The 576716-nt window shown below is 37.8% G+C and overlaps 12 protein-coding genes, 1 long non-coding RNA gene and 1 other non-coding gene across 22 annotated transcripts; 4 read left to right on the top strand and 10 right to left on the bottom strand.

Moving 5' to 3' along the window:
- The first annotated feature begins 20990 nt into the window (after nt 1–20990).
- hdac9b (histone deacetylase 9b) lies at nt 20991–54719 on the top strand. The gene is made up of 11 exons (XM_065261320.2): nt 20991–21608; nt 32661–32902; nt 33340–33490; nt 38235–38358; nt 38858–38979; nt 44439–44570; nt 46844–46959; nt 48375–48497; nt 49923–50118; nt 51264–51475; nt 53213–54719. The coding sequence occupies exons 1-11, from the start codon at nt 21503–21505 to the stop codon at nt 53519–53521; spliced, it is 1833 nt and encodes a 610-aa protein (XP_065117392.1). The 5' UTR covers nt 20991–21502; the 3' UTR covers nt 53522–54719.
- LOC135743548 (uncharacterized) lies at nt 34645–36246 on the bottom strand. The gene is made up of 3 exons (XR_010530537.2): nt 35824–36246; nt 35680–35724; nt 34645–35371 (listed from the first exon to the last, which is right to left on the bottom strand). It is a non-coding gene; the product is annotated as an uncharacterized lncRNA (long non-coding RNA).
- A 35332-nt stretch (nt 54720–90051) lies between the features above and the next one.
- Nucleotides 90052–92109, bottom strand: twist1b (twist family bHLH transcription factor 1b). Its single transcript, XM_065246017.2, has 2 exons — nt 91247–92109; nt 90052–90545 (listed from the first exon to the last, which is right to left on the bottom strand). The coding sequence occupies exon 1, from the start codon at nt 91783–91785 to the stop codon at nt 91276–91278; it is 510 nt and encodes a 169-aa protein (XP_065102089.1). The 5' UTR covers nt 91786–92109; the 3' UTR covers nt 90052–90545; nt 91247–91275.
- Nucleotides 92110–118279: 26170 nt separating this feature from the next.
- On the bottom strand, nt 118280–119344 carry LOC135728051 (uncharacterized). The gene is made up of 2 exons (XR_012334828.1): nt 119254–119344; nt 118280–119155 (listed from the first exon to the last, which is right to left on the bottom strand). It is a non-coding gene; the product is annotated as an uncharacterized protein (transcript).
- Nucleotides 119345–123464: 4120 nt separating this feature from the next.
- Nucleotides 123465–128985, bottom strand: macc1 (MET transcriptional regulator MACC1). Its single transcript, XM_065261318.2, has 5 exons — nt 128859–128985; nt 127399–127564; nt 125024–127062; nt 124755–124943; nt 123465–124464 (listed from the first exon to the last, which is right to left on the bottom strand). The coding sequence occupies exons 2-5, from the start codon at nt 127514–127516 to the stop codon at nt 124261–124263; spliced, it is 2550 nt and encodes an 849-aa protein (XP_065117390.1). The 5' UTR covers nt 127517–127564; nt 128859–128985; the 3' UTR covers nt 123465–124260.
- Nucleotides 128986–135409: 6424 nt separating this feature from the next.
- Nucleotides 135410–154137, top strand: abcb5 (ATP-binding cassette, sub-family B (MDR/TAP), member 5). Its single transcript, XM_065246015.2, has 29 exons — nt 135410–135462; nt 136053–136130; nt 136301–136424; nt 136900–136963; nt 137110–137260; nt 137530–137626; nt 137776–137967; nt 141189–141360; nt 141594–141718; nt 141892–142069; nt 142151–142264; nt 142363–142473; nt 144426–144551; nt 144671–144874; nt 145496–145666; nt 145805–145966; nt 146570–146809; nt 146921–147070; nt 147265–147369; nt 149439–149516; nt 149642–149725; nt 150319–150522; nt 150633–150733; nt 151231–151371; nt 151464–151620; nt 151692–151889; nt 151968–152174; nt 152255–152401; nt 152945–154137. Exons 2-29 carry the CDS (start codon nt 136079–136081, stop codon nt 153143–153145), a joined length of 4056 nt encoding a protein of 1351 aa, XP_065102087.2. The 5' UTR covers nt 135410–135462; nt 136053–136078; the 3' UTR covers nt 153146–154137.
- Nucleotides 154138–154590: 453 nt separating this feature from the next.
- sp8b (sp8 transcription factor b) lies at nt 154591–229523 on the bottom strand. Of its 6 annotated transcripts, none has more exons than XM_065261313.2 (3): nt 229462–229523; nt 197925–198049; nt 154592–157113 (listed from the first exon to the last, which is right to left on the bottom strand). In XM_065261313.2, exon 3 carries the CDS (start codon nt 157078–157080, stop codon nt 155767–155769), a length of 1314 nt encoding a protein of 437 aa, XP_065117385.1. In that variant the 5' UTR covers nt 157081–157113; nt 197925–198049; nt 229462–229523; the 3' UTR covers nt 154592–155766. The 6 variants fall into 6 exon arrangements, with proteins under 6 accessions (XP_065117384.1, XP_065117385.1, XP_065117386.1 ...); XM_065261314.2 differs by lacking the exon at nt 229462–229523 and adding an exon at nt 228791–228917; XM_065261312.2 differs by lacking the exons at nt 197925–198049; nt 229462–229523 and adding an exon at nt 157502–157728 and having other exon boundaries at nt 154591–157113.
- Nucleotides 229524–230487: 964 nt separating this feature from the next.
- LOC135743542 (dynein axonemal heavy chain 11) lies at nt 230488–308941 on the top strand. The gene is made up of 82 exons (XM_065261310.2): nt 230488–230700; nt 230824–230967; nt 231116–231312; nt 231478–231667; nt 231781–231880; nt 232612–232823; nt 232971–233204; nt 233598–233765; nt 234560–234676; nt 234962–235099; nt 235174–235298; nt 235373–235568; nt 235703–235807; nt 235890–236285; nt 236354–236686; nt 238273–238530; nt 238688–238857; nt 238987–239209; nt 239860–239976; nt 240129–240215; nt 240768–240926; nt 242253–242336; nt 242470–242628; nt 242731–242853; nt 242936–243058; nt 243825–244049; nt 245593–245684; nt 245808–245934; nt 246947–247093; nt 247301–247534; nt 258310–258441; nt 258649–258809; nt 260735–260891; nt 261099–261244; nt 262356–262472; nt 262573–262711; nt 262790–262882; nt 262969–263163; nt 263248–263325; nt 264830–264962; nt 265104–265231; nt 265715–265863; nt 265990–266140; nt 266792–266923; nt 268384–268557; nt 269278–269482; nt 270177–270342; nt 270430–270532; nt 272131–272370; nt 272453–272614; nt 273700–273893; nt 273967–274129; nt 275637–275760; nt 279086–279228; nt 279331–279492; nt 281816–282049; nt 282509–282655; nt 282753–282866; nt 285371–285514; nt 286194–286376; nt 286844–286945; nt 287224–287358; nt 289266–289439; nt 289673–289908; nt 290191–290313; nt 292846–293050; nt 293147–293311; nt 293450–293590; nt 295841–296011; nt 296451–296573; nt 297990–298183; nt 298437–298585; nt 298674–298801; nt 300322–300549; nt 300987–301178; nt 302603–302722; nt 305674–305916; nt 306119–306301; nt 306455–306570; nt 307246–307358; nt 307875–308015; nt 308198–308941. Exons 1-82 carry the CDS (start codon nt 230488–230490, stop codon nt 308443–308445), a joined length of 13395 nt encoding a protein of 4464 aa, XP_065117382.1. The 3' UTR covers nt 308446–308941.
- Nucleotides 308942–310406: 1465 nt separating this feature from the next.
- On the bottom strand, nt 310407–364639 carry rapgef5b (Rap guanine nucleotide exchange factor (GEF) 5b). Its single transcript, XM_065261308.2, has 26 exons — nt 364306–364639; nt 362732–362806; nt 361539–361645; nt 359966–360087; nt 359348–359516; nt 356354–356438; nt 352371–352422; nt 352153–352211; nt 347215–347340; nt 337453–337568; nt 336788–336888; nt 323371–323449; nt 322798–322942; nt 321298–321395; nt 318491–318521; nt 318186–318264; nt 317899–318048; nt 317579–317676; nt 316996–317112; nt 314391–314569; nt 313785–313875; nt 313608–313658; nt 313260–313347; nt 312880–312944; nt 312723–312777; nt 310407–312277 (listed from the first exon to the last, which is right to left on the bottom strand). Exons 1-26 carry the CDS (start codon nt 364459–364461, stop codon nt 312159–312161), a joined length of 2613 nt encoding a protein of 870 aa, XP_065117380.1. The 5' UTR covers nt 364462–364639; the 3' UTR covers nt 310407–312158.
- Nucleotides 364640–366594: 1955 nt separating this feature from the next.
- Nucleotides 366595–371401, bottom strand: LOC135728050 (ferroportin). The gene is made up of 6 exons (XM_065246148.2): nt 371248–371401; nt 370690–370805; nt 368997–369123; nt 368511–368765; nt 367774–368430; nt 366595–367610 (listed from the first exon to the last, which is right to left on the bottom strand). Exons 1-6 carry the CDS (start codon nt 371396–371398, stop codon nt 367351–367353), a joined length of 1566 nt encoding a protein of 521 aa, XP_065102220.2. The 5' UTR covers nt 371399–371401; the 3' UTR covers nt 366595–367350.
- A 3009-nt stretch (nt 371402–374410) lies between these two features.
- LOC135743539 (sodium-dependent neutral amino acid transporter B(0)AT1-like) lies at nt 374411–385503 on the bottom strand. The gene is made up of 12 exons (XM_065261307.2): nt 385252–385503; nt 381490–381630; nt 379570–379707; nt 378971–379152; nt 378754–378864; nt 378557–378669; nt 378094–378222; nt 377863–378013; nt 377526–377730; nt 375662–375821; nt 375376–375538; nt 374411–375275 (listed from the first exon to the last, which is right to left on the bottom strand). Exons 1-12 carry the CDS (start codon nt 385427–385429, stop codon nt 375096–375098), a joined length of 1851 nt encoding a protein of 616 aa, XP_065117379.1. The 5' UTR covers nt 385430–385503; the 3' UTR covers nt 374411–375095.
- Nucleotides 385504–386406: 903 nt separating this feature from the next.
- Nucleotides 386407–402787, bottom strand: slc6a19b (solute carrier family 6 member 19b). The gene is made up of 12 exons (XM_065261304.2): nt 402513–402787; nt 399547–399687; nt 399095–399232; nt 398559–398740; nt 395546–395656; nt 395353–395465; nt 391173–391301; nt 390064–390220; nt 388571–388775; nt 388324–388483; nt 387921–388083; nt 386407–387801 (listed from the first exon to the last, which is right to left on the bottom strand). Exons 1-12 carry the CDS (start codon nt 402709–402711, stop codon nt 387556–387558), a joined length of 1944 nt encoding a protein of 647 aa, XP_065117376.1. The 5' UTR covers nt 402712–402787; the 3' UTR covers nt 386407–387555.
- A 4705-nt stretch (nt 402788–407492) lies between these two features.
- Nucleotides 407493–576341, top strand: fhod3b (formin homology 2 domain containing 3b). Of its 4 annotated transcripts, XM_065245998.2 has the most exons (27): nt 407493–407917; nt 419198–419304; nt 434684–434748; nt 498750–498817; nt 501689–501794; nt 528256–528350; nt 529808–529919; nt 534814–534908; nt 535005–535148; nt 535647–535888; nt 538582–538632; nt 542474–542521; nt 543729–543833; nt 544340–544474; nt 547584–547634; nt 549054–549244; nt 552536–553021; nt 553514–554427; nt 560831–560989; nt 561986–562168; nt 563964–564083; nt 568522–568683; nt 569250–569440; nt 569523–569715; nt 572360–572540; nt 572685–572846; nt 573999–576341. In XM_065245998.2, the coding sequence occupies exons 1-27, from the start codon at nt 407753–407755 to the stop codon at nt 574079–574081; spliced, it is 4614 nt and encodes a 1537-aa protein (XP_065102070.2). In that variant the 5' UTR covers nt 407493–407752; the 3' UTR covers nt 574082–576341. The 4 variants fall into 4 exon arrangements, with proteins under 4 accessions (XP_065102070.2, XP_065102071.2, XP_065102072.2 ...); XM_065245999.2 differs by lacking the exon at nt 542474–542521; XM_065246000.2 differs by lacking the exons at nt 538582–538632; nt 542474–542521.
- LOC135743391 (taste receptor type 2 member 38-like) lies at nt 505042–506013 on the bottom strand. The gene has a single exon (XM_065261073.1). It carries the CDS (start codon nt 506011–506013, stop codon nt 505042–505044), a length of 972 nt encoding a protein of 323 aa, XP_065117145.1.
- Nucleotides 576342–576716: the final 375 nt, after the last annotated feature.

The following is a 576716-nucleotide window of genomic DNA, read 5'->3' as shown; positions in this document are numbered from 1 at the left end:
TTGTTTGTATAAAATGATGTGCTTTAATACGGTATGAGATATTCTTGATTTGTTTTGAGCCTTTTTGAAAGGGAGAAAATGAGAGATGAGCAGGGGTAAATATGGATGGGGTACACATGTGCACTCGAGAACCATTCAGCATGTCTTAACTGTGAGAGGTTACAGCACAGGGAGCTACTGGTCAAATGAGTGGGCTGACCTGATCTGACCTGAGTGATCTGTATCCCACTCGCTCCTCATAACAGGCTTCGGGGAGATCCTCAGACAATTAATAATGATGATCCACTACTCCCACACAACATCATGGGGATAACTGGAATGAGAGCAAATGAGAACAAGAAAAAGGGATTAAGAAAGAGAGGAAGGGAAAAGAGTTTGAAAAGACTGCTAGTTATTACTCACAACCACTTTTTACAACCACACTGTTAGTACTGTAAATATTGCCACTTTTAAACCGGATCCACAGGTATCCGGTTTAAAAATACTGTGTCATTTTCAAGTTTATAATATTTATCATTATTCAGATGCACTCATAAAAGCTTTCCATAAAAAAATTATAGTTTAACGTTCAACATAAATAAAACTGTTAACTAAGAGAATTTTTCAACAAATAAAATTTTCCCATTCAGCAAGCAAAAACCGATACTAGACCCAATATAGTCCGGCTACGAGTAACCCAATTTTACCCTAAATAACCTTAAATTTGGTTACATGCCGTTTTTGCCAAAATAACTTGGAGATATTCCATCATCTAAGCAAAGTCAACAGGGTGTTTGCTTTCACTTCTTTTACATGTATTAAACGTATACTGTACGCATCATCAATTTTTGGGCTATGTTTAGATGTCTATAAGACTTTCACTGCCTCGTTTTAGCCAAAATTGCTTGCTGGGCAGGGTCAGGGACATTTTCATTAACTTTCACATGATTCACATTTTGGTCAATTTAAAAATAGTGTGAGAGCTTGATTTGGTTCATTTTGTTTTTCAATCATTCGTTCTGAAAAGACCGAATGTATATTTAGCATTTAAGCAAACATGAGTCATTGTCCTCTGAGAAAATCATTCATTCAATAAATAATAACAGGAAGTTTTTATCCTCTGTTTTGTTTATTGTGGTTTCTCTCTCCCCAGGACCTTTCTCTAGGAAACTTGATTCATTCTGGTCGTGCAAACCACAATGGCGTAGGTGGTAATGTCCAAGACAATAGCGGTCAAGGAAATCTGCCATTTCCTTTGTTGTAATGTATAATTTCCTGTTTTCCCCCCATTCATACAATATGGAATGAAATGGGATTACTTTTAATTGTTTTTGAACAGAAGCCAGAATAGTGTTTCTGCAAATGCAGAAAGATCTGATTTCCTTATGGACCAAATGAAAGGCCATTATACAGCAAATACAAAACTCCTCGTGGTAGTTATTGTGCCTTTTTATGAATCGTCTGCTATTACATATGGCAAGGTTTTAAACCAGGGCTTTGATAGCTTTAAAATTCTGTTATTTTGACCTCCTCATTGCTTGTGCTTTTGAATCATTTATTTAATGAGATTTCAGATACGCTAACAGGTTTGTTGCCAAGCAAAAGAATGATTATTTAATATTTTTCTGGGCTGATGCTAAGCAAATGCTATTCTTAAAAATGGTAAAACTCCTAAATAGGTAACAGATTAAGCCTTGGTTGTCAAATATTTAAAAATAGTATACAGTAGGTCACCAGCAATGTTTGCATGTTAACCTATGTGTGCTTGTAAGGACATTGAGAGCGAGAGACGTTGATTGAAATTTAGAAATTATTGTGGAAAAAAATTGAAAAAATAGAAAGGGCATTTATGCACATTACATACAAAGCCTCTATGCATTTCTGTGCTAGTCAAATATTTCTAGTGTGAGGGCTGAGGTTGCAGGCCCCTGCTGAAAGCATTTAGGATGTAGGCCCCCCCAGGTTAAAGGTCAGAGAGAGAGAGACTGTGCTTCTCTGTTTGTGCTAAACACAATCTTGTTGATTATTCCAAAATAACTCAATGCGCTCTGGTAGTCATGATGCGATTGATCTGGGGGATGTCAGTGTCCCCTCACTCCCAGCCACACGCACAGCAACATGTCTATTTATAGAGCTTCATCAATACAGCACTAAAGGACAGACAGCAAAGCCTCTCCAGAAACAGGCAACACACAGGGAATACCAATAGAGGCAGAATGAGAAGAGATTTATGGCAGTGCAAATCTGTGAAAGAAAACTCACTAACAGTAATGAACTAAATTATTCTTCTAAATATTAAAGAAAAGTCATTTGCTGATAACGAAAATCTGAAGTGAAAAATTTGTAAAAAATCTGTATCCATTAGAGACTGTCCTACTCCTAAAGCGGCACCATAGGTTATTTTTGCAAGCAGCTTATGTACAGAATTACAAGTTATAGTTACATGTCAAGGTAATGTGCCCTCTAGCTGATGTAACAGAGGTTGCGTTAAGCCGAAGATATACTCGTGCTCTCCGCATGACGTCATTTTCGTCATCAGGAGGATCCGCCGCCTTCCGCGCACTGCCCAAAATTTGAGACTGCGCAGACAGTCTGCTTACGACAGCGCAAGCGCATGAAAATGTTGAGACAGGACATTACACTACAATTACACAAAGCCAATAGACAGTGTTTGCACACAGACCATCGTCTTTTCTTCTTTTATTTTCACTTCTTCCAAGAACAGAAAGCTGTGGAGCATTTTTGTCACTATAATGTTTGATTCCTGATCATTGTTTTCTTCTTGTATGTTCTAAACTTTTTTTGGAATTGTGTATGTGCTTTTTTTCTTCATCTATCCTAATTTTTTATGTACTGTAAATGTCGCAAATCAGTACTGCCCTGACGGCCTGGTAGAGTAATAATTTGAATAAGAAATCATTTGTATTGCGTACGTTTTGAAACCGGCCATCCGCGGACGTGGAAAAAAGGTATACCCGGCACTTTAGACTTAGAGACCAGTGCTTACTAATTGTTCTTGCAGAACAACACATAGATCAGTGTGCGCAGCGCTGCATTAAGTCAAATTCGCACTTGCCACCAACTGGACAGGACTGGGAATTACATTTACAACACTATAAATCCAGTTGAATTTACTTAAAAAAATTGAGGAAAGTTATTGCGCTAAAAATAGTAATATAAACTAAAACAAGTAATATAAACTAAAACATCAATTTAACTTAAAGGGCCCTATCTTGCACCCCGCGCAATTGACTTTGTCAGTGACGCATGTATCATTCGTATTTTGCACCGGCGCACAGCGGGTTTTTACCTCCACAGACGCACGTTGGCAAACTGGGGAATGAACTTGCGCTCCCTGGGCGGTTCAGCGCAAAAAAAGAGGTGTGTTGCGGCGCAAACCATCCCTGATGCTATTTTGCAGTTTCAAAAAACAATTGCGCCACTGACCAGAAAAAAAGTTTTAAGTCAGTGGCGCGTTGTTCATTATGCTATTTTAAGGGCGCATGCTTGACCATAATGTATAGCGTGCACAACGCGCATACACTTTGCATCTAATCTACACAGATGCAACAGTTATTTTTGCAAATCATAAATTGTTACACTTAAAAATATTAATACACGAGATAAGGGGAATCATAGTGGTGAGCACTGTGGTGATAGTTTTTATTTATTGTGTGGCTGCGTTAAAAAAATCTCATGCAAATAACGATTAAAATATTTTCATAAGTTTGTTGTGTGGCTGTATTACGTTTATTTTATGTAAATAATAATTAAACTGTTTTCATAAGAAACCTTAATGTATATGAACTTGATTTGTAAGAGTACTTTGGGTTGGACCTTGGTTGCATTTCTTGGGTCCGATTTCAAAGCCCCCAAACCCTTTCAGCGGTGAGGGTGGACGCAGCGATGTCCTCTGCTGGCGTCTGTGTAGAGGCAGATCCACCTCCTGTTACACGGCGTGCTCGATTTATGCTGGCAATCTTGGGATTCCCCCGTCTCCTGACAACATTGTAGCGCTTGGCGCAACGATGGGGATGCCAGCTGATGAGACTGTGGCTATTTCCTCTAACGCCTGTTTAACCTACGCTGATTTGGGCGGGTTTCTCCTATCCCCATACAAAATAACTTCTCTGTCTTTGACTGCTCTTACAAGAACGTGGATCTCCTCGGCTGTAAACCGCTCCTGGCGTACGCCTGGTAAATCCGTCATAATAATAGCAACCCGCCATGGAACTTGCGCCCTTGCGTTTAAAGGGAATGTTGGATAGCGTTCTGATTGGTTTATTTGACGTTACGCCCAAACCACACCTATGAATAATGAACCTACTTCAGACCAACCCCTTATTGATTTGCGTCTGGCGCAAGAGTTATTTCTCACGCCGGGAAAATAGCAACAGCGCCCAAGATCCGCCCACAAAGTCACTTGCGCGTTGCGCTTCGCACTTGCGTTTCAGATCGTTAAAATAGGGCCCAAAATTTCTAGTTATTCTAATATAATTTACTAAGTTTAATAAACTTAAATTTTAAGTTGATTTAAAGAGGACATATCACAAAAATCTGACTTTTGCCATGTTTAAGTGCTATAATTGGGTCCCCAGTGCTTCTGTCAACCTAGAAAATAACAACCAAGTAACTTAGCTGTGGAAAATTATTCTCTGCAAGCATGTGAAATAATTAAAATATCCCCTTGTGATGTCAGAAGGGGATCATCTTATAATAATACCGCCCCCTTAATCTGCATATCCAACCATGGCACTGCCATTTAGTGGAGAGATCAGCTCATTTGCATTTTAAAGGACACACGCACCCCAAAACAGCAAATTTTTGCTCACACATACAAAGTGGTATTTTTAACATGCTATAATAAATTATCTATATGATATTTTGAGCTAACACTTCACATATGTACTCTGGGTACACCAAAGATTTATTTGACATCTTAAAAAAGTCTTGTGAAATGTCCCCTTTAACTTTTTTTTTTTTTTGAAAAAAAAAACAGTGTAATATCATTTACAACAAAACAACATTATAAATATAATAGCTTAAACCTCTATGACATTTTATTAACAAAAGCAGTTAAAATTTTTATCAGTTCTTATTGTGTGAAAAAGCATCAAAATAATCAGGATAATGGGTATTCCTTACATGCATTGATAATGTTAAGTTAATTTTACTTGAATGTTTTAGTTTAAGTTCAATGAACATTTTTAAAATATGTCCAAAACCAAAAATATTTAGTGATGTTGACTGTACATCATTGTTTAAGTAAAGAAAATATCTGGGTTAACAGTGAAGTCACAATAAATTACACTCACTCAGTGTAATCTGTCAAAATGATGACGATTTACAGATTTGTCCATCACTGCTAAAATAAATCTGTCAAAGAGGACACATTTTCAGTTGACATGACCCCTGTGATGTAAATAACAGTGTTGTGTTTGTTTATAGGTAATATATGAACTTTTTACTGGTCCCTTACCAACCTTGTTATAATGCCAAATGACCTACCCTGTTGTATGAGTTGAAGGATGAGTAAAATATTTGGAAAAAGAGAATATGACTAAATTTGAATGACCTTAAACAGAGAAAGGGGCATTATGCAAGCATAGCCAGCTGGGGCTAACAACTAAAACTAACTATAGGCAAGGTTTAGGCAACAATTTTACCCCTATATGCTATAATAAAAAAAAATTGATTGCTATCACAATTATTAGACACTTACACTGACATATGAAGCAAAAACACATTATGTACATTATCTAAACCATGCTGCAAAGTGCAATTGCCCTTGCCCTTAAACGTCTAGCAGGAAATACCAGCGGATATTAGACTCAGTAACCCAATAAAACCACAATGCCTTTATCATCAGATGGAGCAGAAACATGCCTCCAGAACAAAGCCAGATGGAGTCGCTAATTGGGTTTTGACCTCCAGTCAACAGCCCTGATGCCTTGGGGCTTCTATGCGGCCAACAGAATGAAGGTGGTCTGCAGTGACAAATTTCACAGAGATTTGTGACAGTCAGTGATAGTGAGCAGAGAAGGGGAAACCTCAGCTAAAGTAGGAGGAGATACAGTGTGCTGATGTAAGTATGCATCTGTGAGGTGTTAGGCCCCTGATGAGCGGGGGCCCAAGGGATGGAAGAGATCTCTCAACTGTTTCCACACACCTATAGCACTGGGCTTTCCTGCCACCAGCAACCTATAAAATGCTTGCACCCCACTGTTAACGGCACAAACAATTATGATGAAACTCTAAAGGGAGCAAAATACATACAGTACAAACACATTTGTGTATGGAATATTGAACTGTTCTTTTGTAGTAAAGCAAATTGCTTTATATAAATTAACTCTATACTGAGAAAAAAACTATTTAGTGACATTTTCGAAAAACAAATTTAAATAAATTTGAATAGTAAACAACAAAAAAATATAGAAATTTGTGTAATCTTATCTAAGTACAATATATTGGCCTGACATGAGACATTTGAGGCATTACAAATGATTCCTCAAATTTTTTTTTGCCAATCCTAAATGTAAAGTTCCCGTTTTTCCTGATCCCATTTTTCTTCGAATCACAACACACTAAACAAACTACACAATCAGAACTCGTTACGCATTTCTAAAGGAGGGTCGTGTTGGGCGATATGCCCCATTTTAAGATCATCCTATAGTCATCCAGTAAGATCAGCGATACACGATAGTATCAGGGGGCGGGGCAGCAGTAGTTTACTCATTTATTTATTTATTTATTTACTCATTATGAAAAGTCACTTGATTGGTGGACAAAAAAGAACAAGAGCAACACCGTCATGACTGCAACCTTCTTAAAACTGATGTCATTAATTCGAGCGCGTCATCAGGCGCTCTAAAATTTCCTGCGTGCCAGGGAGCGAGACTCGCGGGTTTTAACCCTCTGCTTGCTTACAGTCTCTCTGGTGCAAGGAAATTTAATTTTTTCAAAATTATGGGAAAAATCATAATCCAGATTATTTAACATTATTACTTAATGACTGTAAAAACATGCACCTGCGCATACGCACATACATACAAACAATTCAATGCATTTGTTTAGTGCTGTTGCAGAAGGCTACACGTGTCAAGGAATGGTGCTTTCAGAGGTGCCTTTTAAAACACATCAGTCCAGCGGAATGCGATCATATTTTAAACACAATCATATTTTAAACACAAGGGATGTATTGCTACAACTCATTGAAATGCATTTCATACTACCTAGTAAACTGACTTCGGACAGAGCGCAGCTCTCTGCACGTCCGCGAGAGGGGCGCCAATATGCAGGTTATATTTTAAACAAAAGGGATAGTTTGCCTCAGCTCGCATGAAACGCATTAAACTGAACAAATACGTAAGGATTACCACTTTAGTTTATGTTTAGACTTTGGACAGATGCGAGAGCGCATGCACGTTAGACAGAGAGAAGCGCAGCTGCTTATGACGCGCTGGATTTAGATGCTAGAAGGAGTCCAAAACGCACGCATTAAGTACAAGTGTGTGCAAGAAGGAATCCTCTCTCTACAATCTCTCTGCGTAAAGTGAAGCCCACTAACCCTCATGCGAGGAAAGCATGCAATGTACATGTTAATGTTAAACTATGATGATAATAATAACCATTCGCCAACTATCGTCATGACTATCTCCATGAAAGCCTGCCATTGGCGATATGTCTGAAGATCGTCGATACACGATACTATCGTCTATCGGCAAAACCCTAAAGGAAGGATTTCATATAACAAGGAAGACATCAGCCTGTTTTTAGGACAGTGAAAACAGCGCTATACAGTCCTTTCAGAAAAACAAGTTTTTTTGTGATTGTTTTGCTCACTTTTCCGTGGCATTCTCAGGGATTGGTTACTCAACTGTTTTGTAGGGGTGTCCTCGACTAAGGATTTACATATTCGAATCAGAATTTTCGAATCTTTCCATAGTCGACCGATAGTCGAATCATCTATTTTTGTGTGCATGGGTTGGGAGGGGGCCAGACCAGGTACAAATTGGTAACTTTTATTTTCTTTCACAACCAGCACACATAAACAACTGTCTGATAAAGTGACCAAAACTGTCTTTCAAGTAATACACGAAGACAAAACTGACGATGCATTTATATATATATTTTTTTAAGGTAAAATGTAAGGCAACATTTGTTTAATTATTCCTCATAACATTTTAAATCAACGATCTACAAAACATCACACAAAAATACATTTTGATAATTAAACATAAAAAAAAATAAGAAAGGTGATCCTGCCTTGGAAACTCCGGATACAATTAAGTGTTTTTATTTAATTTGGAGATAGCGCGTCAAAGCAGTCATGACCAAAAAAACGACAAATGAGGAATGACAAATAATTTGTGATTGTGACTGTAAATGATAAAAACTAATCTTTATATACAATTCATTAAACTTTAATTTATAACAAGAAAAACACTGAAATTAATGATTTTATAGACACTACGCGTTATTATTTAGCAAAGAAATACCTGCTTGCTTTGACTTTGATTATCTCTGTATTCACTTTAGATACAGAAAGACCGGATGATATTATTTATTTCAGGAATCTCTTTGCTATCATTTGAAAGTGAACACCGACTGACCATAATATTAAATCACAAGAAAGACATTCGTGTCAGGCAGAAATAGGTTCGGTGCAGATACTAGTTTCAGTTTCATCACCGAAATAAAATAAACGGCTTACCTGTTTTGTAGTTTAACTTTAAGATAGACAATATAACCACTCTGTTTTAAATACATTTTAAAAACTTATACTTGTCAAAAAACATCCGTTTTTTAATGTTTAGTTTGATGAACTCCTAAATATGAGACGCATGCAGAGCACCTAACCCGTTCGGCTAAATTACATGCGCAAGCATGGCCAGCACGCAATAGCGCAACATTGATACAACGAAAAGCTATCCAAAATGTACATACTTAAATTAGATCAGAATTTACGTTTATAATAAATACATTTTTTTAAATAAAATAAGGTCAGAAGTAACAAAGTGCAGAACAAATATGCAAAATGCCTCAAGTGAACGGAAACACAAAACCCAAGCCAAATAGTTAAATCAGATAACCCAAAGTGATTTATAAATAAAATAAAATATAGAAATAATTAAAAGAACGAAAGTCATAGTTTAATTTGCCAGCTTTGTCTTTTAAATGTCGAAACAAAGAGGCAAGGCTTTATTAACATAGAGACCTCTTATGGACGTGAAGCCCGGTCACAGGGGTTGTTGGATTTATTAACGCATTTTAAAAATATTTATTGAAAGCTGCTACTTCACATATTATTTGCAGCATTATAATAATATGCAGTATATTAATATATTGTGAGAAAGCTGTTATATGTGAAATCAGATAATGTGTGCACCCATATACGGCCAAAATTGAATGATCCTCATTTCATAACACATCCGCGACGATTCGACTATGAGATTGGTAGTCGAATCAGGCTTCTCCTATCGATGCATCGAATCTTCGACTATTCGGGGTCACCCCTACTGTTTTGTCCTATTTTCTTACCATTGTCACTTCGGTTTAGGGTTAGATTTACATAAAATGACATCCCTACCCAAACCCAACTCTAACCCCAACAACAGGCGACAATTGTTTAAAGTTTAGATATAAAAGAATACATCAGAAAAATTGTATAAACCAATACTTAAAGTGACATACTAACGCAAACACCAAATTTAACCCTAAACCAAAACGACAATGGTTTGAAAATAGGTAAAAGCTGTTGAGTAACCAATCCGTGAGAATGCCACGGAAAAGTGAGCAAAAAAATCTGTGATTATTCCACGGAACTTTGTCAGGTCATGTTGATTTTGCGCATGAAAATCTGCAAATTATTATATTTGAAAAAATGCGTCCCCCACATAAATATGCGGAATTTGGCTGATTATGCATTAAATCATGCAATCGCATTATGGCGTTTTTCTGGAGGGACTGGCTATAGACCCCTTTATCACCCACGTCACTGTGACGTCACCGCTCTAGCTGGAGGCAAAAAATAAGTAGGAACTCAGAGCCGGCGCGCAAAAAGTTTGAGTTTTTGACTTTAAAATGTCATCTTGTTGTGTTTTTGGCTGCCAGATTAGAAGGAACAGCACTTTTGGTTCAAAAATAAAGTTTTACCGGATCCCGGCAGACATTTCTTCACAGAAATCAAGAAGACAATTGTGGTTGAATGTAATACGGCGTACAGACTAGACGGAGACGATCATAAATAATACTCGTGTTTGCAGTGCACAGTTCATATCAGGTAAAATAATCTATGCATATGTACTGTTGTGTTGGTTTTATCTAGTACAAATCAGCAAGTTTCTGTTTTATATGTGAAAAGTCGCCAACCGCGCTATTGTTTAGCTTAAATGTTAAACAAACAAACAGCGATAGATGTGTATGCCATCGTTTGAATAGTCTCTTAAAATAATCCACATTGCTAATCATAGTTAGCCCAGTGATAGGTTACATAAGACAGTAAGCCTAGACAAAATTACCCAAATCCACCTGAAAGTAAGTCATATGTTGTCTATGAAATATCTAAAACCTGGTTAAAATCGCAAGAGTTAATTTACAAAAATACCTGTCACGGTCCCGCAGAATCAGTGACTGTACATATTCGGACAGATCCGAAACTTCTTCTGCATCCATGTTTAATAAATCCCTCCTAAACGTGCTAGTTTAAGCTTGTCAACATAGCCTCTGCGGCTCTTTCTGCCTCCAGCTAAGCCCCGCCCACACAAATACGTCACAATGTTTACCAACTGTAAAAGGGTCTATAGAGATAAGTAAATTGTGTGAAAAATACTGTTTTTTTTTACACACGAAACACGAATACATGTTGTATTGCGCACTGTAAAAGTAGCTACTTTTGAGTTCTCTCCTAGTTTTTTTTTGATAATTTCAACAATCCTTTTCCAAAGTACAGCTAGGTCACATCCAAGCCATCAACGAAAACAAAACAATTTCAGTCAGATGTACTCCTAATCTATTTATTAGATGCAGAAAGAGCTGCAGCATAACAGAGTGAAGGATAAAGAGACAAACATATAAGATACAGGGGAAAAAAGACCAAGATCTTTGAAGCAAAGAAAAACAAGTGAGCACTCTGACACGTCCTCTCCCACACAGAGTGGTCATCATCCAGTATGGAACAAAAACACACTGCAGTCTGATCTAATTAACTAAAGAGCAATATTTGCTCACCCGGAGGACAGCTAATGCAGCCCTGCCTTTATATGGAACCAGACGAGAGCAAGGGAAGGCCTTTCATAAGAACCCAAGAAAGAGTGCAGAGCTTTTAGAGTAAACACATTTGGTGCTCTTAGAAAAATGTTTATAATGTGTTTGAGGGGGAACATATATAATGCAATTGAGACAATATATGCGTGTTAGTCTAATCGTATTCCTAGTTCATAGTGAAGTATATTTCTGATGCAAAAGGCTGCAATATGTATATTAAATCTGTACGCCTGTGCAGCCATATAATTGCAAACACAAAATATGAGTACAGGCTGTGCCCATTGTGGTCACTTTCTCTTTTGATGTGCTCTCGCGTTCTCCTTTACCCTCTTTTGTTGAGAGCTCTCCATTTTCCTCACATTTATATTCAGAAAACGCTCAGGAGCTTTTGTCTGATACGGCTCATGTCAGGGGGGTGACAGCAGAGAGAGCATTGTGTAGACCAGACATGTGTGTGCGTAACTCTCAGCTAACACTCTGACGCTACACTTAAATGCGTTAATAAGACTAGAACGAATAAAGGCCACGGCTGACGTGCATGGGCGAGCTATAACTGGACCCCTGCCTCTCCGCTTTTTCTGTACATCTATCAAGGATATTTGCTCTTTAGATACACACAGAAAAATACTCTGTCACTTTAAACTCCAGCGCAGGACGTCATGTAGTATCTCAGTAGGTGATCTGTGTGTATTTTTAGACACAGAAGATGACTCTTTAAGGTGGTTTATCAGTACACTCTAAAAAACAAACGGTGCTATATAGCACCAAAACAGTTGCTTTGGATCGTAACGATAGAAGAACCATTTTTAGTGCCATATAGCACCGGTGAAGAACCAGTGAAGCACCAGTGAAGCACCAGTGAAGCACCTGTGTAGAACCATATAGTGCTATGTAGAACCATATGTGGTGCTATATGGCCCCTATATGGTTCTACACTGGTGCTTCACTGGTGCTTCACTGGTGCTTCACTGGTGCTTCACCGGTGCTATATGGCACTAAAATGGTTCTTCTATCGTTACGATCCAAAGCAATTGTTTTGGTGCTATATAGCACCGTTTGTTTTTTTAGAGTGTAGTATCTCTTGACCGGTGTGGAATGCTTTGAAAACTGTAGTTCGTAATGCTTTATTTATGCAAGATAAATTACATATGACTCACAGTACATGTAACCAAGTAAAGCCTAGTTTAATTTAGTGCTGCTTTCGGAAATTGACCTTCCTTGGAATATGAGATTAAAACCAGTTCCTCTTGTACGTAAATACTGCTTTTTTATAATTGTGCCCTTTAAAACAACAGATATGACGCACCTATAGTATACTGTATATACAAACAAAGTACTTCACCCAAAAAATGCTAGATTAATCTCAACCCAGCATTGGGTCAAAAAGGACAAAACCCAACCTTTGGGTTGTTTAATCCATTCCGAACATAAAGAATTTCTGGGTTAATTTAACCCAATGGCTGGGTTTGCCCTTTTTGATCCAATGTAATAACCCAGCATGTTTTAAAGTATGTAAAGTATATATGAGTTCATATGCAAAACCCTCTAAGTGCGTCCGAGATGTTTGCTTGTAAATGAGCATTTTTACTCTTTTAACTTTATTTTTATGTTTAGGTTCAGTAATTTCATTGTAATGCCAGTGAAAAGATTATTATTCAGTAACTGAAATGCCTTATTTTCACAAATGTCACGTAGGGGTGGGCGATATGACCAAAATTAATTTCACGATAGGATTACATAATGATATGTATCCCGGTATAGGTTTTTTATCTTTTAATAAGGTTTTTATTAATTTTCATAATTCTCACAATAAAGTATAAATGCATAAAAAAGAACATAAAAACAAATAAAATTCAAGCTCACTGGAGATAAACAGTGATGAAAGAATGATAATAAATAATAATGTATATTATACATCTTATTAAAGTTAGAAAAGTGATTTAGTCAAGAGCGGTGAGAGATTTTCACAAAAACATGAGTGACAGACAGGAGCAAAATTAGGTAACTTCCCCTTTAAGACCAAAATCCGGATCCAATATACTGTTACACATGCGTTTTCTCTTTCAGCTGTTTACTTTCTCTTAAGCCCTAAATGGTCATGTTTATGAGGATACTTGTAAAGGACTGCCGTAACATGGGTGCATGAGGCGCAATGATATTACGCAGTGCCAGAAAATAGTTCCCTGCTATTGAAAGATACTAATCGAAGTACTAAGATACTAAATCTTTGATTATAACCCCGGAATGAGAGTATAGTTCCTAGCCGTATCTGCCTAGAAAATCACAGCTTTACATTTTCCGTCAGTCTTAGTACACGATGTAACTACACAAGAGTCAAGTTTAAAATAGGAAAAATATAAAAACTCTTTGGTTATTTTTGAGCCCGATGCTAATGGTCCAATCAGATTCAATGAATTATGCTAAGCTATGCTAAAAGTGGTAGCGACAGACCCGGAGATCAACTGAATGGATTCCAAAACGGTAAGAATCAAATGTTTAACTCTAGGAGAGCTGGAAAATGAACATATTTTCAAAAAAAAGTGGAGTGTCCCTATACAATCACACATTTCTAGCAGTTTATCATATTTACCGGTTTATCGGCCCACCCCAAACGTTAGTCATTTCATTGCTGTTTAACAAATTTTCCTGTCCTTCGCTGCAAAACCCTGTAAGTGCATGCTTTTTTGGCAAAAAACAAAACAATACACCTCTGCAAAATCATTAAAGATGCAACTAGAAACAAATGATAAAAGTCAACAAGAAGCTGAACAACACATAAGGATGCGCTGTGATCCATATAACGGTCACATACGAGTTGTATTCAGGTCCAAGTGCTCACAAGGGCCCCAAGTTTGAATGTAAAACATGGTCATTCATCCAATTCTTCTTCTGTGCTCTTAGAGGACTTTGCTGAAAAATCTAAGTGCCGTTCTGCCAACAAAGCACCATTTCTGAATAGCCTGAGGTGGGAATTAAGCGCATTTGAAGCAAAGGTATTTCATAAACATTTAATACATGCAGAGAGCATTTGGTTAATTTCATTATTTTATTTGGGGTGTTGTTTAGCGGTTTTTGCATCTGTGCTTCTCATATAATACTATATATTTTAGTTTTAGTATTTAATGAAAATGTGAAATACTACTTTACAAACCTACAGACTACTGTTCTTTTTTCAGTTAACTATGTACATATTTATAGTAATGTATTTTGTAATTTATTGTAATAAAAATATTCTACATATTTCATAAGATTATTTTTTATTTTATATTTATTGCCTTTATTAATATGTATTCTTTGTAATGCTGCTTTGAAACAAAGCAAAATTGCTATGGTTAAAAAAATCTATTGAATTTGAATATATGTATACATTTATGCTATACTACAGACTCATGCTTACAAAAGTGTACTTACATGTATAAGTAATTGTCATAATATCAGTTACTTTTTCTTGGCATGTTTGTTTGAAAGTTCCCTAGAGTTCATCCTTAAAACCATTAGCCGTTACACTTGAGGTGGTGCAGTAAACCCAGCTTAAGTTGCTCATTGTAGGCTAGTGTTATGAGACTCGTGGACAGATGGTGGGTGTTAGTGTTTGCCTGCTGTGCGTGTGATACCCCTTCATACACTGGACTACTATTCAGCATAGCAGCAGGTGTCAAAACCAGAACTAATACTTAGCATTAGCTTACCAAATAATGACCGATCATTAGACAGGATCTTGCTAACACATGTGTAAACTCACCACACATGCCTGTGCTTTCTGAGTGGAGTGTTATTTTTGGAAAACCATTATATTTGAGGGACTGTTCATCTCCTTGCACATCTTTACGAGAGCGGCACGTGCACCTGGCCACAACCTACATAAAAGGATTGCGCCCCTTACATTTTATTTAATGATTATAACATGATTATAAGACATTTCACCTATGTAAGTAGAACAACATATATTATATTTATTACACGATGGTGTGCAATCTTGCTTTCCTCTATAATTTTTTTTTTTACAGTAGCTCCATAGATACAGCAATCTTGTGTTATTTTGTGTCGAATCTTAATGCATTACCGTACTTTACAGCGGATGTATTGCAATAAAAAATGTGAATAGTTTACAGTGTTTTCTCCAACCCAGGCGTTCGCCTTACGTACCTCTGCTTACATTTCTGCATATCTAAGAAATTTTTCCAGGAACATATTGTTGCATCTTTCAATGGAATGTCCAGTATGTTTGTTTTTGTCCCTTCTGATGTTGGATTTCTAAAAGTTACGAAGCAGACGCATAGAGAAATAAAACCTGCTCATCTTTTTAGATAGATTTGTGCCATTTGGTACTTACTTATGGTCAGATGTGCACCAACGCGTGGCATGCCTGAGCGACTTCCAGTGTCCTTGCGGTTTAATTTTAATAAAACACAGCCGACTAAAACATACAGATGTATTTTGATCATTCATTACTGTGCCTTTCGTTAGTCACCACTATGCTTTCTATAAACAGCAAGTTCTTGTCATACCTCGGCCGAACACAATCAATCCTGACAGCAATGGCTTTAGATGTTTATCCGTCAAAGTCACACAAGCATTATGGTCATATGGACGCCAACGCATGGCATGTCTGAGCAAGTTATGGTGTCCTTTTTTGATCATTCATTACTGTCCCTTTCGTAAGTCAATACTATATTCTCTATAGATGGTTTCAGCAGTAACAACATAAACAAACAGCTTTGTGGAACAAACGTAACTTCTAGTAAACTCCGCAAAGAAGCAATAACAACTTTTAGAGTCCTTTTAGTAGTTTATTTCTAATAACAAGCAATATAAACAACAAGTAGATTACCTTAGTTTAAATCATTGCTAAAACGTATCAAAAACAGCACTGAGCTAAATGTTATTGTGTAAAATGTGTACTACCATATTTTCCGGACTATAACTTTTTTCATAGTTTGGTGGGTCCTGAAACTTATAGTCAGGTGAGATTTATACATCAAAATAATTTCATATGAACCAAGAGAAACCATTACCATTTAAAGCTGGTCCGCTCTATGCTGCTCCTGTATTTATGTAATTCAATGGATTCAGTGATGCATGACTTCGGCAACTTTTTGAACTTAATTTGGCTTATCGTGTAAATTTAGCCCATTCAGCCTCCCAGGTATGTTCTGTATGCTGTTGTGTATTGTGAAAATGTCTGTTCTTCCGCTTGGATTTTCTGAAATCATTTTCTTAATAAAAGCGACGTATAATCCACTCTGCACTTTATAGTCCACTGCGACTTATATACGTATATTTTTTCCTCTTCAAAACGCATTTTTGACTGATGCGACTTATACTCCGGAGAGTAGGGGTCGACCAATATCAGATTTTTAGCCGATGACCGATACAGGCTGCCGATTTTCGTGAGCCAATATTTAAAGCCGATACTGCTTTTGCTCACTCAATTTACATCATAAAAATGACACAATGATGATGCCAAATGTTACAAGTCTCGCGCATTATGTAATAGTATTACTTTTCTAAAGTAACGAGTAAAGTAACGCATTACTTTATAAATGTATATATTAATATTTGAGTTACTTTTTTAAAAAAGTAATGCAAGTTACTTTTCAGTTTAATTAATTAAATTTAAAATAAAATAATGTACTGAATTAAACTGAAGATATTAACGTAGAATTATACACTCTGTGCGTATGATCAGCTGTTAAACAGAGTTTTTGATGTTGTCATGGAAAGGTTGGCTGTTTTTAGTCATATGACCTGCAATCGCTTGCGGCTTCCAGCACTAATAATAATGCGGGAAAAATAACAATGACGGGAAAAAAAAAACGAACACGGCAGCCACGTATCGGCCGATACACATAAAACTCGCAAATATCGGGCCGATATATCGGTCTATCACTACTCCGGAGCACTATAAAATACAGTATATAATGTATACAATCTTAACTACAGATCGGCTGCCAAACCGCCCTCTAAATAGGAATGATCCATGATCGCCATCTCGCCTCATCTTTAGGAAACCAAAACATTTGTTATTTATGAGGTATTTGTTCCAGAGTTCAGTTTAGCCACTAGCCAGACCATTAAACAAACAGACAACGGAGGTTAGGTTCTACAGTACTCAGATGCGCAACCACGACAATGTTGTGCATGTGTCCGAGGAAACGTGTGTCTATATACAACAAGTTCTTGACATAACTCGGCCAAACATGATCAATCCTGACAGTAATCACTTCAGCCGTTTATCCGCTACATTCACAGAAGCATGAACTGAAGAATATTGGCAACAGAAGCGGCCGGTGACTTCTTTTTCGAGCGTGCACGATGCGAAGCTCAGCAAAACATGCATTTAGCCCATCATGTGTGTGGCTCGTCATGTCAAAATATGTGTTTGGCGCATCATGTGAACCTATACAGTGTTTCCCACAGGATTTTGAGGAGACTGTGGTGGTGATGACGTCACCCGCTTATTAGCATATATGTGACGTCATCATGTTGTGTTTGAGTTTGATCTAGTGTTGGCACCTGAAATATGTTTCACTTCTACTCTTTGATCTGTATCTGTATTTGATCTGTATTATGTATTAAATTATATTTTAAGCCAAATTAAGCTGTTTTAAATGGTGAAATAAAAATTTAAATGGGAATCATGAAAATTCTATTTGTGGGGGCCAGTGTTGATTCTGTGGTGGGCCACCACAAATAAATCAATGTATGGGAAACACTGCTATGTGCATGACGTGTCATGTCAAAATAAGTGCCTGATGCAGACGCTTTTAATGGGTTTATGATAAAAAAAGACGCTTGCTGATACTCGCCTAAAGGTGCTCTAAGTGAATCTGTGTGACGTCACTTGTTGACGTTCAAAGTGTTGTCAAACAAAACCAAGCGTAGCTAACTCCTCCCTCTCCCCTCTCACTCTCCCCCTTTCCCCTTCCGTGCTTCCTCAAGCACACTAAACCCACAAACCCCACCCCCAAAAATCATTCTTGTCGTTTATTGGCTGGAACACGTTTGTTATGTTTCGTGGTTGTAGGCTGCGCCACTTTGTTTTTGTTGCCGTTTGTGGAGCCTGGGCTGTTTACAGAGACCGCGTCTTTTAACAGTGTGTTCAGGGGACAGGCAGCTAGCAAAAAGTGAGGAGATGTTTACTGTATGTAACAAAAAAATGTTTTATGGTCTAAAATGCGTGAATTCGTTTCGAGCACCTTTAAATCTCATGTGTAATCAGAGTTTAGTGTTAAGTGAGTGTCTTGTGAGTATTTTGTAAAAGTAAGCGTCTCTTTTATCATAAACCCTTTCGACGCCTGTCCAGCAGGCACGTATTTTGACATGACGCATGATGCACATAGGTTTACATGACGCACCAAACACATATTTTGACATGACGAGCAACACACATGACACATAACTAGGGGTGCACGGTCCATGAAAAAAATCTGAACCGTTCGGTTCGCTTGTCTCGGTTCGGAGCGCGTGTGTGCCGCACGGTTCAACGGTTCATGGCATGCGCAATGTAGTCTCATGCCCTGTATGTGACCTCAGATAGCGTGTTTCCCTTTCGCGTGAAAGAAGAGGTGACTGGTTTGGAGTGTAAGTACTGCAGGTTATGTTGCGTGTAGAAATGGCAAGTGGGAGAGAAAAGGAAGTCTGCCCGCAGTTGGAGGATGCGCCAGCGTCGTATAAGTTTGGTGTGTGGAAACATATTTTTATTTCATGTTACCTATGATGACAGCGGAAATAAAACAATAGATTGAACTGCAATCTATGGATTGAATGTGCTCGAACAGCCACAGGAGATCGCCTTCTCTCCGACCATTTATCTAATCTGAGGTACTGAAAGTTTTACGTCTTTTCGTATTCAGCGCTATTTTTAGCCTTTCATTGATAAAGCGAAAGCGGCTGATTTCCGCGCATTTTCATTTTGCTAGCGTGTGAAAGTTCCGCGATCTTATTTCAGAAATTTCCCCTCAAAGTAATCAGGACAGAAGTGGTCAAAAGTGGACAAAAGAGACTTAAAGAGATTTAAATATTACAGGTGCAAAGGTTATGTTTCTCTCTCGTCCACATAAACTCTCTGCAGTATTAAAGCAGCCTCTCAGTGATAAACCTAAGAGCTACACTGAAGTTGGCATTTTAATAAATGCAAGTTATCTTTGTGTGCTAAAAATGCACATAAAGTTCATGTAGATGGCAATACACATTCTCTTTTTTTGCCAAATAAATGAAAAGCATTTTGAAATCATCAGTGTCTTCCCTCTTGCTCTATCAAAATCTCATCTGGCTTTCCTCAGAGATGGTCCCAATAATGTGCTTAAAGTCAAATTCAGTTTGTGCATGATTACATGATATAACTTTTTTTAATACTGTATCCTAAATTATGGATAATTAATACATTAATAAGATAATACATTTCTGGAGTGTTAAAAATGTAAAGAAAAAATAACAACAAGAACCGTACTGAACTGTGAACCGTGACCATAGAACCGTGATACGAACCGAACCGAGGGTTTTGTGAACCGTGCCACCCCTACACATAACACATAAATTGAATTTGCGCCTTCGGAAGAGAAGTCAGCAATGTACACTGTACAGCAAAAATTTTCATTATTCTCTGTTTTGTAACCTTGAACCTGCATTAAAACAGAGAAAAACAAGCACCTCCAGTCCCTCTACCATCTCATACCGAAAGATGCAGTGAGGTCCATAGAGATACGTAATTCCAGTGAGCCTGCGTAGCTTTTCTCATTTTGATTTGTAGTAGTCTACTATGAAAAATACTTTTTTGTCTTGTTTGCAAGTTGTCTGTCTAAAAATACTCAACCTGACACAAATTAAGAATTGGGGTTTCCATTTTATCATCAAATTTAGATTTTCTGAATTGTTGATGTTTGCAAAATGTTTATAAATGAAAAGAAAATAAATAGAAATATAACATCTCACTTCAGAGCAGCGTGGCACCAGCAGGGATCGTAGTGAGAGTTTTAAATAAAGTTTGACCCTCACACAGATGGCTCCCGTGCGCTCTGAGCTACTAATTCATCTTAAACACACTTGGCCAGCTGGGAAATCCCTCCAGAAGAAAAAAAAACGTAATATACTGTACAACCTGCCCCCTCCACAAATGACCGCACATGTGCAAACACAAGCCTACACGTACTGTAGTGCGTACAAATGTTTACAGTAGCAACGTAAGGATGGAAACGTGCAGTTTTTATGGTACATCTTATTGAGTAATGAGAAAACACCATGTTGTGAAATAATGTTCTTTCATGCATGCCTCCAAAATACACACATAATTCAATAAAACGTAATGCATACTTTATTTCAGTTTTGCATTCGAAACCTAAAATGTGAAATTTACTCTGTACACTCTCTGCATGATAAACACTGCAAACCCTGCAGCGCCGAGCGGCAACATGTCAAGCAAAACGCAGCCAGATCATATTTATATCTCCTGGAAAAACTGGTAGTGCGTCTTTTTTACAGAGAGACCAGAGGGAAGCAATTGTAAAGGGTGAAATGAGAAAGACAAATGAAACAGTGTGACAGTGTACTAAAATAAAAGAGAAGGAGAGAGACACAGAAACATGCCTCTTGGCTGTAAATGAGGGCCACAGCTGTGTTTGGTGTGGTATTTTTAAACGCATCTATGCTGCACCAATCCCCGCACCGCGCCTGACCTATTTATAGCCTGAGCCGGCCATTGTTCTATTTCTGTCACCTGTGGGCCACGCTCTTGTTGATTCACATGCAAATCAGCCTCCTCCTTTCTGCACCAAGAAACCTGACGGAAAGAGAGACGACAAGCAAGAAGTGAACTCGACTCGTACTCTACCACAGAGAAGACCTTAGCCACCTTGGATTGAAAAAAACCTGTTTGAAACGGGGAACGCTGGAAACTGTGAATCTGACATATTGGAGAGAAAATAACAAGCAGTTTTGTCAGGACAAGAGAAAGGCAGAGCTTAAAGAGAGAGTGAGAGACTCTCCCGCTGATTCTCTCAACCACTTAGGTGTCGACTGGAGGAGAAGAGAGGAACAGAGAAGAGGAGGAGTGAAGCTTTTAGTGTTAGTGAGGGAGCGCTCTGTCACTCTACGAGTGTCGCTTGAAGAGGAGGAGGCAGAGGCGAACGCTCCCGGTCTCTAGAGAGAGAGAGAGATAGAGCGAACGAGCGAGAGACATAGAGTGTAAAGGAGAGAACAAGCTGACAGCAATACAGGAAGAGCACGGCTGCTAGACGATGTGCTGCTAACTGAAGCACTCATGCTCCAGACCATTTACGAGGCTGACTCCTGTTTCTCCACAGACAGCATCGGCAAACACCGGCTGCCTCGGACCTCCAACGACATGCACAACGTCAACAATTCAGGTGAATTACTTTTTATTCACATGTTTGTTTGTTTTGTGCATTGTATGAATGATGACACCCTAAACTTGCAACAACAACAACAGGAGAGTTGTGTTAGTCGCCGCTCGGAGTCACAAGTGCATTTGGTGTTGTGTCTGAACGGCATGTTTGTGTTGTGGATGTGCAGTCCTTCTCACACCGGTGTGGGGAAAGTTCAGAGAAGGCCAGCGCTCTGTGGATTCCTATTAGCGGGGTTAACATTAAATCACTAAACTAACATAAGGGTGGTTTGAGGTACGTGTAATTATCCTGTCAGACGTCATCCCGGTGTGAAGCGTAGGTTATAAAGGACATAAAAACAGAACTACGACTCTGGCGTCTACAGGATGTTGTTTGACTTTAGCCTTTAATTCAGGGAGAGGAAACTTCCTGACAGAAATACGCTGTCAAGATGAAAGGTACATTACTTTTGACATTTGCCAAAGACAATGAAAAGGGCTATTTTCGACACTGTTTGTCAAGTGCTCGGGTCTGACATCATGTTGGAGGACGTGTTTGCTTTATTGTCTAAATTCTGACTGTGACTCATTTTGCTCCTTGCTGGTGACTGTAAGCTGCTGTCACAACCTCTGACCGGTTTTGCACATAGCGTTTTCTGGGAAACCCATGATTTGAAAGTTTCTTATGGAGTGAGGAGGGAAAAGGAAGTGCACGTATAATAATAAGACACAGGGTTATTTCGGTTCCTGAAAGACGGGTGGAGGAGATTGCTTCACCTCCAAAATTTCTCTGTTGCACTAAAGTGCCTTATCATTGCTGAACCGCACAAGATTGTCTGGTTAGATAACAGCTTTATTGCGACATAACTGAAACTTTCCTTATTTATCATCTATTCAAACATTGGCACACGAACGAACTACGTGCACTGCATAATGTGATCCTGTAATACTAAATATAGCTCCAGACCTCATTTGTACAAAGATGCGCATTACGTACAAACTAAGACATGTTAAAAATTGAGCTGTCTCTTTCAATAAGGCTCAGCAGTAAGGATCAACTTGTTAACAGGCCAAGTTCAACCATCCAGGGCAGTAGGGCACCCCATTCTGCACAACTTTGCAGGCAGTGACCCGTGAACACATGTAAAAGTCCTCCGCCCTAATAAACAGCGATTCGCTTAATGCCCATGTGTCTGGTGAAAGCCCCATACAGGCATGCGTGGCATTATACAGAACTATGCGGTTAAATAACAGTCATCTGATTGAGGCAGGCAGTAAGGCCTGTTGCTCGCTCTGTGGGTCAGCTATTCTTAGCATGTTATTTTCAGCTTATAGCATTAGCGCGCTAAGATTAGCTACCATGTAGCGTTCTGCTGTCGTACCATCCTCACACATTCTTAATATAACCACAGTGGAACAGTTATTAACAGAGTTTTGTCATTTACATCTGTGGTGTGGTACATCTGTTGTTGAAAAATTTTTCTTCTTTTGTATGCAAGTAGCTAGGCTATGTGAAGTATTTTATTTATCTGATGCTTTTCTCACAACATCACTGTGATCAAAAGGATGAAGGCAATTAGGGAAGGTTATGTATTTCTTAAGATCTGGAAGCGATGTCAGTTCTTTGGTTTAAAGCAAATCTTGGCAACCTGTTGCCATCTGAAGATGCTGTGCTATTGTGCAGAGACTTTGAGTTTAAAGCCATTGATGATGTTTTAAAGTTTTATAATATTTTGATAACCAAACCAGAAAATGCACAGGATAAATGCACAAAAATGACTGTGAACAGGTGCTCAAAATCAGCGTGCTAATGTATAATCCAGTTTAAAGGCAGTATTGGCCATGAAAAGGTTTATCATTTTTAAATTGGTTTCAGTTCATTGAAGCTATGAAAAGCAATAAAAAGAAACTACAACTTGGCTCAGGTGTAAAGAAATACGGAGCTCATTTTGACACCTTTGAAACAATTTTCTACAGTATATATACTGATTGCTTGAGTGTGCCATATTTGCTTTATATTTTAAATAAATGGTTGCTCATGCATTATCTTGGTGCTTTTATTTATAGTCTTTCACAGATTGGCCAAAGGCTTCATATTATCCATATGGCAGTGAAAAGCATGACATTTAAAATGTGTGAAAGAAGTACTATAGAAAATTGAACCTTTTGTTTGGCTGACAATGTGGATGTATTATTCAACACAATGAGTCGAGCATCTCTCTGGTGCTTAATGTCAAGGCTGTGATTATACATGTTATACTGTACGTGATTTGATACACTTCTAGACCAGTATAAAAGTTAAAATATAGATTTGTATTTTGTAATATAAAAATCTTTATACTATAGATTTACCAAAGTAATTTTAAGCAAAGTATTTATTCATTTTTTCTTAAATCTTCACATGCACCCTGAAAACTATTAGCATTTTTTGTGATACTGTCATTGTGTTATGATCTGGATTCCCCTGCCTTGTTTTTGCTGTAAGGAATAAGCTGCTACTTAAAAATACAGCAGCGTTTTCTGCTTTAGACACGCCTGCAGCCCAGAATAACATCAGCTGTAATGAGTACTCACTCGCTCACCGCAGCATATGCAGCCAAAAAAACATCACCCCCCTCCCCCAGCATAAAAACTGTGACTGACAATAGAGGTTAAAAAATAGATTTCAATTTCAATGTGCCGGAGGCTAATTTAAGTCCACCTGATTATTTTGCTGCTTGTTATCTGCATGCTGTATAAACGGCATGCAGGAGCCGCACTGGGAAAGGTTAATATATGCAGCATTTAAAATATACCACATAGCTTACGGAGTATTAACAATTGCATCCGAAATCGACGACTTCTATTCTGTATAGTGTGCAAAATTTGTATTCGTAATGAACAGTTTGTCCGAAATCTCAATATGCAAAAAACAGTACGTTAAAAAATACCTGAATGGTCTAGACTTTAGTGCTTCCTTTGAGATTTTAACGTACGCATCGGATGGACACTTTTTAATCTCACGAAGCCACGAGAGCTGAGGAGCTGCCAAATTCAAAAAGTTGATAAAAATACTGGACAACTGTAAACTGGTAAGATCTTAATAAGTGTATTGATACATGTACCAATTGCCTACGGGTTTAATTATTAGTCAAAAGTAAAAAAAAAAACATATGAGTCACATGACATGCATACTGTTCCCACACATACTATTATGTGACCTTGTCTGTAAAATACAAGCTGGGAAAAATCTGGGAAAGTCCAATGATCTAATTATAAGATTAGGTACATCAAAGTTTGATTTGAATCATTATTTTCAATCTTTGCCATGTCCTTGCTTAATCAATATTGAATATATATATAGATTATTTTTTCATAGAATGAAATATAATCACACAATCTTTACATTATGTAGGATGATTTTGAAAACAGAAATGACTTTTGCTGGATTCAACTTAAAATATATTTTTTATTCTTATAGTCACCTTTTTCTCTGAAAAATATATTGGTTTATATTTTATGTGACCCTGGATCACAAAACCAGTCATAATGGTAATTTTGTTGAAATTAAGATTTATACATGATCTAAAAACTGAACACATATTACTAATGATAAATATTTTTTTATGTATTTACGGTAGGAACTTTACAAAAAAATCTGCATGGAACATAATCTTTACTTTCAATATCCTAATGATTTATGACTGTTCTTCCAGGATTACATATCTAATGTTTCAACATGTAAAATTATTTGCAATATTTAACCTATATTAATGCTTCAAAGTAAAAAGGGTCGGCGTGATTTCACCAAGTTAGTTGTGATCCTGGATCAAAAAATTTTGTTGATCCTGGATCAACGTTTTAATCAAAGATACCCCAACCTACCCTTAACTCAAACCCCAACCATTCTTGAACCCTCAAATTAGTGTGAAATAATAGTTTGAGGAGAATTTCTTAAGAGCCCCTAACCCAATCCTAAACCTAAATCTAACATACACACTAATCCTAATCCGGCAATCTGATTGGTTAATGAAAATGTTGATCCAGGACCAACAATGGTGTTGATCCAGGATCACATCTTACTTGGTGAAATCACGTTCACCATGGGGCTCATCACCAAATGTTTTCACGGACTGTGAGTATTAATTTCTTAACACTTCAAGTGTTTACATTTTAACAAAAGGGGCGTTCACATTATAACGAAAACTATTACGTTAACTAAAACGATAACCATATTAGGGTCAACATCAGGAATAACGATAACTTTATGCTAATTTGCTCACTCATGTGGTAATTGCGCAAATCACTGCCTTAATGGCATTAACTAATATGGCATATTTGTTGTAATAAAAACGTTTGCGATTGTTTACATGTCACTGGATATGTAAATATGCTGTTCTTGATATTGATACTCAAAAGATTGAAATCAACCCAGCGGGTAACCAGATGTCCTCAACGCTGCGTTTTGCGTAACTCTAAAAGTGAATAGTTTGTGTGATCTAATATCTTACCTTTTGGAGTCGTCAATGTGGTTGGAAAAAAATAATTACGTGGTCAATTTCACAGCAATTGCATCAGCGCTGGATACCTGAGGTAATTTATGTTATGGACCTCAGCAACGAGCTTCTCAACAGGAGGCATGTTCGACTTCATGCGGCGCTGCTAGAACTGACAAGCGGATGACGTTAAAGTACCGCGAGAGCGAGACGATTATAAACTTCGTATGATTTCTCGAATCGCCCTCGCGGTACTTTGACGTCATAAGCCTGTCGGTGAGCCTAGTGTCGTCTGTCTTTTCAAATAGAGACAGAGCGCCGCGCGTCATAACCTGAAAACCACGCCCACCGGGGGGAAAACAATCCAAGCGTCTCCATTGACTTTGTATTGCGAGAGGCTGCCTCCTTGTCATTTCTGGCTTATAACAAAAAACAGAATAATGCCTAAAAACTGCTGTGTGACAATATCTACAGCTAACAAGCCAAAGAACCCAGAAATAAGTTTTTATAAGCTGTCGAGCCGTAAAACCCTGTCTTTAAGGAGAATAAAGTGGATCGCCGACTACGTTTCCCCCTATTGGACGCAGTTCTACTAATAGTATTACTATGAAAAGTTGCCTGTTTCCATTTTTGTGTCTTTAAACGCTCGTTTTTTGGGGTCGACAGCTTATAAAAACTTATTTACAGATTAAAATTAAAAACAGAATAATACATAAAAGCTGCTGTGTGACAAGGTGTACAGCTAAAAAGCCAAAAAACCCAGAAATACGTTTTTTTTAAGATGTCGACCTCATAAAACGAGCGTTTAAAGAGACAAAAGTGGAAACAGGCAACTTTTCATAGTACTTTTATTAGTAGAACTGCGTCCACTAGGGGGAAATGTAGTCGGCGATCCACTTTATTCTCCTTAAAAGCTGGGTTTTACGGCTCGACAGCTTATAAAAACTTATTTCTGGGTTCTTTGGCTTGTTAGCTGTACATATTGTCACACAGCAGCTTTTAGGCATTATTCTGTTTTTTGTTATAAGCCAGAAATGACAAGGAGGCAGCCTCTCGCAATACAAAGTCAATGGAGACGGTTGGATTGTTTTCCCCCCCGGTGGGCGTGGTTTTCAAATTTGCATATCGGCGCTCTGTCTCTATGCGCGAGCACATGAAGTTCAAATAGCTTTGAATTGGCTGTCATGGTTTATCGGTTATCAGTTAGACAAATCGCTCAGCAAGCGATACCAACGAAATCATTATTTGCATCTTTATCTTTATAGTTTTGATGCTATTTATGCTTTTAATGCTCCGCCATTTTCTTTATTATTAAAGATTTTTCAAACTATATTTTTTGTAGTTATCGTTATAATGTGAACAGCGCTTTGCATATGCAACACTGTGGTCAGTGTTGAATGAACACCACCAAACATTGATCTGTAGTTTTACATTCATTTTTACCACCCATGGTTTCAAATATTCAAAAAAAGTTTTATTGTTTTTAAGAGAATGTTGAAAAACGTAATGGAATCTATAATTTGATTTAGCTAACGTTATTTAGGTAAACTCACTTTTAAACTAAGGTAAATGATTGTATAAGCTTAGCTTCTTTAATCAAGTGAACTAGTAATGAAAACATGCTTTAAAGAAAGGGCAACAAATCATGACTAAAACTGTTCAAAAATAAAGACTGTCGTGTATGCACAGACAGTTCATTAAGAGTCTAATTTAGTACCTTTTTACTTAGCAGCGTGTGGGAGGTTTGCTTTGTGGCTGCATGCTGCACTATAAACTCGCCACTTTGATCATCTCTGTAATCACTGTTAATGAGAAACATCAGTCTGTCAGAGATGCATGGCTTTAGGAATTATGGGAAATGTAGTAGCGCAGATGAGTCACGTGTCCCCTGTGGCCAGGCCTGTGGATAAAGGGAACCATTTGGACACAGGGCAGAATGTCTTCCCATTTTGCCAAAAATATAACAGTACACTCTCGGTCATCTTGTGTTCACTGATTCACAACGCCACATGTACGCCACAATTCTAACCACATTACGTTCAGCCAAGAGTTAAACTCATCAATGAAACCACATATCAACTCTGAGATGGTACATGAACGTGAAACATCACTGCTGTTAAAGTGTGCTGTGGGGGTCCAATAGCTTGCATAAATTTTCAGGGTGATTTTATTTTTGCCCGAGTTAAAATAACCAGATGGCTCCACACGTTTGACAGTCTTTCACACATACCCTATATTAAGAGCGCGCTCAGAAACGCTGTTATATTTAGCCCGGTTACTGCTGGTTTGAGATTCTCTTTTTTCAGTTCAACTGTTTATAATGCATCAACAGCTCCTCTTGGCTTCATTACGTGCGATGTTTTCACGGAGGCTCGGGGCCAAAACGCGAGGTGCGAGCGTGTTTTGTCTCGTAACGTTGATTTAGTGACTGATGTCAGGTGATGCCAAAATGGACCACATCCCACTGCAGTCTCAACAAGTGCCTTGTTAACGTAATTAAAAGAGTGTCAGTGTCTGGAGGGATCTAAACTGTTGCTCCACTACCTCAACAATGGGTTTTAAAAGCATAATAGCACACCAAAGTCACATTGAACGCAGTCAATTGATTGACATTTGATGGCGTCAGTTTTTCCATTCGCAGTAATTTGTTTTGTGTCACAATGACATCATGATGTCTGGAATAGGGATAAGGTGTGGATGTAAGTCAGAAAGCAAGTGGCTTTAACCCGGTCAGTCAGTCTTAATCTTCGATGCGCCTAAGAGGGTTGACCTCGAGGTTTCTTCGTACACAGCTCGACTAGTTGGTCGTATCAGAGTGTATTTTTTTAATGATGGCAGCGGGGGGCGAGTGGGGGAATTATGGGATGGGGTGGACGAGTAGGGAAACATAAGATAAATGAGATATCACTGTGGCAAGCGTTCTGAGCCAGCAGGTGTTTTTGGGACTATTTTTAGCTCCATTAGGGCAGTAAGCCCAACGCCTGTGACTCATTGTTGAAGCTCATTGGCTGACTCCACAAGTGCTGTAAGAAGACAGGCTGCTCTTTGTAAAGTGCTCTTTCAAGTCTGCATTAATATTCCCCCGTCATTTCAGGATGCTTAGGGTCATCTCCTCGGCTCACTGCAGAAAGCCGCCGCTGTCACTTCCAACCCCACTCTCTTGCAAGACGTGGCATCATGACAAAAACCCCAAGTGAATTTTTGCTAAACATCCAGAAGTTGATTGCTTCAACCTGAGCTAGAGCCGACAGGCATAGCTGGTGTGTTTGAGCTCCAACGGAAAGACAAGAGTGTGTGCATCCGTGTTTGTGTGTGTTTGGTTCAGACTTATATAAGGGATGATATAATATCCATGGGTGCTCGCAGGGAAGAGACACCACACAGCGCAGCTCAATATCTGCAGGAAGAGGAGTCATTACGATGTCGCCAGCGTTGCCATGGCAGCCAGTTTGGGTGGTGGATATGGGTGTGGGGTTTGTCATAGCCTAAGATTGCACCACTTGCTTTTAGTCTGCTATTTTTAATCATCAGTTGCGTAGACAGACATTTTTGATGATAGTAAAGAACATTATGTTCAACCAAACAAGCGCTGAAATGCTTCACCATTAACGTGCCAATTGCCTCTTGTGTCAGTAAGTGCTGTGCTATGGCAACTCATTATGAGAATTTTGTCATCTTAAGAGACACTGGTTTAAGTATAGGATTGATGGTTTAAAGGCTTTGCCTCTGTGTGTGTATGTGTGTGTGTTTGTGCGAGCATGCAATTTTGGATCACTCATTGAACAGGTGGTGTTTTAGATTGTTATGCCAAAAACAAGCTATCTAAGGATTAAACTTACATAGCTAATGAATCTAGAGTTTTGCATGCTGTGTCTCTTGCTAAATCATATTCATCCATCCATCCTATGAGCAGAATAGCATTAGCACGGTGCGCTCGGGCTAAGAAACTTTTTTTCAGGAGATTGCATTACCTGGAACCATCAGAAAATCAATAATAATTCTTATTCATCGATTTTCTTCAGTTTATCAGCCATTACCGTTATGTACTAAAATAGATTATTATAAATTACTCAACTGAGCGATCATGTGAACAAGAAAAAACTTTCAGACATTGCTTACTTAAGGATTGCTAAACACAGTTTTTTTTTTACACTGGGGTTCCTGTTGTTACATCATCTCCAATTGTGTAACAACTGCTGTGTGAGTGCTTTCCTCACTGTGAAACATGAGATTTATTGGGCCATAAGTACTGTATATCCTGTCAGTCACTCTGTATGCAGTTATAGGGAAGTAACCACCAAACTGGTACAGTATGTAAGCTTGAAAGTTTCTCTTTTCAAGCCACGACCCTGCATCCATAAACATTCTGTTCTTTCATACCGAGTAATTCATCACCCATGCAAACAATGACACTTTGCAAACCCCCTCTTACTGTGATTGTTTTCGGCTAAGCAGCCGTGTAGATGTGTCACAGTCTGTTATGATGAGCATCTCCACACTAAGGGACTATCCTCCTGGCTTGCTATTGATTTTCACTATCTGGTTGTTGGTTATATATAGTTCTTGGGGCCTTGGGGATGCCCTCTGCTTTTTGTACTCAGTGTATTACTTGTAATGAGGCACAGCTTGAAGAATACAGCAGCAATTTTCCATCGTGATGAAGGTGTGATGGTGGCTCAGAAGAAGGGGGGACGGTGGGGGAATAAGAGACAGGAACACAAACATCTTGACTTTCTAGAAAATAGACCGCCGCACTGCGGTCACTGCGGACTGGAGGGGTCAGTGGAACCCATTGGACCAAACAATGGCTAGTGATAACCTTTGGAAATGCGCAGAGAGGATTCTCACGTAGATACAAAGCAATAAGTTCCAGTCTTGTTTCTGCTTTATCTCTACGTATAGAGAAGCACAGAGGCTCTTGTGGGGCAACATTTAGAAACTTTTGATGACTTTGAGGTGTAGTTTTATGGAGGTTAATATATATATAAAATAGTTTGAAGAGAACAAGGGCAAAATCAAATAAATCTCTGTTGCCATTCTAAAGAAATGTGTCTGTATGATGATATAAAGGCACAGATATCAGGCAAAGTGTGTAAGTTGCCATGTGTAAATTAATCCAGGACTACACCTTAGTTATACACATGAATAAAAAAAGACTTACACGGATAAAATCTCTAATTAGTTATAAACTAGTGAAACGTTTACAAAAAGATGAAAACGTTGGTTTTGATCAATGGATTCATTTAAAACACCAAGAAAAAGGCTAACCGACTTATAAACGATCGCGTCACAAACAATTAGTTAAAGGAAAACACCACAGTTTTTCAATATTTTACTATGTTCTTACCTCAACTTAGACGAATGAATACATATCTATGTTTTATCAGTGCGTACACTTAATCTTTGTACAACGCATCGTGAATGTGTTAGCATTTAGCCTAGCCCCATTCATTCCTTAGGATCCAAACAGGGATGAATTTAAAAGCCATCAAATGCTTTCATGTTTTCCCTATTTAAAGACTGTTACATGAGTAGTTACACGAGTAAGCATGGTGGCACAAAATAAAATGTGCCGATTTTTAAAGCGCCGAGGTCGAAGTGCTGCAAACTAAGTGGTCTTCCGCCATACATAGTTCTCATTTTTTATCTGCTTAAAAAATCACCACGTTTTATTTTGTGCCACCATACTTACTTGTGTAACTCATGTAGCAATCTTTAAATAGGGAAAACATGGAAGTGTTTGGTGGCTTTTAAATTCATCCCTGTTTGGATCCTAAGGAATGAATGGGGCTAGGCTAAATGCTAACAAATGCATAACGTGCTGTACAAAAACTAACGCTGCGTCCCAAACCGCCAACTTCCATACTATATAGTAGCTAGGCAAAGAGTAGTGCTTTTCGCCTACTATATAGTATGGAAGTATGCGGTTTGGGACGCAGCGTGCGTGCATGTGCGCATTGAAAAAGGCTAAAAAAGCCTTAAAAGGAAACAAATTTTACATGCTGTGTTGATTGTATCATAAAACAGTTTACTTAATTCAAATCACAAGAATTTCAGCTTTCCAAAGATATGTGACATGTTTAACTTTTTGTTAAATGTTTAAGTTTTTTGCCAAATAATGCAGTGTCCCTTCCACGGTTTCTTAAGTATACAGTATTGGTTTATGGATAAATAGAAATGAACCTCGTTCCTTCACATAAATGTAGGCTGTTCGTGTAAAAAAAAACGTTGCGTCTGAGGTAAATTCAAATAGTACTTTGCAGCGCACTCACGCACCAAACTGATTAACCCAAGAAGTTGGATGATGGAGGGGTGCATTCATTCAACTGTAAATGAAAATGACCCAAACACCAACCCAAATTTTTGGGTCACACAGAAGTGCCCAAAAAACTACCCAGCACTGATAAAATAACCCACCCAAATGACCCAAAAGGTTCAACCTAGCGTCTGGGTAGATAAAATAAACCAACATTTTGTAATGTAATTAGAGTGTAACCTTATAATTGGATTATGAGACTTTAGATTTCATAAATAATAAACCATCTAAATGTGGAGATGTTCATACTAAATGATTGTATTATCATTCCTTTCTGTCTCAGTGGATGTTAAGCCAGAGGTTCCCTTTGCTCTTGATCCGGGCTCCCCGCTGGACCTTCGTACGGATATCAGGATGCAGGGTTCTGCTTCAGACCCCAGCATGTGGGAAAGACAGCTTCAACAGGAACTGCTCCTCATTCAAAAACAACAACAAATTCAGAAACAGCTACTTATCAGTGAGTTCCAGAAACAACACGAAAACCTGGTCCGCCAGCACCAGGCCCAGATACAAGAACACCTAAAGGTAATAATAACACAGCCTTCATGACATAGTGATTAAAAACATGCACAACAAAACAACACGGCTGTGCAATATTATACATGATGAAACAGAAAGCAAGACAAACAGTTATCAAAACTGCACAGTCCAACTAAATATGAAACAGTTGCTCTGTTTCAAAACAAATGTTTTCATTGATATATCAGAATAACAATGACTTTGTTTATGTCCACTAGAATGAACATGTGATTATACCTAAAAATATATAACTCTTAATTTAGATTTTTTTACATTAAAATAAAACATTTTTAACATCATAAGTGAGTTCACTTTTTTTCTAACTTACACACTGTGACAATCACAAATCCTTTCTAGTTAGGTAGTTCAAGACACAGACAATAGAAATGACCGCTAGCATCATTAAAACAGCTGTGTTGTGTAATGAGACACCTGCCTCTCAGCTCCAGCAGGAGCTACAGGTCATGAAGCAGCAGCAGGAAAAGCTGGAGAAGGAGAGAAAACTGGAGCTACAGAGTCAGGAGAGAGAGCTGGAGAGACATCGTCGTGAACAACAAGTCCTGTTTCTGCGCAATAGAGAGAGAAACAGAGAGAGTAAGAGCTTGTCATCACTCTCACCCACACAACACTTAAACAACCTGCCTGCTTTAATGAAATTCAAATGTCAAATGACACACGTCTATACCGTTATTACAAAACAGCACGACAAAACTGTATGGTGTAGCGTTTTGTGCTTAAAGATCTGGGCTGATAACCGAAATGTTGTGGGTTCTCCTCTATGGGGTGACAAGGTTGCGCCATGCAATGGGGATTGGTCTTCTGATAGGTCTGCCAGACATTGCTTCGAATAAAAGCGAGCTACATGACTAATCAGCAGGCCCACGTGGAAAATAAACTTTGTAGAAATTGCCGCAAATTTCCACCGATTTTAAATGATTAGCATTTGTGTGTTGGCCTTCTATTGAATGTTTGCTTAAATTATTATTATTATTATTATTACTGTATAAAAGCATATTATGGCTTTTAACAAGATGTAATTAAAGTCTCAGTTGTGCCTAGAATGTGTCCCCCCAAATACCCCAATCATTTATTATAACATGTTCAAAATGACCCTATTTGGGTGGGAGCAAAAATGCGCTGTTTTAATGTCTTTAATGTCTGTGCCTTTAAATGCAAATGAGCTACAGCTCCTCTCTCCCTTACAAACAGACAATGAGCGCTTTCAGTTAAAATAGATCTGATTCATACCATCTGAGACAATAGAATCAAGTGGACAAAGTACAACTCGCGGAAAATGGTAATGCAGGACTGTAAGTGGGCGGGGCATTATCAATGTGACCTCACATTGATAAGAGAATCAAAACGGCATGTCTAAGGAGACATTTGGTTCAATGAGGATTAGGAGCAGGTGGATTTTTTCATCGTAGGGTAGTTGTGTTTACACACTGCCAACACACATTTAAAAGTGGATTTTGCTTAATACACTGTAAAAAATAATATGCCCCATCTACTCAATAAAATTGTGGCAACAGATTACAAGCAATATCATTAATTACATTCAACAAATCAAAATTGATTTAGATTTACTCTATAAACTCCTTAATATTAGCATATTCAAAAAGCCAAACTGCAATTTGCAATTAAAAATTTTATTAAAATTGAAACAAAAATATTGGGTATACTAGACAAAGATCTCGCACTATACAATAAAAAATATTATGCCATATCTACTCAATAAAAGTGTGGCAACAGATTACAAGCAATATCATTATTTAAATTCAACAAATAAAAATTGAGTTAGAATCATACCATAAACTCTTTAATAGTAACCCATTCAAAAAGGTTAACTGCAATTTGCAATTAGAAATTAATTTCAATTTAAACAAAATATTGGGTATACAGGACAAAGACCTAGCACTATACAATAAATACTATTCAATTATACTATTTTAATTTAACATCATCCATTAATAATATTATTAGTAATGAGTATTATATCTGATTTCAGAATGACAGACAAAGATGAATCAATTCTTATTTTATTGCAGTCAAAAGAACAGGAAAACATCTCATTTTTAATGGTGTATTTGTAACAGTGTACACTTCAAAAAGTATTTTACAGTCTTTAAAGAAAACTGTCCACATTTCCAGACGAAAGGTTCCATGTTTGTGTTCTGTTACTTTGATTCACACCCAGAAAATCAGACAGCAGTTTAGACTTACTGTACTGTAATCAGTTTATAAACTTTGAAGAATCCAGCTCCAAGAAAAGTTTCTGAAACACCTGAAAAGATGCCTGGGATACTGGAGATTCAATGCATAGATCCAATCCAATGAGGATAAAGCCTGCCCTGGGAACAACTTTAAGGCCTCGATAACAATTCCAGCATCCCTTGGGCTTCCACTCCTAGAAGATCCATTCTTTACAATTACAGCCATCACAAGCTGCCCAAGTCCCGCCTCTTCATCATTATCCTGCAACATTAAACAGCAATTATTTCTTAAAACCTTTATACATTTATACAGCTTGAATACTGAAATAATCAACACATTAAACTTGTATATTAAAATGCTTCGAAGAAAACTGATAATAAATTCTCATTAGAATTACAAATAATATCAAAACATGTTTGAAAAGATATATAACCTATATAATTAGGTCACACCATAGGATGCAGTCACATATTTATTTGTTAACCAAGTTACTCATGTGTATATACAAACACATACACTATATACACAATATAATATATACAATACATATTTTTAATAATATTACTCACCTTTTGTTGTGAATATAGTTCTCCCTCAGCAATGTTTCACGTTGCCTGCAGGAAATTGCAGTAAAATTTTGTTAATAATAATGTTAATTTTACATTATGTAGAAAGCTTAAACATTTTAAAAAGATAACGAATATCTTCCTCACCTTTTGTGGAATTAAATGAATAACGTTGCATTTCCCTTCAGTTTTGCTTCAAGTTTCGGAGGGCAGCAGACAAATCCAGTAAGACGTCTTTGTCAAACAATTCAGTCAGCCACGCGAACTTCGCAATTGAACACACAATTAATATACAGCGGATAATAGTTTTACATTAACATTTGAATCGAATACTTTGTGTATATAATTAACACAAAACTAAATAAACCGAAAAAGACCGCAGTAATGTCCAACTTATCTTTAAAACACGAAAGTCCTCAGAGCGAGCGAGTGGATGAAGAGAACCCACCCATTCAGATGAACAATATGATTGGTCAGTTTTTCTGTCACTTAAAATGAGTTACAGCTGGACAACCAATTGCAGGCCGTTTCTGAGTTCGAAGGTTCAGACTGTGCAGACGGCATTCTCCATTAAGCCTGGTTTGTTTAAGTTAACTAAGTATTACATTCGCAAGTCATACGCATATTACAACAATTTACGATTAACTAAGAAGATGCAGTCTTGATGACAAATGCATCCTAGATATGCGACCTCCTAAGGTCCTAAAGCTGAAGTTATGTCCAAACCCAGTTCGTATTAATCCTTTTGTAATTAATATTTACGAATTACAAACAAATTATACATAGAAACACTGTTTATATACTTATAAGACCAAATATTGCCCGTTAAATTTACCCGAAATGAATTTTATCCACAGTTTAAACACTACATTGACGTCACAGCCAGCTGTGATTTTCAGCCAGACTGGCCGAGGTGAGGCGCCGTTGTCCGGTATATATGAGCCCTAAGCACCGGCTGATTATCTGGAGCTCCCGTCGCCAAAAACTCGAAGGAAATGTTTAAATAGGCGATATCTTTATGAACCAACTGCATATTCTTGTTTAAAAAACATACATTCTCGACTGAAATGTTTTCAAAACTTTGATTTTTGGCACATTAACAGAAATATTTCCTAAATCCGTCTGCTCAGCTCTCACAACCTACATATTAACTTGAACTGGTTTTTCATTTAAAACAGCTCATTTGTATTACGTTGGATTTATTCAGTATTCGCTACATGCGCAGATACACAATAAGAATAGCTAAATCCTTCACAAAAACAATAAGTTGTTTTTATTCCAGTTCTTTTTAAAGAATTTTAACACAAAAAAATTACCAAACTACATGAAAATAATTTTATTAAATAAAGTTTACATATTCAATTTCATCAAATCTACAAGCCTGCAGAATGACTTTTTACAGTGTAGGCACCCTTTAATTAATAAATGAATTAATTTGAATATGCTTTTAGCTACACTGTAAAAACAAATTTTGCACATTTTTAAGTAAAATCAACTTGGATTTACAAATCTTTTTTTTCTAGTGATGAGTTGTTGTTACTTATAAAATAAAGTTGATTTAATTAAATTTTATAAGTTACAGCAACTCATTACTAATTATGATAAAAAAATGAAAGTTAAAATGACTTGTAAATCTAAGTTGATTAAACTTTTTTACAGTGTACTGTACCAATAAGAGTCATATAAAAATGTGACCATGTCTGTGAATATCCAGCTAAAGTAGTTTTTTTTTTTTACATACAATCCTCCTACATAATATACAGAACATTGTGTGAAAATATAACCTTGATATCTTTAATATAGACTGAGGAAGATCATGTCAAAAATGCGAAATCAATGAATGACATTAAACATTGATGCTCCTAATCTCATAATTACTATAGATTATGGGGCACATTTTTATGACATGAATAAAAGCACTTAAACAGTCAGGTTTATGCTGTGGTTACTGATAAGGTTAAATCTCAGGTCACATTTCAACCTAAAACCAAAAAAGAAATTCTGCACTCAGAGTCCCATTATCATAATGCGACCGAGCAGTTGGTTTTATATCTTTTATTATTCTCATTTCTGATTCTCATTTACACTACACAGTATTTCTACTTTAAAAAAAAAAAATGAATGGCATGGTTTAGTATATAAGATTCACACATAAATGGTTCAACTACTACATTTGCGAGATTAAACAAACCCTCCAAAGGTGCCTCACGTCTGCTGTCCAGAAGAGGGAGATGTTCCTTCATTTGTGTTAAAGATGCTTAAATCTCCAGCCAATAGTGTAAGAGATTTTTAAAGTGCAGCTATTAAGAAGTGTGTGGGTGAATGTGAAGGGAAGACGCCGTTGTCTGAGTTCAGGCTGATCCTGCTGCGTCTGGGAGTGTCAGTAAAACAGTCTTTTCTTTGGCCTTGAAAGGGAGCCAAACTCAACAAACATGCATATTTAACTGATAGCTCACTGAAAAATGAAAATGTAACCATAATTTCAATTTGTATATGTTTTGACTGAACCCCAAGATGTTTATGGTTTCTGTGTGTGTGTGTGTCTCCTGGTCCAACAGGTGCGGTGGCCAGCACCGAAGTCAAGCAGAAACTCCAAGAGTTTCTGTTGAGTAAATCCACCAAAGATGGGGTACCAACTGCAGCCTCCCTGAAAATCACACAGAGCTCCAAAATGTGGTACACGTAAGTTATATACCCTCATATACCTCAAATCATTTTCAGTCTCTGTTATAATGAGTCATAAGTAGCAATTTTGTAAGTACGTAACATCTAAATGAGTTAGGAGAAATGTGTAAACATAGCATTAAAAAATGTGACCCTGTCTGCGAAATCCATTTTCGATTAGGAGCAGTGCAGCATCTTAGTTTGATTTTACATTGATTTAAATCTTTAAAATGGCATTTCTCAGTCAATATTAAGGTTATATTTTCACAGAATGCTCTTTAACTGTATGGTAAATGACTTTTAGGCTTTGTGAAATGTATTTACTGAAGAGTATAAAGACAGATATATTGTAAAGAAATAAAAAAAAACATCCAAGGTAGTAAAATCAGCAGATTTTTGCTAATAATGTGTAATGTGATCCTAAGGTTGTAAGGCTGTAAGCACAGGAGAGCTGTCGGCTGTATTTATGACTGTGATGTAAGTTCAGGAGTTCAGTTTGCATCTCCTCTCTGTTCAGGGCCTCCCATCACACCTCTCTGGAGCAAAGTTCACCTCCTTTGGGAGGTGCGTCGTCCTCCTGCAAGGTTTCAATGCCCTACCCGCAGGAGAGTCGAGATGACTTCCCTCTGAGGAAGACAGGTAGGCCTCAAATATGCCTTTGGGAAGGCTGACCTCTTAATCTATAATCTATATTAAATTGCTTGTTTGAATAATAATAGAAAATGCACTGTGTATACATTTATGCATATGCATTTACAAAGCATATAAACTTTTATTTATGCTTTTGTGGTTGTGCCAATAAACCACAGCATTATTAAACATGAACTGTAAGGAGGGAAGTTGTTTTTCCTCAAAATTACAGCATCCCATGAGAGCTGACACATGAGCTCATATGTACATTATTTTGAGGACTGTTTAAGTACATTTCATTCGTTTCTTTACAGTAGGATTTCCTCTGCTTATAAACCACAGCTTTCATAAAACGTTGCTAAAAGGTGTATAATTTTCCGGCATTATAATAAGCTTTAATTATTTAGAAAATCCTTGATTTTTCACAGAAAGCACTACAGGTTTGTTGACTCAGTTCTGGGGGGAGTTTTGTGGGAAGTCAGTATTATTGTGAGTTATGACTCCCACTTGGTCAGCCAGTCGTGAGTTCTTGCAAAGGCGAACTGTTCATAACTGTGCCGTTAAGTCAGGGAAATGACATTACATTCCTTCCTCGCCGTGTCCCTTTGAATTATGACAGTAAACAATTATACCTGCCTAATTACTTTAGCATATGGCTTGGCATGCCGTATATTTACACAATTCAAGGGATCAGACGAGGGAGTTTTATCCCAAATTGTGCCGACTTTGTTTGCCAAATGTAAACTAATCTAAGGCAATTATGTAGGTTGTTCAGTTCAAATAAGCACTTTATAGACACATGAAAGAGACGTGTTTATTGTCTTAGCTTTCGAACAGTAACCTCCCAGTTTCAGCATCAATTTCTGTTTCGCTTCACTGAAACCAGCCAATATCCTGAGAACGGAGAGAAACAGAAGGTTGAGGAATCCAAACAGATCATCGAGAAAGCAATTTTTGAGAAAAACTCAAATCTACTGAGATGTTGCTTTGAGGAAAAAAAGGGGACGTCTTTTTTCATAAAGAAAAGTTGATCAAAAAATGAATATCCACTTATAATTTACTCGGTTGCAATCCCAAATGTCTATGACTTCCTGAAGTTTTTTAATACAATCCTGGCTGTATAAAGCCAATGAATGGTCGTCTGCATTTTGAAGCTCCAAAAAGCACATCCATCCATTATTATTATTATTAAATCCAAACGATTTCTTTATTGATGGATGGATGTGCTTTTTGGAGGTTTAACACGTTGAGCAATATTCAGTGGCATTACAAATCATTCATAGCATGGAAAAAGTGAAGTCATATACATCTGGGATGATCGAGGGTGAGTAAATTATGAGAGAATTTTAATTTTCTGGTGAACTAATACGTGAATTTCTGACTAAAATCAAGATAAAGACTCTAGTATTGATTTTTCCTGTAATGCAGCTCCTGGTCCATATTACACAATATTAACAATGTAATGAAATTCAAACAGTTTTATAGATCGAAAGATTATTCAAATAAACCATTTAGTAGAGGAATAAATCTTATTTCCTATGAATATGCCACAGAAAACCAAACAATTTAGGACATTTTAGGAACTATCCATCCTTTATGAGTATTATTTATTGCCTAAATCTTTTTGCCTAAAAGTCATTTCCTGCTTGTTGGATTCCAAGCTCTATATGTGGTCACACCGGTATAAGACCCCTTCCTCCGCTTCCTGTCCATCTCAATTAGAAACCCCTTAAAGTAAGCACGCAGCAGGAGCGACACAAAGGTGCCGGTTGTTTCGCATCCTGGATTTCATTTGAGATTTTTGATTGGCATATGTCAAGGGGTTAGGTTAGCACTGTGAAGAGAATTGACCATAGCAAAGCAGTTTTGCCACTCTCTAATGCTTTTTGAGAGGAAATCTCGGTGTGGCTTTTGTTTGATATGGTAGTTGTGATAAAAAAAAAATATATATTTATCTACCTAGCTTGTTTACAGTAACTGGCAATGTCATGTCCTAGACCAGAGCAGATCTGTATGGAGGTACGTGACACCGCTGTGGGCAGGAACAGCCCTGCTTATTGAAAACAGGAAAAACCTTTACTTTGACCCACATAGCAAACATGTGGAGCAGGTGCAGTTGAGATGAGAGGGATTTGAGTTTGTACGTCTTAAAGAGAAGATATTCTGGGCTGTAGGACCAGACGTGCTGTATCGTGTCACAGAGGTATTTCCCACTGGAGACACGTATGGGAAGGAAAAACAAGAAAAATGGACTGCGATGCAATGATGAAGTAATATGGATTGCAAAGGCAATGTTGTTGCATCACATGGTTCATGCCTTCTGGGTAAACAGGTGTTTGTATTTTGAGTAATGAGAGAAAAATAGGAAAGATAATTCAGGATGTGTGCGTTCGAAGATGGATTGCCTGATGATGACTGATTTAAACATTAAACAAGATTTGAAAAAATATATTAGATTTAAAGTTAAACATAACTTCAACGTGCATAAAAGTATTTTTTTTTGTTTTAACATTTTACTGTATTTATGAGGACTTTTGAGATTTTGAGTTCGACCTCATAGTCAAACATGTACACAGAAATTCAATGATGGGTCTGAGACCTTAAAAAAATTGGCCTTTAAAATTTAATTTAAACCACAATGGTAAACAGGTGAAGGTACAATTACTAGGAAATATTTACATAAAAAATATTTACTGCATTTTCTTTACAATCTAAAACATGTTGGGTTATTTTAATCAATGGTTGGGTCAAACCCAACCACTGGGTTAAAATTAACCCAGATAAAATTAAAATCAATGGTTTAGTTTGAACATATGACAAAACCATGGGTTGAAACAACCCAGCATGTTTAGTGTGTAGTTCATAATAATAATAATAATAATGTGTGACATTAAAGGAAAACACCACAGTTTTTCAATATTTTACTATGTTCTTACCTCAACTTAGACTATAGCTATCTTTTTTCAATGCACTAAAAGGCAGGACATACAGAATATTTACACAATGTAAATTTCATATTAATTTATCAATAAAACTTTTTACTTAGCTTGTATATTAAAGTCACAATCAAAATGACATTAAAACTTGAAATTAAAACTTCATTACTTTCATTATTTCATTATTCACTATCTGTGTCCTCAAGATTTTTTATCAAAAACGCTAATCTCCTCCCCTCTCGAAATGTTTTCTCTTTACTTCCGGCCCAGGAAAAGATTGCAGCGATTAGCATGTTGCCAACATGACCCAACTTTAAGCGATCAAATCAGATCTTGATGGACAAAGTCAAATCTCGTATATACGCCACAGTAGGGAATATCAAACAATTGCTACTTCTGTTTCATGCCGACTTTAATACATATTTTCTGTTAATCGTACCCAAATGTATTATATGTAAAAATTCAAAATAGAAGCATTTTCACTGAGGGTCTGGAACCTATAGTGTATTCACAACTGACGCCAGACTTTAAAAGCGCTCTAAGCGAATCACTTGACATCACTTTTTGTTGACATTCGAAGTGTTGTCAAACGGAGCGTAGCTAACTCCTCCCCCACCCTTCTGTGCTTTCTGAAAGAGTCATGAACGCCACTCAACCCCCACTCCCAAATCCTTCTTGTCGTTTATTGGCTGGAACACTTTGTTATGTTTTGTGGTGACTACTTTGTTTTTGTTGCAGTTTGTGGAGCCTGGGCTGTCTGCAGAGACCGCGTTTTTTTACAGTGTGTTCAGAGGACAGGCAGCTAGCAGATAGTGAGGAGATGTTTACTGATGTTTTATGGCCTAAAACCCGTGAATTCGCTTAGAGCGCCTTTAAATCCACATATTCTGAAAAGGAAAATTGGTATTTGGGTCAAGATAACACAATAAATAAAATTCAGCAGTGTGTACCCCCAAAAACTGTATCCCAATGTAACAATATGATTTTTTAAGTCCTCGCCCCACACATATTACTGTTTGTCTTGGCCACTGGTTCCAGCCCAGGGCACAGATGTGAAAAATGAAGCAGGTGTCTGTCGCTCATGACCACTCGTTTTGAGTGAGATTGCTCAAAGTGGTGTGTTCTCTCATCGCGTCACGATCGCAGTCTCCCACTGAGCCCACCGACAACCGAGCTTCCACCTCCACACCAATGGGGTGGTGTTCCCGTGGCGACAGGCTAAAGCGCTGAATAAAAATAGAAGGCAATCAGGACAGTGTGGGGTGCGAGGCGGATTGGAGGAGGCTCCCTGCAGTTTGCTCTCAGCCCACTTCGCTAGCTGGATTTACATCCCATTACCGCACTGCTGGATGAGAGCTGACGCTTCTGCCGATCTTCTGCAGAGGTCTGAAATAGCAGCCCTGCCCCTGCCCGTGGGCCATTCACTCCTCTGAGATTACCACTTACAGCTGTGTCTTCCCATGACTCTCTCTGTTCTCAAACGATTTCTTTTTGTATGACTGCAGCCCCAGTTTGGTCAACTGTCTTGTCAGTATGACAACAATAATCTTATCTAGATCAGATGGAAGAAAGCAATACTGAATAAACAGTTATTATGTGCAGAATAGCAAAATAAAAACATTTCCCTTATTTTTTTATAGAAATTTTCACATGGTCCTGTAGATGTTCATATTGACTTTTTGGTGTGATTTGCACAAATTTTGGTTGTTTTGGGTGATGTCCAAGTGAATAGACCACTGATCCAGACAATGGGCTGCACACCACTTAATGGTGTTACTATTGCACAATGGGAAACTGCTGGGTAAAACAACAGACATCTACTCATTATAATAAAACCAAATTTCTGTATTTTTGGCTGCTGGTTGTAATGTGGGTGTTCCCATAGGGAGGCACTGAATGTGGGTGGCTGGCTTAGTCACTCGCTTCCCATCAGAGGGTTATTTTGAAGCACTTGCCTGTACATTAGTCAAATAAACATGCTGCTCCATAATGCATAATTCAAGAACATTTAAATTATGACAAAATACTCCACAGGGTGTGAGTGTAGAAATAATGAGACAAAATCTCGTTCTATTGCAGTCATTGTCACATTTTTGTATATTTTGCATTAATATGTGTTTGGATTGGACAGGCTGTATCTACATTCGCTCACTAAAACATCTGCTACTTTAGCATGTTAACTGTTACTATACAATGCAATGGTCGGCCTACATCTGGATAAGTTTTTTTTGTTGTTTGTTTTGCACAACCTAATTTATTCCAGATGACTTTAAAAACAACCTGTAATCATGGTATAAGAATGCCACTACGCAACAGCGTGGATTCCCCTCTCTGTGATAAAAATCATTCATGCCTGTGTTGGATTATATGCACAGCTACAAATACTTGAGCTCAAAAATATGTTTGACTAAACCTGCCAAAAAGATACTCTCCAAAATATCAGAATGAAATTTCACCTTAGCCAGGATTGTGAAGCAACATAGAAACTTGCATTCTTGATTTCTTAGTGTGTTAAATGTTTTTTATCTTCAGTTTCAGAGCCCAATCTGAAGGTGCGCTCCAGGTTAAAGCAGAAGGTTGCTGAGAGAAGGAGCAGCCCACTCCTGAGGAGAAAAGAGGGGAGCATTATGACACCCTTTAAAAAGAGAGCACTGGAACTTCTGGGTAGGAGTGCCATCCCATTATGAATTGCATAGTTACACAACACACCTGGGGGGTAAACAGTAGGATTTCTTATTTCGCGCTGGTAGTTTCTCTCCAGTGATCACAGCAGCTGTCCATTGCCTCTGAAGCTCAGTGTGCTATATTGTTACATAATAGCTGCTTTGACAGGTGACATGTTAACATGGATCCAGTGTGCTTTTTGATGTTTTGCTGGTTGAATCATTTATTCACTTGCGGATGTTTAAAATGTATCAGTGGCAGGGGATTGCGAGTGTGGGAGGCCTGTTTTACATTTACAGTTCATTACATTTACATTAGTCATATCCAAAGCAACTAACAGTGCTTTCATACTGTACATTTTATTAGTATATGCATTCTTTGGGGAATGAACCCATGACCCTTTCCGCTGCTAACGCAATGCTCTACCAACTGAGCTTCGGGAACAGTGACAGCATGAACAACAGGAACAATGTGTTTCACAAAAGCATTTTTTGTGGATAGATAGACGGTGACAGATGGACAGACAGAAGGACTGACAGACAGACAAAGATAGACAGAGATACTGACAAAGAGACAGACAGACCAACAAATTGACAGATAGACAGACAGATGTATGGACAGATAGACAAAAAACTATACAGGTAAGCAGACAGACAAACAGACAGACAGACAGACAGACAGATAGATAGAGATAGGTAGACAGACAAATAGACAGATAGATAGATTGATGGACATTTAAACAAACAACTATACAGGTAGACAGACAGACAGATAGACAAAGAGACAGACAGACAGACAGATAGATAGACAAAGAGACAGATAGATAGATATACAGACAGAAGAACCGACAGACGGACAGACAGACAGACATACAGACAGACAGATAGATAGATAGATATACAGACAGAAGAACCAACAGACAAATGGACAGACAGACAGACAAAGAGACAGATAGATAGATATAAAGACAGAAGAACCGACAGACAAATGGACAGACAGATAGACAAAGAGACAGACCGACAGATAGATAGACAGACAAATAGACAGAGAGACACTGACAAAGAGACAGACAGACCAACAAATAGACCGGTAGAGAGACAGATAGACAAAGAGACATTTAGACAGACAAATATACAGACAGATAGATAGATAGATAGATAGACGGATGGACGGACGGACAGATAGACAGATAGATAGAGATACTGACAAAGAGACAGACAGACAAATAGACAGGTAGACAGACAGAAAGACAGACAGATGGACAGACAAAGAGACAGACAGACAGAGAGACAGATAGACAGACAGATAGACAGACAGGCAGACAGAAGGACAGACAAAAGACATATAGATGGACAAGTAGACAAACAACTATACAGGTCGACATACAGATAGATGGAACAATTAGACAGATAGGCAGACAGACAAATAGACAGGTAGACCAGTAGACAGACAGACAGGTACACAGATAGATAAACAGACAAATATACATATAGACAGGTAGACAGACAGACAAACAGATGGGGAGATAGACAGACAAACAAACAAACATAAAGATAGATAGACTGACAGACAGACAAATATACAGATAGATAGACAGACAAAGAGACAGACAGACAGACAGACAGACAGACAGACAGATAAATAAACAGACATACATATAGATAGACAGATAAATGTGCATATAGACAGCTAGACAGACAAACAAACAGACAGATAGACTGACAGAGAGACAAATATACAGATAGATAGACAGACAGACAAAGAGACAGACAGACAGACAGGTAGACAGATAAATAAACAGACATACATATAGATAGACAGATAAATATGCATATAGACAGGTAGACAGACAAACAAACAGATGGGTAGAGAGGCAGTCAAACAGACAGACCAATAGATAGATAGACAAATAGACAGAGAAAGGGACAGACAGACCAACAAATAGACAGATAGGCAGATAGACAGACAAAAATACATGTAGTCAAACAGACAGACAGGTAGATAGACAGACAGACAGGTGGATAGATAAACAGACATATAGATAGACAGACCGACAGACATACAATCTAAACATTTTGGGTTGTTACATCCCATGGTTGGGAAAATACAGCAAACCTAAATGCTCATTTAAATGAACCTAGAAAATGTCCATATTTTACTCAACCATGGATTGAAACAACCCAGCATACATACATACATACATACTCAACAGGTTATCTGAGTATGTGATTTATAATATTTACGGTTATGTTTCATTTATCTCATTTCGACAGAGTCCACAGCCAGCAGCAGTGCTCCAGGATCAGGTCCTAGTTCACCCAATGGGGCCTGCAGTGCCTTGGGGGCTGAAAATGGACCCTCTTCTCTACCAGTCACCACACGCACTGAGGTACTGATTCAATGTCAAACTTGCACTCGCATCTAACCGTTCAACCACAGGTACAAACGCCCATTAACAGTCAAGATTTCTTACAACGTTTTCATCAAAGCTCTTCTGAAACACTAGAACCTGTACGACTTAAAAAAGCTGATGGCCAACAGGCCGCACCCATAAATTTCATAGACCCAAGCACAGCCTGTCGTTGAGCAGCTATGAAAACAGAACGCCGACCCTACGGCCCGTGACCTGCTTGTCCGTCTCAGTCCAATGAAAACGGCTCCCAGCGCAGACAATAAAGAGTCGGTTCACTTCCTGTTCTCTACCGCTAACCTTTACTGGCATTATAGCTGTGTGGTTTTCTGCGCCCGCAGGTCTCGTAAAAGCTCGTTGGAAGAAAACGTAGATCAGATATTCTTTGCTTTTAAAGTCGGCAAGGATAAGTTCAGCACTCACCTATGGACTTGTTTCAAGCCGCCCGCACTGAGCGGGACTTTCTCACTATCAATCCTCAATACAGTGCATGCATGCATAATAAGAACCTCGTCTACCTTCAGAAAATTTAGCACGGAGGCCTTTTGCACTTTACTGATGTTCATTAGCTCCCTCCAACTGACTCACTTCCTGTTGGCTTCATGGCTCGGTTGCTTCGGGTCCCTGTGGACTTTGCTCACACTGAGGTGTGTTCTGGGCAATTGTGACATGTCTCTGTGAAGCCTCGGCTTAGCAGCTGTGTTATTCTTCAGCACCACTGTTTACACTCCCATGGACCTCCAATGCAATAGCTGACAAGGAATGCTTATTGCACCCTGATCCAGTGCCGAAGTGGTGGGTGGTTGAGCTTAATTGATCTGCCAGCCGCTGGTAGCCAAAGACACGCTAACAACACAAACACGCCCGATCGCTATTGTATTGACATAAGCCGCGAGGTCCCACGGATCGGACTGGCAGGTCGAGGAGCTCCCCGCAGTCGCGGCGCTAAATACGAAAGCGACCAGCATTTGTGAACCGTTACATTGGGTATCCTCTTTCAGGGGGAACTGGTCCCCCAGGTCAAATAAAGGCTGGATATCCACATACAGGTCAGTGAATCGGCAGGAGGGATTATGGGTAAACAGTACCGATCCTCTGCCGCATCCTGATTGGCTGCACCACAGGGTGGAGGAAGTGGAGTCATCTAATACGTTGTTTCTCTGATATTGTTACTTAATGTATCTTATATAATAGCGTCAATGTGATCCTTTCCTCGGCCTAGGTTTTATTTCCCCGAGTTAAACTCGTACAGCTTTACTGCGGCAGGAACGAAACCATCATTCGTCTTAGTACATTAAAGTTTATTGTTCTGTTGCTGTTGTTTTTTCCAATGGTCCGTAGTGGGATTTCAAAATGTCTCTGTCTCTTTCCCTCCCTCTGTTTTTCCGTCACAGCGTTGGCCATCGCAGTCGAGGTTATTGGGCCCTGAAAACTCTGTCTCTATGTTAAACCTCTACACATCGCCATCTCTACCCAATATCTCCCTGGGTCTTTCGGCCACCTCCTCTCCCATTAATGTAAGTCAAACAATCCTTTTTTGTCAACTCGGAGTTCTGTCCACACCAAATCTGGATTCTGTGATGAAGTTTCATGAATTCGTCTAAACCATTTGTCCAACCATTACAAGAAGTAAAATACAGTTTCACTGTAAAAAAAATCAGTAGAAATTGCAGCTGGGTTGCCGGTAATTTACCGTAGATTTACATGTTATTTACTGGAAAGAGTTTGTTCAAAGTTAAATGAACATTAAACATTTACAAGTCTTTGTCTTTACAGAGTCAAACTAAAAAAAACAGCATCAAGCAAAACATTCTGGGAAACAAAATCTGAAGCAAAAAACAGAAAAAGGTTGATGATGATTTCTGATTCCCAGAATGCTTTGCATGAGGCTGTTATTGTATAGTTTTATTCTGTAAAGATAAAGACTTGTTAATATTTAACATTTATTTAACTTTGAACAAACTCTTGCCAGTAAATAACATAAATGTAAATCTACGGTAAAATACCGGCAACCCAGCTGCAATAACATTGAAATTTCTACGGATTTTTTTTACATTGTTGGGTAAAAAATATCGTTTTAGTAAATTTTAATTTATGAAATAAACACAAAACCAAAAATATCTTTTTTATATGCATCACTTTCATGCACTATTTAAACATCTGAAACTATTAGACAAAGATTGATTGTGTATCTAGTCCAATCTGTAGAAATCTTCATGGACAAATTATTCGAAATCACTTTAATATTCACAATGTTGATTGATTTTATATTGCAAACAATCTTATTAAAATTATAATGCATGATAGAGAACGAACATATCTGCATTTTTGTTACCTATTTTTATATACTTGGTATCCACAGGCTGCAGGTTTTTTAATATGGCTCACTCCTACACTTCTGATTGAATTGAATGTGGATGTTTATGTTGATAAATGAAGGGAAATGTCATTTATGTCCTTGGTTCAACTGCATATTGTGCTGCCTGTTGAAAGAGCAGCCATCACGGTCTGACTGGATGATATGTGTAGCCTCAGGGTTCTGCCCTTTGACCTTGGGGGATTTTATAGGGCTTAGATAAATATTGTGCTTAAGTGTCTGGTGTCGGTTGCACCCCACCCTCCCCTCAGCCACCTCATTCATTACTGCTGTTTAAAGTCCAGCCAAGCCAGAATAATCAAGTTTAGCTCCCAACAATATTTAATCTTGAGTTAATATTGTAGTTAGGAAGATTAGCCCATGTGTTTACATCATAAACGCGTAGTGCAGAAAAAGACAAACCTTCTTATATATAGATATAGTTTCGATCTATTAGAGGGGTAGATGTCTTTTTTATATTTATGTTCTAGCTTTACAGATGACAGATTTATATGTTGTGATTTTTCCTTTTGCAATCTATTGTTAACCCAGCACAAATAATGTAAATCTCTTTATCACCTCTCAGGCTGCTTTAGGACTTAACGACCAGCATGTTGAGGGTGGTGGGGTATCAGCGGTCATGCAGGGTCTGTCCGCCCAAATTCTGGGACCAGTGCCCCTGTCTGTTGCTATGGAGACCAAAGTGAGCACCAGCCACCAGGCTCTTCTGCACCATCTCCTCCAGAAGGAGCATCTCCGCCACCAAAAGATCTTCTCTACAGGCAAGAGCAGGGTTAATCATATTCATACACAGAAATCAAACACACTATTGTGATGGCACAAGTGAAACTTGTTTTTGTGAGTTTCAAACAACATCAATATGTTAAGTTACAGGTTCAGTCCCAATGGAGCAACCTCAGGTTAAGTGCCTTGGTCAGGGACACAAGGATTGTTCCTTGCGGCTTTAAACCTGTAACCTTTTGGTTTTTGGCCCAGAGCTTTTCAAGGATCAGATTTTCCTTCATCTTTTGGGATAAAGGAGTTCATTGTACAATAAAAACATAGTGTAAGAAGTCAAAACTTCCTCTCTGGACCAGTTAGAGAAAGCAAGCTACAAAAATATTTGAAAACTAATATTACAAAATATATACATGTTATGATTAAAATTATAATATATACAATTATGATTTTTATTACAGACACCGCAAAATAAATAAATAAAATTAGTTTAATTTTGTGGGTCACAAACACGGTGGAATGTAGGTTGTTTCAATAGCTCAACGACATATTGTTGATTCGATTCTCAGGGAATTACATAATCATTTTCTGCTTTAATCACATTTCTGACTAATTTTCAGTCGCATCAGTCAAAAATGCGTTTTGAAGAGGAAAAACATACATCGCATTTATTTAGAAAATGATTTCACAAAATCCAAGAACAGACATTTAATTCGGAAAGGCCAGTTATTCAACTAAACAATAGCACAGAACAGCAGACAGAATTGGTATCCGTACATGTTAAAGTAACATAAACAATTATTTACACGATACACAATAGCATACAGAACATACCTGGGAGACTGAATAGGCTAAATTAACACGACAAGCCAAATCAAGTTCAAAAAGGTCCCAAAGTCACTCCGCATCACTGAATCCATTGAATTACATAAATACACGAGCAGCTTAGAGCTGACTTTTGCGGCTGTAGACGGTAATAGTTTCTCTTGGTTCATATGAAATTATTTTGATGTATAAGTTAGACCTGGCTGACCATAAGATCCAGGACCCGTTAATCTATTAAAAAAGTGTGACATATAGTCCGGAAAATACTGTAAATGTTTGTGGCACATAAGTAAAATCAGGACATACAAAGGCAAATGTTTGCTATGTTACATGTATATTTACCAGATCTATTCAACTCATTTAGGTCAAAGTCCGGTGCATCCTCCTTCTCCACTGGCCTTGAGGGACAGTTCTCCTGGTACGACCCGTCCCAAGCTCCCACGTCACCGGCCTCTAAACCGCACCCAATCTGCTCCACTGCCCCAGAGCACTCTCGCTCAGCTCGTGATTCAACAACAACACCAGAGCTTTCTGGAGAAACAAAAACAGTATCAGCAACAGGTCCAGATCAACAAGGTACAATCATTTAACCAAACAACAAAGCTATTCCATGTTTTGATTTTAGCGGCATCATGGGAAAACAGCCGCAGTATAAAGGATTAAATTGTCTTACTAAAACACCATTCAGTTTGTTCACAAGGGAACGCCGGTCAGACAGCCCATCTCCTTTATGTGAGGAAAAACCTATGGATGGTTCAAAAGTGGCACTCGAATTAGCATAGCTTAAGGCATCAGTTGAATGCTAACACCACAAAATTGCACAGGGACGAGTTCAAATGGGCACCAAAGTGGATGGAATACATACTTTTGTTCCCCTGTGGAAATATTTGTGTTTCTGTGCACCAGCAGCCGTGACCTGGCCATCCGTTTAAGTGCAATTATTCTGCCGCGCATGCTAGGTTAGCGACACGGGAGGCTCGGGTACTGAATGACTCCTTTGTTAGCGAGAGCTCGCAGATTGATCTGCCTTATTATTGCTGAGAGTGCTATGGGAAATTCAAGGTTACAAGAGCAATTTTCAGACACGAAGATCAAAAGTGCCCAGAGAGCAGTTGTTTTGCCTATTATTGTTATGGCCTCGGTAACCAACCGCTGCCTGGTCTGGGTAGAGTTGCGTGACTGTAGTTTGAAAGTTACTAATTGATTTGTTTGGCAAGATGTGAAGTTAAAAAAGTAGCAGAACGTGTGTAACACAAATGAAAGAATAATAGATTCAATGCCAAGTGCATAAAATAGCATTGCTGCCATTTTTTTTTGTAGGGTGAGATATTTAGTTTGTACCATACAGCACTGATGGTACCTGGTTGTGTCTCCTAATAATATTCAATAGGCTAATTGTTAACAAGTAAAAAATGCCCTTTTTAGTGATGCATAAGTGAATGCAATAAATTACTTCTGGGAAATGAGATCCTGAATGCTGTGAAATTAGGGATTTGCACACTGTACAGGCTTTAGTGTGAGCCAAGGTATAAAAATATTTTGTTAATGCCAGAACTATTTTTACTTGAGATTGGCTATACTCAATTTTCCATATTATATGTCAGGTCTATAAGGTTGTGGATTCGATCCCATGGGAACACACATAATGATAAAAATGTATACCTTGTAATGCACTGTGTGTTTCCAAGACAGGGTTTAAACCAATCCAGGACTAGGCCTTAGTTATATTAGGACATTTACAAACACACCTTACAAAATCATGATGTTTTAAATCTGTATGAATTTTTTTCTTCTGATAAACACAAAACAAGATATTTTGATAAATGATGGTAAGCACACAGCTGATTGTAACCATTGATTTCCATAGTAGGAAAAAATACAATGAAATTCAATGGTACCATCAACTGTGTTATTTATCAAAATATCTTCTTCATTATTTATCACAATACTTCCATAATATTTGTTTTTCCTACTATGGAAGTCAATGGTTACAATCAGCTGTGTGCTTACCATCATTTATCAAAATATCTTGTTTTGTGTTCATCAGAAAAAAGAAATTCATACAGGTTTAGAACAACATGAGAATGAAAAAAATATGACAGAATTTGATCCCTTTTGGGCAGCTTATGTATTATGGTCTAGGACTAGGATAAGTCCTGTCGCTTTTAATAAAAGCGTATGTAGAATGCATAAATGTTATTCTGAATGAATAAAACTGATTTGTGTTGCACTAGCTATAACTATTACTAAGTGCAATAATTCACCTGTCGCTGAATCATAACAAATAAGTCAAATCTTTATGTTTCTCCACAGATGCTTTCGAAATCAATCGAGCAGCTCCGTCAGCCTAACGTCCACCTGCAGGAGTCAGAGGAGGAAGAGGATTTGCATGACCAGGATATGCAGGAGGATAGCTCGCCCTCTGGTGGCGTCATTCGGAAGCACAGCACAGACCACAAGAGCTCCAGCTCACCGATGGACACTCACCCTGGAGTCATCCGGGTGAAAGAGGAGCCCAATACCAGTGATGACGAAACGCTGGCAACTCAGAGCCTGGCAGACAAACAGAGCTCTTATATTAACCAGGTTAACGGGAGGGTCGTGATCCGGGCCGTGATTTGAAACGAGAAACGCATATATGCACACGCAAAAACACACAAACACACACAACATGCTTGGAATGGTCACAACGCATGAACACAGGGTCATTGCTTTGGGAGCTTCATAACTGGTTTCATTTGTGAACTTGTGGGGTGAGTTCTGTCCGTTTAATGTTTTGTATATACTCGGAGAAGATGAGATTTTAACCGACTTGATCTTTTAATGCTAAGAAGAAGAGGTTTTTGATTGTTAAAGTTTGTTAATAATTTAAGATTTTCTCTTTCTACTTTACACCCACCTATTGAGAAACAGCAATTTTATTTTGCTTTATATAAATGTTACGAAGCTACGTAAGAGGTGAAAGCAACATCGTCATCGTCTGCCGAAAGACTCCCAGATGAACAAAGATCCTCACGAATACACTAGGAACAGTTGGAACGGGTTCTAGATTCACATTCTTTATTCCTCGTCTCCTGTGGTGCGAACTGAAGGCTGCCCAGGATCACGAGCAGTACTCCTTGCTGAATTTTGAGAGGGAGAGAGAGTCGTAGAGGAAATGCCTGGTGGAAGCCAGGAATCAGAATGATTCATGAGCGCAGGAATGCTGGGAGAGGACAGAGCTCCATGCTGAAGGCCCAGCAGTGAGCTTTGATTTACTGTGCAAGCAAATTACAAAGTGAGTGGGGAGACAGTGGTGGGAGCCCCCTTTTAAAACCAATCATTTCCTCTGTATTCCCACATGATGTGTTTACCACGACATGCAGGCTTGATGTTACTCTGGTAGAAAAAAAAGGTAATTGTTCTGTTCTCTTTCTCATTCGGTCCTTTCCTGAGGTGGTTTTGCTGTTTCTTGGATGTCTTTCTTCAACTCGTGTGATAGGTTGAAAAAATGCTGTATTGTATTTTAACATCTTTCCATCTTTCCTGTAATTGATTGCACTTCTGATGTATAATTGTTCGTTTTTGTGTATGTGATCCTCGAAAGGCATCAACAACAAACATTGATTTATGGAGGAAAATGTTAATCGTTGTGAGCCATCAGTGTCGACAAATAGCCTGTGAGTCAACCTATTTTGTTCCTGTCGTCTGTTCAACTGTATGGGATGTTAATGACAAGTGTCCAGTCACGATCGAATGTCACGTTCAGTTTGTAACCGTTCAGTTTGTTCCCTTCCTGTCTTGTCACCTTTTTTAAAATAAAGTTCTTTTCCATCCTGTATTTCGTTGGACAATCTTTTCACCGGACTACGTCACACTGTTTAAGTTAACTAGCGGATTTCCAAAACAAACATAAATCAAGAAACAAATCAGAATCAGTTGAAGTAAAATGCAGACAAACTTTCCCACACTGCTGATTCTGAGGGTGATACAGAGGTTTTAGACTGTGCCTTTGAAGGCTTTCTGAGCAGGCCTTTGAAGTGAACATACGAGAGGTTCCCTAAGTCTGCATTAAAGCTGTTAAGATAAAGTGAACCTCAAGACGGTGATATACAGTATAACCTGGGTTAAAGTGACCAGGCCAAGTTAAACCAATTATGCAGGGTAGGCTTAGCCTGAGCTCCAATAATTCCTAGTGCCAGCCAATGAACGGATCATAACAATGACTGCATAACAGTCCATTCTGTGAATCAGGGAAATAGCTGATTTATTTAAGAGCATTTCAATTTTCTGTCTTAACGTTTTATTCAACCTAAATCTTAAATCTAGAGGGCTGGACTAGCAGGGACGTTGCTGGAAATAAAGCTTTACTGGGGCACAAGCCCCCGCCCCCCATTACTTGTTATATCACTTTTTCTTGAATGCTTCTGCATGCAAGATATGTGCAACAAAATTGCACTACAAATTTCCCTTGCTTAACTACTATTCAACATATACTGGTAAAGGTAAACATATTTAAATATCCTCAACGGAGTTAACACAAACATTATTAAAATTATTATTAAAATCATAAATGACATACTGTGTGGAAATAATGAATGCATAGAAAACATTTTCTTGCACATTTTTATTTTACATTACACATTAATGATAGCTGTCCCTATTTAGCCGGGGTGTCCCGTATTTTTGGCCAAATTGATTGTGACCTCACGTGTCCCGTTTTTTGAGTAACCAGTGACTGACTGATACAGCAGGGCTGCGTTCAGCCCCGACAGAACGTTGCACAACGTTTATTAAACTGAAACGGTGATGCATTGAACACCCTGTTGTGATGACGCAAGAGTTGCAACTACGGTAGCTGAGAGGCCATGCTTTGTGTTCTTTTTTTAAATGTTTCTGAAGCCTGATGAAATCGTTATAAATGTGTGTTTAATACTGTAAAATACCCTCGATGTTACAGTCACTGACCTTGCCGTTCAGAATGAAAGACAACATTCCAACTTGAACCCATTGAGAGAGCTGTCTCTTTACTATCGCGTGGTTTTATACATCTTGCCGCTGATTGGGCTGACATTTCTGACACACCCACCAAACAAGAGAAAACGCTTCTAAAACCTGTTGGATTCCGTTGCACACCGTTTCCAGGAAACATGTCGTTCAACCCGGAAACCGTAGCAAAACGTTGCGCACCGGTGTGAGATTGAACGTGCCCCAGGCTTGTTTATGTTCAACTTCATATGGCGCCACAAGAACCGAGTGGCAAATGACATCAAAATCCCGCGATAGCGATTTGAGAAACCAAACAGAGGAGACTGCCATCGAAATGCTCTCGCGGTACTTTGATGTCATCCGCATGTCGGTTCCAGCACCTGCATGAATTCAAACAAGCAGTAACAGCAGCTGATCACGACTTGTCATCCAATCACAGACCCCCTCACGCACAATCGGCATACGTAAGGGGTTGTTTAATACGATTTCATACTTTTTTTGTTATATAGTGGTTTGTTTAACAATTTGTGCATGTATAACGGCATAAAGCTCAGTCTCAATTCTGAAGACACCGGCGATCCAGACCTGCCTGATAAAACACCTCAATCTGAGATGCCACAACAATGAATCATGACAATTTTCAACTTTGCTAGCACATTCTCGCTTTTTTGCCTGTAAGTGTGTTTTAATTATTTGTAAAGGTATTTGGTGTTGATTTAGCAAAACTACAGTTTACAGAATCTATGTAATTTTTAGTTTGTCACAGGTAAAATTAACAAGAAGTGGATAACGTTTACTAACCCTTTTAGTGCATGTGTTTTAGTAAAGGTAATGGTTCATTTAAAGGACTGTGTTAAAAGTTCCTTGCTTTAAATTAGCAAACTATTAATAAACCTTAACTCTTATGCCTTGGCAACATATAGATTTAATTACGAGATTCACTATATTTTGACAAACGGCTTAACAATACACTGTATATTTCCACAAATACCTGGCAGGTCAGCTTTTGTCCCGTTTTTCAGAGTGACAAAGTTCGCAACCCTACACAATAATAACGTCGGCCTGACGTCAAGCTGTATTAGGTCAGGTTGACATCAAAAAATGATGTCAGCCTGACGTCCAGATGTAGCATCGGCCTGATATCAAGGATTGAGGTTAAAAACCAACGTCTGTAAGGTCAGGCTGACATTAAAAACGTTACATGTCTATTTGCAGAAACATGCTCGGGCTTATAAATGATACATATAAAGAATTTGTATCACGTGAAGGTGTGTGACCAATAGATAAAGGTGGAGGACAAAATAATAATAACAGTACTGCTCAATCCTATTTTGTACAACAATAATAAAAGCAATCATAACGGGGCAAGCAAGTTAGAATCCATGATGTCTGAATTTAAAAACAAAACTTTAGCCCATGATATCATATATAGTTGGGTCATTCTTTATTTGTGGTGGTAAGTGGTGTCCCTCTACTTTACAACAGTTGAAATAAACTTTAAATACCAATAAATTATAAAATGTTTCCATGTTTGTATTCTGTAGGATAAACATAATTCGAGCATTATTAACTATTACAACTATATAACATTTTTTACACAAAGTTTTAAATTGTAAATATTTTATTTAACATGTACAATTGTATTAAATTATTTTAAAATATATTTCTTTCGTAAAATTTAAGAAAAAAGTAGTGTCCCCCAAATTCATGTCTGTGGTGTTGCAACAATGAATGTCGCCCCTTTAAGAAAAGTGAGAAATCTATTTGGACTACTTCCTGTTCATTGCATGTACTGGTTGATCTGAGAGGAGTGCATTCTTTCTTATTAATTTTCTTAAAGTTAGCTACATTTCTAGCCTGGCTAACACCAGGCCAGTCTCATAGAGAATAAGACGTGGTCTGGGAACCATACAGTATGCTTATTTTCTGGTATTTGAGGCGTGGTTTATGAATACCAGAGCAGTTTATTGGGCGCTACGAATGTCTATCAAATGCGTCAGCACGTAGCTCATAGCCAATTGTTTCAATTATACCACATGATGTATGTAGAGCGACATAAATTCAAACATAAACAACTTTTAGCGTGTATGTGTGCACACAGCTGAAAGCAAAGCAACTAAACCGGAAGCATATTGATATTGATACGCAACACAATTTAGTGGCACTGTGACAAACACAGTACAGGCATAAAGACAATATGATATTAATAAATGCCACTTACCATTTATAAGTTAATTGTACTTCGTCAACGACGATGCCTAGCAAGTTCGTCCTATAAAACTCTGTGGCTATTATCTCTTGCCATATCCAAACATCCTTCTTGGATATGAAATTGTTTAACGCCAAAAGTTGCTCTTTTTTTCTCTGTTTCGGTGTGTCGCATAGACATTTTCATCGTCTTGCTGCCCCCTCCCAGTTCTGTGATTGGTTCCCTATTTCAGGGGCAAAATTGGTCCATAGTTTCCATTCTGGACTTGCAGCGTGAATAAATTTGCGCGCAAGGCAGCATGGGAAAACCCAGGCTTTAAATTTTTGACAATTTCATGTGTCACACTTTATTAGTGTCTGTGGTGTTATGTTTATAACTTGCAGATTTGACATATTTTAATAAAAAATTTGATAAATACATACTTATTAATATTTCCTAAATGTCCCCTGATCTTGAAATCATCATGATGGCAGCCTCCATTTTAGAAACAACTGGATTTAGGCTAATTTGTCTGTGGTGTTACTGTCTGTGATGTTACTGTCATTTTACTTCAAATATTTGTAACACCACAGACATAAGTGGATGTTTTACCAGTGTTTGATAAAATTATTCAAAATTAAGCTTTCATTTTCATGGATATAGAATATTAAACTTATTTTAAATGCAAAACAATACATTTTATTAAAAGAAAACAAACAAGCATTTTTACAATTTCTGCCCCTCATTTGCAACCCCAATTGAAAAATGACCCAATTGCAGCAAGGATCTGCATTAAAATGTTGCATCCTGAAAGTTTAGTGTGACAGTATGCAAGATGCATTCAAACCGTACTCCTCTCATTTTCACCAATATTAATCAATGATTTCTATAACATCATTTTACACCAGGTGTAGGCAACGTCGGTCCTGGAGTGCCGATGTCCTGCAGAGTTTAGCTCCAGCTCTAATCAAGCACACCTGAGTCACCTGAAAACTACTTGTAGGTGAGATTTTATCAGGGTTGGTGCTAAAATCTGCAGGACATCGGCACGTTGCCTAACCCTGTTCTACACTTTAGCTTTCATCACTGGCTATTTTGAAAAGGGAAGAGCCCACTGTTGCCTCACAGCAAGAAGGTTCCCGGTTCGAGCCCCGGCTAGGGCAGGTGGTCCTTTCTGTGTGGAGTTTCTGCATGTTCTCCCTGTGTCAGCGTGGGTTTACTCCGGGTACTCCGGTTTCCTCCCACAGGCCAAAAACACGCAAGTTAGGCAAATTGGAGATACCAAATTGTCCCTCCCCCAACTTGTGTATAAATCAACTTGTCTGAATAAACTTGTGTATGTATTACCTGGCCATGAATATAGCCGTAGATGCTGGAATGGCGTTAAGAAATAAAGGAAGAAGAAGAAAAGGGAAGAGCCACTCAATAAGGCCGACCATCTTTTTCATCAACACATCAAACACGTTACGCATTTCAAGTAACTTCAGTAAGTTGTGATACAAGACTACAGAGACAGTGCTGGCAGCGAGCAAAGGAATCAGCATTTCTTTCAGAAAGAATTATAAGCCGCCCACCATGGTTCCAAATTTATATCAAATGAAAATGGAGCTGAAATGGCTCCTCTCTGGTTTCCAATCATTTATTTTGGAGACACGTCCATGCCCAGGTCTCCAGGGCCCGGTGTTGCAGTGTTTCTTGCAGACTGCTAAACCATACAGATATATATATATGGCGTGCTGTCCAATTCGAATTTTTCCAAGTTGGCCGACTGTGATTGACTGGCAATAAACCACGCTTTGCTTAACTGACAGATCATGGGCATTACATCAATGGAGAAATTCTGTCATTGGATTCATCATGAGACATATAATGTATCTCCAATGCAAAATATAAGAGTGGTAACTGCTTGATGGGTATGTTGTGGCTCACACTGGGTTATCATTACACATTATGTAAAGATATTTGGTGGTTTTGCAGCATTGCACATTGCACGGTCAAGACCCTATCCAGTAGACGTCAGCCCATTGAAAGCAGCCAGTAGAGTGAGAGACGACGATTTGTGTCTCAACTTTTGCCATTAGGGAGAACTGCTTGTAGTCCCCATCCATTATTTTGCTGTAACACTGACCCGCAGTCCGCAGAGACGTTACATGTACAGTAGACGTCATCCAGCCTATAAAATAGAGCATTGCTGTTCCCTGTCATGTTTAACGAGATGAAGGGAGATGTTCAAAGAACGCGATCTGTTATGTCTCAAAGTCTGAGTCGGGCTGATAGGTGAGAGTGAAGAAGAGCAGTAGCCCAGGGATAAAGTCCTTTGGGGATAAAGAGTCGACTACACTTCATTCCGCCCCAACACAGGGAGTAAAGGTGAAAAACAGGAGTCTGAAAAGGAAAAAGGATGGAAAGAGAGAAGGAAAGAAAGAAAGAAAGAAAGAAAGAAGGGTATTCTTGGGATTATAAGGCTTTGATTTCCATAGCCAGGCATTTTTTATGTGCCTGCCTTTCCCAGTCCGGCTGTGTGTGCTCCAGGGCTCATAAAGCAAATCTTTGGCTGTGGACTTTTGGAGTTAGTTGGGCAGGACGTGTTTGTAGGTGTTGCTTGAATGCACGGCCAGGCAGAACAGCACCCGGAGGGCCCTTAACACTGAGATTTTTGCTTTCTGCCGGTGGCGTGAGCTTTACACGACTTCCAGCTCGGTACTTTATGTGTCATTTGCAACCTGTGTGATCACGGAGCAGAAGGGCCGCCGACGGGGCAGTCTATTAAAAATAAAACACGTTCCATAGTGACCTCATAACTAATCATCGTACTACCATAACTATGTTTGAGGGAGAAGTCATGTTGCTGTACTCAAGCTTATGTGGTAATGGAATATGACACTCGTGCGTGAGTCTATCAGGTGCTTTGTAATACCACTGTCCCGCTGTTCCTCCGGACGATTGTGAAATGGTGGGGCATGATGTCACAATCATTTCATCTTTGGTATGTGATACATACATTGCAGAAACGTTCAGACCAAAACACAAACATGCATATGTAAATACTCAAGCAGCGCTGGCAGGTATATACACACAAAATGTTTCACCCTTAGAGTTTTAAGAAATATGATGAATGGGTTGTCAAGTCTGGTTGCGTCCGTGCGGTGATATCTGGCAACCTGTTTTCCTTGCAGTTTAGCATAGCAAGAAGAAAATGACACGTTCCAATATTGACACGTTCCAATATGACTTCTTCCTTTAAGAAAAGTGCATTATTTATCACATAGTTTATCACAAAACTAAAACACAAGCACACGAAGTGAGTTTGCACAAAAGACTTTAAACATGAACACACAGGTCCAAAACACTATTACTGTCATTACCAGCAGAATTCTCCCTCGTGGTGTGTAAATAACGTCATCACGCTGTTGGTATGAATAACCAGTGGGGCCGTTCGGTGTTATACAACACTCTTACGATTTCAAGTCACTGAGCGAGTCTGGGGGCCCATAAAATTCTGTAAAAGTTCACGTCTGTCTGCCTCAGGCTTAAGATTATATTAAATGTTGCAGGTTTGAAAGGCTAAAGTTGGCAGGGACGAAAGTTTTTGTGCGCAGATGAAATCGCTGGACATCAAATCAAGGGTGCAATATAAATCTGTTAGAGCCAAACTCCACATAAATATTTCCGGTACAAGCAGTTCACTTTTTCCTCATGCGATACAATTATATCACATACAGCCAAGCATGTAATGCTGTTTCTCTGTTCTACAAAGATATGCTCATGACCTTGATGTTAATAACTATAAATGAGGTAATTGCCTGAATCACTGAATATTTTACAACTTTAAAAAAAAAATGATTTGTTAAATTGTACCACAACTAACCACTTCTACTACTAAAATACATTAATAGAAACACATGACATATTTAATTTTTAAAATCCAAAACATACTTATCCAAACAGAAAGACCATATGTCTTAGGTCTTTACAATTGCTGGTATAATTTATCCACCTATGAGAAATTCAGCTTTGCAACTATAATTGTAAAAATATTTTATAAATTAAACTTTCAATCATAAAAATGTTTTAAAGTTTATATATTTAATTTAGCCTCTTGAAAAGCACCCCCATTCTGGCCTGAAACCATGAAAATACCTACTTTCACTAAAAGGGCTGTTTTTACTAAACCATTTATAGTATAAGCATAACTGTGGTATCATTAGATAGAAGACACTTTGAGCTTCGTTTTCCATGTTTCAAAATTATTTTAAGATTAAAAAAAAAAAAGTTAGAGAGGCTGAAGTACATTGTAATAAAAAATTTTTTGCATAACATCTTTTTAAACACTAAAAATCTTAATGATAAATATATGTGTGAAACCTATAAATGCAATGAGGCCAAAGCCACAAGTCTAAAGAAGTTATATTTCACGTTTGAAGTCAATAGACCCAAAAATGAGGTTCTTGCAAGAGTTTTTGTAAGACTAGTGCCTTTTCTAAGTGCCAGTCAGCCACAAAATAAAAGTCTTTTGTTTACATGCATACACGTTCGTTCTTTTTATTGTTTATCCTTATATAAGCGTATAAAATGCCGTATCCACACCAGGAAATAAAGCTTCACACAAAGATCGTTGAATTCGTGTTCTAATTGGCTACACGTTCTGTCTATCAATATTTTCCATGAAGTCATTGGAGGAACGCGCGAGTCAGATGACGTCACGATATTAGACAGCGCTGTTTGGATATTATGTATTATACTCCCGCCTACTTGTACAATCAAGTTCGAGCGCTGGTTTTGAACGCGAGTGTGCTCTCATATACAAGTGTTACGATGTAAATAGTCCTCAGATTGTATATTATAATCTATTACAAGACGTGCATCTGAAATCTGATGTAAACAATGGAAAATATATCCATATTTCACGGATTATACGCATTTGTGGACAAAACTGGTCATTGGATGTACTTTGTTGGAGAGTTTTTATGGGTTATTCACACATCTGAAACAGACTGGATTCGATTCGCGTTCCTTATACCAGCACAAAGGTAAGGAGTCAGTTTATATTATGCATGTTGTTATCTGGACTTCTGTAATAAAATACTATATTTATGATACTAGAGCAATTTTATCTCAAAACGGACACCATACACTGACGCTAAACCCTTAGACCTTTTAAACGATGTATAGTAGTGTTATTATTATTGTTGTTTGTACACAGTAGGCTATTTATATATTGTTAGCAGCATTAAAAAAAACTGACGTCCTTCCGTCCGCGAGCTAGTGCGCGTCGAGAGGTTAGGTATTTATCTTAAATTCTGCAATCTGTGATCGTTATGACTAACGTGGGGCCACTCACTTCTCCTGTAAACAGTTACCCCGCCTATTGATTTATTTGATTGGCTGTCGCTCGGTTGCGTTAACATGGCTGTGTTCAGCCCCATAATGTTGCACAACGTTTTTTAAACATAAACGGTGGTGTGTTAAACACCCTGTTCGGATAACACAAGAGTTGCAACTACGGTAGCTGAGAAAGCCATTCTTTTAAAAATGTTTCCTGAGCATGATGAAATCATTGTAAATACGTGGTTATACTGTAAAATACGTTTGATGTTACAGTCACTGCCCTCGCGTGCAGAATGAATGAGAACATTCCAACTTGGACCCATTGTGCGAGCTGTCTCTTTAGTACCGCATGGTTTATTTACATGTTGCTGCTGATTGGACTGCAGTTCTGACACACCCACTAAACAAGAAAAAACGTATCTCAAACCTGTCAAACATGTCGTTTAACCCGGAAACCGTAGCAAAATGTTGTGCATCGGTTTGAACTTGCCCCAGGAAAGCTTGTCTTCTATTATGTGATTGGCCAGTAGCACTTTTTTTATTTGGTTGGCCGTATCAATCATTTTTGACAAAAGTTGTTGGACTTCATGCTGCGTTGCAAGAACTGACAAATGGATGACGTCAAAATACAGCGAGAGCAATTCAAAATCAGACTCCTCCGTGTGATTTTTCGAATTGCTCTTGCAATACATTGACCAAAGTGGCTGCACTACGTGTCTTACATTAGTTTCATTTTGCGATTGACATCATGAGTTGTAATGTAAACAAAATGACAGCCTCCTATTGAAAATATTACATTTTTCAAACTATTGAAACATACCTTTTAAGAACATGGTACCTTTTAAGAACATACCAAGAAGAATACAAAAGGTCTTTCATTCATCTCTATAACTGAAAATTTGGGATTATGCTGTTACAAAATAATTAAATTTTTCTGTTAAAATCTTTTTTTTTCCACACAGTAGTTCAGCCTTTTCCTGAATGTATTTCAGTGGGCTCTTATTTTGCTCTGATAATTTTGTGTTGCTGTAGCAAAATTTAGGTTTAAGGTAAAGTACAGACAGGAATTATGAACTAGCATCTGTATAAAACAAGCATTTGTGCAATGGCTATTTTTACTTTAAACCTTTTACTGAGATACAACCGTGTATATGTGACAGCTTCCTCTGAGGGTCTCCATGTTTTGTTTTTACCATTCCATTCAAGTAAATTGAATCATATAGCCAAAGGAAGTAGATCTTAGATAAGTGCTTTTCAGAGACTAACCTGGTTAAATGTAAATGGAGTGACATTAGAATTTGGAGTCCTCCATTACAAGATTCCTGCCAAAGATTTGTATCCAATACTGTGCATGGGAAAAGCACAGAAAAGCTTTTCATCCACAGCACCGTTGCTTCCCAAAGATGAAGCATGATTCAAAAAGCAAGCATGTAAATCATGATCAATCTACTGTTGTGGATGTGGAAGTAAAGCCCATGTAGAAACAAAAGATATGAGCGAAGAGCCGTTCACATCTGTTATATGAATTAACAGTGCTGACTAAACACCGCTGGCCCCACCATCTGCCCAACGCCCTGGTTAAATGACCTGAAAACAGTCTCCCTGTGTTTTCTGCTGCATGATACAGGTACATCACACCAAACAACAATTTTAATATCTCTCAGAAAGCGTCTGTAAGCCCAAACCCCTTAAAAAATATATTCACTAAAAAAAAACACTGGACAGATTCAAATTAAGGAATGTGAATAAACAGAGATGTCGAAAACAAGTTTGCAATGTGATCTAATGGCAATTCGTACGTATTTTATGTTAAGGGGCTATTCCGCATTAATATGTACGACCATGCTCAAACATTTTTGCATGATTTTCTTTAGCCCCAGTGATACTGGGGTTAGGAGTGGGGTTTTATTATTGTTTTTATGATAATCGTACGATTTACTTATATACAAATTTATACGAATTAGTCAACACGTAAAATACGCACGAATTCCCATGAGATTTTTATTTTCTGTTTTTGAGGGAGATGATGCCATGCAGTCGTTTTGGATAAGGGATTGATTTCCAGGAAAGGCAAACTAATGTATTCTTTGACTGCACTGTATATTTAAAAAAATGCTGGGTTATTTTTAACCCAACACTTGGTCAAAAAGCAACAAACCTGCTATGTAGGGTTGTTTCAACCCAAAAATCTAGGTTGTTTTAACTTTAACTTCCTTTTTGACCCAACCCTGGGTTGGTAGGGCTGGTGATGGCATACCAACAGTAACACGATGGGAAATCACTCTTTTTAACGGGGATTAACCGATTTCAGTTACTGGATGCCACAGCGGTCAATGCACTACAGTTAACACTGACCTTATTTATGTTTGGAAACTCAGCTGGCACCGCCAGCTCATATGGCCGAGGGTACTCTGCCATGAAAAATTTCATCCAATGCCAAGAACTCTGGGAATTGGCGAGGGAACAGGTGCTTTCTTCCACAGCTGCCCTCTGTATGGTCAGAGCTCGAGTGTGGGTCACATTCGTATGAATGGAGAGACTGACATTCTTCTGATTGGAATTTTCGTCTTTTAGTCCTCTTAGGCATGCCGAAGGAAGTTTCACACGTTACATTGCCAGCACATGCCTGCGCCTCTGGACGTGTTCTGGTACTTTGGCAGAAAAGAAAGAGATACAATACTTAATTTTTATGCACAGACCGCAAAATATAAATTGTATGGCTTTAAAAATGACAGTAAAGGCTCTCGCCAAGGAAAATAAAGGAGGTGTTAAGATTAGTTGGAGTCCCTCAGTAGGATTTACTTATTTCATGTCAACAGAGTGGCAGATGTTTTCTCCATTTACTGTATATAATATCTGTGGAAAATGCAGAGAAATCACAGTGGCAGACTAAAAATAGATCTTCAATTTCCACCCCCACACGTACACTTAAAACCTCACCTGAGGAAAAAAGCCTGGAAATCGTGGACTTTTTTCCATATGTTTATGTCTGCTAGCTTCAGAAACCTGAATAGAACCGCAGCATTTCTTTTTTTTTCTGAGAATGTTGTCATCGTAACTTCAAAGGACCTCAGGCACGTTTGTTATCGTTTATATCTTGGACTGAATCATGTGCTTTTCCCTGGATACACAGCCTCAAATTGATAACAGATTGCTTGGGATCCTATCCTGCGCTGAGAGAGAGAAGGCACTTTGTATTTTTTAAGGGAGGTGGAAAAGACTTCTTGAGACACTGTAATTTTTGTATGAATGTGGAATGAAGCTCTGAAGTGGGACAGGGCATACAGTATAATGGGATTGAAACGTTGCACCATGCAACAGTTAACACAAGATGATTAAAGGAACAGTACACCAAAAAATGAAATTTCTGTCATCGTTTACTCACCCGCATGTCATTCCAAATCTGAATAATTTTTTTCTGTATACCACAAGATGAGATGTTAGGCATGATTTTCACTCTACCATTGCCTATACAATAATAGTGAATGGTGACCAGAAGCTGTCATTCTTCAAACGTGATGACAAGCTCCATAACGGTAATCCACACTGTACATTCCACGTCCTTTCAAATCATACGATAGCTTCCTGTAAAAAAAAGCTGGTGTGCACTTCCCATACAATAATGTAACTTTCAGCTTGCATTTTTGGAAAAACTAACTTGCCAGTCACAACAGTTTCTTATAAACGTAACTTTGTTGCACATTCGTCGTTTCAACCACATTGGTTCAACAACATTGACATTAATGATAAAGTAATAGGGGAGAGTGGTAGCGAAAGTACCATTTTTCAGAAAAACATAATTTTAAAAGATTAAAAAAGATAAAAGCTTTAGACAGATATTTTTTGCTGTGTTCAATAACTCAAAAGTGTGGTCCATTAATACTAGGTGCATGTTGTACAAATATACTTCAGTATAATTTTACTTTGAACATAAGTTACTTTCCACCCCGTCAGCTGGGACGAAAGTAACACACAGGTGGGTCCAAAGTAATACAACAGTACAACATAGATTTTTTTGTATTACTCTTGTTGTTATTAAATATATCTGAGCTGGGTTTCCATCAAAACATCTTTTCAAAATTCGCAAATAAAGAAAAACACACAAATATGAATTAGGTCAGTTTCCATCAAGTTGTTTGAACGAATAACAGTGGTATTTTGTAACCTAATAGATCTTTTTACTATTTGTACACAATGATGACGTAGCAACGTATGCGCGCGTATTTTGGCAACGGAAGTATGGCAAGAATCAGCAGTGAAGCAACATAGGAAAGTTATTTTAAAGAGCCACACAGATCCTAAATCAAAAATTACCTGTATTGCAGTGTATCATGTAGCTGTCCATCAATGTAAACAATAGCAAAGTAGTTAAACCAAAAAGTGCACGATTAATAAAATTATTGGCTTCTAAAGTCATCAAAACGAGTCATCATATAGTTTAAATCTCTTGCCTGTCTCTATCTACGTAGATACGAACACTTTGCGTAATAATCTCCACCTTGCCCGGGAGAAACGAAAACCCTGACCTGCCCACAGAGACTTCAGCTAGTTAGTGTGTAAACATCATATCAAGAAGACACTGTGTTTTCAGCTGTATAGGCAAGTTTGTGTTATTTTCACTACCAAAGGGTGATGGAGAATCAGAATTTGAAAATTACGTTTTTAAGGAGGGATTTACTAAACATTTGGTTTGAAGAATCAGTGGTTAAATTACTTTTTCACAGAGGGATTTACTAAACATTTAGCAATGAAAGATGGTTCAGTACCCACTTTATTTTGGAACAACATGCGTCTCCTAAATATCTATTTTACTGTAATGTCTTATCAGTAAGCTGCGCTAGCAACGCATGTTGCAGTTAAACTGGTTAGCTTAAGTTACACTTGCTTAAATGAGTGTAACAATGTTTATGTCTGTCGTCGTTTTTATAACTTATATTAATGATGTGTATTGATGTTGGTGTTTAAACTCTTAATATACTGTCAGAGAGTCACATTAGCAAGCTGCTAACGCATATGCACTTGTGTTTACATTTTGGCTATGGCCAGGTTAGCTACATACTTGCTTAAATGAGTGTTAAAATGTTAGCGTCTGTCGTCGCTTTTATTGCTTGGATTAATGATGCATGATGTGTATTGATGTCGGTGTTTAAACTCTTAATATACTGTCAGGGAGTCACGTAGCAAGCAGCTAACGCATGTTGCACTTAGGGTTTGCTATGGCCCGGTTAGCTTACATACTTGCTTAAATGAGTGTAAAAACATTTGTTTCTGTTGTCGTTTTTATTGCTTGGATTAATGATGAATGATGTGTTGATGTCGATAATGTCTTCTCAGTAAATCATGTTAGCACTAGGTCAATACATGTTGCACTATTGTTGATCTGTGCCACTTATCTGAGGTCTGTGCAGAGACTGTTTACCAATCAGAGAAGAGTAGGCTAGGCCAGAAACATATATACGTATATTAGTATATTATATTAGCGTTTTGATAAACTTTCTGAGTTGCTAATATGTTAGAACCACTGGGGAACAACACCACTTCCGTTACCAAAATGCGCGTAAAAGGGTCTAACTAACAGTAAATAAAACAAGGCACGCTTAGAAAATGCAGACTGCATTTAGTTACAATTTGGCAAGTTATAAAGTTACTCATAGTGCATCTTGTAATTGCCAAACTGAATGTACACATAAGACAAAATGTAGAATTGTGTATGCAGGCACTAGCAGCAAGGGCATTGCAACAATGTCGAGCCCCATATATGTGAAAGACAAGGTCAGCTGATACAGCTAGATGATATGTCACGTGTGTTTCACCACATCAGAATTTATTCAGCAAATGCGTTTCCATCTCCCATTATTCGCATTACCCTTTTACGCATAAACCACCTCAAGCAAGCGTAAAAACGTTTTTGCGAATTAAGGGATTTTTAGTGGAAATTTGCTGTTTCCATCACTTGTTTTTATGCAACACTTTAAACTATGCTAAAATCTGTGTGACGGAAACCTAGTTTATGACTTTGTTCATATGTAACTGCAAACATTTTGACCTTTATAAAATAATTAAATAACATTTCATTTAAAATTTCGTTAAATGTTTCAAAAGCAGCACGACAGTACAGACTTGAATTGCTGAGAAAAAATATTTTTTTCAACAGTATGCACAATATGAAAACAAAAATTCATCCTGCGTTACTTTTGCCTCGGTTCTACCCTAATGCGTTCAAAATTTAATTTATGTCAGATTATTGATGCAAACAAGTTCTCGCTTATGTCACACCAGGGTTTTGCCAATGTACTAGATCACGTACGCACACTCTTTAAAAGCAGCGCTTTAATTTAAAAGACAATGAAATGTTTGAATGATGTATACTGTATGCAATGCACTGAATGTTTCATGCATATTTTGCTCAAAAGCTTGAGTTTTTGTTGCAGTTTGCCAACATACAGTGGAATGATGCTGTTGGGAAACGCACTCTTGGTCCGTATTTTATTTCATTGTACACAAAAAATTTCAAAAATTGTCCCAAGCTGACACGGGGCAATTACTCTTTACTAAGGGTCTTATATGTACCATTTAGGTACATATACTGTATGTATATGTTTTGGTACCAGTATGTACCTTTAAGGTACTAAGATGCACTTTTTGTTACCAATTTGGAACCCGTTTTTCTTATTTAAAATGTTATGTTCACGTTCCCATTTACCCTAAATGCCATCCACCTTTGGGGACATAACAATGTATCTCTGAGGTATCTCAGGTACAAAGGTGTGCTACTTTAATAAGGGTACCACCCCAGTGACAGCTAGGGACCATTTTTTTTAACAAAACTTCACTTCTGCTACACTTACTGTATCTTTATTTGTGTGTCACTGAACAATAACAACATAAACTTAATAACAAAAACATTATTTTCAGGGTTGGGGTGAACTATTACTTTAAAAAATAAACTATTATATTAAAGTTATTTTCTAACAAACATTTTGTGACTGCCATTACTTTAAAAGATTGAGTTTTTTCCTTATTATGTTCCACAGCTCCAAGTGATGAAGCTTTCCAGGACTGTTTTGACAGACAGCCTTTGTTCTACCGAGGTATGGTAAAAGTGATCGCCTCCATTGCATGACTTGTCCAAAGACAAAGTACTGGTTTGAATAAAATGCTGGCATCCACCAAGTGCAATCATCTATCGCCTGTTTGATAGCTGTCAGCAAAAGATCTATATACAGTCTCTGCAAAGCTTTTGAATGCGTGTCTGTTACTTGAAGAGGCCTTAAGGAGGCATATCTCACATAAACAACACTGGCTTGTAAGATCTGGCTTGTAAAGTTTGGTTTTACAATATATGAGTGATTATATAAGATTATACTTGAAGAAGCTCACATATGTACTCTGAATAATCTATATATGAAAGATAAATGTGTGCAAATTGAGTGCGAGAGCTAATATGCTTCTGTGTCTTTTATAATTCATTTCCGCGCCAAGTGAAAACTAAGACCGAAAGCTTCACCGGGACTGCCAGTCCTTCTGGTGTGAGTTGGCCGACGTCAAACCCGGCAAATGTAATGCTGTTTGTAATGAGAAATACAAACAGGGACAGCAGTGAAGCATGACAAAAATGTGTTTCTATTGGATGGATTTACTCTCGAGAAAATACAAAGGAAAGTCTAGGCAGAACCATGTCCAGGAGAACTCAGCTGGGCCTGTCACAAGTCTAATGTTTTTATATATTAGCTCCACCAACAGTCCCTCGACACTGTTTCTCTCCTCTCTGTCTCTCTCTCTGTTGTAACGTCAGCGTGTGTTTGCTCAGGTGGATAGCGACACAGTTAGAAGTGAAGCATGCTCCACCGTGATCCCTGTGCAAAAGTTGTATCACACAGTGAAGGTAAAGCTCCCAGCCCCTGCACACAGTGGGTGGGAGAGAAGCAGGAAGCTGCAACACAAATACAGGCCAGAGAGACGGTGAAAGATGAGGGAGAACGGCAGTGAGGAGAGAGAAAGTGAGTGAGGACAGAGGAGGAAATAAGGAGGTGGATAGATGGAGAGTATGTATACATGCTAAAAAGATGAGAAAGCGTAAGAAACGTGAGTGAGAAGGGAGAGGCGGGCGACCACCCGTTTAGACAATGAGCAATGGGGGCCGGGTTATGGATTTGAAGGTTTATGGTGTGTGGAACTTGTCTTGAAACAGCGCAGCTCTGCGTTTATTTTAGCATGCCATGCCGCCTCAGAGCCTCTGTCAGGAATTCTCATTTCGTGAAGACTAATCACAGTCTAAACATGACATCTGAGTCAATAGGCAACCCCACTGTATTGTTTACGTTTGGTTTCAAACAATCTTGACATCAGTCTGAGATGGAATTTTGCCTCTGGGCCGTTTATTTTCAAGAATTAAAACGGCGTATCTGAAAATCAGGCTGTTTGCAGAAGCCATTGATAAAGTTAAAAAGGCCTTTGATATAGGTTAAGACTGGACTTCTGTAGATGTAATGCTTATGTCTTAATGTTAATTGAATATTGATTTATGTTGAGGCGTCATTTAATATCCATCCAGATCTCACAGGAATTTTGCAAGGTTGCTAAATCGTATAAATTTATACAATGTGAATTGAACAGAAATGTATACTTATTAGAACAAAGCGATAATGAAGCCTCACCCTTAAACCCAGTGGCACTGCACGACAGCAGATCACACTGAAATGTACGAATGATGAATTCATATGAATGAGCTACCTCCTAAAATAGTTATGAATTGCCTATATTGTTAATATCTAGTTTTTTTATTAACACTTAGAAGCTTTGTTTATAAAGTATATTAACAAAAATAATAGAAAGTATGCATATCCAAACTCTCAATCTCAGTCAGGGGCAGGATCAAATGATTAAAATAAAAAATAAAATAGTATGGGATACACACTGTTTTATTCACGGTATTAATTAAAAATAAACTAGCAACATTTCACGGTCAATACCAATTCATCGAAAATCAACTACTCTAGCAACGTTTCGATTCATTAAGTACTGATTCATTCAAATAAATTAGCCACGTTTAACATTAGTAATGATACATTAAAAATGAACTAGCAATGTTTCGGGATCAGTACTAATTAATTAAAAATCAACTAGCAATGTTTTGATAAGAACTGATTCATTAAAAATAAACTAGCAATGTTTCGATCAGTACTGATTCCTTAAAAATCAACAATAGCAAAGTTTTGCGATCGCGTTAGTACTAATACATTAAAAATGAACTAGCAATGTTTCGGGATCAGTACTAATTCATTTTTGTGATCAATATAGATTCATTAAAAATCGACTAGCAAAGTTTCAATCAGTACAGATTCATAAAAAATTTACTAGCAATGTTTTGATAAATTACTGATTCCTTAAAAATCAACAATAGCAAAGTTTTGCGATCAGTACTGATTTATTAAAATCAATTAGCCAAGTTTCGCATTAGTACTGATACATTAAAAATGAACTAGCAATGTTTCGGGATCAGTACTAATTAATTAAAAATCAACCACTGTAACAACGTTGCACAATCAGTACCGATTCATTAAAAATAAACTAGCAATGTTTCGTGATTGATATAGATTCATTAAAATCGACTAGCAATGTTTTGGGATCAGTACTAATTCATTAAAAATCAACTAGCAATGTTTCAATCAGTACAGATTCATAAAAAATTCACTAGCAATGTTTCGATCAGTACTGATTTCTTAAAACTCAACAATAGCAAAGTTTTGCGATCAGTACTGATTCATTAAAATCAATTAGCCAAGCTTCGCATTAATACTGATACATTAAAAATGAACTAGCAACATTTAGGATCAGTGCTTATTCATTAAAAATCAACTAAAAATGTTGCATGATCAGTACCGATTCGTTAAAAATAAACAAGCAATGTTTCAATCAATACTGATTTATTAAAAGTAAACTAGCAATGTTTCACGATCAAGACTGTTCATTAAAAATCAACTAGCACCGTTTCGCAATCAGTACAGATTCGTAAAAAAATTAACTAACAACTAACAATGTGTTGCGATCTTTACTGATTCATGAAATTTCAACAATAGCAATGCTTCACGATCAGTACCAATCATTAAAAAACAACTGCTAATGTTTCGATCAGTACTGAATCATTAAAAATCAACTAATAACGTATTGTGATTATTACTGATTATTAATTAAATATCAACAATAAAAATGTTTTGTGATCAGTACGGATTCATTAAAAATAAACAAGCAATGTTTCGATCAGTACTGATTAAAAATCAACTAGTTGATTCATTAATAATGAACAATAGCACTGTTTCGCAATAAGTACGGATTCATTAAAAAGTTAACTAACAATGTGTTGCGATCATTACTGATTCATTAAATTTCAATAATAGCAACGCTTCGCGATCAGTACCAATCATTAAAAATCAACTGCTAATGTTTCGATCAGTACTGGATCTGATTCATTAAAAATCAACTAGCAACTTTCGCAGTCAGTACTGAGTCATAAAAAATGAACCATAGCACTGTTTTGAGATCAGTACTGATTCGTAAAAAATCAGCTAGCAATGTTTCACAATCAGTACTTATTGAAACATTCCCAGCTGACTTTTAATTAAAAAAGTGAATAGAACAGTGTGCAGATCTGTCCTATAAAGCCATTTCTTAAAGGCGGAATGCACGATATCTGAAAAACGCTTTGGAAAAGAGTCGGGCCGACTACCAAAACACACTTGTAGCCACTCAGTAGTAAGGGCCGTGTCTACTAACCTACATCGTTGTCTGGGTTGCGTATGTGTGGGGCGGGTCTATCAAAAGAAGGTCCAGACTCTATTGGGGTAGGGTCGTGTTTGTTTAGGTGATTTCAAATATCAACACTGGCTTCCAAAGACCATGGACCCCGCCTTTAATCTCGTGTTTTATAATTCCCATGCAAAACTTTTTTTTTCAAATAAGCTCAATTTATTTTATGATGAACTATTTCAAACAGTAATCTCATAATTTATTCTCTACCTACTTACAACATTTTTGACAACAAGACTTTATAAAGACAAATAAAAAAGTTGCGGGTATCAAGCTGCAAAAAAACAAAGAGCTTTCTAATATAAATAACAGATTCTTTAAAAAAAGAAAAACTCAAAATGTATTTATTTGGTGTCCATTTCTCTATTTCCGTATAACCAAGACCAAGGACCACATTAACAAAAAGTTATACTAAAAAATACAATGTTCCATTTCACACATGCAACTGTTGAGGATGGCAATGGGGCATGATGAGTTTCCAGTCTTTGTATAGCAAACCCACTAACTAATCAACTTGAATTAATGAGCTCTGATGGAGATATGGAGGAGCGATGGGGAACATGACTGATTTTAAACAGCTCGCTCAGAAAATCTCACGAAACTCGCTGTGAAATATAACAGACGCAGATATGTGTTTAGATGTTCCTAAATGACACTTGCCCAAAGTTAGTGTTGATTTACAAGACGGCGGTATATTTTAACAGCAGTTCCCTCTGAGGTGTAATAGGTTGTCTGAAAAAGCAGAGGCAGGAAATGAAGGCTGCTATCAATGAGAACGCCTCACATCTGGATGCAATTATCTGCCCTCCGTCTTTTTGGCAAGTGATAAAAGATTTAGCCGCACGGCTCTGACATAATTTCAAGGCAAAAACAATGCTCAGAAAAATAGAAAATAAAACGATACAGTAATTTACAAAGCTTTGGCAGCCAGACAAAATAAAGATAAGTTTTTCTGTTGAATTTTAAAGAGTGTTAAAGAGGAGGTTATTATTGAACTGCTCTATCTATATGGTCAGGGGTACGCGGTCAGAACAACAACTGTACATCTGTATAAGTAAATAGGTTCTGTATACCGCAAAAACACAAGAAAGATTTTTTTTTAGGGGAACCAGATGACATCACTGTGAAAGAACCCTTTGAGAACCTTTAGTTTTAGGAGTGTGACTGCACTTAACAATATTATAACACAATCTAACGTGTGATAAAGTATGATAAAGTAAAACCCTCTCACCCTTTTTCAACATGATGCATTTGCATTGCTTTGGGGGCCGTGAAAGAAAAACAGATAGTGTTTTGGGGGTTGTGAACTGTTGATAGTTCATAAGTCATCTTGTGAGCACGACAGACACTGCTCGTTGAATACCAAGGGCAAAATTATGCAGTACATTTTACAGTACAATGAAAAGTACAAGAAAAGTTAGGGCTCTCTCAACGTCTACTCATACCGAATCTGTTAGTCACATCCAGAAACCTCGTCCAAATTTCTTGCGACATGCTAGAAAAATGGCAATATTAGATTCGTTTGTACTTTGTTCAGACAGAGGGGTGAGGTGAGCTGGAGCAGTATAAGGCAACTGACCTTGGTGATTATACCTCATATTATTGTTCCTGTCATCTGTTTTCATTGGCCCCAGGGATGTTTGCCATGGCAACGGCACACAGCAGGCCAATCGGTGGTGACCCCGCCGTCCTTTGCATTTCCTGGTGTGCTCGTGATGAAGGGAGGCTCTTCCAGGGGCAAGGATCTCCGTGATGAGACGGGGTCTCTATTTCAGCTTCGGGTCCCAAACCCCCTCCCCCTCGGCACTGTTCAATCACAACCCAGCTCCTGCCTGATTAGACCTACATTGTTTAAAATCTGTGACAGAGCTGCTTAATTGTATGATTACCCAAATTGTCCTATGGGACCCTGTTGCACCCGGGTGTCACTCAGAGCCGGAGAGGGGCCCTGTCAGGGCCCATGACATGGGCCCCCTGCTTGATGTGCTGTTTGATGATGCTGGCCAGAGAGCATGACCAGTCCCTGTTTTTCTGAGATGTTTTTTCTCTGAACAGTCATGTGCATGAATCCAAATTTAAATAATTCATATTGCTGGAGCAGGTGGCCTGTTGCTACCTTAAGGAAAAATCACTTTGCATGCAGCTTAGGCACTTGCTGGAACATGCTGTATTTGTATTTACTGCTCTGCCTGACTTTTTTTCTCTTTGTAAAAGCTAATTGTATCATTCTAAGGCAATAAAAACAATACAGTTCATTATGTAAGGTCTTTATACACCACTGATAATATAGTTATGTATATAATATTGTGTTTCTGTCAAGAGATCCTTCTAAAAGTTACACATTGCACGTTTAAAGGGACAGTAACTGGGATTTACCTCATCTAGTGGTGAAATTGTATTTTGCACTCAAACGAACAGTGCTCTCTAGCGCCTCGCTTTTCCAAATGCGTGTTGCAACTACGGTAGCCGTTATGTACTCACTGATCTCCTTGTCCTTTTCAGCTGGTTCATGTGTTCTGAATGAAAATGCGTTGTGGAAACGTGTTGGGAGGCTATTCCTTTTTGTCCCTCTCTGCTATTATAGTTTATCAATACGGCAGAACGACATAGAAGCCTCCTTGGACTTACCCGTTCAATGTAAGTAAAGAGAAGAAATTCTAAGCTTACAAAGAAAAGTCAGATCATTGGCAGAGGTCCTTTGACACCAATGAGGACATATTATGAATAAAGACATTGATTTTGATTAATAAAACACCTAAAATCCTACTTACAGTACCTTTAATACATGTAAATATACAGGTAGGATATTTAAAGTAACCTGCAATTCTATGTTTCAAACAGAGATGGCGATAGTAAGGCAAAAGTTATGGGTGGCTGCTTAAAGGGGCCAATTCACAAGACTTTTTAAGATGTAAAATAAATAATTGGTGTGTCCTCAGAGTACATACATGAAGATTGAGCTCAAAATACAATATAGATAATTATAGCATGTTAAAATTGCCACTTTGTAGGGGTAAACACATTATGTACCGTTTTTGGGTGTATCCTTTTAAATGCAAATGAGCTGATGAAATGCAAACACTGATCGCCATAACGGTGGTTTGTTGAAATTAAAACACAATTGTGCTGTCAATTATTTTCTCTCGCTCTCTCTCTCTCTCTCTCTGCACTAAATGGCAGTGCAGTGGTTGGATAGTGCAGATTAAGGGGTGGTATTAACCCCTTCTGACATCATTAGGGGAGCCCAATTTCAATGACCTATTTTTTCACATGCTTGCAGAGAATTGTTTACCAAAACTAAGTTAATGGGCTGTTATTGTTTTACATTTCTAGGTTGATAGAAACACTAGGGACCCAATTATAACACTTACACGTCAGATTTTCATGATATGTCCCCTTTAAAGTAATGTTAAAACATATTGTCATGACTTACTATAACATACCTTTTTACACTATAGACAGTGATATGTCAAAATATCATCTACACTTATTGCTTATATACATTTTTAGAATAATAAAAAATCAAAAAATAAATGAGAAGAAACTGTGGTGTGGAAGTTTCAGCATACTCAAAGTAATCCCTCTTTACTAAGTCTATATATAATTATACTATGTAAGTGTAGTCTCTATAAAATCATTTCTATCATTCTTTCAGTTTTTCTCCCATGAGATATACTAATCATACAAACAAAAGCTCTCATAGTCTCAGAGATGCTTGTTTAGGATCAGAGCAGTGTGAATAGCATGGGTGGAAAATCAAGAGGTGTAGGTCATAGGGGTGTTATGTAACTACTGGGTGGAAACCTTAAACTGTCATCTAGTGAACTATTGGACTGATCGATTTGTGTATGGACTGCATTCCCTTACTGATACTGTTGATGCATGAACCGGAAGCCATTACAATGACTCTGGGAACGATACCAAAAGGGGTCTGCAAGTTTTCGGAATCGCATTAAAAAAATACTTTAAAATTACAATGCATACTGTATGTGAAATTTGGTTGTAGATTGTAAAGGGAATAATATCAAGAAGAGTAACAATAGGAACCACGTATATGACCCAGATGTGACTGAGAAGGTTAATAGGAAAACTGTATACTTCACCAAGTCAAATAAATTGCATGAAAACCAAACCTGTTTCCTGTGGGGGGAGGAGGGGGGGGCAAAAAAGCGAGCATTATTTACAAAAGCACAAAAATATTTGATCACCCCGGGCAGGGGGTCTGAGTGTTGTAATGACCTAGTCGGCAGGCTGCAGTCTGTTTATGAACACAGTATTGAAATGCCATTGAGCCCCTTGGGTCAGCCTTTGAAATGAAACAGATAAGATAATTGGCCCTAATAGAATCCAGAGACCTGGTTAAGCAAGGCTTTCCCCAGGACCTTTCTCACTTTTTTGGTTTTCCTTTTATTATTTTTTCTATGCCTCCTGAGTTTGCGTTTGTGAGGCGTGTGGAAGACGCTCCCTAATTCAAACCAGGCCCGTTTCTGCCAGCCCCTGGAGTCTGCGGCTCGCAGGCCTTTTGAAGTTGCGAAAGTGTTCGCAGCACTGTTAGCCTTCTAATTCGGTTGCCATGGTTTCTTTAATTTGCGCACTTTACTGCCGACTTTAATGCGAAGGAAAGCAGCCATTATATGTGCCGCTGGCATTTGCGTGGTTTTGGCCCGGTGTCAAAGGTCACCTCGGAGCGCACGGAACTGGTTTAATCGGAGATTTTAACAGCCGCGATTAGAAAATCCCACAGAAGCAAACGTACTATACTATTCAAAAGTGTTTGATCTGGCGACTACTTTTAAGATGCAAATGATCATGGGAGGAAAGAAAAAAAAAACCTGGCTTTCTTTACTCAAGTGGAAGGTTATGCATGCAGTGTGGGTGGAAGTAAAAATTGGAGAACAATGTGTGCAACCAAACTTTCCATTTCTGTGGTCCTTATCGTTCTAACTATGTGTTTACATACTACAACATATTTGGCAATGGCTTGTGGCATTGGAATCCTGATTGGCATGATTGTATTTGGCTGTGCACCAAAATAAGTGTTTATATCTTAAAGCAGAATAATTACACCTAATGGCACCAGATGCGGCACCAACATGCAACATTTGCATATCTTTGTCCGTTATTGATGCTAGAATTCATGACAAATGGGATGAAATGGAAAAGGTTTAGGTGTAAAAAATGTATTTCTATTTAGGAGCCTTGGGGACAATGTTTCTGTCCCCCCAAATAACTCAAATATGGCTCTTCGATCAATCTGTATATGCATGGTGCAGCTCCACACTATATGAAATGGCAAGGCTGGAATGGCGTTTGGAGTTTTCCTTCAAGCCTGGTAGTTTGCAACCATCCACAGCCCATGAAGAGTTAATGTGGTGTGTCGCAGGGAAAAGGCAGTAATTATTGTCCCATGCCACTGCGCAGTTGGGAATGCACCACGCTGGAGTGCAGACCACACTTTACGTGAATGTCTACATTCTTTGGGTTGGCTAATCAACACGATCAATGGTGCCAGGCAGTTGAGCTTTAAAACAGCGTTACGTTTCGCCATGCCTCTTCTACATAGTTCCCCGCCGCACAGTTTCTTATCAGACATGTGGTATGTTGCAGTCAGAAAATAACAGTGCCAGCGGGCAGATTTAACATGTTGATTGCAGACAGAAAGTCTCTCCGTTGATCTTAAGGACTTGTTTTGTTCTCAATGTGTTATGCAATTTTTTTACGCGTTTGTCACATGTTGATGAGCTTTGGTTGCTCTGTAATCACGGTTTTCGGTTTAACCGTGCATGCATTTAAATAGGCAAGCCACATGTTACTAGAGATTATGAGGGCTCAGGTCTAAATGAGTATTTCCTGCCTGTAGAAATGTCACTCCACCAGATTTCAAGCTGTGAGAAGAAGTCAAAGGAGCAACCCAGGGGTTGACCAAACATAAGGCAGGCTGGCCAGATCCCAACAGTGTACGCGTAACACAATACCTGCGAGCATGCGGAGGGATGCTTTGAACTTGATTTAGTACCCGGGTCACAAACGACTAGGTTCAGCTCGCCGCAGGTTGGAGCCGGCACCCCGGAGACACCGAATTCGTGCAGAATGATAAGTCGGAGCTTGATGTCGTCCTCCATGTTACGACAAAAAGACACGAGATTACCTAACAAGGTGCCCTGCAGAGATTACTGAGAGTTTAGATACGACACACAGTGATTCGGTTAAGGCCTGCTGTATTAGCAGTCTATCTGAGTAATAAAAGTCAGACCACGTTGCATGATACGCCGTCAAAATTCCGATGTCATTGCAGGATTTCCAGAAAACTTACTTCAAAGGCACATTCGGAATAAGAAACAGAATGGCCAAGCACAAAACCTCCTGATCTACAGTATGAAAAATAGATGCGTCACCTTTTCCTCTGAACCAATTCGTGTAAAATATTTCCAGTTCCTGCCCTTGCATGTGGTGGTTGGGAGATATTTCATCCAGTCAAATAGTTCTCGTTCCACTTCATTCCAAGTATTCTTGAGCTTCAGGTGCTTTCTAATTAAACTTGTATATATTTGTGCATTTTGTTTTGATTATATAATCCATGACATAGATTCTTAAAGGATTAGTCCATTTTCTTTAAAAAATCCAGATAATTTACTCACCACCATGTCATCCAAAATGTTGATTTCTTTCTTTGTTCAGTTGAGAAGAAATTATGGTTTTTTGAGGAAAACATTCCAGGATTCTTCTCATTTTAATGGACCCCAACACTTAACACTTAACTCAACACTTAACAGTTTTTTTCAATGGAGTTTCAAAGGACTCTAAACGATCTCAAACAAGGCATAAGGGTCTTATCTAGTGAAACGGTTGTCATTTTTGACAAGAAAAAAAATGCACTTTTAAACCACAACTTCTCATCTTCCTCCGGTCCTGTGATGCGCCAGCGCGACCTCAAGTAATTGCGTAATGACGTGGAAAGGTCACGGTCTCTGTCTTACACCCGGCGCAATGCGGCGCAATGCAGCGCAATGCGCAACGCAAGTGTCTTTTGCTAGTTTCCACCCTGCGCAATTATAATTTTCACGTTTAGCGCCACTTTGTTAAATAGCAAATGCATTTGCGCCCCCTTTTGCGACTATGGGCGTTCTGGTCTGAAAACGAGGTGTGTTCAGGCGCATTGTTGGCGCGTTGCTATTTTGAGGCAACTAAAATAGACTACGCCATTGACCAACAAAAACCTGGCGCAATATGTTTTTTGTTATTTAAAGAGCGCATTAGTAATATGCGCCTATAAACGGGACGACGAGGCAGGTTTGCCTATTACATGAATGCGCAGCAGCATAAAAACGCCTTTTTCAAATATGAAAGATTAAAGGATTGAATGTAAAAGATTATTATTGAATCTCTTGGACATAAATGAGGACTAATTATGAGACGTTAGAAGGCGTAAAGAGCTGCTTCACCTGCAGCCTTGTAAGTAAATAAATGCTTTGCTTTAAACAAATGCATCTGTTTTTAAATGCTACCTCACAGATTTATTGTATATGATGACTCTGTACCTGTGGATATGGTGAGATGAGAAACATTTTTAAGTAATGCTTAAAAAAAACTCAAGACGCTGTCCAAGTGCTGAAACGTGCGTATTTGTTACAAATAAAGAATTTTTAGGGTAGCCTACAAACCTTTTCTTACATACTTGTAAATAATTTTTTGATGATATTGGATAGCCATACATTTAAAACAATTAAAAGCCTGCTTTTTTACTTCCATGACTAAAAGAAAACGGTGTTTAAAGGTTTTAATAAAAAAGTAACAATTTCAATACAAGTGAAAAACAACACAATTATTTAACATTATTTTTAAACTGGGGATCTTCTTCCTCCACTTAGTTTTTCAGTTTACAAAGTCCGTCATATAAATAAGGATTAGACATAGCGCCAGCGCAACTGGCTTTTAAAGGGGATGAGAGCTGAGACTCTCATAGGTTTATTGCATGTTAAGCCCAAAATACTCCCATTACTCATTAAAAAAATAGGACCAACCCTTTTCAACCGTGCGCTCGGCGCACAAACCATTTTTCCCGTCGTTAAATTAGCAAAAGTGGATTCAGACACGCCCATTTAGACGTTGCGCTGTGCGCTTTAGACAATGCGCTTAGATCGTTAAAATAGGGCCCCATGTGTTACATATATGAAACGCACAATTGCAGACCATTTTAAACAATAAACTAACACAAAGACATTAATTATTATCATACAACATACAACAACGTCGGAACGGTCCTCTTTCTCCACACTTGTAAACACTGGGGCGTAGTTTCCCATACATCATCCGTGACCTCTTGACGTGATGACGTATTGCGTGAGGTCGCGCTGGCGCATCACAGGACCGAAGATAGACGAGAAGTTGTGGTCTTAAATATTTTTTTATTTTTCTTGTCAAAAAATGACAATCGTTTCGCTAGATAAGACTCTTATGCCTCGTTTGGGATAGTTTAGAGTCCTTTGAAACTCAAATTAAAAGTCCATTAAAATTAGAAAAATCCTGGAATGTTTTCCTCAGAAAACATTATTTCTTCTCGACTAAACAAAGAAAGACATCAACATTTTAGATGACATGGTGGTGAGTAAATTATCTGGATTTTTTAAAGAAAATAGACTAATCCTTTAAGAGACAGATATGACTGTAATTTCTCCCAGTCTGTTCAAAAGTCAGCTGTCACTTTTTAAACCACCCCTAAATCTTTTAACTGTATATTGTCTGCTCAAACACAGTCTCATGGCAATTCTTAAGCTTTTTGCAAGGAGACACTGTAAAAAATTGCAGCATTTTTGTAAAATCAACACATATTTTCATGTTACTTTAACTTAAGAAATTAAGTGTGTGTGAGGTTTAAGTATAACTTGTGTCAACTTTTTTAAGCCAAAACTTAAAATGGTGGGTTAAACTGACTTGCAAACCAAAGTTGTTTTAACGTCGTGCTGCATTTTTTTTTTACATTTGACCAAATTTGTACTTTTTTTATTATTATAATTGCATCAACCCTGCAATGCATTTTTCTACGATTTTTCTACAAATTAGCCAACTCGTAACATAAAGTCCAAAAATCGAGCATCAAAGTTTAATTTCACCCATTGATTTCATTATGATTTAAATCTTTGACATGGCCTTAGTCAGTCTGTGTTGGTCAATATTAAAGATATAAAGGTTATATTTGTACAAAATCTTTTTTAGATTATGGTTTTTGTAGTAAACAATAAATCACAAAAAAAAAACGTTAGCTGGGTTTTCACAGTCACGTGAATTTCTGTGAATTCAGACCAGTCTGTTCCATGAAACAGATGTTAGAAAAACATAACAGATGAAAAGAATGCATGAGATTTTAAATGAAGGAAGTTTTAAGAATAACACTTCCACGTGTTCATTATGTAATTTAAAATTAAAGCGGTCATATGGGTATATACTGGAAAACAAGTGCTCTGTATGCTCATGTTGTTACAAGAGGTAAATGTGTGTTCAAAGAACAGTATCTTTTCCTTGCCAATTACAGTGGAAATATTCAATATTTTTCATGGCGAGACTAAGGTAATTTTTATGTCTGCAGAAACTGTCTTTCACAAAAGTAAACTTCAAAAAAATGGCTGAAGTATAAGAGGTGACAGCTAGCCTCAGTCTCTTCTAAGCACTTTGGTTTTCACAGTCCACATCTGAGTTCACAGACTGGCATCAGCTGGGCTAAAAAGTGACACATTTAACTGTGAGTTATAATAAGTCATGCTGCTGGGAAATGACAGAGATGAATCAAATGAATCATCTTGATCAGAACTGATGCTGATCACATTCTCTATAGAGCAATCTGTACTCTACAACTACTGTGAGTCAAACAGCTACTGAACGATTTTAAATCTGTATGCTTTTTTACACAAACTATGTTAAAACAAACTATAAAACTGTTGTTGCTTCAAATCCCTAAGACACTTTTAAATGAAACCGTATTAATAGACATTTAATGAGATGTTTGTTTTAACTGGGGACATTGAAAGTGGTAATAAAATACAACAAATTTCACCCAAAAGTGAGTGTTTTACATTTAATGACGTTTAATTAAATGTGACATTTTGCTAAAAATTTGTATAACCCTAGAGAAATACTTACGATGTTTAATATTTTCTAGTCTAGCTATAAACATATTAGCATCAGCACTACACAGTAGTGAGTATTTGCAGAATTTTAAAAGGTAACATATTTTTGTGAGTGTATTCATAGGCTTTATCAAATATCAATACTTGATAAAACTTTACAATAAGGTTCATGTTACATTTCTTCAGCATTTATTTATTAATACATACAGGACTAATCGAAGATTGCATCTGTTACAATGAACTAGCATAACAAACAAGGAAGCATTTTCAATAATTTACAAACAAAAAACATTAAATAGTAAAACTCATCATAATGTTAACAAATTATTGTGGGTTATTGTGAAGTATTATTTTATTGCTGTATAATATAAACCCAACATGGTTTATTTGCTCTCTAATGAGATTGAATGTTTTATATCCACATGGGCTCTAAATTGACAATACTGGAGATATAATAGTAATTATTTAACAATAGATAATTTTACCTAATATCCAAATAAAAGTGAAACAATTGACATGCTTAACATGTAAAGTTTAAATGATATCAACCCTCCCGTTTCAAACCTCAAGGCTTTGGCTTGTTAGCCCCAATGACATGCAGAGAAAGGAAAAGGGGAATCATTGTAATGTCTGAGAAACAACACATCACTTATCTTCCTCAAACAGTCCTGTGTTCGAGCGCACCGGTGGGCTGCAGGTTATGAAGATTAGTGTCTGTTCAGGAGCCGACCCCTTAGGAGCGAGAGTGGGGGGTGTCATTAGGCTAAATGCCCCCAGGTCAGAGAAAGTGGCATAGGGCATTTGACTGTTAAGACCATCAGTCACACATTGTCTATTTCTAAATGTATAAAAGATTCTTTAGTGCTCTTAATTTATTGAATACTGTGCCATATACAGAACTGGAGAACTTTAAAAAAAAGAGTCACACCTAGGGGTTCGGTTCAGTTTTTACTGTACTTACAATAACTGATTTCGGAAAGGTGTATTAATTTGACATATGGGGATATTAACATGGTGCCCGGTAACAGTTTGAAGGACGTTTGTATTTAACGGGGCTGTCATAAAATTGGCCATCGTGATGATTTTACTTTTACTGGATTGTTTGGTTCAATGCCGCAAGTAGTGTTGTCCATATAGCAGCTATGAAAGGCAGTATTTTCACAATGAATTCATTTGAAGTCCCATAACACTTTGGATCCAGATGAGGTGTCTCTGTGCCAAACAGAAGAACAAAGGCCGGAGCAAAGTGATACAATATGAGTTTTCATGAATTTACATGGTCTTCTTGGGGATGCATTTTGTTTACATCGTATTAATACAGAGATACACCAAGCTTATTGACTGATTCCTGGTGTATGTGAATTGAGAGCACACCAAAGTTATTAATTAGTAATAAAATAAATTTTATAAATATAATAATGGGATTATGTTAAAATATACAAGCTTTTTTCCAGCCATTGATGGTTTCACTAAACATTAGCGAGGTTTGAAAGCTTTGACAAAAACCGCTTTAACATCCACTCCATGTTTATCCATCCTGAAAAACACAAGTCTATTTATGGACAAGCAGATTGCGTAAATAAACAGTTCCTTGGTTTTGAAAACTCTGCCTTTATTATCCATGAAACACCACAATGGATTTGTGTACATCTCGTGCAGCGTTCTGATTGCCTGTTTATTTTCACAACGGCCCTCCTGAGCCAATGGATGCTGGGCCAACCACAGCAAGGTGCCAAGTCTCTCCAGCCATTTCCTGTGTGTGACATCATTGTGTATGCCCCAGCGGCAGCATGATGCGTGTCTTGTCTGCGCTCTGGGTGGCGTGTGCTAAGCATTCCATAAACACGGGGTTCAGAGCTCTCTTTGTTGAATGACTTTAAAATGGGGACGTTTGATGCTCTGTCATCTTCAGTGCAACACTTGCACCACTGGGGCCTAATGGAAAGCAAACTGTAACAAATGCATCAGGCTGCCACGCTACAGATCTTGTCTTCCCAGAAACCTAAAAGATCAAATTGATAGGATTTCCAAAGGCATGCTGGATGGGCCTTTTTCTCATTCATTAGGTTCACTTGATGACACTTAAATTTGATCTAGTCAATTAATTTTAAAAGATTGGATTTACCAGATTTTAAACTATTAGGGTAGGCATAATCTGCAGAAAGACACATAATGTAAATATCAGCATTTGCACTTTTAATTTCAATCTAACATGCATGTATAAACATATAACAATTGTTAACTACTTTCTCAAAATTATGGCTTGTTTGCGTAAACGATTTCAATTTTTCTGTTTGAATATTTAGTTCACAAATGTTGACTCCATTGTATTTTGAAACAAAAAGTGTTTTTAACTAAAGAATTTGTGAACTACTGCACATTTTAACATTTAGTAAATAGCTTTAATAAAATAACAATCTTTAATTTAAAACCCATTTTTTACTTTTAGTCTGTGAACATTTCGTGCACCTTACAACATGTGCTGTTATGAGGTGTACTGTAGATTAATATTTGGTATCCCATTCTGTAATTTAATTATTTCTTTGATTGTTTCCGTAAAAGATTGTGTACTATTTATACCATTAATATTATTCAGAATTTGTTTTCTAAGGAAATGCAATGTTTAATGGCTGGTTAGGTGTAGGCCCAAAGTATGTTTAGCCTTAACTCTTTACAAAGTCATACAGGTATCCTTACAGTGACCCTGCATATGAATTGCCCCCACCCATCCAGATTTAGCCTAATTTTTTTATCTCTCAATGTCATGGTTCACACAAATTTCCCAAAAGGGGCTCAAGCCCTTATTAAATACACCATACTGGATGACAGGTGTTTTTTCAAAAATGCTTTTATTTCTTAATAAGCAAAATAATTAGAAATGTTAAAAGTCATAAAACAGACTTGCATTGTTTTCAATTTATATAGCATAAAAGCCTAAAATGTTACAGGAAAATAAGCAATAGTTAATAACCGATATGGAGCGAGAATAACTATTTTTGTTAACATTAAACTTAACACAATTTTTCAAATTCAGCTGTCAAAACTAAAAAAGGCCTATTTAAAAAAAAAAGCTACTGCACAGCCACGGGCGTGGTTATTTTCACTAAAAAAGGGTTATGCATTAAAAATGAACTATTCCGACACATACTTACATGTCTCTAATGCTTTTCATGTGTTTTTTTTTTATATAAAACCATTAGAAGTTGCACCTGTTTCCAAGCTCAGAAAAACTACACGTCATTTTACTGAAATATTTTAATAAAATATTTGCCGTCATAATGTCAATAGCAAGATATTGTTGAATGAGCTGTATTTAAAAAAAAAAACGTATCTACCTTTGTACGAATTGTGTAACTGACCATGTGATATTTTACATAAAGTCTGCGCTCGCTTTGACTTCCACCCTCTTTACTCTTTCACAATAAGCTTCGGGTTTGTGTTTGAGACAATGTTACGTTTTAAGATGATTTTGCGCTTTTTAAGTGAATGCTTTTACTCGAACGAGAAACAATACAAATCCAAAAGGTCAATACGGGAAATTATGACACTGTTAATAATAAATATTATTAGTATAATACTTTTATCTAATAAATGTAATAGCTATTAATAAGTTACATATTTGAGTTGAATAGATTACTATTAATTAGGCTACTTAATAAAATAGTAATAGACTATTGGTTATTTTTACATTATTTTTTTATGTATTTATAATAAAATAATAACAATAATAATGTAATAATGCAGTGTTGGTGTTAGGTATTTAAATGGAAGTAGCTGATAAAACGGGGCAAACATGACAGCAAACTTTAATACAAATCTAAACATTTAATATGTGATTAGATTGTCACGATTGTCTTATCAAATTTTTTATTTTTAATGTAAACACGAATTGTTTTGTGATTTTTAGTATTTATAGCATTTATTTATTCTATGCCACAAATGACTGCGGTTTCGACTCAAATGACGACACAGGTTTCTACAGAATAAATAAACACAGAAAGTTAAACATATGGACTTTGCTCTTTGAATCATGTACAGTACCTGTTCACACAGCAAAACTGTTTTTTTTTTCTAAGGGAATCTCCCACGCGTGCTCTTATCCAATCTAGATCCCACGCCGTGATTCAGGCCTTTAAGATCAAAAATCAACGCAGAGCTCGAATCTCACTCCTGCTTCTTCAAGAAAAGCCAATGCTTTGTTTCTGAGATTTTCAGTATAGTCTATTTAAAGGCGGACCTGAACATCTGTTCAATTCACGTGACTCTAAAATGTTAACATCTGTTCAAAATAAGTTTCATTCGTGTGCCTCTTACATCCATCTGCCAAATGCCTTACAACTGGAAATGAACTCAAACTTTGTCCCACTTCTCTCTTGAAGTTCAGCTGGATCTATATGATGTTTGTGTAGAAATGAGCACTATTAACCCCGAATCATTCAAATTCATACGCAGTTAATCGTTCAAAACAACAAAACGTTATGTAGTGTGTTTGTATGTGCATTTCACAGTAACATTATTTAGGATAACACTTTAGTTGCTCTGCATGCAAACCAGCTTCATGTACTCCACCTTCCTATGTCCTGCTGAAGGCAGCTTAAATTTCATAGACATCTGGGAATTCCGCGCATGCCTCGAAAACCCAATTACACACCTTCAAACGTGCACGTGCTTTTATTCCAAATATTCCATGATTCTAAATTACTTTCCCAGACTTCATATAAAACTTAAAGCAATTGACAGTACACGACTTGCATGTAATTTTCAGAAGCATAGGCCTATCCTATAAAGGCCGACTGTACGCCGCAACCGAATAGCAAAGCAGTTAAAACAACAGTTTTATTTTTTTTTTTCTAAATTATTCGATAATTCGATCCAACCCACAGCTTACAATTATTGTACTTTTATAAATATCCCATTTCTTATTTATTTATTAACGAAATAATTTTTTAATAAACGTAGAAATAACATTACAATACACAAACCAATGAGTAACCGGCTGTTGCATTGTTCAAAGTGTATTTGGAGCAACCCTCTGTACATCATTAAAATTCCCTTGGGATGTGACCCCATGACGCACATGGGTGTATTTGTAGTATCTAGCTGGATAACACGGATAATATTTACTTCTTTACTATAAAGAAACATTTTTAAATCAAATGCACCCCTCCCTCCTGCATGTATTTTCTTCATATTTACAGTGCATATATTATGTCCATTATACCAGGTTATATGAACACTAGCCAAATACAGAAAGCCAGAACTACTGGAATTAATGTGCTGTAATCTTGTGCAATCGTTGAACACACAAACACACACTCTCTTACACACACAGAAAAAAAGTAAAGGAAAATTTGATTTTTTGCAAAAGTATTTTCAGCCATATTTTCTCTCCACTGAATTATTCCAGCATAAAATGACTGTATTTTTTTCTTTATATTCACTTTACATATTGTAGCGTGGCTCACAAAAGAGATATTATTAAGAGTAAAGTGATCATACTAAAGGTAATAATGTGGCTTTTTGATCAAATATCCTTAAGATCACTTCACTCAAGAAATAGACGACACTGTTTCTGCATGCCTACCTTTTACAATCAAGCTTTAAGTATAATTATATAAACTGTCAACGTTATTCGTTTCATCAAAACAAACCAAGGGTAATCCCATTCGAAAATATGAATGGCAATATTCTTCCTAAACATAAATCCAATGAAGCAGACAAATTTGGAAACTATAATGAAATATTTCTTAAAACTTATTGACCTTTATTAAACAAAGAACATATTTATTTACAAAGGTAACAAAAAATAAGAATGCATTTCAACACAGAATACATTTGCCTTCATTTCAATAATCGTGTCATCAATAAATAAATAGAATTGTACTAAAACTTTTTATTTTACACAGGATTCGAACTAGAGGCTTAATATTCCCATTTTCTCATCGACAGTCCTTGTAATGCAATTTTACTTTCTCCAAGAAAGCTATGCACAACTGAGTTCTTATAAAATAGAATATAAAAATCATGCATAGGCACACCTTAACAACATTCGTCGTCAATAATAACACTTGCGCAGAAGTCCATATGCAGCGCACGCGCAACAGTCCAGTGTCTGTGGCCCTCTCAATATGAAAGCCATGACCTCTGTTGCAACATTTGCCAGATGCTAAAGAAATGCAGATATCCATAACTGTGTTGGTCCACGAGTGTTTACCAGCCAGCGCGTGGCCTTCACCTGCAAATCACAATATAATTTAAGCGGGCAATGTTTATATACAAAATTATTATTCACACTAACCCAATTTGTCCTGAGGACAATAATGCATCTTTAATAATATCGATAGAAATGTGTGCTAGAAGTAGGCCTTGATGCTTGATGCTATTTTTTTTAAAATTTGAATTACTTTCAGTTGCTGCTGGGCTTTTGTAACTTCTGCAACGTCAGGTACCTTTAATTCGATTTTTAAAATAATTATTAATCGTTATTATTTTGCGTTGCATGTAAAAATACTGTAATATTTTTTATTAACTGTAACAAACTATAGTAAAAATTCTACATACTAAAGTTTTTTAACCTTAGAATAGTATCCCAAAGTACACTACAGTAGGCCTATTTACTACAGTTTATCAGTTCACTCTAGTTAATACTACAGAATATTTCAGTATATATTAACAAAAATATGTATAGATACATATACTATAACTATAGTGTACTAATTATAAATACTAAAGTATACCATACTGTTTCCTGTGGGTGTTAATACTAAAGAAGCGAATAGTATGGAGGAACAAAGCCCTTACTGATAGTAAACAAATTTTGAATTACATGATGCAGTTGTTGGTTTCACAGCTTGCAGTGTGTGTGCACATGGTGCAGTTTTAGGCAATTTTAATTATTTGCAATATAACTTTAAGTAGTTGAAAAATAAAGCGTACCATTTGCACTTCCAAAGTTTCCCCGCACACTAGTGAGATGCAGACATGGACCAGGCGCCCTCCATCCTCCACACCGAAAACGCGTAGCTCAAGCGCTCGTGAGCAACATAACTACAGCTTGCCATCTTGGAGTCCAGCTCATCACTCTGTAGTACCTGATAGAGGAAATCGATGTACCTGGAAGCGAGTTTAAGCGTCTGTATTTTGCTCAGTTTGTCGGAGGGTAATGTGGGGATGATTTTGCGCAAAGCCGCGAACGCTTCGTTGAGCGACTGCGTCCTCTGGCGCTCGCGCACGTTCGCCATCACGCGCTGAGTCTGTAGGTCTTCAAACGACTGTGGACTGCTGCTGCTGTTGCTGGACTTCTTCCCTCTTTTCCCAAGGGTCGAGCTGTCGGAGTCCTCCCCGTTTTTTCTGCTGGAGCGCCTTTTCCTCGCGCACCTCTTCGGCGGTCTGTCGGGCTCTACGTCGCTGTTGCTGAGACTGTCCGCTGGAGACACCGGGGAACTGGAGGAGTCGCGCGCGGGTTCTTCGGGCATCTCGCTCAAGTCTGCAAGCGCGTGCGAATATACGCGTTATTTCCTCATGAGGGTGAAATAGCTACAATTCCCAACGAAAGTGTGTCTGTGTATCCAGGATCCCGAGCAAACTTTGAGTTCGATTGAAAGGAAAAAGTTGGGGAGCTCTTATAGTCTGCTAAAGTGTTTGTAGGAAGAGAGATGATTGGCCAAGAAAGTTCAAGACGCGAGAGGGAGGGTAGGGGAGAAGTTTGAAAAAAGAGAAGGAAAAACACAACTCAAGATAGTTTTCTTGACAAGTCTAAAAGTTTCTTGGTGGACATAAAAACCGTGCATGTTCAACTGAACGCATTCGTTGTGGTTTAATTGCACAAAAATTATGTTACAAATGAACTTGATATTCCCCGTGTAATTTTGGTAATAAATGTACAATTGTTACTCTAAGAAAGGATGTGTTAATTTTTTACACTTTTTTGTGTTGTGTCATTTAACACATTATGTGTAATTTTGTATTAAACTTAAAACACAAGTTGTGATAAAAGTAACACAGGGACAACGCATATAGTAATTGTGTTGTTTTTAACACATAAAGGTAAAGAAGCTACATCTCTGATGGAATCAGCTTGGTGTTCTAGTTAATTTTGTGTGAATATTTTACGCTTCATGTGTGAATATTTACGTATTTTAATATTTTATTTTCGAATATTTTAACATGTCAATAAGTTATATACAGACTCTATACACTTTATTCTATAAAATGTCAAGTTTAAATTATGTCTATACATAATCTAAACCAAATCGTAGCAAAACATGTCAGGTTATAAGCAGTATTTAGGCTTTTTAAATACACAAATAAAATGTGTACTGAAGGACTGCACAAATCTTCCATATACTGTATTTGTTTATATAACGTAAACTGATAATCGTTGTCCACCAGAGGGCGTGATTTCTGTTTCATAGCCTTTCTCATATTTTTAAACTTGTAAGCAACTTGAACAACTAACTTATTTTGAGAACTTCTTGCATTTTAAAAGATAATATTGCTCTTTCTCATACATGCAGCAACAATTTAAACATTAAATAAGATTTCTATAATACAATAGTACTGTCAGAAAAAAAAGTCAAAAAATGTACCCCAGCTGTCACTGAGGCGGTACCCTTTCAAAAAGTACAGCTTTGGACCTGAAAAGTTCATATTTGTACCTCAGAGGTTTTACTCTAAATGTATACATATGCCTATATCTGTGCCTAATGATATATATTAGGACGTTTTAGGGTGACAGCTGGGCTACATATATTGACATTCAGGACAAAAAAAATGTACAAATGTCAGACATGCTTACTGAGTAGAAAAACATCAAATTATTTAACTCACACAGTTTTGAGAACAATTCATAAAAAAAATCAATAAAATCACAAGTTCACTCAATTTAAAAACCCAAATACGATAAACTATATCATGTCTTAGAGAAAAAACATCTTACATTTCTATCCCATGATGCTTTTTATGTTCCTAATCCAGGCATAACATTACAGACTGTAACAAACTGACGATCTGTCAGCAATGAACAGATAACCCTAATAACACTTGGGTCTCAGCCCTGCCATGTGGGAAGATAAATTATCTTTAGTAATGTCCAATATTCAACTCTTGCATAATTTAAAGTTGTTGCACAATTTGTGCAGCTAGGGCGGGGGATTGATAAGAATATTAGGGGATTTTGGTTCGGCTCAATCTGGTGTTTTGCAATCCCGTTTCATCTCTCGAAAAGACGAATTCTGGACTCAGATTATACATCACCACACACGTGGCATATACTGTAATTGATTTGCCTGCACAGGACTTCTGAGTGAGTGAGGATTTTGACTGGCTCTAAGTATGTGATGATGATTCACGCTCTGACTCAAGCGTCGAGAGATCCAAGAATCAGATATTCTACAGCTCCTCCTGCTGCACAGAGTACTGGAGCAGATCCAGCACGAGTCTGGAGCCAGAGCACATCAGTGAAACTCCAATGACTGCTTCATTATGTATCATCTGGACTGGGGAAGAAACTGACTCCTTTCTTGTGGCCTTTGCCCTGAGCAAATGCTGAAACAAGCCATCATCTCTCTAAGTGCCAATATCATTGACCATTCCCCTTATTATTGTATACGTGATTAAAGGAAAACACCACCGTTTTTTAATATTTTACTATGTTCTTACCTCAACTTAGACAAATGAATACATACCTATCTTTATTCAATGCATGCACTTCATCTTTGTACATCTTTGAATCTTTGAATGTGTTAGCATTTAGCTTAGCCCCATTCATTCCTTAGGATCCAAACAGGCATGAATTTAGAAGCCACAAAACACTTTCATGTTTTCCCTATTTAAAGACTGATTCAGCGGATAAAAAATGAGAACTATATTGTATGGTGGAAGAGAACTTAGTTTGCAGCACTTCGACCTTGGCGCGCAGTAATATTGACAAAAGTTTGAGCAAGGTTGTGGTCGAAGTGCTGCAAACTAAGTGCTCTTCCGCCATACAATATAGTTCTCATTTTTATCCGCTTAAAAAAAGCCACGTTTTATTTTGTGCCACCATACTTAGTCATGCAACTACTCATGTAACAGTCTTTAAATAGGGACAACATGGAAGTGTTTTGTGGCTTCTAAATTCATCCCTGTTTGGATCCTAAGGAATGAATGGGGCTAGGCTAAATGCTAACACATTCATGACACGCTGTACAAAGATTAAGTGCACGCATTGACTAAAGATAGGTATTTATTAATTCATCTTAGTTGAGGTAAGAACATAGTAAAATATTGAAAAAATGTGGTGTTTTCCTTTAATCATCCATTCTGTAAATAACAGACCTGTAAATACAGTTACTGAATTTGCTTTGTATTATTTTAATAAATTAAAGCTATAGTAATAAAGTATCTTAGATTATGAGGACAAAGAAATCTGTGCAGTTCTGTCGGCTGTTTAATGACTACGAAGAGTCTAAAGGGGGTACAAGTTTAAAAGGAGTGTGGGCTTGGTTGACGAATTATTCCCATTATAATAAAGCCTTTAGTTTGGTGAACTAGCGTCATGATGAGAGGCAGACTCCAGACATCATATCGGCTCCAGATAGGACATGTCTGGCTGGCGAAAAGGAGAGGATACGGGTAAAGATTAGAGAGGTGAGGATGAATATAGACAGCTCTTGCCTGTCTGGAGCTGAGGACTGGATTATGAATAAAGTGCTTTCAGAGAAGAAAGGAGGAAAAGGGGGGTATGCAGTGGTTTTATCATGCCTCTGGATGTGGCTGGATTAACATTTTAAAAGTGAAAGAAGTGATTTGGAACATTGCTGTTTGGTTTCTCTTGACGGACCAACTAAAATCAGTTGTCAAGAGAGCAGTTTAAAATATAGTAAATATTCAGAATGAAGCACGGCAAGACTGAAAAGAGTCTGAGGTGCTTTTACCTTGACAGGAACTGGAATAGTAGTATTTATTTGTTATTTTATTTATTTAATGATGAGGCAAAGCAGGGACTATGAATGTGCAAAAGCTAAATTTCGTCAATTGATTATTTTAATTATACACTGTCAGAAAAAAAGGTACAAAGTTGTTACTTTTTCTGTCACTGGGGTGGTACCACTGATCTATATAAATGACTGGATTGCGCATAGAACGATTGATGTAACTGCGTGACGTGAAGCCAGCGCAGAGTTCGAGCCGCCATCTTGGTATACCCAACCGGCAGAGAGCGTCATTGACTTCCATTCAAAATCATGATCAAAATTTACCCCCTTTACAGCGTATCAGTTACACAAGGTTAATTTTTAGGATATGTGTACCTTAATTATTTGTTAATTCTGGTGTTATTTGCAATGTTTATGTTTTAATCGGGCAGGATAATGGATTTATAAAAAACCGTTAAGGTGAGTGCGTCTGTTGCATTTGTTAATGACACGGGTATAAATAAAGTTTTTTTTCAGCGTTATTTCTCTAAATAAGTTTAGGTAACTTGTAAGTAACATAATTACAAAACTAGCAAATTATTGCATGCACATACGGTACAAAGCATGGTTATTTATTTAGATTTCAGAATGAGCACGTTTATTGTCATTAATACTAAATATGCTACGGTCTGTCTGCTGATCTGATACTGTAATAAAGATGAATGTATAATAACTGATTAAAACGCAAAATGTACAACTTTCAGTAAATAACTATTTACATGCTTTGAACGTTTGTGTTGTAATAATGTACAGGGTAACTTCACATATTAAAACGAAGACGAGTAAAGTGATGTTTTATCATTAAAATCTGATAACGTCCATTGATTTAATAGAACGTTTGGGTATACCAACATGGCGGCGCAGTGGCTTCACAAGTGTGACGTCATGCGCAATCCAGTCATTTATATAGATCAGTGGGTGGTACCCTAAAAGGTACCTTTTTGTACCTTTATGGGTATACAACACATTAAAATGTTGTACCTTATAGGGTACAATTTTATAACCTAAGGACCAATTGTGTACCTTAAGGAACAATTTTGTACCAGTTCAATTTTAGGGGTACAAAACAGTTAACTGTACTTTTGAAGGTACACAATAGATCCTTAAAGGAATAGTCTACTCATTTTCAATATTAAACTATGTTATTACCTTAACTAAGAAGAGTTGATCCATCCCTCTATCATCTTAGTGCGTGCACGTAAACGCTGGGGCGCGCTGTGACACTTCGATAGCATTTAGCTTAGCCCCATTCATTCAATGGTACCAAACAGATATAAAGTTAGAAGTGACCAAACACATCAACGTTTTTCCTATTTAAGACGAGTAGTTATACGAGCAAGTATGGTGGTACAAAATAAAACGTAGCGCTTTTCTGAGCGGATTTAAAAGAGGAACTATATTTTATGGCGGAATATCACTTTTGGGAGTACTTCGACTCGGTGCAGTAACACCCTCCCTCTCCCATTATGATAGGGAGAAGGGGAGCGGATTTTTCAGGCGAGTCGAAGTACTCCCAAAAGTGCTATTATGCCATAAAATATAATTACCCTTTTAAATCCACTCAGAAAAGCGCTACGTTTTATTTTGTAGCACCAAACTTGCTCGTATAACTACTCGTCTTAAATAGGAAAAACGTTGATGTGTTTGGTCACTTCTAACTTTATCTCTGAGTGGTACCATTGAATGAATGGGGCTAAGCTAAATGCTATCGAAGTGTCGCAGCGCGCTCCAGCGCTTATGTGCACGCACTAAGATGATAGAGGGATGTATCAACTCTTCTTAGTTAAGGTAATAACATAGTTTAATATTGAAAATGGATAGACTATTCCTTTAAGGAACAGTAATGTACCCCAAAAGGTACAACATTGTATCATGTTTATATACCTGTAAAGGTACAAAATGATTTTTCTGACAGTGTAGTTGTAGAGTTCTGTTTTAAGCCCGGGATACACTGCACGATTATTGACTGTCACAGACGAAAGATTGCCATCGTGAAACAATCGTCGCGATTTCTGTGATCGTGGCTCTTCATCGGTGGTCTATGTCGTACAATGAGAGAGGTTCAAAGATGGCCGTTTTCCCGGTCTTGCGTCCAAAAATAGCCTACGATAATTTTCTGACAGTGTCAGATATTCGCCATGATCACCGCAGAGTGTGTTTGCTGCTACGAACTGCGCGCAGGTATATGTTTATCATGAGTGCATGCTGGTGACGTTGCGCAAACGTGTGACACAGCCGCCGAAGCTTCTGTGTCATCATCGTACAGTCTACATGCCTGTCGTACCCGAGTTTAAACGATCCATGTCGCACAGTGTGATAAGGTAATAATCTAATAGGAGGGCAAAAATCCTGCAGTGTATTCTGGGCTTAAGATGTCAAATGCAATAAATTGGTGAAGTTATTAAATCAGAAAGGTTGGCAAGGCTACAGTATGCTATATAGCAAGGCTGTTGTTGAGCATGACCAGTGTTAGGTTAGTTACTTAAAAAGTGTAATAGATTATCCATTACTAGTTACTAAGTAAAAGTAATATTATTACTTTATTACTCCCAGCCAACAGTAATTAGGCACATTACTATTTCATTACACCCATTAAACGAGGTCGCTCGATGCGAGGTTCGTCACAACATGTATGTAGTCCATCATGTGTGTGGTTCCTTTTTTCAAAATATGTGTTCTGCGTGTCGAGTTATCCTATGTGCATCGCGTGTCTTGTCAAAATAAGTGCCTGCTGCAGATGCGTCTAAAGGGTTTATGATAAAAGAGACCAGATACTCGCATAATCTCATGCGTTATCAGAGTTTACTGTTAAGGGAGTGTCTTGTGTGTATTTTGTGAACGTGAGCGTCTCTTTTATCATTAATGGTTTTGACGTGTGTGCAGCAGGCACTTATTTTGACAAAACACATAATGCACAAGGTTTACATGACGCAACAAACACATATTTTGAAAATGCAAGCAACACACATGACACTCTGGACACTTATTTTGAATTAGCACCCCTCGGATGAGCAGTCACGAGCCGCCACTGTAACACCTATAAAATTATCAATTGCTTAATTTTTTAATAATTTCTTCACTCTATGAATCCATAAAAGTCATAGATAAATGAAGCCGGCTCAAACCATTTTAACAACCTCCAATTTAATAAAGCATATACTAAAATCTGCAACAGGACTTAAGCAGGTGGAACCAAATAAACATGATGGCAGAACGAAAAAGAGCTAGCTTTCTGCGTTGTGACAAAAAGTAACTTGTAACTAGCCATTTTATTTATTTTTTTATTTATTTGATGGAACTTGTATGCACAACTATCTGTTTGAATTAGTTATATCCCACACCACGTGTGTTTGTTGGTTTATATGTGTGCATTGACAATCGGGGTCACTATGAGTGATACAGCTGTGTGTTGGGATGAATACGGGACATTGGGGTAACAGGCAGAGGTTGGGGGTTGTGGGCTCAGGGAGCAGTACGAGCAGGGGAGGGGACCGGCGGCCCTGCGCCAAAATCAACACGGATGAAGGGGACGGATGCTCCTGCTGGCTCTGCAGCTAGCACTCGAGGGAAACTCAGCCACAACGTCCTCCCACCAGCATTACTTAACGTTAACTTTGCAGCTGGGGTAAGAGAGGGAGAGATAAGGAAAGAGGTCACACACTGGTTGTCTGAGGTATTAAAATTTGCATCACCTTTTTGATTGGAATGAGGTACCGCAGGCATGCGAATATTTTTGGTTTTTAAGGGCAGTGCATTACATCGATGATAAATTCTGCTGGGTTTTTTTATGAGCAGGAGATCTTCAAAAATGCGTGGGTGCAACAACAATATCTCTCCTTATGTCTACCCCATCACAATTTTTCCATCATGCTAACCGTTCGACTCACCTACAGGCGTAGTTTTCCCAGCGAGCCACTCCCGCCTGTCAGTACACAATCACTGGCCTACTAAACAATGTTTTTCTTGGAATAATGAGCAGACAGCCACAGTTGCTTTGTTATGCACTGGCAGAAATGTGCTGTGAAAACTCTCTGTAGTCCAAAGAATAATCTGAATTCTTGATATTGGGATGAATATCGTGTTACCTCTCATGGCTTCTGGAGGCATGTTTGTTTAACTTTAATGAAGTGACTTACGGTAACAGCACGACTATGAAGTTCGACCATCTCGGCCGGTGCAGTGAGCTGCATGAGTGAGGCAGGCGATGTCAGACAATTAGACAGAAATACAAAGGCTGACAGTAAGAATAACAAAGAGTTTGGGAAATCAAATAGCGTGAGAGTGAGACAGGCAGCTTGAGAGATACAGACGGCGAGCAAGAGTGACAGGCAATGTGAGAGAGAAAGTCTATGAGGCAAAGAGGTGCAGAGTGAGCAGTGAGAACTCCAGCACCCTTCAGCCCTTCCCCACAGGACACTGAAAGCTACACCTCTCCTGAGTCAACCCCAGGCCACAGTTCCTGGAAACACCGCTTTGAACTTATCACAAATCTATAGACGCCTGTTTCCATGCACAGGAGATATTTAGTGTTCCACTGAGATGGGACTGAACAAAACAGAGAACATTTTATTGAAGAATTTCTTCTGCTACTGTTTTGGTAAGGCTGTACACACTGTAAAAAATGTTGTAGAAATTACAGTATTACTGGGGATTAATGGCAACTAGCTGCCAGTAACTTACTGTAGATTCAAATTAGATAAATATTTCTACATTTCAATATATGATAACATATAAATTCATATGATATTATATACTCTAAAAATGCTGGGTACCTTTCAACCCAGCATCGGGTCAAAAAGGGACAAACCCAGGTTCATTGGTTTAAATGAACCAACAAAATATTTATAATTGCCCTAACAATGGGTTAAAACAACCCAGAATTTTGGGTTTAAAACAACCCACCACCAGTCCCTCCAGAAAAACGCATTAATTACATATTTCCGTGCACAAAATACGCGGGGCTTGGATGATTTCATAATCTCCGCATTTTCGTAGCAAAAAGTCACATATATTTTAGCAGCAAGTTGAAAATTTTTGCATTTACTTCCCAAAAGCGCAGCCGTGTCCTCTATTGCCATGGGAACGTTATGAAGTGACGTGATTATGTGACGTGAACATCATTGCAGCTTTTGCAAGTTTCCGCAGTTTTTGCAAGTTCCGCAATTTTCGCAAATTCCCGCAATTCCATCGGATAAATTGCATAAATATCCCGAAAATTCCATCGCATTTTTTAAGAAAACGTGCCGCAAAATCGAGGATTTTAGCCCGCAACAATCACAAAAAAAACTCATACTGAAAAAAGTATTAAAATCTAAAGAAAGAGTTAAATAATTTTTTTACATTTTATTGTATTTATATACACAAATATGTATTATCATCATTTCAACACGATCAACCATTTTGCAACAAATACATTTCTATCCAACTTTAGTATTAATAGTTACTAAAAACAAAACAAAAAAAACTTTAAAATAGTCCTATCACCACACTTATTTCCAGCACCGAAAGCAATCAAACAGTGAATAATTTATAAAGAATACGCTGACGGGTAAATATGATTCATGTATATACACCGTGACAAGCTAAATAAACCAGTGAGAGTGTTAAAAAATTTTTATTATGGAAGTTCCAACATGATCTCATGGCAATTTACGAGGTGGCTATTTCATATTAATTCGTACAACCACATTCATACATTTTTGTACCCTTAGGGACGGGGTTTCGTTATTGTTTTTTTCTGACAATCGTACGTTTTCGCTTGATTAACTTCACATGAATTCATACAAATGAGCCAACTCCTAAAATATGTTTGAATTTTCGTGAGATGAGGCTGTACAGTAAGTGTACAGGGCCAAAGTGCTCAGAGTAAACCACCCTTATGAGTATGTGCTCTCACACATGTGTACGTAAGAGCAGGTATTTGTATGTGCACCTGCAATTCACGCCTATAACAACCATCTGCTGGACATTAGAGAGGTGACGGCGGGTCGCTGTTTGTCTGCTGAGGAGACGACTGACAAGCAGAACAGCACATGAAGGGCTTGAGTTTAATGCTGAACTAGGACGAGGTTAAGAGTCACACAGGCAACAATAAATTAGTATAGCCACTTCCTGAAATCAAAATAACCCTCCATTTTAAGCAAAGATCAGATGAAGTGCCCCAAAGGGTTTGCTAACATGGGAATTTAACATGTACAGCCAATTAATGAGTCATTAATAAAGCTGGTAAGCCTCCTTTAACTCTGACCACATCCTTCACGGTATTTGACAGCGTCTGTATTCTCCATTATAGGCGGGGTTGGCAGACCTCAGCTGCTACACCATCAACGTGACCCGTCACAGGAGAATTCCCTTCATCTTCTCCATTTAAAACACTCCATCACTGCACGCACACACAGCTACCTGGTAGAGTTCAAGACAATCACCATACGATGTACTATACTGTATATAAAACGATGTATTTGGCAGAGTGTGAAACCCAAATGCAAGTGTTATTTTTGAACTTGGGTCAGTAGAACATTCTGAGCTCAAGATCAAGTCAGCAACACCTTTAAAATGAACCACACAACGACAGTGAACTTTCCAGTATGATGAGCCAGCAAATGATATAAGACTACTGCATGTCTCCAAAGGTCTCCTTAGAATACTCACTCATAATGAGATTACTGTGTTGTTTAATTCACAGAGAGACAACTATGAACTGCAAATGCAGGTTACCCCAAGTTCTCAGTGGCTCTGGGAGGGGAGCACAGAGATGATTTACACAGCTCATCCTTCAAATACAGCCAAGAGTGAGTCAGAAAATCATTGCTTGCTTGTATGAGTCAGTGGAACAAGGTCACTGCTCATCCAGAAGAGCAAATGTGCAACTAGCAAGGGAAAACACAGATTTAAAGGACGATTGTTACGAATGATTTAATAGCTTGTCCTCTGATAAATATCCATAAAACGTTTTCCATGAGAACAGGGTGTGTTTGTATTTATCCACAATAGGTGCCATAATGCTAGTGAAATGTAGGGAATAGAAGTTTTGTAAAAACAATGTTATAAACAAATATTTAATGTGTAAACCTTTCAGGATAAACCATGGGCTTTAAGACTTTCAAGTGATGCTTTAGAAGCAGCCACAGGTCAGTGTGAATTTAACTTTAACAGATAAAGGATGTGTACGAAATCAACCCCCACCACCTCATTGTAGTCTACATTACTAATATGGTCCACTTGATGGAGTGAATGAAAACGAGAGTGCACCGAGTGCGCTTGAAAAGCTGCTGGCGCCATCTTGTGGTGTAGGGCTAAAAACGTATTGCTCATTGTGCAACACAAGACACGGAGAAGCTAACTATGAAATAGCCTAAGTAACAAACTTGCAAAGAAATAGATTACAAGGGCTTACATTTCCATTTGCATGAATATCGTTTTCTTTGGAGCTGTTTTTTTTACTTTTATTAAAGAAAATGTAAGCAAAATAATGAGTTTAAATGCAACACAATGAAACTGCACAAGTAACATTACAAGTGCTAGGGGGTGGTATCAAATACAAACAATATTATAAAAAGACTTTGAAGAGAGTAAAATATGGATAGCTTTGTGGGTTTTTTTTAGGGCAATATTGAATCAATATAACACTTTACTTCATTTTTAAAAGCAATAAAACATGTTTTTTCCTGACATTTTACACTTGTGAATGTGAAATTTTTCCATAAAAATAAAAAAATTGTTAAAATAAGTGTGGGTCTGTTTATCAGTAATACCTTTATCGGTAATACTTTCCTTTGGAGCTGTTGTTTCCACTCTTAATATATATATATAGCCTACTTGTCTATGCCAAAGTTTGATTGCTTTAAATGAATTTAAAAGTATAAAGATCACATCTTTCACATCTTAACAGTTTTAAGCTATTTCATTTCATATTCTTTAACAATATGACATTTAGACATTTAGATTTTATGTTCCGTATAAATTGAAATTTATATGCCACTTTTGGGCCAGTATACTAAGCAGAAGATAAATACATAGGGTTAGATATTCCCTCAGTTCAGGAGGGTTCTGCCCAATATATATAGGTCTCTAGAAAACCAATAAAAACATTTTCAAAACCATCTATTTTTAGAGTTAAAATTCAAATCTTTTCAATTCACCAAGTTACTCGAAACCTTAGATATATGACATCATCTTTAAATGCACCTTAAATTATTTTAAAGCACAAATGTGGATAACCATTCATTCACACTGAGTTGTATTGCGGGCAGTGTTGGGTGTAACTAGTTACAAAGTAACTAGTTACTGTAATAATATTACTTTTTTCAGTAACTAGTAGTGTAAGGCATTACCCTTCTGAAAATTGTAATATTATTACAGTTTTCCCGAGCTAGTTACTTTAGTTACATTCGCCAGTAGCACCTTCATCACACAGGCACAAAACACAGAGAACAAAAGGGAAGGGGAGGAGGGCGTGAATGGAACAGTGATTGGTCTAAGTTTGGCACGAGGTATCATTTACCATCACCGATTGGTCGACACCCGGCAGCCAGCAGCACAGAGCGGCAGCGGCACACTCAAAGACAGATCGGGAAAATGGAAGCGTCAACAATGGCAAGCTCTTTTTCAGAGGAAGGTTCCCAGCAACAGAAAGCTACTTTCGACGGGTGGAGATTCAGTCATATTTTATTATGTTCAACAGAAGGAAAATAACTTGACGGTGAAGTGCACACTCTTTAATGTTTCTCCGAACGCTGTGCCCTGCGTCCGGTAGCGGGTAAGGAAGCCAGCATTTTCTTGGCCGTGGCTTGCCCAAATAAACATTCTTGTCCAGAAAAAAAATGTAACTAGTAATATAACTAGTAATATAACTAGTTACTTTCTCCAGGGAGTAATAAAGTAAAGTAAGGCATTACTATTTTTGAGAGTAATATGTAATACGTAATATATTACTTTTTTGAGTAACTAGCCCCAACACTGATTGCGGGGCATCATGGGATTGATTGAGTGCACTTAATAATGTCCATTATGGTTTTGGACACCATGCACATGCAGCATTATTATCTATAACATGCATCAATATAATTTTTTTTTACATTTTTTAAATGTTTGTTGTTTAAATTTTAGCTACAATCCTTGCTGTACAACAGTGTGTGAGAGAAGGTGCATCTAAGACATTGGACCCCTGTCTGTGCACATTACTACATTACTAATAAATACATTTTTGATAGTAAATTTTTTATATTTGTAGGAACTTTAATATTTAACAAAATATTTTAATGGAACATGATCATTACCTAATATCCTAATGATCTATAATTTTGACCCATACAATGTATCATATTGCTACAAATGAAGAGTTTGGTTACAAATGAGATAACTCTTCAAAAACTGGATTGGTCAAACAAAATTGGTCAAAAACATTTTTATTATAAACTACAACTGCAGTTTGATTAATATTAATTGGAATGCACAATCAAAAAACAAGATTTTTGAAAAACTGAAAAAACTAAGTTTTCTCGTTTTGAAATCAAACTCTTCAAATATATCCATGCTACTAATGGCTGGTTTTGATGTCCATGTTCACATATATCATTTATTTATTATCATATATTGGAAACTGTTGTGAACCTGCATTAATCAGTTCTGATGACTTTGTTTAGTCTAAACATAATGTGGAACTTGGATTTGATTATTAATAACTCTTAAAATCAATTACTACAGCAGTTGATGCAGGATTACAAAAGTAAAAATTGTTTTGACTGACTTGCGATCATGATGGTCTTAAGAGTTGCCGCCCAGTCTGTCTTTAAGCAGCCAGGTAAAGATGGAGTCCCTGTATGGGTCTGTATCTGCTGGCCGACAGAGAGCTGGACTGGCCCATGGTGTTCCCCTCACCAATGATCTCACTGTTATGCTCTGACTTTTGCTGAACATTTGAGAGTTCTGAGAAGGCAGTGGTAACAAAAACAAAAGAGTAAACTGAGATGACAAGGAGAGGATGAAAGACGATAAGGTTAGGAAGGAAAGTAAAGAAGGCCATTGCCTACCAAGAGATGACGATGTTAAAGTGACAGGAGAACTGTTGATGTTGGCTCCTCTATGCAGTACTGAAGGTCTGTTCGATTACTGGCACAAACATAAAGAGAGGAATAAATCTTATCAATCTTAATGTTTAATATTGTTCATAATAATTTGATTATATATTAAAGCTTTGGTTACAATGTTTCTTTTACATAAGTAAACCTTTACTAAAGAGCTGCAAGAAATCCTGACCCCTAAATAGCCCAGACAGAAAGAGCTGCAAGATCAAAATCATCACCTTAGGTTTGCAGGTTGCATCCAAACAAACCACACAACATCTAAAACAATGGTCATACAAGACAAAACAAAGTCCACTCAATAAAATCAACAATGATTTTGAACACCACTACAGAGGACTTCCTATAAATAGTGCATTAGGGGGCAATTTCAGACACATTGGCTTCCTTCGACCATGCAAATTCTGTATGCCAAAGTATTCTTGACTCAAATATGAGCCAACACCTAAAGCTTGTTCGAAATTGAATTATGTAACAGAATAATAAACCCAAACACACCAGTAAATCCAACATAAAATGGCTGACAAAAGAAAGCCATCAGAATTTTGCAATAGCCCAGTCACAGTCTAGACCTCAATAGACCCCTTCTCAGTAAGACAATAAATTTGTCTTTGTAAATGTTTGTTTTGTTTAAGCCAATGCAGTTATTCATTCTAGATCATGGTGGATTAACCGATACATCTTTTGATTTTGAAAATGTATTAGTAAATTTTTAAATTAATATGAACTAAGATTAATAAATGCTGTTGTATATTTCTGTTGTCATCAGAAATGCATTCTGTAGAGCGGTTTGTCCATTTAGGGCAACTGTAGACACATGGTGGCGTAAAATGGCAACTTCCATGTAAGGGGACCCGCAGTGTATGTAGATAAAAACGGCTCATTCTAAGGTAATAAAAACATAACATTTCATTATGTAGGGTCTTTACACACCAATGCAAATATAGTTATGTATATTATATTGCAGTTCTGTCAAAAGATCCTCCTAAAATTTACACACTGCACCTTTAAATTCAATTTGAGTACATGCTGTCCACATCCTGTATGCTATGTGTTGTTCATTAATAGGTGCACATATTATTGATCAATGCTAAGCTGAGTACCTGCAATAGTTCTCAATAATGTATATTGAAACACAGCCAGAAAACGGCCCATTCTGAAAAACTAATGCTTATGACATCACAGGCATCTCACTGCCCCTCCACTTTAAAATAATTGGCTACATTTTTTGAGTGGCAGCAAAGTCAGCCAATCAGTAATGAGATTGCAAGTTAAGCCAGTAGGGGGAGCCAAATAGGTGTAAAACCACTTGTTTAAAATCCCCCACCCTAATAGAGCTATCTGAGAGAGGTATTTAGGAAGCTTCTAAGGCATTACAAACCCAAACAAAACATTTTTTGTCTACATGTCACTACGGCTGTCACTTTTTATTCGATATTTGAATATGCATTCGAACATGACGTGAAATATCCGTATTCGAACTTTAAATAAACCATCCGGTTTTTTAAATGCCATGTGTAGCGCTTTTTTTACAGTAACACCTCGTAATAGGAAGGAGGCTGAGAGTGAGACCGACGAAGGCAACTGTGCGCAAGAGAGGGAATCAAATGGGACCAAAATGAACCTCATGTGCATGTCAAGATAGAATTATAGTTTGTATATAAAATGACATATTGTTTATAGTGTTAAATATTATAGCAGAATAAAAAGCTTGTATTAATACGTTCGCATTATGAAATTAGCATGTATGAAGATAATTTCATAATTTTTACAACGCAATGTAAACTTTATATTAAACAACAACAGCATTTGTCTTGTAAACGGATGTGAAATGATCATGTGCTGACTGTTGCGCGTCACATTGACGACAAGTGAGATCTGCTTAAAGCGGTAAGTTTAATTTCATCTCAAGTATCAAAGAGTTTGTGCTCGCTATCATTGAAAACGGGCAAGCAAACAGCACGCGCAGGGTTAATGTACTTCTGAATGACGGCTCACAAACTGAATAGGTATGTATGAAACTGGATAGGTATGTATGTGTGCTTGTTGTCAATGACAGTTCTGGTCACAAACACGCTCAAGCGCGGAATATGTGTGCTTGTCAATGACGGGCATTAAATCCGCGGAGTTTTTTTGCCGAAATCTGCGGGCGCGAATTCCGTTTGCGTCTGCCTATAACGTATACTCCTGCTGCTATTTAAGTTGTCACGTTATTGTTTGTAACTGTTCTGAATCTTTTTATATATATATATTAGTTTGTTATTCATAAGTTGATAACCTGCTGTTTCAAACATTAAGTAAAAAAGTAATCCAGACAACTGTTTATGACTGTCACTGTTAATAATTTTGTGATTGAATCTCCATTACGGTGTTTTTTTTTTGATGCGCGTGGGGGGGGGGGGCGCCTAGATATTCGAATATATTCGGATACATTGCATGATATTCGAAATCCGTTCGAATTTGATTTTTCTCAAAAGTGACAGCCCTACATGTCACATCACAGAACAAGGATAAATACCCCGTTCAATCATTCTATGTCACCTTTAAAGCAGTATATTTTACTCCCAATGTTGGGTCTTTAGAGATTGCAATTTATTTATTTTGGTGTCTATTTCGGCATGTTATGTATACGTAGGCTATGTGTAAAGTGGTACTACAGTGATCCCTGACTTTGGTAGGGCTCATCAATTAGTGAGATTTCCTAGGTTATTTAAGTCAGTCTGGGCAATACACCTATAAACGGAGGGTTGTGGGTTATGCTTGGCTTTTGCTGCATAAAGCATTTTTCTTTGTTGAGGTACCGACAAAGTTTGCACTAATTTGAGTGCCCTTGCTATGTAAATGTTTTTGTAGTTGATCATTTTCTTCTCTGTTTTTGCACTTTTTTGTATACGCCACTCATGCCACGCTGCGTCGTACCTTTGTAATAAACAACTTTTGGGAATGAAGATTGTGTGAACTGAGCCTTCCTTGGCCTCACTCATCTGTCGTGTAATGAATATTATGGGCTTGATATATTCAAATTTTAATAAACACAATAACTGATATAATGTACACATGCATGTAGAAATATTAATAATGTAGACAGCAGAAATGGTATTAAATGTTAAAGTAAATGTAGAAATGTTATGTTTTCACATACGCACGCACGCACGCACGCACGCACACACACACACACACACACACACACACACACACAGGTTTTAACGTTACATGATATTTATCTGAGAAAAGTTTTGAGAACATCTTTTCGACATTTGACTGTAACGTTAGCCTACCATATCAGCCAGCCTCTGGTGATGTTTTGGCGGACGAGGCCATTCTCGGTGAGTCGCACTTTGGGTCCTTTGCTGTCGTCGTTCCGCCGATGGGTCTGTGTAAACTCCACCATGGCTTACAGAAAATCGCTCCTACATAATTTATAATTTGCCATATACATACTGCAACCTGATTTCGCAAAGCCATGGGGTTTCCGTAAACCATTTTGTTAACTACTACCATTTGCCATTATGAGCTAATAGTCAACTAACCTAAACCTCCCGCTGTCTGCTCGCGCCGCCCAAACTTGGCAAACTGGAGGTGCGTTCCATTTGACAGGGTCCCTACGGAGTGTTCACTGCTCCCTACTCCCTGAGCACAGTATATCAGTTGAAGTGGACTTCACGCACAATAACCGCTCATTTGGAACGGCCTGCAAACGTCATCAAAGAAAGTCAACGACGGGGTCGCGCAGATTGATATAACATAAATATTCAGAATATATATATATATATAACATCGAATCAAATGTAAATCAAACCCTTAATAAATAACAAATATATTTTACTTGTTTAATCTGGATGGCATGTGACGATTACACAACACTATAATATTTAAAAACTGAGAACTGGAAAATGGACAGATTGATTTTATTTACCAATAAACGAAAACAACGAAATGAAGGTCCAATAACAGGTAATAATAATATCAACAATGCAAAATTATATTCATAAAACTTTAAAACGGATAAAAAAATAAATGCCTTTAGATGTAAACATCTAAACACCTATTATGGAAATATTAAAGTAGGGTACTTAAAGACAATTAGGTCAAAGGGTTCGGCCGGCTTCACATTTGAAATTTCACCGTCCCACATAATGGATTTTAGAATGTAAAGCGTCACATAGAACGCCCGCGCTCTCAGTTTCCACTTTGATGGGTTATTTTATTGTAAGGAGAGGAACAGTCAGGTGGCTCAACTGCCAATCCCGCTCAAAGTGTGGTTTTACCCCTCCGCTAACGATCAACTGATTCCGATAATCCACTTCGTGTTTTCCAGACCGCTCCGCACAGCATCTCTTTCACAATCTGGAGAAGTGTAGACGACAGTTGCCGAAGTCCGTTGCATTAACAAGTAAGTTAAGTTAGATTCATTACATTACCCGCTGAATTACTAGTGGTTGTCTGTTAATGTAATGATTTGCTCTCAGTCTTCTAAAAGTGCTAACCACTTAGCAAGCAAATAACAATAAATAACAATAATAATCCACACTTAAAATTACAATGCTTGTCTAATCAAATTAATGTAGGCTACCCGATCTTATAAATATTTAATTAACACCAAATTTGCTGTTGATGGCATACATTTTGGACAGACAAACAAACAAACCCTTCACAAAACACTCCAGCAAGCCAGCAGGTAGAATAATATTTAGCAGTATGACAAATTGTCACACTTTAATTTTGGCTAGTAAGTATATTTATCTTAATAACATTTCAATCACTTGTCAATGCTAACATTATTCATCTATATATAACAACTTTAAACACATTTTATTAAAACCATATTAATAGTACCACCCCCCCTCCAGTGTAGTGCCATTTTTTGTTTGGTTTGGTTCAATGTCTCTCAAAATTTCTGTGCACTCTGGAAGGTATTTTTGTATGGAAGATATTTTTGGTCTTTTTTAATTTAATGAATTAAATTAAATTATAAAAGAAAAAAATTAAAAGCAAAATGTGTCCCAAATTTGAAAATGAAATGCAAAATAAAAATTTAAACATTAAATTAAATTAGTTCATTTTCAATGTGATGAAGCATCATTCCGGCCAAATTGAAAAATAAAATAAAATTGATGATTTGACATTTCATTTATCATACAATCTTGAAGCAAGACTGCCAATATTAAAAAAATGCAAACATGAAAAGGAATCTGTAAATACATTTTTTTAAAGGCTTTTTATTCATGACCAAGCAATAATAGGGACAAAATAAAAATGTAAAGTTCAGTTTTAATTTTATGTTTCTTTTATTTGTTGGTTTTGATTTTCTTTTCATTTTCGTTTTCATTTTCAACTTGTATACAAATTCAATGTTAATCAGTGGGTGGGGTTTACTTGCTCAGAAAAAGGGGATTGGCTGAAGCAATGTTGACAACTCAGCTGCTGTGTTGGCAACATAGCTACTTAATTGCTACATCTACAACATTTAGACCCATTTAGACAAACCTAGCAACTGTTTGGATTAATCTTAGTTTCACATCTGTACAGATAGGCTACTGTGTCGCTTGTAGGCCTATGACCCACGATACCGGGTCTTGCTGTCACGGTGAAATGTGCGTCTGGTGTCTCTGTGCATGGAGCTGGGCAGTGAGCAACATTTAGACTGTACAAGCTGACCCGTGGATGAGATTTGCATACATTGATTACATTTCGAAGGAGGAACAAACACTAAAAAGTGGCTGGTCTGCTGTTATGTATGTGCGTATTTTCACACTTTTGATCCGGTGAGGCGTCAGTCATTCTCATCAAATGCATACACATAACACGCAGTTTGATTATTGTGCAATACATACGTAGGGTGGCCATTCGTGCCGAACATGTTTTCCGGTGCGTTCTCCGGAGGTCGACAGCATACGTCATCAAGGTTTAATATTTTGGATTCAATTTCAGAAAAGCAACCGCTACATACAACCTGGAAGTTGCGCCTCACGTGAAAGAGAAAGAACTCTGTGAATATTTTAAAGATCACTCTGCATCTGATCTCTATCAAAAGTAAATTAAAAGAAAATTATCTCAGCTTTTTGCTCAAAATTGGGTGTTTTTGAAGAAACCTACCCATATTTGAGAGGTGATAAAAAGAGAACTAATGAAGGTAGGATGAAACATTTTTTTTATTGCAGAGGGTCTGTTCTTTTATTTGATATATTGTTTGTTTATATATTTAAAGAAGAACATTTTCTGGAAAGCATTAAACTTTTGTGAAAATCATGAAAAATGCTGGCGCTGGCTGGCAACTTTTTTTTAAAACGCTGGCGGGGAAAGAGTTAAGAAATAAATCTTAATTTTGTAATGTATTTTAATTGAAGTTGTAAACGTAGTTTCGGGAGGAGCTTAAACATTCAGTCCCGTCAATCATCATTACGTAGGCATACGTACTATATAAGCTGCAAACTGCGTGTTATTCCCTTGACAAATTTCTTTTCGGCAACCCTCCTCCTCCCCTTCTCCTCCATATTAATGATATATCTCCCTCTACTCAGCTCCGGGGGGGTTTTCTTTTAAACTCCGAGCTCGAGCCACGTCTCGGGCTCGAGTTCCCTCCTCGGACAGGAAGCCATTGTCGTTTTACCATTTGTTCATTTAAGATTGAATGGACAGGCGAACTTGTGAACTGAAATGTGAAAACCTTGATAACGTATGGGTTCGAGCAACGCGACTTCCGGAGAACGCACTTGAAAACATGTTCGGGACATGTCTGGCGGAACTGGCACGGATGGCCACCCTATACATACACCTAATTTCAGGAAGGACCATATCATATGCTCGCAAAATTGGAATTTGGCGTATATATAGCACGATAATCACACTGCGTGAGTCGACTTGACACAGGTTTGAAACAGTCTTGTTGACACAGTCTTGACAAAGTCGTTTTGTCTTGTTGACACAGGTTTGACAAAGTTGTGTTGACACCGACTTGACAAAGTCCTGTTGACACCGACTTGACAAAGTCCTGTTGATGTCTTGACAGCGACTTAGTCGTGTTGACACAGGCTTGACAAAGTCGTGTTGACACAGGCTTGACAAAGTCGTGTTGACACAGGCTTGACAAAGTCGTGTTGACACAGGCTTGACAAAGTCGTGTTGACACAGGCTTGACAAAGTCGTGTTGAAACAGGCTTGACAAAGTCGTGTTGACACAGGCTTGACAAAGTCTTGTTGACACAGGCTTGACAAAGTCGTGTTGACGCAGGCTTGACAAAGTCGTGTTGACGCAGGCTTGACAAAGTCGTGTTGACACAGGCTTGACAAAGTCGTGTTGACACAGGCTTGACAAAGTCGTGTTGAAACAGGTTTGACAAAGTCGTGTTGACACAGACTTGTAAATATGTGTTGACACAGGCTTGACAACGTCGTGTTGAAACAGGTTTGACAAAGTCGTGTTGACACAGGCTTGACAAAGTCGTGTTGAAACAGGTTTGACAAAGTCGTGTTGACACAGGCTTGACAAAGTCGTGTTGAAACAGGTTTGACAAAGTCGTGTTGACACAGACTTGAAAATATGTGTTGACACAGACTTGACAAAGTCGTGTTGACACAGCCTTGACAAAGTCGTGTTGAAACAGGCTTGACAAAGTCGTGTTGACACCGGCTTGACAAAGTCGTGTTGACACAGGCTTGACAAAGTCGTGTTGACACAGGCTTGACAAAGTCGTGTTGACACAGGCTTGACAAAGTCTTGTTGACACCTACTTGACAAAGTCTTGTTGACACCGGCTTGACAAAGTCGTGTTGAAACAGGTTTGACAAAGTCGTGTTGAAACAGACTTGAAAATATGTGTTGACACAGGCTTGACAACGTCGTGTTGAAACAGGTTTGACAACGTCGTGTTAACCCTTTAGGCGCCAGAGGTTTTTTCCTAAAACGTTTAATTTTGACATGTTACTTTCAAAAGGCTATATCTTAAACGTGATAAGAGATAGAGACTTTATGTAAATTAGAGAAATATTAAGGATGACACACTTTATGGAGGGGAATTAAATGTCCCATTAAATTTGCATATTATGACGTCATATGTGGCAGCCATCTTGAATTTTCATGAAAAGTCACATGTTTGAATGATAAAATGCAGCACTTCTTTCCCCCATAAATGTCCCTAACCTTCTGTATGCTATATTGCACAATACTGAGTGCTCAGGTAAATTGTAAGTAGTAAACAAACTGATCTGCGCGTCGATAGACTAACGTTATGCATAATGGCTCCTCCTCTGCCCCGTGTAACACCGCCTCTGCTCCTGCTACGAGCCGCATGGCCAGATCTGCCTCGCATGCGCCCCGAGTGGAGAGAATTTGCACAGCTGGGACTATTGCCTTTACTGTCGCCGTGATTGTGATGAGGTGCACGGGACGGAGCACTGGAAGTCGGCCGCTCGCCCGACAGACTCCCAGGGCCCGCTCGGGAAGACGCAGCTCGCTCTACATTGCTTGCACGGTAAAAAGACTGGACGCGCATATTACCTCCAGCCTCATTCCCCACACCTGTAACACGCTTGCTAACCCGATGAAATCTCCGACCCCGTGTAACATTCCCACCACTGACATTGGGCAAAGGATTCATCATGTGCTTGGTGTATAGCTACACTTTCACTTTGCCAGCTGCACGATTGCAAAGCAGGGGCGCATTTGAATCGTGGTCACTAAATGAATCACCAGCATCTTCTGAAGGCAGATAATCCCCTTCAGAATCATTGTCAGCGAATATAAGACCCAACACTTCATTGCAGGTAAGCTTTTTTGATGATATTATATGATCATGTATTGAAAAAACTCGCTGAGGTTATCGCTCTGATAAAATGACTCACTTGCACACTAGCTATGCTGTTGCGCACTTCAATGCGCTCTTGCTCTAAGAGTTTGTATAAAAGCATGATGTTTTTCTGAGTCCGGTATAAAGTATGACATGTCTGCCATCTAGTGGAGGGGGCGGATGAACGAAATTTGACACCCTATGTGACAAAATCGGCAGTTACATTCAGTGACGCATCTTGTCGACAAAAGTCGACTGTGGCGCCTAGAGGGTTAAAACAGGTTTGACAAAGTCGTGTTGACACAGGCTTGACAAAGTCGTGTTGACACAGGCTTGACAAAGTCGTGTTGACACAGGCTTGACAAAGTCGTGTTGACACCGGCTTGACAAAGTCGTGTTGACACCAGCTTGACAAAGTCGCGTTGACACAGGCTTGACAAAGTCGTGTTGACACAGGCTTGACAAAGTCGTGTTGACACCGACTTGACAAAGTCCTGTTGTTGTGTTGACACTGACTTGACAAAGTCATGTTGACACCAACTTGACAAAGTCGTGTTGACACCGACTTGACAAAGTCATATTGACACCGACTTGATAAAGTCGTGTTGTCGTGTTGACACTAACTTGAAAAAGTCGTGTTGTCATGTTGACACCGACTTGACAAAGTCATGTTGACACAGACTTGATAAAGTCGTGTTGACAGAGAATTGACAAAGCCGTGTTGACACAGACTTGACAAAGTCGTGTTGACACAGACTTGAAAATATGTATTGACACCGACTTGACAAAGTCGTGTTGACACCGACTTGACAAAGTCGTGTTGACACCGACTTGACAAAGTCATGTTGACGTGTTGACACCGACTTGACAAAGTCCTGTTGTTGTGTTGACACCGACTTGACAAAGTCGTGTTGATGTGTTGACACCGACTTGACAAAGTCCTGTTGTTGTGTTGACACCGACTTGACAAAGTCGTGTTGTCGTGTTGACACTAACTTGAAAAAGTCGTGTTGTCGTGTTGACACCAACTTGACAAAGCCGTGTTGACACAGACTTGACAATATGTGTTGACACAGACTTGATAAAGTCATGTTGACAGAGACTTGACAAAGCCGTGTTGACACCGACTTGACAATATGTGTTGACACAGACTTGATAAAGTCGTGTTGACACAGGCTTGACAAAGTCGTGTTGACACAGGCTTGACAAAGTCGTGTTGACACAGGCTTGACAAAGTCGTGTTGACACAGACTTGAAAATATGTGTTGACACAGACTTGACAAAGTCGTGTTGACACAGGCTAGACAAAGTCGTGTTGACACAGACTTGATAAAGTCATGTTGACAGAGACTTGACAAAGCCGTGTTGACACAGACTTGACAAAGTCGTGTTGACACAGACTTGACAATATGTGTTGACACAGACTTGACAAAGTCATGTTGACACAGACTTGATAAAGCCGTGTTGACACAGACTTGACAATATGTGTTGACACAGACTTGACAAAGTCGTGTTGACACAGACTTGACAATATGTGTTGACACAGACTTGACAAAGCCGTGTTGACACAGACTTGACAAAGCCGTGTTGACACAGACTTGACAATATGTGTTGACACAGACTTGACAAAGTCGTGTTGACACAGGCTTGACAAAGTCGTGTTGACACAGGCTTAACAAAGTCTTGTTGACACCGACTTGACAAAGTCATATTGACACCGACTTGAGTGTTGTCGTGTTGACAAAGATTTGACAAAGTCATGTTGACACAGGTTTGACAAAGTTGTGTTGACACCAACTTGACAAAGTCATATTGACACCGACTTGAGTGTTGTCGTGTTGACACCGACTTGAGTGTTGTCGTGTTGACACCGACTTGACAAAGTCATGTTGACACCAACTTGACAAAGTCGTGTTGTCGTGTTGACACTAACTTGAAAAAGTCGTGTTGTCGTGTTAACACCGACTTGACAAAGTCATGTTGACACAGACTTTATAAAGTCGTGTTGACAGAGACTTGACAAAGCCGTGTTGACACAGACTTGACAATATGTGTTGACACAGACTTTACAAAGTCGTGTTGACACAGGCTTGACAAAGTCGTTTGACACAAACTTGACAAAGTCATGTTGTCGTGTTGACACAAATTTGACAAAGTCGTTTGACACAAACTTGACAAAGTCATGTTGTCGTGTTGACACAAATTTGACAAAGTCGTTTGACACAAACTTGACAAAGTCATGTTGTCGTGTTAACACCGACTTGACAAAGTCATGTTGACACAGATTTGATAAAGTCGTGTTGACAGAGACTTGACAAAGCCGTGTTGACACAGACTTGACAATATGTGTTGACACAGACTTTACAAAGTCGTGTTGACACAGGCTTGACAAAGTCGTTTGACACAAACTTGACAAAGTCATGTTGTCGTGTTGACACAAATTTGACAAAGTCGTTTGACACAAACTTAACAAAGTCATGTTGTCGTGTTGACACCAACTTGACAAAGTCGTGCTGTCGTGTTGACACCGAATTCGTGTTTACACCGACTTGACAAAGTCATGTTGTCGTGTTGACACAGACTCAACAAAGTCATGTTTACACAGACTTGATAAAGTCGTGTTGACACAGGCTTGACAAAGTCGTGTTGACACAGACTCAACAAAAATTGATTATGGCGCATGGACATAATGAAAGCCAGAGCTCAGTTAAATTCCGGGATTTTCCATGGTTTGGTCGACTTTGTTGCTTTCCTTGTTTACAAGAGCACCCAGAGAGGGAAAACGTGCTTGTGCTGCACTATTAAAGCAAAAAGAAATGCACTGGCCTGTGATTAGGCAACTTTACTGTGTGTGTCAGAGGTTGCGTTTTGACATAATATAGAATATTTTTAGCATGAAACAGGACAAATTTCAAGTCATTTTGACAGATTGCATTTTTCAACTTGTCTAAATGTAATTTCTAGTCATGGTATTTAACTCTCTCGCGATACTTTGATGTTTTACACTGATAGGTCTGCGCAGCGTTGCTGAAGTTAAACACTGCAGAGTAATAAAAGAGTGCGAGATCATTCGCCAGAACAAAAGTAAAACTGCAACAAGACGTTGTCTGTCTGAGGTAAAGGCACAAAATCTAATGACAATAGAGTCTGCATTTATCTGCCCTTTTACGCGTTTATTACGCAAGATGGTTTCAGATACACTGTGTCATGAGTTTAGTTCAATTCAGATTTTTAGACATTTGTTGCAATTTTTATCACAATAGTATTTTGTGATTTTGATTTCTTCATTTGCCTGTTCAGCACAAAGGTCGCATTTTATCGCCTCCACTGTCACTGCGAGAAAAAAGGATTCATTCATATGCTGCATGTGATGTTAAACATGTAAACTTAGTTTGCAGCACTTTGACCTTGGCGCGCAGTGACATCATCACTCCTGACTACTCCCCCTCACGCTCAAACTTCCCTCGATATTACTGGGCCCGAGGTCGAAGTGCTGCAAACTAAGTGCCCTTCCGCTATACAGTATAGTTCTCATTTTTTTATTTTGTGCAACCATACTTACTTGTGTAACTACTCATGTAACAGTCTTTAAATAGGGAAAACATGAAAGTGTTTGGTGGCTTCTAAATTCATCCATGTTTGGATCCTAAGGAATGAATGGGGCTAGGCTAAATGCTAAAACATTCACGACACGCTGCACAAAGATTAAGTGCACACATTGAAAAAAGATAGGGATGTATTAATTCATCTAAGTTGAGGTAAGAACATACTAAAATATTTAAAAACTGTAGTGTTTTCCTTTAAAACATGAAATGATGGATAATAAATGACTATGACAGAATTTTTACAATGCTGTTTGTCAAAAAATGACGGACATTGAAAAAGTACAACGCAACCTCTGCTCTGTGTGTGTGTGTGTGTGTGTGTTTAAATGATTATCTTGATTAGTTCATTACTGATAATAGACCCACATTACTGAAATTCACAGCTTTATAGTAAATGTATTTCATGCTTTAACAGTTGAATTAAACAGTAACATTTTCAGCATTTTCACCTGATAATTTTTTAGCACCAGCCGCCACTGTACTATAAATATCTTGGATAGAGTTCATCATGAAACTGTGGCTAAAAACAAAACAAACAGAGTATAATACAATATAATGCTTTAATATTTTTTTGCTTCTTGTCCATGTGTTGCTCTTATTTCAAATACAACCATCAAATGTAAACGTATTACATTTGTGCTGTTGCAGCGGTGCTGACACATTTCACCAGAAGATGTCGCTGTTGTATTGAAAATCTGATTCCGAAATATTTTAGTTATGTGTCTGTTTTCAGCGTTCAACCTTAACCTACATAAACACAAACTACAGATACATTGGCTGATTATCTGCTTATTGATGTGCTTTTTACATACAGTATCACCAAAAAAAATAAAATAAAAACCTTTTAAAGCTTCAACGAAACCTACGATACTGCTGATGAAATATGTAAATGTATGTGTTAATGTGTGCCTCACAAAACCAGGAAAAAGGTAGACTGACTTTACCACATGTATATCACTAAACAAAACTGAACTTCTACCACAAACACAAATGACTCATCATTCCAGGATTTATTTTTACACAACACCTCCCTGAAACATTGGAATTGATCTGAATTGCCATGACTTAACAAAAACTAGATTTGTTTCTACAAACCAAATCCAATTAAAGCTATTACCATAAAAGTTCAAAGTTCCTACACTAAGCCAACTATAGACTACCACACGGTGACTTCAACTTTTCATTCATCTCCACTGAATGATGCAAAGACAGATCCCTTTCCAGAAACAGTCTTTTCTGTTCACAGCCTGCATGTAAGCCAGGTGGAGAGGGTACAACCCAAGATGCCCGCTAGACAGAGGCAGGCCAGATGCAGAGAGTGCAGATTATTTATGCGTTTCACCATCGTACGCACAAACTGGACATTGAGAATTCCCCCAATAAGTCCACAGATGCAGCAGGCGGGAAACAGGATCATCTGTGGAGTGGGATTAAATAGGTGTTATAAGTGCTGATATCTCTATAAAGGTGTGTATGGATTAGATAAGAAATATTTATAATGTCACTTATACTTACACAGTAAGTCAAGTTCTCTTTTTGGCACACAGTATCCCACAAACTCCACATATGAGAAACTGTTAAAGAAAGATCTGTGCTAAATCAAATCAAAAATTGAATTGTCGTGTGTATATGTACATGTAATGTGTACATGCCATATGCTAAACTAATTAAAAACGTTTCAGATTTTCTTTACATGACCAAGTTTTTTAATCAATGTACATGATATAAAATTAAACATAAATACACATGCTCAGAAAATAAGCAAAGAAGATAATGGCTCATATAAGTTGTAGTGGATTCTTACATGAACATGGATTGTTATAAGATAGGTATCACTTTACAATAAGGTTGTATTTGTTAATGCATTAGCTAACATGAACTAACAATTAACAATACTTCTACAGCATTTAATAAGCTTAGTTCATGTTAATTTTAGCATTTACTAAAACATTGCTAAAATAAAAAATGTTGTAATTGTAAACATTAGTTGATCCACAATGAACTAACATGAACAATTGTATTGGCATTAACAAAGTGTTATTAATAATTCCTTAAAAATGTTAATTCATAATAGCTAATGCTTTTACTAATGTAAACAAATACAACCTTATTGTAAAGTGTTACTGATTTATTTTCTACGTTATGCATAATTAATCATATATATATATATATATATATATATATATATATTATATACTATAACATTCATGGCTATTTAAAAATAAATGGTCATATAAACCTCCTGCAGGACTCGAAAAACATGAAATAAAAGATACTTACACACACACCACTCCATATTGGTGTGGAGTAAGATGTTTTGCTCCTCTGAACCCAAAAGGCTCTCCTGATGCCTAGCACACCCAGAGTGATGCTGGATACTCCGAGTCCCATATGCGCTCGCTTGGTGCACATGCTCTTCAGGTCATCATTCCTCAGACTGGGAGAAAAAAATTAAATGCAAAGATTCCCTCTCTCACCTCTCCAAGCAGCCAGTCACTCAATGTTTTGTTGAATGTTTTTCCTTTAATTTGGGTTTCCTTTATTTGTGCATTTTGGGAAATATAACATTTTACTCATTTTTCGACTAATCTGTGATGCTCTTGTTGTTTACTTTGTATAAATGCACATTGATCTCAGAGGTCTTATAAGCAGTTGGAGAGTTTGTGATGTGGCCATGCAGGTCACATGACTACATGACCCTTAACACACAAACCACAAACACAAAAAAGAGGCGGGATAGCTTTGCTTTTACAACAAATTGTTTCTGTCTGACAAACAGTGAAGGGCAAACTTGTCACTTTGGAGATATGATAACAACCCCGTTTTAAATCTTCACAAAATAATAGATGATTATATATTTTAGAGCCAATACAATAATTCAAGAAAATAAATCTGACTCTGAACTGTGTAGAGGGGTCTATTTTTAGCTCTCAACTGCTGTATTACATAAACAAACTCCAGATACATACAGTAGCCGATTATCCGCACTGTTGTGCTCCGATCTGTGTGATATGCGACTGGGTCCTGCAACAAAAGCCATCACATCCCATTTAACTCAGTTTAATGTGCTTCAGTGCTCAGGAAAAAAGAGGCTCTGATAAGACTGAGAACGGCCACTTGTGCCGCTAAACCTCCAGGCATTCATTCACTGAGTCTCTCACTGAGATCAGCAGCATAGGAGAAGATCTATCAGCCTGAAAAACCTTCAGTAGAAATGTGTTAAATCCTTTCACTGTAGTTCTATAACCGGTCAAGCAAAAAAAGTAGAAATAGAAAATAAGTACATTCTTAAAGATAAAGGTGCTATTCTTGGCTGGTGCCATAAAGAACCTTGAACCTTTCTGCTTTACAAAATTGTCTTACTAGTGGAAAAATGTTCTTAAGTCCAGCGGTTTTCTAACTGGGGTCACCCCAGAAGGTTCTAAGGGGTCCCCAGAAAAAAAGACATAGCAAAAATGATAAAAAGTCTGTGCAATGTGAAGTCTGTTGTTTTCCCTGTTTGTGCCGCTAAAGTATGAAGCCAGCATGTTTTCCACTCATTACCCTATTCTTTCCCATTAATGTGTGGTTTCACAGGCATTGTGGTGTCCTGCAGTTTGCTCTTTATACTTGGAAATCCAAAAACACACAAACTGCCGAGTCAACTTTTATATTTAAACATTTTCTATAAAGTTTAAGCCTTTGTTTTATTGCATTATATCAGCAAACATGCTCAGTTAGCACAAAAAGTGTTCATTCCCAAGTGAATAAAAAGACATTTACATTTATTATTTTAACTAAATGTACCCTTTATTTTACCAGGTGATGTCCCATTGAGATATTCAAATATCTTTTGGAAGGGAGCCCTAAAGGTTATCATACCGCCAGAATCTTATACCACCCTATGCCTACATATGATACTGCAAAGCATTCAGTCACCCTTTGAAAGGGCACTCATGGTGTACAATTTGGGGAACAATAAGTGACATCAACTGTTGAATGGTCTGCTGTTTCACCGTTTAAGCAATTAATGGGTCAAAGTAAAAAAATTTGGATAGATGCTTATGTGTTGCTGCTTTAAGTACCAGCAGCATTTAAACACTAATTATGCATCAATGTACATTGTGTACAGTTTGGCTTCCCTTCTAGTACTGATAGATATAATACAAATTTGGCTTAAGAAGCAACAGTATATCAAAAGAATACTCTATTATTTCAAATGACTTTGCAGAATTAGCTTTATTACTCAGTGGATGCCACAACTGATCTGCTTTCAGCAGGAAGAACAAACAAACTATTCTTTGAGAATGCTTTAGCTGCTTTGTGAGGTATGCCATTTCATAACCTACCAGACAATATGACGTATCACTGTATAGTTTAAAAACAAAAGAAAATGAGTAAAGCTTCTCAGCAAGAAATTCAAAGAGCAGCAATATTTTGGCACGGCACATTTAGTTTCTGGTATGTTGTTTGGCTGGGGGCTGATTTTCATTGCTCACTTTAAAAAAAGACTCATTATCCCAGCTTTAACAAGCCAGCGTCCCACATATTTTTTGTAGATATTATGCTAAGGCAAATACTTTATGAAGGTTTTTGACCTATACGTTTCTAATCTTATCAATGCAGAAGATGTTTTGTCCTTTAAACGGATTTTAAATTTGTGTATGGAGAAACAGAGGTGATGCTCAAACTTGAGGTGAACACTGGTATACCCATTTATTAGATACCTTTGTCATCATTCACACAATATTGATAATATCATGTAAAAAATTAGGCATTTCTTTATTATGTTGAACACAAAAGAAGATAGTTTGATAAATGATGGTAAGCACACAGTTGATGGTACCCATTGAACTCCATAGTATTAGTTTACTCTATGGAAGACAATGGGTGCCATAAAAACTGCGTGCTTATCATCATTTATCAAAATATCTTCTTTTGTGTTAAAAATAAACTCATCCAGGTTAAAAGAACCTGTGGGTGAATAAATGATGGCAGAATTTGTATTTTTGGTTGAATTATCCCTTTAACAAATACAAAAAAATGTAACAACTCTGTGTTAATGTTATAATTGTGATCTGGTAGTTCATATACTTACAATATGTTACTGTCAGTCATATCACAAAGGTGCAGTGTATGAGAAAAGCAGCACACCCATCAGTTGTATCATTTGGAATGCATTTAGATTCAAACATCACGTCAATGCCAAGTCCAAGCAAGTTTATCAGTGTATTAACACTGTAGCCCTAGTATGTATTTACTGACAGTATAGGGTAGTGCACAAGGACAACTACACTGTACTGTATACGTAAACCGAAATGCGATTTGAGACCACAAAAACATCCCAAAAAGAAAAACACAGCAGCATTAGTTTAACCAATGATATGCGTTATAAGGGATAAAAACCCTTTTAAAAAAACATTCAGGAAACCTGTTTGAAAGCAACAACGATAATACCATAGTATTACACTATAGTGCTAAGGGCAAAGCATTTATCTTTTAAAGCTCAACTCTACAGATGCTTGTAGCACATTTATAGCTTTGCTACTCCGTGTTTGAATTTCATCATAAAAATAATTCAGTACAGCTTAGCCGAGCTGCGGGTGACACTGAACAATGAAACTCTTAATAGGGCTTAGGTAAACACACAGGTTAAATAAGTACACAATGTCAACAAAGCTCTCCATGCAGTGGCCTGTACTTTCAACACAAAAGTTGACAGAAACTGGCATAATGTCAAGCAGTGTTACCTTCAGTTTTACACAATATATATTTATTGATATTTTCGCTCTTTATTATAGAGCTCCTTCATGACATCAGTGGTGCTATTTTAAGTTTTACAAACAAGAGGTTTTTTTTAAAGAAAGTTGTGTGAAAAATACAGCAATACAAAATATATTTTTAAAGACAGTTCGAAGATTAAACATGGACTTTTAAACACTGTAGTTGCATACTTAAAATAACAATTAGACGCACACAGAATATAAAAATAAATACAAATTTTCAGTGTTATGCAATATACTTCAGAATAACAAGATATTAGATGATAACCTACTTTAATGGTACAACCTCTGATACTAAAACTATCAACAGGCTGATACAACGAATCCACAAGGGCCAAAATACACAAACTGTAACACTTGCATCAAATAATCCACACGTGACTTAAAACAGATACAGACATTTACAAGTTTCGTTACACAGTTTAACTAAAATACAAGACATAGAAACCAAGTGACCTTTGCCTAGTTTACAAATATGAAATAGTGTTGCTGACTTCCAATTTTTTACAAGCATTTAAGGACTTTGTTAACATTAAGACAAACTTTTTCACACTACTCCATTCCTGCGCTCCTATAAAACACAACACGTATAAAATACAGACAGGTACAGTAACAAAATTCAGTACTTGTTTTTAAAGAGCAAATGCCATCAATGGTGGATATTTTGTCACATAAAAAAAAATATTAAGGCAGTTATAATGATGATGAACTCAGCAGGTTCACCTCAATATGTTAGTGTGTGTGGTCCATGAGTGCACCTCTAATTTCGGTGAAAGGCCGATGCCCTTAGGATCTCCATACAGTTGACAGTCATGAGAGCTCCAGTGATCTGTCTCCATTGCTTGGTCACTGGGCTCTTCATCTTATCGAGGGCGAGGTGAAGGTCCTGGATCATATCCCTGTAGCCGTCCCCGTACTGCTTACTCCAGGCATACAGGAAGTCATATGCAGGCTTCCACATGGACTATAAGAGATTAATCATAAACGCTTATATCTAAAGTGACTTACAAGCTTTACATTTTATCAGTATGTGTGTTGGAGTCCATGACCTTGTGTGCATATAACACAATTATCTACCAGTTGATCAATTTGGAATAGTACTGTTTAGATATTAAGATGATGTGACAACTGATCGAAGAATAATAAACTGAACACACTCTTGAAACAACATGGGGGTATGTAAATAATGACGTAATTTTAATGTTTTAGTCAACTATTTTACTTTTTTTTTTTAAAGTGCAGAATTAATTTTACCTGGGTGCTAACATCTCCATTTTTCCCTCTGTGCGGAGCCTCATACGCAGCAACTTGGGCATTCGAGAGCTTTCCGAGTCGCTCTGCGAGTTCCCTCCATCGGACTCCAAGCTCCACTGCTGTCGACAAGATCACTATATCTTGAATGAGATGGGCCACTAGGCCTTGAGCATCCATCTTAAACAATCCCTGTGAGAAACACACAAAAAAATGAACACAGTTCTTTGCTCTTTGTAAACAAAACGAATGTCAAAGCCAAGCTTACGTACAGTAATGAGCTCATGCTGAAACTTTTTCTTAATCTTTTCGGCGTGACAATCTTCCTTCAGCTTCTCCAGCACACACGCTACCTTCTCTGCCTCCGTTTCAGCATGTCTCCTGGAGATGGCATCAATTGAGACTTCCGAGTAACCCAGAGCTTCGGCAAAGCTTCTCCAACATTTGACATGCTCTGTGACCAGCGTTTGAATGGCGGAGTACATATATGTCAGTTTTTTAAAAGGAAATGTCATATTGTCCAAAAGAACATATGTGGTGAGCTTGATTCCGGTGAAGTCAATGACTTGATCCTTGGATATGACCTTTAGGTTCTTGCAGTGCACGAGGCCGATCCTTCCTCGAAGAAAGCCAATGTACCACTCCTTAACCTTCATCTGACCTATAGATTTGACGGTTTCCTTAGAGAGCAAAGCAACAGTATCACCTTTGAAGTATTCCAGAAGATATTCGACTCTTGGTTGTCTGAGAATTGATTTGAGCGCGACCCCATACCACTGCAAATTCACAGTTCGGTCTTGGAATTTCTGAGGAAGGATTTCCGGGATAGATTCTTCGGGAATGGGCATGGAAAGAGTCTTTTCCCTCTGCCATTCCGACCGCCTATGAGCATGTTTGTCTGACCTCAGAGGGGCAGCATCGGGGGAGGTAACGTAAAAGTCTCCCAAAGCAAAACTCTCTGGGTCCTTTACCTCAATGCTAAGTTTGAAAGGACTCATGTCACCTCCTCCCACCTTGACCAGCTCTAATGGTAGATGCAGCTCTCTTCCAGCTTTAAGATGCTCCTGCTTGACCACTTTATTCTGATCCACTGATTTCACTTCGAAGTTTAAATCGAAAACTCTGGAGGTTATGTGAAGATCTTTAAGACCAAGTGGGTTCAGTTGATGCTTTCCCCAAAGCTCCAAGACGACAGGGGGAAGGTTCTTGTTACCCCGATGCATGTCAGAGAACGGAAGCCTAGGAGGAAGATTATTGTGGCAGGAGATGACCAACATCACTTTGAGAGATGGGTGTATGTGCTTGGGACCGTAGACGGCCACGGTGACGTAGCGATCCAAGTAATCCCATATTGACTTAGCAGGTGGCTCCAGAACAGTAGCCTCGGCAGCAGAAATGACATACATGTGAGGTTTCAAATCTAGGAGCTTCATTTGTAACATATCGTTGTATATGTAACAGTCTTTTAACTTCTGATAAGGTCCTTCTTTTCTTTGAGAAATGAGACCTAGAAATGAGGTCATAACGTGACTTGTAGGGTCATTTTTAACTTTGGCAGCCATTCTCATCTCTAGGGAAATGCCACCAGAAACATTAAGGTTGCTGAGGGTGACTTCTAAAAGAGGGCTTAGGGTTGTTGTGTAGTTGTTGTTAATTCCTGTTGGGGGATCGTGGAGAACTTTAAGGCCAATTTCTTGCACCTCACCTGGGGCGATGTGTCCCTGGGGAATGTGAGCAGTGATGTCAGTTTCTGGCAACTTAACAGAGCCTCCATGGTGGTCAATCCTGCAGACGGTTTGAATGTCGGTGGCTTGAGTCTGGGCCCATCCAGGACTTTGCTTCATTAGACTGAGATCCAAGCACGATCGGGTCAGTTGTCTATGACTAAGCCAAGCCATTTTGTAAGCTTCCCTGTCATTTTTCAGCCACTCAAAATCAGGCTTGAGGAATGATCCTTGAGAGTTGAGTCTCTTCCTTACGGTTTCCTTTTTCTCAAGGTTGTCAAGAATGTCTGAGGCACTTCTCCACCTTCCAGATCGATTTAAATCGCTTTGTCTGGGCGCTATAAGATTTGTTTCATCTGAGGATGTGCTGACAGTGTCATCGTTGTTATCATCGCACACTCTTAAGGGATCATCTTTCAGCATGGAAACTCCAGAATCGTAAGTGCTCGTGTGGACAATATCATTTAAGAACGGATTGGATCGGGCCAGCTGATTCCAGAAGGGGTTGGTAGTTTGTTTCGGCTTTTCACCTTCTTTCGGTAAGGCATGCCACTCAGAGATTTTATCAATCTGATGAGCAAAGCTCCCTAAGAAAAGATTTGAAATGCCACAGAACATCACATTTTTTGTTTACAATAGGACAATAAGTCAGTTTGTGTAATAATTTACACTATTATATAGAATAAAATACATGTATTAGTGAAACATATAAACAAATGCATTCAACAGTTACTTATACAAATGAAATATATTATTTGCATACATGAATCTACAAAAAACAAGATTTGCATTAAAAAAACATGGCTTTGTAAACTTCAATGTTGCTCATTGACCAATGCTCCAAGTTTCTTATTTCTAAGTCAGATAAAAGCATCTGCTTTAAATAGATGTAAATGAAAAGTAAAAACTTGTAGCATAATTACCATGAAGGCTGTTGTTGTTGATGGTCACATTCTCATCTAGGTCTATCAGCGTCCCTTCTGATCTACTCCGAAGCAGAGTCCCCGCACGGCTGTGTGCTTTTACCCTTGCGGCTGCCATCTTTTATATTCAAGACCTAATGACAACAGTCTGCATCCAATGTCAAAGCTATTGAAACAAAATGAACATTTTAACACACTTATACACTTCTAAGCATACCTTGCGCTCCTCACAAGCTGGTTTATTGGTTCAACAAACACATTTGGGGACAGGGCTTTCTTATGTACTCCTAGACTTCGGAATGCTCTTCCCTCCGATATCAAAGATGCTCAGACTTAAAGTATTTTTAATCTTGTACCTAAAGACTTATTTTTTTAGGTTAGCTTTTTCTTGTTGGCTTCACTACATTGTTGTTTTTGTAGCTGAATTGGTAGAGCGTTGTGTTAGCAGGGGCTTTAATTCCCCTGAAACCCACATACAAAAACAATGAATGCACTGTAAGTCATTTTAGAAAAAAGTATCTGCCAAATTAGAAAATGATGTTCACTTTCTCAAACATGAAATCAAACTTTTAATAATAAATGTCAATTTTATTTATATTTAACATGAATTTGTTAAAGTTGTTTTTCTGCACTTAAAAAATCTCCAGTTGCACATGATTGAATTAACATGATTTTTCTTTAAAAAAAAGTTGGATCTACGTAATTTAATTATGTACACCAGTTCAACATGATTGAATCAATTTTTCTTAAAATTAAAACCGATGTCCAGAAGTTTTTTTTTTAACTCTGAATTGCACTTTTGTAAACTCTCTGTCTGTCTTGTCTCTATGAATGACACATTAAATGTGTGTTTTGAAAAAAAAAAACCACACATGCATAAAACAGGTCCGTCTCGTCTGAATATTAGTGTCATACAAAGCTTTCTATTAGCGGTGACGGACTGAGTGCTACTCTATTCAAATCAACACGCTTTGACACGCACGCGTCAGCCACGTCACAATGCACCTGTTTAGGTGTGTACGGCTTCACGCTCGCTGCCCAAACCGATTGGCGTATGACATCAAAGTACCGCGAGAGCAAATTAAAATAATGCATTTGATTTGCTCTCGCGGAACTTTGACGTCATAAGCTGAACCATTTAGCTGACGAAGTAAAACACACCTGTTTGTCTTTTGCACCATGCAAACGTCATCTTCAATTCAAAAACACAGAAGTTTGATTTAAATTACTAAGTCGTTATTTCCTTGGATTTCTCTCACAAAACGCAAAATTAAATGTAATTACTTTCCAAGGATAACACAACGCCAAAACATGCTGACCCATATCATCAAGTCCCCCTCTCACAATTTGTTAAATTATTCTTCAACTTGAAAACACGTCCGACGGTTTATTAAACTAAAGTGATGTTTTTGGTTTAAAACACTTAAAAGAAGTATTTTAAAAACATAAAACACACTCACCTTGAACATGGTAGTCTCCCACTCGGTCCTCAAAGCAAACTTTTTAGTCTTCGGGGAGTGTCAGCAAGTGTACAACACTTCTGTGTGCCTTGAATAGTAGAAATTGTGCATGGTGGGATATGTAGTTCTAATCAGACAAACAGCGGAACTGAAGTTTGCAGTTGGACTCCATCACCCACAAACCACATCTTTACGTACGCACAGAGCCTTGCAACACCTGAAACTCCGGGGCAAAAGGTGGTTTCGGTATGGAAATTTGTGAAAACATGTTTGTTTATAGCCCTCTATTTTGTCACGTTAGTGAAATGACCTTTTCGCGGGAATCACATTTTAATTACTGTTAATTAATTGTTGTTATATTGCAAAATACAGTATATTTTTAACGGTGTAATTTAATGTGTACACATTTGTCAACGTGATGTATTTTCCAATAATGACTGACTGATGCTTGTTTTTGTGCTGAAAGCATATTTTTTATTGGAGCAGGTGATTTATTGCGTTATATTTAAAGCCCCAACGGTCTTTTGTTTAGGAAAACAAATACTGCTGGGCAGATTTTGAGTGCCCCAATGTCACGTTTTTAAATATAGCAATATCTACATGCATCGATTCATATTTTGCTTATGTTAAATTGTTGTTGAAGTGAGGTAACTTTTTTTTTTTTTTTTTTGTGAGGTAACTATACAACGATTAATTTGCAGACAGTTACTGCCCTCTGGTGGCTAATTCAAGATGTTTCAGAGATTTTTGTTAGTATTTTTATTTTAAAAACGTTTAATGATCACGTGATATAAAGTCAACCCTTGTAAGCATTGATCTTAACACCTTTCTTTCCCCCTCACTTTGTGATAATATGCAGTGTATTACAAACTTTAAAGTGATAGCTCACTTTAAAATGAAAATTCTGTCATCATTTACTCATCCTCATGTTGTTACAAACCTGTATGAATTTCTTTTTTCTGACACAAAAGAAGATATTTTGAGAAATGTTGGTAAACACACAGCAGATAGTGACCATTAACTTCCATAGTAGGAATAAAAAAATATGTTGGAATTTAATGGGTACCATCAACTGTGTGCTTACCATCTTTTATCAAAATATTTTCTTCATCATTTATCACAATACTTCCAATTTTTTTTCATACTATGGATGTCAATGGTCACTATTTGCTGTGTTCATCAGAAAAAAGAAATTCATACAGGTTTAGAACAACATGAGGATGAGTAAATGATGACAGAATTTTCATTTTAAAGTGAACTATCCCTTAAATAATTTGTGTTGATTGTACCAAGTGTGCTCAAATAATTTTTATAGGTGATTTTTAATATATGTTAAGTTATAGTTTTAATGGATTATTCTTTGTTTTTATTTTTTGTTAAATAAGATCAGTGGAAAGAATAAAAAAATATTTACAGATTTACAAACTCTGGAGTGAGTGGATGTCACATTAAAGTTCAATTTCATTTCATTCAACAATATATGACAAAAACTACAAATTCATGAAGCGGAGGCTTTAAATACTAAGATCTATACTGATAACAGTGACATAATCATTGTAAGAAAAAAACTTGGTGTAACAGAGTTCAAACCACCATCACCCAGAGCGAAACAGTTGATCAGATGTACAGGAATGTCCTAAGAAAGAATGTCTTTTAAATGTCTTGTACAGTTTGCTCTAAACAGTAGATCAAACTAGATAAAATGATGTAATCATGACTAGGTTAAAAGTGTTACTGTATTGTTTCCTTGAGAGTTTCATCTCTAAGCGTAAACTTAAAGCCATAACCGTTTTTCTTAAAGGAATAGTTTACCCAAAAATGAAAATTCTGTCATCTTTACTCACTCTCATGTTGTTACAAACCTGTATAAATTTCTTTGTTCTGATGAACACAAAGGAAGATATTCTAAGGAATGTTTGTAACCAAACCGTTTGTGAGCCCTATTGACTTCCATAGTAGGAAAAAGGAATACTATGAAAGTGAATGGGGCTCATGAAGAGTTTGATTATGAATATTAATCAAAATATCTTCCTTCGTGTTCATCAGAACAAAGACATTTAGTTTAGGTTTGCAACAACATGAGAGTGAGTAAATGATGACAGAATTTTTATTTTTGGGTAAACTATCCCTTTAACCAGGGAGCCACGGACCATAGGGGACTTCAATAGATTTCCTAGAGGGCTTTAAGGCGATTTCAAATGATTCAAAATAAGACCAAATCCAGCATTAAAGTAAGATAAAACAACCAAAAATCTATTTATTTCTTATTGTTATCTTTGTAATGAATCTGTCTAGTCATGCCAAGCTCTAGAACAAAAACAGGACTCTGAAATGTTTATAACACTCTTTTCTGTGGATAATAATATTATATGCAGGCAAACTGAAGTAAACCCCACTCCTCAGTTGGCATCGATGCACCGATACCACTTTTTACATACCGATTTCGATACTAGAATCCAATACTACTGTTTTTTTTAAATTGTGCATTTACACACACACACACACACACACACACACACACACACACACACACACACACACACATTCTGGTTTCCATGTTTTTTGCACTGCCATGTTTTTTGCACTGTAAAAACTGTTACTTAGATCTAACTCAATAAAATTAAGGCAACATTTTCCAACTAATTTTTGTAAGTTTATTGAACTAAATGATATTTTTAAGTAAGGACAACTTAAATATATGGATTAATATGGATTTCAATGAATGTAAAAATATTAAGTAGCATCTTAAGAAAAAGCAAATAAATTAAGTACAACCAATGTCAAAAATATCAGCATATTATACACAGACTTAATTAAAATAGGTACATTTTAAATGAAAAAAATACTAGTTAATGTCTTCTGATGTATTAATTAATTTTATTATTATATTATTTATGGTTTGTTGTTGTTCTTTTATTCTGTGAGATGAGGGCACGAAACGTTAATTCAATCAACACACAAACTCAGTTTCGTTTGGGCAGCTTTAAAGCGCAACATACTTACAAGCACCAGTCTTCTGAACAATGGTAACTACAGAACTCAAAAGGAGAAAAAGAAACTCTTCCATATCTCGAAGATAAATGAACATTAAACACTAACAAGTCTTTTTGTTAGTTAAAAACACATAAAATAGAGTTTAAATTCAAATTATACTTTCCAAATGCAATCCCGTGCAAAGCATGCTGGGAACTACGAGTCCACTGCCTAGTTAGTCATGTTTAATAATAAAATCATGTAGTTTCAACACAAAATTATAAAGTTAATTTCCTTCTTACAAAAATAAGTGGATTATACATGATAAAATGAAGTTGAATTTACTTAATGATGTGTTCATTTAGAATTACTCAAATTATTCAAATTATTCTGTAATTTTAACTCATATTTTGATTTTTAAAAAATTGTAACACAGTTTACTCATTTTATTTAGTTAAAGGTGCAGTGTGTAATTTTTAGAAGGATCTCTTGACAGAAATGCAAAATAATATACAAAACTATATTATCAGTGGTGTAAAAAGACCTTTCATAATGAACCGTTATGTTTTTATTACCTTAGAAGAAGACGTTTTTATCTACATATATCGAGGATCCCCTTACATGGAAGTCGCCATTTTGTGCTGCCATGTTTCTACAGAAACCCTTAATGGACAAACTTTTTTTACTAAGTTGTCTCCGATGACATGTTTGTCTGGTTGTGGCTACCGTAGCTTCTCTATGTGATTAAAAAACGAGGGGTAAGCAGTGGACTGAGCCATTGGTTGCAATTCACCAGCACCTCACCACTAGATGCCGCTAAAATTTACACACTGCACCTTTAAATCTACTAAGGCACAGAAACACTTTTTACAGTGTGGGGACATTCCATAGATGTAATGTTTTTTATACTGTACAAACCTTTTCTGTTACCAAACCCTAACCCCAACCATCACATAAAACATTCTTGAACCTTAGATTTCCAAGAAACATCATTCTGTTTGATTTATAAGCTTGTTTCCTCATGGGGACCTCAAAATGTCCCCACAAGGTCACAAATGTACTGGTATTCCTATCTTTGTTGGTCCCCACAACGTGATAATTACCAGGCACACACCCACACATATAAAAGAGAAAATCAGGAGAACGTAAGTGTTTAAAATTATTTACAAGTTACAAGATCTTGTCACTGATCTTAAATAATTATTAATACTTTGTCCTTTTAATAGCTTAACAGTAACAACCTCAGGTAACAGTATCAGATTTGGATCGGTCCCATGAGTCCAATAAACAATCCAGCAATAAACTTCCGGATCGGGTCCAATTCTGATCACAGGTATCGGATCAGTGCATCCCCTCAGTCTAAACACGCAAATCCTGACTCCTAATTTTGTGTTATTATCACATGTTATTAATCTTATTGCAAAACACTGTTGTAATTGTGAAAAACTATGCAAGTCTCGGAGTGAACTTTTACCTGTAGGTTTCCTACTTCAAATTTAGTACTAATGAAATCTTAAAATAACCAAACCAGTATATGCTGATTTACTAAAAGCTATCAACAAAGAAGACAAGTATGCAAGTTATTTCCCGGATCATGTGTGTAAGTGCACCAGTTGAACTGAGTTCATTCATGAACAAGTTGAACTGAGTTCATTCATGCACCCTTTGTTACATAAATATAAAGACTGGTTTGAAGGTGGTGTCAGATATGCACTGAATCCTGATAAAGCTTGGTATGCTGTACATATGGTTCTTAATATGTGGTAGATTGCATCACATCTAAAACAGCTCTGACAGGAAATGCTTGGAGATTGTAATTAATGCAGTAATTGTTATGCTATGAGAACTTTATTAAAGGAACACACCCACATTTTGGGAATTTAGATTAGTCCATACATACCTTTCTCATCTCCGTGCGTGCTGTAACTCTTCTGTCTGACGCAGCCCCCGCTAGCTTAGCTTAGCACAAAAACTGGAGGGAATGGCTCCACCTAGCAAACTGCGCCCAATAAAATAACATGAACATTTTCTTATTTATGTGTTGTGGTTTGAATAGTCACACCGTGTACAAGTTCCCAGTATGTATACTGTTAAAAGATGGCTGTGTCTCATATGACCTTGTTATTTGTACACGGTGTGACTATACAAATCACAACACATAAAAAGGAAAATGTTTGCGTTATTTTGTCACTTTTTGGGCACAGTTTGCTAGTTGGAGCCATTCACTTCCAGTCTTTGTGCTAAGCTAAGCTAGCCGGGGCTGCGTCAGACAGAGTTACAGCACGCACGGAGATGAGAAAGGTATGTATATGGACTTATCCAACTCTGGGGGATACGGTGAATAAGCTAAATTCCCAAAATGTGGGCGTGTTCCTTTAAGGCAAAAACAGTTATTCGAATTTATATTGATAAAATAACTAAATTAAATTACTTTAATGCTTATGTTACGCCAAAGAGGATGCTTACAGAATTGGGGATAAAATCTTGCATAACCAGGTAAGAGACAGACTAACAAAGAAGATCAGAGTTGCTAAAAGAAACTATTCTGAAAATCTGAAAAACCAGTTTTCAGTCAACGACCCAGTGTCCGTCTGGACAGGCCTGAAGAACATCACCAATTGCAAGTCACCATCCCCCCCGATCTGTTGATCTAAATGCATTTTACTGCAGATTTAGGAAGTCCAGACTCACACCCCACACTCTCTCTGACCTGCACTTCACACATCCACCAACACCTCCTGCATCCCCCCTCCTTTGTCCTCATGTCATCCAACCTGTGCGGAGGAGATCTACACTAACCACTGCACTGCAAAAGACCCCACTGTCAAGATCCTGAAATTTGCAGACGACACAACAGTCATCTGCCTCATTCAAAACGGTGACGAGTCTGCTTACAGACTGGAGGTTGAACAGCCAGTTCAATCTGTCACGGGCTGTTCTACACAGCCTTCTTTGAGTCGGTTCTGTATACTTCTACTACTTTTTTAGTCTGTCTAGCAACCAAATACCAACTGTCTTTATACCCTTATACTATTTCAATTAATTTATTTAAGTTAACGAGGCTAAAATTGCTACTTTTTAAGACGTTGTGGATGATCTTATTACAGGTGCGCCCGACTTCATGAAGCGCTGCGCAGATGATCGGCACGTAACATCAAACTACCGCGAGAACATTGCGTTCGAATCGCTCTCGCGGTACTTCGATGTCATACGCTGATCGCTCTGCGCAGTTCCACATGAAGTCAACCACACCTAATGATTTTTAGTCTAGGCTTTCAAAGCCAATGTAACGTTGTCTCGAGATGCATTCATTTTAATCTCGTCCTTGTAATAACACCGATAACCTCCGTTAAATCGTCTAAAATCAGAAAAGCCTATGTTTGCAACACTCTTTGATATCTAAAATATATCACCTGTAAATATGCATATATCATACTATTTCTGCTATCAGGTCAAAAGTCTTTATGTTCATGTCATTGTTGGGCCACATTTTTTTGTAATTCATTAACTCTTGACACAGTGAGGGAGGCGTGTCCAGGTGACACAATACGCTATAAAGCAGCATCCTCTCAACTGTAGCCACCAACACATTATCTGTCTGCTCGCAGGTTTGTCATCATCAGCACATGGTGTAAGTAAATGTATATCGATCTATTATTGATATATACCCTTTTTAGATATATTGACGTTTTTTTTTATATATTTTATCTGTGGGCTTCTGTGGTAAATTAACATTTTATGCTAAAAGAAAGCTTATTTGATTTAAACTGCAGATGTGAAGACTGTGACAGCTAGCTCATAAATTGAAAACGACCCTTTTATATTTATCGGAGTTTCATAGACAAGTATTCACGTGGCCAGAGTTTAATTTTGTTAAACTTCCGGTGATTTTGTGACTGGTTATGTAACAAACAGGAGTGATTTATGAAATTTAATTTAGGCTTGAGTAACAGTGTAATTTCCTGTAAACATTTGCATTTATGCAACAACGCTCACGTGCGTACACGTGAGATAATGACAGGATGATGACTGAGTACTCCCTTTATTGTGCTTCTTTTTTTTTAAAATACAGCAGTATCATAGGTCTATTCGTTTCCTTCATCCCACAAATAACCTTTTAATTTCATGTCATAGTTTCATTTTCATCTCTACCTCTTTTGGAATTATAAAATTGTTTTTATAACATAACCAGCTAAACTCACACAACTATTCTTTGTTTAGCAACCGATAAACATTGTGCTGTCACAATGATAGAGAAGTCAAGTGATCAATCGGCAGATCCTCCACCTTACCCACATGGTATGCTTTTATGTTGATATTTTTCTTAAAGTCAGAGTTGTTTACTTGTTTAGTAGCCTACAAGGTTGGCCCCTAATTTAGAATTAATTATTCAGATACTGTGGTGTCAAGACACCTTAGACGAACACCAAACCTGCTTCCTCTGTGTAAACATAAACCAATTTTTTCAGAAGCGATACCTGAGGGACATGTCAACCAAGCTTACACCTCGACTGAAAATCCTCAGGAAGACAAACCAGAGGAGCCACCAAAGGAGGAGTCCTCTGTGAAACCAGAGAAAAAAGGCCTGTTCGGGTAAATCTAACTTTAAAATGCCTTAAGGCCAGAGCCTTTTGAAACACAAGCCTATTAATGAGATACTTATGCATATATAATCTCTATTTATAATTTACATTTAGATTGAGGTCTCTTGAGAATAGATACTTGGAAATTATTACATAGTTTTGTATATATAGTATAATAATACAAATAAATAAATCCTAACACAGATTAATAAAACATAATGTTGCTGCAGCTTTGGTATTATTTGAATCATAATTGATTCAAAGTAATATGGAGTCGTTGAACTCCTAAATATTATATGCATTGATAAGATTTGATTATTTTTGCAAGGGCATGCAAAATGTTTTATTTATTTTATTTATAGTTGACATATAAAGCATTATATGTAAATTAGCAAATAGGCCACCTTGACAGGCACCTTAATGTTGTGATTTTGAACATATTTGTGCATTACATAACAATTGTGCTTCTCATTCTGTTCAAATAGCAAAAAGGAGAAAAAGCCTAAAGAAAAAAAAGAGTCGGCGAAGGCAGTTGGATTTTTTCAGCTGGTAAGAGCACGCAGGTGTCCAGACAATTAACTGAAATTTGCTTTTGTATGCATTGATGTAATGGTAGTGATGATAATGAGAAGCCCTGAGGCAGTCATGTGTCACTGTGTTCTGAAGCTTGACTTGCATGTTTTTATGGGCTGCAGTTTCGGTATGCCACCTGTCTAGAGGTGTTGCTTATGCTGATTGGCCTGGTGTGTTCTGCTGGTCATGGCGTCGCTTTACCTCTCATGTGTGTGGTGTTTGGACAAATGACTGACAGCTTTGTGGTCAGTGGGCAACAGTTTAATACGACAGGTACGTTTAAAGTGCAATACCTACAATTATTCAAGGTAAAGAGAACATTAACAAGGATCAATGTCGTACCGTGTTTGCAGTTGTCAAGTGAGCCCTTGAGTCATGTTTATATCCAACTAAAGAAAGTTCCACCTACAGTTAAAGTACCCTTAGTGTAACGGTTCAGCAATATTTCATAAATATTTACTTTTGCATTTTTTCCCTTTATGTGGTATTGGATGGTCTGGTATTTCTGGTTTTAGGAATTGTTTCTCCCTGAATGTTTGCAGGCAACTTCACAGGAAACTTCACCTTTAACTTCACATCAAACTATACGGGATGTTTGGCTGGTTCTCCTGAAATTGGCATTGAAGACAAAATGACAAAGTGAGTAGCGTTTGGTGTCCTTCAAAATGAATGATTTAGTGACATTTCTCAAATGTTTTTCAATCAATCACCCAAATATTTTTCCACAATTGCAAAATATGTAGTTGATACGTGACTTACTGTAAGTTGGTGGCTTTGTTGTTTTACAGACATGCTTATTACTTTGTAATAATCGGGGCTTCGGTGTTAGTCCTGAGCTTTTTCCAAGTAATGTTGTTCCTGTTGACTGCCACAAAGCAAACGAAGAGGATTCGCGAGAAGTACTTCCACGCAATCCTCCACCAGCAGATGTCATGGTTTGACACTCATCAGATCGGAGAGCTGAATACACGACTTACAGAGTGAGTGAAACAAAATGCAATGTTCCTCAAACGCATTTTATTACACATCTGTTCAATGTCACTGAGTACCCTTTCAGCAAGCAATATCTATCATTTTATCACCTAGGTCAGTGGTTCTCAAACTTTTTCAGCGTGTTGCCCACCTTGTGTACGGTGCATTCCTTCGCGCCCCCCCCCCCCCAAAAAAAATTGTGACAAAAAACTGTTCTAAAACTCAACATTTTAATAAAAAAAAACATTAAAATATACAAAAAAGTAGTGCTTTTTGTTAGTAGCCTTATTTTTTTAGGTTTAATTACACAGAATTCATGATAAATTAATGTATTTCATAAAATGTCATAAAACTGGGGCCCACCTGGCACCATCTCGCGGCCCCCCTGGGGGCCCCGGCCCCCAGTTTGAAAACCACTGACCTAGGTTAACTATAGATTGGATAAGTGTAACCCACTTCTAGCCAACAAGAATTTGGTTACATGTCGTTTTTGCCAAAATGCATTGCGAGATGTAAGATATTCCATCATGAAAGTTATTAATCAAACAGTGATTGCAAGGGGTTTGGTTTTTTATGTTTTCATTAATTGTATTTCTTTTTACAAGTTTGCATTAACATGTAATCAATAGGGTAATATAATCTTTAACTGAGATAGATGTACTAGCTGAGAGTGAGGCGGTGGGGTGAAGAAGAGATGCTGCAAAAATATATAGCTATATAGACCGTTTCATCAGGCGCACGTGCAGTGACGCGATACGCGTCTGGTCCGAACTTTACTTCCGGTTTCTGTTTGTTTAATGGTCTGACTAGTTGCTGAAACTGAACTCTTAAACAAATACCTCGTCGAAAATAACAAATGTTTTGGGATCCTATGTAATCTATGTGTTGTTTATTTTGCTTGTTATATAAATAAACTACTTTAACTCTTTCACCGCCATTGACGAGATATCTCGTCAATTAAGAGAAAACGCTTCCCCGCCAATGACGAGATTTTCCGTCTTTCCGCAATACCGCTATTATCCACCAGGTTGCGCACTTCCGCAACTTATACAACCCGGAAGTAGCGCCTCTCGTGAAAGAGAAAGAACTCCGTGTATGTTTTAAAGATCGCTCTGCATCTGATCTCTATCAAAAGTCCTTCGCAAATATGGAATTATCTCAGCTTTTTGCTCAAAATTGGGTGTTTTTGAAGAAACCTACCCATGTTTGAGAGGTGATTACAAGAGAACTAATGAAGGTAGGATGAAACGGATTTTTTTGTTTGAAAGCAGAGGGTCTGTTCTTTCACCTGATATATTGTTTGTTTATATATTTAAAGAAGAACATTTTCTGGAAGGCATTAAACTTTTGTGAAAATCATGAAAAATGCTGGTGCTGGCTGGCAACTTTTTTTAAAAAATGTTGGCGGGGAAAGAGTTAAAAGGACTTTGTTGTTATTTATTCTTTGCACAGAAGTTACGTGATGACCACGAAAGCCGCGTGATTATGTTGTTACTGCTGAAACCGTCTATACACTGTAGAGACCTCTTTGCGCTAATTTGTTGGGTTACATGACCATGCTCCTCCCAAACTTATTTAACTCTTTTCTCGCCAACGGCGAGTTAATTAACTCTTTCACCACCAGTGTTTAAAAAAAATGCCAGTCAGCGTCTGCATTTTTCCTAATTTTCAGAAAAGTTGAATGCTTTCCAGAAAATGTTCTTAAAATATATAAACATACAATATATCAAATGAAAGAACAGACCCTCTTTCAAACAACAAAAGGTTCATCCTACCTTCATCAGTTCTCTTATCACCTCTCAAATATGAAGGGTTTCTTCAAAAAAACACAATTTTGATCATTGCATTTTTGTGAAGGACTTTTGATAGCGATCAGATTTAGAGGGATCCTCAAAACTTATACAGACATATAGCTGTTTGCCCTAGGGCATACTTCTGGGTTTTAGAGGTTGCGGAAGAGCGCCATCTGGTGGATAATAGCGGTATTGTGGAAAGCCAGAAATACTCGTCATTGGCAGGGAAGCGTTTTCTCTTATTTGACGAGTTAACTCGTCAATGGCAGGGAAACAGTTGAAAAAACAACAAAGCTGGCGATGGTGGCCTAAGACTTTTGCACAGTACTGTATAAACCTACCCAGTCTCCTGAAAATGCGTATAAATAGCACGAAGTGTAAAACTCGTGCAATAAATACGCCAAATTCCACTTTGGCGTGCATATGATACGCAAGTCCTTCCCATTCACTTAAACGGTGCATCTTTTTTTGTCGTTTTATTTATTGGTTTCTCAATTTTTTTACCATTTTCGCTTGGGTTTAGGGTTAGAACAACTTTTTGTTATATAAAAATGACATCCTAACCCAAACCCCAACTCTAACCCCAACTCCAAGCGACCATGGCTTAAATATGGACAAAAACATGGAGAAACCTGTATATTGAATAACCTCATTAAGCAAATCTAAAATCTAACCCTAAACCCAAGCGAAAATAGTTTAAAAAACAGAAAAAAATTGAGAAACCAAAAAATAAAACGACAAAAAAGATGCACCGTTTAAGTGAATGGGAAGGACTTGCGTATCATATGCACGCCAAAGTGGAATTTGGCGTATGTATTGCACGAGTTTTACACTTTGTACTATTTATATGCATCCTCATACAATATATCAAATGAAAGAACAGACCCACTGCTTTCAAACAAAAAAGTTTCATCCTACCTTCATTTGATCTCTTTTTAACACCTCTAAAATATGGGTAGGTTTCTTCAAAAAATACAAAATTTTGAGCAAAAAGCTGAAATAATTGCGTATTGTAAAAGATTTTTGATAGAAATAAGAAATCTGAATCCAAGTGATGATCAAAACATATGCTGTGTCTGAACTGTTTGGGGGGAGGGGTTAATTTGTTAATTGCAGGGAAAGGGTTAAAGAAGATTTTTTTTTTTGGAAGGCATTAAACTTTTGTGAAAATCATAAAAATGCTGGCACTGGCTTGCAACCTTTTTTAAAAACGTTGGGGGGGCATTAAATAAACTTCTTTATTTTTGGGCTATTTATTACATTTTCACTGACAGTCCTTCTTTAAGCCTTGATGTCTGGGTTGTGTTTGGATGGCTATTAGATGTCTTTGAAACGCAAAATTTCTTGCTGGACTGTCAGTTCTGTGTTATGTCAGGTGATTGATGGATGGATACATGTCCAAAAATGTACAATTCCCTTTCTTTGTCTTTAAACAGTGATATAAACACAATCAACGATGGCCTTGGAGACAAAATCTGTGTGTTTGTCCAGTTCTTCTGCACATTTATTGCCGGTTTCATCATTGGTTTTATCTATGGCTGGAAGCTGACACTGGTCATTCTTGCCGTCAGTCCCCTGCTCGCAGGATCGGCGGCTGTTTGGTCTAAAGTATGTGTGAAGTTAATAATACACCAGTTTAATTTGAATGAACTGAATAACCTTAATGCATTCCTGTAAAAATCTTATTAAGATGTGTTGCTTAGTTGCTGGGCATTTGTTCTTCACAGCACATTATATGCAGTACAAATGCATTGGCAACCAACAAGATTGAGATTTTTAAGGGATGCAAAACATTATGTGGTTTAACCTTTCATCACTGTTGGTTTTTTTGTCGCTCACAGATTCTTGCCACTCTGACCAGTAAAGAGTTGACGGCGTATGCGAAAGCAGGAGCCATAGCCGAAGAGATTCTGGTTGCCATCAGGACTGTCGTCGCATTTAACGGCCAAAAGAAAGCAGTGGAGAGGTGAGCACATTCTGTACATTTCACTCATCTCAAAAAATTCACTACTACGTTGAACTCTTGAACTGTGTTACTCAAAACAGGTTGATAAGATCAGGAGGACTTCTATATGCTAAGAATGCAACCAAACTGTATTGAGCTTGTGTCCGTGTGAGTGACATATTTTTATATTCTAGGTATGAGAAAAACTTGGTGGATGCAAAGAACTTTGGGATAAAGAAAGCGGTAACGACTAATGTGTCTCTGGGGCTGACGCAGTTTGTTATATTTGGCACTTACGCGCTGGCATTTTGGTATGGGACAAAACTCTCAGTGGACGAACCAGAGAATTACACCATCGGACGGGTCATTACTGTGAGTTTGTAAAAATTCTTAACATTGTTTCTGTTTTTGATTGTAGTGAATGATAGCTTGATCCTACTTCTTTATCACCAGGTTTTCTTCTGTGTGATGATTGGCTCCTTTTCTTTAGGGCAGGGAGCTCCAAACCTGGAGAGCATCGCTAAGGCACGAGGTGCCGCCTATGCGGTCTACAAAACCATTGACATGGTACAAACTTTCAGTCTGGGTTCTTTGCAGTTCATTCTTTGTAATGTTTCAACTCTTCGTTTTAACAAAATTATTTCTTTGTTACACAATGGTTCCAGCCCCGTCCCATTGACAGCAGTTCCAAAGAAGGTCACAAACCGGACAATATAAGAGGAGATATTGAATTCAAAAACATCCACTTCAGCTATCCCTCCAGAACAGATGTGAAGGTAAAGTAATTGCATATTTTCAACAAATCCTGGTTAAAAGTCACGAGTTCATGTCAACACCAAAGTCATGGGTAACAAAATCTGATAAAGTGTATCTTGATCACTTTGGATAAAAGGTGTTAAAGTCTTACTGTGGTCAAGAATTTTATCAGTTAAAACTTATCTTTGAGCATCATAATAGCATAAATAAAAGTTTTACCTGTAACACTATTTGAAGAGTTTGGTTCCAAAACGCAATAAATCTATTTTCTGGTAAAAAGTTGTTTTCTATACCAAGAAAGTTACAAGATGAAAATCACTATTTTCATCTTTAGGTTATAATAATATATTTATATATTATAAACAAACATTAATGGCATTAAAGCAACACCAAAGAGTTTTTTTTACCTTAAAATAACTTTTCCAAAAAAGTTTCAGTGGTTCATCCACTCAAAACAGGGTGAATGGCACTTTCACATTCGCTTTGCAGCCCTCTATCGGCCAAAACCGCACTAAAGAAGTTTCCAACCGTCGGGTAGTGGTCCTGTAGTTCGAGTGAAAACTACAAAAACTTGCTTTACGGCAGACCTACAATCCAATCAGAGCCAGCTATGCTGCAGTATTTACGACAGTGGTAATGAGCAATTACGCTTCTAACCTGTAGGGGGAGCAAAGAGCAATAACTCTTTAGTGTTGCTTTAATCAAAACATTTACTTTGTTATATTAAGAACACTGTCATTGCTGGTGTCATCCTTGGGACGTCGTCGCTGACCTTTTTTTGACAGCGATCAGCTGTAAAATGTTTTGGTCCTGCTCAATTTTCGCTGACTTTGAGTAAAATAATGGAAAGTTTTCATAAGATCCCCTGGGGTCAATGTGTTAGCATGACAGAAGCTTGATGCTGTCGTGTAAAAACAAGCCACAGCCAGCATTTTTCCTTTTTACGAGTGGTTTACGTTTCTTCCCCGCCACAGAAAACCACCACAGGTTTATCAATGCCATCAAAGTACTATTTAGTTTTTGTTTGTTTGTTGATCACGAAGTACAAAGTAGATGAGGAAAACTAGGACTCTGTGTGTATTTAACATGCCACCATTGTTGTTTACAGTGTATGGAATGGTGCGCTGTGATTGGTTAAGCGTATTTATTGCATTCTGCAGAAATGGAGGACTGCTGTTTATCGTGTTTTGGGAAAGAATGGAGAAAAGATGACAGAATAACATGCTGGTCTGGATATTGGATTTTGTGTAAAATTAAGAATTTACTTTTTAATACTGACCTGATACAATACTGATTTTGGCGGTAACATTTTTTTTTTTTAAATATGGCGATTATCGCCTTTTGGAATCAAACTCTTAATTTCTTCATGCTTTAAAACAGCTTAAATGCAACTCTACACCCTTGCCTCATTTAGTACAGGCAGATCTGTAAATATGCAAATTAGTCCACGCCTCTTCTCAACAGTACAGCTCGAAATAATAGCTCCTGCCTCCACTAGTTCCCACCACCTCGGACCATAGATATATATGTACATAGATGCAACATACAGTATAGAAGTTTCAGACACATAACTTCTAAGTTTGGTTGCACACAATGCCTGATCCATGCGTTCAGCTGTGTTGACGTGATTGGTTACATGTTTGTGACGTTGGAAACAACGGATTTTATGGAGAAAACACTCAGCAATGATGCAAATGGATTGTCTAAAAGCTTGATAAAACACAACATAGACATATAAACAACAATAAAAACCTGCTTTTCCCCACAGTGGGAGTTTAAATACATATTTTTATCAACCTGCTTAATTTACCATTTATAAGAACTGATTTGACATATCCTTGACGCTACAGGAACACAGTGCAAAAGGCCATAGGACCCACATGCTGAAAAAATTATACCTAATAATGCTCTGTAAGTCACTTTAAATGAAAGCTTCTGTCAAATGTATAAATGTAAATGTGTCCTGCTTCAGATTCTGCAGGGAATGAGTTTGAAGGTCCCTCATGGAAAGACCATTGCCTTGGTGGGATCCAGTGGCTGTGGGAAAAGCACAACCATTCAGCTCCTGCAGCGCTTCTATGACCCTGATTTAGGAGAGGTAATTCTGAGCGATCATATCATTTTACCTCTCAAAATTCAGTCAGGCTTACTTCATTTCATGTTAAGTAAGAAAGACATCTAGATTTGTCCTCATGCGTTTATGACACATGGTCGCAGGTGACTCTGGATGGTCATGATATCCGTTCTCTGAATGTTTGCTGGCTGCGTGAGAACATGGGCATCGTGAGTCAGGAGCCGATCCTTTTTGGAACCACCATCGCAGAGAACATACGCTACGGCCGTGAAGACGCCACGGATGCGGATATTGAACGGGCCATCAAAGAAGCCAATGCCTATGATTTCATTTCCAAACTACCAGATGTAAGAGCTATTTTATTTTCTATAAACTGTATTAAATTTAACCTCCTTAGACCCAAGCTTTGGTTTGTCTTTTTTTAGATTTCTTCCAGATTATTTTTCTTTGAACATGAAGCAGTGTAATTGTTCACGTTTGTGTACAACAGGTTCCAGTTACACAGAAATAAGTATTATGGTGCAAACAACAAAATATGTCACGTATGTGGACACACCAGGGGCCTCATTTATAAAATGCTGTGTAAAAACCATCCTACATTTGATCTTACGATCATTTAACAAAAATGCATACGTGTGATTCATAAACCGAACGTACGCGCAGAAAACGCGCGTACCTCTTTCAAATCTATAAATCGCAAATGAATTTGAACTTGTGAGCGCAGCCGCGCAGTTTCAGATCTCCACTTTACGATCAAATCTGTGCGTACGCACGCTTTATAAATGAGGCCCCTGGTCTTAGGAGGATAAAGAAAGGACTTAACTTTGTTAAAAAGTCAAAAAGAAACATATCTGCTGTTTATGTTTCATACTGCAGACCCATAGATTTGTAAAAACACAGTACTTGTATACCTGCAATACACAGTACAAGTCTTCATGTATGTTTTGTTTGTTTTTCGTCGGAGACAGAAGCTGAACACTATGGTTGGGGAGAGGGGGGCTCAGCTCAGTGGAGGGCAGAAGCAGAGGATCGCTATTGCTCGAGCTCTTGTGAAAAACCCCAAAATCCTCCTGTTGGATGAAGCCACTTCGGCCCTGGACACCCAGAGCGAGTCCATCGTACAGGCGGCTTTGGACAAGGTAATGCACAACAACTATGTGAATTTCACTTTGTGTGTTTTTTTTTTTTTGTCAATTGGGTATTAATATTTTTTTTACAGTATCAATCCATCAAAAGTTGTGAACAAAAGCAGATAATAAGCCTGTGTCATTTCTTAGGCGAGAGCAGGGCGCACCACTATTGTGATTGCACATCGCCTGTCGACTATTCGCTCAGCGGATATCATCGCAGGCTTTAGCGACGGCCGAGTTGTGGAACAGGGCACCCACAGAGAACTCATGGCTATGAAAGGAGTGTACTATTCTCTCGTTACACAACAGGTATACTAGTATACTAACTTGTGGGCCATTTCACCCAATTGGTGCCATTTGCAGTTATTTTTGTATCTTTTTAAAAAAACTAAATCTAATAACAAACATATTTTGTTTTTTAAAATGAGTATTCAATTTTCAATCTGAGGTCATGTAGATTTTCAGAGGGGGAGTGTATTGGGTAACAGTACTGATTAAAATCCTGGAACATGACTAAAATGTGCCTTTTATATAAAATATTATGACTTTTTCAATGGTCATTTTTTTAAAGCAATAATAGAATATGTACCCACACAGAAATCTTACAAATAAAGACATCTGAAGAATTTTATGCTTTATATTTAAAGGAAAAGTATAGAGATAGAGAGCAGGGATGGATACATTTTATTTTTTTTCTGTTTTCTGTGTTGTTTTATTACAATTTTGGTGTTAGATTAACATGCAGGACACTTTGCTTAATAAAAAAAATATATTTTAAAGTTTTTTATACATATAATGTTCTGGAAACAGAAATGGCACCGATTTGGTGGAATGTCCCTTATTTAAATCGATACAGAAGTGTGACATTTTTCTTATGTATGTGGTTGTTGCCTAAATGATTGTATTTCCCAGACTGCTGGAAGGCCTGATGAAGATGATGAAGGCCCTGATGCTAATGAAGATGATATCCCAATCATGACATCTGAAGGAGAGACTGAGGAGGAATCTACTGACACGGAGACTCCTGAGGAAGCAGTGGAGATTAAAATGGAGAACGGGACCCTCAGAAGAAGCTCCAGACGCAGCAGTGGCCATAAGAAGTCGTCCTCGAGAAAGAGGTCCTCAAGAAAGAAGAATAAGAAGGATAAAAAGGTAGCAGTTTTGCACGGTTAAAATACTACAGTGCTGGGGGGAGGAGATTGTTTTGGCCATTTATAAATAACGCTGTTGGATCCAATGTGTTCATTGAAAAATGTCTTTTAGAAAAAGGAAAAAGCTGAAGAAATCCCTTTCAAAAGGGTTTTGGCTCTGAACAAACCGGAATGGCCTTACCTGCTGGTGGGCGTACTGGCCAGCTTTGTGGGTGGAGGTGTTTATCCTTGCGTGGCCATCCTGTTTGCCAAAATTATTGGTGTGAGTGTCCTTTTGTCTTTGTTGGCACATCTCTGAACCAAAATATCTATTGCATATACATTTTGCTTCCTCGTATTGTTTTAAAAGGAATTCATGTGATAAGATTAAGGAAAGAAATATGCTGTTTTCTAAGAACCCTGCCAGTGCATATCATGTGTAATGATTTATCATGTGTGAACTTCCTTTTTTTTTAGGTGTTTGCAGAAGTTGATCCCGACGTGAAGCGACAAAAGACTATGATGTTCTCCCTTTTATTTCTGCTAGTTGGAGGAGTAGCATTTGTCACAAATTTCCTCCAGGTGAGACGTCAATTCAGGTTTATTTACAATTTACATTGTTGCAAAGCAGCTTAACAAAAAACACATTGTCTAACAGACATAAAGTAGGAAAAGCTGCAGTCTCCCAGTGAGCAAGCCAAAGGTGACATTGGAATGGAACTAAAATTCCAATGACGTATAAGCAGAGAAAAAAGAGAAACCGACTGAACCGGGAAGTCCAGTTTTTCTTTGACACATGTACATAACATTGGTGACTACTGACTGTAGAAGATGAGATTTAAGATATTACAGATAACAGACAATGATAGTACAAAATAGTAAAATTATGCAGTTGGGTAATATCATTTGTGCGCTTTAGCAAAAGTATGTATCTAAGACTTTTTAGATACTAATTTTGCTAAACATGCAACGTTCCTTGATAGGACTGTTAAATATAATTGTTTTTACAATGCATTGTGATGCTGAAGTGAACGATTACTGCATACATACTTGAAAAAAGTAATTGATTATTACAAAAAGCAGCACGTACACATGTCTCTCTCTATGTGTTAAGTGTGCACGCGCAGGAGACTGTGGGTGTGTCTCAATCAGCTCCATAGCTCCCAAGGTCGTGAATCAGTATAGTGTGTAAACAGGTTCGAGCACTGGGAAGGACCCCTGGGTAGTTGATTTAACTAGATTGTGGTCCCTTCCTGTCTAGCAATGTGTGGTGACGTGATTTCTGGTAAGGGAACATATGGACCATCGAAGCTCACTGGTTTTTGCATTGCATTGTGGGAATTCTTTGGGAACGAAAGTTCCAGTGTACTGGAAAGATTTTGGGTGATCTCGCGAAATTAGACTTAGAAAAATCTAAATAAAGAGGCTAAAACGAAAAGCAAATCGAATATCGAAAAGAATAAGGAGAACCATTGGGAAAATGAAAACAGAAGTGTTAAACGGAAATGCCCTTTTAAATGCCTAATTTAAACCTGTATTTGTAGTTCAATTTATAAATCCAGTTATTTATTTCTCTTTTAAAATCGCTTTTTAAAATACATTTTGAAATTCCATTATTTTAAAATGATGAACTTACTGAGTGTTTTATGTTGTTTTTATAAATTGTTATATTCATTTGAACTATTGATTAATGGATTCATATTTCATTTCTACATTATTTTTATAATCTCACTTTTTATTGCCTAATAAAATGTTACATAATGATTTTTTTGTAACTTTGTCTATTTATTTATAGATTAATTAATGATTTTTTAAACAAATGTATTAATTGCTATTTTTATTGTCCAGGTAAATAAATATTTTAAATATTGAAGTTCTTTATTACATTTGGCATATAAAATCTCCATATAAAATGATAATAATCTCCATATAAATAACCGACCCCCTGATCAGTGCCCTGACTACTGAACAAATGTCACTTTAGTCGTTTAATTGGCATTTAACCAATTTGACCGTCTTTCACTGCAAAACCCTCTACGTACGTGCAAAACTCTCCACTCTTTAAAAAGCCACTCTTCTCTGTCCATCTAAATCAGGGATGGGCAACTTCGGTCCTGGAGGGTCTTACTAGGCATACTAAAAACATTTAGGCAGGTGTGCTGAGGCAAGTTGGAGCTAAACTCTGCAGGACACCGGCCCTCCAGGACTGAAGTTGCCCATCTCTGGTCTAAATGAAGGTAAAAGGATTAAAAACTATGACAACATCCTGATATATTCGATAAACCTCCTTTAACCGGGGAAAAAATTCTTTGCACCATGACTTGCGTGAGCCATTGTTTATTTAATTCACTCATTTGTGATGTTTAATGGCACTACCAACAATGTTGTGTTTTTGAATGGCCCGAGGCTGGGATTAGGCGGATTTGAGTCGAAAGTATTTGATGAACGTATAATACGTGCCGAGAGCATTCAGTTAATGTCTTATTTAATTTTTGGTGCCGGAGGTGATAATTAGAAGCCTTTGCATCTGAGCTCTTCATTCCCCCCTCGAGCCATATGTATTGGACCAGAAAAATATACAGAAATTATAAACATCCAGATTTTGTTCTTCTCCAATTTAGAGGATTCACATATGTTGCTCTCTCTTACAGGGCTACATGTTTGGTAAATCTGGGGAGCTTCTAACCATGAGGTTGAGAAGACAGGCTTTCAATGCCATGTTGCGACAGGTATGGCACACATCCCATGTCTCCCGTTCCATCGCCATATACATCCACCGGAGCAGAAAGCTAATCTGGCACATACAAGCGGCTATTGAAACGCATGCTTCATTCTCGCCTGTTTCTCTTAACAGGATATCGCCTGGTTTGATGACAGCAACAATGCAGTGGGAGTCCTGACCACTAAATTAGCCACAGATGCGTCTCTGGTTAAAGGGGTGAGTGGAACACAGTGATTTGCCATCAGAACCAGTAATTAAGCTTTCACTGTGGATACAGCCTGTGTTTTTGGCTCCAGTTCATTGCATCCATCTCTCGACACTGTTACAGGCCTGGGTGAATCTACTATACTGTCAGATACATGCAGCTTTCTTAAAATTCAGATATCAAATCTTAAATTTGCATTTTCTTTTTACTTACTAGATGTTAAGTACTTAAATGTAAAATGAAGAAATAATATCAACCTAACAGTGTTTCTATAGTGGTAGAGCATTGTGTTGGCAGCACAAAGCTGTGGGTTTGATCCCGGGGAGCACACATAGTGATATTAAGTATACCTTGTAATTCAATTTGGATAAAAATGTCTGCCGAATGCTTAAATGTAAAGTATAAGCTGTATACACTCTTTAAAAGAAAGCTGCTTAAAAAGTTCTTCATAGCAATGCCACAGAAGAGACATTTTTGGTTCCTCAAGAACCATTCAGTCAAAGGTTCTTCATGGAACCATGCAATCATTCCATGCAAAATCTTTAATGTATTAAAATGGATCATCACAATAACCTTTTTTCTTCTCTGTCTTTTTTGTCTTCAGGCAGCAGGATCAAGATTAGGATTTGCTACAAACACTATTTGCGCTCTTCTCATTGCTATCATTGTTGCATTTATACATAGCTGGCAGCTCACATTTCTCATCCTCGCCTGTGTGCCCTTCCTCACGGGGGCAAATGCCATACAGATGAAGGCCATGTCAGGACATGCAAACAAAGATCAGAGTGCACTGGAGATGTCAGGAAAGGTACACTGGTTATTGTATTTTTTATATAACCGTATTGTTTCAGAGCAATTTGGTTCCATTTATCCTGTAAATTGCGAGATTAAATAATTTTTTTAAACTTCCACCCTCAGATATCTACAGAAACCGTGGAGAACTTCAGGACGGTCGTCGCATTAACCCGTGAAGATGTCTTCTATCGCAAATTCATGGACAGCCTCAGTAAACCATATCGGTAAGCCGGTCTGTCAATGAATTGAAGTTTAAGTCACTTCCGTATTGGCTTCACCAGAGAGATCAGAAGATTCCCCCTTGGTCTTTCCTGTAAGAGCACTCGGCTCGTTGTTCCGCCCACTTCAATGATTGACAGCCTACATGCTACATCACTTTATTTGTTTATTTATACGACAGTAAATTGAAAATTTATAAATAAATATATATATATATATATATATATATATATATATATATATATATATATATATATATATATATATATATATATATATATATATATATTAATAAATAATATTTTCCCAGAGAACGATAACATAAATGCTTTCATTATTGATAAGGAGGGCGATTATAACTAAGAAACTTGCAGGATGTAATAATGATACCAAGGCCTGTTATATTTCCTAATGTCATGACCCCTTAATACATGTTCTTAGCTTCAGTCAAATCTGATTGGATGTACTGACACATAACACATGACAATATGTGATGTTTTAGGTCAAGTTTGTGTAAAGCACCCATCTATGGAATCACCTATGGTCTTTCACAAGCGATTCCCTATATGGTTAATGCTTCTATATTCCGCTTTGGAGCCTGGCTCATCGCTCACTGCTACACACAATACGAGAATGTCTTTCTGTAAGTACAGTTTATATGAACTCTCTACTGTTTTATTCCCTCATTCTCGCGCTCTGTAAACACCAGGGTGATTCATTGGCTATTCTACACAGGGTATTTTCTGTGATCGTCTTTGCCGCTATGAACATCGGTCAGTCGTCATCATTCGCTCCTGACTTTGCCAAAGCCAAAGCGGCAGCTGCACGGATCATAAAGCTGATAGAAAAGACACCAGCCATTGACATCTACGACGAGTCAGGAGATAAACTAGTAAGTTGATTCCTCTACCACTAAAACATTTGTATTTTTACAAATCATTATTAATATGCGTATTTTTCCAGTCTGACTTTTCAGGAAATATAGAATTCAGCGACGTGCAATTCAGCTACCCGACACGTCAGAACGTGAAGGTCCTGCAGGGTCTCAACGTGTCCGTGTCTCAGGGACAGACTCTGGCTTTGGTGGGTGGCAGCGGTTGCGGGAAAAGCACCACCGTTCAGCTTCTGGAGCGTTTTTATGACCCTGCCGCGGGTCAAGTGGTGAGTTCTTCTAAAAAAGTCTAAAAGTGCCCTCAGCTCAAGAGATCTCGTATCTCATACGGTGTCTTATGTTCACAGTTAGCAGATGGGACGGACACCAAAAAGTTGAACCTGGCCTGGCTGCGTTCACAGCTGGGTCTGGTGTCTCAGGAGCCCATCCTGTTCGACTGCAGCATTGCCGAGAATATTCAGTATGGAGACAACAACCGTGTCGTCAGCCAGGTGGAGATCGAGGAAGCTGCAAAGAAAGCCAACATACATGACTTTATCCTTGGGCTTCCAGAGGTATGCATGATGTTATGCATTAATATGCATGTCTTTGTGTTTGAATGGGCTTATGATATTTTTTTTGTCATTCTTTTAAGAAATACAACACTCGAGTGGGAGATAAAGGAGCTCAGTTGTCTGGAGGACAGAAGCAGAGAATCGCCATTGCTCGAGCGCTGGTTCGCAAACCTAAAGTTTTGTTGCTGGATGAAGCGACCTCAGCCCTTGACACAGAGAGCGAGAAGGTTTGTAATGAGATTTTTTTTTCATTCCATGTGAAATGAATTAAGGGTTGTACATCTACAATATTTAATGTCTAATATGCTATTATTTTGACTTTTATGCATAAATGCATGCATAAATAATTAATGTTAATAATTTAATAATAATTAAGTGTACTGATATTTTTAACAGCCATGTATACATTAACAGCTTTCTGTAAAAAGTTAAGTATTTGTCTCACTTTGATGCAACAAGAGGACAATATTTATTTTAACCAGCAGGTGGCCCTTATGTGTGAACTCTTAAGTGCAAGTGAACCTAAAGGATGCGTTTACAATTAGTGTTGCTTCATGAATTTACTCTCCATGGATTAACTCCATGTGTTGTATCTTTGAGACAGGGTCAGGGTTTGAAACAAAAGACTATAAAAAGGTGTCAAGTCAAGCAATTGCTTTTACCAATTTATAAAGCATAATACTGTAAATATGTTCATAATAGGAATGTAACTCTAAACTTTTTAATGTTAAACAAAACTGCATGACACTTTTCTCTTTCCTGTTATACAGATTGTTCAGAAGGCTCTCGATGATGCTCGTCTTGGCCGTACTTGTATCGTCATTGCCCACCGCTTGTCCACTATTCAGAATGCTGACATCATCGTGGTCATTCAGAATGGCCGGGTTGCTGAACAGGGTACGCATGCCCAACTCATGGCTAAACAAGAGGCCTATTATGCTCTGGTAAATGCCCAAGTATCCGCACACTAACTTTTACCGAACGCTAGAGTAAACCAAAGTATTTGTTAATTTAATATGAATGGTCAGTGACTAATATATAAATATTACCCTTAAAATGTCAATCTTTAAAATCTAGCAGCCATAAGCTTGTAATAAGCTCTTTAATCATGTGTGGTTTATTTAAACGGATTTATTTAAATTTTCTTCAAGAAAGAATGTATTTTTATTTAGACTATCGAAGCTCATTTTTGGTTACTTTGTTACATGTACTATACTTCTACTATATACTGTACTATAACTATCAATAGATATATGTTTATTTACAGATATTGTTTATAATGTGTATTATAAGTAAGTATTCTAAGTAGTGTTATTGTACATAAATGTAAAACTCTTTCCAACCTCGTCTCTGCTTTAACATATAATAACAATTAAAGATTGCTTTTATATGCTGAATGTACGAATACCAATGGGTGTACCCTTACAATGTGAACATCAGTTTTTTGAGCATTTCACAAGTATTGTGAATGTATTTTATGACCTCACCGCATGGGGGCGCAGTGCACTCATAGTTTAAAGGTCCGGTGTGACTTCGCAATGTTTTTACATACACTGTTGTAACTTTCTCTCAAATGACAACTAGCTATATTGTTGTTATCATTATTATTGTATTATGTAAAAAAATATCAAGGTAGTTTAAGCTTTTTCGATTTAAAAAAAAATCCAGCATTCATAAAGGTGGTCTTTAATAAAATTTAGATCACCGCTTAATGTTTGTTGCATTTACGAACTTTGTGTTTGGCCAAAGTTGTACTTTTCTTAAATGTAACTATTTCTTTATTGATAGCCTAGATGTTTTGTGTTTATGTTCATATTGTACATTTTTCTTTTATACAATTTATCTTCAAATGTAAAAATGTTACAAATATACTGTACAGTTGTTACACAGAAGAAATACTGTGAATTAGGCTACATATTCACAACTTTTTAGTTACTTAAAATAAATAACAATTTGTACTGTTTCAGAGTTCTCTTGAGATGTTTTTTTACGTGAATTTATAGTGAGTAAAATGCAATTTATTAGCAATATGTGAAAATATAAAAACGTATTTTGTAAAGTAACAGAGTCGTCTAAATTTATGGTGACCGTTTTGAATGTCACGCAAAGCTTAAAATAATTAAATTGATTTTACGTGTCTCTTTTATTTATTTTGACGTAGATGTTTCCCAAGTATATATTTTACTAAATGGATAAGTAGGATTTAACACATTAAACTATATTTTTAAATATTGTAGTACATTGGGGCTTCCAATGTTGCTTCATTTTGTGAATTTACCGAATTTACTGCCGTTACATATTTAATCATTTCACATTTACAGGCTACATAAAATATTTTAAAACATTTATTTTTCTTAATAATATCGTAACAGGTCCTTCACTTATAACTTAATCACATTTTGTTTTACAGAAGCTGGACATTGCAATAATTTCAAGTCTTTCACCGTGTCTGAATCCATGTTGACTTTATTGAGTGGCTTAAATTAGAGAGCCAATTTCTCAAATAAACGATGTGAAATAAACGCTCACCTTACACGTGCATGCTTACATAAATTAGAAAACGTGACTAAACACGGAATTCTGAATTTAAAATCTTACAAATCATTTCAAAGTGCGTCTATGACAGACCTCCAAAAAATCAAGTCCAACTCTTGGATAAATATGACGTTATTCTTCACAAAAAGCACTCCCGTACAGTTTTGGATATTTACTAGAGTCAATATATGCAACTAAAGATACTATTTAAAATTTGTGTCTGAACAAATACATTACCCAGTTTTTAACATCAGTATGGAATAACCTTCTATTCTAATCTATTTTATTTATAATATGTACATTCTTTTGCAGCAACAGGAAATAAGTACATTTCATACAAACTTAGGATTTGTAGTCTGTAGTTTTGACAAAGACCAATGTGTGCGATATACAGACAATTTTTTTCGAACATTAAAGAAATGAATTTGTAAATGACAAAACGAAATGTGTTCAACACTACGGCAATTCATCTTTACCAAGTTAGATTTACTAGAGTTCATGAATAAAGTGCCACAGTTTGGTTTTGAGAAAAAAAAATGTTAGCAATGTCAGGCCACTTCACTGATGGGAACATTTTTTTTGTTTCAGAACAACAGTAAGTAAAATAAGACTATTCGACAATACCCATCAGTACCGCACATATCAGATTATGTCCTTTATAATGCTCCAAAACAGACTTACTTCATTGTAAATTACATTTTAATCTTAGATTTAACAATCTTACAACATCCGAGTGAAATGGCCACTTGGTTATTCTCAAGAAGTACCAGATAACATTTTATAATGACTTCCATTAATATCCTTAACAAACATTATAAAAGCTTTACAGATAGGCCTACATTTAAATAGTCAGAAAAGTCATGACATGTTGTTTCATATTCAAAACTAAATGTGCATAAAATACCAATTTGTTTAACATTTCATAATGTTTGTTAATGACTTAATTTTGAGTTATTATAAAGTGTTACCGAACGAATAACCTTTTTGCGCACCGACAAACATAGTCCATTCAAGTCTTTCTCATTGGAAATCTCGTGTAGGTGGATTATGAACGGTATTAATCGAGGGAGTTTGCACGGCCGTTCATGCCCGCTGTTGGGACAGACTCTGGGGGTTGCAACAGGTCAGGTGAGTGGCACGAGGGGCTACCGGGCACACTGTGCTCGCTGTCGGTATCGCTCCCTCGTTTCCCTCCACTCGCCCCGGACCCCGACCCCGAGGACCCTCCAGCACTATGCGTTTTGACATGTTTACTGAGGTGATCGCTCCGCATGAACCTCTTATTGCACACGGGACAAGCGAAGCGCTTTTCGCCTGTGTGCGTGCGTAAATGTCGCTGAAGCTCGTCGGAGCGCGTGAACCTTTTCCCACAGAACAACCAATTACACACAAACGGCCTTTCTCCAGTGTGCCATCTTAAATGAGCCTTGAGATGTGACGTTTTACCGTACACTTTTCCACAACCGGGAATGTGACAGCTGTGAAGACCCTTTCTGCGGAGGCTCGCGCCAGCTGGACCGAGCCTTTCCGCCTCTTGACAGTTCGGACAGTCACACGTCGCTCTACCTGAATAGCGCCGCGCAGAAGAACGCGGAGACCCCGCCAACGAGGCCGTCGGACCTCCCGTTAGCATCGAACCACCCGCTCCACCCAGAGGAGAGGGACTGGAGTCCGGGTATGAGGAGAGCACTGGTTTGAATCCGTCCATGAGATGCTGACCGGTGGTCAGTAGGTGAGGAGACGCACTGGTACTAAAGGCAGAGTGACTTAAACTCGAGTAGTCTGAGTTGTATCCCCCCAGAGGAGAGTGTAAAGAAGTCTGAAGCCCACCGGAGTGAAGGGACGTCTGGAGCGCGGCACCATTCGGGTTTTGCACGTCTATCCAACCGGCTCCCACGTCCCACCACGCGGACGCGCCCGTTGTGCCCACGTCTCCAGTGGCTATGCCAGGGTGCGAGGACTTGAACCACGACTCGTATGGATGCGCCACGCTCATTCTCGGGTAAATACTTTGCAAACTGTCCACGGACGTGTGCACCTTGGAAATAAACATGGGTTGGTGGCTGGGCTCTTGGGAATTGTTGGAAACGGACGCCTGGAAAACCGAGTAGTCGTTTCCGAAGTGGGAGTTGGATGAAGTACCAGAAGTTAAGGAAAACGCACTGGATCCCGTGGAAGTGTTCGTGCCAAACGAGTCGCTTAAACCTGCACCATTCCGCGTGAAGGAGGATAAACTGGATCCTAAACTACAGCTGCTGGCTGTCGCTCGTTTCCACGGGTGGAATCCTTTTCCAAACGAAGACGAGTTATCCGAAATAGAGGAAGGAGAAGGACTCGGGCTCCCGATTTTGTTACACGTCGCAGCCAACATGGCTAAAGGAGTCGATCCCAATCTCGGCTCCTCCTGGGCAAAAGAAGTTAAAGGTAAGGCAGTGTCTTTTTTGGAATCAAGAGCTCCCAAATACATAGTACAAGACGATTTAAGATGATTCTTTTTAAGATTTCACAACTTTAAACAAAATTAAACATACCTGAAGGATGGTAAAGAAATCTTTACGGAAATACAACCAAAGCAAAATCAAAACGCAGCATATATATATATATATATATATATATATATATGTGCAGTTATACATACAATGTCGAAGCTGAGAAATGAAAACTCCTGTCCGTTTCTCTCGCTTAAAACATAATAAAGTGACTCTCTCCCTGGCTGACCCAAGAAATTTTAATCCCCACGGCAGGACAATAAAGGAAACTAATTAAACCAGCACGAAACTCCTTAGACTCACCCCTAGAAGTGAAGTTGCCATCACAAAAGTGCCCTCCTCAGAGGATCTTTTTATATTTATGAATCAGAGCACTGTTTTTTTAGAGGTGTGCAATACAATGATGTGGTCCGCCCATTCCAGCACAATTGTAGCTCCTCTCACAGCTTTGAAGTGCCGCTGTGACACGGGCGACCAATCAGGAAGAGCCGTACCTTCACGCGGCCACATTCTAGCGTGAGGTCATCGATAGAGCACTTCAGACAAGATCTCCACCCCTTCCAACAACCCCCTCATAATAAAACTCAAGTTAAATGAGAAGGACTGGAAGTTTTGAGGAAAAGTTTTCTATTCTTTTGTAACGAGGTTAATGAGGTTACAAGACCTTCTGATCCGCTACTTTTTGCATTTATTATTAATTTTATTAATTATTATTATTACTGCTACTGTGATAATAATAATAATGATACACTAGTACGTAACTATGTACAAAATTTGTCAATAGTTTTTCGCTATTAATTTAACTATTTTGGCATGCGTGTATTAAAAAAAAAAAAATAACAGGTTGCATTTAAACTTTAATTTCAACTAACCTTTGAAATAAATAATTGCTTAAAATTACATTAAAATTAAAATGACAAATTACGCAGCATTTTTGTCAAATTAACATATATTTATATAACCTAAAAAATTAAACAATTTCAACTTGATTTATAACTTTTGTGCATTTTTTTAAGCCAAAACTTAAAATAGGTTGAACTGACTTGCAAAACCAAGTTGTTTTAACTTCATGCTGCATTATTTTTAACATTTATTGCTCTAAAATGTACGCATTGGCTTAAAGTTAAAGAGGCAACTCTAATATTATAAGAAGCCATCCCTCTGTTATTCCGTGTAGCGTCTACACACAGGGTTGCTTTTTTATTACCCTTACGCCAATGAATTCTTGCACTTCACTCTTGTTAACTCATGTTAATTAGTGCAAAAATCATTTTATATAATGCACGTACACGTCTTTACAAGGTGGAATATGGCTTTTTCTGTTCTGTTAACTCTCAACTGAAATTCATGGCTATTGATATCAAGACGATGAATGCAGAAATGCTCTCAGGATAATGATGTAGCCCTGGCTACTCTATTTACATGCGACGTGGACTGGAGGCATAAATTTCATTTGAATTTCAAATTTAATAAAGCAGGAGGTTTTTAATCATGAGAAGTTTTATTTGTTTGATATTAACATTCTTATTGACCGGCTCCGTTGACCAACTTGGTCATTATAGGACAGCAAAAAGTTAATTAAAACGACCGAAGATTATTCATCAAATCATCTGCCTCCGCCGTGTCGCTTCCTTTATTGCTGGAAGTGATAGATGGGTGATCAGATTCATTTCTCTGTTTCTTCGATTTGCACATCACTTCTGTTGTTTCTCTTTGCAGTGCTTAACCCCTCTAATTCAAATAACAAGAACCACTTCAACTTAAAACTAAATATATTAAAAACGCAGAATAAATAATTACGACAAATCTGCATAACCAACTATTTTCAGCTTATTTAAAAAATATATTTAAGGTTTGTAATGTTAATTACCGATTAAACAAGAAAAAAACACGTATAACAGTATGATTTATGCACGTTTGCTTCAAATAACTGAAAAGAGAAAATAAAGACTAGCCTGACACTTTCAAATAATTGTATTACTTCGTTTACACTAATAGAAGTTAATATATACAAAAGATAATTTTGTAATTTCCAAGATTTTAAACGACAGCATGCCACGCAACAAAACATGCGTAAAATAAAAAAATAACACAAATGGCTTCAACATAAGCATGTGTAAGTAACCGAAAAATAAGTGTTAACGCGAAACTTTACAGCAGGTTCCAGAACAGAACGTGCAATCGCAATGCATGCCAAAATACAAATGTCACATAAACTGCAAGCATTGTTTGTTTGCAACAGATGCATGATGCACATACCGTGTGTCTGTCCTCGCTTTATTGATTGACCCCGCGCACATCTCTCCTCGTGCAGCAGAAGGCAGTGGCGCTCGCGCGCACTGAACGCGCAGACCCTGGAAGATAAATGTTACTTTGGGAATTGAGTTTAATTACGAATAACGGAGGAGCCGCTCGGCCACCGGTGGTGTAATCAAAACATGTGTTCATGTCCTGTGACAAGACAGCGCGCGAGAGATGCTCGAGACTCCTGGCGCAGAGAGGATGATCTGCAGCAACAGGGTGTGAGTGAGCGCGAGCGAGCAATGCGGGATGTGATTATTTAAAAATGGCACTGTAAACAATTTATTGATTTAAAAAAATAATAGTTTGAAGGTTTAAAAGCCCATTAAAAAGCCAGAGGGACTTTTAATTCGTATCAGAGGCTTACATTAAACCTTACATTTTATATAGCTACTCAATCACTAAAAAAAGACAAGCTTCGTGCACATGCAAATATCCCGTTACTCTCATTCCCAAGATGCAATACAGGCCACTGAGGTTCCCTTTTGGCCTGTATTCTCTGTGACCCATTGAACAGATGTCCCCATCTCTGCCTTTCTTCTCCCATGCTTGGGCTACATTATCGTCATGAAATCAAGCTAAAGAAACCTGTCCCTAATCATCGCGTTATTCTGGCCCAGTGCTCACGAACAAAATGGGTTTAATATTGCGTGCTCTCCAATAATTTTGCGCAAAGAAAAAAGGGGAAGTCAGCGGCTGTGTCCCGGAGATGGTGGGAGCACTTTTCTCTCTAATCTTATGATTATCCAGGAAAACTGATAATCCAGCCGTTTACCTATCCGAGTCCTGTTAAACATCAGAAGACTAATTGCCGCAATTGGAAACCAGTAATAAAGATTTAGGACTGCGTTAAATGTAGGCTATAAACAAATGTATGGACGAACGAACGAATAAATAATTTAATAGGATCTCAAAGTGTTATAATTTTCTCTTGGATATCAACATATTTATTATATTAACATTACTTTCTTTACAGTCTAAATATGCATTAATTGTTTATTTTATTACAAATTATTTAATATTAATTAGTAATTATTAATTTACACTCTTAAAATAAAGGTTCCTAAAATGTCTCGAGCTGTAATGGCTCTATACGGAACCTTTCTGTTTGCATAAAAGTTCCTTATAGTGAAAACAATATAAAAATGTGAGAAAAAAATTGTACATTTATAAAACTTTTCTTTGGGCATAAATTAAAAAAAATATTTTGTCATGGGATCGTTGCTAACAAACTTTATTTTTAAGAGCAGTCAGCTGCACTGTACACAGAAATGCTTGTTACTCTCAGTCATCCATTAAAAACACGTTTGATCCTGGTACATCACACATTATTTCAAGCCAATATGCTACAGTTGTTACCACATCTCAGCCTAAGTGTAGAGCCATTGTAAATTTCATATAAATGTGAGGCCATGGCCGGACTCTTTTTTTTACAGCAGGAGGTGGGACAGAGAGACCAGATGTCCCTGTGTGTGTGAGGTTGCCAAGTGAGGCTAGAGCAGTGGAGCCCGAGACACAAGAGCCCAAATGGTGTGACAAAGCAGGAGCAGGAAGCCTGGCTCTGCCTGGGTGAACCTCAGAGAGCGCCAGTCCACATCCCGGCCCCAACCCTCGGCCCGTGTCCCACTGTCCCATTGAACTACCAGAGCAGGGCCATGGACCATGTGCTGACCTTTTGCTAGATCACACAACCGTAGACATGATCACAGAAGTGTAAAAGCACACATATGTGGGCATAAACACACATATATGTGACCCTACATTTATTTATGAGACTGGGAGAATCAAAGTTTAATTTCATCTTTAAGTATTAAACAAACATCAAGGTTATATTTCAAAGAATGTTCTTTAAATTATGATTTTATTAAAAAAAAGACTTCTGGGTTTTCACAGGAAGGGTCAGAAAACTCACACACACTTGCCAAAATGCATTTGCTGTATTTTAATGTAAGACCTGTAGAATTTTAAAACTGAATCAATTGCAAAAGTGTCATTATGAGCTTTTGTGTTTCAATAAATACACCATTTTGCCGAAAATCTAGCCTCCTTTTGAGTAATAACAAATTTTACAACAATCACATAAGGTGACATTTGTCATGTGACAGCATACAGCGCTTCCTCTGTCAAATAACTCATTCATCTTGATTTAATCAGTGTTGTGTGTGGACACTGGATGTGGGTGGGGGCTTCCAGCGGCTAATCACCAAAACTAAACACCTGGAAACGTGGCATCATGGGCTATGTGGTCATTATCATTATCATAAGGCCTCTAATTAACCAACAAATCACATGCTAATGTAACACGGCATTAAAGAACCAATGTACTTAACTGAATGACAGATGGAAATTTTTGTTAGGTTTAAAATATGACAACAGGTCAGATCTCGCTGTGATCCGAGGGACTTGTGTGATCAAAAACTTTAATTGTAAGGGTAAAGGGCATGAAGAAGATTGAGAAATACAATAATCCTTTTGATTGCAATGTGATTTGGACTGGAGGTTTCCTCGACTGACTGCAGTTTCAGTAGCAGGAAACATAATTGAGAAATACAGATCTCTTAAAATTATAACTGTATAATAACTGTGTTACCACTACTAGACATTCCCAGGATTCAAGTTGGATGCATTTATAAAGCAGCTTTACATGAAAGACGAAGTAAAGAAACCACAGAGAATGAAAAGATGATAAAATATACAAGAAATAGAATAATAGAATATTAAATTAATAGAATAATAGAATATTAAAAAAAAATTAAGAGCAAGAGTTTTACATTACATAAGGAATTTGTAATACCATGGAAAAAAGCACAGAAACTTTAGCAACAGAATTAAGTGCTCCCCAGCACCACCCACCTACAAAATTAAAATGATGATGTCTTTAAGATTCCAGCCAGAGGATTACAAGAAAAGCTATATTAACAGAATTTACAAGCTAAACTAATCTCAGCAGTCAACAGGGTGACAGCGGCAAGGACCCAAAAGAGAAAAACCGAATTAGACAGATGTATTAAATTGTATATTTAACATGTACACTTTAAACTGTTATGTATATGTTTGTAATGTATATAACACCACCGAATACAGTATCTAACATGTGTGTTTCCTTAGCCACGCATGAAAATGCAGTCATCAAGTATGATCCATTATGGGGCGCGATGCTTTTGCCCGCAAAGGTTTGTCGAGGGATGTTTGCTGGCCAGTGAGGTCATCAAAAGTGGGTAAGCAGTCTTTGTAAGTCTCCCAGCACAGGTGTGGCAGCAGCCCTCGCTGAAGGAGTGCAGTGAAGCACGAACAATCATCTAAATGTCTGTGAGATGAAATGGCTAGTTAACAATCTTTTGACTGCCCCAACCTCCGAGCTTTTGTCGGGTATCGATCGACCAGCTGCCACTGGGTTATTGTCAGCCTGGATGGGAGCCCCTTTGGCTGGGAGGGATGGGTAGCAGTGTGTGTGTGTGTGTATGGGGGGCGTTGTTTCATTCTGAAAGGCTTTCTCATCCTTTAGTTTCTAGTTAAATGAGGTAACGTTCCTTATTTTAAAGATGAAAGCATTTGGACGGGAAGGAAAAAGGAGCAAATGATATTCATTATAATATGAATAATGTAGCTTGTGGTTTGCAAACAGTTCATTGAGTTGCTAATATGTAAGTGTGCATGTTATATTAGTAAAATATTTAATGTATTTTGTAAACCAGATTATAAAGAAATCAAACACAATTCACTCAATACATTCAAACCCGGACTGATATCTGTTAAGTATTTAAACTGAATGCAATTAATTACATATCCAATCGAATGAAATTACATACCAACAAACCATTCCTGACTTTTCTCACTCTTCCCAACGTTACTTCAGCGGGTTATTGCAGTTTGTCAGTGTGAGGCACAGACCAGGAGCCGGTTACACTAAGTAAAGTGCTGATAGTCAGCTCTGACTCCTACAGTTTCAGTAATTATCCACAACTGCCCATTCTGTCCATCTACAGCCATAATGGAGACCAGAGCGTGTGCCTGTCACCTCTACAGAAAGGGAGGGAAGGGACAGGGCGGAGAGAAGAGTATTTGCCTACCTCATTATGTCATTGCGATGACACAATAGCAAGTTCCTTTTTCTTTTGTCACTGTGACAAAACATTTAAGTTAGCAAACACATTTTGAGAGGCCCTGCATCATTATCCTTGCTTACCTTTGTAGAGCATTACATCAACTTAATGACTTGTAAATTACTTAATGACTTTATGCATTTGGTAGACGCTTTCATCCCAGGCGATATACAGTGCATTTAATTTATACAGTATATTATCATTTTCTTATCAGTATTTTATCTATGTGTGTGTGTGTGCGCTCTGGTGATCGAACCCATGACCTTTTCGATGCTACTAACACAAAGAAAGATAACTGTTAGCAAGCAGGAAACAGAAGCACCATTGACTTCCATAGTAGGAAAGAATACTATGGAGGTCAATGGTGCTCAAAAATGCTTTGGTTACAAAAATTGCTCAAACTATCCGTTTAGTCTAGTTATATGGAATCCCTGAACAAATTTCAATTTTAAGTATACATTATATTTTGAAAGATGTCATACTACATGCCCTCCAAACGATGGTTTACTTTATATAACCCTGGTTTTGGGGGGGGGGGGGTTGAGGTGTATTGATTATTTTTTTATTCAGACATTCCTTTGTCCTTCCATTCCCTGACACTTGTTTTTAATCAGTCAGCTGATGTCTCTTGGCTTATAATTTGTGCTCAGTTGACATGAAGAGAATTTAGATGTCACAGAGTGAAAGTCGCTTTAACTGTGCTGAGGTCAGCAGGCACCTGCAGAGACTGAGATATGGGGCGGCATGTCTTCGCGACACATATGCCTGTACTGTCATTACTGACAGCGTTACAAAATAAAATGTGACACAAAACACCACAACGAAACGAATGACACAAATATAAGAAATATAATTACTTATCGAAAATGTAATCAAATGCGATAGATCATGCATGAAACTCTCAAAAGTCAGTTTGTGGTTATTTTTTTAAAAAGTTTAAATAAAGTTTTTTGCCAACAGTAGTAAATTTTCGAATTTATTTGACTGTTTATGGTATTTTAAGTGTGGCATTTTATATTACTTTTCATTAAAATGTACAATAAAATTACTTAAATTACTAAAAAAAGAGAGGTATGATCTCCTTAATGTATATGTTTTTGAGCATCACAGCCCATGTATTTTGTCATCATGTTTCTGTCCATTGATTCATCACTTCTTTTGAATCTTACATTGTTTGCCAATAATAATAAACTGTAAAAAAGTCTTTGCTGTTGTACATTTTTGTTGTTTTACCAACTCAGATTTACAAGTCACTTTGACTGACTATTTATCTTGACAAGAGATGAGTTGCTACAACTTTAAAAATTAAGTTGACTTATTTCAAACTATATTTGAAGAGTTTCGTTGTAAAACAAGATAACTCAATTTTTTTTATTGTTCAGAAATCTCATTTTTTGGTTGTGCATTCCAATTAATATTAATACAACTGCAGCTGGTTTGTTTTGATTTAAACCTTCATAACTTAAAAATACAACTAAGTAGCACCATAAAACAAAATAATAACATGATAACATAATAATAAACATGTTTTGACAAAAATGTTAAAAACGGATTTATCTCGTTTTGCAACAAAACTCTTCATTTATAAATTATAACAACTCATCTCTGGTCCAGATAAATAATAGTGGTAACACTTTACAATAAGGTTCATTAGTTAACATTAGTTAATGTATTAACTAACATGAACAAACCGTGGACAATACATTTGTTACAGTATTTTTTAATCTTTGTTAAATGTTAGTTAATGGAAATAAAACTGTTCATTGTTTGTTCATGTTAGTTCACAGTGCATTAACTAATGTTAACAAGATTTTAATAAAGTATTCGTAATGGCTGAAATGAACATGAACAAAGATTAATAAATGCTGTATAAGTTCAATTCATTATTAGTTCATGTTAACTAATGTAGTTAACTAATGTTAACTAAAGAACTTTTTGTAAAGTGTTACCATTAAAGTAAGTTATAATGACTTGTAAATCGTTTAAACAAAACAAATTACGGCAGCAAGAACATTTTTATTATTAATTATGTAGTAGTATGAGAAACTATAATGACTACTAACTCTAACTAAAACTAACTAAACTCGCACTTATCAAATGATGTTGCTTGTTTGATTGTATGATCTTTGACATCACATGTAGTTACATACAAGCTAATGAGCATGTAATCAGATTATCCTTAGTGTCGTATTGAATTTCCATTAGCTCCAATTTGCACATCGCTCGACACGTCTGGGCACCTTGCATGCAGCGTGGATTGTGCGTCTCATGTAAAAATCACGTCGGGGATGGTTGGGGGGAAATGAGAGAATTGAGGAAAAGAGGGTTGAGGGAGGGGCTTGATAAAGGAAGTCGGGACATTCTTCTCGCCATGCAATTTAATCACTGTATACCCAGGCAAGTATTGACAGTTGTCCTGTGGAAGCTATTAAAGTTGCTGTCCAAGGTTAAATGAAATTGCAGTTTATCAGGGAAGCATTGAGAAAATAAGGGAATCTGCTGGAGCGGTCTGATTAATGTGGAGCATGATCAACACAAGGGGGTTCATTAAACCATACATCACCAGGGTAATTTAACATGTCATCACGCCTGCTGTCTCCCCCTTGCAACACGTGTATATGGGTGTGTGTGGGGGGGGGTGAGATTGTGTATGTTTTTTGACATGGTACATCAAAGGTTCGTTATCGGTTTGGGTGCCGTGGATTTTATATCATGGGGGGTGAGATTGTGTATATTTTTTGACAGGGTACATCAAAGGTTCAGTATCGGTTCGGGAGCCGTGGATTTTATATCTTTTCTTTTTTGAGATTGTGTATATTTTTTAACATGGTACATCAAAGGTTCAGTATCGGTTCAGGAGCCGTGGATTTTATATCTTTTTTTTTGAGATTGTGTATGTTTTTTGACATGGTACATCAAAGATTCACTATCGGTTCGGGTTCAGTATCGGTTCGCGAGCCGTGTATTTAATATCTTTTTTTTATTTTTAGATTGTGTATATTTTTTGACATGGTACATCAAAGGTTCAGTATCAGTTCGGGTGCCGTGAATTTAATAGCGTGTTTTTTTTTGAGATGGTGTATATTTTTTGACATGGTACATCAAAGGTCCAGTATCGGTTCGGGTGCCGTGAATTTTATATCGTTTTTTTTTTGAGATTGTGTATATTTTTGACATGGTACATCAAAGGTCCAGTATCGGTTCGGGTGCTGTGAATTTTTTATCGTTTTTTTTTTTAGATTGTGTATGTTTTTTGACAGGGTACATCAAAGGTTCAGTATCAGTTCGGGTGCCGTGAATTTTATATCATTTTTTTATTTTTAGATTGTGTATATTTTTTGACATGGTACATCAAAGGTTCAGTATCAGTTCGGGTGCCGTGAATTTAATAGCGTGTTTTTTTTTGAGATGGTGTATATTTTTTGACATGGTACATCAAAGGTCCAGTATCGGTTCGGGTGCCGTGAATTTTATATCGTTTTTTTTTTTGAGATTGTGTATATTTTTGACATGGTACATCAAAGGTCCAGTATCGGTTCGGGTGCTGTGAATTTTTTATCGTTTTTTTTTTTTAGATTGTGTATGTTTTTTGACAGGGTACATCAAAGGTTCAGTATCAGTTCGGGTGCCGTGAATTTTATATCGTTTTTTTTTTGAGATTGTGTATATTTTTGACATGGTACATCAAAGGTCCAGTATCGGTTCGGGTGCTGTGAATTTTTTATCGTTTTTTTTTTTTAGATTGTGTATATTTTTTGACATGGTACATCAAAGGTCCAGTATCTGTTCGGGTGCCGAGAATTTTTTATCGTTTTTTTTTTAGATTGTGTATGTTTTTTGACAGGGTACATCAAAGGTTCAGTATCAGTTCGGGTGCCGTGAATTTTATATCGTTTTTTTTTTTGAGATTGTGTATATTTTTGACATGGTACATCAAAGGTCCAGTATCGGTTCGGGTGCTGTGAATTTTTTATCGTTTTTTTTTTTTAGATTGTGTATATTTTTTGACATGGTACATCAAAGGTCCAGTATCGGTTCGGGTGCCGTGAATTTTATATCGTTTTTTTTTTTGAGATTGTGTATATTTTTGACATGGTACATCAAAGGTCCAGTATCGGTTCGGGTGCTGTGAATTTTTTATCGTTTTTTTTTTTTAGATTGTGTATGTTTTTTGACAGGGTACATCAAAGGTTCAGTATCAGTTCGGGTGCCGTGAATTTTATATCGTTTTTTTTTTGAGATTGTGTATATTTTTGACATGGTACATCAAAGGTCCAGTATCGGTTCGGGTGCTGTGAATTTTTTATCGTTTTTTTTTTTAGATTGTGTATATTTTTTGACATGGTACATCAAAGGTCCAGTATCTGTTCGGGTGCCGAGAATTTTTTATCGTTTTTTTTTTAGATTGTGTATGTTTTTTGACAGGGTACATCAAAGGTTCAGTATCAGTTCGGGTGCCGTGAATTTTATATCGTTTTTTTTTTTGAGATTGTGTATATTTTTGACATGGTACATCAAAGGTCCAGTATCGGTTCGGGTGCTGTGAATTTTTTATCGTTTTTTTTTTTTAGATTGTGTATATTTTTTGACATGGTACATCAAAGGTCCAGTATCTGTTCGGGTGCCGAGAATTTTTTATTGTTTTTTTTTTTAGATTGTGTATGTTTTTTGACAGGGTACATCAAAGGTTCAGTATCAGTTCGGGTGCCGTGAATTTTATAGCCTGTTTCTTTTTGAGATGGTGTATATTTTTTGACATGGTACATCAAAGGTCCAGTATCGGTTCGGGTGCCGTGAATTTTATATCGTTTTTTTTAGATTGTGTATGTTTTTTGACATGGTACATCAAAGATTCACTATCGGTTCGGGTTCAGTATCGGTTCGGGAGCCGTGTATTTTATATCTTTTTTATTTTTTTTAGATTGTGTATATTTTTTGACATGGTACATCAAAGGTTCAGTATCAGTTCGGGTGCCGTGAATTTAATAGCGTGTTTCTTTTTGAGATGGTGTATATTTTTTGACATGGTACATCAAAGGTCCAGTATCGGTTCGGGTGCCGTGAATTTTATATCGTTTTTTTTTTTAGATTGTGTATATTTTTTTAACATGGAACTTCAAAGGTCCAGTATCGGTTCGGGTGCCGTGAATTTTATATCGTTTTTTTTTAGATTGTGTATGTTTTTTGACATGGTACATCAAAGATTCACTATCGGTTCGGGTTCAGTATCGGTTCGGGAGCCGTGTATTTTATATCTTTTTTATTTTTTTTAGATTGTGTATATTTTTTGACATGGTACATCAAAGGTTCAGTATCAGTTCGGGTGCCGTGAATTTAATAGCGTGTTTCTTTTTGAGATGGTGTATATTTTTTGACATGGTACATCAAAGGTCCAGTATCGGTTCGGGTGCCGTGAATTTTATATCGTTTTTTTTTTAGATTGTGTATATTTTTTGACATGGTACATCAAAGGTCCAGTATCGGTTCGGGTGCTGTGAATTTTATATCGGTTTTTTTAGATTGTGTATTTTTTTTGACATGGTACATCAAAGGTCCAGTATCGGTTCGGGTGCTGTGAATTTTTTATCGTTTTTTTTTTTTAGATTGTGTATATTTTTTGACATGGTACATCAAAGGTCCAGTATCTGTTCGAGTGCCGAGAATTTTTTATCGTTTTTTTTTTTTTAGATTGTGTATGTTTTTTGACAGGGTACATCAAAGGTTCAGTATCAGTTCGGGTGCCGTGAATTTTATAGCCTGTTTCTTTTTGAGATGGTGTATATTTTTTGACATGGTACATCAAAGGTCCAGTATCGGTTCGGGTGCCGTGAATTTTATATCGTTTTTTTTAGATTGTGTATGTTTTTTGACATGGTACATCAAAGATTCACTATCGGTTCGGGTTCAGTATCGGTTCGGGAGCCGTGTATTTTATATCTTTTTTATTTTTTTTAGATTGTGTATATTTTTTGACATGGTACATCAAAGGTTCAGTATCAGTTCGGGTGCCGTGAATTTAATAGCGTGTTTCTTTTTGAGATGGTGTATATTTTTTGACATGGTACATCAAAGGTCCAGTATCGGTTCGGGTGCCGTGAATTTTATATCGTTTTTTTTTTTAGATTGTGTATATTTTTTTAACATGGAACTTCAAAGGTCCAGTATCGGTTCGGGTGCCGTGAATTTTATATCGTTTTTTTTTTAGATTGTGTATGTTTTTTGACATGGTACATCAAAGATTCACTATCGGTTCGGGTTCAGTATCGGTTCGGGAGCCGTGTATTTTATATCTTTTTTATTTTTTTTAGATTGTGTATATTTTTTGACATGGTACATCAAAGGTTCAGTATCAGTTCGGGTGCCGTGAATTTAATAGCGTGTTTCTTTTTGAGATGGTGTATATTTTTTGACATGGTACATCAAAGGTCCAGTATCGGTTCGGGTGCCGTGAATTTTATATCGTTTTTTTTTTTAGATTGTGTATATTTTTTTAACATGGAACTTCAAAGGTTCAGTATCAGTTCGGGTGCCGAGAATTTTATATCTTTTTTTTTTTAGATTGTGTATATTTTTTGACATGGTACATCAAAGGTCCAGTATCGGTTCGGGTGCTGTGAATTTTATATCGGTTTTTTTAGATTGTGTATTTTTTTTTGACATGGTACATCAAAGGTCCAGTATCTGTTCGGGTGCCGAGAATTTTATATCGTTTTTTTTTTTTTAGATTGTGTATGTTTTTTGACATGGTACATCAAAGGTCCAGTATCAGTTCGGGTGCCGTGAATTTAATAGCGTGTTTCTTTTTGAGATGGTGTATATTTTTTGACATGGTACATCAAAGGTCCAGTATCGGTTCGGGTGCCGTGAATTTTATATCGTTTTTTTTTTTTAGATTGTGTATATTTTTTTAACATGGAACTTCAAAGGTTCAGTATCAGTTCGGGTGCCGAGAATTTTATATCTTTTTTTTTTTAGATTGTGTATATTTTTTGACATGGTACATCAAAGGTCCAGTATCGGTTCGGGTGCCGAGAATTTTATATCGTTTTTTTTTTAGATTGTGTATATTTTTTGACATGGTACATCAAAAGTCCAGTATCGGTTCGGGTGCTGTGAATTTTACATCGGTTTTTTTAGATTGTGTATATTTTTTGACATGGTACATCAAAGGTCCAGTATCTGTTCGGGTGCCGAGAATTTTATATCGTTTTTTTTTTTTAGATTGTGTATGTTTTTTGACAGGGTACATCAAAGGTTCAGTATCAGTTCGGGTGCCGTGAATTTTATAGCGTGTTTCTTTTTGAGATGGTGTATATTTTTTGACATGGTACATCAAAGGTCCAGTATCGGTTCGGGTGCCGTGAATTTTATATCGTTTTTTTTTTAGATTGTGTATGTTTTTTGACATGGTACATCAAAGATTCACTATCGGTTCGGGTTCAGTATCGGTTCGGGAGCCGTGTATTTTATATCTTTTTTATTTTTTTTAGATTGTGTATATTTTTTGACATGGTACATCAAAGGTCCAGTATCGGTTCGGGTGCCGTGAATTTTATATCGTTTTTTTTTTAGATTGTGTATATTTTTTGACATGGTACATCAAAGGTCCAGTATCTGTTCGGGTGCCGAGAATTTTATATCGTTTTTTTTTTTTTAGATTGTGTATGTTTTTTGACATGGTACATCAAAGGTCCAGTATCAGTTCGGGTGCCGTGAATTTAATAGCGTGTTTCTTTTTGAGATGGTGTATATTTTTTGACATGGTACATCAAAGGTCCAGTATCGGTTCGGGTGCTGTGAATTTTATGTCTTTTTTTTTTTAGATTGTGTATATTTTTTGACATGGTACATCAAAGGTCCAGTATCTGTTCGGGTGCCGAGAATTTTATATCGTTTTTTTTTTTTAGATTGTGTATGTTTTTTGACATGGTACATCAAAGGTCCAGTATCAGTTCGGGTGCCGTGAATTTAATAGCGTGTTTCTTTTTGAGATGGTGTATATTTTTTGACATGGTACATCAAAGGTCCAGTATCGGTTCGGGTGCCGTGAATTTTATATCGTTTTTTTTTTTTAGATTGTGTATATTTTTTTAACATGGAACTTCAAAGGTTCAGTATCAGTTCGGGTGCCGAGAATTTTATATCTTTTTTTTTTTAGATTGTGTATATTTTTTGACATGGTACATCAAAGGTCCAGTATCGGTTCGGGTGCCGTGAATTTTATATCGTTTTTTTTTTTTAGATTGTGTATATTTTTTTAACATGGAACTTCAAAGGTTCAGTATCAGTTCGGGTGCCGAGAATTTTATATCTTTTTTTTTTTAGATTGTGTATATTTTTTGACATGGTACATCAAAGGTCCAGTATCGGTTCGGGTGCCGAGAATTTTATATCGTTTTTTTTTAGATTGTGTATATTTTTTGACATGGTACATCAAAGGTCCAGTATCGGTTCGGGTGCTGTGAATTTTACATCGGTTTTTTTAGATTGTGTATTTTTTTTGACATGGTACATCAAAGGTCCAGTATCTGTTCGGGTGCCGAGAATTTTATATCGTTTTTTTTTTTTTAGATTGTGTATGTTTTTTGACAGGGTACATCAAAGGTTCAGTATCAGTTCGGGTGCCGTGAATTTTATAGCGTGTTTCTTTTTGAGATGGTGTATATTTTTTGACATGGTACATCAAAGGTCCAGTATCGGTTCGGGTGCCGTGAATTTTATATCGTTTTTTTTTAGATTGTGTATGTTTTTTGACATGGTACATCAAAGATTCACTATCGGTTCGGGTTCAGTATCGGTTCGGGAGCCGTGTATTTTATATCTTTTTTATTTTTTTTAGATTGTGTATATTTTTTGACATGGTACATCAAAGGTTCAGTATCAGTTCGGGTGCCGTGAATTTAATAGCGTGTTTCTTTTTGAGATGGTGTATATTTTTTGACATGGTACATCAAAGGTCCAGTATCGGTTCGGGTGCCGTGAATTTTATATCGTTTTTTTTTTAGATTGTGTATGTTTTTTGACATGGTACATCAAAGATTCACTATCGGTTCCGGTTCAGTATCGGTTCGGGAGCCGTGTATTTTATATCTTTTTTATTTTTTTTAGATTGTGTATATTTTTTGACATGGTACATCAAAGGTTCAGTATCAGTTCGGGTGCCGTGAATTTAATAGCGTGTTTCTTTTTAAGATGGTGTATATTTTTTGACATGGTACATCAAAGGTCCAGTATCGGTTCGGGTGCCGTGAATTTTATATCGGTTTTTTTTTTAGATTGTGTATGTTTTTTGACATGGTACATCAAAGGTCCAGTATCAGTTCGGGTGCCGTGAATTTAATAGCGTGTTTCTTTTTGAGATGGTGTATATTTTTTGACATGGTACATCAAAGGTCCAGTATCGGTTCGGGTGCCGTGAATTTTATATCGTTTTTTTTTTTTAGATTGTGTATATTTTTTTTAACATGGAACTTCAAAGGTTCAGTATCAGTTCGGGTGCCGAGAATTTTATATCTTTTTTTTTTTAGATTGTGTATATTTTTTGACATGGTACATCAAAGGTCCAGTATCGGTTCGGGTGCCGAGAATTTTATATCGTTTTTTTTTTAGATTGTGTATATTTTTTGACATGGTACATCAAAGGTTCAGTATCAGTTCGGGTGCCGTGAATTTTATAGCGTGTTTCTTTTTGAGATGGTGTATATTTTTTGACATGGTACATCAAAGGTCCAGTATCGGTTCGGGTGCCGTGAATTTTATATCGTTTTTTTTTAGATTGTGTATGTTTTTTGACATGGTACATCAAAGATTCACTATCGGTTCGGGTTCAGTATCGGTTCGGGAGCCGTGTATTTTATATCTTTTTTATTTTTTTTAGATTGTGTATATTTTTTGACATGGTACATCAAAGGTTCAGTATCAGTTCGGGTGCCGTGAATTTAATAGCGTGTTTCTTTTTGAGATGGTGTATATTTTTTGACATGGTACATCAAAGGTCCAGTATCGGTTCGGGTGCCGTGAATTTTATATCGTTTTTTTTTTAGATTGTGTATATTTTTTTAACATGGAACTTCAAAGGTCCAGTATCGGTTCGGGTGGCGTGAATTTTATATCGTTTTTTTTTAGATTGTGTATGTTTTTTGACATGGTACATCAAAGATTCACTATCGGTTCGGGAGCCGTGTATTTTATATCTTTTTTATTTTTTTTAGATTGTGTATATTTTTTGACATGGTACATCAAAGGTTCAGTATCAGTTCGGGTGCCGTGAATTTAATAGCGTGTTTCTTTTTGAGATGGTGTATATTTTTTGACATGGTACATCAAAGGTCCAGTATCGGTTCGGGTGCCGTGAATTTTATATCGTTTTTTTTTTTAGATTGTGTATATTTTTTTAACATGGAACTTCAAAGGTTCAGTATCAGTTCGGGTGCCGAGAATTTTATATCTTTTTTTTTTTAGATTGTGTATATTTTTTGACATGGTACATCAAAGGTCCAGTATCGGTTCGGGTGCCGAGAATTTTATATCGTTTTTTTTTTTAGATTGTGTATGTTTTTTAACATGGTACATCAAAGGTCCAGTATAGGTTCCGGGTGCCGTGAATTTTATATCTTTTTTTTAGATTGTGTATATTTTTTGACATGGTCCAGTATCGGTTCCGGGTGCCGCAAATTTTATATCGTGTTTTTTTGTTTTAAATTGTGTATGTTTTTTTGACATTGTACATCAAAGGTTCGGTATCGGTTCGGGTGCCGTAGATTTTATACCGTGAAGAATAACATTCATTTGTGTTCCCTGCCAAAACCATTCAGTAGAACAGGTATATTTGTAGCAATGCTCGAACTGATTTTGCCAAGTGGTTGATGTCCTCAGGGCAACATATTGTGTTGACCCAAGGACAACATTTTTCTAAATAAGACCTAAACTCACCACAAACCCCAACCATAACCAAACCCTAAAATCAGAGGGACATGATAAGTGAAAAACAATGGTCTAGAAACAGCTAACCCTGGTTGTAAGCTTAAACTTAAAACAAACTGTAAACTTATTTCTGAAATCTGATTGGTTGATTGAAATGTTGTCCCAGGGTCAACATAATGTTGCCCTGAGGACATCAACCACTTGGCAAAATCAGAAGAGCCTTGTAGCAATAGCCAACAATACATTGTATGGGTCAAAATTATATATTTTTATGCCATAAATCATTACAATATTAAGTAAGGAACATGTTCCATAAATATATTGTGTATATTTCCTAGCATAAATATTACAAAAAATGTATTTATCATTAGTAATAAGGACTTAATTCAGAAAATGTAAAAATTTAAGTTTTCTCAATATTTACATCTTTTGCGATTCCAGATTTTCAAAAAGTTGTATCTGAGTGATATTTTCCTGTCATAACAAACCATGCATAGATGAAAAGCTTTTTTATTTGACTTTTCAGAGTGAAATATAACAGTAAATGTAAAGACCCCTACACATGGTATTTGTAACTTTCACATGATTTAATATAATATTTTTATTTTATTTATACTTTTATTTCCTCTATGTGTGAAATAATAAAAGATTTTGAATTTGACTAAATCAAAGTGAAATTTTTGTTGCAAAAAAATATACAAGTATAATTTGGACAAATAGCTAAATCGTTTTTAATCCACACAAATAAGCCACCACGTAAAATACGAATTCCTGTGAGGTCAGGCTGGATAGTTCACCCCCAAAATGTAATTATTTATTGTCATTATAAATTACACCCTGTTTCTTTTGGACACAACAAAAGTGAAGGATGCTGAGGTTATCGGCCCATTCTTACATGAAAGAAAGTCACACAGGTTTGGATCGACATGACGTTGAGTAAGAATTTTAGAAAGGAAAAAGTATCATTTTCATAAAAAACAGGGAGAAACACGCTGCACTACATCACTTCAGCCCCAAAATACCCGACTTTCTATTAACATCCTCATCATTTCACAGTTTCCCCCAGCGTCCGTCCCTCTCTAATCAGGAAGGCCTCATGATCACTTGCAGTTTTGCAGTGGGCCTAGCAAACAAGCATAAATAAGGCTATGCTAATAGAGCTCGGCAAGGCATGTCATTTATTATCAAGGATTTGTTTACAGGAGGATAATTGATGGTGCCTGCGGGACAGTGGAGAGTCGGACATGAATCACGGGCCAGACGAGGCTCTTGATAAGGAGCTGAGAGTCGCTCGTAATTAAGCAGGGCACTAGAGACCAATTGTTTGTGGAATGATTTGGCCGGGGCTAATTGACACTAATTGTTTAATCTGATTTTCTTGCCTTCCACTGCGAATCTAAGTCAGGCCCTGTAGAGCAGTCATCCATAGCACTGTATTAATGAGGTCTGGGAGAATATTAGTGAGTCTATGGATGTATGTGTGTGTGTGATGAGGATTCATGCATATGGAGGGGAATTAGTTCCTGGAACGTCTAACGTTGCATTTATGAAGGTGAATGAGAGGAAGAATAATGGAAAAACTGTGTTGCGAAATATTTAACATTCACAAGCCGTACTATATTCGCATCTGAAGGAATGAATCAGCATTTCTTATACATGTATTCAACCTTTTGTCGTACATTCTTTTACATCAGTTGTTTTTGGGTGGGTAAACTCCATCGCACCAAACATGTGGCATCCCTTATGAAAATTAAGGGTAATTATTTTTTTTGGGCTAAACTACAGGAAAACACCACCATTTTTCAATATTTTACTATGTTTTTATAAACTTGATGAATTAATACACATCTATCTTTCTTCAATGTGTGCACTTTTAATCTTTGTACAGCGCTTCTTGAATGTGTTAGCATTTAGCCTAGCCCCATTCATTCCTATGGCTCCAAACAAACGTTTTATTTTGTGCTACAATACTTACCCGTGTAACTACTACTGTAACAGTCTTTAAATAGGGAAAACATGGAAGTGTTTGGTGGCTTCTAAATTCATCTCTGTTTGGATCCTAAGGAATGAATGGGGATAGGCTAAATGCTAACACATTCACATTAAAAGTACAAGCATTGAAAAAAGATAGGTTTGTATTCATTTGCTAAGTTGAGGTAAGAACATAGTAAAATATTGAAAAACTGTAGTGTTTTCCTTTAAGCTTTCAGCCAGGTTCTCATACGGTGCTAACAGCAGGCCTGTTAAGGAGTCAGTTTGATATACAAGTGCTCTTCAAACCCCTATGAGAGCAGATCAACCCCACTCTGTTCCAGCTGACTGACACATAATGGCTTATAATAGCCATATTACTTAAAATTACTGGGTCAACAGTAGCAAATGTGTTTCATGGCTCATTAGCCAAAAATGTTAGACAAACAGTGGCTCTATATTTAACATTAGCGAAAATGCAAAAGAAATGTTTTCACGCTGTGAACGTGGAGTCTTACAGAGCATAATGCCGGGGCTTTTGGCAAAGTAATGAGTTCCTGGAGAATTTGCAGGGTTAAGAGCTTTTTCTTTGATGTCAATGATTCTTACCCAAGTTATTATAAATGTTGTGACTGTGAATTAATTTAAAAGAATCTAAATCGCTGGGGTCTTCCCGTTTCATTTCATAAATCACGCAAGGGCCTTTTGTATCCTGACAGAGGTGGAAATCGATAGAAATGTAACCACAGCAAGATGAACAAAATTATGAAGAAATATTTCAGTAAGTTTTCCTCCAGTTGAGATGTGAAATCAAAACACATATAGGGACAGTTTCCCGGCCAGGGTTTAGATTAATCCACCAGGAATGTGGCTTAGTTATATTAGGACATTTAAACAAACATACCTTACAAAAACATTACTGGTGTGCATCTTGTGACAAAACAGTGATGTATTTTAAGATATGGCAGTGCAGGTCAGTTTAAGTTCAGGCAATTAAAAAAAAATCACAATTCTTTTATTATATTTAAGTTATTACATCCAGTGGCAGTTTCACAGAGAGGGTTTAAATAGTCCCTGACTAAAATGCATGTTTGAGCTGCCTTTATTTAAAAACACCATGTAATGGCATATCTTAACATATAGCAGTGCCATTGTTTTGTCTCAAAATGCACACCAGTATTGTTTTGTAAGGTTTTGTAAGGCTCCTTTAAAGGACAAGTTCGGAATTTTACACTTAAAGCCCTGTTTTCAGATTGTTTATGATGAAATAGAACGGTTTTGACTGAAATTTGGAAATATGATGCTGGCCTGAGAATTTTCGGTTGCTGTTGTATCACCCCGCACCTCTACAATGGGTGTATAGGTGCATTAAACTTTTGTTTACAAAGACGTGAAACTCACAGAGTGGTCAGGGGTGTTCACTGATATGCTCACACAAAAATCGCTGCAAAATACGCATTCCAACAGGTTTTATCTTAGTTTTTGTCCAACTCCATTGACTTGTATTAGATGTGCTGTGAGGTACGGTATTACTCCGCCGCTGGAAATGTTGTTTGTATTCTTGCAATTGTCAAAGGCGGATTATCGCCACCAACTGGGCTGGAGTGTTTATTATTCAAGCTCTTAGCGGAAGATACGGGTGTGAGGCGTTTGGAAAAATAGGTCCACAAGTTTACAACGAATGCTAAAACACCTGTTTGAAATCATCTTTTGCAGCGATTTTTGTGTGAGCATATCAGTGAACACCCCTGACCACTCGATGAGTTTCAGGTCTTTGTAAACGAAAGTTTAATGCATTTTAGGAAGGATTGTTCCAGTGCACCTATAAAGCCATTGTAGAGGTGTGGGGTGATACAACAGAAACCGAAAATTCTCCGGCCAGCATCATATGTCCAAATTTCAGTCAAAACCGTTCTATTTCATCATAAACAATCTGAATACAGGGCTTTAAGTGTAAAATACCGAACTTGTCCTTTAAGGAAACCGCCGCTTAAAGGAGTAGTTCACCCTTCACCCAAAAATGAAATCATTTACAGTATTTTCAAGACTATAAGTCACACCTTTTTTCATAATTTGGCAGATCCTGGAAATTCAGTTCAGGAGCGACTTATACGTCAAAATTATTTCAAAGATATCTGTATTCAAGTATGAAGCAAGAGCACCACTAACTTTCGTAGGAGGAAAAAATACTATAGTAAGTCAATGGTGCTCAATAACGGTTTGGTTACAAACATCTCTCAAAATATTTTCCTTTGTGTTATACAGGTTTGGATCAACATGAGGGTGAGTAAATGGGGACAGACTTTTCTTTTTTTTTTGTGTACTATACCTTTAATTGTCCCAGTGTGTTTTTAATCTTCATCTCTAGGTAAGTAACATAAGTAACAAGTATAAAACTTTTTAAATTTGACTTGTAGATTGTAAGTTGGATGAGTTTTTGCGTGAACATGTCACATATTTCTGTTTACATTTCATTGTCAAGTATTTGTTTCTCAACTGTTTTGTCCTATTTTCTTTCCATTGTTGCTTCGGTTTAGGGTTAGATTTACATAAAATGACATATTTACCCAAACCCAACTCTAACCCTAATGCCAGGTGACAATGGTTTAAAAATCATAAAATATTAAAAAAAATTAATGAAAAAAGGTATAAACCAATACAAAAGTATTAACGCAGCATTAGTGTTACATCCTAACGCAAACACCAAATCGAAACCTAAACCGAAGCGTCAATGGTGTGAAAATAGGACAAAACAATTGAGTAACAAATACGTAAACAGAAATACGTTACATGCTCACACAAAAAGGCGGAAAAACGTCAGTGTCACGGAAAAGACTATAGGTACATAATTTCTTGACTGATCAAATGTGACCCAGAACCAGCTAAAGTAATCTTTTGTGAATTACTGTTTTCTACATAAAATCATCCTACATAATGTAAAGAACCTTCTGTGAAAATATAACCTTGACATCTTTACTATAAAAAAATTTTATCATAGTGAAATTAATGGTTGAAATCCAACTTTGATGTTCCAAATAGGCTGGATTTCACAGACAGTGTCTCAAACTGTCTGCCTTAACCATGTGCAGACAATAAAGATGATCTCGTCACACCTAAAACATTTTACTGACTGTTGTGTAGTCCTAATAATCCAGAAAAATAAGTCTGCAGTTGGCAGACAAACTAGAACCGAATGCGTCTCGTTTTATCTGATTACGTTTGGCACATTTAAGAAATGACTTTAAGATGGGACGATCCGAACCAATGAACATGAGATCCAGCCATATCACATTTAACACTCATCAGCCTTGTAGCTTTTTTAATTAACACAAACCATGATGAGAAATTAATGATGATTAGAATGAGAGAAGTGATGTGTTACTCAGATCACTCATGGGTAGAAGGGGTAAATTTCCCTGAACTTTTGCCAGAACGGCAGCTTGGTAACAGTTGGCACACTGAGGGAACGAAGGGTATTTCATTATTTTTGTCTTGTCAGTAGTTTTACTGGTAAGATAGAAGATTTTGAATCATTTACTTAATTGTATAGCTTTTTTGTTGCTCAAACCCAGCCAGGTCTTGATTTAATATTTGAAATGATCTTTTAGTTCTCACCGTTCACCTCACATACACAGGGCTTGAACAGTATTTGCATTTCAATTAACATTTATCTTGTCAGTATCTTTTCAATGAGCTATTTGTGATTTATCAGGGATGGCTACCTTTACTTTGTGCTAATAATTGGATGCTATTGAAAGGATGAGTTTCATTGATTTTGTCGATGACTGTGGACATTACTGGCGCAAACTCTAGATTGTCAGCAGGGTCTGTGTTGAGCCGCGATCAATGGCGGTGAATCTCCCCCCTTGCTTTTTATTTACTCCGTCCTGCATTGATTGAAACATGCAATAGTTCTGGGAGATATTGTCATACCACTGGAAACTTTAACCTTCTTTCTCCAAAGGCTCAGTTTAGATTTTTAACATCTATAAGAATTATGAAAAACTATATGCGTTTTTTTAAATCATGTATGATCAAATTAAATGGATAGCTTACCAAAATATTTTTCCAAACCTGTATAAATTACTTTGTTTTGCTAAACCTAACAAGTCTCACAAAATTATGTACCTATAGTCACGGAAATTGTTTTGTTCTTTTTCGTGATACTGTCACGAATTTTTTTTGTGATTGTATCATGAATTTCTGTTTATGTGTTATTGTCACGTATTGGTTACTTAACTGCTTTTTCCTATTTTCAAACCATTTTCGCCTAGATTTAGGGTTAGATTTGGTGTTTGCATTAGAATGTCACTTTAAGCATTGGTTTATAAGATTTTTTCTGATTTTTTAAATATTTTCTACATTTTAAACCATTGTCGTCTGGCATTAGGGTTAGGGTTGGGTAAAGATGTCATTTTGTAAAAATCTAACCCTAAACCGAAGCGAAGATTGTAAGAAAATAGGATAAACAGTTGAGTAACAAATACGTTACAATGACACATAAACAGAAATTTGTGATACGATCACGAAAAAACGTGAAAATTCGCGACAGTATCATGAAAAAGAATAAAAAAATTACGTTACTATAGGTACATCATTTTGTGAGAAGGGCTGGCTAAACATAAAGAAAGATAGTTTAAAGAATGTGGATCTGGGGCACCATTGACTTTCATAGAAGAAAACATAATACTATAAGTGAATGGTGCCCCTGATCTGTTTGGTTAATAACATTCTTTAAAATATCTCCCTTTGTGTTCATCATAACAAAGTAATTTTTATAGGTTGAGGGTGTGTAAATGATGAAAAAATTTTCATTTTTGGGTGAACTATCCCTTTAAGTGTGCCCTAAAACTTGTGCAAACTTTGACATGTATTATCACTGAAAGAGAATAACTTAAATGTTAAAAAATTTTCTTGAATATTTGAACAGGTCAGACTTAAAGGAAAAGTTCACCCAAAAATAAAAATTCTGTCATTTTCTAACCTGCAGGAATTATTTTTTTCTGACGAAAACAAACAAAGATATTTTCAGAAATGATGGAACCCATTGACTTCCATACTAGGAAAACAAATATTATCAAAGTATTTTGATAAATAATGAAAAAGATATTTTGATAAATGATGGTAAGCACACAGTTGATGGTACCCATTGAATTCCATTCCATCGATTTGTTTTTCCTACTATGGAAGTCAATGGTTACAATCAGCTGTGTGCTAACCATCATTTATTAAAATATCTTTTTTTGTATTCATCAGAAAAAAGAAATTCATACGGATTTACAACAACATCAGGATGAGACAATAATGACAGAATTTTCATTTTTAGGTGAACTATCCCTTTAAGTTCACTTTTTAAAAATTTTATGGTGCTTTCTGTTCCACAAAAGGTTCGTTGTAATAAAAAACCAGGTTCTTTAGATTATAAATATATATGAAAGTAATGTTAAATCTAAGAACTGCTGACTGAACCATAAATGGACTTTTTAAGCACCTTTATTTTTAAGAGTGGTTCTTGTGTTGAAAAAGTGGGACCTCTGTATCAAATATCAGCAGTTTCAAATGAAATCAAATTCCAAGGAGTTAAATTTTAAGCATTGCTATGTAAACAAATCTCTCAAAGAATGCTAAAACATTTCGGGTCTCATATTTAAACGTCTTCCATTTTGTGGTAAACAGAGACAATAGCTTTAGTCCAGCGAATTAATCTCATTCAGACGAACAGAAAACAACAAAAAAAGGAGCGAAAACTAGTTGTGCATTCACCGGAGCCAAGCAATTTATTAGGATGTGCTTTGAGGAAAAACAAAATCTTATTTCTTCTTGCCCAAAAAGCGGTCTAAAATTGACAAATGAATAATCCCCAGAATCCAACTTGTGGTTCATGCCTTACCCTATTACCTCACCCATAAACACCAGCTCACCCCGCGCGATCGGCCGGGTGACGTTTGCATATCCCATTTTCCGAGGAGCTTAGAGAAAGGTCACTTGTTGTAACCCATCTGGGACTCACTGGATTGAATGTAATCAGTATGCACTTGTTATTCGGGCTGCCTCTGCTTTCTTCTTTATCTGCTTGTTGGCTCGAAGTTAATTTCCCTTGTGACCTTTGTGTAATAAAACAGTATTATCTCATGCACTTGGGAAGAAGCAAATTAGCTTTCTCAGTAGTGTTTTGTCACTAAGGTGATCACTTATAAAGTTATTTACTTAATTAGATTAGGAGCGCCCGTCTGAAGTGAGAAGGCGTATCTAGCCCATCCGCATTATCTCACCGTGTCTCCGGCACAATGTCCGAGCATCTTCCAGATCTCTTGTTTAAAAGCGCTCCTGTACGTTCCTGAGGTGGATTATAGTCGATGTTCAAATGCTTTTTAGCGAGCATGTCTAATTTTGATGGTTTGCACTTACTGGGAATCATTTCTCGGAAGCGAGTTGGATGACAACCATTTTAACGCCTGGCCGCTGAATGCATGTTTGGAATCACCTAAACCGAACGGAATGACAAAAGCTCCATACTAAAAGCATTATAAGCGCCAATTCTCCCGTCTAAAGCTCTTAATGTGGCTATTTTGCACAGCGCCGCACGAACATGTGCTATTTGATAGCCTTGAGTTTCTTTCAACCATTCAGTTTGGATAATCCTTTCCCTTACGCTTAGACTGCGGCCCTGATTTGTCGGTTAAACTGGATCTGCCACACTTTGTCCTAAACAACCTGATGGCAATCTGTCAGTGCGGAAAAGTTTTGTTTTTCTTTTGGAAATTGCACATATACGACGAGTCTCTGCTAGCGCTGCGTGTCTCTGCTTGTTTAAAATGTGTTTGGTTACAGAGCGGGGAGTTTATGTGCATCTTCAAGAAATAAGCCTAAGAGGTGCTTCGACTTTTCAATATGCGTAGGCTGTCGTATTTATACGCTGAAAAGTTCAGGGAAAACATTCTCACACACCCACATACAGAAACCGGAAGAGTTTTCGTGAATGGAGAACAAGCGATGCGAGGGTCCCACAGGTATATGTGTGTGCATATGCGACCGTGTGTGTGAACCTCGGTGAAGGTGAATGCAATGCTTTGCTGACCCGTGGAATCTACCTCATTATCTGGGCCATTGTGCTATTCTCCTTCCTTGGCCCCTTTCACACCCCGTCACCCAGCCACCTCCACTGCCACCGGCCTGGCCGGCTCATTCATGTCCCTTCAGCCCATTGTGAGGCCCCTGGAACCCAGGGCCCTGTAGCGAGCAGGGGGAAAGGGCGGCCCCTGCTTTGTGTTTCCCTTGCCGCTCTTCACACGCACGGCGGGGAACTTCCTTTCTCATGTCACCGAAACCGGCACGGCCTAATCCGCCTGGCCACACCACCCGCCGAGCATGCTGGGAAGGGACATTTATAAAGCGGTCCCTAATGGTTCGTTAATAAATCGCTTCCATTTTACGCTCGACTCTTCACACCATTGCAGAGGAGGAAAAACACCTAGCCGGAGGATCCGGGGATCTATCATCATGCTTCGGAATTCCTGATCTACGAGTTTTTTGACCCGCAGTCGCTTGAAATACATTGTAACAAGCTTTGAATGTACAGAATGGGTGAGTTTAGCTCGAGGGTTAATGGTTAGAGCACTGACCCGTTGACCGTTAGCAGCCCCTCTCAGGTCTCTAGAGAATCTATTAGCCATCATTCTCTCTCTTTAAAGAGTGACTCTGGTTAAAGCACTCCAGCTAAGAGGTTAGGCAGGAGCTCCATATTGACTTCGATGGTAACCAAGATGCATACGCTCTGTGATCTGAATGGCCCCCGTGTGGGGCATAGAGGGGGCTGCTCTTGTGAATGGGACCATGGGTGATTGGCTCAGTGGGAGCGGTCAGGGATGTTAGGGGTGTCGGGAGTCCACAGGGCTAATCTTGTTAAGTGTGACACACAGCCAGGGGAGTGAAGGGGTGGTCCCGGTAAGAATAACATGCGCGCACACACACACGCACACACATTAACAAGCGTGTTATGCACAAAGATGAAGAAGTAGGCGGTGGGGAATATCTGAATGACTTTTATTGTGTATAGATAATAAGCTTATATAAGTGGACATTCATTTGACTGCGAAATTCTTAAGTCGGTCAACAATATTGATTATATTGATATGCAATAAAGTACATTAACATTGGCTGTCACGTGCACAAATGTGGGTTTGTAATTCTCACCTCATCCATTCGTCTAGCATTCACAAACTGCATGTGTGAACCCCTTCAACTTTTTCGTGCCAATGAAATTAAAGTCAAACTTCATGTGTGCATAAGCATGGCGTAAGTGGATTAAAGTAGCAATTAGCTCTCTTTTTAGACTTCAGAGTCAGAGTAATAATTTCAGAGGCCATGGGGTCATGTTGTTCGTCACGAGAAACTAAGATTGGGTCAATTAGAGTGTAGGAGGATGTGTTCTGTTCATCTGACAGCTTCATGTGGTGCTACAAAACTTACCGATTAGCCAACGTTCAGACGAGAGAAAGAAACAAAACTAAAAATCTGCCCACAACATTACAGAGAGCCAACATATAATGGACCCTTTACATTTTGGGGTGGGGGGTAAAAACAAATGCGATTATTATTCCATCGATTCCCCGTAGTATGGACGGAGTGCTTCATAATGTGCGACGTGAGATTCAAAGTCATTTGGATGATGTGTTGCAGTTTTTAATGCACGGAGGAGCATTTACAGGCACCATTATAGGCTCTCCTCACCTCGCGCAATCGGCGTCGCACCCTTTGTCAGTCAATCAATGCTCCCTGTTATCCAGAGAGGTATAAATTGGGTGGTTATAACAAACAAAAAGCTATCAGTGGCTATGAATAGAGAGAGACTACCGAGCGGGGTCAAGCGTCAAAAGCTGACTAACCGTGAGTGAGCTGCTTCCATCAATAACAGGTTTAAACGGGAAAGGAACAGGACGTTCGGAGATAATGGTGAATCAAATCTTTAAGTTAAGACTGGAAATATTTTTTTTTTTAGTTTATATAGTGTATATAAACAAAATAGCATCAAAGAGAAGCACAATACTTTTTTTTGTTGTGGTATATTGGCAGGTTTAATGGTTTGTGTACCGCAAGCATTATCAGTATCTCAACGGGTTGTCGAGAGAGGTTAAGGCCATGTTGGTTTACATGGCCGGTCCGGGTAGCAAACATAATTGACAGCAGGTTTTTAGGTATATACAACACCTTGTCTTGACAGACCGCAGAATAGCATATAATTACCACTCTTCCCCTCCGTAGTCGGGATCTGCATCGGTGTTGTGGGGATTTCCAGTTTCCTAACATAACAACTCAAATGAGAGGAGAGTGAAGGGACATTTAGTTTAGTTTAGTAATATTAGACACGGAAGTCAAGGTGAGAAATGGCAGAATGTGCTTATTCGCTGACATTTTCCAGGCACGAGGCCAAACGTTTCTATTTTTCTGTAAGCTCACGGTCTGCAAACATTATAAAAGATTTAAAATGTTTGTTTATATTCATGCATTCAAGTATTTTATCCATTGTATGTGTATTGTTTGTCAATGTAAATGTAAAAAATGAAACACTATGGATACCATGGTGCACACATTTGATTTATATTGACTTCTGTTATTAGTATACTGAGTTAATAATTTTTTCTTTTACTGTAAATCTACATTTAAACTTTATGCTTACACAAACCTTTACGCATTTTAACATTTTGGAAAGGGATGTCTCAAAACATCTACTGAGTCTATGAGTTTCTTCAAGAGGCTCTCCCCAGGTCTCACTTGCATTTCATCAAAAATAACAGCAAGACCGAGAGAGAAAAATACAGGGTTTATCTGGCTGACTTTCCTCGCCCTTGATTTCCTCTTCAGAAACTGATGCCCGTTTGAATCGAAGCAGAGTAACTGACAGTAATGGTTAGCACAATAACTACTAACTGATTTCATCAGTCAGAGATTTCTTTGGCACTATACACATGCAATTGTTTGAAGTTGGGGGGATTAGCTGTCAGATGCATCAGATGAGGAAGGAAATGATGAGAGGACTGCAGATATGGCAATGGAAGGGCAAAGAGCGCTGCAAGAAAGTGTAAAGTACATTTGTCATATCAGATGGCACCGTGTCATTGTTTTTGAACCACCTCAAATATATTTATTATATATTTACAGTGTCTATGGCTATATTCGTTGCAAAAACCGGTTAATCTATACACAAGTTGATTTACACAAGTTTTTGGAAGGACGATTTGGCATCTCCAGTTCAACTAACCTTCATGTCTTTGGACCGTGGGAGGAAACCAGACTACCCGGAGTAAACCCATGGTGACACAGGGAGAACATGGATACTCCCAACAGAAAGACAAGGCTCAAACCCAGGACCTTCTTGCTGTGAGGCAACAGTGCTACCCACGAACCACCAATTAAAAACAACAAGATTAATAAAGGCAAATCATTTTTTTGATTCCGAAATCACTAATTTGCATACTTAGGAATCACACCTTTCACAGAAAATTTGCATTTAACATTTAACTCTTTATACAATGTTGCTCTACACATCTTTTAGCATAAACTCTCTCTCTTTCTTTCTCTCTCTCTCTCTTTCTCTCTCTCTCGTTTAAAGCATTGCCAACAGCCAATCACAGTAGCCGCAACACATTCTCCTGTGTTTTCCGGTCTTGTATAAATGTAATTGGCTGGCTCTGCACTAGAGTATTTGCATAAGGCAATCTGATTGGCTGACGCACGCGTTGGCACTTGAAAGTTGAGAAAAGTTCAACTTCTGCCGCAAGCAACGGCAGTGACGTGACACAGACGGAACCACAATTCAGTTCGGCAATGCATGATGTCACCCCTTAAAAGTAAATCAGAAGCGTTAACGCAGGCGCCCCATGTGAATGCACTGTTAAGCTAAGGTTCATAGCCTCACTATTATGGTAAAATAGAGACATTTTAAAAATTGCTGTAAAATTAATATGATATGTGTATATAAATAAATAATAAATGAAAGAGTCTGCATTTACAATAATTTAATGATTAATTCTAACATTTTTGTGTGTTTGAATATGAAGAGTTTGGTTCCAAACTGCGATAATCGCCATTAAAAAAAAAATTACCGTCGATATCAGTATTGTATCAGGTCAGTATTAAAAAGTAAATTCTTCATTTAATGCAAAATCCAATATCTGTGTTATTCTGTCAGCTTATATTTCTATTTTATATTTTATCTGTGTTTTTCTTCAAAAAACATGCATTCCAAAGCATATTATCATAATTTTTTCTTTTTTTCATTTCATAAATACAAGTTTTACTCAAGTAAAAGTACACAATTTTAATTTAATTAGGTCTTTAATAATTTTTTATATGCAATATAAAGAATACACAGTATGATTTTATGCTTTAGAATGTAGTGAAGTAAAATTTTTCCCAAGATAAACACCCTAATAAAGCACAGATGCTTGGAAAATGTAACTAATGTAACTAAGTATTGTTCACCTCTGATATAAAGTCCAACTAAATTCAATTTAAGCTGATAATAGTCAGTTTTACTGCCGTTTTCGCAGCAGCGCTATGAAAACCAGCCATTTTGGTGAATGTTTGCCACTCAACAGGGCGAGTTCCGGCGTGGTCACGTGGAAAAGTGACATCAACACATACCCTTTATTAAAGAATTGAGATGTCCTACAAGATGGCGGAGCTCGATGGGTTTCTGGGTCTTAGGATGTAGGACGTAGCTAACAAGGAAGCATATTGAGGAGCTCTCTCTCTCTCTCTCTCTCTGCTAAGCAAAACAGCTGTGCTGGCCTTACAATGCATTAAGTCTCTCGTTCCTTTTAGATAGTTAAATTGTGCATGAAATGTAGCTGGCGCAGGGAGCTCAGAAGCTGGACTGATTAGGCAACATCTGTTACATTGGGGAGAAATCTGTGTCTGTCCTAATTAGTTGTCAGACGGGGATACGGTGTGCCGGATGGTAAAGGGGGCTGCCACAGGTTTCTCTCCCCCATCCCGTCACCTGCCCGACTGACTGGGTCTCATCCCTCCCCCCGCAACCACCACTCATCAGACGTAATTATGGAGAACGCTGACACAAAAGAGCAAAATAGAGGGGAACGAGCTATGTCCATCTGTACACAGACACACACATTGGCATGTACACATACACACCCCTGAAAAATGGAAATAAAGGGACAGTGGCCCATCATACACCCTGCATCCATTTCTTGACACAAGTTGACTTTCAGCAACAAAAAGAAAATGAATATGCAAAATAAATAAAAAATTGCCATCTGTGTGAAACAAAAAGGGAAGTTTTTAAGAATTGTTCTGGATCCTCTTTAATAATGCAGATACAGTAAATAGAAAAATATGCAAAAAAGTCATGTGATGTGTACACAAATATATGATAACTTTATAGGTTGTTAAAAAAAATATTTTTTTTAAATATTTATTCTTCAAATTTATTTTTGAGTGAAAGTTTGGCTCCAGAAGACTTATAAATGAACCACTTTTATTATAAAGTCATGTAAACCACTTTTATTGACTTTTTTTATCCCTTTAAGCGCCTAATAGTACACGTGTTATTTAATCAACATCATGTAGAAACAAAAAAAAAAGACCCCATAAGCAGGCTGGTAGCTCCTGTCATAATTCATTAACTAAAACATACCAACATACCTCCTTTTATTGATGACTCTTGATTTTGACTGTAAATCCATATGTTTTAATCAAGGACTCTTCGCAGGCAGATTTCTCTACCATGGGTCAAGCGGACCGCTATAACCTCAACAAGCCCAACACACTGATAATCTTTGACTAGTGGTTATTATATTGAAAAAAAGAGTTGAACTGTTGTTCTGTAATTGTAGTGCTACCCACGCCTGCTTTTAAACTCATCGTGACACGAGGCAATACCTCCTACTTGGCTCACGTAAGGCTCAGATCTCTGAATGTTGAAACATAATTACAGCAAAGCTATTAGGGCCATCTTAGGCATTTATGCTCTGTGCAGCTACAGTGTAGAATGTCAACAGAAACGCATTTCAAGCCTCAAAGTCCATGACACACGCATTCATGAGAATATGTACATAAGTGTAAATACTTAATTTATGTGGCAATATTGTTTAGATTCTCATCCTAAACAGGTTTTAAAACATTCATTTTTTAGGTGGTTTAATGTTCTTTCTAAGCATAAAATACTAGTTTACCTGCGGCTTTATATATTCAGTCAAATAGATTTAGTCTTTATAAGTTGCCTCACAAAATGCTTGTTGTTATAAACTATTGACAAAAAATTAAAACAAACACCACCATAACACTTATCACATGCCGTAAACACTCGTTACATTAACAAACATCAAAACACTAATCTTGTAAACACAAACCATACAAACACTCATGGTGCATGAACAAACACCATGCAAACACTCATCATGTGAACAAACAACACGAAAACACTCATCGGCAAGATAAACACCACATAATTATTAATTGCATGAACAAACAACATGCAAACACTCATCAAGTGAACAAACAATACTTAAACAGTCATCAGGTGAACAATCATCATATAATCAATCATTGAGTGTACAAACACCACATAATTACTCATTGCATGAACAAACAACATGCAAACACTCATCCCATGAACAAACACTACGCAAACACGTATTGCATAAACAAACAACACCTAAACACTGATCACGTGTACAAACAGCACCCAAACACTAATCGTGTGACGAACACCACACAAACACTTATCGTGTGGACAAACAACACACAAACACTAATCGTGTGAAAAACACAATATAATCACTCATTGGGTGAACAAACACCACTTAATTGCTCATCGAGTGAACAAACAATACGTAAACACTCATTGGGTGAACAAACACCACAATATCACTTTTAGGGTGAACAAACAACATGCAAACACTCATTACGTGAACAAACACTACGCAAACACTTATGATGTGAACAAACACTACCCAAACACTTATGACGTGAACAAACACTATGCAAACACTTATCGCATGAACAAACAACACCCAAACACTAATTTTGTGAATTTACACCACACAAACACTTATCTCATGAAAAAACAATACCCAAACACTCATCATGTGTACAAACAACACCCAAACACTAATTTTCTGAACAAACGACATGCAAAACTTATTGCGTGAACAAACACCATGCAAACACTTATCGCATAAACAAACAACATGTAAACACTCATTACATGAACAAACACCACACAAACACTAATCATGTGAACAAACACTCATCGCGTGAACAAACAACATGAAACATTGAACTTGTGAACTAACACCACCCAAACACTCATAGCATGAACAAACACCACATAAACTCTCATCGCGTGAACAACACCATGCAAACACTCAGTGCATGAACAAACACCACACAAACACTCATGATGAAAATCAAGATCATGAAATACTTCAAAACACTGCAAACAGACATTGATACATAAAAACACTTGAAGAGTGAAGGCCAACAGTCTTGTATGTTATGTCTTGAACCCCTATGGTCGGGTGTATGTCTTTAAATAATCAGCTTAACTTGCATCCATTAAGTTTAAATAAAAAGTATGAAGAGGAGTACAATTGTATATGCTTAGAAATACAAAGTAGTTTACAATTAGTAGTTTAGGAACAGTCATTCTTAAGAAATTACATGATTACTGTAAAAGACACTATAGTCTCTATAGTACTGCAAACTTGTCAGACACCAACAAAGACATCTGCAAAGTTTTACTACAAAAAACCGAGTCAGACCAAAAGTGTGTAACACATTTGAAGGTTTGGGAGATAATTTACAGGCGCAAATATGGAAAATGCATGCGAATGTGTTCCAGCATTAACAATTATGTGGGGTAATTCTGCAGTGAAAGAAAACAGAAAAGCGGCAGTTAGAAAACAGGACGGAAGACACAGGGAGAAAAAAATGTGAGTGGCAGGGAATGACAGCCAGCGACAAGTAGAATGTCACGGCAATTGCGGGCCCATCAGCGTTTGCCGCATGATGGGTGATTGCCTCATGCGTTTCCCGCGAGTCCATCGCAGAGGACGCGGCGCTTTCTCGACTGTCCCTAGCCCGAACCTCCACCAACCGCCTCAGTCGCTGACATTTAAAATGTTGCTTCCTAACCACTTACGCTAATTGTTGTAATTTTCCTGATGAAGCCCCGTTCTGATACCTTGATGCAGCCAAGATAGTTTTACATTTTCTCGACGCGTTCCGCTCGGCCATTTGGTCCGTGTAGTGTCAGCTTGGAGTGCTACTGAAAGCGGGCAAAATTGCAAGCAAATTGCATCAGATTGCCAACATTGTGAAAAGGTAAATTGCTTGCAAATCTATTTAAACCACTGGCCTATTTTCATCAGCCACAGTACTTGGTATTCATGATTGCTTAATTGGTGACCTTTTCTATTGTGTAGTGCTTTATGGTGTAATGGAAAGCGATCTTTACCAAACCAATTATGCCTTTTTTCTCGCCCCACACCCATACATTATAGCTGTGATTGCGATGGCTAGTCCTTTGTAAATGAACTTTCAGATTCCAATTATTTCTTTATATAACTGATGGAGGATAAAGACTCATTTGTTTGCTATGATGTTGCATTTGAAAGCTCTTTGAGGCTGAGACTGTCAAAGCAAATGGAGGCGCAAAAGCCACAAAGTCATGCCCTGCTTTTGACTGACCCCTCATTTAGTGCTGCTTTTCTGCGCCGGGGACCAATTAGGGACTCAGACGGTGAAATATTTTGTCAGATCCTTGAAAACAAGTATATTAACTCTGGATTCAAATGAATGTTTTATCTATAGCGAAAACGCTTTCGAATACTGACGTGTTGACATGTTTTTTGTCTTCATACAGTATTTAGGTACGAGGCCATTGATTAGTGTAAATGAAGACCCCTAATTATTAAAGTTTTACAAATGGCAAAAGTATATTTTTTATAAAATATATGAAATAAATAATCTTTACTTGGTAAAAACAAGCCCTCTTAATATGATTAACAGTATATGCATGAATTTATGAATATATTTATTATGCATTAATTTATTATGCGCCGGCAAGACAGCACAAGTCAGCCCAGTTAAACCTAGGACTTTAAAATCTGATCCTATCCAACACAAATTATAAGATTTGTCAAATAAATATTCCTTGCAATGCAAAATTATAGCAATAATGTCAATTCTGTTATAGATTAGTGACCCAGTCTGTGAAACATACATAAAATCTTGATATATTTAATATTGACATCAATAAAAACAAACTTTGATGCTCCTGATCTCATAAGTCACAGATATTTAGAGGCACTTGTACCCAACTTAAAGGCCATTGTAAAGGTTTAACTTTGTATAATCCTATTTTAGTGTCCTTTCATAAAGTGATTTTTATTAATGTTGCGCACGTGTCTCCGAAACATAAAAAAATGTTAAAGGAAAAAGATGAGCACGTCTTCAACAGCTATGCTGCTATGGCATGAACAATGTGTGTGTGATTGATTGAGAGTCTGTGCGTGTGTGTTTTTCTGTAGTCTGAAGCCCAGAGCAACAGATTTCTTCACTCAGATTAGCTAATTTTGATTTGTTTTCAGACAGGGTGTGTATGTGTGCGAGTCTGGGCCTCAGGGCCTAGACTGTAAATTTCGCCTGCTGCGGGTTAGAAGCTGATTGATCTCTCAGTGTAAAATCGATAAGAAGACACTGTCATTTTTGTAACAAATGAGCCGCTCTGAGGAGATAGATTAAGACTCCACAGATCTCTCTCATCAATCCAGCCCTGACCGGGTCCAGCCAGCCGAACCTGCGACCGGCCTCAATCTCTCCTCCTCTCCCGTATTAGCCCGGACCCGGGCGGCGTGTACAGAGGCCTCTTTATTAAACCGCGTATATTTCATCGGTATCAGCCGACAAGGTAAAATCAAACATTTTCCCCCTTTCCCCTCTGTGTCTGATCTCACTTGATTGATCTCTTTTATCATTTGCTCAAATACATCACACGGAGAGGGTTGATTAAATCAAAAACTGAGGGCCATTGTCTTTCCAGCATGTCCTTTAGCAGATGTAATGTAACGAGGGCTCTCATTTGTCACCAGTTGTTACTAGGAATAAAGTCAGCGGTGTTTTTCCGCGAGTCTGGGATTAGGAGAAGATTAATACACTGGCTCTGTCGCCTTGTGTATCGCCGTGCTGCGCTCCCCTGCGCGCTCCTGTTTAACCTTCGTAGGCTCATCTATTATATCGTAAACGGGACGCGTGTTAAGCGCGCTTGTCGTGCTCGCCGGGGATTGATGGGGGAGAAAACCGTTGCATAATCGCAACTTTTTTCCGGATCATTTTTCACAAGCCGGTTCCTCTGATGTGGACTCATCATGGGATTGTGTTTGCGTAACAGTGTGTGCTCGGAAAAGCATCGCTCATTTATCAAATATTAATACACGCATGTTACTGGCATTGCGCGATATACAATGACATGCAGCATGCACATGTACTGTACGTGCAAACCTCTTAGTCACTTCCCTTTCATTTTCTTTTTAAAAATTTGTAATTATTTTATGGGCAAGTTAGTTATTGATTTGAAAATATTAACTTAGGCATTTGGCAGTGAAGTATAGTCAAACTATAGCCCACATTTTCTCAGGAATATTTGTATAGGCCTATACTGTATATCAAAATATACAGAAGAATTTTAATTAACTAATTAATTTGTACTGACAGCAGGAATTGTATATATCCTTTAGCTCAGTTAAGCATTGTGCTTTCAATGCAAAGGTCATAGGTTTGATCCCAGGGGACACATGTTGATAAATAAACACATATATACTGCTAAAGGAAATGTATAGTCTAAATGCACTGTAAGGTACTTTGGATGAATGCATCTGCCAAATGTATGAATACAGACCTATACATTTCTTGACTCATATTTTTCAAGGGGCAGATTTTCCTCAGGGCTGTTTGTTTTTTAATCTTAGCACATAGAGAGCAGATCAGATCCTCTAGGTGGCAGCCCAATAGATAGGGTCTATGTACACAAGTGACTCTTGTTATGCATCGAATCTTAAGAATCCTAAAAATACACAGGGATGTCCTATAGCACCTTGACAACACACAATCTCTAATAGATTAATTGTTCTTGCCAATTTCAAATACTGATACACATAAACAATGCTGCGTTTTATTTAGAAACAAATACTTTTTGTATTCAGGAAAGCGCATTTAAATTATTAAATAGAATTTCTATATTTCTAATGATGTATATTTAGTAGTTATATGCATATGCAGCTATTTTTGATGAGCATTAATTTCTTCAAATAGCATAAAATCGACTCTTTCCAACGAGAAATTCCTAAACAAGCAGGTACCTGGGATTTGGCATTTGAGACGTCATATATGGATTTATTTTATATTTGACATTCTTTGTGTGATTATATTAAGACACATACTAATGCTATGAGTATGTAAATTTTTTACAGTGATGCTAAAAGTCTTAGGCCACCATGCCAGAATTAGATTTGTTGTTTTTGCAATGTTATAGGGATCATAAAATTGTTTCTCAGTCTCTTTAATATAATACAACCAGAAAACACAAGGAAATGTGTATAAAGTATTAAAAACTGTATAAAATTATGTGTCAAGTTTTTAGGGTAAACTCCCCTAACACTTGGGCAATAGCAGGAAACTGCAGGATCTCTTAAAGGGGCCATGGCATGAAAATCTGACTTTTTCCATGTGCTATGATTGGGTCACCAGTGCTTCTACCAACCTAGAAAATGTGAAAAAGATCAACCCAGAAACTTAGTTTTGGTAAACCATTCTCTACAAGCACATGAGAAAATAGGTCGTTGAAATTTGGCTCTCCTTATGATGTCATAAGGAGCTCTTATTATAATAACGCCCCTTAATCTGCACTATCCAATCACAGCACTGCCATTTAGTGCAGAGAAAAGGAGAGGGAGAAAATAATTCACAGCACAATTGAGTTCAATTGCAACAAACCGCTCATTTGAATTTAAAAGGACACACCTACAAAGTGGCAATTTTAACATGCTATAATAAATTATCTGTGGGGTATTTTGAGCTAAAACTTCACATATGTGCTCTGGGGACAACAAACATTAATTTGACATCTTAAAAAAGTCTTGTGCCATGGCCCCTTTAAACCTAAATAAAATTAAATCCTAATTTCTAATTTTAAAAAAAAATTGTCTTTTTACTTCATTCTGCTCAAAAACGCTCAAGATATGTTTAGTGCCAAGAGAGGTCACACAAAATAAAAAATTTTGTACACTTTTCCTGTATTTTCTGTTAAAATAGATTGAAAAATAAGTATGAATGAGCATTAAAACTTCTAAAAAAACAAGGTGGTGGTGGCCTAAAACTTTTACACAGTACTGTATCTCAATAATACTGTAAATTCTCTATATTTTATAAGTTCGCTTTTTCCTGTCATTTCTTTCTTCCTTAGTTTGGGTCTCTAATAATATCCAAAATTGCGAAAGATTGATATACAATTAAATTAAATTCTATATGAAAGACATCCTCTTTAAAAATATTTATAAGACAACTTGTATGCTAGTATTGTATACTTTTGACATTGAGTCCTCGGGGATTGTAGATCAAATACAAATGTAATTCGCTTTTGCACCCTCTCTCATAATCTCGTAACAAAACGGTGCTTGTGTTTCGTAGATTATTTATGACCGTCACAAGTTCAGTTCATCACAAGGACAAGCCGCATATAGTTTATGGAGAGAGAGAGACTGGTTTAGGGATAAATGCAGCGTGTAATACTTGTTTAATTCCCATTGGGTGCGCTTCTTATCAAATTAAAACAGGGGGGTTCTGTCAGGGCTGACGCCGGTCCCTTTGGACGAGCAGCATGTGTAAAATCGGCCAACAAGAGATTTAGGGTGGTGATAGTTGTGGTTAGGGAACGCCACACAGCATTGCACGCCCCTGTCACTTCTCTCCCCCCGGGGTCAGCTGTCCCAGAGCGCCGAGTATAAGGACTGGCACAAGGAGACAGGGGCCCACTACATCACCTCCAGCTGGGAGACTTATTGCTCCCACCCCTCCTCACCTGGCCCAGCCATTCATAACAGTATCAGCCTATTAAATATTCATGAGGTTGAGAAAAGGAGGGGGATTGGCTGGTGGGGAGAGGAGGGGTGGGGTAAAGGGATTTTGATTCTGCAGGTGGCTTTTAGGTTTGTAATTGGTCCTCACTTGCCTCAGCAGCGTAAAATTGTTTTCTTTATGCGTTCACACACAAGTGAGATCGGAAAAACGCTTCCCACAGGAGCTGGAGAGCGAAAGAGAGGGAGACTTTTCCAAAGCTTAAGAGAAAGAGAGAAGTAGATTGTTTGGAGAGAGCAAGGATAAAGAGAGAAGCTAATAATTAACTTGCTTTGCACAAACAAAAAATAGCAAAAAATTGGAGGTACAGTGAGACGAAGTGACGCACAAAAAATCAAGTGAAGGGAAAAATACTCAATCCGGAGGTGGAGGGACCCCTCACCCTTGTGGCCCTTGTGAACATCCATAGTCACTGGGGGAGAGGTTGAGGAGGGTGGGGGAGAAATCAAGAGAGAAAGAGCGAGAAAGAGAGAAAAGTTTCCACCTGACTGGAGTTCCCATGGTTTGCCATGCAGGAGGGTAAGCAGGTTTCTGCAATAAACTCGGCCCATTGTCCCTCTAGAAAGGCCAGTCAGGTCCCTCCATTTGGATTCAAGAGTGTCTCTTTCTCTGCTCCTCGCGCTGAACTAATCACCATCATACTTTGTTTAATTGCAGCCAAAGGGAGAGATGCGTTCAAGAAGTCATTCTGATCCCACACACCCCCTTCTAGTCCATTTCCTACCCCCATCCACCCTCTGTCGCTCTCTCGCTCTCTCTCCTTTCCTCTTTTATTGAGTTGCACAGTTATGCAAAGACAACAAACAGTGCTTCGGATTGAATGTGGTTTTGGTTGAGTAGGTGGAGTAGGTAAGCACCAAAGGCGATGGCTTACAGCGTGTATGCGAGTATTGAGAAATGCTTCCGCTTGTCGCGGGGGTGTGTCGGCGCCCTGAGGGAATGCAACAGGTCTTGGTGTTTGTGTGTGCGTGTGCACCAGCGCTGATACATGGCACAGAAAGGATTGCTAATAATGTGAGCCGGAGTGGCAAGTGGCCGATAAGCCTATTGGGTAGGAAGCTGACCATAATCAGGTGCATGTCAAAGCCCCTATAATGGACTCAAATTCACTGCTCCTCATTTTAAAATGGACATTCAGAAGGAGAAGGTGCAGGGCTTTGTGTGTGATGACTCTGGGGTCAGTCGCTTTGTGGTGGGTGCATGAAGAGGATGGGTGGGGGGTGTTAGGATTTATAGGACAGGACCTATCTTAACACACACACACACTTACATACCTTCTGGCCGTTTGAATGAAGGCACCAAGCAATCCTATTTTTTGGTCTGGCTTTTTATCTTCATTAGATACATACTTAAACCTGCCTTTCTTCTCTTGTTGTTCTCTCGATGGAAGTAAGCACATCTGGAACAAAAAAAAGCAAAAGATCTGAGCATCTGCATGGGTAGCTGGATTTATGAGACCGAATATTATAAATTACAGACATCAGAGCAGGCATTAGGATCACAAATGTGCTGTCTGGGATGAAGAGCGATAACAGTTTGCAATAATTCACAATTACGCGTAAGGTGTGTTAAGCTTGTGTGACATCGCTCGTGACTTAACATCACCCAACACAGCAGGACATTACCACACAAACTCTGGGTCAGTGCTGCCCTCCTCATCATCCCAGCGTGAAGGAGACCTTTGCAGGGCGATGTGCTCAAATCCTATCTTACTAAAAGATGGGAGGCCACTTATTTAACCCTCACTGTGCCAGCAGCACCACCAGCACAGGGAATTTAACTGCTTGATGCACTTTTGGGGTCCCATCCGAGCCAATTTATGAAGCCATGTAGGTTCATAAGACTTGGCTGGGAAATCCCCAGGCAAATGAAGGTTTATAGCAGTTTGTGTTAGGGGAAATCTGAAATGAAAAACTTTTTTGTATTTGGCACTCGTTCACTGGGATGCAGAATGTAACCGTTTTATATCCCGCTTGAGGCAGCATGCATCAAGTCCACTTGCAACGTTGCATGCGTTTACATGCACAGCATAACCGGATAACTATATATAATCTGCTGATTATAGAAAACTGTTTTCATGCGTTAACATGCAAATCAATAAACCGGCTATGCAGAAAACTGCGTTTACATGGGATTTGAAAATTTGGCAGGTCAGTGACGTCATCGCCTATAGTACATAATAGTCGTTCAAAAAGCAGACGAGAAATTGGTCTTTTGTCCATTTCACCAAATACGACCAATAGATGCATTTACTAAATTAGCGCCTCTACCGCCAGCAGGTGAAACTTCATATATTAGGGTATAAAATTATACTTTGGGGGGTCATTTGTGCTATGATGACATACTGGGATAAGATTTTTTATTTAAACCAACATGATTAATTGTATTTTATTACACATTACACTATTCAGGCATTTAGGGCAACTAACATATCCATTTATTTATTACACACTGCCAGAAAAAAAGATTTTAAAATTGTACCTTTTCTGTCACTGGGGTGGTACCCTCAAAGGTTCAGTTTTGTACCTTTTATGGGTATATAACACATTGAAATGTTGTACCTTTTGGGGTACAAAATTATACCTAAAGGACCTATTGTGTACCTTTTAAGGACCAATTTTGTAGAAAATAAATGTTAGTGGTACAAAACATTTAACTGTACCTTCAAAGGTACAAAATAGGTCCTTAAGGTATAATATTGTACCCCAAAAGGTACAACATTTCAATGTATCGTATACCCATAAAAGGTACAAAACTGAACCTTTGAGGGTACCACCCCAGTGACAGAAAAGGTACAGTTTTAAACCTTTTTTTCTGAGAGTGTATGATATAAACACAGCATACAAAACCAGTCAAAACCTTTTAAAAATATACTTAAAATATTCCAAGACAGTATACCGAGGTCAAACAATCGATTTATTTGAAGAAAAGATGCAAAAGATGACAATCAGCTGTAAATATCAGATCCAGTGTAGACTGATTCAAAAACTGCCGCTAGAAGCAGCGATGATACGTCATCTATGATTGTAAAAAGGCATTGGCTCTCGTGTGTCTCGTGACCGATCGCATCATTACGTTAGCTAAGAATGTAAAGCGCTATTGGCTCTTGTGACCGACTACGTCATGCTGGTTTATGTTTGAATGAGATCTGACTGTGAGTTCTTCATATAAAGTAATCGTATGGCTTCAGTTAGCAAGGTTTGCAACGCGAATGGTTTGTAATACTTTTATACTGTTTTATGCAATAAATACCTGTGACTGTGCTTTTACTTACGTGTTGTGTTTTGTATGGTTGAGAAGTGGTTGGGTTTAGGGTAAGGGTGGGGTTAGATGCTCCAAAATATCTTTAAAACATAATGTTTGTGAAATGTTTATGAAACCGTTTCTACATTTACAAATTCATAAAATTAAATGTGTCTAATCTGATGTATAATGCAAAAACCTTAAAACGTAACAACAGGTTGTATAAGCTACTGCCGCTAGAGGACACTAATCCCTTAATACGTCACTTTACGTCGTAATAAGGTGCTTGCACAAACGACCTATGAGGTCGTTATTTTTTGGAGGACAGTCTCATTACTTTGCACTTCTGCATGTGACGTGTTTCTTTCACACCCGGAGGCATGCGCACATGAACAACACTGCGAGAAAGCTGATTAAGGTGTTTACACGCAACGCAAAATCGGGGGAATTAGCAAAAATCGACCTGTGTGTCTCGTCATAATTTTAAACATCCTTTTACTCACTAAAAAATGCTGTCACCCAGCATTGGGTCAAAAAGGGACAAACCCGTTGGTATAAATTAACACAGAATTTTTTTATATTTGACCTTACGATTTAAATAACCCAGCATTTTGGGTTGAAAACCCAAACATAGGTTAAATTACAACCCAACAGGTTGTGTTCGTCCCTTTTTGACCCAATTCTGGGTTAAAAACAACCCAGCATATTTTAGAGTGTACTGTTTAAAATGTTTTATTTAAACAGGACAGCATAGATTATGGACAGGAAGGGTGGAAAAAAAGGAACATGACTGCCACGGGATCTCGAACTGGCATTCAAACCTATTTTGCACAGTTGCCCCATATGTCTGTGTTTTAATGATCTTTTAACTTAAACTTATTTTTATATTTTAGCACTAACGTTAATGTAAATTTATGTACATACATTACCACTTTATCTTAACTTATTTTTCCCACTTTTTGTCCATGACAAAGTGACCGATTTGAACCATTGCGCACACCTGTATGTTACGTCACTGTACCTCAACGGCTCTATAAAAATGTGCTTTTTACAAGATTCTAGATGAGATATGAAACATTTCCTCTCATTGTGGAGAGGTTTTCAAAAACAAGGGATTAATGGCACACAATTGCCATTCATGATGCTCTCTCTCTTAAGAGATGGGGGATTTTGTATTGTGTGAGCAATTGGGCCGGTCCTCCCTCGCTCTCTTGACTTCTGCGGGGGCTGACTGGAAGTGGGAATCGGCCAATGAGGGCTCTCCATCGGCCTGTGAAACGCTGCATTCTGCTGCCATCGCTCTCTCTCCTCGGCTAAAAGACTGTTTAAATGGTTGTGGTTTATTATTGCCCACTGAGGGCTAAAGTGATCCTCTGTGGGGCCTGTGAGGAGAGGAGGGGCCAGAGGGACCTGGCTTTCTCTGTGGACGCTTTTGCCGGACAGCTGTTCGGGCATTGCTTGACTTTTCATATGGATATGTATGGTAATGGAAGGCAATGGAGTGGGGATGAAGAGGAGGCAGCGTTAGAGCCCTTACTCTCTTCAGCACGCCTCTAAAAGCACCACAAAAGGAGCAGTAAAAGGGGGCCGCGCCCGTGAAGCTCCCACTTTTTGTGGGCCTGAATTAGTTCTGCGAAAGCAATGAAAGTGATCTTTAGCCGCGAGACAGGGGAAGTCTGCCCACGGGACCCGGCGAGCTCATTAGCACAAAAACGTCTAGCGCGGACAGATAATTGACTGAGGCAGATTCAACTATCACTCCTCCGGAGCCTGTCACAACAGTTCTGTGTGCGCGACACACACACAGTACACCCCGTGCCCACCCCTCCACCTTCAATGACATGATACAAACACATCCCATCACATTGCATTAACAGTTACCAGTTCTTTCCTCAATTCACCTGCTGGTTTTCCTCTCGCCTTCACGCTCATGTGCAGGCGTTTTACCCTGTGGTGGTTTTTGCACGTAAGCCTCTCGCTGACAGATGATAATTGTTTTCATGTAGTTTGGAGCTACGGCATCTGACTGGATTTGTTTTGGATTTCTTTGCTTTAAAAAGAACATGACGGGATACGCACATGCATGGTTTCAGGCGTTATGAAGTCTGTGCTCGCTCGTTCCGTCTGTGAAATGAATGCGATGATCCATTTGATCGTGTGGCTGCACGTCTACAAGCACCGTTCTTTTCCCTGGTCTCAAAATTTATTAAAAAAACAAAAAAGTGACAAAATGTCTCGTGTAATGATATTCGAAAAATGTAGAAAGGTTGTTTTTTTGTTCCGGTAAGCACAAATGACTGTGGCACACATGTTCAAACCCTGCAGAGGCCTCTGCCTGAGCTCAACATAATGGCAGCCTAACTGCTTCCAGGTTAAATTGCCTGGAAAATGCTGTTTTAATTTTCATGTTAATTGAAATGGACTAATTGTTAATATATTCACAAGGCAAAAGTACCAGTCGAAATGGGATTTTGATTTCTGTCGAAATCATATTGGCGCTGGATGGCAAATAACAATCGGTAAATTACAAAAAATTGTCAATGTTATTAGTTTTCTCTTTTACGCTGATTAAAATATTAACACTGCCAGGCTGCCGAGGTCATACACAACCTGTATACATGTTCGCTCACACATTTCCAAATTTCTGACTAGAATTTTTTTTTTATATTAAACACATCTGACTGATGGATTCGTGATCCACTCTATTTCAGATAAAGGCTTGATAACAGAAAAAACGCCTTTTAATACATTTAATCTAATTCAATTGCCAAAAGTCTCTAAAAGGAATTACGAGATACGGACGGTGGGGGGTGATCCGCATCCAACAATCACCGCGCATTTGCAAGAGAGTGAAAAAGAGAAAAAGAATTTTGTCAAGCAGCTAAACAGGCCTATTCTCCATGGCAGCCCCCTTCCTTCACGGGCAACTATAGAAATTAGCCCTTGCCTACTCTGCGCTCTCACACTTGGCTACACACGCTTGCATGGACACAAGGAGAAGTAGAAAAAAACTCTTTTCTTTCTGTCAGCATTCCTCTTCAACAATGGTTAGATTAGGCAACGTGAGGGCCCCCCTCGGGGGGGCCGTATTGAGCGGCCAATGGCCCCGGCAGGAACAGCTGGTGGGGGTTAATGGCGACTGAACTCCGCAGTCGGGACCCTTTCTCTATTGTGTGGGCCACTCATGGGAAGGGAAGGGGGCTGCTGACAGATTTTGGGTTGCGAGGGACCCTCGGTACAGTGTGCAGGGGTCAACCGAGCGGCGTATGTGTGTGCTGCCATCGATGACATCGAAAGGAAAGTGTGGAACAAAACGCTTTTCCCAGGGACATTAGTGTCAGTTTAGATTCTGCATGAAGAGGTGATTCAAAGAAACAGGATGTGTTTTAGTGAAACTCCTGTATATGTGTACATTAGCAAGAAGGGAGGAGGGAATGGCATTTTTTTTTTTTTTTTTTTGAAAGGTAACTGATCAGGAAGTGAATTCTTCCCATTTCACACCTAATCAAGTGAATACAGCGTAATAGATGAGTCGATTCACTACTAATTTGATTAATAAAACATTTTTAAAGTCAAGTGCAGATTATCTGCTTCACCCGCTGCAATCTTTCCTACTGTAATTTGAGGTTTCTGTTTTCCAGCTGAAGCATGGAGTCCTGCGTGTTTGCTGGCACATTAGATCGACACATCAGGTGCTCCTGCAACATGATTACGTGCTGAGTCTCCAATCATTCAGAGAGCAAGTGGCTTTTGTCCATATCTGTATGTAAATATATGTTACTGCTTGCATACTAAAGATGGAAAAAAGCCTAAACCAAACGTGTAGTTATCACTGTTTCATATCATTCCTGACTGGATGAGGATTTTGTATGAAAGTTTGTATGTGTGCATGTTTAGATATACAGTAGTTTGTCTCAACTGGAAAACGTACCCATAAGACTAACTATTATTTAATATTATTGTCTAAGAATTGCAGACTTTGGATTTTCTTTTAAAATACTTACTTTGTATTTCTTAAAGAAGTAGTCCACCACAAAACTGGGGTCCATTGAAGCTTTTTCTAGTAGGAATAAAAATGACTACGGTCAAGTAAATGGGGACCATTTTGGGGTGAACTACTCCTTTTATGCTATTCCAGCATCTAGGAGTACATTCATGGTGAGAAAAAAATAGAAACAAGATGTCTTTGAATACACTGTTAGATTTTTATTTCAAAATATGTACCCCATCTGGGGAAGTACCCTTTAAAAATGTCCTAAAATTTACAAATAGGTACTGATATGTATATGTACATTTGGTACCAGTATGTACCTGTGAGGTACTAATGAACTCTTTAGGTTCAAAGCTGTAATTTTTGAAAGGGTACCGTCCCAGTGAGAGGGCCGTACATATATTGACTATTTTTTTCGGACAGTATATACACAAGTTATCTATACGCAAATTGGGGAATTACATTTTGGCCTCTCCAGTTCATCAATCTATCTATCTATCTATACTCTAAAAATGGCTTGGTTATTTTTGACCCATAATGGGTAAATATTGGAAAGGAAAAAGGGGTGGTTTAAAAAATACCACGTGCTGGGTTAAAAATTACCCAATGCTGGGTTGTTGTTATGCAACCATGGGGTATAATAACTCAGCATTGGGTCCATTTTTAACCCAGCACGTGTTCTGTCCAATATTTACCCATTATGGGTCAAAAATAATCCAGCCATTTTTAGAGGGTACAGGTGGCGTTCCAGTGGCGGCTCGTGACTGCTCTTCCGAGGGGAGCTAATTCAAAATATGTGTTCGGAGTGTCATGTGTGTTGCTCGTGTTTTTAAAATATGTGTTTGTTGCATCATGTGAACCATGTGCATAACATGTTTTGTCAAAATAAGTGCCTGCTGCAGACGCGTCAAAACCGTTTATGATAAAAGACGCACACGTTTAAAAAATACACGCAAGACACTTCCTTAACAGTAAACTCTGATTATGCATGAGATTATGAGAGTATCTGACAAACGCGAGAGTCTCTTTTATCATAAACCCTTTAGATGCGTCTGCAGCAGGCACTTATTTTGACAAAACACGTGATGCACATAGGTTCACTCAACGCGGCAAACACACATTTTGAAATTACGAACCACACACATGACGGGCTACATACATGTGACGAACTTCACATCGTGCGCCCTCGAAAAAAGAAGTCACTGGCCACCACTGGTACATTCCCATTTTTATGGTATTTATGGTATTTTTATACTGATTAAGGTTGAATGCTTGTCACATTGAGACCGTAAAAGCCAATTAACACTGATCCAACAAATACTCACATTTACTGCAAGTTGTATGTTGTTTAGAATAAACAAGTTAGTTTGCATTTGTTTGTATTTGTTAGATCACTGTGAATTATCCTTAGTTTCAAGCTCCGCATCTCTATTGCTCTTGAGATCCTGCAATGACAGTATTCAATTCCTTGTCAATTACAACAGCTGGCGGGATAAAACCCAAACTCCACCACATATCCCAGAAATCCCTCTCTCGTGTCAAACCGCCGCGGCTCACGCGTCGCTCATTAGCAGCCTGATTATGATAGCACACCGATGTAACATTTAATAGAGGCTGACACCAGATTTGCCCCTGCTACAAATCCCCCTCTGCCATGCAAATTGAGTCGTTTTGGGGTGTGTGTGCGTGTATACGTGTGTGTTTGATATGGTGCGGCAGGCTCGAAAATGAAAGATTAGCGTGGCGATGAGACGCAGGGGATGTCTGGCTTCTGCCTTCATTATTGCGATCACAAAGATGCCTTCAGAGGGTTCAGTATTGACACTGTACTCAGGGCTAACAGAGATGCTTTCTATTAACATAAAGCTTTTCTCACTGTATCCCCAGAGAATACACTAGAGATGAGCGGAGCTTTGAATAAATAACTCCTTTCTTATAACAATCGTAATAAGGCAACACTTCAAGAGAGAACAATGGACAGTAAGATTGTTTAACTAGTTTAGAAACAGTTTACAGTTAATACTAAGCAGAATTCGATCAGCAAGTGACCAAATAAAAACAAATATTTGAATGCAGTTCTAGCTTTTTGTCTCATAAATTAATGGATAGGTTTCAGGATCAAACAATATGGGTTGGCAGTAAACACATGTAACATTCAGCACGCCACGGTCAGTCAAGTGTTTTGGTGATTTTTCAAGATTAAGACATAAGGCATTTTCTCCTGTAAAAGCACAGTCTGTGTTATATCCAGATATGTTTGAACAAGTCATGAAAGCTAGAATCAAGCCTAAAGATAAACATGAACAGTTGGGTAAACCACAAGAAGATTGTTTTGTCTATCAGCCATTAAATCAGTCAGATTCTGCACAATAGCATCACCTGCTTCTGTGACTATCATTGTGAAGGATTAAGTATATTCATGTGACACAGATACATATTCAAGTTTGCTTATGTTTAAGATTAACATCTATTTTAAATACACACATATTTACAAAAACCGCAGTATCACATTTAAGAAAATAAAAAATAAAAATGGTGCCTTGTTTTAACCCCACTGTAAAAAGTGGAAGTTTGTTAAACTTAAACAATTACTTCAATTAGCACCTAAAAAGTTACATTTTTTCCAGGTTATTGTTCTTTCTTTAGGTGAAAATTTTACGATAAAAAGCTTGAATTTTTAAAGTTTTTACCTTAAAGATTTTACTTGAAGTTTAAAAAAAATGTAAGTTGAAATAAAATAGAGATGCACTGATATTTCGGCCAATAATTGGTATCGATCGATAAAAGCTATTTTTTACACTATCGGTTGATAGTTTACAAACAATGAAAATTTTACGATAAAAAGCTTGAATTTTTAAAGTTTTTACCTTAAAGATTTTACTTGAAGTTTAAAAAAAAAATGTAAGTTGAAATAAAGTAGAGATGCACTGATATTTCGGCCAATAATTGGTATCGATTGATAAAAGCTATTTTTTACACTCTCAGCTATCGGTTGATAGTTTAAAAACAGCCGCTAGTCATGGCTGATAGATTCTGTCAATCAAAAGAGAACAGGAAAATGCAATGCATTTGGGCTCTGGTATAGAAATTTTAAAGAAACATCACTAGTTTAATGTTCAATATTAATGGTCATTATATGAATGAATAACATTGGGAAAATTTCATCTTTAGAATTTAGTTAATTGCAAGTTAATATAACCACCAAACTATCAGTATCGGCTTCTGTACTGGCAGATATCTGTTTAAATAATCGGCTATCGGTAGATATATTTTTATATTTAATAAATATATATTTTTAAGTAGATCCAACTTTCACTTTTTACAGTGTAGTTGGGTGAAATACGAATTATCCTGTTTGGTTGTTTTAACCCAAAATGTTGACATTTTCTAGGTTAATTTAACGCAGTGCGCTCTCTCTAAGAAAGATACCAAAGCCGTCACTAAAGCCGTACCCTTTTAAAAATTACAGCCGTGTACCTGAAGAGTGCATATTAGTATCTTAAAGGTACATATGTTACCAAATGTATACATATCTGTACCTAAATGGAGTACCTTCCCAGTGACAGCTTTTGTACAATTTTTTGTGTGGTAGGGGTTGTCCATATTTTACCCAATCATGGATTGAAACCCAACATTTTCAGAGAAAAGTAGTACAGAAACTGGAGAATAATAAAGAAAAAAAATAGGTAGTACTTTAATTGTCATGGTCTAAGTCAAGTACAAATAGATACGCGTTTTTAAATTTCAAGGAATTTTCTTTATTTTTTATATTTTATTTATGTTTTGAGTGCATAATTCTGGATTTACAGGGGCCCGTTCTTCGTACGTCGCTAACTCAGTTAGCTGGATTTGATTGTTGATGATTTGGCATGATCTTGGATTATTTGGTTCTTCGAAGCTCATTCTAAACTTGGTGTCATAGCAACAGGTCCCTAAGCTCAAACCTGCTCGGGAGCAGGCTTATTTCATGTAAACAAGATTAGTTTGTACCTTTTTAAGCGGATGTGATACGGAAAGTCTGACGCAGTCGCGTATTCTTCATTATACGAGCGCAATCTGCGTAAGATGCATGATTAATATAAAGAGCTTTTCAAATTCAACACGTAATAAAAAAGAATATATTAATTAAATCTTTAAGCGATGTTATTTAAAAAATATATAATATAACAAATATATTTTTTCTGTACTTGTGCGACTTGTTTTTGTGTAACAGGTATTTGATTATTATTCTTAAACGAATGACATGCTGATCACATTCATTTTAAATTTGTTTGAATTTTCCTTAATAAAAACAGCAATTAATCATACCCAGCACTAATAGATGTTATGTACAATAAAGACTATTACTCAGTGTGAAATAATTTTCATTTGAATAAACTAATCTCCTATTTTAGTTTTGTCTTTAGATTGTCAAGTAGCTTTCAATGTCATGCATAAAAAGGGTTTTCGTTTAGTAATTTCTATCTGTTCTATTTTTAAAACGTTGTCTACAAATATGTTACCCTGTCCCTGTTCTGTGACAAAAATGACCAAAATAACCAAATAAGTTTTTTGCACATATTTTCACATATCTTTATCTTCTTTACTACACTTTTCTGTGCAGACTCAGCAGATGCAGGACTTTCGGTTAACGTGGAATACTGCTAATATAGTCAGAAATCAGTTAAGAATAATGCAATTGAAGTAAACTTATTTAACCACTTGCATATAGTTTCTCTAAAGGACTACCATCTGAGAGGATTTCTTTACTGTCATGTGCATTGCTATCAGAAACGGTTGTATTTTATAATCTTTTGATGTAGAATAACATTACCATTCCCTTATACTGCACATCATACTTTATTTACCACATTATTGGAAACTGCTAAAAGTGTTGGTGTATTATCTACAACTGCACAAAAGAGAGGAAAACACTATCTTATAATATACTACAATTAAAATTTTATTTATCAGGAATTAAATTGTTGCATTGGCTGTCGGTTTAAGAAAGAGCAACTGCTCCAGAGATTATCTGTACAATCAGCCAGTTTAGAGACATCACTCCTGCCAGCACATCACATGAAGATGGAGGGCCACCACCTGTGTTTTTTTATTCTGCTTTTTAAGTTGCTGTTACAAACAGACAAAATAGCATTTAACTGTTTTTAAAAGAGACTTAAAGTACTTTAGGAGCATCAAATTTTAATTACAATCATTAATTTCAATCTTTGACAAGCATAGCAAAGATATCAAGATTATATTTTTACAGAAAATTTTGAATTATTTATGGTGATTTATGTACTAAAGTAGCTTTAACTGGGTTTTTAAATTCAGTCACATAAAACGTTCACAACCTTCCATCAATAGCTCTCAGACTGCAGGGGTTAAAAATGGGCGTGTTCTTGGCCATTGTAACAACTGGCCAATCACAGCGTGGCTGATCAGTGTTTCTACTATCGATATGTATTGACTTTTCTTGCAGTGCACGAACGCGCAGTGATCTCAGATAATTCAATCCTGCCATAATAATCATCAACAGCAGTGGTGTTCAAAGAACCAAATAAGCGAGATTATAATTAGCCAGATCTAAACTTCTCGGATGTCTCATTTGATCTCGGATGTATTAAGCGACGTACGAAGAACGGGCCCCAGGTGGCTTCTTCTCGTTGAAACCTGAACTCAATGCAGGGCTCAACATAAAGGACTGCCCAGTGGCCCAGGGCAAGCGTGAGAGACGTTAAACAAAAAGTATTGTCACTAGCCTGATCGTCACTAAAAAATATTTTCATCAATGTATATTATTTAACATCTTGGAAGTAGACAAAGAAACGATGCAATATTTTGCACAGTTTGCTGTCAGTTTACAAGGTAAAGAAGAAAAGTTGGGAGCCTTTTTTCGTTGGAACGTGTCTGTTGTATATGTATACAATTAATTATTTTTTAATTATTCTTTTAAAATACGTGACACTGAATTTTTTCTATTGGGGCCAGTAAACATTTTGGCAGGGCAAGTGAAAACCTGAACCACTGGGCCAGTATAAAAAATTATTTGAGTTGAGCCCTGCAATGTGTAGATTTTCTTGAATCTTAAACTAACAGCAGCCCCCCAACTCTTCCTATAACACCTGTTTTCATCACTACCCCCCCATTCTGTAATAATACCAAAGGACTGTAGTACCTTCAGCCAAAGCTGTGACGTGTGTCGTCCTCACCCCTCCCTCCCACCACCAATCAGTAAACATTTCATTTCCTCGTCCTGTCAGTAGCGTCTTTGCCCCGTGCTTGTTGGCAGGGCCCCTAATCTGAAACACAAACTCACTTTTGTAGATTAGCCACTTCATCTTCCTCTTCTCATTGAGGACACAGTTGCCCCCCCTTGCAAGTTATATGCCGTCTATTTGAGGAGCTCAGCTGAGCCACTCCACTCCAGCCGCCCCGCGCTGTTTGACATCCTCCCACTTCGTTTGCTCATGTCATTGTCTTTTAAAATGGCTCTTAAGAAAACATCTCATTGGAAGTGGCATAAGATTCCCCGGTGACGATTGGTTGCCTTCCTGCCAATGTTTCGCCTTGCCTAACTGCATCAATCGCCTTCATCCCTCTGTGCTGATATGATGGAGAGAAATTACATTTGCATACTGTATCAGCGCATAGCTCTGCAAAACTAAATTACAATCCCTTACAACTGCAATTACTCTGGGAAAACAGCCAGCGTGGAGATCTCTCAGAAGAGCCGTTTCTTTTATGAGAGACTATATACGGGAATACGCGGCTACCTGTTTTTACACGTCCCCTCCTTCCTCAAACACCTGTGCTCAGTGGTTGTCTCATTGTTTTTCTCATCCCTCGCTCATAAAGATTGAGAGACCAAAGAAACGACAGCGGGACGCTCACTGACTCACTCCTCCTTTCTGGCGCCAGCTTGCTGACTGTATGTTTCCTGTCACCACTTAAAAAAGCAGGTCATGTGATGCGGACGACTTGAGTTTCCAGATGCTAATCATACCTGTCAACATAAATTCAACAGGTTTCGCTCGGGGCAACCACAAATATGTGAACTGCACTTAAGCTAGACACGAGTTTCTCACATTAAAGCGACATCTCTAGGATTGTACAGTTTGAATATACCGTTTTTTGTTTTGTTGTGAACAATGTCTGGCTCATGACAGGTGACTGTTATTTAAATGAACAACGGACATTGAAAACATCTAAAAAAAATGTAGGTATAATGTCAAAGAGAAAAACAACTAAATTTTCATTCTCCTCATTAAAGAGGGTCTCGACCCTAAATCTACAATATATAAGTGTTAAATTTTTTCTTTACAAACAATATCTGACGTTCTTTAAGATCTATAAAACACGATCCTTACAGAGAAATATAAATGTTACTGTTTTCCTAAAGTGCCACCAGGAATATTGTAGCATTATGGATTAGTTGTCATGTCCGGCATCCCCTTATGGATGGGAGAAGAATGTGAAAGTAGCTAGCGACCTGGACGTAAAAGATCAGGATTTATAGCCTGGAATCTCTTGAACAATTTTATCAAAAGCCCATTCCAGCATGGCATTTTTCTTTGGCCCATAAATCAGTGTTGTGAAGCCCCTTTGGTGGACAGTAAGAGGAGATAGATGAGCCAGGGGAGAGGTCAGCGCTGATTTTTCACCTCAACATCCTGTCATGGGCCCTTGGCAGCTGCTGTGCTTTTATGAATTGGTCTTTTACTGACTCGCTGTGTTTTTAATTCGTTTTACTCCGTTTGAGCAAAAGGAAAAGAAAAAACAGGGGTATTAGGACCTTGCTTATCAAAGCCAGGCTGCAGATAATGTATTGATCGTTGAAGGACTTGTGCGCTGTGGCTGGCCTCTTGTGCGGTAGAAAAATTGAGCAAACTTTTGACAAATGAGAGAGCAACAGTGCAATTTGTCCTATTGCTGAATTGATAAGTACCACAAAGTCTCATTTTCGGTCCGATATGTAGATGGTTTTGGAAGTTTTTACGCTGCGATTTTATGTGAAATGGAAAATGCCTTTAAATAAATGTTATGGCTGCAGTATGCTAATGAAGGTACTGTATGCAAAAGACTTGAATGTGACAGCTCGCCCCCTCTCTTAAAGCCTAACTGATTTATTTCTTCATCCGTCACGGCAGGCCTGATTGTGGTCAGGCATACACACTCTTCCTCTGATTGAATGGCCTTCATTTAACATGCGCTTATGTTAAGCAGAGGACTGTCGCTGACCTTGGCTCTTTGAATGATGTCGGTGAGTGGAGCATCCACAAAAGTGACAGTAAAGCGGACCCCTTCTGGAACACTAAACCATTGTGAGTGAGCTGAAGCGTAAAAGGCAGGATACTCTTTGGAAACATCAAACGGCCCATAATAATGCTTCCACTGTTAGGTACACGAGGTGATTTTCTAAAAATAATCAAAGGACGAGTGTGTATGCACTGTAAACAAATGTCAACCTGCATGATTTTGTCTCTGGTCTCTTCAGCTGACCGCATTGAGGTGGTCGGTTAACATTGCTGGCATTCCTGTGAGCTTGGCCCGAGGGGAGTTGACTGATCGGTGGGAACGGTTGATGGCAACTGCCATGGTGTGATTTACTGCAGGTCTGCGTTTGATGCTGGGGTCAGAGGTCTGCGTGCACTGGCGGCCTGTGTGATCATCGGCAGAAGATTACGAACAAAGTCTGAGAGACACAGACGCAGCACCTGTACCTGTCTGCTTAGTGTCTGACCACTTCTGTCCCTACCTTTCATGTGATTTTTCATGATCAGTTGTTTTTATGTTAAGTTCACACTAAAATATAAAATCAGTTTTTTTCACCCTCACCATTTATTTATAAAGATTTCCACAAATGTGTCATTCACCTGTTTTGTCTTATTTTAAAAATTAAAGCGATAGTTCGGCCAAAAATGATATTAAACCCATGATTTACTCACCCCCAAGCTGTCCGAGTTGCATATGTCCATCGTTTTTCAGGCAAACACATTTTCGGATATTTTAGAAAATGTTTTAGATCTTTCAGTTGATTAAATGTTATGTTATGGGGTCCACGACCTTCAAGTCCAAAAAAAGTACGTCCATCCTTCACAAATTAAATCCAAACGGCTCCAGGATGATAAACAAAGGTCTTCTGAGGGTAATGAGATGAGAGCTTACGCAGCCTACGGAGGTTTCTCTGCTGCTGCTCTGTGCCCCCGCCCTCCAAATTTTTCATACGTCACTAAGAAAAGTGCGTACACTACGCTAATACGCTCTCCTGAATGCGGACGCGACCAAGATGCCGGCGCTACCGGAAGGTATTTATTTTCGTTAATAAAGTTTTAAATATGGATATTTCTACAACAACACCGCACAGATTACCCTCAGAAGACCTTTGTATATCATCCTGGAGCCGTTTGGATTTAATTTGTGAAGGATGGACGCACTTTTTTTGGACTTGAAGGTCGTGGACCCCGTAACATTACATTTAATCAACTGAAAGATCTAAAACATTTTATAAAATATCCGAAAATTTGTTTGTCTGAAAAACGATGGACATATGCAACTCGGACAGCTTGGGGGTGAGTAAATCATGGGTTTAATATCATGTTTGGCCGAACTTTCCCTTTAAAGGGGACATTTCACAAGACTTTTTTAAAGATATTTAAAATAAATCTTTGGTGTCCCCAGAGTACATATGTGAAGTTTAAGCTCAAAATACTTCACAGCATGTTAAAATTGCCATATTGTAAGTTTGAGCAAAAACGTTTGCGTCCTTTTAAATGCAAATGATCTGATGAAATTGAAACTCAGTTGTGCCGTCAATAATTTTTTCTCTCTCTCTTTCTCTCTGTACTAAATGGCAGTGTCGTGGTTGGATAGTGCAGATTAAGGGGCAGTATGATTATAAAAGAATCCCCTTCTGACATCACAAGGGGATCCGGATTTCAATGACCTAATTTTTCCACATGCTTGCAGAGAATGGTTTACCAAGCCTAGTTACTTTTTCATATTTTTTAGGTTGATAGAATCACTGGAGACTCAATTATAGCACTTAAACATGGAAAAAGTAAAATTTTCATGTTATGTCCCCCAGTGGGGGCTCGTGACTGCTCATCCAAAGGGCACAAATTCAAAATAAGTGTTCGATCATCGATAAATTTCAAAATGTGTTTGTTGCATAATGTGAACCATGTGCATCACGTGTTTTGTCAAAATAAGTGCCTGCTGCACACGTGTCAAAACAGTTTATGATAAAAGACAAGCTCGCGTTCACAAAATACACGCAAGACACTCACTTAACAGTAAACTCTGATTATGCATGAGATTATGCGAGTATCTGGCGAACATTGAATGTCAATAACATTATTTTATTATAAATCTTTGTATGAATGTTTTTGTGCTTGACAGAAAGACACACTTTTGAAGGAATATATAATGATAATGTTTTAATATCATATTTGGGTTGCTTGTCTTCAGACATTTTTTTACCTTCTGGGGCTATCAAATAAAACGTTTGGTTGGCGTCAACAATCTGTCTCTTTCAGATGTAGTGCAACACATCTCCATACGCCACAGACACATGCCGAAACATGCTCCTCCACTTCTTTAGCTATTTCTCTTTCCTGCAATTTTTCATAGCAGCTACCTACCACTTACAGCCCAGTACATTTCCTCTCGGTGAAGCACAATGAGTCAAAATAAGGTCTTCAAAAGCAAGTCTTTAAAACTGGCACGCCCACCAAAACATGTTAAACATGTTAGAGCGATTTAAAACCGCAGACAGACTTATCGGAAGATGATATTGAAATCGAGTGTGGTCTCTTAAAGTTTGCAATCTCTGTGAAACTTGCAAAAGCACGGACAGGCACAATTTAACTCATGGCTTTCCACAAAAGAAAGAGTAGCATGAAACATGCAACGGACGTCTGCGTGTCATCAACTCTCTCTGACCACTACACTGAATCACAAGGTTTTCTTTTCTGCTTCGAATGCCCTAATGATTTCTTTCTCCCATCAAATCAATCAATAGCAAACAAGTCCGACCAGACAGCCAGATAACTGTTCGGATTTGATGAGTCAATCAAAAGGGGCAAAGAATAGCACTCCAGTCTCTCGCGCACCTTCAGACCACCTTCGCACGTGCGAGGCCGGTCTGGCCACAGCACAAACTGAATTTTCATAAGGCGAGTAAAAGGCTGTGATTGCGGTAAATGTCTTCGTCCCAGCCGAAGCTCAAGGCTTCATCTGCCATCATCAGACAGGACGGACGTAAATACGGAGTGCAATCAACAAACAATCTTCATCTGGGGAAACAGGAGAATAATCACCATGCTGAACTTTACCAAAAACGAGGATATCATGGAACAAATGTTTGCATGATTTGCAAGAGATGCAAACTGATTTGCATCGAAACAATACACATTTGTGCACTATGTGAATATGTAAATGTTTCATTTTTGCAAATTTGAAGTTAATTTTATTGACAAACTTTGTTACAATAAATTACACAGTGTAACATTTAAAAAAAGGTTAATAAAATGTTTGACCATTGTCACTACTGTACCTGTTGCTCTTCTTTCGTGATTTTTTCAGCATGAACATCTACAAAATCCTCTCTAATAGCAACAGTGGTATATGGGGGGTGCAGAGATGGTCTAATTGCAAGAAGAAAAAAAACTAGGTGGCTGATTGTGATTTCAGTGTACCCACAAAGTGTTAAATTACAGGCATTCTCAACCCAAAGCAATGGACCTTTTGATGCTGGTTGCTTGGCAACAACTAATTTAAGCTGCTTTTGTGTGATACGGTACTTTTTTATTTGGCTGGAAAAAGGAAAATTGTTTTTCACATCCGCATCCCTGGGGAGAACCCATGGGGGATTTTGAAAGCCGGAGGGGTTAAAACAAAACATTAGCCATGCTTTGGATGTAAGAAGTGTAAAAAAATAAATTTTGAGGTAAGAATTAAAAACAACATACAGACCCATCCACGTAAAAATAAAGTATACTTGGAGTCGAGATAACAAATACTACTTAAATACTAGCAAGTACATTTGTAGTACATTGCTATTTTGTGCTAAATTAAAGTGTAAAGGTTATTTACTACAAATGCACTAAAAATGCTGGGTTGTTTCAACCCATAATGGGTCAAATATGGACAAACCCAACTGTTGTTACCCAAACATGGCTTGAAACAACGCAGCATAGGTTTATTTATAATCCAACAGTTGGGTTGAATTAATTGTAGCATGGCTACTTTACATACTGTATTTATACAGGGATATATGCTTTTGGTCTTTTTCACTTACTGTCAGAAGATGATCTCTGAATTTGTGAAACGTTTTGATGAGGGTTTTTTTTAGTTGATTTAAGTTAATATATCCAACCATATAATATTTTAATCACTGTCTTGTTACCTAAAACATAACACCATTTTGAAACATGTTAGCAACTCCTAGTAGCTGATAGCTGGGATTGAAAACATTTTTACACAATAGGGTTAGTTGTCACACAGTGTTACAATTAAGCCTCAGGTAAACAATGATAATGAAATGAAAACAATGTAAATAGTATTCATTAAAATAAGAACTGTTAATACAATATCAAGGGAAATAATGACTTTTTTGTCTTAATTGCGCAAATCTATTTATATGCATTGATAATACAAGGATGGTTATGAAGGATCATGGATGTATAAATGTGTGGATATCTATCTATAGGCATAGTCAGATATATAAACAACAACCACCTTTAGTATATAGACAGAATTTTATTAAATTATTTGTGTTTAAACTACATTTTCTAGCAAGTGTTACAACAAACCCTCTGTTTGTTACAGTTAACCCCACCAATGGGGTAAGTTGTAACGTTTGCACTCCTGTCACTTTTGGTGTAAATGTATAACAGTAGATCGCACAAACAAACTTTAAGTGTTCATTTGTAGCAGAGATGTGTGTGTTGATTGTGTAAAAAAATATTCATTAAACTTCAATATTTTTTGAATAATAGAGCCAAACCCAAAAAGAATATACTAAATGGTAATATTAAAATTGATTTTCAGTTTATTGAAATAAATTATTCCTTTTTGTATATATATATATATATATATATATATATATATATATATATATATATATATATATATATATATATATATATATATATATATATATATATATATATATATATATATATATATATATATATTTTTTTTTTTTTTTTTTTTTTTTTTTTGTGCACATTTTTCATGTGTGGAAACTTAATTAAAACTTAAAAACTTAACTTAACTAAATTTGCAAAATTATTAAAAACAACAGCAGAATTTATTTAATTGGATTTTCCTAGAGATAATTTCCCACAGGCTGCTTAACTCTTAGTACTTTTGACTTGCTAATATAGTTTGGAAAGATACTGAGATAATGGCTGTGATGAAAGGCTTCATTCATGTCAAAGTGAGTGCCAAACACACTCACTGAGATGATCAAGGCAGCCAAACGTCACGTTTTTGGTGCGATGGTCAACAACAGAGCGAAATTGTATTTCGAAACACAAGCTAACTCGTGCAAGTGTTGAGTTAACAGCACCTCTAAACATGAGAACGTTGATGAAATGACAGCAGTAAAATTCTTGTAATAAAAAGCGAATGAAGCGTTCCAGTGTTCCTCTTTGCGGAGCTGTGAAGACTGTCATTAAGAACCAGTGCTCTATTGAAATCTAAATTCACTGGAATCATTAGAGGCTTGGACCTCCTTCTTCCTCTCTTGTCATTCATTGGGCAGGAAACCAGATGACTGCTGGGAAATAAACAGCACATCAGTGACTCGGCATTAATGTAAGACAGATAAGAGACTTTCAAGCGTCTTAGAACTATATAATTAGCCATTGCTTTCTTAGCATTTGAATGGGCACTTAAACTTTGAAAGCTCTTATTGTCTTCAGTTACTGCCCTATACTCTTAGCATCAGTTAAGCCTTCCATTCAAGAGGAAATCAAAGGTCCCAACATTAAAATTAAGGACAAGAAGCCTCGCTTTTGTAAATCAAAGACATTTGGCTCTTTTTTGTTTTGTTTTTGCATCCGTTTATTGTTATTTTAATGGATTACTTTCAAAGGTGTCAAAGATAACGGAGATGCTGTCTCACTGACTAGTGGGTGTGCTAGATGTGTAGCCAAACCTCATGAACAGCTTTGAATTTTCTTGCTGAGCAAATTAAACATTGCGGGAGGAAAAATTTCGAAATAAACTCAAAAAATAAATTTTAATTTTCTTTAATTTAAATTTACCTGTTTGGCAACTCAACAATTTGTCAGTATGTGTTTTCTGGTTACACATTAACTAGATCAGCTATTATTAAAAGCTGTAATGGTCTTAAAGGAAGACAAAACCTTAACCAACACGATCACAATCATTCTTTTAAGAATACATAAAATATGCACCAATGAGCCAAAAATACTTTTGGTCTCACAGTCATGGACAATGATTATAAATCCCTGACCATAATAGCACTGCACAGCCAATACTCATGGTCAGGTGGTCAAGGCTGATGGGCAGCAAAGAGAGCCTCCTCACTGCTGATCTTAAAGCAAGAGGTGTTGGCAGTACCATCTGTGTGCCCTGCTCCTAATCTAGCAGCTTAACAGAACCCGGCACTAATGATAGAGGACAACTTGTCATTGTGTCCCAAATATGACTCTTTTTCCTATTTATCACAACCTTGTATCCTGGCAAGGCCAGACACGGCTGAGAGCTGCAGTTCTCGGCCGTGGTTTGGCAGTGAAGGACTGGATTATTAGGGCCTAATGATGGGGTCAGCTGCAGGACAAAACCTGTTTAGGAAAGCTGGTGCCCATGTCTCAGACCTGCTGCTGATGGCAGAACTAATCATGTGTGAAAAGGCAGCACGGTGTGGTGGCACCGTTGTAAACCCGCAGGACGGCGGGAGGGACTTGATCCTTCAACCATCGGAGAAGAGCATTAGCCACCATGCGAAAGCTGGTGTCATACGGTGAATGAGACTAATCTTGTTACTAAAAGCATCTGAGTTTAAATGGATCAGTGCATGTTAAAAATATAGTCGTTCACTTCCAGTAAACTAACCAAAAATATTGATGCCTCATACATAAAATTTTGTATTTTGTCAATTCAAATACTCTCTACATTTACATTTACCCACTGGCTACTAAAAAAAACCTCAATGTCCAGCTGAAACCTTCAGTTTCAATAGAAAATCTTCACAGGACAGAAACTGCTCTTAACAAGCAATAAAATAATTTCCCAATAAAGCATAGTGGAATGCACCACCATATGCAAACATTTCAGCAAGATATCAAAATAAAAATGGATACATGCCCAATATTTCATTCTCCATTTGATTTGCAGCGTCGCTTAATGACATGACACTCGACAATCCGATTTCATCAGCATTTAAATTCCCACTGAGCATGAGATTACAGCACATTGACAAACATGCAGGGAGGATGCCGAGAGTGACCGGGGGGCTTTAAATTAAATTACATGCACATTTCAAACTCTCAATGGGAGGCCAACAGGAATTAGACCATGTGATGGATGACACAGCCTCACAAAATCTGACAGAGGACAATTATTTTCTCTGTTACTGGTCTATATTCTCATGTCCTGTGGTTGTTATCCTATTTTTAGTTGCTTAAACATTTTCCTATTGTTTTTGTTATCATTGTGATTTGTTAAGGTACTGGAATCTTTTTCCCCGCAGCTTTGCAAACACCTTTAAAATGCATAATATGTCATACAGACAGACTTCAATTGAGTTTGATGGCTGATGCTGACATGCATTACAAACAATTGATTCAAGTTCCAATTACCCTGAACAGAGAAGAGCTTTTGACCCATTTAAAAACAGACTATCAAAGCAACCTTTCATATGCTCTTTGGGTAATCACTGTATAATGGCTTGAGAACTTACCTAAATGGCTCAAATTGTCTCTCTCACTTGCTCTCTCTCACACACATATATGCACTGCTATTATTATCATTGGTCTATGTATTAAACTAGACAGATAAGGATCTTCATTGTGTAGTACCGGTCATATAAAATAATTAATTTTTCTATCTTTGAGTATGTTGTTTATAGAGAAAGTTGTATGCAAAGCAACCTACTGTGCATTAAAGATTATCGGTAGTGATGGACCGATAAATTGTAGTTGCAGAAATATCGAACTATATTTGAATTATTTTTCCCTGCATTGGCCGATTACTCTTTTCAATCTGCCACTAAATTTGCTTAAAGGGACACTCCACTTTTTTTGAAAATATTATTTTCCAGCTCCCCTAGAGTTAAACATTTGATTTTTACCGTTTTGGAAACCATTCAGCCGATCTCTGGGTCTGTCGCTACCAGTTTTAGCATAGCTTAGACACAATACAATGAATCTGATTAGACCATTAGCATCACGCTCAAAAATAACCAAAGAGTTTCGATATTTTTCTTAATTAAAACTTGACTCTTCTATAGTTACATCGTGTACTAGGACCGACGGAAAATTAAAAGTTGCGATATTCTAGGCAGATATGGCTAAGAACTATACATGAATATCAGCTGACGTCACTCACTTGTCTTACGCCATTTTGAGGACCTGAAGTGGTCGCAAAAGAACTAGAAGCTATGCCTTCAATATGCTGTGAGCATCAAAATTGCTATTTTAACAACACTAAGAAGGCTCAACACAACATGATATTTTGCTCGAAGTATCGCCTGTGTCTCTACACGTGAACTTAAGTATTGAGAACATTGTTTGTGAACACAGAGTTAACTAAAAAGAAGGTTTTGAACAACTGACTTTGGATGATTTGCGCTCGCCGCCTTCTTCCCAGTCAAGATGTATCGATCTCCAATTGCGACGTAAGGAGGGAGGAGAGTAAAGATTGATAGGTCCTAAAGCATAGTTCCATAAAAATGCACGGATAATTCGTTTGTTTTGTCGCAAGTGAAAAACAATATTGACCTTCTAGTTGAAAAAGGAGCCTCATAAGAGATTTATTCATTCGCATTTGGAAATCGATTATTTACGTCTGGCTGAGATGACGAGCGGACACCATAACAGCCAAAGTCAGTTGTACAAAACCTTCATTTTTAGTAAACTCCGTGTACACAAACAATGTTCTCAATGCTCGCGTTCATGTGTAGAGATCCAGGTAATACTTCAAGCAGAGTTTCATGTTGTGTCGCGCCTTCTTATGTTGTAAAATAGTGTTAGTTCGGTAGCAGCGGACAGCGGCTGGAAGAACGCATCAGGGATCGAGTAGGCATCACACCCTAACCAAGATATATTATTTTAAAGTAGCGTTTAATTTCATGACAGTCGAGATGCGACATGTTGTCTTTCGTAGCCCTTTACTGTATCCGTAAGAATCATAGAGATAAGAAATCGTAAATCGTAGCAAGGTAGCCAATGCTTGTCAATAGCCTACTGGTACTCGGTAGGTCCTCAAGATGGCGGCATGACGTAAAAGGTCACATGACTGAAATCCATCTATACTCTTATTCTGGCGTAATAATCAATGACTTTGCTGCTGTAACATGGCTGCAAGAGGCGCAATGATATTACGGCTCTCCTGATTTTGCCAAGGGGTTGATGTCCTCAGGGCAACATTACAGTATGTTGACCCTGGGACAACATTTCAATCAACCAATCAGATTTCAGAAATAAGTTTACAGTTTGTTTTAAGTTTAAGCTTACAACCAGGATTAGCTGTTTCTAGACCATTGTTTTTCACTTATCATGTCCCTCTGATTTTAGGGTTTGGTTATGGTTAGGGTTGGGGGTGGGTTTAGGTTCTAGAAAAATGTTATCCTTGGGTCAACACAATATGTTGCCCTGAGGACATCTCTCACTTGGCCAAATTAGTTTGAGCATGATATTACGCAGCAGCCAAAAATAGTCCCCGTAGTATCTTTCAATAGCAGGGGACTATTTTTGGGCACTGCGTTATATTATTGCACATCAGTGTCCCTATGAATTTCTTGTTTGTAATGAAAAGACAAATGCCAAGTCAAAGTCTGACAGACAGTAAAATGACCAATCACTATTCACTTTTTACATGACATTTTGTTGTGTCACACACAATAACACACTGGTGTGAAGCGAAGTCTTATTAAAAACAGTACCGTGAGATGTCAGATTCACATTAATATTGTCTTGTAAATATGTTTTAAGTACTTTAAAAGGTTATATTTATACTATTATGAATAACAAAAGTTTATTTAGTTTCACAAATTTTCTGTTCATCTCACATTTGCCGTAATTACATTTGTGTTATATCGGCCTCATATCGGCCTTAGTCAACCACTAATTGTTGGTCATTATGTGTGTTTTCTATTCACTAAATAACAGCATCCCACAGGTGCACTACAGGTGCAACATGAAACATTCAGATTGTTAATATTGAATATTATTCTGAATTAAAAGGATCAATACAGGAATACATATTCACATTAATGCACTTGGCAGACACTTTTATCCAAAGCAAACAGTGCACTCAGTCTGCACTTTTTATCATTATGTGTTCCATGGGAATCAAATCCACCGACCTTTGCACTGCTAATTCAATGCCAACTGACCTACAGGAACACCATATAGACGGTTACAGAAAAAACACCACGAACAAACTTTTGTGGACTAAACACAACTTTCGGTAGACTTCCACATAAAACAACAACAATAATCTTTTTAGAGTAGTTTATTTTTGATAAAAAGCTAAATAAATGACAAGTAAATTACTGTACCTTCATTCAAACATCATATTTAAAGCATATCAACTACACTGAGCTAACGTTACTGTGTAAAATTATCGTAAACATTGTTAGCTAATTCTTGCCTGGATGCCAAACCTCTCTGCACAGTTGTGATCCATGCTCGCCGTCCCCCTGCATCTTTAGCAAATCAAAACACTTTATTTTCAACAAGGTATTTTTTTCAGAGATCATTTTTGGCACCAGACCAATAGCCGTGTGTCCGATAAAACCGTCTATTTATGCATCTGGTATAAGAACTGACATTAGATTTTATGGCCAGCAATACAGTAAGTTCAAAAGGTATAATTTCTTTGGCCCTTAGCTAATTAGCATTAGAACTGCATCACAATGAAAGGAAAAACTTTTGTTGTCAGCACTTAATGCTTTTCCCCATTGATCTTCAAGCACTTCTTAGAAAAAAACGTAGACAATTTTCTCTGTCATGATATTTTGAAATTGCATATAAAGAGACTAAACGTTTTCAAATCCCACACTAAAATAATGCACAGATGTGCACAGATAAAAACAATACAAAACAATAACGCTAAAATATTCTAATTCAGGTTGCCGCCCCTGTGTGACAATATTTGCAAGTTAACTCAAACATCTCCTTTGACAAAAATCCAGAAAGACATTCTACTTAACATTACATATTTTGACATTTAAAATACCCAATATACAGATGCTTCATCCAAAGGGACTTACAGTGCACCCAAGCTATACATTTTATCAATATGCATGTTCCGTTGGATCTAACCCATGACCTTTTGAGCTGCTAATGCAATACTCTACACATTTAGCTACATGAACACACAAAATATATCCTTAATGTATTAATCTGTCACTTGATATGGTTCACGAGAGGGGGTCCAGTCAGCCTCTGGTCACACAGTAGCTGCCCAGGATTGGGGCAATTTGGCCATTTTTTGCTTCCTGCTAGTTTGAGCCTGCCAGTGGGCTAGTTTTGTTCCCGAGGCCAATTAGCGAGCCCTACCTTGGCCTGCAGCTAAAAGGCTACTAATGGGAGGATGTAGGGCACAGAGGGAATTCACCTGAGAGGTGTGGAGAGATCCCCACTGAGCTTTAATCTGAGTGCAAATGGGAGGTGGGGACGGTGGTTTGGGGGGCTTGGAGGACCTTAGAAGTTTTTGCACAGGGCTTCATTGTAACCGCCGGTCGTTTGATCCTAAAATAATGAACTTAATAATCTCACAGCGGTAGAAACGGGTGCTGCTCTACTATACTGCCAGGTGTAAGAGAAAGAGGGAAGAAAACAGATAATGTTTACATGTGCGTAAGGCCTAGGTGCAAAGAGCACAAAAAAGACAAAAACCATTGTCTGAAACATTTTTTTTGTCTTCCTGTATTTTCTGTATTTTGGGAATATTAGCACATTCTCCAAAATGTTTCAATAAAATCTATAATATTGCACTGTAAAGGCGAAGCATAGTCCAGTTTTACGCATACATTTTTACAGTTTGCATAATGTGCGCGTGAATTTGTTCTTCATCGGAATAGTAGATTTTGTAATCGTGCATACTTTGTACACACAGGTCACGCATGGGCGTAGTCGCGTACGGGAGAATTTTGTATGTAGTCCAGTAGATGCATTGCATTTTGTCGCAACGCGCGTCCATCAAACGTCTGCGTACCTGTCAAATAAACTATGTTTTGCAAGGCTGTGCATTCGACCGTGCACGTACGTTCACGTAAACATAAAAACAACTAACTATACTCCCAGTTTTAGTCACCAACTCAACAGCAGGGTGGTGCACAAATGATAGTCTGTGTCTTCTGTCCTGCAAACAGAAGCTAATCGAGGTAATGATGGGGGCCTTTAGGCTAACTCCTGCCCCATCATTTACTTCAACTCAAATCTTAACCACAGGCCTATTTTTATCATTACTTTTTATGAAACTAGACAAACTGCAATTATATTTAATAGAGAAAGTTACAAACTCATTTTAGATTCATAGAGGAAATTAAAGTAAATAATTAGTTTTGGTATCAGCAGTAAACGGCAAGATAATCCCACAATTATTCGTAAGCCGATTGTCCAGTTTCTATAGGTTAGTTTAAGCATTACAAATATAGAAATTCACACATTTGTGTTTTCACATACTCATACTCATTCAGATTGTAATTGTTACAAACAATGTAAGGCGGCACAATTACATACATATCCATGATGAATATGCATAACAAAGACCAGCTGTGTGTATTTCATTGGAATACAGAGATGCGACAAAGCAAAATGCAAATGAGTCTCAATTCAGCAGATCCAAAAGGGAGAGGGGACCCATAAAGAGACGGTGACCTCAGGCAGTTTGGTCACCAAGGCCAACCAGGAGAAAAAGTCCAAGGTTGCTGGGGTCATTAGCCTAGAAAGGCTGTTTCCCATAATTGGCATAAATGCCTTCAATCAGGTGCAAGGAGGAGAGAGCTGACCTCTGTCCCTTTTGATAGGCACTGGATGGGGGGCTGGAGCGTAATGCACCCATTACATGCTAGTGAAGTCCAGGTGAATTGGTGTTGCCATTTAATGCACATCCCCTGGCATAGAGGAAAACATACAAAAAAAACACAGTGCGTTAAATGGGGGGGAGGCAAGCTCTCATATCACTGTTACTAAATTAAATGTGAATCAGAATGCTTGTATCATGCCATGACTGCACAGTAAAAAATATATTTTTATGTTAGTTAACTTAACGAATTAAGTTAGACAAGTTATGTCAACTTATCACAAGTCAAAACTTAAAAAAGTAGGTTAAATTGACTTAGTTGTTTAAACTTCATGCATTTTTTTACAGGGTGTGTTAAAACATGTTATTAATCTTTTCCTAATAGTGTAAAACTATGCAATGTAAAAATGGCAACTGCAAAATATTTTGCACTAGGGCTTCAAAATATTAATGGAAATTAATGAACGGTATGTGATACGATAATGCTTAAAGTTTGAAAATTCAACTGGAACTTATTAAAGGGGACATTTCCAGCCCACACATGAAAATACGTACCTATAGTCATGTAATAATTTTGTGATACTGTCACAAATTTTGTACTATTTTCTTACCATTGTCTCTTCGGTTTAGGGCTAGATAAACATAGAAAGACATCCTTACCCTTACCCAAACCCAACTCTAACCCTAACGCCAGGCGACAATTTTTTTTTCAATTTAGAAAATATAAAAAAAATCTGAAAAATAGTATAAACCAATACTTAAAGTGACATCCTAACGCAAGCACCAAATCTAACCCTAAACCGAAGCGAAAATGCCGTGTGTCACGTGACAATGACACATAAACAGAAATTCGTAATACGATCACAAAAAAATGTGGAAATTCATGACAGTATCACGATAAAGAATCAAAAAATTATGTAACTATAGGTATATAATTTTGTGAGACTGGGTAGCACATTTCACAAGACTTTTTAAGATAAATAGATAAATAAAGATAAATAAATCTTTGGTGCCCCTTGAGTACATATGTAAAAGTTTAACTCAAAATATCATATAAATAATTTATTATAGTATGTTAAAATTGCCACTTAGATGCGAGCAAAAATGTGGCATTTTGGGGTGTGTCCTTTTAAATGCAAATGAGCTGATAAAATGCAAACACTGATCCTCATGATGGTGGTTCAATTCTTGTGCTGTCAATTTTTTTGTATCTCTCTCTCTCTCTGCACTAAATGGCAGTGCCATGGTTGGTTAGTGCAGATTAAGGGCCAGTATTATTATAATAATACGCCCCTCTGACATCACAAGGGGAGCCAAATTTCAATTACCTATTTTTTCATATGCCTGCAGAGAATAGTTTACCAAAACTAAGTTACTTGGTTGATCTTTTTCACATTTTCTAGGTTGATAGAAGCACTAGGGACCCAATTATAGCACTTAATCATGGAAAAGACAGATTTTCATGAAATGTCCCCTTTAAAGCAACACTAAAGAGTTTTTTTTTACCTCAAAATAACGTTTCCACAAAAGTTTTAGTCGTTCATCCTCTAGAAACAGGGTGAACGGCACTTTCACATTCGCTTTGCAGCCCTCTATCGGCCAAAACCGCACTAAAGAAGTTTCCAACCGTCGGGCAGCGGTCCTGTAGTTCGAGTGAAAACTACAAAAACTTGCCTTACGGCAGACCTAACTTTGCTGCGGTAGGCTAAATTATTTACAACAGTAGTAATGGATAATTCCGCTTCCAACCTGTAGGGGGACCAAAGAGCAAAAAGTCTTTAGTGTTGCTTTAAAATATGTTTAAAAACTAAAAAAATATATAACAAACATACATTTCACATTATTTCTGAATGTTGATCATCTTCCACACATCAGAGCACAAACAAGCAATCATTTGTGTGCCTGTGTCTTTCCTATAACATTGACTATACACAACCTTTTAAATTATTACAATTATTCAGTTATTGCAAACTATTGCGATTTGCACTATGCACATCTGCTATATTCCGATGAATTCGATACATTGTGCAGTCCTACTTTGTACAATAATACTGCAGTCTTTGTTTTAATGTATCTTTGAAAAAACATCTCAATGATCTGACAAAAATGATAAAAATGTCAAGGATCTATTTAAGCTATGAAAGAAGTTTGGAGATTAGTTTATGTTAAGCTGAGATTTATGTTTTCATGTAGAGACACAACTCCCTAAGAATGTAGTCAACCGTGCCAAACTGTTTCATTCACAGCGCCGCTGATAAATCTAACATCACTCTGAGGTTACAGCTCCAAACACAATGTCATCTTCACTCCACAATCCTCAAACACAATATTAATATGCTGCAGGCAAGGCTGGCTTTACGCCCACAAAAGATGCACACTTGAGTCTTTAGTTTCCTTTGTAAAGTGAACACCATGGTTGCAAGTGCACACTGAAGAAGAAAGCAAACAGTCAAACAGCATTACTATTCAAAGGGGCTCATAAACGTGGACACTACATCTTGTTTTGTTATTTTTGACTATTCATTTTCAAAATAATATTTGATGTTGCCAGAATTCAAGTGATTTTTGATTTCATGTTTTTGTATAATAAGAAATGTGATCTGTTTTGCTTTTTTGACACATTTCAACTGTGGTTGATTTCAATAACATCAGCGCCTTTGCAGATGTTTTTTTTTTTTTTAACATTTATTGACCCATCTTTTTTGGGCAGTAAAGTCAGTGTGCAGAATGTGTTGGGACCATGGGTTATGCATATTAAAACTTTTAAACTGGCCTCAGAAGCACCTTGTGATCTCTCTGTACTAAGTGCTGGGCAGCAAGGTCATAAATCACAAGCTGTGAGGGGAATATCTCATTGGCTGCCTGCATTGGACCGCCTGTGCTAGGATTAAGAATCAAAAGCTAATGTCACACAGACCCCTGAGAAATCTAAGACAAAACAGATAAATGCGGGAGACCCCGCACCCCACACTCTATCACACTCATTTTAAGTGGGACGGGATGTTTCGTAAGGCATGGCAGGGTGCCAACTGCATATACATAAATTACAAAATTGTTATTGTGCTCCCTCATTATATAGAATATAGAGAAAGTGAGAGACACAAACACATACATATACTGCATATATATGTGCATACACTGCATAAAACGTGTAACGTTATACTGCATAAAAGAAATGATAACAAACTATTTAATTATTCAGATGTTCAAAAACAATCATGTAAATGGTTGGAGAGAATTTAGGGTTGGACATTACAAGTGTGATGAGGCACTTGGTAAATAAGCTATGACGTCCTCTTTTAATCTTCTTTTAGGTCAATAGGGTAGCAGCAGTCTTTTGGGGGGTTTATTAAAAAGGATAAAGCGTCTCACTAGACACATACGGCTAATGCTTTCCTTTGGGAATGCTCAAAGTTCATGTGCTCTGATATCCAAATTCCAGCTACCCTCTGCGTACACACAAACATTAACATACCATGCCGTGGACTTACATATTAATTTATTCATATAAATTAATTTTACAAAAGTTATTTTTTCTTGAAATAAATAAATAATTGCCAAATAGCCTGTATATCTATAAATAGTATACATACAATTTATACAAATGTTTACCATCACGAGCAGCGGCCGACCTGCGCAATAAAAGAAAGGAATATGTCGAAACTCGCCGTTTAAATAAATAAAAATGGCATTTATTACCTTCCAAGTGGAGCACTTAAATCTGTCATATCTCAAGTGAGGAACACTTAAAACAACTAAAGCGAGATAAGCAGCGGCTGTTGAACGCTTACTTCCTCTCGACCCCCGGGAGGAGGAGGTATCCATCAACAGATGCCCTCGGGTGGAGGATAACAAATTTGTTCTTTTATATAGCTTGCATAACACCGCAGGGGCGCAATCGTAAGGCGGCATGTGGCCGGATGTCGCATTCTGCCCAGTTCAAACCACATTCCCATGGTTCCCTATAGTGAGATGTTCACCGCAAACACCCAGTCTGAAATGAAGTTTACTGTTCAGAGCAAAGGGGAAATTAATGTCCATATTGGCAAGGAAAGAAGATATATTTTTGCTTACTGTTTCCCCCCAAAATTCCAGAAAATTATTTCAAATACTTTCTATAAAGTTACAGTCAAATGAAATAAAACAAAGTTAAGGTGTTACTGTATCATCATGATTGAAGTATACTGTTAAGACCAGAAAACCGGATCGTAAAGTTAAGGACCGCTTTCACGTGCTAGTGATGCTTTGTTTTGACGGTGCGGTGCAAGTTACATTATTGACTTAAGCTTTATGTACCTATATACTTGGATATTTCAGAAAGTACACCATTTGAGTAGCAGTTCCCAAAAGGTGGGCAGAAAGCACCCTACCTTACTTGTGGAGCTTTGGATCAGTGGGACAGAGAGCACAACGTCGTGTTTGCCAGAAGCAGTCGGCCCTTATTAGTGTGCTTCCAGGCCCCTAGAGGGCATTATAGGCGCACTCACGTGAACACGCAGCACCTTAAATTGTGAAATATGAACTTTGCATAATTGTGAAAGCGTGGTAGTCATAATAACTACTAATAATGTAAAAATTATAGTGATCTTTAAAAATATAACAAAATGTGTGTGCACAATTTTTTTTAGGAACTTTATACATCACATGAAATCAGTGTACTTTCGTATTTATTATAATAAACTGGAGTAAATTGTTTAAATACTATGATGTTTACCACAGTACATGTTAAAGTATACTACAGAACTACAGTTTATCAATTCACTATAGTTAATAGCACTGACAATAACAGTGATTAGATACATAAAAAATTGTGATTACTACACAGCATATTCTAACATTTACAGTCTGTTTTCATGTGGTAAAACTGTGTGTGAGGGTTATTAAAACTAAACTCTTTGTTAATGTGTAATGTGTGTCATATGATTTATAATTATCTCCTGTATCTTTATTACGAAGTGCTTTGCTTTAAGTCGTTGGTGTTGACAATAAACTTATCTAAACAAACTACTTAGCCTTCCACTTCTTGACGAACTGCGCAGATCGGTTGTCAAATGACATTAAATTCCCGCGAAAGCGAGTTGTAAAAACAACTTTAGAATCTCTCTCGCGGTAATTTGAGGTCACACGTCGCTCAATCTGCGCAGCGAGACGTGAAGTCAAACACCTAATGACTAGTAGTGTTGCAGTAGCTTGGGGGTATTTGCATGATGTGGGATGGAAACCAAGGCAACGGGACGCTGTTCCTCCCCTTTCTGCACTTTCTCGAAATTAAATCTCTGCAGCCCGTGCATGAAACTAACCAGGCCAAATGTAAACATGACGTTGTTCGCGTTGAACATGCTTTAAGAAGACTTCATCAAAGTTTTGGACTGTTTGTCTTAACAAGGACAACAAACATGTCAGAAAAGGAAGAGCAGTTTTCTGAGGATCTCAGGGTGCAGTATTTTGGAGAAATACTGTGCCGGATGCTTAACCTCCAAACTAATACGTGGGGAAAATGTGTCAACCTTGAACAAAATCAAAAACTTTTTACAAAGTTTTTCGAAACAAGTACAAAGCTTTTATTTTTCAGCTTGACTGCGTCCAGTGAGCTTACAGTTTCTACAGAGGTAAGCCAATATAGGCTATTTGTGTATTTGTTTACATTTGTGTCTGAGATTAATATGTAATGCATGCAAGATCAGAGATGGTTGCTTTTATATAAGTACTTATGACTTCAACTTGCACATTAGGTTTGTCATCTTTCTGAACGCAAGAATGTTTACATTCTCAAGAAGGAAAATGTACCCATCTACCCAGAAAACTTTAAGGGTTCTTTACTCTTTGGGGTTGTGTCACCCACTTTTCTGGCACAGCTGTCAGACACGATGGAGAAGGTAATGAAGTCTTGTTATTAGACCTTTAAGAAATGTATTCAGATGCACATTTGATATGCTAAAATAAATACAAAACCAGAACAGTAAAATATCAGCAAGTAATTTCAGGTGATCAATTCTGGTAAATTTGACATTTTTTTGTATCAAGGTCTATTTGCCGGTTCTGTCTAACAAGAAGAATCACCAGATATGGCCAATAACAATATCACAGGATGTGATGAAACACATAGAGAAATTCCAAAGCAAGATGTCTGTTGTAAGAGGACAGTTGTATGGGAAAACCATTCTGCCATTCCCTGCCATCAGTGACTGGTTAGACCGATGTGAAGAGGAAACTATCACACTGTATGACAGGCTTGATTTAAATGTTAACAGATTATCAATTTAGTAATAAGTAGCTGTATTTGGTTTGGTTATTGTCTTGTAATGTGACTTATTATGCATCATATAAGAATAAGAAGCATAACAGTATGTTTATAACAATACTCTCTTTTTTCTTTTGCATACAAGACAAGATGGTCACAACAGAGCTGGAATATATGCAATAGAGTCAATGGTCATCAGCTGGACAAACATGATTCATAAAGTCTTAAAAGAAGATTCTGGTGATTTGATTGTAAAGGGACTGAACCCTGGACCACAAGCTGAACTTGACTTCTGGAGTTCCAGGAAAACGAATATACAAAGTATTCATGAACAGGTTTGTCCAGAAATTTTATAAGCTGCTGAAATAATTTTGCATTTGAACAAATAATGGTATGCAAATGGTTCATTTTTGCAGTTTATAATGCACTAAATCACTGTAAATATTAGCTTCAGAATCCAGATGTTCAGAAGATGATGAGAATTCTGGAAATTATAGAAAGCAGTTATTTCTCACCATTCAAAACTTTAACGGAGGACGTTTTAAAAGGTATGTTATTTTACTAATTTTCTTTAATCACTAGCTTGTAACATTGTAATGTCATTTAGTAATTGAAGAGCTCGGATGCGAAAGCCACTGAACGCCACCTCTGTCAAAAACAAGATTATGATATTGACCGAAGGCTCTCGGCACAAAGAAAGATATTTTGAGGAATTTTTGGAACAAAACCGTTCATGAGCCTCATTCGCTGCCATAGTATATTTTCTCCTACACTGAAAGTGAATAGGGCTCATGATCGGTTTGGTTACAAACATTCCTCAAAATATCTTCCTTTGTGTTCCTCAGTACAAATACATTTATATAGGTTTGTAACAACATGAGAGTGAGTAAATGATGACAGAATTTTAATTTTTGGGTGAACTATCCCTTTAATCCTGTCCAGTGGCCAGGACAGTGCAAAGTAACTAGATATTTTTGCATGTGTTTAACAAAAGACAGTCAAATTTGTTAAATACCAATGAAATGACTATTTTGAAGTGACATTTGTGAAAATAAGGCATTTTTAGGTACTGACTAATAACCTTTTCATTGGCATTAAAGTGAAAAAACTGAACCTAAATATAAGTGCCTGATAAAAATAAGATCATGTAGTGGGTTTTGCATCTGAGCTGAGCTCTTCATTTCATGTCATTCTACACAAAGTGGATGTATTGGAAACGAAAATATTTGTCCCGTGTAGCACAAATGTGTCCATAGCCATTATGTTATTTTCCCTCAAGCTTTGCAGGAGGCCAAAGCTATAGACCTTCACCTTCAACCTCTGAGATCACTGCTAACTCAAATAGAAGAAAAAGACTTCTCATCTCTCCATGCACTCATCCCAACAGTCTTTCATGTGATATTTCTCATATGGTCCCACTGCTTATTTTATCATTCGCCGGCTCGTGTTGTTGTACTGCTGCAGGAGCTACACAACCTGCTCATTCAGCAGGTACCACACATTACATTTACATTTATGAATTTTGCAGACCAATTTATCCAAAGTGACTTGAAGTACATTTAAGTTTTATTTTTTGTCAGAATAGTCATTCAAAATATTATTCCTGTAACACAAATATTACATCTTTTCTCCAACTAGGCCACTTTATATCTTCATGCAGAAGAACTGATGAGAACAGAGACTGAAGATGGCTTGGAGAAGTTGCAGATTGTGGTGGAAGTTTTTCAGCACTGCAGGGAAACATTTAGGAAATACAGAGCGAAAGTGGCGGCTTTGTCCGATCCCTGCAGTACACAGAAGTGCTGGGATTTTCCTCTGGCTCTCGTTTTTACCAGATTTGATGTCTTCTTATCACGGGTTTCACAGCTGAAGGTAAGCAGTTGTGTGTACGCTCATAATTTCATGTTGAGTGATAATATTCACTTTAATTTCTTGTATTTTTGCAGATATTTATTTGATACTTTATTTTATTTCTACTGTTTATTTCAACTTTTAACTGTATTACCTGTAAGAGGCAGTTTGTTCTGTATTTGCAGTACATTATGCACATACACACAGGCAAAACTGTTTTAATCAAACTTGCGAAAAATTGTACACTCTCTCAAGGCACAAAACTGTACCTGTTAAGTTGCAGTTAGTACATTTATAACTTGTTTTTAATTGTACCCTAAGGACCTGTTGTGTACCTTTAATGGTACAGTTAAATGCACAATTGTACCTCCAGAGTACCCGTTTATTCTGAGAGTTTATGCTTTATGTTTCCAGGTTTTTTTCTCCACAGAGCTGGAGTTTCAGAGGTTGGAGAAGTTGATGTTTGGAGGACTCAGAGGAAGAGTTTACACTGAGCAAGTCTCACTGCTTCACTCAGAGTTTCTCCAGCTCTGCAAAGTAATACGGGACTGTGAATACAATCCCCTAGATTTAACTTCTCAGGTATGATTTGATTTGAGATCTGTTCAGGTTCTTCCTGAACATAAAGTTTGTTTTGACCTACAAGTGTACCATATACAGTACAATGAAGAGCCTGCATTTTCATGTTCGGTTTTTATGAGCTTTAGTGTGTCAACTTTTTATATTTTTCTACATAATTGAATGTAAGTAACAAAAAAATTTAATAGGCCTAGTGGCAGATAGATCATGAGTTAACTATGTTCATTTTATTACAAATATTAAAGGGGACCTTAAACAAAACTTTTTTTAAATGTAAAATAAAACTTTAGTGTCCCCAGAGTATGTATGTGAAGTTTTAGTTCAAAATAACATATAGATAATATATTATAACATTTTAAAATTGCCACTTTGTGCCATTTTTTGGGTGTGTCCTCGTAAATGCAAATGAGCGGATGAAATGCAAACACTTATTGCCATGATGGTGGTCAGTTGAACTTAAAATTATTAATTTTTTCTGCACTAAATGGCAGTGCTGTGGTTGGATAGTGCAGATTAAGGGGCATTATTATCCCCTTTTGACATCACAAGGGGAGCCACATTTCAATGACCTATTTTTTAACATGCGTGCAGAAAATGGTTTACCAAAATTAAGTTACTGGGTTGTACTTTTTCACATTTTTTAGGTTGATAAAAGCACTGGGGACCCAATTATAGCACTTGAACATGGAAAAAGTCCAATTTTCATGATATGTCCCCTTTAAAACAAACTTATTTATTAGATATTAATGATATTGAATAGCTGATCCTTTGACTCAATTGTAGCATTTTGTTTTAAGGAATTTGACAAAGACTACATGAATTTCCAAGAAAAGGTGGCAGAATTTGATCAACGACTATCCCGAATTCTACATCTGGCCTTTCAAGATTGCTCCGGATTAGAATCTGTTTTCAAAGTAAGATTTTTTTTTAAATGAGCATGTTTTAGTTAATAGTTTCCCGGACAGGACTTCAGCTTGAGCTGTCTTAACTGAAAACAGCATCTTAAAATATATCAGGGCCATTGTTTTGTCTCAAGATGCACACCAGTAATGTGTTTTTCTAAGGTATGTTTAAAAAACTGCTTAAATGTCCCAATATAACTGAGTCCTTGTCCTGGCTTAATCTAAACCCTGTCCTGGAAACCGCCGATAAATGGTTAAAATGTATTAAAGCATATTTCAAACTGCATCTTTTTAAAGTTGGTAGCTGTGCTCAAACCTCTCTTGGACAGAGACATCATAAAGGAAAATTTTACTCCTAATTTCACCAAAGCTATTCAGCTTCTGGAGGAGGAGCTGGACAGATGCAAACACCTGTTGGATTCTCACCTTGAACAGGTAATGTAGCTATTCTTCAGAAATAAGAGTTATTGTGCATAACTGACATTGTGTCATTTTTCATTCATTTTCAGAAAAAGAAAGACAAAATGCACCTGAGCAAGAACATGCCTGAAATGACAGGAACGCTGAAGTGGATAAAAATGCTTAGGGAGAGAGTTCAAACCCCCTGGAAGAATTTCAGTTTGGTTTTTGATATGTAAGTGTTTTAAAATGTGTTTGTTTGTTTGTATTAATGCTACAAATTAATCTGAGGAAGCTGGTCTTTCACAGGTCTATGGAAGAAGCAGAGATGGAGGTGGTCTGTCATATGTATGATGAGATGTCCACACGCTTAGATGAGTATGAGAAGCATGTCTATTTTAGCTGGTGTAGAGATATTGATCAAGTCTGTCAGATGAACCTGGATCGACCCTTGATCGTAAGAGATCCCAGTACTGACCTACTGTCAGTAAATGTCAACCAAGAGGTAAATTTAAATGTGCATCACAGCATACTAAATGTTATTATTTTCAGTTGTTAGGCACGCTAAATATTTAACTGCTAGTTTGGGGGGAATTGTTCAGTGTAGTCATTTGCATATTATTGACTTTTTTACCTTAGCTGATTGCTGTGTTGAAGGATGTGAAACAACTGAAAATTCTTAATCAGTCAGACATCCCGTCTGCTGCTATAAAGGTGTATGAGAATAGGGAGATCTTTTTTAAGGTTAGTGAAAAATTATTTCCTACTATTCTTACTTTTTTTCAGTTAGCTTTTTACATTGCAAGTTTTACCTGATCTCCTGCAGAACCTTGTGAGCCTACATTTACTGGTTCAGTGGTATAACAAGATAAAACACACAACCCTTGAGGTGGAGGCTCCTCTCATTAAGAAAGAGTTGGAAACTATTGACCATCAGCTCCATCGAGCAGAAACTGAGCTTACATGGCAAGACCAGAGCTGCTGGGACTACATATGTATCCTGAAGGACACCATCTATCAGCTGGAGAGAAGACTTCAGAAAACCAAAGACAATATTGGGATCGTGGAAGATCTGATAAATGGATGGAGCAAACAGTCAATGTTCAGAAGGAAGGACAACAGGAAAGACACATTACTGCAACTTGAAGATAGAGCAGCACGAGTTGCAAAGTGTTACAGTAACATCAGGAATGATGGAGAAACAATCCATAAGTTATTAGAGGTGTGTCCTATTTTGATTATTTTTTATTAAACTCTTGTTTTGTTTTAACACTCTTTTTTCTTTTCCAGGAGAACATGGTCCTCTTTAAAGTGGAGGGTTCCTCAGGCATGTGGAAAGCTTACTTGGAGTATGTGGATGATATGGTGGTGGAGGGATTTTTTCGTGCTATCTCTACTTCTCTGGAGTTTCTCGTTGATAATATGGAGACATCAGTAGGGCAGGCTCCACTGTTTGAGGCTCAAATGCTGCTGATGGGATCTGAGATTACATTTAGACCCTCTCTTGACCGAGATGTTGGAGATGGACTTTATGAATTGGTGGAAGAGTTACTGGGAGATGTGTTTAAGATGTCCACTCAGGTGAAGAGGTTGGCAGCTCATCTGGGAATGGAAGACTATCAGGTATGCACAGTTTGATAAATTAGTTTATAAATTGTTTTGCATTATGGAAAAGAATACACAAGCAATAGGGTGGATGAAATTTAGAAGCCTAAAAAACTGGAAAAATAAAACTACAGTGGGGTCCAAAGGTTTGTGACAAACAACAGAATTTAAACTTAAGAGAAAGTTTAAGTTTACTTATAGCTTAAAAGTATAACAACAAAAATGTTATAAATGGTTATTTGTGGAACCTAAAGGGACACGTTTTTTGAAAATATGCTCATTTTCCAGCTCCCCTAGAGTTAAACATTTGATTTTTACCGTTTTGGAATCCATTCAGCTGATCTCTGGGTCTGGCGCTACCACTTTAAGCATAGCTTAGCACAATCCATTTAATCTGATTAGACCATTAGCATTGCGCTAAAGAATAATCAAAGAGTTTCAATATTTTTCCTATTTAAAACTTGACTCTTCTGTTGTTACATCTTGTACTAAGACAGATGGAAAATTAAAAGTTGTGATTTTCTAGGCTGATATGGCTAGGAACTATACTCTCATTCTGGCGTAATAATCAAGGACTTTGCTGCTGTAACATGGCTGCAGGAGGCGTAATGATATTACGCAGCAGCCGAAAATAGTCCCCTTAGTAACTTTCAATGGCAGGGGACTATTTTTGGGCAGTACGTAATATCACTACACCTGCTGCAGCCATGTTACAGCAGTAAAGTCCTTGATTATTACGCCAGAATGAGAGTTTAGTTCCTAGCCATATCTACCTAGAAAATCGCAACTTTTAATTTTTTGTCGGTCTTAGTATACGGTTTAACTACAGAAGAGTCAAGTTTTAAATAGGAAAAATATCGAAACTATTCGTTATTTTTTTAGGGAGATGCTAAAGGTCTAATCAGATTCAATGGATTGTGCTAAGCTATGCTAAAAGCGGTACCGCCAGACCCGGAGATCAGCTGAATGGATTCCAAAAAGGTAGAAAAATTTTATGTTTAACTCTAAGAGAGCTGGAAAATTAGCCTATTTTTTTAAAAAGTGGAGTGTCCCTTTAAAGTTCAATAGTTGTTTTATGGCATTGCTGTGAAACTTTATAGCTCCTTTATATTAAATTATTCTTTTGGACACTAATCAAAATTTGGGACATTCTGTAAGTTTACCTTACATACGCTAGATTTTTCAGGTTACTTATGCTGAGATAACATGGACCTGGTTTTCTACAGACTTGTATTACACATTAGTATTGTGTTGTTAAAAATACATTTCAATTTGTTTCCCTGCAGTATTGAAGATCTATAATTCATTGCATTTTATAATTTACATTTATCTATAATTTATTTTGCTATTTTGACATTACTCCCTCCATATTTTCATTAAATAAATGCAAATTGACATGCTTTTATTAGGAATTTTGCAGAAAATATTGTTTGGTAGTTGAGAAAATGAAACAAAAATTATAATTTTACTTATACACATACTTATAAATTGTAAATCTAAAATAATCTTGAAGTGGTTTCTTATTTTTTTCTCACGGCTGTATAAAAAAGTTTACATTAGTGAGTACTTGTGCTTCTATAAGAATTCTTTTACTGTTTTTTCAGCCTGATGTCGAGGACATGTTGGACCTCTTGGATCTCAGAAAGGAAGTGATGGAGAAAGTTGATAATGTCATGAAGAAAGCCTTAAAATACCAGAAAGCATTTAACGGCTACGCTCCCCTGTGGCTTGATGACAGGGTTGAGTTTCTCAGGCAGTTCCTCATGTATGGTCATGCACTAACAGCTCAGGAGGTAGAAATATATGGTGAAGAAGATGCATTTCCAGAAAATCCTCCCACCACAGTGCAATTTAAAGAGCAGGTGAAACTTCACAGCTTTTAAAGCTTCTCCATAAATAAGTACAATGCTACTAATTTGTCATACAGAAGATAATGTAGATATCAGTCAATAAATTGGTTTTTAATACTAGGGGCAAGTGTTTGTCTTGTTATTAGAGAATTGTTTCCATTGAAAACAGATGAATCATTATGAAGAAGTGCATGCTGAGGTCAGTTGTTTGGAGGACTGGCAGGTGTTCGAGGGCTGGTTTAAAGTGGATATCCGTTCATTCAAAATCAGTCTTTTAAACATAGTGAATAAATGGAGCTGGATGTTTAAGGAGCACTTGATATCTTACGTTACCGAAAGGTGAGAGCCCCTTCTATAATGGCATACTGTTGGAATCATTTTAATACCCTCATTTTCCACTCCAAATGCTTTTTTTTGTGTCAATAAAAGTCACTTATGACTGTTGGTTTGTACTTTGATGTATTTCAGTATTGGTGAACTACAGGACTTTATTCTCCAAGCCGAATCAAGGCTTAAAGTGCCAGCGCATATTGGAGACTACCAGGCTCTTGTGCAGGTCATGGGATACCTGCTAGCTATTAGAAACAGGCAGCTTGGGACAGACCAGCTTTTTACACCCATCCGAGATGTTGTCGCTCTCTTGAAGCAGTATGGAGAAACCCTACCTGATAGTGTTCATGTACAGCTTGAGGTGAGGGATAATGATTTGATGGGGTAGGTGCGTAATCTTCATGAGTTATTTTATTTCGCACATTGTGTAAAAACTGTTCTTTTTGCTTTGATAAAGTTTCTTCAGCCACTTGAAATTAATTTGCTGCGTGCTGTAATCACTCAAACTTCATCTCTTTGTCAAAAGGTCCCAGATTGTGATTTCACCAAAATTATTCATTGACCAATTTGTTATGTTTATGGTATACAAGAGTTCATGTAAGATTAAAAGTGCATGTGCATTTTTAACACATGACGTAAATGCAATAATAGTGAAGCTTGATCAGCCTATCAGAAGATGGGATCAGTTCTAATATGTACCATTAAAAACAGATATGTATACATTTGGTACCTAATAAGCTCTATTTGGTACCAATATGTACCTCTGAGGTGCTTATATAAACTCTTTCAGTGCTTTTTTGAGAAGGTATAGCCCCAGTTATAGCTTGGGTACATATATTGAACATTTTCATAAACCTAAAATAAATCTGCCAAAAAAATCCTATTAAAAATAGCTTTACATGACTAGATTTTTTAATTAAAATATGCTAAGACAAGCAAGGAGACTCTATTTGCAAATGCTGTATGGGGTGCATGTAAAACTTTATTATAACATTTATATACTTGTATCAGGAGTTGCCAGAGAAGTGGAAGAGCTTGAAGAAGTTGGCGTGGACAGTGAAACATGAGGTCGCTCCCCTTCACGCTGCAGAAGTGGTCATCATCCGCAGGAAGTGTGTGGACTTTGAGGTGAGCTTTTCTCATTTGCTGGTGGTAAATTATTTGTTTATAAATTTTGAAAGTTCAAGGCTTCAGCCTTACTTTCTTTGCATCTACAGGTTAATTATCTGCTTTATGTACAAAACTTTAATGTTTTTGCCGATTCATGTTTCTTCTCTTAGAAAAAGCTAAAACGTTTTCGAGAGAGGTTCAAAACAGAAGCACCCCTCCAATTCACCACAGAGAAACCATACACTCGCCTGGATAAAGTAAATGGGACTTTCTATTAACTCACCAACCATTATACCACAGTATTCATTTGCATTTACATACATTCACATTTTGTGACAGCTGGAATAGTATGCTGCAATATCTTAAAGGGCACAACCCTGCAATGAAAAAAAGCTACCCACTCATTATTTTTAATCCCCCTTAAACCAAAGCAGTCTCAATAGACATACTGTTTTGATTCCACTGTTAATGTGATCTCACACAAACAAATCCCCGCCCACAGCCAATGACTGACTGGTTAATTTTACCCAAAAGATTTTTTAAATGTGTTTGTTACCACATTGTAGTGCTGATATGGCTAAATATACTATTGTCTCATACTGTAGTCACAGGAATAAGATTTATTTTTAACCTAAAGAGCTCACTGTCTATTGGTAAGGAAGTGATGGCAGTAGCTCATTTGCATTTAACAAATGATATGTGTGTTTTTTAGCTGAAACTATACATACACATTCTAGGCACACCTGAGACTTATATTACATCTTATAAAATTATGTGCCCTTTAAAAAGTATGTTTGTGTATTTGTTAGTGTCATAGGGAGATGATTGTTTTAGAAGAAGAGATGGCAGATCTCCAGAAGTCCTGCAAGCTGTTTGACGTGACCTGCCCTGATTCAAAACATCTCAAGCGCTGTCAGAGAGACATTACTGTTTTAAAACAGCTCTGGGATCTACTGCTATGTTCTCAGGTGGGTCCTTCAGAACGATTTTGTCCAATTTGTTTTACAGATCTGATCATATTGAAAGGTGCCATAGAATAAAAAACTTTATTTACCTAGGCATATATGAATAATAATGCAGCGTTCACACCAGCCGCAGTAGAGGCGTCAAGTGCGAGTCATTTCAATGTTAAGTCAATTTGAAGACACGTTGACGCGCGTCTGGAGCTCTCACGGCGCGAATTAGGCATTTAGCGCAGCGAACTAGACTCGAGAATGGTGCGAATTGAGCTTTGCCGCATTAAAAAATTTTAACTTTGCCAGAAAAACGCGCCCCGTTAACCAATCAGGAGCTTGCTCTGGTAGTGACGTGATTACAGGAAGCGAGCGGAGTCGCAGAAGCCCCTCCCATGACGCGAATGTCCACGTGAATGTCTCTATGACTAGAAATTCAAGTGCGGCTTTCATGCGCGAATGAAGCGAGTAAACCCAAAATTTTCAAGCGGCAAACTAGACGCGCGAATTTGACGCCTCAAATGTGGCTGGTGTGAACCCACAGTAAGAGCTCTGTAACGCATGTGAGCCTCAAACGCATTTGTAGTCTCCCCGACTCCCCTTTCCAAAGCGTTTTTCAAACATTGTGCACTCCGCCTTTAAAAGTACACATTAAATTAATTTCAAAGTTGTTAAAATGCTTCAAACAAAGTTGTTGTGACTGCTGAGTTAGCGCCACATGCTAATTATTGCTATATGCTAGCGTTTAGGCTAAAGCTCTACTGCTGACTTTACAGTTACGTTTTGCAGATCCATACTGAAAAAAAAAACACAAACTTACCACTCAGAAACATCCATTAACAATTAACAATTAAGAATTAGTTGTTCCTCAAAATCTGTATTTTACAGATACAGGCTCAAACAAATAAGGTCTGTTTACTAATGTGAGCTCCTTACATGAGCCTCAGAGAGCAATCAGAGCAGAGCTCAACATTATTATTCATGACCCTTCCAAATAGGGCAAAAGTAGACCATTTTATTTACATGACAAATCCTAGGGTTGAAAACGGACATGTAAAACGTTTCTGGATCATTTTTGCACTTAATAAAGTCACATATCTTCTATGTAAATATCAAACGAACAATTAAACAGATAATTTCAATGCATTCTTTGGCACCCATAAGCCACATAGACTCTGTAAAGAGCTCTTCATAAGCAGGGAAACCTGTCATTCAACAGGCCAAGTATGTCCTGAAAAAGAACACTAGCAAAAGCAGGAAAATGTAAAAAAATCAATATGCATATGAACTTAAAATGCTTGTTTCTTGCCGTTTATCTAACATGATGCTATGCCATTGCAGAGTAATATTGCAGTCTGGACTGGAACTAAGTGGAGAGAAATCATTGTGGAAAACATGGAGACAGAACTGAGAAGGTTTACAAAAGTATGTAAGACATTTAACATGTAACACATTTCTGTTGTTTTCTATGTATAATATGTATTAATATGTCTATATTTTTAAATGGATTTGGTAGATATCTGTTGTACATCTAAAACTGATTTTTATGTCTATGCAGGAAATGCAGGTTCTTGATAAAGAGACCCGTAATTGGGACGTGTTTGTGGGTTTGGATCATGTGCTCAGGGATCTTTTAGCTTCTCTCAGGGCTGTGACAGAACTTCAGCACCCGTCTATGAGAGACAGGCACTGGGCTCAGCTGATAAAGACTACTGGGGTAAATGGTTACCTTGGGTACATTTTAAGAGAAACATCAGAAACTGTGTTTAGGAAAAGCAACCGCTGAGCAATACATTTTTCCTCTGGGCTGTTTACTTAGATTGACTTTACCCTAACTGAAGAAACATCTCTTGAGGAATTACTGGCACTGCAGCTTCACAGATTTGAGGATGTGGTGCACAGTACAGTGGGCAGAGCGGTCAAAGAGATGTCCACTGAGAAGGTTTTTTTAAATCCCCCTTTTCAATTTTTTATACCTTGAAATAAGGAATAACTGTAACTACACTGTATTTACTTTGGTAAAGGTTTTGGCAGAAATTACCCAGATATGGGTCCGGATGGAGGTTTCTTATGAAGATCATTACCGCACCTCAACACCACTCCTGAAATGCAGTGATGAACTTATTGAGCATTTGGAGGAAAGTCAGGTACGAACATCTCCAAAACGTCACATGCAATTAGCCAGATAGTTTATCCTGGAGTAAAACCTAAATGCTATACTGATAACATGTTTAACTAGCTTATCAGTAATGTTAACAAGCTGTTGCTTGGCAAAACAAGCTTGGTGTGGCCAGAGCGTTTATCTCTTTCTCCAAGACCGTCCCACTGTGTGGAGGAAAGCAATTTCTCAATGTCAGACGCCTGTATTCAAACATCTGATTTATAGAGACCACACATCGCCGGCTTTGTTATCACGCTGCATGTGTAAGAGGCCAAAGCAATACACATCACTGTTGACAATGACTCTGCTGTCTGTTCAAAAGCGGTCCCCTTATACCCACATGGCTAAAAACAGTACAGAGAACAGACGGACACAACAGCATAGTAACTGGAATAGAAAGTAACCAAATCCAAAACGGTTTACTTTTTAAGTTACCAGTGCTGTAATATAGAAAGATGGATGAAAGTCCTATTTATATGGACAGATGCAACAAACCAAACAATTTAGTATAAAATATATAAAACATTACTCAAACCAAAATAATTTTTTTCTCACACTTATTCAGATGTTTACTTTTTGCTATCCATTCTTTTAAATTGAACTTGACTGTGAGCCTGACCTCATCACCCAAAATCTTGGCTAGTAGTGTATATATCAAAATGACATTTATTTATTGCACAAGATTAAAATGAGTTAAGCTATCAAAAAATCCCAGAATGCTGCTAACTCTGTGTCTCTCGTTTTTCTTTCAGGTGCAGCTTCAGGTTTTGCTGAACACTAAACAAGCAAAGTTTTTCCATGAGCAGGTGTCTGCTCTGCAGGCCCAGTTGACTCTGGCTGACTCAGTGCTGTTGCTGTGGCTGGAGGTACAGAGGAACTGGGTTCATCTTGAGAGCATCTTCATGGGCTCTCAAGACATTTGCCAGCAGCTGCCAGAGGAGACGCATCAGTTCAGTGCTATTGACTCAGACTTTAAGGTATGATTTATAGTATCTGTTTTCTATGATTGGTTTCATATAAATTAGGTTATTATATAAATAAAACTGGACCATGATGCTAAGCGAAAACTTTGCAATCTAAATATAAATAAATATTCAGTGTCTAATTATTGACTCATGGTCCTGATTACCTTTCTGGGTTTATTTTGCGATAAGAACGGTCTTTCCCTTACTTATTAATATCACAAATTAAGAGCAAAAACAGCAGAACAGGGGCTCCGTGGGTAGCACTGTTGCCTAACGGCAAGAAAATCCTAGATTTGATCCCTTATTGGCTCAGGAGGTCTTTCTGTGTGGAGTTTGCATGTTCTCCGTGTCAGTGTGGGTTTAGTCCGGTTACTCCGGTTTCCTCCCACTGTCCGACAACATTCAGGTTGTGAATTGAAGTTAAATTGCCCTCACCCTATGTGTGTATAGATGAACTTGATTAACCGATTCTCAATATGAATATAACCATAAATACTATAATGGTTAATAACTAAATAAATAAAAAAAACCATTCTAACCGTTAAAATAACCGTTTCCACTGCAAATTTGGGCAGCAGAATGGTTCTGTGCAGGTTAAAGGTGCAATGTGTACATTTTAGGAGGATCTATTGACATAAGTTCAATATAATATACATAACAATGTTTTCATAGTGGTGTAAAAAGACCTTAAATTATGAACTGTTATGTTTTTATTGTCTTAGAATGAGCCATTTTTATCTACATAGACCACTTGTCCCCTAACATGGAAGTCGCCATTTTGCTCTGAACAGACAAATTGCTCTCTACAACGTGTTTCGTTACTGTATTGTTTCAGATGATGACATGTTTGTCCTGTGGCGGTTACTGTAGCTTTTCTATGTGCTTTAGAAAGGAGCGATGAGTAGTTGATTGAGCCATTGGTTGCAAGCTTACCGCTATGCTGCTAAAAATCTATACATTGTACCTTTAAAGGTTCTTTATAGAACCATACTGTACAACCAGACAAAACATTTTCCAACCTAACTTTTTAAAGTGCATAGTAGACATTACAAACATTTTGATAAAGCAGAAGCCAATGCCTGAATAATAAGTTACATGAAATAAATTCTGATGTTGGAAAAAAGCATAATTTCTATTTTGAGAGTCATAGGGATTAAGTCATGAACAAGATGCAGAATAGGACATTCAAAAATCACACATACAAAAATCACACATACAAAAATCACACATAAATTTTTACTCTCAGGAGAAAATCCTCCAAAATATTTATCATTAAACATATTCTACTAGATTGTATTACCTGCGGGAAACCTTTTTTTTCTGTTTTACTTTCAAAAAAGTTTTTAATCCAAACACAGTTGTGCGATTTTTGGATTACATGAATTTTAAACATCTTTTCTAGTCTTACTTTATATAATTATACCATGAATATAGCCGTCTAAGAAAGATTAAGCAGATATAAGAAATAAAAATTATTCTGTTCCTTCTGTCAAAAACTATAAAAAGTAGCCTAATAATTGTATGTTCTTTTGCATGTTGCTGTGCATGTGTGAAGGACCTCATGTTCAAAAGTACCAAAACAAAAAATGTAATTGCTGCCACCAGCAAGCCCAGTCTTCTTCCGATGCTTGAAGATCTGCAAAAGAGGTTTGTAAAATCTTGAACATCTTACATTTTAATTTGAAAGTGTAGACTGATTTTGAAAGGTTCGCTTGCACACCTCAAGACAAATGCACAGAGACTTTTTTGGGTTTCTTGTTTTGATTCTAGATTGGCTATATGTGAGAAGGCATTAGCCAAATACCTGGAGACCAAGAGAGTGGCTTTCCCTCGATTCTATTTCCTGTCCTCAGCAGACTTACTGGACATCCTTTCCAAAGGCAGACAGCCCAGACAGGTATTGCTTTAATACTTACAGTAGGATTTAACCTTAAAGGGACACTCACATTTTTCAGCTCCTCTAGAGTTAAACATTTGATTTTTTTACCGTTTTGGAATCCATACAGCCGATCTCTGGGTCTGGCGGTACCACTTTTAGTATAGCTTAGCACAATCCATTGAATCTGATTAGATCATTAGCATTGCGCTAAAAAAGAACCAAATAATTTCGATATTTTCCTATTTAAAACTTGACCCTTCTTTTGTGTACTAAGACAGACGGAAAATTAAAAGTTTGATTTTTCTAGGCAGATATGGCTAGGAACTATACTCTCATTCTGGCGTAATAATCAAGGACTTTGCTGCTGTAACATGGCTGCAGCAGGCGCAATAATATTACGCAGCGCCAGAAAATAGTCCCCAGCCATTGAAAGTAACACAGGGGACTATTTTCAGGCAGCGCTTAAACTGTTAAGTTTGATTTAGTTTGAAAGTTTAGTTTTTACATTACAGGTCATTTCAGTATTAAGATAATCCATAAACAGGTCAACTGTAAACTTTGCAGACTTTCCTGGTATTATTTTTTTGAAATACATTTTACTTTGTACCATACTTAGCCATCTCTCTTCTCAATAGTGTACAGTAACCTTTATCTCCACCGTTTAGCTTTTTCATCATGATAGTTATAATTTCAAAGCTAGTATGTCTCCATGAATATCATTACAATAAAAAAAAGTTCTAGGATTGAATCTGACCTGGTCACCTTCACCTTTGAGCTGATCCTCCTACATATATGCTGCTTTTCTCTTGAAGCATTCAACCAGAAGAGTGTCATAGCGCTTCATCTTCTCATTGTATGTCGGTTATAATAAGAATTGCAAATATAGCCACAATCATATCATTATCATTATTATCTATGAATAGGCATGTACTTAACCATACATGATTGATTCGTTTATACACAGAGATGCTGTATATCATATACGGTATTGTTCTGCAAAAATGTTGTGTTATGGTTCAATGCTTTTTAGGTGATCTGTCACCTGGGTAAGCTGTTTGACAGTATGAGCGATCTGGAGTTTTCTGACAAGGATGAAAAAAACACAACAGCAGTTGGGATGTTCAGCAGAGAGAGAGAATATGTTTCTTTCTATGTGCAGTGTGACTGCATTGGACCGGTAAATAAAAAAACATCTAATACAATCTACTTTTCAATCTTCTTTTCTATTATTTTTTATTATTATAACATTAATTTAAAGATGCCATGTGTAATTTTTGTGCCATTAGCAGCACTAAATTGCAGAATTGCAAAAACAAACACAAGTTCGGTTGGGTTTTGATCAATGTGAGATGACTTTCTTATAAAGTGAACTTTCTCCTGTCAGGTTGAGCTCTGGCTGACTCGTCTGGAGGATGTGATGAGGGAGGAAATAAGAAGGCACATAGCTGAAGCCGTTGTTGTCTATGAGGAGCGCTCGAGGGAACACTGGATACTTGAGCTGCCCGCTCAAGTGGTCCTTACTGCCTCTCAGATCTGGTGGTCTGCTGATATGAATCTGGCTTTTCAGCGACTGGCCGAGGGTTTTGAGACGGCGCTCAGAGACTACAACAAGAAACAGGTCACGACACATTCTCCTAAAATACAGACACAAGGAATAAAACTCTTTATCTGCTATTCTTTTCAGGTGCACAGCTATTTTTTCTTTAAACACATGAAAGGTGCCGCCAATCCAAATGCTTTCTGCTGTTAAAGGAACAGTATGTAAGAAATTTATATCAATTAATCATAAAATGGCCCTGATATATCACTAGACATTAAGAAATCATTTTCATTTTAAATACTTATATCACTGACAACAGTGGTCTGGCCAGGATATTGTCATTTAAAAAGTGGAGTTGCAGCCCTCAACGGATGTTTATGTTGTCATTTTGTATATTGGCCACCAGTTGTGTGATTGCAGTACCTGTTTTAGCCACATGTTTTGTGAATGCAATACCAGTTTTGGCCACAATCTTACATACTGTTCCTTTAAAACTTTCGTTTTTAGTGGAGAGAAGCCACTTGTTCTGTTATATAATAGCATGACACTTGAGATTTTGAGTTTTTATGTTAAAGGGGACATTTCACAAGACATTTTTAAGATGTCAAATCTTTGGTGTCCCTAGAGTACGTATGTGAAGTTTTAGCTCAAAGTACCATCTAGATAATTTATTATATCATGTTAAAATTGCCACTTTGTAGGTGTGAGCAAAAATGTGCCATTTTTGGGTGTGTCATTTTAAATGCAAATGAGCTGATCTCTGCACTAACTGGCATGGCCATGGTTGGATAGTGCAGATTAAGGGGCGGTATTATCCCCTTCTGACATCACAAGGGGAGCCAAATTTCAATTACCTATTTTTTTTCACATGCTTGCAGAGAATGTTTTCTCAAAACAGTTACTGGGTTTTTCTTTATCACATTTTTTAGGTTATAGAAGCACTGGGGACCCAATTATAGCATTTAAACATGGAAAATTTCAGATTTTCATGAAATGTCCACTTTAAAGGGATAGTTCACCTTAAAATGAAAATTCTGCCATCATTTACTCATCCTCATGTTGTTCTAAACCTGTATGAATTAATTTTTTCTGATGAACACAGAAAAAGATATTTTGAGAAGAAATGTGGTAAACACACAGCAGAGTGTAGTGACCATTGATTTCCATAGTAGGAAAAAATATTTTGGAAGTATTGTGATAAATAATGAAGAAAATATTTTGATAAATGATGATAAGCTGACACAGTTGACGGCACCCTTTAAATTCCATCATATATTTTATTCCTACTATGGAAGTCAATGGTCACTATCTGCTGTGTGTTAACCATCATTTCTCAAAATATCTTCTTTTGTTTTCATAAGATAAAAGAAATTCATACAGGTTTAGAACAACATGAGGATGAGTAAATGATGACATGTAAGGTGAACTATCCCTTTAATAACACAGACCCAGTCCCATTCAAACTGATATACCCTGTCTTTCTACAGATTTGATTTTAAAATTAAAAATCTAAAATTATTTTTCTTTAATATAATTATAACAAAAATGCATAATATCACTGACAGCAATTTTGCATATCGTAATTTTAATATATTTTAATAAGTATAAATGTATATATTCGATCAGAAACATTTGCATGCAAGGTTGTCACATGTTCAAAGAAATATAATTTCTGTGCACTTATTTCTTTTTTGTTATATGAAGATTACTATACAGTATGTAAGGGATAATGTAGAGGCAGCCGGTAGTTATCGGGAAATAAGCCCCGACAGTGTGATCAGGACCCGACGCGAAGCGGATGGTCTTGTATCACACTGAAGAGGCTTATTTCCTGATAACTACCGGCTGCCTCTTCATTGTCCCGCTTATTACACGGCTACTTGTCACATAAGAAAAAAAACGGACATGAATATGAATTTGAAACATTTTATTGGCATATTTGTTTTAAATTAACATTTTTATCCTTCCGCGAAACTTTGCACAGATGCATAAAATGATCGTAATACCTTATTAAGATCCTCTGCTTCATACTTGTCTGTCTCCATTTTTTTCTCTTTTAGCCAGTCTTTGAGAAGTTTTAATGGCCATTGTGTATTTTTTTGTGTGTTGGCTTCGTAGCTGTCATGCTCTATTTTGTCAAGTTCAGTCTCAGTAAGCTGTCTGTGTCTTGTCGTGGTTGTCGAGTGTTTGTCACAAGATGGCGCCAAACAGACAGTAATCTTTTTTGATCTTTATTGGCGCGGAGCGATTTTACTCGTACAAGTAGTACCGGCTATGCGTTATTACTTTGGAGCGGTTATTATTTGAAAAGAACGAACCTGCAAATGTCTCAACTGACCAATCAGAACCAGCATTCCAGAGAGCCGTGTAATAATATGCTATAAAATTATCTTTATGCTTAAAGGAGCATTTCATCCGTAGAAACATTCATCTTTATTGAAAGTGTGTTATATTTGTAGGTGAAATTTAACATACATTTAGAAGTTGGTTCCTATTTGACCGAGAAAAGGGGTGTTTGTAGTCTCAAAGATATTGGACTTCATGCTTTCAATGATGCAAAATTATGATTTTTACATCATTGAAAGAAGGAAGTGCAACACTGAAATCTGTATTTTTTCCTGTCTCAGCGGCAACTAAGGAAATGATGCATGACCATTCAACAACATGACTGGGGTTCTAACTATACAAAGCTTAAAGCAAATGGGTGAAGTGTCCCTTTAATTGTTTTTCTATTGTTTTAGGCACAGACATTGAAAGTTTAATTATGAATTATATTAAATTCATTATCCACATTCTATTATTTATCATTCATTATTAACCATTTTTAAACCTATGATAATCTAAATACTACAGTATACATAAATTTAATCAATAGCAGTTTTATTGGTTATGACTTACTCTAACAAGAACGTCTCGGTTACGGATGTAACCCTCGTTCCCTGAAGGAGGGAACGGAGACGTCACGTCGTGACCGACGAATTGGGAACTCGCTTAGAGAGACCAATCTGCTTCGTATACTACTAAAACGCCAATGAACTTGGCATTGAGATATTTGCATAATGCTGGCGCCGCCCCGCCAGGTGCCTTTATAAGCAGCAGGTGCAAATAGGGAAATTAGCTTCTTTTCGCTGAGAAAGCCGGGAAAATGAGACCGGCCGATAAACAGCAGGTGGCAGCACCTGTGGCGACGGGACGTGACGTCTCCGTTCCCTCCTTCAGGGAACGAGGGTTACATCCGTAACCGAGACGTTCCCTTTCAGTCGGTCACTACGACGTCACGTCGTGACCGACGAATTGGGAATCCCTACCAAAACGCCACTAGGGGCTGACCTCTTCCAGTGTCTGCGTAAAGCCCTCCGGTTCCACTTAAGGATAAGGAGAATTAGGTTTTAAGGCAGAAGGCCGGGCACTAGATGTTCCTTTAACCCCACAGAAGTGCCAGCGACTGGGAAGCGCCCTACCTGAGCGGGATAGGAACGCTGCGGAAGCCACCACCCGTCTTAAGGGTTAATGGTGGGCGAAAGTCAACCGTAGTTGAGGTAAAATGACAGCCGTGGCTGTGTAAGCAAAGCAGTGCTCTGCTAAGGGAAACGTGGGCTAGTAGGATTAACCCCACGGAAAAATACTCACAAAGGAACCCGGTGGGACACAATGTGGAGCCCGAGCCAACACGTAGGTTCGCGAGGATGCAGCTAGTGAAGGCTGACAGCCAATGCTCCGCAACAAAGGCTGCCAAGGCAGCGGAGGAAGAACAATTCAAACCATTACGCATTTTTGTTCTGAAGGCCTTCCATACTGACACAGTTATGAAGCATCAGTTGGAGGCTGCAAGCCGACCTGCGAGTCTGCTCTCCGTGCCCTCCCTGGTGAGGAAAGAACACGAGAGGATACAGGCTCGATACGAACACTGTAAAATCTAATGAACGTATTAGGTGTCGCCCAACCAGCAGCTCTGCAGATGTCTGTTAGCGAGGAACCACGAGCTAAAGCCCAAGATGAGGCAACGCTCCGTGTGGAGTGCGCTCTCAAATTAAAGGGGCAAGGAATACCCTGAAGATTATAAGCCAGGGCGATAGTATCAACTATCCAAAGAGACATCCTCTGCTAGTGACAGCTTTCCCTTTCTGCTGGCCACCATAACAAACAAAGAGCTGGTCTGAGGTCCTGAGGCTTTGCGTGCGAACCACGTAGAGTCGCAGTGCGCGTACGGGGCACAACAAAGCCATGGTTGGGTCTGCGTCCTCCGGGGGCAGCGCTTGCAAGCTCACCACCTATCTCTGAAGGGAGTGGTGGGAACTTTGGGCACGTAGCCTGGTCTGGGTCTCAGTGAGACAGCAGGACCAAACTAAAAGCACAAAACGTCAACAGAGAATGCATGTAAATCCCCTACTCTCTTCATGGAGGCCAATGCTATCAGGGTCAGAGTTTTCATTGATAAAAACATCAGACTCGTAGACTGCAAAGGCTCAAAAGGGAGACCTGAAGGCTTCAGCACCATGGACAGGTCTCAGAAGGAAAGAGGGAGGGCGCGAGGGGTTTAGCCTGCGAGCGCCTCTTAAAATGTAATAATTAAATCATGCTGGCCAACTGATCTGCCGTTGATAAGTGAGTGATGAGCAGAAATAGCGGCGATATCAACTTAAATGGAGGAGGGACAGCCTACCATCTAACCTATGTTAAAGATATAAAAGCACAATGTTAATGGGCATTCTCTGGGGTCCTCGCGTTGCGAAGAGCACCGGGTGACGAAAAAGGTTTCTTTAAGCGCGTAAGCCCGTCTTGTGGACGGTGCTCGAACCGCGTCGATGGTGTTTGATACCGCTTGCGATAAATCACCTAAACCTTGCGCGCGCTCAACGACCATACATGGAAATCCCACAGGTCGGGGCGCGGGTGCCATAATGTGCCCCTTCCTAAAGAAAGTAAGTCTTTCCTCAGGGGAAATCGTCAGGGAGGGGCTGTCGCGAGGAGCATTAACTCTGAAAACCAATCCAGTACGGGGCGACTAATAAAAGGCTCTCCTCGTCCTGCCTGACTTTGCACAGTGTCTGCGCAATAAAGCTCACTGGAAGGAATGCGTATTTACGCACCCCCCGCGGCCAGCTGTGTGCCAACGCATCCACGCCGAGGCTGCCCTCGGTTAGTGAATAAAATAGGCGACAGTGGGTATCGTCCGGCGACGCAAACAGATCTTATCTACGCACAACCGAACTTCTTCCAAATTAGCTGGACCGTCTGGAGGTGGAGTCGCCATTCGCCGGGGGCGCAGCTCGGGAAGCGCGTCTGCCGCTGTATTGAGCGAACCCGGGATGTAAATGGCACGAAGGGACCTCAGATGCTTCTGACTCCAAAGGAGGAGATGACGAGCGAGATGCGACAGGTGACGAGAGCGCAAAACCGCCTTAACGGTAAATAACGCAACAGTCGCAATGTTATTGGTGTCGGCTAATACATCCTTCCCTCGCATCTCCATAGCGGAGCGTACAAGTCCCAGATATACAGCGCACCGCTCGCGGCAGTTGGGGTGGTATGCACACCCCTGAGACTGCAAGCCCGTCATACGTGGCTGATCATCCCGTGCTGAGGGCATTGCAATATACAGAATGCCAGGAGACCCCTCAGGGGCATATCTTCTATCGGAAATGCCGGGTCTACCACGGGGAAAAATTTAAATGACACGCAGGTGCAATGTTTACACGGTGTATGTCGGTGTGCCACGCTCTCCTCGAGACTCGATCGTAAGCCAATGCTGAAGCGGTCTCATATGAAGCAGCTCGGGCGGCGTCACAACCGCAGCATGCTGTCATATGTCCAGGAGCTTCTGAAATTGTTTCAGAGGGACCGCGTACTTCCCTCGAATTAAACCGAGGCAAGTCAGAACTGACTGGTTGCGCGCTCTTGTTAAACACGTCAATTAGTCGACCGAGTCTTATTTCCATACTGAGAAAAAGGATCCTCTGCACGGGGCAAAGTTGCTCTTTCCCAGTCGACCTGAAGACTTAAACGAGCGAGATGCCAAAGCATTAACTCTCTGTGTTCGCGCACGTCTGCCAAGAACGGGCTATTATAAGTCGACGTAGAAAAAAGCAGAATGCGAACAACGCTCTCTCTCTGACATTTTAATGCCGTGACTAGCACATGGAGACACGGAGAGAGAGAGACAGCTCGAATGGTGTACTTCGTATTAATATGCCCACCCCACGACGCAGAGCGAAAAACGGTCTAAAGCGAGGGGAGATGGACACATAAAGTACACGTCTACAGGTCTAAGGCTGCAAACCGATCTGAATATTGAAATACGAGCCTCGGCGTTATCATCCAAAAAGAACACCTTCGTAGAGCCGGTGCGTAAATCAAATCGATCGTAACCCGCCGCGTATTTTGGGTACTATGAGATAAGGCTGGAAAAACCCTATCATCATCATCTCGGTAAGAGGGACCGGCTCGAACATCCTTCGCCAACAGGATATCGACTTTTGCACGCAGTACATGTGCATCGGACGCTTTCACTACAGTGAAACGAAAGCCCGAAATTTTGGGGTGTGCCGGATTCGTAACCGAGGCGGATCGTGCGTAAAACCCAACGAAACGGGCTGGGAACTGAAGCCAAGCACCCAGGCACCGTACGAGGAGAAATAACGACACTACCGAAGTACCCGCGGTGGGGCAGCGAAGCGAGACAGGTGGGACTGCCGGTGCGTCTGCTGTGACAGCATAAACATCTACAGTATGTGTGTGTGACACTGACCTGAGCCCGCTGAGGGTACCGGTCGTCTGGTCTCCTCTACGGAGAGCGCAGACTCCGATGAGGGTGCTGGTGGTCCGGTCTCCTCAGCGGAGAGCTCGGACTCCTCAGGTCACCCGCTGGCGATAGAGGAGAGGTAGGGTGAGCTGGTGTGTGCCCGCTCACGGCTCTCTCGATCCTCTGGAGACCTGGAGAGGGAAGAGGAATGCACTCTATGTGTGGTTAGTGGGTACCGGCTAAACAGCCGGTGGAACATATGCAAACCAAGGATTTTCCACCCGACCCTCTATCGGGGGAAGGAGCTCCATCTCCTGAAGAGTGATCCTCTGCCAATCCGGGTCGCCCTTCACTGGCCACTTAAACTCCCGATTTTCACGGGAAGCGGCTAAGCGGGCGGGGCGAGCTGCTGACGACCGGTTCCCCTGCGCTGCCGAGATGGGGTCCGAGGAGGGGAACGGAGGTGGTCGCCGCAGGACGCCGACGGCGAGAGGCAGACTGAGGAGCCGGCGTGGTGGACCAAGGGCAGCTCTGTTCCGCCGGGGCATGACCTAAGAGATCGCCTCAGTCTGTGCAGCGGAGCTGTACGACTCCCCTGGCTCGCCGAAGAGGCCGGTCTGTGAGACAGGAGCATTCAAGTTGTTCTCGTCTGCGTCCGTCATGTCAGCCAGACACAGCCAAAGGTGGCGATCTTGAACCACTGAGGTGGACATCGCACGACTGAAGGTCGCGGCCTCCCTGGTAAATCCTTTGTGAGCCTGCAGCAACGTTATTACGTGCAGGGCTGAAGCCGCCTCTCCGGCATGCCTGATGGGCAGCGTCCGTAACCGGACGACTGTCTACAAACACGGGAGGGAAGGGTTGGGTGGTCCCTCCAGGAACGCATCCCGCTCCACTGAAGGGGTCCCCGCCCTCAGCGGCTCCGTTGGTGAGGGAGGTGAGGGGTGAAAGCTGAACGGCCGGACGGCCGCAAATCACGTCAGCTCTTCGTGCCGTCGGGGAAGAAAGGCACAGGAGGAGAGGACCGAGAGGCCCGAGCAGCTCCGAAGTACCAATCATGTGGGCGGGACGGTTCGGGCGGAGAGGGGTTAACCTTTCCAACTCTACCGTCTCCGCCGCTCGCGGGCACGGCCGCCATCTCCGGAACGACTCTGCCTCGGAGGAAAAATGGACACCCCTCTGATGCTGCAGAAGTGACGGGACCAGAAGGAGGTCCAATGGATTCGGCAGACATCGTAGAACACGACTCTGCAGTCTCCACCGGAGCCTCAACCGGCTGAGGATGAGAAGGCCGGTAGGTGGAGGACGCATCCTCCGTCCTACTCAGCGTAGTGACGCGAAGGGCGCCCTGCGAGCGCTTGACAGCCGCACCATGGCGGCGTCAGCACTGCAAAGGCGCGGACAGCGTTCCCGTAGAAACGACAGTCGTCTCCGCAATCCAAGAGGGTTATGCTCTCACAGAGAGAACAGAAACTCTCCACGAACGCAGCCCCGGAGTGCTCGATGCCTGAGCACGAAGACAGCGCTCGTGACCGTCACTGGAACCCTTATACTTCTCGCATCCAAGATCGCACGGGCGAAAAGCTATCCTGAAAAGGACGCTGATCCCCGCATATACGAGAGAGTGGCTGCCTTTAACAAGGCACAAAGCTCTCTCGTATCACTCTTTTAGGGAAATTCACTCAGATGCTTAGTTGATGAGCGCACAGGAAGGCAACGCACACACTAAACTCAAAACAATAAACAGATGTAGAGCCGTGGAATAAGCGAAGCGTCCGCTGTGATACTGCTAGTTCAACCAACTTCAGCAATCAAATCCCAACAGAGTAAAGTAGCTTCTCAGTAGCAGATAAAGCCGGCTTTCGAAGCGAAAAAGCTAATTTCCCTATTTGCACCTGCTGCTTATAAAGGCACCTGGCGGGGCGGCGCCAGCATTATGCAAATATCTCAATGCCAAGTTCATTGGCGTTTTAGTAGTATACGAAGCAGATTGGTCTCTCTAAGCGAGTTCCCAATTCGTCGGTCACGACGTGACGTCGTAGTGACCGACTGAAAGGGAACTACACCTGCTTTCTTCCCTATAAACCCATTCGGTTTACGGGAAGTACGAGACATCCTGCATTAAAGCACAGGTACGATGACAAAGCCTTTAAAAACACAGCCCTGCTTCTTTACTGTAAGTATGATACAGTAAATAGTAGAGCCCGACCGATACGCATTTTTTTGGGCCGATGCCGATACAGATATTAGGGAGTAAAAAAACACCGATAACGATATATCGGCCGATATTCTTTGTGTATATTATAGTACAGTACACACATACTACAGTATATTATACTACAGCAGGCTACTGTACATATAATACACTATATACATTAACAGAATATACTATATATAAATACTTTTTTTGCAATGATCACTCACAAATGTGGTGATCAAACACTTAAAATGACGTGACAAAGATATGTAATATAGGCAGGTTTTACAAGTTAACAATAAACTTTATTATCCAAAATGATTCTGACATAAGTGCACAAAACAGTAAACTTGACTAATTATAAATAACTTTTAAACACAAACAAAACAAAATACATATAACTTAAATGATTGTCAGTTTTGACGAGAATAATGTTATATTGGGCTTATTTTGAAAATGGAAACTTATAAAGTCATTTTTTATTAGCTTTACAATAAGTTATGTGCTTCACAAATTAATTAGAAACTTACCGTTAAGACGACAATGCTTGACTTGCTGACAACATAATGATGTAGGCTTATGTTTAATGTACTGCACAACGTTTTTATAACACGAACCCACAGTGTTCTTCCGGGACTTTAAACTTTTATAAAACTAAAGCGTCTTATCTCCGCCGCTTTAATTTAGCGAGGGTGTAAAGTTGCGCGAGCTTATTTAATCAATTGCTTTGAAATGAGCATGTTCAGTAACAGCACAAGCAGCTGTACTCCCACAGACTGCGCGGCAGTTAAAGCGCGTCCTTTCTCCGCCTCGCGTCATTTCTTCCACTTGCGTTTTAAATAACTCGCAAGTGGACAAAAGAGACGGATTAAAAACACCAAATGTAAACCGGAATGTGTCTTTCTCGCCCACTTATAATCCAATCGACCAAAGCGCGTCTTAATACCAAGTGTAAAATGTTGTGAAGAAACCGCGTGACTGCCACCACCTGAACTGAGGGACTGACAGAAGTGAAGGGGGGTTGGCTGGTGTCACTACAGTGAGTGACCTGGGTCACCATTAGCAACCAGTAGGGCGCACTCTGCTGGACAAAAAAGTACTTACATCTTTCAAAAGCATTTAATGTCTTCTGTAACGAACGTTCATATCATCTTCATATCTGCGGCTTATACGCCGATACAGATATATCTGCGACAGGCTCATATCAGCCGATAAAATCGGCAAAACGATAAATCGGTCGGGCTCTAGTAAATAGTGCTGATCTGTGTGGACTGCCACGATCCTGTCCGTATCCTCCCCACGGCATCGGGCCCTGTCATCAAACGTCGGGAAGGTTATCACGTCCTTGGCCGGCGTTTGAATAATCTGCCTCTTTCCCTTCAAGCCCCTGATTGGAGTCGCTGTTAGACAGCATGAGGTGATAAATGCAGTACAACCTAAGCCGCTTTTACCCCAAATACAGGGAGGAAGATTACATCTCATTTGCCTGTCTGTGACAGGGATCCACAGTATCGCATCTTAACCACCTCCCCCCTGACTCACAAGTGTGTTGACCCACCATTCTCATTTAAAGTCACACACAGAAACACACACGCCAGCTGCCTGCTCTCATTCACGGTCGACCCCTCATACACACACAGAGAGACACTCGCAGTACCCACAACATTGATAAATGAGCTCTGGGCTTATTTGGCCTCAGAACTTAAAATATATGACCTTGCACGGTTAGAGGGGGGTTACTGTGATGAACACATGACCCTGAGCCCCTGTCACTATAGTCATTACCATCCACTTCTCTCTGGCACGTAAATTGATATAATTACTGTAAGCAGGGGCCACAAAGCTCACTGTATGCTATCAGAGGCCATCATTGTGCCCTCATAAACTCTAAAATATCTGCTTTACTTCTTCCAGATTGCCCAGCTAAACTCCTTGATAAACATGTTATTGGGAGAGCTGAACCCCGCTGACAGGCAGAAGATCATGACCCTGTGCACCATTGACGTTCATGCAAGAGATGTGGTCTCTGAACTTATCGCTCAGAAGGTTGGGTCATGTTTACCGTCTTACATACATAATGATAACGTTGACTGTCCCACGTTCTGTTTCCTTGTTTTAAATCATTTAATGGTGTTTATTTTAATGGGATTTAAATTGACAAGTAGCAATCGATTAATTAATTGAGTTGGGGCATTTCGACATTGGGTTTGCTTTGGAGGAGTTTTAATAAACATTTAAGCTATATTTACCCAGGTGAGCAGCGCTCAGGCGTTTGCTTGGGTTTCTCAGCTCCGACACAGCTGGGATGAAGAGCAGAGGCATTGCTTCATCGACATCTGTGACGCCCAGTTTCGCTACTCCTATGAATACCTCGGCAACACACCTCGACTGGTCATTACACCCCTTACAGACAGGTAACAGACAGCGTATGTTGTCTTAGCCTCCAATAGTTAAATAAAAAAAGGATATAATACTATTGAGAAGCCATTGATAAACATTATATAGTTTACTGTATATAGTTTTTGACACGTCAGTGTATGTTCAATTATTTAAATATGACAATATGTCACACTTCTGAGATAATGATATTTACCAACTGTGACCCTGGACCACAAACCAGTTATAAGGGTCAATTTTGGAAATTGAGATTTATACATCTCAATAAACAAGCTTATTAGGAAATGATAATATTTGGCCGAGATACAACTATTTTAAAATCTGGAATCTCAGGGTACACTGTTTTTATTGTATGCGGTGACTGTAACTGCCACATTACAGTACCATAACTGTACATGTTTTTACAGTATGATGCCTTTACCGCAGTTCCATTTTACAGTATAATACCCTTACTGTAACCTAGTTTAAAAAAATATATTACCTTGAAGGGGAATCAAACCCGGCACTCTGAAGAGCGAAATCTTGGTGTAACTAGTGTTTTGAAGTCTTGAGGTCAAATTCAAATCTGACGGTCAAGCATTTATCCATAATCCCTTTCTTGTTTCTACCTACAATTCTCAATAAATTATTTACACTGCTGAAAAACAATTCACATTTTGAAATTCGCTTCACTGCTACAAGCATAACAAATAAAATGTATTTCATTTCATAGATATATTTTATTTTTCCATTTTATATGCTTTTATAACAGTGTTTTATTCAACTACAGTAGCACTACTGCTGTTGTTTTACAGCAGTCTACCACAAATTCAAAACATACAGTAAATCACTGTAAATGAAATGTTAATTACCATAATGCAATGCATATTACAGTAATGAACTGGAAAAGAAAATGATGGTATTTTACTGGGCATTTTGTGGTAAGTAACTGTAGAAATTACAATTAAGTCTAACAGTGTACAAAAAATCTGAATATTGAAAAAAAATCACCTTTAAAGTTGTCCAAATGAAGTTTTTACCAACAGATATTACTAATAATAAATACATTTTTGATATATTTACGGTAGGAAATTTACAAAATATTTTACTTAATATTCTAATGATTTTTGTCATACAAAAATCTATAATTTTGACCTATACCATGTATTTTTGGCTGTTGCTACAAATACTGTATACCCGTGCTACTGATGAGTCCAGGATTACGAATGCTCGCGGCACGTAGTATACGTTCATCAAAAACTTTCGTTCAAATCCTTAGGCCATTCAGAATTATCAGTTTGTTGGCAGAATCTGTTAAAGGCCAGCAAAGTCCTCTATGTGCACAGAATATAAAGTGGATGAAAGACTGCACGCATATGAGTTGTTTTTCAATTGTTGAGTTGCAAGAGTTTTTAACCCCGTTGATGGAGGTTTTGACCGAATTTCTGAGACTTTAACTTTTATCCAGAGAGGACAGTGTAGAGTGACTAGAGAGATAGGTTGTATTGGGACACGACTGTGGATCACATTCAAACTTGGGTCCCTTGTTGTGAGTACTTGGAAAAGTGGCAGCGACATGTATCACAGCTCCCCCTAATATGTGGTTCAGTTTCTTCATTTTTGCATTTTAAATTGTGACTTTCATGATTTGCAATGTTTTTAGTTGCATCTTTAGTAATTTTGAGGTTTTTGCCAAAAGAAACCATATATGCACTTAAAGGTTTTTGCAGCAAAAGACAGTCAAATTTGTTTAACACCAGTGACACACATTTGTGAAAATAAGGCATTTCAGTTAGTGACTAATAACCTTTTTATTGCCATTAAAGTGAAATTAGAGCCTGATAAAAATAAGGCTTGTATGAGCTCTTTGTGCAAATATTGTGTTTCTGATGACCATTATTAGAAGGCTTTACGAGTTTTGTTAGATGTTTGAATTCACTTTTAATAACTGTCTTAAATTCAGGTGCTACATAACACTCACACAGTCACTGCACTTGACTATGAGTGGTGCTCCAGCGGGACCAGCTGGTACAGGAAAGACTGAGACCACTAAAGACCTGGGCAGAGCTCTGGGGGTTATGGTCTATGTCTTCAACTGCTCTGAGCAGATGGACTACAAGGTAGAGTCACAAGCACTGAGTCTTTAATTATTGTATTCTCACTTCAGCTGAGCTCATAATGAATATAATTACTTTGACAAATACCATTTGACCTCCCTATTGAATGAAATCAATGACTGATCTCTTTAAAACTTTATTACATTTGGCTGGCGTTTTGGAAATTGGTTCCTCTAAGCATTTAACACAGAAGGCTTTTCTGCTTTTCAGTCTATAGGGAACATCTTTAAAGGTCTGGCACAAACTGGAGCTTGGGGCTGCTTTGATGAATTTAACCGGATCGCTGTGGAAGTTCTCTCAGTGGTAGCACTGCAGGTGAAGACCATACAAGATGCCATTCGTAACAGGAGGAAGAGGTAAGCAGCAGTTTAGTTGTAGATCAATTCTCTGTTTAAAACTCACATAACACACACTGTTTCTGCTTATCTCATGTTAATATTGAGTACCTATAGAGTATTTACATCCCATATATTTCCAAAAAGTCTTTAGTTTTATCAGATTTATAAATGGCAGATCAGCTTTATCGATTTTTTTTTCAGAATAAATCTGAGCTACTCGAGGCATACCGCAGGCAGAGCGAGTCACTAGCAAGCAACATATACAAAACATTATCCCACTATCTTTGAATAACTTATGATTCACTATATGTGCATGTTGTTTACATGATATGCACTTATGTGCCGATTGCCAATAAAACACTGCCTTCGACTCATGACCCGGTTGAGATCGCCCCATTTCAACGAAATCCAGTGTTTAAAGGAACAGTATGTAAGAAATTTATATCAATTAATCATTAAATGGTCCTGAAATGTCACTAGACATTAATAAATCATTTTCATTTCAAATATTTATATCACTCACAACAGCGGTCCGGCCAGGATATTGTCATTTAAAAAGTGGAGTTGCAGCCCTCAACTGATGTTTATGTTGTCGTTTGGTATATTGGCCACCAGCTGTGTGATTGCAGTACCAGTTTTAGCCACACGTTTTGTGATTGCAGTACCAGTTTTGGCCACAATCCTACATACTGTTCCTTTAAACAAACACACACATGCAACTCTACTGCTACCCCGGATAAACAAACTATATCCATTATTTCCAAAAGCCTGGATTTTTTGGGAAGCTGAACAAGCTTAAATTTCCCTTACAAACAACAACACACTTCATTAGTGACGTTAATTTCATGTCAGATCTTGCTTGGTGTGTGCGTGCGCTTTTCCGGTTAAGGTGCCCATATAAGGACTTCCACTGTTCTTCCAGCACTGAAATTGCCCATAAAAGAAATAAAACAAGATTGAAACATATAAAACTTTTGGAGAAGTGCATTTGGCAGATTAAAAACAGTGCTTTTTTGACATTTTGCTTATGTCTATAATGAGGAATCCAACTTTTAAACTATATTAATAAGTCAGAATGCATGAAATAGCTTTAGACCCCTCCTTTAATAAAATGATTTCTCTCCTGCAGGTTTCTTTTTCTCGAGGAAGAGATTAGCTTGAAACCTTCTGTTGGGATCTTCATCACAATGAACCCTGGATATTCTGGAAGAACTGAGCTACCAGAAAACCTCAAAGCTTTATTCAGGTATACCTTGATCCAAATAAAGCAGTATTTTGGTTATATTTCATACATGATGTTTTGTCTTTGAACACAGTATTTAGTGAACTTCATGCTGTTTTATCAGGCCGTGTGCCATGGTGGTTCCTGATATGGAGCTGATATGCGAGATCATGTTAATGTCTGAAGGATTTCAGAAGGCTCAAGTTTTAGGAACAAAGTTCATCACTCTCTACAGGCTCTGTAAGGAGCTGCTCTCTAAACAGGTACAGCGACAAGATACCATATAAAAAAAACACTTTCTTTTTTTCCTGCTTATAATCAACATATATTATTTGCTGTAGGATCACTATGACTGGGGTTTACGGGCTGTCAAACCTGTCCTGATGGTTGCTGGAGCTCTAAAAAGAATGGATCGGACTAGACCAGAAGATCAGGTGATGAAAATTGTCAGTTGATTTCAAAGCTAGACGTGTTATTTATTTGTATTCTCATTTGACTTTCTGTTACTTTTATTATGTAGGTGTTAATGCAAGCATTAAGGGATTTCAACATGCCGAAGATCGTGTCTGAGGACGTTCCTGTATTCCTCGGTCTGATTCGTGATCTGTTCCCTGGTGTGGAGGTGGAAAGGTGGACAGATGCTGAGTTTGAGCAACAAGTCAGACAGACGAGTCTACAGTTGAAGCTCCAACCCGAAGACTCGTTCATTCTCAAAGTGAGAAATTCTCTGATTGACAATCTTGAGTTTAAATCTTTGTTCATTTTTGATTGATTGTTTTTGGTCTTTTAAAAATGATAGGTGGTCCAGCTTGAGGAGCTTTTATCTGTTCATCACTCAGTGTTTGTGGTTGGTAATGCTGGGACAGGGAAAACCCAGGTCAGTACACACACCATTACCTGTTTGCAGCAAGGAATCCACTGTTAAAGGATTACTATACTTTCATAAGAAAATTTTCTGATAATTTACTCACCCCCATGCCATCCAAGATGTTTCTGTCTTTCTTTCTTGAGTTGAAAAGAAATACAATTTTTAGGTAAACAGTCCAGGATATTTCTCCATATAGTGCACTTCAATTGAACCCAATGGTTTGAAGGTCCAAATTGCAGTTTCGGTGCAGCTGAGGCATAATCGTCTTATCTAGTGAAATGATTATAATTTTCGCAAGAAAAGTACTTTTCTTGTCTTGCGCTAGGCCCTGGAATGCACGTCCGTGACCCTAACGTATTTACGCTGAAAGGTGGCGAATAAGAAATGCATACTTTCAGACCACTTTAAATGCCTTCTAAAAAATGTTCTTCTTTATATATATATAAACATACAATATGTCAAATAAAAAGGACAGACCCTCTGCTTAAAAAAAGAGGTAATAAAAGCTTATTACCTCTGAACAATGGGTAGGTTTCTTCAAAAACAACAAATTTTGAGCAAACCGAGAAAATTGAATTTTTTTAAGGACTTTCGAACGAGATCAGATGCAGAGCGGTCCTCAAAACTTACACCACATACAGCTGTTTGCCCTAAGGCGATACTTCCGGGTTTTATAAGTTGCGGAAGACAGTCACAGTTGTGGATGATAGCGGTATTGTGGAAAGCCGGAAATACTCGTCATTGGGAAGCTTTCTTTTAATTGACGAGTTTACTTGTCGAAGGCAGGGAAAAGTCAATTATTGTCATTCCGCATACAAAAACTTCTGAACGGTCCTCCTTCTTCACACTTGTAAACACTAGGGTTGTGACAGTAAATCGGGCAAATGTGGGTTTTCTCAATGAATGAATTTGAATGAATTACGGTGAAATGCTGCCGCATCCAAATGCCAGAGGGCGCTCTCGTGCAGAAACTCCATTTGTGCCACAGAAGAAGTATCATTACAAAACGCTATTCCAGGAAATGTCTAGGCATATTTATATTAGTATTAAAGAATAGTTTGAATGAGTGTGTTTGACGAGTGTTGCTTTTTTAAATAAACATCATAAACGAGTCAAACTCGTAGTGATTTTAGATTGATAAGGACTTCCTACTGATCACACAGTCGTAGTACACGCACAAGCTGTGCATGAAACACAGAATCGAAGTCTTGCGATTCAGAATCGATTTCAGACAGGTCTTTTTAATGGGAACGCGATGCATCGATGCACATCCCTAACACAAGCGGTAGTTTTGCTTTCATCATGTGTGACCTTTCGACGTGATTACGTAGTCTGTAAGGTCCAAAAATGTTAAATTATCAAGTTCTACCGATAAAAAAAAGAAACTGAAGAAAAAAGACATCTTGGATGACATGGGGGCGGGTAAATTATCAGGAAATTTTCTTATGAAAGTAGAGTAATCTTCCAAGTCTAATTAGTTTATAATGTTATATATATGTCTGTTCTTAAAAAGATCCTGAGGACTCTCCACAAAACCTACTGCAGCATGGGAAGGAAGCCTTTCTGGAATGATCTCAACCCTAAAGCAATAAGCACTGATGAGCTATTTGGGTTCATCCACCCAGCCACCAGAGAATGGAAAGATGGTATAGCATCCACCATTTGTGGACTTACTAAACTTTCATTGACCTGATCCTGTCCAATTCATAGCACATAACTTACTTTTTAGACTTGAGATCCATTATCCCCGCTAAGACTTTCAGATTGTAAATCTTTTCATCTGGCAGGTTTATTGTCACATTTCATGCGGGATCAAGCCAGTAACTCTCACCCTGGGCCGAAGTGGATTGTTCTGGATGGAGACATTGACCCCATGTGGATTGAGTCTCTCAACACTGTCATGGATGACAACAAGGTATCGATATACAGTTTGTCTGTGTTTTTATTGACATTTGCATTGTTGGCACGTTTAGTCGCATCACTGGTCCATTTCATCAGATTGTTCTAAGCTTAATGCAGAGTGAGACACAGGTTAGTGTAGCAAACTGGGATACATCTATGTTAAAATGCTGCTTTTCGCGATGACAACCAGCTGGTGTACATTATCCTGCTTATTACACGGGTATTTACCTCATAAGTAAAGTAAGGAACATAATATATTGATTTAAATATATTTTAATATATTTTAAATTTGCTTAATTTCCAATAATGACCAGCTGAGTGTACATTATTGTGCTTATTATATGCTGACATACCAAATACGAAAATAAATGTATATAAAATAAAAAACAAACCATGTAGTGAAGCAGCAAAATACAGTAAACACTGTTGTGGCAAGCAATAATGTATGAATAATCATCATGATGTTTCACTGATATTGTTGTGCATGTATGTGCAGGTTCTTACTCTGGCCAATAATGAACGCATCCCTCTCACACCTTCCATGAGGCTGCTGTTTGAGATCAGCCACCTGAAACACGCCACGCCTGCCACCGTGTCCCGCGCTGGCATCCTGCACATCAATCCTCACGACCTGAGCTGGCATCTGTGAGGAATTCACATAGATATAAGAGTTTATATTATACACATTGTAATAGTGGTGTGTGTAGTGTACAGTAGTGTTCACATTTACAGGCTTTGTCATTTAATCCTGCTTTTTTAATCCATGGCTAGATGTGTTGCGAGCTGGATTGATCGAAGAGAAACACAAACGGAGAGAGCGCATCTGACCATTCTCTTTGACAAATACGTCCCACGCTGCATTGAAAAAATGAGAAGCTCCTTTAAGACAATCACTCCTGTTACTGAGAACAGCATGGTTCAGGTAGACCGCACACACACACTGATGCGCTCAGTCAAATACAGTATACAGCGCTTTACAAATTTATCAGACCACTTGTCTATTTGTCTCAAAGATCACTGAGCATTGTGCTTTGAGAGTTTTTAACGTTTCACCATTTTAAACAGGAGTGAGGAATACCAACTGAATTTGCGTTTTACACCCAAATTTAAGCCGGCACATTCAACTTCTCTCAGAAGTCAGAAATTAATCGGGTGTAACATACAAATATTTAAAACATGTTGTGATGTTTAATGTATTAAAACATATTTTCTATTAAGGACTGCAAGTAAATAATTGAATGTGCATCTAAATAAAAAAAAGTAATAATGTGCCTTTTTTATAAAACAAAAATATATATTTTATATTTTAGCATTAGAAATACTACTCTAAAGAGTTTAATAAACAGCTGTCTAACAGTATTGGTGATTGACAAAATAATTTTTTTATGTTTCTGTTAATCCAGCAATATGTATAAATTATACATATTGCTGGATTAACAGAAACATAAAAAAATTATTTTGTCAATCACCAATACTGTTAGACAGCTGTGGATCAGACCTTACATTGAGTCTTATAAATAAGTTTCACATACAGTCCCGTTTTCAAATGTTAACTAATGTCTCTCTCTCTCAGACTCTATGTTCATTGCTGGATTATCTCTTAACCAATGAGAACATTCCAGCGGACTCTCCACGAGACGTCTATGAGATGTACTTTGTGTTTGCTTGTGTGTGGGCTTTTGGTGGAGCCACTTATCAGGATCAGGTACTTGAAGTTGTTTTTTATAATCCCCCTGGACATTTATAGCAAAATGTGATTTATTCTTTATTTGTTTCAATAGAAACAAATCGTATGTCTTTAATTAATTCCCTATAGACATTTAGCAGTATAGATAGTATTGACCAGTGGCGGCCGGTGACTTCTTTTTCAAAGGCGCACGATGCGAAGCTCGTCACAACATGTATTTAGCCCATCATGTGTGACTCGTCATGTCAAAATATATGTTTGGTGCGTCATTTAAACTTATGTGCATTACTTGTCATGTCAAAATTAGGGCTGCCTATTGATTAGTCATGACTATTCATTTGCAGAATAAAAGTTTTTGTTATTATACACAGTACATCAACAACTATTATGTATATATTAGGGCTGTGCATAGATTAATCTCATACAAAATAAAAGTAATTTTTTGCATAATATATTAGTTTGTGCTGTATGTAAATATTATGTATATTTAAACACACACACACACATACATAAATATACATTTAAGAAATGTATTATTTATATATCCTTTTTTTATTTATATATAATATAGAATATATAAAAATATAAATAAATATACATACACACACATGTAAATGTTTCTTAAATACATAGATGAATGTGTGTGTATTTATACATACATAATAATTACACACAGGACACAGCACAAACTCATATGTTATGCAAAAAATTACTTTTATTTTGTATGAGATTAATCTAGATTAATCTATGCCTGGCACTAGTATATATAAAAACAAACACATTTATGTATATTTCTAAGGGAAAAAATATTGATATAATAAATAATTATATTTATATATGATATAAATTATATGTAAATATACAAATGTTTATACACCTGCAAATATTTCTTAAATATATACATGCATGTGTGTGCATTTATATATACATAATTATTATACACATTACACACACATTTAATATTTAAACAAAAACTTTTATTCTGCAAACGATTAGTGGCGACTAATCGTTAGGCAGGTCTAGTAATAATACGTGTCTGCTGCTAATGCTTCGAAGGAGTTTATGATAAAAAAGATGATTGCGTTTGCCAGGTACTCGCTTAATCTCATGTGTAATCAGTGTTTAGTGTAAAATTAGTGACGTGCGAGTATTTTGTGAATGTAAGTGCCTCTTTTATCATACACTCTTTCGACGCATGTGCAGCAGGCATATATTTTGACATGACGCATGATGCACATGGTTCACACGACACAACGAACACATATTTTGACATGACAAGCAACACAAATGACACTCCGAACACATATTTTGAATTCGCACCCCTCGGAAGAGAAGTCACCGGCTGCCACAATTGGTATTTACGTATTTAAATGTTAAAATAATGTATATTAATTATTAATAATGTAAACTGTTACACACTTTTAGCTTTTGTTAGTTGTGGTGTCTCTTAAAGGTTGCCTATCTTTCTGGTCTCACAGCTTCATGATTATCGGACCGAGTTCAGTCATTGGTGGACCAAAGAGATGAAGACTGTGAAGTTTCCTGCGCAGGGTTCTGTGTTTGACTACTACTTAGATCCTCATTCCAGACGCTTCCTGCCATGGACTGACAGGATTCCCACATTTGAAATGGAACCTGATACACCTGTACAGGTGAACCTAGGATGAAATTTGACCCTGCCAGTTATTTTTTTGTAAATCATCATACATAATGTAATTAATATAACCTTGATATCTTTAATATTGACTGAGTAAGGTCATGTTGAATATTGAAATTAAAGTGAAATCAAACTTTGATGCTCTTAATCCTGGATTTCACAGACAGGGTTATTCAAGTTTGATGTAAATCTACTTACAAAATCTTCATTTTACCTGCCGAATAACATGCTGTGAACATATCCAACACAGTATATTTCTTTGCATGAGTTCTCTTCCTGAGAAAATTCACCCTCGCTCCCACAGAAAGCCATTTTAATTTCAGCGTAATGGCATGCTAATTTAGTGTAGTTAGTGCATTAGAGTGGGTCAGTGAACAGATACAGAGAAAACAACATGAGCTAAACCTGCAGTCAGATGAGTTGTGGATCTGATTACCATTCAAAGCAATCAGACGTGTGTCTGTGTGCATCCATTGTCTCTATTTTTATCCTTCAAAGGTAAAGACAGTGTTGACAATAGAGTTCCCATAGTGATGAACCAGGTCTACAGGTTTATTGTGTCTCAATGTGAAACAACTACTGTGGGACTGTGTTTAAAAGTTCATAAAAGTTCACTTGTAGCGTGCTTTCAGAGCATTGCACAACTTTTTATTGATTTACCCAAGTATGTTTTGAATGCAAGAGTTTATCATGGTGTGATTTATTCCGGCTACAGGCTGTGTTAGTTCCTACGGTGGAGACGGTCAGACTGCAGTATTTTTTGGGCATGTTGCTGGAGACGTCTCAACCTCTCATGCTGGTTGGTGGAGCAGGCACAGGAAAGTCTGCAGTGGTCAGGAACTTTCTGGAGAGGTTGCCAGAGAGCTGTATGACTGCAAATGTGCCCCTTAACTTCTACACAACTGCATCCGTGCTGAAAAGTGAGTGTGATAATACAGGTCATATTTCACTATAGAGAGCTGATCTTCAAATGTGTAGAGCAGCACCTCCTTGTGGTCCCTTTGCTGAATTTCACAGCATCTGTGTGATATGGACAACTTGAAATCTCTCACTCAGACCAACTGTTGGACACTACTTGACACAATCTGATAGGCTCATACATACAAACAAACAAGTTGTAATAAACAAATAAACAAATTATAATTGACAAAAGCACCAATATATAGTATATTGCAAATTGTCAGTTCACTATGCTGACTTTGTTGAGTTGTGCTTAACTGCATGCAACTTAGTTAGTTAGTGAACATTAGACTTCCTGTTAATTTGCTAAAATAAGCAGCGTAGTTCATTTATTATATATAGGGTATAAAAGGAGCAGAATTTTATAGTCTGGTAAAATTATAGAATTGATAAAAGTGTGACTTTTTAGCTGCATTGTTAAAAATAAGTTTAATTTGGGCTGTGTTTTAAACAGCAGGTATTTGTTTTAAGGTATTTTTTGTGTCTGTCAAATTTTGGATGTTAGGTGCATAACAACAAATGTTATCTGTATGTGAATTTATTGTGTAACAGCTTTATTAGTTTCATATGGTTTCTTTAAAAATGGCCCTGGAATTTCGCAGTCGCTGGTCAATTAATTCAGCATAATAATCTTCATAATGCTGTTATTGTCAGATGTGATGGAGAAACCTCTTGAGAAGAAGACTGGTAGAAGTTACGCTCCTCCTGGAAACAAGAAACTCATCTACTTCGTTGATGACTTAAACATGGCTGCTGTGGACGGTTATGAAACCTGTCAGCCACATGCTCTCATTCGCCAACATCTGGATTACAAGCACTGGTTAAACATTTTATTTTCATTTAATACTTAGAAGGATACAGTATTAGTTGTCAGATTGGATTGTAAGACCATTTTCTTTGTTTCTAGGTATGACAGCCAGAAGTTGACTATGAAAGAAATACACAATACCCATTATATCGCTTGTATGAATCCAACATCAGGCAGTTTCACAGTTAACCCCAGACTTCAGGTATTTATTTACATATCTTTTGTAGGTGCTTCTTTACTGTGCATTTACCAGGATTGTGGGACATACAAAACTGAATTGAGAATTAGTTCAAACATTCAAACATTTTTAATTTGAATGTTAATCGAGGTAGCAATTATGATCTTAAAATGTTAATGTCATCTTTCAGTATCAATCATTCATTACCAGGTTAGTATACACAAAAAAATATGGTATTTTCCATAAATGCTAGATCATTTTGATAAAAATGATTAATAATTATAATGATTTTTGAAATGCCAGACATATACATTTGTGTTATTTTATGTGACACTGCCTGTGAAATCAAGGCTAAAGTCTCATAAACTAATAATGAGATTTGGAGCGAGTTGGATTTTACTCTTTTGATTTTACTATAATTTCAATCTTTGACATGATTATGAATTTTAACTCTTTCCCCGCCATTGACAAGTTATCTCGTCAATTAAGAGAAAACATTTGCATGAAAAAAACGTGTTCCTGCTGAGTTTTTATGTTAATCTGTTATACCGCGATTATCCAGTAGAATAGCGCACTTATCCAATTTAAATTATTTAAAAAAAATTGTTTATTAATTTTACACTCCGTACATGTTTTGATAATCATTCTGAATCTGATCTCTAACAAAATTCCTTCACAAAAGTGCAATTATTTTAGCCTTTTGCTAATTTTTTTTTTTTTTTTTAAGAAAAATACCCATATTTAAGAGTTTATAAGCAGAGAAAAAAATATAGATGGGATGATATAGATTTTTTTTCTGTTTTTTTGTTTGTTTGAAAGCAGAAGTCTGGTTTTTCATTTGATATATTTGTATGTTTATATATTTTGAGAAGAAAATTTTCCTGGAAGGAATTTTGTGAAAATCACAAAAAAACGCTGGCGGTCAACTAAAAAAAAAAAGGCTGGTGGGGAATGAGTTAAAGATATCAAAATAATATTTTCACAGAATATTCTTTATATTATCTAGAAGGATTTTATGTAGAAAACAGTAAATCACAAAAATGACTTTAACTGGGTTCTCACAGACTGGTTCACATATTTTATTATATGTATATTAACTGTTTATGGACCATGAAAGAACAATATACTTTTCACAATGCTCTAAATTTGAAAAAAAAAAAAATCAGATATGTTGTAGTGTTGCTCAAATTCCAAATAAGTTGAAAGAGTTTTTGTATCCCAACCCTAGCATTCACGTAATACACTCATCCAAAAAACACCCAGGGGTTGTTTCCCGGACAGGGATTAGCTTAAACCAGGACTAGGCCTTAGTTTAATTAGGAAACATAACTAGTTTTAACAAACATGCCTTACTAAAAACATTACTTGTGTGCATTATGAGGCAAAACAAAGGGCAAGGATGTATTTTAAGATATGTCAGTGCAAGTTGTTTTCAGTTTGGACAGCTCTTAAATTTATTTTAGTCTATTACTAGTTTAATTCCTGTCTGGGAAACCGGCCCAATATGCATAATTTAATAAAAAAATTTAAATATATTTTATAAAAAATTCTGTTAAATGATGTGACAGTTGTACTCTGTTTAAACAACACCACTGACAGATCTTGACCTTAATCTTTATCAGAGACATTTCACAGTGTTAGCAGTCAGCGCACCCAGCCGTGAGACCCTCAGCTCCATCTTTGGTTCTATCCTGAGCCTCCATCTGCAGAGGTTTCCGTTCAGTCCAGCTGTGGTGAGGTGTGGGCCAGCGATGGTTCAGGCAGCTGTTGCCTTCCATGACACCGTGCTCCAGCACTTTCTCCCCACCTCCAACAAGTTCCACCACATATTCAATCTGTGTGATCTCTCCCGGCTCTTCCAGGTAAACATTTTCTATTAATAGTTATGGTTAATCTATTTTATCTGCTTATTAATAGTGTTGTTTGTGTGCTATGTGCATTTAGGGTCTCCTGTTCTCCAGACCTGATTGTGTCAGACAGGGAGAAGATCTGGTTCGCCTTTGGATCCATGAATCCAGCAGGGTGTATTCGGACCGCTTTTCTGAACAATCCGACTTGCAGCTGTTTCGTATGTTGCAGAGAGACGTTGTGCGACAGATATCTGAGGTGCATCAACTTTTATTATGATGCATGAACAGTTTTTATGTGTTAGTTTTTTACTTATAGCATATTCACAAAAGAGAAATTATTGATACTGATAATTATTTATTTTAGTATTTACTAAAATAACTAAAACAAAAGGCATTATTATATAGGGGAGAGTGGGGCACAATGCTTTGGCTGTATCATTCAGAAAATATTTAAGTTAGATTAATATTTTTTTTACACAATAAACACACACACATCTCTGCTATAAATATGTATAAATATGTAAAGTAGCCGTGTTATGATTAACGCCACATAAGTTTGTGCTCCACTCACCATACTGTACAGTATAAAATGTGATAAAGTATTAATTTTGAGACTTTTTTAAAAGAAAGAAATAGAAAAAGAATAGAAATAGGACCTCTTAAAGGAAAGTAGAATTAAGTATTTGCAATTAAATATTCAATATCAGCTTCTGAATGCCATCTATTTGGTAGCAATTATTTTACAGTACATGCACTTACCTTGTGCTCTGCATATTTACCATATACATACAATTTGTAAGTACAGTAGTGTTTGTTAGTTGTTATCATATATATACACTATAAGTACCTGTCATTACCCACAGTTGCCTGTAAGTACTAAATACTTATATTGTACATTCATTTGTAAGTACAGTAGTGTTTCTTCATAGTTACACTATAAATACACTATAAGTATGTATATGGCATTACCCAGTACTCACCTAGAGTTACATAATAAATACAAAGTATGTACTACTGGTAAGTACAGTAATGGTACCCTTTAATTACCATGTAGATAATCAAAAGTAAGTACCACACATTTGTCTGTAAGTACAACATATTTACCATATATGTACAAGGTAAGTACACATACTGTAAAATAAAGTGCTACCCAATGTTCTTCATATCCCGATATGGTCTTAACTTTTCTACATTGCAACTAATAAAACAACCCAGCCTGTTTGCTGAAGCAATTAAAAACACATCAATACACCACACTTTCATGAACTTATCTTTGATCAATATGAATCAGTTTCAATCACTGAATCAATGAATCGGTTCATGTGGCTGTGTCTCATAAAGGAATTGCAGGAGGAGGCAATGTTAAAGGAGCCTTTCATATACATGCACAGCAGCGTGAGGTCCGAAGAATCGTCCTACAGACCCGTTGCTGGATGGGAGCAGCTCAGCGTTCTCCTAAATGAGGCTCTGGACAGCTACAATGAGCTCCACTCTGCTATGAACCTGGTTCTGTTCCAGGAAGCCATGCAGCACGTGTGAGTGCTTCATCTGCAGTATGTGCTTTTATCAATGCACATGTACTTGTTTTTCAATGACTGGTTTCTGCAGGTGTCGGATCAGTCGCATCCTGGCATGTCCGGCAGGTCACGCCCTACTCGTAGGTGTGGGAGGCAGTGGCAAACAAAGCTTGACACGCCTTGCCGCCCATCTCTCCAACATGGATGTGTTCCAGCCCACCCTCAGCAAGGGATACAGCATACAGGACCTAAAGGTAACCCGGACGAAGAATCAAACAGATAATTCATAAACCACATCGAGTAGAAACCGCAACAAACGCTACAATAATATTTTGCCAAACCACATCGGCTGCCCAAACCCTCAAAACCGTCGCTAGTAAGTAAAGATGAATCTTAAATGGTGGTGATTCATTACCAGAGATCAAGCTTTCTTTTAGACAACACTTTTCCTGATCAATACCCCGTCCGGCTTCATCGATCTCATTTAGTCCTGCCCGGATGCAATGGGGAGTAATTGCCAGATCCTATTAAAGAACCAAGGCAAATATTTCAATGCCCTATTGATGAGGCGGCTGCTATCATTTCATTCATCAGTGTGTGGTAAATCTGAGGCCAGTTGTCCGAGCTGCATTGATCTCTATACACTTACCGCTGACTGTTTGATGCCCTTTACACATAATCACGAAATGACACTTCATTTTGCTCTTATCTTGGGTTTCTTTGTGTATATAACGTTAACGTTTCTGTGTAAATGACAAATAAGTCATGCACATGCATATAAAACAATGTCTGCATTTGAATGACACAACAAACAACAAGCGCTACTTTTGAACTGCACAAAACTTGCGTAATGATTTTCTTGCATATCGTTATCATGTTCTAAAACACTCGTACACACCAAAGGATGTGTAACATTGTGAATCAGAAAATAGGGGCTCTTTAAAATTAAGAGCAGCTTTCTTTCACTCCCCTTTAGTAAAGCTGAACTTTAAAGGTGACATAGAATGATTGAACAGAGTATTTATTCTTATTTTGTGATGTGACCTGTAGACAAAAATTTTTTGTTTGGGTCTGTAATGCCTTAGAAGCTTCCTAAAAACCTCTCTCAGATAGCTCTATTAGGGTGGGGGATTTTAAACAAGTGGTTTTGCACCTATTTGGCTCCCCCTACTGGCTTAACTTGCAATCTCATTATTGATTGGCTGACTTTGCTGCCACTCAAAAAATGTAGCCAATTATTTTAAAGTGGAGGGGCAGTGAGATGCCTGTGATGTCATAAGCATCAGTTTTTCAGATTGGGCCGTTTTCTGGCTGACATTTCTAAAAGAGGAATTTCTATGAGACTGAGATGTTTAGCATGTTTAGCACTTTTTGTATGTTTGTGAATGTGGGTAGACCACCATTATTCAACAAAGACAAGGTAAAAATAGTTTTTCATTCTCTGTCCCCTTTAAGCAACAAGTAAGCAATCATATGCAATGATTGTTTTCAAACGCATTTCCAGAATACACCAAATTTAAGTTAATTTATTCTATAATTTATATGATCTATATCATATTCTTTATATTAGTGCTTAATAGATCAATCTATTAATTTAATACAATTTAAGTTCATATCTATACATCCGAACTCAGATCTCTCACATGAGCACCACAGCTTAATGTGTCTTGAGCTTTGTCACACGTCACATACTTTTTGTTGGTTTAATGTGCTGTCCTGTTTTTGTAGTATAAATGACAATCTCTCATATGACATTCCTAGGTGGATCTGGCCCGACTGTACGTGAAGACGGGCGTAAAAAACGTTCCCACAGTCCTGCTCCTCACAGACGCTCAGATCCCAGAGGAGCGTTTCCTTGTCATCATCAGCACCCTGATCTCTTCAGGTCAGATCCTCCCGCACACGCACACATTCATACACGCGGCGGGGGTGCTCATTGTATGTCGCTCTGATGAATGGGAAACATATGTAAATGGAGCAGAGCCGGTGAAGTAGATTAAGGGTGTCATTGGATCAGGACCCCCCGAACACAGATGGTGGCTCTCATCTGTCACTGATGTCAGACACTGAGGTCGAAGACCTGCTTAATGTTTCAACCAGAATAAAGCATCAGATCATCTGAGTTAACACATTTAACATGATTTAACCTACCAAGTCTCATGTAGATGCGTATAAATAGCACGCCACAAAGTGGGAAAATCGTGCAATACATACGCCAAATTCCACTTTGGTGTGCATATGATACGCCAGTGCTTCCCATTCACTTAAACGGCGCATCTTTTATTGTCGTTTTATTTATTGGTTTCCCATTTTTTTTCTGTTTTAGATTTGAGATAGGAGGAGGTTAATATACAGGTTTCTCCGTGTTTTTGTCTATATTTAAGCAATGGTCGCTTGGAGTTGGGGTTAGAATTGAGGTTTGGGTCAGGATGTCATTTTTATATAACAAAAAGTTGTTATAACACTAAACCCAAGCGAAAATGGTAAAAAAAATGCAAAAATATTAAGAAACCAATAAATAAACGACAAAAAGATGCGCTGTTTAAGTGATCGAGAAGGATTGGGTTATCATATGCACGGCAAAGTGGAATTTGGCGTATGTATTGCACGATTTTCACACTTCGTGCTATTTATACGCAACTTTATGAGACTGGGTTGGATTTAACTCATGAATTTTTTATTGTTAATGCTCTGAAAAGAAAATTGATATATGCATTCAATGAAAGGTTTGTTAGATTTGCATTTCTTGGTCAATTGGAATTAAAATCATTTAAATAAAAAAGAAACCTGACAGATTTGCCAGATTTTAAATAAATAAGTTATTTAAACTTGAAATTTGGCTTTCTTGAAGTTTGGTTAAAGGTAATAGGTGTCATACTTGCAAGAAAGAACTGTTTCCATTAAGGTTTCCTAAACACTCCCTGGCCTTTTTTGATTTAGACAAACAGGTAGCCCCGCCCAGGTAGCCAATATTGCTTTGTCGTATGGCTAAACCGTACAGATTGCAGTTTACATTTCTGCATTTGGCAGACACTTTATCCAAAGACTTGTAGTGCAGTCAGTCCATACATTTTAGTTTTTTTTTTTAAATCAGCATATGCGATCTTTGGAATCGAACCCATAACTTTTGTGTTGTGAATGCAATGCTCTTCCAACAGTGGTCTTCGACATGGTGCCCACGGGCACAGAGTCTGTGAGTTGCCCACCAAAGCATATTCTATTACAGTTTTTTTCGATTGCTAAACGCCAGTGGGCACAACTGGAGTCACATGTGCAAAACTCTAACTACAGTCTGCACAGCAGCAGTTCATGTGGACCAAACTCTAGTTCGTTTTTCATTGCTTGAACACAGTTTTCAAAACTTTACACACTTATTCCATGACTTTAATCACAACCTGCACAACACTGTGGATTTACAGCACTTTGTTCAAATGCTAACACACTGCTGTCAAAACTGTGAATCACACATTCAAAACACAATTGATTTCAGCATTGTGCCTTTCAAACACTGCTGATTGCAATTTCATATAAATATAAATTCCAATTTCATATATATATTTCATTTATATATAATATTACCTTTCATGTACTTTAAGTTTCTACCTTTTTTCTCATTACTGTAATTCCGTAAATTACTACAGACAACTGAAGCAAACTGCTAATTTTCATTTACCCTAAAAAATTATGATGTTCTAAAAAAAATATTGTGATAAATCAATAAATAAATCATTCTTTAAAGAAAACATTACTTGGTGTGACATCACTGAAATTGTTAAAACTGTAAAGATATAAAGTTAGTATTTTGTGTATTGGTGTTTGATGTTAGTGTTTTTCCTCTCAGTGTGTTCTGAGTGACAGTGTGTGTTATCTCAGTGAGGGTTGTGTTTAGTGTTTGGCTGCACTGAGCTGTTTTGAGCCATATGTTAAGAGTTGTGCTCAGGTGACTTTTGGTAGTGCAGACTGTAGTTAGAGTTTTGCACATGTAGCTCCAGTTGTGCCCACTGTCGTTTAGCAATCGAAAAAAACTGTAATAACCTCAATTTTAATATTAATTTATTACAGCTTCTTTTATGTATGTTAACATTTTAAGTAACGATGAAACATATCAGGTAAAATAAAATAAAATCAACAAGTAAGACAAAAAAGTTTTGAGACCATATCAAAAAGTAGCCCTCAGATTGTTTTATGCATTGTGGTAGCCCTTGCTCACAAAAAGATTGGAGACCCCTGATCTACCATTTACAGTTTTTTTTCGATTGCTAAACGCCAGTGGGCACAACTGGAGTCACATGTGCAAAACTCTAACTACAGTCTGCACAGCAGCAGTTCATGTGGACCAAACTCTAGATCGTTTTTCATTGCTTGAACACAGTTTTCAAAACTTTACACACTTATCCCATGACTTTAACCACAACCTGCACAACACTGTGGATTTACAGCACTTTGTTCAAATGCTAACACACTGCTGTCAAAACTGTGAACCACACATTCAAAACAGAAAAGATTTCAGCCTTGTGCCTTTCAAACACTGCTGATTGCAATTTCATATAAATATAAATTTCAATTTCATATATGTATTTCATTTATATATAATATTACCTTTCATGTACTTTAAGTTTCTACCTTTTTTTCTCATTACTGTAATTCCGTAAATTACTACAGACAACTGAAGCAAACTGCTAATTTTCATTTACCTTAAAAAATTATGGTGTTCTAAAAAAATAATGTGATAAATCAATAAATAAATCATTCTTTAAAGAAAACATTACTTGGTGTGACATCACTGAAATTGTTAAAACTGTAAAGATATAAAGTTTGTATTTTGTGTATTGGTGTTTGATGTTAGTGTTTTTCCTCTCAGTGTGTTCTGAGTGACAGTGTGTGTTATCTCAGTGAGGGTTGTGTTTAGTGTTTGGCTGCACGGAGGTGTTTTGAGCCATGTGTGTAGAGTTGTGCTCATGTGACTTTTGGTATTGCAGACTGTAGTTAGAGTTTTGCACATGTAGCTCCAGTTGTGCTCACTGTCGTTTAGCAATCGAAAAAAACTGTAAGATCCAGAACACTTGTTGTAAAGTTTACCAGTGGATTTGACACACATTACCCATCTACATATGGTGGTATTTAAATGTTACCTGTTTAATATTAAACTTGATCTGATGATCTGCACCTGCTAAACCAAAATGAACATATGTGTGACTTTCTGACTCCAGGTGAGATCCCTGATCTTTTCAGTGAAGGGGAACTGGATAATGTACGGAAAGCCGTGAGGAGTGAAGTGCGGGAAATGGGTCTGCTGGACAGCAGTGAGAACTGCTGGAGGTTTTTTATGAACCGAGTACGACAGCAACTCAAGGTCAGTTATTGTGTTTCTTTTTATACTGTAAAGTTCACTCTGTGGCATCTTGGACCACAAATAAGTGTTGTATGTTTGTACGTATACTGTATGTGTGTGCAGGTTGTGCTTTGCATGTCTCCGGTGGGTAATACTCTGCGTGTACGTGCCCGGCGGTTTCCAGCTCTGGTGAGTTGCACCACTCTGGACTGGTTTCAGGAGTGGCCCCTGGAGGCTCTGCAGTCTGTCAGCCTGAGGTTTTTACAGAACATCCCAAGGATACAGGTAAACCTGTCCTTTTTGTGTTTCATTGTTACTTCTGTTACAGTTTTATCCGACAGTTGGCTTATGTAAAACAGGTTTCTCAAGAGTTGCACAACAAAGCTGAAAGGTCTAAAGACACTGTAATTTTTTCAGCGCGTCTTCTCTCATCACATTTACATGTGCATCAGATTCCTCATCATTAGCTCGGCTGTGAAGTGAAGACAAATGGTCGATCACACGCACAGTGAGCTCGATGACAGACGCAGTTTCTCTCTCTCCGTCTGCATTGTTGTTTTCCTGCACCAGTGGAACGATCACTAAGCAGGATCATTTATGCTAATAAAGCAACTGTGATTAATACACACAGACTGACCCACAGAGAAGCCACAGCTGTTTCAGCCAGACTCTCAGTGTTTGTGTGTTGCTTGAATGGCCTGTGTTTGTGAGTGAGTGTGTGTTGACCAGCTGTGAGTTTGCTTTCTCTTTGTGTACAGTATTTCGCTCATTGTTTGACCATTACAGTACCGTACTGATTTAAGAGCTGTCAGTTAATAAAAATATTTACTCTATAAAATATTTATTTTTTGTAGTTACTGGATGCTCTGTGCATTATTAGTATTAAAAGTGACTTTAATTTGAAGGGACCCTCCACTTTTTTATAAAAATATGATTATTTTCCAGCTCCCCTAGAGTTAAATATTAGATTTTTACCGTTTTGGAATCCATTCAGCTGATCTCAGGGTCTGGCTGTACCACTTTTAGCATAGCTTAGCATAATCCATTGAATCTGATTAGACCATTAGCATTGAGCTAAAAAATGACCAAAGAGTTTTGATATTTTTCCTATTTAAAACTTGACTCTCTTTTGTAGTTGCATTGTGTACTAAGACTGACAGAAAATTAAAAGTTGCGATTTTCTAGGCCGATATGGCTAGGAACTACACTGCAAAAAATGACTTTCTTACTCAGTATTTTTGTCATGTTTTCAGTAGAAATATCAAAAAATTCTTAAATTAAGATGCTTTTTCTTGATGAGCAAAATGACCTAAGAAAATAAGTCTAGTTTTAAGACAAAAAAATATCAAATTTAAGTGAATTAAAACAAGCAAAATTATCTGCCAATGGGGTGAGAAAAAAAATCTAAAAATAAGATTTATTTTTTCTTAAACACTTAATTAAAGCAAAATTTTCTCACCCCATTGGCAGATAATTTTGCTTGTTTTAGCACAAATTCACTTAAATTGTATAGTTTTTGTCTACAAACTAGAATCATTTTCTTAGGTAATTCTGCTCATCAAGAAATACATCAATAATACAATCAAAAAATACAATAATTGAAGTATTTTTAGATATTTCTACTGAAAACAAGACAAAAATATAATTTTTTGCAGTGTATACTCTCATTCTGGTGTAATAATCAAGGACTTAGCAGCCATAACATGGCTGCAGCAGGCGCAATGATATTACGCAGGGCCCGAAAATAGTCCAGCGCACTTTTACAGTGCTCCAAAATGTTTAAGTTTAAACAACTTGAATTAATAAGTCATTTAAACTTAGTAACTATAAATTACTATAAAGTTATTTTAATAAGTTAAATAATTAAATAATATTTGAATCATTATTTTATCTTTCATATGTTTTCTCTTTTATGTTTAGATATATGATCAAATCCTACCTTTTTGTAAAAACATGTTTTCTCTTAATATATTTATTATTGTAAAAAGCAGAACAACAAAATAAAGAGTTTAATGACACCAGTAACTCTCATCATTGAGTTAACTGATGGATTATTTATCAGGCATCTAAACTCAATACGCTCTTCATCGAATAGTATTATGTCAGATCTTCATTTATAACAGTCTCTTTCTTCTTGTTTTGCCAGCCGGTTACATGTTCATGTTTTATTGCTTTTCTGTGAATGATGATCCGCGTTCTTGCATCTTTTAAAGTGCGTTTGCCTTTGCATGAATTGATCTTTAACGGTCTGATAAATGGCTCAGTCATCGGACAGGGCAGCCATCATAAATAACCAATAAACAAAACACAACAGAGAATCTCAGAAAGTTGGAAGCCACGTGATCTAACATAAACACTCCGCCTACTTTATACGCTCTGTGTCACCGGCCACAGGCCATTATTTTCCAAGCCCTCTACCAGCTTAATCTTCCCTGCACCTAAATTTCAGATTGAGTAAGTCCAGAAGCAGGCAAAAGCCATACAAACTTGGAGATGAATTCTGGATTTATGAAGGTGATATTTCAGGGCCCCCTGACAGCCGAGAATGTTAAAGAGCCTTTAATCCGTACGGGTTCCTTCTCTTACGCTCTCATGCTCGTCTTTACAGCCGGCCGTTCAGAAATCCATCAGTCTTTTCATGGCCCACGCTCACACCAGCGCCAAGCAGGTTAGCGAGTGTTACTGCCGCAATGAACGGAGGCACATCTACAGCACGCCCAGAAGCTTCTTGGAGCAGCTGAGGCTTTACGAGAGTCTCCTGAAGGAGAGAGAGAGGGAACTACAACTGAGACATGGCAGGCTTCGCTCCGGCCTTCAGAAACTCAAGATGACTGCATCTCAGGTGTGTAAACCTTATTGGAGAGTTCAGTAGTGGCCCGTTCGGCCTCCTCAAGGATATGGTTACCATTAGTTAACATGCATTAAATGAAAGTGAGAAGTCAGCGAAGGCTGAGGGACTCGTAAACCTTGAGTCTTGATGTGTTGAATGATGATTGCTTGCCTTTGTGATATACAGTAGGGTTTAGCATTCAGATTCTGCTGAGGTTTTATCTGTTAATGCCTTGTAAATTAAAAACAACACAAGTTGCTTTTACAGCTTTCAGCAAGTTGCAAAAGTCATTTGTGAGGATTTAGTGTGTGTGTGTGAAGTTAGGGTGAAATGTAATTTTACCATATAATAAGTATATTGTTGCTTCCATTGTTATACATGTTATTGACTCCCAAGGAACGCATACCAATAAAATGCTGAATGAAAAGTTGTTTCTGTTAAACTGTAAGAAGCTAAATATCTGCTCCGCAGGTGGAGGATCTCACAGTCAAGCTGAACTCCCAAGAGGTGGAGCTGACATTGAAGAACCAGGCTGCTGAAGCTCTCATGACCAGGATCGGCCTGCAGACCGAACGAGTGAGCCAAAAGAGAAAAGATGCTGACCTAGAGGAGCAAAAGGTAGAGCAAGCAAAGGCCTACAGCCCTAGAAGCCGACAGAGGGTCTGAGATGTAGCTTTACCGTTGCTTTAATGACTGATTGCTTGTTGATCTTTAGGTAGCTGCTATGCAGGCCGAGGTCTCACGTAGACTAAGAGACTGTGAAAGTGATCTGGCTAAAGCTGAACCTGCTTTAGAAGCTGCCACAGCTGCCCTACAAACACTAAACAAGGTATTTTCACTGCATTCAAGTAAGAAATAATTGACGACGGGCTGTTGAATTATAAGAAAATAATGCACACCCACACCCATTATTTTCGAATAATTCACAGGACCGGAGTCAATTATTCAGCTTATACCACAGTTACCACAAACAATGCTCTGATTTGTAGGACATTTGACATGTTAGGTGTGCGGTTTACAGAAAAATTATCAACACCCACGGAACATTTCTCAGCCAATCAGAATGAAGCATTCAACAGCTCAGTGGTATAAATTAAAATAAACAACTCTCCTGCTGTTTTGTGATTGAAATCCTAGTTTGACATCCCAAACTAAATTTTGACTTGCTACTGATTTCTAAATTTGTTACCAGTGGTGCTTGAAAACATCATTACTGTTTGGACAAACCCTTTATCCTAAGTCAGTGGTTCGCAAACTTTCCAGTATGTGGCCTCCTTGTGTAGGGTGCATGTCTCTGTTGCCTCCTCGAAAAAAATGAATGACTTAAAATTTGAATTAAACAAAACATACTAAACTATACAATGTAGTGCTGTTTATTGGTAGTATTATTTTTCTTAAGTTTAATTACATAAAATGTATGATGAATTAATGTATTAATAAAAAATGTCACAAAACTGGGGGCCCCCATGTTACGGTTTTTAAGGACAGAACCCAGGCGCAGACAGGAATGAACACAAAACTTTATTTCTCACAACAAAACATGGAAAACAGAGGCCCACAAGGGTGCAACACAACTGAAAACAAAACAAATATCATGAAACACCCCTGCTGAAAAAAACAGCATCAAACCAGCATGGGAATTATGCTGGTCTATGCTGGTTTGATGCTGGTTTAGCTGGTGGTCACCAGCATACCAGCACCAAAACACAACATATGCTGGTCTTGCTGGTATGACCAGCATGGGATGCTGGTGCTTATGCTGGGTTGGTGCTGGTACTAATGCTGGTTTAGCTGGTGCTGATGCTGGTTTAGCTGGTGTTCACTAGCAAACCAGCACCAAAATATGCTGGTCTTGCTATGCTGTTTTTTTCAGCAGGGACAGACCAGACTAGACTAGACTATACACTATGGGGAGGTTTCCCGGACGGGGCTTATCCTATTCCCAGACTAAAATGCATGTGGGAGCTGTCTTAATTTAAAAACATCTTGCACTGACATATATTTTAACATACCAGTGCCATTGTTTTGTCACACGATGCACACCAGTAATGCTTTTTGTAAGGTTTGTTTGTAAAAACTACCTGAATATCCCAATATAACTTAATGCCTAGTCCTGAATTAATCTAAACCCTGTCTGAGAAACTGCCCCTATAGAGACGGTTTCCTGGACAAGGATTAGACTAGTCCTAAAATAAATATAAGAGGTGTCCAAACTGAAAACAACTTGCACTGACATAACTTAAAATACATCAGTGTCCTTTGTTTTGCCTCAAAAAACTAGTTATATTTCCTAATTTAACTAAGGCTTAGTCCTGGCTTTAGCAAATCCCTGTCCAGTAAACTGGACTAGACAGGAATAAACTTGACTTAGGATGTGGCTTGACAAAGTAACAAAATCACAAGCTCACAAACAAACCAACCCAGGACAACAAACACAAGGGCATAAAATAGGGGAGAAAATAATGAGGGCAACAGGTGAGGGGCATAAACCAATGACAAGATAATTAACAAGGCGACAAAGAGGCAGGGTCAAGAGACGAGACAGAAGAGCACATGGCACACCAAAACAAACATTGGCCCTGTGCTTCCATACATAACATAGGTCTGCAATTATCCTGACACCAAAACTAGAAAAAGCAAAGACAAGAGAAGCAAGATCATGACACCCCTGGCACAAGCCCCCCAGTTTGAGAACCACTGCCCTATGTATTAACTTTACACTGTAAAAATAAGTCAGTAAGTCAATAAATTCATACTGTAAGTCATGACAACATATGTTTTTCATTACTTAAACTCATTAAAATAAGTAATTTCAAATGTTATGTTTAAATGCTATAATTGGGTCCTCAGTGCTTCTATCAAACTAGAAAATGTGAAAAAGAAAAAAAATATAGGATAAATAATATGAGAAAAAAATAGGTAATTGAAATTTGCCTTCCCTTGTGATGTCAGAAGATAATACCGCCCCTTAATCTGCACTATCCAACCACAACACTGCCATTTAAAAAACAGCTCATTTGCATTTTAAAGGACACACCCAAAAACAGCACATTTTTGCTGACATCCAACAAAGTGGCAATTTTAACATGCTATAATAAATTATCTATATGGTATTTTGAGCTAAAACTTTACATACTTACTCCTTAAAAAAGTCTAAATATTTGTTTTATTTACGTATCTATTTTTGGGCTATGGTTCGACTTCTATTCAATTTCACTGACAGCCACCTACAACCTTCAACCAACCCAACTTGCTCAAACATTTATGTCTACTGAAAAAAGCTAGCAGGAGGTTTCAAACTCCTAAAGATGTTTTCTCTTCTGTTTCTTTTAGATTAATCTGACAGAGCTGAAGACGTTTCCCAATCCCCCGCAGGCTGTGATTAACGTCACAGCAGCCGTGATGGTGCTGTTGGCTCCACGCGGGCGAATTCCAAAAGACCGAGGGTGGAAGGCCGCCAGAGTCTTCATGGGCAAGGTGAAGCTGTTGCTATGACGACAACACACCCATGGCCCGGCAGTGTCTGATTCATGCTGGTGTAATCCACAATCAGGCCTTGACCTGCAGACCCTGCTAAGCTGCCCCGTGTCATGAATAGACTACATTATGAAAGCACTTCAGCGGAAGAGAATATTAAATACATGTCAGATGAGATAGAAATGGAAATATTGGGGAAAGGTTGATTTATGAGGTCATCATGAAGGGGAGGAGTTGGGGCTTTCGAAAGTGTGTTGTATAGTGGTTAGTGATGTAGCTGATGGATAAAGATCGGGATGCAAATGCAAAGGTCGTAGGTTAAGTCTAAAGTAAGGCGAACCAGGGACTAAAACGTTATCGAGGTCATAATTGTGCTTTTTTACTGTTGTGCCCTTGAATTTAACAGTTTGTCCTATAATGTTTGTGGAATTTGAAAGCACAAATAGGTATGAACTTGATATGTTATGCATACTTAAGATGTACTGGAGAATGTTTATAGTATGATAATTCTTCATCTCTGAATGAATATTATATATGGTGTATGTAGCTCTACTGGACTGGCAATGCCAAGGTTTCATTCCCAAGTAATATGCATACTGTTCAAATATCACTGTTGCAAAGTGTCTGCGTAAATGTCAATGTATAAATTGTACTGACGTAAAAATATTTTTTCCTATAGGTGGATGACTTTCTGCAGTCATTGCTTTCCTATGATAAAGAGCACATCCCTGAATCATGTCTGACCGTTGTCAAGCACGAATACTTGAGAAAACCAGAGTTCAATCCTGACCATGTTCGCACCAAGTCCTACGCAGCCGCAGGTCTCTGTGCTTGGATCATCAACATAGTGCGCTACTATGAGGTGAGGCCATGTGACATACAAAATTTAAGTGCGTAAAAAAAATTATATAATTGTCTAAAAGCATTTAATTACTGGTTTTGCTCAACAGAATTGCAAAAATATTATTACTGGACAGATTACATTTACAGTTTTTGGAGAAATCGACCTGATGAAGTATTACAATATATTGAAAAATTTACTTGTTGATATGTTTTATCAATGTTTAAAATGTTAACATACATAAAAGAAGCCAAGCTAATATAAAAATATGTAATAAATAAATATAAAATTGAGGCAATTAATAGAATGTGCTTTGGCGGGCAACTCACAGAATCTGTGCGGGCAACCTGGTGCCCGTGGGCACCATGTTGGAGACCACTGCACCATAGTATTAGTCTATGAACTGCATTCTTCTAGGTAATGAGTTAGCAAAGTTGCAAGTGTCTCACCGATTATCTAGTTGTAATCAATAATGTGGGTTTTTTCAGGTCTATTGTGAAGTTGCACCGAAGCGTCTGGCTCTCGCTCAAGCCAATGATGAACTAGAAACTGCTACCACAAAACTGCTTAGTGTGAGAAAGAAACTGGAAGTGAGTAATTTGCTGATTTTTTATGTCAAATAAGTGAAAATAGAAAAAAGCAGCGTACATGAAAAGCACTGAATCATTCTAATCCTGTCCTTTCTGTAAACATTCTCTATTTAATGATTCATATTTCTTTAAAAATAATAATTCCATAAAATAACTAATACCAATGGTTTTAAGGTACTAGATCATCCATGGATCTTAACTGAATACTGTACATAATACAGATAATTACAGTAAGTAACATCAGTGGTATACATGACTTGCTGTGTCACTGCTTATAGGATCTGGACAGGCACCTGCAAAGCCTAACAGCTCAGTTTGAGAGGGCGGCGACCGAGAAACTGCACTGCCAGGAGGAAGTGACACGCACCAGCCAGACCATTGAGCTGGCCAATCGGCTGGTGGGAGGCCTGCAGGTACTGGGCGGCTGTGAGAGGAGAGCTTTTAGGGGTCCGCACCAACAGACCTAATCTCACCATGAGCTTGGCTTCATTCAGTGAGGAGGTGGTTATGGCTTAAATGTTTGGCCAGACGCTGAAATTGAGCGCTCGGAAGGAAGGGGCACATTACAGCAAATGCACCATTGATCAGGGCAAGGGGCTAGATGGCTGTATGCCAGTCTGGAAGAGTGAAGAAAAAAGGGCACACTTTCATCTGTTATCCATTTTTACTTTAAAAATGATAATTCGTTATGACAGGTTTTGTGTTTTTGCGTCCTGAAAGCTAGCGTTAAAAAAATCCTTCATGTGGTATTAATAATACATATATCTATAAAAGATTATCCAAAATCATTACAATTGTGAATGCAAAAAATAAGAGATTTTTTACTGCTTTTATTTAAAACGTTCGACTTTCTTTTTCAAAGAAATGAATAGTGTTACCATAGGACAGCTTGCCTTTTAAACATATCAAGACAAATGATTTGTCTTTATGCCATTGACCTGGAAGCAATAGTGTTTAGAATAATAAATCAGCCTGTCTGTATGTAATCATTAACTTACCTCAAAGCCTTAACAGCTGTTGGAAATTAAAAGCGTTTCACCCAGGACTGAATGATATTCCAAGTAATCCATAATGCATTAGGATAAAATTATAGTGATTTTTAACTGTCCGAGAATTTGTTATGCGACATGTTCTGGAAGCTCGGCCCCCGCAAAGGCAATGTCAGAGAAGATGTATCGTCGCAAGAGCTTCTCTGTGATATTATTGAAGTCTTAAATGAGTGCTAAATTGATGCTGAGTGAAAATGTAAGTAAACTTTCAAAGTCAGTTTAGGTGAATTGTGACTGTATACCGTCTGTCTGAGTTTATTATCAACTGGGAAGAAAACAGAAAGGTCAGATTGAGTTTTTTTCTGAGTCTAAAGGTTTGATTTTCTTTTAATGACTTTGTCTTGTTATTACTCATGAAAGCTGTCATTTATTGTTGTTATATTTTACCTCTACATCAAATGAAAGTTAAAGAAAATGATAATGCTAAATGATTAGCATATATGGTATTTTAAGTTTTTTTGTGTTCCTGTAGCTCAGTTGGTAGAGCATTGTGTTAGCAGTACAAAAGGTTGCGGGTTCGATTACCAGGGAACAAATTTAATTCGATAAAATAAGTCGAAGTGTTTGCCAAGTGCATACAGTATATGTAAAAATATAGTTTTCTCAGATATTAAGATTTTAAAAATTCAATTTGCTCATTCTATAGTGGAGAATTTATAGACTTAATTCATACAATTGGTAAAATAGGTGACCCTGTCTGTGAAATTTAGGAAAAAATCTCATAATCCAATGAGATTAGGAGCGTCAAAGTTTTAATTTTAATCAATTATTTTAGTCTTTGACACCATCAAGTCAATGTTACAGTAAAGATATTACGTTATATTTTTACAGTATTTTCTTTGCATGTAGAATTATTTTTTTTAAACTGTCAATCACAAAAATGGGTCACATACGATACAATAAAATGCTTTCTTTAAAGCAGCTTTGCAATGCATTTTAAAATATGCTGGGCTATTTTTAAACCCAGCATTGGGTCAAAAAGGGACAAGTGCAGCCATCAGGTTAAATGTTTATTTTTGACCAAACCATGGGATAAAACAACCCATTATAGGTGAAATTACAACCCAAAAGCTGGGCTTGTCCCTTTTTGAGCCAACGATGGTTTAAAAATATCCCAGCATTTTTTGGAGTGTATGGAAATAAAATTGTGCTTTTCTAACCTTTAATTTTCTTTCTCTTCATTTTAAAATGATTTATTTTTTGTATTTTTTCTTCTGACCTGGATATGTTTTTTTTAGATTCACCTGAAATCTGTCTCTCTTTAACTGTAGTCTGAGAATGTACGCTGGTCAGAAGGAGAGCTGGATCTGGAGTCTCAGCTAAAGACGTCGTATGGTGACGTTCTCCTGGCCGCTGCCTTCGTCTCGTATGCCGGCTGCTTCACACAACCGTATCGACACCAGCTTCTTCATGGCAAGCTGATTCCTTTTCTCCAAGAGCTCACGGTAAGATTCCTACTCAGATTTTTCTTTTTTATTTGATTGTTGTTCTACATTTTATTTATTTATTGCAACTCCAATAAATCTCCTGTCAAGGTTACAAGTTACAATAGGGGCATTTCCTCTTGAGCGATCTACTGTAAAATCCTGCTACCGTTTGACCGTGTCTGCACTCCAGCAGAGCGTTGAACTGAATAGCATCACTGTCTGTCTTCCTCTCCTCACACCTCCCCATCCAGACCCCCATCCCGCTGTCACACAGTCTGGACCCTGTGTTTACGCTGACCGACCGGGCCGCTGTGGCAGCCTGGCACAACCAGGGCCTGCCAGCTGATCCACTGTCCGTTGAAAATGCAGTCATCCTGATGTCCAGCCAGCGCTGGCCGCTGATCATCGATCCTCAACTGCAGGCCAGCAAGTGGATCCGAAACCTGTATGGGCCTAATATGAGGGTCCTGCAGTATGGCCAGAAAGGGTAAAGTGATTCATGTATATACCAGTTTAAATGTATAGAAAAGTGTGCATGTATAAGTGTGCATATTTTAGATGCTGAAACTTGTCACCAATTACTTTATGTAATGCATCTAATTGAATTTTTCCTTCACTAGCACATTTCTGTTATGCCAAATGAACATATATGTTTGCATATGTTTAAGTAATGCAGTTTTATGTAAGGTCATGACATCTGCATGCATGATAATAATACAGCTGAAAAAAGGATGCTTATTTTCCAGGATTTTTTACTATCATCTTACAGATATTTGGCTGTGATCGAGCAGGCTTTGGCCTGTGGTGAAGTGGTCCTGATTGAAAACATGAAGGAAACTGTGGACCCTCTCCTGGAACCCCTTATAGGGCGACAAACCCTAAGGAACGGGAGGCAAGTATTACTGTGTATTCATATTAGTGTGAAGTACAGTAAAAATACGTTTTATTTGTTTCTGCATTGCATAAAACTTAACAGGAGACAGGAGCAAGATCCCATCATGCCCTTTTAATGCTTAAATCACCCAAGGATATAATTTTACTGAGTTTTAAGGAAGCCTTTTTGTTTTGTGACTCTGTATGAAATCTCGAATGGAAGATGAATTAGTGTTGTGTGATTTGAATAGAGCTGAAGGCAGAGGTATTGATTCTGCACTCACACAAGCTGATAAATGTGGGTTTGTTTGCTCTTTTTCTTTATGTGCGTTGAATACAGATCAGTTTCAAGCAGCCAGACTGTTGCATTTCAGTTCTAAAGGGAACCAAAACACATAACATATAACATTACATCACATTGCATAATATAAAACATAACTTAACTTATACCGTATAACATAACATTACATAACTGAACATAACATATAACATAACTTAAAACTTTCCTTATACCGTATAACTTAACATCACATTTAACATTTAACATAACATAGCATTTACATTTAACATAACTTAAAATTTAACATAAAACTTAACGTATAATATTACATAACATAATACAACATAATATAACTTATAACTAAACTATCACTCACTCACCTAAAGGATTATTAGGAACACCTGTTCAATTTCTCATTAATGTAATTATCTTATCAACCAATCACTGAATCGTGTAAAAAGGGAAAAACATCCAGTATGCGGCAGTCCTGTGGGCGAAAATGCCTTGTTGATGCTAGAGGTCAGAGGAGAATGGGCCGACCGATTCAAGCCGATAAAAGAGCAACTTTGATTGAAATAATCACTTGTTACAACCGAGGTATGCAGCAAAGCATTTGTGAAGCCACAACACACACAACCTTGATGCGGGTGGGCTACAACAGCAGAAGACCCCACCGGGTACCACTCATCTCCATTACAAATAGGAAAAAGAGGGTACAGTTTGCACAAGCTCACCAAAATTGGACAGTTGAAGACTGGAGGACTGGTCTGTTGAGTCTCGATTTCTGTTGAGACATTCAGATGGTAGAGTCAGAATTTGGCGTAAACAGAATAAGAACATGGATCCATCAAGCTTTGTTACCACTGTGCAGGCTGGTGGTTGTGGTGTAATGGTGTGGGGGATGTTTTTTTGGCACACTTTTGGTCCCTCAGTGCCAATTGGGCATCGTTTAAATGCCACGGCCTACCTGAGCATTGTTTCTGACCATGTCCATCTCTTTATGACCACCATGTACCCATCCTCTGATGGCTACTTCCAGCTGGATAATGCACCATGTCGAATCTTTTCAATGAAAATGAGTTCACTTTACTAAAATGGCCCCCACAGTCACCAGATCTCAACCCAATAGAGCATCTTTGGGATGTGGTGGTACGGGAGCTTCGTGCCCTTGATGTGCATCCTACAAATCTCCATCAACTTCAAGATGCTATCATATCAATATGGGCCAACATTTCTAAAGAATGCTTTCAGCACCTTGTTGAATCAATGCCACGTAGAATTAAGGAAGTTCTGAAGGCGAAACGGGGTCAAACACAGTATTAGTATGGTGTTCCTAATAATCCTTTAGGTGAGTGTATAACATATAATACAACATAAATTATAACTTATAACATATAACACCTAACATATCATAACATGATATAACTTATGCGCAGGCCACATACTGTATAATCAGTGTATTTTCTTAAGGTTGCACCTGAAAATGTAAATAGATGCAACATCTCTCACATATGTTTTTGTGTCAGTTTTTCAGTATGTTAAGGTTTTATTTCCTAGCATAATTTATTAAGTCTTTTGTCCTTGCAGCATTGTACCTCAAGGACACCTGCACTCTTTTGACCCATAACCACGACCCGATGTTTAATTTGATTACAAGTTTATTCCAGCATCTGACCCGCACTCCGGTCTGTGCATGTGATTAATCCGGCCCGGCCGCGGCAGCCATGATGGATCTGGTGCGGCTCCCCGGCTGAAGTTCATTAATAATTGGAATGTTGCAGAGTGTGAAGTAATGAATACTAATTATTCCTTTCATGTCTGATGGAGGGGCATGAGCCAATCCATCAGCCGGGACTTTAATTTGGTGAAGTAATGGTTCTATCAATAGTACATTAATTCCATCTTTTAAAGATATAGAGCCGAAGCGGACCCGGGTTTTGGCGGAACCTTTGGCGTGAGAGTTGTTACTGCTGGCGACAGGCGATGGGTAATTAGAGAAAAATTAAAAGCCGCCATGTTTGACCAGCCTGATTTAATTGAAATGCAGATTGGGATAAATATTGGCTGTTGGGAATATCATCTTCCAGTTTTGCTTGTGGTGGCTATTGGGAGCATTTGTCATCTTTTTCTATTCGCTTTATTTAGGCAGAACTGGTGTCTGGTGCCGGTTGAGCTCTAATGTAGATGCCGATCTTCTCTCTTACCAAGAAAATCAGGGCCCTATTCAGTCTAGGTGTGCACAAATGCATAAACTGTGTGGTTTTCCCACAGGTTCATCAGACTAGGCGATAAGGAGTGTGAGTTTAACAGTGGTTTTCGACTCCTCCTGCACACTAAGCAAGCCAACCCGCACTTTCCCCCGGAGCTCCAGGCGCAGACCACACTTATAAACTTCACAGTGACGCCCGCTGGCCTGGAGGAGCAGCTTTTGGGTCAGGTGGTCACTCATGAAAGGCCTGAGCTGGAGATGATGAAGGTCAGTTACAAACCCTACATTTTTTAGGGTTTTAGATATCAAAGAATTCGAATCTGTTAAGTTGTAACATTGCCTGCCGCCCTTTGAATCCACCAGCTGGAGTTGGGTACTCAACAGAACATGTATCAGATTGAGCTGAAGAGATTGGAGGACGAGTTGCTGTGCAGACTGTCTGCAGCAGAGGGCAACTTTCTGCGAGACACAGCTTTAGTGGAACAGCTTGAATACACCAAGAGCACAGCTAAACAGATCCACAACAAAGTAGGATACACACTGACCATCCAACTCTTATCAGTGTTGCTTGCTGATGTCTTTTTCCACATTGTTTTACAAAACGAAATAATCAAAGATCAGTGCTCAACTTCAGATGTAATTCACTAACAGTGTAAATTTCCATAGGCAATATCAGCGCGAGAGAATGAGATGAAGATCAATGAGGCACGGGAGCTCTACCGACCCGCGGCAGAAAGAGCCACGCTGCTGTACTTCACTATCAAAGAACTCCACACCATCAACCCAATGTACCAGTACTCGCTCACGGTAACACAGTCATCTTTGTTGGTGTCATTTAAAGAGGACACTTTAAAGTTTTTCATTGAAGTCTGGAGAAAATATTACATAAAAAATTGTTATAGCAGTTTAAATTAATTTTATTAAATTGAAATAAAGCAATTAAATTTGTTTTTATATTCAAATTATAAAAAATGAAAATGTTACACGCCAGAAATCCTAAAGCAATTAAACGCATCAGTCTAAACTTTTGATTTCAAATTTTAAGTTAAAATTTTAAGTTAATGAGTGTGTGCTTCTGGGGGAGTAGGGAGGGGACAATCACCCTGGGTCACGGTTTGGATTGCATAGTGCAAGTGCGCCCATAGTGGTTTTACAAACAAAGGCCACTAGGTGTCATTGGTTTGCTGCATAGTTTTGTCACAAATTAATAAATTACTGTCACCACATTATAACTACTGCTAAAAGATTTTGAAATAGGAAAACTACATTCTTATACATTTCAAATGATATATAGTACTGTAATATATAGGAAACAGTTGTATTGTACAGCACATGTAATCCTTTAAATTGACATATATTTATGCATTTTGCACAACATTAAACAAAAGTAACATTCGGTGCATTTAAAGTACACATTTTTTATCAGTATTTGTGTTCCCTGGGAATCAAACATACCATACTGATGAAAAATATGTACCTTGAATGCACTGTACTGTAAGTTGCTTTGGACATAGTCGATATCAAGACATATTAAGTTAGTGTGCCAGTACTCATTTACAGTAAAAAAAAAAAAAAACTGAAAACATACATACAGCCATGGAAAATGGTCTTGGAGAGACCACTCCAAGTTCTTTTTTTATTTACTGGGTCAATAATACTATAAAGTGCCTTTGAGCTGGCAAAATGTCCCCTAAAAAAATCAGAGATTTTCATATCTTTTGTATTACGGAGACCCTAGGCTGTTACAAATGCATATTGGTCAAGCAGCTCCAGCATTTTTATATATGAACTGCAAGCAGACACCATACAAACAAACCTATAAAATATGTCCATCCTGTCATGCAAATTCAATGTACATTTTTAATGACAGGGTGGACATAGCTAAATTTAGCATTTAAAGCAACACTAAAGAGTTTTTTGCTCTTTGCTCCCCCTACAGGTTAGAAGCGTAATTGTCCATTACCCACTGTCATAAATACTGCAGCATAGCTGGCTCTGATTGGATTGTAGGTCTGCCGTAAAGCAAGTTTTTGTAGTTTTCACTCGAACTACAGGACCGCGACCCGATGGTTGAAAACTTCTTTAGTGCGGTTTTGGCCGATAGAGGGCTGCAAAGTTTCAAGTGGATGAACGACTGAAACTGTTTTGGAAACGTTATTTTAAAGTAAAACATCTCTTTGGTGTTGCTTTAATGAACATATGATGTAGCTGCAAGCTAAGTGGTTCACTATTGAAGCTGAGACACGTGCAAAATGCTTAATATTATTATGAAAATTGAATATAAATTATAAAAATGACTTGTTTAATAAAATAACTTGTTGAGGACAATAAGAAAAAAATTATGTCATTTATTCACTTTTTACACTCACCAAAGATTGCTGAGCAGTTTCTGGGACATACCAAAATCGCATACATCCAATAAAAGAAAACTGTATAAAATGGGAAAAACATATTTCAAGAGACTTATCATTGAACTTGTATGTTTGTAAATCTTTTGCCATTTATAATAAAATAATTTTATTATTTTGGATTATAATGACTGAGTGATTCTGATGAGGACAGCAAAAGGCACTTTATAGTGATATTGACTCTACTATTAATAGGTATGTGTTTAAGTAAAATTATAATTTTGGTTTTATTCTGTTACCTAATTAGCAAAATGTTTTGCCAAATTCCAAAAAAAAATATTTTATTTGCAGAAAAATTGGAATGGGACGAAATGGTCAAATTAACAAGAAAAGATGCAGTGTTTTTAAATCTTTAATACTGCACAGAAAACAAGGGAATTTTTAAACAACACAATAAAATGTTTTTAAATGTATTTTGCCATAGTTCAAGCATAAATAAGGAAGCTTAAATAATGTGTTTAATGGTCGGTGTAGGGTCGGCACGACTACATTTTGCCTAGAGCGGCTACACTTATAGATGGCGCACAAAAAAGTCACGTGCCTGAAACCCATGAATACATTAAGGTTTCAGCTATTCAGATTTTAATGAACAAACTAAGTGTCCATAATATGTTGTTTTTAATAATCTGAATTGTATTTTACATTGAAGGCCTTTAACAAAGTGTTCCTCAAAGCCATTGAGAGAGCTCCAGCAGATGAAGACGTGTCAGTGCGTGTTTTATCTCTCACTGAGGCCATCACCCATTCAGCCCTGCAGCACACCAGCCAGGGGCTCTTCCAGAGGGACCGACTCACCTTTCTTATCCACACCGCCCTCCAGGTGAGTGAGCCGGGACACAGACGGAACAGAAACGCCTCCCATCCACCCACCGCCACCTCCTTCATTCCTCCTCATGCACTTTGTCAATCTCATCAATCACTTCACTTTTCTGCCCTTACATTAAGTTCCATTAGGGCCTGTCAGTACAGCCGGGTCCGTTCCTATTGATTAAGTCTCACAGCCCGGGCACCCCTCTCCTCAGCTGGTCAGCTCTGACAGGAGGGTGGGCCGGTGTGGCAGAATGCAATACCTGTCAGGACAGCACCTGTTTTCGTTGCTGCTGTCTGTCTGCACCACGCGTCCTTCACGTGTCCACATCAAACAGAGTAAAGCTGTTCTGAGAAGCGCTTGTCTTTCTTTGATGGATGGACGCATCTGCATTCAAAGGACCTGAGGTCTAATGTCCTCATTATTTTTGTTCTTCTGGTGATTCATTTAGATTCTCCTGATGAGAGGATCTATTGAGCCTCAGGACCTTGAACTTCTTTTGCGGTTTCCTGTGGAAGTGTGTCAGAGCAGTCCAGTCAGCTTTCTGTCTCTACAGGCATGGGGAGCCATTATGGTAAGAACAAACTGTGTCTGGAAATCGCACTTTGTAGTGCTTTCCTTTAAATGATCATTTGTAAAATTAAGCTTCACATTTAAACCAAATGGAAATTCATACAACTTCAAGTTTATTGAACGCAAAGGTTGAAAATAAATGAGTACTGGAGCTTAAATTCCAATACAAAAAGGCACAAAAGTATCAAAAAGTTTTGATACATACAATTTATGTATTATTTTCTAAATCAATACAGCATTGCTATGTGCAAACAATTTTAATTGGATTTTAGTTTTAGGTCCTGTACACAGTGCATATTAATTTGGTTGTCACTTCACCTGTTAATGCTTAATCCTGTTCTGTACACACACACTTCAGTAATTTAGGGACTGACAACCGCATTTTACAACCAAATTAACTCCCGCAAAACGCATGTAGGGACATCTGCTTTTACAGAAACTCTGCTTAGTGTGTACATAACCAAACTGAACAACTACTAGTTAATAAAGTGTTTAAACGTGTATCATGGAGATGACAGGTCTCTCTTCTGAAAATAAGGGGAAAAAGTCTTCTGTATGCGCGAATGCATATAATCATTTCTCAGTTATCTTATTAGAATACAACCAGAAAATACAAGAAATGTGAATATAGACGGTTTCAGCAGTAACAGCATAAACAAGCGGCTGTCATGGTCCGCACGTAACTTCCGGTAAACTCCGCTAAGTATAAATAACAACAAAGTTTTTTAAACGTAGTTTATTTATAAAATAGATTACCTAGGAAACCAAAACATTTGTTATTTTCGTCGAGGCATTTGTTCAAAAGATCAGTTTAGCAACTAGTCAGACCATTAAAAAAACAAAACCCGAAGTGAAGTTCGGATACAGACGTGTATCTCGTCAGCGCACGTGTGTCCGATGAAACAGCCTATAGTATTAAAACTGTATAAAAGTATAAGCTGAAGTGTCAAGTATTTAGGGTAAACTGCCCTTCCACTTGAGCAGCTGCAGGATCTCTTAAACCTAAATGAAATTAAATCCTAATTTCTAATCGAAAGACTTCAGGACTTCAGTCTCCTCTAAAAAGCTCAAGATGTGTTTAGTGCCAAGAGAGGTCACACTAAATACTGACTGATACCTGAAGAAGACGTTTAGTTTCCAATTTTTTGTGTGTGTGATATATTTCCTGTATTTTCTGTTTGTATCTTAATAAAATAGATTGAAAAATAAATATGGATGGACATTAAAGCTTCTAAAACAACAAGTATAGTGGTGGTGGCTTTTGCACAGTACTGTAGTTCCCTTTCAATCGGTCACTACGACATCACGTCATGACTGACGTACTAGAACGTGATTTCCCTGTCCCCCTCCATCAGGAAACGAGGGTTACATACATAACCGAGACTGTTTTTACACCTAAAATCTCATGTGACTACAGAGCTTATCCATGCTGGATGCATTCAGGGGTCTGGACAGGGATGTGGAAGGTTCTGCCAAACGCTGGAGGAAACTTGTTGAGTCAGAATGTCCAGAAAGAGAACGTCTCCCTCAGGACTGGAACAACAAAACCCCCATCCAAAAACTCATCATTCTCAGAGCTATTCGGCCTGACAGGATGACCTATGCTCTCAGGTAATGATCATCCATTAGCACAAGTAACCAATAGATTTCATTTATTTAACAATGTTTGGCGAATAATATCAGTTTCTAGTCTAATATCAGTTTCCCTGTACAGGAAGCTGGTGTTGCATAATGCTGTAGCTGAAATGATACAGCGTTACGCAACACCAGGATCATTGGTGGATTCAATTCTCAGATTAATAGACAATAAGCAATGCTTTAAATAAGTAATTGCCAAAGTTTACCGTTTTGTGCACCACAACAGAAATTTTATTGAGGAGAGTTTGGGGCCCAAGTATGTGGATGCTGGTCGAATGGAGTTTGAAAAGTGTTATGAGGAGTGTGGACCTTCAACACCAGCGTTCTTCATTCTGTCTCCTGGAGTCAACCCCCTTAAAGATGTAGAAAGACTTGGTACACACAGAAACCTTTTACAAATACTAAAAGATTTCGCTTGTACAGTAGCATAATCAATATTAACCATACAATATCCATTTATTAGGGCTGAAGCTGGGCTTTACCACAGACATGGGGAACCTTCATAATATCTCCTTAGGTCAAGGGCAAGAGATTGTGGCAGAGAGAGCGCTCAAGACTGCAGCTGAGAGAGGACATTGGGTCATACTGCAGGTAAAGTCTTTTCCTTTAACCCTTAACTGGCACCATTTTTTGAGCGGGACACCTGACTTTACTTCAATATTTTAACATTTTAACAGTGTTTTATAAAATAAATAATGTAGGGAGAGTAATTGATTCAATGAAAAGAGTGCGCCTCAAAACATTTGTATCCTAAGAAATGTCACTGTCCCGCCAGTGAGTCGCTTACATTTACTTAAGTGTTTTGCATGTGAATTCTTATCCAATCATGACAAACTATATATCGTTTGAAAGTTCTAAGAGTGTAGATTTCATTTATCATCACCATTTTGGTAAAGAAATGACGTAGTGAGAGCCATTTTCTAAAATGCCACGGGTCCACAGGTGGGCCCACTCTGTTATTAAATATTTGTAACTCAAATACCCTATTCTAAACCTAAAAAATCTTGGCAAACTAAATATCATTGGAAAGGTCTATGGGTGTAATTTTTATATTTCATCATCATTTTGGGAAAATATGACGTAGTTAGAGTCAGTTTCTAAAATGTCACATGGTCACAGGTGGACCCAATTTGTTTTTACATATGTAAAGCTCTAATACCCTGTTCTAAACCTAAACAATCTTGAAAACTATATGTCGTTGGAAAGCTCAAAGAGTGTAGTTTTCATATTTTATCACAATTTTGGGAGATTTATGACGTAGTGAGAGTCAGTTTCTAAAAGGTCACGGGCCAACAGGTAGGCCAACTTTGTTTTTACGTATTTATAACACTGAACCCCTACTCTAAACCTAAAAACTATATATCACTGGAAAGCTCTCAGAATGTAGTTTTTATATTTCAAGGTCATCTGATATAATGTAGTGACAGTCTTTTGTTACATGACCCCCACCAATAGGAATGCATATTAATTTTATATATTCATAACACTATATCCTGGTATAAATCTACAAAAATGTTGACATACCATGTATCATTGGATAGCTCTAAGAATGTAGATTTTTATATTTTAAAACTTTTTTGCATTAATAATAATGCAGTGACAGTAATTTATTAATTTGTGACAAGAGTATGTAGCAGACCGTTGACACCTAGTGGCCGTTGTTGGTGAAACCACTAAACGTGTGACATAAACCTAATTTTTTGTGATTATAAATTTGGATCACAACAACTTGAGACTTATGGCTTCATGTTTACATTATTACTTTTGTAAAACATTTTATAATTTTATTTATAAAATTATTTTGTTATTGCATTATTTTTGTTTATTAAAATAAATTTAAACTGCTATAACAATTTTTTTCTTTAATTTCACCTCCAGACACCTTCTTGACCAAAAAATGCCAGAGTTATATTGATTTGAAATTCACATCGCAGTTTCATCCCACTCAACATGAATTTGTGCCAGTTGAGGGATTAAACTGACCTGCAATGTGCAAGAAAAAAATATTTGTTTCTTAATTAAAATATCAGAGTCTGTTTCATAAGATTGAATAAGGTTTATGATTGCGTATGGAGAATAAGCAGTATTGATTAATCACATATCTCCTTCAGAACGTTCACCTGCTGTCAGGTTGGTTGGGTCGTCTAGAGGAGCTGCTGGACAGCACAGGCCGTCACTCTCATTCAGACTACAGAGTGTTTATGAGTGGAGAACCAGCAGCCAGTCCTCATGAACACATCATTCCCTGTAGCATACTGGAGAAGTCACTCAAACTCACAGCTGAACCGCCCACCGGCATGAGATCCGGTCTTCATGCAGCTCTCGATAACTTCACACAGGTCTTTACACCATAACACTCATAATGTTTAAACTACGGTGAAGAAACTACTGGACTGTTTACTGTGACCTCAGTTGATACTGCTAACCCTTACCTTAAATTTGACAATAAAAGTGTTTCTATGAAAATCCAAATCCCCTGTCCAAAGTATGGTCCATTTTATGTCATCAGAGTTTGCACATACTGTATGCACACCGCCGGATTTACTAAAATACATTTATTTACGTTAACAACTACAACCTGATACCAAAGAAAATTAGCTACAGCTACTAACCCTCATGGTATTCCTAAAAGTAAATAAACTAGCTGTTGCCATTCATTATTTTCTATGGTGTTTTCCATGTCTTTACTCAGATCTCATTAGACATTTCTCTGCTGAACTTAATACAGTCGTGTCAATACACAATCACATAATGATGATTTGTTTTTATTCTTCAGGATACTCTGGAGCTGTGTTCTCATGAACGGGAGTTTAAAGGCCTGCTTTTCTCTCTCTGTTATTTTCATGCCTGTGTGAGTGAGAGGAGGAGGTTTGGGCCTCAGGGCTGGAACCACAGATACCCGTTTAATAGTGGAGATCTCACCATATCCAGCAGTGTGCTGTACAACTACCTGGAGGCAAATGCTAAAGTAAGAGATTTAAAAATATTAAAATGATAGTGATGTAATAACTCCAGAATTAAATTAGTGATTGTACACCAGGGGTCTCCAACCTTTTTGTGGGCAAGGGCTACCACAATAGATAAAACAGGGCTGGAGGGCTATTTTTTATGTTTTACTTTATTTTATTTTATTTAACTGGTTGAAATGTTTTATCATTGTTTAAAATGTTAACATACTTAAAAGAAGCCAAGCTAATATAAAAACGATGTGCTTTGGCGGGCACATCACAGACTTTACACACACCACCTTTAAATATTAGCAAAATAATTTTTTACAGTGAAATGCAATTGCAATTTTGCAGCTTGCAAATTAATATAATCTCTTTAACGAAAAAACAATTAGCATTTTCTTGCTTTAAATTATCTGGAATTCCCATTACTGTGATCATCCCATTTACAATAGTTTTACCAAACCAAAAAATATTTTTTTTGCCTGTGATAAAAGTGCATGTTTTACACCCATACAGAAACACATCATACCTTTTCACACTCAAATTTCAAGTCTTTAACAGCTTGTAAAAGAAAGAAATCGTCTTTGTTACCGACTATGGGCTCATTTAAACATCAGCGCTGTATAATTTCATCACACAAAGAGAACAGTCACAGTCTCACTGTATCCATACAATCTCATTGTGTAGTTTTCTCTGCCTGCATTACTCCGGTCACAACCAATTATGTCGGCTCTAGATTTTGCCCCTCCCCTTCCAAAAATGAATGTCCTTCATTATGTTAACTAAACAGTAACCTGTATGTGCGTACGCTGAGGACTCATTAGGCGGCAAATGAAGCGTCATGCTAAATGTAATTACACGCGTTGTGCGTGACACCTTACAACACTTTATAAGTGATCACTGCAATTACAGCTGATGAAGGACGCAATTTGCAAAACAATACAGGTACAAATGATGCTAAACCTCTATAGCGTCTGTCATCGGTTATAAGACACACTCGCTTTTTCTTCTCTGCTTTATGATCACTCATCATACTCGGGTCAAACGTTAGCCAAACACAGTATCAGTTCAGAAGAGCTTCATCTTATAGATGCTCGAGTTATAGATTTAATGAATAGTTTTTTGTTTTTTTTGTGATTGTCTGAATAGGACAAATCCTCACATTCTAACATTATGTGGACTTCACTTTTATATAAAATCATCCTACATAATGTAAAGAACATTTTGTGCAAATATAACCTTGAAATCTTTAATATTGACCGAGTCAGGTCTTGTTAAGAATTGAAGTCAGTAACTGAAAATTAGACTAAATGAGACTTTATCCTGGATTTCACAGACAGGTTTACAGATATGTGTGTGGGTTTTGGGTTATTAAACACAGGACTGAGGGATCAGTTTGGGATGGGAGTCTGATGTTTTGGTGTGTGTGTATGTGGGTCAGGTACCATGGGAGGATCTGTGTTATCTGTTCGGAGAGATCATATATGGAGGACACATCACAGATGAGTGGGACAGAAGACTCTGCAGTACTTACCTTCAAAAGTTCATTAATCCCAAGATGGTAAATATATTCAGAGCATTACAAAACAAATCATTATTTATTTATTTCTTAAACTAAAGTCAGATTGTGTCAAACTGAGTCAAATTCAAAGCTATACTGTAGAAAGCAATAACTAATAACTTTAAACATTACTTCATTTTCAATACAAAATTTCTCAGAAAAGGGGAAACTGATGAGCACTGCAAAAATATTCACAATTAATCACATTGTTGATATAATAATGATATAAAATTATTGGTCCCACTTTATATAAGGTGTCTTAAACCACTGTGTACTTACATAAGAAAACATAATACATTGTAGGGATGGGACGGTATGAAAATTTAATATCATGATTATAGTGACCAAAGTTATCACGGTTATCAATATTATCATGGTTTTGTTAAAATGAGATGGAAATGTAAAAAAAAAACTGATACACACACTGAAAACATTTTTCTTTTTTAGTTTTATTTTTGAAAATCACAATTTAATATTTCATGTCCCTTGGTAAAAAAAATCTGTCTAATAAGTTTAACGTGAATGAATACAATACATTATCCCTGAAATGCCTTCTTGTGCAAAAAACTATGTTGCATGTGCGGGCCTGCGTCAAACTGATCCTGGCTGGACAGGATTTACGGCGAGTTTTTAAAATCACGGTAATCAAACACGGTTGTAATGATAATTAAATTTTAAACAATAATACTAACTGTCAGGACATTTTACTGTGGTTAGCCGTGAAACCGGTAATCGTCCCATCCCTAATACATTGTATACTGTATGTGCCTGTTGTTCTGGGAGAGTTTAGGGTTAGGGTTGAGTTCAGGGTTAGGGATAAAAGAGAAATTACATGCAGATACTTTTATTTAAAGGTGTATGTAGTGATGTATGTATGAGTGTTTTTTACTTTTACTTTATTACTAATTAATATAATACTATTTGCTACCCTACTGTACATTTCAAGAATACAAGTTGTTTTTTACATTTAAAGGAACACACCCACATTTTGGGAATTTATCTTATTCACAGTATCCCCCAGAGTTAGATAAGTCCCAATCATACCTTTCTCATCTCTGTGCGTGCTGTAACTCTGTCTGACGCAGCCCCCGCTAGCTTAGCTTAGCTTAGCACAAAGACTGGAAGTGAATGGCTCCAGCTAGCAAACTGCTCCCAATAAGTGACAAAATAACGCAAAATTTTTCCTATTTGTGTTGTGATTTGAATAGTCACACCGTGTACAAATAACAAGGTGATATGAGACACAGCCATCTTTAAACAGTATACATACTGAGAACTATATTATCAGAAGGTGAAGCACTGCTACTTGGGTGGAGTGATTTGCACAACTCTGACCGAACTCTTTGCTCCTCACCAGGGGCTTCTCAGGTGCTGCGAGCAAATCACTCCGCCCAAGTAGCAGTGCTTTGCATTCAAGCTATTTTGTCACTTATTGGGAGCAGTTTGCTAGCTGGAGCCATTCACTTCCAGTCTTTGTGCTAAGCTTAGCTAACAGGGGCTGTGTCAGACAGAGTTACAGCACGCACGGAGATGAGAAAGGTATTTACAGTATGGACTTATCTAACTCTGGGGGATACGGTGAATAAGCTAAATTCCCAAAATGTGGGCGTGTTCCTTTAATGCTTAAATGAAATGCTTAAAAATGTAGAACTTTTTATTAAATACTAGATTTTAATGTAATTACGTATTAAATTAAATTAAATTAAATTAAATTAAATTAAATTAAATTAAATTAAATTAAATTAAATTAAATTAAATTAAATTAAATTAAATTAAATTAAATTAAATTAAATTAAATTAAATTAAATTATGAAATGTAGTGGAGTTATGCTTTAGGAATAAAGTGGATAAAGTACAGATACTAGAAAAAAATTTACTTTACACCTCTGCTTTTAATGCAAGTATTATTTAACAAGCACATATGTGCACAATGGTTATTGCATCCATTTTTTCTTACAGTAGGATATACAGTAGTAGTAGTTTTAAAGGCAGCTATGATAAAGTGGGATCACATTGTTAAGTTATGGAGCTAGTGTAGAGATGTAGATACTGTATAGTATAGACAATGTGGATAATAGTAAAGTTTTGTAAGTGAATTTACCGTAATGTTTTTAAGGGGATAGTTCACCAAAAAATGAAAATTCTGTCATTGTTTACTCACACCAATCTGTTTGTGGAAAAGTATACTATGGAAGTGAATGGGGTCCCCAAGCGGGTTGGTTACAAATATTTCTCAAAATATCTTCCTTTGTGTTCATCACAACAAAGAAATGTATATGGGTTTGTAACGACATGAGAGTGAGTAAATGATGACAGAATTTTCATTTTTGGGTGAACTATCCCTTTAACAGTGATGGTCATTGTATTTGTTCATAGCTGTATGAGTCCATCTAGTGGTGAGGATATGCATTATATCACATCAATTCAATTTCTCTTTTTCACTTGTAACAAATATTATATTAGCAAAGAAAAAACAGCTAAGAAAAATAGATCAGAACACAAACCTAACATTAACCCTTATTAAATAACACTGGAGTGTTATGTATATTATTTGTTCACCTCTTTCATGTTAAAGTTTAATGCTCCCTTAAACGTCTATTTACTAAGTGACTTTGTTCAGCATGATTAAGGTTTTCAAGCAGTCCTCAGGCTTGCTGCCCAAAGGTTTCCTCAACGAGTCTCATTAGGACCCAGGATGAGCAGCCATCAGTCTTTACACAGAGCTGCATTTGTCAAAGCCCAACACAAGCCCTGCTATCGATTACACACACACACGCGCAGGCACGCACACACATAGTCCAGCCTAAACTATCTAATTTGTCATTAAGCTCACATTTTTAAAACACTTAAACATACACATTTTATTGCACAAAAATCATTTTAGCCCCTCTAGACAAGGCAAGACTATTAGAAATGCTCACTGTGTGACCTCTACCCTCTCATCTGTCTAGTTTGAAGAGGAGCTATTTCTGTGTCCTGGCTTTCCGGTTCCTCCTGATTTGGACCACATTGGATATCACACCTATGTGGATGAGAGGCTGCCCGTGGAGAGTCCTGGTCTTTATAGCATGCACCCTAATGCTGAGATCGAGTTAATGGCAGCCACATCGGATGTCCTCTTTAAAACCCTGCTGGAACTTCAACCCAGAGATTCATCAGCAGGAGAGGGAACATCGCAGTGCATTGACGAGAAGGTGCTTACAGTGCATTATTAACATAACATCACAATTAAATATCATCCTAGATAATGTAAAGAAGAACATTCTGTGGAAAATAACCTTGATATCTTTAATATTGACTGAGTAAGGTCATGTCATAGATCGAAGTCAAATTTTGATGCTCATAATCTCATTAGGATCACTCAGGATCTATTAATGCTCACTTCTTAATGATCAGGTGAAGAGCGTTCTGGATGAACTGCTGGAGAAGTTGCCTGAGGAATATAATATGGCAGAGCTCATGACTAAGACAGCGGAGAGGAGTCCGTATATCCTGGTGTGCCTGCAGGAGTGTCAGCGAATGAATCTGCTACTGGCAGAGATAAACAGATCATTAAAAGAACTGGACCTGGGATTAAAGGTACAGTGGGTGTCCAAACTGGACAGAATAATGTACTTGGTTATCGCCAAGTTTAGGTATCACGTCTGCTACAATATATTATCTATAGAGGCATAAGTGAAGCTGTAAGAGATGACATCATCGGTTTTCTTTGTCATGATGTTTATGCTACAGGGAGAATTGAGTCTCTCTTCAGACATGGAGATGCTCCAGACAGCATTGTTTTATGACAGCGTTCCCGAAAGCTGGAGCAGACTGGCGTATCCTTCAACCAAAACACTCGCCCTGTGGTACAGTAACCTGAATAAGGCCTTTCTGTTAAAGGGACACTCCACTTTTTTTGAAAATATGCTCATTTTCCAGCTCCCATAGAGTTAAGCATTTGATTTTTATTGTTTTGGAATCCATTCAGCTGATCTCCGGGTCTGGCGGTACCACTTTTAGCATAGCTTAGCATAATCCATTGAATCTGATTAGACCATTTGCATCACGCTCAAAAATAACCAAAGAGTTTTGATATTTTTCCTATTTAAAACTTGACTCTTCTGTTGTTACATCGTGTACTAAGAATGACAAAAATTAAAAGTTGCAATTTCCTAGGCAGATATGTCTAGGAACTATACTCTCATTCTGCCGTAATAATCAATGACTTTGCTGCTGTAACGTGGCTGCAGCAGGCGCAATGATATTACGCACTGCCTGAAAATAGTCCCCTGCTATTGAAAGTAACCAAGGGGACTATTTTCAGGCGCTGCGTAAAATCTTATGCTAAATGTTGTACCGCCAGACCTGGAGATCAGCTGAATGGATTCCAAAACGGTAATTAATCAAATGTTTAACTCTACGGGTGCTGGAAAACGAGGCCAATTTCAAAAAAAGTCAAGTGTCCCTTTAAATACAAAAAAAATTGCTAACTGAATGACGCCATTCTTGAGTGATGTACATGGCGTAATCTCATCCCGCAGGTTTAGTGATGTTCTGGCCCAGTGTCGAGAGCTGGACTCCTGGACTCAAGACTTTGTGTTTCCAGCAGTAGTTTGGATCTCTGGACTCTTTAGCCCTCAATCCTTTCTTACAGGTGAGACAAACATACACAAATGCCTCCTGCTTTGCGTAACACTACAATAAAGTGTCAATTCTCAATAAAATCTTTAGTTGATTCATTTAAAGGTGCAATGTGGGACTTTTAGTAGCACCTAGTGGTGAGATTGTGGATTGCAACCAATGGCTCAGTGCACAGCTAACGCCTCTTTTTTCTAAACGCATAGAGAAGCTACGGTATCCGCCACAGGACAAACACGTCATCATGTGAGACAATGTAGTAACAAACAGTTTATTCGTTAATTGCTACTATAGAAACATGTCGGCGACTTCTATGTAAGGGTGTATGTAGATAAAAACGTAAGTTCATTGTAAGGTCATAAAAACAATACAGTTCATTATGTAAGATCTTTATACAGTACACCACTGATAATATAGTTATGTATAAAAGATTGCATGTCTGTCAAGAGATCCTACTAAAAGTTACACCATGCACCTTTAACCACAATGAAAATGCCCTGTATAATTACCCACCAAACGTTTTGTCCTGCAGCGATTGTGCAGAGCATAGCCCGCAAGAACAAGTGGCCTTTAGATAGGATGACTCTGTCTGTGGACGTCACCAAGAAAAGCAAAGAGGATTATGGTCATCCTCCACGGGAGGGAGCGTACATCCATGGACTCTATATAGAGGGTGAGAATTCCCATGCGTTTGTTTACTCTATGTACTGTCTTTGTTAGGTAGACACATCTTGGTCTTGGTCATGTTAAATGGATTTGTTTCACAAACTTTGTTTAAAACAAGACAAAATAAAGAAAGAAAATAAAGTTACATGCTAACAGACTTCGAGATCTTAATCTCTGTATGTCCTGCAGGAGCCGGATGGGACAGCGCGTCAGGTGTGTTATCAGAGGCGCTTCTCATGGACTTGACTCCAGCCATGCCAGTGTTGTACATCCGTGCTGTACCAGCTGACCACCAAGAGCTGAAAAACACCTACGAGTGTCCGGTGTACCGCACCAAACTCCGCGGCTCCACCTACATCTGGAGCTTCCGGCTCAAAACGCGCCATCCACCTGCAAAGTGGGTCCTTGCCGGAGTGGCTCTGCTTTTGTCTGCGTAAACAACAGTCCCATCATGAAACGGATGCCAGTATTTAAAGTATTTTGTTGATTAGGATGCCAAAAAAATGCGTGTTTTTAAAACAGTGATGCCAAGTTAGATGCATCTGTGTATTATGTATGCTTTTTAATATTGTGTGATGCTTAAAGTGAAATAGAAATGTTCTTATATGTAATAATTGTGTTCATTACTGGATGTTAAGTATAAAGCCAGAGATTAGCATTCGATTAGCACTGAATGATCTTTTCAACTGCCACCACACAACAGAGACTCCCAGTAGATTATCAAACAGACCGATACTGGTTTTAAATCAGATTTGTTTGACATTGACCTTCCTCGTCCGCTGTATACAGATAGATCAGTGAGATTCATCTCACGTTGTCAGCGTGTTATCTCTATTGAATGATGTGTTTGATCTCGTCCATTTCATTCCCAATCTCTCTGCACTGAACTGTACAAATGTGTTTTCGTTTTATAAGGCATTAAATGGTGTTTAAAGCACACAACATCTGCTGCTGTTTGAGATGTTCGTACACTCTTAGTTGTTTGCTGTGACGCAGGCCTTCAGGAGACAAGAAAATGATATATCTGTCCTGAAGCGGGAAATGAGAGGTTAGCAGAAGCTGTGGAGTCGTGCCTTCCCCCCTCAGCGAGTCCAGCCGCAGGCTCACAGCAGGTTTTAATGGCCCAGAACAGGACGACTCTGTAATTGTTTAGACAGTTTATCCTCCGCTCTCAGTGATGCACAGTATGCCAACTGAGCTTCACAGCTTTGGCATCAGTCACACTCTTAATGACACATACTGAGGTCTGTGGGTTAATAAGTCACAGGGTAAACAGAATAGGAGTTTGGAGGTTTTTAGGCCACATCTTTTACATTTATGCATTTTGCAGATGGTTTTATACAAAGTGATTTACAGTGCATTCACGTGTGTTCCCTAGGATTCGAACCCGCAAGCTTTACAATGCAACCCATTGAGCTAAAGGAACATTAGCAAAATATTGATGACTCATCTTGCACACAGACCAATATAAAAGCACTTTTTAGGGGAATGTCCCTCCGCCTTAACACCACCTTCCTCAAAATAGCAATTAACTCATTCCCTGCCAGCTTTTTTTTTTTTTTTTTTGAAAAGTTTCCCGCCAGCATTTTTTGTGATTTTCACAAAAATTTCACATATATTTTTTCTTCTAAAAATATATAAACATACAAATATACCAAATTTAAGAACAAGCCCTCTGCTTTCAAACAAACAATAAACAGACAAATAAAACCGGGAAATACCGTTTCATCCTATCTATATTTTTTCTCTGCTTATAAACGCTTAAAAATGTGTATTTTTCTGTAAAATACAACTTTTTTTGCAAAAAGCTGAAATAATTTGCATTTTTATGAAGACATTTTGTTAGAGATCAGAATGATTATCAAAACATACACAGAGTTTAAAATTAGTGAATAACGTTTGGGCTTCAGTTTTTTCAAACATTGGGTATTATAATCGCGGTATTGCACATTAACATAAAAATTCTTTAGAAACACGTTTTTTTTATGCAAATGTATTTTCTTAATGAACGAGATAACTCGCCAATGGCGGAGAAAAAAAGTAAACAACAACAACAACTGACAAGATGCCCGCTGTCCTGCCCGGTTCTGTTTCAATACTTAATAGCAAGTTACCTGGTTAAAATTAAAAGTTTGAGTTAATTCAACTCTTAAAATATTAGTTGACAAACTTTTTTTGTTGAATGAACTCAAAATGTTTAAGTTGACCCACCAAATCTTTTTTTTTAAGTTATCTCATGTGGTTTTTTACGATATTTAACAATCATGTCTCTCATTGTTCATATTCTGATGATGTCAGTAATTTTCGAATTCAATAATTTAAGCCAAACCATGTAAGGATAAAGATAAAATATAAAACTGTACACGTGGGCATCCAAGGAAAGAAAGGAAGGAAGGAAGAGGATTTATTTTTCTTTAATGTAAGACTCGTATTCAAGAAAACTAGTGCAAACAGCAGCTACAGTCAGTCACTGCTAAATTATGTTTTTTTGGAGGTGACACGTACACCTCGCTATTGCTTTGTGGCCTGTTTTTCTTATTTATTTTTAAAAAGTACTTTTTTGTATTTACAGAGTTTGCATGTGAAGCTCACATGCATTAATAATCAGACTGATCAATCAATGGCGTTGCCAAATCATTCAGACCATCTGATCACATTTACAGTCATACATTACATCTTTATATTTTAAACTTGTGTCCTGCTCCTGTCTGAACAAATATATTGTTAAATAAATATACTCACAACTCAAGGAACAACTTATAAACAAAATAAACACAGTCTAATGTAAGTCTTTACAGAACTACTGTACACAGTTATATGAGCCAAGCAGTAAAGCCTCTTTAATACAGTAAGTCTATGTCTCTTGTGTTTGTCTATTTGTCTGTTACCCTGATGTTATTTCTATTATGAGCTGCAAACTAAATTATGAAGGAATTACTGAACCTGATCTACAGCGTGTCTAGTACATACACTGTACAAAAAGATTTCTTGGTTCAACTTAATAAAGTAAGTTACCTGGTTAAAACTTTAGCTGATTTGACTTAAAAAATAGGTTGACTCCAAAATTTATATATGTGTGTGTGTGTGTGAGTGTGTGACAACTGATATTTTTGAGTTGAAATTGACTCAGCTTTTTTAGGCAACCAGGTAACTTAATTTTTAAGTTGAACCAACAAATATTTTTTTAGTAATCATAAGTTTATTACAAGGCTTAGGAAAGCACTGCAATTTTTAGAATATGCATTATTTTCAGATTTAAATAAATATGTCCTAGTTAGATTATATTTAATAATATTATATATAATAATATATTTAAGCTATACTTTAGAGCAGGGGGGCCCAAACGTTTTCCTACCAAGGGCCAAAAATCAAACCTGACTGAGAGTCGTGGGTTTAAAGTAAATGTTGCTGTGTTATATTAAAATTAAAGTTGCCCTGATTCTCCTAATTTATAATTTTCTAATATTTAAAAAATAAATAAGCAAACTTTACTCTGAAAATAAAACTGCATAGTTATGCATAAACAAAGGAAACTGTTGTAAAAAAAAAATTACATTTCCTTTTGTTTGTGTGCCACTGCCTTTTTCCTTATCTCACGTGGCATAATGGGCAAAATGAAAGTTCATTGGAAGCCAATTATGGCCTGCAGGCCCTAGTTTGGGCGTCTCTGTTTTAAAGTATTGTTTGTGGTAGCAATGCTTCACCTACAACATAGTGTGCTGTTTAGGGTTATTATTCTGATATAAGTCTATTCTGATACAATTGCATTTGCTCAAACATCCTCTGATGTTTTTAAAATGTTTCGCAGAGGCTGACTGGCTCAAACAACCTAACATCTGTTCTGAACAACTACATCAAACGAGAAAGCAAATAAAAAAACATATTACATCCCCAAAAACTCACGAGTCCTTATTGTAGCATTGAATACTGGATCATTGTATAGTTGTTCTGTAGGTCTTCCTGATTTAAACATCAGTTCAGCATGATTCACAGTTGAGCATTCGGTTTTCTTTGTTCCATTCACACGACCGAACTTGAGGTTGATTTCTTTGGCTGTCTGTGGTGTATGAGAGTGTGTCTCCCTCTAGTGGAAACACACTGAATAACAACCACAGTCTTGGGTTACAGGACTTATTTTGTCCTGTGTCTTTTAGGTCCTGGGCTCCAGTCTGTGTGAGAGCTCAAAGAGGGTCTGTTGATTGTCAATGACGTGCAGGTAGTTGATGTATGTTCTCACCTCTACGCTGTCCTTCTGGGACAACATGTTTCCTGATGGACACAAAAGGCAAAAATGACTCTAAAAACTGTGTACATTTACCATAAGTCATAAGTAGAACAGGTATGTTCAAAGCAATAGCCAACAATATATTGTATGGGTCAAAATTATTGATTTATTTATGCCAAAAAGCATTAGGATATCAAGCAAAGATCATGTACCATGAAGAGATTTTGTAAATTTCATACCAGAAATATATAAAAACATTATTTTTGTGAGTGGGTGCAGTTGCTAAGGACTTTTAAATTTTTTTGCATCCACAGATTTCCGAATATTGACCTATCCTAACAAATCATACATATTGAGCTTATTTATTTCAACTAAATCTTTATAAAAAAAAAATAAAACTTGACCCTTAGTGGTTTTGTGGTCCAGGGTCATATATAACTTCGAGGAATCTAATAAACTAGGACAGAACTACTGTACTTTTACACTTACCCATGTGATCTGTCCGGCATTGCCTAATAATTCGCACGGTGTCCGCTATCATGTGCTGCACATAAAACACACCTTACATTAGGTTGTACGACACACTTGTGGCATGCCATTTAATGTCTAACTAAATCGACTCTCATAAGGCTTATGGTTTACTTACTAGCTTATCAAAGTTGACCAGGTTGTCTAGAAAGGTTCTGTTGCCCTCATGAATAAACGTAATATCTGTTCAAAGAGAAGATGATTAGACATGCACATCATACAAAAATAAACAACGCAAATACTATTTTAACTATACTCACAATGTGTCCTAATCAGACACAATGCAAAAAAAGCGATATACTATATAAAGTGTCCTCCATAGGTTTTGGGACAGTAAATCCAAAAAAATCTCTGCAACCAATCACAACAAGCCATTTAATTGACTGAAATGTGTCACATCATTCCTATTGTGAAGTTCATTAACAATCTGACGGATATATTTTATCACGTTTAACCCTTGATTTACAGCCAACAATAATACATAAACCGTTACAATACCTTTCAGAAGCAGGGGTATGAAAGGGATCTTGGGAGACTTCATTTTCTTAAAGGCATCTCTATAGGCTTTGTGGTTCAACGAAGGGTCCTGTGGGGTCACAGAAGAGCGTTCACATGTACTTGTAATGTATATTTGTAATGCAATTTGTATTATTTCAACCAATAACACCATCTGGATTATTCTCAGTCTCTTCCTCAATGACAGCACCTGCTGTTTCCTCCCCAGAGGCTCTGATATGATTATGACTTCATATGTTACTTTCTAATGAGCCACAAACAGCCCAAAATGCTCCAGCAGGAGGAAACAGGAAGTGAGCCAACGGGAGAGAAGTTAAGATCAACACTTACCGTCAGGCTTTCCAGCTCGGAGAACAACTTCCTGAACTTACCAGGGACTTTCTGAAATAAGGACAGTCAAAGAGATGGAAGATTACACTTAAATCTGATTTAGTTGTGTATGCCATACACTTTGCTTTGATGCTTTGGAACTCATGAGATATATCAAATATACTGCCTTCTTTTTACCTCCCACGTCTGAGTAAGTCGACTGACGGCCGGACTGTTTAATCCCATAGTGATAGCAAACAGTGAGTTCAGGTTCCTCTGTGCTTTACAGCTAAAAGTGAGGAAATAAAAGCAACACGAGCCAATGATTGAAAATTGAAAATAAGTGATACAAGCATACATTATTGTGCTTCTCTCATTTTATTGACCAATTTTGTTTTTAGCTCAGTGATATGTGGTTACTACTGTGTTTTTACTGCTGTTTTATCCAAATAAAAAACAACATTGCAAACTTTTGACCAAAGTAGGAACAACAGTAATACTGCCTACCTTACCAAGTGCTTTTGATAACAGAAAATAAAGTAAATAAAGAAGTAATGCTACCTGGTTGAAAGCAGTCTGTGTGTGGGAGTTTAAATATGTCATTTACGCAGACACAGATTTGTATATCATGAGTATTACAACATACCCTTCTGTGTCCTCATAAACCAAAAACATATACTAAATACTGCTTGCCATTTTATTAAAAAAATATGTTCAGATAAACCACCTAAATAACGTGTGTGTGTGTGTGTGTGTGTGTGTGTGTGTGTGTGTGTGTGTGTGTGTGTGTGTGTGTGTACTGACTGTGCTGCAATCTTGATGTATTTCTTGAAGAGCTGCACACGTTTGCATAGGGTGGGACACAGCAGCACTTCAGTCATCACCCACTGCTGTGTCTCATTACAGCGCTGTAACAGCTGCTCCAGCGCCACTGTGTGGCCGCCACTGGCATCACGGCTCAGAGTAAAATACACCAGCTCTTGCTGTAGGGTTAAGAGAAAAAAATCACTTGGTTTGTCAAGCCTTGTTAAACATGCTTTTAATATAATCAAAATAGCGCATTTACAGAACACAGTAGTAAAACATGCTGGGCTATTTATATTTATGCATTTGGCAGATGGTTTATTTCATGTGACTTGCATCAAGCTATGTAGGCAAAAAGATCTGAAATGTTGCTAATAAGCTTTGTTGGGATTTCTTTTTTAATTGCAGGCTGAACCCTACAAAAGATCTGTGAACATCCACAGACCTGTCAGTTTAAAAGAAAACACCACAGTTTTTCAATATTTTACTATGTTCTTACCACAACTTAGACGAAGTAATACATACCATCTTTTTTCTTTTTTTTTAACCACTTTATTTGTACATTTCCAAATAACACATATACAGTTGTATTCATTATATTACAAGTTAACCACAGAACATACCATCTTTTTTCACTGTGTACACATAATCTTTGTACAGCGCGTTGTGAATGTGTTAGCATTTAGCCTAGCCCCATTCATTCCTTAGGATCCAAACAGGGATAAATTTAGAAGCCACCAAACACTTACATGTTTCCCTTTTTAACTCTTTTTGCGCCATTGACGAGTTAACTCGTCAATTAAGAGAAAACGCTTCCGTGCCAATGAAGAGTATTTCCAGCTTTCCGCATTACCGCTATTATCCACCAGGTGGCGCTCTTCCGCAACGTATAAAACCCGTAAGTATCACCCTAGGGCAAACACACATTTTCTGAAAGGCATTAAACTTTTGTGAAAATCATGAAAAATGCTGCCGCTGGCTGGCAACTTAAAAAAAAAATGCTGGCGGGGAAAGAGTTAAAGGGAAACCAGGCAAGTCTGCGTATTATTTCTCTACGAGCTCGCCCTAGTGTCTGGAAGTAAATGCTTTCACACACACTGTCGTAAAAACGAACTGTTGTCCCTCCCCCCTCGCAACCCAGTTTATCAGCTTATTTCCAATCCAGTTATGTCTATCTAAGTTAGGTCAGTAATATTTCCTTTCCAACTGATTTTTAATTTTTATTGTGTTGTCATGCATAATAGTAGTTTTTCCGTGAACGACCGATATGAACGAGGCAAACTACTGCTTTCGTGTTTTGTTTGTAATTGGGAGAGTGGGCATGAGAATAATATAATTATAAATAAATATATATATAGACAAGCAAAGGGAAAATGTTATTCGTCCAGATGAACTTATAGACCTTACTAATATAATCTTAGACAAATATTATCCTTCTACATCTATCTATCTATCTATCTATCTATCTATCTATCTATCTATCTATCTATCTATCTATCTATCTATCTATCTATCTATCTATCTATCTATCTATCTATCTATCTATCTATCTATCTATCTATCTATATATATATATATATATTCAGTTAAAAACATAAGACATGCAATCGTAGTTTCATTCTTAACTGTTGCTTTTTTGTAATAATAATAATAATCCTCTATGACGTATGCGGTCGACAAATATGACTTCCGGAAGACGCACCCGAAATCCTGGCCAGGACGCGTCCGGGAAGAATGGCACGTATGGTCACCCTAATATATATTAGGTCTGAAGCTCTTTTTCTTTTCCTTGGAATCTTCCGTCAAGGGTTTTCGATGCTTCTTCCCGGGGTCTGCAATTTGCAACAATCGCTAGCTGTGTGTCGCTCGCCTGCCTCTGTGTTGTTTGCCGTAAAGTGATCCTGCTTCTTGCGAAATCTGAGACTTTGCGAGACTGAAGGACACCGGGTCGGATACAGCGAACTTGCAAGTGGGGTATTCTTCCTACAGACGGTAGGGGCGGGCGAGAGAGTCTTCATTCGTCCGGTAACGAGTCATTTAACCATATACGACTTACGAAGATGAGTTATTAACATATAAATGCTGCCTTGTGTCCCTGGTGGTTTTTAAATGATTTTCTAGATTGTATGGCGGAAGAGCACTTAGTTTGAGCACATTGATGATTTTACTGCGCCTTAGGTTGAAGTGCTGCAAACTAAGTGCTCTTCCGCCATACAATATAGTTCCTATTTTATATCTGCCACGTTTATTTTGTGCCACCAAACTTACTTGTGTAACTATTCATGTAACAGTCTTTAAATAGGGAAAACATGGAAGTGTTGTTGTTGTTGTTGGTGGCTTCTAAATTCATCTCTGTTTGGATCCTAAGGAATGAATGGGGCTAGGCTAAATGCTAACACATTTACAATGTGCTGTACAAAGATTAAGGGCACGCATTGAAAAAAGATAGGTATGTATTAATTCATCAAAGTTGAGGTAACAACATAGTAAAATATTGAAAAACTGTGGTGTTTTCCTTTAAACTATAGCTTTCCAATAATTTTTTGATGGTTAACTTTCTAAGACTGGCACTGTCAAAAATGCCTGTGTGCGAAAACAACTTTACCTCGTGGACGTTACTGAAGAGGCTCCAGTCACAGTTGGTGAGAGACACGGCTACATCCCACGTGTTCATACTGAGCATCTTTACTGAGCGCTGCTGTCCGTTATCAGTGCAAGGACTCTGACCAAACACAACACAGACTATTAGAGCAAATGCACTACACTCTAAAAAAACAAACGGTGCTATATAGCACCAAAACTGTTGCTTTGGATCGTAACCATAGAAGAACCATTTTAGTGCCATATAGCACCGGTGAAGCACCTGTGTAGAACCATATAGGGGCCATATAGCACCACTATAGCACCACATATGGTTCTACAAAGCACTATATGGTTCTACACAGGTGCTGCACCGGTGCTATATGACACTAAAAATGGTTCTTCTATGATTACGAGCAAAGAACCACTTTTGGTGCTATATAGCACCGTTTGTTTTTTAGTGTGTATGCTATTATTCTCCTTTAAACGGGTCATGTCATTGAAAACAGCTTTCTTATCTCTAGAGCTCGATGAACTACACTGACATACTATAATGAGCACAATGCAAAGTTTCATCTCTAGCTAGCTCGATTTTACACGATGCTCACCATGATCTCGGTCAGGTCTCTTCTGTAGACGTGCAGCCTGTCAGCAGTAGTGAGTGAAGAGGAAAACACACACTGTTCTGACTGAAGCAAAACCTTATCTGGAGAGAAACAAAGCAGTCAGATAACGTCAAAGAGAGAAGTGAAATAATTAATCTGGCCACAAGAGGTCACTAACATCATTTCTAAAAACAATGGCATTGTACAATATGTTTTGTTTAATTCAAATTCTAAGTTTGAGGTTGTCTTATGTCATGTTTAGAAGCACTGGGTTATACAGTAGTGTGTGTCAGTCAATCTCAAAAGAGACAGATTGTTCAGACCTCCAGCATACGTGATGGCGACCAGCACCATGTCGTCCTCTGCGCAGTCGAGTCTTTCTGCCACGGTTCCCAGCAGCTCCTGCGCAGACGCATCACTGTGTGTCCTCACGCTCACGTAGGAGTCTACAGTCACGTACACACGACACAGCACTGAGGAGACACACGCGGCCACAAACTCGTATTAAGATTCTCACAGATTCTTGTTCATAAACAACCAGCAAGTGTTGTGCAATAGCTCTGCAGGCGGTCACACAGATGTGAGCTGAGGGAATATATGATGAGTTTACCTTCATTTCTCTCTCTCTGAGGTGCTCGTACAGGGTGCCAGTTATCCCTCAGGCTCAGCTGATGGAAGAGAGCCTTATTCTGAAACAGAGTAAACATCACTGAGGATTACGGTGTCAATGGGAAACACACAGGCTCCAAGAACATATCAAATCTTACCACTTCCTGAACTATTCCTTTAAAATATTGACCTCTGTTATGATTGGCTAAGCAGCATAATTCACACAGTCCATTATACATTCTCAGAATCACTACAATAATCTGACTTTATTGCAATTTTGTGCAGGTACAGATGGGTAACGCTTACCTTCCTCTGCGGCGAGTAATCATCTACAGTACTGATGAGCCGAGAAAGAAAGAAAGACATGGGTGAGAAAAAAAATGAACCAATGGCATCACTTTAAATACAAATGTGCCATTAAATCTGAACTGGCTGTAAGGAGCAGTCATAAAGAGCCCTTTCTCATTCAGATCAGGCCTCAACCATCAGCTCGAACATTAAAGTGTAACACGGCATGATTTACAGATCGCCTCATCTAATAAAACAGCCTCATCCACGCACATCTCATTTTGATCAAAACAGCCGATTGGAGAGCATTATAATCTCCATATTTCCCATCCGATGCCACTCTAATTAATCAGCGCCCGTTCATGAGGCCCCGGCGGGCGTGTGATGTATGGCTGTGAGGTCATCGTCTGGACCGCTGGTTACTAAATAGATGTTGAATCAGAGCTCATGTACAAATTTCTTCAGGCTGTGGTAAAATAAATGATTAAGTGTGCATTCCTGTAGCTCATCTGGCAGAGTACTCTGTTGGCTACACAAAGGTCATGGGTTCGTTTGATCTCAGGGAACACACATACTGATACAATGTATAGCTGCACATAAAGATGCACATAAATTATGCAATGAGTTATGAAAGGGATAATGTATAGGCAGCAGGTTGTTATCATGGAAATAAGCCCAGACAGTGTTATCATGACCCGAAGGAGCTTGTATCACACTAAAGGGGCTTATTTAGCATGCCTGTACATTATCCCGCTTAATGCATGGCTATTTACATCATAAGTAAGGTAAGGAACATTAAATATCGATTTGAAATATTTTTTACGAGTTACACAGGCAGGTGTGCATTATTTTCAAATTATGGAGTCAATTATCCCTTTAATATCTTTTTATAGACCTGCCCCACACATATACAACCCAGGCAACGATGACGTTTAGTAGACACGCACCTTACTGCTGATTGGCTACCAGTGTGTTTTGGTATTCGGCCCGACTCCCTTTTCCAGAGTGTTTTTCAAAACTCATGCACCCCGCCTTTAACAGGTTACATGTGCGGTTTACAGAAAAATAATCAACACCCATGGGTCTTTTCTCAGCCAATCAGAATAAAGCATTCAACACGTCCGTGGTATAACTGGGAATAACAAACCTGCAAATGTCGCGACTGGCCAATCAGAATCAAGCATTTCAATGAGCTGTATAATAACACCATTTAAGATTGTGTGATACTGGCTGTCTAATGTCAAATCCTACACACCTTGTGAATGTCTTTGAATGTATTTGATTAGTTACAAGCAATACATTCTAAAACAATGTGTTATTTCTGTAGTTATAGACTACTGTCTTGTAGTGGCGGCTCGTGACTGCTCTTCCGAGGGGCGCAAATTCAAAATAAGTGTTCGAATGTGTGTTTCAAAATATGTGTTTGCTGCATCATGTGAACCATGTGCATCACGTGTTTTGTCAAAATAAGTGTTTGCTGCATACACGTAAAAACCATTTATGATAAAAAAGACAAAATACACGCAAGACACTCCCTTAACAGTAAAGTCTGATTACGCATGAGATTATGCGAGTATCTGGCAAACCCGAGCGTCTCTTTCATCATAAACCCTTTAGACGCATCTGCAGCAGGCAATTATTTTGACAAGACACGTGATGCACATAGGATCACTCGAAGCGCAGAACACATATTTTGAAATTACGAACAACACACGACTGTCTACATACATGTTGTGATGAACTCCGCCTCGAGCACCCTTGAAAAAATAAGTCACCAGCCGCCACTGCTGTCTTTTGATAAATGAGTAAATACCGGGTGTGCCTCATAAGCCTTGAAAAGTGAAGCCTCTGGCTCTTTGATCGCCCCCTGGTGGCTGGCTGCAGTACAAGTCATAAACCCCGCCCTCTCCATTCAAACGAATGGGACTCTGCTCTAAATAAATATTTACACTTCCAATAAAAGTTTTTCAAAGATGGTTTTGGTCATTTCAAGTAGATATTATCACGCTGATATATGTTCAAGTGTTTATTATTGTGGAAAGTTTCTTTTTAGCTCCTAATTTGATGCAATATAAACGGGGCGTGACGTTATGATTGTCGTGGTTGAATTGGACGCGCGAGTGTTTGGGCAGAAGTTTGATACCACGGCTCCGCCTCTGGCCCCACGGACGATTCCTTCTGCGCATGCCTTGGCTCCAAACCGACGTTTTTACGTAACATGGCGGCGACCGTAGTCAAACATTTTTGGCTTCAATTCATTACAATGGTGGGAGGCGACGTTGCGTCGTCCATCTTTTTTACAGTCTATGGTAGATACTCTGCAGTTAGCAGATCAGCTTCTCCAGGTAATCTCCTTGAGTTTAGCCAGGTCATTTAAACCACAGTCTTTTAAATCTTGTTAAAGTACAACTCAGTTATCACCCACAGCAAAACGTCTGTTCTCACTTTCTCAACACACTGTGAGATGAATCCATAACAGGGAAACTTCTTTGAAACATCACTGGTTTATTATTTCTCCATTGCTCTGCTCTCTTCTTGTGTCGCCACGGTAACAGACAGACAGTACAAGTCAAAGAGCTCTTGTCATTGGCCAATCTCAATACGGTCACATGAATAATAAACTTCTCTTTAACAGCTTAACTTATTTAAAATGCAGATTGGTTTCTAGAAGGAAATTTCATTTTGTACTTTTTGGGAGAACAGAAGGAACATTATTGGGCTAAATATGATTAATGCATCCAAAAATAGCTATCAGGAATTTTAGCAACAAAGAGCTTTCCAGCAGTCAGAGTCCAGTGTTTGGGTGTATTAGTGAGGCAACTTACTGTCTGCGCTGCATCCGTAAAAGTTTCTGAAGTTCTTTAATGTCTTTCTCCAGGGAGGGAAACTCATACAGATCATCCAAAACATATCTGTAGAGGGTCTGCAAATGGTAGACAATAAATAAGACATAAGTAAAAAGATAATACACCACATATATATAATATAGATATTATATATTAAAATCAGGTTCATTGCAACAAATCTTACATTTTCAACTCTTTTTAAGTATATGTAAAACATTATTATTCTGTTGTTTCAAGGTCACCTAATATGGCAATTTTTCCTGATGTAATATTAGTCTCGGGTGTCCCCAGAATGTGCCTGTGAAGATTGAATACCCTACATATAATTTATTATTAAAAAGGCCTGTTTTTGCGTGTGCAAGAAAAAGTGCTGTCACTTTAAATGCAAATGAGCTGCTGCTTCCCTCCACGTTACTGTTATTTACACCGAAAACACACCGTTTTTAATAAGACAATTACCTTACTTCATTGTTAAAAATTTGTAAATAAGAAAAGAAATAATAAAAAAAGAAATGAAAACATAACTGTGTCTTTGAACGGTTATAGGCGGGGGCTTGGACAAAGTGACACCAGTTTGATTAGAAAAAGCCAACAGCTTGTCCCATGAGACTGTTGAGGTTTTACAAGGGTTTAAAAAAAAAAGAGGTGGGCAGATTTTTTGCATTACAGGGTGGTTGTGGACACACACGGACGAAACACAATTATGTTCAAACAACATATAATAGTGAATTTTTCATATTAGGTGACCTGTAAAGGCGGGGTGCGTGATTAAAAAAGTAAAGTAAAGTGCATGTCTACTAACAGACATCGTTGCCTGGTTTGTGTATGTGTGAGGCGGGTCTATCAAAAGAAGGTCCAGATTCTATTGGGGTAGTGGCGTGTTTATTTAGGTGATTTCAAATGTCAACATTGGCTTTCAGAGATCATGCACCCCACCTTTAAGAATGAATTTAAGGTCTGAAAATATCGCAAATGTTTTGTTATTTTGACTAGTTTGTCCAGCTTTTATTTTCTGCAAAAAAGATTTATTTAGAATTTGGGAGAAATATTGTCGAAACAAAACTATTATTTTACCTAAACATGTACCTACGGTATAAATAGTCAATTCCGGAAAACTGAAAATAATCATGGAATGGTTTATTATTTACCTTTTTTTCAAAGCTGTATTAAACATGATATTGACTACACCATCTGAACAAATGGACCAGATTTCATTACTTACAAAAAGACTGTGTGGACACTCAGTAAAAGATTTAAAAACAAAATTGTGTGTGCAATTTGAACAAAGTATCCAGTTTCAAATGTTTGACTAAAGCACATTACCACATACAGCATACCATAACAAAAATGTCTGAGGGCATTTCAGTATCCTCTAAAGCCAGCGATACTTATTGTGACATAAAGAAATCAAACTCTGGGGGCTGTGTCAGTTTGTACTTCCAAAAATAATTCCCGTCCTGCCTCTCTGTGCATTGGTACCTTAAGGAATAGTTTGGCGTCTTCGTCGTCCTGACGTAGATCTGTGCACAACGAGCTCCACTGGGACAGCAGGTGCAGTACTTTTCGTTTCCTAAGCAGAGTCTCTCTGGCATCCTCTTTCAATCGTCCTTTCTTCGAACAATAGGTGGACCAGAAGCAGTTAAGGCATCTAATCTATACCAGAGTGCTGTGTTACCCAGACACATGAGGAAACGCTTGAGGTGGGCTTTCTGTATTAAATTAAAAAGGGTTCAATAACAGAGTTTTAATTGCATGCCTTTAGCTACAAAACAGCACAGGATTTGTCAAGTGGTTTAACACCTGATTGTGCAATGTGGTTAAGTTAATGTTAAAGGATGTATATTCATAGCATTTGTTTGATTGATTGCTCATGGTACCAAATACCATTCAAACATTTGGATACACTTGGTTATCGCCATCTTAAACTTATCAATCCACAAGCTTAAATGCTTAAAATCAGAAGTACACTTTACCTTAAAATCTAGGTGGGCTACACCAAAAACAACATTAGCAATACAGTAAGAGTATGAATGTCTGTCATTAGAAGGATATTGACCAAGCAATGCTTGGCACAGGTCACTGGTGGACATGAACACAGGGTAGGTCAGCAAGAAGTCATCCAAGAGAATATCTGAAAATAAAAACATGAGCATCAAATATTTAACTAGATTAAACTATATTTACATCCATTAAAGTAAAACATTCAAGTTGTAGAGTACTGTGCCAATCTAGACTAAGAAACATAAACACGCAGTCTTCTTTTAACTAAAAAGGAATAGTCCATTGAAAAATACAGGTATCAAAGACATGAGGTGTATTAAATGATGAATCATTTTCAGGTGAACTGCTTCTTTAAGCTTGAGCCTTTTACAATGCAAATGACTATTGCTCCATTAAGCCTATAAATGAAAAGACTCAAGTGAGTACAGGGTCATGAAATATTCATCACAGCTGAACCAAACATAAACAGGCCGTTTACATCTTGTTTGTGTTCATCGTATCCTTCTCTTAGCTCTGACCCCCTTTCTCTCTCTCTCTCTGTTTACTGTTAGACTACTTTAATGAGTTGTATCTGCCTGGAAGCGTTGTGTGCCAGTGTTGTTCATACATCATCTCATACTGAGGGATACAGTCACGGTGACATTGAGCAAAACTTCTAATGTTTTTGGTAACCCCACTGAGCAGCAATAGGGGAAATCCACACATTTAAATGTATCGTTTTCAGCAGTACCAACTTAAACACGCAGCTTTCATGGTCATTGCGTAACTTCCGGTAACCTCTGCGAAGAATAAGTAACAACAAAATCCTTTTAAGGTAGTTTATTTATTTAACAAGCTAAATAAACTGGTAACAAACTAAGCTAACTATCTGGCTGCATTTTCAATTGTTCCCTTCTGCTTAACTGTGGCCCCTAAATTTAGTTTTTCATCTTCCACTTTTATAAAGTTTCAACAATTTCCAGTATGGGACAAAATTGTCATGGATGCCAGTGGAACCATTTGATATTTTTTGTTCTTTTATAATCACTGCACTTGAATTTCAATCTGGGTTTCTGATTTTTGTTACTTTAAAGTTATAAACATTATAAAAATTCCTAATAAATCGTTATATAAATCTGGGTGCATAATTATAAAGTCATATTTTTTTTAAATTTCGAGTAAGTTGGGGGACACATTAGTATGATCACAAGATTGCTAAATTTTTTTAAAGATGGCCCTCACATCAAAAACAGCTCTGCTCATTCTATAGTTACAGTAAAAAATGTTTTTCTTAAAAAAAATCCAGATAATTTACTTACCACAATATCATCCAAAATGTTGATGTCTTTCTCTGTTCAGTCAAGAAGAAATTATGTTTTTTGAGGAAAACATTCCAGTATTTTTCTCATTTTAATGGAATGGACCCCAACACTTAACAGTTTTAATGCAGTTTCAAATTTCAGTTTCAAAGGACTCTAAACGATCTCAAACGGGGCATTAGGTTCTTATCTAGCGAAACGATTGTCATTTTAGGCAAGAAAAATAAAAAATATGCACTTTTAAACCACAACTTCTCATCTTCCTCCAGATGTGTGACGCGCCAGTGTGACCTTACGTAATACTTCATCACGTCAAGAGGTCACAGATGATGTATGCCAATAATGCCCCAGTGTTTACAAGTGTGGAGAAAGAGGACCGTTCTGACGTTGTTGTATGTGGAATGATACTAATTAATGTCTTTGTGTTTATGTTTATTGTTTAAAATGGTCCGAAAATGTGTGTTTCATAATTATATGTAACATGTGACCTTTCCACGTCATTATGCAATTATGTACGGTCACGCTGGCTCATCACACAGCCGGAGAAAGATGAGAAGTTGTGGTTTAAAAGTGCACATTTTTTGGTTTTCTTGCAAAAAATGACAATCGTTTCGCTAGATAAGACCCTTATGCCTTGTTTGGGATAATTTAAAGTCCTTTAAAACCGCAATTTTAAACTGCATTTAAACTGTTAAGTTTTGGGGTCCTTTAAAGTCCATTAAAATGAGAAAAATCCTGGAATGTTTTCCTCAAAAACATGATTTCTTCTCGACTGAACAAAGAAAGACATCAACATGTTGGATGACAGGGTGGTGAGTAAATTATCTGGATTTTTTTTAAGAAAATAGACTAATCCTTTAAATTCTTATAAACTCGGTTTCTTTTAATCGCAATCTGTTTCATTTAAAGACTGATATCAATGAACACAGATGGAGCGGACGAACTAGAGGAGAAAGAGAGAACGAGTGCCATTAAACAGCCCTTAATATCCCCGACCTCTCTGCTCATCCCACGAGTCAAGCCCATAATGACTGATGTGCATTCAAGCCTCATTCAGCTGTAATTTGCTCAGCAGGAACCTAAATTTCAGCATATGCTCCTGCAGACATAAATCAATACTCTCATCTGATGTACAGAATCTCATAATGTGTTTAGGGTTGTGAATAATTTAGACAGTTTAATCAGGTATGAAGACATTTTGAACGCCTGTTTACAACATAGAGGACTAAACTAATGTGCAACTATTAAAGAGACATGGGCCTGTACTACATTATATTTGTGAAAATTAATTTGTCCACTGTTACAAGCTACTAAATGCATTTGCCACTTTATGAATCCTAAACAATATAATACATTTATTCTCTTGGTGTGAGGATCAATAAACATTGCAACTAGTAATTGATTTTCTTAAATAATCATTGTCAAACAGTAGTAAGCCTTTAACAGATACAAAAATTAAATACACTGAAGACCTTCCAACAAATGCAAGGGTTGGCTTATGATATAAAACGACTGCTTAAGTATATCTAAGTGGATATACTGAAGTGATGTAATGTTAAAGGTCCCTTTCTTCCTGATGTCCAATTTTTTAAACTTTAGTTAGTTTGTAATGTTGCTATAATAGCATAAATAATACCTGCCAAGTGATAAATCTCAAAGTTCGCTGCCAGGCGATATATTTTCTTTCAAAGCCTACAGCGAATGGCTGGTTTGGACTACAGCCCTCTACTTTCCGATTTAATGACGTCAATAAAAAAGTTTTTGACTAAACTCCGCCCACAGGAATACGTCAGTCGCCAGCTTTGGCTCAAACGGCTCTGCTAAGCTAAGCTGCTGTCGAATCACAACACACTAAACAAACTACACAATCAGAACTCGTTACGTATTTCTGAAGCAGGGACTTCATAGAACAAGGAAGACATCAGCCCGTTTTTAGGACAGTAAAAACAGCGCTATACAGATAAGTAAATTATGTGAAAAATACAGTTTTTTTTACATGTGAAACATGAACACACGTTATATTGCGCACTGTTAACACAACCAAATCTTCTAAAACACAGAAAGAACGGGACCTTTAAGTAATACAATTACTTTCATAAACGCATGTCTTGTGGTTTCCTGAAACTGTAATTAAAAAACAGCGGCTGCACTATTCCTCACAGTCCAATTTAAAGGGACTTCGACATTTATTTCAATTAGCATCAGACTTATTACGCAACCCAAAGCAAACCAGGCAGAAGGAGGGAGAGAACGAGAGAATGATGAATGAACGAGTGTTTTCTAATGCGGTATGTGGTGACAAAGGTATTCCCGTTTAAGCCGTAAATCCTATTAGTGACAATATTTCTGCTGGCTGCAGTGTGAGCGGGCTGCACAGTTGTAAATTTTTCCTAATTTCACACTTACTTCCTTCAGCTTTGTGCTTTCTGCACTACTGAACTGCTCGCATCATTATGGAAATGTGCCGAACGCAGCTGTACAACCGTAACCAATGGTGTTCACTCGCACAAACAGCGCAGCTTACGCTACATACAATGCCATACATGACACCCCAAAAGTGATACATTAGGAAAAAGCTTCATTGCTATTAAACACATACGATTCAGACTTATAATTTGTTCACACGGCAAACAAATCTAGAGCAAAACTAGATCAATCCCATCATAAATAATGTTTATTAATATTAGGGCTGTCACAATTATGAAATTTGGCTGATGGTTAATTGCCTAATAAATTGTGACGATTATGACGATTAATTACTGTGATTATTTAAATTAAATATGAACCTGGCAGTAAATATTAATTTAATGAATATATTCTTTAAAAAAACTGAAAATTCTTCATAAGAAATAAACACAATAAAATGCAATCAGACTATAGCAGAACAGGCCTTAAATAGTAGCCAATCCTACTAAGGTCATATTAGTACTGGACCACATGTCTGAAGTGGCCACAAAAAAAATCAATACCTTACAGTTTCTTAAGAATAGCATCCTACACTTCCATAAATTTGGATTTGCTGTTTTGGAAATTTATGTTTTACCTTTTAGTACATACTACTTATCAAGTTTTGCAGCATTTCTTTAAATGCATTTTTTTCCACTGTATTGAATGGCTATGTCTTAGCAGTGTATAGCGCTACTGTCGGTTAAGGAGCGCCATCTGATACTGTCTCATTTATACAGGCGCTGCAGCTCCCCCTTGTGTTTTTAAAGAGATGTGCATTCATTGCGGTGATCTGAAATCATTCAGAGACAATTATTTAATCATTGTGACAAATCTAATTAATATGTTTATTAGAAGAGGGTGTGCCAATATTTTTGTCTATACAGTGTATGTTAGAATATATCATCATGCCGTAGTTTAGGTCTGTGTTAAACTATTTAATCTTGCAATGCAAAGCTATGCAAATGCTCACAGGAATAATTTGCACCAACAATTTCACAAACCTCATTAATATCTGCAGTCTGCATTTGCAGATAAACCTGACCTGCTTTAAGCTTTTTTAATTCTCCAACACAAGCTCATGTTTTTGCTACCATTAAAAAAAGATGCAATTTTTATTATATAAAGAAAAATGAAGGATTTCACTGCAGCGCATGGAGATACCTTATTTGCAAAAATCACAGAAGTGCAAGGCTGGTAAAGGATTAGACATAGTTGACTTCCCCAGGAAACGCTTTCAATTCATGCAATTGAGTGACATACAGGAATACAGCAAACTTCTGAACTAACCGTGACTAATGTGGAATGTGTGTGGACTACAACCGACACAGAGGTAAAAGATACAACCTAAGAAGATTTCACCAGCAATGCAATGATCTCTAAATGCTTAAAATATACAAAATCTGACTCTCATTAAATAAGAGTCATTGCTTTCTTACAGCATTTTTGTTGGAAACTGATCGTCCAAGCTTCCTACGCCCCAGTAAAGATCAGACAGAGAGTGTCAGCCTGAATTACAAACATGATGTGAAAAGCTGAGAGTTAATGATCACCTCAATGACAGAGGCGGACCCTGGAGGTCAAATGAGCTGCTGTCCGATGCTGTGACGGACAGATGAGGGATACCGCAGGTCGTGGCTTGCGGTAGCAGCTCTGGTCAGCTGTTTATGATATTGACAGATGCATGTAGAGAAGCGGAGCATGCAGAAACCAGAAAATAAGACTGTTAACCTTAACGAGAGAGTATGAGAAGACTTCCACTAATTTCCAGTCTCTTAAATTGAAGCACACATACGCAGTCACTTCCATGTCGTCCTGTTTTGTTTTTGATGTCTAGAGGTAGTATCTTTCTCAGATGATCTCTGTTTTGCATAAACCGTACTCATAAAGCATTGATAATGAGCTCAGACAGCTTCAGGGACTGTGTGGGAGTGTTCAGAAATTCCAGTGTGAGCTAAAGTTATTATCTTCAATGAAGCCATTCCCACAATTCTCTCTGGCACCCATGTGGACGGGGTCTGATTACTGCTTATTGACCAGAGCTTGCCAATTACCCTCAGCAGGCCTTGAACACAGATCCAGCCCGAACGCTGATCATGTGATTGACTTCATTTAAGGCAGAAATAGGGGGCGTTTGATCGGTGGAGCAAAACCAATTTACATCAGAGAGTCATGGGCTCGTGCTATATCATATTTATTCAATACCGGCTCAGGTTCGGATTGTTAAAGAACAACGTAATGACTAATCGATTCATCTGCCAACCAGCTTTAAAAGTGGCCAACCTGATTTAGATGTCTTTTTTATTATAATAGATGGTATATGGAGTGGATTCATAAATAATGATTTCCCTCCCAAACAGCACATAAACTTCATGCAACCCCTTGTGCAGTCCTGCTAAAATACACACATGCATTTAAATACACAGTTAATATAACTGGTAATAAAACTGTTTTGGGCTCAGAAAGAAAAGACACCAAACCCTACAAATTGAACATTTGAATGAAAAAATTAATGAAAATTGCAATGTGACATCGTCACAAAAAACTTAGACTTTCATGAATAAGGTCTTCCTATAATAAGCCTATTTCACATAGAAAGGAATCACACTTTGGCTAAAATGAACAACACTTTAAATTTAAATCTACGGTGCAATTTCAGTGAATCGGGTAGAGGTTTTCAGGCTATGTGCACAAATTATTGCATTAAAATTATGAACTGCATGTACTTTAAGGATACATTTCAATGCGACACTAATGGAATTATTTACTATTGACTTCTGAATAAAATGCAGAGCATTGCAAATAGTACAATACATGTTCATCAATGGAGAAAATGTCTCATAATTAGACACAGAGGTAACATTATATTCATTGAACACAGGCTGGAATTTCCAAATACAAAAAAAAATGATCTTGTGTTGAGTTGGATCAATGAACATTATTGGCAAAATAATCTAATATGAAATTGATCTGATTTGTCCCTCAAACCATCCGTCTCAAATCTATTGACAGAATTCTCCTATACACACATACACACTAATTTTCTCTTTGGGGACATTTTTATAGACATAATGGTTTTTTAAAAACTGTTATATACCGTATATTTTTTAATCTTATTAATCTTAATTTTCAGATTTTCAAATCATTCAATCCGATTGATAAGCTCGTGTATACGCCTGATTAAGGTCCCCATGGGTACAACACGATTCCCTTTAGTTGGTATGCATTTAGGTTGAAGTCCCCACTGGGACACAAAACATGTATACACGCACGCACGCACGCACACACACACAAACATAAACTTCTGTGTGCTTTTGTAGGATTTTTTAATATTCTGGTTGATTATAAAATCTGGTTGCAGGAGAATCTTGACAGATTTCCTTCTCTAAAATCTTATATGCTCACACTACAAGCTATTATAGTCTCCCTGTAGTCAAAAATTTTATCATTTTCTAATCTTTGAGCTTCATAATAACATATATAAAAGTTTTACCTGTCACAGTAATTTCTTCACGCTTTAAAGAGCCCCTATTACATTGCTAACACAACGCTATTTTGTGTATTTGGTGTAATACAATGTGTTTGCATGGTTTATGGTTACAAAAAACATTTTTTTTTACATACCGTACATTATTGTTGCTCCTCTATGCCCTGCCTTCCTGAAAAACATTGATTTTGTACAAAGCTCATTGTTCTGAAAAGTGCTTCTTCTGATTGGCCAGCTAACCAGAACATTGTGATTGGCTTGAATACCTCTGAAATGTGACGCTTTTTACCATGTTTTGAAAGTCAGCTTTTAATGCAATACTGACAGGAGTTAATATCGTCTTTACTACCTAATCAATGCGAGACAAATCTGATCCAGAAAATGCAGATGACCAAGCTGATCGATCAACTTTACCAGAGCGGCTTGAGCAGAACGTAACAGATTGATCAGGTAAGAATACTAAAACCATGTCTGCATTTGTGTTTGTAAAAACAAGCGCTGCTATGCACTGCACAAAACTTGTGTTTGAATCATGGTTTAGTCAGTAGTAAGTTCTTTAAATATGAAAACATAGACTACTAAAAGACTGTAAGTCAGAAGCGGGTGGAGTTACGATAATGACCGTCGCATCCACGTCAACAGGCCAAAACTGTTACCTACAATCTCTGTGTTTGTTGTAGTCCAAGAAAAGAGATTTGGAAGTTGGAAACGATAACTCGTGCCACGTTTATTTTGGGATGTGTTCCTTTGCATATAGTTAACATGTACTAATACAGTTGTTTTTAAACCTGTCCTGGAGGACCACTAGTACTGTACAATTTGCATGTCTCCTACATTAGACACACCTGGTTTAAATCTTCAGCTCATTAGTAGAGACTGCAAGACCTGAACTGGGTGTGTAAGGTAACTGAATGAGGTGTGTCACAAAAGGGAAACATGCTAAATGTGCAGTACTAGTGGTCCTCCAGGACAGGTTTGAAAACCCCTATACTAATACACACTTACTCACTAAACTTTAGTGAGTAAGTGTGTATTAGTATAGGGGTTTTCAAACCTGTCCTGGAGGACCACTAGTGACTAAAGGATTGTAAAATATGTGCTCTTTAAAACAAACTGAATGTAACTCTACACCCTTGCCTCATTTAGTATACACGGATCTATGAATATTCAAGCTGATCAGAAGGTGTAACATTTGATCTATAATGCCCTGTACACATTACAAGCGCTGTGTGACACATGTCTCTTTTAATAAAGTTGTTAGGAGGCATTTCTAAATCTGTGTGTCATAGTCAAATAAGTACCCCGCTGCTCCTGTCTTATTGGTAGCCACTCTCGAAATTCTCTCATGGTGGTCCCGGCTTAAGTTGCTCTGGATAAAAGTGTCTGCCGTATGCATTAATGCAAAGTGAATTGAATGCAGAAAAACAATAAACTCTGTTCTGTTTTTCATTTTCACAGTTTTACTCTTAAGGGAATATTTCTACTTGATGTTGGAACATGGCTGCAGGGATTTGCTCCAATTCAGACACAATATCATCCATAAGGTCAGACACAGATGTTAGGCGATTGGATCTGGCTCGCGGTCAGCATTTCAATCTGTCCCAAATGTGTTCAAATGGGGTTCATTTCTGGCTGTGTGCAGGTCAGTGAAGTTCTTCCACACCAGACCAAATCATTTTCACTTTGAGCACAGGGCTATTGTGCACCAAGGGGCTGTTTTTCTGCAGCTTATCTAAATGTTTGCCTAAGGATTTTGCATGGCTATATGCTTGACTTAAAGCATGTGATAGTAAGATGTGCTATTACTCATAATGGATATGTAGCGAGTGATTAAAAATAATTACAATTAACCAAAGCGCTGACCCACAAATATACAAAATCAGTACTGAGCTTTTACTATTTTTTTACACATTGTTTTTGCATTTATAAGTATGTAGCATTGATATTGAGAGCTTTAGCCCTGCAGACAGCGATACAGCTGGCTGGATACTCTTCATTTGTGAAAACAATAAAATAACCTTTGCCTTTCCTAAATGAATCAATACTTACACTGCACGCTTCCCTTTGGCTTCATACCTTAAACAACAAACATTTAAATCCCTTTGTGTGTTGAAGCCTCCTGTCCTGCAGGATGTAAACATGAAAATTCACTTGGGATCAGCAGATGGATCCTTCAGAAGATGTATTAAATCAATACTCTCTCTCTCTCTCAAACTCCCTGTACATGTGAGGGGTGGGCAAGCATGACAACCCCACATAATACCAGCAAGCCTTATAACCCCCGAGACTGCTCCTTTGGGAATCACTGTCTGTCTGATTCTTTCTTTGTCTTTCCCCCTCTCTTTCAGTTTACAAGAACACACAATACATAAGAAAACTGTACATACAGACCTTTCCACAGACAACAAAATAACTATGTGTGGGCCAGCCAAAGCAAAGATTTTCCACTTCAAAAATCGCATCAAAAACATACTGCTATACAATTTATTATCCGTCATAACATTTGAACCATAATAGCTTTATTGTGTTGACAAAGCCCTCCCAGTAGGATACAGCTTACCAGGCACTTAGGAGTGAAGCCACTTCACCTGACAGTTCATAGATCACGACAGCCTTTCTTCACCAATTTATCACTGTTTACACAAACGACAACAACAAATCTGGGAAATTCTCACTAGGAAAGGCTTCTTAGGAAAGAGGACAATGAAAGGGGGGAAATGACCAGCACAAATCTGTTAACTCAATGATTCACTCAGAAATAAAACCTACAAAGTGCAAGCTTGCACAAAATGTAAGTGAATAGGGACTTTGAATGTCAAGCAATATAGTCAATAATGGATTAAACTGCAGGCTGTGTCTCTAAAAAATATAGCACATGGATTTAAAATAAGTGGAAAATAACACACCAGCCACAAAGACCACTTGTATTATTATGGGATTTTCGGTGCTTTTTGTCTTTTGATTTTTACCTCAACGAGGAGCGGATTTTTGTAAATCAAAAATATTTTCTCTCGCTCCAAGAGCACTCCACTACTGCTCCATCACAAGCTCGTGGTATTTTTAATGTAATGCTTTTGTTTAAAAATTGATTTAATTTGGTCTTAAAAATCTATTTCTTTTTTCAAATGTGGCTTATTAAATATTTATTGAGTTCTATCCGTAAACACATGGATCTGATAAATCATTAATGATGGAAGTAATATCCAAATTCTCTAAAATGTAAATGTTTAAAAGGGAATGTGAAATTGAATGGGTCTGAAGCGTTGAATGTATGTCACAGCAACAATAACTGTTAACTTTGACTGTGTCCGAAAGCTCGAAAATGCAAGGCAGGAAGGCATCAAGGCATGTCCGAATCCAATGTTTGGACTTCCTGACTCCTGAGGTACCTTCTTCGTCTTTTCCCACAATTCTATGCGCGTGTGTGCACGGGGAATGTGATTGGTTGAGAAAAGCAGCCAAGAAAGTGTCTGGATCCCAACTTCAGTTTAAATAAAGTTTTAATAATAAAACTTAATAAATAAATAAAACTTTTTACACATTTTTATTGCATTTCTAGTGAGAAATTAGTATTGAAGTTTTCAAATATGGGATTAGCTGTCAAAAAGGTGCTCTTTGTTTATATTTCAAACATTACACTTTCTATGAAGGTTGTCAAATGCGTTTCCTAGTGCTGCCAAAGTCATTGTCTCATGAGGCAGCGAGGCAACAAGTCAGCTGCCTTTGGTTTCAGACGCAACCTTTAACTCTTTCCCCGCCATTGACGAGATATCTCGTCAATTAAGAGAAAACGCTTCCCCGCCAATGACGAGATTTTCCGTCTTTCCGCAATACCGCTATTATCCACCAGGTGGCGCCCTTCCGCAACTTTTTAAAACCGGAAGAATTGCCCTATGGCAAGCTGCTGCATGTTCGTGTCTGTTTTAAAGATCGCTCTGAATGGGATCTCTATGAAAAGTCCGTCACAAAAATGGAATTACCTCTGCTTTTTGCTCAAAATATGATGTTTTTGCAAAAACCTACCCATATTCAAAAGCTGATTGCAAAAGAACCACTAAAGGTAGGATGAAACGTTTTTTTTTCTTTGAAAGCAGAGGGTCTGTTCTTTCATTTGGTATATTGTATGTTTATATATTTAAAGAAGAACATTTTCTGGAAGGCATTAAACTTTGGTGAAAATCATGAAAAACACTGGGGGTGGCTGACAACTTTTTTTAAAAACGCTGGCGGTGAAAGAGTTAATAATTACACGGCACTCTAAAATGCTTCATTCTGATTGGCCAGTTGCGACATTCCAAGATATGTTATTCCGAGATAACAACCTGCTGAAACTAATAACACACGGTAAACCAGAGGCTGCAAATCATTTTGATTAAACCAAATCGCGTGTCAGTAACAAATGAACATCTAGTCTTCAAAACCCAAATGTAAACGTGTTTTTCTCGCAGAAGTTCTGCATTTGTTAAAAATGAGCTTATAAAATATTTTAAATCAATATTTAATGTTCCATACCTTACTTATTAGGTAAATAGCTGTGTAATAAGCAGAATAATGTACAGGCAGTGGGTTGTTATCGCAAAATAAGCCATTCATTTTGAGAAATAAGACCCTTCACACTCCCTGGGTTTATTTCCGTTGCCTCTACATTATCCCTTACATAAATGTTTATTTACAAGCAAATTTCAGTGTGAAGGTCAGGTGCAGATTTCCTAGTTTTGTCTATTATTTTACACAGTATAACATGAAGCGAACACAGAGTGATGGAGCGGGAAGTTAGGAGCGGTTAATAAAGAACCCGGAGCAGAGCTGGAGCGGAGTGAATATATAAAGTTTGGACATTTTTGTCGCTCAATCCGCTCTCATACTCTAGTGTGACTGTAGCTGTCCAGAAGTGAAGTTGAGTGAAATAGAGGGCTAGAATTGCACTGAAAGCAGATGGATGAAGCACAGCAGTGCTGCAAGATTTATTCAGACAGATTGTGTGCTCCACACGGGGAGCTGAGCTGAACTATAGCGATTAGCTATCAATGACTTTAATGAGGTTAGATCTCACTTCACTAGACTGCCTCATCTATACATGGAAAGGGGGAATAACAACAGCAGCGTCAGGCTTTTCAGAGAGGAAAGAACACTTACTCATTCCTCTAATCTAGTCTGAGAGATGCTTTATATCTAACATACAAGCTATTATCAGTACCAGACCAGAGTGCATTCATTTGCAATATTCACTTATAAAATGCTGCTCTGTGTGGACTGCATTTCATAACTGTGTATACTCTGGATACTTAACAAGCTTCATATATCTCCAGTTCTGCTCCATCTCTGATCCAGGACCAACAGCTTTAGGGCTACAGAGATATTCAGTTCCCTATGGAGAATCTAGATCAATACACTAACAACAAAGCTGGAAAATCAGGCATAAAGTGGGTCCGGCAGATTAAAACAACTACTATATAACCTCTCTTCATTTATGACAGAGCTTGGGAATGCTATTACTATAGATCCTATAGTCTCACAATTTATATGATGCCAAAGATCATCTATTAACATAATAACCTAAAATTGTTGTTTTTAAATGGAGTACAGTATGTCACACCGTATGACATGACAGTTTCCCACAAGTATTTTCCATGTTAAAAACTACACATGCGCAATAGTGCTATAATTTTACTTCCCTGCTAATAAATATGACCCAGATATAAGATCGCTGAAGTACATACAATCCCTAAATTATTCATTAAAATCAATGTGCTGTTTCTTCAGGGTTACAGATTTCACAGCACCTCTAGGATTATCTTCAATGATGTGTGAGGTGAAACCCCGACGACCTGCCTTTCACTTTCGCTTAACCGTTGCCAGCTCACACCGAGCATGCTGTCTATGATGGCAGGACATTAAAGCGAGCGGTTGAAAATAACTCAGTGCCAGCAGGACAGAACACAGACAGGTACAGACTGAAAGTAGATCAACGCGGATCATTAACCTCAATAGCACGAAAATAAAACTTGGAGATGTACCGCTGTTTGAAGCACATGCCAGAATGTTGAAGGATGCATGTCAACAAAACCTTAAGCACACAATTACTTCATCTCAAACATTTGAGGATTTATGAGGATTAAACAGGGAGTTTAAGATGATCATACTGTAACTGTAACAGTCAGGTACCGGCATTCAAGAACATAACTTCAGACCACTTATCTGACATGAACACTATTGTGTTAAAAGGGTCACGGCTCACCTGTTTCTCTGCTTTGGGGGTTCCTCTGCTCCTCGTCCATCCTCATCTGATCCAGCAGGTGTTCCAGCACCTTCTCAGGGGTGGCAGGCACAGCGGCAAACCTGTGGGAAACAGAAGAATCACTGAAGTCCTCCTCATCAATAGACGACAAGGAGCGACTGCTGCACCAGCCTTCCTCGCCCTCTTCCTCCTCATCCTCTCCCTCCTCGTCGATGTAACGAAAATACGGAACGTCAAAAGTCGGCACGGTGGCTCGCTCGCCGCTGCTAGTGTCTGAGGATTCATCCTCTTCCTCGTCTTCCTCCTGTTCCACCAGAGCGGCCGACATCAACCTGCCCTCCAGGCGAGGGTCCGGGGCCAATGCACGCCTGCTGCCCATGTCGGCATCTGCGCTGCCTTACCACATTGAGAGCTTTGAGGGGTCTGGTCTCTCCTCTCTGCTTTAAGATCCCTCAGTAGCCAAATGGCCACATGAAGGAACGCACGGCAATGCAGCACATCTTCAGATAAGTGTGCGTGTGAAAGAAAACGACTTCAGGGAGATGTAATGAATGAAATGAAAGTGACGGTCAGGAGGAACAGACAGAGTGCCTGTGAGAGAGTAAGAGAGAGGAAGGCGTGTGCCTGCTCTGAAGCGCTGCATGCATGTGAGAACGATAGCTTACCTCCTGTTTGAGAAGGAGCGGGAGGGGGGAGCTCGCGGTGACGTCGTCCTCTGAGATAGCAGCATCTCGCGGGTCCTCTCTCTCTCGCACACCCGAACTGCTGCGTCACCGGTGGGCTGCAAAGGGGAGGGAGGGGTTTAAATTATCACCAAGGAGATTCCCTGCTCTCCTGTCATCATGTCTCTCTGTCCTGATTTCCATCACAATGCAGTTTTAAATTAAAGAGCCCACATCAAACGCCGCTTCTCAAAGGATTCATTTTATCGTGACCCGACACAATGTCATGTTCAAAGCTGAATGCATTGATATTTTAATGATTTGCTCATTTGAAAGGTGAATTAATGTATCCAATTTATTTAGGTAATAGATTTTATATATTTAGCGACGGACCAAAATTAAACCGTTCTGTGCGCTATGCACAAAGGTTTGATGAAGTAATTTATTTCACATAATAATTTAAATATTTCATACATTTCTAAATGTTTTTGAATATGGAAAATACATCACCCCTTTTTCTTTGTGACTTTATAAAATAAAAAAATATTCCTTGTTTAGATGTATTTGAAATCATAAACTTTAATTTTTAACATATGGTTGGGTCAAAAACGTACAAACCTAAAAAATGTCCAAAACCTAGAACATGTCCAAATTTGATCCAACAATAGATTGAAACAGCTCAGCGTTTTGGTCCAAAACCACACAGAAGAGGTTCATTTATAACCCAACAATTGTTTTGTCCCTTTTTGACACAACCATAGGTTAACAAAAAAATAACCCAACATTTGTTTTTTGAATTGCATACAATGTGTTTTCTACACATACTAAGGTGTTAATAATCCTTTATATGTATTTTATTGCTATTATGTGGCTTGTCGCTTTGTCCTTTGTGTGTTATCAATCTCGCACAGCTCTCTGATCACGCTGAAACACACACACACACGCTGAGAACAATGCCAACAATCTATCCCATAAGGTCAACCGACAGCATACTGCAGAAATATTTGCCACATGAATGTACTTTATACCATTCAGTGTTTCACTAAACATCTCAAGCTTAGCTGTACACACCCATGTGCTCAAATACTGACTTTCCCAGCATGAATCAACAACGAAAGATGAACCCATGTAAATGTTTGAGGAGCATATCGACAGCTCCGGACTGTGAACTGAAGGGTTTGTTTGCACTGCGTTTCTTTAGCTGCTCGTATGCGACATGCGTGCTGAACTGGTGGTGTGACTCGGTTGTGTGTAAATATGGGTGTGTCTCTCAAGCTTTTTACTGTAATGCCTTTGCCAACAGTGTACGGACCTCACAGTCACTCTTTTGACAACATCCTTATTGCAGTGACGATAAAAGAAGAATAAATCAGTAATTAGCAGTGTAATAAATGAACAGATCGTATGCATGCGTGTGTTTTAATGAGCTGATTTTCATGCAGTCTGTCTCCAGACCACAGCAAACAGCACATCAGTCAATGCAGCGTCTGTGTGTGTATGGCTATAATTAGGCAGACAGACAGGCTGAAAGTGCCAGCACTTTTCTGCTCTAATTGCCTATTGCACTGAAGCATTGAGAGACATTCGGTGATCTCACACACACGCGTGCACACACACAAACATATAGATCATAAGGTCAGTAAAGAGCCCATCACAGAGACAAGTAGCACAAACTGCATTAAAAAGCTTCAATCACAGACTCATCTCCCCAGGCATATTTTAGCTTGGCCTTGCACTTGCAAAAAGCCCATTTACTGGTAGTGTACTGTAGACTTCTCCTGCTGGTATAATCCAGACTCCAGGGGGGACAAAACTGTAGTGTCAGGGGAACATTACAAAGCCTCAAAATGTGGCATTTAGCGGCATTAAATTCAGCAAAATGGCAGTAAAATGTCTGTTAGACTGCCACCTCTTTCAGTTATAATGCCATTTGTGCAGGCTGTGGGGAGACCTAAATGTGCACAGTCTTTTTTCGACCCACAGACTCTGAGCACAGGCATAGGTGTCATCTATCCATTTAGTTTAGGGGTTTCGTGCTACTAAACCATTCTTTTAAAAGGGGGCACCAGGGGCTCACTTAATGCCGTAAGATAAAATATTACTAAAGGAAGAAAAAATTAAAAAGCAGCTAATACCTTGTTCTCATCATATGCAAGGAATATTTCTATTGAAGTACAATTTTTATTTTAATAAATGATTAAATTAAATCAATAAATGCTGTCCTTCTGTTCAAAGATACAATCCCTAACATATAAACAGTAACACAACTGGTAGCTAAAGGAGCTGTGCAGTAATAATATAATAGTAGCTCGTGAAGAGGTTATAGTCGTATTATGCTGTGAATAAAGTACAACTTCAAGTCACTTAGCATTTAAACTATCCTTTTAAAGAGGTGGTAAACCGTCTGTTCTTCAAAGTTTGATTGAGTTTATGGAGTGCACTAGGGCTGTGACGGATCACAAAACTCACGGTTCAGATCACATTACTGTTTTTGAGGCACGGATCGGATCGTTTTTCGGATCAGCAAAAAAAAAAAGGGTGGGAAATATCTAATAACAAATAAAGAAATTACAAACATTTATACAAAAGAACAAAGTTGCACATTAAGTAAGGTCTAAAATTAGCATTAGGTATATAAATTGAATTAAATGAATAATAATACTCTCTTTATTTTACAAATTAATTATTATTATTATTATTTTAGAGCCACAGAAGTGATTTTCTCTTTGTCTTGGGTTGTTTGATTAACATTAATGACACAGACTTAAAGGAACACTATGTAGTTTTTTTACCTTTAAATAATGTCTCTAAAATTATTTTTAGTGACAGAACAACTTTTAACTGGACAAATTGTTCTGTTGCTGCAACCTTAGCAACCTCCTAGCTGCTACAAGCACACTCTGAAAGTGGCGGTGGAGGGTAGAGCACACAGCCCCACCCCTCCCCCTGCCCACAAAAGAGTGTCTGATACCAGGCACTGTTGCGCTTTTCAACCACATGGGGGAGCTGTAAGTCATTTTTACATGGAAACTACATAGTGTTGCTTTAAGGAGGTTAATTAAGGTTACTGTCTCTTTAAGAACAAATAACTTATTTGCGGTTACATTGTTTTAAATCACTTGAATGTTAACATTTGCAAGCCTTAGAAACACGTGCAAATGATAAACTTTCCCTGTTTAAATTACCATATTAATCCGCGAATCGCATGCGAGCCGAACCGTGGGTTGTGATCCGTACGGATCACGGATCAACTGCGATCTGTCACAGCACTAGAGTGCACTATAACATGTTAATGCTTCGTTTAAAAGAAAAAAAATTGTTTTGCCATTGTTCTCCAATTGGCAATTGATTTCCTGGTTTTATGAAGCTCCTCCCTTTAGAAATATGCAATATGCTCAGATTGGTTAGCTGGCCCAGTCTGTTGCGATTCGCTAATCACCTACCGCGCTTTGCCTGGAAATGTCGCGCCCATTGCCATTATGTGAAGTTGCATGTGCTTTGGTGTATTTTAAACCAGTGGTTCTCAAACTTTTTTTTGCTTTGCGGTCCTCCTTGTGTACGGTGCCCCCTTCGTGGCCCCCAAAGAAAATTTATGACATAAGACATTCTAAAACATAAAATTTAAATTAAACAAAACTTATTCAATTATACAATGTAGTGCTGTTGGTAAGCAGCCTTATATTTCTGAGGTTTAATTACATCGAATTTATGATAAATGAATGTATTTTATAAAAAGTCATAAAACTGGGCACCCCCAGGCACAACCTCACGCCCCCCCCCCCCAGTTTGAAAAACACTGTTGTAAACAGCGGCATTAATACTGCCTATCAATCTGAGCCCAAATATTAGTAGCTAATATTAGTAAAGACACAAAAACAGATCTTTCAGGACGTTTCAGAATGATATGTTTTTTGTTTGTAGTTGTTGTTTCATACTTTTAGATACGCTGTGATTTGTATTTGATTACATACTGCGGATCTAAAATGATCGCTATACTGACTGTATAGCATCATTAGTTTTGTCTTTATACTGTAGAACGAGTGTAGCCAAATATCTTTTGGCAGAACTGTGAGCCCATTACGAAAATTAACTACAGTGGCCAAACAAAACAAAGCACTACAACACACTTTGTGTCCCTTTTACTTATTTGAACACAAAATCGAAACACAAAATGAAATGACACATAATGTGTTAAATAGGATAACACAAAACAATGTGTTAAAAATAAACGTGTATCAAAGAATAATTTACACTGATCACATCAGTAAACCAACATTTGAAGTTCGCTGGTGGTATTAAGTAAGTATGAATTACTGTAGCATTTAGCTAACTGGCTAGTGGAACCACATAACGTCATCCTTTGTTTACAGCCTTGCTACAAATAAAAAATCAGCCTAACATGGCCTCACTCCCTCTGTTACGTTTTCCCAGGGCATGGTTTGGGCAAATTTTGGGGTTTGTGATGTCACTAAGCCAGGAAAAAGCTCACTGTAGTCCAACCAGCCGTTCGTTTGTAGTTTATGATAAGTGAGTTCTGTTAAAGAAAATATCTCCTTTTGCATTGAGCTTTGCACGTTGTAACTTTGCAGATAAAATGTAGTTAAAAAAGTGAAATCATAATCAAGGACCTCTTTAAACAATGTAATGAAGCAACTCTACTGGTCTGAGAAGTTTTAGACGTTACATATGTGGTTTTGCCTTATCTACAAGATGTTGGATACCCCTGCTGAAAAAACCAGCATACCAGCAAGAGCAGCATATGTTATGTTTTTGTGAACACCAGCTAAACCAGCACAAAACCAGCATCAGCACCAGCATTAGTACCAAACCAGCATTAGCACCAGCATCCTAAGCTGGTCACACCAGCATCCCATGCTGGTCATACCAGCAAGACCAGCATATGTTGTGTTTTGGTGCTGGTAACCACCAGCTAAACCAGCATAGACCAGCATAATTTCCATGCTGGTCTATGCTGTTTTTTTCAGTACGTGCGCCCTTGCGTTGCAATTCTGACTATAATTTGTGATTTTTGCTTTGCTGATAATACTTTAGCGGTCCTAAGTATTAGTTCAAGGGTGTAACATGATTTTAATGAAATTTTAAATGCAAAAGCCAAAGTTCTCAAAGACTATTGGTGTCGCTTGTACAGTGGACTCAGTAGCTGCACTCACTAAATGAAGGTCTTTCTATACAATGAATTATTGATTGTGTGGCTATAGCTAGTTGGCCTGTTGCCCTCCTAGAGAGTCGGAAAAGTTGCTTCTTGAACACATGGGAAATGCCACAAGACTGTGGTATTCAAGACAGAAAGCATCTATTCATCCGTTAATCAATACGCCCGTCTGTCTGTATGTCTTCTGGGGTCATACAGTAGTTTCCAAAATGTGCGACATAAAGGCTTTGCTTGTGAGATCTATCTCTGATTTTGATCTTTTTTCCTCCCTGATTATTTTTACATTTTGTTTTATCTTGGACTAAACGTGCAAGTCTAACATTTACAAATGATGAAAATAAATCATGAATCAATTAAGGCAGATGATTCTCTGGGGGAGGGTCTCTTTACAGTCTTGTGAGGTGGTTGACAACGAGCTCAAAGAAGTTATTTCTAACACATCTGAGCAAAAGCAAAAGTTATACAGTTGATGTCAAATGTATTTGTTGGAAATACTGTATATGTTGTTTAATTGTGGTTGTAGCAAATACGTTTATAAATATCTGTCTTATTAAAGCATTTATGACTTTGGTCTTGCATGACTGAAATAATTGCCTAGAGGCACTGCAAATATGGACAAATAGTGTGACTTCCCTAAAGGGCCTTTGGTAATATGCAAATATTTTAGTCATTACCGGGCAGAGGCATCTGGAATAATGTTGTGCTTATGTAAGTGACAAAAGACAATGTGAGAATTTAAATAATAATTTTTATGGTCTACTCTGTTGACATTTCTCGCACAAAGGGCCCTATCTTGCACCCAGCGCAATTGACTTTGTCAGTGACGCATGTATCATTCGTATTTTGCACCGGCGCACAGCGGGTTTTTCCCTCCACAGACGCACGTCGGCAAACTAGGGAATGAATTTGCGCTCCCTGGGCGGTTAAGCGCAAAAAAAGAGGCGTGTTCCAGCGCAAACCATCCCTGATGCTATTTTGCCGTTTCAAAAAACAATTGCGCCACTGACCAGAAAAAAAAAGTTTAAAGTCAGTGGCGCGTTGCGCGTTGTTCATTATGCTATTTTAAGGGCGCATGCTTGACCATAATGTATAGCGTGCACAACGCGCATACACTTTGCATCTAATCTACACAGATGCAACAGTTGCAAATCATAAATTGTTACACTAAAAAATATTAATACACGAGATAAGGGGAATCATAGTGGTGAGCATTGTGGTGATAGTTTTTATTTATTGTGTGGCTGCGTTAAAAAATTCTCATGCAAATAACGATTAAAATATTTTCATAAGTTTGTTGTGTGGCTGTATTACGTTTATTTTATGTAAATAATAATTAAACTGTTTTCATAAGAAACCTTAATGTATATGAACTTGATTTGTAAGAGTACTTTGGGGTTGGACCTTGCTTGCGTTTCTTGGGTCCGATTTCAAAGCCCCCAAACCATTTCAGCGGTGACGGGGGGAAGCAGCGATGTCCTCTGCTGGCGTCTGTGTAGAGGCAGATCCACCTCCCGTTACACGGCGTGGCCGATTTATGCTGGCAAGCTTGGGATTCCCCCGTCTCCTGACATCATTGTAGCGCTTGGCGCAACGATGGGGATGCCAGCTGATGAAACAATTGTGGCTATTTCCTCTCACGCCTGTTTAACCTACGCTGATTTGGGCGGGTTTCTCCTATCCCCATACAAATCAACTTCTCTGTTTTTGACTGCTCTTACAAGAACGTCGATCTCCTCGGCTGTGAACCGCTCCTGCCGTGCGCCTGGTAAATACGTCATAATAATAGCAACCCGCCATGGAACTTGCGCCCTTGCGTTTAAAGGGAATGTTGGATAGCATTCTGATTGGTTTATTTGACGTTACGCCCAAACCACACCTATGAATAATGAACCTACTTCAGACCAACCCCTTATTGATTTGCGCCCGGCACAAGAGTTATTTCTCACGCCGGGAAAATAGCAACAGCGCACAAGATCCGCCCACAAACTCACTTGCGCGTTGCGCTTCGCACTTGCGTTTCAGATCGTTAAAAAAGGGCCCAAAGACTTCCATAACTCATACTAGAGTGAACAAAACTTTTTTTTGTAATCATAATGCAAATATGTGCTAACCAAACCCAATAGATTAAGAATAACCATGACTTATTTTCCAAGATCAGGCTTTAGTTTAGTCCTCCACAGCAATGAGGCTCCACTTCCAAAAATTACACAGAGATGGGAAAGGGTGAGTGAAAGCAGAGAGCCAGCAAAATATGTGGTACTGTATGCAGTAGTGAGAGTGTTTGTAAATCAAAGAGCACTATCTACAGTGTTGTAAATTCTCTGTGTCTCACGTCAACATGCAGCAACAGGCAGGCAACTGACGCTCATCCGGTGAGACTTCCCAAATTTGGCCATTGCTGTATCCCTTCTAGCCACAGCCCATTTAAATAGAGAGCTGTTGATTTCCGGCAACGCAACAACGTTGAAATTGGTTTAACCTTATGCACGAGTGACTTTCTGTAGCGACTACCAATGAGAGTGAAGCAGTCGAGTTCATGTCATCTGTCATTTATGTAGAAGACGGTTATAAAATCCGTCAGATGGTGTGAGTGGAAGAGGGATCACGCAGAATTTTGTATTGACGTCAATTTGCAGTGTCTTATTGATATATATTTAGAAATTGGTTCCAAAACGCGTTAAACTTTTTTGTATTAGTTACCACCAATATCAGTATTGGATCTGGTCAGTATTAAAAAGTAAATTCTTAATTTTACGCAAAATCCGATATCCGCCATGTTATTCCGTCATCAGAATGCAATAAATTCACTCAACAAATCACAGCGCACTATTCCATGCATTGTTAACAACAATGGCGGCGCATTGAATACACACGGAATCCTAGATTTCCTCATCTAATTTGTACTTTGTGATCAACAAACAAACAAAAACAAATAGTAATTTGATGGCTTGATTAACCTGTGGTGTTTTTTTGTAGCGGGGAAGAAACTTGGGCGGAGAAAAAAAGGCCGGCTGTTGCTTGATCTCACATGACAGCATCAAGCTTCTGTCATGCTAACACACTGAACACTTATGAAAAACTTTCTATTATTTTACACAAAGTCAATGAAAATCGAGCAGGACCAAAAGATTTTACAGCTGATCACGGTCAAAAAAGGATGTCCCAAGGATGACAGCAGCAATGACAGCATTCTTAATATAACAAAGTTTTTGATTAATGCCATTAATGTTTATTTTTTTATTCAGTGTACATATATAATTTTTTTATATTATTATAACCTAAAGAATCTATGTGAAACAGTGTTGTAACAGCAAATAGTGGTTTTCATCTTGTCACTTTCTTGGTATAGAAAACACGTTTTTACCGAAATTAGTCTAAATGGATTTATTGCGTTTTGGAACCAAACTCTTCATATATATACACAGTATAGTATAGTCAATTTTTTACGTTTACCAAGGGTCCACGTACAGCGCACGTGACAAAATTTTTATCATCAGAAGAGTAAGCACACCAGCCGATTTTTGAAACCCCGCATACATTGTATGCGTATGTCAGGATGCGTATGCATCAAACACCTGTGCACACTTACTAGTCAAATAAACAATACTAGTTTGCAAAGCTGTGCATTTGACCGTGTTTGTACGTTTACGTACACAAATCATACCAGCGTACTGGTGTGCATCTTGAGACAAAACAATGGCACTGATATATGTTAAGATGTATAAAAACATGAATGCAATGTCCACCGCAGCAGCAGGCTTCCTTCCTACAGTATAAACTCTTGTATCAGTGGAGTTAAAACAGCTATTGTATTCACATGCAATAGCATATGCCCTGGTGGGACCTTCCAAATAAAACATAGAAACTAACTGTCACATAACGTATAAAACTATATGTCTAACATGCAATAGCACTGAAATAAAAAAATGTTATGAACCGTTTTAAATATACTTGTCATATATGTCTTAAAAGTGGTGTCATTGAAAATCAGGCTGAACACAATCCATCTTGACAGAACCCTTGCCAAGCCTCCAATCCTGTGACATTTCTAATTCGGATCAAGCGTATAAGGACAATTCAACTTTTGTTTAAGAAAGGTCAGAAAAAAACATTTTACTCAAAATTGAATGCTATGACCTGCAGAGAGAGTGATTGGTTGCCGCCAACGTTATTGTATTCGCGTCAACTCTTCCTGTCATTGTGAGTGGCTGGCTGCTAAAAGCGGGACTATTGTGACATCCACCAATCAGAGATCTTTTTGGTTTCTTCTTTAAACAATTTGAGATTTTGAGAAATGGGGTAGAAGTTATTACAATAAAGTGCAAATGTATCTCAACTAGTAAATCATAATGCTAGCCAGGATTCCCAGAACACTCATAATGATAAAACTGTTAATTGCTAATAAATACTACAGAATCAGCAGGTGTCTCTCTTCCTCACACACAACAGATTTCCCAAAATCTAAATCCTGTCCAAGAAACAAAATAAACAAGCATTTATACTGTTTGCCTTATCGTTCTAATGTTTTTGCTTAATAATGATAATCTTGGACTCTCACATACAGTACACACATAAAAGTTAGTACATCTCACCTCGGCAGGACGTTCAGTAGCTCTCAGTGGGCTATGCAGAAGGCGGCATCCATCCTTTGCCAGTCTCTGGACCATCTCCAATCGGCTGATATCCTCTCTTTCTCGTACAACGGCCCCGGGTCCCTGCTGCAGTGTAGGAGTTACAGAAAAGACAAACTTCAGGCCACAGTCCCAAGCCATGGGGCCGCAGCACACCAGAAAGGCTCTCTCTGTGAATCGCTGCTCTGTGAAGTTTGACAGCACATCTGACAGTACCGTCCCCTACGGCTGTGTCTCACTAAGGTGAGACTAAAAAATACCCAAACTGCTAAAATGTTCACAGCGGTCCTCAGGGTGCAGAAAGCCGTAGACACACATAGGCACTCAGGAGGAAAGCTTTAAAAAAGTGAAGGCTGTGAGCCAGTGTTGCCTGAGGGGAGAATGAACCTGCCCCTCTCTCTTACGCACATAGGCAGGGTGGGGGTGACCAGGAAACATCTGGCAGCCCTTCCAATCCTGAATAGGAAGTATCACAATCTCCAGAAAATAGGAGAAAGGCCAGCCTGGGGTCGAGGCGGGCAGGTTACTAATGGTTAAGTGATGATGTAATTCGAGCAAATACAAAATCCACTCAATATAGACATGATTTTAAGGCAAGTGCGATCATGCAAATTTCATAAACAGCTTCTCCTAGAAGTATACACTTAAAAATTATTTTCTTTAAAGAGCACCTATCATCCCATTCATGTTTTTACATTTCCTTTGGTGTGTAAGTGTGTATTAGTACGTGTTAAGGATATGCAAAAGGTACAGAGCGTCACATTTCCGGCTGACGTCAAAGGGGCCAATCACAACGTACAGATTAGCTGGCCAATCAGGGACACAGCACTTTTGAAATCAATGAGTTTTGTATAAAATCAGTGCAATTCAGGAAGACTAGAGCTATAAAAATGTACGGTATGTGGAAAATAATGTATTTTTACAACACACTGTATTTGAAACAATCACAAATTGTGAAAAGCGCTATATAAATAAAATTGAATTGAATTGAATTGAATTGAATACCAAATACACAAAATAACATTGTTTTAGCAATAAAATAGGTGCCCTTTAAATTAGCTGCTTTTAATTTAATAAATAAAATTTAATTTATAAGATTTAGGGCCCTATTTTAACGATCTGAAACGCAAGTGTCAAGAGCAAAGAGCAAGTGACTTTGTGGGCGGATCTTGGGCGCTGTTGTTATTTTCCCGGAGGTAGAAATAACTCTTGCGCCAGGCGCAAATCTATAAGGGGTTTGTCTGAAGTAGGTTCATTATTCATAGGTGTGGTTTGGGCGTAACGTCAAATAAACCAATCAGAACGTCATCCAACATTCCCTTTAAGCGCAAGTGCGCAAGTTTCATGGCGGGTTGCTATTATTATGACGGATTTACCAGGCGCACGCCAGGAGCGGTTCACAGCCGATGAGACCAACGTTCTTGTAAGAGCAGTCAAAGACAGAAAAGTTGTTTTGTATGGGGGTAGGAGAAACCCGCCCAAATCAGCGTAGGTTAAACAGGCGTGAGAGGAAATAGCCACAATTGTCTCATCAGCTGGCATCCTCAGGACGTTGCGCCACAAGCGCTAATGATGTCAGGAGACGGGGGAATCCCAAGCTTGCCAGCATAAATCGGGCACGCCGTGTAAGGGGAGGTGGATCTGCCTCTACACAGACGCCAGCAGAGGACATCGCTGCGTCCACCCTCACCGCTGAAAGGGTTTGGGGGCTTTGAAATCAGCACCCAAGAAATGCAAGCAGTCCAACCTCAAAGTACACTTACAAATCAAGTTCATATACATTAAGGTTTCTTATGAAAACATTTTAATTATTATTTACATAAAATAAACGTAATACAGCCACACAACAAACTTATGAAAATATTTTAATCGTTATTTGCTTGAGAATTTTTTTAATGCAGCCACACAAAATAAATAAAAACTATCACCACAATGCTCACCACTATGATTCCCCTTATCTCATGTGTTAATTTTTTTATTGTAACAATTTATGATTTGCAAACTGTTGCATCTGTGTAGATCAGATAAGCAAAGTGTGCGCGCGTTGTGCACGCTTTACTTTATGGTCAAGCATGCGCCCTTAAAATAATATAATGAACAACGCCCAACGCGCCACTGACTTTAGACTAGTTTTTTTCTGGTGATTGGCACAATTGTTTTTTGAAACTGCAAAATAGCAACAGGGACGGTTTGCGCCGGAACACGCCTCCTTTTTTGTGTTGAACCGCCCAGGGAGCGCAAGTTCATTCCCTAGTTTGCCGACGTGCGTCTGTGGAGGGAAAAACCCCGCTGTGCGCCGGAGCAAAATACGAATGATACATGCGACACTGACAAAGTCAATTGCGCTGGGTGCAAGATAATGTCTTGCGATCCACCAGCCAATCAGCTTACACATCAACGTGGCTGAAAATAATAGGCTTTCAGGTTTTTAATAGCCAATGTCATTATTTGCTTCTTCCACCTTTACATTTAAGCAGTCTTATAAGTGTGCATTAGAAATATGGCGGCGCATCACCCGCCAACACCACCAGCTCCACCTCTCCACATTTTTAGAGAGTTTATGGGATATTGTGCCTTACATTGCAGCAGCATCACTTGCATCCTCACTGCATGTGTCTATTAGGATTACCAAGTCTTCATACTTAATATCATGACCATTAACTTGCTAAACTTGATCCTGAGAGTTGTCATCTCTGCAATAACATTTTCTCAAAACGCTTAAAAAAAAAATTCAATCAGCTCATTTCAAGACACAAATGTCCCGCCAGCGTAACCACTGATGCAGTTCCTTACATTAACTACGGATCAGTGGCGGCTCGTAACTGCTCATTCGAGGGGCACAGATTCAAAATAAGTGTTCGGAGTGTCATGTGTGTTGCTCATGTTTCAAAATATGTGTTTGTTGCGTCATGTGAATCATGTGCATCAAGTGTTTTGTCAAAATAAGTGCTTGCTGCACACGCGTCAAAACCGTTTATGATAAAAGAGACGCTCACGTTCACAAAATACATGCAAGACAGTCCCTTAAAATTAAACTCTGATTACACATGAGATTATGCGAGTGTCTGGCAAACGCGAGCGTCTCTTTTATCATAAACCCTTTAGATGCATCTGCAGAAGGCACTTATTTTGACAAGACACGTGATGCACATAGGTTCACTCGATGCGCCGAACACATATTTTGAAAAAGGAACCACACACATGACGGGCTACATACATGTTGTGACGAACTTCGCATCGAGCGCCCTCGAAAAAAGAAGTCACCGGCCGCCACTGCTACGGATATGTCTACAAACGTTTGAGGTCCAGACTTAACTCTAAACACTACGAAGATCTATTATTTTATAATTTATAACCTAACAGTCGTCTGTCAGTAAAATCTTTACTTCTGTTTGTGCTATCGTTCTTCATGAATAGAAGTTTGAACTTTTGGTTAATTTGTACATTGTACATCTACATTATGTTAAAGATGTAAAGACATCACTAAGCACCTGAAAGCACCTTAACAGCTTTATATAAACACTTGATCGGTGACGTCCTCACTTCAAAATACAGAATAAAACAGATGCACTTAAAATACTGAAATCTTCAATCAGTCTTCAATCGAAATTCATACAGAGGGTAATCAAGGACAGATATTGTATCCCGTTTAGTCTTCCTGCTCCATTTAAACACAATGGCAAACACCAAATTTCCAAGGGAGAAACCTGTGATCTCATTCTCTGAAGTAAGGGAAGGAGAGAGGAATTTCCATATCAGCTTTGCTGGCTATATAAGGAATCAAATCTCATGCTGGACAAATTCAACACCAGTAGAGTCCCTGACATACTTCAGTGTTTCAGTGTAAGGATGAATATAGAAAACAATGGACAGTTAGATAAGAGTTACATTAACCATCTACACCAGATAACAAGACATTTCTATAAAGAGGCCTAATGATAAGCTGAGATAGCGTTTACCTATAGCAAAACAAATTGCAAAGGGAGCTATAAAATACAACTGGGCTAATGAGACGTTTTCTCTGATTAGAGATGCAATAAAACTAGAAATCATCTGATATTCAAGATAAAGTTAGAAAAGCTTTATCTTGCAATTTAATTTACATACTATAGTTTAGCACTTCTGCTAGATAGTCAGATAAGGTTGATAAGGGTTAATAATGGATTTTTTAAGTCATAAATTAAAGAAACAATGTTAAACAAATAAAAAAACAAGTAGAAAACTTTACAAGGTAAAAACTAAAAAAAAGAGGATGTGCTGACCATTATCTTAGTTTATCTTTTCAATCATCATATTAATAATTTTGTGTAATGCAGGTCCAATGCTGTTGTTACTTATATTAAATGTACAGTATTGCAATGTCCTGATCAATTTTTAAATTTCATTTCATTGTTTACTACATTTAATTTTTGTTCAAATTTGTTCGATAAACAATTTTGGTACAATGCTGGGACATCATTAGGTTGGGCTTTTAAATAAAGCAAACCAATTGCGAGCCATGTATAGGATACCATATGTCCAGCATTGCTTTTGAAACATCATTTGTCCTTGTAAACCGCAGATATTCTCTGTGCTGATCACAGGCCTGTCAGACACGCTGCGATGAACTATCAGTTATTACACAGAGCTAAAAAAAAAAACAAGACCTTTACAATCCGGCACAAGACCTGAGCCTGACACACATTATATAGAGTCAATCTATTTTCAATCACAAGTCCTCTTACTTTCTGCCAGTTCAAGGGCTTTCTTCTGATGACGGAGCTCAATCTGAGAACACACGAGATAGACGATGCTGGGCCGTTCGGACGGCTGTCGAACTCAGCAAAACATATATGCACACAAACACATAGACACAGGTCGATGTAAAGCCCACTACCCTGGAATCTGCGTTTTTCTTACCGTGAGCTCAGCACAACTTGGAGAGGGTGGAGGGGTTTCTGGTATGTTCTCCTCAACGACTGTGAAATCAGAAATACAACAGATGAGTGAGGAATCTGGGGCAGAACGTTATTTTTTAATACTTGCTACTCAAACACAATTTCAACATTAGAAACTAATGATGAACTCCCGCAGTGCAATAAAAAATTCAAACCCTGATAACACAGAATAACTCTTACTTGATTTATTCTGTGCCTTGCGAGCCAAAGCCTCGAGCAACTCCTGCTGTACCTGTTAAAAGAGAAAAGAATGTGAAATAGCTCTTTTCTTAACTATTCAGACATTGGCTGCACAAGCCTTAGTGAAATCATGTAATATAAAAAAATATTGTTTAAAACCTGCTGTTATAGAAAAATATCTATAATTGTTTAAAAGCACTGTAAAAGATTTGTTACGTTCAATTAAAAAAGGTAAGTTACTATTAATGTGGTCTAAAGCACTATTCGGATGGGATTCGTTTTCCAAACGACGTTTGAGTTTCAACATGTCCCCCACAACGTCTGTGATTTTATTTACGGATTCGGACAGGATTAAAATTCTTAGGCTATTCCAGAGATGTGAGTGTCTGTTTCATGCGTTTGGTTGCAGAAGATCACGTGCTCTGGATAAGCGTGTTTGTAATGTTTGATATTTTGCTTTAAATGTACAATTATTACAAAACATGTAATTTATTAATTTAACTTTAACAAAATCAAAATAACTTATACAAACGTGTTTTATATAACTGGCTGCTTATAATAAACCCAAAGAAATTAAGAAATAATGATTAATAACAATTTATTATCTTTATTAATTAACATTACCATTCCGGAGTTGAATAAAATAAGGTTGAGTTTACCTTATACTGATATTACAGTGGCCAATCTTAACAGTGTTTGATATTCAGCTCGTCTTCATTTATTTATTTTATTTCGCCAAATGTAAAAAAAACATCCATATCTGAATGAATGGGACTCAGGAAGTATAATATACGCACGTTAGTAAGACCTTAAGGCAGATCACTTTGGCCAAAACACGACAAGAACCGGGTTTTCAAAAGATATTGCGGGCAAACACAGACATTTGCATCCGGGCGAGATTAAATTTCTCGGAGGACCTCTGAGACGAAAAACAGTTAATTGTCCTGTAATTTTTACTGAGGTTGTTAGAGAAAAACACAGACATGGCCGATTCGCACTATTTTCTCAGAGGTCCCCCTGTAAAACTTATCCCATCCGAATAGGGCTTAAGTTGTTCTTACGTTTTTGCATACATTTAAAATAAATTTTAGCATGAAAGTTTTTGTTGATTCATGATTTGTAAGTTAAATTGTCCGTACGTACATTTTACGAACAAATCTGTGCGTACGCATGCTTAGTGAATGAGACCCAATATTTTGAGTTAATTCAACTTAAAAATATTAGTTAACTTAAAAAAGGTTGTGCAAAAAACTTACTTTTTAAATTGAACAAACTTTTCTTTTTTTACAGTAGCTATGTCCCAATTCGAGGGCTGCGACCTCCGAAGGCTGCATTATTGCGTCACAGCAGTGCGACTGAAGACTAGTAAGGTCATCTCAATTTGAAGGATGCCTAAAATGCAGCCTTAAAAAAAGCATCGGAGCTGTGAAGATAGAACGAATGGATCCTTCACAGCCTCAGCTATCCCGAGATTCATTGCGTGCTTCTGTAGCTTGATATAACGCTTGAATATTTAAAATAAATATTTAAAACCTTTGTTAAATAAAAAAAAATGCTCTTATCACGGTTTTAGTATTATAAAATATGTTTTGTATTAATAGCTGTAAAAACTGAAAAGTTGGATCAGCTTAAATATTACTGCAATTGGGAACCCTTAAAAAAATTAAGTTTATCATCTTCACTAAAATGAAACTAAAGTGAAATTTTAAAAAACATTTAACTTTTTATAGTGTATTATTGGGTGCGTTTTAATTTCTGATATTTTTAAGGTTGGTTAATTTGATTTCTGTTTCTAGTCTAATCTACATCAACGTGTCATATTTTCTAAAAGAAAATATTTTTTCCTGGTTTCATATGTATTTTAATAAGTCAGAAACATTTCTGCTGTGTCCCTCTGTGGGCGCGTACAGCAGATGACGCAACTATGCAGCCTCCGTAGGCTAGACTGTCTCATTTCGGTTCTCTTCATGGACTTCGTAGGCTGCGACCTCAAAAGAACGAGTCTTCGCCCTTGAAGGACGCAACCTTGGAAGGATCCAGCCTTAAAACACATCTGGGACGGCATGAGGGTAAGTCAATTATAAGAGAATTTTCATATTTGGGTGAACTGTTCCTCCTGTGTTTTACTCTGAATGTTAAAGGACAAGTTCGGTATTTTAGACTTAAAGCCCTGTTTTCAGATTGTTTATGGTGAAATAGAACGGTTTTGACTGAAATTTCGACATTTGCGGCTGCCCTGAGAATTTTCCTGTGTTTGGTTTTCATCTCACACCTCTACAATGGGTTTAATGGTGCACTGGAACAATCCTTCCTAAAATGCATTAAACTTGTTAGGGGTGTTCACTGATATGCTCACACAAAAATCGCTGCAAAAGATGCCTTCCAACAGCTGTTTAAGCATTCGTTGTTAACTTGTGGACCTATTTTTCCAAACGCCTCACACCTGTACATTCTTCCGCTTAGAGCTTGAATAATAGACACTCCAGCCTAGGTGGTGGCGCTAATCCGCCATTGCCAACTGCAAGAATAGAAACAAAGTTCCCGGTGCGGAGTAATACCGTACCTCACAGGACATCTAATACAAGTCAATGGAGTAGATAAAAACTATGATAAAACCTGTTGGAATGCGTCTTTTGCAGAGATTTTTGTGTGAGCATACCAGTGAACACCCCTGACCACTAGGTGAGTTTCACGTCTTTGTAAACGAAAGTTTAATGCATTTTAGGAAGGATTGTTCCAGTGCACCATTAAACCCATTGTAAAGGTGGGAGGTGAAACACAATCACGCGAAAATTCTCAGGGCAGCCGCAAATGTCGAAATTTCAGTCAAAACCGTTCTATTTCACCATAAACAATCTGAAAACAGGGCTTTAAGTCTAAAATACCGAACTTGTCCTTTAAAAAGGAAAAGTAAAGAATCTGTAACCAGTTCTCTCGATCGATTCCTACTTTGATGTTTTTCTGCAGGGGTAACAGAATTATGCATGCTTACTTGTTTACATTCCCTTCTTTCGATTTCCTTTAATACCTTTGAGTACATATAACACCTTGACTTAAAACTTTTAAGCTATTTGGGATCTGCCTGCACTCTTCAAATCCGTGAGGTGCCAACTAAACTGCTGCTGCACAATGTAATCTCAGAGCACATGGCACATTACGAATACAAATGTATCCGATCATGTATCTGGAAGGAAATATCAGTCAGTTCTGAGAGGAAGTCCATCTGCTCTTTGACCATGAAAGGCACGATTATTTTAAACTAGGTGTGTGGCAGAAAGTAATGGAGATATTTAACTCGGCTTAGTGGCCCATAAACATGACATGTCCTGTGAGGCCGACCAATGTGGCAGCTCCTGCCCGGAGTCTACAGACTTGCGGCAATGACAAATGGAGCTGGACTGGGAAACGTGCCACTGTGTCCCTGTAAGGCCAAACTACAAAATAATATAAAAATGAATCACCCTTATGTCGTGTAGAAGACAAGAGGAGTCATTTTGAAGTTGCAATAAATCCTATATTTACTGAATAAGTTTAGCTGTAGCACAGACTTCTTGGGGCTCACACATGCTATGAACAACTACAAGCTCAAGTTAAAGTATTTTAGCGAATCACTGAATTGAGCATCTCATCTGTTCAGCTGAACACAGCAATTCAAAAGCTCATGTGAAATTTAGAGCGTGAATCATCATGGTATCCAATGCAAATGCCGACCCACACAGAATCCCAGGAAATGGCTTTATATTTCTGTCCCCAATGTGTCTCCAGGTGCACAGGCTCACCTTGAGGAGAGTTTCTGCAACATTACCTTAATGACTGAAAGCTAAGCACACGCAGCATGGCAGTAATGTACTGACTCGGTTATGATGGACAAACAGCAGGTCTAACAGTATTTTTGATATTATGCTCATACAGAGAGAGAGTCTTATGAATTAACCAAATGAAAAGGATGGAAATGAAAAAGAGTGCAGCTATAATTTTCTTACCGTTGAAGTGAGATGCTCCAGTGCTCTCTTTTGAAAAACTGGATTAAAAACCTCTGGTGTCTTCGGGGTATCATCTTCTTTATAGCTACAGCATATACCAACATAAAAAACAAGTTAGTCTCAATCAATATGAATGTGATTTATATTGTATATTAATTTGCTAAACATTTAGTACCATGGTATAAATCAAATATCACTGTAATACTCCCTTACAAACTGATATCTTAGTTTTTGTAAGGGTACATTTTTGGTAATTGTGCTCCTGTATTGCTCAATTGTGGAACATTCAGGTCAGGAAAGTTCATAGGTTCAAAAACATACTGATAAAAAATGTTTACCTTGTATGCACTGTATAAAAGTGTCTGCCAAATGTAAATGTATATGTAATTGTATTACCCTAGAACAACATCAAAAATGTCCACAATGACTTTGCACTCAATGCAAACATATAAACGGGGCAGTACATTCAGTAGAGTTTTCAGTGTCCCAGAAGCTAAACTGGGACAAATGGTGATGCAGACAGAGGGACCTTAAAACAGATCAGATCTCTATAAAAATGAACTTCCTGACCAGACAAAGCCTAAAGGACACTACGTAACTCTGATCGCCCAGCAGACAGGAAATGATGCAGAGCATATCATTTGACTTCCATTGACGTCCATTAACTGCATGCTAACGTTTCCCAAAGAGGTCTCTGTGGTCATCAAACTGTGGTACGTGTAGCACCCGAGGTGATAGGTGACATGAAGAACAAATTACAATGCTAGAAAAATTATATTTTAAATCATTTACTCGACTGTCCTATTAATAAACATAAAATGTCACCAATTATTATTTTTTTAAAGATGCCATACAATGTAAAACTGTATCACCTAGGGATAGATGAATAATAAGAGTTCTGTACATATTTTGAGCCTCAAACACGATTGTTTTCTCTTCTTATGTAAACCACTAGAAAACAGGCCAATCTCAACATTACACCAACTGTGACGTTACAGTCGAGATGTACGCCCGAACATTAAATTACACATTAAATTAAGTATAATGTTGTTACAATGCTAAAACAAAGATGTGACTGCTGAGTTAGCGCTATATGCTAGTTAATGCTATATGCTAGTATTTAGGCTAAAGTTATACAATTGACGTTACAGTTATGTTTTGCAGGTCCATTCTGGAAAAAAAATAAACTTCCAGTCCATTTACAATCTCTGAATAACTGATTATTCCTCAAAATCTGTATATTCTTATGATGCAGGCTCAAGCATAAATTCTGTATGCACAAACACAGAGCTCCTGAAATGAGCCACTCTGATAAACAGCCAATCACAGCAGAGCTCAACATTATTATTCATGACCCATTCAAATAAGTTAATAGACCATTTGATTCTGAGAAGGACAAATCCTAGGGTTGTATATAGACATGTAAAACCGTCTCTGGATCATTTTTGCACTTAGTAATGACATATATGTAGATATCAGAAAACAATGTAACATATTGTATCAGTGCATTCTTTGGCACCTTTAAAGTGGAAAAAAAATGCAGAAGCAGTGAGAACAGACAGAAAGTCTGCAAATTATATTGAAACATAGTGTATGTAAGAGATGATAAGATACTGTATGATTTCTCCAGACCGTGGCAGGTCAAATGGAGAGCTCTTTGAAGTGGTGTGATGCTCAGAACAGGTTGGGTATCTCTGAATATCTGAGAGTTAGGGACAGACAGAGCCTGAGGCAAAATCACTCAACTCACAGAAATGTTACTGTCACATAGACATCTGCTGGTAAAGTCTGGATCTACAGCTCAGAATACTTCATTGGTATCCTTGTAAAGAATGTTAAAAATATTTCCTCACCAGATTTAATCTTTATGTCTTGATTATAGGTCAACAATTTTGTACAACAGGTTTGTAAATTATGTCAAACAGAAAGTATATATATATATATATAATATATATATACAGTATACATCATTTTTTACATTTCTTTTTTGAACTACTGATCTAAATCTGCCTTTGTTTTGTCATCATGGCTTGTTCACGCTGACCCAACAAAAACAATTCTTGGACACAACAAAGTTCCTTTGTTGGGGCAGAGTGAAATAGACATTAAACTGTATAGATACTGCACCACTTGTATTAAAATAAATGGGAAGAATTAGAAAAGCCAATATAGTGTCTTTAATAACGGAAGTTCCAACTACAAGAGCAAACTCATTATTGTTAGTCATATTGACTTGCATTGCTTATTTTTAAGAAATTTTTTGCTGTTTAAAGACATCATCACTGCAGATGCTGAAATGAAAGTTTATGCTACAGTACGTTCCAGACAACCCAGATTTAGGACATTAAATCGCTAAAAATCTACACAGTGGACATTTAAATGTTTTGATGTTACTAAATCATTTGTAGCATTAATGTTAATGTTACTAAATATTTTTAATAAACTTAATTTAGGCTTTTTGGTTTAGGGGCGAGAAATATCCTAAATCCAAGTTGTCTGGAACGCAGCATAAATCGGACTCAAGTGAATGTGACATGCATTAAAAATGTATTGGGTGTAAACTAGCAGTAACATTTGTTGGATTTAAAATGTTTTTTTGGTGGAAAAAACATTTAATTCTGTCCCAACAAATATCAACAACCAGTGGAATTTAGTGTTTGTTAGCGTTTTCTTTGACAGTGTAAAGCAGCTTCTTAAGCAAAGACTACAGAATATAATGTGTTAGTGTAATGTACAGTAATTAGGTTGATTCAGTTGTAATAAACAATCTGGATATAAAGCCAGAAAAAATATCCAAGATGTAATTGGTCACAGCTTACATAGTCATTAAAAGCCTCTTATATAATGCATGCACATAATAAATGTTTTAGCTCAGTTTATGTAATCATTAAAGGCTGCTGACAGACACAATCTGTTAATTAAAAGCTATAGTTTCACAATCCTGAGACAAGGTTATTAAATGACCTTTGACCTTCGGCTTCCATGTGTACTCACCGTCTGCGGGCCCCACCGCGGAGCTGCGTGTGAGGGACCAGCTGTAGGAGCAGATGCACTGCACTCTGCCAATTGGCCTGATTCCTGAAATCACAGCTCTGGGCCTCACATTCCTCAAAAGTGAATTGGTACAAGGACCTGGAGTCCTCAAACACATCTTGCTGCTCCACTGGACACAACAGGGTACAATATTACAGACATACAAATGTCATACAAATTAAGTCTAGACTTAAAGTGGATTATGGTGTAACACTTGTCTGTGTGGATTTTTTTATTTTGAGTGTTCATGGTAATAGAATGTAATAACTATAGCAAAAAAGGTATGATATGTAAACATGGAGCTTGTTAAATTTAGGAAAGAGAAGTGTCCCTAACCAACTGAAGATTTATCCTTACATGTACAGTATCTCCTCCAGTGATTTAGTGCTGACATAAATCATTTCACTACTCTGTTCTGGTCAAGCACGCCACAGGGAGCTACACTGTGTTACAGATGCATATAATGCATTATAATATAATCAATAAATCATCCGAACCGTACACCATCTGTATGTGCCATCTGTACACTGCAGGAGCACTCGTATCATTCACCGTAACAGTATTGTCTTTTCTGTTTACCTGAGAGCAGAACGCCCATGTCCAGGAGAATGTTCCACATTTTGGAAGCTATTACCCTGTTCTGTATGAATTCACAGTGATCCATCAACCATTCCACCAGCTCCAGACCAATATATGTTCTCCTGACAACATGAAAAATGAGAACAGGAATAAAACACTTTTTCAATTCGGCATACATTAGTCATGCATTGTGCAGTTTGTTTAAAGTTGATACAAAGTGATACTTTTTGTAATGTCACTGTAAATTGACACAGACAGAGATTAATTCCCCAAATATTTAGATTAGTGGTGATCAATAATGGCTATTAAATGATAGATAGTCAAACTATTGGCTCCACCCTTCTCATTAATTTTTAAGTGTATCTTGGTGGCTTTCAATCAGCTTCTCAGTATATCTCTGAAATATCGAAATTATATAAAAATATACTTCCTATTGAATGATGTTTGTAGGGGTGCACGGGGCAAAAACGAACGCAGGGTTTTTTCCGGTATTTTTTCACGCTGCAAAAAGACAATCTTTTTGGAAATGTATAATGTTTTTTCCAGAGAGTTATTGATGAACGAGTGTTTTGGTAGCATGTAAGTACATTTTTTCATCATATGTTTTTTCGTTTTCTAAGTTGGGTGTGTAAGATACCAAATCCAATGCTATGTCATATTAATCAGTGTCTTGTTGACTAAAACATCGTTTTGAAATATGTCTGCAACTCTTAGCAACTTTTTGGGTGGGCTTGAAAATATTTTGACCCAGCGGGGTTAATTGTAACGGTGTGTTACAACTAACCCCTCAGCACTTAAGATATGAAACCACTAATGTTAGCATAATTCTTGCTACACATGAATGATTGCTGGCTGCTAACAAAATAAATGTGCCCGTATTATCAAAAATCGTGTGTCAAATTAATTTTTGTTTATATTTTTTATATTGATTGAATAAGGTCACGTCACAGATTGAAATAATAATGAAATGAATGGCTAAAATCAGACTTTGATGCTCATTATCTCAGAATTTGATTTTGAAACTGTAGTATGGTTCTTACAGACTGGGTCACATATAAAAAAAAATTGTCAAAATTGTGGTGCTTTTTCTCACATATTTAGACATTTGTAACCATTTATAATTGAACTATTGTTAGAAAAGGGCTGGATGAATGAATACAGTGTGGATACCTGTCTATTATAGACAGATATATAAACATTATCCACTTCAAGTATATAGACAAAATAGTATTGAAATATTTGCCTGCAAACTTAACTTTTAGCAAGTGTTACAACTAACCCCCTGCCTGTTACAATTAACCAAGTTGTAACGTTTGCACTTCTGTCATGTCTGGTGTAAGAATGGCAAGTACTAGAAACAAACTTCAAATGTTCATTTGTAGCAGAGATGTGTGTGTTGCTTGTGTAAAAAGATAATTAATCAAACTCAAACATTTTTTGAATGATTAAGCCAAAACCAAAAAGCATTAGGTTGTGCCCCGCTCTCCCCTACTATTTATACCACCTTTCTGAATGTAATTCACTAAAACAGAATCCCAGACATATTAAAACTGCACATTATTGGGATACTTGCCTGATGATCCTTGCCAATTTAATATGAGTTTTCCAGTTGTCCTTGCCATTAGATAGGAAAGCATTCCTTAGTGCTCGGCCAGCACACGGCACATTCTTCACACAAGTCTTCATGAACATAACAAGTCATGATAAACATAAATCAGGATAAATTATTTAGAGGCAAATTTAAAACATTTATACATTAAACAAAATCTGATAAGGTTGCAAAGCAGGGCTGCACAATATATCGAAATTAGCGAAATATCAAAGATTATTACAGTGCACTAAAATGCTTGATTCTGATTGGCCAGTCACGACATTTCAAGGTATGTTATTTCGAGTTAACAATTGCCTGAAACTAATAACACATGGTAACACGGATGCTGCAAATCATATATATTTTAAAATTACACAAAATTTAATATAAATATGTATTTTAATAACATATGTGAAATTATATCTACAAATAATGTACAAATAATGACATTTGAACGTCTTATATTATCTTAAAAATTCTCGCGTAAGGTCTGCATTTGTTAAAAATGAGCAAATAAAATATTTTAAATCAGTATATAAATGTTCCTTACCTTTCTTATGAGGTAAATAGCCATGTAATAAGCAGGATAATGTACAGACAGCTGGTTGTTATAGCAGAAATAACTGAATAACTGAATAGTTTTAATACTTGCAAAGGTTATGTAAAAGTTTTAGAAAACAATCTGGCAATTGTGTACAAAATCTTGTGTGTGCCCTGGCGTGTGGAAGATGATCAGTGATCAGAAAAAATGTGAAATGTGCACGTTTGTTACTATTATTATTAGTTTTTGAACATATTTTATTAAATTAAAGTTCAAATTGATTTTATTATATTGCATATTGTTTAAAACATCATTTAGCAAGTTACTGCATATCACAAATTTCTTTAATATTGTACAGCCCTATTGCAAAGCATTTTTTAAAGCTTATTTCTCAACCTTTAGCCAGAAAGTATATTCCTAAAAGTTATATTTTCTAAAACATATACACATGCCTCGTTTCAGTCTGACAACAGGTTAGGCAACAGTAGCTTAATGCAGTTATATATCCCTCATAAAACAATTTTTATTTCTGACAATAGCTGTCATGTTATATCCATCTACAGAATTGCATTTTGAAATCATGAAACAATTAGATTTTTAAGTCACTGTTAAAGTAGTCAAGGAGGGTAAATACCTGATATACCTTCTGTTTAGTCTGTCCTGCATTTGAACAGTGGATGGATTCAGGTGACGGCTTCTGAGATAAAATCTAGAAGGAAGAGAGAAAGGTTAAACATCTAAAAACAATAAAGCCTTGTATACTCCAACAATACACTTTGTCTACTGTCTCTTATCGTACAACAACAGCTATGAAGATTATATAGATTATACAGAGGTTCATTCACTTCACCATCATGTCTAGCTCCAAATCAAAACTAAAGGTCAGACTGGTCGAAACTTTCTCTAAACAGTGACAAGTTCTGTTCTAGACGTACAGTGCAGATTTCAGACAGATTGCATGATGTGATTGTGGACTAGATAACTGAAACAAAAAACAATACACTACAGTAAATCCTGCTAGCCTGCCCTACACAAATGAAAGGGTGATGTATTAAAATACACTATAAAACAGAGGCATCAGACAAAATTGTGTGCTAAACAAGTGAGACAAGATTTCAAAAGCTGTTGGACTCCAAAGTAACCAGAGCAAAACAAAGCAAAGTGGTCTGTAGTGAAAGGCCGAAAGGTGATGGTCATTACTCATTGTTTGCATTAGTTAATGACTCAGGAGGACTGTAGTGGAAACACTGAAGTCATTTTTGTTGTAAATGTAAACTGTGGAACAACCTAACTTATTGTCTCGGGTATGCTGTGAAACAATGCACCTTATTACGTTACCCTTATGACATAACACAGATATCAGCAATATTTCTCTATACTTCATATGCATACTTGGGCAGGTGACGTTATATTTTAAGCACTGCGCGCCCTATACGATATGATATCCTGTATTTCTATTAAAACTACTTGTAGTAATAGGATTTTCTACTTTTGTATTAGTTCTTTTTAATTTCACATCACTTGTCACATTTAGGTGACCATTTTTTTCTGACAGTGTACAGTGGTTAAAAATGTTTAAAAACAAAAAAGGTGACCACCAAAAATATTCAATTTCCTCTTTTACATTTGTGTGTTTTGTTACCTTGTAGCTTGATGTAAAAATAACAAATATTGATAATTCATGTAGCGTTCCTGTAGTTCAACTGGTAGAGTAAAGGTAATGGGTTCGATCCACAGGGAACAAACAGACTGATAAAAATGTATAGATTGAATGGACAGGAAGTCTAAAGTATTTTATGAAAGACATACAAGTGAATGATAACAAACACAACAAGCATACGAACAAACACTGATTCATTTATTTTAGGAATTAACAGCATGATTTTAGTGGATTTAGCCTCCTACTGTTTCTAAGTTTATCTATTAACATCTCTCTATATAAATGCAATATTTAATATATTCAATACACTAAAAGTCACTGTATTTGTGTTGCGAAATACAAAACCTCATTCAATGTTTCAAATCCCACCCAACAGGTTTCCCTTCAACCACTCTCACATTACAGCCTGACCAATGAAATGAATCAAGCTTACTTCAGCGTCGTCTAAGCATTTCTCAAACATATAACGTTACTATAGCTTATAAAACTCACAATAAACTGTTTTAAGCACGAGGTAGCCATATTAAAACGTCACAAGGTGGACTTACACTTTCCAGGCTGTTCTTGAAGTGAGAGTCATTGTTGGGTGAGGGTGAAGAAGGTTCATGTGTAGTGCTCTGAACTTTCAGAGTTTTACTTCTGCCCCGGTTTATGAGACCACCCTTGACCACAGAGCGACCCTCATTCAATATCATCCCCTCCATTTCGTGGAGATCCAGACAGAAAGCGGCACAGATTGGAGGACATACACCGAGATCCCCTCAGATCACTGACGGATGTTGTTGACTTATCCACAGGTGAGCAAATAAAGTCGATATAGTGTGGTCCGAGCAACCAGCAGTGCATTAGTAAATGTGCATTGTGTGGACAATAGGCACGTGAGTAAACAGAGGTGCGGGGCTTTGCAGCCAGGTAATGTGTCACGTGACTTGAGTGGGCTGTTACAGTACCTATGAGATCACCGATAGTAAGTTTAAGCTTGTTCGACTTAAATGCGGTGCCACTAGAACTGACAGGCGGATGACGTCAAGTACCGCGAGAGCGAGTCGAAATTCGACTTCATATGATTTCTCGTTTTGAACTCGCGGTACTTTGATGTCATCCGCTTGTCGGTTCTTTCGGCGCTGCATGAAGTCGAACAAGCCTTTTGTTACTGCTAGCCTCAAGGTCACTGTTATTATCCAAGCAGTTTTAGAGAAACCAAATCTAACAAAGTTTTGCTTGTGACAAGAAAGAGCTGCCAGTTGGGGAAGAAAAATAATCTTGTTTTACTTTTGAATGAGATTTTGTCTTACATCACTGGCCAATAGCTTTATCTTTATCGTTTTAAAACAAATACATTACTACATTTTGCAATAATAATAAGCAATAATTCTGTTTTTTACGCAAATATATATTTTATGGGCGTTTAAATAATTGTATTGACAAACAAGAAAAAATACGTTTTTACGTTTTCCTGATACAGTGTCCTCATTTTCACATTGCAACTTTTGTAATAGGCAACATCAAGAACTAATACAAATTTGTAAAATGTGCCCAATCCTCCGCAATAACTTTTTCGTTTGCAGTGAGAAGTCTTTGTTACTGTATGTGGCTACTTTATCCTACTTGTGATCAACATCATGCGGTGCTGCACATACGCATACGGGTATGACATCACACATGCACAACTTTCGAATCGCTCTCGCGGTAGTTCGATGTCATAAGCCGAATGCTCTGGACAGTGCTGCATGAAGGCGAACAAGCCTTATGATTTACAGACAGGGACATCTGGTGGACACAAATCATACTGCAGTTCAACAGCCATTCTTTATTCATTGGCTATGGATGTTAACACAATAAATGCTTTTGTACAGTGTTCTGTAAGTACTCAAAACATATAACTTTAACACATCGGCTTAAAAACAATAATCTGTGAAATGAATGTATTCCATAGTATTAAATTATTAACACGGTTTAAACAGATGCAATGAAGATTACTGTACGTATGTGTTAACCATTACTAATGTAAAGTTACCTTTCACAAATAAGTTCAAGCTAGAGTTCAATACATAACAGTTAAGTGCTGAGGTAAGATTCTGTCTTCATCCGTTCTGAAAAATACTCAAAGTAATCAATTAAAAGACAACAGAGACACATTAAAGTCCACAGTCTTGTCATACAGTTTTCACTTGAGCTGCAAGATTATTCATTTAGTCAAAACCCACAAACAGCCTAATGAAACCAGTTGTATGCTTTAACAGCTGAAAGAGGATTTCTGTTTATTGGACGAGATTTATTGATGTGTGCTTTATTCCAAAACGAAAGGTAGACTATCTGTCTGTCTTTTTCAAAATTTATAACTACCGACAATTGACATTTAAATCAATTTTGGTGGTTACCAAATAGCTCATATAAACATATTTATTAAATTGTTTTGGTTAGTTTAATAGGTCACCTAATTGTTAATCTCATTAAGGTATCCATACTTATGGAATAGGAATTTAAGTTGTTAGAAGAATTGTGTGTCATATACGTAACATATGTAAAAAAGCCTTCTGTATTTTACATGTAAATGTACAGTACTGTGCAATAGTCTTAGGCCACCATGCCAGAATTAGATTTGTTGTTTTTGCAATGTTATAGTGATGATTCTCAGCCTCTTTAATACATCCAGAAAATACAGAAAATGTGTATATAGTATTAAAAACTGTATAAAAATGTAAACTGATGTGTCAAGTGCCAACTTAGTGCCAACTTTAGAGGTCACACTAAACATAGACGATGCCATTTAGTCCTGAAAATGTATTTTTTTATTTTTTTAAACATATTTCCTGTATTTTCTGTTTGTATCTTAATAAAATTGATTGAAAAATAAATATGGATGGACATTAAAACTTCAAAAACAACAAGTTTGGTGGTGGTGGCCTAAGACTTTTGCACAGTACTGTATGTTGTATAAATGTAGGCTACGTATATATGTGACATTGTTTTATACCTATAAAATCCATACATGTACATGCATGGTTAAGTTTTACATTTTTGTATGTCTCTGATTGGTTATAATTAGAGATTGTAATAACTATAATTGGTTATTAGAAATACACCCATCACCCTGTAATTGGTTTTGGCAGATAAAAGCATTATCCCTCACTATTGGACATTGTCTAATTATTTAAAAACAGATGATGATCAGGGCAGCTTATATTCCGGCAAACAAAAGAGGGGAAAAATGCATTAGAACCCATGCTCCATGATTATTACTATCAGCACAATTCTGTAATGGTGCATCCCTAGTTAAGCCAAATTTGCAAAAATGGCTTAACAAAGAGATGTTTGTTCTGGTAATAATCCATTAAAACGTGTTGTCTCGTGTTCTTGTAATAATACTGTGCACTTTAAAACAATGATTAACGTCCAAGAAAAGGTTGGCTCTCTTACAGGTATAAGTGCCAACTTTACAGTTATTGAAGTGTTTCCCTTGACTGTCAGCAGGAGGCGCTGTTTCCCAGTTATATTCACCTGAGTACTGCACTGCGGCTCAACGAACGCGCGTGGCTCAGTGCAGGAATGAAGAGACATTCAACAGAGAAGTCTGCATATATCTGTGTTGCTTATGTATGTGTGCGTTGTTTCCTCTTGGCTTTCCTGGCATACAGGAAGTACATGGTGTGTCCCGTGAAAATGAACAGAACAGAGACGATGACAAGAATGCCAAAGTGTTGTGGCTGAGGGGCAGATATGACCATGAGGAAATGCAAGAGATCCATCAGGTAGTTCATTGAGCTCTGGACTCCATTAACAACCCCACGCTCTGATTCACTTATTGTTTCCTGTAAGAGTTGAGTCACCGTTAGGTCGAAAGACCAAAGACCTGTAAAACATTGGACGGGTGTCTGTGTTAGTATCTGTCACACTTTAGGGCGGGATGGTGAGAAAACCCAACATAGTCAACAATAGCTATTTTAAGTTCTTTATTTTATAATTACAATATTTTATTTAAATATTTTATCTACTGAGCGTACTAGGCTACTCACCAACACGTGCCGTAATGACTCCAAGAAACAACAAGATGATGGAAACATAAGACTCAGGTTCGGTCCCTGATGGTGCATTCTCAAACAGCACAGTGCTATTGGTCCAGTGAATGGACGATCGGTCCGACAGCAGAGGCTGGTTGTTGCCTCCACGCAGCGGGTATCCGTGCCTCTGGTGACCTCCGGCCATTCCTCCCAGATCGGACGCATTTCCCACGTTTAAAAAACTGAGGTCCACGGGGCTGCCGGGGGCAAACACAGAGCACACACAAAGCATAAGGCAACCTAGATGCAGACCGCTGGAAATGAGCCCAGTGTTGATTAGGCCACATGCTTTCCGCAGCTTGGTGAAAAGGAGAGTACCCAGAAGCCCCGCCACGGCTGACACTCCCATTAGGATGCTGAGAAGCGATCCGCTAATTCCCTGGGTGTAAGCGTAGCCGGTGGTGATGCAGTCAAAGCCCAGCACGGTCGTGTACAGGAAGGCCAGACCCAGACCGGCTAGGAAAACTGGCTGTCTGTAATATGCCCTCCATCCCTCTCGGCAGGTACTGAGGAGGCCACAAAGGTGGTGGAAACATTTCGGTATTCGGGATAGATGCAGGCTGCCACTGTTCCCCTCATAGACTGCTGAAGTTGGACACATTGAGCTCCTGCCTGAATAAAGGAGGATTTATTATATTTGAATAAAAAGCAACTTACTAAACTTAAACATTGTGCGCTTAATGAAACTCTACCTTGCATGCATTTTCTTTCTCTTTTCTTCTCTACACAGACTTGATGTTCCAATACCGGCGGTTTGACTGACAGCTCCGGCACGATGCGGTAGACTCTGGAGAGGAAGATGAACTCTACAATGAGGGACACCAGATTCCATCCCAAGATGAAGCCACAGCCAACCACATTAGAGGCCAGAGTCATTACCTGACCCACTGCCAGTGGTGCCAGGATGTTGGTCACCTGATCAATCCGCCTCATAGTCGCATTCATTCCTGCATAATCCATTTAAATATCACATGCTCAAACTATTGCATTCATCCCTGCATTGTCCTCTTTTATTATTTTCAAACAACGAGTCTATGAAAAGAAGATGCACATACTGTACATTATTAGACCATTAACCTTTATTTTCAGTATGCAGATTAGCTGTACATTTGGTTGTTGGAATCAGTGGACTCTTACTATTTCTCTTTTAACATTATTTAAAGAAATAGTAGTGGTACCTGCGAGGTGGCCGCGGTTATAGCCTGTGATTACCACAATCCAGTCCCTTTGGATGGTAATGGTGAGAGCTGTGCTGGCGAGGTTTGCAACATCTGCCAGGATGATCACCACCGTATAACAAACCACCTTGTGTAAGTTGTGTGATGCAACAGATTACTATGTGTTCTATGTTATCACAGCAAGAATATTTTTAGCAGGGACAAGCTAACTGCAGAGACACCAGGCAATTTTAAGCATTCATAAAGGGATAGTTGGTGTTCATGTTGTTCTGAACTGTGTGAGTTTTATTATTCTATTGAACATAAGACAATATTTTGATAAATGATGGTATGCACACAGTTTACCGTACCCATTGGTTTCTACGAAAGTCAATTGGTACCATTAACCGTGTACTTACAAAAAAAAAAAGGACAGCAATTTTACCTGCTGTGTTGATTTTATCCAACATGATCTCACGGAAAGTCGTGTTATAGTCACGCAATATGTGATTAATTTATTGGTGTCCATGGCACGAAATTCAGCTTTTTTCGTGCCTTAAGCATGAATGTCTTTCTCGTGACACTCACACATTTTTATAAATAGTTTTTCTTTTTTTTTTTCAAATATTTTTGGGGTTTTGGTACTTTTATACCGAGCCCCTAATGTGACATTGGAGTAAAAAAATCTAAAGTTTAGTTTCATGTGCTCACGTGAAACTTTCATGTGCTCACGTGAAACTTTCATGTGTTCACGCAAAACCTTCATGTGCAGATTTTAGTTTCGTGCGCGCGATAGTTTCAGGTGAGCACGTGATAGCTTCACATGCCCGCGCAATAGCTTCACGTGAGCACGCGAAACTAAACTTTACTTAAAAAAAAATTCTGCACATGAAGGTTTCGCGTGAGCACATGAAAGCTTTGCGTGAGCACATGAAAGTTTCGCGTGAGCACATGAAAGTTTCGCGTGAGCACATGAAAGCTTTGCGTGAGCACATGAAAGTTTCGCGTGAGCACATTAAAGTTTCGCGTGAGCACATGAAAGTTTCGCGTGAGCACATGAAAGTTTCGCGTGAGCACATGAAAGTTTCGCTTGAGCACATGAAAGTTTCGCGTGAGCACATGAAAGTTTCGCGTGAGCACATGAAACTAAACTTTATTTAATTTTTGCTCCATGTCCCCTTAGGGGCTCTGGAACTTTTATGTATTGGTTTCTACATGTTTTTCTTCCGCTTTTAAAACTATTCTCGCCTGGATTTGGGTTTAGTGTTGGGGTTTGGGTTAGGATGTCTAAAAATGTAACAGAAAGTGATGATTCTAACCCCAACCCCAAGCGACAATGATTTAAAAATAGGAAAAAACTATGAGAGTGTCACAAAAAAGAAAATAAAAAAACTGAATTTCGTGCCATGGACACAAATAAATTGATCAAATTTTGCGTGCTATAACAAGAATTTCCGTGAGATCAGTCTGATTTTAACTTAAAAGGGTTGACATCATTCAAATCCGCCCATGGAACATTGGAACTTTAAGGGGTTTTAATGTAATCAAAATATCTTTTTTTTGTGTTCAACAGAATAAAGAAATTCAACAACATGAGGGATGATGAAATAATTACAGAATTTTCATTTTTGGGTGAACTATCCCTTTAACAGCATTCTTAAATTTAGATCAAATGCAACATCACATTTAAAGATTTGTAGTGTAAGAGACTTACAGTTAACCATCCATCCCAAATTTCTTCAATCCACTTTTTGTAAGAGAACACCAACATGAGAACAATGCTGCAAATGGTCACAGAGATATTCTGAATGAACAGAGACGCGTGGGCCACTATGGTGAGAGACAGAGAAGATATTATAATACAGCACAAAAAACACACCACAGTCATATTTTACCACCAAAATTAAACTTTAATATTTCTAAGAAATTTAAGAGCATTTTTTATTTGTTACATTTTAGTGTCACATAATTGATCATTCCCACTGGATGTAATTCAGTTTTATTACATAGCATACATTTTTAAAGAAGTGCAGCAAATATTTGACCTTGCATACTAAAGTCTTTTTTGATTTACTTTTCTATTTAAAATTCAAAAGAACATTCTGTGAAAACATAACTTTGATATCTTAAATAATAACTCAGTAGATGATAACAAAGATTAAAAACAGTGTAAAATCAAACTTTGCTCCTAATCTCATTATTAGATTATGAGACTTTAACCACAGGCAGGGTCACATAGATGTGAAATATTTACGTAACAGTCCATCTTTACCCTTGTTTCTTGGATTGCGGTCAACCCAATCTCCAATCAAAGCCCCTAGTAAGAGCACCGAACCAGCCACCACCAATCCAAAGATGCCAGTTAACAGCAGGTTACGCCCATACAACTCAATCAGGAAAACAGAAATGGCAAAATGCCACATGCGATCACCCTGGCACACGAAGAGAGACACTCAACATCATACTTGAGATATGGTCTTCCAATACTGTGCCAGAGCTTATGCCCTGCTTACTGAGTGCCATCACAGCATAGCAGATATGAAAGGGCTGCTTACCCACATAGATAACGCTCCACTCACATAGATGAGAAACTTGGGGCCCTTGAGGTAGATGAGGGCTGATCCTAAAAGATAATGGGTCTCAAAAGATTTACTTCTTGTATGCACAGATGTTTTAGAGTAATGCACTTTCAATTTCATGTCAGGCAGAAACTATGCAAGGGCTGTTTAAAATAGCAGATGCATGTTTTACTTCCTTCTGCTTTGTGGCTTTAGACCTATTTTTGTTTAGAAGTTAAAGATCCATAAAAATAAAAATAAATAGTTCTACAGAGATATCAAGAATGTAAGTGCAGGAAACTATAAGAAATTGTCCAAAACATGAGGTTATCAGGATTGAAATGCAGATGAAAGTCTTTATTTAGTCCAAGCAAGCAAACAACTCAACAAAAACAACACATAACACCTTCAATAACTGATAATGAGAAGACACTGGGGAATACACAGACAAATCAAGGGTAAAACCTGGACACAATTAGAGCACAATGATCATAATAAAAGGACTTTAAAATTAAAGACATAAACATGAAACAACAAAACACAAACACCAAATGATATCAATTAAATACAACCAGGTAAAGAAACATACTTGGTATCCTTTTGGCTTTGATCACAGGTGAATCTCTGTCATTATTATCCTCTCTGTCAAACTCCACAACAACACCAGCACCAACACACTGGGGTCTCTCTGTTCTGAGAGACATCCTGCATATGAAGAACATATCTGTCAGAGACAATGATCAAGAAATGGTCCCTAGCACTCACTTTGGCCTTTAAAAAGGTCCTTATATAGACTGATCTCACGGAAAGTCATGTTATAGTCACGCAACATTTGATTAATTTATACGTGTCAATGGCACAAAATGAAGCTTTTTTGTGCCTTGCACGAATGTCTTTTTGTGTCACTCGCACGTATTTCTATAAATACACTGAAAAAAATTCTTCATTCAATTTACTCAATTTTTTCAAGGTAAGTAGTTGCAATCACTTTATTTTAATTACATTTAAACAAGTTTTTATTTTATCTTAATTTTCTAATTGTTTTGTTTAAATGTAGCTTAAATAAATTGATTGCAACACTTACCTTAAAAAATTAAGTAAATTGAATAAATTCTTTTTTTCGATGTAGTTTATCGTGTCCGTTGTACGACTTTCTTTTCGTGTCTTTTTATGTATTGTTTTCTCATAGTTTTTTCCTATTTTCTTACCATCGTCACATGGGGTTGGGGTTAAAATCAAATTTTGTTACATCTTTAGATATCCCAAACCCCAACTCTACACTCTAACCCCAACTCCAGGTGAGAATAGTTTTAAAAGTAGAGAAAAACATGTAGAAACCAATACATAAAGGTACATCCAAACCCCAAATCTATCCCAACCCCAAGCGACAATGATTTTAAAATATGGGAAAAAAAGAGAAAACAATACATAAAATGGCACGAAAAAGAAAGTCATGCCACTGAAAAACTATTTATACAAATTCATGCAGTGACACGAAAAATACATTTATGCTTAAGGCACGAAAAAAGCTGAATTTCGTGCCATGGACATTAATAAATTAATCATTTTTTTTGTGACTATAACATGACTTTCATGAGATCATGTTTAATATACAACATTTAGGTACAAACATGTATACATTTGGTTCAAATGTGTACTTTTGAGGTATTAATATGCACTCTCTGGTACCAGTATGTTCCTATGAGGCGCTAATATGAAGTCTTTAGGTGCAAATGTGTACCTTGAAAATCGCCTTGTCCAAATGAAGTCCTTAACAACACATATTACTAATGATAAGTTAATTTGTATGTATATTTATGGTAGTAATCTACAAAATGTCTTCATGGAATTAACTTAATATCCTAATCATTTTTGGCAAAATCATTTTGACACATACAAAGTATACAAATATACCCTTGTGACTTACTGTTTGACTGGTTTTGTGATCCAGGGTCACATTTATCAAATCTTTTAATGTATATTTTATCAAGTCACTTATTTTTTATTAGTTCTAAAGAGACTTCTTTCTGGTTTAATGATATTTAAAAGTGTTGCTTGCCACAACACTTATAGATGTCACACTTTACAATGCGGCCTTCTGTATACCCACTTTAGCAGTCACTATGCAGTACAAAGGTTATCGCAGAATGTCATGGCTGACAAATAATACTTAGGACCCAGTCTGTGAAAACCCAGCTTAAGTCTTTTTTTCTGCATAAAATCATCCAACATAATTTAAAGAACGCTCTGTAAAGTTATAACATTGATATCTTTAAAATTGAATGAGTAAGGTCATTACATTTTGAATCTCCTAATCTCATACTTTTTATCCTGAATTTTACAGACATAGGACCACACTTTCTTAACAACGCACATTTAAAGTGAATAGTTTAAAAAACCTAATGAACTTGCTAATTAATTTTGTCCCATCAGTTAGATTTGTTTTGTTATAAGCTAATAAACATATTTCACAAATAAGTATTCTAAAAATAATAAAAATCACCTGATTTGTGACTCTGTCAAGTTCTCTTTGCTATGAGAGCTTGCTGTGTCTCAAGGATGTGCTGTCATGTGCCATGTGTCCCAGGTAAGGATGCTTGAATCCCAGTGGTGGTACTGTGAGGGGCTTGATAACAAAACATGGCATGAGGGCACCCCTGAATGAAACTGCCAGAAAAGCAGAAAGAGTCACAGGCTGACAAAGGCAGCCAGCATGTTCTACAGCACGTGACTGCAAAAGGGGGACAATGTCACTCTTTAACCCCTCACATTACATAAAAAGACCATCCTGTCAATCAAATGTCATGCACCCCCCCCCCACACACACATACAAGGCAAAGTGATGATTGTATTTTAATAATGTTCATTTTATTGCTGTACCATATTTTTTAAAAATTAATCAGTTATATTATTACAATAAATGATTTATTACAGTTTTATGACCATCATTTAATCACACAGTGTTGTTATTGAAGAAGACATGCAATCTTGCACATTGAACTATTAATATTAAGACAATAAACAAATTATGTTTCAGCTAGAAAAACAATAAAGATTTACCATACCTGCCTATTAGCTATTTATATCAAGTTAATGTTGATAAACTGACTATATATATATATACATGTATATATATATATACAATTCCAATGACATGAGATATCACAGAAGTAGCTACACTGTCAGGACAAATGGTCAAAAAGGTCCCTAGCTGGGGTGGTACCCTTTCAAAAAATAAACTTTTGTACCTAAAGAGTTCATATTAGTACCTTGTATTCAGAACATTTCTACTGTAAATGGTACATTTAGGACCTTTTTAAGGTACTGGCCCAGTGACAGCTTGGGACCAGTTTCTGACCATCCTGAAAGTGTAGCCTACTATATAAAAACACTTTGAACATTTAAAAACATTTCTATTATTTATACGTTATTTTCTACATCAGAGATGATATTATGCAGTCCTGACTATGCAGTGTTTTCATAAAACTTCTCCATTGGAGATTTTTGGATAACAAAAATCAATACTTGAAACAGCTGACAATAAAATGTTTTGGTTTTGTCGCTAAGTTTCAACTTCATACATTTCAATATCGCTTCTGTCTCTTCTTGATTTATACAGGAACTGAATGAGCCTGTACAGCGCCCCTAGTGGAATAAGAGAACACGGCACAAGCGGCAGGAGAACACAAATGCCAAACACCCAGTTCGGATACGGCTGATCTTCAACCTTTGGAAAATCATCCTGAGAGATACAGAGGTGTGGAAATGTCACAACAAATAAATTCATGTTGATATTTAACAATAATTATATTTTACTATAAAGCAAAATTATAGTCTCCTACGTGATTTGGATTCCACGCCTTATAGGTGGGCTGCTTCTGGGCCTCAACTATCACATATGCCATGAAGACCACCAGCAGCATAAGGGGGCTGATCACCCTCCACATCACCTGCCAATACATATTGGGTCGTCGTCCAGTCATCTCCTCAATGTCATCACTGAACCTGATACATAATCCAATAATAAGTGAGTTATTAAAGTGCAAACCTTAATAATTAACTTTATTAGTTACCCTTTCTACAATATACACTGTAATGCTTTGTGCATTCTTGCTTTTAGTCACATACCTGTTAACACCATAGACACAGACTACAGCTATGATCTCAAAAAACGCAATGACCAACAGGGGCACGGACCCCACGTAACTGTTAAATATTTCTAGCCAGTAGTTCCCAGAGCGCAGACAGAAGATCAAGGCTATAATGAAGGAAACCAGGCATATGAGACCTGTAAAGGAAAGAATGATGTCATTGGATATGTTTGATGTTGCTTACAGTACATAATACTATTACTCTTGCTGTTGTGTTTCGTATGTACGCTGAGGGGCGGCATAGTGGCTCAGTCCAAGCACTGTTGCCTTACAGTAAGAAAGTCCCCAGTTCGTTCCACAGGCCAAAAACATGCAAGTTAGGTAAATTGAAGATACCAAATTGCCCCTCCCCCAACCAGTGTATGGATTAAATTGTGTTGATCAACTTGTGTATGGATTAACAGGTTTTCCCCACGAATTTAGCCAGTAATGGCATGAAGAATAAATAAACACAAATAAACTGTGTATATTACAGAGCTTAATGCATGAAGCATGGTATCCCATAATACAATTCGCGCAACTTGACCTTTAATTGTTACCGCAATGGATTAAAAATAATATCAGATATCATATTTTAAATTTTTAATCTCAAACCATAATTTGTTTAGACTGTCAAATGCTTTAGCAGTTGTAAACAAAATTAAATAAAGGAAAAATCTGAAAAATATAAGAAACGTTCCTGAGATGAGACATGGCTGCAACCATGCATACAATATTGGTTATAAGATATTGAATCAGACTGATCTCATGGAAAGTCGTGTTATAGTAACAAAAATGTTTTATTAATTTATTTGTGTCCATGTTATAGTCACGGAAATTTTTATTAATTTATTCGTGTCCATGTTATACTCACGAACATTTGTATTAATTTATTCGTGTCCATGTTATAGTCACGAACATTTGTATTAATTTATTCGTGTCCATGTTATAGTCACGAACATTTGTATTAATTTATTCGTGTCCATGTTATAGTCACAGAAATTTTTATTAATTTATTCGTGTCCATGTTATAGTCACGAACATTTGTATTAATTTATTCGTGTCCATGTTATAGTCACAGAAATTTTTATTAATTTATTCGTGTCCATGTTATAGTCACGAACATTTGTATTAATTTATTCGTGTCCATGTTATAGTCACAGAAATTTTTATTAATTTATTTGTGTCCATGTTATAGTCACGAACATTTGTATTAATTTATTTGTGTCCATGTTATAGTCACGAACATTTGTATAAATTTATTTGTGTCCATGTTATAGTCACGAAAATTTTTATTAATTTATTTGTGTCCATGTTATAGTCACGAAAATTTTATTAATTTATTCGTGTCCATGTTATAGTCACAAACATTTGTATTCATTTATTTGTGTCCATGTTATAGTCACGAACATTTGTATAAATGTATTTGTGTCCATGTTATAGTCACGAAAATTTTTATTAATTTATTCGTGTCCATGGCACGAAATTCAGCTTTATTCGTGCCTGGAGCATGAATGTCTTTTTCGTGTCAGTCACAAAAATTTCTATAAATAGTTTTTCGTGTCCATGGCATGACTTTCTTTTTCGTGTCATTTTATGTATTTTTTTCTTATAGTCTTTTCCTGTTTTCTTACCATTGTCGCTTGGGATTGGGGTTAGAATCACTTTCTGTTACATTTTTAGACATCCTAAGTCAAACCCTAACTCTAACCCCAACTCCAGGCGAGAATAGTTTTAAAAGCGAAGAAAAACATGTAGAAACATGATATAGACCAGATTTGTTATTTTTTATCAACTTCCTATAAGTCACTCAACAACTCTTACTGTTTTTATACACTGACTGGAGTCATTTCACATCATACCTGTTAAAAGTTCTTTGGGCATCCTTTTGGGTATAATGCCCAAGTCTAACAGAGGAGTGAGGACCCCTTCCAGGTTTCCAAACATTGAAGACAGTCCCAAAGTAAAGAGCATGATGAAGAATAGCACTGCCCAAAGCTGAGAAACTGGCATCTTTGTTACTGCTTCTGTGAACACGATGAATGCCAACCCAGTGCCTGATGCACTCTGGGTACAAAACACAAACACACAAATAAAGAGGGAATGTTCATGATATGTTATTTTAATAAACATAAATGAATGCTTGCTAGCTCGGATGCAGATCAGCATATTCAAATCTATTAATAGATGTAACTGTACCTGATTAAGAAATGTGTTAAGATCACACTTCAAATTAAGATCTTGGACAAGCGATGGATTTGTAGAATTCAAATGTGTAAACCACTGCTCATAATTTTTATCTGTTATATTCAGATCCAAAATATTTGCATTTGTCCCGTTGATGAAATGACTGGAAACAAATGACAAATACAAGATTAAACCTTTTGCACAATGAACAGTTTATTATTATGGTGTAATTGTTATGCTCACCTCTTCACACACTCTATATAATTATTTAGTGCTTTAAATCCCAGAATCGCAAAGATGGGAATAGATGCGTAGATGGATGTCAGACTGTTGACACAGCCAACGATGACAGCGTCACGTTCACAGTTGTTCCTGAGCATAGATAATTAAGTACAGGTTTTACACATGCTGGATAGTCAAGTTAAAAAGCAGATTGTGTTTCAAAGTTAAAGCTGGTTGTAAACTAATTGACTTGATTATGGTTCTTTACTACAATATATGATGGTTTTGTGCAACAGAAAGTTTTTTTTGGAAAAAAATGTGTAGACCCTACTTTTTATGTGGCTAAAACCACACTATATTTAATCCAGGACTTCATGGACTTGGTTAGAAGAATGGCGTGAAAAATAAACCAAGAAAGAAAGAAAGTACAGAAGCATGATGTGGGTGGTGAGATGTTTTTTTTTTTGCAGTACATGCATCTCACCTCTGTGGGTTATAACTGGAAAATGCAATGAGGCCACCAAAGGCTAAAGACAGAGAGAAGAAAATCTGAGTGGCTGCATCTAACCACACCCTTGGGTTCATTAATGTTTCCCACTGTCAAGAGAAACAAACAAGTAACATTATTTTCTTCACCTTCTTTCTCACATACGCAAAGGCTCTTGTTATAGTAAGACTTACGTCTGGGTTGAAGAGGTGATTTAATCCAAGAGTGGCACCTGGCAGAGTCACTGACTGAATCAGAAAAATGGTGAGCACCACATAAGGGAAGGTGGCTGTCACGTAAATGGCCTGCAGCATTAAAAGTTCAGACTTTATGAGAATCTTGAATAATAAGAAGGTTGAAGGTTAACAATAAAGAATAAGAGGACGATCCCAGGACTTTCACTTTCAATACCTTTCCAATGGTTTCAATGCCTCGGATAAAACAGATATAGACTATACCCCAGGCTGCGACCAAACACAAAACCATCTTCCACTGCATGTCCCCACTGCTCTCGATGTTTGGAGAGATGTTCAGAGTCTCTCTGTACCAGAAATAATTGGCTGGTGTACTCTGTTTGCACTCATCACCTTGTTCTGCGGTGGACAGGTACAATTACAACATTTTATTTATATTTTAGGTAGAAATATTTTTGCATGATTTCCTGTCTTATTTTCTGAAAGGCTTTCAAAAGATGCACACTGGGGAATACTAAAAAACCAGACTGAATTTAATATTTCATGTGCAGAAAAAATGCTGGGTTATTTTCAACCCAGTGTTGGGTCAAAAAGGGACGGACCCAACCGGTGGGTTAAATTAACCCATAAACTGTTTAGATTTGACCCAACAATGGATTTAAACAACCCAGCATTTTGTGTTGAACCAACCCAGCATAGGTTAAATTACAATCTAACTGGCTGGGTTCGTCACTTTTTGACCCAACACTGTTTGAAAATGATAAGTGTGAGTGATCATTGAAAGTGTTTCGATTCTGTAAAATTTGTATAACTTGCCTGTGAAGTTTAGTGTAGTAGGACAGTGATGCCAGGGAAGAGGGTCATAAAATGAATTAAAAAGGTACCACAGGACCCATGCCAGGATGGTGTTGTAGAATAAACACACCAGGAAGGACACCACCATAGAGGCAAGACCTAAATGAGCACAGAAATTTTATTTAAAAAAATGGTCCCTAACTGTACCCTTTTAAAAAGTACATCTTTACATCTTAAGAGTTAGAGATACAGTATTAGTACCAAAGAGTGCATTTAACTGTACCTCAAATGTACATATTTGTACCAAATGTATATATTTACGTAAATGAAACAAATTAGCAAATTTTTGACAGCTTGGGACTTTTTTTGTTGATAATTTTTAGTGCTGGGCAAAGATTAATCGCATACAAAATAAAAGTGATTTCTTGCATAATATATGTGTGTGTACTGTGTGTAATTATTAGGTATATTTAACCACACACACATACATATATTCATTTCAGAATTATTTTATTTATATATCAATTTTATTAATTTATATAGAATATAGAATATATACAAATATAAATAAATATATATACACATGTAAATGTTTCTTAAATACTTACATGAATGTGTGTGTATTTATATATTCATAATAATTACACGCAGCACACACTTATATATTATGCAAAAAAAATCACTTTTATTTTGTATGAGATTAATCGCGATCAATCTTTGCCCAGAACTACAATTTTTTTCTGACAGTGTATATGTCAAACTGTGTTAAACAATAGATAAAACTTTACAAAACCAAAAATACACTGTAGTGAAACAATTGTTGAAACCCTAGACATTTGTGGTCAAGCTTATATTAAATCATGTTTTTTATCAGGTTTCCACACATTTGATACTTTTTCATTTATTTTTATTCTTAAAAAATACAATTATATTAAAATATTCAAACTTAATTACGCTGTAAAGTGACATTATGTCTTAAAGGGCCCATATTAAGCATATTATTGGACATAAATGTGTGTTGGTAGTGTTTGAACACAACAACACTACAATGAAAAAAATCCACACACTCCTCCCTTTATAATCCATGTATTAAACCAAAGCTGTCTCAGTAGACATGCTGTTTTGATTATCTTGTTAATGTGATGTCACACTGACAGGGCCCCACCCACGGCCACTGACTGACTGGTTTTCCCCAAAAGCTTTTTTAAATGTGTTTGTTAGCACTTAGTAGCAAAATATACTATTGTCTCAGACTGTATTACCAGGAATCAGATCTAATTTTAACCAAAAGTGCTCACTGTCTGTTGGTAAGGGAGTGAGGACAGCAGCTCATTTGCATTTAAAGGTACACACATGAAAACAGCGCTTTTTTTGCTTGCGCCCAAATATGGGCATTTTTTACATGCTATAATGATCAGATATGATCTGTTGGGTATTTTGAGCTGAAACTTCACAGACACATTCTACGCACACATGAGACTTGTAAAAATAGCCATAATATTGACCCTATAAGGCCAATTCACACCAAGGATGATAACAATATATTTTAGGCATTTTATGCATTTTGCAGATGCTACGCATTTTATCAGTATGTGTGTTCAAAGAGGATCGAACCCATGATCTTTGCGTTGCTAACACAATGCTCTACTAAATGAGCTACATGAATTAAATATATCTATAAAAATAAAGTTTACAAATCGTTTACAAAATATTCCACACCACACTAAAACTATTACTGAGGAACAATATCATTGGGTTTTCTTTATACAGCAGTTATCGTTCTTGATCTAAACAGGCCTTTACTTTTCGTGAGAAATAGGTTACTTTCTACTTTTCAACCACAACACAGTGAGCTAGTCTCATGTAGAAATACAGATCACAGAAGGGGGGTCAAACAGAGTTGAGAGCGACTTCTTTACAATCATCTGTTCCATTACCCACCTACTCCACAGAGATACGGTGAGATCGAGTTCCAGACACCAATGCTGCCGGCCCGGAGCTTTTGTCCGATCGCCAGCTCCATATGAAGAAGAGGCAGACCTTCACAAACCAAGGCGATAAGGTACGGGATGAGGAAAGCACCTGTGTGTCCAAAACAACATCGGGTTTGTGCCTGACTGCATGCTTTAATCATCAAAAGGCCACAAACATTTGAGATGACTAAGCAGGGTAATAATGTAACATGTTTAGTAATGATTTGATCTATTGCAACATAATCTATTTGTATGCAGAACGTGATTGTGTTATAGCATGTGCCATATCACACATTACACTTAAACACAATGGAAGCACAAGAGTGTGTTTTCCGGGTTGTGTAGTGAAGTGAATTCCTTGTGAATTGTTTAGACACTGAATAATATTGATATTTTTATTATGCTTTCTAATTTACTAACTTATAATAGGTAAACAGCAAAATCTAGCACTAATAAGGCCGGAGTGTCTATTTACACTGTGTGTAAATAGCGTCCTTTGTTGGCACTATAGCTCCGCCCACCAATGTCTGGTTGGAGCAGTAAATTTTATAAAAGATGTGCTGAAATTAACGGCTTTAGTGGTGCAGGCAGTAGGGAGGAATCCCTTTTGCCATCCTCGCTCTTTTCCCTTTTCCTATCACATCGAAAAGGCATTCATTTTCAATAAAAATGAAGAAAATGGTTGAAATTTTGAAATGAAGTGCCTAACAAGTGTTTATTAAGAATGAAAGTATTTATTGGGTAGGTTTACTGAAAGGTAGGTTAATCTTTAAAAAAATGAGGTGCAAATAGTATCTGGTAATATAGATTTCATCCAATTAATATTAACACTTATTCAAAATTTGATAAATTTATTTATTAAATAAAACTTATTGTCACCTACTGCAAATAGCGTATCGCAAAAATCAAATAGCCACTTTGTGTGATGACGACTTCTATAGTCAACTTGTGTTCACATGTGGTCAAGATCTATCTAATCTGACGTTAGCACAACTTTCTCTATTTTTATTAAAAAGTTAAAAATTTGCACTTTAAATTTTGTGCAATACAACTTTGTTAGGCATAAATGTTAAAAATGATTATTTTGCACAAAGTACACAATAACGTGTCTTTTTAGCTAACGTGCTATGTTGAGCTAACCTTGAGATTTAGCCAACATTAAAGGGACACTCCACTTTTTTATAAAATATGCTCATTTTCCAGCTGCCCTAGAGTTAAACATTTGATTTTTACCATTTTGGAATGCATTCAGCTGATCTTCGTGTCTGGCGCTAGCACTTTTAGCATAGATTAGCATAATCCATTGAATCTAATTAGATCATTAGCATCGCGCTAAAAAAATATCCAAAGAGTTTCGATATTTTTCCTATTTAAAACTTGACTCTTCTTTTTTGCAGCTGTAACATGGCTGCAGCAGGCGTAGTGATATTACACACTGCCCAAAAATAGTCCCCTGCCATTGAAAATTACTAAGGGGACTATTTTCGGCTGCTGTAAATAAAAAAAAATCGTCGGTTTGCACCTCCTGCAGTCATGTTACGGCAGCAAAGTCCTTGATTATTACGCCAGAATGAGAGTAAAGTTCATAGCCATATCGGCCTAGAAAATCACAACTTTTAAATTTTCTGTCGGTCTTAGTACACGATGTAACTACAGAAGAGTCAAGTTTTAAATAGGAAAAATATTGAAACTCCACAGAGATATTATTTTTTAGCGCAATGCTAATGGTCTAATCGGATTCAATGGATTGTGCTAAGCCAGTGGTTTTCAAACTGGGGGCCGGGGCCCCCAGGGGGGCAGCGAGATGGTGCCAGGGGGGCCCCAGTTTTATGAAATTTTATAAAATACATTCATTTATCATTCTGTATAATTAAACCTAAAAAATAATAATAATAAAAAATAAATAATAAAAAATAATAAGCCAACTAACCAACAGCACTAGGTATATAATTTTATATGTTTTGTTTAATTAAAATATTACATTTTAAAACTGTTTTTGTCATTTGGGGCCGGATGCTGAAAAAGTTTGGGAACCACTGTGCTAAGCTATGCTAAAAGTGGTAGCACCAGACCCAGAGATCGGCTGAATGGATTCCAAAATGGTAAAAAACAAATGTTTAACTCAAGGGGAGCTGAAAAATGAGTATATTTAAAAAAAAGTGGAATATCCCTTTAACACACATGTCAGTTTAGGGCAAGTTGTCATAATAACTTAACCGGCAGGTCGGCACATGCTTTTCACACTGGAAATAGTTATTCTAAACCCCGGGTTAACAGAATCCTGGACTATCTCTTTCACTGTTCGTACTTAACCAGGGGTAACCCTGGGTATTCATAATCTGACGTTTCACACTGTGCTTTCCTAAATCCTAGGTCAGGTTTTTAGTTAATCTAGTGTGACAATTTACCCGTCGGATGTGGCAAATTGTCACAATTGAACAGTCTCTGTTCAACAGTATACAACTCCGTAATGAGATAAGATATGAAAATGTAATGAAAACAACATACAGTATGTGCCCAAGACTTCCTTATTTCATTTGGTATGATATTTATATCATTGTGATGTATGGTGTTCAGTAAATGTTAGACAGTGTGAAAAGTGTGACAACTTAACCCCCCCTTCCTTAAAGGGATAGTCCACCCCAAAATGAAAATTCTGTCATCATTTACTCACTCTCGTGTTATTATAAACCCACATAAATTTCTTTGTTCTGATGAACAAGAAGAAAGGTCTTTTGAGAAATCTTCGTAACCAAACAGTTCGTGGACCCCATTTCCTTCCATAGTATTCTTTTTTCTTACCATGGAAGTGAATGGGGTCCACGAACGTTTTGGTTACAAACATTTTTTTAAATATCTTCCTTCTTGTTCATCAGAACAAAGAAATTTATGTGGGTTTATAATAACATGAGAGTGAGTAAATGATGACAGAATTTTCATTTTTGGGTGAACTATCCCTTTAAGTATATAAAAAATGTTTGAATCTGTGAAGCCACAATGGAAACAGTAGTGGTTTTAGAGCATAGGATGCACACATTTAAAGAGACAGACGCTCACAGGTAATCGACATGCTGTTTCTCAAAATTTTTGGTTTTAAAAATGCAGTGAGTGTGCCATATTTCTGACAGGAGCCGATATTATGTGGGACACAACAATTTTACAATCAGCCTCTAAAGAAAACCTCCAAAAGACTTCTGAACGCATTTATATTTTTTGTGAGATACAAAATGAAATTTTGAAAATTGAAACTAACATCATTTATTTGTATTCGACATTCTGAGTAGTAATGCATGGCATTCTACTGTGTGTATTACAGACTATTTTACACAAATGGCAAACATTTTTAACTGGTGGTTTCATACTGATAAACACTAGAAGTGTAAGGAGAAAGTAAAAGTTTAAGTTAGTCAAGATCTTCCAATATTTATTGAATTACACTGGCCTACACAAATTAGAACAAGAAAGTATCTCAAAATGTCAGCACACTAGTTTGCTATATGATAAATAACTCATTAATTTACATTATTTGATGTTGTATCATCTGCTATAGCGGCACATGTGTTGAAGAGCAGCCGCAGTAATTTCCTGTCTGGTATTTCATCATCTTCCTGTCTCAAACTTTTAAGTTCATAAAGAAACTGCATTATGTAACATGATTCAGTGTAATTAGGTTTTTTTCTTTATATATTTGTTTAATAATGACTTTTTATCACACCAAACAGATGCTTACCTCCACCATAGGTCTGACATAAATAAGGAAATCGCCATACATTTCCTAGACCAACAGCAAACCCGATGCATGTGAGCAGGTACTGAGCTTTGTTGTCCCATTGAGGTCTTTCATCAGCCTCCTTGGCCTCGGTTCTCTTGATTTTGTCTGTGCATTTGTCCTCTGAAGCATCCATCATTTGGGTCTGAAGTTGGCACCAGAGATTATCAGCTTCTCTTCACGGCCTCTTTTCCTCCTCACGCTGTGGTTACATCTCGTCTGTACACTTTTGTAAATTTCCCCCCGTTTCGAGAGAAGGAGGGGCGTAGGTGGAAACGCATCATCTCTAAAAGGAGGCTTTGGGTTTTTCATTTTTTTCTGTTTTGGCTGGTGGTAAACTTCAACAGGAAGCAATCCGTATTACATATCAATCTGTTTTAGAAGCCTCAGGTTAAAGGATGAAGCAAAAAATTGCTGTTATTTTCTTGCCATGTTGGGTAAATATTGGATAGAACACACTGCTGGGTTAAAATTGACCCAATGTTGGGTTGTTTTAGCCCAAATGCTGGGTTATTATAACCCATGGTTGCATAACAACAACCCAACATTGGGTAATTTTTAAACCAATATTTACCCATTATAGTTAAAAATAACCCTGCCATTTTTAGAGTGAGTGATATAAATAAAGATGTAAATGACCTGCCAGGGGTAATTTACAGGGGTGTAGAGTACAGACACAATGAATTATAAAAACAAAGAATTAAGGGGGTCACACACCGGACGTGCAGCTCAGCGCCGCGCCGTTCTAAAAAAAAATTGTACACATTGTTTTCTATGAGTGTACACACATCAGCGCCGACAGGTGGCCGTGGCGCCCAGCTACGACTCAGGAAGTTGCTCTGCGCCACAGAGCGCCACTTACATAGTTTAACATTAAATAACATCACATTTTATTTAACATTGGCTGCTAACGTATATTTTGCATTTTGAAGTAGACGCTATCTGACTAAGCTCGCGCCATTTAATGTGCAATTCCGGTTCTACGATACCTCCGTTGTCCTAGACGCGACACGGCGCTGAGCTGCGCCTCTGGTGTGAGACCCCCTTTAGGCAAATGTTCAGTAGATACATATACTGCACTTACAAGATAAACAACATACACACAAATTCCTTTATTAAAAATTGAACATATACAGTATGTATGGCTCTTAAAAACACTGTGCTTGCATACAATATTAAGTCAAAATCCAATATCAATAGATTTGTTATAAAAATAAATACAAAGCCTGATCTATATATTTAAATTTAAATGCATATGCCAATAACACAATCTTTAAAATATTATATTTTCTGAATGCTCACATTTTTCCATAGAGAAATATAGGACGAGCTCAGATGCAAAACCTGAAGTGCATCTGACATGTTTTCATGTAAAAAAGCATTTTATTAGACTCTTAATAGATTCTGCCAACAAATCAGTAATTCAAAGAAAGGATTAAGTGGATTTGGAGCTAAAATATTTGATGAACATTTAATATGTGCTGAGAGCGTTCGATTTATATTATTTTCTCTTTTATTTAATTATTCTTTTTTTTTTAGTTGGGGTTTAGAGGCTTTTGCGTCTATGAAAAATGTACTTTTGTCTTAGTTCAATAAGACCTAAAATATTCTGGAACGTTAGCACTTTGTTATTGTGATGTTAAGGGAACACGCACACAGTGAAATTCTGGATTTTAACTTGTTCATTTGTTTTACCTTTATATTTAGGTTTATGCTATGAAAATAGCCACATGCTGGTTTGGGATTCAAGACAAACAAATGAAACATCTTTCCAAAAAGTACAAAAATGCTATCAGTATTCCCATTGTCTGATGAATTAGTCAACATTCTTTAAAGGTGCTGTGTGTGGGTTTAACGCCAGCTAGCGGTGAGACAGTGAATTGCAACCAACGGCTCAGTCCATCGCTCACCCCTCCCTTTCAAAGTGCATAGAGAAGCTACAGAAGCCGCCACAGGACAAACATGTCATCGTCTAGGACAACATAGTGATAAATTGTGCTATATAGAGCAGTCTGTCCATTTAGGGCTACTGTAGAAACATGGCGGTGCAAAATGGCAACATTCATGTAAGGGGACCGCCGTTGTATGTAGATAAAACGTCTCATTCTAAGATAATAAAAACATAACAGTTGATTATGTAAGGTCTTTATACACCATTGATGATATAGTTATGTATATTATATTGCATTTCTGGCAAGAGATCCTCCTAAAAGTTACACAGTGCACCTTAAAAATGTGTTAAACTGATTACTAATAATTTTCAAGTTAGTTCTCGTAGTGGTTTTGGTAAGTCTTTTGTGATTTCGGTTCTCCATTCTCCATTTGAATTTTGTAAGATACAAAATCGAGTTCTTTAACTGAGTCACTGCGATGTTTATTGCAGCAGTAGTCTCGTATGGCTCTGAAAGCAGCAGCACCAGGAACAGACAAACTGGGAATCCCAGCCAAGAAAAAGATTATTACGTAGATCCATGATGGGTATGGCTTCTTTTCTAAGACTGGGAAATTTTCCTATAAATCCAACAACATTCAAATGGTTATTTTACTTTGTAATGTAAAAGGTTTGATGTTCTTTTCTTTCGAAGTGGTAAACACTGTATAAATGTGTACATTACTGTAAGTGACCTTACCGATTCGGGGTCCCAGGCACTGTAGAATATCTCTTTGGTGACAACGGTGGAAAAGTAGAAGATGAAGATGGCTAACATGATTATAGGACTAATAAATCTCCATGTAGCTTGCCAGAAGATGTTAGGCTTGTGTCCAATCATAAATACCAGGTCTTCATTGAACCTGTTCAGAAAAAGGAGATTTGACTCGGCGAGTTTGATCTAAACAATAAACTCAGTGTCTACTCTTTATAGCTGATTCAGTAGTCTGTATCAAACAGTACATAATATGATGGAAAATATTTTTTCTTGCTTCTTGCCTATAACCAGTTCCCAACATAAACAAGTATGATTATTTAATAAACCCCAATATTTCCTTCACTGTGCCAACATCAATAGATTGCAAAATTGGGCTCCAACCTACCTGTCTATCCCATAGACATACACAACTCCAACCATCTCACAAAATGCTATGATGAGGAGAGGGATGGAGCCAGCAAAGCTGTCAAACAGGGCCAGCCAGTAATTTCCAGAGCCCTGCACGAAGATCAATCCAACCAGACAGCAGACCAAGCACGTCACTCCTGCAGTGCACATTGAAGGATGTGAATGGAGAAATCATTTGGGAGTTGTAATACAATCCCTAAAACATAGCGAAATAATAATAATACCTGAAATAACTTCTTTTGGCCAGCTTTTCGGGAGAATCCTTAGGTCCTGCAGGGGAACCAGGACACCCTCAATGTTGCCAAACATGGAGGACAGGCCAAGGCAGAAGAGCATGACAAAGAACAGGACAGACCAGAGCGGAGACAGGGGCATCTTCGTGATGGCTTCAGTGAACACAATAAAAGCCAGGCCTGTTCCTTCGACACCCTGTAAAAATATAAATACAAGATACATACTGTCAAAATAATGATTTCCGGTCCTTGTCTTGCTTAAGTTTTCAGGTGAAATGTCAACTGAATAGTGTTTGTGGTGAACACCATGACACCTCATGAAGTGAACGTTTCCTCTTTGTTGTGAGTGGTGCTGAGCTTGTGGATGCAGCAAAAACAAACCAAGTAATGTCATGAAGTGACAACTTTTGTACCTTCATGTACCTTCATGCAGTCTGGAAACTGCAGCACTTTTGTACATAGTGACACATTTGCCACTTTTCCATTGCATAGTACCCCACGGTTTGGCTTAAGTCGGGTCAGCTTACTTTTGGGGGCTTTTCCACTGTGTGCAGTACTAGTACCCAATACTTTTTTAGTACTACCTCGGTTGGGGTTCCAAGCGACCCGAGCTGATACCAAAACATGACGCGAAAAAAACACTGTAGATCACTGATTGGTCTGAGAGAATTGTCACTAACAACGTCATCGCTGTAATGTAAAAGATTAGCTTTACCTTCATGCTAGCTTGCGCTGTCTTGAGCAAACATGTGGTCATCTGTGCTTTGCTCTAACAACATGCCTATAATCCCTCCCACTCCGAAGTGTTACTAAACTCGATGGAAAAGCTAACCAAAGTGAGGTGAGCTGACCCGACCTGACCCAAACCAAACCAAACCATGGGGTACTATGCAATGGAAAAGCGCCAATTTTGTCTTTTGCAAAATTATCTTGTCTCCTGCTATATTTGTTTCCATTAAAGGTCACCTAATATGGTAATTTTTCACAATGCAATGTTAGTCTCAGGTGTCCCCAGAATTTGCCTGAAGTTTCAGGTCCAAATCATTTATTATACAAAGTTAAAAAAGACCCACTATTGGGTGTGCAGGAAAAAGTTCTGTTTGTGTGTGTCTCTTTAAATGCAAATGAGCTGCTGCCTACCTTTTTACTCCCTGCATACACCATTTTTAATTAGACAATCACCTTACTTCATTTTTCATACTGAATGTGCAATAATGAATTATGTAAATACAATTTAAATTAGAAATTTTGGCCTAACTGTGCTCTTTGGACAGTTGTGGGCGGGGCCTAAGCAAAGTGATGTCAGTTTGCTTAGAAAAATAGCTTACCCCCATGATAAAAAAGGAGTGAACAGACATTACAGGGTGGTTGTATACACACGCAGGCAACACACAGTTATGTTCAAACAACATTTAAAAGTAAATTTCTCATATCAGGTGACCTTTAACATGCAAGCCTAACTAAGTGAATAGTGATTATTGTACCTCACTGAGGAAGGTGTTGAGATTACAGGTCTTAAGTGTGAGGTTGGAGATGATGTCGGGGTATGAGGTGTTTAGACTCTGAAGAGCCATATCATAAGTGCTTTCAGTGATGTTTCCCTCTGGCAGGTCAAATGTGTTCAAAAGAGTCAAGATGTTTCTGTAGGCCAGAGGTAAGATGTGTGGATTAAAATGAATAGAAACACATTTCACATTAAAGGTGCCAAAGAATGCATTGATACAATATGTTAAATTGTTTTCTGATATCTACATAGAAGGTATGTGACTTTATGTCCATTTACAACCCTAGTATTTTTCCCTAGAATGAAACGGGTCGTTATTACCTTCTTTGAAAAGGTCATGAATAATAATGTTGAGCTCTGCTGTGATTGGCTGCTTCACAGCGAGGCTCATGAGGCTTTTGTTAGTAGCTCACATATTGTATTGTAGCCTGTATCAGATGACGATACAGATTATGAGGAATAATCAATGGTTTGGAGATTGTTAATGGATGTTTTTGAGTGGTAAGTTTGTGTTTCTTCAGTATGGACCTGCAATACGTAACTGTAACGTCAATAGTAGAACTTCAGCCTAAACGTTAGCACATAGCATTCATTAGCATATAGCGCTAACTCAGCAGTCACAACTTTGTTTTTAGCATTGTAATTGTACTTAATTGAATGTGTAATTTAATGTTGGGGCCATACATCATGGCTGTGACATCACAGTTGGTGCTATGTTGAGATTGGCCTGTTTTCCAGCGGTCTTTTGCATGCACAACGTTTACATAAGAAAGAGGAAACAAAAGTGTTTAAGGCTCACAATATGTAATTACCATGAACTCTTTATTATTCATCTTTGGCTGGGTAAAAACAGTTTTAAATTCTATGGCACCTTTAAGTTCTTAAATGCTCCTATTGTACAGTACAATGACTATGCAATATACTTTTATTGTAATGTTATTACTGTTTACTTCTATTTTAATTCTTTTCCGTGACAATCAAAAACAACTCATTTGTACAAGGTCTCTTTGTGGTTATATGTTATTTTCAGAAGTCACTCTTGTGACACCACAGGACATCACACTTATCTAAACTATGATAAGCACTTACCCATTTAAACAGTCATCAAATCTTTCCGTAGCTCTGAAACCAATGATGGTGTAGATGACAGTAGCAGCATAGATGGATGTGAATGCATTGATGATAGAGATGATTACTGCATCCTGCTCACAGTTATTACTGACAGAAAGACAAAGAAAAGATAGATTTAGCATGCAGACTTCGGTAAAATCCAACCATGTTTATGAGAAGTATCAACTACATATACAGTAAATAAACTTAAAAAAATTAGCCCTGATAACTGTCAACTTTATAGTAAGTATAGTACTTTCAAGTATACATTAAATAGCTGTTTTACAAATAAATTGGTAACACTTTACAATAAGGGTGCACTAATAAGCATGAATGCATGCTTAACTAATGCACAGATAATACTGAATTAATGTATTACTAATGATTATCTAAGCTATTCATTAGCTATTCATTAATGATTGCCTCATTAGCAACTAATGAAGAGTCTGTCTGGTTAATATATTAGTTCATATATGAATTGTTATTAATTAAATATGTAATTGTGAATTAATTCCATCATCACTTATTTTATCAACTAATAGTGTTAATTAATTTGTTAATTACCACAATGAGCCAAAGCCTTATATTTCAACTTCCAGATAATACAGGTAAACTAATATGCATTAATACATTATTAATTACAGCATTAGTAGTGTGTTAATTAATACAATTACTAAATAATGAGTTAATAAGGATGTGCCTCAACAAGTAAAGTCACAACATAATGATATATTTGCAAAGCATTAGCTAATGATTAATTAATAATTAATGACCATCACTAGAGTCTATAAAAGTTATTTATTAAACACTGGTTTCCAAAAACATTGCCAAAAACACATTTCCATAACACAATACATTTAAACACAACATTAAAGGAGTGAAAGTGCAGATTTTAAGCATATATGAAGCACGGTATAAAAATGAAAAAGAACACTGATCAAAATTAGGCAGATACCTCACAGAATCTGTGTTAATCTGGCAACCCGTGCTAATACATAACACAAATGTAAATTTTTAAGTCCAACCGTTTCAGTCTGTCAGTCGTAAAAGTGGATGGTAACAAACTCTGATAGACAAAAAAAAAAACATGCACAGAAAAATCCAAATGAAACCTCTGCGGCTCGTGATGACACATCGATGTTCTAAGACACGAAACGATCGGTTTGTGTGAAAAACCGAACAGTAGGCTATTTATATAATATTTTACGTCTAATACAAAAATATCCCCAGAACAACACGTGCGTTCACATCACCGTTGTATTTATTTTTCACATCACCGTCTTATTCATCTAATGTTAAATGGCGGGTTGCGAAACAACTTCCTAGGCAACCTGATCTCACGAATTTCCGTGGCATAGTCACGGAATTTTTTGCTCATTTTTCCGTGGCATTCTCACGGATCTCCGCATATTTCCGTGGCCCTGCCACGGACTTTCTTTTCCGTGGCATTCTCACGGATTGGTAACTCAACTGTTTTGTCCTATTTTCTTACCATTGTCGCTTCGGTTTAGGGTTAGATTTACATAAAATGACATCCCTACCCAAACCCAACTCTAACCCCAACGCCAGGCAGCAATTGATTAAAGTTTAGAAAATATAAAAGAATATATCAGTAAAAATAGTATAAACCAATACTTAAAGTGACAAACTAATGCAAACACCAAATCTAACCCTAAACCGAAGCGACAATGGTTTGAAAATAGGAAAAAGCAGTTGAGTAACCAATCCGTGAGAATGCCACGGAAAAGAAAGTCCGTGTCAGGGCCACGGAAATATGCGGAGATCCGTGAGAATGCCACGGAAAAATGAGCAAAAAATTCCGTGACTATCCCACGGAACTTTGTGAGATCATGTTGTCCTAGGTGCATACCGCCACCTACTGTATCGGAAGCCCCGTATAGTTTATATGCGCCCTCATGCCGTGCACCCAATACAGTAGGTGGCAGTATGCACTTAGGAAGTTGTTTCCCAACCCACCATTTAACGTTAGATGAATAAGACGGTGATGTGAATGCAAGTGTTGCTCCGGATAGTGTTGTATTAGAGGAAATTATATAAATACCGTTCGGTTTTTCACACAAACTGATCGTCTTGTGTCTTAGGACATCGATGTGTCGTCACGAGCCGCAGGGTTTAATTCGGATTTGTCTGTGCATGTTCTTTCTATCAACTACTTGCTTTACCATTGCTGTAAAACATGAAAGCTGTTACGTTTGCCCTGTTGAAAGTACGAAATAGTTACAAAAAACATTGTGTTTTGTTGCAGGTTATGACTGATATATAAACACAGTGGGAATATATGCCAAAAAGCAAAAACTATTTCTAGCATGATATGTATTTATCTGCATGTCATATGTTACTATATATGTGACATTAACTTTCATTAACTTTTCAGTTGTCATAGAGAGAGGAATATATTATTTCATTTTATATATATATATTTTTTAAATGTTTTTATGTTGTGTTTAAATGTATTGTGTTATGGAAATGTGTTTTTGGCAATGGTTTTGGAAACCAGTGTTTAAAGGTGACATAGAATGATTGAACGGAGTATTTATCCTTGTTCTGTAATGTGCATGTAGACAAAATATTTTTTGTTTGGGTCTGTAATGCCTTAGAAGCTTCCTAAAAACCTCTCTCAGATAGCTCTATTAGGGTGGGGGACTTTAAACAAGTGGTTTTGCACCTATTTGGCTCCCCCTACTGGCTTAACTTGCAATCTCATTACTCATTGGCTGACTTTGCTGCCACTCAAAAAATGTAGCCAATTATTTTAAAGTGGAGAGGCAGTTAGATGCCTGTGATGTCATAAGCATCAGTTTTTCAGATTGGGCCGTTTTCTGGCTGACATTTCTAAAAGAGGAATTTCTATGAGACTGAGATGTTTAGCATGTTTAGCACTTTTTGTATGTTTGTGAATGTGGGTAGACTACCATTATTCAACAAAGACAAGGTAAAAATGGTTTTTCATTCTCTGTCCCCTTTAATAAATAGCTTAAAAACTTTAGTGATGGTCATTAATTATTAATTAATCATTAGCTAATGCATTGCAAATATATCATTATATTGTGACTTTACTTGTTGAGGCACATTATTATTAACTCATTATTTAGTAATTGTATTAATTAACACACTACTAATGCTGTAATTAATAATGTATTAATGCATATTAGTTTGCCTGTATTATAAGGCTTTGGATCATTGTGGTAATTAAGAAATTAATTAACACTATTAGTTCATAAAAGAAGTGATGATGGAATTAATCCACAATTACATATTTAATTAATAACAATTCATATTATGAACTAATATATTAATCAGACAGACTCTTCATTAGTTGCTAATGAGGCAATCATTAATGAATAGCTTACATGTAGATAATCATTAGTAATACATTAGTTCAGTATTATCTGCGCATTAGTTAAGCATGCATTCATGCTTATTAGTGCACCCTTATTGTAAAGTGTTACCAATAAATTTATAAAATGAAAACTTAAAACTTACGTCACACTTAAAACCATATAAATGTTGTTGTAAAGCAATATCACTTGAGTATCGTGTTATATGGCTCTATATCAGCATAAGGGCAGAGGCATTTACAGCCATACTGATATAGAGCCATATCATATGATAAAGATATTGATATGCGTAGATAAATCAAAAACAACAACAAAGTGTCTTTAAAAGGCTCTTTCAGATAGTTGTTTTGAATAGTGCAGGCAGACGTAATATTTGCAGGCACTATTGCACTATTATGGTGCAAACTCCTGTTTTCAGTGTAAAATGATACACTGTCACTTGTCACTCTCAGCCAATTAGATTTGAGAACCAGAAAGAACTGTTGCATAGGAGTAATGTATAATTTATCAAACCATGCTACTGTATGCAAACAGAGATTTATTACAAAATCTTAATTCACGTTTTGGATACTGGAGGTGTTACACTATATTATGAGACTGTTGAATTATGAGTCTTTAATCTAGGTGCTACATAACACCCTCTCAGATAAAAAAATACAAGAAGGTACAAAAGTTGTCACTTGGGCGGTACCTTTTGAAAAAGTATACTTTGGAAAAGGTCCATATCTGTACCAAAATGCACATATTAGAACTTTTAAAAGGTACAGCTCTAATCCAAACAAACCTTGAAAATGACTTACTGCACAGAATTATAGCTGGAGAAGGAGATGAGACCCCCAAAAGCCAGAGAAAATGAATAAAACACTTGTGCTCCTGCATCCAGCCATGTGGTGGGGTTTGCCAGCTCATTTAACTGTAAACACAAGCACACAATGTTTCATTCCTGACAATGCTACATGAGGTTAACCCTTTATTACATAAAGTAACACTTACATCTGGTGTGAAGAGAAATATTATGCCATCGACAGATCCCTTCAGAGTCAGTCCTCTTATCAAGAAGATAGTCAGAACTAAATACGGCAATGTAGACGTCACATACACGGCCTAAAACAGAAGAGACACTTTATTTGGCTTATGTAAAGGTATTTGCAAGTGAAACCTTATTTGCTAAAAAATGTATATCTAAAGCTCTAATAAAAATGAAAGCTGCAAGCAGCGATGGAAGGGCCCTCGTATGTGTATGTGTACCGCCACCCGATGGCCTTATGAAAACAGTGAACAGTGGGGATATGAATTTTAGTGTGTAAATATATGTGGATATTCTAATTAGACTGACCAAATATGATGTTGATATTGTTAAATCTCTTAGAGCAGTGAATCAGGGTTTCCTGCTGCCTCTAGGTGGCACTCTGGCTGTATCTGTATTTTGCTATGTTGATGTTTTCAGGCCGGGACCCGTGTGAAGAATGGGGCAGGTCGGACAGTGTATGCCTGAATTTCAACAACTTCCAATTTTATGGTGAAACTTTGCCAGGCCGCCACGGACACGCGCTTCAACGAAAAGTCAAGATCTGATTTGATTAAATTTTTTTAAGAGCAGTACATCACAGTGTAAAACTTTACATTTCCCGCTGCCAGCAGGTGGCGTTATGACTGTATGTGAATAATTCCATGTTGGTGTTTTCAAGCCAAGACCTTTATGAAACATGTGAAGCCTGAGTTAGAACAACTTCCTGTTTTATGCCAAAAAGCAGAAATTTGTCAGGCCGCACGGACACACCCTCCATCGAAACATGTGCAAGATCTTTGCAATTTAGTATCGCAAATGGCAATATTTGCACTCAAGCTACAGAGAAAATTTAAAATGGCCGACTTCCTGTGGGGTTTAGAGCTTGGCTCCAAGAGACTTTTTGTAGATCTTGGGGTGATACATGATCCTATCACATTTGTATTTGTATGTTTACTGTAACGGGGGGCTGCTCTCTTAAGTTTTTCAGTAGGCCATTTTTACACCTCCAGTTCTGAAGCCTATTTCAATAAAACATTTCACCACATTTTACATGTGTGCGACGTTTCATGACTTTTTGAGCTCATTTAGGCTGTCAAAAATGCGATTTATGTAGCGATACTTTGCGAGGCCGCCACGGACACACCCTTTAACGAAAAGTCAAGGTGGTTGCTATTTATCATCGTACAAGGTCTTGAGATTAGAATGATGAAATATGATGTTGATATGGTTAAATCTCTAAGAGCAGTAAGTCACAACGTAAAACATGGTATTTCACGCTGCCACTAGGTGGCGCTATGACTGTTACTGAATTATGCCATGTTGTATGGTTCAGGCCCAGGACCCTTATCAAACGTGTGAAGTCGGGGGCAGATTGGACAATATATGCCTGAATTACAACAGCTTCCTGTTTTATGTCGAAACATCACACTTTGCCAGGTCGCCACGGACACGCCCTTTAACGAAAAGTCAAGATCTTCGCAATTTATCATCGCAAAGGGCTTAAGTTCAGTCTGACCAAATATGATGATGATTTGATTAAATCCCTAAGAGCAGTAAATCACAGCATAAAACATGGCAATTCCTGCTACCTCTAGGTGGCGCTATGACTGAAGCTAAATATTGTCATTGAAATTTGTTCAGGCCAAGACCCTTATCAAACATGTGAAGTCGGGGGCAGATTGGACATTGTATGCCTTACTTATAACAACTTCCTGTTTCATAGCGAAAGCAGTGAAATTTGTTAGGCCGCCATGGACACACCTCCCAACGAAAAGTCAAAAGCTCCGCAATTTAACATTGCAAAGGCCTTTATATGAGACTGACCAAATATGATGATGATCTGATGAAATCTCTAGGAGGAGTTTGTTAAAGTACGAAGCCTGGAAATGGCAAAATTTGCACAGAAATCACAGTGAAACTTCGACTTCCTTGGTTCGAGGGAATTTTTTGTAGATCTTGAGGTGATAGATTTTTTATCGGTACATTTTTCGTAACGGGAGGGTTGTTCTTTTGAAATTTTGCATGTGGCGCTATGAAGTCATTTCTACACGCCCACTTCTGACGCCTACTACATGTAAATTTTCGTCACTTCTGAAACATGTGCAAAGTTTCATGAGTTTTCGAGCATGTTTAGGCCCTCAAAAATGCAATTCATTTCGGAGAAGAAGAAGAAACTGAGCAATAGGTATGAGACAGTGGGTTCATACAGTACTTATATAACAGTTTGTTCTCGGGTGATTTAGAGATAAACTCTTTGGACATTCAGTTCTTATTGCAAAAGTTGAAACAAAACCATCGACTTAATTCTTTATGTGGAGTTATAAAGCTGTAAACATGTACTGTGTTTGTCATCTTTATGAGCATGTGTCCTTACGATACGGCACTGTAATCTTTATTTTTATGATTGCATTCATTGATAGCATTCCTATTATATAAAAAGCATAACCTTTGCCATTTCAATTGTTTATTACGTATGTCTTTTATTGTCAAACTGCAGCATGAATTCTGATTTTATAACTGAAATATCATTGGCTTAAGCCTTACACTGTTATTACTGTTATATGTGCAATTACTTTCAATGAAAAAGGTGATGTAACTTGTCCCCCCCATTATCACACTTAAAAAAGTGTATTGTGGCAATTTGTAATAATTTTGTGAGGGGCCTAACTCATACAATTTTATTTGTAACAGTACGAGCTGCAAGGGGTGGGTTTATGGGTTTGGCACTATGCTTATTTTATTTATACATATTGTACATTTCTGCACAATTGACATTGTACAAATTCATACAAAATCCCCTTCTTGTAAAACAGTTAAGTTTTCCTGTCAGATTGCACTATTTTAATCCAACTACTCGAGACAGCTTACAGTACAGTAGGTATGCCATTTGTTGGTTGACTCCTCCTACATTGTCCCAACCAATTGTGTGAGTTTAGGGCAGATAGATAGATCTGTTTATAGGACCAATGAAAAACTTTTATAGATATAGTTTTATACCTTTCCAGTCGTTTCTATTCCACGTATGCAGCAAATGTACAGCACTGCCCAGGCTGAGATCAGACAGAGTATCATTGGCCATTGCAGCCCACCTGTCTCATCTATGGCTGCAGTGGTGTTAAGAGTCTCTCTATACCAATAATAATCCACAGGTGAACTTTTTTCACACTCAGGTATTAGTCCTACAAACATAAACAACAGTAGATCAGCTGTGTCTTTTAAAGGGACACTCCACTTTTTATGAAAATATGCTCATTTTCCAGCTCCCCTAGAGTTCAACATTTGAGTTTTACCATAGGAAAAATATCGAAACTCTTTGGTTATTTTTTAGCACAATGCTAATGGTCTAATCAGATTCAATGGATTATGCTAAGCTATGCTAAAAGTGGTACCACCAGACCCGGAGATAAGCTGACTGGATTCCAAAACGGTACAACTCAAATGTTTAACTCTTTGGGAGCTGGAAATGAGCATATTTTCAAAACTTTTCATACACATCTATAATTGAATGGCTCTTTGTACAGTGTAAAGTATACCTGTCCTGTTGATATTGATGGGACAATGGCTCCAGGGCAGCGGATCCTGGAAGGAATTGAAGAAGTACCACATGACCCATGCTATGATGGTGTTATAGTACAGACTGACGAGAAATGACACACACATTGACGCAATACCTGCGGAAGAAAACCTGTTGTTTGTTTGTTTGTACAGGAAGCAACCTACTTAGATCAATTACTCAACAGTGTGAAACCAAGGCCATTTGAAAGAGTCAGCTGATAAACCATAGTATCAGAGGAAGGCCAAGGTCACGTGCTTACTTCCCAGAAAATGAAAAATTTATAAATAGTACAGCATACTAATGCACATGTCCAAAATATATTTTGTCTTTCAAATGTTTATATAATTGCAAACTTAAAAAAAATGGGAACAAAAATAAACATTTAAGCTTGGATCTGTAACAGTTATGCCTATAAGTGCGTCTGCTCACCAACTCCAATCATGTATGGGTTAATGGTTCGCCACACTCCAACACTTCCTTTCCTCAACCTCTGACCAATGGCAAACTCAAGATGAAGGAGAGGGATGCCTTCAAAAACCAACAGGATCAGAAAAGGAATCATAAAAGCCCCTGAAAGAAAAAACACAGATCAAGGCTTTTTAGTTGCAATAATAATGGTCCCTAGCTGAAGCACACTTAAAGAGTTCATATCATATAGGTCTTGACTAATATCTCAAAGGTACATATTGGTACCGAATGTATACATATATGTACGTAAATGGTACACATATTATATACCTTTTAAAAAAGGTAATGCCCAAGTGATAACAAGGGACCATTTTTTTTCTGCCAGTGTATTATGTGGTGTGTAATATATCGTTGGTGATTATTATCACATTTACTATTGTGTTTGTCTGGCCACAGATATGTCTAATCTTTCAATATTCTTTCTTAGGGTCAAAAGTCTGACTTCATAAATGAGCTTATCAGCTATTTTGTTTCCCCATTCTTTGAGGGAATTTTATCCTAAGTGATAACATGTGATAATCTGTCACTCATCCGCCTTTATGTAAGTACAGTATGCCTACATGAGTATTGTTGAATTATCTGAATTTAAACAGAAGTTTTAGAACAGAGCTTCTTAAATGAAATATAATGTGCATGCATTTTTTAAAGCTGCTTCCAGTTCAGATGCTACTGTCAGCCTGTTTTCTGGCGAGTTGAGTTAATAGTTGTCTGGGAGGCTTTGACCCCTGATATGTTCTTCTCATCAGATGTGATCTCACCATGACCTCTAGTTAGCCTTGAGCTGATCCATGGTAAAAGTATTACAGATATTATTGTACTTAGAGGAAACTTGTGAAAATTAATGTGATACTAACAGAGGGCTGATCTTGTAATTATCATCTCATGAGAGAAGATCACTCACAAAAATGACTATCAAGTTCTTGCTTATATTTTAGAACTGCAATAAATTAATTTGATACATATATACATTTACAGTATGTACACTTAAGAATGAAGTGTTTTATATACGTTTATAACATATAAATTAAAGGAATAGTTCACCTAAAAATTGAGATTCTGTCATTGTTTTCTTCCCCTCATGTTGTTCTAAACCTCTGTTGAACACAATATAATTTATGGTAATCACACAGTTGGTACCCATTGGCTTCCATTAAAAAAAATACTAAGGAAGTCAGTGGGTACCGGCAACTGTGTGCTTATTATCTTCCTTTGTGTTCAACAGCACAAAAAAACCCTCACATCTATTTAATTAGCTTTATTAATATATATTTTGTGAACATTATTTTTTCTAGGCCTACACTCTCAAAACAAACGGTGCTAAATAAAAGTGCTTCACTGGCTCGTAATCTATGTCACACCTGTGTAGAACCATATTGTGCTATGTAGAACCATATCTGGTGCTTTATACGTAGGTGCTAAATAGCACTAAAAATGGTTCCCCTACAAATACGAGGTTTTAGTGCTACTTAGCACCAATTTGTTTAGCGTGTAATGTGTTTTTTAGAATGTTACACTTACAAAAGTATGTTAAAGGATTTGATTTCTAATATTGTTAATGCAATTGTACACTTAATATCTTGACTAGTAATACAGTACATGTAATGCTTTTTGTAAAGTATACTAGTCAACATTTGAAGTGGATCAAAGAAGTTCATCAAGTTGCCCTAAAACAAAAACGGGTATTGTGCACTGGTTTTAAGGCAACTTTTATGAATTGTTTTGTTCCACTTCAAATGTTGACTAGTGTATAAGCTAGTAACATAGGTAGAATAAGTACAATACATTTTAATCTGTAAATTATGCCTTTGTTTCTTTTCTAAAAAAAAATTATTTTATTTTTCCTTTTAAATTTGTTAATATTGATTATTTTTTATTGAATAATTAAATTTTCATATTTTACCATTTAAACATCCTGCATATTTAGATCAAGTGGCCTTGGTCATAAATTGGGGATTGTAAAATGGGTACTTTTTGTAAGTTGTGCAAGTCAGGCATTGTCATCTTTAGTGCTTGTTCAAGTTTTAAAGGTTGTTTTAATTATACAATATACTGTAGTTTATATGAAACATGCAAATAGATGCGGATCAAAGGCCAGGATCATTTTTTTCTTTCTCCTATTCTCACCGTGCCTTCTGTGAAAAGTGAGCGTTTTTATAAAAAAAATTAAACTAAACATAGAATATAATGCATGTATTCATATAATTTAAATATTATTTCTGATTTCAGTAAGAGAGCAAAGTGCTTACACTGTCAGATACATTTTTAAAAAATTGTATCTTGTCACTTGGCGTTACCCTTTCAAAAAGTACACCTCTGGACAGAGTTCGTTTTCACTCTTCAGAGGTACATATTGTACCAAAAAGTGCATATTAGTTAGTACCTCAAAGGGAAATACCATAATCCATATTTGTACATTAATGGTACAAATAAGGATCTTTTTTACTGGATACTGCCCCAGTAAAGCTTGGGACTATTTCTGACCTTTTTTTTATATGTACTGTATGAACTTTAAAGATTAAAAAATACAGCCAAGGTACCCCCACACGCACAAATACATACACACACACACACACACACATTTTGGTTTCCATGTTTTGTGGGGACATTCCATAGACTTTTAGATTTTATACAAACTGTATATTCTATTCCTTTCCCCTAACCCAAAACCTAACCATCACAGAAAACTTTCTGCTACTTCACATTTTCAAGAAATATCATTCTGCTTTATTTATAAGCTTGTTTCCTCATGGGAACCTCAAAATGTCCCCACAAGGTCACAAAGGTACTGGTATTTATATCTTTGTGGGGATAATTGGTCCCCATATATATATATATATATATATATATATATATAAAATGTCACTCTAATTTAAGCATATATAAGTCACACACATTTTACCCAGCCAGAAGTCTGAGCAAGCACTCACCTCCTCCGTGACTCTGACACAGGTAGGGGAAACGCCAGACATTGCCCAGCCCCACACAGAAGCCCACACAGGTCAACATGTACTGGGCTTTGTTATCCCACTTGGGCCTATCTCCTGCCTCCTCGACCTCCAGCCTGTCCAGTTCAGCATGGGTCAGGATCCTGTCCTCCAGGCCTGGATTCGGCAACTTCAGCTTCATGATCTCCCAGGCTCCCTGTTAACTCACTGATGATGGATGACAGAGAGTATCTGTGGGTGAATCTCTGTGGATGAGGGTGGAGATCTCAGGGAGCAGTGAGGAGTCTGTGAATGGGTGGTATATGTACTGAACTTTGGCATCCCTCCAGACCAATGAGTCATGGTGCATTTTGGAAATGGTGAAATTGTCTTGTCAGCTGAAAAGCGTGAAAACAAAAAGGGGCGTGACATGTGCATGGCAATAATTAATGTCTTATCAAAGATTGAGATCTGGATAATGAGTGCACACACAAGTCTCTTCATACCCCATCTTGTGGTTAATAACTAAAGATAATGATCTTTATGGCACTTTCGAGGTAACTTAATACCCTCGCAAGGGTACAATATTCAATGTCAAAGATCATTTTCAGTTCAAAGAACACCGAACATGACAAAGCCAGATGACTGATTATGTATTCGGGCATCATTTTATATGGACTGAAAATTTCAGTAATGGGCGCTATAGAGTTCTTTATTTTATATTAATGTGTTTGGTTTCAATCACACTAAATAATGTTTTTTTCTTATCAGCCTGTTTTGTAATTTAGTTTTCAATGAGTCATTAAAAAAGAACTTGATACAAAACAAATGCTTTGTTTTTCGTGATTATGTTGAGTGATTCATTTTAAAGAACTGATTCTATTATCAAAATGCCCCTGATTCACCATTTTGTGATTAGTGGTGAGAAGGCAGTTGGTGAAGAGTTCAGTGTTCATAAGCATAAAATAAACCACTGTCAGGTAAAACAGATTAAAAATGGATGACAACTTCTGATTGTGGTAAGTTTAATACCGAAAAGTAAAATCACTGGCAAAATATTTATACTCATTTGCATAATGGCCTTAAATGTGCACACACGCACATGCGCTCGTGCGCGCGCACACACACACACAAGAACTTGTGTCTATGTTTTACTAGATTTATCGTCAGAAATGGTGATGATACAGCTCCACATCTTTTTCTTGGGAGTTTAATTGTGTTGACATCTTTGTTGGTTTAATCTTTTGTTGGTTATTTAATGTGTAAAAAAATCTGATGGGGTTATACACTGTCAGAAATAGGGGTACAGTAGGAGTCCATTTCTGTCCCCCAAGGTACAATCTACACTAACGTACCCATATGGCTTATTATTGAACCTCAAGGTACATGCATGTAACTTTTTGAGGGTCAAAAAGGTACGTATATGTTCCCAAGCATTAAAAGATACATATATATGTATAAGTACAGTTTCTGTTAAAGGTACAATATCAAGAGACAGCCTCTGCCATTTTTTATGTGTTGTTCTATACAACGGCTGTAAATCTGGTTAAAATAGTAAGTCACCATGTGTCGCTTAGTGTTTCCTTTAATTGGGCACTTGGGTCTTGAAGTTTAATGTTAGTTTTCTTCTGTTCATTGTGTTCAAATATTATAAAAACATAAGTATTGTGATTTAATGATCTCATACAAGAAATTAAGCGCTGAATATAATATAGGGGTATAATTTTATGTTCTGTCAAGCCAGTGAAGCTCCTGTAAAACCCAACAGTGCTGTAAATCCATATAGCCTTAAGAATCAAATATTTTTCACACAAATCTAATCTATGGTGTAAATCAGACACACTGAGACATCAACAATCAGCGTATAAAACACAATCATGGTGACAATCAACAACAAAGTTTCATGCCGCCATGCATGCTGGGTACTATATATATATATATATATATATATATATATATATTATAGTCAATGATTAAACCCTGTCAAAGCCAATTTTGTACCCTTTTTGAAGGGTCCATTTTTGTACTGTTAAATAAAGGTACAAAATTGTCACCACAGGTAACTAGTTAGTGGCTAAATAAATGTATTGGATTCGGTACAAGTTTATAAAATAATTTCTGTTCAAATACACATGAACAGGTAAAATGCATTTGTTAAGATATTTCAAAGTTATGTGATAAAATTATTTTTGTTCTTAAAAATATAATTATGCCAACATACTAATTTATTTTATTAGAAAACTAAATGGATGACTTGAACCGTATAATAAAAAAGGCAGCCTATATTATAGCCCTATAAGAGTCAAGAATGGGAACTTATTTAATGCTGTTTAAAAAGCAAGTGTAGATTATTACAAATTTAAGGCAAAGTGTCAATTTTAGTAAAAATGGATAACAATATAGAAACAATCAACTCGTATTAATAAGTCAGCTGTCCTTCATAAGCGTACAGCGCCATCTAGCGACTTTATGAGCAGACTGTGACTGTAGCTACTTTTCACTGAATACACTGTAGTTGGCAACTTACAGTGCTTGAGCAACAAGGCCTACTATAATGCTGTAGTCATATAGAGATGGTTATGGATGACTAAATGCTGTTGTTTTATTTGGCACTGGATAAAGATCAACACACAGGTTTTTTGGGAAAACTTTTCTTTCCACATATTAAAGTCTTTCAGTTTGAAGACAACAATACAGTAAAAACTGCAGAGATCTGAGAGAATCTGAAGCAATTTGAGCAAACCCTGTACGCACTGTGCACATTATATTATTGTTTTTTCAACAACGCTTTTCTTGACTTTTTTGCTCTGGGAAACGCATTTGGACAGCCTTCATAGGCAACATAATGGAATTTGTTAGAAATATAAACAGAGATCACCTTTGTGATGACTAATCCCATATTTGAAAACTACAATACTAATTTCTCACTAGAAATGCAATCAAAAGGTGTAAAAAATGAAAATTTATTTTTTACTCGACCAGGCTCGACCAATCACCCTCCCTGAGCATGCCCACGAATAGAATTGTTGCACTAGAGATGAAGGTAATCAAACCAAACATTGGATTCAAACGTGCCCTATTTTTAACAGTCTATGGACATGCCTTGATGCCTTCCTGCCTTAGAATTTTTGAGCTGTATCTGTGTTTGTCGTTGCGCCCATGATTTTAACTTTATAACTTTCTGGGTAAAATGTTTTTTGGGATCCCATCCAAACGATACTTCATGTAAATTAATAATGAAACAACATCGAAACTGCCCAAACTGGTCACTCTAGCATCAGCGTTAGCCATCAGGTATGAAACTTACCTTAAATGAGGCACTACAGTCCAAGGGCATAACCTGACCTTCCTATTGGACACTCAGTTCTTTTTACACACAGTTTGTTAAAGTTCACCTATTTCATTGCTAAAAACAAAGTTATTTTGTGTATTTGGTATAATACAATGTGTTTGCATGGTTTATGGTTAAAAAAAGGCATTATTTTCCACATACTGTACATTTTTGTAGCTCCAGATTTCACTCTCTCCCTGAAATGCACAGATTTGAAAAGCTTGGTGTCCCTAATGGGTCAGCTAATCTTTACGTTGTGATTGGTCTGAATACCTCTGACATCAGCCGGAAATGTGACGCTCCTTACCATGTTTGAAAGATTTGCGCACAATGCAATGCTAACAGAAGTTGACTTACAGGCTGTGAGTCTGAAGCAGGAGGAATTATGATAATGTCGGTCTTGTCTACATCACCAATCCCAAGAAGTGAACTGTTGCCTACAATCATTTACAATTTTTTTTTACTCTTTTGCATATCATTAACGTACTAATACTCACCTACACACCAAAGGAAATGTAAAATTGTGAATCGGACCATTGGTGCTCTTTAATTCTTTAATGTCAATAACTTAGGTCTTGATAGGTCTGTGGTTAGGTTTCATATTCAAAACCCAAGCCCACATTCTCGTCCACATTCGTTTTAAAATGCCAGGAGGACGCTGGATATTAAAGGCAGAGTGCACAATTTCGGAAAAACGCTTTGGAAAAGGGAGTCAGACGACTACCAAAACACACTTGTAGCCAATCAGCAGTAACGGCGCATTCACACGAGGCGTCAGCGTTTAACGCTTCCCATTCACTTTTAATGGGTGACGTCATGCGTTGGCGAACTGATTTGTGGATCCGTCTGCGCCGCCTCACTGCCGTTGCTCCAGCAGAAGTTGAACATTTCTCAACTTTTCAAGCGGCAACGCGAGCGTCAGCCAATCAGATTGCCTTATGCAAATAACCTAGGCAGAGCCAGCCAATTACGTTTATGGAAGATTGGAGCATGTGCTGCGGCCACTGTGATTGGCTGTTGGCCATGCTTCAGACAAGCCTCCGTCAAGCGTTTACGCTTTCGCCCCGTGTAAATGCGCCGTCAGGTGCATGTCTACTAAATTACATTGTTGCCTGGGTTTGTTTAGGTGATTTCAAATGTCAACATTGGCTTTCAGAGATTGTGCACCCCACCTTTAATGACAGTGAGATACAGTTACAAATTTTATCCAATAAAACAGACACATTCTGGTTTCACACAGGTTCTCCAAACAAACAGAGAAAATAATTACTATGGAAACCATACTTGTGGACAGGAGTTTGCATTTTTACTGCTGCAAAATGATAATAAACTGACGTGATCTCCTTAAATAATGTAGGCCTTAAATCTTTCTGAATATTATGTTGGTCTAGTTTTAGTATAGTAGCACTTTTGTTTTTGTTGAAATTATGGTTACCACGTTCGACTTGGTATGGACTACATTTTTATGCTGATGTCTGGCGGTACCTTTTTTTTTTACTGAAATGACAAACGACTTCTAAATATCAAAGATTTTAGTGCAGACCATCTGTAATATAATCTTTCCCACTAGGTGTCGCCAATCCGCTGGCTGTGGCACTCGCACCTTCAGCGCTGTGTCTTCATTTGAATTTGAGCCGGAGGGAGTCCCCCAATCCCGCTCCAGACATCAGACTGAAGCTCTCCCGTCCCGTCCCGTATGCAGCAGTCTGCCTCAGCACCTTGCCATACCAGTCCGATATGCCCTTGGATACTACCGACACTCATCTTGCAAGAAACTACTGTTGACGCACAGAGTATAAACATTAACCGAAGAAACCGGAGTGTACCTGGATTGTCACTTTTGCACTGCGTCTAAGTCTGAAGGATTTTTGTGTTTGTGCCGACTTCTTAAAACGACGTGTATGGATGTACCATGGCTACGTTTTCATGCAGGGTGCAGTTCTTAGATGATACTGATCCATTCAATAGCACAAATTTTCCCGAGCCGACCCGACCCCCGCATTTCACATTCAGAGAGGATATACCGCTCATCAATCAGATCGCCGGAGTTCACAGACTTCTCAAAGCCCCACACAAGGTATGTCACATTTACTTATGCATATTGCTTTCATCCAAAAAATACGCCTTACAGTGCTTTCAATACATTTTATCAGCATGCGTCTTTCCTGGGATCGAACCCGCAACCTTTGCGATGCAAACGCAACCGATTGAGCCACACGTAACGTTTCCTGCACTCGCTGTAGTCTAAATCATCGCATTTATAACAGTAGATACTTTACTACTGTATATCTGATGCAATGTATCTGGAGGACATCATGCACTTACGCTGTGCCAATACTGATAACTGATACGATGCCAGGATACTTCACTGCGTCTCGCGCGCACTGCGTCAAGGCTTGCGCTTGCCTGCGCACCCTGTGTGTTGTTTATTTTTGTCATAACTCCAAAATCTTATTAAGACTTGTCAAAAGTAAAAAAAAGATTTATACCTGAATTGTTTATAAACAATCGTGAATCATCACTTTATGACGTCACACTGAACTTGAGCAGTGCTGTAGGGAAATGGCACGAGGTAGCTCGTGCTGATAATATTTACGCATTTGTCAGACACTTTTATCCAAAGCCACTAACAGTGCATTCAAACTATACATCATTATGTGTGTTCCATAACACTGACCTATGACCTTTAATGCAGTGCTCTGAACTACAGGAACACTGGATATTATGGATATTCACATCCTGCCTCGCAGCCTGTAATAAACCTCACCCTGCTCTCCTTCATTATAGGCATGAGTCCAAATCAAGGCTCTTCTTCAGCTGGATAAGTTATAATTGTTGTCTTAAAGTTCATTTTCAGCACATAAACAGTGTTATCCTCTGAGCAGGTTTGTGAGTGCTGTTATTGTGGTCTTAGAAGAATGCATACTGTAGCAGCTGAGGGCCATACTTGGGTGGACTGAGTGCCTGAGCAAGCATGCCATGTTCATATACTCTGGAATCTACAGCTGTCATTGACACTGTCAGTGATGACCGATATGATTAAGAGGTTTCCCCGTGGGGCCAAACCATGTTTGACTTAGCATTATTGTATTGTATTATTACAGTACTACCCAAAGATAACCTGCAGTTTTCCCTCATCCACTGCAATAAAGGAGTCTGTTTTGAGCAAATATGAATCAGTGGTGTATGGTGAACAGTGAGAATGAGATGTGATGAGGCAGAACGCATTCAACATCATCACGCAAATGAGGCGGTTGCATGGTCCATCATCATCTTGATTGTTATTTTCACTCAGAGCAACATTAACTGATAGATCTGATTAGGTTTATTATGTGTCCTGGCTGTCATACAAGGAGGTTTTGAAACTTTTAGATTGTTTCTCAAAGATAGCATTGTTAGAGCTTTTAATATTGTATTCCTGTAGGACTATAATTTTAAACTAGTTTGACTCTCTGGAACATACATTATTTGTCTGTTCACACTTGAATAAAATCAGGAAGAATCCCAATGTTTATGTTTAAAATAGACATGTTTTAGCGGCAATTGAGGTCCATGACAAATACAGGGGTTGCTCGAATAGATTTTGCCTAAAAGAACATGAACCATATGGCGTGACACTATATTGTTAGTATTCAATGGCCAATTATTTAGACCTCTTGGTGATAAGAGATCTTTGCTCAGCCAATAAGAACAAACAATGTTTCTTAAGAACATTAGAGGGTCACGAGGGTCAAATGTTTGTCATCACGGTTTGACATCATTTACACACTTTGATAAGATATAGTAGAGATATCAAGTGCAAAAAACAAAACCAAGAGATTGAATACAAATCAGTGTACATTTATTTTCTGCGGATGATTTTTGCCTTTACTTTATTCTGTCAACCACCCTTACTTTCTTGAATTTTCTGTTTCCATTTGCCTGATTTTTTTCACTAAACAGAAAAAATACTGTGTCAGTGTAATGTAAGTGCTGCTCTAGCTGCAAATTCGACTAATATGATTTACGATACGTTCAGAGTCAGACCTTATGGGATAAGATGCTACTCGTGGTCCTGTATAATCTTTATTGAGATCTACAATTGACCATGATGATACAGTTGTTTAGACACTTGTGAATGGTGTTTCATGTAGTATCTCACCATACGTCTGACTGGTGATGCTCAGGTCATACTGGTATTAGTAGTTCACCCCTAAGACTGCCTCCATGTGAGCAGACTGTGAGATAAACACAAACAGAGATTGAAGAGCATTATGTTCTTAAACCTTAAGGAAAATGGCTTGTGCTTTTTGTAATGTTTGACAAATTTGTCAGAAACTTGTTAACTTTGGTTTATTTTATATTGATAATAATCTGATAATAGAAACTCACAGACAAGAAAAATCAGAAATGTAATCTTTTTAACATCCGGTTTATTATTACAAGACAGAAAACAGCCAGAATAAAGAGCCAAAGTAGACATGTTTAAGGACTTTTTTAAGTGTTGTACCTCTTAGATTTTATTCCTTTGAAATAGAACCCAATTAGGGATGTGCATCTCCATAACTGAGTCTGATGGATTCGTCAGTCCAATTTCGATTCGGTCCAACACGATGTCATTCAATGAAGTATGATGCAATGAAAACATTGTATGCTATGCAATTTAATATGGTACAGATAGTTTCAACACTATTGTGCATGAGCGTTGGAACCATTATAAGACCACTTTAAGACTACACTGTAAAAAATATTTGCTGCCTTAATTTTTTTGTTTATTTAACTCAGATTTACAAATCATTTTAACTTACTATTATTTATCTTGACTAGAAATGAATTGTTATGAAATATGTCAACTTCATTTTATAAGTTGTAGCAACTCATCTTTTGTCAAGATAAATAATAGTCAGTCAAATCCATTCCATTAAAGGAATGGTCTAATAAATTAAACTCTGTTCCGCATTTTTGCTACAGCCTTAACTTTCCTGCTGCTGCTACCTCAAATCCATTCCATTTCAATTATATGGACTCATTTAGGTCCATTCATTGACTGGCCGCTATAGACCCCCATGTTAAAATAGCCCAACTTTACAGAAGAAAATAATACAATAAGTTTACAACCTAGTACAAAAATAGATTTTGGTCTGTATAGCTACATTTTTCCCTTCATGACAACTGTGAGGGGGGTGAATTTTTTTGCAACTCATCTCCAGTTAAATGATATTAAGCCTTACAGTTCTGCATTATTAAGGGCGTAGCCACTTGAGTGACGGGTGAACTGTCACTGCTGTCACTAGAATCGAGCTAGGTGGGAGTGGTTTCAGCAACCAGCCACCTCAGCTTCACCCATGTCCCACCTCTTTCCCCATTTTCAGATTTACGCGAGTGATGCGCAGTGACGCGATCAAGATGGCGACAGCACGCAATGCCTACTTTAAGCTTCAAAACCGATCTTCAGAAACCTATGGGTGATGTCACTGACACTACGTCCATCTTTTTTTTACAGTTTATGGTTAAAGAAATTAAACTCTGGGAATAAACATTTCCTCACTGTCTATCTCTCACTTTTTCGCTTTTTTGTTTTATTTCACACACGCACACAAATCACTCACGCTCACTCTTGCGCTTGATGTATGCGGCCCTGCACCGAGTAACTTTTTTCGGTAAGCCTTTTCTGTCTGCGCATGGATTTTGCTAAAATTACAGAGTCTGGTAATGAGAAGTTATGCTAAATGCTGTAAAATATAGGCTAGCCCTTCACATCTGCGGCTGAACTCTGGATTAGCCTTACACATTGTTATGCAGAGTTGAGGTTTTTTGCATCCCTGTGTATTTTTCGGCAGTGTTTGCAGAAAACCTCCACGTTTATGGTTGGCTTTGCATGCCTCTACAATACAAAGGATTTTGTGGTTCCTACACATGACATGCTACAAACCTCTTTTAACGTGCTAATTGCACACTGACTGTATATTTAGAAAGCGACCAGAGACGATGTTTTTATATATATATATATATATATATAATGAAAAACAAACACGTAAACACTCGCTGTCGTGTCGACTCGACACACATCAAACAAGTGAAGCGTGTTGAGGACTTTTTAATTTAGTTGATGCACGTTATTGCGTCATTTAATTATGACTTTGATGTAGAAGTAGAGTGGCATTCTTTAACATGTTGGCACGCAGACGGCTGTCTGTTTCACAGTTCACTACTTTAATAAATAGCAGAATGTTTTAATATGCTACATTACAAGGATGTTTTTTATGTATTCTTCCAGAATCTAAATAATTTTTCGGCTACCAAGGCACAAGTAAATGTGCAATAGATGGAAACGGAAGGATTTTCCTGTATGGGAAAAGCAAAGTTTTCATTTTTCTGAATGCTATACTGTTCCACTAAACTAAATCTGGGCCTTAAGATGAAATCGAGGGTAAAATTTTGTGTGAGCGATGCTCGTTCCCAGTCTACTCTTATTTTTAGGTCATCGTCAGATCTGACTTTGCTTGCCAGTGCTCTATTTTGTGGTTGGAAGAGGAAGGCCAGGCCCGGCTTTCCAGCCTCATGACCACACAGGGTCACGGGGTCAGTGGCTGGGTGGGGACCCATCAGTTACTGTATACTGTTAATCCAGGAGCTTTGTACTCAGATTAGCAGCTCTCCCTGTCCTGGAAGTCTTCGCTAGAGCTTTAATCCGTGCACTACTGTTTAATCAGGATGTTTTTGTGTATTTATCCCTATCTTTAAATGCTGTATATTTACCTTGGGATAATCTCAACGTCATAAACCGTCGCATACATGAATTCACAGTATGTGTGTGTTAGTTGGCCTGTGATTGATTTCACAAAAATAAGAAACAGAGAATCGGCAATCGACAATATCACATCTTACTACTACACCCTGACAATTGATTTAAGGGCACAACAGATGGGTTGAAAAGGTAAATCATCAACTGTTGAGTTGCTAACCAAATAAAACAACTTTTTTTTAAACTGTACATATTTAAGGAAGAGAAAAACATTTAATAGATGACCAAACTGTCCAAAATTACATTATTGTGTAGATCATTAAAAGTATTCCACTCCTATACTGACGCTTGCACGTGACATCGCCAATTGTAGGTGGAGACTTGATTCAGATTTAAAGGGGTCATATTATAAACATTTTTTAAATATGTAAAATAAGTCTTTTGTGTCCCCAGAGTGCGTATGTGAAGTTTTAGCTCAAAATACCCAACAGATAATTTATAAAAACATGTTAAATAGCCACTTTGTAGGTGCAGGCAAAAATGTGCCGTTTTTGGGTGTGTCCTTTAAAATGCAAATGAGCTGATAAAATGCAAACAATGATCGCAATGATGTTTTTTTGTTAAAACTGAAATCAATAATGCTGTCTATTATTTTTTTTCTCTTTCTTTGTCTTTGCACAAAATGGCATGGTTGGATAGTACTAGGGTTGCCGCGGTGACAGAATTTTCCCACCAGTTAATCAGCGCGTCACAAACCCGAAGGGGTTTATAAATGCGTATGCAGACTTGCACATTTTACTTTCACTTTTAAATTACGCAACTGTTTAAATGCAGTGCTTACGTACTCTGCGTTAAATCCCGTATGAATTTGCGTGGAATGCGAGTCCAACAGCTGGTAATTAAGTACTTGAGTCAATGTGCGCAGGTAATTCAGACAGAACCCGCCAGTCCCAAGCAGAGAAACCGGCTACCCATATTTGAAATGTGATAAAAAGAGAACTAATGAAGGTAGGGTGAAACTTTTTCTTTTTTTGTTTGTTTGTTTGAAAGCAGAGGGTCTGTTTTTTCATTTAATATATTGCATGTTTATATATTTTAAGAAGAGCATTTTCTGGGAGGCATCAAACTTTAGCGAAAATCATAAAAAATGCTGGCGGGTTTTCATCTTAATACTTATTTTTTTTCCCTAATAACTTAATCTAAAATTAATTTTGTGCATTATTTATTTTAAACAGTCAATCATTTTTTTATATTATTTTTCAGTCATAATGGATTGGTAGTAAACTTGATAACATGTTTGCCATAGTGCTTGTTTTTGGATGCAATCACCTCCCTATTAAAAGGTCTGATGTCATTCTAAAGAGAAGCTGGCAAATCTCACACCATCACTCCAACGGTACAGCTGACATGAAAGAAAGTGGAGCTGATCCCAGCTGTGTCTGATGGTTATCAGAACCAAGAGTCACGCCCGGCCCGGTGACGAGTCTGAAGTACCTGCATGGGGTCCTTTTCAGCAAACGATCTGGGTCGATCTGAAATAGATGGAGCACATCTGGAGACAACAGAACAGAAAATGTTTTTTCATCTGTAAATTACCCTGCCAAGTTCTTAGGAAGCAATCTACTTTCTGCCTCTTGAAGTTGTAAATACGTTCGAAGGCTCAAGCCAAGACGAGGGAGTTTTGGCCGGAGACTGAAGTGCAACACTTTAGTTTAAGGGTCTAACATAAGGGTCTTATAATAACATTATGGGCTATATATAACATCTGCCTGAGGATTTATGCCCCGCTGTATCAAGCACTTTAATGTGTGCAGTGTTGTAAAAAAGGAAGAGTATTGTCTTCAGATCTAAGTCAGAGTTATTTTAAGCTAACAGAGCTTGAAGTTACAAGATGATTCAGGATCGGTTCCCGTTACTTCAAAAAGAACGAGGCGATTCAATTCTAATCTGCATCGCTTCCCTGGCCTTCTGTGACGAAAACCTGTACACCGTGTCCTTAGCAGGCACAACTATAAAGCGCCATGCAATACAAACCTCAATATCTGTTCTGTTAATCTGGATTTTTCCTAACCTGCCGTGACCAAGTAGGTCTGTAATACCTTGAGAAAGATATCCGCTTACATTCCCATTTATCTCAGTGGCAGTTGCTCCATTTAATTCCCTTAAACATCAATGAAGTCTCCAGAATCTTATATTAAACATCAAAGCTTACTGTGATTTGGCCACTTTCTGCAGTATTTCAATGTCAGTGAGTAGAGTAAATATACTTTATTCATGCCTTTCCTCGAATGACAAGGCATGACAATAAACCTGCGCAACCTACAATCCTATACTACCATTAAGCAAACCTCAAGCAGGATTGTGAACCCTAAATATAGTAAGATTATCTTGAGCTTGTATGTCTGGATTTCTTATCAGCGTCGGATCTGGGCTCAAAATCTCTGTAATCTACATAAACCCTAACCCTGAATAAAGCATCTCTGTTTCCATCTAGTTGCTTCTTTTATATCTTGCCACATTGAAAACATTGTCAAAGTTAAACTGTTTTAGCTCCGGTGGGCTTTCTTTGGACTGACAGGAGATTAGCTACAGGAAGATCTCTGGAGTACAGATGATGGTTAGCTTTGCCTTTTGGGGCCAAGAGATGATACTGTGTAGTCAACGTTGCCATGGTTAACCACATGTCTGGTGTAAGTTCTCCAACATGACATGATGTTTGGGCACCACAGAGCTTCCTCAAATGAATAAAGTGGTCTTGAGATCAAAGCTTTTGAGCCCTTAATGTTTTTAACAGCATCATTCCTCTCTTTCTACCTCTATCTGTCTTTCTCTTTCTCGTTCTCAACTTTTAATTTAACAACCGCTGTTCATGATGGGAAATTAGATGACAGAGTCCATTAATAAATAATTTAAAAGGCAGTCAAAGGTTAGGTCATGGCTTCATGTTATATGTTGTTGAATGACTTTCACTGTCACAACTTTCCAAATATCACACATCAGTAATGTCTACATCATCGGTGGGGCATGGCCTGATGGATAGAGAGTTGGTCTTGTAACCAAAGGTTGCTGGTTTGATTCTCACAGCCGCACCCTTTGCATACTTTCCGTTTACACATTGCCGTTTTCAACGAAATACGGAAAACCTTTAAGTAGTTTTGGCCATTCATTCATATGATTTTTGGGGCCTTGAAAATGCAAACTTTTAAAAATATTTAATACGAAAAAAAAAAATGATAGTTATTCACAGCTTTCAAAACTGCCTACACTGTCAGAAATAAAGGTACAAAGTTGTTCCTTTTTCTGTCGCTGGGGTGGTACCCTAAAAGGTACCTTTTTGTACCTTTATGGGTATACAACACATTGAAATGTTGTACCTTATGGGGTACAATAATATACCCTAAGGACCAATTACCTTAAGGAACAATTTTGTACCAGTTAAATTTTAGGGGTACAAAACAGTTAACTGTACCTTTAAAGGTACACAATAGATCCTTAAGGAACAGTAATGTTCCTCAAAAGGTACAACATTGTATTATGTTTATATACCTGTAAAGGTACAAAACGGTACCTTGGGGTACCACCCCAGCGACAAAAAAGGTACAGTTTTGTACCTTTTTTTCGGACAGTGTACTGCCAAACTACATAGTAGGCAAAAGGCAGTAGGCGAAGCGAGTAGTATCTCCGAATTCATAGTATTCGAAAAACAGTAGACGAAAGTACCCGGATGACCTACTACTTCTGGCAAGATCATTCGATGGACACTTTACGATCCCGTGAGCCCCGGAGGAGGAGTTATCCAATGAAGAAGAAGAAGCAGAGGCGTTTTATTCTAAAATGTCTAAAAGCGGTAATGCAGCGCTATTCAAACGCAAATACATATATTAAACAGCTGTTACCCCACCAGCATTTTTCATGATTTTCACAAAGTTTAATGGCTCCCAGAAAATGTTCTTCTTTAAATATACAAACATACAATATATTAAATGAAAGAACAAACCCTCTGCTATAAAACAAAAAAAGTTTCATCCTACATTCATTAGTTTTTTTTATCACCTATCAAGTATGGGTAGGTTTCTTTAAAAACACCAAATTTTGAGCAAAAAGCTGAGATAATTGCCTTTTTGTAAAGGACTTTTGATAGAGATCAGATGCAGAGCGATCCTCAAAACATAGACGGACATACAGCTGTTTGCCCTAGGACGATAATTCCCAGTTTTAAAAGTTGCAGTATTATGGCGGAGAAAGGGTAAAATTGCACTTGTTTAACGTCATTCCATTCAATATGGTGTATGTAGTACGTCCAAATTCATTCATACTATCCATAATCATACCATATATTACCTACTGTTTTAGTGGTCGATGAGTGGTACTTCGAACACAGGGATTGTCTTCATATAAACTACATGAATTTGTGAAAACAGTGATGTCATGCACATGTATCATGTGTTTAGACATTGTGTGACATCGCCAACTACTGGCCTGGAATGGGTAATACGGCATTTTAGTCATTTTTGCACATCTGTGTGAACTATAAATGTATTGTATTGTACACAAAAATGCGAAGGAAAAATTTTTATTTTTAGTACATTGTTGTTGTGTTTACATACCCTAACACAGTTTTCTTTACGTGATAAAAACTTTCTGAGAAGCATTTAAATATTCCCTCATTAAAGCACTGTTCATGCAAATAATGAATAATACATGCAAATAATTTGTTACCCAAAAAATATGCACGTTTTTTTTTTTATTAACATTTAAGTTAAACAATTTCAACTTGATTTAATAAGTTATGTCAATTTATCACAAGCCAAAACTTATAAAAGTAGGTTGAATTCACTTGCAAAACCAAGTTGTTTAACTTTATTCTGTAGTGTACATATACAAGACGTCCTTAGTTGACTAGTTCTGGCACTATACTCTATTTTGAACAAGATATGTAATGTACTGGAAAGAAAAAAGGTAATGTGGTAATGTGTAACATTTGTTTTATGCACAAACATCCTTAATGTAGTTCTCTTTAAAGAGTGCAATGTAAAAAAACGCAGTTGTTATAGATCTGTAAAGAGCTATAGTATATAGAGCTGTTTGATACACCAAAGGGATATTTTTTAACATTGTGTGTCTGCTCCATCCCGAAGCAATTGAAAAGTTTTCTGTGTGCAGGAATGGCTGCCACACCTAGTGTGTTGTGGACTGGTCTATAAACCAAAGCAGATAAACACTTAAAGGTGTTTAGAGATGGAGAAGATATGTAATCCTGTTAGCACGCCACTTGCAGTCTGCTCAGAAAATCTGTCTATTTAATCCGAACACTGCTTTTAAATACCAGCATAAACAGACAATGGCTTCAGTTCATAGAAATGTTTAATTAGAAAGTATCATAAATTTTGGACTGGATTGATCGTGCACAATTGTTGGAGTAATTCATCGGAGTCAGGTTTGGGCAAGGTGCAGAGTGAGTCATGTAAAATGAAAGTGTTTTGCCCATGCCCTACTTTTTGCTTTTAAACTTGGGAATTAGATGAAATAAAAAGTCCAGTCTGCGTTAGCTTTGCAGGTAATTTAAGGTAAACCAATGCTTTCCAATACTGTGATCATAGAGGTGGGAACTGAGACTTTCAGCAAGACCCCATTGGTATTCCAGACATGCTGGCAAAAGTAAACTCCATATGGTACCCATGCATGAAGGATATTCATACCTGTCCCTCGGGCTGGATCTGGCTCGGTAAGTCAGGCAGGGGCTTAAGGTCTGATCTGGGACTGGGAGGGGGGTCTGGGATTGGAACAAGGAGTGTGCGTAATTCGCTTGTTTAAAGCAGCGGATAACCTTGCTCACTGGTTGATTGACAGATCACACTGCTGGTCCCCCGGGACGCCCTAAATCCCGTCACTGGGCTTTAATTGAGTGTCAACAAACAGGCAGGCCTCCAACAGAGCAGATCTCAGAGGACCGCAGCAGATCTTCAGATGGTGTGGATGGGCATCTCACCACACTTGTGTAAAGGGTGATAAATCTTCAGAGGAGGCGTGACCTTGCGTGATCTAGACTGCTTTTAAAGCCGTCCAAGTCGTGACAGCTAAGCTTATGAAATACTTGAAGTTCTTTCGATGCCCCGAGGCCAAACTTAATACGACATGTTTTTAAATAATATCCTGGTAAAACGTGTTCATTAACCGAGTCATTTGTCTTCCTTGCTGTTAGTGTTTTAACTCAAGATAGATTCATTAAAGAATGCATGAGCTTTGGTGGCACCCAATGCTTTACATTTCTGTGTCAATAAGTTGATATCGAGATGAAATAGGCATGGCAACATGAAAGGACTGCTCGAGTGTGGCACGTCAGTGTTTATGAAGCCATGCAATGTTATGATCGCTGCGACTGAATTGAAGGATGAGGTGCATTCCTGTACAGCACATAGCGGACATGTCAAGGCTCAGCATGAGATCACCCTGATGTCACGCATATCAAACCATCATCAGCATCACTAAATATTTATGTGAATTTGAATTTACACCAAGATTTAATGTTCTTTTAACATAATTATATACTTAAGACGATCTAAACAGATGGAATGTACTTTGGATCTTGTTTTGATGGATATGTCTTGTCTTTTTTGTTTTGTCCTCTCTTAGCTCGATGATTGTGCCCTACAGCTGTCCCATAATGGCAGCTATCTGGACTTGGAATCCACCTTGGACGAGCAGAAAGACGAACTTGAAGGCTTTCAGCTGGATGGAGGGTAAGCATTTCATCTCAATAATAATTTACATCGTATTCTGCTTTCTAATGGGTCCAATTGATATTGTTGAAATTTTGGCGTCTTGGAAATAATGTGAGCACTAGTTTTACTTCATACTCCTAATGTGTTTAAACAATTGTCTAATTTGCCTCTCATTTGTCTCGCTTGTATCTATTTTCCTTAAATTACTTGAATGGATAGTTTACCAAAAAATTATATTTCTGTCATTAAATCACCCTCGAGTTCAAAACCTGTATAAATATTTTGTTTTACTGAATAAAAAGGAAGATATTTTGAAGAATGTTTGTAGCCAAGCAGGGGTGCGTTTCCCGAACAACGACGTAACTTAACCAACATAGTACGATTCAAAGTTGGAGAAACTAACCACCTTGTCACAACTGTTTTCCGAAAGCATAGTAACTTTGTCGCACATTCATCTTTTGAACCATGTTGGTTTAACAACGGCTCTCCTGATTTTGCCAAGTGGTTGATGACCCTGGGACAACATTTCAATCAACCAGATTTCAATCAGATTTCAAAAATAAGTTTAGAGTTTGTTTTAAGTTTAAGCTTACAACCAGGATTAGCTGTTTCTAGACAATTGTTTTTCACTTATCATGTCCCTCTGATTTTAGGGTTTGTGTATAGTTAGGGTTGGGGTTTGGGGTGGGTTTAGGTTTTATTTAGAAAAACGTTGTCCTTGGGTCAACACAATATGTTGCCTTGAGGACATCAACCACTTGGCAAAATCAGCTAGAGCGATTAACAACATAGTTGATGATGTTACGTGGGAGGTGAAGTACTTATTAAAGGTGCCCTTCCTCTGTCGTTTTTATTGTTTTATACTGTTGTCTGAGGTCTACTCATGACGTTTGCATGGTTTTTACATCCAAAAACATCAAAAGCAATAAGTAATAGACCATTTTGTACCCTGATTTTGAAGCTGGTTAGAGAAATTATCAGTTTTAATGGGCGGGCTGCATTGACGACTTGGAAGTAAACGCCCACTGCTATGATTGGATAACAGTTTTTTATTCAAACTAACTTTCAATTTAATCTCATGTGTAATCAGTTTAAAGCAACACTATGTAGTTTTTTTACCTTTAAATAATGTCTCTAAAATTATTTCAGTGATAGAACAACTTTTAACTGGACAAATTGTACTGTTGCTGCAACCTGAGCAGCCTCCTAGCTGCTACAAGCACACTTTGAAAGTGGCGGTGGAGGGTAGGAAACACAGCCTCGCCCCTCCCCCTGCCTGCAGAAGAGTGTCTGACACCAGGCACTGTTGCGCTTTTCAACCACATGGGGGAGCTGTAAGTCATTTTTACATGGAAACTACATAGTGTTGCTTTAATGTTAAGTGAGTGTCTTAAGACACAGTGTCTTTCTTACACACGCATATTTTATCATAAACCCTTTTGACACACACACACACGTGTCTTTTATCGTAAACCCTTTCGATGCGCGTGTAGCAGCGCACGCACGCACAAACACACACACACACGTCTTTTACATAAACCCTTCGATGCGCGTGTTACGAACGCACAAACACACACACACACACATGTGTCTGATCACATTTGATGCGTGTGCATCATGAATTCGCGTGAATCGCGTCCCTCTGAAGGGAAATCCCGGCCGCAACTGATAGTGACACATAGTACTAAAGTGTTTTACTCACACACACACGCGTGTCTTTTATCATAAACCCTTTCACCGTGTGTGCAGCATGAATTCGCGTCCCTAGGAAGGGAAAACACTGGCCGCCACAGTGACACATAGTACTGAAGTGTTTTACTCACACAAGCTGTGCCATTCTGTCCGGATCATACCTGTTTGGTGTTTCCCGAAACCATTGTTCAAACGAACATTCGCAAACTGCATCGCTAACTTGTGTTGTTGGAACGACGGCTCTTCACCTGTCGTTAGAAGCATCGTTCCTTGTTATTATCATATGTTATTAACTTACGTTGATCATGCTTTTAAAACAAAATAAGCAAAACATTTAGTACATTCTATATTCATCATTCTAAATATATTACAATTTTATACGTCTTTAAATTTGTAAACAGAATGAAAGAGCTGCATTTGAAAACTGCGCATGTGCGCAGAACTACGAGCTTTAAGACCCTGGGGAATCGCTGGGAGGAGTGACGTAAGAGAACTTGCGCGTGAATTAAATATATTGAAAATAAACAACAGATAACTAAATCACGATAACAAAATCATTCTTCCGATGCAATGTGTGTTTTTTACAGCAATAATCTGACATTAAATCGATTTGCACAGATTAATTAGTACTTCACCTCCCACGTGACATCATCAACTATGTTGTTAAACCAACATGGTTCAAACGACGAATGTGCGACAAAGTTACTATGCTCTCGTGACAAGGTAGTTCGTTTCTCCAACGATGAATCGTACTATGGTCGTTCAGCAACGAGTTGCGTCGTTGTTTGGTAAACGCACCCCTGTTTGGTTAAAATATCTTCACCATTTGTTTGGTTAAAAAGTTTGAGGTTTGACAATTGGAGGGTGAGTAAATGATGACAAAATTTCCTTTTTCAGTGAACTACCCCTTTAAAAGCGATCTAAGACCAAACTAATACTAAAAAATGAAACTGAGCTATGAATAAGCATACCCCGAGCAATAACGTTTCCACTGTCACATCTTTTGGAAACGTTTGCTGTTCTACACAGTTTAATTTAATCCCATTATGAGTAATTCAGATTGAAATGATAAAAAACTATTCGAGCTGAAAGACTAAAGCAATCATTTCTCTTGGCCTCCATTCAATGACATTGAGCAATGTAGTTCTTCATCTGCTTTGTTATTGTCTGAACTAGAGAATGATTGGCTGAAGTTATTGGCTTGATTTTCAATAGCCTCTGGGTGACTGTCTTCATAATACCTATACTTTGTTATGCATTCACATCTTGCTGCATTGGAGCCAAATCTTGCCATGTGCATTCATTTGAGAATCCATGAAACATTCCAACTGAAGCTATCAGAAAGACCTTAAAATCTTACAGCTCATGTCCTTTAATCTTGAGCACATACCTGAAATGGTCTCTTCATCAGTTAGCCCTTAAAATACCTGGCTGGCTGGTTGGTAGGGCAACAGAAGATGTCAACTTCGGGTCATAGGAAACCTTTCACAGTTCAGAGCTAATCACTTATGAAATGTCCCCCCTAGGATGCGATCATAGTTCACAGTTATGGTATTAGCATTTACAGGACTCAAATCTTACCTTGTAGATATTCGATGCTGGCACAAAACTGTGTAAACACACAATAAACTCTTTTTTTCTTCAACTCACACCTACGTCAGACTGTCATGCACAGCTATCTTTGCTACCCGCTGAGTTGACGTAGCCTTCAGAAACAGTCAGATGCCAGAGCCTGAAGGCTAGCTTTTGGCATGTGAGGCCGTTGTTGGACAAGGCCACAGTCATTAAGGGATGTATTGGTGTAAGTAGAGATGCAGGTCCAGAAATCTGTCTCTCACTTGCAGTTGAAGACATGGTGAAGTTGAAGGGCCGTTTCTTATCCTCCTCAAACAGAAGTGCCAACTGGCATGCTGGTTCTTTCTTTGGGTATATGTGTATGGAGATTATCAAGACTGTGTGGTATTAGACCCATGCAGAGTGTCTCAGTGGGCTGTGGGGACTACATTACTGTTAATAACAGGGTAATTCAGCACAGTGGGCTTTTATGGCCTGGAAAGGCTGGAGTTCACAGCCCCCAACATTTACTGCTGTTGCGCTTTTATTGCTGGGTCTAAAAACCTTGGACGAAGTACGTGATTAAGCCGAACCCGCTTCACCTTTTTCGATATTTTGCGGTTTTCTATCTCGCCTTATACGGCGTGACCTACCTTTGGTTGATTGTTAAAAGCACAGGAATATAATTAGCTTGAGATTCCTTTGTTGTTGCCTTATTGCTGCTACTGTATCTCTTGACTGTTTGCATTGTACGTCTGGATTGAATTATCAGGCTCTTCCTAATTCCCAGAGTATTCTGTTTTTCCCCTCTTTTTTGGCTTCGAGTTGTTTTAAAAATGAGATGCATTGTTCTTCGCACTGATAATGTGGGTGACACACATTGCTAAATTTTTCCCTATTGTCAAGATGATAAAGAAATCTCATTTAAATTGTGATTATACAATGAGTATTTATATTATTTTATTCAACATATTTTGTATAATGCAATTTATAAACATACTAAATTGTATTTATTTTTTTCTCCCGGTTTAAGAAAAAATTAAGAAATTCCAGGGTTGCCACGGGTCATTGAAAATTGAAATCCTTGAAAGTTTGTGAATCTGGGGGAAATAATTCAAGGCCCTGGGAAGTTTTTGAAAATATACAAACATAGATACAGGTTATTGAAAGTGCTTGAATCTATTTTATGCAAGATGTTTTCTAGAAAATAAATCCATATTATTCCCTGTGTAGTGTAGGATAATATGATAACATTTCTAGCCTTTTAAGCACACATGCTAAACTGTTCTCTTTAAATGCTTTTAACTTTTGTATGCGAATGTTGATTCATACCAAAATGCATTTTTTGCATAGTTTGACACATGAAAACGTCTCAGGTTACGTATGTAACTGTTGTTCCTTGAGAAGGGAACGAGACGCTGCGTCTCCCTTGCCATACTTCCTGCATCCCTGTAACGCCGTCTTTGGCAATATTTCAGATACCGAAATACTTTGTGGCTCCCGCATCACCGTTCTTTTAAGTTAAGCCTCACCATTGGTTAAATTTTATATACAAATTCAGACGCACTTACCCTTGGAGGCGTCCCCAAAGTGTCACCACAGTGACGCAGCACGAGTTCCCTCGAAAAGGAACTGTAACAGTGTGGGCCCTATTTTAACGATCTGAAACGCAAGTGCCAAGCGCAACGCGCAAGTGAGTATGTGGGCGGATCTTGGGCGCTGTTGCTATTTTCCCGGCGTGAGAAATAACTCTTGCGCCGGGCGCAAATCAATAAGGGGTTGATCTGAAGTAGGTTCATTATTCATAGGTGTGGTTTGGGCGTAACGTCAAATAAACCAATCAGAACGCTAGCCAACATTCCCTTTAAACGCAAGGGCGCAAGTTCCATGGCGGGTTGCTATTATTAAGACGGATTTACCAGGCGCACGCCAGGAGCGGTTCACAGCCGAGGAGACCGACGTCCTTGTACGGGGGAATCCCACGCTTGCCAGCATAAATCGGGCACGCCGTGTAACAGGAGGTGGATCTGCCTCAGGACTTGACGCCAGCAGAGGACATCGCTGCGTCCACCCTCACCGCTGAAAGGGTTTGGGGGCTTTGAAATCGGACCCAAGAAACGCAAGCAAGGTCCAACCCCAAAGTACTCTTACAAATCAAGTTCATATACATTAAGGTTTCTTATGAAAACATTTTAATTATTATTTACATAAAATAAACGTAATACAGCCACACAACAAAGTTATGAAAATATTTTAATCGTTATTTGCATGAGAATAAATAAAAACTATCACCACAATGCTCACCACTATGATTCCCCTTATCTCGTGTATTAATATTTTTAAGTGTAACAATTTATGATTTGCAAAAATAACTGTTGCATCTGTGTAGATTAGATAAGCAAAGTGTATGCGCGTTGTGCACCCTATACATTATGGTCAAGCATGCACCCTTAAAATAGCATAATGAACAACGCGCAACGCGCCACTGACTTTAAACTTTTTTTTTCTGGTCAGTGGCGCAATTGTTTTTTGAAACTGCAAAATAGCATCAGGGATGGTTTGCGCCGGAACACGCCTCCTTTTTTTGCGCTGAACCACCCAGGGAGCGCAAGTTCATTCCCTAGTTTGCCGACGTGCTTCTGTGACGGGAAAAACCCGCTGTGCGCCGGGGCAAAATACGAATGATACATGCGTCACGGACAAAGTCAATTGCGCTGGGTGCAAGATAGAGCCCTGTATCTTTAAAGGTAATACAATGTAACCCTGTCTCACTTGAAATGTGTCCCCACATTTAGTCTTTGAATTTGAGGGTATTGAACCTGGAAAGTCCTTGAAAGGTCCTTGAATTTGAAGTTAACTAAGGTGTGGGAATCCTGGATTTTCAAGATGATATAGAAGAAATCTCATTAATATTGTGATAATACAATAAGGATTTATATTATTTTATTCAACATATTTTGTATAATATAATCTATAAACATACTAATTTTTTTTATTCTCCCGGTTTAAGAAAAACATAAGAAATTGCCAGTGACCTAAGAAAAAATGTAAAAAACTTAAAGGGGCCATGGCATGAAAATGTTAGCATTGCCACTTTGTAGGTGTGAGCAAAAATAGGTCATTGAAATTTGGCTTTCATTATGATGTCATAAGGATATCTTATTAGAATAATACCGCCCCCTTAATCTGCACTATCCAAGCACTGCACTGCTATTTAGTGCAGAGAGAAAGAGAGAGAAAAGAAGGACTTGACAGCACAATTGAGTTTGAATTACAACAAACCACTATCATTGTGATCAGTGTTTGCACTTCATCCGCTCATTTGCATTTTAAAAAACACACCCAAAACGACACATTTTTGCTCAAACCTACAAAGTGGCAATGCTAACATTTTCATGTTATGACCCCTTTAAATAGTAATTTTGTCCTACTCAAAACCATGACTGAAATGGGGATTCAGTCCAGGGCAGGCTGTGAATTTCAATGAGGGATAGAACTCCTGTTAAAAGTATAGACGATTTTCATCTTTTATCCATGTAATTGCCATCAAACCCTATGCAGAATTCATATATAAATGTGACCAAGTCTGTGAAAACAAAGCTAAAGTCAATGTGTTTTTGATTTATAATGTAAAGAACATTCTGTAAAAATATAATCTTGATATCTTTAATATTTTGGCCAAGGCCATGAGAAATCAATAATTAAAATCAAACTTTGATGCTTTTATAATCTCATAATTAGATTGAGACTTTAGCCTGAATTTCACAGACAGGGTGACATATATAGTGGGACTTTCATCTCTGGTTTAAAAATAAGTCCCCAACTACATTCTAAAAAATAGGTGCTAAATAGCCCTAAAAGCTTGTAATCAAAGGGGAACCATTTTTTGTGCTATATATAGCACCTATAAAGAACCTGTGATGGAATATAGCACCACTATATCACCATGGTTCTTTATAACATAATAGGGTTCTACACAGGTACTACATAGTTGCCATATGGAACTTAAAATGGTTCCCCTGTGATTACAAGCCAGTGAATCAGTTTTAGTGCTTTGTAGCACCGTTTGTTTTAAGATTGTAGGGTCACCCCACTGAATCTATGCTATTTCTAACACCGCTCAAAACAATAATAGCTCGTCTTCTCTTCAATAGTTTGCTAAGTTAATCTTGTTTTAAAGATGCTTTTAATTATTATACTGGAAATCAGGACAAAAATGTGTCTTAGAAAACAAACCGATTCTTGCATCCTTGATTTAGTTTGAATACAAAAACCTTGTATTCCAGTGGGGCAATGGATACAGATTACAAGTTGCATTCCACAGGTGCCTTGCTCATATGTAGTCACTTTGGGCTCTGATTGTGAAATGATCCTCTAACGCCTCATTCTGTAAGTTGGATATCTCCATATCATAGTGGCTTAACCACCCTAATCATTACCACACCACCTCACACGGCAAAAGCTTTCCCAGCCTGACACAGATCCCCCTCTCAAATTTAACATGTTGTCAGTCTTGGCAAATCATCATTAATATCCTTTATATCTTTAAGGTTCTGCATAAACTCTTAAATATAAAGGAGAACCATTTTTGGCATCTAAAAAAACCTCTCTGATTTACAAAAGGTTCTTTAGAATAGAAATGGTTCTTTGAGGAATCAAAAATGGTTCTTCTATGGGATCTCTGTGAAAAAACACTTTTGTTTGTAGCTAATTGTAGATGTTAATATGTTATTGTACACAATAATATACTTTCTTTATATATGAACATCTTTCATTTTCTTTATCTGTCTTGGTTGCTCTGTCCTTTTATATATTTTTGTACTTTTTTCCTGGCTGATGGGCCAGAGGAGCTGTCGTCGGGTTCGGTTAGCCTCTGGCCCTGGAGAGACGCCTAGTTCCTTTAATGGGAACGTTTCAAATATTTGTGCGGATTACATGGATAGAAGGGTAGGAGGCTGCTCAGCTGGACCGCTGGATTTTTCCCTTTTTGCTGAAGTAAATGGCAGTCAGAGGATCTGTGGACGAAAGCGTGGAAACACTGAGTTGGTGTGCGACTGTGTCTCTGTGCACTTTGTGTTTGGAGACCCTTATGAAAAAATGCACAGGTGTCTTTTTCTTCTGCATACATTATACTTACAGTATAAGTGAATCAAATGTAAAAGTATGTTTTTGAATGCACAGTATGTGTTTGCAGGGACGATACAGACTACATCATATGCTCTGTATGTCAAATTTCTGGCAACTCTGTAAAAAAATAATTTGTTGCCTCAAAAATGAATATTATCATAAAGTTGAAATATTGTCAAACATTGTCATCTTTTGTCAAGGTAAATGATATTAAGTTGAAATGACCAAAATATGTAAGGCAGCAAAGAATTTTTGTAATGCTTAAAGCAACACTATGTAGTTTCCATGTAAAAATGACTTACAGCTCCCCCATGTGGTTGAAAAGCGCAACAGTGCCTGGTATCAGACACTCTTCTGCAGGCAGGGGGAGGGGCGGGGCTGTGTTTCCTACCCTCCACCGCAACTTTCAGAGTGTGCTTGTAGCAGCTAGGCGGCTGCTCAGGTTGCAGCAACAATACAATTTGTCCAGTTAAAAGTTGTTTTATCACTGAAATAATTTTAGAGACATTATTTAAAGGTAAAAAAACTACATAGTGTTGCTTTAATTCAGAAGTTTTCCTCCTCAACCGGGCTTGTCATCCATGTTGGTTTTGTGTACATTCTCGCTCTAATGCAGTCCGCCAGGGCACACCAGGGCATGCATGCATCATTTATACCAAACAGCCCATGAGTTAGTGTTGTAAATCTTGACTTGTTGAGTTACAGAGCGTTCAGCAAAATCCAAACAGTTTGGCTGATAGGTTTTGTCGAATACTTTCACTGTATTTCGAAGTGTTACGTGATTTAGCGGGTGTAGCGCATAATAAATACAGGCACATCTACGTCCAACATGAAACTTCTCTTTCTAGTTTATTTGCAGAGTCATCACTGTTCCAGGACTCCCTGTTGTCTGCCATTAATTACAGTATAGGAAATGGTTGGTTTTGAACAGGGTCCAAGTATGCAGGGCACATGTCTCAGGTCCTCTCTGTGCTCAATTCTCACTCTCTCCTTTCCAGTTGTTCGCTACCCGGGCATCTTTATGGGACTTCACAGTGTGATATTTCTTAAAAAAAGGCTTGAAGTAAGCAGTCAACTAAAGTTGGAGTGAGTGTGCCTGGCAGGACTCCAGACCCAAGAGGGGCTGCATGGGGCCAGGATCAGGCCAGAAAGGGTTTATGGGGCATTTGGGAGTAAATAAAGAAAAGCCTGCTCATCTCAGGGGAGTGAAGCTGCTTCAAATCTCCGTTCTCTCCCTGTAGACGTTGTATTTGTTATGATGGTGTAGCGGTTTGTTTGGGAGCTGTGGTTCATCTAGTGTAGGTTGTACAGTGATGATTAACTCATAGTGGTTAAGATTGTTTATTCATTCACCAGAGCTGTTATGTGCCGTGCATCTGTTTTTCTGAGAGACTTTAGTTTTGGTGATTTTTCATTTCAGCCAAAAAAGAAAAATCTGTCGTAATTTTTTCAACCTCATGTTGCTCAAAACCTATACAGTATGGTGTTATTTCAAGAATTTTTACATTTAGCAGATGCTTTAAAGTAAACATATCATGAAAATCTGACTTTTTCGATGTTTTAGTGCTATAATTGGGTCCCCAGTGCTTTTATCAACCTAGAAAATGTGAAAAAGACCAACATAGTAACTTAGTTTTGGTAATCCATTTTCTAGCTCCCCTTGTGATGTCAGAAGGGGATCATCTTATAATATTACCGCCCCTTAATCTGCACTATCCAACCACGGCACTGCCATTTAGTGCAGATATCAGCTCATTTGCATTTAAAGGACACACCCAAAAACAGACAAATTTTGCTCACACCTACAAAGTGCTCATTTTAACATGATATAATAAATTATCTTTATGGTATTTTGAGCTACAACTTCACATACATACTCTGGGGACACTAAATATTTAAAAAGTCTTGTGAAATGTCCCCTTTAATTCAAATCGATTTACAGTGCATTAAAACATGCATAAATTTTTTATCAGTATATGTGGGTTCGAATCCATGACCTTTTGCACTGCTAATGCATTGCTCTACTAAGCACTGAGCTATACAGGAGAACAAAGGGATTTTTTAGGAATCCTCACATGCAGTATCTGCTCTATAATGACGTGACGTATCAAGCTTGAAAGAAGCACCATATAAGTGTCATAAAATAGTTCCCTTTCAAGGGAACTTCACGCTGCGTCAGAGAGCTGACACTTTGGGAACACCTACAGTGTGACGGCGTCTGAGCATGTATATCACATTCGACCAATGGTTGGGCGTGATGTCATAGGCAGAAGCCAGAGAGCATAAAAAGGACGAAAAGGAACACCCACTTTATCTGCCATATGTCGAAGCGGGAAGGCCGGAAGTATGGCAAATAAGACGCATCGTCTCTTTCCACTCTCAGGGAACAGAGATTACATAAGTAACCCGAGACGTTTTTTAACATAAACCTCACTCAATTTTATTAGATCTATCATTTAAAGCAACACTATGTAGTTTCCATGTAAAAATGACTTACAGCTCCCCCATGTGGTTGAAAAGCGCAACAGTGCCTGGTATCAGACACTCTTCTGCAGGCAGGGGGAGGGGCGGGGCTGTGTTTCCTACCCTCCACCGCCACTTTCAGAGTGTGCTTGTAGCAGCTAGGAGGCTGCTCAGGTTGCAGCAACACTACAATTTGTCCAGTTAAAAGTTGTTCTATTACTGAAATAATTTTAGAGACATTATTTAAAGGTAAAAAAAACTACATTGTGTTGCTTTAAGCTTTAAAATAAAATATAAAATAATATGCAATATGCAGTTTTGTTTCTCAAGTAAATATTTGTATATATTTATAACAGAAATACTTGAATTTGCTCATTTCAACTGTCTATCTCTGGCTGGTGTTATGTGGCTGATGCTGGAAACACTTTCTCCTTTCTGCCCCAAACAGATCTCAGTTTACAGGGGCTATTCTGTTTCACAAAGCTGTGCACGTTCGTCTGAGTAAGTCTCATCATTGGAGCTTGAGCTGTGGAAAAAACTGAGTCATGAAGCTGAAGACCTTCTCTCCAGCCGAGATGCATTCTGGGAGATGGTGTAGACAGGGATGCAGAATGATACAGTATGTCATCTGTGCCGTGTGTGATAGACCGTCCACAGACGTGCAGTCTCTTGGCAATCGCCCACATGCAGAAATTCTCACAGTTTTTAGCCAAGACATTAAGCCAAGACATACAGCTACATTCAGATTCAGTCGAAGTTCTCCTGCTTCGGTCTCAGTATAGCTCAAATAACACGCATTGCCTCGGAGTATCTCATGCATATACTTAGGTTTGGTTTTTTAATTTGATAATGGGTATGTACGGTGCTGTAGTGAAAAGTAAGGTTGTGGTTGTTAGCTGGGCTAATGTTACTAGCGGGCAAAAGTGCGAGTTCATACTGAAATAGATCCAGTTACTCATTAGCTTCAGTGACAGAGGCATTAGGTTGCTTTTTGTTGTCCCGTTCCTTTAGGAATGTCATGCTGTATGTGTCTATAAAGCGTGCTGTAGTGTATATAGGGAGGGCATTTTGATGAGGTTGTTGGTTGCTAACAGCGATGCCCTCGTGTGTGGCACGCTGCCAGGCAGCTCATCAAACTTTCTTTGTGTAACTTACACAAAGCAGCGTTTGTTTACAGGTCTCAGTGTTTAACAGGGTCCCGTCCTGCTTTCAGGAAACGTACCTGCAGTATCTCAGACTATATTGGCTGGTGATGTAAATCTGGAAATCACTTCTATCTGTTTTATCTGCCATCGTTATGAGTTTCTGTTTAGTCTGCTTCTCTTTACTGTGTTGCTTCTTGTCTGTTATTTCTGGTAAATGGCTTCGACCCACACGGGTCCTATTTTAGAGTCAATGTGGTGCAAGGTTGTGGTTAATCGAAAATCTTGATATAAACCTTTATCATTCCAAAACATTTTTTATCCTGTATTTTTGTGAATGGAAAACAATCTTTGTTAATCAGACAGTATGAGGGATTTGTTGATGCTTGCACAACATATGGATTTTAGTGAAGTATATTTATTATTACATTACATTTATGCATTTAGCAGTCACCTTTATCCATAGTACAAAGTACACTTTGGGCTAGATTTACTAACAGCTACGCTCAATTAATTTAATCAAAAACGCTTGAAACTCTTGAGCCTCTCTGATTGGACGATCTCGCAAGTAGAATAAGCTGAATAAGGGGCACCTCACATTTCGCATCTAAAACCGTGTGGAAAATGCGACTTCCTCCTTCTTTCCAAAGCGCTTGGGCACTCCCATAGCATTTGCCGTTGCTAAGCAACCTAAGCGTTGCGTGACGTTGTGCCGAGCACCCACTGGCGGAAAAAGAAATCGTCTGTATGTGTTTATTTCGAGTTATTCACCCAGACAGATAGTTCCTCTGTTCATCAGATAATCTAAGGATGAGCGTGGGCTGGATCTGTGCCCATACTCGTCTTTCACTTTTTATATATAAATGGCATGACCTATATGCCATTTCCACCACTACTTCAGGTCCAGGGGTCAGAGAGGACTGCCAGAAGCTGTCCTGCTTCCACCCCATTTTCACCCTTTCCCCACAATAGCCCTCTCCTCTCCACTCTCAGTCTATCGAATTCCTCCCCGAGCAGGAAGTCAGCTGGTCTGCACCGTCTGTTGCGGCTCAGTGCCGCATATGGCTCAGGTCTCTTTAGACTAGCAGCTTAACTCACCTGACCTAAATATAAGAGCAGACGTGATGCAAAGCACCAGGCTCACTGTGTAAACAGTTTTACTTTACAATTTTAAAGTTCTGTCAAAAATCTAGTGCTGTGTATCTTTAAGAATTTTGCGATACAGTACCAATATGTATCACAATACAGGGGTTGCGATGCAAAATGTTGCAATACTCTAAAAAGTTTCCTATTTTTAGGAATGTAATAGGATTTCATTTTAAGAAAGCTGTCATTGAGAACACACCACCATATGCAAACTTTAGGAAAAAAAACAACAACAACAAACAAACAAACTGTGGCCTGCCCAGAGATAAGTTTGGAGATAATAAGAATGCTATCTAGTGGTCGGGATGTAAACTTCAAAGGCAACAACTGCCATGAATTTTGTATGATGTGTCTTTGAATGACTTTTTCACTTAAAGGCGGGGTGCACGATCTGTGAAAGCCAATGTTGACATTTGAAATCACCTAAGCAAACACGCCCTCTACCCCAATAGAATCTAGACCTTCTTTTGATAGTCCTGCCCCACACATACACATATTAGTAATGCCCCTTACTGCTGATTGGCTACAAGTGTGTTTTGGTACTCGGCCCGACTCCCTTTTCCAAAGCGTTTTTCAAAAATCATGCACCCCGCCTTTAATAAAGCCACATACCTTCAATGTGGATATCAGGAAAGGTACAAAAGTTGTCACTGGGACAGTAACTTTTAAAAAGTTACTAATATGTACAATTTAGGCACAGATATGTATACATTTGGTACTAATATGTACATTTGATGAACTAATATGTACTGTTTTATGCATAATAAGGTTGTTTTCACATATGTTGGTGCGCACCGTGGTGCGGCCTCGGAGCGCACCAAAATACATTGTATCATTTTTCAGTTAGTGCGGTCCGTGTTCACATATATATATTTTTTACTTTACTCGACATGCGGCACCGTACACCATGTGACAACGGTCAGCGCTGTCATTGGTCTCTGACAGCTCTTACCATCTCATGACCACCCCCACGTTTCCACGACAACCAGCTTGACAGAGAGAGCGCAGCTATCAAGATGTGGAGATAAACGATGCACGTCTTTGCGAAGTTTCTTTGCTTTAATGCGAAATTGCGTAGCTGTTCTATTAAAGCCTTTCTCACGGAGCCGTTTGCTAAAAAGCCCGTAATGTCACTATTTGTGTGTGGAGGACAGCTATGCATTTATAAAATCATCAGCTCAAACGTAAAGGAGACAGCGAATCTCTATGCAACGGACCAGGATTGGCTTGTTTGTTGTTAACCCACAATATAATACCCGGCTCACGTCACAACGAAAGCCCAGTGGCTCAAACATGTGGAGAACTTCCTGTATTTGGTTCGGCCCAAGGTCCAGCAGTGTTCACACCACAGGTGGGTCGCCCCAGAGTTCGGCAACAGCCGCTCCGAGACCACCTGTTTAGAGCGGCCTCGGAGCGGTCGTTTAGTGCGCACCCGAGTGCGGCTGTTGTGTTCACACTGACCCAAACGCACCGTACTCGGAGCGACACGTCATTTAGGCCGACCTAAACAGTGTATATGTGAAAACACCCTTAGTGTACTTTTTGAATGGGTACCGCCCCAGTCAACACTTTTGTACCATTTATTTTGAGAATGTATAGTGATAATTTTAGTACTGTTATGGTACTTTATCAAAATAAACCATGATACACAAAATTGTAATAATCGATTTCATTTACAACTCCTAAGTATTTAAAAAAGCATCCCAGTTTAAAAAAAATAAGGTATTGCTATTGGACCATGTCCACGAAGATCTTACTTCTGTTTGTTATCTGTTATATTTACCCACCTGTATGTTGTTTTTAACCTGTATGAGTTCTGTTGAACACAAAAGAAGATATTTTGAGAAATGATGCTGGTAAGCACACAGTTAACAGTCCCCATTGACTTCCATAGTAGGAAAACAAATACTATGGAAGTCAGTGGGTAGTACCGTCAACGGTGTGCTTACCATCTATAATCAAAATATCTTCTTTTGTGTTCAACAGCATAAAGAAACTCATACAGGTTTAGAACAACATGAGGGCGACAAAATGATGACAGATTTGCATTTTTGGTTGAACTACCCCTTCAAGTTCAAAGGGACGATTTTGAGCTCCTGCACTGTAGACAGCAGGTCATATCTATTGATCATTATACCTTACAAAAATTTCTCTTCACCTCATCTCTGATTCTGCTCTGATTTAAGCAATTAAAAAAATATTCTGTATTGTCACCATAGTATTTTGTATTGTCTTTACAGTGGTCTGCATAATGTTGTTTGTTTGCTCCTCAGGAGGGGAAAGAAACACAGTATTGTCCTAAGAACGCAGCTGTCTGTCAGAGTTCATGCCTGCATAGGTGAGTAACGAAATGCTGTTTTAACATTAAAAAAAGTGAGTATTGTTCTGGCTCGGTCAGGAGTTTCAGGTTGTATTAAATAGTTTGGGAATTATTTTCCCATTTGTTTCTTGTTGAACTGACGGATGTGTGAATTATACTGAGGGTCTTGCTGGAGTTTAACTGTGTGGTAAAGTTTTTCTGTTGCTAATGGGCCCTCCAAGGTTTATGATCTTGTTTGATGTTCCATGCTTGATTTCTCAATCAATACAAAATAGCTCGTTCAGCAACTTTATGTGAATGCCAGAGAAGTGGTTTAGACACACGCCAACACACGTCTTGTGTCAGGCATGTTTGCTTTAAAACAATAAAAAATCAAGTTTTATTGTTACTAAAAAGGTCATCTTAATTTATCATCGGGATAACATTTCTACTAACAATTACACAAATGTGCAAGGGTGCATTTTTCACAAACTGTGGTTGTTGTGGTTAATTAATTTGTTATATGGGAAGCCTAATAGCAGTTACATGTGAAATATATAGTAAATAAATTATATGTGATCCTGTCTGTGAAATCAGCTTTAAGTATCATAATCTAATTAAGTGATTAGGAAAATTAAAGAGCACCTATTATACAAAATGCACTTTTACAAGGTGTTTGGAGATAAATGTGTGTTGGCAGTGTGTAAACACAACCACCCTACAATAAAAACACCCTCTCCCATTATTTTCAATCCCCATTTTTAGTTGAAGTCGTTTATAACATGCATTTGTAAAGCAACACTCGTCAAACATAATCATTATTAGGGCTGGGCATTTTTCGATTAATCTTTTTTTTTTATCGGTGGTTGATTCAAAATCGATTCTCACAGGCCACAAATCGTTTTTTTTTTTCAATTTTATATTCCGCAAACATTGAATGTAAGATTAAAGGAATAGTCTACTCATTTTCAATATTAAAATATGTTATTACCTTAACTAAGAAGAGTTGATACATCCCTCTATCATCTTAGTGCGTGCACGTAAGCGCTGGGGCGCGCTGCTACACTTCGATAGCATTTAGCTTAGCCCCATTCATTCAATGGTACCAAACAGAGATAAAGTTAGAAGTGACCAAACACATCAAAGTTTTTCCTATTTAAGACGAGTAGTTATACAAGCAAGTTTGGTGGTACAAAATAAAACGTAGCGCTTTTCTAAGAGGATTTAAAAGAGGAACTATATTGTATGGCGTAACAGCACTTTTGAGAGTACTTCGACTCGGCGCAGTAACACTCTCCCTCTCCCATTATGAGAGGGAAAAGGGGAGCGGATTTTTCAGGCGAGTTGAAGCACTCCCAAAAGTGCTATTCCGCCATACAATATAGTTCCTCTTTTAAATCCGCTTATATCCGCAGTCTATATTGTAATATATTACAATATGTAATATATTACAATATAATATAACATTCTATATAATCTATATTCATTGAGTTGAATCGAGAACCGGGTATAAAAATTGAGTCGAGAATCGGAATCGAAAACCGGTGCGAGAATCGAAATCGAATCGTTCTGATAGCTTGTGAATCGATATCGAATTGATCTGGAACATCTGAATCGATACCCAGCCCTAATTATTATCCATATTCTTTATTAACATGAAAATACCTAGAAAAGTATGAAAAACAGCAATATAAATATATGCTTAAGCCATTTCCTGGAGCGGCATGTGTAATGGTTCTTCTTCTGCAGTGCATATTGAGTTTTTGCACAAGAGCGCCCTCTGGCATTTGGATGTAGCTGCATTTCACCGTAATTCATTGAGAAGCATCATTGGCCAATTTATCGGTGCACCTCTAGTTGAATTCCCACTGTTTTCAATCATTGTCATGACCTTATTCAGTCAGTATTAAATATATCAAGGTTATATTAAAAAAAAAAACATTCTTTACATTATCTTGGATGATTTTATGTCAAAAGCAGTAAATCACAAATATGACTTGAGCTTGGTTTTCACAGACTTGATCACACATAAGCAGTTAAATGGCTTACATTAGTATGTAAAGTTACTGTATATTTCCAAGCAGTCATTGTTTAGCTCATGTCCTTAAGCCCTGTTGACAGAATCAGGCTTCATTACCTCCGTAAGCCTTATCCCAGATTAACATCTGTGTCATTGTGTGAAAGCATGGCAGCAGTGGTTATCTGTGTCACGCAAGATTAAGTATAACAGACAGCACCCTCAAATCCCATCTCAAACCTAATACTGTCGTTTCCTGGAAGTGCAAGTTCGCATATAGATTTATTGTAGACTGCATGCCTACCAGCTGTTCATTGACTAATGCACATGTACATAAAAATGGCTTCTCAGATATGCAATTTAAGTCAGGTCGTATAGATTTTATCACCGTGCTTCGTCCCCAAACAAGAGTAAACTGTGATTGGCTGCTTTACGTGTCAGTCACACGGCTTCTTCCTATTCAACTAGGCAGTTCTTGGCAGGAAAAAGCTGCGATGTGGACCAGACTTCGTGCCAAACGTCTGGCTACGCGAGACTACGGTGATTCACTGCCGTTGTCTACAGGAACTTGTAGTCAGTTTTTAAGACAAGTGTCTGTCTGCAGCGAGCAGCATAAACTTAGTGGTGTGCTGCGCTGCGGCCAAGCACACATGGCTCGTACTGTTTTCCTTCTCCAGACTGCAGGGGCAAATTTAACCATGAGCCTGCAAAAGCCATTAGCTTTCGAACTGTCAGGTTTTAATTTGTACTTTACTCGCAAAGTGTTATTTAAGGGTACCAGGGACAAAATTGACCCAGGAAAGAAGTTACCCCTCTCTGCGAAAACACTTTTGCTGGGGTTTGCCGATGCAGAAACTGTTGTCGAGATATAACAGACTTGCTCAGACAACTACCCTTATTTACCTACAAATAATTTTCCCTTTTGTTGGAAGCCCGTCTCCCGAGCCGTAAAAGAGGGGGCAGTAGCTTAGCACGAATGCCTCTTGTAACAAACTCTTCCGAGAAGCTTCCCCAAACAGCAGCTTTGGACGTCTCCATCAAAACATACCACTGATTTATTTCTTGATAACATACTTCAAGTGACTGTGCTGTTTGTCTCTGTAAAATCAATGTACCATAGCCAGTTTATCTGTGATTTATGCCCTTATGGAAAGAAGACCTTGATAAGAGAGCCACTATGCTCTGCAGATGTTGCTTCGGGTCTCTGCAGATCGTCAAGTGTTTGTTCAAATATTTTGCTGCTTTTCTATCTTCAGGACCGGTTCTTAACAAGACCGCATTCCTTGTAGCAATGATGGGATCACTTTTCTGACCAGCTGTGTGTTTGTGTGATTGAGACCCTATGTGGGTCAGAGGTGGGACCTGTGTTTCTCTCTCGCTAAGCGGATGACCCAAAACGACAGCTGCTTAGTGTTTCTTGGTTTACTTGTTTATGACAGCGTGGCACAGATATGCGTGGACTTACCGTAAACATCGCCCATGTGCAGTTTGTACGATAACTTCCTAGCGTCTGGCTCTGCTTTTGATCACACGTTCGGGACCTTCATCTCTGGCTTGATGAAAGGAACGAATTCAAAACCACTGTGCTGTGGCTATTCATAGCAGGGCTCCAGACTCATCAGAGTGAAACGTCAACCGGGTTGTTGACACAAAGCAATGAGAACTATTTTACTGCACTTGTCCGGGCTCATTTGTAAAATTTGTAGCACTTTGGAATAATGGATTCTGATTGGTTGATGGTGGCATTCGGAGGTCAGATATTTTCAATAATTAAGCTATGAGTGTTGCTCTCCTAGCTTCATGACTCTGCGGTTTCTTTTCCACATAATAAAATCATTTAGACTCAAATCAATAATTTATGTGCTTTTATTTCCTATTTTTGGTAAGTAGACATGTAATAAGCCGGATGATGTACGGTCATTATTGCAAAATAAACCCTCACAAGATGTGATCACCACGTCTGGGTTTATTTTATTACCCATTACTTGTATTTTTCTGTATCCAGATGAGATGACAGAGGAGCGTTTGGCTACCACGGTTCGACATTACGTTCACAATGACCTGTGTGTTTTGACTGTCCTTCTTCATTACGGTCCGTTACGTGTAATGTGTGTAGTTGTTGGTCTAATGGCTGCTAGGTAACGGATATTGTTATGCGACTGACTTCAATACTATTAATTAGAAATGTATTTTAAAGCCGTGGTTCTGAGAAATGTCATGATTTTATATTCAAATTTTAAGGAATAATTAGGTTTTAGGCCTCTGGTGCTGTGGAAAATGTTCCTGGCATTCGCGTTTACTCTCCTTGTGTGAATTGGAAGCCGATCCGGTTTGGAAAAGGTGTCCAGGGTGGATGTTCTTCCAATTAGTGATTGCGTAACAGTGGAGGCAGCGTATAAGAACACCGTTAATATACTCATCATACCAATAAATTGAGTTTAAGGTCTGGTCGCAAGTGCACAGTTGACTTTGAGATATTATAAGTGAGTTAGCAGCGCAGTGTCTGGCTTCCTGTGTCTCTGTTGCACTTGTATCTTTAGCTCTGTTCCATAACTTACACACACAAAAAAGTTTGGTTTATTTTTATGACCCAGCATTGGGTCAAAAAGGAATGAACCCAAAACACATTGTTGGGTCAAATACAAAGATTTATAAACATTTTTAAAGAGATACCTTGGCTGAAAATACCCCTTAAAGAGGGCATATCATGAAAATATCTGACTTTTATGCTTAAGTGCTATAGACGGTTTCATCGGACGCCCGTGATACACGTCTGGATCCGAACCTTACTTCCGGTTTAGTTTTTTTAATGGTCTGAGTAGTTGTTAAACTGATCTCTTGAACAAATGCCTCGTAGAAAATAACAAATGTTATGGTTTCCTAGGTAATCTATGTGTTGTTGTTTTGCTTGTTATATAAATAAACTATGTTTAAAGAACTTTGTTGTTATTTATTCTTAGTGGAGTTTACCGGAAGTTACGTGCGGACCGCGACAGCCGCTTGTTTATGTTTTTACTGCTGAAACGGTCTATAGTGTTGCACGGTGCACCGATACTTCAAAAGCACCGCGATTGTTGGAAATTAAAAACGTTATGGTTCCTACATTTATTAGTATCGATACTTCTGAAGTAGTATGACAGAGTTCCATATTTGTAAGATACGCATTTTAAGTTTGTGTGCAACACACGCTTCCAGTGCCTCCTGTGGACGTCTGTGTTTTTTCTCCTCGCCCAAATGATACTGTGGTCACCGTAGGGATGCTTATGACTTGCAAATGTAACTCAGTTAACTGAAATAAACTAAGCTTGAAGACATTTGCGACCGCTGGAGGCTGCAGCCTTCGGATTGATAAACTGGCGTTCTCTCTTGGCCACTTAAAGTTGCGAAAAAGTAACAATCTGCACTACCAGTAAACCATCAGAACACGTTTTCAGCGCGGCTGGAAAAATTAAAACCCCAAAAAGTATCCTCACTTGTTTCACGGATGGAAGTGCTACAATACAACGCAAATAGGCGCCGATACAGTGTGTTGTTTCGCATTTACTTCACGTGTTGCGTCTGAAACCACACGGAAAACGAGACCACACAGCTTTCCTTATCTTCAAAGCGCGTGGGCTCTGTCCAGAGCATCTTTCGTTGCTAAGCATGCACGCACCCCCGCATAAACAACTATAAATTATCTATATGATATTTAAAACGCACGAGAGCGCCCCCTGGCTTTGGAATGTGCCAGGATTTCACCGTAATTCATTAAAATTAATTCATTGAGAAAACACGCATTTGCACGATTAATCGTTACAGCCCTACCCTCAAGCCATAATTACGATCTTTTAGACAAACACAAGTGCATCCGTCCTTCACAAACATAATCCACATGGCTAAAGGAAAGTTAATAAATGCTTTCTTAGGGTAATCGGTTCAATTTTTGTAAAAAAAAAAAACATTTTGTTAACTATAATAACGATCTTCCAGTAACGGCCAAGGCCCATATCTACTGAGCTTCTTTTTCTTCATTAACATTCGGGGAGAACTAACATTAGCAGTAGCACCAATGCCAATAATGCACCTAATGTTTGTGCTACCCACCATTAAATAAAGAAGAAGAAGCTCCATGCAACCATTTTAGGAACAGTCTCTCTCTCCTCTCTCAACTGATAAAAGTGTTTACCCTTTCTTTAAATTACACCTCTATTATATCCAAATTTAAACAGGACTTCCTGATTGCAGCAGTTTAATGGTCTTAGTGTTAAACATCATAAGAAGCTGCTCATAAATATTAGGTTTATTCCTGTGATGGGCATAAACATAAATGGCGAGCATAAAAGGCCCCTACATGTGACAGCCGTCATTTAGCTAGTTTGCGGAGAACCTCAGTGGTCGATGTTGGTGATATTTAGCGGTGCGGTAATGTACACAACATAGCTCACGGTTCGCTTCAGCAGTTGCGAAAAGCAGCAATCTCCAATTATCAGATGGCTAATTTTCAAAGCTCAGAAATGCTCATGCAGCCTGTAAGTAAACCGTGGCTTTCTGACAGGCCATAATCCAGACGTCTTAATCATAGTCATTTACTCATACATACATTTGGCCGCAGACTAGATGCTCATTTGGGCGCACGGTTTCTGTTGGGTGAGCTAATGGTTTATTAAATTGTGCAGGGCCGGTGTGGCTATTGACACTGATTTGCTATAATCAGCGTGTCTGGCTTGTATAATGCCAAGAGTCTTGATTAAACTCAACAATCCCTACGTGTGGTCCCAATAAAAGCACTCCCATTTATTGCCATTAGGTCTTGCTGCAAATCCAGCTATAATGCACTTTCAAACATGTGTAATAAATCTAAGGTAATGGTCTCGCTTTACGGTTCGGGGGACAGAACTTTTTAGCAGAGACTCCCTGATTGAGAGGCGAGTTAAATTTTCGGTAATGATCTCAGTCAATAGCCTTGCCGCCCAAGAGCATTTAAAAGCACATTGTGGTTATAGCCAAATTATAGACGTAAATTAAGTGAAGTTTAAGGGATGTTGGGATTGTTTACTTGGTTTTGAAAGTTTCAAGGACAAATCACTAAATTAGGCCTGGGTTTTGTATAGTATAAGGTACAGAATATGGTTGAGGTATTTATATAATGCTTCATAAACATCATCATTTTCTGTATGGTGGTGTGCACTATTCATTACTGTAGTGTAACGGTAAATGTTTAGATAGATATAATGCATGTAGTCATAAAATATACAACTTTGAAGCTAGCCATTTTATGGTTCTATGGTTTTATGGTTGTGTTGCTATTGCAATGCTCTATCAATTGAGTTAGATGAACACTGCAGTAGTTTTTGTTAGTTTATAAAAGGGTGGTTTCCCAGAAAGGGTTTAGATTAAGCCAAGCCTAAGTTATATTAGTATATTTATATTAGAGGCAGTTTTTACAAAAATGCCTTAAGAATAAACATTACTGGTGTGCATTTTGAGACAAAACAGTGCCACTGATATATTTTAAGATATGTCAGTGCAAATTGTTTTTTAGTGAAGAAAACTTAAAGATGCATTAATCCCTGTCCGGGAAACCACACCAAAGTTTACTAAAAGTTGATCAGTGTTTCCACAATAGAGGCAAATGTTAAATTTGCTCCTTATGAAGACATATACTATGACATTTGAGTATGTCCCTGTATTATCATCACTTTAAAACGTGCCTTGCATGTTTAGCAACCTAAAGCACGGATGACAAGCTTTTTGTTAAATGGGCTGCTATGGAAACTTTCGGCCATAAGTTGCCCCCGTCTGACATGCAGTTTGATCTGCAGGACCTTCACAAAGTTCACGTAATTAAAATAGCCTTTTTGGGCCTACTGATTGATGATGTGAAAAATGCGAAAGAAGTGAAAAAACAGAAGCAAACAAACATTTGTACAACTCTGCATTAGTGTTTTTATCAAGAATCATCTAAAACTTTAAATTTTTGATTATTTAGTCGTCATTAGATTTTTCCAGTCACAGTGGTTTACATGGATGATGCCATGGTCACACAAGACTTCTCGTTTCATTGACTTTCATTATTACAAATGCGAATGATGCAGACCGGAAACGCAAGCATTTTGTGTGTACCAAAGTTTAAGTTTGGTGAACTCTGACCAGCGAATTGGTATCACGTGAAGACATGTGACCAGTTAAAAATTGGTAACCTTTTTCTACTGAAAAGCAAAGATGGACGAAGCGCTCCTGCCCAGCATACGAAAAATATTTGCATGCTTATAGTCTTATATGATTGCCCCATTAGAGGCAAAGATTCAGTCAAGCATAACTAAAATTTCAGTCTGTTCTTCAAAAAAATGTTTTTATTATTTATTTTTTGTGTTTAATGAAAGTCAAGATAGACATGAGTGTAAATGATGACTGAATATTCATATTACAATAGCTTTTAAAAACATTGCATTGTTATGTGTATTTTTCCTTCACTGTTTAAATTTTAAGCTATATTCCAGGATTTTCCAGTGAGTGAGTTGTACATTGAGTTCTAAGTTTGTGTTTGGGATGCTGGATTGAAATTGTGACAGAACCTGCAGAATCTTTCCTCAAATAAAATTTTTCCAGGATACGGGCCACATTAGTCACCATCTGAGTGTTTGTCCCGTTCCTTTTATGCTTCTCAGATGGCCCTTTTTGGACTATATCTGATATCAAGATATGACTCATTTTCCTATCGGTTACTTGTAAACTATAATCTTCCAGTTTAAGCATTAACTTTAAGCAGAAATTTTGTGGCCGATTTCTGTAGTGACATGAAGTCTATAATATTGTGAATTATTTGTTATTAAACAGTATAATTTTGTAATTCTGTTTCCAGTCAACTGGAGAATTGTTTTGCTCTCCAGGTTTTTAAAAGCCACTTTTAAATTTCTCTGATGTATTGTGTGTCCGTGTGTGTGAGTAAATGTGAGGAGTTCAGATGCAAAATCCTCTAAGTGCATCTGACATGTTTTCTTGTAAAATTAGCATTTTACTGCTAATTTTATGTTTAGGTTCAGTAATTTCACTTTAATGGTAATGTCACTTTAACTGTCTTCAACCCAAAACCCTCTTAAGTACATGCAAGCTTTTGGGCAAAAACCTCCACTTTTAAAAATAATCCACTTCTTTGGACAAGACGCAACTATCAACATTACAGATGATAAAAACAGAATGTTAAAATGAAGATCCATGTGAAGGCCCCATTCGTGTTATATTCAGGTCCAGGTACTCACTTTCGTTTCGTGCGCCGTCGTTCCTCCAATTCGGCTTGCATCCACTTGAATGACTTTGCTAAAAACAGTCGTCATGGCATTTAGTGGATTCTGCCAACAAATTAGTATTTCTGAATGTTCTGAGGCCGAAATTCTCATTTTTGACAGAGATTTTGGGGCTTCTGCATCTGAGCTCTTCATATGTTTTCAGTGGGAGCTGTTGTTATTTTATGTCCAGATGTATTCATAAATTGAGAAAATTATTCCTCAATATAGTTTACTGCCCTGTTTGTAACTCTTCAAAGTGAACTGAAATTGAATTTCTAGTGCTAGGTTGATGACCACAGACTTTTACCCATAACATATGTAACAATGGTTGGATTATGTCCTTTTAGAGACACCAGTCTGGGAAACAGAGACTTACAAACAGTTAAATGATGACAGACACATGACATGGGACAGCCTATCCACACACACACACACAAAACACATTTGTCCAGACACATTCACAGCATCTCTACCAAACCATCTGGTTTCCATTGTAACCCCCTCTGCGTCCCTCACAGCTTAAAGAGGAAAAGATTAAAACTGTCTACATGTTCATCCGCGGAGGTATTTTTATCTGAGCGTCTCGTGGTAACCTGACTCTGTTTGTCTCACAGTTCTCAATCCCATCTCATGGTTTCTTTTTCTCTTTCTTTCTTCTCTCACACAATCTTTCTCTCGCTCTCAACTGGACTCAGTATCTACTCGCTAGACCCCTTAGCCTTCTTAGCACTGATTGTAATTCTTGTTTGGTCAACCCTGACCTACAAAAGACAATGGAAACAAAAAGAGAGCCTGAAGTTCAAGCCTAATTTCCAATGTAAAGAAGAAAGCAGGGTTTTCACAGGCTCTGCTGTTGCCCGCTGAGGTCTTCACAGACTCGGGCTGTTTCCCAGACATTACTTGATGAATGTCCAATTAGCCTATTATAAGGAACGTCTCTCACAGTGCCTGAATTTTGATCTGCGCTATGTTAATGTGCCATTATGCATTTAAGTTGCATGGGCTAATCGCAGCTGTAGTTCTTACATAACATTATGTGTAAAAATTTGAATTTATGGGAATTGCTTGTTAAATTTGAGTTTAATCTATTTGACTTTTCCATAGGAGCCCTACAATAACAAACAACACTTCGTATTGTCCGTTGTTATTTGTTGTTCTTTAAGCTCCTTGATCAGAAAGTACTCTTCCTGTTTGGGATTTCACAGGTGTAGGCATCTTGTCCTTGGCTGTTCACCAAGGTAAAATCACTCACTGCTGCAGGATTAGTCTAATTATACTGACATCTACAATTGTATTTTCCACAATTAACTCAAATTGGATGACTTGGATTACCAAAGAAATTGGGCAAGGATCCTGCACCTGTTGAATTGACTACACAGCAACTTCATTCCCATGTGACAACCCTCTTACAGGAAGTCAGATCTTCCATAATGTAATAAGGATTTTACATTAGAGATTCTGGAGAGGCAATGAAAAGACTCTAGGCAATCCAAAGTAAGTTTGTGCAGTTAGCAGGGCACATGGGGTGATGTCGAAGTCTTTTTAAAGAAGTTAAAGTGTTACTGTCTAGCAATATTTGTAAGGTAAAACTTGTCAGATACTGCACATGCACAAAGTCCTCCCCCAAAGGATGTCATTCTTTTTTTAAGTTATGTTTTTGGGCCATTTTTGCCTTTATTAGATAGACAGTATGGTAGGAGAGGACAGGAAAGTATAGGGTGGAGAGAGGGGTACGAGATCGTCAAAGGACCTTGAGCCGGGATTCGAACTTGGGTCACTGAAAGTGCGTATGCACCATATGTCGGAGCTCTGCCCACTACACCATCGGCTCTGACTATTGCCGCTTTTCAATTGCATAGTACCCCACCATTTGGTTTGGGTCAGGTTGGGTCAGCTCACCTCACTTTGGCTTGATTAGCTTTTACATCGAGTTTAGTAACACTTAGTAGTAGTGGGAGGGATAATAGGCGTGTCGTTATATTTGCGATGCCTACTTCTGTGACATCATACATGTGAAAGCGTCGTTGTACATACCCATACATTCATTTAATTCTTAGTCCGCCACAAAATTTAAATTGGCCACCACAAATAAATGTTTGCACATCGCGTTTCTCACATGACAGTTTCTGTACAAACACCTGTGTCGTCGGTCTACGTGCTCCACTGAGCCTCATTTACGTTGCATTTAAGCATATATGCGGATGTGCGCATCGCGAATGTGCCATCACAAACTGCAAGTCTGATAAAAAAACTGTTATGGTGTATCACAACCTGTGGATGTTTTTCATCGCTAAAAGAGAGTTTGGGAACTTACAGCAAAGCACAGATGACAACAGGTTTAGTCGAGACAGCGCAAGCTAGCATGAAGGTAAACCTAATCTTTACATTATAGCAATAAAGCTGGTAATGACAATTCTCTCAGACCAATCAGTGATCTACAGTTTTTTTGCGTCATGTTTTGGTATAGAGTACTACGAACTGAACCTAGTGGAAAAGCTCCCAAAAGTAAGCTGACCCGACCCAAACCAAACCATGGGGTACTACAATGGAAAAGCGCCATATGTCATTTTTTAATGGTTGACGATTGTCTCTTTTTATTGGAAGGCCGGACTAGACCGGCTTATTTATTTTACTACCAGTGATGCATCTTGATAATATTAATATCTTTGGTGATGATGGAAGACACAGTTTCTCAGATATTGTCATTGATCATTTCAGAAATTTTCCTTCTGATCTTTACCGTAAGGCCAATCAGCAAGACTGATCTGAACTAGTAAAAATGAGCAATATTTCCAATATCTAATAAGTTTTGTTGTTTCAATTTGCTTTTCAGTTATCATATGTTTAGAAAATTCCTGAATTATTGAATTAAGAAGAAAACAATCTTTATTTTGATTTTCAGAAAGCTGAAATATTATGAAGGCCACATGTATGATGAATGACTAGCGTTGGGAGGTTTGATCTCTTTAACCACACCTGGCTTATGGAGCACAATAGGTTTCTTGAGGCAGTTGGAGAGTCCTATTGATTTCCTGTTGCTTCATTGTCAAGCCAAACAAATTCTTAGCCCAAGGCACTTGGCAGAGGGATAATATGGGAACGTTTCCCTGAGCCTTAAACGCTAGGCATCACCTCTTAAAAGTTTGGCCACACTTAAAACGCTACAGGCCTGTTAACACCACGTCTTATGCAACCAAATGACATAAATGCAGAAAATGTTTGCAAACAACTGTTTGCACTAAGCTCCGATGCCAAATTTCCACAATTCTTTGAAAATAAAGTTGCATACCTAAATATATTGCTCAGTATCGAAACGAATGAAGAACTTGTCTAGATGAATCAAAAACATTATGGATCATCGCTATGTGATGTATGATAGTTTTTTTAGTACTGTCAAAAATCAGTTAGCAAAGGCCTTACTGTCAAGACTTGACCCAGATGAATTGACAGAAGGCAGGCAGTGGCATAAGAAAAATGCTACACTGTTAACATTACTCAGCCGTCAGGTGTTTGTTTATCAGAACTGGATATGTCGAAGGCCAAGTTGGTATTTTTAGGTCTGATGTAATGGGTTAGGCAGAGATTGTTTTTTTGTCACAAATGTATACTGTACAGCTTTGATACAAATAAAAGTGTGTCATATCAACCTTGAGTTGTTTGATTAACATTAATGACACAGACTTAAGCAGGTTAATTGCGGTTACTGTCTCTTTAAGATCAAATAAGCACAGACTGGTTTCTGACTGTAATCTATACATACACTTATTTTATTATTCTGGTTGATTCTGCATGTTGTAGAACTAAAAATGGACATGGTCACAGAAAATGAATGCATAGGATTCAAGTGAATATAAGCTAAAATGTTAAATTGTTTCAACCAATGGTTGGGTAAAATATGGACAAACCCAACCATTTGGGTTTAAATAAACCTATGCTGGGTTGTTTCATCCCATGCGTTGGTCAAATGTGGACATTTTCTAGGTTCTTTCAACAAAGCAGTTGGGTTTGACTATATTTTACCCAACCATGGGTTAAAAACAACCCAGCAAATTTTGTCCAGATTGTAGAAGAAGAGCTTGGCAAGTTTTCAACATGCATATACCTCTGAATCAGCAAACCCTTCTGTGACCAAACAAAGGTGTCTTGTATCATATTCTCTTGCCTGTAAGATCAGTAACCTATTGAGGCTGATACACATAATGGCTCAATCTCTCTCCTCTCTCTGTTCTGTTGTTGATTGTGTCATAAGCACTTGGCTCACATAAAGGCCTGTCCTGTGTTGCGCACCCCTCCTTGCCCCACCCCTGCTTTTGAACATTTCCATTATGTGTGGCTCAAGTGGCGAAAAAGTGAGGAACCTTTGTCGCCCTTCACAAGTGAGAAGAAAAGGTTAGTGGGTATGGAATTGGAGAGCGCCCGGTTCCCTGTGAGAATAACGGATGAGTGACACTTTAAATCCGCTGGGTCATTATTCAGGAATCACTTCATTTTCTCTCGAACAACTCTAAAGGTGTCGGGTATGGTATTTCCTGCTGATTAGAGTCACTTTGTACCACTGTTTTTGAGGAACCAAAGAGCCTATTTTAATAAGAAGACACTGAAGATCTGGTCCAAACTCTTTCTGTTTTGATGTCACCAACACTCAAGTTTACATTATAAAGACTTAGTTTCTATGCCACGACAGACGAAAGGACTAAACCAGCGTGTTTGTGCACATTGAGTAATGAATGAACTGTCAACGCGAGTTTGGAGATGAAACGGCACATCGAGGCGAAGCTTTCAACCACTTCGCATCCGTCAGTCTGTGTAGCAAATGTTTTTTCATTGTGGCCAAGTATCTGTTGTGTTGTTTAATCCTGTGGTTGTGGTGAGACATGATAGATTAAGGACATATAATGTCTTCCAAGTCGAGTTATAATGCCCTCATCCTTCAACTCAGACTTTCATTCCTTGTTTGTAAATGTAAACACTGGTCCGAGCGAACTGCATCAATGTTAACCTCATTTTACCTCACTTGAAACTTTGTAGCCCTAGTCTGATACCAAAAGACGTATCCACAAGATGTTCTTTTCTAAACAGCAATTCTGGAACGCTGACATCCGTATCATGTATTTATGGATTTGTGGCTTTTAGAGTATCAGAGCAGAACAACTACAGCCGAGTCATACAAACAGTGTCACTCAGCGGATGTTGCAGCTAAAATATATTGTCAAACATCAAAAGCGACCGAATTTCAAAGCCTCAGAACAGATGTTTCATCGTTCCCTTGCATAATGCCTAAAGAAAACACCGAGATGTTGCAAAACATTATACCTTAAATGGCTTGCTAACCCAAAAATTCACCCTCTCATCTTTCCTTTGTTATTCAGTATTTTTACTCCACCAACAAAAATAGTTCCAATAGAAGCCAAAGCTGAACAATCATTGCGTTTCGCTAAGCAACTCAACAGCATGCAGTGTCGCAAATGTACAGTAGACAATCGGATTAATACAGGAATGAAACATTCCAGTCCTGTTATGCACTGTTGGAATTCAACTTAGCCAAATTTACAGTCTGTGTAAAGTCAATTCAGGGAAGTGTTTCTAAACACATAATAAATAATATAAATGTATTGATGAAACCCATTACAAAGAATGTGAACTATAAATTAGTGAATTGTAAAGTAGTATGACCGTTAAACAATGATCAACAGTCACGATTTCAGGTAAGCATGGCATTGAAGCCATTGAGTATGGCCCCGCCCCTAAAATTATAACAATTACCCTGCGTCTAAAGTCGCATACTGTCACAATAAGTACTGAAATAGGTGAAGTACCTACTCATCGACCGTTAAAGGGCACCTATTGTCTGATTCACAATTATTTTGTTGGTGTTTAAGTGTGTATTAGTAAATATTAACAATATGCAAAAGGTACCCCAAAGTAAACAATGACGTGAGTTATCATCTCCAATGTAAATCTCTTTTCTTGGACTACAACAAACAGTGTAGGCAACAGTTTACTTCCTGGGATTGGTGATGTAAACAAGACCGACATTATCATAACTCCTCCCACTTTGACTCACAGCCTGTAAGTTAACTGTAAATTGCATTGTGACCGAATCTATCAAACATGGTAAGGAGCGTCACATTTCCGGCTGACGTCAGAGGTATTCAGGCCGAACACAACGTACAGATTAGCTGGCCAATCGGGGACACAGAGCTTTTCAAATCGACAAGTTTTGTACACAATCTGTGCGTTTCAGAAATCTGGAGATACAAAAATGTACGGTATGTGAATAATAATGTGTTTTTTGAACCATAAACCATGCAAACACATTTTATTATACCAAATACACAAAATAATGTTTTTTTTTATCAAAGAAATAGGTGCTCTCTAAAACATTAGGTACTATATAGTATGAATATGGATAGTATGAATGAATTCGGCCCTATCACTTGCGCAACACTAAAGAGTTATTGCTCTTTGCTCCCCCTACAGGTTAGAAGCGTAATTGTTCATTAGCACTGTCGTAAATACTGCAGCATAGCTGGCTCTGATTGGATTGTAGTCTGCCCGTAAAGCAAGTTTTTGTAGTTTTCACTCAAACTACTGGACCACTACCCGACGGTTGGAAACGTCTTTAGTGCGGTTTTGGCCGATAGAGGGCTGCAAAGCGAATGTGAAAGTGCCATTCACCCTATTTTGAGTGGATGAACCACTGAAACTTTTTTGGAAACGTTATTTTAAGGTAAAAAAAACTCTTTGGTGTTGCTTTAAACAGCGCAATTTAACCACAAGGGACAGCTGTATTTGCATTTGAATAGAGCTGTGTTATCGCTTTCAGACATTTTTTAATAAATCAATGCCTCTCCTTCTTCTTCATTGGATACTACTTCGCCAGGAGCTCCTGGGATTGTAAAGTGTCCATCTAATGAACACTCCTTATCTCTCACCTACTGCTTTTTGCCTACTATATAGTATGGAAGTAAATAGTTTCGGACGCAGAGCTAGTGTGTATTAGCATCAGCTGTTCACCCGCCCATTCGCAAAACAGCAGCTCTCCCATGAGTGGGCGTGATTTCAGTGCCAAAAGAAGACACGCCCCCTGTGTTTGAGAGCAGAGGATGCTGCTTCTTCTCAAAAAGTTTGATCAGTTATTTTATTTACTTGGCATTGTTTATCATTTACATTTCTGTAGTGTAAAAAACTCAGAACACATATTTAATATCGCTTTAAGTATCTGAACCAACAGCAATGAGTCCACAATGGTATTTTTAGAACAATCAAAGTAAAAAGTAGAAAGAATACTAAAGGACGGCAGTTCAGAAGACAGTTCTGGGCTATGTAAAACTAACCTGTATACGCTCTGGTTTGTACCGCCTGTTGCTTTCATACCGCTATGTGACAGTGATCAACCCCACAAACACTAAGCATATGTACAGCCTGTGTACTTGCAGTCAGAAATGATTTGTCGTCTTGAAGCTGTGGTCCAGGATTTACATGTTTCAGAATGTAGAAGCTTCACACATATTTTTCCCTAGAAAGAAGAGAGGAATCTAATCTTGTTTAACGACAGTGGCAATTCCAAGTGCAGACTCCCCACGCTGAACTTGTCAACCTCCTGCTCTGTATCGCTCATTGCAGTAAATTTCCCAGCTGAGGATACAGACCGACTGTAAGCCTCTGAGATAATCTACCATCTTCCGGCGCTGGCTGCGTACCACCGCAACAAATGTTTCTACTATCCCTTTCACCGTGAAACAGAGAATTTACGCTGTTGCTTTTACTGGCTTCAATGGGGCATGTGTTTCTCTGCGAAAATCATTAAAGTGACATGTACATTTTCTGTTGGCAAAATCTTTCATCTGGCAGGGTCTGATTAGATAGTCATGTGCCATTCACTAATAATGAAAATGGTGGAGGTAATTTCAGCACTTTCCAATAATTCATGTCATGGACTGTTTGAAAGGTCAAAGCTGTGTTTTCATACACAACTTACAGTATCCTAACCTTCGAAAGTTTATTCGTACTGTATTCGGTTACACGTATTATTATTTTGATTGGCCATTTTAGACATTCTACTAATTGTAAGTAACTTTGCAACTACTTGTCAACTACGGTAATTCTCTTTTTTGTTTTTCAACTACTTGGTTACTGGAATAGGTTGACATGCAGTCGCAAAGTTACTTACAGTTAGTAAAATGTCTAAAGTGGACTAAAGATGGAGACATTCAGTGCAGGTGATCTTTATTTATCAGCTGTTCTGGTGTCTGCTGGACTTAAATAGCATCTCTGAAGACCACACTGTCAACGTCTGAAGACTCCCTGATGGGGAGGTCTGGGGGTCTGGTGTGCAGTCAGGTGCTGTGCCTTTGACAAGTGCTGGGAGATATTTGAAATATTTTTGTGAGACCTGCTGTAGACACTGAAGGGATGATTGTGCATGAACGAGGAATGTACTAAGTGATGAGTAAAGGAGTAAATGTACTAAGATGTTCATTTTAGGACGGGTCAAATTTAGCATCAACAAATGGTGGTATTTTGCCTTGACTATGTACTCTGACAGGGGAGACAGATTGACCTATTCCTATTTTATGTTATGTTATTATGCTATCAGAAAAGTGATCAAATGGTACACACTACTTGACACTGGAGTGGTACCCTTTCAAAAACAACACATTTGCACCTATAGAGTTCATATTAGTACATCAGAGATACATATAGGTCCTGAATAGTGCATGTCAGTATCTCAGTCAAAGGTACAAATTGGTACTAAACGTATATATATCTGTACCTAATTGGTACTTGGGACCTAGTAAGTTACATGGTTGTCTTAAAACGTAAGTTAATTGAACCTAAAACTGTAACCCGTGCTGGCAAAATGAGTCAGAATGCACAGCGTCTAATTTTGAGCTAGAGGAGCAAAAGAAAGTATAAATGTTTATTTTGGTCGAAATTGAGGTTTTTATAAAAATAAGTACATTAAGCACTCGTCTAGCAATCTCAATGCCCTAAATAGTCATTAAACATCTAAAATGATCTTTATTTATATGTTTTCTAAGAGGTGTATCAGCCTAAATGCTTAATCTAATACAAAGATGCGTGTCCGTCCACATGTGCGTGACATTTTGGTTTCGGTTTTAAAGGGATAGTTCAACCAAAAATAAAAATTCAAAAATAAATAAATTTCTTTGTTCTGATGCACACAAAGGAAGATTTTTTTAGAAGTGTTTGTAACCGAACTGTTTATGCACCCCATTCACTTCCATAGTATTCTTTTTTTTTCTACTATGGAAGTTTGGTTACAAACATTCCTCAAAATATCTTCCTTCTTGTTCATCAGAACAAAGAAATTGATACAGGTTTGTAACCACATGAGGGTGAGCAAATGATGAAAGAATTTTTATTTTTGGGTGAACTATCCCTTTAAAACATGCAAGAATTAGAAAATAGAGTGCAGGACTTGCTTGATGTTAAAAAGCTATTAGGAGAGATAAAGTTTGAGACCTGATTGATGTTAAAAGAGTTATTAAGAGCGATAAGACATGAAAATTATCTTACTCGCGCTGACTGACAGATCTGAAGCATGCACAGATACGCGCAAACCTGATATATAGACATCTACACAGAATTACAGCTTTATTATCTGTTTTGAAAAGAATTCACGCAGGTAGGACATATAATCTGTTGTCTTCAGTGAATGTTTTGTTAACTGTTGGGGAAAAATATCTTATGTGTAACATTACATTAGATCCTTGCATTACAGTAGAACTTAAAGCTGTCTGTCTCAATGTCAATCAAACAATAAAAGAAATACAAAAGTTGAACATATATTTGTTTTTGACTTTGTGTGTGCTAAATCTATTAGTTTCACCAATGACTTTAAAGCTGTGATTTTGAACCTTCAAAAATCTTGAACTCGCTTTTCTCAAAACTGAACTTTTAAGTTTTTTTTAATAGAGGATTTCTAAATATTCTCATTATACAACTCATTTTTGAAAATGTACTCATTCCAACTCATTTTGCCAACACGGGTCACAAATATTACTTATTATTAAAAATATAACTTTTTTGAGTTGACTAATATTTTTACATTGAGTTAATTCAAAATTGTAAAGCAACCAGGTAACTTACATTTTTATGTTAACCCAACAAATATTTTTTTATTGGGACAATTTTAAAAAATCTGACTGTGTACTTTCTTATTGTTAAAGTAGATTTATTATTGCACCAAAAAATGCCCTGAAACCAAAAATGTTCATTTATGGGAATTTTAGGGGAGTAATTGGACACAGTGTTTAACTAAAAATGGAAAACTTTTTGTTCTGTCCATTTATTTTTACACAGCAACAATTAAGGTGGTAAAATGTGAATTTTTAAAAAACATCTATCAAAAAGTGCAAGTTTTAAAATTGATACTCGTATTGTATCCATAATAATACAGAGTTTTAAGTCATTTCTGCAGATGTGGTGATGTGCAGACAAAGGTTTTCACAGCACAGGTTGTTATGTACTAGTGCCTTTTATACATAAATTATGTAGATTTTTAAACGACCATATTTGCCCATACGTTATATACAAAATAAATCAGAAAGTAAATATTTTATTTAGATAATACTTCACTTTTTATGCTAACATTTATTTCTGAAGTTTGCAGATATTTAAAGTTACTGGATCACATTACTCTTAATTTAAACACGACAGGGCTGGACTGTTTCCTCCATTGTTGTACTGAATGCATAGCTGACTGCTTGGATTTTTTGACTCTTTGTCAAAAGTCACAGGTGGACCTTCTCTGTGTGACAGCTGTGATCCTGCAAGGTTGTAGCCTTTCACCTCCCAATACAGCCTGGTGACCCAACAGACTGGAGAGAGTTTGTGCTAGAGAGAACCTGAAACATACACTCCAGCAAGAATATAAACAATCACAGATGGTCCCGCAACACAGTTTGCCGTACCCATAGTTCAAGATTTTCTTTTAAGTCCTTTAAGGGTTTGGCTGTGCCCTACAAACTGTTTTGATTGTTTTGAAACTTTTTCGCTAACTGTGCCAAACTTTAAAATGAAAGAATTCACACTCAAATGCACATTTACATTATTTTAGAAAGGCAAAACTGATTCTTTAAGCACGCACACACTGTTTCTCTCTCCAGGGGTCCTGGAGCACATCCGAATGTGTTTGAAGCCTTTCTCAGATCATAGTGAGGGTGGGCTGGGGGTGTTGGGCTGATGAAAGACCTTTGGTGTGCAATGGGATCTCCCAGAGCTCTGGGAGTTGGGTGCTCCTCCATTGTCCCATTGACCAGCAGAGGGACGTGCTGTCATTTCACACCGACCCCGTCGAACCCCTCGGACTGGATCCGCTTGAGGGGGTGGACCCCTTCTGTCAGCCTCCTTCTGATTGATGGTCCCGACAAACAATCTCCTCTGAACACTGTGGGCGCTTTCTTTCTCCTCTTCGTCCTGCTCCTGTGATCCCTAGCGTTTCCTCTAGCAGACCACGGCTCTATGAATAGAGTTGATCATGTTAAAGAGATCTGAGAATATCCCACAGTGGCTGAGAGAAGATGCTGACTGGGCCAGTGTGAGTCTTGGCCCGTGCTTGTGACATCAGTGCTAGCTCAGGAGATGCACATGAAAAGAAGTCTGGATTATTTTTGGAGGCCTGCTGAAATGTGAACCGTGTACAACCTGGCTTCTAGTATGTGGGCTGTATTTTTAGGATGCCATTTATAGCGCTTTCTCAATTTAAATCTGAATATCACTGTTTGCTGATAGCTGATATCAATAGTCTTACTAGAATAGTTCAGTCCAAAAATATGAAAAAAATTATGATGACACTTTGTCATTGCCAGGTCATGAAAGACTTATATTCTTCCCCAAAAAGTGATGTATAGCAAATTTTTAAAATTCTCATTAGTGTCCAATTTAAACACCGTCATGAAAATGGTCCCAAGCTGTCACTGGGGCAGTGCCCTTTAAAAGTTCCTTATATGTACCATTTAGAAACTTACTGTATATGTATACATTTGGCACCTTTGGAGATCTAATAACGAACCTTAGGTGCAAATGTGAACTTTTTGAAAGGGTACCACCACGGAATAATTTTTGACCATTTTTATCTGAACGTGTACAATGTCTAACTGTGCGTTCACACAAGACGCGGTAGAAGTGGCAAAAACGTGCTATTCGAGCGTAGTTGGACGCTTGAACATTTTGAGTTTACTCGCTTCATTCGCGCATAAGATTCCGCGAGTGAAATTCTAGTCATTTGAGACATTCACACGGAAATTCGTATCATGGGTGGGGCTTCTGCAACTCCACTCGCTTACTGTAATCACGTTACTACTAGAGGAAGCTCCTGATTGGTTAACGCAGCGCGAATATCCGCCAAAGTTCAGATTTTTCAACTTCCACGCTTTCCGCGCCATATGCGCCTGCCTTTCGCGCGCCCCGCGCCACAGAATGCCTATTTGCGTCTTTGCATTGACTTAACATGTGAATCACTTGCGCTTGCCACCTCTTCTGCGTCTGGTGTGAATGCACAGTTAGGTGCTTGTATATAACAACCACTGATGTGATGTACTCTTCATCAGCATTTGGTCTGCAAGTCAGGAGTTTACTTTATGGACAGTTAGGTGTTATTTGTGTAAAAACAAGTTCTTTTGAATCGATTTTTGTGAATGGCTGGAATCTTAAGATGAAGATCATAATCACAAAGAAAAGTCTAGTAAAGTGATTATGGATTTCACGTGTCCCATGGAAAGTTTCTGACTCTAAAGAGTGATTTTACATCTGTTGCCTGTCTCATTCCCACGAGCTCTCCATCTCACTCGCACACCAGTGACATTGTATAGCGTAACTCTTACATTAACTTTGCAACCCTGTACCTCTGAAAACCAATTTTCTTGTCCCCCCTCCCAGCGACCTCCTGAGTGAAAAGATGGGTTTTCAGGGCGCAGGAGCCTAAATGAAAGAACAAGAATGTTCTCCAGCACGGACGTCACGCGGCGTGTGATCCCACATGCATCCGCGGCAGATTTCTCATTACTTCTCTCGAGTACTTTGTCTGCCTCATTTTATTTCCTGGAAATCTCAATTTACCGTCTAAAGCAAACTGGGATGATGATCTTTGTCAGACCTTGTTCCCATTAGACTTTGTTCATCTGGAGTTTAGCTCTTTGTTCGTACCAAAGAAAGTTGCTCCAATTTCCTTGATATACTGCACAATTCTGGAGCGTTTTACTAAAGTCAATTTACTAAAAAAAGAACATTTGAACGTCGATCGTGTGGGTTCAGTGAAACTACTTGAAGTGCTTATTTAAGCGTTTTGCTTAGATACACAATCCTCAATCCCTGGTCACCTTCTATATGAATGCAGCCAGAACAGGGTCATGTTTTAACCAGCGCATTAAGTCCATTCTGTAGGCCTCACATATATTCTACACCACTGATCTCAGACCTGCGGGGTTGTGGAGGTTGGCCTCGTGAGGGATGCTCGGCGGGGCCTCAGCCTGGCGGTGAGGTCTGGGGTGTTATCTTTGGAAAGTGTTGACAAGACTGAACTTCGGGAGCAGAGTGCAGTATGTCTGCTCAGAAGACACACAGAGTTAGTATTACAGACACGCTTCCTGTGCAGCACCACGGTGAATAGTGAGAAAAAGAGAAGAAGGGATACAAGGACACCAGGGAAAATAGAAGACGTAAAGTGGATAAAAAACAGAGACAGAGAAGAGACTGTTTTTAGCTTTGCAAACTGAATGGATTCTGAACTGTTATTTTGATGGGCACTTAAAGGAAGATTTCAACCAAAAAACAAAAATTTGCCATTGTTTACTCCACATCGTGCTGTTTTTAGTGGTACACAAATGTATATTTTTGAATCTTTATGTAGTTTTTAATGTCGAATGACAGTTCAGAGTGAGCATTGGCAGACAAACAGAGTCTATGACTCGTACTTAAAAAAAACAATCTATTTGGTTTCATGGTGACTTTAAGCAATAAAATTCTGGCTGCAGTTCACTTAACATCCACCGGTGTCGCTAATAACAAGGGCTTCTGAGAGGCTGTTTACACTTGGCATTAACATGCGTTTTCGTCGATCAATCCACAAGTGGACGACGTTAATGCCAGGTGTAAACAGTGTTCAAAACGTTTTGAGCTCGTCCACTTTCGACCACTTTCAACCACATCCAGAGGTAGTCGAAACCACTTTCGATCGGATCGCTTTGGAGTTGCGGAACACAAATGTGGTTGAAGTGTTAGAACAGCCACACGCGACCGCCTTCTCTCCGCCCATTTATCTAATCTGAGATATTAAACACAAGTTTTACGTCTTTTTTCGTTTCCTGGCGTGAACATACGGTGAACAGCGCTATTTTTAGCCTTTCATTGATAAAACTTAAGAGTCTGATCTCCGTAGTTTCGTTTTGAAAGCGTGAAAGTTGCACGATCCTATTTCATTAATTGCGCTGAAAATTCAGAGAAAAGTCTTACATACACACGTACCAAACTCTGTGCAGCATGTATACTTCCTAAACAAGCAGTGGACTCCGACATAATATTAGTTTGCGTCCATATAAACTCATAACTACTCGCGCTCGCGTTTGAATGACAGCAGAGAGACTCGCCCACCGTCTCACAGACCACCCCCTCACAGTATTCAGGACAGAAGCAGTCGAAAGTGGATAAAAGGGACGGATTTAAATACCAGGTGTAAACGTAATGTGTCTCTCTCGTCCACTTGTGATCCGATCGACGAAAACACATCTTAATACCAAGTGTAAACAGCCCCTGAGTTATACCTACAGCTAGGGCTGGGAGTTGCAACCAATTTGTCGTTTTGATTCTTGTGTATGTGAATTCGATTTCGATTCATTTTCAATATCAATTAATTAGCAATATTTCACTAAACATTTTTGTTTTGCAGCCTTTTATTTTATTAAGTGCGCTGTCACTTTAAGACCCACATGTAGAGTATATGCACGGATCCAATATACTGTTACACATGTGTTTTCTTTCTAAATTGTTCACATTTACCCAACAGACTATGTTTACGAGAATAATCGCTGCATTTTGAAATAATTTTGTGTAAATATGTCTGTTCAAGCGCAAAGAAGCATGAACCAGTATTTGCGCGCTGTCCGAAAGTCTTGCACATCTTAAACAGCATGTGAGTAACACATTCAGATTATGCGTCTTAAATATTTAAATTGGCATGGCCTAAAACATGTGCAGATGATGCACTTTTGTGAAGATGTTTCACTGGCTCGTGCGGGCAAGTGACCGTTTGGTCAGCTGTCCTGAGCATCGTTCAAGCTTGCCCCGGATCATTGGGCTCTTCGTACATGCACTGCCTAAAGTAAAGCATGCACATTAAAAATTAACTTGGATTTCACTTTTAGCACTGATTAAAAACAGAGAATAAATATTTTTACCCACACCCCTAATATGGTAGTAAAGAGTATTAACATAACTGGAGTTCAACCTAGACCACAAACATAAATACATCTTTTGTTTTTACTTCTCACACCTTTTAGGCCCAACAGATCCCTTAACCAAACAAACATCTCCCAACACTGGAAGCTTTTCTACTTTAAACATAAAGTGTTTGCTGTTGAGTCTGGTTTTTAACACAGCGAGAAAGAGAGAGAGAGAGTGGGAAAGAAAAGGGGGTGAAAGAGAGGAAGTGAGGGCCCTCCATGTGGTGGCATGGGAGCTGAATGCAACCCAAGAGCCTGCAGTGCGTGCCTCATTCGCTTAATGCAGGAATTCAGCCCTTTTTATCTTCATCTGCGAGTGGCGTTTTATTACACCAGCTATCCGGCTGAAAGGACCCCCAGGAGTTGGACGGCCGATAGATAGATTTTATGGTTTTTGCAAGTTGTGTGGTGCATGACAAATTAGCACTTGGGCAAAGTGGAAAGTTGTTTGACCATCCATTTCTTCGGAACAGCATGAGTGTTGCCCGCTCTGACACACGGAGGGTTTCGGCAACATAAAGCAGAACTTAAAGGAACTCGACCGAGGGGAAGTTTCTCAGCTTGACCAGATTTTCTACATATTATATGTTTTCCTTAAATTGCTTTGCCACAGAAACCCTATTAGACTCTCTGCTGGTGGAGACACAACTGTAGTTTGTTGACAGTATGATTCAGTGTCTGAAATTGAATTTTATTTGGTTTTCCCTTAGTGCTTTCCTATTTATTTTTAGCCAGCTATGGGTTTGTTGCCCAGTGTCCTGAGATGCTCAGAAATGGGAGGTGTTCGGATCTCGTTCTTCCAAGTCTCATAAACTCCCACAGAAATGTGCAGACTTTTGTTATATTCACTTTAACAAAGCCACTTTTGACTGACTCATTTCTTTAAAAAAGAAAATCATTTCCTGGGCTGTTTTAAGTCTGGTTCAATTATGAAATTGTACTGTACAAACTTTCATTAAAAACAGACAATGAGGGGGAAAAGTATATATTGCATGCTTTTAAGTAATATAATAATTATAAATGTTTTTTAACCAGCTGTTCTCTCCTCTACATCAGTCACATGCAGGTTAATATATTTAACAGAAGCTACTGTACTTACACCCTCAATTAAATTTAGCTTGACTCATCTTCCCCTGGCCTCTATAAGTGTGGTAGAAAGTAATGGATAGGGTTTATTTTTCTGTCTAACCCAATTTTATCTTGAGCATAGTGAGCCAGGAAGGTCTACTGACACAAATTTCACTCATTTGTGTCATCAGTAGACTCAGGTTGCAGGTATAAATATATGTAGTTCCTTCCACAAATCTATTCTGGATGACTTAGATCCCGGTGCCAGATGGTTTTGTGGCCTGCTCAAGTCATTTTGTTCCTCTTTGGTTAAAACATGTGTCTGGATCCATGTGTATAACAAGTGGAAAGATGGAATATGTGAATTGTGAATTTGGATCTACATGGCTACGCAGCTTTGCATCTAAGTAGATGTTGTATTCTCATCTTTGGTGCATTTGTGTAAACCTGCTTCAGGGGTCAACTTTCTCTTTCAGGTCAACAGACGACCAATAGTTTGAAGGGAATCTTGGTGAGCAAATTATTTGAACTGTTGACATGTTTATAGAAGGGTGCCCTAATAATAACACAGCCAGATTGCACAGACATTTGAAATTACATCTAGCGCCCCCTTGAGAACTGAGGTGTGATCACCACAGAAATGCACAGATTTAATGCGCCAAATGCATAAATGTAAACTCTAAGGGGTGGTTTCGCAGACTTAAATGGATACTCCACTTTTTTTAAAATATGCAAAATTTCCATCTTTCTTAGAGTTAAACATTTGATATTTACCGTTTTGGAATCCATTCAGTCAATCTCCGGGTCTGGCGCTAGCACATTTAGCATAGCTTAGCACAATCCATTGAATCTGATTAGATCATTAGCATTACACTCAAATATGACCAAAGAGTTTCTATATTTTTCCTATTTAAAACTTGACTCTTCTGTAGTAACATTGTGTACTAAGACTGACAGAAAATAAAATGTTGTGATTTTCTAGGCAGATATGGTTAGGAACTATACTCTCATTCTGGCGTAATAATCAAGGACTTTGCTGCCATAACATCCCTACTGAAAAATCCAGCTAATACCAGCATAAGCTGGTGACCTGGTTTTAGCTGGTCTCCCAGCTTGGTTTTAGCTGCATGGTATTGCTGGTGTAGCAAGCTGGTCTAGCTGTGTTTTGGTCACTTTTTAAGCTGGTCTAGCTAGATTTAGCTGGTCATGCTGGAAGACCAGCTGGTCCACCAGCTTGACCAGCTTTGCCAGGTTGGGAGGACCAGCATAGACCAGCTACTGCCACCTTAAACCAGCTAAAACCATGCTGGTCTTTGCTAGATTTTTCAGCAGGGATGGCTGCAGCAGACGCAATGATATTACGCAGCGCCTAAAAATAGTCCCCATGATTACTTTCAATAACTTGGGACTATTTTTCGGGCACTGCGTAATATTATTGCATCTCCTGCTGCCATGTTACATCAGCAAAGTCCTTGATTATTATGCCAGAATGACATATAGGCCTAGAAAATCGCAACTTTTAATTGTTCGTTTGTCTTAGTACACGATGTAACTACAGAACAGTCAAGTTTTAAATAGGAAAAATATCAAAACTCTTTGGTTATTTTTAGCACGATGCTAATTGTCTAATCAGATTCAATGGATTACGCTAAGCTATGCTAAAAATGGTACCACCAGACCCTGAAATCAGCTGAATTGATTCCAAAAATGTTAAAAATCATTTGTTTAACTCTAGGGGAGCTGGAAAATGAGCCTATTTTTAAAAAAGTGGTGTCCCTTTAAGCCTATCCAAGACTCAAATGTATGCTTGAGCTGTCGCAAATCTTAAAATATATTAGTTCCATTGTTTTGTCTTAAGATGCATATGTTTGTAAAAACCATGTAAATGTCGTAATATAACTGAGGCCTAGTTCTGGATTAATCTTAACCCTGTACAAGAAACCACCCCTTAAACTCTGCTTTGCTTTACTAAACTCGTAAACTCTGCTTCACGTTACACTCCTTCATTGCAAGCTCTTCCTCATCTTCACTTGTTTGGTACTCCTCCTGCTCTGTATATTTGCACTACTCTATATTTATTTATCATTCTCAAATGTACTGTATATTTTTGTTTATATTATATCTAGCTTGTATATTATGCAAAAACAAATATTTTTTTTGTATGCGATTAATCGTGATTCATCTTTTAACAGCTCTAATTATAACCCTATCTACAGAATTTAAAAACCTTTTTAATAATAATAATAACTTAACTTTTATATTTTAATAATATGTATTGTGTCTTGTGCCACACCAGTTGTTAAAACAGGTTACTGGTCACAACATGTATGTAGAACGTCATGTTTGTGGTTCCTTTTTTCAAAATATGTGTTCTGCGCATCAAGAGAGCCTGTGTTCATCACGTGTCTTGTCAAAATAAGTGCCTGCTGCACTTGGCTCTCATTTGCCAGATACTCGTATAATCTCATGCGTAATCAGAGTTTACTGTTAAGGGAGTGTCTTTTGTATTTTGTGAGCGTCTCTTTTATCATAAACGGTTTGACGCGTGTACAGCAGACACTTATTTTGACAAAACATGTGATGCACATGGTTTACATGACGCAACAAACGCATATTATAATAATGCAAACAAAAAAATGTATAGCTTGACTGCACTGTAAATCGCTTTGAATATAAATCTGCTAAGTGCTTTAATGTTATTCATAATGTAATCACGTAGTTAAGCCAGATACTAAATGCACTAAAAAGCATTTAAGGTTGTTGTTATTTTCAGTGCAGATACATGCCTCCGTTATAAATAAATAAAGTTTATTACCAGGCTTTCATATTTAAACACATACATATTTAGACATAGTGGAACACGCTCTTGACCTTTTAAAGAGCCGATTCAGTTGTCTGAATCACAGTGTGGATGCTGTACAGCAAGGCTATTCAGCCTCCTTCTTAAGGTCACGTCCTGACGCGTTTTGCTCAAACCATAATGAAACACACCTGATCCAGTTGGAGAAGGGCTGGAGCTCAATTTTGCAGGGCTTGACCCTAAAGGATCAAAATTGAACAGACCTGATCTATTGCACAAGATTGTGGTCTGATCTGCCACAATCAGTACTCAAATCTGTTCTTAACCAGACATCTACCCAAGCAAACAAAGGTTAACCTTTCAGTAAATCAGTTGCATGAGACTTCTCTCCAAACATGTATAATTCACCACAGAGACACTGAAAAACATCAAGTCCTCAAAGCGGTTGAGGTACATTCTCAGTATTTATCGCTTTGTCGCTTTTTTAAAACAGCTAAACCGTTCCAGTTGACAGAGGTTTCATTTTCGCATTTGCAAGTGTGAAGTTTACAACACGCATTGTAGAAAGGCATGGGAGAGCTCCACACAGATCCTCCGGTCCTGAGATGTTTTGAGTGGTCTGGCAGGAGGGATGAGAGGAAACCTCAAGCTTTCAACAGAGGCTTGATCAAAGCTCTTCTACTGGGGTCTCCATTGAATGGAGGGATGAAAATATCATCTGACACGACTGCCAGCGATCGCTGAAAGCTCCGGACGGGTCCGCAGGTCCTGTTGCCCGTTTCAGCACGCTCGTCTCGTTCCTCAGTCACAATCCGATTAAGGATTTCGGGCTGTTGATCTATTTGGGGTCAGGGGTTACGCGGGTCACTGTTTGAAGATTGAGGGATACAAGCTGTGCTTTAGAGGGCAAACACATTAGCCTAGTTTTTCTTTTAATTTGTGGGTGCAACTCGAGAAATGAAGACCAGATGGAGCTGAAGTTGATTAAAAATTTATTCGAATGTTTCTCTGTTTTGTTCTGGTGCTAAGTCGCCTGAAATGATGAAATCTCTGCATGATGGTTTGCTCAACTTTACACGGTGGAATGTGACCGTCCTTGTTTCGCGGTCTTGCTTGCTTTATGCATAAACCTCTTTAAAGAAGTTTTTTTAGGTAGTACAGTAAGTTGGTTTAGGTGGTCACCCTGTTGAGCTTAAACTAGTTTATTATTAGCAGGGTAGACATCTCAGAATTCTACAGTACTACCCATACAAAAAATTAACCATGGTTTTATTGTGGTAAAAATGTAGTAACTATGGTTTTTTGGTGTATTGATTACACCAAAGAGCAATACCATGCTTTTCCTACACTATGCTTTAACTGTTGTTGTTTTTTACTACAATAACCATGTTTTTTTTTTTTACTGTAGTAAAACCATGGTTAATTTTCGCAAGGGCACCATAGTTCTTATTCCTGTTCTGAAAGCAAAGCTTGTTTTGTGAGAAGCCCAGCCGTTTCGAATCAAAATTTAAGTGCCTGGCAAAAGATGTCATGCCGGGCTGTGTATAAACTTGTGTGAAGGGATAAATGGATGTCACTCAAGCCCTGTTTATTGAACTTTTTTAACCCGGCCTGTCACTGTCATGAAAACCATTTGGCTCAGCCTGAATCTTCCCAATCCGATTGGTCATTTCGTACGATCTAAATGAAGAAGTCGTTTTCTCATACAGACTGATGATCTGATATTTAGATTCGTATTTTAAATATTTACAGCATTTATGATTTGTATATTTCTTTAAACGTTATGTAAGCGCAGCACATGCAACGTATGGTATTGTAACATCTGATACGTCTCTGTGCTAAATAGAATTAGGCTTTCTATACAATCAGACGACCTGGATGAAATAGCTCTTTAGTCTTCAGTCCGACACTGTAAACAAACATGGCTTCCTCAAGGCTCGGTAAGCCCGTCTATGTTTGTTTTACTCATTAACTCATGTCTTCCTCCTAAGCTTTCTGTTTAATGGTATGCAAATCGCACTATGTTTATTCACTGCCACTGTTCTCCGTCCAAAAACAGCTCACATCACTCGGGCTTCTGATTGTGTCGTTCAATCCGGCCCTGTCGATCCGACCTCCTTTGGTTTTAATCATGTGTGAGCGGGCAGCACTGTAAATCCTGCGGCTCTCAGAGGGAGATTGTTCCCCTCTGCGGCCTTTATGGATTCCAGCTGCATGTATGGAGTATAATCACGAGCTGAAGTGAACGCATGCCTCACAATGTCATGGTAATGCATGCGGATTTTTCAATCTTCAAATGTTAAATACGATTTTTGTAATTTAATATATTTGAAGAGTTATTTTCTTTTCATGTACTTTACATTTTAACTCAAAATAGGTATAAAAATAAAGAATTATGCTTTGTTTCTGAATATTGATTTAGTTTACAGTGCAAGCTCTATAAATAACACCAGTTCCTGATGCAGGGCATTTACTGTATTTCTCTCTGTATCATCAGTCACACTGATCGGTTGTGTGTGTTAAGCTCTGGTGTGGATGTGTTTTTTATCACTGATGCATGAAATGTTCTCTGAACCAGCACTGTTACAACCTGGATCAAGCCTTTGATTTAGCAGCTGGAACTTAATGATCCAACCCTGGATATTGACCCGGTCCAGAAAATCTGGCTAATATAGTATTATTGTTTACATAATTAACTATACTTTTAATTATTAGATGGTTGTATGTATATTTATATCCACATTTTCTCACTGTCTTTAGTTCTTTTAGATTCTCCATGCAAAAGGTAAAAAAAATTAAACCATTTGGGTGCATGATGGAGTATTTTCTGTGCTGAATGCACTTGGTTGGGGTTCGTTCAAGTTTTTCCTATTTTTTTCAACAACTGATTCTGTTGCGTAATGACTGCTGGAAGTACAGTAGGCATGGGCCGGTATAAGATTCTGGTGGTATGATAACCTTTAGCAAAAATACCACGGTTTCACGGTGTTGCGGTTTTGCCATTGCAACACTAAAATGTGTTATTTTCAAAAGCCAGGTACAATAAAGCCTTTAAATTATAATATGCTTTCAACACATATAATATTTTCGTAATGTATATTAAATGTAAACATCAAATCAATCACATGACTTCATGATTTAATGAATTTTGTATAAGCACAGCTCATACCTTGGAGACGGTATCACAGAACATTTTAGTGGTTTTGAAACCTTGACTGTTTTAAACCTCGGTATACCTTGAAACCGGTAATCGGCCCATGCCTAAAGTACAGTCGAAGTCCTTATATGGGCACTTTACCCAGAATAGCGTATGCACACACACAAAACAAGAGCTGACATGAAATCAACGTCACCAAAGAAGTTTTTGTTTGTTAGGGAAATTTAAAGTTGTTTAGCTTCCCAAAGAACCAAGCATTATGGGAACAGTGGATATAGTTTATTTATCTGGGGTAGCAGCGGAGTTGTGCGTGTGTGTTTGTTTTACACTGTATTTCTTTGAAATGAGCCGGCCCCAACCGGGTCATGAGTCACAGGCGGTAAGTAAAACTGCATCAAATGTCTGTGTTTTGTTGGCAATCACCTCCTAAGTGCATAATGTTAAAGATACAAACATGTATTGAATCGATAGTGGGATAACGTTTTGTGGAATCAGCATGGCGGCAGGCTGAATAAGGCATGTAGGTACTCAAAATTAACATGAGATTAGCAGAAACTGTGTGTGTCATGTGCTCTTTAAAGATGCAATTTGTATAATCCGGGCCGCTAGAGGGCGCCAGATCAAATCAATAACAATGACGTAGATTAATGACGCTCTGAAGCAGCGTAGACTGATGGGATTTGTTGTCTTTAACTCAAACGCTGATGGCCATCAATCAGACTGGAACGAGAAATCATGTTACACATGAGGTAAAGTAATCAAGTTTTATAAATGTTGTGTTTGATGACATCGGGTTTTTTTAATTATGTAAGGTTTCATGTAATGTTCAAAACGCAATTGTTAGTCATAGATGTTACAGAATTAGTCCAATACGATGGTTTGTTAACACAGCACAGAATTAAGCGTTCAGATGAACAAACTTACCATAAAAAAGCAAGTGGCCTGACAGACCAGTTTTTACGTCAGTAAAGGTGGTAACAAAGGATAACATGGATATTAATGGCATTTACAGGTGACTGCACTGCCCTGTGTCACTGTTTAGGGTAGCAATTTTCTCATAATTTACAAGTAGTTGAAAACATTATAGATATTGTTAGTAATCAGCTGGACAAAATATATTACACCGTGACCGGACTAGTGGTTTCTGGATATTTTACTGCAAATATCTAACAAATTGTACCTTTAAGGAACAAAGTATGGCTCTTTAAAATGTTCCCTTTATTGGCAGCTCAACTGGTAGTTGAAACAACACTTAGTCATTTATGACACATGTACATTGCAAAGCACAACCCATCTATATATGAAGAGTTTGGTTCCAAAATGCAATAAATCAATTTTGACTAATTTGTGTAAAAACTTGTTTTTTATACCAAGAAAGTGAAAAGATGAAAAACACTATTTTCTGTTACAAACTTTCACATAGCATCTTTAGGTTATAAAAACATTAAAAATTCAAATTCATAATTTGATTTTCAAAGATTTATTATAAAAACTGATAAAAAATTTTTTATAAGTGCATGACAATGTTATAAATCTATTGAATCAATATATAAATGTGCATTCATCTTTGCAATGTTATATTAATTTAGTTGACTAGTGGTATACACTGATTAAAAAAATAAACATTAATGGCATTAATAAAAAACAACAACACTTACTTATTCATATTAAAGGGATACTTCACCGATTTAGCATTCAGCTTTGTATCTGTAGAAACCCGGCAGTATTACTGAATGACCATGTTTCCCTCCATCATTTCCCCCTGAGAGGAGAGATATCTGCATTTTGGTTCTGCAAAAAAGTCCTCCGATGATGCAAAAATCGTCATATTACATCATCGGAGGACTTTTTTGCAGAACCAAAATGCAGATATCTCTCCTCTCAGGGGGAAATGATGGAGGGAAACATGGTCATTCAGTAATACTGCCGGGTTTCTACAGATACAAAGCTGAATGCTAAATCGGTGAAGTATCCCTTTAAGAACACTGTCATTGCTGCTGTCATCCTGGGGTGCCGGAGCTGAACTTTTTTGACAGCGATCAGCTGTAAAATGTTTTGGTCCTGCTCGATTTTTGTTGACTTTGAGTAAAATAACGGAAAGTTTTTCATAAGATCCCCTGGGGTCAATGTGTTAGCATGACAGAAGCTTGATGCTGTCGTGTGAGAACAAGCAACAGCCGGCATTTTCCGTCTCCCGAGTGCCTCTCGCGTAAATTATTAGATTTTGATGGCTTACGTTTCTTCCTCGCCACAGAAAGTACAAAAAAGATTAGGAAAACTAGGATTTGGTGAGCGCCACCATTGTTGTTTACAATGCGTGGAATGGTGTGCTGTGATTGGTTGAGCTGATTTATTGCATTCTGCAGAAAAGGAGGACTTTGGGGAGAAAAAAGGGAGAAAAGATGACAGAATAACACGGCGGATATCGGATTTTACGTAAAACTGAAACAGCCAAAGTGTATAGCTAGTCTCACATCTTTTACTTGGGAATTTGTTGTTCCCTCTGAATATCAGTAGCGTAGCGATTTCACATTTGTGTCTGTTTTTAGTGTGTGTTTCGGTAAGCAGAATGTCCAGCTTTCTGAACTCACTGTGTCTCTTCTAGAGTTCAGTACTGGGGTTTGCTGGCTGCAGTTTTGACATTGTGATGTGATTGAGCTTAACCACTAGCAGGTGGGCTGAAAAGCTTGCGTCGTGAGTGACACGAGGTGGAGGGGGCCGCCTATAGGAAGAAAGCCCTGTGAGTGTATGCAGAGTAAAGAGAAAAACAAACATCAAATCGGGATATCATAAAAGAGTGCGTTTGAAATTATTTACAACAAACGCTTTCTTATCAAAGTCAGAAATGGTAGCTGAGACGCAACATTTTCTAAGCTTGATTGGCTTCGGAATGCAAAAGAGAACAATAAACAAGATGAGAAAGTCTTGTTTGTGCTAAACTCATACTTAGCCAAGATGAGACCGAAGTCAAAAGCAAACTAGGATAGGGAAGTTTGAAGCTGAAGCTGGTTACTTTGTGTGCAGAGAAGAGGAGGGTGGATGATCAAAGCTGCTGGCCCGGGGGTGTATAGATTGATGAAGGATTAAATGTAAAGTTGGGGGGCTCTGTCATTTACAGCAGTATAGGCCAGATACAGTGTCTGGAATTGAGTTGTACCAGATACCGGCAGACGGTATTTAAGACCTGAGCAGATGTGTAACCTGAGAGAATTTGCAGAGGTTAAAGGGGAGTCGATGCAGCAATGCAGCAGTGCAGCAGCTTTGTGAATGTACTCAAGTTGTTGCATACAGGTAACCTGGAAAAAAGGGAAATGCGGTAGTCATAATGTGATTAGTTGGTCATTGTGAAGACTTTTTTACATACACAATCCTGGTCTTACTGTGCATGATTCATAGGTGCACATTATTGCTAAGAAAAGAAACATGGCTTTTCCTTATAATGAATAAACAAACATGGAAAGTGGTGTAGACATTTTTGGTCTCTTTTGAAAATGAACTATGGTTTTTATTGTGTAAAAGTGTAGTAACAATGGTTTAATGGTGTATTTATTACAGCTTGTTACCTGGTTTTACTACAAAGCCCATGCATGGTATGGTTAAGTGACAGACCGATATATTGCAGAAGCCGAAATATCGGACGCATTTTCGCATTTTTTATTGGCATCTGCCGATTAATATTTTTAATGAGACCGTAAATTTCCCTATTACTTAAATTTGTTGTTTGTAATGAAAAGACACTCAGTGTCATTTAATGTTAAAGGATTAGTCCATTTTCTTAAAAAAAAATCTAGATAATTTACTCACCACCATGTCATCCAAAATGTTGATGTCTTTCTTTGTTCAGTCGAGAAGAAATTATGTTTTTTGAGGAAAACATTGCAGGATTTTTCTCATTTTAATGGACTTTAATAGAGTTCAAGACTTAATACTTAACTCAACACTTAACAGTTTTTTTCAAAGGACTCTAAACGATCCCAAACGAGGCATAAGGGTCTTATCTAGGGAAACGATTGTCATTTTTGACAAGAAAAATAAGAAATATGCACTTTTAAACCACAACTTCTCGTCTAGGTCCGGTCCTGTGATGCGCCAGCGCGACCTTACGCAATACGTCATGACGTAAAGAGGTCACAGAGGACAAAAGCGAAACTACACCCCAGTGGTTACAAGTGTGGAGAAAGAGGACCGTTCCGACTTTGTTGTATGTCGAACGATACTAATTAATGTCTTTGTGTCAGTTTATTGTTTAAAATGGTCCGCAAATGTGCGTTTCATGTAACACGTGACCTCTCTACGTCACTACACATTTACGTGAGGTCGCGCTGGCGCATCACAGGAACGGACCTAGACGAAAAGTTGTGGTTTTAAATTAAAAGTGCATTTTTTTTTCTTGTCAAAAATGACAATCGTTTCGCTAGATAAGACCCTTATACCTCGTTTGGGATCGTTTAGAGTCCTTTGAAACTCTGTTGAAAAAAACTGTTAAGTGTTGAGTTAAGTATTAAGTATTGGGCTCTATTAAAGTCCATTAAAATGAGAAAAATCCTGCAATGTTTTCCTCAAAAAACATAATTTCTTCTCGACTGAATAAAGAAAGACATCAACATTTTGGATGACATGGTGGTAATTAAATTATCTGGATTTATTTTTTAAGAAAATTGACAAATCCTTTAAGCCAAAGTCTGACTGACAGTAAAATGACCAATCATTATTCACTTTTTAACATGACATCATGTTGTGTCAAACACAATAACACAATGATTCAACACACTTACAGTACCGTGTGTCAAATCCACATTAATTATGTCTTAAGTACTTCAAAAGGGTATATTTATAAATGTTATGCATAACAAATGTTTATGTAGTTTCACCAATTTTCTGTTTGTCTCTTATTTACTGTAAATACATTTGTGTTATATCGGTGTTGTGTTAAAACGTCGTTATCAGCGTCGACCAAAAAAACCCCATATTGGTCGTCCACTAGTATAGTTATTGGTCTTCTTCAGCAGTGCACAAAAAAGGTATACTGTAAAAATAAGCTAAAGTTATTTCAACTTTATGTTTTAAGTATTTAGCAAGAATTGTAATTGTAATCGTAAATTCAAGTTTATTAGATTTAAGTGCAACAAATAAATATTACAGTGTTTTTGCTGTGTACTATTGTAAAACGTTTAACAACAAATCCCTTATTGCAGATGAATGGCTTCTTATTGTGAAAGCAAGAGAAAATGAGAAATATTTACATTGCGGGATCTCTCCTTTTTTATTTATCGTGACCTCGAGGGCTTACAATTTTTTCTAGCTATGTGATTGTGTTATTTGTTTGATACTCAAGAACGAGGCAACAAATATTGCGTGTTTGTGTTCGATAATGCATAACAGATTGTCCAGGGACTGAGGCGTCAGGAAGGACCGTGGTGGATTGTCTAACATACACAAAACACTTGCTCCAAATTGTGAAAACCTCTCTTTCTCACTGGCTCTCCCTCTGTCTCTCCTCTTTTTCTGGCTCTGCTGTGGAAAAGTTACAGGAATCTGAGCCATTTTATTGTATAACAGCAAATCTTTCCTGTCTCTGTGTGTGGGATTGTAAATGAAGGTTGCCCACTGTAGGTATTACAGATTTGAACTTTCATAAATCATTGTGATATTGAGATTAAGAATTCCTTCCCTTCCCACTTTTTGTTCGGCTCTACCCCATGCAGAGCTACAGTTGAACCTACATCGGTAACTCCTTATTGAAATAACTACACAGCTAGTTATCAATTAACACATCAACACAAATCTCTTACTACAGGAACAGGTATGGTTAATTATTGCACTAAGGTTACAGATAGAGCAAATCAAAAGCACCACAATCTTCACAATGCAATAGAAAAACTATTTTGACTAAATGGTTAATAAAGGTTTTATAAAATAGATTATTTTAAGGACCTTTGACTAAATGGTTCTTATATGGCATCGCTTTTACTTTTAAAAGTGTAATCCCACCAGTATCTGAAAACTGCCATGAGCAAAAACATTTTCTTATGGGCATTCCTCTCACACATACTGGTGTGAAATCTGTTTTTGATGCCAAGTTGTGTCTTAATACAAATTATTTGACTGCTTTCCACTCATCTGGTTTTAAACCAGGTCTATATAGTGACACCCAGAGGCCAGAAGGGGAAGTCATTTATTTCAAAACATTACAAGATGCTTTGCCTGTGAATTGTGCACATTTCCTGTATCATGTGAACATAGAGTTTAAATAAAGTTGTATACTCAACATAGATCATAATTTTATCTGTTATACATCAGCCGAATTTCTGAAGTGGAGACATGTCCTCCATATACCGATTTTGTGTAAATGGGATACTTGTATGGTAAATCAAATGTAATGGCTTTGGATATTGCCCATACGCCTCATACTGGCAGAAACCGAGACATACGAATGGCTCAATTTGGAAACTGAGCTGTCAGATTATAGCTAGCATTACTGTAAATTACTGCAAAACGGCTGACAAGGAGTTGCCGGGCCCAGCGTGAGCTCCCTAATATTCTTTTTGCCTTTCATATTTCGTGTTTATCATCTGGGCGCACATTGTGTTTTCTTTTTCGTTTCTGCCCACAGATGGTTATGATAAGGAAATCTGTCTCTTCAGTAAAATAAGTTCTAATTCCAGGCAGTTTCTTCATTGCTGCCTTTTAAAGAGAGTCCTGGGCCTAATAAAAAAAAACTCTCCAGCACCAATCATCTGAAGAGATAATCGGGAACATAGTTTGGTCGTATTGCCACATCGCTTTGAATTACCACATTTCTCTTCAGATAATGTTGTGTGTTTTTGTCGGTTACATGCCACTTGTCTGTTTGGCAAATGCTTTACAGTAAACAACTCTCTTTAGCTTGTTCCCACCAGCATATGTTGTGTGTAAGATGCTGGTCCCCAGCAGGGTATGCTGGTGGCTTCACCAGGCTGCTTAGGGCTATCTTATCCACCCTGTTACGTTTCAAGCCTGGTTTTGGTTTTTAAACATAGCTTGGGCTGACTGGTAACCAAAGTAAACCACTTTAGGCTGGTTTAAGATGTTTAGATTTTACTAGTAGGGCAGCAAGATTCATCCTGCTTCTTTAAAGATATATCTAAACCGAGGAAATCACCTTTTCTAGTTAGTGGTCTATTCACCAAAGTGGTCATGCTAATAGACTGAGGCTTATCCTCAAGCCGTCCATCTCAGTTTGTGAGTTTTGTGGCCAACCAGGGTGGAGAGGGGTGGTTTGTTTTGGAATAGAACACTGTGGTGTGGAGGTGGGAAGGGCAGAACCACCACAGGACGACTCGCCCTGTTTTTTCTCCCGTTTGGCACTTTTACGAGGGAGAATTCCTTTTCGGAAATTTAGGAACCTTTAGCAGATTGTGTGATGGTGGGGTGCTTGCTCAGGAAGATCCGTCTTCATAAACTCAGGAGTTAGTGACTGCCGGGTCTGCTCCCTGTCCTTAGATACAGTAATCGAAGCGCAAGCCAGTTCTCCCAGCATAATGGATGTTTCTGTTATTCTTCTTGTGTGGCTTAGCAGGCATGCATTTCACAAGACACCTTTGTTTTGCTCATAAATCTTTGCCGTGAAACAATACCGTAAGATCCTCAAATACCTGTCAGTGCATTTTAATCACCATCAATCTCTCTTCCTCTGTAGTTTCATGTTTCGTCTCATAGTAACTCCTAGAAGTGAGGTGTGTCTGGATTCTGATTCTCTCAGTTTTCCTGGTTGCTCCTGGAGAGATGTTTAAAGGAACACACCAACTTTTTGGGACAGTATACATACTGGAAACTATATTCGCAGAAGGCGAAGCACTGCTATGGGCAGAGTGATTAGCGCAACACTTGAAAAGCTTCTCATGTGCTGCGAGCAAATCACTGTGCCCACTATTCACTTGAGAATATAGTTACCAGTATGTATACGGTTAAAGGATGGCTGTGTCTCATATGACCTTATTATTTTGTACACACTGTTACTATACAAATCACAACATATAAATAGGAAAATGTTGGCGTTATTTTGTCACTTATTTGGAGCAGTATGCTAGCTGGAGCCATTTACTTCCAGTCTTTGTGCTAAGCTAGACTAGCGGTGGGTGCGTCAAGCAGAGTTACGGAACACATTTCATTTTATTTATTATGACTCAACTTGTATACTTAAATGTTCTGATTTCTTTGTATGGATTTAATATGTGGCTTGATGGCTACATCTGATAGACACTTTGTGTCAATAGCCCACTTAGAAATCCCCTTACTGATAAAAATGCTGATGTGTCAAAATCTTATTTTCCTCAAACTGTTATATCAAGCTTGCATGTCATCACAATAAAACACTTTAGATAAGTTTTGCATCAGCCACAGAATACAGTAGGTTGGTTTTACTACTAGTCACTAGTAACTAGTTAAACCTTAACCAGCATCCAGGCTCAAGTCTCATAATCTCATTATAAGATTAGGAGCATCATTCTTTCATTGATTTTACTTTAATGTCAATCTTTGACATGACCATACTCAGTTAATATTAAAAATCTCAAGGTTATATTTTTTACATTATGTAGGATGATTTTATGTAGAATTTTCTCATCATATTGAGTTATTTTTGTCCTGTTATATTTAAAATATTTCTAGGTAATGACAACTTGGATCGAACAAAAATTCAATCACAGAGATGAGTATTAATACACAGAGATTGTTATTGTTGAGTACATTTTTCCATGGTATCTGTTTATGAGAGGAGAAGACCAAGAAAAGAATACAGTGATTTGTTTTCATATATCTGACTGAGTTGACTACTAATAAGGTATCACTTGCCATCTGAGGTCAGTTCTTACCATGCTATGCTGAGAAATTCACTTTGTTTTTGAAAGATCGGTGCATAAACTTTATGTTGGATAGACATCACTTGGTCGGCAGAGGCGGGATGGCCCATACTGATATGAAGAAGTTTCTCTTAAGTAAACAAAAGGATTTGAATTAATCAGATAGCGTTTGTCTTTTTTTCTTTACATAGTTGCAAAATTGGCTGGAGAACTTTTCCAAATCTAATTTGAGACTTTGTATAGGAGACTGTACATCATGGCAGGCCAACTTAAAAGACCACACAACACACATTTAGTCTTTCAAACTAAAGCTATTACTGCAGGTGCAATCACCAGAAGAACCAGTTTAGATTCACTACAATTTAAAAAATCAATTACAGATCTACTACAATAATACAAATATAATATAGCATCCTGCTCTGCAGTAAGTCATGTACTGTGCAGATGTGAAGGGGCTTTGATGGATGTTCTTCATCACTGCTGCTCTGGTGGTTTAGGTTTGGAGATCTCTCCTGCGCCTGTGTTTATTCAGTTTTAAAGCAAATAAACCCAGAGTAACAGATCTGTACGGGGACACAGGATGCAAATCTCAACCCTCTCAATCCCTCCTACCCAGCTGGGTCAAAACTTTGGCTTTTTATCTTAGCGTTTTCTGTCCCACCATCCTAAACACTCTCCCCATCCATTAGCACTTCAGCCCCTCGCTGTGTCTTGGCCATCTGCGCTTCCAATGTAGAAAATAGAATATCAAGAAATAAAGATAAAGAAAGAGAAGAATGGGCTGGATGAACGACATATCTGTGCAAATATATGAAAGGTTTCAAGTTTAGCACTTGCCAAACACCAAATGTGAGTAAAACGTGACTAAACCGAAGCGACCTTCAACCCTAAACCGAAGCGACAATGGTAAGAAATTAGGACAAAACAGTTGAGTTACCAGTACATGACGGGGCAACCCTGTATCACGAAATTTGCATCTATAGTCACGTTATTTTGTGAGTGTTTTCCGTGACACTGACACATTTTTCCGCCTTTTTGCGTGAACATGTCACGTATTTCTGTTTGCGTGTCATTGTCACGTATTTTTTAATCAACAGTTTTATCCTATTTTCAAACCATTGACGCTTCAGTTTAGCGTTAGATTTGGTGTTTGCGTTAGGATGTTTGTATTGGTTTATACCTTTATTTCATGATTTATATTAATATATATATATATATATATATATATATATATATAACCCTAAACCGAAGCGACAATGGTAAGAAAATAGGACAAAACAGTTGAGTATCAAATACGTGACAGTGACACGTAAACAGAAATACGTGACATGCGCATGCAAAAAGGCGGGAAAACGTGTCAGTGTCAAAACTCTCAAAATTACGTGACTATAGGTACGTAATTTCGTGATAATAGGTTGGACAGGGACACGGAAACAGAAATGCGTGATACAGTCACGTAAAAACACGGAGAAATGTGACAGTGTAAAATATTTTTTTTTACGTAATTTCGTGATACTGGGTTGGGATATCGCATCACAACAACAGATTTTTATATATATATATATATATATATATATATATATATATTGTGCAGGCCTCATTAAAAACATTAAGTTGATACAAAATACATGGTAAACAGTTGCTGTCACGAAACAGATAATGGATGCAAGTGCAAGTCTTAACAGATTATTTATTTTACAAATAACAAAACCCAAAACAGAACTCCATACAACATCAGACTCGAACAGGTAACAAGAACTGGAAACAGGATCAAATACACTTAACATGAAACAATGTTAACGCTCTCACAAAGGAACACTGAAACACAAGGGCAATATATAGCCTACATGAGTGTAACAAGGAAACTAGACACACCTGGGAACAAATCAATACAAGGACCAATAAACAAAAGAACTACAAAGAACTACAGACATGGATGACAATACAAAACTTCAAACTAAAAATCACAGACAGGTAAACACAAGACAGGACTGTGACAGAACCCCCCCTCTAAGGAGTGGCTTCCAGACACTCCACACAAAAAACACAAAAGTTCAGGAGGGTGGAGGAACAGAGGTTGATCTGGGGGAGGGATGGAGGGCTTGGAAACCCGGGCAGAGTCAGCTGATCAGGAAGCCAGGGTGGAGCTGGTGGCAGCAGGATCCTGGGTAGAGAGAAAGACAGAGAAACAGGATACATAGAAGGCCTCACAGGCAGATTAGGGAGTTTTGAGAGTTCAGGATCGGCCATCTCGTGAACAGGCTCAGACGGCTCCGCCATCTCTTGAACAGGCTCAGACGGCTCCGCCATCTCGTGAACAGGCTCAGACGGCTCCGCCATCTCGTGAACAGGCTCAGACGGCTCCGCCATCTCGTGAACAGGCTCAGACGGCTCCGCCATCTCGTGAACAGGCTCAGACGGCTCCGCCATCTCGTGAACAGGCTCAGACGGCTCCGCCATCTCGTGAACAGGCTCAGACGGCTCCGCCATCTCGTGAACTGGTCCGGACATGGCGGCGGCCAGGAGTTCATGCAGGCTCAGCTCCACAGCCTGGTGCTCACTACCCCCCTCCAAAAAATTATTAGGATGAGACCTCCTCCTTGACATTGTCCTAAGAGCCACAAAACTTGCTGCATCCATGAGTGGTGAGAGCGTTCTGTCACGAAACAGATAATGGATGCAAGTGCAAGTCTTAACAGATTATTTATTTTACAAATAACAAAACCCAAAACAGAACTCCATACAACATCAGACTCGAACAGGTAACAAGAACTGGAAACAGGATCAAATACACTTAACATGAAACAATGTTAACGCTCTCACAAAGGAACACTGAAACACAAGGGCAATATATAGCCTACATGAGTGTAACAAGGAAACTAGACACACCTGGGAACAAATCAATACAAGGACCAATAAACAAAAGAACTACAAAGAACTACAGACATGGATGACAATACAAAACTTCAAACTAAAAATCACAGACAGGTAAACACAAGACAGGACTGTGACAGTTGCATTATCACTAAAGATGTAACTACAAACATTGCATATGATCAAAGTCAGAATTCAAAATGTGAAAATAAAGAAACTGAACCACACATTAGGGGACGCTGTGATGCATGTGCTGGGACCAAAGTTTGAATATGGTCCACGGTGGATTCCCAATCCCACCCTATATCTCAACAGTCTCACTTCACTGTCCTTTCCGAATAGAATAAAAGGCTCAAAAATTTGGTCACTATTTTAATACTGTATATATTCGTAAACCTTCTTTAACGGGGGGAAACTTTGCAGCTGACAATTAAAATCTGACTCATATGCGCACCATTGTTCATCCAATTCTTCTTCAAATCTACTTCAACTCTTAAAATTTTCTTGGCCAGTAAATTTTCTCAGTTGACCTGCTATTGGCACAAAGTCAACTTTGGACCATGTTTTTGAAGAGGAATTCTTGGTCTAATATAAATCTGACAGAACGCTATGCATATCTTCAGCTGAGGAGGATATTGTTTTAAGTCTAAGGATAATCTGAGGGTTAGGCAAAAAATTTCTTATAGGGAAGAAAGAATTTCCTTGAGAGATGAATGGTTTTAGCCACGGTAGGGTTGCTTCCTGCCTTCTAGATTATTTTTCTCAGCTTTATCCATCATGATTACATTCATTCCTTTCCTCTCGTTTCCCATCAGCCCACCTCTCTCTGTCTCTCTCTCTCTCTCTCTCTCTCTCTCTCTCTCTCTCTCTCTCTCTCTCTCTCTCTCTCTCTCTCTCTCTCTCTCTCTCTCGTGAGAGTGTTATTGTGCTCCATTGAAATAAGTTCTCGCAATGCCACTGCGTCAATTCTGTACATCAAGAATGAACATAGGATGAACGATGGAGATGATCAGAAAGTTCTGTTAAGTTTGCCAAGAAAGCGCTAATCTCTCTGAGACACAGGCCATTGAGCCTTGAGAGCTGCACATTGAATACATTGAGTCTGGCAGGATCGTAAGCCCTGTGGCATAGGGGCATGGTAAGTGTTTTTTATGTGAAAAGAATCATTGAGAAAAGTGTGTAGAAATGTGCTGATTTAAACTATGAGGTAATAACTTTTTTTTTTAAATCTATCTTTGATTCTGATGTCTGAAGTTTATAGACATATTTTACAACAAAAATATTTACGGTTCACTAACAGTGCATTAAAAGCTATACATTTTACCAGTATGTGTCGAACCCATGGTATTTTAAGCTGCTATTGCAATCCTCTAGCAATTGTGCAACAGAAACACTGAATATATTTTGTAATATGCACAGTGATTATATGCAATATACAATAATAATATCCAAGCAAGTTATTCTTAATTTAGCATTTGTGTAAGTTGACTCAGAATGTGATTATTTACAACAGTCATTGAATATCAAATATAAGATTCTTCACCAAACACAAAGTTTTATTTACACCTGCATTAGGAGAGTTGTTGTAAATATGAGGAGTTGAGACACAATGCAGACTGGCTTACTGCATGTGAATATCTTCCAAATGGGCAAACTGTTTTCATGGAGACAATGGCCCTTTGAGTGCTGGGCTTGTCTTTTTGCCAAGAGAGGATTATGTCCATTTCAGTGACATCAGTAAATGAGGAGCCCAATTCCCAGAGCAAAGCTCCTGTGAATGGCACTTGTATCAGCACTTTTGTTGACAGAGGGTTTGGGGTTCCCTGAGGGACCCATTCCTTGTAACACCTTCTGCACTTTGCTTAATTTGTATGAATTTTGTCAGTGAGGAAATTGTTAACTGTTGTTTATAGCAACGTTTTATTTTTGGCTTAATTGGCTGTCAGAGTTTTGTAAAGGCCTTTGCCATCTATTGACTCCAGAGTATATTGCTAATGAAATCACCCCTGAATGGGTGAGACAGAAACCCTGTTGGAATGCATTGGGAGTTGGTTGTCATAGACCTGGATGGGATGGGATGGTGGAGGGTTTATGACTTTGAGGATGCTGAGACTGATTGATGATTTTCTTGGAACATCAGATTTTATGAGCCTTTAATCTCATCTCAATCACTTCTTAAAGGCATGCAGGGGATTGATGACTTGTTTGAAAAAATATAAGGTTTTATCCCATTATAGTCATCACTCCAAAATAAACAGAGCATCTTGGTGTATATTTGTATGTATGCTGTATTTATATATCACTTATTAATAAGTAATACCAGCTGCAACCATCTATATATGCCGCCTTTATATTTGTAGCCACCAAACTTGAACTTGACACTTGGTCCTGCATTGAAAGAGAGCTTCAGTTTGCACCATGTGCAAATCTTCGGTCCGCTCACAGATCTGAGCACCTGTCAACAGCATGACCTCCAGCCTGACATCCATAAGATATCTGACCTCATCATTTCAACACCCAGACCTCAAACAACATGTGTCCTGGTTACCCAAAACAGGTCAAATAGTCCAAAGTAACAAACGGTCAGATTTAAACTTAAACAGATTTAAAAAGTACCATAGTTTCCGCTTTAAGCAAGCTGTACACTGTAAAAACCAGTTAAAACAACTTGGTTTTGCAAGTCAGTTCAACCTATTATTTTAAGTGAAGCTTTGGCTTGTGAAAGGTTGACAAAACTTATAAAATCAAGTTGAAGTTGTTTAACTAATTTTTAAGTTAAAGGGACATTCCACTTTTTTTGAAAATATGCTCATTTTCCAGCTCCCCTGGAGTTAAACATTTGATTCTTACCATTTTGGAATCCATTCAGCTGATCTCTGGATCTGGCGTTACCACTTTTAGCATAGCTTAGCACAATCCATTGAATCTGATAAGACCATTAGCATTGCGCTAAAAAATAACCAAAGAGTTTTGATATATTTTCCTATTTAAAACTTTTACATCGTGTACTAAGGCCGATGGAAAATTAAAAGTTGTGATTTTTTAGGCCGATATGATTAGGAACTATACTCTCATTCTGGAGTAATAATCAAAAACTTTGCTGATGTAACATGGATGCAGGTGGCGTAATGATATTACGCAGTGCCCGGAAATAGTCCACTTGGTAAATTTCAATAACAGGGCACTATTTTCGGGCACTGCGTAATATCATTGCACCTGCTGCATCCATGGTACGATAGAAAAGTCCTTGATTATTACGCCAGAATGAGAGTATAGTTCCTAGTCATACTGTATCTGCATAAAAAAATCACAACTTTTAATTTTCCATCGTAATATCACATTCTGAGCACACATGAAACTTATAATACATCTTGTAAAAATGGGCATGATAGGTGCCCTTTAGTATTTGTATACAATATGCATTATTTAATGACTGCACATCTTTCCATTAAAGTATATGTATATTTTTGAAAGATTACTAATGCACTTTAGCTGGTCCCTCTTCAGCAGTTTGCATAATCTTTCATTTCCTCATATGTGACAGATTTATTTTGAATCTTGCTTGATTTGCTGCATGGTTGCAAATCCAGCCTGGGAACTGGAAAGGCAGTTAGTCAGTTGTGCCCTTGTGTCCAGCATTGACTAAAGGGCTTTGTTGTATTGATTTGTTCCCCTGCTGTGTGTCAGTACCAGCCTGCAGCCAATCCAAAAGTTTTGTCCCGAGACGGATGCTCCTTTAGGTGACTATTAGCATGCTTCGTGCTTATTTATTAGCAATTAACAGCGGCAAAAACCTCTCGTCTGTGAGAAGACGGATCTGGAAGAAAAGTTTTGTTCTGAATTATTGTATTTACCTTAATTAATGTACCGCTTTCTGTTTGTTTAATATGTTTGGAGATGGCATCTAGTAAGTGATGTGACGTCAAGTGTTTGTTCTGCGGATCAGTAACTCAGGCGGGGAGAAATTTCTTGGACTAGCATCAGCTTTTCTTCCCTTACTTCACTCTGTTAGCGCTCACAAATCTCAAATCTTCCCCATTATCCTTTTCTATCTCTGGAAAGTTGGAAACCTGTTTGCTTGACAGGTGGAAGTTGTTTCCTCACAGACCGAACGAGAGCAGGGAACTCTTGGATTTCTCTGAGATTTTGTGGCTACCGCACATGCTCATCTGTGCACGGCTGGTCGTCTGAAGCTGCGGTCGTCCAACATGTGTCTTTGTTTATTTCACTGCTGATTTCCAATGGAAACACGGACCCTCCCGTGGCCTGATTTGCAGATGTACCCTGTTTATGACTCTGTTTGATCCTAAAGTCGCATCTTTAAGGATCTGCATTCCTGCTCAGAGCCCCAGCCAGATTATAGAGTAACTGTCCTGTATTGTTCTGTATAAAACATTATCATGTGATTTATGTTGGGGATATCTTTGATGAGGGGGTGTGTTGAACTGTGGAGTGGTTTTTTATTTCTTTACAGAAAAAAACAAAGAATGTAAAAGATGTTTCAGATCAGTGAGTGTCTTGTTAAACCGTATTGATGAATAGATCAATGGATGAATGAATTAACAACCAAACCAAATTGGTGTTTTCCTCTCTTTGATAGTTAAGATCTATGTCAGATGACAGAAGGCGCTGGATAAATCATTAAAGCTGGCAGGTGGAGTGCATTATTTTGAGACTCTGTTGGAGACAACATGTGTATGATAAAACACTGTGGGTCTCCTTAAACAAGGAACGAAGGTTACATAAACTGTTCTGTCAAATCTATTGCTTTGTCTATTGAAAGGATCACAATGCAACATGCAAAGAATATTATAGTCAGATGGTTATATTCTCAAAGCATGGTTTATTTTGTGATAATCACCAGCTGACTGTATTTTACACGTATTACATAACTCATCAAATAATGGTCATGAAATATTGATTTATGTTGAAATTATTTTATTATGTGAGAAGTGCAAGATGACAGAGTTATATAAGAAACATAAAACTAGCTCAGCTTTTGTAGTAAAACAGTTGTCTGAGGCAATTATATGGTTTAGGGGTAATACAAAGTATTAAAATGTTAGTTCACCCCAGAATGAATATTTTGTTATTACTCACCCTGATGTCATTCCACACCCATAAGTTCTTGATCTTTTGGACACAAGTGAAGATATTTTTCATGAAATCTGACGCCATAGACAACAACACTGTATGTAAGGGATAATATAGGCAGCCTCGTTTGAACTAGGGGAGCGGGGGCGAAAGTACAATTTTTCAGAAAAACTTCATTTTAAAAGATAATGTTTTAGACAGAGAAATATATTTGCTGTGGTCAGTAACTCACAAGTGTGGTTTATTAATACCAGGTGGAATTTTGAAAAAATGTAAAACGACTTCTGTATAATTTCACTTTAAACATAAGTAGTGAATTGTAACTTTTGACCATGACAGCAGGGACGAAAGTAACACACAGGTGGGTCAAAAGTAACACAACAAAACAAGATAGATTTTTTGTGTTAAACTTGTTTTTATTAAATATACTATGATCTCGTTAATATGTAACTGCAAACTTTTTTTGTCATTTATCTTTGTAAAAAATAATGAAATTACATTTTTATTTCAAATTTTTTTCAAATGTTTCAAAAGCAACCAACAGTAAAATCTTAAATAGTTAAAAATAAAACATTTTGTTGAACACGATGAGAATTAAATTAAATTAAAATAATATCAATTTTCAACATCAACAACAGTAGCCTGGTAATACCATCCTCTGCTATTTTGCTATGCTTCATAGACAGAGTCTCTCGTGGGAGGGGCTTGTCTGAAGTTTAAAATCATTGGTCTAAACGTAAGCCAATCACATAACATTTGGTTAGGATGTAGCAGCCATATCACCCTGTAGCCCAAGACAGCTTGCCCACTGAAGCTAAGCAGGGCTGAGCCTGGTCAGTACTTGGAAGGGAGACCACCTGGGAAAGCCAGGTTGCTGCTGGTAGAGGTGTTAGTGAGACCAGCAGGGGGTGCTCACCCTGTGGTCTGTGTGGGTCCTAACAACCCAGTATAGTGACAGGGACACTATACTGTCGAAAAGCACCGTCTTTTGGATGAGACGTTAAACCAAGGTCCTGACTCTCTGTGGTCGTTAAAAATCCCAGGATGTCATTTGAAAAAGAGTAGGGGTGTACCCTGGCATTAACTGTGAACAATGCAATTCCCTTCCATGATTTCTCGATCATTGTGCATGCCAAGCTGTGCTGCACACAGTTTCTCGCTGGCGATCGGTAATAGTTGATAAATTAAACCTTTCCCAAAACCTGTCGGGAGTAGGGCAACAACATAATCTCCATTCAAAATGTTTAACAAACACTCTTCTTGTTCGGGCTTAAGTTGGCAAGTGGCGGTTCTCCACAACAGAGCGAATAGCTTTCTGTGTCTCTATGTCCACTATAAACTACAACCGTACATTTGGCGCTGCCGCTTAGCGTCTACGTCACGGCTCTCAGCTCGCCCTCTGATGTTGATTGGACGGCCATCTCGAGGCCGGAGGAAAATGGTTATAATGGGAGCTATCTCATGCTGCGTTCCAGGCAGGTTTTTGAGCCTATGAATCACGACTTCAAAACCACAACTTACGACTTTGAACTGGGAGTACGCGTTCCAGGTAGCCTTTACCTCGTGTTTTTCCAACCTTCTACTCGTGAGAGTGCACTGGAACGGCAGTCAAACAGGTTACTTCACACCCGTGAACTCGTACTAGGTCGATGTACTCCCAGTTCAGAGTCGTAAGTCTAGGTTTTGAAGTCGTGATTTACGGGTTACAGGTTGCCTGGAATGCGGCATCAGACTGAGTACAGAAGCGTAATGAAATTTAGCGGAAGTACAAAGTCTGACGTAGTGTTAACTGAACAAGTGTTACTTCGGCCACTAGTATTGTAACCTCTGGCCTCATCACAGCCATGATGATATAGAACTATATCACACTTCTACTCGAGTGATATTACTTAAATATAGGATATTTATATTGCATCAAGCTTGAGGCTGACAGACAACGCTGATGTTTAACGCATACATGTGCTGCTTCCATTAAAGGTAGGGTAACACATTTTGAAAAATGCTAACGGTAGCCGCCTAGCAATGAAATCCCGATCCCACCCTCAAGTCAAATCGCTCTCCAAAGTCACGCCTCTTTCCAAACACGTGAACATGCACAGATCAGACGGTCACGTCTCATGTCTCATTCACCAGTGAGAAAACTTTGCAGTACAAAGTGAATAACACTTCCAAAATAACCAACATAAACAACTGGTTTACATCAGAATTAGTTTAAGCACACGTTCGATTGTGTAGACGTAGTAACTATATCGTTATGCTAATCCGTAAACGAACACAAATTTCATAAGCAACACAACGTTTCATCAAAGTATAATATCTGAATCCATCTCAATACAAACATATCGCGTACCTACCTTACCAAAATAAACAGTGCAACGACCCTTTCAGACCCTTTGCCTCCTGTAGCTGTTTGCATCTCGCAGTTAAGCAGTAAAGTTACCGATGTTAACTTGGGTTTTTGCTCTTGCTGATCCAGGCAGTTTTTGCTGTTGTTGTTATAAAAGATGCATTTAGTTTTGTTGCTCCTGTGTAGGTTGTCAATTCAGCAGAAAAGTTTGGTGTTCTCGCTGTTTACAGACAGAGCGCACGTGAACGCGCCGATGACGTATGGTGTCTGCGTTGACTCGCTGCGCGGTGGGAATTCAAATTACGCTTACGTATGAGGGACATAAAAGGAAACGTCCGTTCGGACCGAAATCTATGATTTGTTGAACATTTTTTGGTCCTACATCTTTCACAGATGACATAAATTTTTACAAATACATTTAAACAACTTAACACAGTGATTGCTATCAGGATGTGAGGAGACTTTTAACCAGCATAACTAAAAATGTTTCAGGATCAAATCGGTTACCCTACCTTTAATATGCATCAGAGATTGACTTTATTAGCACAAAAAGTATTCTTGTCACTTCAGGAAATTAAGACTAGTCACTATTAGTCACATGAACTATTTACCGATGTTTTTACTGTTTTTCTGAGCCTTAAAAGTTGTGAGTTGCATTGTCTAAGGGCGTTTAAAAAGCTTTTTTCGTTCACATTACTGAAGTCATGAGTTGGATCTCAGGGAATCTATGTGGAATATATCTATGATAAATCTGTGGAAATATTTGATGTGTTTTCTGGTTATAAATGCCTCTGACAGCTTGAAGTTCTATTACAACCAGTAAAATATTATTTGGTGCAACAATGTTTGTGCAAATTGATCTGTTTGGAAAAAGTATATCTTATCAGCACTGTTTTTCTTCTTGATGAAGACCTTATGCTCTATTATGACATTGCCTTTGCGAAGGAAGAATCGGTGCCTCGAGTAAAAGCTCTAGATAAGTCACCCAGAAACGGTAGACATTTTGGTTGGGATCTGCAGCGTTTGACCGTTACATACTGGAAAACTGGAGCAAACTTTTGGATGATCCTCCAGTATCACCAGGTGTCTTAAATACACTCAGTCAGCTCGTGTGTATATTTGTCTGTTCGTGTGCTAATGCTTGCGCGTACGAAATCCCCATCTGTTTTCCGATACAAATCGTAGCATGTGCGCGTCTCCATTTTGGCCAATTTCCTGGTGTTGCGCTGGCTACTAATTCTTTCCTTGGCCGTGTGGATCAGAAAAACCACTGCACTGCAGTTCACATTAACTGACAGATCTGTCCATCAGAGTACATGGCTGTTCAACAGAGAGAAGGAGAACAGGTTGATGTAACTCAAATAACTTATCAACAGACATCCAGGGCCTCTCCGTGATTCGTCTCCATTTTTGCGGCCACGAGCACCTGCTTTTTTGGGGACATGGGTGCTTTACGAGGCTCCAGCTATGAAAATAAGTGCATGCAGAAGAGCGCCGTGCACCGCAGGGCTTTGAAATGCAATTAAGTACTTTCAGCATCTGTTACTGAAGCAAGAGCTCCACAGCTTTTGAGGACGACTGAGGAGCTGCCAAAGGTTCTTACCGACTGGCCGATAGCCAGATGTTTGATGCGGCACCCTGTGGATCTGTTGTTCTTGAATGACACTTTTAAACATACATCTCAAACGTAAAGTCTACTGCCGGCGTGTCTCTGTACATGTTTATGGGGAAGAAAAACTAGGATTGCATGCTTCTGTGAGTGCACATTGGAGACATTTTTGGCGCCGAAGATTGAAGTGTCCAGTTTGGCGATGTGTCTAAATATATTGTACATTTGTGTATGCAAGCTAGAGAGGGGATTGTAATGGAAAACATATTTTGGGAAGCAACTCAATAGTAAATCAGATCTGCTTGCTGTACAATAAATGATAATACCATCATATTTATCTTTCTTACACATAATGATTCCTCTCTGTTAACCTAAAATCTTGTATTGATTATTAATGGCGTCATTTTTGTGATTATTATATGATGTGTCTTTATATGATGCTTAACCACCTTTATCGCTCACATGGACCACTAAGCAGGTTCTGTTTCACCTACTGTACCTATATAGACACCCAACGTCCAAACTATTCAGTAGAAATAGTAGGTATATCTTTTACAACACAAGCAATCTATTAACACACAAATGATGGGTGTCTCAGGTTTCTGAGAGACAATGGTGACTCTCAGAAACCCTGTAATAGAGGGATTTTGATAGACTGATTGAAACCTAGCAAAGGTATGCCGGACGAATCCAAGCCAAGGGTAAGACATCGAAATAGTGAAAGTTGATCTGGTTTGGTTTATTCAGCAGGTTTTAGGTTCCACGGTTGTTGCTGATGTACAAAGAGTGAAAGAGGACTTTTTTACATGGGTGAACTTGAGTCAGCATGTTCAGTATCAGCAGAGTAAATTTGTGTTGTAATGCATTCGACAGCTGAGCTGAGTCTTGCTAGTGTCGGCCATAAAACAGACTTTTCAGATTTGTTCCAACGCAATTGGATTCTGGTCCGATTTCACAAGAGACTATTAGTTTATTGCATTAGAGCACTTTTGAATATACTGTATATATTGTACATACCACACTATAAAACATACAATAGGCTATTTGTTATATTATAATATATGTTATGGTGTTGTTTGCTGCATCTACGGACATAATGATTAGTCACTTATTTCAGGTGATTAGCATAAGAAATGCACATTGTTGGGCATCCTTATTGATAGTACCTTACATCCAAGGTCGGTTTACAGCTCTATATCATACTGCAGGCAAATTTACCAGGGACGTTTGTTACTAAAATAAAATTCTTTATTTTAGTTAGTAATACTGTATGATATATTTGACAAATTTTTTTTTAGTTTTTAGTGTATTTCAAGTACGATGAGCATTTTTCTTAAATATTTTCTAACAGTGTATAAGTTTATGACTCCTTAATGCTTGCTTTTTCTAAATGTGGTTTAAAGGTCTTTTATCCACCCTGTTTTAAACGTTTTATGAGTTGTTTTCAAATTCACGCTTTGTTTAAATTCAGGCGTGGTGGTATTTTGATCATAAAACAATTAGAGACTCTGTGTTCTCTGTTAAAATATCCACATAAAATCCTTTCTTTTCAGTTTTTTGTTGGTGTTAAAGGGGACATATCATGACAATCTGACTTTTACATGTTTAAATGCTATAACTGGGTCCCCAGTGCTTAGAAAATGTGAAAAAGATCAACCCAGTAACTCCGTTTTGGTAAACCATTCTCTGCAAGCATGTAAAAAATAGGTTATTGAAATTTGGCTCCCCTTGTGATGTCAGAAGGGGATAATACCGCCCCTTAATCTGCACTATCCAACCACAGCACTGCCATTTAGTGCAGAGATCAGCTCATTTTCATTGAAAAGGACACTGCACATTTTTGCTCACAGCTACAAAGTGCCACTTTTAACATGTTATAATAAATTATCTATTTGGTATTTTGAGCTAAAACTTCACATACGTACTCTGGGAACTGAGTTTTAGGATTTATTTTACATCTTGGAAAAAGTCTGGTTAAATGTCCCCTTTAAAGTACCGACTAAAAGCAAAGTCCTTTTAGGAAAGTCGCACCACCAGGTGGCCATGTTTTTAACGCCTCCAGGCAGTTATTTTAGTCATCCAAAAAGTCCTATCTACGTAAATAGGGAAAGATGGATATCACTAAAATCCCAATTAAACAACATTTTCTGAGCAACAATTAAACCTGACATCAACTATACCATAGCGGTTGTTTCTTAAGCTAAAATTGTGCTAAAACCACATTTTTCCAGGTGGTTTCAGCTATTATGCATGCATGCACAAAGTTATAACTTATACACGATTCAGAACAGAGCCACTACCCCAGATAATCGTCTTTATCGATTAATGATTGGTTCTTTTTACTAGAATGCGGGACTGCCGTCTCCAGACTGGCCATATTAAGCGTTGCATTCTCCCCTATTTTTTGGGATAGCAGTGCTTCATCTCGTTATATCAAGTATCTTTGCTAAAAGATCTTTATCTCAGTTGTTACTTATTTTCTTTACTGGGAAGAAGTGATGGAAGACCACGTAGTTACAAGAAGGTGATGACACAGCTTGTGGACACTACTGTGGGCCTGTGTGGCCTGTGCAAAGCTAAAACAAATCAAAGTACCGAACTTCCATCTGGCTCTCATCAAAGCTCACACCATTTATCTGAACAAACTTCAAGCGGCATGAACAAATTCATAAAAATGTCCTTGTAGAGCGACAGTAGCAAGCAAAAATTATTGCATAGGCCTATTTACACACACAAACCTACGTACGCATGCATATACAAATTACTATTTGTTTTAAAATACAACATGATACACACAGCAGCCTTTATTTCTCTCGCTGACACACCCAGTAAATCCTATACAGTTTTGGTTTCCATTACCTGCATTTTTCCCTAATGTTTTCCACCTGCTTTTATTTATCTGCATTTCTGACCTATCACCCGCTCCATGTTTGGATCTACAGAGTGAATGAAAGCTGGAAACCTGTGTTATGAGACCACACTCATGTTGCGAGGCTCTTTACTGTAATTACTCCTGTTTTTTAATAAATAAAGAACACATTAAAGAAGATATAGTACAGGTACAGTACTGCTTTTTTGGCTTGATTAATGTTTTTTTTTACTTTAGTAAAAGCCTGTTTTTTATTAAAAATTAATTAGACGCTGCCAAAATTGATAATTAATAAAAAATATAAAAATACACTTTATTCATTTGAATTGATCAAACATTTATGCAGTAGAATATTTAAAAAAACATTTAGCATAAAATATTTGTATATGTTTTGTTTATTTAATTTATCTTGAATACTATTATTCATAGGCCTAGGCCATCAGCAAAGTTTCCTTCATTTTTAGGTACAGTATGTGCGTCTAATTTATTCAGGATTATGTTTACAACAAGATAAACAAAATTCTTATGAAAAAAATGTTGGCTAAGAAAATGTGTTTCTAATCTTAAAATCTATTTTCTAACGTGTGTTAATGTGTGAATCTAGAGACATTGCTAAAGACGTCCTTTTGCGTGCACATTTAATTTTATATTTCGGTTTTTCCCATGCGTTTCCCGAGAGCCCCTACAGCAACAGAGTGAGGAATCAAAATTGCACTGCTCGCACTTTTATAGCTGATTTAATTATTATCATCGTCACGCAAAGGTGTTCATGCCTGAGAGGAGACATGACCCTGTTTTCAGAGTGTAAAATCCTTAAAGGAATAGTTCATTTTCTTAAAAGAAAAATCCAGATAATTTACTCACCACCATGTCATCCAAAATGTTGATGTCTTTCTTTGTTCAGTCGAGAAGAAATTATGTTTTTTGAGGAAAACATTGCAGGATTTTTCTCATTTTAATGGACTTTAATAGACACCAACAATTAACACATAAATCAACACGTAACAACGGCGTTTCAAAGGACTATAAACGATCCCAAACGAGGCATAAGGGTCTTATCTTGTCATTTTTGACAATAAAAATAACAAATATACACTTTTAAAGCACAACTTCTTGTCCATATCACGTCATACGCAATACGTCATGACGTCAAGAGGTCACAGAGGACGAACGCGAAACTCTGCCCCAGTGTTTACAAATGTGTTGAAAGAGGACCGTTCCGACGTTGTTGTATGTCAACTGATACTAATTAATGTCTTTGTGTCAGTTTATTGTTTACAATGGTCCGCAAATGTGCGTTTTATATATGTAACACGTGACCTCCCTACGTCACTACGCATTTACGTTAGGTCGCGCTGGACCGGATCTAGACGAGAAGTTGGGCTTTAAAAGTGTATATTTGTTATATTTGTAGCATCGTTTTGCTAGATAAGACCCTTATGCCTCGTTTTGGGATCGTTTATAGTCCTTTGAAAAATGTTACGTGTTGAGTTAAGGGTTAATTGTTGGTGTCTATTAAAGTCCATTAAAATGTGAAAAATCCTGCAATGTTTTCCTCAAAAAACATAATTTCTTCTCGACTGAACAAAGAAAGACATCAACATTTTGGATGACATGGTGGTGAGTAAATTATCTGGATTTTTCTTTTAAGAAAATTGAATATTCCTTTAAGTCATAAAAACCGAATCATGTTTTCAATCCTTCTACCCTTCATAAAAACCACTGAGAGGGCATCAGGTGTCACAACACTTGTCTATTTGGCTGAAACAAAAATTGCAGGTACTATAGGTAACAATGCACCTCAATGCCACCCACCGTAAACTGCAAAAAGAAGGCTATAAAGACATTGAACAAAGGATTGATAGGTACATTTTAAGTGTTTACTGTCAGGTATAATAGCTAAAAATAGCCTGCATTAGCGTCACCATCTGCACTGGAATATAGAGCTGCTTTGATCAATGCAGAAAACCTTTTATCTTATCGTTAAATTTATTTTATCAGAATTAAAGAGCAGTCTTACAAGTAAATATTCATTGCAAATATTTCAAAAATATCTTTAGTATGTGAACTGATGCCGAACAATGCCAAACGTGCTGTTAGTGCTGATAAGTAAATTAGTTGGTGCTGGAATGTAACCAAAATCTTACTCTTACTCTTTTTCTCTCTCTCTCTATCCTTGTCCCACACATAAAGACAGAAACAAACTCATAGACAGCAGAAAGGATTAGTCCCTGGGTCCCTGCTGTGTGTTTTTGAGGGCCTTGTTAATCAGCTTCTGTACAGACAAAAGCAACCCTCACTGTTCAACACAGTGCTTTATGACAGTGTGTCTTTAAAGGAATGTTCCAGAATTTCCCAATTAAATGTCCCATGAACGGGAAGTCACGATTGATTTTAGCCATGTTTGTCAAATATTGAACGCATACTCGAAATGCATTTAACCCATCCCAGTAAGTAGTGAACATACTCACACGGAGCAGTGGGCAGCTATCCCTGCAGCGCCCGGCAAGCAATTGGGGTTAAAGTGCCTTGCTCGAGGGCTCCTCAGTTGCAACCCTGCCAGCCGTGAGACTCGAACCGGCAACTTTCGGGTTACAATCCCGACTCTAACCATTAAGCTATGACCGCAGAGTCTCAATGCATGTGTTATTGTGCTTCATTTGGTAGTGCATCTCAGTTGACGTATTTCTGAATAAAACTAGGAAAATAGTGGCCGTGGCTTTTGTTTTTAGAAATGAAACTCACAGCAGACCAAAAGTTGAAAGGGGTTAACGGGTGCTCTGTCCATGTCGTCAATCTGACATCATCTGAGAAGGATCACCACAAGAGAAAGTACATTTTAAGATTTTCATTAAACTTAATGAGGTCACATGAAGTAAGTAAGGAATTATTGACGACGGCCCGTTGACTTATTCGAAAATAATGCACACCCAAAGTGGTAATAATATAGCTGTGCCTTTCACTAAGTATGCCTCATCTTTTTATTTCTCTGTGTTTTCTCTCTCTCACTCTTTCTGACTGGCCTCTTTGTCTTTCTCTATGTCTAATATTATTATTTTTCATCCTAAACAGGATGAGACAGTAAGGACAGTATTGCGGGCGCTTATTCATGCCAGCTGGTATGTAACTAATAACAGCAGAAATATTTCTCATTAAAAGAGCTCCTCACACACCCGGCGCTGTGTGTGTGTGTGTGTGTGTGTGTGTGTGTGTCTATGTGTGTGTTATTCTACAGACATTGTGATGGGCTGGAATAACTCTCTGACAGGTTTATTGGGGAGAATGTGCATGCAGGGCTGTATTAAAAAGGTCACGTACAGTATAGAGAACAGTAGCAATGTTACCACGAAGATCTCACATACACACATTCCCGCTGTCGTGCAATTACCGTAAATAATATTTCAGTCTGGGAAAAGACAGATCCGTTGCATGATGCAACAGGATCTATGCCGTGATGTGGTTTTATGAGTATGGAGACGTCGAGTGTGTTTGTCACTGTGATCTTTGTAATCTTTACCACAAAAAAATGCGTTCAGAAGACTCGTCCAGCAACCGCAGAGAGGAACTAGAGATTAGCTGAGTCACTGCTTGTCTGATTTTGGATCACTGAAGCTGAAGTTGCACTGTTATATAGAAATGATCCCACGCTAACCCTCCTCTTCATCACCCTTCATCGATCAGAGAGTTACTCTGCTGCCCTGCCCATTTATAAGCTCCAGGCAGGACAGAGGATAGAGTTGAGGGTAGGGTGCAGTTTTGTGGTGCACGGAAAGGTTTGGAATTCTTGGTAATGTGAGAGAAAATGAGAATTTTTGTATGTTTTTTATGTGTGTTGTAGCCGTGTGAAGCAACGTTTTCCACACCCATAGTTAGTGGTGATGCTGAATTCACTCTTAAAAATGAAAGTGCATTGAGGTTCTTTACACCGATGCTATAGAAGAACCATTTTTTGTTCTTTAATTAACCATTTGTTTTTTAAGAACCTAAAAATCCTGATGCTGACTGCAGACTCAGTGGCTTCTGAGAAAACCTGACTTTGGAGTAAATGAAAAAAAATTTTCAGTAAAAGAACATGGGCAGCACATGGAAGTCCTTGAGTCTTATTGTAGTTCCTTTACATCTGAACTTTTCTTCTCCAGCAGGACCAGAGGAATGTTGCAGGGAGGGAGAAAAGGAAGGTAGAAACCTTTTACTGTGCTGTTTTAAAGGCTCCTGACAGCAGGAGATGGAGGTGCCTTGGAGTCCAAGGTTAATAGAACAGATTGGGCTTTTATTGTTATTTGTGTTGATTGTGAGGGTTATTTTATAAAAGTTGGTTTTATTTCAAAAGAGAGAGAGAGAAAGAGAGAGCAAATTACCACCATATGCTTTTTGGGTTTAGGGAGTTTCTCAGCAACATCCTCCAGTCATTTACTGTAGCTTGAATGTTTACAGTTGAAAAAGGTGTTGGGTTAGAAGTTAAAATGAACAAACACCTAAACCCATTTCATATTGAAAACATATTTACATTTCATTTCCTGCTGTAAAGTTGGGCATTTTAACATAGGGGTCTATGAGAATTGACTCCCTTTTGGAGCCTGTCTCTAGCGGCCAGTCAATGAATTGCAGTTTAAGTCACTTCCGTATTGGCTTCATCAGAGAGATCGAAGGTTGCCTCTCGGTTTCCACCCAAATGGGTCAAATATGAACATTGTCTGGGTTAATTTAATTTTAGGCCTAGTCCACACTGACACAGGTATTTTATGAACAAAGTTTTTCCTCCATTAAAAGAGTTTCTGCGTCCACACGAACACGCAAAAAACAGGTATGAATCGCTGACGCCAAGAGCACGCCAAACCATCAGATGGTGATATATCCCTAACCGTAAAGCAATGTTGGCCAGTCAGAAGCCCCGACAAAACTTTGCACAACGTTTTTTAAACAAAGACAGTGATGTGTTGAATAAACTGTTGTGATGACACAAGAGTTGCAACCACGGTAGCTGAGAAGGTCATTCTTTGTGTTCTCTTTAAAATGTTTTCGGAGCTTAATGAAATCATTATACACTGTAAAAAATTAGCTGTAATTATGCAGCTGGTTGCCAGTAACTTACTGAAGAAGATAAAGACTGAAAATGTTTCATGTTCATTTAACTTCGAACAAACTGTTGCCAGTAAATAATATAAATGTCAAATCTACAGTAAGTTACTGGCAGCTAGTTGCCAATAATACCCAGTAATACTGTAGTTTCTACGGAAACGTTTTACAGTGTAAATATGTGTTTATTACTGTAAAATATGCTTGATGTTACAGTCACTTCACTTGCCGTCCAGAATGATAGAGAACATTCCAACTTGGACCCATTGTGCGAGCTGTTTCTTTAGTACTATGTGGTTTATTTACATGTTGCTGCTGATTGGACTACAGTTTTGACACACCCACCAAACAAGAGAAAACGTATCTCAAACTCTGTTGCACACGGTGCACACCGTTTCCAGCAAACATGTCCTTCAACTCAGAAACGGTTGCGCACCGATTTGAACTTGAATGTGCCACTGGTATATACTCGTATTCAGAAGTTAACCAATCATAAAGAATATCCGTTAAAAATCCTTAATGTACATTAGCCTGTTTTTAGTTTCAGGTTATTTATAGATGCTTTATTCTGTTATGCTGGAATGTCTGTGACAGACTGTGTTTACCCTATCTTAGTTTTTTTCATATTTGGGTTTGAGATGTCCAGGTGTGCCAGATGTCCTCTCTCTCTCTGTTGTCTTTGATTTACACTTGCATAAAGCCAGAGTAACGTCCTTACACACTGTAAAAAAATTTCGTAGAAATTAAAATGTTATTGCAGCTGGGTTGCCGGTAATTTACCGTAGATTTACATTTATGTTATTTACTGGCAAGAGTTTGTTCAAAGTTAAATACATTTTTAAATATTAACAAGTCTTTATCTTAACAGAATAAAACTATACAATTACAGCCTCATGCAAAGCATTCTGGGAACCAGAAATCATCATCAACCTTTTTCTGTTTTTTGCTTCAGATTTTGTTTCCCAGAATGTTTTGCTTGATGCTGTTTTTTTAGTTTTACTCTGTAAAGACAAAGACTTGTAAATGTTTAATGTTCATTTAACTTTGAACAAACTCTTGCCAGTAAATAACATAAATGTAAATCTACGGTAAATTACCGGCAACCCAGCTGCAATTTCTACGGAATTTTTTTACAGTGCATGTAAAGTAAATTAAGATGACTGGGTTCGGTTCTTCTCAACAGAAACATATGCCTGAGGTAAATCAGAGTGGTGTGGTCCTGTCAAAGCCAACACAAAGCTCCATCGATACCGTAAACCAAAAAAAGCCCTGAAGATATGTGCCGGTCGATCATTAAGCATAACCGGAAAACATTCCTCGCTGTAATGCCACATAAACACAAGGCTTTAGAGGAAATACTTGAGATTATTCATAAAAAGAATGAATGTGATATGGCGCTTCTGTGTGGACTGTTTTATGGTGTATTTGTGTAATGCGTGCCAACTATGTTAAGGAAGATTTATGCCGCTATATTTGTCTGCTTGTTCCTCTCTGTTTTTATTCTTCACTCCCTCTTACAATAGCCATTGTCTTATTATAGTAAAAGTGTAGTATAATCTTTGCTGCATTGATTACTATTTTTAAAACTATGGTTTGACTACAAAAAAACATGGTTAGATTTTGTAGCAAACCAATGGTTAATTTGTGGAAGCCATGTTTTAACCTGTTCTATGTTGTAAAACCATAGGTTTGACTATACTGTAGTTTTATTTGTGATAAAACCATGGTTAATGTTCTTATGGGTCAGGTCTGCGCATCATTTCATTTCATCACTGAACATAGAAATGAGAAAAAAATTGTAAATAAACCCAGGTTGGATTTAATTACAAAAGCTTGCTGCAGTGACCGATTTATGATTCCAAAATGTTACATTGCACAATTTTTTATTTAAGCTTTTTCAAGTTTAATATATTATTATAATGCTGCATGCATGGAAAATCACATTGCACACAAGCAGACATGCGCAAACACACAGTCAGCGTTAGGCGAGATTAAATTGGGCTCTCAGGCTGCCAATATTGAGGTTGGAATGTTAATGAGAGTTCTCTTTGGGACACATTCAGAGAGAGAGAGAGAGAGAGAGAGAGAGAGAGAGAGAGAGAGAGAGAGATATTGAAAGTATGTGAGAGAGAGAAAGGGAGAGATAGAGAGCACAGCATATTGTGAGGTTAGGCCTGTGGTTGCAAAATACAGTTGCTGCACAGTCATTGATTAAGAGATAATCCTCAAGGACATTGAGAGAGAGAGAGAGAGAGAGAGAGAGAGAGAGAGAGAGAGAGAGAGAGAGAGAGAGAGAGAGAGAGAGAGAGAGAGAGAGCAACTGTCAGGAGTTCTGCATGCTCATTATTTCATATAGATGCTGAGTCAGAGGCTGCAGGCTGGTTTATCTTTAGCTATACAGCACTTATGCACCCAGGAAGGCTGTACACAACTCTACTCAAGCCTGCCACATACTGGCAAGCTGAGGTACTACACTTTTTTCAGCAAGCAAGTCACAAAACTCTTTACCAGGGCAGCAGTAACAGCTTAATGCATTGCCAGACCCTATTTATGGGGCTTAACCTCCTGTCTTCCATATAAGCCCCCTAAAATCCACAGTGAACTCAGCTTTCAGCACCTATACACATTTGTGGTTATGTGACCTTTGTTTGTACCTAAGTGACATTGAAACTACACTGTAAAACTGACAGTTGGATTAACTTATAATAAAAAAATAATACTTCGTATATACCTAAAAAATGTTTGTTTGTTTTTTAACTTAAATTTTCTCATTTTAAAATGTAGGTGTTTCTCAAGTTTCTTCAAATTTGTACTTAAAGGGGACATATCATGAAAATCTGACTTTTTCCATGTTTAAGTGCTATAATTGGGTCCCCAGTGCTTCTATCAACCTAGAAAATGTGAAAAAGATCAACCCAGTAACTTAGTTTTGGTAAACCATTCTCCACAAACATGAAAAAGTAGGTCATTGAAATTTGGCTCCCCTTGTGATGTCAGAAGGGGATAATACCGCCCCTTAATCTGCACTATCCCACCACAGCACTGCCATTTAGTGGAGATATCAGCTCATTTGCATTTAAAATGACACACCTACAAAGTGGCAATTTTAACATGTTATAATAAATTATCTATATGGTATTTTGAGCTAAAACTTCACACACGTACTACTCTGGGGACACCAAATAATTATTTGACATCTTAAAAAAGTCTTGTGAAATGTCCCCTTTAAAGTGGGAAAATTTAAGTTGATTTAAGTGTTACCAATTGAACCAATTTTTCTAAGTAGATCCAACTTTAACTTTTTACAGTGTATGTTTGTATACAATGGAATGCTTGATGCTGAATCCACCCCTTACCAGTTATTGAAAACCTAAAGTCTCCTGTCTGAGGTCGTCTTAATCAATTATATGGCAAAGGTTCCCCAAACAAGTCCAAAATAGGTCTCATGCTAAAATCAGCCGCAGATGTTACAGCTAATAGTTGAACCTTCAAGGCTGCACATGGAGATGATCAAACTATATTTCACTTAAATCCGCTTCCTTTCTTTTCTCCTGCAGAAAAGCTGTACAACTCGACCGGTCGTGACCTACGAAGAGCGCTGTTCTCTCTCAAGCAAATCTTTCAGGTAAGCTGCTACACATGGACACACAGCACCTGCTAATGTCTTTCTCATCACTGGCGCGTGTGTGTGTGATTGTGTGTGTTTACATGCATGTTTTAGCTGTATGAGTGCGCTGGAGTTTCTCTAACTCTGCACAAAATAACCAGATACCGAAGCTGGAGGCTCCATCATTGATTGATTTTCAAGCTGTGCTGGAAGCTACTGTTTTTCCTCTAGAGGAACCATGTCTGACGGGAGAGAGATTAAATGTCTTTTCACCAAATTTTCAGCATTTTTGATGGCAAAAGCATCTGTCACTTTCACACCCGTTAACAAATGTATAATTTAAACCTGTCAAAGCATATGCATTCATAAACACAAACAACATACCGTATGTACACTTTGCACAGAATTCTTCATTTTTTGATTTTTATATATGATCAAATTTACACATTAAAACATAAGCATATATTTGATATCTTTATTAAGCCATTTTCCCCTATGTAGGCAAATCTGACCTCACCCACACATCCAGAGTCAGGCCCTGGACAGAATTCCCATTTTTTGTATCCAGTTATTCGAAATCCATCTCATAATCCTCCTAATCTCCCTTCATTTTCATGTAAGATAGATAAATCACTTGAGAGAATTATGTATGGGCTGTCATGCAATTGATCGTTGAATTGCGGACAGAATTGCATTACGGTGTCATGTGTTTTTAACTGTATATTTTGCATGCAGTAAAGTGCATTTACTGTATCCTGACATGGCATACTGTGTCATTATAGATTGCGTGTGCCAATATAAATCTTTACAAACCCAACACCCTAATCATTTACAGATCAGCCAATAGGGTGTGTCGACAAGAATCTCAAAGCAGGGGAAATATTAGACATAAGTGGCTGCTGAAGCCTGGTCCGGTTCGGCATGTGACGGGATGAGGGACGGATGCACGCACGCTGTAATGCAGAGCGTGGGCTTGTATGCAAGTGTGTGCCATAAATCAAGGAGGGACACATGCTGTTTCTCACACTTCCTATACAGTGTGTTTAATGACCTCTTGACTGCAGGGAAGCGGGTGATCAGCACTTAGCAACCCAGATTTACTAAAAGAGCCAAACACAAGGGTTTCCAGGGGTCTGGAGTGAAGTGGACACAACCATATGAGTAAGTGTTTAGTGAGGAACATCTGAAGTATCACTATTAAAGATTAACACTGTAGGGACACACAAAACAATGCTCTTTGAAACCAAACCCTCACAGATGCCACCTTTTCAGTGTACTGTAGGTCTTAAATAATGAATAAGTGGCAATTTTTTATTCTGATTCAATTATTTATTTATGTATGCAATAAATAAGGAATAGGTTTATTTATTTATGTAAGACCTACTTTACAAAATCTAAAATCTCTACTTTTCAAAAATTAGGGCTGTCAAAAGATTAATCATGATTAATCGCATACAAAAAAAGTTTGTTTTTGCATAATATAATATAATATAATATAATATAATGCATAATATAATATGTGTGTGCACTGTATGCAATTACACTCACCTAAAGGATTATTAGGAACACCATACTAATACTGTGTTTGACCCCCTTTCGCCTTCAGAACTGCCTTAATTCTACATGGCATTGATTCAACAAGGTGCTGAAAGCATTCTTTAGAAATGTTGGCCCATATTGATAGGATAGCATCTTGCAGTTGATGGAGATTTGTGGGATGCACATCCAGGGCATGAAGCTCCCATTCCACCACATCCCAAAGATGCTCTATTGGGTTGAGATCGGGTGACTGTGGGTGCCATTTTAGTACAGTGAACTCATTGTCATGTTCAAGAAACCAATTTGAAATGAATCAAGCTTTGTGACATGGTTCATTATCCTACTGGAAGTAGCCATCAGAGGATGGGAACATGGTGGTCATAAAGAGATGGACATGGTCAGAAACAATGCTCAGGTAGGCTGTGGCATTTAAGCGATGCCCAGTTGGCACTAAGGGGCCTGAAGTGTGCTAAGAAAACATCCCCCACACCATTACACCACCACCACCAGCCTGCACAGTGGTAACAAGGCATGATGGATCCATGTTCTCATTCTGTTTACGCCAAATTCTGACTCATCAGACCAGGCATTTTTTAAGTCTTCAACTGTCCAATTTTGGTGAGCTTGTGCAAATTGTAGCATATTTTTCTTATTTGTAGTGAAGATGAGTGGTACCTGGTGGGGTCTTCTGCTGTTGTAGCTCATCCGCCTCAAGGTTTTGCGTGTTGTGGCTTCACAAATGCTTTGCTGCATACCTCGGTTGTAACGAGTGGCTATTTAAGTCAAAGTTGCTTTTCTATCAGCTTGAATCAGTTGGCCCATTCTCCTCTGACCTCTAACATCAACAAGGCATTTTCGCCCACAGGACTGCCGCATACTGGATGTTTTTCCCTTTTCACACCATTCTTTGTAAACCCTACAAATGGTTGTGCATGAAAATCCCAGTAACTGAGCAGATTGTGAAATACTCAGACCGGCCGTCTGGCACCAACAACCATGCCACGCTCAAAATTGCTTAAATCACCTTTCTTTCCCATTCTGATATTCAGTTTGGAGTTCAGGAGATCGTCTTGACCAGGACCACATCCCTAATGCATTGAAGCAACTGCCATGTGATTGGTTGATAAGATATCTATAGCAAACTCTATAAATTGCTCTATCTATAGGAACACTTTACATTGAAAAGTGTACAGATATTGAGACAAAAGCATGCATATGATGGCTTATACAGTATTACTGCCTCTGTAGGCAGCTCACTAGATTTGAAACCGAGCAGTTGTGTTTCTTCTCGGTTTTTCATGCATGTTGATGTAGTTTTACAGCGGTCGATTGTCTGTGTTTCTCTTGCAGGATGATAAAGATCTGGTTCATGAGTTTGTGATGGCTGAGGGACTCACCTGTCTCATTAAAGTGGGAGCTGAAGCTGATCAAAACTACCAGAACTACATTCTCAGAGGTACGGCACCATTACACCACACCATCATGACATTAGCTATGCTTACATGTACACCTCCATCATAATGAAATCATTCTGATTGATAAATCCTATCATAGCGTTGACACAAACACTTAATAAAAAACACTGCTACTGTAATACAGTCAATGCTTTTAATGGTTGAACCACTATAAGGCACATTGTATACTAACCTAGGATGGTAAAGTAAATACAAAAAGTAAAAAACAATCTTGAGATATGCTACACAAAATAAAAGCCTATTCAAATAAAAGTCCTATTATTGCACTTAACACCTACAGTATACATCAGAGGATCCAAAGCAACATGACCAGGAGTAAAATCGCTACAACACAATACATTTTAAACTTGGGCACCATGCCTTTCCAGCCAGCCGTATTTATTGGCAATAAAGCGTAAAAGCGTCTTTTTTAGACAGAGGAGTTGCACTTTGGATGTTGAAATTTATTTTACGACCTGCAACATCCTGCCAGAGGTTATTACTGGACATGTGAGCCATGCCCTCTCTCAGTGGGCTGTGAAATATGGGTGACCTCTCAAGGAGGGTCTCCAGTCCCCCACCAAACTCCCCACACGCCCACAACCTCATCCCCAGGCAGAGAAAGCTTTTAGCATCCTAATAACATGCCTGACCCTTGACCTTGTATGCATGGGGGAAATAAATTAGCCAGCGCTAACACTAGAGCAACCCCTCAGTGGCAAATTATTGGGGTCAATGAGCAGAATGCATGATGGTGGATTTCTAAGGTTGTTTTATTTTTTTAGCTACGCCTGGGGATTTGTACTGGTGTAGTACATACAGGATGTGACATGTACTTGTTTGTATTAGCTTGAACACATCAGGGTTGCTTTTCAACATACAGGTGGTGCACAAATCTGGGTATCAACACACTATGGTTGCAAGGATAGCAAAATTGCAGTACTATAATCGTAGTATACTAGTAAAAAACTCAATGGGTATAACTTTGTGTGCTTTGCGTTAGTAGCACAAAAGGTTTGAACACACATGATGATAAAAGTATATACCTTGTAATGCACTGTTGGTTGCTTCGGATAAAAGTGTTTGCTAAATGCATATCCAAACTGTAAATGTAGACCCAGTAAAGTAACTAATAAAGCTTTTTTCATCTAATCACATCTTTAAAATGTTAATAATATTAATTTTATTTTAGTGTATTTTATTATTGACTTTTATATTGTTAATGTATATTTTGTATATAGTAGTATACACATGGTTTACAGGGTCAGAAAGGACAAAGGACAGGCACCTTAACACTAAATCTGTGTGTTGACTTACTGACAGTCTGTACGATATACGGTCTGTCCACAATGACATCAGCTTTCTGTAGAACTACTGAAGCACAAAAGCAAAACTACACATTACTCCCTTTAGTATAATATTTCTGCTAGCCCGATATGGAAATGCATTTTGTGGGATAACATTAGAAAGGCCAACTGGTAAAAGAATTATGGTGTATGGTTGAATCACACTTGTATCCATTTAGTTTTTGCTGTATGTTTAAAGAGTTGTGTTTTTCAGAGTTTGATCTTCTGTTATTAGCATTGCGCATCAAATGTTGTGTGTCAGTTGTAATGTTAGCTTTTTTGGTATGGTTAGTTGTAATGTTAGCACATTTATTTATAAATAGCACTTTTTGCAATCTTGCGTACAAATTTAAATAATGTTTTTCAGTGATATGGACCCAACGCTGCATGACTTCACCCATTATTGTACTGTTTTCATTTTAATTTTAGTTGAATCTGTCTCCAAATGCAATAAAATATAATTGTATAAATTTTTATTATTATTATTGGGTAATTGATTTTATTTCTTATACACATTCCGAAAAATAAAACAATATGAACTGAAGAATACTAAAAACTATTTGACATAGTATCAACACTTAATGACATTTTAAATTACAAATTATATTTGTACCACTGTAGATGAGGTCAAGAAAAATATTAATGACGCTGTTATAAAACTATATGACTAAGTTTTAACACTTAATGACATTTTAATGATGTAAAAAGTAAAAAGTGGTCAGTTATGTTGTCTTGCTAATGTTAAGTTGTCATGACAAGTTATTATGTATTGGTTCATGTCAAGTTGTCATAACAAAGACATCTCAAACAATGTCATCTTTGCATTTAAAATGACATAATTGAACAAACGACAATTAAAGACATGTTTTTATAAACATGCATGAAATCTCCTTTATGTTCATGACACGTGTTATATCATGATTATGAAGGTGTCATATCAGTCTTATGAACACCCTTTCAAAGTAAAGTGTTACCAAAAAAGGGCACCTCTAAAAAAAATGTAGGTATAGATATGTACATTTGGTGCCAGCATGTACATCTGATGTACTAATGTGGACTTTAGATGCAAATTGTGTTTTGACAGCAACTTTTTTTCTCTGACAGTTTGTATAAAGGATCTATAGAATTTACAGAAGAATTTAATAAACGATTTCGTATTTTTTTACTGCCCAAATCTCATTCAGACTAGGCTAGAATGATGTCTTCATTTATTATTGCAACTATGTCTAATGAACCATGTGGTGAATCTTTGCCAGATACGATTTATTGAAAGTTGCACAAATAAAGATATTATCAGTATGTACAGCATAAACCCATAAAGAGTTTGTTTACAATCAATCTTAAGATTTATTTTAAGTAAAGCACATGAATAAAATAAAGTATAACTTGAACATAAACATACAGTGACTAGAAAAGCAGAATAACATGCTTTATATTATGAACATTTAATGCTAATCATTGATCATCTCAGACAAATAGAAAGCATTTAGTAAATGTTTTAGTCTTGTCAGTAAAGATCACTTTTTCTTTTATAAACACAAAACCAAACTTAAATCATAGGATATAACATATCATTTATAATAAATTTCAAAATAAAACATTTGATACTGGGGGTGAAAAACACTCACGACATAACTACATTGTAAAAAGTGAAAAGTTGTATCAACTTAAAAAATGAAATTTACGATTGAAAATCAATTGAAAATTTTTACTTTAGGGTCGGTTTTTTTAAAATGTTGAACCAACTTTTAATTTTTTACAGTGTTTATGAAGTATTAAATAATTTAAGATATTACCTGCATTGATTCTCTATCTACATGCACATATGTTCTGCCATAGTGTCATCCACACATATTTTGTTTGTACAGTAACGTGTGCATATATAGCCTGGCTGGACTCAAGGTCAGTTATTGCTGTTCTCCTGAGGTTCTGTTTTGACCTCAGCGACCTTCAAACCGGTTAGGCATGGGTACTCGTCTAAAAAGAGGTTATAGGTGCTTATGAGATCCTTCCAGTGGCTTTTCTTCCCGTAAACCAACACGGCCGCGCTGACCGTGGTATACATGCTGGCGACGAGAACGGTCACCGTGATGGTGTTTTGCCTTTTCAGTGCCACAGTGGACTCCACAATCAGGTCAATGACCACGAAAATACAAAACACTACCACCAGGGTTAGGGTCATCTTAATCACCCGCATCTGAGTGCCCAGCTTGGGCCCGCGAGCGCCGTTGGTGCTTGCTTTCATGTCCTGAAGATGGTGGTAAAGATGGAACATGATAGAAATACTGGATTTGATCATCACGATGCTTGGCACGATGTCAGAGATGAAGATGTAGTAGAAGACGTAGGCCAGTCCGTTGATGTCACTGGGCATGATGGACCCGCAGTCGTTCACGGTGGAGGTGACGTTGTAATTGTGCAAAAGTGCCAGGAATGGCATGCCGTGGCTGAAACCGCTCATGTAGATCACCACCAGGACAAGGCGGACGTGTTTGATGATGGTCTCCTGCATGCGCTTGTAGCAGTCCACAGGCCTCATCACCAGTTTAGTGCCGTAGTAGAAGGTCAGAAATGCGGTGCACCAGAATACGATGAACTTTGTGCTATAGACAAGCGACAGCATTACGGCAGTCGTAAAGTTCACTGAGCAATAGATGTCGATCTGGTCTAGGGACTGCCATAAGTAGGTAAAAACCTGTAAGCCGATGCTCGCTACATTGATGGCTACAATGATTAAGTCGCACGGGTTTAGCTTTTGTTTCTTCTGGTAGCTTCTCAGGATCACCAGCATGAGGTACATGTTGAAAAAGATGGTCAGGATGGCCAGCATGCCGGTCATCAGCCAGATGCCTAGTTTGTCCACAATCGATATCATGATTGATGGAGTGTCTCGTGTTGATGCGAAAGTTTAAAAAGCGATGCAAACCACAAAAGATCCAAGTGGTGTATTCTAGACAAAAATGAGAACGGAATGAATCCTCCTGCTCTTTAGATGTCTTACAGTATGTCTATTATAATTAAGATTTCAGCACCTTGATTTGGGGATCTCAAATATTTGTCACTGTTCTCCAGGTCCTTGCGTTCTTTGAGGATGAAAATATGAGGATCTGCCATCACTGCAGAGTGCATTTATTTAAAGAGAAAGTAAATGAGGTGAAATTGCTATGGTTGGTGCTGACAGCTTGTGACAACCCATGATTGATTGTTATTGTTTATGAAGTCGGATTTGCATGCACTGACCGTAACCATATTTAAAGCAGCGTGTACTGGAGGACGGAAGCATGGCTAGTCACTAACCACTAACCAGGCGTGGTGGAAAAGGAGCACAGGTACAATTTTGAGAGAAGAAAGGTGCTATTTCAGCAACAGAAACTTTGAGATGTCTGTGATTGTAAAATAAATCTTATAACTATTATAATTAATTATTGTTCATTAGTTTTAGTTAGTATTATACTTTTCCAATCTGTGATTTTGCACTCAAAGAAACGTTGGGTTATTCTCAAAACAACGTTGAGTCAAAAAAAGGGACAAACCCAGATGTTGGGTTAATTTAAAGGGATAGTTCACAAAAAAAAAAAAATTCTGTCATCATTTTCTCACTCTCATGTTGTTACAAACCTGTATACATTTCTTTGTTCTGATAAACATCAAGGAAGATATTGTGAGAAATGTTTGTAACTAGTAATGGGGCGATTACCGGTTTTACGATTAACCACGATAAAATGTCCTGATGGTTAGTAATATTGTTTAAAATTTAATTATCATTACAACCGTGTTTGATTACCGTGATTTGGAAAACTCGCAGTAAATCTTGTTCAGTCAGCATCAGTTTGACGCAGGGGTGCACATGCAACATAGTTTTTTGCACAAGATGGCATTTAAGGGATAATGTATTGTATTCATTCACGGTAAACTTATTAGACAGATTTATTTATTTTTTTACCACAGAAATAATTTCAGGGACATTAAATATTAAATTGTGATTTTCAAAAATAAAACTTGTTCAAATGTTTTCAGTGTGTGTATCAGTTATTTTTGAACATTTCCATCTCATTTTAACAAAACCATGATAATATTGATAACCGTGATAACTTTGGTCACTATAATCATGATATGAAATTTTTATACCGTCCCATCCCTATTTATAACCAAACTATTCATGAGCTCCATTTACTTCCATAGTATTATTTTTTCCTACTATGGAAGTGAATAGGGCTAATGATCGGTTTGGTTACAAACAAATATCTTCAATATTTCTTCTTTATATATCTTCCTTTGTTCATCAGAAAAAAAAAATGTATACAGGTTTGTAACAACATGAGAGTGAGACTATCGCTTTAACCCAAAAAATTATTATATTTGACCCAACAATGGGTTAAAATAACCCAACAAATGTTCAATTACAACCCAACAGATTGGCATTGTCCTTTTTTGACACGGTGCTGGGTTAAAAATAATTTTAAAAATTTTAGAGTGGACATTTCTAAAGGAGCATTTTATTTTCAAGTCAAAAGTGCCCACAGTTAAGGCAACATAAATTGTGCCATTCAATGGCTTTTTGTGCTCTGGGGTGAAAATCTGTCATATTCCTTAGACATGTTCATTATCTTTCTTATAAAAAGCTTCACCGTTCTAACACTACTCCCAGTCAATGGGATATATATACTTTTTTAAATCCTACATTGAAAAGCACGTATGCAAATAATGTTGTCATTATGAAATTTTATTGTATATGTGCTCAATGTAAATTTAAGTCAAATGTTTTGCTGGTCACGCTGTTTTGCCTGCATAAGTCGTTTAGGTTTGATTTGATTAACACACACACACCACTGAGACACATAGTGAGAAGATCAAGTCCTGATTTTAACACCTCCACCCAAACTTTAAAAAAAAAAATGTTACCCCACATATATAATTTTTTTCCCGTTAAACAAAACATATTTAGGTAACACCGTGCAATGAGCTCCTCCAGTTGACGTCACGCAGCCCTTTTGGCAGACAATCGTAGAGCACTTGAGTGCTGTGGCATTGGTATTGATAGTGGTTGAGCAATCATTTTACTGTTTATACCTTACAAACCGTACTATTTCAAAATGTTGTATAAGGGTTTTATGTTTAATAGTAACACTGAAATAACATGAAAGAGTTTAAAATGTGGAAAATAACTGGACTGAAGGATCTGTTATGTTATGCACAGCGGGGAAAATAAGTATTTGACACATCAGCATTTTTATCAGTAAGGGGATTTCTAAGTGGGCTTTTGACACAAAATGTCCACCCGATGTAGCCATCAAGCCAAATATTGAATTCATACAAAGAAATCAGAACATTAAGTATACAAGTTGAGTCATAATAAATAAAGTCAAATGACACAGGGAATAAGTATTGAACACATGAAGAGAACAGGTGCAAAATGGCATAGAAAGTCAGGAGATCACCTGAAATCTGTCAGGATTGAGAGAGAAACCCTGCCCCCCCATCAGTACTAATTGATATCAGCTGCTTTAGTCAAAATTAATAGCCTTTAAAGGCCCCTCATTACCCAGGAGGCACACAGGAAAGACTTCATGATGGGTAAAAGTAAGAATTCTCTCAAGATCTTGGTTTGGCATCATGGTTTGGGGCTGCTTTTCAGCAAGGGGTACTGGCAGACTTCATATTATTGAATGCACAAATGTACCAGGACTTTCTGGATAAAATTTGCTGCAATCTACCAGAAAGCTGAAAATGAAAAGAGGGTGGACATTTCAGCAAGACAATGATCCCAAACACAAGGCTAAGGAGACAATGAAGTGGTTTCAAAGAAAGAAAATCAAGAATAAAAGAGGCCCAAGGAACCTTTAAGTTTTAAAGACCATTTGTGTGGAAGAATGGGCCAGAATCACTCCATTGCAATGCAGACGACTGGTCTCTCCAAGAGGCGTCTAGAAGCTGTAATCACCAATAAAGGCTTTTCTACAAAGTATTAAATAGTGTTTTCAATACTTATTCCCTGTGTCATTTCACTTTATTTATTATGACTCAACTTGTATACTTAAATGTTCTGATTTCTTTGTATGAATTCAATATTTGGCTTGATGGCTTAATCTGGTGAAAATTTGTGTCAAAAGCCCACTTAGAAATCCCCTTACTGATAAAAATGCTGATGTGTCAAATACTTATTTCCCCCGCTGTGTATGGGCTGAGGGAATTAAAGACAATGGGTCCTAAAATGCACACAGGCTAACTACAGGCTAATGTTTTGTCATAAAAATCTGTTTTGTGTTTTCGTTTGCTTTGTTTTTATGTGCCAAAAATTTGGACTTGGTGTAAATGTGCCATGGCAGCAGCTTTGTCATTGTATTTGTGGAGTGGTATTGTGGTTCGGAGGATGTGGTTTACGTGTATTATAACGTGCGGTAACATGAGCACTAGCAGACTGACAGTACAGATCCGGTAGAGTTAGAGTAAACGCAGTTATACCCTTTTTAGACACTTTAGTATGTGCCGTACCTCCACGACTGCGTTTTATTCTCCGGTTTCCACACTCGGATGATTCATGCTGCAGTTATGCTTTTATAGACTCTCAGTGAGTCCCAGTACACCTTTGAGTAACAGGATGCCATAATTATCCCAAACTAAGCCGGTGTGCCTCCCTACAGGCTTTTCATGCATCCTAAATTAACTCCTGCAATTAAGTAAGCAGTATAAAACGTGGCTGAAATAGAGTCGGTATTACAATGGAAATTTAGTTGCGATGTCCTAGTTTGACCTGACTTTGATTTTGTTTACTTCACAACAGTTCTTGCGCCTTAGTTATAGGTTTGAGACCACATTGTCATACTGTAAATAAACAGCCATGTCGATTGGGACATCAAGTGGCAAACTTTCATCTAGTGAGAGAGAGGGAGAGATTGAAATAGAAACTTGAGACGAAGTCTGTTTGTTGTTTAGCTCGGTTTCAAAACACTCCTGCTCTTCCGTTCCTTTGCACTTTATCTTTCAATTTACTTCATCTGCCTGTTTTTGTTTTAGAATGTGTTTGTTTGTTTGGAAAGGTTGCCGTGGCTGTGGGAAAAAGCTGCTGTTGTAGTCTCTCTCAGCGCGTCGGTAACCTGGCTTTCAGCTGACCTAGTTTCTCACGACCAGAAGAAGGAACACGCTGAGGAGATCTTTTCCTTCCAATGTTCCTTTGGAGAACGTGCACACGTGTTCAGCGGACCGAGGTCCAGAAGTCTTGGACCGTGTTGAAAACTTGGAAACAAATAAAGATGTGGGATTCAAAAAGTCTGAGACGAAGAAAAGTCATAAGGGAAAATAAAGAAGAAATATTTAATGATAAAATGTAAGCAAGTGTAGTCAGTGCCCTTTCAACTGCTTCCATTGAAGCTCATATGATGCTGTATGAATCTCAGATCGTGTGAGATAACATGGGTCATCTGGTTTTGTGCATACTCAAATAGAGCACACAAACATCTAAACACACATTTGTCTAAGCAGCAGCACATATTCTCATGGGCGATGTTGTATATCACGGTGAGATAAGGCTGTTCATCTCATGTTGGCCGTTTTGAGCACCTGGGAGTTTGCTGATAGGAATACTAGAGCCCTGAGATTCCATCTCCATGACTTTTAGCCAGCTGCATAAAAACACATGGAAAAGTTGGATACATGCCAGAGTGTAAATCTGGGTTTACACCTTTCCTCTCAGCACGCTCTCTGTTCGGTCTAGTGCTGTTTGCACGTTTACAGTGTAATCTGATTTTACTCTTTCTGTTAAAAAACAAGATTGTGATGCACCCTGGCAGATTACAGTTCATGACAGACTAAACAAAACTGGCTTGCTACTGTACAGGTACTCTATACACTCACTTTATTTGATAGGCCACCTTGCTAGTACCAGGTTAGACCTATTTTGGCTTCAAACTGGCATTAATTCTTTATGGCATAGATTCAGCAAGGTGTTGGAAGCAATCCTCAGAAATTTTGGTCCATATATTGACATGATAGCATCACGCAGTTGCTTTCACTTTTCACACTTAAATCCCCAATTCTGATGCTCAGTTTGAACAGCTAGTCACCTTCACCACATCTACATGCCTAGATGGAAATGCATTGAGTTGCTGCAATGTGATTGGCTGATTAGCAATTTCTGTTAACAAGCAATTGAACAGTTGTACCTAATAGTATATGTAACCTCTTCGGTTTCAAAAATAACTTTGTGCACACATGTCAGTTTTCACAAAAGTGTTCATTGACACGTATTTGTGTATTTATGGTGTAACACGAAGCTCAAGCCCACGTAAGCCAATCAGAATCCTGAAAACAGCAACGATTTACTTCCTGTTCCTCTTTTGAACAAGGTCGCACTTTTGACGTAGGTGCAAGCTCTGGTGCATACTGTGACGTTGGTTGCCTGAAGTTCCGTTTGTCTCAGTTTACATGCAACCGTGCATCCAAAGATTTTTTAAATCTCCACTCTGGCCAGAGTTTTTAGAAAGAATCGAGTTCTCCATTTGCGTGTAAACAAAGGGTGCAAATGAAGAAAAATGTCTCAGTTTTTCAAAATAACCATGTACGTGTAAACAGGGCCTTAACCTTTCAAACACACTTCAACTAATCCACCATACAGAATTAGGCTATACACTTTAGACATAAACACAATTTTCTCATTCGGTTAATATCATGATCTCATTTTGATAAAGTTGGCATTTAGAGGCTTTTGCATCTGAACTCCTCATATACAGCAAAAATAAGATTTTAAATTATTTTAAATTAAATAAAATTTCACAAGACTTTTTTAAGATGTCAAATAAATCTTTGGTGTCCCCAGAGTACATATGTGAAGTTTAAGCTCAAAATACCATATAGATCATTTATCATAACATGTTAAAATTGTCGTTTTTAGGTGTATCCTTTAAAATGCAAATGAGCTGATCTCTGCACTAAATGGCAGTGCTGTGGTTGGATAGTGCAGATTATCCCTTTCTGACATCACAGGGAGCCTTTTTCACATGCTTGCAGGGAATGGTTTACCAGAACTAAGTTACTGGGTTGGACCCAAATATAGCACTTAAACATGGAAAAAGTCCGATTTTCATAGTACACCTTCTTTAAATTATTAATTATACAATTTCATCAAATAAAAAAACTTCTGTCATTATTTATTCACCCTCATTTCATTTAAAACATGTATATGACTTTATCTTCTGTGGAACAAAAAATAAAATATGGATGTCTCAGTGGTTTTGTGTCTACACATTGGAAGTCAAAGAGTGCACGTGTTGTTCGGTTACCAATTACCTTTAAAATACTGTGTTTAATGCAGGTTTGCAATGAAATAAGAATGAATAAATGTTGAAAAAATATAATTTTTTTATTAACTATCCCTTTAGGAGCTTCGGATATATGTAACTACATTTCACAATACATTTTTTTTAAAGCAGAGTAACTTCATAATTCATGTTCACAATTCAGTTTTTCAGTTTGTCTACTAACATTTCAATTCAGCTTTTAATCGTAGTTATTAAACATGCCCTGTTATTAAAAACGTTCATTTCCCATCTTCTCCTGCACACGTACACTCACACACCCTGTCCGTTTAATGGTCCCTCTGTGATGTGAGTGGAGTCAGGCCCTGGGACCGGGGCCCCTCACACCTGTGCCTCAGGGTACGAGGCCTCTCAGAGGCTCTGCTCCTTTCCTAGACCTGAGGGAGCACTTCCCCCATAACCCCATCATAGTGCCAGAGTCTGGGGTCTCACAGCCATCTGGTCTCCACCAGAGAAGCAGGTCAGTTCAGGGAAATTTTATGAGCGGATAGAGAAAAAGAAAGTGAAATTAGCAGAAAAAGAGATCGTTTATCACCACAACTCTGATGACAGACTTGCACAGTACTCAAGTGCAGTAGTAGGCAGTTAACATCAACAGTGACAGATATTTTTGGTTACTCCCTGGAGTCCCGGAAAACTGTTTCCGATGAATATTCTTTAAAGTGCAATGTTCACATAAAATTTTTAATATTTATTAAAGGTTGAGAATGTTTATAGTGTTCTCTTTGCTAAACCAGTATAGCATTGCTTTGGCAGCGCAAAAGGTTGTGGGTTTGATTCCCAGTAACACACATGTTGATAAAACTTTTAGCTTTACTGTAAGTCACTTTGGATAAAAGAATCTGCCAAATGCATTAATGTAAAGAGCCTTACAGTATATATTAGGCATGTTCCACTGTTCACTGTCTGCTGCCTTTTTAGGCAGCATTAACATTAAAGAAGTCGGATAAGTGAATAATTTGGAAAAGGAGACTCCACTTGCAATTAATCTGTATTAAGTTTGACATTAGCATTTTGCTAAACTATTGCGGTGATACTTTATTAACCATAATTTTTCAATTAGAGATCCTGCGATCTGACAAAACAGCACAGTGGCCCTGGTTGTTAATTTTACTTAACCACATTTCTCTTGGACCCTAACCATTTTCTTTAGTGACGTATGGTAGGCCTAGACAGTAAAATAATTACAGTAAACCTGCTTTGTAGCTTAGATCACAGCCAAAGGAAAGGTAGAGAGGTAGATGAATCATGCTATAGCTTTTGGGTATTTTTAAATCATATGAGAACCACAGGATTGCTCCCTTAACAGCCCTAAGTGTCCCTAACGCTGTCCTTCTATCACACAGAGATTAATGCTGATGATATTTGTGCATGGTGTAGAGTTTAAAAGATAGCACAGCAATATACTGTTGGCTTTGGGAATTTTATTTATATTTTTTTATTGACTAAAATATCCCACTATGGCTTATTCATTTAGGAATTTCTGCAAATGAATCAGTCCTGAATCTGTTCATTATTTGTACTGCAGGTAAATACGTTTCTGAAATACTGAAAGACACGTCAGCGGGAACAAAACCCAACTCCATGTGTTCGTGAGCTCCCCAGAGAAGAGGAGCATACTTTCCACTTACACTCACCTTTAAAAATTGCTAGTTTCCCCTTTGAATTACACACGCATACTGTTTTCTTTTATTTAGAACACATTTTAGAATCTCTAACGCAAAACACACTTATTTAGAAGAAACTAGAAATAAATCATTTATAATCATGTGTGACTTACTTTATATCAGTTATTTTATACTGCATTAAAGCATCTGCAGAGATAGACTTATAGAGGTGGTTTTATGGACAGGGTTTAGATTAATCCAGCATAGGCCTTATATTAGGACATTTAAGTAGTTTTTACAAACAAACCTTACAAAAAACAATACTGGTGTGCATTTTGAGATAAACAATTGCACTGATACAGTATGTCTTAACCCTTTCCTCGACAGTGTTTTTTTTTTTAGTTGCCAGCCAGCGGCAGCATTTTTCATGATTTTTACAAAAGTTTAATTCGTTCCAGAAAATGTTCTTCTTAAAATATATAAACATACAATATATCAAATAAAAGAGATCAGATGCAGAGCGATTCTTAAAAACATACACGGACATTGAGCTGTTTGCCCTAGGGCGATACTTCCAGGTTTTATAAGTTGCGGAAGAGCTTGGTGGATAATAGCGGTATTGCAGGAAGCCGGAAATACTTGTCGATGCCGGGGGATTGCGTTAAGATATGTCAGTACAAGGTGTTTTTAAATTAAGGGGGCTCAAACATATATTAGTCTGGAACTAGGATAAGCCCTTTCCCTGAAACCACCCCTTAAAGGGATAGTTCGGCCAAAAATGATATTAAACCCATGATTTACTCACTCTGAAGCCGTACGAGATGCATATGTCCATCATTTTTCAGACAAGCACATTTTCAGTTATTTTAGAAAATGTCTTATATCTTTCAGCTGCTAAACAGTAAAGTTACGGAGTCCACGTCCTTCAAGTCCAAAAAATTTGCATATATCCTTCCCCAAAGTAATCCAAACGGCTCCAGGATGATAAACAAAGGCCTTCTGAGGGTAATCCGGTGGTGTTGTAGAAATATCCACATTTAAAACTTTATAAACGAAAACAACTAGCTTCCGGTAGTGCCGTAATCTTTGGCTTCTCTGTATTCAGGAGAGAGTGTTAGCGTAGTGTACGCACTTTTCTTATTGACGTATGACAAATACAGAGGGCGGGGGCACAGAGCAGCATAAGCTGCGTAAGCTCTCATCTTGAATGCGGATGCGACTAAGATGGCGGCATTACCGGAAGCTAGTTGTTTCCGTTAATAAAGTTTTAAATATGGATATTTCTACAACAAAACAGCACAGATTACCCTCAGAAGGCCTTTGTTTATCATTGTGGAGCCGTTTGGATTTATTTTGTGAAGGATAGATGCACATTTTTTGGACTTGAAGGACGTGGACCCCATAACTTCACATTTGATCAACTGAAAGATCTAAAACATTTTCTAAAATAACTGAAAATGTGTTTGTCTGAAAAATTATGGACATTTGCATCTCGGCTTCAGGGTGAGTAAATCATGGGTTTAATATCATTTTTGGCAGAACTATCCCTTTAATGTAAAGCTTTAGCTGCCAAAAGCTTCCCCAGTCTTGCTAGAGATTAATTTACAGTATGCAATTGGCAGATATTTTTACCCAAAACAACTTACAGTGCATTCAAGCTATACATTTTAAATATGTATAGCTATACACACTGTGAAAAGTAAAAGTTTGATCAACTCAAAAAAATTACTTAATTGGTAACACTAAAAATATTAAGTTGTTTCAACTTATGTTTAAGTGAAAAAAGCACTTTAAATAAAAAAATGTAAGTGTTACCAGTTGAAGTATTTTTTTAAGTTGAACTTTTCACTTTTTACAGTGCAGTAAATTAGAAATATCAAATACTGGATATTGCTGCTAACCCAGCAAACTCAGAACGTTCCCCTAACATTAGGTTTTGGTTCCCCATTGGTTCCTTTTTTTTTTGCGAGCATTGCAGGGTGGTTATTTTTAAATAACCTAAACATATCTTTAACATAAACAGAACTTTCACTAATGTTTTTTTTTATTCTTGTTTTAAGTCATAAAATAACGCTCCCCAAAATGTTGCAGGGTGGTTATTTTTAAAAACCTTAAAAAAAAAATTAATCAAATGTTCTCTAAAAGTTATCTTTAGTTACTTTTTTTTCAAGGTTTGCAGGAGTTTGCAACAGTCCACCTCCCATGCAGAAATATTTCTCGCGGAACAAAAAACAAATCTTAAAAAATAACAATCTGGAAACCAGAAAACGAACGTTCTTGGAACGTCCCAGAACAAAAAACTTCTGGAAACCAGAAATTATTAGCTGGGAACACAATACTCCATCAACTGAGCTAAGGAACACTTGAGATGACAAACTCTTCCCTCAGAAAATGGTGACCTCATGAGGTCAGCGTCAGTGTAAGGGAGGAGTTCCAACTAGTGGAGTTCAGCTCTTGCGCAAGCCTCCTTTGAGCAGTGTTGAAGGGTTTCCCCCTCTCCCCGAGACTCAAAATCGCACGACCAGAGCACAGACGAAACAAGACCTGTCGGGCAGCCACCCAAACACAGCAAAGCACTGCAGACTCTCCACTGCTCACAGCACACGTGGCTAAATGGGCTGTGTCAAGGTTCAAATCGTATTTTGCACACTTCTGGAAAAGAAATTGCTCCTTATCGAAAAACAAAGAAAAAAGCAATATCCTGCGTTTTCACTTTTTTGAGAGCCGTTTGTGGTTTAGATGGCATTAGCATGAATCGATAGGAAAATATACAGAGCATCAAAGCAGAAACTTTGTTTTAAGTCTTTAGCCATTAAAGACTTCCGCCGTGATGATTAACGCAGGTCTAAGTTCATTTTTTGTAAAAAGTATTTACCAGAAGTGGCTTCTATTTTTTACCATTACGCCAAATTGCACGTAACCTCCTGCCAAACATGAGGAACATGAAAAGCAATGTGCCGTCAGTGCAAATAAAACTTCCTCTCTTATGCTTTTGTTTTCTTTCAACAAGAGTTTGTTCTAATTATACTCTAAAGCCATTAACTTCCTGATTTGATTAAAGAGAGCGTGGTGATTGGAAACATACATAGGACCCGCGAGAGCATGTGACACTGTCTGGACTGTGTGTGGCAGTAGGAGTTTTGCTAGCATCTGTTAGAGTTTGTTTTCCCTGCTGGAAACTGTGCGGATGGTTACGGATAAATCCGTGTGACTTGTAGAGAAGTGCAGATCCGAAGCGTCTAACCTCCATCTGACTTCAGTTCAGGCCCACCTGGCTGACCTACATTCTGACAGTCTCACTCCAAACAGTCCCACACCAAAACACAGATTTACACGTGCACTCCAATATGTGCTGCAGGGGACAATGTTAGAACATATGCTAAAGTTTTCTTTACTATAGGTACCCCGACTATAAACACATGTAAGGCTTAATAGATTAACACTGAGATTAACACTGAGATGTGAATGTGAAATAAAAAAAAACGTACAAATGTCATAGTTTTAATAAACTTTGAAAATATCTTTTTTTTACATCACACTATGTCAAATGGTGTTCAATCAAAACCTGTTCTATTAATGCAACGTGGTAAACAAGTTATAAATGCAAACAGGCAGTAGGTGGCTGGCTGTATGGTTTTGTCATCTGCATGCCATTAAAATGACAAGAACTTCAATGTCTTCTGTTCAGTCCTTTCAATATTATCTGGATAGTAACATAAATGATGAACAATAGAGAAAACATACAAATGAAAGATGATCAAAATAAAGACGATCTGAGAGGTGAATGGGGAGTAAAACATTCTCACAATCGTATTTACTATAGTTAACTGTAGGAATATTTCACGACAACTATTACCAGAATGCACAACACACAGAACATAATGGCGGCCTCCATAGGTTAAAATGAGTATTACATGTTTTTTTTAATCAATTAAATATTTAAAGGGCACCTATTTTATTGCTAAAAAACAATGTTATTATGTGTATTTGGTATAATACAATGTGTGCGCGTGGTTTATGGTTAAAAACCCCATTATTTTCCACATACCGTTTATTTTTTAGCTCCAGATTTCACTCTCCTCCTAAAACGCACAAATTTGGTACAAAACTCATCGATTTGAATAGCTCTGTGTCTCTGATTGGCCAGCTAATCTGTACGTTATGATTGGCCTGAATACCTCTGACATTAGACGGAAATGTGACGCTGCTTACCATGTTTGAAAGATTCGCTCACAATGCAATGCTGACAGGAGTTAACTTACAGGCTGTGAATCTGAAGCAGGAGGAATTATGATAATGTCGGTCTTGCCTAAAATCCGTGTGTTTGTTGTTTGTGTGTAGGCCTAACATCCGTGTCTAAACATGTATGTTTGACTGTTTTAATTTACTAAAAAACATTGAATGATTAATAAAGGTCCAACAGGCAACATAATATAACTGTAATATAATGTTAGAAATATACAAAGTTAGTAATAAGGACTTACCAGCCGCAATTTAGATTCTGATGCCCGCTTACTATGTTGTTTACGGTAATTTAAGCAAGTTGTGTTTGAAAGGTCCAATACTCAATAAACAAAGCTTTTTTATCATATAACTGTGTTTTGTAAAGTTACGTGTTCATTAGAGCAACCTCACAAGCACATTAGAAATATACAAAAAAGAAAGTCATAAGGACTTACCAGACGTGATTTAGATTCTGATGTGCATTTACTCTGTTGTAGACAACATATAGTCCAACAGCTCATATTGCACGGTTCTCGAAGTTCACACGCCTTTAACAAGTTTACTGACTTACATACACATTCGTTTGGGTGGCACCCCAGACACACACATTAACACAGACATAAAAAACTCAGTTTTGATTTTTTTTTTATAAACGATAACATGACTTACAGTGAAATAGTACAACTAAATTATTTTATTTTGTCCTAATTTGCTCTATATATATTTAACTTTTTGGTGTTAAAGTTGCTTTTCTCTCTGACAAACTTTAATGGGGCGGTGCCTCAGTGCTCCCTATTGACCAGACGCCATTGGTTTCTAACAACAGGTTTCAGTAGTAGAAGACATATATAATGTATTAAAGCATTTAAGTCTTCATAGTCAAGGTACACTTTAACATCCAGTAATTTAAGACACCAAAATGACAGTTTTGTTGTTTTTAGTCCACGTGGCTTAGGTTTAGGGATCTCTACATGTACTCTATATATAAAATAAATAAATACAACACAAAAAACAAAGTTTTTTATATAGCACATTTAAAAACAACTGGTATTAAAATGTGATAAACCCTGTTTTTAAGTCATAAATATAAAACGTAGTTTACTCATCCTGCATTACACAGATTTTGGTCCAATCAGATTGTCCCTAGAATGAAAATGTAACCAATCATGGCTTTGACATAACTTTTTACCTTCAACTTATATCCATATTTGTTTTAATGAGAAATGCATCTACACAGGAAAGACAACTGTGGTTGTAAAGCAATTTAAAAAGTCTCCCATCAGTTTTAGTTTTTAAAATATTTGTTGTGGTATAAACATATGAGTATATGAAATATTTTCATGCACATGCTCTTCGATTCAGGCTTTAATCTTGAGTTTTACAGCACTGGCTTCAACCTGAACATGAAGTGAAGCCACCCTTAACCAGATGTTCTGCTTTGTCCCTCAGCTACAGCCAGACATACAGCACAGTATGCGCCAAACGTTTTTACTTTACAATTCCTCGCAGCTCTGTGGAGATTCAGTAAAGCATAAAGCTCAATAGAGACTCTGAATGCTGACATAGATACATGCGCACTAGACTTATAACGTATTGAATTGAGATACAGATTTAGATAAGACTGTATTTCAGCGCAAGCAGGTGTTTCCTGCCTCCGTTTCTCATGGTTGCAGTCTTTGTAGGTCATTAATATAAGACCTCGAAGGTGTAGAAAAAAGGATATGTTGCTACTTTGAAAGAAATAATCTGAACCTTCGGCCTCACACATTTACACGCCTATTTGCGCATGGGGTCTACATTTGCACGTGTGTGCATGTGTGTAAATCAGGAGAACATTTGGCCCTGGACCAAAGCATGAAGTCAGCCACTGTATGGAATATCAATCTATCGGTCGGAGTGATTCAGAGCGAAAATATAAACCTGGATTTATGGCTGCGAGCCGGCAGATTCGTGCATGTTAGCAATGCACTATATGGCCAGTGACTAATAGTTTCTACAACCTCTTACAGAGCTCAGTACTTTCATATGGCGTGAAGTGCTGTTACGATTCACCACAGTCTGTCCTTAAGCTATCCTAAAACATTATGTCCAACAGTTGTCTCCAACATTTCTTGGAATCTACACAAGTTAGTGAGTTCAGATGTGAAGCTTTCTCCTGATTGCTTTGTTTTTCCACTTTATTAAGGGTGCCAAAACATAGTCATCCACAAACAGTACCAAAAATAAGGCTCATACTATTTTCAACCACTCCTTAAGGGAATATAATAGCTTTTTTATTTGCAATGCATCCCATTGGAAAGAAAAATCGCAGATTGGATCTATTTAATGTCTTAATTATTTGTCCTAGACATGTATGAGAATAAAAGGAAAGCAACTCATGTGTCTCAGATATTTATCCTGAGAAAAAGACCAAGAAATCTCAAAAAAGTCTTTATTGGAGTTTCAGTAGAGATTTGTTAGAATCAAATGCCAATATTTTTGGAAATTTCAATATGAACGTTTCTCAAATCCAGATTATTTGATCTAAATCAATAATTTTACCTTTACATTATACATGTAACAGCTTCATACTCTTAAACCACTTAAACAAGTCTCATTTGTTTCTATTTTGCAGCAGAAACATCTGAAACTACTTAAATAAAATATATGAGAACCCCATCAGATATCCTGAGCTATCAAATTGCAACTTATAAGCAATACCACTTATCTTTTATATATATATATATATATATATATATATATATATATATATATATTTTTTTTTTTTTTTTTTTTTATATATATATTATATATTTTTTTTTTATATATTTTCTATATATACATCAAGCAGCACGTGACACGTTTTGTCATGATATGTGCATAAATTTAAATAAAAAAAAGCATTGAACTGTTTTGTACTTGGTCATTTTCTGATTAGTTTATTTAAACAGCATGCCTGATTGGCCAATTGGATCAGGTCATTTGTGATTGGACGGTCGTCAGGATCAGCACATGTGTATTTTGTGTCCTCCACAGATTCACCAGTTATGAGCTTAGGCAGTACCACGGTAATGGTACACGAGCAATTTGCAGAGGGATCGGCAGATTGCCTAATGATGAGATCCTGCTGAATTTACAATGTCCAGAAACAAATCCTAATGGAAATTTAATGTGCCCCGGTAATAAAGCTGTCTCATTAGGAAACCGGGAACCTAAATCAAAACTCGATCAAACGAGAACGGAAGTTTGAATGAACGTCAATGCTTACGGGAAGAAGTTCTTTGTCATCAGTTTTCCCTGAAAGCACCACCGCCGGTGAACTGGCCATCATGTCCGGCTGGGATGCGGGGGAGCGCATTCTTTCATTGTGGAAACATTTCCAGAGTGTTTCTGTTTTGTGGTTAAACATAAGAAATACTTTATACCTGGCTTTCACTGCACCAGTAGCCGAGCCAGATTTCGTTATGCTGGATTAAGAAACGTGTTGAGTGCAGTACTGTAAGGGTTCTGTTGCTTGTCGTATAGAACGGGACCTTGAGGCCTGTACCACTACATAAATAAATGTAGCACGCTGATAGATGGGCCTGAATGTTGGCTGACCCAGTTCTAGGGCAAATTTCGCAAGTAAATTAAACAGATGAAGTGGATGAAAAGAGCGTGAGGAGTAGAAAGTAAGAGATTTTTTGAGTTCCGTTCACTGGGAATGATATCAGACAAACCGGGATCTCCAGCTGTAGACCCAACCATGATCAAGGGCTTGTAGGTTTCAGAAAAGCAAATTTTAAGCATCATCCACCCAGCCAGAGTAATTACATGTAAAAATACTTCTACTTCTCCCTTAACAGACATTTCTGACAGTAACTTCAGATTAAAGGCTAAATATGTAATTTTCGCTAGAGGTTGCAAAAACATAAACAAAGGCTGGATGACACAAAGCTTGGAATGATGGTAGTTGTTGTCATGTTCATGGATGATGTAATGAAATGCTTTTAAAAGGGGCCTAAAAACCTACTATTTTAAAAGAGTCTGTTTGACTTTCCCTTTGTTGATTTGTTTTGAAAGTGTAGCACATTGAGATTTTTTTCAAAAAATGTAAAGTGCGTTATTAATAAAATGTATTATTATTATTATGAAAAAGTTTTATAACCGTAGCTTATACTGAGTCCTAAATTTTACTGGAAGCCAACGATGGGATTCTAAAACCGGTGTTATGGGAAAAAAATCTAGTTCCTGTTAAAAGCCTAGCAACAGCATTCTGAACCAGCTGCAGGCGTGAAAGTGATGCATTAGAAACACCGTATAATGAATCAGCGTATGACATCAAATTTTCATGGTAGCGACTCAGCAGTGTTGCTTTAAATCATTCTCAGCATACTTTATTGTTAATCACATACATTATCGGAGGCGATTTTCCACGATTACGAACCCGATTTTGCCTAGCTTTTCTTTGAAATTCAGCTCTGTGTAGTAAATGCCGCTCCATCTGGAAGCAGGTGATGGCAATTTACTATTAATCAGCGGACTGGCTTTACTGATGAAAACACATGAGAATCGCAGGTGATTTTTTGCGTGCCATATAGCATCGATGAAGTATCTGTGTAGCACCTGTGTAGAACCATATTATGGTATGTAGAACCATATGTGGTGCTATAGTGGTGCTATACGACCCCCGTATGGTTCTTCACAGGTGCTTTATAGCTGCTATATAGCACTTAAGATGGTTCCTCTATGATTACGAGCCAATAACCACTTTTAGTGCTATTTAGCATCGTCTGTTTGTAGGTGACAAAGAAGGAACACGACTACACTATTATTATGAATTTCTTTGGATTCAGATGTTGTTGGAAGCATTTGGGATAATGTGAATACACAAATTAACAAAATAATAAAAAACTGTTTTATGTGTGGATATTTTAATGCAAATGTCTTACCTCTTGTCCTCATTGGTGTCCAATGATCTGACTTTTCTTTGTAAGCTTAGAACTTCTTCTCTTTACTTACATTGAACTGGTAAGTCCAAGGAGGCTTCTATGTCGTTCTGCCGTATTGATAAACTATAATAGCAGAGAGGGACAAAAAGGACTAGCCTACCAACGCGTTTCCACAACGCATTTTCATTCAGAACATGTGAACCAGCTGAAATGGACAAGGAGATCAATGAGTACATAACGGCTACCGTAGTTGCAACACGCAGCTATGAAAAGCGAGGCGCTAGAGAGCACTGTTCGTTTGAATGCAAAATACAATTTTCCCACTAGATGGGGGAAAATCTTACTTACTGTCCCTTTAAGATGGCACACAAATGAGCAATCTTACATATTGTGCCATTAAGATGACATCCTACTTAGCAACTTTAAATACTGATATGAGTATTGTCTTGTTTCCATTGAAATAATGTCCTCTTTAGTTTCCGATTGAGAAAAAATAGCTAAATGCCTGATTTTGCTCTGTTCGTTAAGTATTTCAACCAATCCTACAGAGCAAAACTGGATCAACCAGTGTCCTACGGTCTGCTTTTAATTCAAGTGTCCTAACAAACAAGGATTTTTGTTTATTTATTGAGATTTTCCAACAGCTCTATATATTTACACATGCATAACACAATAAATATAAAAATTGAATTATGTAGAACTAAAGGTGCATTGTGTAACTTTTAGAAGGAGCTCTTGACAGAAATGCAATATGATATACATAACTATATGTATAGACCTTACAAAATTAAATGTATTGTTTTATTACCTTAAAATGAGCCGTTTTTATCTACATACACCTTACATGGAAGTCAGCATCATGTTTCTACAGTAGCCCTAAACGGACGTTTTGTCCCTACATTGTCTCAGATGACAACATGTTTGTCCTGTGGTAGCTTCTCATTGCGCTTCAAAATTGAGGTTGGTTGCAATTCGCAATCTCACCACTAGATGCTGCTAAAAACATATTACACCTTTAAAAATTTAAAATTGTAAGTAATATTTACCTTTGAACCGTTCAAAAACTCTTTGTATTTTGTATCTAAACATACTATATCTTATAGACGTGAATGAGCCCAGTTTACCTCTGCTCTTCTGTTATTCCGTCCCGGTAATCCTGTTGGGAGCGTTCTGGAATGTTCTGCTCTGTGAAGCATATGAAGAACAGCTCATTACACACATCAGCCGTCTCTCAGCTGCTTTCTCTGAGTGCTGAAGAAAGACCTCAGTGCTTCTTTACTAAACACCCTGACTGCCTGTCTGCAGGGTTAATCAGGCCTTTACAAACACTCTGTGATGTGGTTTGCTGTGATACAGAGTGAAACGTGTGTGTGTGTGGGTGTGTGTATGTGTTAGTCATGATGCACTGCGGCACCGTGTGAACAAGAGGTTGTGTGATGTCTAACCGAGCATGTCGTTCTGACCATATCAATATTGTTCTCAAGTAGGAAAAAATGTGTGGGGAATGTTGTCACAGACATGTGTTCAGTAATTTAAAAAAAGATGAAGAGACTCAACAGCAGCTACAGTACAGTACACACACCAGACACACGCACCTGGGAATCTTGGCCCGCGTGAGGTGCATTCATAACTCCTCATTCTCCCATGTGGAGGAACGAAATAGAAGATGGGAGAAGCAGTAGATGGGGTCACCTCTCTCTCTCTCTTTCTTTCTTTCTGTCTCACACTCTTTCTGGAAATCTGGCAGCAGGCAGGGCTACAGGCCCCAGATTAGAGCAACAGTTTAAGGTATAATCCTGAGCTTTATGCTGCACATGGTGCCAGGAAATGCCAGTCTACCAGGTATGCTAAATAGGTTTAATGTCATAGTTTGATCAGGAGGTTTTCCACAAAGTCAGATGAAAGTTAGATCAAAACATAAAGTGTATTTTACTTTAGGTGACCTAACAGACTTTAGGTACAGATAGTTCTTAGCATTTGAAAGGGAGGTTGGCATGAGCAAAAACAACAGGATGTGGGCATGTCCAGCAGAATAGTTCCACTTTAGGCTCTTGTAAGCTTCTGCAATTGACAGAGGATGAATTTTTATGATCAAACTCATTCTGCACAGTGCTCAAGGGCAACTCATTCGCAACTTGCTTGTTATGTGACTTAAACCACTGACTTTTGGGGTACAAGCCTGTCTCTCTAACCCAGGGGTCTCCAACCTTTTTGGGAGCAAGGGCTACCACAATGGATAAAACAATGTGGTGGGCTACTTTTTTGATATAGTCCAACTTGTATTGTTTTACTTGATGTTATTTTATTTTACTTGTTGACATGTTTTATGATTGTTTAAAATGTTAACATACATAAAAGAAGCCAAACAGATATAAAAATATTAAAACTCACAGACTCAGACCATGTTGGAGAGCACTGCTCTAGGCCATGACTGCCCCAACCATAGACTGTAAAAAAAGATGGACTACGCCCATTTTCTCTCTTCCACTGGTTAAAAGTGAAGCCGCCAGTTGCCCGATACGGCACTGACATCTTAGGTCTTGAGTCTGCCCAGTAGCAATTTCGGGACCAGTCCTGCGCAGTAGTGAGCAGGAAGTAAAGAGGCGAAATCAAGACCCCGCTCTCGCAGAATGCCCATATCACAGCTGTCAATCATGACGTGACACCTCCGTTTTTATAGCATTAAAAAACTAAAAACAAACTTATTTTAAAAACAAACACTTGAATTTACATCAGCGTGATGATAAAAACTACAGTAAATGGAAGAAACCAGCTTCGGAAAAAAGATAATTGAAGTGTAATTCAATTGTTTAGTTGGTCTCAAGTCCCATTGAATAACAGGGGGGGGGGGGGGGGGGGGTTTATGACCTATACTGGGACCAGTTACTGGGGGGCGACCGAGACCTTTTGGCTTTACTTTTCAGGTGCGGCACGCTTTGCCCCAACCCTATATATCAACATATACAGTACTGTAATGACATAACATTACATCCAGTAGCATTAATGTTCATATCTTGTCTTCACACGATACAAATTTGCGGGTTAGAGTTTTGAACAACTTGAACATTGAAACGTGCCGGAATGTGAAATTTTTTAACACATTTTATTTTACTTGCCATTTCTTAAAGGGCACCTATTTCATTGCTAAAATGTTATTTTGTGTATTTGGTATAATACAATGTGTTGCCATCATTTATAGTTCAAAAAACACATTTTCCACATAAAGTAAATTTTTGTAGCTCCAGATATCCCTGTCTCCCTGAAACGCACTGATTTTTTTACAAAACTCATTGATTGGAAAAGCTCTGTGTCCCTGATTGGCCAGCTAATCTTGCGTTGTGATTGGCCTGAATACCTCGTCAGCCGGAAATGTGACGCTCCTTACCATGTTTGAAAGATTCGGTCACAATGCAATGCTAACAGGAGTTAACGTACAGGCTGTGAGTCCAAGCGGGAAATGATAATGTCGGTCTTGTCTACATCACCAATCCCAGGAAGAAAACTGTTGCCTACAATCCGTGTGTTTGTTGTAGTCCAAGAAAAGAGATTTACGTTGGAGATGATAACTCGCGTCATCGTTTACTTTAGGTTTTGTACCTTTTGCATATCATTAACATGTAATAATACACACTTGCACATCAGAGGAAATGTAAAAGTCGTGGTAGGTGCTCTTTAAATACGGCTTTGGTGAGACACAGTGTGAAGATAAAGCAGTCCATGTCAGCAACTTTATGTTTAGATTGTGGACTCATATTAAGATCTTAGTCTGCAGTATGTGTATGCATGCAGACTTTTTAATGTGAAGTGTGCGTGTCAGCCTCAGGTCAGACACCGTTTCAGTGTTTAGAAGATGGTTCTATCTGTATGTCTTTCAATGTGTGTTTACTGTCAGTATCTATGTCTATAAAATACAAAGGATCTCTGTAAAACTGAATTTATGAAATCTTCAGTGAGGATAAAGAGTATTTCGTCAGCTGGACTAAAGCTCACATCACCTTCAGGCATTGTTTCTCTGTATCTGTTAGTCCTTTCAGTTTTATTTCTTCCTCTGAATGATTTTAGTGGCCTCCCGCAGCGCTCCCTGAGCTCATGTTATGATGATCTTTATGTGTCCTGCTGCAAATGGAAGTCATGTTACGCTTGGGTGGACGAGGGCGCTCAAATGTTTTCTCCACAGCACTGCCACACACGCTGAGGCTTCAGGCTTGAGGAGCAATACTGTATTTAAACTGCACCGTGTGTATGTGTGCTCAGCCTGTGAAGCTGTTTGTTATGACTCCTGCCTGTCTACTGGATCTTAAACACATGCTGCCCTCTAGTCCCCCTGGGAAGCTCCTACTTACGGGTTCGGAAACCCTAATTACGATGTGATGTGTTCACGTAATTTTTATAATCTTTTCCTTTTTACTTCCTGACAAAACAGGAAGCTTTTCAACACTAGTAATAAAAGGAAAATCATTCAATTTGGTGTCATGACCTTTATGCTTATTGGTTTAGAACTTTATCTCGTGCTGCCCCAGAGAATGATGGGAAATGTAGTTTTGGCACAAAAGCTTGTTACTGACATTTGTCATCCTAGAGTGGTTATGTCTGTTCACTATGTGTGTGTTTATTTGTTTGTGTGTGCATATATCACACAGTACCAGATGGTTAAGATTGGCACTTTTCTGTACATATACTGTAGAGTACCACTCAAAACTGCACATGCATACAAAGTTTAAAGCAATCAGTATACAAACAGATAGTTTGTATACTGATTGCTTTAAACTTTGTATGCATGTGCAGTTTTCGTCCTCACTGAGACCCCAGCAGACCTCCCGAGAGTTGCTATGGAGAGTTGATGATGTTGTATGAAGACAATGGAAACACTGACCACAATAGTTTATCACTGGTGTGCAGATGCAAACATACACGCAGATGCTCTTACACATCAATGCACCTTGTGTTTGGAGCTGGAGCGTTGGAGGTTCTTAAGTCATCCCACACTGTTTTGCTGTACAGGCATGAATTATACTTCGAATTGTGCCGTTTTGCGTTAATATTTCTCTCTGTTTCTGTCTTTTAGCTCTTGGACAGATCATGCTGTATGTGGATGGAATGAATGGACTCATCAGACACAATGAAACTGTGGAGTGGCTTTACACGTTGGTCGGATCAAAGGTAAAAGACGCTTCAATCACTGAGTATCTTTCAGCACATGATGTTTAAGTAATAGGTGGACCGGTGAGCATAAAATGGAGCAAAGGCCTGCTCTGATAAATAATAAAATTAATGAAATGCAAATACTTAAACTTTGATACACTAAGGAAAGGAAGGCCACACATTCTTTTTAATTTGTACTTATTGATTTTACATACATTTAATTTTTTTGTTTAGGCTAATGAAAACTGTACACAAATGATGATGTCATAGTTTTACACTGAGCTGTATTGATTTTCTCTCCTGGTTCTGTCCAGCCCTCTAGTGGCAGCACAAGCACATGAGGGCATATATGTCTATGTCATACAGTATAATGGATATAAAAGGATGTCTGTGATCACAAAAACAACTTATGTTTGATTTGATAATGATGATTTCTCCATTAAGGGTTCATTATTTTTGCAAGGGATTCTCTGTTGAGTCCTATTACCTATCCACTGAGTACCGGTAAAAATGATACTCTCTAAGCAGCACCACAGTCTTATGTGTTTGTATGAAATGCAACATGTCAAAGCTAAAATGTGTTTCTGAGGTGACAGCGTCGACAAATACAAAATAGCAAAATTATATAGCAAATATAATGACTGTTTTTAAACAGATTTGCAGAAAAGAAAACGTAGAGATGAAAAGGGCTAAACAAAAATTGACATTGAGCTGGAATGTGCAAGTCATGAGTCATGTCTGGCTCTGAAGAGGTGAAATTCTACACCAGAGACAGCAGATAAAGAACAATAGGACAGATTAATTAAATGATTACCTTACAGCCAATCAAATACTGCAAAAAATGACTTTCTTACTAAATATTTTTGTCTTGTTTTTTAGTACAAATATCGTAAAATTCTTAAATCAAGATGTATTTTCTTGATGAGCAAAATGACCTAAGAAAATAAGTCTAGTTTTTAGACAAAAATATAGATACAAACTCAGAAAATCCCGCACACTATCTGCTTGCAAAAACGTATCAAAATCTCTTTTTTGGCAACAATTCGATTGTACACTGAAAAAAATAAAGGCTGGATACTTAAAAAATATAGTGCATCGTTTTTGCATCCACTTTTTTGAGTTAGTCTTACTTGAAATTTTAAGCAGTTGCATTATTAAGAATTTAGATATTTTTACTGACAACAATAAAGTCATTTTTTTGCAGTGAAACAGAGGTGAAAGATAAACATCTTAAACAAAGGTAAAATTCAAAGAAACATAAAAAGGCTTTCTGACCTATAAATAACATTTTGCTCTGCATTTGTCATGCATTCAATAGCCCGTCTAGTACCCAATTCAAAGGAGGCAAGACGTCAAGATATTCTTTTGGTTTCTGAAGACTCAAATTTGTATATTATGTGAATGTCATTTTATTTTTTTGTAAAGACAATGTATATGTTACACCTGTGTGTTTGTGTGTTTTTGTGTGTGTGTAGTTCCGGCTGGTGGTTAAAACCGCACTGAAGCTGTTGCTGGTTTTTGTGGAGTACACCGAGTCCAATGCACCTCTCCTCATCCAGGCCGTCAACACTGTGGACAGTAAGCAAGGTAACAAACTCCCCTTACAATCGATACACCACCGCTCAAAAGTTTTACAACAGTTACTTATTCTTGATTTATATTTTTTCCACATATAACACAGATGTAACAATGAGAATTATGTGATTACTGACATGGACTGAATAATGAAAAAAAATTATATATATTAGGGCTGGGCATAGATTAATCTAGAAAGTACTTTTTTTGCATAATATATGAGTTTGTGATGTGTGTAAATATTATGTATATTTAAACACACACACATACATATATATATATATATATATATATATATATATATATATATATATATATATATATATATATATATATATATATATATATATATATATATATACATTTAAGAAATGTTTTATTTAAATATTGTTTTTTTATTTATATATAATTTAGAATATATAAAAATATAAATAAATATATATACACATGTAAATGTTTCTTAAATACATACATGAATGTGTGTGTATTTAAACATACATAATAATTACACACAGCACAAACTCATATGTTTTGCAAAATATTACTTTTATTTTGTATGAGATTAATCTAGATATGCCCAGCTCTAATATATATATATATATATATATATATATATATATATATATATATATATATATTTAATAAAATGATAGTTTCTAATGAAAGAAATTATTATGTTGGCACAATATTTTTTTGTCTAGTAATTTCAAACATTTAAGCTTACATGGGAAACATTTCAGTCAAGTGTTGTAAAGCTTTTAAACGGTAGTGTATCAAGGGTTACTACATTTTACTAGGCAAGCCGAGTTATGTTTACCCAAAGGAAGTCACGCCAATAGGCAACCATGTTTGCAATGCCTCCGGGCAGTTATTTCAGTCATGCAAGACTAAAATCCTATCTACTTGAATGGGGAAAGACAGATCTCTAAAATCACAATAAAACAACATATTTTTGACTAACAAACAATTAAATCCTAACATCAACTGTACCATAACGTCTCTTGTATCCCCAGAATGTGTCTGTAAAGTTTCAGCTTAAAATACACCACAGATCTTTCATTATACGATGTTGAACATGGCCATTTGCTTGCAATAAAAAACACGCTGTTTTTATGTGTGTCTCTTTAAATGCAAAGAAAGCTTCAGTTCCCCTCCCCGTATGTAAAGTAGGAGGTAGAGCGCTTACACTTGTGCTTTGGACTACATCAAAACATGTGTCTCTGGCAGAAGGTTGAACTACGCACTCATAAGAGTGGTCATAGGTGGGGCATAATCAATGTGACATCACATTGAAAGGGGATCCCCAACAGCCCGTTGTGTGTGACTGTTTCAGTCTAAAGGAGGTTACACAAAGAAGAATAGATGGATTTGTATAATAACAGGATGTTTCTGCAGACACACTGGCGACTCACGTGCTCACTGTTTGGCAAGCGCCTCACACGACTCTGTTCAGAGCCCCATTCTCAGTGAATTATCAGTCTTTATTGATTGATGATTTTGGTTCTTTCAACTGGAAGGCGGGACTTCCATCACCAGAGGGGCCATATTGGGCATTGCATTGCCTCCTATTCACAGTAATAAAAGTGCTCAGTTTTGTTATATCCAACATCTTTAGTATACCTCATAAAAACTGACTCACATTAACATGCAATTTCATCACTTTATTTCAGTTCTTAGGAATTTTGGATTTTCCTGGCACTTTAAATCATCAGACCATCTCGTATTACTTTCACTGTTGCATAATACAAATATATTTAGCTGTGAGAGATTATTATGCAAAGATAATGACACTCAGCTGCTCTGTGTCTCTGGAAATCTCATATCTGTGCTTCATGGAGCATCACTCCCTGTGTGTGAGCCCAAGCGGAGCTCAGGCCCAAAATCTGCTGGCTGTTTAAAAGGTTTTGGAGGCACATGAGCCCTCCTGAGCTCAGCTTGTGTAATTGAGAAGGATACTAAGTTTCTCCTGCTGTGGAGTTGAGTTACATAAAGCTTATACGAAAGAATAATAAGAGAATGTGAAGGATGGTGACAGTGTGATGTGGGTGCACAGACTTTGAATCTTCTTGGACTCTGCTTGTATGATCGATGATTTGGTGCTGCTTTGGCAGTGCAGATGTTGGGCTGCCCAACAGCATAAATCAAAATCAACAGACTGAGCTCATGGAAAAGGTGTTGATGGGACCAAAGCTCCAGTGAAAGAGTTCTTCTTTAATACCGTTACATAAGAGAATAACAACTATTTCTGGTCTCCTGTTGAGAGACAGAGACATCTGAACAGCTCCTGCTAATAATCGTCGTAATAGACAGTTTCTCCCCAAGCTAATTCGGCTGAACCAGTCAATCTAGAGGTTATTTATTGAACTAACACATCCTGAAGTTTGACTTCTCAGAGTTTTTCAAAATAAAAGTGCATCAGGTTTAAATGTGAGGAGTTCCTGTCAGGATGAAAGTAACACTTGTTACTTTTGTCCCGCTGCTAATAGTGTTGCATTATGTTGAAAATTCATATTTGTGTTATATTACTTTCGTTCCAGCTGACAGGGTCAAAAGTAGCAATTTGACCCATCACAAAAACCAGTGACACAAGTCGGCAGCACAACTTTCGAGAAAATGAGAAAGAAAGGTGTTTTTTTTTTCGAAATTTGTGATTTTCGTTTTATTGCAGAATCTGTTAGTTGAGATCACGAAGAAGCCTCTCCATGTTTGAGATAGCAGTTTTTGTATATTTAAAAGCGTACATTTTGCAGTTGAAATTGTCTTGTTTTTCCGGAGATTCTAGCGTGCAGCTTATATTCTGTGTATATTTACATACTGGATAAGCGGGTGTTTTTGCCCCGCCCCCAAAGGGAACAGCGTGGCTCCTTAAAGGAAAAGCCCCAGCGCTTACGTGCACGCACTAAGATGATAGAGGGATGTATCAACTCTTCTTAGTTAAGGTAATAACATATTTTAATATTGAAAATGAGTAGACTATTCCTTTAATAGGGATAGTTTGCCCAAATATGAAAATAATGTCATTAAAGACGTTCGTTCATCTTCGGAACACAGTTTAAGATTTTTTTTACAATAGATTTAGTCCAAGAGCTTTTGTCCCAACCATTGAAAATCTATGTACGGTTTCCATGTCCAGAAAGTTAATAAAAACATCATCAAAGTAGTCCATGTGACATCAGTGGGTCAGTAAGAATGTGTTGAAGCATTGAAAATAAATTTTGGTCCAAAAATAGCAAGAATTACAACTTTATTCAGCATGGTCTTCTCTTTCGGTTCTATTGTGAACCGCGTGAAGTCACGTGACTGTAGTGACGCGGCTGACCTGTTCCTCAGACATGTTTGCTAAGTTTTTTTTTTCAAACTTACAGCGTGTGTCTCCCCAGACTGTAAACGAACTCGGGCGCACAAAACAAAAGAAAAACAAAAAGAAGCTAGGGCGGAACAGATAACAGTCAGCCGCGTCGTACGTCAGCCGCGTCACTGGCTTGCTCGACTTTATGCGGCGCTGCAGTCGGATGACCGCGAAAGTACCGCGAGAGCTCTTTAAGAAATCTTACTGAGTAGTTTAATTTCGACTCACTCTCACGGTACTTTGACGTCATCTGTCTGTCAGTTATTGCAGTGCAGCTTTTAGTCAAACACATATAAGTTACACAGAGATCGTTGAACTCTTTATATAATTGGCTACATGTTTTGTTTATCAATATTTTCCATGAAGTCATTGGCTGATGGAGGAACGAGCGAGAGATTGGTTACATCCCTAAAGGACGTCACATTTTCTACGCCGCTGTTTGGATTATCTATTATACTACCTCCCTATTTTAAATACAAACTTTGAAGGCGGGTTCATGTGTTTAACGGAACGTAAATTACAGGAGTGTAATCTCATATACCCTTACATGTTACGATGTAAATAGTCCTCAGATCGTATATTATATTCTATTACCAGACCTTCATGCGAAATCTGATGTAAACAATAGACTATATATCTATATTTCATGGATTATACGCATTTGTGGACAAAAATGATCATTGGATGATTCACACGTCTGAAACAGACTGTATTCGAACACAAAGGTAAACGTCATGTTTATTTTTGCATGTTGTCATTCGGACTTCTGACACAAAATACTACATATGATGCTAAAACATCTGTATCTCAAAACGGCTTTACAGGGGGTATGGCTTAGCTAAATGAGATGTAAATGAGCCCTATTGTCTCCCCCAGCTGGAAAGAAGAGTCCCTTTCATCTCTATTTTCTTGATTTGAGTTTTTCTGAGTTCCTAAATTCAAATGGCCACAACTTCTCCAAATCTTATCAGATTTCCATGTGTTACACATCGTTGGAAAGCTTACAAAATGCACTTTCAGATAACAACAACATCAAAATGGCCCAGATACGACTTGTGTCCCTACTTTCCGTGACTGGTCACATTTGTTCAAAATTTCACCTGGTATTGATAGACAACACTTGTGAGTTATTGACCACAGCAAAAATATATCTCTTTCTGAAACATTATTTTTTTAAATTTCATTTTTCTGAAAAATGGTACTTAAATATAAATATAAAAAGATATTTAATGTGAAATGTAGTGGAATGAAAAATATGATATTATGATTCAAAATCTATAAAAGTAAAAGAAAACAGATATTTAATATATGTACTTTAATAAATGAAAAATACTTTACACCTCTGTAGTAGACTAAGTTGACCTACTTGTATTGTCAGTATAATGTTTGTGGATGGATCATCACAATAGTGTTGGCAAATATTAGGCAGTCTTGTGGGTTGACATGTGGGTGTAACCTTCCTTATTGTCAACAGAATGTCAAAGGGGACCATCAAAATAAAGTGACACCAAGTTATGATAACATGTTGGATCTTTTCGCTGTGTGTTGTGTGTCTAGGCTGTAAGCCCTGGTCCAATGCCATGGAAATCCTGGATGAGAAGGATGGGATGGACACTGAACTGCTGGTCTACGCCATGACCCTTATTAACAAGGTACCTAGACAGTATTCTCTGTACAGTACATTCTCACTTGAGATGTTATTGTTCATTCATATTGACATCTTGTCTTCATATAAATCTGTTATCCAGACATTGGCTGGTCTTCCTGACCAAGACTCGTTCTATGACGTGGTTGACAGTCTGGAGGAACAGGGGATGGAGGTCTTGGCCCAGAGGCACATCAACAGAAAGGGCACAGACTTGGACCTGGTGGAGCAGTTTAACATCTATGAGGTTAGAATTTAGATTTACAGTAAGTTCAACATCTCATTCATCCTATTGACTGAATTTAAAGGTCCACTGTGTAGATTATTAGCAGCATCTAGCGGTGAGATTGTGAATTGCAACCGACGGCTCAGTCCACAGCTCACCCCTCCATTTTGAAGCACATAGTGACGCTACGGTAGCCGCCACAGGACAAACATGTCATCGACAAAATGCCCCCTATAGAACAGTTTGTCCATTTAGGGCTACTGTAGAATGATAGATGCGATTTTTATGTAAGGAGACCCGCGGTGTATGTTAATAAAACTGCTCATTCTAAGTATATAATATAAAATAATGTAGTTCATTTTTTAAGGTCTTTATACACCACTGATAATATAGTTATGTATATTATATTGCATTTCTATCAAGAGATCCTTCTAAAAGTTACAGAATGCACCTTTAAATGATCTGCTAATCCATAGACTGTGATGCACAATTTTGATGCTGTTGTTTCTCTGAAAATAGGCAACTCTTCGTCATGAGGATAGTGATGAAGAAGCTTCACCTCCTTCATCTGGACACAAAAGCCGCCGTCGGGCCAGCGTTGGGGCCACACCTGAGAGGCGGGGCTTAGAACGACGACGCAGCCGAAGACACTCGCTCCAAAATGGGAAAGGCCACACATCTGCTCCCACATCCCCCTGCCACAGCCACACACCCCATATCGTGCCCTTTAATGGCCAGAGGATAGAAAACATCACAGAAAGGTAAGAAGTGAACGATCAACTCTGAGCACACTGAGCACAGGTTCACTTTTAGCATTAAACACTATTATGTATACTTCAAGATATACTGATGGTCTTAGAAAGGGAAGCAGTTTTATGTTGGGTGTTTTATCACATTACCGTTTTTAGTTCCCGAACAAAGATGGAGAACTTAATAATGCTCAGAGGGAGACATGGAGAAAAACGGACGTTCAGATTAATCATGTACACACTTGGGAACCCGTAAAGCTTATAGAGGCTGAATTAGGAAGTTACTGAAATATATAGCTACCTGTACAATATAAACCATGCATGGTTCTCACGGTTGTAGCACAGCATGAGGTACGAGGTCCTGTCCTCATACAGTATATTTCTTTAATCATACAACCTAATCCACATGACTTGATTGCTTCAAGGGACAAAGGTGAGCTGCATAGATATCCATGCTTGGTATCATGAAAATACATCAGCCAGAGAAGTCGTCTCATGTGGTTTTTATCTCATAAGACTCTGATCCAATGTGTCAAACATCAGCAAGGGCATGAGCTCCCCAAGCAGGGTCACATAAGGCTGCTGTAGGAAGTGAACAGGCCATCCCATCTACTCTGTATGAGCGCTGCTGTGATTTGGGAGAATGTGGAGGTATTCTGTGTCTCATATTGAATTACAGTGCACTCTCTAGATTCACCTTCCTATGTGATTCATTGGAGCTGGCTGTCAGGCAGGCAAAATTAGGGCTCCCATCAGTGTTGTAGTATTATCAAATCCATAAAAGTTTTCAAAGGGAAACGTAATGCAAACATTGCAGAGTTAAATTTAGGTTATGTTTAGAATAATGTATAGTGTACTGGATATAACATTTTATCAGTGACAGATATTTAATGTAAAAAATATGTTTGTGTGCATTTTCCCAAGCACAGTTGGCATTTTAAAGAGGTGATTCAGGTACTTGGATATCCCAGATTGTGCACATTGTGTTCGGCAATAAATTTTGCTTCTGTGTTTGTGGCAGTACCTAATTTTTATTTGTCCTATTTCAAAAGCAAATAAACAATGCTGTCTGCAGGCACAATTCATTTTTAAACACTATTTAGATTTGACTAATAAAATTTTATTTAAACAAAGTAAATTTTATTGTGTTTCTTTTTCATTTGAAACATGTGACCTTCTGTATTGATATAAAGTTATTGATATAGACTCACACTACCACTAATTCGATCAGTCTTTTACAGTAAATCAAAAATTGAAAACATAAAATTATTTTGTTGTGTAATCCCATTTCATTTTTTAAAGACGTACAAAATTGTATAGATTTATGATATGGTTTATTTACTATTATACCAGTGATGATTAGTTATCTTTTGTCCAAATGTCTATATTCCTGTGGTAAAATTGTATGTTAGATACATATGGAAATCTAACTTTTGCCCATCTGAAAGCTGCTCTGTGCCTGCAGTCACAATAATGATCCCGTCCCAGACTCGGGGATACTTAATCACATCATTTTGTTGAGTTGCGCAGACTGTTTGTGCTTTTGATTATGATGGCAGGATCTGCTGTTAGTGATGAAGTTTGTAGGATATTTTTGGGTTTGGTTAACAGATGGTTGAGTTGAATTTGTCTTAGTCAGTCATCCGATCCTGTTGTCTGTGAGCTAAACCCACCGCAGGAAATTAGAAGGACCTTTGAAGTGCTATGTTTTTTATATAGTAATAATAAATACCAGCCTACTGGTATTGAATGATCGATGAGAGAGAGAGAAAGAGAGAGAGAGACTCTTGAGACTTGTCCACTTTCTCCTGAATATGCAGGTCGTAATATTTTGTTGTGTCTGCTGATAACTCAGATAACTCACTTTTGGATTGCAAGTCAAAATAGGGTAACAGAGCTTCAATGGGTTGCTCACCCCCACAGCCAACTAAAGTTTTGGAATATATTTTAAATGGTAATGCATTAAAATAAGCTTGTATGAACTCACAATGATTAATATAGTTCTCAGCATTTATTAATCTTTGTTAATGTTAATGCTATTTATGCATTAAGGCAGACTTTTTATTTTTTATCAGTATGTGCGTTCCCTGGGATTGAACTCATGACCTTTTGCCCTGCTAATGCATTACTCTACTAATTGAGCTACAAGTACAATAGTTAAGGCCAGTTAAAATGTTCATATTAGTTTATTAATTTCTAATGATAACAGTAAAAACTTTTGATTAAAGGGAACCTATTATGCAAAATTCACTTTGTTGGAAGGTGTTTGGACATAAATGTGTGTTGGAAGTGTCTGAACACAACCACCCTACAATTAAAAACAAAATCCACCCACTCCTTTATTTTTAAACCCCATAAAACCAACGCAGTCTCATTATGCAGGGTTCAGACCAGACACAGTAGAGGCGTCAAGGTTAGACATGCTGTTTTAAATCTCTTGTTAATGTGATGTCACACTGATAAAGCTCTGCCCACAGCCGATGACTGACACATGTGTAAGGTCACATATGTAACTTATTTAATTATGAAATGAAAGAAAATTTTGAATGTTTATATTCTGTAAAACTGTTTAAATGTCATATTGTAACCTTCTTGTGCGTCTCGTCTGTTCTCAAAGCATGCAGTAAACCTTCTTCTCCCTTCCTTTCTGTTCCTACTTTGGTTTCATCGCTCATCCCTCCTTAAAACCCTCCTTTTCACCACAGAGAGGAGGAAGAGGAGGAGGAGAAGGAACTCTCTAGACAGGCATCTGAAAGGTATTTCAGGGTATAGAGTCATCGAGCTAGAAACCAGGTTCTAGATCCTCTTCCGTATCTGATGCTATCTCTTCCCTGACTTTACTAACAGCCAGTTCTTCTCTCCCAACATCTCATCATTTACTAGAATGTCTGCTGTTACTCTCTTATTTGTAGCTGGATGGCATCAACCGTAGAGGAAGCTTCTAGCTTGTGTTTGCCTTTTAAGTGCATGGGCAACTTCATTCCAAAAGCTGCTGACACAGACAGTGGGGAAAACCTCAGGGGCAAGTCTGGGATCGGGGTTATCTGCAAGGGCCCGGTGTCTTCCCCTCCCCTGACCCCTGATTTTGGCCCCGTGATATCAGCCAGATTGTCTTCTTGGGCCTCTGTCAGGTCCTTGGGTGCCCTCCCATCCCAGGGTTCCTCTGTCACCTCCTCAGCCTCCACCTCCCCGAGCGAGGACACCCTGTCCCCCGTCTTCCCTTCCTCCCTTCAATCTACTTGCCCGGTGGATCTGGACGATGTAGCATCGGGCACCCCTCAGGGCCAGATGGGCCGAGACCCAGACAAGCACTGCAGGTAGTGCAGATAGACGCAGTAGATTCTCGCCAATCACAGAATACCATGCATGTGCACACAATGGCCCTTTTCCAAACCTACCTAGATGGCACGGTTAGGGATCATCGGTTTGGTCTTGGTGCTTTATAGTCTATGGTCAACTACTGTGGTAATAAACCTACTTCATCATCCATGCCTATGTAGACAGTAGGGTTTGGAATAGAGTCAACCCATACACTTAAATACTGTAATTGAGATCTCTGAGAGATTAACTTTGGGAATGTCTGTTTTGGCTTAATTGTTTGTAAGAAAACAAGCATAGCACAGGATTCCCAATATCTAAGGATCTCCTGTGAATGGCGAGGGTTTATTGTTTTGCCTGCTCCATCAAGCCCACCTTATAAAACCAGTCAGACCCTCACCTTGTGGATCACCACCTTCTCTTTTTTTTGTTCCCTTTCAATTGAGCCATTTCCCCGGATCCCACTCGCACCCTTTGCAAAGTGCTATGCTCACTGCGACTTAACTTGCAATATTGTCTTATCGTGTCCTGTAGTGGGTTTTATGTTGCTTCTTTAATATTTAATGGAATGCAAAATACAGAGGGTTTCAGAAACCAAAGTCTATTTTCATTGAACCTGCAGCGCAAGACGCTCCCTGAAGGATGCTAACTTTTACTGACTTTTCATCTGCCTTTCAGTGGTGCACCGTACCACCACACAGCCAAAAGACGTCTGTAAATTAAGTCGTATATAAAAGTGCAGTTGTATTTCATTCTGAACAGTGCCTGTTGGGTCCGTGTTTCACGAGCTGAAAATGCCTTGCGATGTCTCATGCATGTTTGTCTGACATTAATGCTATGGCAGCTTGAGGAACCCATCTGGATTTTAAAGTGGATCAAAGGCGTCTCTTTTTACATAGATGTGCTTTACAGTTGAATGATCTAGTTGCACAGTCTTATGTTAAAAGTGCTTGCACCACTCACCTTATTTATATATAAAGACCATAAGTAAGACATGTACACTAATAATGTGATTATTTCCAATAATCTGAATAAGGAGATAATCGCAGTAAGATGTTTACATGCAGTTTTTATTTTCTGTTTATTCGCTAATAATTGTACTTATCATTCACACATAACCCAAGCACAGGACAAATAATTAACCTATGGACATATTTCTTTATTCGGTGCAGTTATGAAGACAGAAATATTCAACCTGATCTCAAAAGAATTCGTACATATTTAACAAGTTGGCTAATTTGCATGTATTCGTACGAAGTAAATCGTGCAAAAAAATATGATTATCATAAAACAAAACTCTAACAAAACCCACCCTTAACCCCAACATCACAGGGCTCAAGGCAAATCGTACAAAAATGTATGAATGTGGTCGAACAAATTAGCCACTTAATAAAATATGTACAAATTATTATTAGATAGCGTTAAAATATTAGGTTCTTTGCATAGTTTCTGGATGAAGGCAGGCTGCTGAGTCGTGTCAACAGAGTTAATGGAAAACTTCCTACTGTTAAGTTAACTCCAAAAATGTGCTTAAGGTGTGTGACAAAAACACATGCACACTTCAGTTAGTGCAGTACAAATGTGATTAAAGCGTTGTCAAATAATTTTAAATACCTTAACAAAATGCAACAGACATGTGAAAAAATTATACTTAACTTTATGTATGTGCACAATACATAAAAAACTGACCACTAACAGAACTTGTTTTTCCTCACATAGAGGGTTCTGAAATTTTCTGACCTAAAAGAAAAACCAACAAAATTTTTAATTAATTAATTTGATGTAATTAACTGTTTTTGCAGTAATATGGACCCAGCACTACATGGCTTAACCCATTATTGTACTGTTAACATTGGTTACACTTTTTTTTTATAGTCCACTTTAGACATTCTACTAACTATAAACAACTTTGCAACTACATGTCAACTAACTTTCAATAATTTGCAACTATACGTCAACTAACTGTCATTAGAGTAATAGTAGACTGTAAGGGTTGGGGTTAGGTTAGAGGTTTGTGTTAGCGGAATAAGTTGACATGCACCTGCAAAGATACTTATAGTCAGTTGAATGTCTGTTGAAATATCATCACAATAAAGTGTTAGTAGATATCAAGCAGACAGTCTACTAATTCTCTAAAGATTGGTAGTTGATAAGTAGTTGCAGAGTTACTTATAATTAGTCAAATGTCTAATGTGGACTATCGAAATAAAGTGTTACCTTCATTTAAATTTAAAAATATAATTTTATTCATTTTAATTATTATTTTTGGATCATTGATTTTATTTCTCTAACACCTGAAGGAAACAATACGAAAAAAATATTTTTGACGGTGTTATAAAACGATTTGACAGATTATTAACACTTAATGACATTTTAATGATATGATATTTTAAACCTCAACTGTAGTTGAGGTCAAGAAAAATATTCATGATGCTCTTATAAAACTATTTGACAGAATATTAACAGTAATGACATTTTAATGACAAATTCAATTTGTAGCATGGTAAAAAAAAGTGGTCAGTTATCTTGTCTTGGTAATGTCAAGTTGTTATGACAAGTTATGATGTATTGGTTTATGTCAAGTTGTCATAACAAAAACATCTTAAACAATGTCATCTTTGCATTAAAAATGACAGAATTAAACAAATGACACTTAATTGCAGTTGTCATAAACGTGCATAAAATCTCCTTCATGTTCACTCACTAGTCAATACAGTTGTAATTACTTGTAAATCAAAGATGATTAAACTTAAAAATTTGCAAAAAATATTTTTACAGTGTAGTCATTGTTGTACTTATTTGCTTATTTGAATAAGAAGATGGGTAAATAAAGATTCTTCTTCTTTGAAAAAGTCAAATCACAATTGGATTTTTGTGACTTTTGGCGATGACGCTTAGCTTTGTCATCTAAAGTAATCTAGATCCTAGTGTACTGATAAAAGTTACAAGTGACAAAGGAAATTTACTTAAAGGAAACAGACCAAAAGTGTTGAAGAAAACTGACAATGCTGTGACAATATCTCTCATCCCAAATACAAGCTTTAATATAGCAAGCAAGGGTTAATGCTTTACAACACAGTATAGTTATTATTGAAGGGCTGTTATAAATTTGTATTATTTAAATAGATATTTCAAGCAGAGAAACTGCTTTGATTCACTTTCTGTCTGCATTGTCACTATACTTGTGTCCCTCTGTTGTCTGTTTGTCTACCTGTCAGTGAGAATGTGATTTACTGTATGTCTGTTACTAACATCTCATCTTCTGTCTCCTCTGTTCAGTCTGTCAGATGTTAGATACTCAAATGCATCACACAGCTCTCGTGGCAGGTAAGAGACCTGCCAAAGTTGGATCTGTTTGTGAGTTCTGATGCACACAAAATAAAAATAAAAAGGGTAGTTTGCGCTTTTAGCCATTTTATTCATGTAGGTGACACAGGTTTAAGTCTGCCTTGCATTATTTTCCCTACCATTACTTGTCCTGTCTCTGGCATCACGTATCGCAGTGACCCAAAACCACCAAACCAAACTCTTCCTGTTTTTAGTTTTTGTTTACTGTTTGTTAATTTCAGGCTTTCAACACTTTCTGTGACATGCTCTGATGGTGTGTGCAGTTAATCACAGCAGATCCAAACATGAAGACAAACGAGTCTGTGACCTCTTTTAATAAATATGTGGGATTTTGCAGCGCTACAAGCCCCCACATGTCTTGAATCATATCTCCCAATGCGAGGTCATGTGCTATATGTCTCCAGCCGGCGATCTGCACCGGCAGGCTGCTGTAGTTGGGGAGGAAAGTGCATTTTTGTCACCCACACATATGAAAACTGGATTTGGTCGAGCACCTGCGTGTGTTTTTGTGTCTCGGGCTGTTTGGGAGTAAGGGTTTGTAATGGCCTCTTCTCATATGGTGTCTGTTGTGTTATGGTCCAGATCGAGAGAGTCCATGACAACCATATACACAGACCACTGTGTGCACTAGCTGATGATATGTGTGATAAATGAAGTGAATGAACAAAAATGGTCATTTGTTACTACAGATGGATCTAGATTTAGCTTTATGCTGTTACTAGGGCAAAACATCTCCTTTCATTCATGGTTAGTTAGATAAATCATCCTGTTGCGGTCTCTATTATTCAATGAACAGTAAAATCTTAAGCATTTGAATGTTTAAATTCAGTATTCTGTTTTTTTATTATTATATATGCATATTTAAAAAGAAAAGCCTTTGTAATTGGAGGTTGTAGTACCATATACCCTACTTTTGGGGCATGTTGTCACAAAATGTCAACCTACTGTATATACTGTATTTTTTTTTCTTGGCTATAATGCTGGAAAAGCACCACTATCAAAGACATACATACCAAAGACATGAAACAAGAGAACTTTCTTGGAGTAAAAATGTGACAACTAGCCCCGGTGTCAACATAATCTTTTTATGTACATTTGTCTTATACTGTATGTTTGAGACTGTGGCTCAATAACTTAAAAGTAAATGAGCACTCTGGTGATAAATTGTGTTTCTTTCCTCTTGTAGTAATGGCTATGCAGGTACGTACCCTGGCAGGTCATCTGGGGTGTCTAGCGCCCCCTCCACTCACCACAATCGCTTCGGCCCAACTGCAGACAGTAAACCTGACAGGTGAGCACCCGCTCTTCTTTCATCTGCATATGGGTTTGATGCACAGAGGAATTTTCAAAATGGTAGAGGTTAAGCACATCAAAGCATATTTTTTTAAATGTATACATTTAAGTACTGTTGCAGCATTTCATTTTTTCTTGACATTTATTTTTCCCACTTCTGTTAAGGTTTTTTTTTTTTGAAACACAAATACAAAGTCTTTTTATTCAGTTTTATTCAGTCATACATCATATCACAGGTCCTTACATAGAAAGTTTATGTTACTGTACCTTTAAGACTTCTGTATATTTATTAATTCTGTTATAATTTGCTGTAAAACACTGAATTGCTGTTGATGTTTTTTTCCGAATCTGATGACATGGTTGTAATTTTAATATCAAGACAATATTACAGCATTTGTTAACATTAGTAAATTCATTAGCATTTATTCATCTTTGTTAATGTTATAATGCCAATACAAATGTTCATGGTAAATGCAATAAATTGTTGTTTCTTTTCTTCCACAGACCGCATCTGGGTGGTTTACTGACCTCCTCTTACAGGCAACACCAGGATTCTCTGAATGCAGAACGAGAGCGCAGACGCATGGAGAGAGAGGAAAGACTTCAAAGGATTGAAAGAGAGGAAAGAAACCGTTTCAAGTGTGTGGTCTTTCTCACAGTTTCATTATGATGCTACTTTAATTTATCATATGACAAATACTTCAGGGTTTGGAGCTTATCTAGTGATTAAGTGCAGTGTTTTGTCATGTCGTTTTTAAAATGACCATATAAAATCTTTATTTAACAGAAAAGGGACTGAGACCAACATCCAGTTTTTATCAGAAATCAGGGGAGTTAACCAGACAGGACAAATTATTCCTTATTATTATAATGATTTAGAAAGCATTTACAGTACGCTAGAATGAACAAGGTGGATTGCAGGAATACAAGTGAAGAGTTCATTGCATCCGACATGTTTTCTTGTAAAATTAAGAGGCTGTTTACACTTGGCATTAACATGCGTTTTCGTCGATCGGATCACAAGTGGATGACATTAATGCCAGGTGTAAACGGTGTTCAAAACGTTTTGAGCTCGTCCACTTTTGACCACTTTCAACCACATCCAGAGATAGTCGAAACCACTTTCGATCGGATCGCTTTGGAGTTGCGGAACGCAATGTGGTTGAATGTGTTCAAACAGCCACACGCGATCGCCTTCTCTCCGCCCATTTATCTAATCTGAGGTATTAAACACAAGTTTTACGTCTTTTTTTACTTCTGCCGTGAACATACGGTGAACAGCGCTATTTTTAGCCTATCATTGATAAAACTAAAGCGGAGGATCTCCGTAGTTTCGTTTTGAAAGCGTGAAAGTTGCGCGATCCTATTTCATCAATTGCGCTGAAAATTCAGAGAAAGCTCTTACATACACACGTACAAAACTCTCTGCAGCATGTTTACTTGCTAAACAAGCAGTGGACTCCGACATAATATTAGTTTGCGTCCATATAAACTCATAATTACTCCCGCACGGGTTTGAATGACAACAGAGAGACTCGCCCACCGTCTCACAGACCACCCCCTCACAGTATTCAGGACAGATGCGGTCGAAAGTTGACAAAAGAGACGGATTAAAATACCAGGTGTAAACGTGATGTGTCTCTCTCGTCCACTTGTGATCCGATCGATGAAAACACATCTTAATACCAAGTGTAAACAGCCCCTAAGATTTATTTATCAGGTTCTTTTGTTTAGGTTCAGTAATTTCACTTTAACTGTATGTTCACACCACCGCAGACTCAGTCAAAAACGCTTGTCAAAAAGTACGAGGAAGCTTGTTGAAGCTTTGGCCGCTCTGAAGAAACTTATGTTTTGGTAGGAACAAATGTTACATCATATGTTTCTTCGGAGTCAGCCAGCGAAGAACGTCTAGACTGTATTCCGATTGGTTGCTTGGGTTTTGCCGCTGCTTGTCGCTGAACCGCGTCATAGCTCATTACCATAAAGTTGAGAAGAGATTGACGCTCTGGTCGCTCAAAATGCGACGCCGATGGATTTGACGCTCCTTGCAGCTGAGAAGCCAGCTTCCATTGTAAATGAATGACTTCTGGTAAATTTGGAAGCTCAAGTCTGCGGCGGTGTGAAAGTACAGTAACTCTTTCCCTGCCATTGACAAGTTAACTCGTCTTCCCTGCCAATGACAAGTTTTTACAGCAATCCGTAATTCCGCTATTATCCACCAGGTGGTGCTCTTACCCATCTTATAAAACCTGGAAGCAAGCCCTTAGGGCAAACAGTAAAAACTCTGTGTATGTTTTGATGAACGCTCTGAATCTGATCTCTATCAAAAGTGCTTCACAGAAATGCAATTATCTCAGCTTTTTGATCAAAATGTGGTATTTCTAAAGAAACCTACTCATATTTGAGAGGTGATAAAAAACAAAGGAAGGTAGGATTTTTGTTTGTTTGTTTGAAAGCAGAGGGTCTGTTTTTTTTTCATTTGATATATAGTATGTTTATATATTTAAAGAAGAACATTTTCAGGAAGGCATTAAACCTTTGTGAAAATCTAAAAATGCTGCCGCTGGCTGGCAATTTTTTTTATAAAAACGCTGGCGGGGAAAGAGGTAATGGCAATGAAAAGCTTATTAGTCAGTCAATAAAATGCTGTATTTTCACAAATGTCACTTTAGTCATTTCACTGGTATTTAACAAATTTGTCTTTCGCTGCAAAACCCTCTTAAGTGCCAAAAAAGTATTTTAAAAAGTCTCAGTCACTCTTCAGTAGCTGGATTTCCTTCCAAACGTGAAGCAATTTTTTTCAAAATTAGCAAAAATAGAAAAACAAACAAATGCAAATTAGGTGCATTTCCATCAAGTTGCTTGAGAAAGTGATGCAGTGAAAAAAAATGTCTTTCTTACTTAGTATTTTTGTCTAATTTTCAATAGAAATATCTAAAAATTCTTAAATTAAGGTGTTTTTTCTTGATGAGCAAAACAACCTAAATAAGTCTAGTTTTAAGACAAATAATATACAATTTAATTGAAATTGTCCTTAAAACAAGCAAAATTATCTGCCAATGGGGTGAGAAAAAAAATTGTGAAATAAGATTTCTTTTTTCTTAAACACTTAATTGAAGTAAAATGTTCTCACCCCATTGGCAGATATGTTTGCTTGTTTTAAGCATAAATTCACTTAAATTGTATATTTTTTTGTCTAAAAACTAGTATTATTTTATTATTTTCTTAGGTCATTTTGCTCATAAAGAAAATACATCTTGATTTAAGAATTTTTAGATATTTCTACTGAAAACAAGACAAAAATATGAGGTAAGAAAGTCATTTTTTGCAGTGTGGTGTTATTGGTCACCTACTAACAAACAGTAAACAAAACAAGGCACACTTTGGAAAATATAGAGGCAGGAATGCATGTATTCACGATGGGGCAAGTTATTAATTTATTAGTAGTGCAGCTTGTAATTGGTACATTAAATGTTGTGCACAAAAGAAGGAATGCAGCATTTATGATGCAAACACTAACAGCAAGGGCAGTAAGATGACATCAACCCATACCCATATATATGGTAAAGACAACTTCAGTGGAAACAGCTAGATGATCAGTCACATGGGTTTAATGTTCGCTACGTCAGAATATATTCAGCAAATTTGACCTTAGGAATGATTGATGTCTGTGTGATATTTAAAAATGCATGCGTTTTTAACTTGTATTCTGTATATGTTTGCTCATGTCAAGTTTTTTTCATTGCAGTCGGGATTATGTGGACAAGAGAGAGGAAGTCCGGCAAGCTCGAGAAGAGAGGTACGAAGTGAACTCCTCTTGGAAACACATACATACTTTTATATACACTGTTAACTATGTTTGTCTTATCCCTTATAGTATATGTGGGGGTGTGGGAGCTTCAGTTATTATAACAACATAAAAATGAAAAATAACAAAACTCTTTTAAAAACTTAAAAGGACAGTCCATCCTGTCTGGTTTATGTTGAATTATATCACACTTTTGGCTCACATCAGAGCTGAGCTGTTTGTATCATTTCTTTTGTCTGGATGAATGACTGCAGTGTAATAAAATTATGGCCATTTTTAATATCAGTTGTCAGTATGTGACACACATTTGAAACATTTTATTAGAATGAACAGCAGACGGGAAGCGAATCGGCACGCGCTGCAGGTGAAATACGGCCCCTTTACGTCTGCTATAGATTAAGACATTTAAAGCGATCAGGAAGGGTGTGTAATTGGCTTTAGACATGGACTTTTTATTTACAGTAAACCTTTAAAACTTGTATCCTGGCAGATTGTATCCTGTATTTCTTTTAGATCTTTTTAGATTTTTTGCTTGATTATCTTATCAAAGTTTATGTGAACCATATATAATCTAATGCATTTATGAAATGAAAGGATCAACTTCAAGCCAACTTCAGCTGATAGGAAAAACTTTTATGTACTTACTGTATAAAACATCTTGATCTTGTTTTTGGTAAATCTTGCATGTTAGCGTTGGCGCTTAGTTTTAAAAAATGATAAGACGGAAGGAGAGCCGAATGCACCTTTTATAGAAAAGCTATTGGCAAAATAGGAGGCAATAAGAGAGGATTTGGTGTAGAAATATTTGGAAAAAGTCCATTTGTTCTGTGTATCAGTGTTTTAAAATATCCTCTCTATTTAAAGAAATTATTACTCACATGCTCGTTCTGTACCAGCAAACAGTGTTACCTGACTTGTGACCTTACAGTACCCTGGATCAACCTAAATTTAAAGGGACAGTTCACCCAAAAATCATCTTTTTCTAAATGTTGTTCTAAACCTGTCTGAGGGTAAGCACGCAGCTAATTGTAACCATTGACTTCCATAGTAGGAAAAATAAATATTATGGAAGTATTGTGATAAATGATGATGAAGATATTTTGATAAATGACGGTAAGCACACATTTGACGGTACCCATTGAATTACATCATATTTGTTTTTCCTACTATGGAAGTCAATGGGTACCACCAAGTGTGTGCTTACCATCATTTATTAAAATATCTTCTTTTGTGTTCATCAGAAAAAATACATTCATACAGGTTTACAACAACATGAGGATAAAAAATTATTTTTCGGGTTAACTATCCCTTTAAGTATCTTGATCTGGGGTGCTTGTAATTGAACTGCTAATGGTAGCAGAAATGGTAGCAGTTGTGGATGGATGAACATACACTTACTTTCCTTTATAGATACAAGCAGATAGAACGTGTGTCAGCGGATGAGAAAGAACGGGAACGAGCAAGGTCAGCGCCACGGGGGCGGACAGAAATCACCCTCAGTCTCAGTTCTCGAACATCCAGCAGCTCCTTGCCCCGTACTGCCGCTCCTCTGACCGTAGAGTCTCGAGAGGAGAAATGCTCTGTCCCACATCCAACACGAGGTGAGATTCCCATGTGCGTGGTTTAAATGCAATGTGTGGTGGGCATTTCAGGAAAAGACCCAGTTATTCCTTTAAAGTGTGGAATTGAGCAGTGACCACACAAATGTGTCGTAAAGGAAAACGGTTCATTCCAACAAATCCTTCAGGGCAGTCGGCCATTAAGAAAGCTTACATTTAAATCATTTTTATTGACCTCAAATATTAACCAACATTTCAGAAATTGGGTCAGTCAGCTTTTCACATGCAGCCACATCTGAATCTAAGAGCTTGGAGTTGGTATGAACAGACTGTGGTGACTGGAGCCCGGTTCATCAGACTCACTAGTTTTCGCTTGGCTTGAGGTTCCCATGCTCCTTATAACCTTTATACATAAAATACATATGTCATACACCATGCTGCTGATGTGGTCAACGAATTGCGATTTAGTTCGAGTTTTGATTCGGAGCACAAACCAGTCGTGACCGCAATGAGACAAAGTGCTTCCTTGCCTAATTTCTCTGGTATTGTGGAGTGTAGACCCGCCCACTGTGGATTCTCATTGGTCCTTTCTTTATAATATGTTATATATAAATTGTTTATAACTTTTAGAACAGTTGTCATCTTTAGGATATTTACTGAAAATATATAAAAGCTAACAACACAAATATTTCATAACAACGCAAAATCAGACACGACGACGTGGAGTGGCATGGGATTTTCAGTGCATTGAGAGGTTTTGAACCAGGCGCTGTTAGATTATATCTGTGTGGTTTATGAAGGACAGGCTCTTGGTCACACACTGGTCAAAGAGCGAGATTGTGGTCAGCCGTGTGTAAACGGATAGCTGTGTGGTTTCAGAGGGTTGAGATCCTCCCAATCTGAGCCTCCGGCACTTTCCTGAGACTGTAAATGTAAAGGAAGGGTCAGATTAATCTCAGCACAAATTCAACATGCATCACACCACTTTTGTAAATAGTTCATTAGTAAAGCAAACACGCTGTGTAATCCTTACAGAATTTTTGGGCTGACTGTTGTGTTAGTGTGGTAATGGAAATGGTCACACAAACAGAACTGGCCACAAGTCTAGCACACAGTTTAATGAATAGCCTTAATGTCTTGAGTTTCCATACAATTCCCATGCAAATGTATTGCAATGTATATCATGTTAAGTGTAAGAAACCTCAAGCTTTCAAAAAAAATCTGCCTATATTGGCGACTACAGCTGAAATTTTTCTCTGAATACAAGAGGATCTTAAAGTTTAAGACCTTATTGAAAATATGAAAATAACTTTAAACTCAGTTTCCCGGACAGAGTTTTAGATTAATCCAGGACAAGGCTTTAGGTGTATTAGGAAATTTAAGTAGTCATACCTTAAAAAAAACTTTACTGATGTGCATTTTGGGACAAAAAAATCCATTGATATATATATATATTAGTTTTTAGGGTAAACTCCCCTTCCACTTGAGCAATAGCAGGAAACTGCAGGATCTCTTAAACCTAAATAAAATTAAATCCTAATTTCTTATTTTAAAGAAATTAATCTATTTACTTCATTCTGCTCAAAAACACTCAAGATGTGTTTAGTGCCAAGAAAGGTCACACTAAACACTGACGTTGCCTAAAGAAGACATTTAGTCCTGAACATTTAATTTTTATTTTTTGTACATATTTCCTGTATTTTCTGTTTGTATAGATTGAAAAATAAATATGGCCGGACATTAAAACTTCTAAAACAAAGTCTGGTGTTGGTGGCCTAAGACTTTTGCACAGTACTGTATATGTTAAAGCAACACTATGTAGTTTCCATGTAAAAATGACTTACAGCTCCCCCATGTGGTTGAAAAGCGCAACAGTGCCTGGTATCAGACACTCTTCTGCAGGCAGGATGAGGGGCGGGGCTGTGTGCTCTTCCCTCCACCGCCACTTTCAGAGTGTGCTTGTAGCAGCTAGGAGGCTGCTCAGGTTGCAGCAACAGTACAATTTGTCCGGTTAAAAGTTGTTTTATCACTGAAATAATTTTAGAGACATTATTTAAAGGTAAAAAAACTACATAGTGTTGCTTTAAGTTACATCAGTGGAAAATGTTTTTTAAAAATTAAAGCAGCTCAAACATGCCTTTTAGTCTGGGACTAGGATAAGCCCTAGGAAAACGCCCCATAAAGTTTGAGGGTTTTTACAATTTAAAAAAGAGTTAAGTTATGATGCCAAAATATGAAGACGTATTTAAGATTCTTCATTGTTATTTTTCAGAGATGCACATCGGCCAATAATCTGTATCAGTCGATAAAACCAATTTTTCACGCTATTGGCCAATAGTTTAAAGGCAGTGTGCATGATTTAAAAAAAAACAATTTGGAAAAGGGAGTCGGACCGACTACCAAAACACACTTGTAGCCAATAAGCAGTAAGCAGCGTGTCTACTAACCGACATTGTTGCCTGGGTTGCGTATGTGTGGGGCGGGTCTATCAAAAGAAGGTACAGAGTCTATTATGTAGGGGCTTGTTTGTTTAAGTGATTTCAGATATCAACATTGGCTTTCAGAGATCATGCACCCCGCCTTTAAAAACAGCCGATAGTCATGGCCGATATATCCTGTCAATCAAAAAAGAACAGGAAAATGCAGTGAATTTGAGCTTTGTGTATATAAAATGTAAAGAAACATCACCTGTTAAATCAATATTAATGATCATTATATGAATATTTATATGAATGAAAATGTAATCTTCCGATTTAGTTCATACAAGTTAAATCATTATCGGCAGATATCAGTGTGAATAATCGGCTGTCGGTGAAAAAAAAATATTGGTGCATCTCTAGTTTTTTTTTAAGTTAATGTTTCTTAAATTTTATTAAGTTACTAATCAAATTTGTGACAGTGATCATGTTAACTAATTTATTTTACAATTTGTACATTTTTAAGAAATGTATGAGAGAAATCCAAAACAAAAGCATCCTCAAAAGTGCTGCACCCAACTGTATATTTCCATAATGACCACGCATGTATTTGCTATTAACAGTTCTCAGTCATATAGCTTCTATACTTTGCCTGTGCATGCAAACAAACGTGATTTCAAGGTTGTGTGGAATTTTGTTTTGTTATTCTTCATGCTCCTGTAGGATCACATTTCCTGTATTTATTTGCTTTTCCTAATGTGGAGGAGATGATGTGGTAATGCTATGTGGGTTACGGTAACACAGACACTGGGAATGTGAGGGACGAGAGATATATACATTATGTGTACAAGCAAAGTATGGTTGACTATTTTGTGCATACAAAGTAAAAACCAGAGCCAACTTTTTCTGCCCTCAGGAGCTGATTCAGAGTCGAGACGCCCTGTGCAGGCGGCAGTTGCGTGGCCTGCCTCAGAGCCTCCCTCTGCCTCCACGCCTGCCTCTGGGTCGCCCTCTAAACCACGAGAGGAGGAACAGAGTCCCTTGGAGCTGGCGGATATCACGCTCTCCTTGTCCCAGACGAGCACAGAGGCAAAGAGAGCTGAGAAAGAGATGACGACAGAAGGTGCTGAGGAAGAAGAGTCTGAGGAAATGGTAATTGTAAAGGAGGAGGAAAGAAAGGATGAAGAACCAAAAGGAAACTGTGAGGAGGAATCTAGCAGAACAGCAGGTACAGAGGAGAGACAGCAGTTGTTAGAAGAGAGCGCTGTCCTGAGTGAGAAAGAGCGACAGAATGAAGAACTGAATGAGAAAGATAACTGCTCCGCCTCCAGCATCTCTTCAGCAAGCAGCACTCTTGAGAGAGAGGAACGGGAGGAGAAACTTGTCGGCGACAGTGACTCAGGTAAGAACATCACGGGCATAATCACGTCACTACTAGAGCAAGCATTTTTCAACTTGCGCGTTTCTGGTGACAACGCTCAGTTCGCGGCGTTACCATGAGCTAGACGTGCGAATGAGGCAGAATTGCGCATACCGCATTGCGCTAAATGCCTCTAACCCTAACGCGTCTTTACATTGACTTAACATTGAAATCACTCTAGCTTGATGCTCTACCGTGCTCTACCAACAATTATCATGGAAAAAGTGAGAAAAAGTATTTTTTTTGTTTAAAACAAATTTACGGTACAGTCAGAAATATGTCTTTGTTCTGGTATTACTGAAATAGCCTCCCAGAGACGTTGCAAATATGGCCGCCAACTGCGATGACTTTACTTGGGATTTTGACCCAGATCACTATATAGCATGTGATCACCAGGTGTAATCAGCATCATACAGGTGTAAACGGGGTCCATATGGACACATTGATAACATTTAGCTCTCTTTTTACTTTTAGGCCAGTGGGCGGACTGTATAAATACAGCAGGCATCAATGAACCATGCAGAACAGTTCTCAACAGCAAACGCTTCATGCTGGACATGCTCTACTCGCGAAACGAAAAACCAGCAGAGGAAGAGGAGAAGGAGAAAGAGCAGGAGAATGAGAAAGAGCATTCCGGTCAGGAGTCTTCTGTTAGTAGCCTTGCTATTCGCATTTCCACATTGGAGGCGCGTCGGCAGGCGGGCGAGGAGAACATGAAGAAGATGGAAGTGGAACATCTGGACAACCAGGGTAACGTGCGAGCCGTAGCCGAGAAATTTGGAGATTTGGTGAAAGGACTGGCATCACCTCATGAGATGGAGCATCTTGGGAAGGAAAAACAGCCGCCGCAGGAGAAGCCTCCACCGGCTCCTTCACCGACACCCCCCAAAAAGGAGTCTGACCACATATGGGACCAGCTGATGGCCAAGCCACGTGAGCTTCGCATTAAAGAGTTGGACTTCACGGACTTGAGGGAGGAGGACGATGTGGACATTTTGGATGTTGGTAATGTAATTGGGTCTGGTGACCTCACGCCACCTCCTCCCCCACCTCCCTGCTTACCCAATCTTCCTCCCCCACCACCTTTGTTTGGATGCCCCCCACCTCCACCCATCCCTGGCATGATGATGCCCCCTCCGCCACCCTTTTTGGTGGCTCCCCCACATCTTGGATCTCCTCAGCTTAGTCGAGGAGATCCCCCACTCTTCCAGAAGAAGAAAAAGACCATCCGGCTGTTTTGGAATGAGGTGAGACCTGTAGACTGGCAATGCAACAACCAAAAGAAATGCAGAGAGTCACTGTGGTCCAAATTGGATCCCATTAAACTGGACACGGCGAAACTGGAAAACCTCTTTGAAACTAAATCCAAGGAGCTGCCAGTTACAAAGGTAATGATAAATTACCTTTTTTGGTTAATTGTTTTTGTTTGTTTACTGGTTAACCTAAAAAAATATGGCTTTGTGTCTTGAACCTTTGGTGTGTTACTTGATAGGAATGACCTCAAATATTTTGGCTTAAGGTGAGGTGTGTTATCACAAGTAATTAAATTTGTGATTTTTGTCAAAAACAGGCAAAAATTGTATAGACTTCAATTAACGGTGGGACACGAATCATGTCTAGGGACCTGAATGTCATATACTTGTCATAGGGGTGGACTCTTTTAATTATTTTGGCCAGTGAGTAACAACTAGCAATGGCACATACACTGCCAGAAGAAATGGTCATAAAACCGCTTCACTGATATCGGCATCCTTCCAGTCTCTATCGTAAAGGCCAAATACGGAAGTGACTTAAAATGCAATTCATCGACTGGCTGCTAGAGGCTGGCTCCAAAAGGAAGTCAATCCCATAGACCCCCCATTTTAAAATGCCCAATTTAACAGCAGAAATATGTTTACAGCCTGGTAAAAAAAAAGTGTTTTAGTCTGTATAGCTAATTTTGTCCTTCATGATAACTGTTAGGGGGGTGAATTTTTTTGTAACCTATCTGTTTAAATTATATTAAGCCTTAAAATTCTGCATAATTGAGGGTGTGGCAACTTGAGTAACGTTGCTGTCACTTCCTTTGTGCTAGGTGGGCATGGTTTCAGGAACATCAGCTCCACTCACGTCCCGCCTCTTTGCCCATTTTCAGTTATCTGCTAGTGATGCCCGGTGACACCCTGCCAATATGGCGACAGCAAGCTTTGCCAACTATTGGCTACAAAAAAGCTCTTCACAAACTTACGGGTGATGTCATGGACACTACGTCTATATTTTTTACAGTCTTATGGGCAGTACCCATTAAAAGGTCCCAGTATGTACAATTTAGTATACATTTGTTACCAATATGTACCTTCAAGGTACTTATATGCACTCTGTGGTACCAATATGAGGTACTATAATATGAACTCTTCTTGAAGGGGTACTGCCCCAGTGACCATTTTTTGACCCTTTTTTGACAGTGTAGCAATGCCCTGGCAGCCACCCACAACACCTTTACATTATGGTAGCAAAGTTAGCATTAAAAAAAATGTTTTATTGCTCTGTTTTTAACTTTCTGTTGGTCTCAATTCGTTTTTGAACACAAGCCATAGCGTCTAGCACCTTGATCTTTTCTTGGATTGTTCTTTGGTTTCTTAAGTAAAACACATGGTATGAATTCTGACACCTTTTTTGGCTAAGTATGTCCTTCACAGCTCATGACATGAATGCACGTGTAAAAGAGAGCTTTATGGTCACAATAGTAAGAGGTTGGCAGATTGCCTATGATGGATTCCTAGTATTATCTGAAAGCTCCATCAAAGCTTCATTCTAGGTCCCATGAAACCTCCTGTCACTCTGAACAAAGTCAAGTCGCTGCACTTAGAGCGTTTCAGAGCTGTTTCTGACACTCAGATCTTAACTGACTCAGTCAAAACACTCTCAGGATAATCAATACATCCTGTTACATAAATCTCAGGGACCATATGTGGGTTTTAAGTTGAAACAAGAACCAATCCATCATTCACATTAATGCATTTGACAGAAGCGACGTACAGTAAATTCAAGCTAGACATCGCATCTGTATAAGTGTCTGCTGGAAATCGAACCCACAACCTTGACGTTGGAACTTTGACTTTTCTCCTTACCTGAAATGAGTGACTGCTCACCATCGCGGTTTTTATGTGTTGGAGATGAAGATCTGTCTCATAGGCTTTTTACTCTTGGGCAGTGTTTTCTGTAGTGTCTCCAGTGATGTGGCCTTCATGGGGCTTCCTCTCCCTTCTGCTCTGAGCAGCTGTTTCTCATTTATTACCCATTTTTCCATCGCTTTTCTTTTCTGCACACCTTCTCTCCCCCTGCTTGGCAACAGATGGAAAACCATCATGGTCGCACTCCCTCAGAAATATTCTGAATCAAAAGTCCTGAAATAGTCCTCAGGTGCTTGCGTGCCTTTTTAGTGTGTAAACATTAGGCATGTCTGGGCTGTGTGGTCATATCTCAGGAAGCCTTGATTTTGATAATTGTCCACATTTAAGAAATGCCTTTCCTATTTATTCCAGTGGCAAGCGTGAGAGTAAGAGAACGCTAAAAGATCCTTATTTCATATTAGATGTGGGGAACAGATGAGTGTCTTTATGGTTAACTAAGCAGTGAGTGAAACCGCTTGCCGTGGGAACCGGGAGATTTGTTAGACTGTGTTCTCCTCCTCCAGTATATGCCTAGAAAGGTAAAACCTCACAAATAAAAAAAATTATTTGCCTTAGGGCGTTTTCAAATTAGTACTTTTGGTGTGCACCCGGGTTCGATTGACATCAGAGTTCGGTACATTTGGATGATGTGAACGCTGTCTTCCGAACTCGGGTGCGCACCCGCGAAACGTACTCGAGTCCGCTTAAAAAGGGTGGTCTGGGGTCCGGTTCATGTGAACTCCAGATCGGTTCGCTGCTAATGTGAGCGCAATCGTAACAAATCGTGGAAGTGAACCACTGTTAATTACGTATTATATGGAATGTCCCACCAAAACAGACGTGTGTGTTTGTGTGCGTGCACTTACCTTGACAACAAAATGCATAGAATGCTTGCTTGACTTTTGTTCTTATTTTTTTAAACTTTTGGTTTTGTTTTCAAAGAAATAATACAGAAATGCACTTGCGTCTGTCTTCCCCAAACATACTAAAGTCGTTTCGATGACAACGGTCTGTCCGCCGACGTCAATTTTTGCGGAGGCATTCAGAAATCATCTCTCTGCTTGGAGTTCGTCAATCACGGTTGTCGTCTTCTCGTTTACAGCGGTTGCCAAGCAACATGAGAACGCGCCGGCTGCAGCTTGATGATGCAAGCGTACCGCGGTTCGGATGCAAAAATAATATGTGAACACAGTCCATGGGGGGCATGGGGAGGGGGGAGCAATCGAACTTGGGTTCGGACCAGGCAATTGCACCAAATGTGAAACCTAGGGTTGCCACCTTTCTGAAATGGAAATAAGGAACGGGGGGGGGGGGTTGCCCGGGTCCGGTGACATGCCCCCACAGAAGATTTTTTTTTTTTTTAAATAACCCCTGAAATGAAGACTTCTGGTGAAAATAGTGGAAACTAATTAATACATTTAGATAAATATATTTTATACAACTTCTTAGGCCCTAAATATTTAATGAATAGCAAAGTATGCCTAAGTATACAAGACTGAACCACATACAGGGCCGGAGTGGGACTCATTTTCAGCCCTGGAGTTTCATGCCTTAGACCGGCCCACTTGCAATTCACTGTTTTTTTCAAATATATAATTTCATATTCCGTGCAAATGCAGTAAACAATTATAATTTTTGCCATAATCATGCAGCCCTACCATAAGACCATAATATTACTAAAGTAAACTTATTCAAAAACTAAAGGAAACAAATGTGTTTGTGTTTTCCACTATATTTCTATTTCTAAAAAAATGGTGAGTCTTGAGATTAACTGTTGGGTTGATAACGTTTGGAAAGCCCTGATATACAATACACAAGCAAGATTTATCAAGTATGCATTGGAAACAAATGGAAAAAATCTGTCTCTTTTTTAGTACTTAGATCATGTCTATTGCTAAATAACGTAGGCCTACATTGTGTTAAAAAAAAAGAAAACATCATGGATATACTTTTGAAACTACTTTTTTCAAATAAACTAATGAGTTTTGCATCAAATAGATTTTTGTTACTCTTGCAATAAACGATGAATAATGACTATTCATAGAGAATTCATCTATGACTTGGATAAAAAAATACGTTTTGTAAATTCTTTTCCTTTTAGAGGCCAGCTCGTTTGTATTAAGACGCGCTCAAGTTTATTTAAAATATAGACGCGCGGCCGGCAAGCGCACTCAAAAGACGCGCTCAAGTTTATTTAAAATATAATAGACGCGCGGCCGGCAAGCGCACTCAAAAGACGCGCTCAAGTTTATTTAAAATATTGACGCGCGGCCGGCAAGCGCACTCAAAAGACGCGCTCAAGTTTATTTAAGATATAATAGACGCGCGGCCGGCAAGCGCACTCAAAAGACGCGCTCAAGTTTATTTAAAATGTATACGCGCGGCCGGCAAGCGCACTCAAAAGACGCGCTCAAGTTTATTTTAAATAGACGCGCGGCCGGCAAGCGCACTCAATATAGACGCGTCTGAAACAAAACTCGTGTTTTGAAAACCAGTAGACAGCGGCACGTCCTGCGTTTCCCATGCGTTTTAGATGTTAGTGAACCCTAATGCAAGAATTCTTCCAATAAGTGGTCGGGACTCGGGACACAATCAACTTGTGCATAAAGCTGTGGGGACATCTCTCACCCGCAAATACGCGTCATCCCGGTGGCATGACAACACCGGCCCTTGTGGCCAAAAAAAAAACAGACCGGCCCACCGGGAATCCTCCCGGTTCTCCCTATGGCCAATCCGGGCCTGACATAGATGTGAAATATAAAGGCTATCATGATCATTTTGCCAACAATGAACCATGGTTTCAATTTAAGTTTATAATACGCCCTCTTCAAAGACCCCACCCCTTTTTAAACCTTGAGCTATCTAACTCCATAATTATTTAATAAGAAACCCATCAGAAATGATTGACACATTATGAGACGGGAGGTAGCGGGACACAGGAACAGAGGGAGAGCACTGGAGAGATATATATGTGGATTGTTAGGCTAAATCTGTACTATCTCTTTTAATATAATCACTTTCTTATCAACTATATTTGAGTTGTAAAAATCCACATAATTACATACCATATGTGCCTCTGGAGACGACTGATGGACAATGAACCTTAACATTCCTCCATCCTGTGCCCGCAGCCTCTCGCTCCTCTTGTGATTATCTCCTCATGCGTGCTGCTTTATATCACACACTCCGCCGTGACAAACAGAAAAAACGCGACGGCATATGGTACAATTGGCCTTGTATTCATTGTCCCTCACGCATTCCAGCCACGGGTAGTCATTTTCCCATTCAATTCTATATTTTTGTGCTCGTTTCTTTTTCGCCGGCTGCTCGGATGCAGTCATTTTTACATTTCCCGCTGTTGTCACTTGTCGTCATCGTTGCTATGATACGTGACATCACAATGACTGAAACGACCAATGGGCATTCCCTGATGGGGCTGCAACGCTACGCAGATCATAGACAAACAGAGGGAGAAATTACCGCACCGTCAGGGTTTTCTTATACAAATGACGCGGTCTTCGTTCATGGCTGACATTATAAGCTATGTGTCTGTCATGTATTTGCACTGAAATAATTTTCATAAAATACGGAACAAACTGCGTTCCGTATCAGTTCAATACGGAACAAGAATTTTATGTGTCAAATACGGGACGATTCCGTATTATACGGAACGGTTGGCAACCCTAGTGAAACCGTCCCTAAATTCAAGATGGCTTCTCTCAAATGTCGTTTATATTTTAAAGTAATTTTTTAAAAGACCCACTGAAGTGTTTGATGTGTTTACATAAAACAAGAAGTTAGGGTGGGATGCATAGATATGTATATAAAGGCTAGATGGCTCGTCCGCGCTGATGGCCAATTGAGTGGAACGTCCGCATTTTGGCGGCCATCTTAGGACAGGGCGCTCGCTCACTCGTAGCATTGAGTTTTAATGATGCAGGTACTTTTAAATGACCATAACTTGCTTAATTTTTTACCGATTTTCAAACGGATTGGTTTGTTATAAACGTCAAAGATGTACCTATGACACTGAATACGTATACTAAAAATAAATAAAAAATTCATGAAACATGTTAAAGCATCCAGAATTATAGCCACGTTAATAACGTTTGTAAAAAACCAAACCGTTTGTAAATCCGTCAAAGAATTCAGCAAGTTACGAGCATTTTAGTTGGCGTATGTCACTCACCTTCCGTCCACAGCAGCAGGGAGCAGCACTATGGCAGCACTGACCTAAGATGGCCGCCAAGTGATGACACAGCTGACTCCGCCTTGAGCCATCTAGCCTTTATATACATATCTATGGTGGGATGTACCGAGTGGCTCCTCCCCCTTTTTAATAGCCAATAGTTTTAAGTTTACCTCAAAGCCTGGAATCTGACGAGAAGCTGAAGTGCAGAGTGATGTCATAAAAATCACTGATCTGTTTTGGTGGAAGTGCATGCTAGTTTATAGACATTCTTAAGGCTAACATATTTATGCTAAAAGCATCATTTTTGTTTTCATGGGACTTTAAAGATGTAAAAATTTATTATGTTTTCATTGCACCAGTGCAGGGTAGCTGTAGAAGCCAAACCAGCTAAATCTGGATCCCATACTGTCCCAACAATGAACTCTGTGTTTATTCATCTGATTTTAGAAAACTGCAGCAGATGGAAAGCGTCAGGAGATCATCGTTCTAGACTCCAAAAGAAGTAACGCCATCAACATCGGCCTGACGGTCCTGCCTCCACCTCGGACTATTAAAACAGCCATCCTAAACTTTGATGAGTACGCCCTGAGCAAAGAGGGTATAGAGGTAACTCTGAACCCCTTTACTATCACATTCACAACTTCAATAAAGCAAATAATTCTCTAGATAATGAGCAGAAACAATTACATTATTATTATTATTATTTTTCGCTAAACTGTTTCTTTAAGAAGTTGCTATGCTTAACACATAAATCTCAGTTATATAATATGTGGTTATGCTTGAAATTCTGAGAATGGCATACAGGTCACACTGGTAAAAACACATCTGTCCTTAATACTAACCTTGTTTTGGATCCACGTGAGTCACATGTTCCCTGAACTATAGTTCTCTATTTCTTTCTTTCTTTCTCTTGTTACATCAATCATTCAGGCATTTATGATCATCCCCAGACTGCTACATAAAAGCATATTTTCACCAGATTCTCGGCTCTCTACAACTTTGTTCAACATGACAGAGACATACTGACTTTAGCCGAGCTGGCAAACAGAAAGCACTGACACAAAACTTGCGTCCAAAATAAGATGTTGGTTTGGCGGCCGAGTCGAAATATGCGGATTTCCGGCAAAACCAAAGCATTTTTGGCACTGAACGTATAATTAATCTCACGGATTAAAGGTTAGAAAAATGTATCATTTACAGCGGTTCGGGCCATGATACTGATCCTAAATAAATGTCTCAACAGCAACGTGAATAATGGAGCTCCCTCTTTCCTCATAAAATCTGTAATTTTTTATTCTCCGTCATGGGAGAAATAGACTGGAGTGTTTCTCCGCACCCTTTCTATATCTCTACAGCGAAGCGAACATTATTTTCTCACCAGCAATCTTAGTTTAATGATTTTGACCGTAGATTTTTTGTCAATTTGTTTTGGAAATGTACATACTTTTTTATACTAATATGAAGTTGCCCCTTAGAACATAGACAGGTGTTTTGTTTTTCACTGATGCACAGGTGATTTATAGAGATGGGACCGCATGTACTGTATTAGGCTACATGTCATTATCACTCACACTGCTCTTTGGTTCTCCTTTTCAATTGCAGAAGATCTTGACGATGATTCCCACAGATGAGGAAACACAGAAGATTCAAGAGGCCCAGCTGGCAAACCCAGACACTCCACTGGGCAGCGCTGAGCAGTTTCTCCTTATTCTCTCGTCTATCAGTGAGCTGTCTGCCCGCCTGCAACTCTGGGCCTTTAAGATGGACTATGAGGCTTTAGAGAAGGTCAGATGAATTTTTTGTAGATTCTTCTTTTTTGTGTTTCCTGGTGTTCCTCAGGACAAATTTCATTACATCATGCAAACCGATTTTGACCTGCTATACTAAATCTATTTACAGCAGTGATTCTCAACCAAACAGGTTATTATTTTCTGCTCACACATTTTAAAGGGCCTTTTATTGTGGCCAGCCTAAGGCACACCGGTGCAATAATAATGCTGTCTACTCAGCATCTTGATATGCCACACCTGTGAATAGATTATCTCGGCAAAGGAAAAGTGCTCACTAAGGCTGTTTCTCAATATGCGTTCTTCAGCGATCTTGCGTCCTTGCTCTATGTCATCATTAGCTGTCAAAGTTCAATTCCAATTTTTAAGAACGCAAGTACAGAGGACGCATGAAAATATCCAGATGTGTTCTTGATATCGAGGAAGCATTGAGTGCAGACTTGCCCGCTGAAATCGCAATACGCCCCAGAAGTCATTGCGGCAAAACAATGGCGAGGTCAGGTGACCAACAGGAAGATTGTACAAATCTCAATTTTCACAAGTGCGTTCTGTGTTCTCGCGATCTTCTGAGTTCGTTCTTTCGAGATCGCCTGGCAAAACCGATCTACACGAGAACGCAAGTCCGTTCTTTGTGTTCTTGCAGTTGAGAAACAGCCTAACACAGATTTAGGCAGATTTGTAAACTATATTTGTGATAAATAGACCTTTTGTCTACATAGAAAAAGTCCTAGATCTTTGAAAAATGGAGGCAAAAACTAAATTGTTGCGGTTATAATTTAGGTCAGTGTAAATATGTCTTATATTATAACATATATGACATTATATTTACAAATGATTCAACCAAATTGTGTGTTTGTGACATTTGAACGTCTTTCTTATCTTAAAACCGAAAGTAAACAGGTATTCCTTACCTTACTTATGAGGTAAATAGTCAAGTAATAAGCGGGATAATGTACATCGCAAAATAAGCCCCAACAGCAGTGGCGGCCGGTGACTTCTTATTTCGAGGGCACTCGATGCGAAGTTTGTCACAACATGTATGTAGCCCGTCATGTGTGTGGTTTGTCATTTGAAAATGTGTGTATGAGTGAACCTATGTGCATCACGTGTTTTTTCAAAATAAGTGCCTGCTGCAGACGCGTCTAAAGGGTTTATGATAAAAGAGACGCTCGCGTTTGTCAGATACGTATTTTGTGAACGTGAGCGTCTCTTTTTTCATAAACCCTTTAGATGCATCTGCAGCAGGCACTTATTTTGACAAAACAGGTGATGCACATGGTTCACATGACGCAACAAACACTTATTTTGAATTTGCGTCCCTTGGAAGAGCAGTCACGAGCCGCCATTGCCCAACAGTGTCGTGGTTTATTTCTGCGATAACAACCTATTGCCTATACATTAACTCTTACTTGTTCAACCTATTTTTAAATCTTTAATTAATAAAAACAAAAAATTATGTCCTTTAATGTGCTATTTTCTTCTATCAAGTGCTTCAGACAAAACACTCGATATTGAAACTTAACAGTGAAATACCAGTTTATATATTTACTTCCAAGAGATGATCTGTGACCCTGCCTGCATGTGAAACCCCAGTTAAAGTATTTTTTGTGATTTACTGTTTTCTACATAAAATCATCCTAAACATTGTGTGAAAATATAACCTTGATCTCTTTAATATTGACTGAGTAAGGTCATGTCAAAGATTGAAATCAATGTGAAATCAAACTTTGATGCTCCTAATGTTACTTTAACTTGGATTTCACATTTGTCAACACATGTTTTCTCTCTCTCAGGAAGTAGCAGAGCCACTACAGGACCTAAAGGAGGGCATGGATCAATTAGAAAAGAATAAGACGCTACGCCACATCCTTTCAACTCTTCTGGCTATTGGCAACTTTCTCAATGGGACCAATGTGAGTGCCAGCCGAGTCTACATGTGTGATCTGTTTGACTCCATCTGTCTTTCCATTAGTTTGCTATATTTGCTTAGATCTCAGTAGTCAACAGAGATAAACCTGATAAGCCAGTGAGTTTGGCATGAAATCACCTTGTTACCGTAAAAACCATTGACTGTGGGCAGGAGAATAAAGCCATGTCACATCCGTAGGGATTTCTTAATTCCAAGCTTTGTCGTGCCTTGTAAACGTCACAGCGCGGGCCAGTGCATTACTGCACATCAGCATGGTGGATTCTGTTAATCATACGTTAATGAAGCATTCGGCAGAGCTGTATATAGACTCTTTCAAAGAGTTTTGCATTTTATCTTAATGGAACTGATGCTAATCTACTAAACTACATCAGAGTAATGTCAGACAATAGAAAAAATGGCCTACGATTACTGTACACACTTTCAGGGAATGATTTGATGATGGAAAAGGTCCAGACTGACTAATGCTCTCATGTGCATGTGAAGTTATTTCAGCTGCATGTATTTACACAATAAAATGTATTTGATTTAAAGCTTCCCTCTTTTATAAAGTGAAGTTTGCAGGTGATCACAAACTGCACTTAACTGTACCTTTCTTTGAAAACCTGCCATATGAATATTTTTAAATAAGTGCATCTCTCCCAAATTCAGACGGCATGATGTCTGTTTCTCAATAGGAAGGCTTCATCCTTCAGTGGTTGCATTTGTAGACTGCATATATCATAAAGACAGTTTTATTTCAGAATAATAACAATATTAACGTTTAGTTACTTAATCTTAAATTGTTGTAATATGCGTATGACTTGCAAATGTAATGCTCAGTTACCTGAAATAAACCAGCCTTGATTATGTACAGTATGCAGCCTGCATATGCGACCCTGGAGGATGCAGCCTTCTGTTTGAGAAACTTATCTCAACTTGGGGATGATGAAACCAGAAGTACTAAAATGCTAACTCGCTTCTGGGCTTTGCCTACAAAAATACGTTATCCTTGCAGCACTCGTTCTAATCCCTTCCCGCTCGTCAACTGGCAATCACTTATGTCAAGTGCAGTCACATGTACCTGCTAACTAAGACAAACATGCCAGGAACCTGTACATTTTAAGATGTTTTTCTGTACATTCTAGGTAATGGAAATTTAGCTCTTTAGTCAGGGAGAGTCAGTGGAAAGTCATGGAGTTTGACATCTGGGGCCTCATTTATAAAAGTGCGACGTAGGAACTGTCCTACATTTAATCTAAGACCATTTCTGAAATGATCGTAAGTGTGATTCAGAGAAAATGAGCGTACGCACAAAAAAACGTGCGTATGCCTCTTTTCCAGATGTGCGGTTTATAAATCACAAATGATCTTAAAATTGTGCGCAGCTGAAAGTTTTTAGAACTCCGCCTTGTAAACGCCCCTAGTTTAATTCATTAGCATATAAATATTCAATTATCAAAGGCCAAATTCTCTGACTGCTACAATGGCGAGTGGTAAAACAGGCTATTTGTTTGCTTAAGTTTTTAATATTTCTAAATTCTAACATGGAAACTTTATTGACATCACTCGAGTTAAGGCGATTATTAGTGAACCTTTCATTTCACGGGTTTCATTTAAATATAGTTTTACACATAAACGTAATATTTGTGTCTTTAAAGTTTTGTTTCAGTTTGCCATATGCCTCCTGCATGGCGATGTTAAAATTAGATATTTTCAATTTTAAAATTCAAAGATCATATCTTAAACTGTCAGAATATATTCCATATGGATTCATTTGGATTTACAGATGTTTAACATTAAAATCGATGGATGGGAATAATTTATATTAATTTTTGAAATACCCATCACTCTATGTCGCATGTCCATTATTGTACATCGAGGCTTTACATTTTAGTTCCTTTCACGTCGTTTTAATCATTAAATTCGATTCGTTTTTACTTTCATTCAATAAAGCACACGTTCTGTAACATTAACATGTGCGTTAAACACCGCGAAACAATTTTGCTATATTTTTTTTATATTTTTTTGAAAATGTGACGAACTAGAAAATCGTTTCCTGAAACTATAGCTTGGGCGCCACCTTTTTTGCATTAGAATATACCTTTTAAAATATCAAAATAGGCCTACGTATTTTGTTGAAAATATATTCTAAAACCTTGTTTAATTATTTTGGAGTAGTAGGTCTTCTCCACAGTTCATTCTTGTTAATTTTCTGTGTTCGTCATTGTTGCATGGTTTTATTACGTTTCTATTTCTGAATAACAAACAGCGCAGTTTACATTCTTCATTCTTGTTGCATTAGTTCATTAACATAATTCTGAACAGATTTCTAGTTTAAACAACTCTGAATTAAAACATTGAAATCTAAATAAAATATTAGAATAAATTAGAATAAATTAGAATAAATAAACATTAAGCTTTATCCGCATTGTAACGACGCTGCTTGCGCATCCAGTGTCCAAGCACAATAAACGCGTGAACTAACGAACAACAGCAGTTTGTTTTTATATATTTTAAGTGTAATACACAACCAATTACTTGCACGACCCACTTTATTCCCCTGTGCAACACACTTATTGGGAACCCCTAATATAAATTATCCTTTCAAGTGAAGGCATAGCGGATGAATTGGAGCAGTTTAAACATGATACGTTTGGAAATAAAGTTGCGGGTTTTGCACGGGTTTGATATAAAATATAGAAGGTTGAATTTAGTTGTTTGCAATTAGAAATATTCTTAACAGATATTCCTAATAAATTTAACTTGAACTATTTCTAAAATCTTTATTTAATAAAGAACACCGCTATCTCGCAGCGAAAGCTATTACATAAAGTGAATAATTGATTGTCGAGCAATCGATATCAACCTATTCAGCACCTCCACCATGGACAGCACCCGCTAAGGTCGAACTTAAGAAGGTTTACCTTAAGCAACACCCTAAGGTATAGTTCGGAGAACACACGTAGGAAAGGTATACCTGTAGTTAAGGTGTACCTTTTGAGTCTTCGTATCGCGCTAAGAGATAACGTTATCGGAGAACGCACCCCTGCTTGTTAAGTTGTGACGTAAAGGAATGCCATTTCCGGTCCAAGCCTCCATTGATTTTAAGTGAGACTACAATCTAAACAGCATATTCTTGGCATTGTTTATTCATTTCATTTCCTGCATTTAAGCTACATTTTAAATAAACTCACGGTAAACACTACATTATAGGCTCATGGCATCTCAGAGATAGGTCATGAAAATTCTGCTTTTTAATCAGTAAAAGTTGAAGAATTTGAGAATGTAAGTACATCTAAGAAAGTACTAGATTTTTTATATAATTAAGAAATAAATTAATCTAATATGAAATGCAGTTGAGTTAAAAGTAAGATATAACAGGAGTTTTCAAACTTTTTGACAGCTGAACCCCCAGACATAAATTATCTACTTGAAGGACCCCCTGAGAAATTTTTTTTTTTTATCGGTTTATTGAACTTTTACAAAAATATACTTTTTTTAAACCCGACCCACCCCCCCAAAAGAGCAAAAACAGAAAAAAAAAGAAAAAAAAGGGGGAACCCCCTGAGATTTTAACTACATATTATAATAATACTACAAAACTTTCAACTACAAAAACATTTTTTTTTTAATCTGTTTAAGTGTCTTTTAGTAGTATTTTACATAGTTATTGTTGTTTTTACGTGCAATAGGACCTTCATCTGGTAATTTTCTTTAAATCAGTCTCAGAAAATGAACTATTTTGCAAGAATAGTTAGTTTTTGTGATAAATTGTACTGTTGTGTAATGGGCACATGACATTCAGATTAAACAAGTAAATAAATAAATAAAAATATTATATATATATATATATATATATATATATATATATATATATATATATATATATATATATATATATATATATATATATATATATATATATATATATATATATATATAATATTTTTATTTATTTATTTACTTGTTTAATCTGAATGTCATGTGCCCATTACACAACAGTACAATTTATCACAAAAACTAACTATTCTTGCAAAATAGTTCATTTTCTGAGACTGATTAAATATATATATATATATATATTAGTTATTTGTTTATTTATAAGTGTTTTATTTAGATTTTTTATTTTAAGTAAATAAAATAATTATATTTGATAATTAGAATAAATAGATTTGTTTAAGTAAAGAAATATATAAATATTATATAAAAATAAAAAATCTATATAAAACACTTCTAAATATATAAATAAATAAAGGACTTTAAAGGATATTATATAGATTTTTTATTTTTAAAATGATTTATTCAACAACTAATACTTCACAACTGTCCACCTCTGCATAGTTGTAATGTTGTGGACATGAAGTATTTTAACAATTTGTAATAATATTGATCAAACTGAGCACTACTTTTGGCAATATTTAATGTTGACTGCATGTTTCCAGGCTAAAGGTTTCGAGCTGAGTTACCTAGAAAAAGTTCCTGAGGTAAAGGACACGGTTCACAAACAGTCTCTGCTCCATCACGTCTGCTCCATTGTGGTAGAGAAGTTTCCGGACGGTTCAGACCTCTACTCTGAGATCGGAGCCATCACCCGCTCCGCTAAGGTTAGCATAACCAACCATACTGACTAGATGTATGTGTATATATGCTTCACATGATAATAATCTTATTTATGGATTATAATAAACTTATTGGGGTGGTGATGGCGCAGTGGACCTTTGGTGTGAGAGACCTGGGTTCGAATCCACTGTGACACACCATTTTGTCCCTGAGCAAGACACTTAACCCCTAGTTGCTCCAGAGGCGTGCGACCTCTGACATATATAGCAATTGTAAGTAGCTTTGGATAAAAGTGTCAGCTAAATAAATAAATAAATAAATGAATAATAAAAAAATGTATCATGTATGATTGACAGGTAGATGTTATCATGTTGTGGTGTTTGCTTTAATGTCAGGATGCACTCAAGCTGCGTGGCCTCCACAAAATCTTTTAACATAAAACTGGTACAGAATCTTAATATAATTCGGTTTCCAGGTTTAAATTAGATTAAACTGTACAAGACACTGTACAAGCAGCAAAGAAGCAAATATCAGGGGCAACAAATCTTATTATTGTTAAAAGTGAGCGAACCAATCCTGAGCCCCCATCTGTTGGTCCCACCCTCTCCAGGTTGATTTTGACCAGCTACAAGAAAACCTGTGTCAGATGGAGCGTCGCTGCAAAGCATCCTGGGACCACCTGAAGGTGATCACCAAATATGAAATGAAACCGGCCCTTAAGCAGCGCATGTCCGACTTCCTAAAAGACTGCGCAGAGAGGATCATCATTCTTAAAATCGTCCATCGGCGCATCATAAACAGGTACAGTAACTCATATAATTCATCATTTCGTCTATTTTTAGTCGAAACTAACTTTATGTGAACGATAATGTTTGATCTTCAGGTTTCATTCCTTCCTGTTATTCCTGGGCCACCCGCCATACGCTGTTAGAGAGGTCAGCATCCACCGCTTCAGTAAGATCCTGAGTGAGTTTGCACTTGAGTACCGCACCACCAGAGAGCGTGTGCTGCAGCAGAAACAGAAAAGAGCCACTCATCGCGAGAGGAACAAGACTCGCGGCAAAATGATCACAGATGTAAGTCTTCCCACAGTCTCACGGATACTCAAAATCGGCCCATGGGCAAAATCTGGTGCACCACAGGGTTATCTGCAGCCCGCTATCGTAATCTAGACTTTCATTTGTGAGGTTCAGTTGCTGCTTTGTTTCTGCACGGCAAGGAAACTATAGATGTGAGAGCTTTCTTACACAGCCAAAGGCTTCACCATTCATTAAATCACATTTACACAGTATTACATTTATGCATCTGCAGGAATTTTTCTCCAAAGGGATTTACAGTGCATTCAAATGATACATTTATTCAGTATGTGCATTCCCTGGGAATCAAACCCATTGACATTTCCTACCAGAAAGCTTCCTTGCTGCCATCTATTCATTCATTAATAGTTCATTTCAAGCAGCTGTCTGCATTATTTCATTACACCACCAGAGGGTGTCATTTTGCTCAAAGATGATTTTGGGTCATCCACTCTCTTTCTATTTTTAAAACCTCAAGTTTGTACAATATGTGTACTCCATATTTCACCCAGTCCATTCCAAAATAACCGAAGAACCCTCTAACCATTTACATTACAGTTATACAGCAGTGTAAACCAAGAGCTTTAATGTCACAGGTTTTGTAGTTATACATTTGCTTTGGGTTGATATTACTCTGCACAGCTATAGGAGGCCAAATGAACACCTCTCCTGAGGGAAGTCATGGTCAGGACACCCTCTCGCGTCATGTTATGTTTGGCGGGGGTCTTTACTAAATGTGGGATGTCTAATTCAATCTCTGTGTGAAAATATAAACCTCATGATGTCCCTTTAGGGCCCTGAATGTGCCTGACTCTTAAGAGATAGAACTGAGGTGAAGGAGCTTCTAGTCACATGATTTCTCAAGTGGCTTATATGTAGATGGCATGTTTTTATTTAATTTCAATGTTTTTTTAAGCTTTAGTCTCTAAGAGTATACCAACACCAGGTTTTAACTTAGCATTTCTTGTTGATCTTCTCTATCATGTGACATGTATGAATTCATCTCTGTAGAGTGAGGAGGAAGACGATAATGAGGTATGCGTGTACCAGTGTGGTTTTTAAATGGCATGGTCAGGTTTCACATTTTCTTCCTCATGACTTCACCTCTGATGTGTGGCGTGTACCTGTACTAATCTTACAAGCGTTTGTGTTGTGTTCTTTAACAGCTATGGGATGACCCTTTTGTTTTACACAGCGCATGTACTAAATTATACTCAACTATACTTGTTTGCACATCTAGCTAAAGTTCTCAGAAAAAACAATAAAACAGAAATATTCTGATTTTAATCCTATACAACTGTTGTTTTTCAACATGGAAAACAAATAAAGATGTGTAAGGACATATACAGTACTGTGCAAAAGTCTTAGGCCAACACCAGCAGCTTTGTTGTTTTACCAAAGTTTTAATGTCCATCCATATTTATTTTTCACTCTTTTTAAAGATACAAACAGAAAATACAGGAAATATGTACACAAACCTAAAAACCAAAACAATTTTCAGGACTAAATGTCTTCTTCAGGCATCAGTCAGTATTTAGTGTGACCTCTCTTGGCACAAAACACATCTTGAGCGTTTTTGAGAAGACTGAAGTCCTAAAGTCATTCAATTTGAATTATAAATTTGGATTTAGTTTCATTTAGGTTTAAGAGATCCTGCAACTGCCTACTTTGCTCAGGTGAAAGGGGAGTTTACCCTAAATATTGTCACTTTAGCTTACACTTTTATACTAATTTAATACTACATACACATTTCATCTGGTTGTATTCTAATAAAGAGACTGAGAAATAATTATATATGATCACTATAACATTGCAAAAACAACAAATCTAATGGTGGCATGGTGGCCTAAGACTTTTGCACAGTACTGTATATAAATGTGATAAAGCGTGATTTTCAGACATTTAGGGTTGTGTTTATATGACTTTTAATATGAAAGTTTTTGTTGTTATTATGCCTAAATAACTACTAATGTGTTAAAGGTGCATTGTGTAACTTTCAGAAGGATCTCTTGACAGAAATGCTATATAATATACATAACTATATTATCAGTGGTGTATAAAGATATTACATAATGAACTGTATTGATTTTATAACCTTAGAATGAGACGTTTTTACCTACATACATACTGGTCCCCTGACATGGCCATTTTGCACCGCCATGTTTTAACATGAGCCCTTTACGGACTCTCAAATGCAGCATGTTTGTCCTGTGGCGGCTACTGTAGCTTTTCGCATTTTAAAAGGGAGGGTGAGCTGTGGACTCAGCTGTTGGTTGCAATTTGCAATCTCACCGCTAGATAGCGCTAAAAATCTACACAGTGCACCTTTAATGAGAAGTCTGTTTTGGGGTGATTGTTTGCTTTTTGACTTTGATAATATTATTTTTACTCATACATCAGCAGCATTCATGTTTTTTAAGATTGTGTTAATTGAAGTTGTGGTAATGTTGCATAATCCTGACGTCATTTCCCACTATAACAAAGTGGTGAAAATAATGAAAATACTGGGGAAAATAGGTCGATTCTTATACTTATGGTATAAAGGATTTAATGAAAAATTCACATTGTTAAATGAGAATAAAAGCAGAAAAAAATTCTTCCTGAATTATTTTTTGACATCTGCTGTGTTCTATTGTGTCCTCAGAGTGGGAAATTTGCAGGCACTTCTTTGGATGGCCAGGAGCCTCAGCCGCAGGGTTTGGGTTACACTGAAGATGCAGCTGAACATGAGCAGATGACTGCAGTACTTCGTACCAGCCTGCAGGGCGGCGACAGTTCCTCCTCTATACTCCCAGGTCTACGCACACGAACTCGAGCCAGTCGAGGTATATCCAAACATTCACAGTATCTATAGGATTTTTTTTAATCATATCATCCAGACAATGTGTACACATGCATATCCACCTAATTTTATTTTTGCAGAATATAAATAACATAAAAAGATGAATCATCTCCCGTTTCCTTTCTAGGCCATACAGCACTTTTGTCTGCTGCGAATGAAGACGTTTCTAACTGCGGAAACGACACAGCGGATGAAATCATGGAACGTATCGTGAAATCAGCCACTCAGGGCCCCAGTCAGCGCATTCAGCCACGCGAGAGGAGACGCTCCCGAGCCAACCGTAAATCCTGTAGGTCAAACACTTGTACATCTGCTGTTCATAGAGTGACCTCCTCCTTAATACTGTTATTGCAACTGTACAGTAACCCAAAGATTTTTTGGCATGCTAAAGGACTCTTGGTGAATCGAAAAAATAAAATAAAGCAGGGGACACCGTTATATATTGATTAAAATCAAATTTGGCATTTTTGTCTGGTCCATAAGACAAGTTTAGTATCATAGTAATGCAAATATATACTTGCTTATCTACATTATTTAGAGTCAACCTCTTTAATTTTACTTTTTGATACATTTTTTGTGTGGGAGGGATAATTAAACTAATGGTATATCTGTTTAACAAATCTATACTCACAAAAAATAGTTTAAGATCAAACAGTTAATTGACAGACACACTGCAGTACTGTTTCAGACACCTTTAAAGGGATGGTTTACCCAAAAACGAAAAGTCTGTCATCATTTTCTCACTCTCATGTTGTTATAAACCTGTATACATTTCTTTGTTCTGATGAACACAAAGGAAGATATTTTGAGAAATGTTTGTAACCAAACCGTTTGTGGACCCCATTCACTTCCATAGTATTATTTTTCCTTTTATGGAAGTCAATGGTGCCCCAGATCTGCGTTGTTACAAACATTCTTCAGAATATTTTCCTTTGTATTTAACAGAATAAAGAAACTCATACAGGTTTGAAACAAGTGGTGAGGGTGAGTAAATGATGACAGAATTTTTATTTTTGGGTGAACTATCACTTTAAAAGACCACTTCTTTAGTTCACCAAAAATGAAAATTCTGTCTGCATTTACCTTCAAGATCTTCCAAACCTGTATACATTTCTTTGTTCTGATGAACACAAAGGAAGATATTTTGAGAAATGTTTGTAACCAAACTGTTTTTGGGGACCCCATTTACTTCCATAGTATTATTTTTCCTATTATGGAAGTCAATGGTGCCCAAGATCTGCATGGTTACAAACATTCTTCAGAATATTTTCCTTTGTATTTAACAGAATAAAGAAATTCATACAGGTTTGAAACAAGTGGTGAGGGTGAGTAAATGATGACAGAATTTTTATTTCTCAGTAAACTATCCCTTTAAGGCATACATTCGTCTTTGTATAATTGTTGGCACAAATTTGTGATATAATAAATTTTTCTTTTGCAGTGAGAAGAACACTGAAGAACGGACTCACAGCAGAAGAAGCACAGGCACTGGGATTGGCCACAGGCTCGGAGATGCAGGTGTGAGACGGCAGTCGCTCAGGGTCTTGGCACACATCATCTGGATAAAGGACACTTCAGCTTGTGTTTGCTTTGATTTGAATCTTGCAGCAGGTGCATGTTTCTGGATGTTTTACAATGGTTATCGCTGTGGACGAACTAATTCTCACGGATGAAAGGGATTATAATCACTAACCCATCATAATATATTTAAACTGGGACATGTAGTCAACCCTTGCAGCAATAACTGGCTTCATCGTCATTTGCATTACGTCCCAAGGCGGAAGCCAAGTGCACACTGTGTGATTTTGGCCAAATGGAAAATCATTTGAATCTCAGACTCTTACGAAGTTCTGACAGTGTCCGAAATTTTGGGTCACAGTGTGACTGCTCCCCTGGCGGACATTTAATGAAGAATCAATAAGAGCACATTGATTTATGATTGAGCTTCAGATGGCTCATTTTTTAATTCGACCCGACTGTTGGAAAATCACACAGTGTGCACTTGGTTTATAAAACTCATTAATTTCACTCAGGTGCAACTGTTCCTACTTACGAGCGCTACGTACCTGTGGACTGATATCCCAAACAAGCATTTCATGCTTTCATTTATTTCAAAGAGAACAAGCACAGTTGTTGATGCACAATGTTTGTAGATGCGTCTGCAGACCCTGATTGTCATCCAGTACAGAGACAAATGGCTCCCATGTCTCTTACCGCCGTGGCCTTCAGAATGAACCCAAAGAACTGCTTTGAAGATGACCGGATCCTCCACAACTTCTTTCTACTGGATGTTTGCTCAAATACAGATGGCATTGATCAGTAGCACCTTCCGAATTTAAATCAAATGTAAATCAGGGGTGATAAAACTCCTTGATAAAACTGCATTTTGTTTGTTTCCTTAGCTTTTTATTTACACTTTAAATGTAGCCTGATTTTGAACAGCAGTTTGAATCTTCATAGACCACATTCACTGTTATTGCATTTCTTCATTTATGCTGCAAGTCTTCTGGTGTGATCAAACTTGTTTCATCTAATTGTCAAATTACTTGCACACAAATGAGAGGAAACTAGAAAGTCCTGTTTTTTTCATTTTCCTTCTAATTTTAGTAAGTTCCGTGTACATTATCTGTTAAAATTGGATGCAATACGATCATCTCAAATATCATTTAAGATGCAAAAGTAGACAATCGTCTAGTTAAATGAAAAGGCTGGTTATGTTTGTTCAGTGACAGAGACAGTATTTTAACAAACACGTGCCTTGAAGAAATGTTATGTGAGGATTTGAATACTGTTCACTTAGATTGGTATCCCAGACAGCAGACGACTCCGGGCCGGATCCGCGCCAAAGTAAGCAGTTCGGGTGCGGATCCGGCGCAGAGTGCTCTGCTATCTGGGATTTTAATGTAGCCAGAAAACATTGCAGAAAACATCATTAAATTAAAGGTTTGAGGTTTATTTTATAGATGATTTACCCCAGAGACGCCCGATGTGTGTGATCGTAGTACCATTCAGCACCTTATCATGTGTAGCATGCAATTTCGAAAGGAATTGGAAAATTGAGTCTGTAGTTTTTTTCACCTTTCCCTCAGATTTTTTTTCTGAGTATTGTTATGTGGATAAGAGTTTAGATATGTGTAATGTAGAGGCTGAACATGACAGATGCTGTAAAATTGTGTAAATGTCACTTAAACGTTTTTAATTTTTGTGTTGTGTTGATGTTTTGTATAGAATAGTGTATTATAGATCAAAAGCAGTGTTATTCTGTGAAAATTCTAATTTAAGAGCCATGCATGGTTTCAACAATAACAAAATTATCAGCAGGTGCGCCTGTCGTCATTATTTTGGGAGATTTAAGCTTTTATTTTGACATGTTTTATGCGTTTACGCAGCACCCATCTGCTCTGCACTCCTGCGCAAATGGCCTTTGATAATATTGCACTCGCATACAGAGTTTCACCCGATCTGCTACAAGTGCCATAAATGTTGGTATTGGATTATCTTGAATGTGAAAATTTGACTTCCAAATTCCAAAAGGAGCAAAGCATTTACTGTACTTTGCAATAAAAAGCTTTCAAAGCAGCACCTGAACGCTGTGGACCGTTTTATTTCCTGGAAATAGTGTAATTGAGTATGAACAGTCACACCTTTAAGTTTAAATGGAGTTTGTTAAACAAAAGTTCACGTAATTGTGATGACATCATTAAACCTGATTGTTATTAAGTAGGGATGCATAACGATTAATCTATAGCAGAATAAAAGTTTTTGTTTACATCATATGTGTGTGTGAACTGTGTACAAAAACTTTGCATAGATAAATACACAGGCATGTATATATTTAATGTGTAAATACATTTGAATATGTATGTATAATTTATATTATATATAAATAAATATTCTTTCTTAAAATAATACATACATGTGTGCCTATTTATATATACAATTATTATTCACAGTTCACACATATATATATGATGTTAACAAAAACTTTTATTTTGCTATAAATTCATTATGATTTATCGTTATGCATCACTATTGAGTGCTGCAGGAATTACATATTTTGTAGGACAACCCCGAAGTGATACTGGTTCTCTCGCAAAAAAGCCAAATTTTCCCATAGATTTTAGGATTATCGCCAAAAAACTTACACATACAGCTTTTT

This window comes from Paramisgurnus dabryanus, chromosome 13, assembly GCF_030506205.2.
Source record: "Paramisgurnus dabryanus chromosome 13, PD_genome_1.1, whole genome shotgun sequence".
Taxonomy (NCBI): domain Eukaryota; kingdom Metazoa; phylum Chordata; class Actinopteri; order Cypriniformes; family Cobitidae; genus Paramisgurnus; species Paramisgurnus dabryanus.
This window is presented reverse-complemented; position numbering and strand designations above follow the sequence as displayed.

Bases quoted from the DNA above. Each gene is read 5' to 3' on its own strand.
- twist1b (XM_065246017.2), bottom strand. From the start codon at position 91,785: ATGCCCGAAGAACCCGCGCGCGACTCCTCCAGTTCCCCGGTGTCTCCA.
- LOC135728050 (XM_065246148.2), bottom strand. From the start codon at position 371,398: ATGTGGCATTTTGCCATTTCTGTTTTCCTGATTGAGTTGTATGGGCGT. The intron at 370,806-371,247 runs GTAAAGATGGAC...CTCTCACCATAG, and splicing joins CCGCAATCCAAGAAACAAGG to TGGCCCACGCGTCTCTGTTC. The intron at 368,431-368,510 runs GTAGAGTTTCAT...TCCTTTATTCAG, and splicing joins AGAAAGAAAATGCATGCAAG to GCAGGAGCTCAATGTGTCCA.
- sp8b (XM_065261311.2), bottom strand. From the start codon at position 157,345: ATGTATAACTGCACATATATATATATATATATATATATATATATATGC. The intron at 157,114-157,240 runs GTATGTTTAATT...TCTTTTGCCCAG, and splicing joins ATTTCTTTACCATCCTTCAG to GAGGAGCCGAGATTGGGATC.
- slc6a19b (XM_065261304.2), bottom strand. From the start codon at position 402,711: ATGAAGCTGAAGTTGCCGAATCCAGGCCTGGAGGACAGGATCCTGACC. The intron at 399,688-402,512 runs GTGAGTGCTTGC...TTTTTCTTTCAG, and splicing joins GTGTCAGAGTCACGGAGGAG to GGGCTTTTATGATTCCTTTT. The intron at 395,657-398,558 runs GTATAAAACTAT...CTTCTGTTTTAG, and splicing joins GAATAGAAACGACTGGAAAG to GCCGTGTATGTGACGTCTAC.
- LOC135743542 (XM_065261310.2), top strand. From the start codon at position 230,488: ATGTCAGAAAAGGAAGAGCAGTTTTCTGAGGATCTCAGGGTGCAGTAT. The intron at 235,100-235,173 runs GTAATGTAGCTA...ATTCATTTTCAG, and splicing joins TGGATTCTCACCTTGAACAG to AAAAAGAAAGACAAAATGCA. The intron at 301,179-302,602 runs GTAAGAGATTTA...TATGTGGGTCAG, and splicing joins ACCTGGAGGCAAATGCTAAA to GTACCATGGGAGGATCTGTG.
- abcb5 (XM_065246015.2), top strand. From the start codon at position 136,079: ATGATAGAGAAGTCAAGTGATCAATCGGCAGATCCTCCACCTTACCCA. The intron at 144,875-145,495 runs GTAAGAGCTATT...CGTCGGAGACAG, and splicing joins TCATTTCCAAACTACCAGAT to AAGCTGAACACTATGGTTGG. The intron at 149,726-150,318 runs GTGAGTGGAACA...TTTTGTCTTCAG, and splicing joins ATGCGTCTCTGGTTAAAGGG to GCAGCAGGATCAAGATTAGG.
- LOC135743539 (XM_065261307.2), bottom strand. From the start codon at position 385,429: ATGATGGATGCTTCAGAGGACAAATGCACAGACAAAATCAAGAGAACC. The intron at 378,865-378,970 runs GTATTGAAAGTG...TTAATGCTGCAG, and splicing joins GCATTGAAACCATTGGAAAG to GCCATTTACGTGACAGCCAC. The intron at 378,223-378,556 runs GTGAGATGCATG...ATCTATGCTCAG, and splicing joins TCCAGTTATAACCCACAGAG to GAACAACTGTGAACGTGACG.
- hdac9b (XM_065261320.2), top strand. From the start codon at position 21,503: ATGCTCCAGACCATTTACGAGGCTGACTCCTGTTTCTCCACAGACAGC. The intron at 21,609-32,660 runs GTGAATTACTTT...TTTCTGTCTCAG, and splicing joins GCACAACGTCAACAATTCAG to TGGATGTTAAGCCAGAGGTT. The intron at 51,476-53,212 runs GTACAATCATTT...GTTTCTCCACAG, and splicing joins AACAGGTCCAGATCAACAAG to ATGCTTTCGAAATCAATCGA.
- macc1 (XM_065261318.2), bottom strand. From the start codon at position 127,516: ATGGCAGCCGCAAGGGTAAAAGCACACAGCCGTGCGGGGACTCTGCTT. The intron at 127,063-127,398 runs GTAATTATGCTA...ATCTTTTCTTAG, and splicing joins CAACAACAACAGCCTTCATG to GGAGCTTTGCTCATCAGATT. The intron at 124,465-124,754 runs GTAAAATTAATT...AATCTCTTATAG, and splicing joins ATGGAGATGTTAGCACCCAG to TCCATGTGGAAGCCTGCATA.
- rapgef5b (XM_065261308.2), bottom strand. From the start codon at position 364,461: ATGGAGGGGATGATATTGAATGAGGGTCGCTCTGTGGTCAAGGGTGGT. The intron at 362,807-364,305 runs GTAAGTCCACCT...TCTTCCTTCTAG, and splicing joins TCAAGAACAGCCTGGAAAGT to ATTTTATCTCAGAAGCCGTC. The intron at 313,876-314,390 runs GTCAGTACACAC...CCTCACTTTTAG, and splicing joins TACATCAAGATTGCAGCACA to CTGTAAAGCACAGAGGAACC.
- LOC135743391 (XM_065261073.1), bottom strand. From the start codon at position 506,013: ATGATATCGATTGTGGACAAACTAGGCATCTGGCTGATGACCGGCATG.
- fhod3b (XM_065245998.2), top strand. From the start codon at position 407,753: ATGGCTACGTTTTCATGCAGGGTGCAGTTCTTAGATGATACTGATCCA. The intron at 534,909-535,004 runs GTACCTAGACAG...TCTGTTATCCAG, and splicing joins CCATGACCCTTATTAACAAG to ACATTGGCTGGTCTTCCTGA. The intron at 569,441-569,522 runs GTACAGTAACTC...TTTGATCTTCAG, and splicing joins CATCGGCGCATCATAAACAG to GTTTCATTCCTTCCTGTTAT.